This window comes from Perognathus longimembris, chromosome 12 (assembly GCF_023159225.1).
Source record: "Perognathus longimembris pacificus isolate PPM17 chromosome 12, ASM2315922v1, whole genome shotgun sequence".
NCBI lineage: Eukaryota > Metazoa > Chordata > Mammalia > Rodentia > Heteromyidae > Perognathus > Perognathus longimembris.
The window spans coordinates 18,718,367-19,295,082 of record NC_063172.1 but is presented as its reverse complement, the minus strand read 5'-3'; the positions used below and the strand labels follow the sequence as shown (position 1 = coordinate 19,295,082).

General features: G+C 35.5%; 1 protein-coding gene across 11 annotated transcripts; it reads right to left on the bottom strand.

Moving 5' to 3' along the window:
• Window positions 1–327,381: 327,381 nt before the first annotated feature.
• Window positions 327,382–556,774, bottom strand: Trps1 (transcriptional repressor GATA binding 1). 11 transcript variants are annotated; one of them, XM_048359249.1, is made up of 9 exons: window positions 556,205–556,774; window positions 512,978–513,135; window positions 507,808–508,736; window positions 491,694–492,045; window positions 490,916–491,093; window positions 479,138–479,738; window positions 429,873–429,905; window positions 337,437–337,559; window positions 327,382–333,932 (listed from the first exon to the last, which is right to left on the bottom strand). In XM_048359249.1, the coding sequence occupies exons 2-9, from the start codon at window positions 513,012–513,014 to the stop codon at window positions 332,871–332,873; spliced, it is 3,315 nt and encodes a 1,104-aa protein (XP_048215206.1). In that variant the 5' UTR covers window positions 513,015–513,135; window positions 556,205–556,774; the 3' UTR covers window positions 327,382–332,870. The 11 variants fall into 11 exon arrangements, with proteins under 11 accessions (XP_048215206.1, XP_048215195.1, XP_048215199.1 ...); XM_048359238.1 differs by having other exon boundaries at window positions 490,916–492,045; XM_048359242.1 differs by having other exon boundaries at window positions 490,916–492,045; window positions 512,992–513,135.
• Between the last annotated feature and the right edge of the window lie 19,942 nt (window positions 556,775–576,716).

Below are 576,716 nucleotides of genomic sequence, written 5' to 3'. Positions count from 1 at the left end.
CTCTAGGTAGCTTTAAAATATTTTGAATTTGTGAATTTTGGCTATTCTGATAGCTACCACACCTATGTTATCCTGCTTTTGTGTGTGGTGCTTCTAATTACAGTCAAATTTCTAAAGCCTTTGCACTGTTAGTGTGATCTTTGTTTATCTAGGTATCTTGTGTTTTCTCCTTATTTTTACAGATGTTGACAGTTAAACAATAGGTAACTACTGAGCAATTGTCCTGCGATATGCTCTAAACCATGGATATAGTGCAGCTAATAATGCCGACAAGTCCCCTCACCTTTAGGAAGTTATGATAAAGTGCAAGAGAAAGGTTATACATAAACAAATAACTTAAGAAATGTCTAAGGGAAGATTACCATAGTTTAGATTCTGAGATTTGTAAAGGAAATCTGGGAAAATGAATTTGAATTAGAATCTAAATGAGAATCAAGAGACAAATTCAGAAAATAATATTTTAGTCAGAGGCAATGAGAGTGTGCTGAGATTAAATTGATATCAGCATGTTTACTATGAGTATATGGTTGTGAATAGCTAAGACTAATTCCAATCAAACACCTCTGAGAACCATAAGAATGTTAGAATTTTCTTTAAGAGGACAATTTCAGAGGGGAAAAGAATATCTGTTGATCAATTATAGACCCCAATGCATACATTACCTCTCTATATATGAATTTCTGGAATTCTGTGAATAATTCTATGCAGACAAGCAATACCCTGTGTTATATTATCTGAAAAGAAAGGAGAAAGTACCATTGGAATAGTGAATGGTTGACAGTGCCACTTCCAGTTTTCTGGTGCTTAATTGGAGATAATAGTGTCATGTACTTTCCTGCCCTCCTGGCTCTGAACCATGATGCCCAGATCTCAGCCTCCTGTAACTAGGATTACACGTGAGTCACCCTGTGCCTGGCAAGAATGTTTACCTCGGAAATGTTCTTGCAAAACAGTTAGAAAAAGATCAGCTTCACACATTGTTAACTTTATTTGTGGTCACTCTACTAAAACAATTAAATTTCCTTCCATACTCCAAAAAAGTGGGCCTCAAATATCTGAATCACACACATATAAATTTAACTGGTAAAATAGATATTATCTGATGATTATTTCCTACTTACCAGATAAGTCTAAAATTTTGTGGTAGAAATAGTCCTTTATTAAATTACACTTGGTTTCTTTTTCATCAAGCATTGGTAGGTTTTATATGGTGACTTTCTCAAATTATCTTCATTACATCTTTGACATATAAAACAAATAGAAGTATATTGTGAGATAAGGCCTATCTAGCTTTGATTCAGATTTTTGCAACCTCCTTTTTCTTTTATTCAGAAAAATTTTTGAAAATACATAAGCATTCTATTTCACTTATTTCTTTTTGAAGAAAATGGGATGTCCATGTGCACCTATTCCACTGATTACAATGTGTTTCATAAGTCTAGCTCAACATAGGAATACTATGTCCCAAATACACTATAATATTGTATTCTTGAATGTGCTCACACAGTCATTTCCATAAGAAACTCGGTGTGTGTGTATATAGTCCAAATCTGGAATCAGAGCTTCTGGGTTTGCATTCTGAATGACTCGCTTATCCAAAGAGTAAAACCATAAACAGTATTTATGTTTCCATGCTGCCTTTTCTAATAAGGAGATGTGATTGTGTCCACCTTCAAAGGTTAGTTTTAAGCTTAAAATACCATCATCTAATTTTGAGCACAATGCCTGGCACAAACCCTTAGACAGTGTCTGCTAATGGTACCGATATTAATTATATCATGCTTCCATGATGAGGTGATGTGTGCAGTAGGTGATCAAACACTCATTTTTATTTTTTTAAAGCATGCAACGATAATGGCCTCACCACTTCTAAAGGCCATTTCCACTGGGAAGAAAGCAAATGTTGAAGTTGGTGTTTTTATGTCCACTAATAAACTTTATTCCTCGGAGGGTGACTGGAACATGTCGTCTGGCATCGTCGTTGGTAAAGGTTTTCGACGAAATTCAGAAATTGTGCAGAGGTCTGCCTTTTATTAGGAAAATTGATCTTGGATCTTAAAGGTCAACATAGAAGGACTTGACTCCAATTCCTAAGAATCCTATGAGATACTCTGCATGTAGTGTATGGCATTTTATCTGCTTCATGACTTAACCCTCTCTGGAGCAGGACCTGTAATGTCTGAAGGACTGGATCTCTGTAGTGCTAAGTAGTTTCTTTGAAGTAGGAAAAACAGAGTTAAAAAACTACAGGAGATGCTGTTGTGAATGTTTTTCTTAGACAACTGAATTCAGCAGTGGGGGTAAAAGTGATCATGCTGCAATACAGGTGCTATAGTAGCAATCACTGGTGGATTTCCACAGTTTTATAAGTCAGCCAGCGGTGATCCACAACACACCTCACATTCTGGTGCTTAGTACCTGGAGTGATTAAGAGTGTTTTGCTGTTGTATCTATATGCCTAGGTAGGTAAAGTACATTTTTCTAATGCTTTACAAAAATTAATGTTCACTACAAAGTATTTTATGAAAGATATAAGAAATTCACATTCCCAAAGTCTCTTTGAATAAAAACCACAAAATACAAATTATAGATTAAAACTGTCGCTGTGCTTAGGAACAGGTATACCATTATATGGTAAATTAAGGACAAAATTGCAAAGCAACATTAAACAAATTAGAAAACTAAAATGTCAGTCCACAGGTCCATCTGGGCAGACTGTATTGTGAAAGGGAAGGGAAGTTTTAATGGAATCCACTAAGAATTTCTAGCTGGGAAAAGACTGAGGAGTGAACAGATCACAGGAAGAAACTAAGTTTAGGGAGAATGGAGATAGGTAACATATGGAATTCTCTGACACACGTTATCTTTTCCTATTCACTTTTCCTCTAGAAGGAAAATAACCATGTGCAGAAAGGAAGCAGTACAATGCAGCTCTAAAACCAAATATAAGTGAAGAATAATGTTTAAAGATGCCTACAATGGTGTGAACTTCATCTGTGTGTTTCATTGCCAATCTGAGTAAAGAAAAATGTGAGAGAAGGCCTCACAGGTCATGCATTAAGTAAATAAATGACAAAATGGTCCATGGCAACACCCCTTACCAGCCTCAGGTCCTTTTACAAACTTGACAACCAGAGTAATGATTATAGAAAATGTGCAAACCAAAATCTCCCATACCTACTTATAGTTTGAGTCCCACTTGCCTGAAAAAATGCCTCAAGGAAAAGAGTGTGAAGAACAACTTAAGGAAAAAGACTTTTATAAAAAGCCATTATTCTTTTGTGTGTATGTCTCTGTTTGTGAATGAGTGTGTGTTTGTGTGTGTGTATGTGTGTGAGAGAGAGAGAGAGAGAGATATCAACTCAGGGCATTGCATTTGCTTGGCTTTCTTGTTGGCTGGTGCTCTACTATTACAGCCATGGCTTTATCCCTGCTCTTCATAGGCATTTTTGGAGATGGAGTCTCAGACTTTGCTATCTATACTAGCTTCAAGCCATAATCTTCCAGATCTCAGCCTGCAGTAGGTAGGATTATAAGTGTAAACTTTCCATTTGTGGTCTAACATTATTCTGTGAAAAAATAAGTTCTCTGAAATTTCCCATTTAAAGCTTGTAAGGGTTTTATAAAGCAGCTTGGTACTAATAAAAATACTTGGTAGAAAAACTCAGGGGCACAATAAAGAAAATCATGTAATTGTTGACATGGACAGACAGTAACATTGGATGAACTTATATAACAATTGGCATGATGAGTTTCATTATGCTTGAAATATTGAATGCTTCTTGGTAATAAAAAATCAAAAAAACTAAGACACCATGACATTGAACAAATACACACTGGGTTAAAAAGCAGTGTCCGATCTCATCTTCTCTAAAAGCATCATAAAATATGAATTTTCCAACACAACTGTGGAAGAGAGTAATAATATTTTCAGAAAATTATAAATAATTTGAGGAAAGAAGTAAGAATGTAAACAAGTTAAGAGAATTTGATATTTTCAAATTTTTATTGTGCTTTGTTTTATGTAGATATATATGTGTCTACATATGGTGTGTGTGTATGTATATATGTATATATATGTATATATATATTCCTATTTACTTAGTTTCAACATTTTTTGAAAGTCTTGACATTTGAATTTGGGCCCTAGCACTTTGTAGGCAGGTACTAAACTTAAGCCTTTTGCCTGATCTTTTGTTTTTTCAAAATAGGAATTATTTTATTTTGCAAAACAAGCAAACTCCAAAAGGGCTTTTAATTGAGTTAGTCATTTAAGTATTCACTTTTGGAACGATTTTATATGGAGGTGCTAATACTCCTCCCTCACCCCACCTTCCCCAGGAGAGTGTCAAATGGTGCATGAGGCTGCATCGCTCTCTGAGAAACCTCTGTCTGCATCTTTCTAAACACTCTTTCCTCTGCCTAGATTTCCTCTTTCCTTCTGCAAGCTCTCAGGGAAGCCCCAGCCCCTTCTCCTCTGCCCTGAGGTCTGTTTTCTGCTAGTGTATTGCAGTTTTATTTGAGGTACTGTTGCCTGAACTTTTATTGCTTTTACAGATAAGATCTTACTCTTTTGCCTGATAGGCTCTGGTTTGTGATCCTTCCACTCACACTTCCTACATTAGAGTTATATACTATTGTACCTAACTCATTTGTTGAGATGAAGTCTCCCTAACTTTTTTTTTTTTTTTTTTGCCCAGTTTGGCCTCAAACTATAACCTTCTCAATCTCCACCTTGTAGGTAGCTAGGATTATAGTCACAAGCTAACATGAGCAGCTTTATTTCAACATTTTTATTTGCTTTTTTCCTACAAAGTAATTACAGTCTCATGAGTCAATCAGTATATTACCTTTTTCACAGTGTATACCCTTGCTTCACTCTTTCCCTCTCCACCCACTTTCATCAGTGTCGAGTGAGCTCCACTACTGCACTTGTTCACTGGGGTTATTTTCTCCACCTTTTTGAGTTTTTATTCACTTTTTCCCGTGAGTTCTGTACCTTCCACCCTACCTTCTCAAATATGTACACAAGAATACACTATATATAAAGAAAACAGAATCCTCAAAATATTTTTAAAAGAGAGTTATATGTTGTGTGAAGGAAAACAGAAATAGGCATTTGGCAAATGAGAAAATCATGGCATAAAAGTTCTTGTGAATGGGGTTTCAATCAATTTAGATATAAAATTAACAAATAAATAATATATATAATTAGTCACAAAAATGAATGAATGTATATTACAGCAAAAGAAACACTTTTAAGATGTCTAATGTATAAAATAATAATGAGGAGGTAGGAAAGTAATCAAATATTCCTCCAAAAAATTCCAGCAAGATAGCTATAACAAAACATGCAAATGGCAATGTATAATTGTGGTATTTTCAATAGTGTTTATGAGTAGAGTCAGTTATGCTGAATTTGATGATTGTTATTACATCATTAGGTGTAAATGTGCAGTTTTGATCTTTGCTTCAATGAAAGCACTAAAAATTAGACATTCAATATGTCTTAGCTAGTGTAAAGATGGAAATAAAGCAACTATAACCATGTTAAAAAATGTCAAAAGCAATTGAAGCAGAGGAAAATAACTAGAAAGACAAAAGACCAAAATATCTTTAAAGAAATTGTCAAGAGAAAAAATGCAATTGTATGATGGAAAAATAATATTAACAGGAAAATCTTGCCTATGAGAAACTGATATTTTTAAATGTGAAAAGATAATATGATGATATATCACAGAAAAACTTAAAAAAGAAAGTCACAAGTTTATTTAAAGAAGTTATTGAATTTTACAACCTGTATATTTATTCTATCTATGTCTATCCTATATATGACTATTCTTATTCTATATATATTATACATGTCTAAGTAAGTACAAAATCTACACAAACCACACAAAAATTCATCCCACATCACAGCACAAATAGCACGCATACATAAAAACACACCTACCACATACACCATGCATACATATCACTAAACCACAAATATTCTAGAAATAAGTTCAGATGGAGCTAAAAAATAAGCATACTTGAATCTAATAAACATTGTTGAATCCAGAAATGAGAAATAATCTAATATGTATTTCACAACTCTACTTTACAAAACTAAATATAGCCTTGTTCATATTTCTATTCTTGAGCAGTAGATTTCACCACTGTTGAGCATTCACTGGCAGTTAAAAACAGCTTCAGAGAAAGAAACAATGAAGTTGGGGTGCTGTCACCACAGTCATAATAAATGAAGAGATAGGTTTGTTTATATTTAAGCATTATACAATGTGTAAGGATATTTAAAAATGTGTTGCACTGTAGATATGCAGATACTAAGAGCAAGAGATATAGATAGATAGATAGATAGATAGATGCAGTTTATGACTTAAACTTAAGCAATTCTAATGTGTAAAATATTAAAATATATAAAATTAAATAGAAAAAATAAAAATGGGAAAAACACTGTGAAGTGTGTGTGTGTGTGTGTGTGTGTGTGTGTGTGAGAGAGAGAGAGAGAGAGAGAGAGAGAGAGAGAGAGAGACTGAGAGATGATTTATTTATAAAATGTCCCAAATACTCATGAGTGGTAAGCTTGGTTCCCAGCAGATGGTACAACTCAGTGGTGATTAGGTCAGTTGAGGAGTAACATTATTGCTTAATCTATTGATGACTACATACTGAACATGCTATTGCAATATGGCAGCTACTCTGGAGAAATTGGATCATTGCCTTTGAATGAACATAATTCAGATCAAAAACAAAGAAAGAAATTATATTATAGCATGTGCAGTAAAATGAATGGAAGGTAATACTTAATGAGATTTATTTTAAATGAGGTTTCTAATTCTTTCTCCTATGTGGATACCAAAATCTGAATTTAGAATACTGAGGATTAGAATATGGAGCCAGGGGGAAAATATAACTGGAGATAATAATATACCCTTGTTCTCCAGGAGAGTGGTTTGACTATATATAGTTTACTCTGAAGTTTTATATATTTTAAAATAACTGAAAGAGAAAAAAATACAAGTTCTAAACATATATTTATGATATAGAGTTGGAAATGTTAATTACTCTGATTTGGTCAATATACATTATAACCATGTAACATTGTGCCCTTAAGTATTCACAATTATATAATAATTTTAAAGGAAGTAGAAATTATTTCTTTTCCACATGTTCATCAAAATACCCTTTAGTATGCATAATTTCTTGTGAAACTCATTAAAAATTGAAGTAAACATTTCTTATTTTGAAGTGATATAAAAATAATTCATGAAGTCTTAAAAGCACAAGAGTATCAGAAGGGAAATAATATTTAGAAAAACACAGTTTGACATATCAAATCAGTGGTTCATGTGGAAAGCTTGAGAAAGTAAATTCTATCATACATTAAGAGCAATCGTAATGATATGCCAAGTGGGAAAAATTCAGATCAAAGGAAAATAAACATGTTTTTAAAGATTGTAAAATCTGTTTAAAAGAGTTCATGAATATGGAAGATCAATAGAGGCAAACACATTCCATGTCATTAAAAATAATTTACAGGATTACAAGGACTCTTGTGATTTAAAACCACACCTTTAAAGAAATTTATGAACATTATACATGCTACAGGCAAATAGCATTCACACAATACAATAAAAAGAGTGGAAGACCTCTACAAATGGGAGCATGAAGAAAATAAAGGACAAACATAATTCACATGCAATAGAATATGTGTTTCAGTTACATTCATTTAGCAAAAAGTAAAATATGCCCTGTCCAATACTAGAAATAACTTTAACTACATGTGTATGAACATATGTTTCTACTAAAAATCTCCATTTAGCAAGAAGGCAAACATTTGTCCAAAATTTGATGATGGAGGATTAGTACCATGTAATGCCAAAACATATGAATCAAATGAACACAGCAATTGAAATGGAGAAAACATATAAAAGTAACATCAGCTCCTTCTTTAGTGATTTATATTCAACTTGCATCAGATATGTTGTGTTGATCATCAAAAAATTGTATTCTCTATATTTTAAAACTAGTGAACTCTTAATATATTATTCGAGTATACTATTTCTAGTGAATAAGAGGAAAAATATTAATAATGTTACAAAATAGAGTGATGCCATTATATTTTAGTTAATTATTAGGTATTTAACATCATACTCTTTAAAATTTATTTATTTAATATTTTTGTTCATTTAATAACTGTAATTATTTTAATTATATTTTTATTGCTAGTCCTGGGGCTTGAACTCAGGGCCTGAGTACTGTCCCTGGATAATTTTTGCTCAAGTCTATCCCTCTACCACTTGAGCCACAGCACCACTTCTGGCTTTTTCTGTCTATATGGTACTGAAGAATTGAAACCAGGGCTTCATGTATGTGAGGCAAGCACTCTACCACTAAGCCACACTCCCAGCCCATCAATTATTTTATAATTAATTGTCTAAGTCCAAATTTTCATAATGAACTACCAAAGGAAGATGGGTTAAAACAGAATTTGTCTGTCATTTATTTAAGTATTTCAAACTCAGATGAGCTCAACTGTTGAACAACAAAGCCTTCTACTAAAAATGAAATGGACCAAAGTTTTGGGTATTTTTTAAGAGTTACTGTCTAAAGACAATTCATTTCCATTATTTCCATACAAAGAACCCAAACAAATGTTCTTCCATGTCAATCAGGGCATCACAAACAGGAAAGACATATTCCACACTTCCTGAAACAATCTACTCTTTCTTCTGAAAGCTATATTTCGATGTCTGTGCATAGAGTCTAAGTTAGTGCTTCTAAATAAGGAATCATTAATTGACCTTCTACCTCAAGCATCTTAGATATTTTACATTGTCTTATACCAGCCAGATCATTGACTACATATTACTTACCCTTCATCTATTTCTAATATATTCTCTTTTCCAATCTAACTGTTCACCATTTCACTAGCAAGTAGATATGTTTCTACCAGTTAAATATCATGATGTTAGTTTTCATTTACGAATTTAACATAAATAAAATATTTTGCACCATACTTTGTAATAAAATGTGTTTTCTGTATATTTTCTAAGAATATTTTAATAATAATATTGAACGAATCACAGGAAAGGAAAGGGCAAGGAAGAAGCTGGTACTTTGCAAACCTGCTTTTCAACTGAAATCAATTTAATTATGAACTTGCTTTTAAGATATTGGAATTATTCCAGTTTTTTCACAAATGGAGCTAATACTGAATTTAATAACTGGCTTTTGAAGTCTAGATTCAGTTTGCCTTTTACACTTTGCTGATTTATTTGAAGAGTAACACCTTTGAGAAGGAATTGAAGCTATTTAGATATGCTTTGTAGTGCCTGTAGCTCCTATATGCACTTTGATCCTAAGATAAAATGTCATTTTAAAACCTCCTAAACACTCTTATCTTTGAAACTATTATTAATTTACAATCTTGAACACAAAATACAAGTTTAGATGTACAGCATGAAAGTGGAAAATTAAAAAATGCTAGAAAAAATATGCTGAGATGGTGGCTAATTAATGGATGAGTATTTAAATGAAATGTATTCTCCACAAAATATATCCAGGATGTATCTTTACAAAGCTGCCCTGTGCATGTTTGAGGTTTTCTGATGCATAAAAATGTGCTCTAAAAATGCCAGGGAGGTAGAACACTCATTGTGATTGTCAATGAAATGTCCCGTCAGTAACCCCTGTGGAAATCACAAAGCTACCAAGCACATTGAGTCATGAAGGTCACCCTGCATAAATCTGTCGAAATTCATGACTTGCTGCTGCTAACTGCAACCAAGACAAGCTCACTATATACTCATGCTGCTGAAATGGCAGAACTCATTGGATAAAATCCCAGATACCACATTCACCTTTCTCCTTATCTTTAAAGCAGAGCAGCAAGGATACCAAAACAACCCCTTGATCATTTGCATATCTGCAAAGTCATTTGTTAATTTTCCCAAGCTTTGACATCTATTATTGGCATCTCTTATTGGATTATACATATATACATACATATATACATATATATATATATATATATATACTGGTTATAATTTCCTATAGGCTATACAGTGAGTTTTTCCTGTCATGAAACAATGAAATTGAAATAGCTAAACAAAAAAAATGATAGTTCAATAAGTTAACAATAAAAATAATCATGTCTATATACCATAATACTATGGTATACTATGTATGGTATACTATGTATACTATGGTATACAGTTATACTATGTCTGGTATGGTTAGTGTATTTTATAGCTTACCTCAAAACATTTCAATGAAAATGCGTTTTTCAAATGCTATAGATAAGAAAACTCAAGCAGAAAGGTTATGATAAGTAAGACACACCATTAATACTTAAATTTAAAATCTATTTCAAATGCAGTCTCCTAATTTTAGTTCTCATTACATTTTTAAGATTAGAGATACACAGTTTTATTTAGCAGATAAGTAAAAAATATTTCTCTACTATTGAATTATGTCCTTTGACTTGTCTAAATATATTAATTTAATCCTACAATTTAAATACATGTAATTCACTCGTGAATACTGAGATAATTTTTAATCAATAAATCAACTGTCTTTTAGTGTTTAAATATTGGTATTAGTCCAAATTGATGTTTATCTAGAAATTATCATGTAACAATTTAACATAATTATAATATATAATAAATCATCACATAGTATTTGTATTCTTATATAAAAATTTGAATTTCGCTTACAGAAAGTCCAGCCTGTCAAACAAATTAATGGTCTCAAGATATACAACGGTTAAGAAATAAAGCCTGTATGTAGAAGGAAATAGAAAAGGAAGTAAAAGACAAAGCAAGAAGTGAGTACAAAGAATAAAACCCCATAAATAAATGATGGATACTGCTAAATAAAGAAAGGAAGATATTCAAAAATAAAATGATTGGCTTCAAATTATATCTGCACAAAGGACTTGATCCATATCTGCCTGTTGGATCTAAGATGCTGGGGTGTGTCTTGATTCACCTGGATTACACTGTGTCTTTGTGCCTGCTATGTAATTCCATAAAGTTGAACTCTGTACCAAGCAGGCTGAACTGAAATATAATAACTTCATATTTATAACTAATGTATCCCTGTTTGAATACATTAAAGGGATATATGATGTTGTTTATATTACATACTTAAAGTAATATATACATATGTTAAATGTCATACACTTTTGCTTCTCTACTTAGTTAAAACATATTTACGTACATTTTTCTGATAATGGAGTTTGAACTTGGTCCTCACGCTTGCAAGGCTTGTACAATACTAAATGGGCCATGTATCCCCAGTCCTGTCTTCTACTGGTTATTTTAGGATAGGCTCTCACTCCCCATCCAGGCAAGTGCTAAGTTGCAATTCAAACACTTTTAGATTTCTCATTGCTAGGATCACAAATGCATGATACATTGTCCAGCTTCCCTCAGTGGGTATACAGTAACATGGAATATTGCCTGAGTTGGCCTAGAGCCATAATCTTCTCAATCTCAGCTTCACACATAAGCAAGGGAGGACACGCCTGGGCACAGTACCATGTTATTCATTGAAAAGGGGTCTTGTGAACTTTTGTGCCTAGACAGGCCTCCTCACCATCCTCCCCAATTTAGTCTCCCAAACAGCTATGAGTGCATGCATAGGCCCCTAACACCCAGCTAATGTTTGTCAATTTCTTGTTAAAAGGATTCATCCTTTACAATCAATTTATTATCACATATTAGTTGTACAAGAGATGTTGATTCACTGTGATGCTTCCATATACAAATACGATGTACCCTCATCAAACTCACCTCTTTGCTCTCTCCTTGATCTCTATCCTTTCTTTCCAAAATGACTTCAGCAATTTAAAATGCTTAAGCCTGAGCAATTTTACAAACCTCCTGGCTATATACAAGCAAATGAATAAAATAAAATTAACACCAATGCACTGTATTATGTAAATTTCTTCAGTAGGAATTTTTTCATTTCTCAGAAGTATTCAATCTTTCTGTTTCTGTCTCTGTCTCTGTCTCTGTCTCTGCCTGTCTCTGTGTGTGTGTGAGTGTGTATGTGTGTGTGTGTGTGTGTGTGTGTGTATTTTGCCATTGTACAGAACTCATAATAAGAAAACTACTCTGTATAACATTTCTTTGAGAGGACAAAATTTTGCTTTGCAGAAAATATTTCACCCAATAATTTCAGAAGGCATTGTAAGATTCTTAATTAAATTAGTTGTTACAAAGAGAATTGTTACAAGATGTCTTTCTGGAACTATTAATCCTTCATAATTTATTAATATACATTCTGTTTGAGTTTTAGCTTCTGCCTGTTGTCAATACTAGTTGAATAATTAATTTTTCTCTCAGATCCATTGAAATAAGATAATATGTTTCTTCTATTACCTTTCTAGTTGTCCATGGTGGGATCCTGAGGTCTTATTCAACAACCACAGCATGTATGTGCACACACACACACACACACACACACACACACACACACACACAGAGAGAGAGAGAATTTAGAAAACTTCCTAGTCATTGTCTGACTGGGCTACCTTTAGGGGAAAACAGACAAGAATACAGTTTAAAAATATAACAATTTTTAAACCATACTCTCAGACCATGTATTCATTTACCTCAAATCAGAAGTGCGGAAGGACACATTATTTATTGACTCTTCTTCCTTTAAATCAAAATACTGAAACTGCTGTAGCAAACACTTGTCAAATAGGTAACCTTGTTTCATTAAAAAAAGAAAAGTAAAAAGGAAGAGGAGAAGGAAAGAAGGGAAGGAAGGGGAGGGGAGGGGCAAAAAAGAGAGGAAGAGGGGAGGAGAGGAGGTGTAGAAAGAAAAAAAGAAGAAAAATGTATTATTGCTGGAATTAAAATGATAAAACAAAATTAAAATCTTACATGAATGTATTGGAACAAAAATCCATGAGCACTTTTTCTGTGCTGTTCTAAGGTAAAACAAAAATTATCATGAGAGAGTTAGATTCAGTCATTAAAAAGGAGTAAGAAAACAAATTCTCATTTAATTACTTAAGTTGTTAGCCTGAGATATAGACATGCAAAATCTGAGAACAGTTTTGTAAAACTAAATCAGGCTGTGCAGTTTTTATTTCTACAGCAAAAACTAAAACAGATGGAATAACAAAGATACATTTTCTCAAAGAATGGCAAAAGGTAAATTAAATGAGAAATATGATTAACCATAACATTATGTATGAATACATTAAAGGATCTACTGAAAGATGATGATAAAAGATATAATTCATAAAACAAAATCTGAATCTGTACTGTCTTGAAGGAAATTAACTACATCTATGTGACTGTGAAAGATAAAAAGTAAATGATTAACATATGATTTTATAAAGGAAAGAATAGGAAAATTTATGTAAATTGTACAAACACATAAGTATTCATAAAATGAATATGCATGTAGCTGTTTTATAAATAAATAGAGTAATCCAAAACTATACTGTCTCTTTCAGGAATACTAAACAACATAAGAACAAATAAAATATCATTATATCCTTAAGATATAAAAACAAGAATGAATATAAAAGGAAACATATATGCTACTTATAATAACAAAAATACAAACTTCAATACTGAGTATAATTTATAATTTGCCTTAATTTTGTATTAAAGGAAACAGTAAAGACAGTAAATGGATGCATAATTGGAAAATACTCTTTAAAAAGTTGCACACATACAATAAAATAATTCTTTAAGTAAGTAATCAGACATGGTGATACACACTTGTAATCACAGAAATTGAGAGGCTGAGGCAGAACAATCATGGCAGTCTGGGCTAGAGAAGCACTGTTTCAAATGCAGTAGACCAAAAAATTAATTTAAAGAACTATCTACTCAATAAATAAAAAGTTATCAAAAATGTTCCCTGCCTTTTAGGTTTAGGTAATCAAGATGTAACTTTGGCTACCCAACATGGTGTTCGCTTTCATGATAGTTAGGCAGAGACATACTTTAGGAAGGAAAAAAAAGTGAAATCAAAGAGTAGTTGCAGATGCTTATACTTGTAGTCTCAATTACAAGGAAGGTATAAGTAAGAAGGTCTTAGACTGGCCAGGGAAATGGCTGTTGACGTCACCTAAATATTAAACCACAAAGTCCTGGGGCATGGTTCAAGTCATAGAACACAAGCATACAACCATGAGTTCAAATTCCCATATAACCAATATACACACATATATATACACATATATATGTATATATACATGCATACATACATATATACATGCATACTACATACATAGTGAAATAAATAAATGGATCTTGAAGCCTCCTACTCACATGTGAGTTATGGCATATGATCATTCGTTACTGAAGAAAGCATACATAGAGCTGAATGTAGGTCAAATATTTTACTGTACATAAAATATACTGGAAATATTTTACTTATAGTTTTTCTACGTACAACATGGTCTCTTTGTTACATAAAATGAGTTCTATTCACAGTTGATGAATGTTTTTAGCACATCATTGTCAATAAGATTTTCAGGTGCTTGAGTGTGTGTGTGTGTGTGTGTGTGTGTGTGTAAGTGTGGTTTGTACTTAGGTCCTGGTGTTTTATCCTGAGATTTTTGTGGTATAGGATAATGCTTTACCACTAGAGTGACTGTTTCACTTCCTGCTTTTTGCTGGTTAATTAGAGATAAGAGTCTCACAGACTTTCCTGCTCAGGCTGATTTTGAAACCGGAAACTCATAGCTCCCCCTCCTAAGCATCTAGGATTACAGGGCTGAGCCAAAAAAATCCTGCCTGGTAAATTATTTTTTTTTCACGAGGAAATACATGACAAAAACATTGCAATATTCTAGAATTATAAGCAGAATAGATCATTGTGCATTATAAAATAGACACTACATTTTTGAATGCGGATAAGTAATTATAAATTAATATTGTCTCACCCATCTTCCTTTGCTAAACTGTAGAAAAGTTAGGTAGAATGTCAAAGGAAAGAGTTTATGTTCATACATTTTGATCATAAAGGGAATCCCTTTGACTTCATTTGAAATTTCACATGTCTATTCAACCACCAAAATCCATTCTGCCTGCCAACAATAACATCTTCACAGTTTTTCAGCATACAGTCATTTTGAAGCTTTCATAATGGCACGTAAAATCTGCCAAATGTGGCCAAACAGCGTGAAAGCAAAGAAGAATTTTGCTTTCCCTGGCATAAGACTGTGCTATAAAAATATTTTACTCTGCTAGGTATATATTAGAATGCATCAGAATCATGAATTCAAAATGTTGCTTTGTGGTTACTTGTGAAACCATACCTTCTGTTAGAATATATCTTATATTTGGTACTTTGCTATTTGTCAGTTATGGGGTGTGAAATCAGGGTTTAGACACTGTCCCTCAGCTTTTGTGCTCAAGGTTACTGCTTGAAAACTTGAGCCACAGCTCCACATCTTTTCTTCTTGCTAAATTGGACTCATGAGCTTTCTTTCCCTGGCTGGCTTCAAAACAAGATCCTCAACTCTCCATCTCCTAAGTAGTTAGGATTATAGGCTTGAGCCACCAACACCTGACTGCTTCTACCTCTGTTTGTTGTTGTTGTTGTTGTTTGTTTGTTTTGTTTTGTTTTTTGCCAGTCCTGGGGCTTGAATTCCGGGCTTGGGCACTGTCCCTGAGCTTCTTTTGCTGGAGGCAAATGCTTTACCACTTTAACCACAGCACCATTTCTACTGGTTTTTTAAGCCCACTTTCTAACAAATAACACAATATATGCTTGTGAGTCTGATAATAAACAGTAATAATGATAAATATCACCACCTTAAAAATTTATAAATCAGAGCATGTTTTAGGTTATAGGTATAGAAGCACACTTTAATCCATACTTATATTTGAACTTAATTTATTTCAGTGCCATTCCATTTTATCAAGTATGCATAATGTATGTTAGCCTTACAGCAAATTTACTGGATAAACAGTGCCAGTATCTCTGGTTTTGTTTTATTGAAGAAGAAATGTAAAACCAATAGGTTAAGTGAGTCTTCAAAGACACATAACCAAAGAAACAGGAGGAGATTTAATTAACACTTTCTTGAAATTGATTCAGCAAAAAAGGGTATCAATAGTGATAGTTTTAAAGAAGAGAAAATTGTTATGTTAAAATAAATTGTCTATTGCTTTCCATGTAAACTTCTGTTACTGGTCTGATTGTATCCCCTTTCAATGTCTACATGGGAACATGGAGTAATCATTAGTATTACATCACAGCATACAATTTGTGATGCCTATGTATAAAATAATAAAGAAACAACAAAAATCCACTGATTAAGCAATGAGCTGAAATTTTGGACTCTATGAACTCAAATTGCTAGTATCTTGGTCAATCCTGAAAAATAAAACATAAACTTAACTAGATAAATCTCATCTGCACTTAATTCAGTAGGTTTACTGCAGGAAAAAGACTGTTTTGGGGGTAATAACTTTATGCAAATGTTCTTCCTCCATTTCTTATTCTCTAGACAACAATTAACCTACAAATGACCTAAGAATCCCCTATTGAGAGATAATTTCAGTTAAGAACAGGAATGCAATACAAATGAAAGTTGTATGCAATGAAGCTGTGCATATCTCCGCAAATGGCCCCTAGGAACACTACACTGGTGATAACTGATTTATTCCTATAATAAATAATTTTAGAAAACAAATGCTTTCTCTGCATGCAGTGCCTTATAAACCCAATCCTGTAAGAAAAGTTGAAATCATGGATCTTTGCCTTCTTGCTCCCTTCCAAAGCATCTCAACTTCCACAAGGAAAGGAACTACCTTTTCTATTCATCTACAACACTAGCAAAGATCTCTTGTAAAGCTCTTACTAAAATAAAGCTTCTGCAAAAATGTCAGAGATTTTAGCAGAGGAAGTAAAAGGATACTTGGAAAGCCTTTATCCAAAAGATTACAAACTGGGCTGGGCGGGCTGGGGATATAGCCTAGTGGCAAGAGTGCCTGCCTCGGATACACGAGGCCCTAGGTTCAATTCCCCAGCACCACATATACAGAAAACGGCCAGAGGCGGCGCTGTGGCTCAAGTGGCAGAGTGCTAGCCTTGAGCGGGAAGAAGCCAGGGACAGTGCTCAGGCCCTGAGTCCATGGCCCAGGACTGGCCAAAAAAAAAAAACAAAACAAAAACAAACTGGGCTGGGAATGTGGCCTAGTGGTAGAGTGCTTGCCTTGTATACATGAAGTCCTGGGTTCGATTCCCCAGCACCACATATATAGAAAATGGTAGGAGTGGCGCTGTGGCTCAAGTGGCAGAGTGCCAGCCTTGAGCCAAAAGAAGCCAGGGACAGTGCTCAGGCCCTGAGTCCAAGGCCCAGGACTGGCAAAAAACAAAACAAAACAGAAGATTACAAACGAAGATAGAGTAAAGCCACCAGCACAACCCTGTTCATTGCATCACTATACATCATAGCCATACAGTCAGCCCAGATGCCCTTCAATGGCAAATGAATCAAGAAAATGTGTAAAACATACACAATGGAATTTTGCTCATCTATTAGAAAGAATGATGCTGTACCATAAAGAAATTGCAAGACCTAGAAAAAAAATAATGCTAAGTGATGTAAGCCAAGCCCAGAGAAACAAAGGGGGCATGTTCAAAGAGGTGACATTGTATTCATAAACTTCTGTGTTAAATGGCAACTCCTTGGTACAAGTCCTTAAAGATATTTTTTTAAAAAGAGAATATTGAATCAATACTTCAATTCTTCACATTTGAAAAGTTGACTGCTAGAAGGAGGTCTCAATTATTTTTCAAAAAAATCAAACAAGAAAATTGAAATAAAAAATAAATAATGGGTAAAAATAATTTGAAAGTTAAGTAAGACTCTCTTCTTCCTTCCGTCACTAAGTACAATTAGATTGGATAGGACTTTATAATTCAATAATAATTTAAAATGAGGAAACTATGCCTCATTTTGTACTATTTACTTCCCATTGAAATTTTCTTTATTTTAATGAGTTTACACAGTTTTTGAGAGGAGGGCCAATATTGATGTTTGAACCCAAAGCCATGCACTTTGTTAGACAGGCACCAGCCACTGAGAAATCCAACCCTTTTGGATACAGGTACGTGATCCACCTTATGTTAGGCTTCCTCTAGTAGCTGAGATGACAGGCATATGCCACAACACCAGCTTCTTTCCTTAGAGATGACGTCTTTCCAACATATCTGCTCAAACTGGCCTGGAAACATTATTCTCCTCATCTTAGCCTCTCATGGAGCTGGAAAAATAGGTGCACCATTAAGGCTTAGCTTTAGATGAGGAAGCATCTCATATGGTCACCTCAGCTAGCCTCAAACCACTGTTCTGATCTACACCTCCTAATTCAATACATATATAAGCCACTGGTTTCCAGCTAGGATATACAAATTTAAATAAATAACCATAGCTTTTTATTAATTATGAAAACTAAATGTAAAGACATTTTATACCTTAACAGATTTAATGTGCTTAATATGAATTTTCAAAAAGTTTATCTGTTAAGAATATAAATAACCTGTGTGTATAAGCAGTCAAGAAGAATCTGTGGGTTGTCAGTATGTTTCTATCAAAAAGAAAATATTCACTCATTTTTCTCCCTTTTCTTCTCTTAATATTCCTTTCTTTTTGTTCTTTTTATTCAAGAAATGTTCCACATTATGGAAACAAGTGGTAAATAATTGTTGTAATTATTTTAAACATTACATGTGAAACAATACCTTTTTTTCTTTTCTTTCCTTTTTTTCTCTCATATTCCATTCCTGTGGTTTTACCGCTGCTATCACTGTAGCTGATCTTAGTACCCTGGATACTGTATACACGTGTATTAGAACTAGGGAAGGGAAAGAGAATACAAAAATTGAGGGACAAAGGATAAAAAAATAAACAGTTGCAAAAGAAATACTTGCAACACCATTTGGTGTAAACAACTGTACAACTCATGGGAGGAGGGAAGAAAAGGAGAGGAGAAGGTGAAGGGGGGAGGGAGGTGGGAGGAGGTAACAAGTTGGTTAAGAAATGTACTTCTACAAAAAAGAAAAAGAAGAAAGAAAAAGAAATGCTTGTATGTTCATATCATATTTGAATATAAGATATCAATTGTAGCTTTCTTTTCTCCTGCAGTTAACATTATCATCCAATTTTGTTCCAGTTTAGGAACACACCAAGAACCTTAGTCCATTCAGGCTGCTGTAACAAAAATTATGAATATGGGTTTAAACAACAAACACTTATCACGGCTCTGGAGGCTTGAAAGTCTTTAATGATCTTGGTATAGTCAGATTCTGTGCCTGGTAAGAACCTGCTTCGTGGTTCACAGACACCTGTCTTCTTGCTATGTCCCCCACAGGCAAAAAGCAGCCTCCCGCTAGTTCTCCACCATATTTAACACAGTGCTAGACAGGAAGTGTGAACTTTTTCAACTAATCATTCTTCTTTTTCATCTAATGCCCACTAGGGAGGGAGGTTTGCTTAGTTTACAAATTCTGACACATATCAACCACTGATGAAATGCCACCACAAAAGAATAAGTACTCTTGCCCAAATAATCATACTAACAATATTAAATTTGTGCTGTTGATTTTTTTTGAGAATACAGTGTTTAATTTGCTATCTTAAAAATGAGTAAGAGTAAGGCAATGATAGCTATTGATGAAGAGAGAATACAAAGTTTAAGGAAGATCCATTTATATGGGAGGAAAAGGCTTATGCAAATGTCCTTATAGGTGAAAGGTTAGTTTATTAGAGAATGTGAAAGAAGCCTTTTTATTTCCTGCTGAACAAGTAACAGATTGATAATGGTGTGAGCAGAATTTGAATAAAGAAGCAGGGACTAACTATTTATATGGTCCTGTAAGCCATATTAAGGAGCCACAGTTTTAAAATTCCAATTACTGAAAGACTTTGATATTTATAAGGCAACAATGGCATCTAATATATTTAAAAACAATAATCTGTATGGTAGGTACAGATTGAATAAAAGAATATAGTAACTTTTTCTGTACCTAATATAAAATAATTTCTCACTGTGAATAAGCTATGAAGAAAGGCAAAAAATTCAACTACTGATTTTTTACTTAAGCATTCTCCTCAACCCCTTTTTCTTCTCCCTCTCTTTTTTATTCCCTCTTGCTCCTCCTCTCCCTCTCTTTTGCCCTCCCTCTCTGAAGACACACACTTTGTATCAACAATACAACCAACATATGGTAGCCAATTAGAAAAAAAAACAGTAGATTTCATCTCAGGTTTATTTTACCTACTATTAGATATTTGGCAATATCTGAAGGAACTCTTCATGCCAAAACTTGTGTAAGACAGAATAGCTACTTCTGGTTAGTAGTGAGAATTTTTAAAGACATTGAAAAATATTTTATAGTGAACAGTGCAGTTCCTCACAACACAAAATTTTCCAGCCTGAAATGGTAATAACAGGGAGGCTGAGAAACTGATGTTAATCACCAGGTCCATCTTCCCAGGTATTCTCTTATTTGTAAACAGGTTCAGGTTGTCACATGACCAGGCTGAATGTTAGGTTGAGGACACCTTGGATCTTTGCAGGATGAGATGAATGTGGTTCTATACTGCAAATTGATTTTTCCACTTGAATCAGTTATACTCTTTCTACCAAAATTAATCCCTTATAATCAAAATCCAGCAAATGATGTAGCCAATTCCCATATTTGTACAAAACGAGTCAAATAAGATAAGCTGTAGCTCAGTCAGCAAGGGAATTCTTGGGCTGTTTGCACAAAAATGAGATGATGCTTCACTAGCCTTTTACTAAAGTGAGAGAAATACGGAAGATTACAGAAAAGATTCTCACTGTGGAAAAAATGTTTAATTGTGTGTGAGAGTGGGGTGGTGTATGTGAAATATTAGCAAGAAAATATACTGTGTTAACTTCTATTGATTATGTGCCCTTTAAGATACATTCTTTAAAAGTTGCCAATAAAAATATTTTGTCTTCAGTTCCCAAATAAAAATCTATACCCTCTGTCATGTATTCAGATATAATTACAATATGAATTTCCATGCAAAATCTACTGTAGTGGTAAAGAAAACACACAGTGTAGCAAAGGAATAATCATCAGTTCTGCAGTATAAATGGAAACAGCATGCAGTTCTCCAAGGAGAGAGCAATTTGTCCTAGCAACAATACTTGAAATTCTGTCTTAGAAACAGTCACAATGAGTTTTAAAAAACTACCATCTCAGGTCTGTAACCTTAGCTACTCAGGAAGATGAGATCTGAGGATCATAGTTCAAAGCCACCCCAGTAAGAAACATCTAAGAGTCTTTTATCACCAACTAAGCGGCAAAAGGCTGGAAATGGAGGTTGGAGGTCAAGTGATAGAACAACAACCTCAAGAGAAAGGTAGGGGAGAGTGAGAGACCCCAGGTTCAACGTAAGTACAACAACATGTTTGCACATGTGCACACACACATACACACATACACAGAGATTCAATCTGAACAGCAAATTCTACCTTAGTGGTTGAAAAGTTTTTAGTATGCATTAGAATTTTTTTGAGTAAATAAAGAAATGATTTCTTCATCTCTGTGCTGAGGGAAAAAAATCAATTTTCCATCTAGTTTCTTCGCCAATAGAAAATAAACAAATGCATAAAGTGTTGAATTTTGTACACCACAAGTCAACAATCAACTGCTATCGCTGATACCAAGAAAATTTCAAGTATACAGTTCTGGTTTGGAGATTTTCTTCTCCAAATAATTTTAAAGCTAAAGTAATTGTTATGAACCATCTTTGACACAAGTTTAAATTGCTGGGTTAAGTTTTATACTCTAATTAATCCTGTCACATTCTTAAGGTGCATTAAAAAAAGTTAAACATTACTTTCTTAAATCTGTTATGAAACATGTCTCCATTTTCCCAATTAAAAAAAAACTTTCCTTTTCTTTTATAGTCTTTGTAAAATATGGGGTTCAGGTCTTTTCTAATATCTATTTGATAAACATGCAGTCATTGTCATGTGATTAATACCGTGACTTTATTCGTGATTTTATTAGTTTGGTTATTTCTTCAAGGAATAAGTAAATGCCTAATCTTTATTTACAAAACAGTATTGCTAAACTTTCTGAAGTCCTTGTTATGTTTAAGCCAGGTTCAAGTGACTCAAAGTTGTAATTCCATCTTCCAAAAGGCTGATGACAATTTCAAAGAAGCTTGGTCAAAAAAGACATGAGACTCCATCTCCAAAACAACCAATCAAAAAGCATGATGGCGGTGGTGGGTGGTGGTAGAGTACCAGGAAGGCAAATAAATCAAGCAAGAGCAAGGCCTATTTTCAAACCCCAATACTGCCAAAATGAAAACACAAAATAATTAATATAATTTTTAAATTATAGCAAAAATAATTATAATTATAATATATGTTGGCAAATTTCATGCCCTTTCTTGATTAATATGTAGTGTTGCTTTCCAAATCTACTTGTTATTTATTCACAAACTAGTGTGGCACCAAGGGCAAGTATTTAGGATTTCATCAACAAGGTTTCTTTTTTATTTTTTTATTATTGTCAAACTGATATACAGAGCAAGAAGGTTTCTAGTACTCTGACTTATAATTGGACAATGGGATATACCAGCAAGCTACTGGAGACTTAGGGCAAATAAAATTATACTGTTTCTTCCTCTAACTTCTTTTCTGAAAGCATAGGTCCCAGCCATCCCAGAAGACCATGCAGTGATAATCACAGGCAGGAGAAGAAGGTTCATAAGGAGGTTTATTAGTGGGGCCATAGTTCCCACTGGAGAGGGAACTACATGGCATCTGCACCTTATCCAGTTGGCGGCTTCTCTCTCTGGGGGTAAAGGGAAAGTAGGTAGGTAGTGAGTAGGAGTGGCTCATTAGGTATGGGTGGATCTGGGGGCTAGTGGGAGGAGCTGAGAACCTGAGGCTAGGGAAATGCTAATATTCCCCCATTTGTTGTTTATTAATAACAGAGGAGGGGTACCAGGCTGGGAGTATGGGCGGAGGTTGTTTCTTCTGGAGCTACTTCCTGCTGTAAAGGGGTGAAGTAGTCAGGGATCTCTGATTCGTCATTTGGCCTGGTACCACCCAAGAAGTATTTGTTTGACAGTTTGGTTGGTAAAAGTCCTCATCATTTCCACGAGAATGGTTATCAGGGCCAATGGGTGTCATGCTCTCCTCTGGCTACCTCCTGCAGCTTGGGCACATCAAGGAGTCACTGGGGCTGGGGTCTTCAGGGTCCAGATCTGTGCTGGGCAGAGCAGTGTAGTAAGAGGATGGCCTTGAACTGCAAGTTCCCAGGTGGTGTTCTGGGTGAGGGATGTTGTTATCCTGTTAAAAGAGACTTTTGAGAAGGTCAGGCAAAAGGCTGACAAATTCACAGGACCAGTTAACATGAACAACACCCTGGGAGGACACACCCTGGGCATAAGCAAGAAAAGTTCCATTTGGAACATAAACCCAATTGTGGCCCATTGCAAGGCAGGAGGAATAACTGGACTGGGGACAGTGTGAGGAAGTGTTTAGGGATAGTGGACTGGTCAGGAGTAACCAGTCAGAGGCTGAAATATATATATATATATATATATATATATAATATCATATATCATATATATATTGCAAGTAGCAAAGGCAAGAGTGCAAGTTTCAGTCCAGATGGAAAATGGACAGGTATGGACATTAGGTGGGTAAACAACTATTCCTCTTGATCTCCCGGCTCTGATTAATTTTGGAAGGGCAAGTTTAAATTGACTCCATTTAAGATGAGACTTCATCTCCTCTTACTCCTCTCCATGGTTCCTCATTGTCAGGACTGACTTCATCCTGAAGGTCTAGGTGCTCATTGCTTGGATAGCTTGTCCCAGTTGGCATTCACTGGGTTTGAATGCAAGGCCTGGGCACTGTCTCTGAGCACTTCTACTCCAGGCTAGTGCTCTACCACTTGAGCCACGGTGTCACTTTCAGCATTTGACTGGTTCTCTTGAGCCAAGCTTCCAGTCTGGCTCTTTGCTGGTTAGTTGGGAGATGGAGTTTTAGAGGTATATACTTTTTCTTCCCAGGCTGGCTTTGAACTACAATCAAGGGAGTCTTAGCCATAAAAGCCCTTTTTATTTCCAATTAGAGCAACAGGAGAACAATAGGACAAGAGCTTACCTGTAACTTGTTGAGAATTGACCAACAAGTACCTGCTGGAGTTCTGCTGTAATACTTAGAGAACAGCAGACTGAATGAGATCCATATGTCATCTAATCAAATCATATCATTTAACCTTACCGGCAGGTGGAAGAGAGCCCAAATGAATAACAATCAAGAGGGCAAAGGGTTGGCACAATGTAAAAGTCTCAGCTTCAGCGGATCCGAAGTAACTGTGTCTTCCATCCCGAATCAGCAGGCTTTGTTAGTCATGTGTAATAGAGGCAGGCAGGAGAGATGAGTTGGATCTGGTTGAGGCTGTAGTGGCATCTCAGAGTCCCCTGGATAGATTGTCACACCTCCTGTTGGGTTGCCTGCAAAATTCTACACAGACTTGCTAAAGACATTTGAAATCTTCCAGTATTCCCTGGTTGCTTACTCTGAGTACTATAGCTTTTGTAGGCTGGTGCCCTACTGGTTTAAGCAGGGTGACAACTTTAAACAGATTTTAGAATGCTTGGGCCTTTAACCATCTTCTTAGTCACAAAATCCACACAGACCAAAGGCCAACCAAGTCTGCTCTCTGCAGCAGCCACAACAGTTTCTGAGACATGGAGGGGGAAGACACCAATGCTACTCAAATGCAACTCTGTGATGCTTTTAACCTTGGAGTAAGTCTTGGTTGCAACTCTGTCATGATAGGCCTTCTATAAACCCAACTGAAATCTTGGGGAAGGGGGGCACAGAGCCAGGGCAGGAGCACTCTGGGCCTGTCAAAATCTTCACAGGAAGATCACTAGTGACTCCCAGATTCCCTGAGCAGTTTTCCATACAAGAGGGAGAAGGAATCACTAGTAGTAAAACTAGGCAGTTTGGGAGCAGTCTGTGGAGGCAGCTTCCTGTAGCCACAGACCGCCACAGTCCACGCAGATAGCACACATGTTGGCCTGCATCCTATAAAGCAAAATATTAATCCTGGGTCAGAAAAATCTAGGTTAGCACTCTGATCCCTTGATCTTGAAAAGAGTTTATGAGAGCACAGGAGAAGTAAAATCTTAGTACCAAAGAATTGTCAGGATCAGATATACACGTGACTTTTAGCATAGATGGACATAAAGAATAACACACTGGTTTTACATCACTTTACTTGTACCATGGGCTGCATATTTGAACCTTTTGGAGTTTTTCTTAGACACATTTTCTTGCACCCAAACATGATCAGTTTGGGTTTAAAACCTGGGCATTTTTTTTCTTTTGGCTTGGAGTCTGGTGAGAAGAGTCAGGATTGCCTCCAGGCTGTTCACTGTGACTCCACCCACAGGCTGCAAAGATCAGTTTAACACAAGACTTAAAGTAAGTTAAAATAGTAGTCAAAAGCAAATAATTTGGAAAACATGATGCCAGTTTTACGTGGTTTACCAACAGACAGATAGACAAACCTACAGACAGTTGTGCACAAGCTTTGGGGCATGCTTAGATTTTTTTTTAATTGGCCATGTAAGTTTTCTGGAATTCCAGAGGCAAAATGATATTATTTTGCCCATATTTTAGAACCATGTGGTCAGTTAGAAAACAAAAACTTTTCCAGCAAAAAAAAAAAAAAATGTTCACAGATTATATGGCGAGGAAATGGAGAAGACATTTTAAGAAATCAGTATAGCTCCAATGGGGAGCTGAAGTGGGATGTTATGACCAGAGAAGGTCCAGGAGATGGGAGACAGGACACAAACAGAACACAGACACGTGGCATGGTGCAATGGAGGTGGAGCTGGTCAGAGCCTTAGCAGGCTCGCAGCAAGACACCTTCACCTTCAGCATTTGAATTGCAAGGCACATTTGAATTGCAAGGCCACAGTTACAGAGTTTAGGGTGGGGGGCAGGGTTACCAGGATCTTGAGTCGCCACATCCCTGCCCAGCTTCCAGGAATCTGAGACGCCCATTACCTGGGGGATGGGTGGGCTTCTACCTCCAAAAGTTTTTAGAACCTTGATGGAGCCAAGATGGCGCTTGCTAAAATCAATTTTTTTTGTCCACCACATGGTCAATGCTAGAGAAAACTTAGGATTTAGCCAACAACAAGCAGAACTTAACAGAATCTCCAAGCTTAACAAACATCAATGAAAGCAGATGTTAAACAAATATTGATACCTTTGGAAGCTAGTACCAGCCCATCACAGGCAGGCAGGCATAGAGAGAGGCAGAAAGAGAGAGAGAGAGAGAGAGAGAGAGAGAGAGAGAGAGAACTTCATCTGCCCGAGCGCTCATAGAAGTTATGTAAATTATGTAAGTCCTGTAACATATTCCAAATTTGTAAGATTGGGCTCAAACTTGAGCAGCTTTCCTGAAGCATTTTAGACTGTCCCCGACTTGATGAGTGACCAGTAGGGCTGATAAACAGTTGACTCCAAACACCCACAATTGCTGATTCTCTTGACGTAGCCCAGTGGCTTAAGGTAGAAGGGGGCAGCTTGGACCCCCCAGAAATGGGGGAGCAAATCTACCAGGGAGCCTATCCCAGGTTTCGGCACCAACAAAAGCATAGGTCCTGGCCATCCCAGAGGACCATGTGGAGATAATCACAGGCAGGAGAAGAAGGTTCATAAGGAGGTTTATTAGTGGGGGCCATGGTTCCCACGGGAGAGGGAGCTACATGGCATCTGCACCTTATCCAGGTGGCAGCTTCTCTCTCTGGGGGTAAAGGGAAAGTAGTTAGATAGTGAGTAGGAGTGGCTCATTAGGTATGGGTGGATCTGGGGGCTAGTGAGGACCTGAGGCTAGGGAAATGCTAACATTTTCCAAAGGTACAATTGTGCTTTCCTCATATAGGTATTAATTCTGGGATACCTCAACCATTTTCTCTCCCTGACCTTGGAAGGCTGAAATGTTTACAGTTTAGGACTGTTAGAAACTACAGCCTTTTGCATTATCCATTATAGATTGATAAAAGTGTCCCATATTCTTCCAAGGAAAGCAGAATCTAGAGAGCGGTAAATATCTGACCTTGCTGACCAATGTAGAATTGAGAATCAAGTTATCAGATTAGAAAATAATCATATATCTATGCTAAGAACATTGGCATAGAGGTCTGAGCAAAAGCTAGTATTGACAGCAAACATTAGTTTACAAAAATATTGAATTATTGTCTGTCATGCATGCATTTCCACAAAGAAAAAAGAAATTTCAGGTATACAGTTTGATGAGATCTAATAGCTTTCAAGTTTCTGCTTTATTTTTTGGTCAAAATAAACCAAAACTAACTAACTGACTAATTAACTAGGTAAATAAATCAATTGGATCCATCCCACTCATTTTTCATCAGTAGAATAAGGATAAGCATAATCCACAGATATGTTACAAAACAGTTTAATAACATGTGTACAATATTCAGAATAGTTACTGGCTTAACTAAACAGCTGAAACAAAGGAAAAAGTATTGCTATTTATTGCTTTTCTGTGGTTTTCTACACGATGGAGATGACTGATTATCTGTATGGTCTTTAGAAATGGTGCCTTGCTCATAGTTTTTTTTTCCCCTAAGTTATAATTTTTTAATTTTTTTCTTATTTATTGTCAAAGTGATGTACAGAGAGCTTACAGTTTCATACGTTAGGCATTGGATACATTTTTTCTACTACCTTCCCATTTCTTAGCAATTTAAGGTAAACAGGATATATTTTAAACGATTCTAGCAGTAGCTGCACACAAATCTTGGTAGGGTCACACATTCTAAAAACTTTAATTTTCCAATTTGCTTTTGAGTACTGTCTACTTTATGTTTTCAATTTGAAAGCATATGCTAAGCTTCTGTATTTTGAAAATTCTAACAGGGGCTGGGGATATGGCCTAGTGGCAAGAGTGCTTGCCTCGTATACATGAGGCCCTGGGTTCAATTCCCCAGCACCACATATACAGAAAGTGGCCAGAAGTGGTGCTGTGGCTCAAGTGGCAGAGTGCTAGCCTTGAGCAAAAAGAAGCCAGGGACAGTGCTCAGGCCCTGAGTCCAAGCCCCAGGACTGGCAAAAAAAAAAGAAAGAAAGAAAGAAAGAAAAGAAAAGAAAATTCTAACAGAAGTGGCAAGAAATTGATCATTAAAGCATGAACCAGCATGGTAGAAGATGGAGAAAAGTAAGCAACAACAGATTTCTAAAGGATAATAAATAGATAAATGAGCATGTACTAGGTAGATCTGAGAAGCTTATTTCCTGTTTAGTAATGGTGAATGGCAAAGCACTTCCCAATTCATGTGTGAAATTCCCCTAAGGGCTCAAAACCCAGCAATGTCAAGCCCCTTCCACAATGTGGATTTGTTACAAGTCTGCTTACAAAGTGGACTAAGGATTTCCTCAGCAAATCTGCAGAGCCACAGGCTGTTAGTCTTCAGAGGCACATCAGTCTCTAGAGATGATAAAACAAAACTCAAACTTCTGGAGTTAGAAAATTAAATAGAAAACAATAGGAGTGAGTAAATTGGCTTACTGAGTATGGAAACTTATGAATTCTTCCTCGTGAATCTTCTGAAAGGCTGGTACTTATATTTTCTAAAAAGATTCACCCACCCTTCAAGATTATTGAAATGCAGAGTTGGGAAAAGCTACCTACTAAACACTATTATACTATATCACCATCACAGGTATTAGTGAAAATAACTAACTTTGAAGGAACAGCTAAGGATAATTATAAAAATATACTCAAATATCTATCCCCAACCCAAATCCTCAAATTCAGATTAAAAATAGGGCCTTCTGCAAGGTAGACAAGGACAGACCACTGACCTATAACTCTGGCCGCAAGAGCTCACTTCTGTCTGCAGAGAGGAATACTTTGCAATGGACAAGTAAAGCAAAATGGAAAATTTTCTTTCAATGACTTAGTTCACAAAAGGAATGGGTATGTATGGAAGTGGGAAGTCTGAAAGGGAGGGTAAAGAAGAATAGATATAGTCAAAATACTTTATGTGCCTGTTTGAAAATGGGGAAAAAATAAGCTTTAGGGGATTGATTTGAGAAGGCTGGGATGGGGGATAAAGGAGAGTGAAGTTGGTGGCAAATCCAGTCGATAGTCATTGTAGAGGCCTATGGATATGTGAAAGGAAACTGTTTGGATAACTAATCGATGTTAATCCTAAGGTGGAAAAAGATATAAAAAGTAGCCAACCTAAATGCAAAATATTGTTCCATAAAGGGAAACTGTTCCCTAAATACTGTAGGTTCCTCTTGTATATTTCATATTTATTATGAATATTTCATATTCATAACAATATAGCAGTAATATATTTTTAATTGAGGTATGTATTAACCAAATAAAATATTAAATCATATTTTAATATACTTTGACCATATTTTCTGACTTAAAATACATATGTATTTGTTGTTGCTGTTGTTGTTGGCTATGGGGTTTGAACTCAAATTCTTAGTGCTGATCCTAAGCCTTTTTGTGCTAACGGCTAGCACTTGACCACTGAGCCATAGCTCCACTTCTGGTTTTTGAGTGGTTAATTGCAGAGAAGAATCTCATGGGGACTCTTCTGCCTAGCTGGCTTTGAACCTTGATCCTCAGATCTCAGCTTCACAAGAAGCTTGGATTACAGGTGTGAGCCACTGGTGCTCAGCTATGAAAAATATTTTTTATATATTATTCTCATAAAAAATTGGAAAATAATTTTGTGACTAAACTATGTTTAGAAGAAAAATAAACACTAGCTCATAGTGACTCATACCTTGGATTTAGACAATAATATGAACTACCCCAGTGTCTATAACCACAGTGTACTATAACAATCATGGGAGTACACAGATAAAAACAGCATGTCATCCTATATATGACATATATATAACATTTAAATATAGAATGAAATTTGTGTATATGTGTATTTGCCAATTTAATTATATTTATGCTTATGTTTATTTTTTCTGACAGCTGTAACAAATCCATTTTCTAAGGAAGATACTAAGACTTATGAAAATTTAGGAATATGCTCAAATCAATTATAAATTGTCATTATAGGATTTTCGCTAATCTTACTTCAAAGTGCTCCAACATTTCCATCCACTATGGTCACAAATACTTCATATTATTCATAGTCATTTCTAAATTTTATATCAGTCTAAATTATAATATTTTTCTATTACTTTCCTTGGCAAATATTATAATTAATCTAGGCCACTGAATAAATAAGTGAGATACACCTTACTTCTACTAAAACTATTCTTTTTACTTGGTATATTTCTGTCTATTCATTTTCTTCTCACAATAAAACCGTTCCCTGCAAATACTTTTCATCATACTGTTCATTCATTCTTTCACAAACAAAAACATAACGGGTTTCTGGTTGAAATGAATTTACATATATATATATATATATATATATATATATATACTATCAAACTGAATTACAGAGAGGTTACAGTTTCATACATTAGGCATTGGATACATTTCTTGTACTGTTTGTTACCTCATCCCTCATTCCCCCCTCCCTCCTCCTCCTCTCCCTTCCCCCACCCCCTTAACTTGTTCAGTTCATTTACACCAAACAGTTTTGCAGGTATTTCTTTTGTAGTTGTTTGTCTTTTTTTACCCTGTGACTCCTGATTTTGGAATTCCCTTCCAATTTCCTAGTTCTAATACCAGTATACCCGGTTTCCAAAAACTCAGATAAGATATAGAGAATGTGTAGGTATAACCACCGAAAGGTGATACAAGAAAATCATCACTAATAGAGGCTACAATTATATATGGCACGTTGAAAGTAGTAACAACAATCGTTTCCATAACATGGAGTTCATTTCACTTAGTATTATCTTATGTGTTCGTAAGGGTATAGCTATTGGGCTCCTGTGATCTTCTGCTGTAACTTGCCTAAACCTGTGCTAATTATTCCCTATAAGGGAGAACATAGAGTCCATGTTTCTTTAGGTCTAGCTCACTTCACTTAGTATAACTTTTTCCAGGTCCTTCCATTTCCTTACAAATGGGACAATGTCATTTTTTCTGATAGAGGTATAAAATTTCATTGTGTATATGTACCACATTTTCCTGATCCATTCTTCTACTGAGGGGCATCTGGGTTGGTTCCAGATTCTAGCTATGACAAATTGCGCTGCGATGAACATTGTTGTGCTGGTGGCTTCAGTGTGATTATGTTTGTGGTCTTTTAGATAGATACCCAAATGTGGGGCTGCTGGGTCATAGGGGAGTTCTATGTTTAGCCTTCTGAGGAATCTCCATACTGCTTGCCAGAGTGGCTGAACCAGTTTACATTCCCACCAACAATGGAGTAGGGTTCCCTTTTGGCCACATCCCCTCCAACATTTGTTATTGTTAGTTTTTGTGATATACGATATTCTACTGGGGTGAGATAGAATCTCAATGTTGTTTTGATTTGCATTTCTTTTATGGCCAGTGATGTAGAGCAATTTTTCATATGTCTCTTGGCCATTCTCATTTTCTCATCAGAGAAGTCTCTTTTTAAGTCTCTAGCCCACATGATGTGGGGGCTATTGGTTCTTTGCGGTTTTGTTTTGGAGGAAGGTAATTTTTTTAGTTCTGCATATATTTTAGATACGAAGCCTTTGTCCATTGAATGGCCGGTAAAGATCTTCTCCCAATCTGTGGGCTTTCTGTTTATCTTGCGAGCTATGTCCTTTGCCCTGCAGAAGCTCTGCAGTTTGATGCAGTCCCATTTGTCTAACCTTTCTTCGATTTGTAGCCTTTCTGGGTCTTTGTTAAGGAAGTTCCGTCCTGTGCCAAGGAGCCCAAGTGTTTCTCTTACTCCTTCGATTAGTGTTTTCATGGTGTCTGTTTTGATTTTGAGGGCTTTGATCCATTTGGAATTGATTTTGGTGCAGGGTGATTTATAAGGATCTAGTTTTAGTTTGTTGCATGTGTTGAGCCAGCTTTGCCAGCCCCATTTGTTAAAGAGGCTATCTTTCTTCCAAACTATTGTTTTAGCCCCTTTATCAAAGATTAAGTAGGCGTAGTTCTGTGGGTTCATTGCTGGGTCTTCAATTCTGTTCCATTGGTCTTCAGGCCGGTTCTAGTGACAATACAAAGCTGTTTTTATTACTATAGCTTTAAAATACAGCTTGAAGTTGGGTATTGTAATTCCTCCAGCACCGTTCTTTGTGCTTAGGATTGTTTTTGCTATTCTAGGTCTTTTATTGTTCCATATGAATTTCTGGATTGCTTCCTCTATTTCATCAAAGAATGGTGTTGGGATATTAATGGGTATTGCATTGAATTTTTAGATAGCCTTTGGTAATATTGCCATTTTGATTATATTAATCCTCCCATTCCAGGAGAATAGGATGTTTTTTCCATTTCCTTAGTTCTGCCTTAATTTCATTTTTCATGTTTTTAAAGTTCTCATCGTAGAGGTCTTTCACTTCTTTGGTTAAGGTTATTCCTAGGGACTTTATGTTTTTTGAGGCTATTGCAAAGGAGTTGTTTTCCTGATTTTAGCCTTGGTCTTTGGGTCGTTAGCATAGAGAAAGGCCGTTGATTTTTGAGGGTTTATTTATCCTGCAACTTTGCCAAAGTTTTGGATCAGCTCTAGTAACTTGGGAGTAGAGTCTATGGGGTTCTTTAGGTATAGGATCATGTCATCTGCAAAGAGAGAAAGTTTAACTACACCTGTTCCTATTGGATCCCCTTTATATTTTCTTCTTGCCTAATTGCTCTGGCTAGGAATTCTAGTACTATGTTGAAGAGCAGGGGAGAGAGTGGACATCCCTGTCTTGTTCCTGATTTTAAAGGGAATGGCTTTAGTTTTTTGCCATTTAGAGTTATGCTTGCTGTTGGTTTGTCATAGACTGCCTTGATTATATTGAGGAATGTTCCATGGAATCCCAATGTTTCCAGAGCTTTTAGCATAAATGGGTGCTGGATTTTATCAAACGCTTTCTCCCCATCAAGTGATATAACCATGTGGTTCTTTACCTTGCTCCGGTTGATGTGGTGAATTGCATTAATTGACTTGTGTGTATTGAACCAACTTTGCATCCCTGGAATGAATCCAGTTTGATCGTGGTGTATGATTTTTTTGATGACCTGTTGAAGTCTATTAGCCAGAATTTTGTTGAGAATTTTTGAGTCTATGTTCATCAGGGAAATCGGTCTATAGGCCTCTTTTTGTGATGAGTCCCTGCCTGGTTTGGGGATGAGGGTTATGCTGGTTTCATAGAAAGTGTCTGGTAGTGAACATTCTCTTTCAATTTCATTGAAGAGTTTGAAAAATATTGGTGTGAGTAAGGCCTTGTAGAATTCTGCTGTGAATCCATCTGGACCTGGGCTTTTCTTGGATGGGAGATCATTTATTGTCATTTCTATTTCAATACTGGATATGGGTCTGTTCAGAAGGTTTAAATCTTCATGGTTGAGTTTGGGGATATGAATTTTTTCTAGAAAATCATCCATTTCTTCCAAGTTCTCGATTTTGTTGGCATAAAGGTTTACAAAATAGTCCCTTATTATTTTCTCAATTTTGATTATTTCTGTGGTGATGTTACCTGTTTTATCTCTTATCTTGTTTATTTGAGGGTGCTGCCTTCGGGGTTTGGTCAGGTTTGCTAGGAGTCTGTCTATCTTGTTGATTTTTTCAAAGAACCAACTCTTTGTTTTGTTGATTCTTTCGATGGTTTTTTTCGTCTCTAATTGATTTAATTCTGATTTGATTTTAACTATTTGCTTCTGTCTATTGACTTGGGGTTTGGCTTATTGTTCTCTCTCAAGTAAATTAAGGTGTTTCCTTAAATGATTGAGTTGCTGTTTCTCTAGTTTGTTGGTGTATGCACTCAGAGATATAAATTTTCCTCTGAGTACTGCCTTTGCTGTGTCCCAAAGGAGCTGGTACTTTGTGTCCTCAACTTGGTTGAGTTCCATAAACTTTTGAATTTCCATTTTAATTTCTTTTTTTTCTTCTTTTTTCCCCCGTTTTAATTTCTTCAATGACCCACTGATGGTTCAGCAGTGTGTTGTTTAGTCTCCATGAACTGTAGGATTTTCTGTGGTGGGTGTTTGAGTTGAGTTCTAATTTTATTCCATTGTGGTCTGAGAGAATGCAGGGAATGGTTTTGATACTTCTGAATTTGTACAGATTTTCTTTGTGACCTAAGATGTGATCTATTTTGGAGAATGTTCCACGTGCCGCTGAGAAGAATGTGTATTCTGTTGTTGCAGGATGGAATATTCTGTAGATGTCAGTTAAGTCTAGTTGGTCTATGCAATTTAGTTCTGTGGTTTCTTTGTTCAGTTTTTGGCGTGTTGTTCTATCCAGAGGTGATAGAGGAGTGTTAAAGTCCCCAACTATCAATGTGTTTGGGTCTATGAGTGTTTTTAGAGTCAGTAGTGTTTCTTTGATGAAACTGGGTGCTCCTGTATTTGGTGTATAGATATTTAGGATGGTTATATCTTCCTGTAGGAGAGATTCCTTTACTAGTATGTAGTAACCTTCTTTGTCTCTTCTTACCTTTTTAAATTTTAAGTCGATTTTGTCTGATACTAGGATTGCAACTCTGGCCTGATTATGGGGGCCATGCTTGATAGATTTGATTCCAGCCTTTCACTTTTAGAAGATGTTTACTTTTGCTGGATAGATGAGTCTCTTGGAGGCAGCAGAAAGATGGATCTTGATTTTTGATCCAACTTAGGAGCCTATGTCGTTTGATTGGCGAATTAAGTCCATTAATGTTGAGAGTTAGGATTGAGAGCTGATCATTTGTTCCTTTCATTATCCCTATCTTGTTATAGGCTTAGCCTTCCCATTTATTGATCTGATATTCTGGTTTACTTTAGGATTCATTTCTCTGTCTGCATTGGGATCTTGATTATTTTCCCTGTATAGTACATCTTTGAGGATTTTTTGTAAAGCTGGTTTGGTGGAGATACATTGTTTCAGGTTTTCCTTACTGTGGAAGACTTTTATTTGACCTTCGGCTATGAATGAGAGTTTAGCTGGGTACACTATTCTTGGTTGGTAGGTATTTTTATATAGGGTTTGGCATACCTCATTCCAGGCTCTCCTTGCATTCATGGTTTCTGCTGAGAAATCTGGGGGTAATTCTGATGGATTTTTCTTTATATGTGATTGTTTTCTTCTCCCTAACAGCTTTAAGGATTCTTTCCTTGGACTCTATTGATTCTGTTTTGATCACAATGACTCGGTGGGATGTCCTATTCTGGGCTAGTCGGTTTGGGGTTCTAAATGCTTCTTGTAATTGTATAGGCCTATCCTTCTGGATATTTGGGAAATTCTCGGCTAATATTCTGTTAAATAGGTTGCCTATTCCATTAACTTCCTTCTCCAGGTTTTCCTCAACACCTATTATCCTTAAATTGGGCTTTCTGATTGTATCTTGAATCTCCTGGAGCAATCTGTTTTGTCGATTGGATTGGTTTTGTATTGCTTTTTGATCTTTCTCCATAGATTCTAGGGTATCTTCAGCTCCTGAGATTCGATCCTCTGTTTCAGTTATTTGGGACTGTAGGCTAGCTATTTGATTTCGAATCTCTTTTCCTTCTGACTGGTCTTTCCTGATGATTTCCATGTCCTTGCTATAATTATCTCTTAGGTCCTGCATGGACTTCTTCATTAACTTCATTAATTTGGTTTTGAGTGCTGTCTTTCAAATCTTTTAGCTGGGTAGTTATCTTTTCATTTGACTCTTGAGGTTCATTTATCTTTCTATTTGTGGATGCCATGAATTTCTCCATTAATTTTTGCTTTGCCTCCACACGCTCTAGAATAATTGGCTAAAGAGATTTAAACTTTTCATTTATCATGTTTATCCTTAAACTTTGTAGAGCATTTTGAGGGTTCCCTTTTATGTCTTTGATTGACTGCTCTGTTTTCTGCTTGTTTTGAGTGTGAGATAATACTACATTGTTTGCCATCTTTCTTGTGTTTCTTCTGCCCATTTGGATTGGGAATGCCAAACTACAAGCACCTGTGAGCACCGTTTAAGACCCAAAGCAGACCTTACCAAGCCCTGTTGTGTAAATCTTAGAAGTTCACAATTATATATAGATACCTTTTATACCTGTGTATAAAATTATATTTGGTGTTCCTAAAGAATACAATTTCAATATAACAATCAATCCTGAGCCCTGTATTAAGTAGTTAATTATTTACTGTTATAACCCTATGAGCAATTCTTGTTCTTATATTCAGTTCTTTTTGGACTGGCTTTCTCTATGAACCCTTTGATTCACTCGGACTAAGCAGGGATACCCTCTATCCAGTAACCAGGAGTCAATGGAATCTGGAGGTCCTAGAAGTAAGTCAGGAGGGTAAGTTAGAGGTAGTAATGAGAATAGAGTCGAATGTATAGTGGGGTAATGATTTTGGTTTAGTTTCAGTGATGTGGAAATATGGCGAAGAGTAGAATCAGTAGAAAGAACAAGGTTAAAATGATAGACAATAGGGGCTGGGGATATGGCCTAGTGGCAAGATAGCTTGCCTCGTATACATGAGGCCCTGGGTTGGATTCCCCAGCACCACATATACAGAAAACGGCCAGAAGTGGCGCTGTGGCTCAAGTGGCAGAGTGCTGGCCTTGAGCAAAAGGAAGCCAGGGACAGTGCTCAAGCCCTGAGTCCAAGGCCCAGGACTGGCCAAAAAAAAAAAAAAAATTATAGACAATGGAGAGTTAGCAGTAAAGAGTGGAGGTGTTATTCATAGGTAAGTAATTTTTAAAGAAAGAGAATGCAAAGAGAGAAATAAAGAAAAAAATACTGGAAGATGGATGCACCTAACAGAGAAAAATTATTTAAAGAAAAAGGAAAAAAGAAAAAAATCAGGAAAAAAAAAGAAACAACAAAAAAGAATTTGATAGAACCAAAGGGTAAAAATGGAAAAGAAAAAACAAATCAATGAATTTCAGAAATGAAAATATAAAGAAAAAAAAAAGAAAGCTTAATGGACGTTTGAGAATAAAGAAAAAAAATAAAAAGGATTCTTCCTTGTTTGGGTGGGCTTTCTCCAGTCTCTTGTGATGGTCTGCAGTCTATTCTGCTGCTTGGGTGATTTGCCTTGCTTTCAGTTCGCAGGGGGTGGATCTGCTCTGACCCACTTCCCCTGTCAGTGAAATCCTGGGGCTCTGTGGTTCGCACAGCTTGCAGGTAGGCCTTGGGCATCCTCTGTAGATGGGGACATGAGCAGTCTTGGGAACCATGGCTCCTCTGTCTGCTGTGGGGCTGCTGCCTTTAACGCCTGGCTTTGAATAGGCTGTGGACTCAACATGACATGGGACCTCTGGTCTGGTTTACGCAGCTGAGGCTTGCTTGCCTCGGGGAGGTTCTTCCCTACTGGGTGGGGTGGTTTCCTGGGTAGAGCAGGGTATGGAATTCAGCTCCACTTTGGGCTGGGAATTGGGCTTCTAAATGGAATCATTCTCTGTCTCGGGAACTGTTTGATCTCCTGTGTGGCTGTTCTGTGCCGCCAGTATGGTAGGTGCTCGCCGCTTTTGCTCATAATTGAGGAATTCCGGCAGTCTGGGGCAGGCCACCTCTAGCTGAGCCACAGCCCAGGCCACCTCCCCGCTCCCCCGCCTGGGCAGGGGTTGTACTCCTACGTGGAGCTGGCTCTCACTGGTCGGTCCCTCTTGCCCTTCTTAAAGATGGCCGCTTTGTCCTCGCTTTCCCCAGGTCGGCTTTAGCTCCAGTCTGGTCTGACCCTATGCCAGTGTCAAAGATGGTGCTTTGCTCTGGGGGAAGGAGCTGCTCTGCGGGCGTGAGTGAGAGTGACTTTCGTGGGGGTATGCACACTTTGTCTGAAATTTCGGCCCATCCATGCTCAGCCTGTGATCTGTCTGAACGCCGCCATCTGGAGGATTTCTCCCCGGTCTCCATTGAGTGCTTTAGCTGAGCGGAGTGCAGGGCACTGTGCTGGTGCCAGCACTCGTGTGGTGGCGGGATGCTGCCCAGAGCTCAAATCTGAATTTTCAGCCAAGCAAAGTCGATTTTTCCTTCCTGGCCAGAATCCCTGTACTGTTAGAACTTACTCTGGCTCTCTTTCTAGGGGTAAAAGTTTCTGTTGGATGGGAAAACTGCAATGTCGAGGGAGCTCAGCTAGGGCTCTGCTGCTCCTCCGCCATCTTCCTGGAAGTCTTGAAATTAATTTTGTATTTGACCTTTACCCAACAAATTAGAAAATCTTAGTATCTTAAATGCATCCCAGTATACTAAATGTCAATAAACATTGCTATGTTGATTTATTAGTAAACAATATTTATCAATATCAATAAATATTGATTTTGCTTCATGAAAGTTTATGAGATCTTCTCTATTAAAAGAGGAAATTTTTCTTCATTATCCAGAGGTAGATAGATAGGTAGGTAGGTAGATAGATAGGAGATAGACAGACAGATAGATAGATAGACTAGCAGACAGGCAGATAGATATTGTACATGCTTTATGTCCTATATTATTGAATTAATATTCTGTTATGATTAAATTAGTAAATATTGGTAAAAAGGAAGAATTCTTCTCCTGAAGGATGTAACTCTCCAGAATCAAGCATTCTAAGAAGGTGCCATTTCTTGAGGAAATTCTTCAGGAATGAAAACTATCAGGGTTGAGCAGTAGGAGGAAAACATATGTTAAAATACCAGCACTAACTAGCAGAATAACAAGGTGTGGGAAACAATAAGCTATGTGTGATTTATTGAGGCAGACTAAGATTTAGTTCCTAAACTACACAGTTTCTCCCTAGCCTAATATAATTTCAGAATCTTCTGATACCATTACAGAAATTTCTTCCCTATTTTAGCAGATCTCGTTTTGGTGAGATAGAATCTAGTTTTTTGTATTATAACTTGAGAATCCATTTTTGTCTTTGATTTTCAACAGGCATATTTTTGAATTCTTCAGGTAAGAATGGGGCATTGAATTTCAGGGAATACCACATGAAATGCCACAACTAAAATACTAATTTTGGGCTGGGAGTATGTCCTAGTAGCAAGAGTGGTCGCCTAATATACATGAAGCCCTGGGTTCGATTCCTCAGCACCACAAACATGGAAAAGAGCCAGAAGTGGCGCTGTGGCTCAAGTGGCAGAGTGCTTGCCTTGAGCAAAAAACAAGCCAGAGACAGTGCTTAGGCTGAGTTCAAGGCCCAAGACTGGCCAAAAAAAATAAAATAAAATAAATAAATAAAATATTAATTTTCCCTTTGTTTATATTAAGCTAGCCCTAAGTTTTAGCAATGGATTGTTTATAAAGAACAATGTAGTTTGGCCTAGAATTAAGTATTTCCTTACTTAGGGCAATTCTCTGTGTTACCATGATGGTGATTATGAAAACAAAAGCTCTTGAAACAATGAAAGACTGGACTACAGATGTCAGATGGCTTTTATAAAAGTTGGAGATAGATTTCCATTTTCCCTATGGATATATTGTAGATTTCTCAACAGCAAAAACTACACTTTTTCTTGTTTTCATTTGTTTTTACTTTAGTTCAGCTTCTATTCTTTAGCAAATTCTTATAGACATTGCTAAGAGAATGACAAAAACTACCAAGTATGAGACCTATTATGCGCAGATATTTTGTAGAATGTTTAAATACATCATTTTATTTACTATTCAGACTTCTCTTTCAGCCCAGTTAAATGTAAAGGAAATTGAGCACTGATCATTTGTAGTGGAAAATCAGTAAGTAGGAATACCAGCTGTGACATCTTATAGCCTGGATTTTAAACTCTATAAAACCTGCTTTATCTTTAATAATTGAATATGATTAATATGTTCAGTAAAAATATTGTAAATATATGGGCTGGGAGTGTGGCTTAGTGGTAGAGTGCTTGCCTAGCATGCATGAAGCCCTGGGCTTGATTCCTCAGTACCACATAAACAGAAAAAGCCAGAAGTTGTACTATAGCTCAAGAAGTGGAGTGCTAGCCTTGAGCATAAAGAAGTCAAGGACCCTGATCAGGTCCTGAGTTCAAGCTCCGGGATGGGCAAAAAATATATATTATATATAATATTAATATATATTCTTTATTATATAGAGTATCAGTGAAGGTTATAGGTTATATAGAATATATTATAATATGTGCTTAATTTACATCATATGAAATTATATAGAATATATTATAATATATAGATTAGTACTACATATAAATATATATTTATGAAATCTCAAGCCTGAATAATGTGTATTTGCCACACTCCTACAAACACCCTTTGCTCTTGGATGGCACATGTTTACCACAGCTTTTTTCACTATTATGACTATTACGTCAATATATCATGTAGCATAATATATACATGCATATATGTGCACATACATACATTATATAATATATACATACTATATGCATACAAACATTATATATACTATATGTACATGTAATATATAATATATGTATATTATATATATATAGTGAATCCATTTTGAGTGAATGAATTTTAATTCAACCATGTAACAGACAACTCAAAGTGGCAAATATACACTTGGATTTTCTAATGAATGGAAATACAGAAGTCATATTGCCTGAATAGATTAATTTTATTTTTGTCATGTTAATATAGCATACATAAATCAATTTTTCCATGGAAATCTCATGTGATATATTTTGATATACCATTATATATGATAATGCTGCAAAAAAACTTTGAGCATGTCTATGTGTAACTCTCACAAATATACTTAGGTCTTTAAGAACACACTAAAATTTGTTGTTAAATTTCATCTTCAGGTTTTTTTGAGTGAAAGTTGTAGAATAATTTTTATTTAATAACCAATGTCAAGAAGTATCTCTGGAGGGGGTGCGGGGAAAGAGGAACCCTTCTCCATTGTTGGTGGGAGTGAAAATTAGTACAACCAGAACAGGATGGAGGTTTCTCAAAAAGCTCAATATAGACCTACCCTATGACCCAGCCATACCACTCCTAGGCATCTATCCTAAACAGCAAACCCCAAGATTTCAAAAAGACATTTGTACTTCCATGTTTATCGCGGCACAATTCACAATAGCCAAAATATGGAAACAACCCAGATACCCCTCCCCAGATGAATGGATCCAAAAAATATGGTACTTATACACAATGGAATACTACATAGTGATTAGGAATGGTGAAATATTGTTATTTGCAGGGAAATGGTCAGAACTTGAACAAATAATGTTGAACGAGACAAGCCTAGAACACAGAAAACAAAGGGGCATGATCTCCCTGATATATGACTGTTAACAAAGGGAGAAGGAGAGACAGTAGAGACCAAGTCTGTGAAACCAAAAACTGCTTGTCAAATAGTATTCCCCACAGGATTGGGGCAGCGACCCAACACTATGTAACTAAAACCAAACAATTACTCAACATATAAAGGTCAAAAATTGACCTCTCAGGGGAATACAATAGCTCAAAAGATAGGTATGTACGTTCATATAAGACTACCATCGACATATGGTCTAATATCGACATTACATTTAAAGCCCTAGGCAAACTTTCTTGGGCTTGGCCACCTGGCTACTGTATATGTTCTTGATACATTGTATATTGTATATATGTCTACCTGACCTAGAGAAGAGATAGAAAAACAGGACGTAAGATATCACAAGAAATGTACACACTGCCCTACTATGTAACTGTACCCTTTTTGCACGACACCTTGTCAAAAAATTTGTGTTCAATTAATAAACAAATAATTTAAAAAAAAAAAGAAGTATCTCTGTTATGGCTGCTTATGGTCATAGATTTCAGAGGAATTAATATTCAGGAAAATAATTGTTCTTTTAATTCTGATATTTATTTCATTTCACATAATGTGAAGAAATAGTATACTTTTGAAAGCAATTTTCATTTAACTCTCCAATGTGTATGAAATATTTTAAATTTTAATAGGTTTTCTTTTAGATCAGATATATCACTATTATTTTATTCCTGGCCAGAATATTTTTTAAAAGTCACATAATGAAAAGCATCAATTCATGTAATAAGTAAAGTCTAGGTAATATCAGGATATTCACTGGCAGCTAAATCACAAAAATATTCCAGAAAATGTCAGTAGTGACAGACTGAGCTTCTGTGTTATGTTGGGGCCATGAGGCTTCAAGCCAATAGAACTGGTATGAATTAATGTTCCTTTATTTGCCTTGCAGGCCTCTTAAAATATCTTTATCCCTTGGGTTTTTACAACACATAGGACAGCATACTTGTTTACTCAAAATTAGATAATTTCCATATAAATAATAATTTAGAGGGAACTAGTAATTCTCTGAACTCTTTGATTTTATGTTCAAACATTTCAAAGTAAGTGGCCTTAGATTTTGAGCCATAACTAGTTTAGTCAGATTTTATGCTTTAAAGTAAACCACCACCACAGACACAGAACAAGGAGCTCTGCCTCCAGAAACTAGGAAGGCAATGATTCAAACATAAATCATTTCATTAAGAAGGCTCAGAGCTAGAAGAAAGAGCAACCCTTAACAGGTAATGTTTGCTTACAACTGAGAGTACCATCTCTCTCAAATGTAATGCTTTCTGAAAGAGAAATGGGTCCTGGGCAAGTTTGTTAGTGTACTCTAATAATTAGACTAATAAAATAAGAAGTAACTAAGGTACATTTGTTCTTCTGAATTACTGAAATACTCAAGTAAGAAGACTTTCCATTAAAAAATCCTATCAAGGGCTGGGGATATAGCCTAGTGGCAAGAGTGCCTGCCTCGGATACACGAGGCCCTAGGTTCGATTCCCCAGCACCACATATACAGAAAACGGCCAGAAGTGGCGCTGTGGCTCAAGTGGCGGAGTGCTAGCCTTGAGCGGGAAGAAGCCAGGGACAGTGCTCAGGCCCTGAGTCCAAGGCCCAGGACTGGCCAAAAAAAAAACAAACAAACAAAAAAAAAATCCTATCAAGTCTTTTAATAAAAAGGGTATATTCAAATAGATTTGTTCTTTAAAACTTCATGAAATATTTAATAAAGTTGTAATTATTTGATGAAAAATGTAACCACACAGAAAATTAAATCTAAAGTTTTATTTTCAATATGAAAACCTAGATTATAATATGTAAGACATCTTTCATAAACAAATATAAAGGAAAACATTAAAATTCAAAATTCTTTCCTAGGAAACAGTTGAGATGCCTAGAAGAGAAAAACAATTCGTGGAAATGGAACAAAAATGGAACAAATGCTTTTTGAAAAACCCTAAACTGAATTCCTGGGGATGAACAGCTCTACAAGTCAAATAAGAAATATATTTGAAATCTTTTCCAGCATAAAATATAAAATAAAAGACAGAATAGCAGGACTCTGAGATTTTTTCAATTAGTAAAAAATTTAATATTTGTTGTTATACAAAATCTTACAAAATATAAAGATAAAAGAAGAGCTAACTAAAAGCACAGAGAACATGCTAAATAAAACAATTACAGAGAATCTTGACAAAGAGATTGCAGCCAGGTAAAGGAGGTCTTTAGCACTCCCAAAGACAAGATCAGAATAGAATATCTCCCTGGAAGATTATTTTAAAGATATGCATAGGAGACAAGGTAAGAATATTGAAAGCTGCAAAAGAGAAGTGCTAAATAACTGATAAAGCCAAGTTCTTCAGAAAAACAGCAGATATATTAAGAGAAACTTAAAAGCTAGGAGGGCATGCAATGATGTGTTTAGAACAACTATCAATCTAGCTTACTATATCCAACAAAGTTATCATTCATAATTGCATAACCAGCAAACCAGCAGTGGAGGAGATGTGAAAGGAATACTACATAAAGAGCAGGAACATAAATAGAACCATGAGAATATGGGAGTAAATTAATCCTACAATATGAATAGATAAGTCAACGTAAATTAGGACAGAATTGACTATTACAAAATCAACATGATTCCAGGAATTGTTTCATACATTTTGATATTAAGCTGAATATCAATGCTCTCGTGTTTCGCATCAAAGGGCATCCTAGTATATCCTAATAGTCCTACCTATGCAGAGACATAACCTAGGGAAAATCATAGAATTCTTACAAAAATCTCTGCAAAAAGGACAACAACGAAAAGAAATAAAGAAAAAGAAGAAGAAAAAGAAAACAGCAGATTGCTGGTGACAACCACTCAGGAATATGAGATCTGAGAATCCAGGATCAAAGTCAGCATGATAAGACAAATCCACAAAACACTTTTTATATTTATTTATTTATTTATTGTCAAAGTGATGTACAGAGTGAATTTGGAATCCATAATATTTTCAAAGCCATTCTTAAAAATCTAGGCTAGAGCTTTCACTTCTTAAAGACAGAGGTTCATTTCTTAAGGAATATTAGCATTATAAGGTAGCACGGTAAGCCATTAAAGTAATTTATCCTACAGCTGTCCTTTGAAAGAAACAAAGTCAAAATAAATAATTTCCTCTTTTATTCTGCAATTGTGATGTTTTGAAGGAAGTTGATAAGAAAGCAACAGATGTTGAGCAATAAAATATCGTCAAATAAATTTACATTTTAAATGGAAGATACATCCCCCTTAAAAGGAATGCAAGAGCATTTCTGCTTGCATGAAATTATTGAAAAGGGATGCAATAGTTTTGCCTAGGTTTAAGAGCCTAAAAAATATTATGGGGAAAACTGTTTTCTATGTCATTTGTATATAATAAAGCAATCAAGAAAAATAGAAATGGTTGTTTAGCAAACTGAGTTGCTAGTACCTGACTAATACAGTAGAAGATGTTTTATAGTGGATAGAAATCTTCTATCAAAAATATGTAGTTACTAGGAATCATAGTGACAGACCCTCAAAATGAGTTACAGTATCATCACCATTATATTTCAGTGGATCATTATGGTTCACTTTTGTGCAGAAGTTTATTTGTTTAATGGTTAATTCCATATATGAATTTCATTTTAGGATTGTCTAAGATGATTTGAAGGGGAAGCATCTTCCTGGTTGCAACTTTTGGATATTTGTAATACCATTTTGGGGCCATTTAAAAATTATCAAAACAAGGAAACCAACAACAAGAAGCCAACAAGAAACACAAATGTCTAAATTATTGTGCATCAAATGATTTCTTAAGCATTGGACTGCAAACATGCAATGTTCTCCATCCCCAAAAGGAGTTGCAAATATTGATAATGAAAGAACGGTTTATGTAACATGACTGATAACTACTATAATATAGTCTTGCCAAAGAGATGAAAAATTATAAGTATTTTTAAATAATTTACAACTACATCATTCTTTTATTTGTTGGTTTGTTTTTTCCATTCTGTGGCTTCAACTCAAGGCTTGGGTGCTATCCTTGAACTCTTTCACTTAAAGGTAGCATTCTACCACTTCAAGCCACAATACCACTTCCTGTTTTCTGTTGGTTAATTGGAGATAAAAGTCTCTCTAACTTTCCAGCTCAGGCTAGCTTTGAACCATGGATCCTCACATCTCAGCTGCCTAAGTGGTTGGTATTAGAATTTTGAACCACCAGCATCCAGCTTATTTTAGCATTTTATTGCATAACCTAATAGTCCCATAATTTTTGGTATTATATTGTAAAACATTTTCTATTAGGCTTGTTCTTAAATTTATTTATTCCTATGATCCACTGATCCATGCCTTAGCAATACTCTGAATTATTGCTCTCTATCTCAACTGTTTGTTAAGTGGGACTAAGATTTCCTCAGTGCACTTTTGTGGAAATCACCAATTTTGCCATCCTGGCCTTCTCATTTTAAATATATAATTAGAGGTACACCAAGAAGAACATTTAAGGCCTTCTGAAAGTTTATATTAATTCTCTTTATTAACATATTAAGTTTATATAAGCATGAAATTATTTTTTCAGTAACTTTTGCCATTGACCATAAAAATTATGAATATTTGTTAGTAAAATGAGTTTATCAATAAGAAATCATTAAAATGTACTGATTCATTTCAACCATTTTATGATTACAACATATGTTACTAGTCAGAAACTATGCAGACGGTTTTAGTTTTGGGAAATTGAAGATATCAAATTTCAAATAATAGCAACTAATTTTTGTACTTCCATAAATAACACACAAGATTTGGTTATTGCTTCCAAATGAAGTAAATGAATGGGTTGAATGAATATATGAATGGATCTTTATTACTAATAAAGATCTTTATTAGTAATAAGCCAGCAGATTGGGAGACGATAGGTTCACCATTCAAATTCATCTTATCTCTTTCTCTGGAGTGAGGTTCTATGTGATATTTCAAGGAAAAGTATGGTGTTCCCAGAAAGGTGGGCATGTTTCAAAAACACCCTCTTCTAGAGCAGATGGAATATATCTTCTTCCATTCCCCTTAGTTGGCAAGAATTACAATCCAGTAGACCCAAAGGGGACATAACTTTCTGTCTTGAATAAAGTGTACAGCATTTCTGGAAAGCAGAGTTTCTTTACAGCTGTGCCTTGCATGTTCTCATGAAGGCATGGTGCGAGGACCCCCAGGTAACTTTAGCCAATGGTTAGTTTTTAAGAGATACACTAGTGGAAATCTAATCCTTAAGGAAAAGAACAAGCTGAGGAGTAATAAAGTTTTAAGAATGAAAGCAGGAATAGAAAGTCCATAAACAAAATGAACCAACACAAAATACTTAAATGGAGTACGTACAGATTCAGCTGGTAGCATTAGACTTGTAAGCAGCTCTCATAATAACATACATTTCTATCTGAAGAAAATTTGGAGTTCCAAATTCATTCTTTCAACTGCTGGCTAATTACAGACTAATAAAGACTTAGGTGCTGTCTTTCCCCAACCATCTGCATCTCCTCTTTGACAAGTTCAATTGGTGACAGAGTGACTGATGAAAAGGATCATGGAGCCAGTGGGCTTCGGGATAATTACAACACATCAAGCCTTAGATAGTCAAGGTCTTCTTGCAGATACTAATCTGCCAGTTTAATAGAAGTAAAGACGCACAATCCTTTATTACCCCTGCATGGGAGCCCTCAGGGAAAAGAGGAAATTCCTCAATTTAGTGCACCAAGATTTCTTGTAATGAGCAGCTGCTTTGTCCATGAAGTGAAGGCCGGTCCTGTTGTATCAAATCTTCTGTCAGCTTTCTTCACAGACACCCACTAAAAGCCCCAAGGCAGCATTTGAAAACAGGAAAGAAGTCCAGCAATGGTGAGTGAAACTATGATTTTCCCCATGGGAAATACCCTTCTGAACCAGAAAACAGGCAAAATGAGTCCATTAACTCTCCTTTGAGAAGAGTATGTTTTTGTGGCTTCATCTAAATAGCATTACAGAGTTGGAAGGGAATTAAAGTCTCAGACTTTAAATTCTAAAACCTCTCTATTAGATAATGATCTTAATGAATGCTTCATAAGTAAAAAAATGAACACAAAAGCATATATCTCAGACACATTAGTGTAAAACCCACGTTTAGTGGACACTGAATTACTTCTCCCTAAACAAAGTTAGGTGAGTTATTTTCTTTCTCTTTTGTCTCTTATGAATTAACTAAAGACAGATACATAAGAGAAGTCTATGCCTTGCAGGCATGATTAAGAATGCATTTAATTTGTGGTGTTTTTGAGCTATCAGATGTTACTATTCTTTTCCTATGATGGGAAAAGATCAATAACTGACTGCCATAGTACTCATATACAAAGTAGATCAAATGATATCAGAATGAGTGACAAGATGCATAAAGAAAGCACCCATTAGATAAGAAAGTGGAATACATCATCTTCTCTTCATCCTGAATATAATGATGGAGAATATAAAGAAATGATATTTTGTCTGTTAGGTTAATCATGTCTAATAATCATGTCTAATAATCATGTCTAATAATGTCTAGATATCTCAAAATTGAGTTGCATATGCAAAACCAAGAGGTTGAGGAATATCTTCCAGTTAGGGGAAGAGAAAACAGCCTAGTCAAAAGCTTTATCTAGGATATTGATTATCTTTATATAGGCTACTTTTTAAAAAGTTATATTTAAGCAGTTGTACAAAAGAGTTGCCATTTAACAAATCAGTTTATGAATGAGCACCTTGCTCATTATCACCTTTTGAGCATCCTTCACTACCCTAATACTCCTTCCCTCACTCTTCTTAATGGTAGGATAGATATTGAATTCCTGATTTCATTACCCATACCCATGTCTAACTTTCTTTACTTGGCCCCACTCCATCCTTTCTGAGTACCTGCTTCCTTGTGTTTTATTCTGTTGAACTTTGGCTTTGTCTTCCTAAGGAATTACACTATTTGATTTCTCCCTTGAATTTGCCATATTTCAGTTAATACATTTATATACACTTTCATTCAACTTACCTAGGGACTTTGGGCTTTCTTTAGAGCATTTATTTTGAAAACTTTCCAATATAAAGTTGTTTGGTCCATCTCTTTGAGATGTACTTTTTTTTTTCTAGCATATAGCCAGTTGCACTGGCCAGGAATCCCTAGAAAGACAGAGTTGATAAGTTTTGATATGTAAGTGTAAACATTGATGTAGATGATGCAGATCCATATAGATACAGGTGATATAGATATAGGTGATGATAGATATAGATATGAATGTAGGAGATTTACTCAAATAGTAGACAGTCTGCCACATAGATACCAGGGTGAAAAAGCCAGAGATAAGAGCTTTAATCTAATTTGCATGCCTCAGAACCCAGAAAAATTGATGATGTAAATCTTCTCAAGTCAAAAGTTCTGGCATCAAAGGGTAGGGACACCAGAAATGAAAGAATCTGTCTTTCTTTTGTTATTATATCTGGACACTGAAATATGTCTGCCTGCATAAGATAAATGTATATCTCTTCTTGTATTTTTCCAATAAAAATTTCTTCACAGATATACTAAGAAATAATACTTTATTTGAAATATGGATATTCCCTAATATAGTCAAGTTAGCATGTAAAATTAACCTTGCACTGCTTTTACCTTTAGGAATGTGATATTCAATGATGGGAACAATTCCTTTGAGGTATAATTATCAAGAAAATAGTGCTAGTCTCTGAAAAGTCTTCTAGTCTCTTAAGGATAGTCGCAGTCTAACTTGTATGAGCACAAACAAGCCAATTAGTAATTACAGGCAGCCCGAACACATTAGCCAACTCTCCTCCTGAAGTACACTCTCATTCCATGAGTCCTCTCTAAAACACAAATATAATAATGAAAACCCAACTGTACTGCCTCAGGGCTATAGAGCCAGCATTCTGTGCATTACACCATTTTTCTGTATTTTCTCTAAATTTTATTTTTTTATTAAATGTGTGTATTTATTTACTGTCAACGTGATGTACAGAGGGGTTACACTTTCATACTAAAGCAGTGAGTACGTTTCTTATTCAACTTGTTACCCCCTCCCTCCTCTGTTTTGCAAATGTTAGCATTTCATTTCTTAAGGCTCAAAATTCTAATGGACATAAAGAAAATATTTTGTTAATGTTGACTGTTGTGATGAATGATAAATAATTTGGATTTGAAAGAGAACCTGGGTTCAAGAGTTAGTTGTCATCCTTCAGAGACTTGCGGAGGTGGTGGGGGTGGGGGGCCCAATGCAATGACGTTAGGTCACTAGTGGGAGTCCTGGCCATTTCTTCTCCATTTCTCTTTGCTTCCCAGATCCTAGGAAGCAAAGCCCCTTCCTGCCATGAGTGGCCTCTATGAGTTTTTGTGCTTAGACATGCCCAAAGCAAGAGAGCCAAGAGCCCATGATGAAAGCCTCAAAAACTATGAGGAAAATCTTTCCTGAGTAGATGTCTAAGCTACTTTGTCAGTGTGATGGAAGATTTACACACGGTACAATGAATGTTGGACTGCAAATAAATATCTCTCAGCATGTTCTTATCAATTATTTTGAATAAAAATCCAGAAGTGATATTACTAAAATACTAGTTACTACTTCAAGTTGTTTGTGTTGTTGTTTGTTTGTTTTGTTTTTTTTTTGTAGAATATTCATAGCACTTTCCATAGTGGCTACACCATCTGACTTTTCCTCCACAATGTGCATGTTCTCCCCTAAACCTGATGCCTTCTTTTAAATTTTCACAAAATAAATCATCCTAGGTTTGAAGCAGTAAATCATTAGGCTTTTGAGTTTTTGTGAAATTTTTACAAATATTAATAGTATAAAATTTTTTCACTTATCTGTTGGCCCTTTTTTTGCTTGGTTTTTGTTTGTTTTTTTTTGTGTATAGATGCCAATGCTTGAACTCAAGGCTTGGACCATGTACATGAGATTTTTTTGCTTAAGGCCATCACTCTACTTCTTGTGCCAATTCTGGTGCCTATTTTTTCTGGTAGTTGTGTTTAATTAAAGCTAAGAGCTACGTGGACTTTCTTGCTCTGGCTAGCTTTCACCCACCATTCCCAGATCTCACCTTCTTGAATAGCGAGGATTATAGTCATGAGCTACAAAGACCTGGCTTGTTTGACATATTTATGTGTTTAAAAATGGGTATTAGAACTGGGGAAGGGAGAGGGAATACCAAAATCGAGGACAAAGAACAAAAAGACAAACCATTCAAAAAGCAACACTTACAAAACCATTTGGTGTAAACCAGCTGCACAACTCTTGGGGGAGGAGGTAACAAGTAGAACAAGAAATGTACTCACTGCCTTTCATATGAATCTGTAACCCCTCTGTATCACACTTTGACAATAAAGAAAAAAATAAAAAAAAATCCATTCAAGTTCTTTGCCTTTTCTTGCTATTTGATTTTCATTTGAATAGTTTGAACATATTTTATCATAGTCTGTACTGTCATTTTTTTTTCTTTTTTAAAAATTTTTCTTGTGGTGAGTGTGTGTGTGTTTGTATGCAATGCACAATACAAAATTTATTATTTCCATGTGCTTATCCAGTTTTCCTAACATCATATTTTTGAGATATGTAACTCATTGTATCACAGACAAAATTCAGCCCCCTTATTTCTGTGAATTTGCTTCTCAGGTCAATATTCCATTTTATGTTTAAATTGTTATTTATGTCAATATCACACTGCTTTAATTACTTGCAAATATATGTATACACATGAATATATTTGTGTATATATATATTCATGTATATATGTTTGTATTTCCATCCATATATGAGCATGGAAATCAAGAAGTATAATGTCTCCAGCTTGCTTTTCTCCCAAGATTTCTCTGGCTTTTCTTAGTCTGGAAAAGGGCTGAAATGAGTACTTTTTTCACAGTATGTACAAAATTTCATTTATACAAAAGAATTCTGATATTTGCTGTAAAATTATGGCTAAATACTGTATTTTGCAGTTTTGTTTTGTTTTTTAAATCAAGGAAGAAGTAAAACAAGAAGAAGAAGAGGAGGAGAGAGGGGGAAGAAGAGGAGGAGGAAATTAACAGAAAGTAATATAAGAAAAATTTGCAATTGATGAATATGTTTGTTAATTTTAATTATAATGATATTATCATGAATGCACAAACAAGTCTGAAATCAGATCATGTATATTGAATCTTTGTTTCTATATATAGATAATACTTTAAGAAATTTATTTTAAAGTTCAAAGCCCATTTATCTTTTGTTTTAATTGAATTTAATTATTTACTGTAACATTTTCCATTGAAGCCACTTTCATCTGTTTTAAGTTTACCTTTGAAATTTTTCCATGATACTTTTGAGAAAGTAAAGTAAGAAAAATGTCCAGTAGTTATCAAAACTGAAGAAAACATATATAGCATAATATTTGATGGTGACTATTTTGAGGGCATCTGGGAGTGTTTGGAGGTAGAAGAGGGAATAGTAATAAAAAAAAGTGAAATTGATTGGTATATATTATAAATGTATGTGGAAATGTAACAATGAAATCTCCTTCTGTCTATATAACACAAGCTCATAAAAAAGAAAGATGATCTCATTGTGAAGAGGACACACTGTGAAAATATAATTTTATTGTTTGTCTAGTATATGAAGTGTATGCATACAAATTTCTCCTCTATAATGATGACCCAGTCTAGGAAATGAAATATATAACCTACCAGGTACCTAAGGTCGCTTCTATTTGAAATTTCTTTCCTGGCTACCTGTTATTTTGCTTTAGTTTTCCTTTGTTTTTCTTCCTTTCCTTCCTTCTTTCCTCCCTCCCTGCTTCCTTTCTTCCTTATCCCTCCTTCATTTTCCTTTCCACTTCCTCTCCTTTCAGTAACTTATTCAAAATCTCTATATGTCAAGCAATCTACTAATGAAAATACGTGAAAAACATTGTAAGTCTCACATTAGCCATGCAAAACATAGTACTCTGGAGTAGGAGCTCTGTCTTGACCTCTCCATAGCTGTTGTACATTATTCCCTAGTGAGAAATACATTTCCAGCTGGCAGAGGCAAACAGATTATTTTCAAAATGTAGTACTAATTTAGGGCAATTACTATGATTAATGTTTTTAAAACAAAATTGTGAGGTTTCCCCAATGAATGAAGCTGAAATGTTTATCTTATAAGAAGGCTGTGGTATTGTATTAGTTCACAGAGGAACCAGCAAGCTAGAGAATCGAAGAAAAGCCAAACCATAAATCAGAACACTCCCAATTTGCTTTGAAATATCATTACCTCACTATTATAAAATTTCCTGACTTTAAATATAGAAATTTTAAATGAGAATACCAACTGATATATGATTTCCATAGAGTTAAATTGTATTACCAGAAATTAGAATTATTTAAAGGGAAAAATTTTCAGTTCCATTATTAACCGAGTTTCACTTTTAGATAAAAAAAATTAAAATAGCATAATAAGAACTATAAATGATACTATATGATGCTTATGTTTACTATTTACTAAAAAGAAATGGTTTCTCTGTGTAAGAACTTATCATAGATTAAAACAGTATAAATGAAAATAGTGGAAAGTATAGTTAATAACTTAGCTTCAAACGTCAAGATACTCACATTTAAAAACAAGTTTACCTGTGGGATCTTTTGCAAATTACTTAATCTCTCCAATGAGTATGCTTTAAATATGGATTCCTGAATGGACCCGAGTCTGTCCAAAGCCAAGGGTGGCATATATGATTTGAGAATCAATGTCTAGAGCATCAAATGTGTGTTATTTTTAAAAGTCAAGCTCTCTGAGAATGGACTATGCAGGACCCTTTCCCATTTCCACTAACAGATGCTTCACCTGTTTTGTAAATTAAGAGTGAATTCTTGTTCACTTCAAATCATTTTGTGACCCATTTCCCTAGGATTTACAAATGGATGAATTGCTTCCATTCAGAATCATATTTAAATAAACTTGTAGGATTTAAGCTTTCCAATTTTATTTTATATGTATACAAATGAGATGTTAAAATGAAATATTGTTTTCATCCAAGAAATTCTGAAACTAGAGATAGAAAGACCACTTGAGAGACAGCTCCACTTGTGTCCTTAGTTGTTAATTGGAGAAAAGAGTAGCACAGAATTTCTGTTAGTTTGTCTGCAAACGGTGGTCCTTGCATCTCAGTCTCTTGACTGAGGTGCCTGACTGACTGTATTCACATTTCTTTTTTTTTTTTTTTTTTTGGCCAGTCCTGGGCCTTGGACTCAGGGCCTGAGCACTGTCCCTGGCTTCTTCCCGCTCAAGGCTAGCACTCCGCCACTTGAGCCACAGCGCCGCTTCTGGCCGTTTTCTGTATATGTGGTGCTGGGGAATTGAACCTAGGGCCTCGTGTATCCGAGGCAGGCACTCTTGCCACTAGGCTATATCCCCAGCCCCCCCTATTCACATTTCTTGATGCAGAAAATTAAGACAGTAAAATCAATAAAATAGTGTCAAGCAAAAATGCTCTCCTTATTACTTCTCCAAGCCTTTCTAAAATGATTTTGAGACATTGTTGGCATGTAGCCAAAGTCATCCTCCATCCCACCATGTACCTGAGTGCAGATTGACAGCTATGTGCCATCATACACAGCTCATTAGTACAATATTAATTTGAAAATTTTCATGTAAGCAAAGCAGCTGCAGAAAGTATAAAGATCCCACACCAATAAAAATAATTCTAATGGATAATGAAATGTACTAAATTTTTGTAATTTTTAAGTTGCACTGCATACATTTTTAATGAAAAATGTTTTTGAAAGTATAAAAGAGTAAGTACCTGCAATACTCTAGAAAGCTATGCAAATTTATAATAAGACAATGTTGCAGGCCAAATCAAATGAAGTAAAGCTGTTTTTTTCCTCCAACATAAGAATATAAGCTAAAATAATTTAGGGTCCTATTTCTGTATTCTTTCTCTTTCATACAATACAGAAAATAAAATTATACTTAGCTTATGAGATTATTGTGCAAAATGATTGTGTACTTCCTGTAAATGTCTCCCATTGTTCCTGGCATAGTGGCAGAATCAGTAAATATTAGCCCTGGTTTTCTATGGGATGAGAAGCAATAACTTTGAATATTTTAGTTCTTCAAAGTCGGCTCTTAAGCCGTTCATATTTTAGAAACTTGCGGTAGAATTTCTACAAGTGAATAGAAATGTATTTTGCATTTAAATATTGCTAAATTTAATTTGTTCATTGTTTGCAGGCTAGTAATCTTTATTTCCAGAAGAGAATCTTCATAGCCCTCCTTGATGGGAAGTTATCTATATTACACTGCAATGCAATTTAACTGGTGTTGAGTATCATTAATACCTAATATTTGTTGTACATATGTTTATAATGTGACATGTATGGAGTGAATGGTTGAAATCCTGGTTCAGTGTCATAGGTACATGTCTCATAATCGTGCAGAGCATCACATGTTAAACCATTTTTGGGCCAGTCTTGGGGCTTGAACTCAGGGTCTGGGGACGGTCTTGAGCTTCTTTTACTCAAGGCTAGTACTCTACCACTTAAGCCACATCACCATTTCCAGTATTTTTTTTCTGTTTATGTGGTACTGAGGAATCAAACCCAGAACTTTATGCATGTTAGGCAAGCACTCTACCACTAAGCCACATTCCAAGCCCTAAATCATTCTTTACAAACAGATATGATGATGCTATACAGATTATAATGCTCTTTTAGTTTCCTAAAAGTGAGTATGATGTCAGCTGTGCACTTTGCTGTATTAATTTCTTTATTATTATGAGGCTAATTTCATCCTAGTTTGTTTAGAGGTTTTTTTTTTATCAGACATTGAGATTAAATCTTAGAAAGAAACTTAGGAAAAAGCTTTAGGACATTGACTTTAGCCATGATTTCATGGATATGACACGGAACCCACAGGCAATAGAAGTAAAACTAGTCAAGTGATGTACCAGATAACTGCAAACCTTCTGCAGGGCAAAATAAATAACCAACAGAATAAGAAGGTACACTCTAGGTGGTTGAAAATATTTACAAACTGTATGACTGATAAGGGAGGATTTCCTAAATCACTCAAATAACTTCTTGAGTGCAAAAAACCAAACCTAACTTATTAATATACTTAGGGCTCAAGTACACATTTTACAACTAACATATAAGTAACAGATTTGCAAAGGGATTTTCAGTGTCTCTAATCATTGAGGAAACGTCTGTTAAAACCACCAGCATGTTTGACCTCAGAACTATTAGAATGACTATTTAAAGATAACTCTTATGAAGTAAAGAAATGATACTCTTTCTCTAGTGTTGATAGGAGTGTAAATGATACAGCTTTTACAGAAAACAGTCATAAGGCTATTGCATAAAACAATAGATCTACCACATGACTTAAAAAAAACATTACACAGATATTTATCCAAAAGAACTGAAATCAGATTGCCAGGCAATGAGGCTCATAATTGTAATCCCAGCAAATTAAAAAGTACAAATCTTACATGAAAAATAAGCAAGCAAAAAAAGCACAACTGGAGTCCATGTCAGAGTGCTCGCCTTGCAAGCACAAAGTCCCGATTTTAAAGAAAAGTTTAAAATCAGCATCTCAAAGAGATAATAGCAACCTCATATTCAGATCCGTGTTTTTCACAATTCACAATACTCAAGATATAAAAAAGAAAAGATATTTTTAAAAAACCAATACGAGTGTTCATCAATGGATAAACATTTATTTTTTTAGTTGTAGACTTGCTTCCTTTGCCTTTTTTTTTTTTTTTTTTTTTTTTTGCCAGTCCTGGGCTTTGGACTCAGGGCCAGAGCACTGTCCCTGGCTTCTTTTTGCTCAGAGCTAGCGTTCTGCCACTTGAGTCACAGAGCCACTTCTGCTTTTGTATATATGTGGTGCTGGGGAATTGAATCCAGGGCTTCATGTATACAAGGCAAGCATTCTTGCCACTAGACCATATTCACAGCCCTTCCTTTGCCTTTTAAAGGATCATTTTAACTAAAAATTCTTTGACTTTATGGGAACATGGAAAGGCCCTACAAAATGCATTGGTCAATAGCATTTTTTAAATGGCACTATTATAGTGAAAATACCATTTAGAGCCCTGACAAACTACTTCTATATTCTCTTTGTGGTTCCTAATGTCTTTCATCACTGTTGCTTCTCCTATATTTTCTTTGTGGTTTCTAATGTTGTGTTTCATCACTGTTGCATACTATGTGTCTATTCAACTCAATGGATAAACATTTTTAAATGCAGAATATACATCTAATATCATACAGTCTTCAAAAAGAAAAGAGAAATACTGAATCTTTAAAAAGCATGGATGAACCATAGGAACATGATAATAAGTAAAAGAAGATATTCATCAAAAAAGAAATACTGAGTTACTCTACTTGCATCAGATTCTGTGAGCCAACAATACAAAAACAAAAAGAAAAATGATGATTGCCCAGGACATGGGGTAGGTGAGAAAATTGGGAATCAAGATATTATAATTTCCTATTCTATAGGCAATCTAACTTAGTACCAATCAATTACCTTTTTCCATCCCTACAGTAGATAAAACCACTGAAAACAAACTCTTTTCTAATGATAAGCTGTTGAATATCTCTCAAAATTCCAAAGAAATGCTTGGCAACACAGTACACTATTAAAAAATTGCTGTTCACCCTGGTGATTATGTGGCTGACTTTGAGCTGGGGTTCACCGCCAGTACTTGGTACCAAAGTACCACCTACCCACAGGCCAGGAAGAGAAAAGATTTGCAATCTAGAGTATGATTTGTACGGAATGTGTATTGCTTTACACAATCATAATCTCAAAAACTGTGGCCAAGGAAAACTTGGTACCATCTGTACATAATTAATGCATGGAATAAATTCAATAAAGAAAGACGATAATATTTCATAATGAAGCTTACCAAATTTGTATTATGTTGTCATTCATTTTGTGTAAAAATGTTACATAATATTTTTGTCTACCCTGTCAAATATAAACTGTCACAGAGAGAGAGAAATGTAGAAGAAAGGAGGAAGAGAATATATCAGTTATCTACTTTTGTGAGCAAAATATCATTTCTTGTTATAATATAAGTGTCTGGTGAGTATCACTGTTGCATTGACTCAAAATAAGCTTAAAACTTGGAGAGGGTGAGGTGGGAGGAAAATGAGATAGAAATGAGGGAGAAGGTAACAATGTTCCACAAGAAATGTACTTATTCTCTTAGGTATGTAACTTTAACCCCCTCTGTGCTTCACCTTGACAATAATATTAAATTTAAATATAAATAAAATAAAAGTTTAATTAAAATCTTAGGCCACAGGACAGAGGTGACTGTACAGCAAAGAACTGAGCAGTAAAATAAATTCCATGGCTAAAGGCACGAAGCTCAAACAATAGGAAGTTTTCTGTAATTATTAATAAGTCAAGAGTTTAAAGCCCCAGTTCTATCAAAAACAATACTTTTAATATCTAGTTTATGGTTTACATGAGTTAAATTAGGCTTATACCTGTTAATATCCAGGGAAGGTTTAGTAAATGCTTTTTGCTTAACTTAAGTCACTTAACTTGATTTAACTCACTTAAATTGAATTAAGTAGAGCACATGGAAAGAGGACTATTTTAATGTGCTATGCAGTACTTCCTCAACTGAAAGTTTCAACAGAAACAGAACTGTTGAGATTTTTATAAATACATTTTCAAATTCTATCTAGGATTTCCACCCAGAAAGTCTAATGTTGAAACCAAAACCTTGATGCCCTGATGTGTATGATTTTTTTGTTTTGTTTTGTTTTTTGCCAGTCCTGGGGCTTGAACTCAGGGCCTGAGCACCTGTTTGTTTGTTTGTGTTGTTTTTTTTAACTAGTATGTTTAGAATAAGCTCTGGAGATGTGAGAGGTCACAGTTGCATTATGAGCAAACTTCTTTCCATACTCCTCACTAAACATCCTAATGCATGCCTATAATTAAAAGTTTTAGGGGTGGTTACACATACCTGTTTTTTTTCTTTTTGGGGGGAGGAGGTGTTGTTTTTTTGGCAGAGGGGGGAAGGGGGCTTGAATTCTGGGCCTGAGCACTGTCCCTGAGCTCTTCAGCTCAAGGCTAGCTCTCTACCTTTTGAGCCACAGCACCACTGAGAATTAAAAATGTTTGAATTGTAGAACCATGGGAAGATTTTATTCATAAATATATTCTTCAAGAAAATCTTAAAATAAAATCACTTTTGATAATTAAGTTTATGTCTTGTGTTTTTCATTGCTCTATGAAGGAGTAAAAATAACATACATGCGTGCACACACACATACATACACACACTCAATAGCCTCAAACCTAATGTGTCTGTGATTCTAACACTGATCTTAACTGATGCAATATTTTAAAAAATATGTATGAAAATCTGAATTTTTTCTATTTACTTTTTTCAGGATGTATGTGTGTGTGTGTGTGTGTGTGTGTGTGTGTGTGTGTATGTATAGTATACATGCATGTGTGCTAGGAAACTGAAGCTAGGATAGCACCATGCATGTTAGGCAAACGTTTACACTCTGAACTATAACCTCAACCACATGTTTGCTTAAACCTATAAAATTTTGTTAACCATGTTAAAGGTAACATTTTAGTATTAGTAAGGCACAGATGATATATAACGCATCAGTTAGGGCATTGGCAATATAATTATGCGGCCAGTCCGATCATTTGAAAATAGTGCTAACATTTCATATTTGTCTAAACTTATGCTTTCATTTTTTTCACCAGTTGAGTCACAGGTTGCCAAATGCTATGTAGTTTCTGTTGAAATCCAGAAAGAATTTTCTGTCAAACTGACATTTGATACCTTAATGATAGTTCTGTATTATTCATGAATCTATAATGAGCCATACATTGCTTAAAAGTGCCTTTCATTCTCTAAAGGAGATAAGGACATTCCTAACACCTAGTATTGTAACTTTGTGAAAGTCACTCTGTCATCCCACCCTAGCACTTGCCCCTGGCATTTGTCAAACTTTCTTTGGTATTCTAGAGCTTTTTATCATGAAGTAATAACAGAAGTTTGAGCAAATACATATGTATAACTTGATTTAAATATCATGTAATGTGTATGGAATGTGATGGAAATATCTCATATTGCTTCATTAGTATGTAAACTACTACCTTCTGTGTCAATTTAAAACAGGTATGAAAAGGAAAATGCATAGATTGCAATGTCCATGTATATTGCTTAACCACTTGATAATCACTGATTTGGGCTATGCTTTAAACAGGTATTGAGAATTTGTTAGTGACTCTGTGTGAGGAGAGATCAGTACTCTTAAAAATTATGTGAACAAGTTTACATTCGCACCAATACACGGGGAATCATTATGGAGGTTCCTCAAAATATTAACCATGCTATGATTCATCAGTTCTACTCTGGGGCATTTATCCAAAAGATCACAAACCAACATACAGTAAAGCCATGAGCACAACCATTCTCTTTTTAGCACTATTGATCATAGCCAAGATATGGAATCAGACCAGATGCCCCTTAATGGATGAATGAGTCAAAAATGTAGTATATATACAATGAAATTTTACTCATTCATTAAAATGAATGACATTGTGCCATTTGTAAAAATATGAAAAGACCTGAAAAATTGTGCTAAATGAAGAAGTCAGGCCCAGACAGTCAAAGGATGCCTAGTTTCCCATTCATGTGAAAGCTACATTTAGCTTATAAATTTTTATAAATTTTTGTTTTATAAGTTTACTTATGTAAACACATTGGAAGGTACTCAGGTGTATACCCATGTATTAACTGAAATATGGTAGATTCAAGGCAGAACTCAAATATTGTAATTCTTTATAGAGACAAAATCAAAGCTCAGCAAAATAAAACACCACATAGCAGATATTGAAAATGATTGAAATGGGGACAAGGGGAAATGGTGTATATAAATGAACAGGAGAAAAAGGGAAATCTTCAGTCCAAATTTTAATGTATATCCTACAAAATTAAGACGAGCAAGGGAAGGAGTAGGTAAGGAAAGGATGAGTGAGCTTGCTGAAAGGGGTTACATTGAGCAGATGCATTATATTCCTAAACTGCTTTGTTAAAGGGCAACACATTTGTACAACTACTTAAAGGTAATTTAAGGAATAAAGAAAAACAGTTCTGTGAATTTGGAAGATTTTGAAGATAGGGTATCACAAACATATATAGTTTTTTTATCAGTGGAGGAATGAAATCTTAGGATGTTAGTGGTCAATTGTTTTAGAATAAATGTATTATTTCCCATAAGAGAGGGGAAGAATACTGATTAGAGCTTGGGTCTTCAAGAATCAGTAACATTGTCAAATTGACCACGGTAACCATAGAATGAAATGTAAAAGAAACTAATAAAGGTGCTGCTGAACATCTGTAAGTAGAAAAGCTATGATACAAGACGGAAACCATGTGCTGCACTACGTAGGTCATGGTGTTTTATGTATATTGCTCACCCGATTTCTTTGCATGGGAATGTATACTATACACTAAACTCAGACCACAAGAAAAGGCCAATGCAGTGAACATTCCTCCAACCTTCCAGAGGTTCTTCACTGAGTGAAGAACAACACACAGACTTCTTCAAAAGTAACTTGATCCTGGCATCCAGAATCACAGACTACCAAGTTTCTGGGGTTTTGCACTTGTATTTTTATTGAAGAAAACCTACAGTTTCTGATCCAAAACATGCTAGATATCAGCCAGAAAGGAATCAGAAGAAGTTTGACTTCATGCTGCAAAAGCAGCTCAGAAACTTCCCGTGAAGTTATAGCGACTCTCCGTTCACTCAGTAGAAACTTAAACAACTGTATGGCTCACAAATCACCATAATGGCCCACATTCTCTCTAATGAACCACCTACAAGGAAAAGAAATCACATTTTCATTGATTGAGTACACATTTGCATGGTGAATTAATATCTCATGGGGTCTTTCCAATCTCAGTAGATGATAACTTCTAAAATATGTTCAAATCTTATCAAATAAATATATAATTTACCAATGTATCAAGAGTATACAGAATCCAAGGTGCCATATATTTATCAACATATAGCACTGATATTTTTATTTTAACAAATGATGGCCAAAGTATAGTCATGCTTCCTTCTAGTATTATCTTATTTTCTCCAGAATATTTGAAACTTAAACTAAGCAATGTTGAATATTTATTAAGCATTTGTAGAAAAATTTTTGAGAGGTAAATGCAGTTTTCTTATGGATTGTTTTCTTCTTAGTTACAAATAGTTTATTATATGCATCACCAACATTTCTTTTATGTCGTGGCTTGCCTTTTCTCTATATTGCCTGTGTATTTGAATTTTCAAAAAGTCTCAGTTTCCATACCAATATATTCCTCTATAGTTATGTACTTCTTTATGTCTCATTGGAGAAATGTTTTCTCAACTTTCCCTTTTGTGCATGATTTAGTGGTGAATTCATCAGTTTGCCTTTAGAGTTTTCATCCCACAGGGATTGAATTTAAGCAGTGTGAAATAGGGTCCTATTTTTTACATTTGCATATCTAAGTATCCAAAATTATTCCTTAATTGAACATTCATTTACCCATTGCTCTACAATTTTTTATCAGTCAGTTTTCATTTAATTTCTTTTTTATATATATTTTTTATTATCAAACTGAATTACAGAGAGGTTACAGCTTCATACATTAAGCATTGGATACATTTCTTGTACTGTTTGTTACCTCATCCCTCATTCCCCCCTCCATCCCCCCCCCCCACCGCCCCCGCATGTCAGGATAGCCGAGCGGTCTAAGCGTTCATTTATTTTCTATTATTTTCTTTACTGTCAAAGAGTGGTACAGAGGGGTTACAGATTCATATGTAAGGCAATGAGTACATTTCTTTTTTCTTCTTCTTTTTTTGCCAATCCTGGGGCTTGAACTCAGGGCCTGAGCACTATCCCTGCTTTCTTTTTGCTCAAGGCTAGCACTCTACCACTTAAGCCACAGTACCACTTCCGGCCAACTTTAAATTGCTCAACTTTAAATATTACTTTGTCATTTATTATGTTTCCTTTGGTATCTAAGCTTAGATCCTTTTTCAAAATTTAACTTTATTGTTAAGGTAATACACAGAGGGGTTACAGTTACATACTTAAGGTAGTGAATACATTTCTTGTCAAATTTGTTTCCTCCTCCCTCATTTTTCTCCCACTTTCCCTCCTCCCCAAGTCATTCCCCCAAAATTGTACAGTTAGTATATAAAATATTGTCTTGTAAGTATCACTGTTGCATTGGTTTGCCTTTTTTTTTCTACCTTCCTTACCTCAACAACTCTCTTGTCTGTACTAGTTTTACAAAATGTCTTTATACCTATTTTGGAATCTCATTACTAGTTCTAAATATTGTGATTTTGCATAAATTCTGGAAAGCTTTTACAATTCTGTGAAAATAAGCTTGGGGAAAACCTAAGTAAAGACACAAAATCAGCAAATAAGCCACACATGGTGTTATATATCTGTAACACAAGGTGTACAGGAGAAGTAGGTAGAAACACTGTCTGGAGCTCATCAAGTAAGTAATGTGTAACTATGGCTGCAAATACATAAAAGCAAAAAAAAATGGGGGGAGGGGGCTGTAAGTATGAACTAAGTAGCCAATGCTTGCCTAATCAGCATGAGGCCTTGAGTTCAATTTCTAGGCAGCTAAAATACAATGTTTTTAAATAAGATAATAAATTACTCTTAAAGAATTACTTTGGAGAACAAATAGAATTTTAAAAGTGAAGTTTCTTAACAATCATGTCCTCAACCTTGAATTACAATTATGTACAATTCATTTTTCATGAATTAATCAATTCAACAGATATTTGTAGAGAATCTGACATATGCAATGGGTACAAGAATGAATTTGAAAACATACATAGGTATGTTGCAATCCTGCTTTTGAAATCAATCAAATAATAAAGGCTCCAGCCAAAAAATATTCAATGTACAGTATTTTATGCATAGTAATCTTTTTATCTCACTATTATTCAAACTTGATAAAGCAATTGTGATTCCTGATGGAAGATAGTGCTCTTTTCAAGATTTCTTGGGAACTTCATTGAAGTGAAATATTTCAAGTTATTTTTCAGATTTACAGAATTAGAAATTTCAGCTTCTATTTGTTTCACCTCTTACTTTCCCTAGGGGAGAAATTCTTGGTTCCTAAGTTTTGTCTGTCTCTGAGACAGTTTGGTTTGGTTTCATTCCTTTGCCTGCAACAGGAGAAACATTATGACTATAATAAAAGAATTCAATACTTCAAAGCATCATAATGCTTGTCTGATGCTCATAAAACTTCTGTCCTCCTGTCTGCCACCAAGGAACAGTCAATTCTTCCTATCCAATGTAATGATATTGCACAAAGTCTCAGTAAACAGTGAATTTGGGAACCTTATTACTCCTATGTGATATTAAAAATGTTAGCTTTCTAAGAGCATATGTTCATATTTTTGTCAACTAATTCACAGGCAGTTTTGTTTTGTGCATATTTATGTCTAGAAACACGAGTTGGATGGGTAGATAGAGACTCTTGCTTTATTCCTCAAACTTATTGTCACCAAATCCACCATATTCCTGTATGGATTTTTCTAATATATGTTTTTTTTTACCTGCAAGACACTATATGTTTAGAAAACCTAAAGAATTGTCAAGCACTATACATAGGATAATTTTAAATGTTAAAATCTTTAAATAGTACAAAAAGAAAAAAATCTAAATTTTCCTCAAAATATTGCATTGTGAGGACTTCAACACACACATACACACACACACACACACACACACACATTAGCTGCTATAAATACTTAAGTAGCAAGGCAAAGCATTGCATTGTTTCAGTACACTTGCAGATATGCTCTAAGTAACAATCAAAACGGTTTACACTCTGTGTGTGTCATAGAATGACCAATAAAGCACCCAAGTGTTGACTTTAAGGTTATATGAGAATTTTAGTCAGAGGGCTTATAAATATGGAACCCACAAGAATCCTCGATACTTAAAGATACATAATAATTTGTCTTAAATGCATTGTGTATTAAAAATTATATAATAATGTATTAGTATTTGCTAATTTTATAAATTAAATGTGACTATATGTGAAAGTAAATTAATTGATTAGCATGATTCTTTGCTGTCATGAAAAATTTCTAAGTTTTTAATGTTTCAAATATGATAGAAATTTATTTATTTTCTATGGTAAACAATGCTGCAATGAGTATGGTTATACTGGTAGGTTTATTGTGGCCTTATCTGTGATCAATTCGATAAATGCTGAGGAGTGGAATTGCTGGGTCATAAGCTCTATGTTTAGTCTTTTGAGGAATCTCCACAGTGCTTTCCAGAGTGGTTGAACAAGTTTATATTCCCATCAGCAGTGTAGTGGCATTCCTTTTGGCTACAACCATGCCAGCATCTGATGCCGTTAATTTTCTTGATAATAGTCATTCTAACTGGGGTGAGGTGGAATTTCAATGTTGTTTTGATATATAGCTGGAGGTATTGAACAATTCATCATGTCTCTATTGGCCATTCTTCTTTTGAGAATTCATTCTTTAAGTCTTTAGTTTATTTTTTAATTAGGGTGTTGTTTCTTTGAGGATTTTTGGGGATTTGTTATTTGAGCTCTAAGTATTTTTTATGTATGAGGCCCTTGTCTGATTCACGCCTAGTAATTATCTTCTCCCATTCCAGTTGAATGGGTCAAGAAAATGAGATCTATATACACAATAGAATTCTATGCTTCCATCAGAAAGAATGATATTGTCCCATACTTAAGGAAATTGAAAGATTTGGAAAAGTAATACTAAGCAAAATAAGACATATGCAAAGAAAAATAAGTTGCATGGTTTCCCTCATTTGTAGAAATTAGAATTTGCCTATAAATCTATAAGTAAACACCATGTCACTTTGACATAATAAATAAGCAGGACTCTAAACATTCATATAGTGAGAGAAAAGGAGGATACTCTTAGGAGAGGATCTCAAAGACTCAATAGCTATGTGCATGTAATCATATACAATGGTGTTTACCAAAGGAACTCCAAGAAATGGAAACAAGTGATGTTTTGTTATTTTACTTTCTGTATTTGGTTTATTTGTTTTGTTTTGTTTTGTTTTCCCCATTGTCATTTATTTTCACCAATGCTGGGGCTTGAAGTTAGAGCCTGAGCACTGTCCCTGGCTCATTTTTGCTCTTCTGGCTTTTTCTATATATGTGGTACTGAAAAATCGAACACACGGCTTCATGTATTTGAGGCAAGCATTCTACCACTAGGCCATATTCCCAGCCCCACCTTGTCATTTTATATTTTTCCACATTTTGTCTTGTGTGTAAGTTTATTTGTTTCAAGGGAGAGTAAGAAGAGCATATAAATTGTGGGACAAAGGGTGACCTAAGGCAGCAGTGATAGTTACCAGACATTATGATGAAAATGAGCTATACAGATTGTGGGAAGGAGGTCAGGAGAGAGCAAACCCAGTAGAAAATGAAGGGATAGGTGACACTGTTCAAAATAAATACATTCATTACCTGACTTATGTAACTCTAACCTCTCTGTCCATCACCTTTTTTAAAAAATTATTTATTTATTGTCAAAGTGATATACAGAGGGGTTACAGTTTCATACATAAGGAAGTAGGTATATCACCTTTACAATAAAATCAAAGAAATTTGCTTCTCGCTCATTCAAATTATGAAGAAGGAAGAAGATGTACTTCACTCAAACACAGGCTTGGGTAATCTTTTATTTCCATCATTTTCGGAAGTACCTCCTCAAGGAGGGAGAAGTGAAACAATACTGGAACATATACACAGTATGCTAGTACAGAATACCTGGTCATTCAATTTTCACTGGCTGAAACTTCGTCAAATATACATACAAAACTGAGGGAAAGCTTAGACATACATGCATCCCAGAATAAAAGTAAAATGGGTTTGGTTCACCTAACCAATTTCTAGCACAAGTTCTCACATGCCAGTGGAAACTTCAAATATTAACCGAACCCATAGTTTCCATAACTGTAGCATTATCCTTCCAATGAGGGAGGATTTATCAGTGACTGTCTGTTGTGTTTACCAATGGAAGATGGAGAAATGGAATGAGCTGAAGTATGTGGAATAACTAAACTGAGAATACAGGTATTTGCCATATCAGTCAAATATTTAGTGTGAGATCCTAACAGATATTCTCCAAAGCTTACAAACTTGATCCTTAACGAAATTCAGTATCCAAACATTGTAATTCCAAAATTCTCCTTTTTCTCTAATGCCTCACCATTACTGAAAATATAGCAATAAATAGAAAGAAGACTGCAGGAATGGAATAACCTATTATGTCATTTAAACTGTCAATCAAAATTAGATAGGGGTGTTTGGAAGACACGATCTTTCAATTGAAATACTTCACCTTTGGTCTTGACTACATCATTGTATGAAATTGACCAGAAAATAGCCATAGCTGCTCAAAAGCAATCAAGACTAAAGTGTAGGAAAATTCTAGACTGGGTTGGGTAAAATAGCTGATTAAGTACTCAATATCCTGATATTATCCCCTATCTATATCATTCTGAATCAGCTCTATACCCCAGTTGCATGTGAAAGAAAACGATACCCAGTGAGTTTTCTAAATTCTAGATGTTTCAATGTTCAAATAATACCTATTAGTAATCAACAAGTGTTTAGTTCAGGGCAAACATTTTTTTTCAACTCATACTGAATTTGAAACAGCCATGTACTGTATATGTAATTGAATTACAGCTAAGAATTGGTAAAGTACAGAACCAGATGGAAGTTCTACTTCACGTTTTCTAGTATAGATTGATCCCGGGGCCAAGAGCTCCAGTTCAAGACTTGATTGTATGGGAAAGAAGAAAAAGAGGAAGGAGAGTTGAGAAAATTGACAATGAAGATTGCCACAAATCAAAATTGCTAATAAAAGGTTCCAGTTGTTCTTTTGACATCACTGGTTTACAGTATAAAAGCCCCTCCAGGTTGACCCTAAAATATTTTAAATCTTCTGCCAGGGTTATTACATTTTAATGGAATATTTTTATTTATGCTAAATACTTTTCTATGAACTGTTGATATGTATGAAATAATATGATCTACAGGCAATAATATTTCTGTTGTTTCTTGATGTAACTCATAACTGAAAAAGCAATAATAAGGTAAAAATCAAGCTATCTCTTTTATTTGTCACTGATATAGGAAGTTATTGGCATTAGCTCATGTATAAAATGAATAATGATTAAATGTATTAGATACTAAGATATTATCAATCCTATACAAATCCCTTCATTAACATTTCTATAAAATGAATTGTTGGAGCTACAATGAACAAAAATAAAATATTAGGGAAAATATAGATTATCTTTAACATTGTTATGTTCTTAGTATGGTAAAAATCTATGTTAAGGGAAAGGAGGAAAGAAATCTATAATATCCAGCAATATTTATTGTAACTCTCACAGTGTATCATTAGAGATTCTTATTGGAAAAATTAATTTTCAATTTCTCAAAGTCAATGTACAAAGCAGGTATTCTACAGTTCTACCAGTTAAGAAAAATCACCACATTCTACATAAATAGTGTATATAATTCATCAGTTAGGAAATAAATTTGTATTTTTTATAAAGTCAATTACAAAAATAGGTTGACTTCTACTACCTTCTTGCCTCTCTTGTCATAATTCCATTCATTTTCATCTTCCAGATTTCAACATGCAATCTTTCATTTTTTGGTTTCCTTCCTTTATCATTTTTGGGTGTTCTAATTTTTTTCTTTATTGTCAAAGTGTGATACAGAGGGGTTATAGGTTCATATGAAAGGCAGTGAGTATATTTCTTGTTCTACTTGTTACCTCCTCCCTCATTTCCCCCTCTACCTCCCCCTTCCCCTCTCCCTACCAAGAGTTGTGCAGTTGATTTACACCAAATGGTTTCTAAGTGTTGCTTTTTGAATGCTTTGTATTTTTGTTCTTTGTCTCTCGATTTTGATATTCCCTTTCCCTTCCCCAGTTCTATTACCCATATAGACAATATCCAGGGTACTCGGGGATGTAGTACAGTGGTAGCAAGGGTACAGCCACAGGAAGGGACTACAAGAGAAACAAAACTAAACAAACCACTCAGTCAAACAAACAGACAAGGAAAAAGAGAAAAAAAAAGTAGTACAAGTTCACATGGCATGTTGAGAATAATTACAACAGTGGTATAACTCTTGTTTCCGTAAGGTGGAGTTTGTTTGACTTGGCATCTTCTTATGTGGTCATATGGGTGTAGCTACTGGGGTATTTTGGTCTTCTACCATGACTAGCCTATTCCTGTACTAGCTATTTCCTATGAGGGACACGATAGGGTTTATGTTTCTTTGGGTCACTTCACTTAGTATGATTTTTTTCCAAGTGCTTCCATTTCCTTAAGAATAGGGCAGTGTCATTCCTTCTGATGGAGGCATAGAATTCCATTGTGTATATGTACCACATTTTCCTGATCACTCATCTACTGAGGGGCATCTATTGCAATGTTACTAATTTTTTGTCAGATATCCAAACCTAATAGATGCTATGGTAAATTAAGTTGCTTTTTTCCTTTTCTTTTTAAAATTTTTTTGTTATTATCTTTATGTAGTTGTACAAGTGAATTGCAGCTATGAATACAATATAACTTGATCAAGTTCATTCCATTTCAGTATTCTTACCCAATCCTCCACTACCCACCTTTTCCCTCACTCTTCTTAATTTTATAGGATATACATTGCCTTCTAACCTCCTCTACCCCTCTCCCCTTGACCCCAGCCTACCCCCTACTGAACATCTATTTTATAGTGTTTTATTTTGTTGAAATTTGATTTTGCCTTTCTACTCTTTTGAGATCTCCCTAGAATCTACCATATCTCTGTTAAGACATCTGTATGCACTTGCATACTACCCAATGTATTTTCTTATAAACATGTTTTGTGTATGGAAATATAACTAATTTTTATTTGTTCAAATAGTATCATATAACTTTGTTGTATTTGCTTTATACTTATATATTTATATGGAGCTTTGCTGTGTAGCCCAGGATGTCCTGGAATTTATATCCCTCCCACTTCAGCCTCCAGGTTAACTAGGATTATAAGTGTAAACCATCAGTGCCTGACCATTTGAAAGTCCTTAGACTTTTTAAATTTTTGCTTCTCCAATCCCTACTTCTTCAACTCTAGGAAGTTTGAAAATTACAATTTTTAATCTAGATCTATATATGAAATTCAGAAGAGTCCAAAGACCACTAAAAGTAATATGGCAAACATGCACATTCACTTTCTAGGAAGAGGATAATTTCACTCATAGGATATAGATAGCTAGACAGATCTCTTTCCTTCCAGCAACACCACCAACTAAATGTTAAGTGGGACTGCTTCAAAGAACAAATGATAATGTTAGGATTTTAAAAGATGTCTTGATTTTGGAAATTAATAATGATGGAAATTTTGATCATAATAAATAAGTTCAGATGTTGATAGATATCATCATATAAAAGGAAATGGAATATACCCATATCTTTCTGCTTCTCTTGATATAAAAGTTAGTTAAATTACACTCTAAAATAAGGTGGTCTGAACTAAAATAGTGAATTAATAATTTAATAAGCATGTATTGGATCTACATATTTCCTTTCAGTATCAGGGTATGGTTTAGACATTTAGGCAATTATTTTAAACTAAGGTCCTTGAGCTGTAGTAACCTAACTCTGGTAAGAAATTCAGGCTTTAATCTGAAACTCTGGAATGACAACAACAACAGAAAGAAAAATTCTAGCAATTTCTGATTTAACAAAGCAATTGTGATACAGGCAAACGTTTGTGCCTAACTAGTAAATAGAAATAATACTATGATCTTGACCACAGGTGAATGGCTTGTATGCTTACCTACTATAATTTTAAATAGTATGCAACAGATCGGAGAAACTCTATACATTTCCTCTTTAGTGATCATTTAATTCAGAATAGATGGTTATCACTTAAACTCTAGGTTAAATTCTGCAACGAAATGGAAAGAAACCAAAGCATCTGTACTCAGGAGGCAAAGGACCTGCACAATAACCTTGGAATAAATATTAAGCTAATATCTACAACAGAGTTGGCCCCAGAGAATGTCATTAAAACTTGAGAAAATATGACTTAGAAGCCTGGGAGGAATCAGAAGGGATAGTAGAAAGTTTATCAGCAAAATAAGTTCATAGTAGTGTTTGAAAGGATGAATTGAAGTTTCTCACAACAGGAGAATAAAGGACATTTGTTGTATATGCCACAAAATTAAGAAACTAAGGGCAAGAGTGGGTTGAAGGGAATGAAAACGTTGAAGGGGATGACACAGATCAAGATGGATTGTATATATAAATTGATTTGTGAAGTGGCAAAAATATTCATTACATATCCTACAAAATTCACTGAAAGGGAAGGAAGAAGAGGTGGCTTGTGAGGACTACATGAGAATGTTGAAAGGGGTGACATTAACTAAGATGTGCTGTATTCATAAGCTGCTTTTTGAACAGAAACTCTTTAAAGATATCACAACAATTCGAAGAAAACTAACATTTTTTTTCTAAACAGAAATTTCCCTCAGGAAAAATTCTATGTGGAAAATAACAAAGTAAAGCTCATTTGAGCTGGGTGTCAGTAGCTCACACCTGTAATACTAGCTACTCAGGAAGCTAAAATCTGAGGAAGGGGGGTCAAACCTAGTCGGGGCAGGAATGTCTGTGAGACTCTTAACCACTATAAAACTAGAAATGGCACCTGTGGCTCACTAACCTTGAGTGTCAAAGCTCAGGGACAGCCCCTGACCACGAGTGCAAGATCCATCACACACACACACACACACACACACACGCATACACACACACACACACACACACAGGCTTATTTGAGAGTTTGGGGGAAAATAAAACTTTTTCCCCCTTTAATGGTAATATGTTGTGCATAGAGGCTAACTCTGTGTTACCAAGGTAAAAGTGGAGTGACAATAAGACAGATTGTAAATGTCTTGTCCTACCATGTTTAGTGTGTGCTATCTATCCAGCTAGTAACACCAGTTATAGAAAAAAGTTACAACAGAAAGTAAACCAAAGATCCTTTACCCTTTTCTTTTGGGATGATTTTGCCAGTTGATTAGAAAGGAGTCAGAATAAAGAATGAGCTATTGAGGTGAGATTTCTCATATAGCTTTATATACCTTGATATACTTTTAAAGCAAAATACTAGGTTGGATGTACATCAAGGTGAATTGTCCATTACAGTGTCCATAAGTAGTTTAATGTATCAATTTGCTATTATCTATAACATGTCAGTGATTTATTTGTTGTCCTAAAAGATGAGAGCTCTTTAAAAATGGATTTCAAAGTTTTCAGTAACATATGTCCTTAATCTATTACAATGTACTTGATACATTTTCAGGCAAGTGAAGCAAAATGACCATATTATTGTCCATTTTATCCCCAAATATATCATTTCAAAGTTCACTCTAAGTATATACTTACATTTCCTGATTAATAGGCTTATTAATATGTTCTATATGGTCACCAGTTTAGAATACAAGATAATGAATCAGATAGGTTCATGAGAATAGTATATAACTTTCAATAGAATCAAACTTTCAAGACAAATATACCATTTTATTTTTTTATTTTTGTTTTCCAGTCCTGGGGTTTGAGCTCAGGGCCTAAGTACTATCTCTGATCTTCTGTGTTCAAGGCTCATGCTCTACCACTTTGAGTGACAGTGCCATTTCCAAGTTTTGGAAGTAAGTGGAGGTAAGAGGTTCATGGACTTTCCAGCCTGGGCAGGCTCTGAACCGCTTTCCACAGATCTCAGGCTCCTGAGTAGCTAAGATTACAGGTACAAACCATCCATGCCCTGTTTATACCCTGTTCATTTTCTTCTTCAGAAAAGAAAATAATAAAAGGTAATAGATTATTTTCAAATTTTATTGACAATTTTCATGTTGATTATATTTAAGTCAAGCTGAAATTATATTTAAGTCAAGCTCGCTCTGTGTCTGTGTGTGTGTGTGTTTATATGTATATGATAGAACATTATTTAGCTGTCAGAATGAAGGTAATTCAGTAATAACTGACAGAGTAGGTGACCTTGACGCTTTGTGGCTACATGAAATAAGCCACTGACAGAAGAACTGCACAATTCCACTAGGATGAGGTATCTGAAATAAGAAAGTCCATGACAGCAAAGAGTAGAGCAGTAGTTGGAAGGGACTGGAGATGCCAGAAAATGAGAAATTGTTAATAAAAAGGCATAAAATTTCAATTATGCAAAGTAAAAAAATCTAGAGCACTACTAAATAGCATTGTGCCTATCCATAAGAACAGTGGATCTACACTTAAAACTCTAGTGATACCAGATCTCATTTTGTGTTCCTACAACAAAATTAATACTTGGAAACTAATTACTTTTTTTCCTCATTTTATTTTTTTCCTCCTACATTTTCCCATCAGCTTTATTTTGGCCCTGTAAATAAAATAACAATGATCTTTCTTGTTTATATTTTAATTCTTCCTTTCTCATTGCTTTGGGCATGTATTACTGGAGCAATGAAAGGGCTAGATTTAATATGTAAATCACAAATAAACAGTATGTATCAGTATTTGATTTCACTATCAACACTGATTTAAGGGCCAGAAAATAAAATATACTATGCTTGTAGATATAAACACTCCAAAAATGGTTCCTATTTAAATAATGAAAGTATAATATTTAAAGTGTTTTAAAGAAATCAATATCCATAATTTGGAAATAAAGCCAAAGAAGATGTGCATTTTCTTTCAATCACATGAGAGCATTATTTAACAAATCCATGCCATGATGATTATTTGTCTAGGCCTGTTGACTTGCTGCTTGTAATAATACCTCAAAGTCTATATGATTTCTAAGTGATTTTCTAGGTTTGTGTCTGGTGGTGGGGTAATTTTTACTGTTTGATTCAAAATGAAAAAAGAGACTGAAAGACTCCAGTTTTCTTGCCTTATGGAACAACAGTTTTTTAACTAAGTTAGTAATATTAGGTTAATGTTTCTTCTTTTATTGGTTATAAATATATGCAAGTGAATTTGGGGTTGGAAAACCCAATACTCAGGAATCCCTTTATGCCCTCATTAGGAGAGTTCAAAGGGTAAATCTTCCTGAGAGGCCAAGTAGAGAAGATCAGGCACTTGGTTGCATGCACAGAGAGTCTAACAGATTCCAACAGGACTCTGGATGCTTTTGTGAAGGGATTTTGTAGGCCATTTATCCCTAATCAAGTCATTACTCTGAGTGGATCTGCCTTACTTAGGAGATTAAACTGAAACTTGAGTTCACAACTTAGTCCCCCTTGGATTTCCAACTACTTCCTAATCATTTTACCTAACAAGATGCAAACAAGCTTTGGCCCATGATGACAGTTGGTCCATGATGATAGATTTCCAGCATATGTGTGAAGATATGTGTGTATTTCCAAAAAAATATCCAATATGAGTAGATTCTATTAGCTTATGGATTTTGCTTCCTTAGTCAAATGGCTGATTGAACTCATTAATAAATAACCTTTAGGGCTGGGGATATAGCCTAGTGGCAAGAGTGCCTGCCTCGGATACACGAGGCCCTAGGTTCGATTCCCCAGCACCACATATACAGAAAACGGCCAGAAGCGGCGCAGTGGCTCAAGTGGCGGAGTGCTAGCCTTGAGCGGGAAGAAGCCAGGGACAGTGCTCAGGCCCTGAGTCCAAGGCCCAGGACTGGCAAAAAAAATAAATAAATAAATAACCTTTAATATCTTTATATTTTGAGTTAACTTCTTGAATGCTAAAAACTTTAACAAGGAAATGAGTAAATGTCAGCTTCACCAAAATATTTCTTTTCCTTTGGTAGTTATTTGAGATTTTAACTCAAGGCCTGCATGCTCAGTAGATGGTCACCCCACATCCTGATACAGGCCTCCAGTCCCATTTTCCACCCATTATTTTTAGGATAGTTGCCTTATTTTCTGGATGAGATAGCATAAGCTATCCTAAACTAGGAGATCTTGGGAACTTTTCTGCCTAACCTGGCCTGGCACTGCAGTACTTCCAATGTTATCCTCCTACAGAATTTAGGATTGCACATCACTGCACCCATTTTTGGGTGAAAAAGAGAACTTGAAATCATTTGGGGGCAGGACACAAGAACCCCATGCCTTTCTCAGCATACTATATAGCTAAGATTACAACCTGAATTATAGACACCTGACTAAAAGTACTTTTTAATATAGCGAAAATCCTAAGCTCAGTCCATTTGAAATTTTCCTTCCATGCTTCCTAAGTCTAGTGTAAGCAAGCTTTAAGTGACACTATAAAGGAAATACTCCAAATTACAATTTTGCTAATATTGCTATGATTAGAAACGAGATTAACAGATTTATGCTTTAATATCTTAAACTCAAAACTTTGGAAATAACTTTCACAATGATCTAAACAAGATCCTTTTCAGCAAGAGCACTGCTTACCAGCCAGTTCTACTTATACCTACTTGATCTGATTGCTTTAGCCAGGTGCAACAGAGACAGGAATAATACAAAGGATTCAGGGACCAGGTAGACTACTTTAGTCAACTACTTCATCCTTCCAGTCAGTTGAAATCATCAAGATGGAATGACAGAAATCAACTATGAGAAAGGCCAACTATTTGTATTAAGTATTTCTGTCCATTGAGTCAAACACATGACTCATGATGACTTTTGGCAGCTGTAGGAACAGAAAGATTGTTAGGTTTTCCAAATAAGACCTTGGAGAATTGCAACTGGTGAGCAAGTGTCTTTTTAAAATAACTTTAGAGAAGAGAATAGGAAGACAGAAGGAGAAGTTAAAACTGGATGAAATGAATGTGAGCAAAAAATGAGGAAGAGAGAATAATATGACTCAGATGAAAAGAGAGAAGGAAAAAGAACAAGGAATAGATTTTTCTAATCACTGCCCTATACCACAAAGAGGAAAGCAACCAGTCTGTGGGTTTTTCTGGGAGTGACTCAAAGATGGCATGATGTGTTTAGTGCAGACACAGACCAGGATTACAAGCCAAACAGAGCCTTGCACTAGACAGGGGGAACTGGCAGCCACTGCTCCTTGTGACTGGAAGCGGAAGGGTGTAGTCTGTTTGCACTTATTCTGCATTTCATCAGTTCCACTGGCAAAGTTTTCATTCACTTAAAAAAATGATGAAGTGATCCCCAATGGGTGCGTTTCCCTTCCTACACAATAGAGACTGTTTTTTTTTGGGCGGGGGGCGGGGTGTTGTGTGTGTTGTGTGATGCTAGAATAGTAAACTTATACCAACCATTTCTTCCGCATTACACAAGGGATGGTATTCAATATCTAAGCGGATGAGTGGCTCCCTCAAACATTTTGAAAACCTTCATTAAGAAATATCTTTTAGAATTTTATGTTTCTTTGTAGCCAGAGATCTCAAGGGACTACCACACCATATATGAGAGTCTGGAAAATATTTCAAGTTGGTAGCAAAGAATTACTGATATCAACTAGCCAAAGAGATACTGGAATGACCATCATGAATGTGCCATGATAAGAATAACTAAACAAACAAGGATTGCCTGTCTGAAGCTAATGCTGCTACCTTCTAAACTGGTGTACACTTCTGTTTTAACGTAGTATCCTCACTATTCTGCATAAAATATTACTGTACTATTTTTTATTAAGATGCTTCCATTCCCTCTCTGTTACTATATATCATAACTTCCTAATTGGGTTCATGTTGACAAAGTTGAAAGTCAGTTACTAGAGAGTATGATGCTTATTTCTCTGAATGTTATGTATTTTTCCATTCATAGTCAAAAGATATCTTGGTAGTTATTAATTAATGTGTGTGACTCACAATTAATATGAGGAGGTAATTATGCATATGACAATTGTTGGGTTTTATTCCACTATAAATTATATTTTCAGTAGAATGTGTTTATTTTGATAGTAGATTAATTAAGTTGGCCATCTGGGAAGGAAATAGGGAGATGAACCAATATCATTTTTATAGTCTTGAAAGAGCTACAGTTTCTTTTTTTCTAATTATTGAAACTTTCTTTACTCCCAAACAAATCTTTACACATTTCACCATACTGTTGCTAAATTCAAGTTGACCATAAACTTGAGAGTTCTCCCAGAAATAAGTAAAATCAATTAGTGTTGATCTTATCCAGCTGCTAACCATACAATAAAAATATTGAAACTACTAAATATGCTTCTACAGAGTTCCAGAGCTCATGCTCAGGCCTCTTGAGACCTAAAGAACATGGAATTACATGAGTTATAGAGAAAGCTCCTTTTCATGGAATATTAACAAAATCTTGGCCAAACTGTCTCTGTTCCAAATTTCAGAAAATTCTCATATACATATTTCAATGTACTTAAAATGCTAAATCTATAAGTGGAGTCCATGAGATGGTTCATATTTACTCTCTTGAATTTTGATATGCATCCAGTGCCAAAAATGCCTCTGGGTATATGTACAAAATTTGTAAAAATACATAAAAAACCTACTGAACCAAAACCACAGTGGAACACATGATAACTTTCCAGACAGAATAATTCATCACTCAGTCACTAGGGAATGCCAATCTCAAAAGACATATTTTTTACATTGGGCCAAAAAGATCAATGAAAAATAAACTTTTTTTGGATCAAGAATAAAAGGAAAGTCCATTTTCATTGGCCTTCAAATAATCCTAGTGGTAATGATAATAATACCAAATTAACTGTCCATTTTATTGTGCCAACATTTGAGAGATATTTCAAATGATATGGAATAACCAGGATATTATTAGCATATGTGGCATGGTTATCTGTTTGCTAGTTATTGTACATTGTGTTCTGTTTTCCTGGCTCCATATTAGATAAGTTGAGAAATCATACTGACAGTATGCAGTCAAATGAGAGAAGTGCAGTGATTTATGGACTCTCTATCTGAAATTTGATCTCAAGTTAGCACACTCATTCTCTCTCCAACATACATGCTTTCACTCTCTCCTTTCTTTGCTATTGCCGTAGTACAGACCAAGGGATCTCTGAGCTGAGCTAATAGAGCAACTTACCTTCTGCGTCTCCTCTTCACTTTCTGCTTTTCTCTGACTCCCTTAACTACTGTAGGTTTTCAGTTCAAGCTCTCTTGCACTTGGTAGTCTGATCCCTTTTAAAGAATAATATTCAAAGAAGAATGTAAAATAATTGTTACTAGAAACTGAGAAGATAATGGAGATACTGGATGATGATAACAAAATGCAGCTAAAAAGTGTGAAAATGCTATATGCAAAGAATTTTAGCTAGTTTATAACAATTTATTGTATATTTATAATATAAAGAATTAGAATAGGAAAGTCTACAAACCAAAAGAAATTTTGAAGGAGATGGAAATGCTAATGACTCTGAATTATTTTACATTGTGTATATGTCTGTCTCACTGTGCTCTATTAAAATGTCAAAATATTATGTACTGAATATTAATTTAAAATTATTAAAGAAAGAGAAATGGTACCAAATCCCTTCATTTCTGAACTTCAAAAATACCTAGCAGCTATTACATTTCAAATAAAGTATGCCAGAATAAGAATCTAATAGAGTACACATGCTATATATTATACCTGACTCTATTACACAAGTATATAACAAAACACAAATAATTTTGTGATTTTTCAGTGTATTGGTACTCCGTTTGTATACAAATATATAAGTATATTAATCTTTGTGAATGTAGATTTTGCATAGCTTTGTAGGAAAGAATCATTTCCATAAAAGCAATAAAACATGAAGTTATATTAAACATGTTGTGAATAGAACTGACATGCTGGATGGCTCCATTTTATCTACCACTTCTCTCTGTGCCTTTCTTCTATACAACAGAAATAATTTTCATAAGGAAGATAATCAAAATCCATTCTTGGGGACTTAGGACAACTAAAGACAACATGAACTGGATAATAGATTTAAATATATCACTATCTGGGACTCAAGCATTAGTCTTGGTGCTGCTCGTTCCTGCGTCTAACATGTTAGGTGACAGAAGAGTTTTACATCTCTCTCAAGCATATTATGGTAGAATCCATGAAGTACAGGAACATTCTCATTTTCTTCATGGTAACGTATTGATATAGCAGTCCCAGATTCTTGTCTTTAGTAGTACATGTAAAAATTAACATGAGAGGCTAAATGGATTTTGAAAATGGGAGCAAATACAATTGTCTAAATGCTAAAGCATTTTCATATGTAAGACTTCAGGCAGGTGTTATGAGACAAGCTCTCAGTTTTTGCTTTTGAATGATAAGAAAATTGTTCCAACGAACAAAAACAGACAATGTCAGGAAGTCGAAAGTTCCATGACATGAGCCCAAAGTGAAGGAGTGAGAAGAGTGACTTCAATACATCTTCCTTGCTATACAAGAAAAATAACACACACACACACACACACACACACGCACACACACATGCACATGCCCATTGCCATATACAAATAACTGCATACACACACAAACATGCACCTGCATGCACACATTTCTGAGACTGAGAGAATTCAGATATACTTTGAACGAATAGTTCAAGATTCAAGTGCTTTCTGAGTCCCTGAGAAGGGAGCCGGAATCCCACACTTTTGAAACTTCACATAAAAGCTAGGATATGAAATGAGACATATAAACCCAGAAGAGATTGGCAAAAATCCCAGAGGAGAGAATTTATATTTCGTGTCAAAGAAACCGTCACGGAAAATGTTGAGTCTCTCCAAATCTTCATTCAAGAAAACTAAATGTCAAGACAAAACTAGGACTGAGAGGGTAAGTGTGTAGAAGACATGATTCCATGCTTGTACCTTGTAGTAAAGCTGAGCAAGGCAAAGTAGAGCTAGGAGCACAGGGCGGGAAAAACTGTTGACAAAACACAACTCTCAAAGGATAGGCAACACACACACGACACACACACACACACACACACACACACACACACACACACACACACGGGATCCATGCATAAATGGATGGGTCTGCTCATGAATGGATTTTGGCCAGAAGTTTAGGAAAGAAGGGCAGAGTACATTAATAAAGAATTTTTTGGACTAGGGATATGACAGTCAAAAGAGCCAAAAGTCAGCAAGTGCCACAAATCTTAAAGCAGAAGAAAGCATGTAAATATGTCAGAGACCCAAGAAGCAAATTTGCAATTACAAATCAGAAGAAACAACATTACCTCCAATTTTCTTAATGATGCATGTGTTTTAGAGGCAAGTTATGTTCACTTACATAATAAAATAAAAAGGTAATACATAGTGTTCATTTCAATAGAAACACAACTAAAATGTTACCTTCAAAACATCTAGGTGTTTAAAAATGTATGTTAGGGAATATAAAAGACAAGACAAAAATATTGTTTTGTGTTGTTTTTGCTGCTATTAATATGGTCAGTGAGAGAATGAGCGACCAAGTGGTACTCACTTTACTGACTGCTACCACTTGTAGCAGTAAAATCCATGAATGATTGTTGAGAAATGTCTCCTTATGGAGATGGTGAATCAAAAACAGAATGTGTGGGACCCCGTGTCCATACGTGTGACTAAAAGCAGGAAGGGAACTTATCAATAAACACTTCCAATGTCCTTGTTTCTGTTAATTTTTCTCTCCAATTTTTTCTTTTTTTCTCTTTTAGGAGACATGGAGTCTGAACTTTGGCTTTACACATGCTAGGTAAGTTAGTTTCCAGAAAATGCCTCTTTTTTTTTCACCTAAGGCCACATGAGGATTGTGATCTTCTTACCCATGCCTCCTACTTAGCTAGGATAAACAAACATGGACCAGTACATTAAACTTGCATTTTGAAGTGGCTCACTAGGTTTATGAAACCACTGTATGTACCCCCATTTTGCTTTCTTTCTAACCATGTGAAAAGCAGTGCAGAATTGAAAATAAATTACATCCCTTGATTTTGTGCCAAATATTGAACAGTCAGCATTAGATAATAAAAAGTGGAATATATCTATTTCTGTTTCAGATGTTTGAGGAATTGTTGTGTTGAATTGGACATGCTTTGAGTAGAACTCTAAACTAAGTAAAATGTTACAGTGCCAATTGGTAAAGAATCATAATTGCATGTGTAGAATATTCAATCCTCTACAAGTATGTTTTAACAAATGCTTCTATTGCCAAGTATTATAAAATATAGTCTTTCTTGAATATTTTGAAGAGCTCTTGCAATAGCTATGTTCAGTAAAGCCTCATTTATCTAATAATAGTTCATTCAAAATTGAGTGTAATTTGAAGAGCCACTTTTCTATAGCTGTAGAGATAGAATTTTCCTGTTAGTTTTTATTTATTTTGAAATCAAGTTTTAAGGTTACAACACACATCTCTAAAACCTAACGTCCACATTGCAGTTCTGAAAATTCATTATCTTTCTCCATAAGCAAAATTCACAAATAATTGGAGTAAGAGCATCCTAACACATTTACCACATACAGTTAAATGATTTCAAAATGAAACCTAACTACAAGACCAAAATAACTATTAGGGAGTCTCACAGTGTTTAGAGATTGCTAAAACATAATGGCTATCCTAACATTTCTGTTCACATATAAAAGAGCAGCTTGACTTAGTATTACACAATAAATATTAAGAACCTAGTTAAATGTTGTTCTGTATTATTGATGAAATTATTCAACATCTTCCCAAAGGCAGATATTTTTTAATAAATAAAACTGAAAGAGTCGGGTGGACTCTAGGGGCATAACAAGTGGTATTATAGTTGCCCAGCTAGCCAAAGAACTGATTTTATGCCTCAGTATGAACGAACAAAACACAAACCTTGCTGGATGTCATTGTCTCACGCCTTTAATACTAGCTACTCAGGAGGCTGAGATCTGAGGATTGCATTTAGAAATCAAACTGGGTGGAAAATTCCAGGGAGACTCAATTAGCGACTCAAAAACTACAAGTTGGGGCTGGAACTGTGGCTTAACGGTAGAGTGCTTGCCTAGCATGTAGGAAGCCCTGGATTTGATTCTTCAGCACCACATAAACAGAAAAAGCCTGTGGCTCAAGTGGAAGAGTGCTTGCTACTCTTGAGCAAAAAGAAGCAAAGGACAGTGTTCAGGCCCTAAGTTCAAGCCCCACAAATGACAAAAAGAAAAAAAAAAGCTTAGAATTTCCATAGTTTTTTTTAAATGTATAGTGAACCAAGTTCAAACAAGATTATTGGGGCTGGGAATATGGCCTACAAGTAGAGCACTTACCTCACATACATGAAGCCCAAATGAAGTACCAAATGAACAGAAAATGCCAAAAGTGGCGCTGTGGCTCAAGTGGATGAAGCCAGGGACAGTGCTCAGGCCCTGAGTTCAAGCCCCAGGACTGGCAAAAAACAAACTAACAAGATTATAGCATATAGATAAGTGTCATTTTCATTTTCCACTCATACTCATCTTTGTTCCCAAACACAAGAAGTAATAGTAGTTTTGTGTATATTCTTGTGCAACTATCATATGTAATATAGACATACATCTATAGAGATTCTTTCTCCAGCACAAAAATATTAGAAAAATGGAGAGGATTTTCTATGTCACGATATCTTATCTTATACGGATTGTTACATTGCATAGAATAAAAAAAAATTAGCCTCTTGTATATTTATTTGAGGTCCTATTGGATATAATAATTTATTTTTCAGACTCAATAAATAAATATTTTATTACTAAAATGAACATTCTTAGGTGTAACACTGTGCATTCGAAAGTGATATGCAAGATAAAGTCTGGGAAATTGAATTGCTAGAACAGAAGATATGGATTTACATATTTATTTATACCAAAAGTGCATTTTTATTCTGGTTGCATCAATATATATACTCCCATTGAAGGTATGAATGTACTATTCCTCATTCCATAGATCTTAGAACTTACTGCCATCAAATGAAATTTTATTTGACTGCAACTGTCAAAAAATTACAAGCAGCAAAGGTAAAGATTTGTATTTCTTTTAATCGGATAAAACAATCTGAAAATCAGAATACACTTTGAAGGGTTAAATGATGGCATTTTTGTAAGCATAGGTTATTTGTGAGTGATAATTTTCTCCAGTATTGTCAGCACTAGTGAAACTGAATCAGAATAAAATAACTTCAGTATGATTTTAAATATGAATCAGTAGAAATATATGCAGTTCTTCATGTATATTTTAGCAGTAGAAAATGCAAGTGATTAATTTAGGATCATTCAACAATCATCAAATATTTAATTCTGTTTTTTGCCAAATTACTTGCTCTCTCAATATTTTATGTCTTTCCCCCATCATAAGAAAGCTCAGAATCATAATTCCCTTATTAAAGCACACTTTTGGAAATTGAAAGGAGGATCTATAGCACGATTTCATTCACTCAAGTATTAGACTATTTTTAGCAATTTTAAGGGAAGGGTAAATTTTTATATTTCATCATACAAATGACAGAGATAATTTTAATTTCTGAGATATTCCAATATTCAATGCTACATGAAAATTTATTTACTCAACAATACAGTGTTTTAAACACAATCCCATTTATCATTTTTTTTTGGCCAGTCCTGGAGCTTGGACTCAGGGCCTGAGCACTGTCCCTGGCTTCTTCTTGCTCAAGGCTAGCACTCTGCCACTTGAGCCACAGCGCCCCTTCCGGCCGTTTTCTGTATATGTGGTGCTGGGGAATCGAACCCAGGGCCTCATGTATACGAGGCAAGCACTCTTGCCACTAGGCCATATCCCCAGCCCCGCATTTATCATTTTTAAATCAGCTTAATAAGATTAAGTTTGCACACATATGCACAAAAACACACACTCATATATTGCTTAGGATATCTTGGTGTGGTGTTTTTATATTCAAAATAAGTATCTGATGTGAAGTCTTTCCATTGTTTTCTGGTGTTGACATTTTTCTGTTTGTCCAGAGGACACAGCATTAACTTTAAATCAAAGAACAAAGAAGAATATCATGAGCACTTTAAAGTATTATGAAAAGCTCTAGCTCCTTGTACAAGTTCAAGCAATACTTGATTTTCTCTTGTCCAGTTAACCTTCTTATATTTCTTTTCCTGTTATTAAAAACTCAGAATTTGGGGGCTGGGAATATGGCCTAGTGGCAAGAGCGCTTGCCTCCTACATATGAAGCTCTCAGTTCGATTCCCCAGCACCACATATATGGAAAACGGCCAGAAGGGGCGCTGTGGTTCAGGTGGCAGAGTGCTAGCCTTGAGCTGGAAGAAGCCAGAGACAGTGCTCAGGCCCTGAGTCCAAGGCCCAGTACTGGAAGAAAAAAAAAAAAAAAAACCTCAGAATTTTGTTTGCTATGATATCGCCCCCCAAAGTTTTAACTTGATACTAGTATCAGGCAGCAAAGTTTTGGCAAATTCTGAAGCGTGAACTCAGTACCTCATGCTTGTTAATCTAGCACTCTTATCATTTGAGCCACACTTCCAGTCCATTCTTTGCTGGATATTTGGGAAAGGGTATCTAGTACATTTTTCTCACAAAACATAAGTCCATAAGCCAGAGTTTCTGACAAAATTTTAGAATCTAGAGTCAACCAACTTCAAAGGCACATCTTTCTTCATCATATACGTGTGTGTATGTGTGTGTATATATGCATTTTCATATGCATATTACATTTACTTTTAGATATTTAAAACTCAGCTAAATAATTTTTCTTTTTCAGTATGCTACCACATTATAATTTTTTCTTTAAAATAATCTGTAATTTTCTCTTGAAAAACCTTGATAATCATGAGTCCAACATTTAAAAAGTCTCAATTTACTATTATCCCCCAAATCTGTTAGAGTTTGTGATAACCTATGGTAATGTTACTTCTATGTGTAGTTATTTTCTTAAACTAGTATCTTTCAGGAAATAGTTTTCATTTGATATTTACATTATTTTTAAATTTTACATTTATTTTTTAAATATGTAAATATTTACATATTTACATGACACCTGAATCATGGCAGATAATCAGCAAGCATGAATATACTTTGTAAACAATCAAGCTTATGAAATTTATGAAAACTACACAGAAGATTTGATATTGTCCTAGAAGACAGCTGCTTGATTTTCAATAGTTTAACTTCATAGAAAATGTATTCCAGTACTGTATTTTTTAGCTAAAGGTTATGTAAAAATATACTGTTATGTCTCTAAAATCCAGTGTATCTTTTTGTTGACAAGAATGTGTGGGACAGAGCCATGCTTGGGTGTGTAAGTCTAGCTACTCAGGAGGCTGAGATCTAAGGACTGTTCGAAACCAGCCAGTCTGAGAGACTCTTATCTCCAGTTAAATCACAAAAACCTGCAAGTGGTGCTGTGGCTCAAGTGGTACAGCACTAGCCTTAAGCATGAAATCTCAGGAACAGTGCCCAGACCCAGAGTTCAAGCCTCAAAAAGGGCAACAAAGAAAGAAATGAAGTGAAATGAAAGACAGAAAGAAAGACAGAAAGAAAGAAAGAAAGAAAGAAAGAAAGAAAGAAAGAAAGAAAGAAAGAAAGAAAGAAAGAAAGAAAGAAAGAAAGAAAGAAAGAAAGACAGGAAGGAAGGGAGGGAGGAGGGAGGGAGGGAGGGAGGGAGGGAGGAAGGAAGGAAGGAAGGAAGGAAGGAAGGAAGGAAGGAAGGAAGGAAGGAAGGAAGGAAGGAAGGAAGGAAGGAAGGAAGGAAGGAAGGAAGGAAGGAAGGAAGAGAAAAAAATGTGTGGGATAAGCATAGGTCCCAGAAAGATCTGACTAAATATTGCAAGAACATAGATATTTTGAGAAATGAGATATATAATCAACCAAGGGATATTTATTATTAGATGTTGTTAGACATGATGAAAAGTATATTTAACAGATACATAAATTATATTTGGTAATCAGAAGTTAGTGTTTAAATACTTAACAGATATTTGTTTATTAATGTTTTGCCATGCTTAGGAAATTAGGATTCAGCAGCAATGTTGACATGAAACTCTTATTTATTTAAATGAGAATAATGTGAAACAGAGTCTTGACAAAATTGTCATTTAGATCATGATAATGACAAAAAAAGATTCTTCTTAATAAATGAGAGTTCATTCTATTAAATTTGACATTTTTAACACAGACAACATTGCATTGTCTACTGTGAGATATATAAAATAAATGTGATTTGTGTCCTGCCTTCAAGGATCTCATAATTTTATTGGAAGAATAAAATGCACATATATACACATATAATAACTATAAGGTACATCTAATAAATGTGATAGGATCATAATTAATTTTAAAGCCCAATGTTTATACACTATACTGTGATAAAGGCATGGGATGTTATGTTAATAAAGATTACAAGGTCACAGCCCAGCTTGGGAAAATCAGTACAGAGTGAGTAGTGGTTACTGCACAAAGACAGTACTGCTATCACTATCCTTGGATTCACAGAAGTGAAAACAGATTTCTATTTTATAGCATAAATTTAAAGCTCCCAAGTGTTGTAATTTAGGTGGGATATTTTTTTGAATCAGGAACTAGTACCAGAAGGACAGTTTAGATGAAAAATTGCCAAGAGGAGTCAATGGCTGCAAGAAGCCATGTTGACTGAAGAAAAATGTGCCCATCTTGTCCTCAAGATGGCAGCGAAGGGCAGCTTCCAGATGACACTATGGAAGGGACATCCCCCTGTTCTAGTAGGAAGAAATGCCCTGGGTATAAATTTATCTTCACTATACCAATGTGTGTGTCCAAACTACCATCTATAGATGTCTCATCCACTGTCATGGCATTCCATTTATATCTTTATATTGATTTTTAATTTACAGTGTAGCAATCCATTAGATGTATATCCACATGCTAATGCCACTCATCAAGGAATATACTTTATAGCCAGCAAAGTGTAATAATGACCCAAGGCTTCTAGAGTGTCCTGGTTTTAAATTCTTTTTTATATCTAAAGCAGCTATCTTGATGGATTGTACTAGGGTCATTTAGAAACTCTGCTGTATTATTAGCTAGAAGGCAGTACCCTACAGGCATACAGAATACTTCTCCAGAAGGCTGTATACCCTATGAGTTATCTTCTCACACACAATGCTTGTTTTCCACATATAAGTGTCTACAACTAAGAAATAAGAATGCAAGTGGCACTATATACTATTACCCCCAGGAATCAATTAACAAAGCATTTGCTTCCAGATACTATTACCTAGTAGCAGCTAATACTAATATCTAACATCAGCTGGCCAGTGGTTTAATTTCCAAAGAGGGGTGGGGGCTACCTCTACCAGAAACCCCAATAACAGTCCACTAAACTGGAGAATAATACAGTCACCCTCAATTTGGGTCCCTCATGCCTCTAAATCCATGGGGGGGGAAAGGAAGTTATATGTTGGCTGGGGAGATTGTCCTACTGAAGATACATTGATCTTTGCTCTACAAAGAACCATGTCTTAGAGTGTTTCTTAATATTTTCCAGTTGTGTGATTAAAGTCAAATGAAAATTACAGTCAGTCTATCTAAAGATGGGTCCAGATTCTGTGAGACTGAGGCTTTAAGTCAGCTCACCTTGTAGAGAATCATGATGCCCTGAGTGTGTGCTGAATGCAAAAAAACTACAAGAAAGAGAGGAAGAAGGTAGTTCTAAACATCAGTTCCAATCCCTCAACTAGTTATAGACACAAGAACTAGAATTTTCACATGCCTTTTCATCTTATTTTGTCATAAAAATATGTGCATTCTTGTATCTTAATAATGTATTTTTATTAATTTTTTCATTTTCAACAAAATAAAATGGTTAAATATTATTTGACTCCATTAATATAAAATTCTAAAAATGTTAAAACTGTAGGAAGTAGTTCCATGGTAACATGGGCATAGGAGAAGAGATTAACCAGTTTGACATGAGGAGACTTTTTTAAATGATGGAATAGTTTTATGTGCAATTACCAAAATTCATCCAGCTATGCACTTTAACAGGATGTGTTCTGATACTTGTGAATTATAGCTCAATAAAATTATTTTATAAAAATATGTTCATAGATAAGTAGATAAATAGATCACATTTACAAGAACAGTGCAAATGATGGCTAACTTACTGACAACTAGGACAGAGGATGGCTAGATATTTTAACAAGTAATATTTGGGATATGTCTCTGAGCATGTTTCTGAATGATTTAAATATTCAGATAGGTAGAACAAGTGAAGTAGATCACCTTGTAGTTCATGGAAGACCTGGCTGGGGTTAAGAGTAAACTTGTTCAGCTCAAATGCTTTAGCTTGTGTATCTGTTTTTTGTTGTTTTGTTTGTTTTATTTTCTTTAACTTGACATAGAACTGCAACTTAAACCATTAGCTTTCCCAGTCAGCAGGATATAGAGTGAACTGCAACTTAAGGCACTGATCTGCTACAACTCTAGACTACTGATTAGAGATCTAAGGGTTCCTCAAACTCCAAAGTTTAATAAGCTATTTTTTCCTAAAAATTATTTTGCTTCCTCTCCTCTGGTCCTCCTCTTTCTCCCTCTCCACAACTTCTCTCCCTCCCCCCCTTCCCCCATAGGTGAATTGTGGGCACCTCTGGGCAACACATGGATGCTGAGAAAATTCAGCCATATGGCCACATTATCATGTTATCATTGTATTTAGTATGTGAGTTAGATCTGGAAATATGGTTATAATTATGGTTATGGTTATGGTTATAGTTATAGGAGAAAAAAGTTAGTGTTCGTAGAAAAATGTGAATGCAAGCCTGAGATCTGTGTAAAAGGTAGAATTCCAAGATGGCCCTAGGACTGATATCATCCCATGCATATCTTGGACAATGCTTCCACCTTGAGTCTTAGCCAGATTTCTGGATATGACAATCCATCCTTTCCACAAACTAGCTATTTACTATGTGGCTAAAGGGAATTTTCAGATTCAGATGAAATAAAATCCCAAAGTCTTTAACTCTTAACTCATCAAAGAGGAGGTAATTCTGTGGTCTTGAGCTATTCACATTTTCTTTGAAAATAAGTCAGTTAGACAAAGCACAAGACTACCGGACTTTTAGCCTTGAAGAATAAGTCACCGTGTTCTAAAGAGGGTAATGCCACATACATTACATACCCTTATGGCAGCTCCAGTCCTATAACCACAAGGAACTTAATTCTGCCAAAGTTTTAAATGAACTCATAAGAGAATCTGAGCTCCAACTTCATCCTGTATGATACCATAATTAAGACCTTGTGCGACAGTAAATACAGAAATTAGCTACACTGCTCGTGAACTTCAAACTTCATAGAAATTGTAAAATGAATGAGTTTTCAATATCTAAAACTGTGACAATTTGTTATGCTTCAATAGAAAATGAATACAACTTGACAAGGGGAAAAGTCAAGAATTCAAAATGGAGTCACCTCTATTCATTTTAGGGAAAATTTCCCAACTGTTCAGATGCTTTTTCTAAGCGCTTTCTCTCTTGTTCCCAGCCTGGAGTGCTGATGTTAGCATTTCCTTTCTTTGCCAAAGAATTGCAGTCCTAGACACACCTGTTAGAGACACGAGCAGCAAGCTAACTCCAGAGAAGAAAAGGCATCTCAGCTCCAGTGCCATCTACAGAGGGAAGAAAAGAAAGAGCCAGCTAACTTCAAGGGTTGCCCTAGACATGCGCTGAGATTTCAGTGTACATTCCAGTCTGACTTCTCTTTAATCTCTCAGAGACAAATTCCATGAATGTAGTAAGTCAATGGTTTTTAAAGGATTTTGGGAAGATCAGTATCCTTAAGAAAACCTTTTTTTTTTTTTCAGAACTTATTTTATTTAGTGAGAATTTTTTCCCCTTGATCTTGTTGAAATGAATGTGTGTGTGTGTGTGTGTGTGTGTGTGTGTGTGTGTGTGTGTGTGTGTGTGTGAAACTCCCTCACACATAAGCTGGAGACTTGTGCTTCACTTACTAGATTATTTAGTCTATACTTTATCATTCTGTCAAGATGAGAAAAGCAGTTCTTAACCTAGCTTTTGGATTTTTGCTACTTCTTTGCTTACAAAATCTAAACACAGCTCCAGGTAAATATATAATCATCAACTTGAGTGATATTACATGGATTTTTTAATATAATCATTCAATTCCTTTACTAATAATCTTTCAATTCAAATAGTGCTGTTCAGCACCCCCAACTGCTACTGTTTAAATCTAAATTAAATTCAATTGAGCATACATAAAGTGACTCAGTCTTATTTCCCACCTTTCAACTCAGTAATTATGTATGACTAGTGTTTCTCATATCACAGAGTTCAGATTTGCTCATTGAAGTAAGTGTTATGGGACAATACAAAATTCAGCCTCAAGCATTTTGTCAGACTTTCATAATTTTACTTCTCTGTTTGTTAATATAACTTTTATCCTTCCACATCTAAACAGTACTCTACCAATTTCAATTATTTGTTTTGTGCACAATACATATTATGGGAAATTTATACATGTCACTGTTATGGTCATTACATTCCATCATTTATCTGCTTGAGTTCCTGCTAATTTTTCAATACTCAACTATAATTTTTCTACCTATGAGCTAACTCTCCTTATATTTTTAAGCACAAAATTGTTTCCTTCTCAGTGACTCCATGATCCATTTGTTTATTGTGGATAAAGTTTCACATAAGTATATTAAGTCCTGGTTCTCTGGTTGGAATGACCTTGATTTTTATCACCTTTGCATCTTATTACGCAAGGCATGTAATAAAAGCTGTAAATACTTAAGAATTTATCTCGCATGTTTGTTTCCCCTCTACTGTTTCTGAATGAGTAATGCTAGTATGATAACTTTATTCACTGGTTAGAAATTAGAAATCAATGTTACTTAAGCAAAAGGTAAGCAAATTTTTAAAAAGCTGTAATAAAATGAATAACAGAGTAATGAGGCTTTTTAAATAAGAAATAGCTTGGCAGATGGTGAACAATGTATATCTTTCTTAAAATCTATTTTAAAAAATCAATTGAGATTATCTAAGTCTATCTCTAAAGTCAAAAGTTCTCTGTGTGCATGTGTAAAATGTATGTATATATGTATGTATGTATGTATGTGTATATAGTATTATAGATAACTATATATCTTTTATATTCCTACAGTTCCTGACTCCTAGAGAAAATTATCTGTATTCATAAACTTCATGGAGTCTGTGAATTTTCCTGAATATCATGATGAGATGGGACACAACTTTCCAGTGTATTTTACCTCCATCACTATATTTGCAAGTGAACTTAATTTACAATCTATTTACATAGACCTACACCTTTCCTTATGGTCCTATTACACAATCCTCCATTATGATGTTCTCATTTTGGAAAGTGGCTCATTGAGTGTTAAAGCAAAAGAAAAATAATAGTCTAAGATGTGCAATTTGTAAATGTTACACTTAAAATTATGAATGAAAACATTGCTTGACTGTCTAGATGTGAGTCATAGCTTTTGTTTGTTTTGGTAGCGTTTAAGAAATCAAAATGCGCTAGTAGCTTCCCCTGGCAAAACAGAATAGCTGTACAGATTTAGTCTAGCTGGCTGCCATCCGTCAGAGAGCTGGAAAGGCCCGAGAGCACACAAGACCTTCTGAGTGATGCCGAGACGTCCTTTTCAAGGGTCTTGGAACATGCAATCACTTGGCTGCCATCAAATGTTTCTAAAGGAAAGGAATCCTCAAGTCCAATAGACCACAGGGTCTCTGGGCTCTGCCAAGAAGAGTGACAGAGGCTATAAAACTGTCGGCTCTCCTCCTCTGCTAAATGTCTTGCCAGAAATCACACAGACTTGGAGCTGTTGAAAATACGGCTGCTTTATTTCAAGCTTCAGTGTTCAAGCAGTGCAGCTTTCTGCTCTCTCGTGCCATCTACTGGAATTCATTCAAAACAGTTATCTATGTAATTCTCAGAAAGGAAAATTGTCGGCTCCAGACTCTCTTCCACTCTTGATTATTTCCCACGGAAAATAAAATTCCTAGGGACCCAAGGGTCTGTCAGAAAGTTAAGTTTGTCTATGAAATATGGTTATTCAAATTATAAAAAGAGAATTAAGGAGAAGCCAGACAAACAAGAATGTAAGTTATTCACAATACCTTACCAATTTTGTGAGTTTCTATTTCAGCATAGTTGCATTTTGTTTTTTAATTTTGTTTTGTTTTTGGCTACTGGAATGATTCTGGATTGGTCTATTTTTTCTACTTTGCATTTACAAATTGTGATAATAATATCAGTCATTGATATAGAGAAATGGGTCCTGGTTTTGAGTCAGTTGATAGAAACTCAGTTCTGATCTGTATTTCTTATTATCAGAGATCAACTAGTATTCTATTTTTGTTTTGTTTTTGCCCATCAGGGGGCTTGATTTCAAGTCCTGGACACTATTCCTGATCTTTATTGCTCAAGGCCAGTATTCTACCACTTGAGCCACAGGTCTATTTCCAGCTATATTTGGATGCTTGACCAGAGATAAGAGTCCCAGGACTTTCCTGCTCTCGCTAGCTTAGAACTGTGATTCTCAAATCTGAGCCTCTAGCCAGACCTGTATTCTTGAAATGTATGGAACAGATACTCTTAGAGTTTCATCTAAACTTTACTATATGGTATAACAAGCAGTACTCTCTAGTATTGTGAACCCTGAATAGGTTTTCAATGAAAAATATTTTGATCAGAGCTTTTCATTTCTTTTCAATTAAAAGAAAATTATAGAATATGTTTTTACTCCTCTTCCTCCCAATACCAATTCTACTTCCACAAGCCTAACTTGACACTCAGTGGCCATACCACAGAGAAAGGGCACAGAACCTAGCCCTTCCTACCATCACTTCAAAAGAGATTTGGAAAAAAAGACTGATCATTTTTTTCTTACCAATGTTTTGTAGTACAACTCCTTACAAAGTACTTACATGGTATTTAGAATTATAAGTAATTCAAAGATGAATTATTTCATAGGTTATATACTAACGATATGCTAATTTATGTGAGACTGGGACATTTGTGGCTTTTCCTAGGGCACAAAGTAAGAAAATCCCACAACTCTATACTTAAAACCAAATGAGAATTACCATCCATAATGTTCCTAACGACGGATCTCAAACTCTCAATCCTTACCACTTTTTACTATTTGTTTCTTGAATTCATTTTTGGTGCCCTTTTGCATACAACACATTTTTATCTGTAGTAACTTGAGATTTGCAGAAACACTGAATAGACACTGCAGAAAGTTGACATCTACATGTGTTGCTGTTGATGAACCAATATTCACACAATATTCCTTTGCCTTAGGACCAACTGTGTTTGGTCAAGTTTTACAGATTTGAGGAACATTATATCATGTGTCACCATTCCCATATTATGCAGAATAGTTTTACTACCGTAAAAAATCACTCTGCTAACCATGAGAGCACATCATGCCACCGCCCATCACCATACTAACTGACCACTAATTTTTTTCTGTGTCTATAGTTTTGCCTTTTCCAGACTGTTTTTTTAAAGACTGCTTCCACTTAGTAATGTTTGTGTTAAATTTTCTTTTCCTTTTCAACTTAAGAGTTCACTTTTTCATCATTGAATAAAGATTCCATTGCATGGATGTACTCCATACAATACATCTATATAGTCTATTGGGGAAATATAAGCAAAGTTGATACAAACAGGGAGATACATTGTTCTTATAGGAGATTTCAAATAATTGGGCAATAGCTAGAATCATTGTTCTTTAGCAATTGGTGTTACCAGTGTCTTGAATTTTGTGTATGCAGCAATTTATTCTCTCTCCCTCTTCAAAGATGCTTTTACTATGATACAAAGTTTTTCTGTTGCTCACAAAGCCCTATGAGTTAAAGCATCTGTGTGAAAATATCTACATTTGTGAGTCAGTATCTCCATTAGCTACAAGAAGTTATCTCAAATTCATTGTGATTCCCTGCTCCCAAACATCCTTCCATCACTGGCCTTAGATTCAGTCCAGCTACATCTCTGTCCAGCTACATCTTCCTAAGCACTTCATTTTTCCATAATCAGGACTGGGCATAGTCACCTAATTTCCTCTCTGTATCAATTCACTTACCTAAAAACTGAATTTTTAAAATAATTTTCCCTTGAAACCTCAAACATCTTGATAAATGACTAAATATGAAAGCTCTTGATGTTGCAAAGCACTATACAAATAACCTTTCCAGTCTTCAAGTACAGTACAAGACATCATGCGCTCACAAAAACATCATGCACTCACAAAATTAATAAGTTCACAAAAACATCATGCACTCACAAAATTAATAAGTTCACTCAGTATATAGGCTAAGTCAGAATAGAATCAAGAGATTTTTCCCACCAGAATGATAATGTATACAACCCTTTCATTCCTGAATATAATATTTTCCCAAAAGGTAATGCTTCTTTGCAAGGGTATTGGTTGTGTTTTAGTTATTTTGGACATAGTAATTTCAACATATCTGACTATAATAGAAGGAATAGGTGCTGATAATGCTGGGCATGGTGTATGGTAAAGACACAAAGCAGAAATCATTAATGCCAAATATTGCTTATCTGGGCAGAAAAAAAGCAGGTAAATATATGCGCCCTGCAATCCAAAGAGTGGTATTAATGTTCTCTCTCTCTGGGCCAGTTTTTATTGAATTTTGTTTTGCTTTGTGGGGGTTTTCATGGTTGCCATTCAGTCTTTTGTTTTCTTTCGTGTGTGTGTGTGTGTGTGTGTGTGTGTGTGTGTGTGTGTGTGTGTGTGTGTGTTTGAATTCAGACTCTGGGCTTGAAAAGCAAGCATTTCTACCACTTCAGTCACAACTCTAGTCCTTTTTGCTATGCTTATTTTGAAACAGTGTCTAAGTTTTTGCCTTGGGTAGTCTGAAATATTATCCTTCTATTTATACTTGCTACCATAACCAGAAGGAAGGCATGAAGCATTGTACACAGCTTTTCTATTGAATTAAGGCCTCACTAACATTCTTGATCGTGGCCTAGAACTGTAATCATCCAAGGAACAAACCACCATACCTAGGTGATTTCTAGTTGCTTTTTAAAGTTGTTGACACTGACTATGCTAGTCTGAAATTCCGCTTAATGTACAAAAATCTTGATTGCCTTTAAAAACCACTGGGAATATTTGTATTTTTCATCAGTTAAGACAATGCCATAAACATTTTACTTAGTAATTTTTTACTTCTTCCTTATTAGTTTTTTTATTTATCTGCAACCCCAACTACACATATTTCATAATCTGCCATTTTATTTTCTTTTTCCTTAAACCTCCCTCACACATCCTTTTCCCATCTTTGAAATTTCACTATGCCAATTGTGAGGTACCTTCTACTGACAAGTTTTTTGGTCCTTCTTTTTGGATGTATCTAATTTTCTTGAAATTTTTTCCATTGAAGTTATTACTTTATTAGCCATATTTTTGATTCCCAAAAGTCCTCCAGTTAAAAAAATGTTCATGTTATACTTCTCTGCATATGTAGTTATTTTCAATGTTATGGTTTCTTTCACCATGTAAACTACGTTTTGTCCTCTGTCCCTGAAATATTCAATATCTACGACCTTTGTGGCTACATATCTGTTCTCTTCTATTTTCTCCAATTGTGCATATAGTATTATTCCTTACAAGCTTGGTTATTTATATCTGTATGCTGTTCAGAATCTTAAAAAAATCCACATTAAAAGAACCTCCTTGAAAAGATTTACATTGGCTTCTTGCAGATCCTGTGGCACAAACAGTCTAGAACCTACTTTGAAATATATTCAAAGCCTAAAAGTTCTTATTTCTGTTTTACAAATATCGGGTGATTATAATTTGAGTGAAAACTGTTATTCACACCTTCTTATCATCCCAATGTCTTTGGGGATTTGTTTGGTGTTCTACCCAATTCTGCTATTCAGAGAAGTATGGAGAAGTACAGATTTAATTCTAATTTATGAGTTCTTTGGTGCTATTTATCTCTGAAGTGTTAATATAGGAAGAGTCTCTCATATATTCATTTCCATGGGATAGTTGCATTTTCATTTTGGTTTTCTAAAGTTTCAGTCATCAAAACTGAATGCTGACTTATTTGTCTTTGAGGTGAAAATAGAAGTAGTCTTCTCTTATCACTTAGGTTCCAGATGTCTCTTTGAGTTTAGCTTTGTAATTCCTTACTAATCTGTGGAAATAGGAAACCTCCAAAGACTCTTTTGGGTACTTTTTAGTAGAGAATTTATATTTTTGCAACATACATAAAACAACACTCTATCGGCATACTTTGTGGGTTTTAATGGGAGGATTAGTCCAAAAAAATCCAAACTTAGAGCCCTTCAAAACAGAACAAGACATTCAACATTTTCTAAACAAATTTGAAGTGGCATTAGGTACTGAGAAAACAAATATGACCAGAAATTAAATTTAGGAACCAATGCAAGGGTCTCAGAAATAATGGTACCATTATTTTATAGCAAATATATACTGTCAAGATCTTTACAAGAGAAACAAAGGGAAACAAAGTACAACTCGGAACACAGACAGTATTTTTTAGTAATTGTAGATAGAGGATTAAGGATTTTTTTCAAATAGTATAAAGGGTTGTATTCACTGTGGTGACTCAAGCTAGAATTATAATGGTGTAAAAACGTAATGGAACTCAACAAAATAATCAGAGAAATTGGAAACTTTGAAACTAATCCTGCCAGAAACCTTGAGTCTTGTATGTACAAAAAGTTTTAATAGTTTCTTATTGATAGAGTTGGCATTCAACATTTCAACCTTATGTTCCTAAATTTAATATTTTATATGATTGAATATTGTTATACAATTTAATAATATTGTTATATGACTCTAGTTAGTTTTAAAATATACTTTGTATACTACCTTCACTTTTGTTTAATTCAATCATTTTTACAAGTCCATTTAGACCTTATGATATCATCCCAAGTTAAATAATATATCCAGATAATAACATAGATAGTTATGAGAACTGTGAACACTTCACTTTTTCCAACCCAATCTCATTTCTTGCTGACTACATGCAAAATAAAATACAGCTAGATACAGAAAACAAATAGGTGGAATTTATTTGCACTTTCATCGGATGGTTTGGTTTGTACTTTATCAGGAGCATGAGCGATTGAGACTCAGCACACCTATCAGTACTTATGGAGCTTTATAATATAATGTAAACGATTTTTACTGCCCAGTCTGTGATGTTTAAAAATTCTCTTATTTTGGTGCTGCCTTCTAAATGACTGCATACTGAAAATGCTTAATCAGAGCATTTCAAGGTAAGTGGCTTTTTATGCAAACCTTCATTACTTGAAAGCCTTTGTCATCCACTTTCTTGATCAAAATAGGTAGTGACCTGTAACACAGCCAAGATATTTATACTTGGAAAGGCTTTTTTATGATGGATGAAGGAGCAGGCAAAGATTCTTCCGGGTAAAGTGTGGGTGAATAATTATTTGTGACAGCCACATTATGAATGAGGCAATATGAGCATGAACCAGTTTTCAGCATTCACTTCTATCAACTTCTGCTGATTAAAGTAACAAGGTGTGGTTCAAAAATTACCCCAAACCACCAATAATTTTTTGGCGCCTCCTGTAAGTCAGTCCATATGAGAATACACTAGGGGTTGTGTAAAGGAAAGCATGTCATCATTGGCAAGAAAACTTCCAGAATTGGCCTCTGTGGAGTTTAGTGAGCTTTCCACTACAGCATGAAGGATGGAACTGGTGCGTGTAATGGCATGGAGCTCCATATATTTACATCTGAGTACCATTCAGAGACAATAAGTTTTATCAGAAATACTAGATATATGCATCTATTTTTTCAAAATCTCGAGAACTGAAAGGATCTGTTGTAGAATTGCCCACAGTATAACACACACTGTTGTCCTCAGCAGGTTTGAATCTTCAGGGAGTCTGTACTCCATCAGAGCTCTTGGCAGCGATTCAGGTACAGAAACATTTACTTTAAAATGATTAATTATGCCCAACTTGATTTTGCCAAGGATCATGCTTTTTGTCCTTTCTTTTTTTGGTCATTGATCCTGAAACACTTCTGCAACTAGCTCAGCTTTCAAGTGAACATGTATACTTTGAAAGATACACATACTTGATTAGATCTTTTCTTTTCCCTGGAAACTGATCACAACAGACTCTGTTGGGCAAGTGTAGTGTAAATATCTATTTCATTAGGATTATTATTCGATGGTATAATTTAATTAGTCCATTTCTAAACCACATTTATGGGCCAGCTGGTAGAGCCAATGTTCCAGACATGACCCTGAGCTGATAATAGATTTTAATACTGCAGTTACAGTAACTGTTTAGCAATGGATCCTGAATAGTAACACCAGTATACTTTCTCATGTTTAAGCAATAGACTAATTGAAGACTCAAATCTTTCCACCAATTTTTTTAAATGGTGTTCTTGTGCAAAATAGGGGAAATCTATGATGGTTAGTAATACAAACTACATTATAGTTCTGTTAAGGAGCCATACATAACATTTTTAGATAATTAGAAATTCAGAAAGGGATAAGAAAAGATTAGATGCTCCATATTTTGGGCTCATTTGTTTCCCTGAATATGCACTTGGCTCTGTGTGTGTATGTGTGTGTGTGTGTGTGTGTGTGTGTGTGTGTGTGTAGTTGCTAAGATGATCAGTGAGTGAAATAATGTACTTTATCAATATAATAATATGTGCCCCTTGGCCTTGCATAAAAATCCCTATTCCTAAGAAATCATTGTAATGTATTGGCCAATTATAATGTAATCAAAGGCAAAACCAAAAATTTCTATGTCCAGTTTCTTAGTTTTTGCCTTAGCAATGAGTATTAATTACATCGATAGTGATCTAATTGTAAAGAAGACCAGTAACCTTAATTCTCTCTATCCTGGATTAAGGATTTGGAAAATTTGGGGGAGAATGGGTAAGAGGCAGCATTGGGAGGGGCAGAATTTCCCACTAAGTGGAACATGAGATGGGTTTACAGTTTATTACAGTTTATTTAGGAAGGTGCACAAATTGTTGTTTCTTATATCAGGAAATGATAAATAAATCTCATAACTACTCTATGTTTAGCTACTGAGCTTTAGAAAGACATTCTCAATATAATTCAAGAAAAAAACATAAATGAATAGCATCAAATTAAGTCCTGACTGTTTACTGTATCATAGAATTCTTCCTAAAAACTTCTATATGATGCGAGTCATCTTACTGATTGCACATCTATCTTATCTTTTATGCTTGCTTTCTAATTTGATTGCTTTCTTGGTTGCCTGTTTGGGGTGCTGAAAACCAAGTACTATACCACTGAGCTACATATTTCTAGTCCCTCACTATAGATTTTTGAAAAATAAATATTTATTAGAGAAGTACTCACAACAGCTAAAGTCAGGGAGATAAGCCAGAAGTTGGGTTCACTTAAAAACTATTACAAACTCCAAACTTGTACGTGTGTGTGTGTGTGTGTGTGTGTGTGTGTGTGTGTGTGCTGGTCCTGGGAAATGAGCTCAGGGCCTATGCATTGTCCCTGAGCTATTTTCTGAAGGCTAGTCCTCTACAACTTGAGCTACACTGTCAACTCCAGACTTTTGGTAGTTTATTGGAGATAAGAATTTCATGATCTTTCCTGCTCAGGTTGACTTCAAATCATGAACCTCAGATCTCAGCTTCCTAAGTTGGTAGGATTACATTTCCCAGTTCTCAGCCAGAAACTCTGTATTTTGAAAACAATATGATAATACTACTTTTGTGGACTAAAATAAAATAGCCAGCTATTAATTATAAAATATTCATAGTGATACTTCAATATATGTTTTCAAGATTTTTTTTTTTTTTGCCAGTCCTGGGCCTTGGACTCAGGCCCTGAGCACTGTCCCTGGCTTCTTTTTGCTCAAGGGCACTTGAGCAGCGCTACTTCTGGCCATTTTCTGTATATGTAGTGCTGGGGAACTGAACCTAGGGCTTCGTGTATGGGAGGCAAGCTCTCTTGCCACTAGGCCACATCCCCAGCCCCTCAAGATTTCTTAATAGAAAAATCTAAGGAATGTTCAGTACATCTGAATAATCTCCACTCTTTAGCTATTCTTCCTTTGCAGTCCCCCAGGGATGCTATTACATGACTATGGCCACCAGTTTAAGTTTGGGTCTTGTAATTTATAAATGAGTAGAAACAAGAATACTAAATGTGGTAATGACAATGAATGTAGAATGAAGAAAACTTTAGGGAGTGAAAGTAAACTCGATCTTAGAAGAAAACTGAAAATATAGAAGATCAAGGGACAGTATTATTCATGACTAGCTAAAGCCAAGTAATGGCATGATAATGACACCATCAGAAAAGCAATGATTAGGAGAAGAAAGGAGTGCAGAGTTGGAGAATGACAGAGGAGTAGAAACAGAAGGAAAAGAATAACAATAATATTATTGTTACATTTAACATTTCCTGAGCACATATAAGGTGCCAAGAATACTCCCTAACACTATATTTGCATCTCTTCAAATATGTTGGTGTGTGATTGCTCACAGGAGGACTAGATTGCTTCACACGAACATATTTATGGCTGAACATATGTTCTTTGCATCTTACTTGTACATATGTGGAATTTTCGTCGAAATGTGACTATATTTCTCTCATGTATATAGTGACATTTAAATGCTTTAGGAGCCAGAGTGGATTTCTCTGGGCACATGAAATGTAAGTCATCCTTGAGCAGTCCATATTATATGAGTTAAAATGAAAGCTTTCGTAAATCACTACGATAACCAGAAGCAATCTGTCATCAATTACTGAGGTTAAAGGGCTGAATATTAGGTGATATCTGTGGGAAATCAATGAGTTCATCTATGCTCTGAACTGGAATTTCTGAGCTAACATATGCCCATAATTTAGTCAGTAGATGTAACCTGTTGTCTCAGATAAAATGGATTCACTGTAAAGGAATTTCATTGGTTTATGATCACTCCTCTGTCCCCTTCCCAGTACAAATTACCTTATGGCACTAAGATCCTAATAATGAATAGTCTCTGGCAATTAACACACAAAATGTCAATGCTTTCAACAATTTGCAGATATCATTATGTGACAACACAAATCAGCAAACCTTCCACTATATGTCTTTACTCTTCCATTGTAGGCAATGAAATGTCTGAACAGTTGTAGATAGGTATCTACCACTAAATGAAACATCAGGAATTCACTTCCAAAAAGCTAATGTTTTGATTCCCTATCCTCACTGACCAACAGGACACAAACATCCTAGAGGGTTTGCCTTCAGACTTTACTTTCCCCTCTTCCTCTCGTTCTAGCCATGACACATGATGGTCTCCTCTCTAAACCTCCCACTTCCTACTTCCTCATCCTTCAGATCTTAACTCAAATGATTATTTTTTTAGGAAAATACAGCATTTTCCTAAAGTTAGACATTAATTATCACTGGTTCTTTTGGTTTTTCAATTTAGTATTTTTTCTGGTTATACTTTCATTTGCGTGATCCTTATTTTAACGTTACTCATGTTAAACCAGAAACTCCATGAGAATCAAGAATGATGTGATTACTTGCTCTCAGTTTTGGGGCATCTACCTTGTAACTGTCTCATAAATGTTTCAGAAATAAGAATGAGTGAATTAAAAAATGGGCTGGGATGGCTAACACACTATTTCTATGCTGATAAAATTTTAACTTGTCTTGGAATTTCATATTATTTTCTCCTCTGATCTGAAGCTGTATTTTTTTATTCACGGTCCTTAATAAGAAGATCAATTTTTTTTCATATGTAATACTTGATATAGGGTTTTTGATAACCAACCTTTTATTTATTAATGCCACATGTAGCTATGTAGCACATTGCTATATTATTCTAAATTTCAAATTTTGTTTCTCTAATCCTCCCCTGGTCTATCTGCAGGGAGAAGAATGTTATTTTCTGCTCTGGTGATGTGTATTCTCCATCCCTGTATGGAAGGGGATTTAAAAGCCCTCTGGTGGGTAAAATCAGTTCCTGCCTGGAGACTGAACCAGCACAGATACTCCATTTGGGCAACAACCATGATACTAACTGTGTAGCACCATTAAAACTTCCCAAGGCAACAGTAGCTGGGAGTGTTGCTGTTTAATCACTTTATACCCCATAAAGTATGGGTTACATAATATTTTTATAATGTCATGGTAACCTAATGAGTCACGCGTTGTTATGGGCCAGAATACTGTGTTCATGATCAGGGCACATTGGCATGAGAGCCAGGATAGAAGCATACTAACAGACTCTCACCAACTCACATTTTTTTAGACTTCATAACCACCCACAACATCCACCCAAGTTTCTGAAGCAACACACTTCGTCCTTGCGCCTATTTTCATTATATGTTCTCATTTTCAAATTTTGAATTGATCTCATGGAAAAAGATGGGACCTCTATGACATCTGTGAAAGATCTTAATCTTATCAACAAAATAGTCATACTTCCTGCTGAAAATGGATGACTTTTAAGAAGTTTCCCTGCAGATAATGACTCAACCAGCTATAATCACAGAGATATCCTTTCCTGACATGAATGGATGCCCTATTGACTTTCTCATCTGTTGTCAGTGATTTCTTCTTATGGAACATAACATTTCTATGAATTTATATTTTCATTCCTTATTTTATTGACAGTAACAAGTATAGTAGTTTTACTGCATTGCTTACCAAGCTGTGAAAAATGCATTGCTCTCTTTTAAAATACTAAGTTACTCAGTCTCACTACAAATTATTAACAGTAGAAATTATTTTCTTATGATTATTTGGTAGACATACCAAAAAGAGCTGTGTGGTCATGGCTCATGTCTACAATTCTAACTACTCAGGAGGCTGAGCACTTAGGGTCATAGTTCAAAGCCAGCCCAGGCAGAAAAGTTTCTAAAACTCTTATCTCAAATTTTTCAATAAAAGAGCCAGAAGCCAAGCTGTGTTCAAGTGGTACAGTCCCTGCCTTGAGCAAAAATGCTCAGAGGTAACAAATTTGATAAGAAATGTACTCACTGCCTTGTGTATGAAACTGTAACACCTATGTACATTACTTTGACAATATTTTTTAATGCTCAGAGACAGTGCATAGGCCCTGTGCTCAAGCCCCAGGACACACACACACACACACACACACACACACACACACACACACACAAAAACACACATTTAAAATGTTCCAATTGATTTGAGCATACAGCAAATGAGAGTAGGCCATACATCACTCAATTTTGCATAAAGAACTTGGAATATAAAAAATTAGAAAACATGATTGATGATATTTGAAGACAATGCAGATTGAAGGCAGAAATAAGTGAGTTCATGGGACCTAAAAAGGAGAATATGCTATGTGGTATTGGTTTTACCTAAATGAGTAGCAAAGCAGTGAACATTTCATCAAAACAAACTATGTGACTTAATATTATATGAAACTAGCTAGAATACGTGCAAGTTCACAGACATAAAAGAAAAGTATGATCATAGAAAATGAGAGAGGATAAGAGGAACAATGATCGTTTGTAGATTGATTTATAAATACAGCATATATACTAGATTTTACTAAAAATTATGTATTAAGTACAAAAGTCATTCATATTTACTATATTTTAATGATATAAGAAGGCCTGAAAGACCTGTTTTGAAATTATAAATCTGCTGTGAAGCTTTTAAGTATTAAAGTTTTTCAAGCTTTGGTCTTCTCATTTTAAAGTAAGGGGGAAACTTTTGGGTATTTATCCAAAAAACCACAAACAAAATCACAGTAAAGCCACCAGCACAACAATGTTCATTGCAGCCCAATTTGTCATAGGAAGAATCTGGAACCAACCCAGATGCCCCTCCGTAGACGAATGGATCAGGAAAATGTGATACATGTACACAATGGAATTTTATGCCTCTATCAGAAAGAATGACATTGCCCCATTTGTAAGGAAATGGAAGGACTTGGAAAAAATTATACTAAGTGAAGTGAGCCAGACCCAAAGAAACATGGACTCTATGGTTTCCCTTATTGGGAATAATTAGCACAGGATTAGGCAAGCCACAGCAGAGGATCACAAGAGCCCAATAGCTATACCCTTATGATCACATAAGATGATGCTAAGTGAAATGAACTCCACTTTATGGAAATGATTGTTATATCACAGTTGTAACTACTTTCAACATCCCATATGTATCTGTAGTTTATACTGTTGATGATGTTCTTGTATCACCTTCTTGGATTGTATCTACACTATCTCTGTAATCTTATCTGAGTATATTGGAAACCCTGTATACTGGTATTAGAATTAGGAAATTGAGAGGGAATACCAAAATTGAGAGACAAAGGGTAAATTAAGAGAAACAACAACAAAAGCAATACTTGCAAAACTGTATGGTGTAAGCGAACTGAACACATCAGGGGGGGAAAAGGGGAGGGGGGAGGGGGGTATGAGGGACAAGGTAACAAACAGTACAAGAAATGTATCCAATGCCTAACGTATGAAACTGTAACCTCTTTGTACATCAGTTTTATAATAAAAAATTAAAAAAATAAAAAATAAAATAAATAAAGTAAGGGGGAAAGGGCTGATTCATGAGTTTATTGTGATTATCATGGTAGAAAATGCAAGTAAAGTACTTAAATATTCATTATCTATTAGCAACTCTTATTATATCCCACTGATGAATTTCCAGAACCCAAAAGAGTGTCTGGCATATATTGTCTCCAATAACTTTTAATTAACAGAGTATTATTTCTATACATTTTCCATGCTTTAGTCTTGTGCTCATTAAACAGATGTCCTTTATAACAGACTGAAGATTACAGATGACTCAAATGAAGATGACTTCCAATAACAAAATATAGCACAAGTAAAAAAAATTATTTTGTTCTTATTCATATATATAATGTACATCATGATGAAGTATTAACAAGTAAGACAATCAACAGAGTCAGTGATTCCAAGAGAGTGTGGAGTTGATTACCTGCTAACCTCTTTGTAATTTCCATAGAATTAAGAAATAGTCTCACTAATTTATTCTTCCATACATAGGTATCAACTGCTTTAAATTCAGTGTAGTATTTAGCATAAATTCCCCAAAGTTTCTCAATGCCTGAGATTCATAGATATGTCTACAGAGGATGATCATTTCCATTCTTTCTAAATAGTAAATTAAAACTATGTTCTAGCAGGGATTTTTTTTCTACTTTATATTTAAAATATGCAACAAACTATGGAAGACATTATATTGCTTTCATACATATTACCTATGAATGGAAAGATGGCAGTCTATAAATGTAGGACAAACTGATGAAAAAATCTGGTAACAAAATCCACTTGCTGCATTTCAAATATGAGTACAAAGAGGGCCAGATGGTGAAATGAAAATCTGCATAAGCATTGACTTTTAATGAAAACACTTACATGCTCTTCATGGACCCAATTAACATAGCCTCTCTGCTCTCCTCCCATGATGCTAGGACCTTGTTATACTGACCTCTTATGTCAATAACACCAGCTTGAAGTTTATATGCAACCACATTCGCAGCAAGTCACCTCCCTTGTTAGGAAGGTTAATCAAGGTAAAGCCCTTGGTTGATACGCATATTCATTTCTAAATTGAAAGGTTCTCTTGATATTAAAGTTTGGAGGAAAAAAATTGCTAATCCTATAAAATTAAATTACCATCAAGGAAAGGAAGTGGTTCTGCATATTTCATACATGAAAAGAAAATTCTTGGTATCTTTTTTTGTGTTTATCAGTCCTATCTCAGACTCTTCACATACATGAGTAGAGGAAATGCACTAAATGAAAGCAATTCTATAGCAAAAATCTGCTTCCCTTTCTTCCAGAACTCATAATTTTTTTTACTGTTTTGAATGAAAAAGAATACACAGGCTGTAGAACAGTAGTGCTCAAACTTTCTATGCCTTACAAATACCTTATCAGAACAGCTAATATTCAGAATTGCCAGAGAGAGATAGGCATCTGTTTTCAGACATCTTGTCTTTGTCAATATTAGTTTCCTTAAAATTGTGGATAGTAGAGATTGGAATATATCTGTCTCTGCTCTTGGTGTGAATATGGCCATTGTTGCTTCCATTTTACTTCCTCACCGTTGACTTTTAGAAAAGTGAAAGGATAAAGAATTGATAAATCAGCAGTAGGTCTTCCATACCACAGAGAGGATGAAAGAAAGATGCAGTCGATGTAGATGATAATATTTGACCAATAATGGCCATGAAAATCATCAACTCCTTTTCTCTTTTCTAGGACATGAAGGGGACATAAGCAACTTCTAACCTTTTCTGAAACAGAATTTTCAGAATTGTTTATATGTTTTTGTCTATTTACCTTATCCAGGAAATACTGGCTGATGTAGTATGATGTAGAATATTGTGACATAAAACTTTAGCTTGATAGTTATTTTCAAAGATTAGATGTTGGTGAGTAGAGAAAAAGAAGGTTGGAAAATATAACTGGTTGAGATATAGGGTGGGAAATGAATTAAGTAGTATGCGGTATTGATGTCAAGATTCTTATAAAGGCATTGTGTCAGCATGGAACCAAACCAGCTAGAATATATGCTTCTCTATCCACTAGCATGTAGTATAGGACAAATTACTCCTTCTCCCTATTCCTCTGTTTAATCACCTAAAAAATAGAGATAAAAAGCTCAGTGTCAGAGGTTCATGCTGGTAATCTTAACTACTTGGGACGATGAGATCTGAGGATCTTGGTTGGAAGCCAGATGACAGAAAATCTAATATACTCTTATCTCCAACTAGCCAGCACAAAAATAAGGAATTGGAGCTGGGGCATTGAGCAAATAAAACTCAGGGACAGCACTCGAGTCCAAAATTTAAAATCCAAGCCTGCAAAAAAAAAAAAAAAAAAAAAAAGGAGGTATTATAGTAGTGTTCTTTTAAATGTTATCACATAATTAAATTAATTCATACATACAAAGAACTCAAAACAATTCCTAGCATATCACAACTTCTTAATAAAAACAAATTATAATGAGAAGAAACACTGTTATTGTATACAAGATATGTTTGATGAGTAAATAAAGGAATTTAAGTATGTATGAATTAATGATAGTTTTACAAAATGAGGAAAGTGGGCTGGGAATATGGCCTAGTGGCAAACGATTGCCTTATATACATGAAGCCCTGGGTTCATTTCCCCAGCACCACATATATAGAAAATGGCCAGAAGTGGCACTGTGGCTCAAGGGGAAGAGTACTAGTCTTGAGCAAAAAGAAGCCAGGGGCAGTGCTCAGGCCCAGAGTCCAAGCCCCAGGACTGGCAACAAAAAAACAAAACAAAAAAATGAGGAAAGTTAAAACTGAGTAGAGGAAGTGAATAGTCTACTTGGAATGAACATTTTAAAGCCTAATTTGTGAAGGAGGAAATGAGGGAGCAGGTAACAAATTGTACAAGAAATGTACCCACTGCCTTATGTATGAAACTGTAACCCCTCTGTATATCAATTTGACAATAAATAAGTAATTATTTTAAAAAAAAAAACTAATTTGCCTTACTTTGTATTCTCCATTTAATATTTGGCCCTTCCATTTTATTCTTAAAAAGCCAGAGTTGAAAGCATGTCTCTGGAATACACCCTTTGCTACTGCTTCAACTTGGAACTATTAATTAGACAACTAGGAAACTTATGATCCAATCTACAACAAAGTTTCATTCCAAAATTTAAAAATAGGTTATTCATGTGTAACTTTTAACCACTACTACTGGGATATGGTAACTTAGTAAATAATGATTTTATTATTTTTATTGCCATTCCCCATCTACTTCTTTATGGTAGAGAGATCACATTATAGTGAGCATATGGGGCTGGGCCAGGCCCTGGAGTAAAATTATCCTCCAGGCAGAAAATCACATTTAGTGAAACTAAATGATAAACTTGAGCAAAGGAAGGGATAGGAAAAATATTCCAAAGATCTGTGAGTCAATCAGTCCTTTAGAGTCCTTTAGAGTCCTGTAGTCAATCAATCATTTAGAGTCACTCACTATCTGCTTACTTACAAGAAATGAAGAGAAAGAAACTATTTGGATTCTATTTTCAGCAATGCAAATTACCACTCTTTCAATTATTATTCCATCATGACCTTAAATATCCAAAGAAGCTACATAGCAAATTAGAACAGGATTTCTTATACACTGCCTCATTTGCTTTTCATAACACTTTTTTATAACAAGTTTCTTACACAAGAAAGATGGCAAACAATGGAGTATTATCTCCCACTCAAAATAAGCAGGAAGCAGAGAAGTCAATCAAAGACATAGAAGAGAACCCTCAAAAATGTTCTACAAAGTTTACTGATAAACATGATAAATGAAAAGTTTGAATCTCTTTAGTCAATTATACTAGAGCATGTGGGGGCAAAGCAAAAATTAATGCAGAATTTCATGGCCTCCACAAATAGAAAGATGAATGAACTTCAAGAGTCAAATGAAAAGATAACTACCCAGATAAAAGATTTGAAAGACAGCACTCAAAAACGAATTAATGAAGTTAATGAAGTAAAGAAGTCCATGCAGGACCTAAGAGATAATTATAGCAAGGACATGGAAATAATCAGGAAAGACCAGTCAGAAGGAAAAGAGATTCCAAATCAAGTAGCTAGCCTACAGTCCCGACTAACTGAAGTAGATGATTGAATCTCAGGAGCTGAGGATTCCCTAGAATCTGTGGAGAAAGATAAAAAGCAATACAAAACCAACCCAATCGACAAAACAGATCACTCCAGGAGATTCAAGATACAATCAGAAGGCCCAATTTAAGGATAATAAGTGTTGAGGAAAATCTGGAGAAGGAAGTTAATGGAATAGACAACCTATTTAACAAAATATTAGCCGAGAACTCCCAAATATCCAGAAGGATAGGCCTATACAGATACAAGAAGCATGTAGAACCCCAAACCGACCAGAGCAGAATAGACAACCCACCGACACATTCTGATCAAAACAGGATCAATAGTGTCCAAGGAAAGAATCATTAAAACTGTTAGGGAGAAGAAAACAGTCACATATAAAGGAAAATCCATCAGAATTACCCCAGACTTCACAGCAGAAACCATGAAAGCAAGGAGAGCCTGGAATGAGGTATGCCAAACCCTATATAAAAATACCTATCAACCAAGAATAGTGTACTCAGCTAAACTCTCATTCATAGCTGAAGGTCAAATAAAAGTTTTCCACAGTAAGGAAAAACTGAAACAATATATCTCTACCAAACCAGCTTTACAAAAAAATCCTCAAAGATGTACTATACAGGGAAAATAATCAAGATCCCAATGCAGACAGAGAAATGAACCCTAAATAGTAAACCAGAATATCAGATCAATAAATGGGAAGACTCAGCCTTTAACAAGATAGGGATAATGAAAGGAACAAACGATCAGCTCTCAATCCTAACTCTCAACATTAATGGACTTATTTCGCCAATCAAACGACATAGGCTCATAAGTTGGATCAAAAATCAAGATCCATCTTTCTGCTGCCTCCAAGAGACTCATCAATCCAGCAAAAGTAAACATCTTCTAAAAGTGAAAGGCTGGAATCAAATCTATCAAGCATGGCCCCCATAATCAGGCCAGAGTTGCAATCCTAGTATCAGACAAAATCAACTTCAAATTAAAAAAGGTAAGAAGAGACAAAGACGGTTACTACATACTAGTAAAGGGATCTCTCCTACAGGAAGATATAACCATTCTAAATATCTACACACCAAATACAGGAGCACCCAATTTCATCAAACAAACACTACTGACTCTAAAACACACATAGACCCAAACATATTGATAGTTGGGGACTTTAACACTCCACTATCACCTCTGGATAGATCAACATGCCAAAAACTGAACAAAGAAACCACAGAACTAAACAATTGCATAGATCAACTAGACTTAACCGACATCTACAGAATATTCCACCCTGCAACAACAGAATATACATTCTTCTCCACAGCATATGGAACATTCTCCAAAATAGATCACATCTTAGGGCACAAAGAAAATCTGTTCAAATTCAAAAGTATCAAAACCATTCCCTGCATTCTCTCAGACCACAATGGAATAAGATTAGAACTCAACTCAAACAGCCACCACAGAAAATCCTACAGTTCATGGAGACTAAACAACACACTGCTGAACCATCAGTGGGTCATTGAAGAAATTAAAATGGAAATTCAAATGTTTATGGAATTCAACCAAGTTGAGGACACAAAGTACCAGCTTCTTTGGGATACAGCAAAGGCAGTAATCAGAGGAAAATTTGTATCTCTGAGCGCATACACCAACAAACTGGAGAAACAGCAACTCAATCATTTAAGGAAACACCTTAATCTCCTCGAAAGAGAAAAACAAGCCAAACCCCAAGTCAATAGATGGAAGCAAATAATTAAAATAAAATCAGAATCAAATCAATTAGAGATGGGGAAAAAAAACCATCGAAAGAATCAACAAAACAAAGAGTTGGTCCTTTGAAAAAATCAACCAGGCAGACAGACCCCTAGCAAAGCTGACCAAAACCCGAAGGCAGCACCCTCAAATAAACATGATAAGAGATGAAACAGATAACATCACCACAGAAACAACCAAAATTCAGACCATAATAAGGGACTATTGTGCAAACCTTTATGCCAACAAAATCAAGAACTTTGAAGAAATGGATGATTTTCTAGAAAAAAATCATATCCCCAAACCCTACCATGAAGATTTAAACCTTCTAAGCAGACCCATATCCAGTATTGAAATAGAAATGGCAATAAGTGATCTCCCATCCAAGAAAAGCCCAGGTCCAGACAGATTCACAGCAGAATTCTACAAGGCCTTCAAAACAGAACTCGCACCAATATTTCTCAAACTCTTCAATGAAATTGAAAGAGAACGTTCAATACCAGACTCAATTTATGAAGCCAGTATAAACCTCATCCCAAAACCAGGCAGGGACTCATCACAGAAAGAGGACTATAGACCGATTTCCCTGATGAATATAGACTCAAAAATTCTCAACAAAATTCTGGCCAATAGACTTCAACAGGTAATCCAAAAAGTCATACACCATGATCAAACTGGATTCATCCCAGTGATGCAAATTTGGTTCAATACACGCAAGTCAATTAATGCAATTCACCACATCAACCGGAGCAAAGAACCACATGGTTACATCGCTCTATGCAGAGAAAGCGTTTGATAAAATCCAGCACCCATTTGTGCTAAAAGCCATGGAAAAATTGGGATTCCAGGGAGCATTTCTGAATATAATCAAGGCAGTTTATGACAAACCAACAGCAAGCATAACTCTAAATGGTGAAAAACTAAAGCCATTCCCTCTAAAATCAGGAACAAGACAGGGATGGCCACTCTCCCTTTCTCCTCAACATAGTACTGGAATTCCTAGCCAGAGCAATTAGGCACGAAGAAAATTTAAAGGGGATCCAAATAGGAAAAGATATAGTTAAACTTTCTCTCTTTGCAGATGACATGATCCTATACCTAAAGAACCCCATAGACTCTACCCCCAAGCTACTAGAGCCGATCCAAAACTTTGGCAAAGTTGCAGGATATAAAATAAACCCTCAAAAATCAATGGCCTTTCTCTATGGTAACAACCCAAAGACCAAGGCTGAAATCAGGAAAACAACTCCTTTTGCAATAACCTCAAAAAACATAAAGTACCTAGGAATAACCTTAACCAAAGAAATGAAAGACCTCTATGATGAGAACTTTAAAAACATGAAAAATGAAATTAAGGCAGAACTAAGGAAATGGAAAAATCTCCCATGCTCCTGGATTGGGAGGATTAATATAATCAAAATGGCAATATTGCCAAAGGTTATCTACATATTCAATGTAATATCCATTAATATCCCAACACCATTCTTTAATGAAATAGAGGAAGCAATCCAGAAATTCATATGGAACAATAAAAGACCTAGAATAGCAAAAACAATCCTAAGCAGAAAGAACGGTGCTGGAGGAATTACAATACCCAACTTCAAGCTGTATTATAAAGCTATAGTAATGAAAATAGCTTGGTATTATCACTGGAACAGGCCTGAAGACCAATGGAACAGAATAGAAGACCCTGAAATGAACCCACAGAACTATGCCTACTTAATCTTTGATAAAGGAGCTAAAACAATAGTCTGGAAGAAAGATGGCCTCTTCAACAAATGGTGCTGGCAAAGCTGGTTCAACACATGCAACAAACTAAAACTAGATCCATATATATCACCCTGCACCAAAATCAATTCCAAATGGATCGAAGACCTGGAAACCATGAAAACACTAATTGAAGGAGTAGGAGAAACACTTGGGCTCCTTGGCACAGGATGGAACTTTCTTAACAATGACCCAGAAAGGCTACAAATCAAAGAAAGTTTAGACAAATGGGACTGCATCAAACTGCAGAGCTTCTGCAGGGCAAAGGACATAGCTCGCAAGATAAACAGAAAGCCCACAGATTGGGAGAAGGTCTTTACTGGCCATTCAACAGACAAAGGCCTCATATCTAAAATATATGCAGAACTAAAAAAATTACCCTCTTCCAAAACAAAACCGCAAAGAACCAATAGCCCCCTCATCAAGTGGGCTAGAGACTTAAAAAGAGACTTCTCTGATGAGGAAATGAGAATGGCCAAGAGACATATGAAAAAGTGCTCTACATCACTGGCCATAAAAGAAATGTGAATCAAAACAACATTGAGATTCCATCTCACCCCAGTAAGAATGTCCTATATCAAGAAAAGTAACAATAACAACTGTTGGAGAGGATGTGGACAAAAGGGAAGCCTACTCCATTTTTGGTGGGAATGTAAACTGGTTCAGCCACTCTGGTAAGCGGTATGGAGATTCTTCAGAAGGCTAAACATAGAACTCCCCTATGACCCAGCAGCCCCACTTTTGGGTATCTATCCAAAAGACCACAAACATAATCACACTAAAGCCACCAGAACAACAATGTTCATCACAGAACAATTTTTCATAGCTAGAATCTGGAACCAACCCAGATGCCCCTCGGTAGAAGAATGGATCAGGAAAATGTGGTACATATACACAATGGAATTTTATGCCTCTATCAGAAATAATGACATTGCCCCATTTGTAAGGAAATGGAAGGAGCTGGAAAGGTTATACTAAGTGAAGTGAGCCAGACCCAAAGAAACATGTACTCTATGGTCTCCCTTATTGGGAATAATTAGCACAGGTTTAGGCAAGTCACAGCAGAGGATCACAGGAGCCCAATAGCTATACCCTTACGAACACATAAGATAATACTAAGTGAAATGAACTCCACGTTATGGAAATGATTGTTGTAACTACTTTCAACGTGCCATATGTAATTGCAGCCTCTATTATTGATTATCTTCTTGTATCACCTTCCTGTGGTTGTACCTACACTTTCTCTGTATCTTTTCTGAGTATATTGGAAACCGGGTATACTGGTATTAGAACTAGGAAATTGGAAGGGAATACCAAAATGGAGAGACACAGGGTAAAAAAAGAGAAACAACTACAAAAGCAATACTTGCAAAACTGTTTGGTGTAAATGAACTGAACAACTCATGGGGGGGGGAGGGAAAAGGGGAGGGGGGAGGGGGAATGAGGGACGAGGTAACAAACAGTACATACAAGAAATGTATCGAATGCCTAATGTATGAAACTGTAACCTCTCTGTAATTCTGTTTGATAATATATATATATATATACCAAGTTTCTTATTATAGTGTATTTATTGTATAGCTAACGGAACACATCTTCCCAAAGAAGAAGTACACACTGCCAAAGTACCAATAAGTGGTACAATCAAAACTCTCATCCTGGTTTCTGATTGGAAATACCATGATCTTTCCATTGTGTTATTGCCTGTCTGGAAATTAGTGGGTCTCTGAGGCCTTGTCTGTATAAATGAATTATGATGAAACACTTGATGAGTTTTCCAACATTGAAAATTGAATTTGACCAATTGACTTTTTCAGTCATTCCTGATTCAATAACATAGTACACCCCTTGGGGTCAGTTGGTCAATGTTTACTCATGGAAAAACCAAACCCAGAGATTAGTCTCAGTCCCCAGGCTTCATTTTGGAGGCAGATTTAGGATTGTTTGGTTGGTTGTTCTTTCAAATTGGCACAATCTGCCTGACCTTTATCTCATCCTGAATCAAGTTAGCAAACTTCGGTAAGTACATTGTCTAGAAGAGTTGTTTTCAAAAGAGAGTCCACAGAACACCAGCAAAAGCATTTCCTGATGACATGTTAGACATATAAATCCTAAAGCTCAGGTATAGACCTAATAATGTGTGTGTACATACACACACACACACACACACACACACACACACGGAAGTGAGGTCTAGACATCTGTGTTTCAAAAACCCTTCAGAGCAATACCTTACAAAATACAAATTTCAGAATACAATACATGCTTTCTTCAGCCTGACATTCATATTTTTCATAATATTATAGTTGTAGAATAAAAGATTAATCAGTCAATAATTGAACAACCAGGCAGGGTTACTGTCATACTCTCCACAGCTGTGAATTGGCATGTGTCTTTATTTTCATATTTACAGGCTATAGAATTTTCTTTCCAAACCTTGACAGAATTCTTAAAGTATTTATTGGCTGATTGTCAATGGATTGACTCTGGAAATTAACAACTACAGTACTTATATTCTGCAAATGATTAGGAAGATAAAATATATTTCTGTAATTGGTGCCTGGAAATAAATAAAAGTATTTTAAGAACTATTAAAATAAGAATTCACATGAAATATATAAAAATGTAGCTTTTAGTAGAAAAAGTTTGGGTTTATATATTCCTCAATTTGTGTAGTATTAATGGTGCTAGTCATTGGATGTATATAAGAAGGTCCTGGAAAATGATTAAGATACTGGAGGTACATTACTTAAACAAATTGAGGTTTACACTTCCCTGAAGTATCACACTACCCACCCTCCATTAATGACCTTCTGCAATCCTTCCTCTGACAGAGAATTTGGTCTGAACCTAAGTAGAAAAAAGTGTACACAAAGATTTCTTGGTTTCTGCACGGGAGCAATAACTAAACTTGCTTGGTTTTGCTTCCTGAAATAGACAGTCTGGAGGAGATCAGCCTGTAAATAAACAGTTTTATTCTCTTGAGATTCCAATCCTTTAAGGAAATGCAAACTCAAACTAGCCACCAGAGGAGGACATGTGGCTGAAGGATAATGCCCAGTTGGTTGGCATCTAGGGATTCCTGCTGATTCAGTTCAGGCCCCAGCCAGGTGAGGATAGCAAATGTCTTCAGTGTTCGTCTCTGCTTATTCTCCAGATAATTCACTTCAAGAAAGATTCTAGCCTGTTACAGTAGCTCCCGTCTGTTGTTGTTGGAAACCTGCTAATACAGAAAGGAAGACTCCATTTCAACAAATAAAAACTGCACATGCTGGAATCTACATGCCATCCCAGCTATATGAGAAGTAAATTAGGGGATCACAATCCAGATGCCCTGAGAACCTATTAAAAAAAAAGTAAGGCAAAAATGGATGAGGGGTTGGGATTAAATGGTAGAGGGCCTGCCTGGCAAGAAGGAAGGAAGGGAGGTAGGGAGAAAGTGAGGAAGGGAGGGAGGGAGGAAGGAAAGAAGGAAGGAAGAAAGGAAGAAAGGGAGCGAGGGAGGGAGGGAGGGAGGGAGGGAGGGAGAGAGAGAGGGAGGGAGGGAGAGAGAGAGGGAGGGAGGGAGGAAGGGAGGAAGGAGGAAGGAAGTTGGTTCTATCCACCATGAAAATACCAGAGGATTGCAGTGAATTCACAAACTATGAGAACTAGTAATAATTTTTAATCTAGAATTTTAAAGCCACACATGTATCAATTTATTATTCATATATGCCGGTATGATCCACCAAAAGCTCATCGTTTCTACTCATGCAATTTAATCAACAGAAATCAGAAGAAAACTGTATTTCATGAGAATGTACACATCTCTGTGTACACAGAATCACACATAAGATTACTCTCCATTGAGATTTGCAACTTAAGAAGGCAGGAAAAATTAAAACAGCAAGAATAACAGAAAGGTTGAAAGAGTTACAATAGTATTTTTGAAGAACTTCATATGTTTAATAAGATATAAGAATATTTGTATTTTTATTAATATCACTATTCTTTGTACATTGGCAAAGAGCATTTTATATGGACACTATTATCTTCATTATTTGCTCTTAAATTCATTCAGCACCTGCTTTTGTCAACTCTGTTATTGAGGAGGAGAAAATATGCAGTGAGGTGATATATATATATATATAGATATATAGATATATAGATATATATAATCTTGTTCCTATATTCGAATATGACATTCAGGAACCAGGTGGTTGTTGGGCTGTTATTAGCATTCAATATGCTTTCATTGATCCACCTACCATGAACAGATGGGTGCCATGAAAGAAGTTCTTCACACTTTAATATATGCTTTGACTGTTTTGATCATCAGAGAGCCAAGCTTGATAGATAATATAATTGATTACCTGGGATTCACTTTTTAAAAAGACATTTGACTTACCATCTTAGAAGATTTTCATTAAAAAAAAAGACATTTATCCCAGCTCAAAGAAAACTACTTTTCTGGACCAATAGGTAGTTATTTTGTCTTCAACTAATCTCCTGTCAACTTCATCCCATAAGGGCAATAGAGTGTAATGAAACTAGCTGTGGATGACAAGAGAGTAAGCATCATTCATTTCTTCAGGAAACAGCAGGTCTCATGCCAGATGCTGGAAGGCATCGTCTCTATGTGGATTTTAACATCTACCATGGACTACTTTTGACCCTATTATAAAACAATTTTAGAAACATGAAATCATGGGCCCTTAAATACATTAATGTCCGCTACTGAATTGTCATCTATGAAGTTAAATCAATTAGATAATTTCGAATATTCAATTTTCCCAATATCTTGTTCTTTGGAATAAACCACGATTTCATCAAAATATGCTCTGTGTCTTTCAATAGAAGGAAAATAATAATAATAATATTTTTAAATTTATGAAATAAATGTATAAAATTTGAAACCAATTGTTCAATGCCATTTTACATATTTCAAAACTATTGAATATTACTTCCTTATCTTTCCTAAGTCATATAATTAATAATTGTACATTGACTCAAAACTTGATCATTCCATTCAAAACTCCTTTTTCTTCAAATGTCCACTTCAGGTTTTGGCAGTAGTAGGGATTAAACTAGGGGCCTCTGTTTGCTATGTGAAGAGAGGAGAGGAGAGGGAAGAGGAAAGGAGGGCAAGGGCTGGGGGAGGAGGAGAAGACAACAGAAGCGGGGAAAGGACAGGAGGGCAGAAGAGGGGAAGGGATGGAAGAACAGAATATCAACAGGTCACAATTTATGTATTATCCATTTATGTATACTGGAAAATTCCCAAGAAAGAGAAAGAGTAAAGGATAGCTTAATAATTCTAAGTTTTTCTTTAAAGCTTCTATCTAACAAATTTGAAAGCCTAAAGTTTATCCCCACCATGAAACTACTTGTAATCAATAAAATGGTCCCCTTGTTCTGATTTGCTTTAAAAGATTTAAATTGTGTCTACATTAAATGGTATTAAGTCAATGAAAATTATGTGTCGGGTAGCACTACACTTCAGATGGCAAGTTATGCATGCATTAAATTGCCACGAAATATCAATGAAGCCTCTTGTACATTTTCATTCCTGCCTAAAATGTGTTGGTTTTACCCCAGCAATGCAGGCTCAATTTCTTGATGAAATCTCATTAAGGGATATTGGGAATAATTCTTCATTCTTTTCATCTGTATAGGAATGCATATTAACCATTTCCAAATAGTGTTTCACAGAAAGTATTAATCCATATATAAATACTCTAAGTAACCTGGTACAGTTCAGCATCCAGAATAATGATTCTACTGGGCAAAAATATTAACAATACTTTTTATTCTTTTCCCATTACAATTACTGTGAAGTCTCCCTGTTGTCTTAGTTTTCTTTGAATTGCATAGGTCTATTTCCTATCACAATTCTAGGTACCTTTGTCAATGTAAGTAGCACATGGGGATATGTACACATGTTCTCACAAATATTCTGTGAGGAAATTTATGTGATAAGTACAAATCATAAGTATCAAAGACATAAATTATTAAACAAGATCATTGTGTTACTAAATGTTAATCTTATGGACTTAATACACGTTAAATCACCAAAATAATCATGTACATGGAGTTAAGAAATATCACACAATAAGTACAAAAAGTAAGACTTGCCTCTTATTTTCTAGAAATTATCGAAGAAGTATGGAGTAAAATGGAACTGAATTAAAAATTCCCAAACTATGTAAACTTAGAGAACTAAGAGGATATTTAATAGATTCCCACAATAATTTTTGAATTATTTATAGACACTATCATATAATTTTAGTAAATTGGTTTTTAAAATTGTTTAATGCTATCCATCCTAGATCTTAGTGCTTATTCCTGTCATGGATAATGATATTTCCTCATTGGTTTTTCACAGATTTATAGTATTTTCTATTCACTTCCTTACCATTCCTCAACTATCCTTTAGCCAAATCTAAATCTCTCCATATCTACCAATATGGGCATCATTTAATGCAATTAAACACACATGCATACACACACACACACACACACACACACACACACCTTATAGAAATCATATCAAAACAAAACCAAATTTGTTTTATTGAATTGATAGAGTAATTTTTAATATCAATGCAACATCATGAATGGTTTGAGAAATGTCAGAGAAAAATCTTGTGGGTTTTTTTCCCTCAAGAATCTATTTCAGATGCACACTTCAAATTATCATAATATCACAATTGGAGAACTGAGAGAGAAATGGGCAGTGCCATTCTGTCATCTATGTGTTGAGTCAATAATTGTACAAAAATTGAATGTCTGGTGAGCAAGAGAAAAGAGTTTACTGACAAATGAAGCTCAACTTAAAGAAAGGTATAGAACAATTCTAGTCTAAAAATTCGGTGTAACTACATTTTTCAAACTAAAATTATATTAAAAAGCAGCCAGACTTTACAGGTTACATGGTCCAGACAAGATTTATTGTAATATTTAAGCACACAATTGTGTCAAGTTATCCAGAGAGAAATACTCTGTCAGGTGTAAAAATACACTAAGCAGAAAAGTAAGACAGCTGGCTGTAAGGTTAAAAAAAATGCCATCTTAGGTGAATTGAGTTCAAATGCCAGCTCCCTTTAGGTTGTCCCATTATATAAAAGTGCCTAATTAATAATAATGAGCTTCAAAGCTCATTCTGATAAATAATCCAGGCAATGTACAGAGGGTCTCAGTGCTGAATATAGACCTGCAGTATGCACAGGAATGTCCATTTTGCAATCAAAGGGAAATGCTCAAATACACATACACCAGTAAAAGGAGGATTTTGAGGCATATGGCCTGAACCCCCACATTTGAGATATTTATCAATTCCATGATATATTCAAAAGGAACCTAATGTCAACTGTGAATTGAGTGAAGAGAACATAATAGTGAACAAGCAAGACAAGTAGGTAGGTAACTACATCATTCATATCCACTCTGACACATACCCTTAAAACTGCAGATTTCAAAGTTCCAGAAAGCTGAGCAGGGAACACTAAATGAAATATGATACACTTCATGACTGAAGAACATACATGTGAAATAATAACCACTACAACTTTTCATTAAGTGTCATCCTAATGTGAATGCAGGAAGCCAGTAGAAGAGAAATTACATTGCTCTTCATTGCTCATGCCCATAATCCTAGCTCCTCCAGAGGCTGAAGTCGATCCAGTGTCTGAAGCCACCCTGGGCAGAAAACTCCATGAGACATTTATCTCAAATAAACTACTCAAAAAATCCTGATGTGGTGCTATGACTCAAGTGTTGGAGTGCTCACCTTGAGCAAAAGAAGCTCAGGGACAACCCCCAGGCCCAGAGTTCAAGCCTGGCAAAGAAAAAAAAAAAAGGAAAAGAAAAAGTTCACTTATGATCACACATGGTCATCCATCCTCTAATCATTCCTTGCTCAAACATGTTTTTCTCTCTTTTCTGTTGGTCCCTGAAACTATATCTCTGGCAACTCCCCTTAATAACTGACTATTTCTTGGATTTTTAAGTTATCTCAGTAACATGTGACTTCATTACCTGACACTCAAGCTGAAGCTTTCAAAAGGACTCCAAGCACAAAAGTTTCCCTTCAAAGTTACTAAATAGAAAAGCAAGAGAAGCATGTATTTTTTTCTTCTTCCTCACTCTGCTTTCCTTATTTCTGTACCCCATATCTCTCCTCCTATCATCTTCTCTTCCTGTTTATTGTCTCTTGCAACTATTTCTCTCTATCCATATTGATTTCCTAATTTTAAAACATCTTTCACCAGGTGTTGTTGGCTCACATCTGTAAACTTAGCTACTCCAGAAGCTATATTCTGAGAATCATTGTTTGAAGCCAGCCTGGACAGGAACTTACATGAGATTCTTATTTCCAGTTAACCACCAAGAAGCCAGAAGTGGAGCTATATCTCAAGTAGTAGAGCACTACTCCTGAGCAAAAATCAAAAGCTCAGCGACAATGTCTAGGCCTAAGTTCAGGCCAGAGGATTCCCCAATAAACACCCCTACATACTTTTCTTAAATCTTCTATAGTGAATTTTTATTTACTATACAAACTTAACCCTCTGTATGTTATTTCAGTCTAACAGTATTATTTTCTCAAGACATGGACGTTATACTAACAGGAAAATTGTTTTGGTTTCTATCTACCTTCAGCCTCTGTTTATAAAAGGTGGCTAATAGGTTTAAAGTTTTAAACAGGAAGAAAAGGAGAAAGAAATCTTTCCTGAGGAAGCCTGAGTCATACATAGATTCATTTTCAAAAGGAATAACTACCTCTGTTTAACCAAAGGAGCAGAAGAAAATGCTCATGTTTACATAGTCTGTGTCAACTCAAAAGTTGGAAAACCCAAGAATAAACTACAGGTGTGTCCCAATAGCAAAGTCCTCAGGAGAACTCTGTTGCCTTACATGCTTTTATTGTTGTTATTTTTCTCTTTTTCTTTTTCTTTTTTTAATTTCCCTTACTAAGGAAGCATATACATATCATTAAAACAAATTTAGTCTTTCAAGAACACAATTATGACCAAAGTTTACTCAATCATAAGGAAGAATTCTAAACATCTCATTTTTATTTAGAAAGTTTTCTATTTATTTTAGAATTCTATTTATTTAGAATTAGCTATTTCTAATGTTCTCTTGCCTGACACAATGAATGCAAGGTATTTTCAGTTGTGTAGCAGATCAAAGTATAGTATCTAAACCTTTGGGTTTCCTTCTGATTTGAAATTCTTGCTGCCACAGAAATACCTTTCATTTGGCTCTGACTCAAATCAGCAGTGACACCCAGTGGATGGAAATATCTTGAACAAGTGCTTCTCTGCTCTCTGCCAACCACCCCCACCTCTTCTCGCTGGGGAAAGACTTTTGCAAGTGCTTTGTTTCTCTGACCTTCTTACAGCTCTCTACAGGAAAAGAATTTATCAGATTGCCTAATATCAGCCAGCTTTTCTTCCACATTTCCTCAAATTAGAAAGACTCAGACGTTTCCTTTGCACTGAAGACATTTAAACCTATCAAAATATGTTCAACTAATCTAATATTTGCTTTCTAAAAATAAGCCCAAATATCCAAGCACAAGGATAAAGGCAGAGAGGTGCTCAATTAATTTCCTAGATTTTTACACTTATAAAAATGTAATTGTTAGCAGAAATCACACATTGATTATTTATTCAGCGTAAGTCCTTCAGAGCATATTAAATGAAATTGTGAGGGAAAAGTTATATAAACTGAGGGCTAAAATCAACTTCATTCCAAACGATGGCTATCTGGAAAAATACATCCACTCTTACTAATGCAAGCATTCAATTACAATTAACTGGATCAGGCTCTCACTGAGTAAAATAAATGACCTTCTCTGATTGAAAGGAAATTAACATGACATAATTTTTAAAGCCAACAAGTGTAGATTTATTTCCCCCACAACTAATTTGTGTTTTTAAAAGTATAAAATAAAATCCCTTGAAAAGCAAAGACAGAATCTTTTTGTATTGTAGTTATCTTGTTGTATTTGGGTTTTATTTCTGGATCTTCTTTTTTCCTCTGTATTGTTAGTACCAAAGAACAATTAATTGTTTTTTTTCTTTCTGTCAGTACAGGGCTTGAACTCAGAGATTCATGTTCACAATAGGCCTTTTTAAAGTACATTTCTGGCATTATACCACTTGAACCATGCCTCCAGTCTGGCATTTTTGGGGGATTAGTTAGAGACAAAATTTTACAGCATTTCTGCCCACACTGGTTATAATCCACAATGTGACACCATTTTCAGACAATTGAATCATTCGGGTTGCAAGCATTACCCATGGTATCCAGCTTTTAACTCAGATTTCATTACACATGTGTCCAGAATTAAGCACTAAAAGGGCTTCATTGAATGTAAGTCAGGTAAGCACCTATTGACAAGTGTCAGTGGTTGGTGGTAAGGTTAACAATTCTTGACTATCAAAACAACGAATGTGGGCTGGGGATATGGCCCAGTGGCAAGAGTGCCTGCCTCGTATACATGAGGCCCTGGGTTCGATTCCCCAGTACCACATATACAGAAAATGGCCAGAAGTGGCGCTGTGGCTTAAGTGGCAGAGTACTAGCTTTGAGCAAAAAGAAGCCAGGGACAGTGCTCAGGCCCTGAGTCCAAGCCCCAGGACTGGCCAAAAAAAAAAAAAAAAAAAAAAAAAAAACCAAACGAATGCATAGATGGTTGATTTAAAAAAAATGGATCTATGGTATGGAAATGAGGCCATGTGCAGGAAAAAGAACTGAGATTTGTGAGTAAAGTAATTAATATTCAGATTCTACCAGGGTGGTGGCCACCAATTTAGAAATAGGCAACACATTCCTTGGGTATGTTTACCTTGAACAAATGGATGCTGTGCTACCCTTAACCTAAGCTCAAAGCCATAGACATGTATATTTTTAAGACAGTATATTCCATTTGACATAATTTATACATTTTGCTTAAAGATCAAATACCTACAAACCATAAAACAGGGGATGAAATGACCCCAGGTATGAAGAAACACTGCAACACAGCACCGCATATTGCAAAGCATATGCTAGCAGGCATGGACACATGGGATTCTGGGAGATAGATTCAATAGAATCTCAATGCAGTAGCAAGGAGACATGTTTTTATTTATTTGTTGGTTGGTTTGTTCTCTTATTCAGGACAATGCAAATGGTTGTGTGCTCCACAGACCACCATATAATGTAGTACTATTGTCATTGGAGTGCTGAATGTTTACAAAGACCTCATCTCCAAGTGGTGCTATTGGAATATGGTGGCATCTTTAGGAGTTAGGGCCTAGTGGGAGGTCTTTAGGTCATTGAAGATGTGTTTCCAAAAGCAATTGAGTCCATCTCTCCTTTCTCTCTCTTTTTACCAGGACCATGAAGTGAGCAGTTTGTTCTACCATGTGTTCTACTCCATTGCCAGGGAACACCCACCAGAGGAAGGAACCAAGCCATGTAGACATTTACTCGATGCTAGAAGTTCCAAAGTGTGATCAAATAGTTAGAGGCAAAAAATAAATAGGATGGATTTAAGGAAATACTATCTAATGAATGTATGAGATATACTTCTGTCTAACAAATGTGATGCTCCAAAAACCAACGGTTGGAAAATGACTTGAAAAACAAAAGTTATTGTACCATATTGTGTTTAAGAAGTTTAGACAGGTTGTGCCACTTTGCTGTATTTTCATTCTTTCTCAAACATTACTTAGATCCTATTATGCATTTTTGCTCAAACAACCTTACATTCTACATTCTACTCTTTTGACCTCAAAACTGTTTGTGTGTGTGTGTGTGTGTGTGTGTGTGTGTGTGTGTTCAAACATGCACTTGACAGTGCATGTCAACATGTGTGTTAATTTGGGAATGGCTGCTTAAAAATCCTTTCCATAACATTATTTACCTAAATCATTCTCAAAATGACACTGCAGTTCTTTATTCCAGTACTTACCTAGCATTTAATTATCATGTCCTTGGATTGTCATCTATTTTTTCACTTTATTTATAATTTTATTAGTTTATATTGGTTGAACATGGAGGTTTTTATTGCGCCATGCATACAAAATCTCCCAACTAAATTCACCACTCTATCACTTTGCTCCTATCTCCTTCCTTTAATTACAATAGGTTTAGTTGTTCCACTTTTTTTTAATACAATTACTAGGGCTTGAACTCAAGGCATGGGTGCTCTCACAGGGCTTTAGCACTTAAGGCTAGCATTCTTCTACTACTTGTGTGTAATGTGAAAGATAAACACAAACAAATTAATATGTAAAGGTCATAGAAAATGTTCTTTCAAAAGGATGTTTTGCATTTAATTCCTTATTTATTTTTGAATAATATTTAATTAATATACCATGCATTATTGCCACTGGCAGACATTTATAATATAGAAAGTATTTTTCCTTCATTAAAAAAAGCAATGGGGGGCTGGGGATATGGCCTAGTGGCAAGATTGCCTGCCTCGGATACACGAGGCCCTAGGTTCGATTCCCCAGCACCACATATACAGAAAAATGGCCAGAAGCGGCGCTGTGGCTCAAGTGGCAGAGTGCTAGCCTTGAGCAGGAAGAAGCCAGGGACAGTGCTCAGGCCCTGAGTCCAAGGCCCAGGAATGGCCAAAAAAAAAAAAAAAAAAAAAAAAAAGCAATGGGGGCTGGGAATATGGCCTAGTGGCAAGAGTGCTTGCCTCCTACACATGAAGCTCTTGGTTCGATTCCCCAGCACCACATATATGGAAAATGGCCAGAAGAGGCACTGTGGCTCAGGTGGCAGAGTGCTAGCCTTGAGTGGGAAGAAGCCAGGGACAGGGCTCAGACCCTGAGTCCAAGCCCCAGGACTGGCCAAAAAAAAAAAAAAAAAGGAATGAAAGATATAGAAAATTGTAATTAACGTTTTGATAAATTCATTGACATCTCAAAACTTATTTTTATACCTCACTCTGGCCATTATTCTCATTTAAACTATGTTTTCAGTTTCATAGGATGAAATGGTGCCTGTTGGAATCCAGAGATCATAATGTTTGAACAAGATAAATCATGCTGAAAAAGCCAAATATCTCATACATCCGCTTATATGTATCCTGTAGACCTGACATGAAAATGCTGGGATAGGCGTATAAAATGGGAATTGTCTGGGATGGGAAGTCAGTGGCACAGAGAAAGGTTAAAAGAAAGAACAATGAAAAAAGAGAGAATAATGGGGGTGAGCAGGAGAATCAAAGTACATTTCATGTATTAATATACATATATGCATATATGTGTACATCATATGTAAATGTGTCTGTGTGTGGATTTAATAATTTGAAGCCCACCAAATACTGATTGGAAAAGGAAGGAGGATACAAAGGTATCAGGAAATATAAAAGACAGGTGAACTTGTTCCAAGCACCTTGTACGTATTTATGGAATTATCACAACAAAACCTTCTTTTATTATATAATATATGCTAAAAATACATTTAAACATATTCTGTATTCATGAAACTAACAAGTATTTCAGTTAGCAGCTAAAAATATTTCACAGTTTTATTCTGATTTACCCAAACTGCACCTTTTAGGTATGTTTTAGGCTCAAAGCAGAGCTAGGCAGAAGATACAGATTTCACATGTCTTCTGCCCCAACAGGAATAGAACCATACTCTTTCTGGGCATCTTTCACTGGAGTGGTGCAGTTGTTAAGACTGACAATTCTATATTAGCACATCATGATCACCCAAAGTCCAGAGTTGATGATATTAGAGCTCATTCATACATTAACTTCATTTGGACAAATGTGTAATGATATACATCCACTAGGAAAAGAGGTATATATCCTGATATTCAAAGGAGTCAAGAAAAGCAATAAAAAAGAAGAAAAGAAAACTGACAAAAAAGGAGAGAGAAACACAGGAAGAAAGGAAGAGGTCTTGACATAAAATGAGAACATGAGAGAGTGAGAAATATAGAAATTCTGATCACTAACTTCCCCTGCTTCATCAGTGACAGGAATGGCTTGAGTGAACTGGACAATCTTTCAGAAATTCACTACGAATCTGGCCTACGAAGCCATCAAGACAACATTTACCCACTTGAATTGCAACCATAATCTAGAAACGATTTATGGAGATAAATATAATGTAGACCTTGTGCAAAGAAATTATAAATTTCCTATAAAAATCTAGGGCTGGGAATGTGGCTCAGTGGTAGAGTGCATACCTAGCATGCAGGAAGCCCTGGGGTCAATTCCTCAGTACCACATAAACAGTAAAAGGCTGGAAGTGGCTCTGTGTCTCAAGTGGTAGAGGGCTAGCCTTGAGCAAAAGGAAGCCAGGGACAGTGCTCAAGCCCTGAGTCCAAGCCCCAGGACTGGCAAGAAAAAACAAACAAAAAACAAATGAAGCATCAAAATCTAACATGAGGATGTGCTTATTAGTTAGGTTAGTACCTGATAAAATATACTTAAACTTTTTTCTTTTTTTACTTATTATGGTTTTGAATCATTTTATGGGCTTTTAAAAAACTTTAACATATAGAAAAATCATAAGGACACAACTTTATGAATATAAAACATAAGCACTGTAACAAGGACAAAAGCAAGCACATTGTCAAGCCTATGTCCTCTCCAGTGCCCATTCCCCAAGGTCAGCATACTATGCCATCAAGCACCAACAGATACCTTTTAGCTTACACATAAATAGAATTATACAATACGCAAACTTTTGGATTCTGATTTTTCCCAAAATCGGGTGTGTGCTATTTATCCAATTTGTTTCAAGGTGAACATTTGTCCGGTCTCATTTTTTGAGTCAATATACAACAGATTGCCTTCAACTCTTCTGTGGAGGATCAACACTTATTTTTGTATTTATTTATTTTTTTTTTGGCCAGTCCTGGGACTTGGACTCAGGGCCTGAGCACTGTCCCTGGCTTCTTCCCGCTCAAGGCTAGCACTCTGCCACTTGAGCCACAGCGCCGCTTCTGGCCGTTTTCTGTATATGTGGTGCTGGGGAATCGAACCTAGGGCCTCGGGTATACCGAAGCAGGCACTCTTGCCACTAGGCTATATCCCCAACCCCAACACTTATTTTTAATATATGTTATATCTTGTGGTGTTTCTTATTTTTCCATGAACTTCTTTTACAATACATTTAAACAAGAAAAAAATATTATTGCATACATATTGACCCTACATTAGATTAATTTTTAAGCTGGCCATACTCAAGAGGAGAAGTTGAGGAAATATCTTCTGGGCAACACATGAGCACATAATCTCTAACACACACACACACACACACACACACACACAGAGACAGACAGAGAGAGTGAGCAAGAGAGAGAGAGCATGTGTAAAATGTAAAGGGAGGCAAGTTGGATTTATAAGCTGAATGAATAATGTTGATAGGAAAGCCATACTTAAAAACCAGCTGAAGAAAGCACATAGTGTGTGAATGTGTGTGTGTTTGTGTGTGTATATATATATATATTTACTATATATTTCTGACACCACTTTCTCCAAAGCACAAATGCATGCAGGGAGCAAGGACTCTTATGATATTTGTAGGTTTACGTAGAATGATTTTATCCGTAAAGAATTCCTTATACTTAGCTTCTAAATTTATCAGTGAAATGCAGTATGTCGTTGGTTTGATTGGTTCATCTTATTTTCTTATGTGTGTTTGCATATGCCCACACAGACACATATTTCACATGTACATATGTAAGCTGGAAATTAAGTTGTTTACAAAAGTCACCAGGAGAGTTTTCACTCTTCCACCATATATGAAGCATTTTTCTGTATTTAAACAAAAAAGTCTATTTTGCAAAATACCACTAACATACAATTAATCCATGAAAAATGTGAATTTCCTCAGATATCCTGTATAAAAGTATACAGTGCACTGACATAAGGCTGGGAACTATTCCCACTTTTAAACTGATGATGAACTCTTTACTATAGAACCATAGCAATGAAGTCTCTGTTAGGTGACTAATTACCCTTGTGAACTAGCCATTTCCTCTTCCACTGCACTCCTGAATGGCTAATGTGCTGCTTTAGCCTACTGCCTATAATCAGACAGCAGAACTCAGAGAACCTTGTATTCCAAAGCAAAGTTGAAATTTCCTTGACCTTATCTTGCTATGATGAATCTAGTTTAATGTATTCTTCAATGATGTTGAGTTTAGCTGTCTATACGTCTTGTGTATGTGTGGATGCAGATGATTTAACACAAATTTCATCAAGATAGAAGCAGATATTGCTAAGTCTAATAATGAAATTCAATATTATAGTCTCTTTCTTCTTATGAAAATTAATGGTTGGGAAAAATAAGACATTGGTTATTGGATAGGATATTGGTTACATGATCTACAGGAGAGATACCATTACTGTGAAGTTAGTTTTTGAAGAGCAAAATGTGTCTATGTATTTCACTAGAACCTATATGCAACTGTGTACAAGTTACATGAATGGTTAAGTAAAGTGTACTTTTCATTCATTGCAAATTCAGACATTTAATCAGTGCTCTTATATCTTGAGCAAAAGACACCTCCAAAATTAAATCAACATGAAGCTATTATCACTATATTCAAAGCTATATAAAACTTTTTTGAATACCTCAAAGTAATTGATATCATATAATTTACCACAATTCCTTCAGAATTGCTTCCTCTAGTTGTAACATTTCCTTGAACTCTGTCCATCATCAAGTAGAAGTTCACACTGAATTGCTTAAAAAAAAATCAGTCACTTAAAGATGGTGAATTATAATGAAGGAACTTTCTCCTTAAAACCATACACATATAACCAGTTTATCTTGCTAATATTTTATGTTAAAGTAGCTACACATGAATTTCTGAGACATCAAAAGAAGTTAGACTAGTTTCAAGTTCTAGTACCTTATATAAAATAATTATTAGAAAATTTTGAATTTATACAGCGATATTGCTTTAAAGCAAGAGATGATCTATGATTCTTATTGCAACTGATCCGCACAATGAAGATGGAATTATTGCTTTCACGGCTAAACAAAATTGTCTGTCTTTTCAGCTTCATCTTGGGGCGAACTTACTTCTGAAACCAACTGAAATTACCTAAATTTTCACGCAAACATTTTTGAAATATTAATACTACTAGACACTTTCTCTTGCTTTGATATTTCAGGCCACATTAATGACATGTTTTAAAAATTAAGTCAATAAAATAAAAGCCTATGTATTAAAATGTCTGTTTCACATTTATGTTAACACAAGATTATATACATGTATAGGAAAATTACAATGAGAAAACTGTATGAGAAAATCATGGTGAGCTTTGCCTGAGTTACTAACCCTACCTGGAGATACAATTCCAAATTAATGGGTATCACAGACCTGGGGCCTGATTATTTCTTAGGGTTTCAAAAGCCCCTGGCATAGAATGATTAGGTTTCAGAGATTATTTTTTTCCAGAAATGTCAATCTGATAAACATCTGAAATTTCAACACAGCTGTTCTCAGTGATTTCCTTATTGCCTTAATCACACTGAGAGATCAAAATTGGAGTAAAATATTTGGAACACATTTTTCCTTCCTATTAAACAGCCTACTGAATATGTAATGTATGGATAGGTCCAAAGGTTGGCAAAAGAAAGTTGGCTTTATTGTTATTATTGTCATAGTGTACTTCAGTGTTTTCAAGCAGGGATTTCTGATATTTGTCTTTAATTTTCTTTTGAATGTGATGGTTAAAACTTTCTCATGCATATTTTAGAAATAGCTTTATTTTGAAACTGAAATTAGTGTTGCCACTCAGAGACAGAAAATAATTGGAGCAATTACTCAGGTTACTTAGACTCCAAATCCTTTTCATCTCTGTCGAAAAAGAAATATTTCAGTTACTTGATTCTATTTCAGTAGCACATTGACTGATGAACTATCATAAGTGATAACAAAAGACAATATTAGCCATGTGACTAGAGCCTTATCTAGACTCCTAACACTATTTCACTCTTCCCTTTGCATTTAGCCAGTATATTTCTGAGTTCTTTACCAGTCTCTCACTGCTGTAACACAAGATTTCCTGCTGAGAAGACAAGAGTGCTATTATAAGAACATGGAATTTTACTTAACCTTTAGTGGATGTGATAACTTCCTGAAGCTTTTCTACCTGTAAAACATCAATAAATCTACTGTTTGCTGTGTACGATAATAATGAAATCAAATGACACCATATGTGTGAACAGCCATTGCAAACAGAAAGGGGCAATAGAATAGAAATGGGTTCAAATTCTCAGGCTTAAAAATGACAAACATATTTTGATTACAGATTGCTTTGCTAATTGCTGCCACAGGAAGTATTTTCCTATGCATACATCCATTCAGTATAAAAGTGAAAATAACAAGGAAGATCTCAATTAGATTGGAAAGTAAGCTGAGATTTGAAGATTAATAAATAGTAACAGCCTGAAAATAAAGGATACAGAATGAGTGATTAATCAGAACTTTAAAACCTGGGGAAATAACTGAAGAGATATTTCAAGAAGAAAACTGATGCAATAAAAAGTACATAGTTAAAAGATCTTTTTGGACAAGGTACAGCATTGATTGGGTGGGAAAAATAAGAACATGATTCACTTGCATTTTGATGGTAGTGATGAAAATGATAGGATGTCAATTGATTGGGGAGATGGTTTAGATAGAGCTGATAACTTGCACTTGGTAATTTCTGAGCTACATGTGGTTAGGTGTAAAAAAATAGCAAAAACTGTCCTGTATTACTCTGGAATAAAGCAATAGTGGAAGGAGTTCTATTCAATAAGATAAGGAAGTCTGAGGGGAGTGCTATGTTCGAGACGGAATCACAACATCTCATGTGTGTTATCTTTAAGTGATGGCAAAGCAATCATAAATAATATGAATTGCACATTAATGAAATAGCATCTGTAATGGTTACAACTATTGTTTTATAAATTACTGATTTAGGTACTAAATTGACCACCCTGTTTCCTATGGGGAAATTATGGATTATGAAGTTTTAGTTTGGTACACCAGTCAATGTCCATAATAGATTTGACTCAGGTAATATTGTAATATTGTCATATTACATGCCATCAGACTCTATTCAGCATCTCTAATGGAAAATATGGTTTTATAGTACGCATGTACAACCTGTCTTTAAACTTTAGTACTCACATACAATGAAATATGACTTTGGTTACAGTACTTCCACTGTTTCAACCCTCACTATTTTAGCCCCATCTACATCCACAAGATTGATTTTAGAATTACATATGACAGGTTTGTGAAGGACTTATTCCTCTCCACTAGAAATTATAAATTAGCATGATGTAAGTATAATAGGTGTCATCAGCAGCCATATAGTTGCCTGAGCTGTTAGTATTAGTTGTTTCCACAGATAGATAAATACATGTGCCTGAAAACTTTCCATGGAAGATGATCATGAGCTTTGATTAGAGAAGCATGGGGATTACATTTCCCATTTAGGATAGCCAGCACACAGCAGTATGCACAGGTGCACAAATTTTGCCTACTTGCTTTGAGGTAGTTTAAACACTGTAGTGACATTTGCACTCCCAAGTTCTCTTAAGAACACCTTAAAAAATCCTGTTTTAACCTACTTTTCCTTTACTCTCTTACAAGTTTTGCTCGAAAACAGTCTTATAGTAAATTATCTACGTAGGCAACTTGGTCTGGGCTTTGCTTCAGAGGCAGAATATTCAATGACAATGCATTACTCAGCTGAAATATCAGCATACCAAAATAATTTCCCCAAAGATCTGTAACAATATGTAATATGCTCAGAGAGCAGCTATGTATGCTCAGGTAGAGAACCCATAAAGAAAGTGCTATATCTGATAAATAGATAAGTACACATAATATGGTAATTGGTAGAGTACTCCAATAATTTTGACTACATTGTTTTTTTCCCATGGAAAGAAGACATATCCTCTTGATTACATGCTTCTTTGTATCCAACACAGTGTAGTCCTAGACATGACACAACAAACAGATGAGCTGAATTAAATGTGAATAAAGTAACAATGAACATTTGCTTAGTCTGTGATTCTTACTTGGTGATAAGCAATTATCAGAACATTGTCTTAGTTAGCTTGTCGTGTTAAATTATATTGTATTTCTAATAGATGTTTCCATTTGGATTGTGTTTTAAGATAGCCACTGAGCATAATCTATGAATGTTCATTGCAAAATGTCCGAATGCAGAAATCAAGGAAAACCTCTCGCTCTCGCCCTTGCTGTCTCTCTCCTCTCCTCTCCTCTCCTGTTCTCATTCTCAGTTTCTCTCTCAAAGAGAGAAAGAGAAATGAGATATAGAGAGATGTAGGTATTTCAAGAGTATATTTTCTGGACAAGTGAAAAGGAAAACTGGGAAGGGCTACAAAAAGTGGCTAATCAGAATTTGCATAGGACAAGGGTACCGTTTTCACCAAAAATTTGAGCAGTTGAGAAACTGAAAGATTGTGAGCAGTTTCTGTCAAAGAAGCACAGGAAAGCTTAAATAAAGCAGATCCTCATGAAAAAACACTGTTGGAGCTGCCTCAGACCCCTTTCCAGGTGGTTTTTTGGTCTCAAAACTGTGAAAACAGGGATGAAGACACATAGAAAAATAGTAGTGCATGTTCCAGTTGTATGTGCTGCTCCAAAGTTCCACGTATTTTCAGTAAATATAATAACATTGTGTCTATTAAGATTTCATTTCCTTTCTTTAAGAGATGTGAAGACATTTAATTGACATGATAACTACAGCAAGTTAATTAGGAATTATCTGCTAAAACACTAATTTCTCGTAATATTTTAACCAGCTACTCTAAGATGCTGCCATTTCCCTTTCTAATGTTTTTCTATTATCTTTAAGTTGTTGTACAAAGGAGTTGATATTTAACAAAACAGCTAATTAATACAATGTGTTTTGATCAATGACAGCCCTTTCAAAATTATACCCATCCGACCCCTTCACACCTCTCCACTCTCTTCTTAGCTTTGTATGATATATATTGAATTCTTGACTGCATTCTCCCAATCTTCTTCATTCCTCTACCCCTTTCCCTTGCCCCCATGCCACTCATTGCAGGTACTCCTTCCTGGTGATTTTTGCTATAGTCTCTTTTTAATTACAATTTTTTATTTTTAATTGCAATTTTACAATGTTTTATTAAGCAGTTGTACAAAGGAGTTAACATTTAGCAAGTCCATTTATAAATACAATGTATTTTCAGCAATAGCAACCCTTTCATCCTTTCCCCCATCCCTCCAAATATAAACCCTTACCTTTATAAGACGTGCATTGAATATTACTTTCCTCTCTTTACCTTTCCAGTACCAGTGTCCTGGTCACCATTTTAGTTTTAACTGTGAATTAGCATATGTTTATGGCAAAAAATGAGTTTCATTATGAAGTTTTCACACATCTGCAAAATATATTTGAATTCAACATTATCACTCCATCCCAATCCCAATGTTTATCAAGAGAAAATGTTGTACACCCAAGCCAGGACACAATACACTATATTAAAAAATGCTATGAAGTTCATAATTTTGTAATAGCTATAGAAAGATATACACATAGAAATCAGAGAAAACTGACAAATTTTGTGTAATGGCTAGATGGTGTGCTGTCAGGGAAGGCCATGAGAGGTAGACCATTGATTAGAGGATTTTTTCCATAATCCACAGTTCAAGCTTTAATCATCTCCCAGCTCAGTATCCATCAGCCGCACGAATTTATTAAGCACTTAAAATAAAGTCTCTGTGATAGGGAAATTAAAATTCTCCTAAAATTGCATAGCAACTAATTCATGCTTAAGTTGCTGCATAAGTTTTTATTAAATAAACTTTCTTAAGAAGAATTTTAGTCTATGTTATGCACTAAAATTTTAACTTCCTATTTAAAATGTTTGGAATGGTGCAAATTTCATATAGGATTTTGAAGATTTTGCACAGTGTGTGAATATTTTGAATATTAGTTTATATATTATGCTAAATATATCACCAGAGTTAATTTTCCCTCATTTATGTTTCATATGGTTACCTTATATTTTAAAATTACATATGTCATATGTCATACATATGTCATATTGGCTTCTTTCAAGAAAAATGTAAAAGTATATGCAAAAATTTTGATAGTATTGCATGTGCAGTTATGTACATTTTTTCTAGGATAGGTGTTTTAGCTTTGTCCACAATCTGAAAGAAACTAATGGATGGTCTCCTTCTCCACACAATAATAAAAATTATTACTATTGCTGTTCTGGAATCCATGTCTGTTATGAAATCCTAACTGTAGAGAAAAAATAATACAAACCTTTAGACAAAATGCACATATATAGAAAAGGAATAGTTAAGTAGAATTAGACTCACTACTGAACTGTAATGTAAAAAGAAATGGTATTTCTTCATGTGTCTCTTGCCCAGACTTAATTCTTCTTCTGAAAAGTCTCTCCTTAAGTTTTTAGCTCATTTATTAATTGGATGTTGTTTCTTTGAGGATTTGGGGGGAATGGTGAATTATTTTTGTAGCTCTAAGTATATTTTAGATATAAGGCACTTGTCTGGTGCATAACTAGTAATGATCTATTTTCTGGGCTTTCTATTTACCTTGCTTGCTACATTGTTTGCCAGACAGAGACTCTTCAGTTTGGTGCTATCCCATTTATCTGGTCTGTCTTTGATTTGTTGTTTCTGGATCTTTACTTGGTACAGTTTCATTCATGCCAAGGAGCCCTCATGTTTCCCCTATCCCTTCCTGAAATATTTTCAAAAAAAGAAATGCAAATAAAACAACTTTAAGATTCCACCTCACCTCAACTAAAATGACCACTATCAAGAAAACTAACAACAGATGCTGGTGGGGAGGTGGCCAAAAGGAAATGTTACTACATTTTTGGTGGGAGTATAAACTTATTCAACCACTCTGGAAAGCAATATGGAGGTTCCTCAAAAGACATACATCTCCCCTGTGATCCAACAATCCCACTTCTGTGCATTTGTCCAATAGACTACAAGCAAGACCACACTAAAGATACCAGCACAACCATGTTCATTGAAACACTGTTTACAAGAGCCAAGATATGGAATCAATCCAGATGCCTCTCAGTGATTGAACAGATCAAGAAAATGTTGTATATATACACAATGGAATTCCATGCTTTCATCAGAAAGAATGACATTGCCCCATTCATAAGTAAATGGAATGAGTTGGAAAAATTGTACTAGGCATAGAAAGCCAGACCCAAAGAAACATAGGCTGCATGATTTCTCTCATTTGTAATATCTATAATGTGCCTATAAATCTACATGTAGATAAAATAGCTGTGAAACACAAAAGAAATCCATTTGGAGATGATAAATTAAACAAGACTCTAAACATTTATATAGTGAAACCAAAGGAGTGTATTTTTAGGAGAGGACCAGAAAGGCTCAATAGCTATGTGTATATGGTCATATAAATTAGTGTTTATCCAAATGAACTCCAAGGAATGAAAACAAGTGGATTTTTTTGTTATTTTGCTTTTTGTTTTAGTTTTGTTTTGTTTTCTCATTTGTTCTAGCTTTTTTTAATTTCTCTGCATTCTGTCTTGTATATAATATTTTCTATTTGAGGAAGAGTAAGGGGAGGCACAGAAATGATGAGGCAGATGGTAAAACAAATCCAGCAGTGATACTCAACAGACACTATGTTGAAAATGAACTATAAAACTTGTTGGGGAGGAGGATCAGGAAAAGAAAAAAAACTGGGAGAAAATGAGGGAAGGAATGACACTGTCCAAAAAGAAATGTATTCATTTCTTGACTTATGTAACTATAACCCCACTGTACTTCATCTTTACAATAAAAGTAAATGTAAAGAAATAAAAACAAATTGCAGTTTTTCATAGACATTTTAGCAGATATTTGAAAAGTTTGTATGAATGGTTCCCATGAAAGTAGAGTTTGGGTCCTGCTCTTTTGTGAATATGTAAGATACAGTATCTGGTGTGGTATCTGTATCTGTGGTGAGATCTCCTTGTTAAAAGTACCATTTCCTGCCCTGAAGCTGGGAAGTGTCTGGCTGGAACATCTGTGAGATAATCAGCTACTACTCACAAGCTCTCTCAATGGTCTGGTGTCCTGGGAGTTGGAGCTGGTCTATTCCAAACAATGCAGAGACTGAGTTGTACCCCCATGGGCAGCTGAGAATGTAAATGAATTTCAGGTGCAGAAGTTGTATCACTTACCATCCAAGGCTCAGAACAGGAACAAGCTTTTAGATCTGGGAATATTCAAAATAACAGACGAGATCTAATCATGACAAGCCAAGCCACAGCCTTGTAACTACAGTCACAGAAAACTTTGTGTATTGGTGTCGCCTAACATAATAGAGTCATCATAATCTACTCAATGAGTAACTGGTTTAGGAAAAAAAAAAGAAAAGCACACAGTTTTATTCAACATGCATTTTCTCAACATACTCATTTAAGTTTAAGAATCCAAATGGATGGATTTGAGATATTTGCTGTCATATAGACTGCCTGACAGCTTATGCAAAGAACAGAGATGATAAGGTGAATGCAGGTGAAGTGAGGGTATTGTGATCTGGGATTCTGTTCCAGGGCTCAGCTGTGTCCTCCCAGAGTCTGATGTGTTTATTCTACTTCTGAGAAGTTTAGACTGTTAAACACTGGATTACAGTCTTTTCTTGGTTTTGGATATTATGATAGAAATAGTTTTCTCTTCAAGTTGAATCACTGTTTTAACTTTATTTTAACAGGTAAGTAAAAATATGATTATATATATGAAATATCATTGAATATTTATATAAATGTACACACTTCAAATGCTGTGTACATATTTATTTTCTTAAGAGCATTTATCATTTCTATGTAGGTGACATTAATGGTAGAAAGTAGACATCCTGCATGGCTTGGATCCTTCCATACCTAACTCCATGCCATATCCTATAAACAGCATTAGTTTCAGTTTAAATGTTTTGTTGTTAACCATATATGAGTTCTTTGTATTCACAATTGGTGTCCAAATTGAATTCCTCATCCCTTATGCAAATCTGAGCAAAAAAGAAAAATAAACAAATGGGATCCTTGGAAAATACTTCAGCATCAGATAACTATAAAATTTAGTTCAAGTCTTGATTGTTTCAACATGCTTATATTTTATTTTGATATGAGAGATTATTTGTATTCACATAGCTACACATACATATTTGTTTACAAGTTACTTATTATACTATTGGTCAAGCTCTACAGTACACTGCCTTTTAAAAATTATCTTTATATAGTTGTACAAAGGTTTTCCATTTCAACATGTCAGACAGTTGATGAGTACAAAGCACACTGATCAATGTCATCTTTCATCATTCCCCGTCATCTCTCCCAACCCCACCTATCCTCTCAGTTTTGACAAACTTTTTATTTTTCTAGTGTCTGTCACAAAATGCAAATTTTTATTAATAAAAGTTATTTTATGAAATGGTTTTCACTTACTGATTACTCAGCCTTATTTTCCTTATTTAATGTTTTAGAAAAGGTAAATATTAAATTAATCGACCAAAGTAAAACAGCCAATAAGCTACAGAGAATTTGAAGAAGAAAAAAAGAGCAATACTCTCCATCTCATCTCACCTTTCTTCTATATTTTCTAACTACTTTGTTTTAGACTGCTACTCTCCTTTGTCTTTCCTTGAAGTTATTCAGCTTTGTTATGATGGGCACTATATTTCTAGAAATTGGATAAAAGTCATTTGTTCATGTCTTTGAACAAGTCTTTGCATCTCCCTATTGAAGAGATGAGTTATTTATGTGTATTTTTAGTTTGTGGTGAAGGGGTTTGAAATCAAAACCGTACTCTTGCTACACAGGCTCCCTACCTCTTGGACCATGCCCTTGGCTTTTTGATGCTTTAGCTATTCCTAAAGTAGGTTTTTATGTTTTGCCCAAAACCAGCCTTAGACCACGATCTTTCTACCTAAAACATAGGATCACAAATGGACACCACCACACCTAAGATAGGGTTTCACTATCATTTTGCCCGCATTTGTCATGAATTGTGATCCTCCTGACTCACCTCCACAGCAGCAGGGATTAAAGTGGGAATCATTTCCTCTGGCTCCCAAGTATTGATTTTTGTAGGGAAAAAAATTAAAATTTCCCACATTTTACATAAATTTTGGGGAAACTGTACAATATAAAAACTCCCAATGAACCCTTTTACTGGCTAATCATGGCTAAAGACCTTTCAATTTTGAAGAACCTGGAATGAATCATCTGAGTTTGGGAAGATTAATATTTTCCAGTTCACCCTTTCTGTCTTTATTTTTAGAAAATATATGTATACAGTGCCTAAGTATTTTAGTTATGACTCCAATGCCCCAAATTAATTTCACATTTACATTTACTTAGGGAGACATCATTGAAAAAAATCAGCACATACTAATATTGTTCAGAAACAACACAAATCCGCTATATCAGTCTGCTGCTAGTGACACATTGCTACACAAGAGGCAGAGGCAAGGTGAACACCAGTTTAAGGCCAGCATGTCAAAAATTCTATCTCAAAATCAAAGTGCTGAAGAAATGCTGGAGAAATGGCTCATCGAGTAAATTATTTGCCTAGAAAGTCTGAGACTCTTGGTTCAACTGTAAGTACTATTACACATATATTAATATATATATAGTGTATGTACATGTATATATGTATATATGTACATATTAAAACATTTTAAGGGGGCTGGGGATATGGCCTAGTGGCAAGAGTGCCTGCCTCGGATACACAAGGCCCTAGGTTCGATTCCCCAGCACCACATATACAGAAAACGGCCAGAAGCGGCGCTGTGGCTCAAGTGGCAGAGTGCTAGCCTTGAGCGGGAAGAAGCCAGGGACAGTGCTCAGGCCCTGAGTCCAAGGCCCAGGACTGGAAAAAAAAAAAAAAAAAAACATTTTAAGGTTATACATTGTTTGAAACTATATATACATTCTTGATTTCTGATGGAGTTATGTTCCTGTAAACACATCTTAAACAGAAGCACTGCTAGCCAAATATATACTTATGACACATATGAAGCAAGCCTCATAAATCAGTCAGAAGATTGTTACCCCTTATGACTACACTTCTTGCTGAAAGCTATTGCTCCTTACTGCTACTATCCAGCATCTAAAGAGAGATTTGTAGTCTGGGAAAAGATAATGATACAAAACTTAAAGTTCATTTTATCATTGTTTCAACAATGTGCATTTCAGATTGCATGTGATCTCATCTATGCTTTCATCATCTCTGCCTTGTTTATAGGGTTTTCTCTCTCAAGAGGTTTTCTACCTTGGTAATTAATACTGCCATCCCAACAGTTTCTCAATGCAAAAGTGGTTGAGGTCATTTTTCAATATGATATATAACATTCCCAAGCACACATTGGCTTTGTTAACTTCAATAAGTCAATGACATGTGTTTCAGTCTTCTCTCCTTTGTCCTTAATATTTTTATTTGAAAAATTGTTAAGTTTATAAATATGAAGATAGGTTGAAACTTAATGACAGAGGCCATTATGGTCAGGCCAATACCTAGACCTTTAGGGTATTTTACTTTCCTATTTTTTAATAACATTATCTTTAAGTAGTTGTACAAAGGAAATGCCATATAACAAGCAGTTTGATTAGTTTCACCACGTCAACATTCTAAACCACCCACCTACTGCTCACCCTTTCACTTACATTTTTAGTTTCGTAGTATATACAGTGAATTATTGACTGTATTCTCTTCCTTTCTCCCCTTCATTCATCTTTCCCTCTATATACACAATGGAACTTCACTCATCTGTTAGAAAGGATGATGTACCATTGGTGAGAAAACGGAAAGACTTGGAAAAATTATATTGATGGATTAAGGCAGACCCAGAAAAACATAGGTTTCATGGTTTCACTCATTTGTGCTACTTTGAATGTGCCTATACATCTGTAACTAAACACACTGGATAGTATGCAAGTGATTACTAATGAATTAACTGGAGTATAATGGACTCTGCAGAGTTCAAATAGTATAATCTTATGAAGTATAGTATAATCTTGTGACAGCTGTCTTATACATAGCAACTTAATCAAAGTCTTTCATAACTATTATGATTCCACATGGTTGGAATGAGATGTTAAGACCATTGGACAATATCGAAAATAAATAAAAGGCTTCAACAGAAAGATATTTAAAAGTGATTATTCAGTGGCTCATTCATGTAGTCCTAGCTACTTGGAAGGCTGAGATGGAAGGATTTCAATTTGAGATCAGCCCAGCTACACACAGAAAATCCCTTCTCATTCAGTAACTTGACACAATTAATATGTACCTGTCATCCCCAAGCTACAAGGAAAACTGAAATCAGGCAAATTAAAGTTCTTCTTCAGTCCAAGTAGGAAAAGTTGGGAGATTCTATCGCAATAGGTGACTATTCTTGGTGTACTTGTCATTGCAGCTACATCAGAAAGCCTAAAATAGATCATGATCAGGCAAGGGCCTACCCAAAAATTAAGCCCTATCATGTAAAAATGGCTGGATTTATGGCTCAGCAATAGTATCCAAGCTTAGCAATCTCAATTCTCTGAGTTAAAACCTGCAGGCTTTTATTTTTTTCCAAAGAAAAGATAAAAAGTCCTTAATGATTTTAATACTACTGCTAATAGTTATAATAACTAATGTTGTTCTAAACGTTTTTCTATCCCTCATTAGTGGAGCTAGCTAACATATTTAAGGATTCATTTATTTGCATTCTATCTGTATAAGAGATTTCCTATATTTTCCATAACAACCTGCCTTAAAGCTGCTCACAATGTGAGAAAACATGTTTTTAACCTCTACTGTAAGGTTTTCTTGTCCTTTTAGTCAAAGCTACCCACCCATATACAATATTCCTAGGTTGGATCATTTTTGTGCTATGTAAAATTGTTACTTTCTTATCTAACATATGTTAATCAACTAAATTCCAGTGCCCTACAGGTAATTTAAATGTGACACCACAGAGATCATGTTATTATATGCTTTAAAATTTTTAATAGAAACTTCTTTTCTCACATTTTTATATCAGAGATTATTTGTAACAAGGCGAGGAGTTCATTGTGATATGTCTGTTCCTCTATGTACACAAAGTACCTAATAAGATCAATCCACTCCAATAACCTCCCTTATCTCCCACCCTTTTCTATGGCAGTCTCAAGAAATTTCACTGTTCTATTTTCATACAGGCACTCACAGTACCATAACTAAATTATCCCTCCTTTATCTTCTCCATTTGCTGTTCCTTGTCCCAACTTGTCCTACCTTCCAGCCAGGACCTAATTTCCCTTTCTATCACCATTTTATTTAGTCAGTGTTAAGTCTTTAAAGGAATTTCACTACAGTATATTTCACACATGCATATATAATATTTTAATTATAATTTATCCCCTTAAATATAAACCTAGAAACCAGAGATCTGATAGGAAGTAAAGTAACCAAATAACCATAATATTAATCAAATCCAATTAGACATAGTAAAACTCTGAGGAATATTCACTAAATAAAAGCAAATAAAAATTGATCTACTTATGTACAGTTAGGTTCATTTCGTTTCTGAGATGATAATAATTATACACTAAATCATCATCACCAGTATGATTATCTTTCATCTCCATTGTGAGCAGTGTAAGTCTTTTAACTAAAAATAAAATGGAAAAGTGGGTAGAAAAAAACTGGTCTCAAAATTTAGAAAGTTATCTTTGAAAAATTACAGAATAAACCATCAGTTTTTGAAATTCTAGTATTCACCAAAGTCATTATATTGCACACCTTCAAAGTATAGCATTCATAGAGAATAGGACCAACAGGATTTTCAAACACATCACTTGTCTGTAATAGCTTTACTGTGAATCTATTAGTGAGGATTTCAGTGGACTTGTCTGTCTCCCAGTGATCAGTGTCCTAAATGTAAAGGGCCATGTCTTTATTGTTGTATCATTATTTTCTAGTGCACCAGATTGTACAAAGTGTATGAACATAGATTGTTCTTTGTACTGAACAAAACTTCTATCTATATTGCAAACTATAAACCAGGGAGCTCTTTGGAGATTCTGGCTGTCATCAACATCCTTTCTATAATAAAGTAGACTTTGACTGAATGCACATCTTCAGGAGATAAATAAAAGGAACTTGGATAAAGGAGCTATCACACCAGCTAGGACAAGATGACAAGTCTGAAAGTATTGTAATGTGAATAGCATGAACTGAAACTTCCTCACACTGGTAAGTCAGACTTACTCTCCTTCTAGTCAATTACTTAGCTGTAACCTCAAATTTGGATGTCATCTTATCCACTTAGTTTTGTATTTTTTCAGTTCTTATTCTCTTGTTTTTTCAATTGCAGTTGTCGATTGGTAGCTGCCTACAGATGACAATTGTTTCATTCCATTGCTGAACTCCAGGTAGTGTTTCCAATTGTAGCACTTGTCTCCTATCTTAAGGTTAAAAAAAAAATACTAAAGGCTCTACAGAGTAATTTTGGAGGAAAAAACATCACTACTATTTCTAACTTACTTTCTAAGCAATCAATATGTCTTAAAAGTCTGAAGTGCTGTTTCTTGAACTTTCTTGAGTACAACGGTAAATAAATACATAGTTTTACTTTTGCCTCTGTACCACAAGAAATAAAGTAAATATTTTATTCATCATTTTTTTCTCAAAACATAATCATACCAGACAGCCAAAACACATTTAGAAAGTGTTTCTCTCACAAAATTGATGAGATAGATGAGCCATATCTAGGATTCACAACTAAGGTGCATAACATTCTGGAATTTGAACTATTGAACTGTATTGTGGAAACAGGAAGGAAAAAGAATATTGGTTGATATGAAGAGTCATAGCAAAGGGATGAGGGTATAATGAGAGTTGCTTGTACTTAAGAACAGAAACATTAAAGCAATCCATTTTTTTAATTCACCGAAGATGTAAGAAAGAATCATATGCAACAACTCAGGAGATATATAGCTAAATCATACCAATTAAGTAGCATTTAAGAGAGTCCTTAAAGGGCTATATAAAAATACTGCCTAGAAATATTTAGGAAACCTGAGAAACACAAGAACAAGATAGGAACAGTATTTATCAATGAAGAACAACCTGTCCTTTACTCTCTACTGTCAAACCTCAGCCATGGAGGTTCAAAAGGGTAGTCTAAAGAAGTTTAAGAGAAGTTTCTGAAAGGCAGTCTAAAAAGAAGTAAAGTAGGCAGAGAAATGAAGTAGAGAAAGAGGGGAAACATCCATCTTCTCTTACCGTGCTGCAATGTCTTGCCTGAGAGAAGGCAGAGGTAAAGTGGGTAATTAACAAAAGTTCACAGACTTTAAGGACTTTGGATTTTTACTAAAGTGAGGCTGCATTTCTGCATAGAAATTACCGGCATTTTAGTACTGGAAAATCACCAAACATTTAATTGAAGATGCCCTAAAATTTCACATAGATGTAAAAAGTAACTGTCCCACTATGTTAATTTGAAAAGCCCTAACCATGAAGAATAAAGCTTTTGTATTTTCATAATCATCCCCCAGTATCAACTTCAGTCCTTTCAGCACAATGCTGGAAGGTGATGTTCAAAGAGAACTGTGCTGTACTTAAGGATGCAGAAAAGAAGTAGTATCACTACAATCTTCATAAAACCTATTAACATTCAGAATGAAGTAACTCTTGATAGATTCAGATATGTTCTGTCTGGGAATATTTGAAATTTCAGGCTAGCCCCTTAAAGATTTCTAATGTGTTGATATTTGGAAATCTCACATTATTTTTAAAGAATTTATCCTTTCTGGTTCTTAGAAAGAGAAAAAAAAAACTCCCACATCTAAGTCAATTAGGGAATTATGCTATCAACGTGTGGTTATTAAATTTTCTAATGAACAACCAGGAAGATGTTTTAAGGAGCAGAGCTGTGAAAAAAATTTAAACTTATGCGATTCCTGTATATCTGGATGATGAAGCCATCTATTTTAAACCTCTTTGCTGATTGTGATCAAAGGAAACCACAAAGACTTGCTTAGATAAAATTTGGATTGCCTTTAAGTCTCAAACTATTTCCCTCTGTCTGGTTGACAGATTACACATTATTGATGCCATGAAAATTGTTCCCAAACAAATAGGAAAACAGCATGTAAACACACATGTGAAATACTGGCTCTCTTGTCAGCATCAGGAAGGCTGCTTCTTTTACCTTTATTCAGTAACGCACAGTGGAGAACACAAGGAAAGGCCTGGGAAATTTATACTTACTATGTGACAACCTCCGAAAACTTAGAACAAACAGAAAAATACTTTCTTTTCACACAGGATGATCAGTTTGGCCAAAAAAAAACAACTTTGCCAGTAGAGAAAGTATTACTTTTTGATGTGAGGGACAGATGGACATGAAGTATTTTCTGCACAGGTGTGCACCACTATTTTAAGGATTTCAACAAGACTGATACCTGTAGCTGTAGAAGAGTGGTCAAGAAAAGCCCAACAAGACCTTAGGCATAGCTCCCAAAAGTTTCTCCCCAGTCAGTGTAGGAGTATAAAAAAGTAATGTACTAGTTCATTTTCAGGTGGAGATATGTTGCACAATGGGATCAAGAGCCTGAGGTGAGAAAGTTTAGTTTTTAAACAATAGTGAGCTCAATTCATAGCCCAAGGAGTTGAAGCTGAAAAGGAATGAAACAAAGAACTGAAATTGACTTAACAGAACAAAAATTGACATATCTTGATGAGAAGAAAAATGAGATAATTAACCACAAAAATCAGTTCAATATAATTTGATCCTTTCATTTCTCTGTCATTTTAAACCATACGAGAATATGAATAATATTCTCCAACTCCATAAAGATTTGTGACAGCTATGAGATTGAATATCACCTAAATAGAAATCATCAGTCCTATTTTTACTTCTACACTATATTTTGGGGTATTTACCTTTATATTTAAATGAGATCAAGAATGTCAGACTGAATATACATTCATTTTCTAAATAAAACTCAGAGTTTCCTTGACATTGAATATAATCTATACTGTATTGTAATCAGTACAGTGTCTGTAACTTAGTGAAAGAATATTGATGAATAAATAAATTCAGTATTTCTTTGACTTTGAATCACCATATCTATTGGTGTTGTCAGCTATGTTGTTATTTTCTGAATGAAATAGTATTTTGTTTTCATTGCTCCTTGTTTCTAGCATATAAATATGAACCAGGATTAATTAGGTTATTTCTAAAGTTTACTGTGTCCTGAGGCAGAAACTAACACAAACTGACAGTCTTCATAATTCCAATAAAATAATGGAAATATTAAGATATTTGCAAATAAAATAACCAAGAAAGAATCAGATGTTACAATCTTAATCACAGTGATTATCTTCCTACTACACATTTCTCTTCATAGTAAAGAGAAGCCTAATGGCTGACACTTTACTAATTTACTGAAAAGTTGGTAAGATGCAAGAACAGGTGTGAATCATTTTGATGTAGAGGCTATCTAACTTTGTAATAGTCACGCTGGTATTTTGATTCTTCTGTTTCTAGGAATTATATTCTACTTGTGACTATTCTTTGAATATCATTTTGAAGATTGCTGCCTAAGCCAGTCTACAAGTATCAGATCTAATGGACCATATGCTACTCAGGAAGCATTAGCACCTTCCTACAGAAATACTCAGTATCACAGAATGCAAACTTCTGCAGCATTAGATTGAAGGTGAAAACTATGTTACAATCTAGATACATATGCTCCAGAGTCTTTAAAAGAATTTCAATTGAGGGCTGGGAGTATGGCCTAGTGGCAAGAGCGCTTGCCTCCTACACATGAAGCTCTAGGTTTGATTCCCCAGCACCACACATATGGAAAACGGCCAGAAGGGGCGCTGTGGCTGAGGTGGCAGAGTGCTAGCCTTGAGCAGGAAGAAGCCAGGGAAGGTCCTTGCTCAGGCCCTGAGTCCAAGGCCCAGGACTGGCAAAAAAAAAAAAAAAAAAAAAAAAAATTTAAATTGAATTTTTAAATTTACATCATTTAATTTTTTTTCGGTTATAGGAACAAAGAATACTAACATATTTTTCAGGAAACAAAAACAATTTTAATTTCCCTTTTAGAATTTTGAAAATATTTTTTAAAATATATATTCCAAACCCAAAAGATAACACTTGTTTTCCAATAACTTTTACTTTGTTCTCAGAACCACAGCTGTATTTTTAAGTGTCTCTTTATCTGCTAGAAAATTAAACCCACTAGAAAAAGGTCATTAATTCTATGGATACTAAAGCCATTACATGTAGTAATAAAAATGAGACTAGAGAAAAGAACCCCCAAGGTATTTTTTCTGGAATTCTCTTACATACTTTTCATACATTTCCTTACTTAATCCTAAAAAAAAACCCTCTATGGATTGGACACTGATATCATTTCCATTGCATCACTGATAAAATTAAACTCAAGTGTGATTATAAGCAGATTAACCTAATGCAATTATCATGTAGGATTGCTCCTAGCTGAGGCTGTGAATGGTACAATACCAAATCCTGATGTCAGGTCTGCAATGGTGACTCTTGCAATTATTTTTCTTTCCCTTGGCTTTTAAAATCACCAAAGTTGAATTCTCCAACTTGTAGAATAATACATGTATTTCTTGGAGAAGTTGTCCCTGTTATTATATTTTTATCTTATTAAATAAATTAATGTAAGCAACATATTTCTCCTGGAAGGAAAGCACTATAACTAAATGGAATTCCAGTGATCATTAAGATTCACCTATTGTCAGTAGAGTGGAACATTTTACTGTGATTTGGGAAATTATTACAACTAAAAACCAGGTTCCAAGAAGTTACATAGCTTGTGTTTATATCTCAATACTAATATTCCTAAGAATTAGAACTAAGATTGACAGTACTTGCTAGTACTTTCTTCTCCAGGCAAGAATCATTTATGCAGAAATCAAGTTCAGATGTCTAAAAAGATGATTTAGAGGAGAAGCTATCATTAAAGACATTTGAGAGTTTTAGCTGACTGATATCTCATGAAAAATACATGTTCAGTTCAAGAAGCAAAACTATACATATGGTCATTAACTTATCAAGCATGTTTGAGAATCTACTATTTATAGGCATTGTTATATAGTTAGGATTAGAAAAAAATCGAAGTTCCTGCTTCCATGGAACCAACTATTCTAATATGTGAGTAAAAATATGTGCTTTTAATGCTTAAATGTGTAATGTTTTAATAGTTAAGTGCAAAAAGCAGTCAACTACTATGTCTAATTATGCAAAATACAAAAATGTAGATGTAGTAACTTGATACCATCTACCATACCATTACACCAAGGTCTGCCATAGGCTGATGACTTGAATAAAATGCTGAACACCTGCTTAGCAATGAGATACTTTGAAATCAAACTCTAGTTCTGAAGTCTCTTACACAAAGTGGCATTGAAATAATCTTAAAAGAACAGACAGAATATACTGTGTAGAGACATAGAAGAGGTTATAAACAGCAGGAATACCAAGTGCTATGATGTGAAAACAAGCTTGCTCTATTTACATAGGCATTTGATGTGGGTGAGGGTGGAAGAAATGTTGGAGCAGAAGTCTGGTAGGCTAGGTCTTAACGGATGAATGAAAAAGGAGCAATGCAGATCTTGTAGAGCCATAAGTGATATAGTAAAAAAAAAAAATTCCTCAGAGTCATACATGAAGCCACAGGTGAATAGACTTTAGAAATATCACCGTAGACATTATGCCACCATACAGTATGTTGGTCAGCAAAAGGTTAGGGATAGGAAAAAAAATTTATAGATTCTACCAAGAAATCTTGGGGGCCTACATGAAAAAGGCAGTGGGCTGGGTGAGACATATGCTCTGTTAATACAGCTCAAGACAAATACTATAATGGGAGATTGCATGAGAAGTGGAATAGGAGTCAAAGACGACAGATTGTAACATGAGTAACTACTGAATGGATTCATCATATTTTGAAATGGGGTGTGGTTTAGTCAGCTTTCTATGGCTGTAAATAGAACTTGAAAAAAATCAACTTAAAGAAGGAAATATTTATTTTGATTGATACTTTCAGAAGTTCCCATCTGACATGCTTGGCTCCATTGCTTGTATTCCTGGAGTGAGGAAGAGGGACATGGCAGGGAATGTCAGGTGGACTAGAGCTTGTCAACTCACCACAGCTACGAAGCCAAGAAACAGAGACAAGAAATACACAAAAGATGTCTCTTCCAAATGCTTTCTCCCTTTAACTAGGTCCAAATTTCTAAATTTTATCACTCTAAAGTGATATTTACACACTATATTCATTGCTATTGCTATTCCATAACTATTCACTATTGTTATGAAAAAAAATCCAAATTTCTTTCAGTCGACAATCGACAACAGATAAAGAAATTTTTATTCATCCATAAGAAAGAATATTATCTTATTTGCAAGGAAATAGATCGAGAAAAAAATTATGTGAAATGAAATAAGCAAGGCTCAGAGTGACAAAAGTTAGATCTAAATGATTAATATATGCAAACATGTACAAGATCAAATATATATACATATATATATACACACACACCAACACATTAACTAACTTATGGTCTATACAGAGGAGGATTTCAATCGAGTAACTCCTGTGAACAAATTTACAGTTTAACAAATTGAATACCAGGATTATGAAACGTGTCGCCCGTGGTGAATTCAAAGGAGAGGACTAGACAAATAGAGAAAGGAAAAGGCAATCATAACATTGACTGTATATCTGTGAATATGGAACTAGGTAATTTGAGAGGATGAGTGAGGTTGGGAGAAATGAGAATTATGAAAGGGTGACATTGGTCAAGATCCATTGTACTCACAAATTGACATGCTGTATTGAAACTCCATTGTAGCACTACATAAGGATAATAAAATAACTAGAAATAAAAGTGAGAAATAAATAAAGCAGAAGAAATAAAGTAAAAAAGAAACAAATAGGATAACAATTTAGGAACCTTTAAAATGATTGCTCCTAGTCCAATTATCTCTCAAATGTCTCACCTCTGAACATTGTTGAACTGAATACCATGTTGACTACCCAGGGGATTTAGGTGATAGTTTAGATCCAAGCTATAAAAAATAGATTAGATGAGAAACACACATTAGATGAATTTATAGTTTGTTTTAGGATCTATTGATTTGTGATGTGGATGAAATATTCAACTAGTAATGAAAATGCAGGTTTGGATTACAGGTGTCTCCCTGAGAAATAAAATTTAAAGACATTATTTTTTATAGTTAAAGGGCATAAACATGAACAATATTAGATCAAATAATTATGACATAAAATGAATATAAAGTATTCCTCAAGGATTGAGATGATAAACCAGTTTGAGTGTTGAAGAGCCATGGATATTGTGTCTCATAAGCCATTTGAAGAAATGTTTGAAGAAGGAAAATGAGATAAACTGTATGTTTTAAAGGGTATTACTATGAGGACTGAGAAAGGGCCACTAACTGACATTATACGGTAGTAATCATTGTTCTAGGGCGACTTTGTGCTCAGAAACGAAAAACAAATTTGGATTGGAATGAATTCACAAGAGATTTGAAAAAGAAATCTTGGGTAACTGCAAGAACCAGCACAACATGGTAGTTATAATTTCCTAACAAAAACCCAGGGTACATGTTTTCATATATTATCTATTAGGAGTTGGAACACTGAAACTCAAAACTATTTCAACTAGTCCTAGATCTACATTGGTAGGTGACAACACAAGCACATTTACAGTTCAGTTTCCTTTTATAGAGCAAAACCTGTAAAACTGTATCTTCACAAATCCTCAATTCCCAAGCACAGCTTGTCACAGCAGGCATCCTTTATTGGATTGATAAATGTCTATCTAAAGCTCTAATCCTTGTATAATTTACTCAACTGCTTCCTGAAACATATGCCTAAATACTACTTCTAAATTTAAAATATACCACATATGATGCTTTCACAAGTGTTTGTTCAGCACATTTTCACTACATGAATAATGCATGTCTTATGCAACCAGGTCCAAAATGAGAAAAATTACTAAACATCTAATAATCTACACTAAGTAAAAGAACAAGACTATCACACTTGATGGTATAATTTTTGAAGTAGAGGAAGTATTAACTCCATACCATAGAAAATAAACTCAGATATCTTTGTCCATCGCTCATCTACCATCTTTTTATATGACATTCGTTTCTGTTGTTCAAATAATCAAATTCTATATGCATATAATTAAATAAAGGTCATTCTAGCCATTGTGAAATTACAGATATAGGGGCTGGGAATATGGCCTAGTGGTAAACTGCTCATCTCATATACATGAAGCCCTGGGTTCGATTCCTCAGCACCACATACATAGAAAAAGCTGGAAGTAGCGCTGTGGCTCAATGGCAGAGTGCTAGCCTTGATCAAAAAGAAACCAGGGACAGTGCTCAGGCCCTGAGTTCAAGCCCCAGGACTGGCAAAAAAGAACAAACCAGAAATTACAGGAAATATATATTTCCTATTATGAACAATAATTTCCTAATATGAACAAGACATGTAAACATATTCACATCATGTGACTATACAGAAGCAGAAATATTTATAGCTAATATGTATATGCAAAAACAAAAATATTTATAGCTAATTTGTATATGCAAACTCTCTCTCTCTCTCTTTCTCTTTCTCTCTCTGTCTCTCTCCCTTCCTTCCTCCCTCCCTTCCTCCCATGTAGCTACATCACACTCTGCCTTCACTGTCTCTCTTGTCTGGGCAAGAAAAAAAGAGTAAAAGATCAGAAGTTTTAATATCATTTTGTACTTAAACTGTCATATTTACCTAATGCATTGTAAAAATCCCATTTCATGGGGATATAGCTGTCAAATGAGATAGTTAGTGTCTATAAAACATTTGTTTGCTGAAAACTCTTATAGAAATTTCCAATGAGTAGAGTTCACATTATTAAGCTTTCACTTATCAAAAGTTTTTCAGTCACCTTTTTAGGGTGCATGATGGGTGAGTACCCTGAGCTTGCTGCCAGCGAGTCTTTGGTGCTCCTATAGGATCTCACAGGTCCACTTCTGTAGAAAGAACTGGTGTTTTCTCAGTGCTGGGCCTTTAACTGCAGGCAGCATGCTTCCTAATAAACTTAGATAATTTAAAATCACAAAAACTGCTGTGTGATCTTAGTATGGCTTGAGGCTGATCCGTTTATGCTAGATCTCCAGTGTGTCAGTATTGAGTTGGAGGAACCTTTATAGAGGTAGTACCTATTAATTCTGCTCTTGATGAGTGAGTTAGATCTCCCAAGAAAAGATTATTTCAAAACAAGACTATCCCAGATGCATGGCCTTTTCTATGAGCTAGAGGCAATGGCCTCTAGCCTGCTTTTATTAAGTACTACAACCCCTTTTCCAGCCTATACTCAAAGCTCTGTTAATCAGTGCTTAGATAAATTAAATAGGACTGTGGATCAACGAAGTCAACTCATGCATAATTTTTAAATTCACTGAGATAACTACTTCTCTATTTTCAACAAATAAGGAACACACTGAAAGCTGTTGAACAATAGTTGGTAAGAAGAATAGAGAAAGGAAAAGAAGTAGAGGTGGTTAACCTAACTAAATTTTAATATATGCACATGTAAAATAACATGTCAAAACCCCTTTGACAAGTAATATACACTAAAAATGACAGGAAAATGAAACCGGCTATCTTGGGATATGGGCACCAGTGGAATGGAGGAGGAACAATGAAAATGGCAAATAAAGATAAATACTCTCATAGTATTTTGCATGAATGTGTAGAAATAGAAGAGTGAAAAATCTTTGAAATTGTTTTAAGAAGCAGGAAGGCAGTGGACAGGAGAAAGGAAAAAGGTAACTTCAATCCGAGTACTTTGTAGGAATGCACAGAAATGTCACAACAAAATCATGTACAACAAACATATGCTAATTTCAAAAAATCATTAAGAACAAGATCGCATTCCCTAATATTCTTTGTTATTCCTTTTGCAGATCTGGAATTCACTTTTACATGCTATGTTGTGAATTGAAGTTTAGTGTGAGAAATAATGTTCGAGACTTTGAGAAAATAGAGTAAACTTTTCTTATACCTTTGCAATGAGATGGGTAGAATTGACATAGAATATTGGGCAAGGAGATCATATGCAAAGGAGCTAAAATTCTGCCCGTCCACCCATGAACAGTTCAATTCCAGATATGTTGTACAAGAGAATGAAACAGAATTGTACTTTATCTGAGCCTCTGTTATTTGAACATGCATATCAGTCTGTTTGAAAGTTATGATGGAGTGGTCCTGTAAATCTCAACCTATCAGAAGCTGAAGCAAAAGATTCACACAATCTAGGCCCAAATTGGTTGCATTTTGAGTCTGTGTCTCAAAAGGTTTTTAATAATGAAAGAGTAGAGAATCAGCCAAAACAAATCATGACTAGTGATTGGAGGAAACAAGAGAATAAAATAAAGTGTTATAAAATCCAAATAACTTTTGTTGAGTTGTTGCCAAACCAATATTCTATCTCCAATGGAGGAGAAAATTGATGAATGTTTCCTTAAATTTAAGCTGAAGAAAACTAGATAATATTATTTTACATGTTCAAATATATTGTATAAATAAAAGGGAAAACACATGCTATTTATACAGCTGATATATTAGGCAGCATCTAAAAGCAGGAAGCATAGTAATATAATTTATCTAATTTAAGGGGTAGCTAACCCAATTGGTGTTGAGATATTGAGATTATGATGCTTACTAAAATGAGCAAGTAATATTATTAAGATAAAATCCAGGTCCTTTTACAACAATTAAGTTGGTATAGTATACTTCAAATAAAATAGACCTTTTAATTTAAAATAATTAGAGAAAATAAAGGACCAGTTCCTTTCTTAATGTTTACAAACATTCTTTAAATTTTAAACCTGTTCCGTTTATTACAAATGCAACAATTAAAAGTATAGAGACAAAATAATATTGTTGCCGAATGAAAGAATATATGGGGAAAATGAAATAAAGGCAAATAGATCTTGGATACCTGATACATCTCAAAAACCGTAAAGCTTTTCATATTTCAGAATTTATTAGTGTTGATATTGTTTTTTTAATTTAAGGAAATTTCTTGCTTATTTTTTATTAAAATTTGAGCAAATGTACATGATGTATTAATATTTCTGAAGTTTGCTTTTTCACACTACATAAAAATAAAGACATTCACATTTTTCTACTCTAAAGCAAACTGGTACTTCACTACAACTTTGGATCAGTGTTCATCTTGATTAATATCTCTCATTATGACAAAAAAATGACTCAATATGAAACTGATGCAAGAGGGGATTTATTGTGATTTTATAGGAGGATGAAATGCAGCAGAAAAACAGAAGGAATCATGTAAAACCATTAGCAAGGTGGCCATCCTTTTTTAGAGAATGGTGTTTCACAGCTCAGAGGAAGTTACACTAGAAGAAAAGCTTTACCATACAACTTAATCAGAGTCTTTAGGAGGCCATCTGGGATGTAAGTCTATTTCTCTGCCAAATAAAGAATAGTGAAATAAGTAAAGCAACCAGTTTACTGAAAACAGGAGTCCAGTGTAGCTCTCCATACACTATGTGGAGAGACCTGGGGTCAGTTTAGGTCTTCCAGAGGGAAGTTGCCATAGTACTTGTCTTCTCCCATATCTTGCCCCCTGGGTGTCTTTCCTTTCCTGAGCATTTTGCTAATTGCCTGATGTCTTGTGAACTTGCTGCCTTAGATCTTTGTATTTGTTTCCTCATCTCCAAGCACAGTATGGAAGTATACCCAATGAGTCATGTCTGATTGTGCATGACTCTTTAACTGACTACTGATGTCGGATTTTGATCTGGAAACCAAAGCACTGTGGGAATAAGTGTCATTTGGGGCTGGAACCCAAGGCAATATGGAAGCAAAAGCCCATGATGGGCCACATGTTGTCTTCAATTTATGTCCACCATTTTCTGTCCTTATCTATCTTTCTTCCCATCATTTATGGTATGTTAGATACATTAACCCATTAAAATTATGTGTACCAAAAAACATCTCCTGATATTTACTATGTTGCTTTAATGTGTGTCTGTTTATTTTCAAGATGGAGGTCATGTTTCTTTTCTTAAGACTCACTCAAAAAATTACCCAGATTGGCTTCAAATTTACAATAATTCTGTCTCAGTTTTCTGAATAGTTGGGATTACAGGCACAGACCACTGTACTTCATTTTCTTTTGACTTCTCTAATTTCTTAATATTTAAGTTCATATTTGAGCTTAAACTATATCTGTAAATATCATGGGCAAATGCTTTCTGAAACATTCTGTCACAGAAAGATGTGTGCATATCTTGTAAAAAGGCTTTTCTTGTCTTCTCAGCATAGAAATTATAAACATGCCTCATTTTGTAAACCACAAATCACCACTGGCAAGGACTAGAAAGTATTATAATCACTTAAACTTAAATCAATCCACAACCATCTCATAAGAAATGTACATATTTAAACAAAATGTTTAATAAATTGGTTGTTACATATCCCTAGTGACTCTACAGTATTTGTCTCATAACCAAATAGTAGTCTTTTAATTGGCCTTCAAGGGAAGTGTAAATTTTCACTACACGGGTTGGCTTTCTTTATAGCATTTGTGACTTTGGATGGCTCAAAGTCAGAGGATAATTTTTATGCTTGTGTAAGCCAATTATTCTTCTCCATGGAAAAGTAAAAATGTGACAATATCTGATTAGAAATTAGTTAAACTGAAGAAGATGTCTCTATTATTGAAAGGTACAGAAAATATTCTATCATTGTAGATTTCTAGTCAGGGAAAATAGCTAGCTATAAAAATAAACAAATACACAAATATAATTGAAAGGTTGCCTATTTTTATGTTTACTGCTATGATTATGGAAAAATGAATAACATTGTTTAGATTCTTCAAGGAACTGAAGCTTTTGCACAAATTATTACCGTGACCTGGATAAATAGGCATATTCAGAGAAAAATAACCACCAGTATGGAAGGATAACTGGTAGAAATATATAAATGATAATTATTAGGAACGTCTTGCGGCTTCATGTAAGAAATTCCCAATTGAACATGGCCTTAGAGCGATCCACACACATTCTAGATTTTAATTTCAGGTAATACAACAGATTCTCATAGTGAAGATCTTGAAATTTAGCAAGGAAAAGGCAGAGTGAAATTATACCTAATTGTTTCCCCATAAAGGAACTGCACTAGAGGGTGAAAAAACAAAACTGCTAGCCAGACTTTATCCAAGCTGGGGGAGGTCATTCCTCTCAATCTCTCCAATTAAGCCTTTATGTTACACTTGGGCACTGGAGACATTATAGTGAACATTGTTCAGCATTTTTTAAAAAATAGACTAGGAACCTTGCTGCCAGGAAAAGAAGTAAGTTTATTGGAGGACAACAATATATACAAGTGGGAAAACCATGTATAGGTTACAAGCCTTAAATCATAAGAGAGAGAGAGAAGAAACAGATTTGTGTAGATTATAGAATGTTTCTCCCTCCTCACATTTGACCATCATATGAATAAGCCTCCAGGAGAAAACTTTATTGCATTGAAATCACTGCAAGACACAGACTTCCTAGGAGACTCTCATAGGTAATCTTAACACAGAAAAAAACACAAAAGATGACATTTAGAAATACATAGGGCTGAAAGTATCTGTAACTGTACAGTTAAAACATTAAACAAAGATAAATTCATAGGTTACCGTAAATATACATACTAAACTCATAATTGACTGAGTTTCCAGTATTCAAACCAGTATGTCTTATTTTCAGTGAAACAATACATATGATCCATATATATATACACATACGTATATATGTATACGTATGTGTATATATATATGGCCAAAGGCAAGTCAAGTTGCATTCTGAAAGAAGAAAGCAGTGATCTTAACTGTAGTCAATTATGACAAAGATATTGGAATTACCAGGCAGGGAGCTTAATGTAACTATGACTGGGGCTGGGAACATGGCCTAGTGGTAAAGTGCTCACCTCGTATACATGAAGCCCTGGGTTCGATTCCTCAGCACCACATATATAGAAAAAAGCCGGAAGTGGCGCTGTGGCTCAAGAGGTAGAGTGCTAGCCTTGAGCAAAAAGAAGCCAGGGACAGTGCTCAGGCCCTGAGTCCATGCCCCAGGACTGGCAACAAAAACAAAACACATAAAGTAACTATGACAGATATGCTAAGAAGTCAAGTGGAGTAAAAATACAGAAAATGAAAGAATAGATGAGTACATAGGAAAAATAGAAACCAAAAAGAAAAATGAAGAGGAAATATGCAACATAATAGAAGCCAGAATTACCTTCTATTAGCTCCTTGAACAATTCAGTGAGATTGATGAGCTGACTTCTCATCAAAATCATGAAAACCAGAGACAGTATAATGAAATATGTGAAGTACTAAATGAAAGAAAAAATTACCTATAATTCCACATCCAACAAAATTTAACCTTTAACCACAAACTTTCTTATTTAAAACAAACCTGAAAGAATTTATTTTTGTACATTTTCCATACAAAGATCATGTTACCAATTTCTTAGACTTAAAGATAAAGTTAAGATTATTCAAAGTGCGCAGTATTTTACTCCTGTATAAAGCAAGTAACAAAAAAAGTTCTAGATGAAGATAAGACCACATTATTAAAAATTCGAAAGGTGCTGAGAGTGTGGCTTAGTGGTAGAATACTTGCCTAGAATGCATGAAGCCCTGGGTTCGATTCCTCAGTAGCACAACACAGAAGAAGCCGGAGTGGCACTGTAGCTTAACTCAGGTGGCAGAATGCCAACCTTGAGCAAAAGAAGCACAGAGACAGTGCCCAGGCCTAGAGTTCAAGCCCCAGGACTCCCCCACCCCCCCCCAAAAAAAAAAACTCGAAGGGGAAAAAAGCTGAAATCTGCATTATTTCCGCATAGAATGTAATTTAAAATTCATACAAATCATTAGTTAATTAGAAATACTTAATTTCTGTTGGGAGATGATAGAAGATGTTATCTGAACATCAGAGGAGTATAGAGAATTTCTCTTCTTACTATGAATTCTAAACTAATTCTAGAGCAAAGATTGTGTTTGGTTTTTTAACCAAATTTAAAGCAAACCTTAAAAGGACTAAGTTAATTCACATACAGTTTATCTGACTGCCAAAGCAAAAGCATAAATACAGAAATTTGATTTTTACAGAATTAAGGAAGAAAAAGTCCAACTAGATTTTATATCCAATGAAAATATTTTCTTCATAAAAGCAGCATGTTAAGCCTTTCTGACAACAAAAACTGGGAAAATTTTTGACCAAGAAAAAAACAAAAACAGAAAGAACAAAAAATAAAACAGCTACAGGAAGTTCTTTTAACTGAAGGAAATCTACACCAGATGGAAATTGAGATCAACAGAAATGAATAGAAAGTATTGAATATAATAGGTATATTAGTAAATATGTAAGACTTTACCTTAAAGTTTTGAGTTCTTTAAAAAAAGTAATATTTCATGGGACTTTCAATATATTTAGAAGGAAAATGTACAACGAAAGAAAACAGGACTAAAGAGTAAGGCAAATATACTACTCTATGATATTTTATTAAAGTGTTGTGATTGAATTTAAAGACAAATTGTGATAGGAAAAATCACATAAAGTAACCTCCAAATTGACTATTAAAATAAATAAGACAGTAAATGTGGAGTGAATAAATAAAGGGGAAAGATTATATAGACAGAATAATTGAAAAGTACAAAAAATAGCAAATACTAGCAAAAGAGGGTAAACACAAGAAATGGGGAAAATGAAAAGTATTTCAATGGTAGATAACTCCAATAACATCAACAGTGTTGTTTATTAGATACAAATAACTAAATATCCAATTATAGACATATGTACATGAAATAATATTTTTAAAGAAACAAGAAGCAGTTGTATGTTTCCTATAAGCAATAAACTTTAAATATTAAAACGTAATATATTTGTGTATTTAAGCTGCTATCATAAAATTCCACAAAATAGATAGACAAATCACAGTTCTACCTATCAACAGTAAAGAATTGAAAATTATGTTGTAAAATTACTCTTAGAATAGCATCAACAAGTGCTCAGAAACAGTTAACAAAACATGTACAGCTTCTGTACAATAAAATAAAAGTATTTGCCAAAAGAAGGAACTATTTAATAAGAGAAACAACATGTTCATGGAGTTGAATATTTGATATTGTTAGGTAATAGTTTATCCTGTAATTTTTCTATTAATCCTTATATATCCTAATTAAGATTCATACTAGATTTTGTTAACATTTGACAGGCTAGATAAAGAATAAAATACTGTATACGCATATTTTAAATGAAATACCAAGAAAGATATGTGCAATTTAGATTATTAAGAAAAATTTCCATACTCAGAAAAAAGAGGTATAGCTTCAATACTTACAGGACAAAATAATTAAGGCTCAAAATTAGTAAACTAAATAATCTCACCATAGTTCCTTCAACCACTAGAAAGAAGAAAATAAAAACAACTATCCATAAATCCTTCATCCTAATCTACTTCTGCCTATCACCTATGGAACAAGAGTAAACAAAGTTTCCATACTTACTTCTAAAAAGAAGTTGACAACCCCTTTTCGAACTCACTGCATAACTATGCTTACAATTCACCAAGACGAACACATGACCAGAAGCATTTGCTGACTGGAAATACCAGGAGAAACGTTCACTGAGAATAGGCCATTAATTAGATGTGGGAACACGCTATGATTTTTTTTTTTTTTTGCTGTTTACCTGGAATATTAGATAGACAACCAAGAAATAGGACATGATGGTGAATGCATGAATACGCAGACCAACTTCTTTAAAGAATGATATTTCTCTGGCCTCGTTTCCTCTATCTCCCCTATGAAACTAAGTCATACTGTTGTATAAGGACATCAAATACTGCTACTCTTCAGGCTAATGTACTTATTTTTATCAGATAGGCAGAAGAGATGTGAAAAAATATGAACTTTGTTCCAAAAAGAAGGAAAGATAATAGACTGAAAACTCAAATGTAGCGAGGAAAATCTCAAAAGATTATACACACACAAAATACATACACATATGTACATATTTATATAATGTTTTGTCTTTTGAGAAGGACTAAAACAATGACAACTCAATGACAATGAGTGTGATTTCTAATTGTCATTCCCCATTAAGTCACTACGGAAAATTGCCTTTTACAAGGACTGGAGCAGATGAACACATTGCCTTGTATTGTTTGGAGTACCAGAAAGTATGAGAGTTCAAAATATAAAAAGAACCAGTTAAATGGATATAAGAGAAAAACAAAGGCACCCATTGAGACTAAATTTTGGATAATTTGAGAAACAAAACAAATAATGACAGTATTGTGTTAGGGACTGTTTTGGCCTTGGTGGGGGAAGGGCGCCAAGAGCAAGACGCAGCCCTTCCCCCAGCCCTGGGACAGTGTGGTTGGGATCCCCTCTCACCTTCCGGCTCAACCAGAAAAGAAGCTCCCCCGCCCCTGAGGGGCAAACACGTGGGTGCCACCATGATGCGGTTGTCCCGCCCACAAAGGAAGTTTTATAACATCACCTGATGGATGTGGTCTTTAGCTTATGACTGGCCCTTTGGCCAGCCCCCTTTCTTTCCCGCCATTACCTCTATATAAGTCCCCCTCCCAAATTAAAGCCTTTGACACGCATTCCACCATCGGGGCGTTTCCCTGAAGTCTTCTTCCTTCCTCAGTAGGGGCTGGCGATGAAGGGGACTTCGGCATCCCACTCCAGCTTAGAGCAGTCTGGTAATGGCTCGGGCATTTCCCCGGGAGATGAAGGGGAAAGGGTCCTCAGAGGCCCGACACATTCTCTCCCTGAAGATTGAGGGAGAAGGGGGTCCGGAACCCACCCCCCCCCCCACATAGGGATCCATCAGATCCCTGCAGTATTGTATTACAATACATAAGTAAAGCAAATATATCTAAGGCATTAACTGCCATAAATACTATGTGCTTATCATTTCTGAACTGGAAAGGGCTTACAATTTGTGCTTGTTGATGTAATTGGGTAAATAATTCCTATATTGATCTTTGTAAAATAATTTAATGCCTTGTAGCGTTTTCTTATGTTGTTTACCTAATGACTATTCTATCAGTGGATATTTAAATATCCTGCTAGAATGAACTTTCTGGGAGTTCAGTGGCTGCCCAGTCCCTCCAAACTGACAAATAGTAGTCATGAGTGTTTTAAGTGGAGAAAAAGGGAACGCATAAAATTAAAAGTTGAGTGTCTATTATGATATTAATATAATTAATTTGCCACAGTAAAAAAAGTTTCAATATTATAAGAAAGAAGTTAATAAAAGAGAATGACTTAGTTGCTTAAAAATACAGCATTCAATCAACTTTACACAAAATTATCTTTCTTCTTAATTTCTTAAGTCAGTAGCTCAACCCACATATTGTTTCTTATCTACAATTGAGAAGAGGCAAAAAGTAGATGACAATTTTAAAAATTGCTGTGTAATTCTATAGTTTAAGAAATAAATTATTTTTCCAGAATACATTGTATAAGCAATTTTAATTATTTGTGGAAAATTAAGAATTTTATCTGATTATAGTAAATTCATAATAATCCCTTAATTTGGCTAATTCTCTAGCCTGCCATTAGTTTTACCATCCTATATTCAGATAAACGAAAAATTTTGACCAGATTTAAAGTACCTCCAGGAACTGAAATATTTCACAGTTCTTCCAGAAACCAATTTAATACTCAGCCTACAGAACATTACTTTAGAAGTTGCTTTCAAATACTACAGTTGCACTAACTTTTAAATACTAAAAATGACTTTATAAATGGGCTCTGTTAAGGTATAAAAGTTGCTCCTGGACATGGCATTTTTCTTTCTTTGTTTATCAACACATACCAACCATGAACAAAACTTATGTAGTATTTTGCAGAAGTATTGTGCCTGCATGGAGAAGAGATGTAGAATTCAGTTGACAGGATTTAAAATAGAGTTCTCAGTTGTGGAAGGCCTTTTTTTTTTTTTTATGGAGAGAGCTGGACTCTTCCCATTCTGGTCAGCAAAGCAAATTAGAATGGTGTTGAAATTATATCTGTCTTGTCATCCCCCTGGCAGGACATCCCTTCATGGCTCCTTCTGTTCCTCCTATTACTTGGCAGCCTCTTCTTTGATATGTCTGGAAATAATGGAACTTACAGGACTAAATAATGGAGCCTGGCAGAGCATCTGTAGTTCTTACTTAAAGATCTAAATCATATGTTTGTGTCAGGTCATTTAAAGTAAGCGTGAAACACTTGAAGCTTGAAACACAACTGCTTAGCAAAAGATTTCAGTTTTGTCAGCTCTCTTTGTGATTGTAATTTCATGAGGAAAACAGAGATTGCAGTATTTGGTTAAAATGTATCCTATTGCTTTGAGTGTATACAAGGCTTGGCCTTAGGTAAGAAAAGATAAAATACCCAGACAGATGATTCGGTCGCCATCATTGGAAGCAGATGCATGTGTATAAGTAGGACAAAGGATGAGGATGCACCCGCATCTGTTTTTGCGCCATCCCTCACAGACCCAGTTCTCACTGACTTTGGGGGGAGCAGTATACCTTTGACATTAAAGCAAACTTTTTTTTTTGTAGTGCAGAGGATTAAAGCTCCACGCAAGCCAGGCAAGCACTCTCTCACTGAGATACATTCTCAGCCAATAGCAACTTCTCCATGCACTTCCACAGGGCAGAGGAATGTGTTTTATATTTTCCAGTGTTGATGTGATTCCTGTAATACATTTGTGAGTAGCTTGTGGAAATATTTTGTAGATGTCTAGATGACATCTACATTGTATTGCTAGTGGTTTTCTGAAGCAATAGTTGTCAGTAATGTCATATATATATATATATATATATATATATATATATAATATGCATTGAAATAACTTAAAGGTTTGCTGTTGTTGGTTTGATTTTCACCTAGAAAAGAATCCAAAGATACTACACTGAGTAAAATAAGCCTCACCCACACACAAGTATATGTTGAGCAAGTCCATTTTTATAAAGTTCTACAATAATTAAAATAATCAATAGTCAAGTATTCATAAAATATTTTAAGAGATCAGATATGCATTTTCATTTCCAAATTATTTTTCAATCTCATATGAAGTGGTAACTAATAATCAAAAAGAATATCTACTGATAGAGAAACGATTTCTGAGCTAATAGTTAACAAACATTTTTATGATGCTTTTGGCTATAAAATTTGTATCACACAAAGTATAGACATAATATAATTTACTATTGCATGTTTTTGGTAGTAATGCACTTTGAATTCAGGGTTTCATAACTACTGGGAATTCTTTGTACAACTTAAACTACACCCCTGGCTCTTTTAATTTTGTTATTTTCCTAATAATTTCTGGTGCATTTTTCCCAGACCATCTTCAGACTGTGATCCTGTTGCCTATGTCTCATGCATACCTAGACTGCAAGTGTGTGGCTCTACACCCAGCTTGTTTGTTAAGATAGGAACCTCATCAGCATTTGCCCCAGTCTGTACAAGACCCATAATCCTCCACATCTGCCTCTCCAATAGCTGAAATTACTCATACACATTACAACATCCTTATGGCAATTATTTTAATGAAATTAAGAACATCTTTACATTTGTACACCCATCATCCATACTTAGTTCTAGAACTTCATCAGTTCAAAGGGAAATCACATTGTCAGTATACGGTCAGTTCATTCTCTCTTTCTCCAACATTATTTTTATTGCATTCTTTCACATACATTCATTTATTAAATGGCTCATTCTTCTAAGTACTGGCCCTGGCACAAATACAGAGATGTGATGCTTTCCAAGACTGACACACTAAGTCCCTCCTCTTGATTGATTTCTTCCCTCCCTTGGCTCTAGGGTGAAGGAGTATGCAGAAGGCAGAGAACACAAAAGGAAGAAGTAGACACTTAGTAGCACTAGCAACACAAAATTGAATTGTTTGTTCTAACAACACTTTTACTGAAAGTTTTCCATTCAAAGATGAATTTTGGAAACTCAGATTTTCTCAAACTCTTTTCGGTTAACTTCAAATGCAAAACTTGGAAGTGTTTTGACAAAGTATTTAGTGGCATCAGTAAAGGAAGGGAAATCAGGAACTTTTTGATTCTATTCCTGTATGCTGGGGCTTCCTGTGTGGGTTTAGGCAAATCATTTACTGCTGGCTCTGTTACTGCTCAGGGTCTTCTTATTTCTCAGAATGAGTAAATCAGCTAAATAATCAAGTTGGTATAATGTGAAGATTTTTACATTGCTGAACTTTAGGCAATAAGTATCATGACCTACTTTCTGAATGACTAACCATCCTAGGCTTTCCCAACATAACCTTTTGATGCCTTGTTGGCATTCATCCATGCAAATTATGTTTGAAAAAAACAGCATTTGACAGATACTGATCAGAATCACTTACAAAGATTCTAACTGTAAGGAGGAAGGCATGACCATGGATGAGATACTTTCCCAGACAAGGCCAAAAGAAAGTAACTCCAAGGTAGAAGGGAAAGGTAGTTGCCACCCTGGAGTTGCTTCAACCCCAATTTCACCTCTGTGCGAGAAGTGAAAAATCCAAAGCATGGAAGAGGAGAGTTAATGTCTACAGAGCCTGTGTGCCATTAACCAAGACCCCTCTGAAAATTTGACATGGGTGCCCCAGCAGGAACATGAAGACAACAGGAAAGGATCCTCTGTGGAAAGCGCATTTTGAGTACATAAAACAGCAGGATGCTGTTTCGAGGGACTTATCCTGGCCTGTTGCAGGGTAGCAAGGAGAATGCACTGACTGAACCATAGTGATAAATATATTACAGTGATACCATAGGATCAGCATAGTGGTAGAGGCGCTCACCCCAGACAGCCTTCTTGCCAACCTAAGCATAAGGATTTGGCTTTAACTCTGAGTGAGATAAGCAAAAAGCAAGAGAATGGCAGGCTCTGTCTAGCTCATTTAAAACTATTCATAGAAAAAAAAAGTAAAGGGCAGGAGGAAAATATAGAAGGAAGAAGACAAAATAAATATTGACTTGCACTAAGCCAGAGGAGACAGTAGTGGTTTGAAGTAGAGAAATTACCCATCAGGATTAGAAGTGGTGGCATTCTGTATATATTTGAAGGTAGCACTTACAATAAAGAAAGTGTGAAACAGCATGGCTGATAAATAGCATAGATCATACGGTATTAGGAATGTATGGGATTTACAAACCAAAACTATTGACAGCTGAATCTGAGCAAAGATTGGGAGAAGGCGGGACACATTTACTTGTATTTTACACCATTCTAAAATTTTTTTCATTTTTGTCATTATATTTATAACTTTTTATTCAGTCCTGGGGCTTGAACTTGGGGCTTGGACACTGTTGCTGAGCACTTTTCCCCATGGCTATCACTAATCTACCACCTTGAGCTACAGCATCACTTCTGGTATTCTGGTGACTAACTGGAGATAAGAGTCTCACAGTCTCTTCTGTGTTGAACTGCACTCCTCTGATCTTAGCCTCCTGATTAGCTAGGATTCGCATTTATGTCTTTTAATTATTAACATTAAATAAACTATTATAAATATAATATAAGTATAATATAAATACATTATAAATATATTATAAATATAAATTATTAACATTAAATAACATTAAATAAAACCATTTATAAAGTACACATTGCCAAAAAACTGTTTTAGGTACACATTGCCAAAAAACTGTTTTAGGTGACATAGGACAAATACAATCTTAATACTCAATGTACATATATGAAAAAGTAGTAGGGAATGGGAATCAATCTGGGGATGAGGGACGAAATGGTTTGAGAGACAATGATGGAGGAATAACTGACACTTAGATGGATATGTTAAACTGTAACCTGGTTGTATAATTTTGACTTTCAGAAAATAATAAATTGTTATAAACTATTGGCTAGAGTATGAAGGAATATATTTAAATTCTTGTATTGAATTTTTTCAATGGATGTACATTCAAGTTATAAAGAAACATGTGAAAAAAAATCATGAAATTAGCTCCTCACAACAAACCAAACACATTGATGAGGTATTTTCAATAGAGCAAGTATTGATGATTTCATTCAACACATTATTTTGTGTTTCACTGAATGCATGGAATTATGTTAGTGATTTAGGGGAAAATTAGATGAAAGCAGGAAACAAATATATCAAAATTAGTATACAACTCCAGATGTCACTGCTTCCAAATAACTAGAAAGAATATTGAGTTGAATGACAAGAACAGAAGCAAAATGTTTAAGAATTCAGAAGTAACTTGTACATCATATTCATCACTAAAATTCCTTAGTCAGTTGCTGTGTCCTGTATGGAACTCAAAACTACAGGAAATCTTGCAGACAATTCACAGCAGAAGCATAGTGACAATTAGAGGATTAGAAAGTAATGTGTATCTGATAAGCTCACAGAAAGGGAATCATTCAGCCTGAAAAAGATAATGTGAATGGTGGTGTAACAGGACATTTAAAAATCAGCAAAGGTTTTAAAGATCCAAGCTGGCTCTTCTCTACTTTAACTGAGAAGACAAAAACTCGGAAATGTATTGGACCTACACCTACTTAAGACAAGTAGAAAGTGAAGATTGCTAGGCATTGCTATGAAGTCATGCCATATCTTCCCTGGGGAGAGGGTGGTCTTTGAAAAGAAGATCAACTTTCATCTGCTTAAATGACTTCCCAAATCCCCTTCATCCTTCTGATTCTCTCTCTGGAGAAAGATCCCTTGACCTGGTTTAGCAATCCATTCCTAAGCCAAATAGCCTTCAAGGCCAGGAAGTGCTCTAGCATAATTCACCTAAATAGATCCAGCTTCAACTTGAATGCATTTCCTCTTGTTTTATCCTGGGTGGAAAGAAAGAAACATTTGTCATGGAGTTCCATTTCAGAACAGTTCAAATAATTCAAGACAGCAATTTTGTGCCTTGGCCTTCCTTTCTCCACACCAAATGATTTCAATTTCACTCAATATATCACAAATTTTGCCCACCTTTTTAATCTACTTCATTACAGCATCAATCATGGCACTTCAATTTACAAAGGTGAATTGAATCTAGAATCTCTCTGTTCTTTCCATGTCTTCTGTGCAAAGGATCAAGCATTAAGTAAGGATCCAGGCATTCAGTTTTCTCTGATACAAGGAGAAGCCTTTGGAATCATGTTGTTAAGCCTTGAAAATTAGGTGATATACTTAATATTCAACAACAGACATTTACATCACACATCTTATATTGGATTGCCTCTTCTACTTCCTAAAAATTAAATATTTGTGGTTCCTGGCCCTTTTGTTGTTGTTGTTGTTGTTGTTGTTACAAATGTCAAAATACATCATTCTGAACAAGCTTAGAATGAAAAGAAGATTCTTGTAATGAAGTCAGGGAGACTACTGGGCAGATAAATCTTAGGAATTAGAATACAAATTAAACTTGACCAAGAGTCACTTGACCCTCTTTTCCTCTGCACTTCAATTTAAATTTTTCCTCCCATGGAACAACCTCATAAGATTTTAATTCTTTAAAAATCTATTAAATGTGCATCCTTTTCTGTTTCTTTGATTCAACAACCACCAATCTTTTCCTAATTATCTCTTACTCAAACTAAGAAAAGCTAATCCTAAACGGTTCTTTTGCCCTTGGCTTCATTCTTTCTTATCCATTTAAGACATAAATTGTCTTATGCACCTTCTCTGGCTATAAACATCCCAAAGCTTTTATCTTTTGCCTAGAAAATAAAAATGCAAGCTCAGTCCTTTGCAGAATTCAAGACCTTTAATGACCAACATCCCTTGTTGTTTTTTTCTCTAGGTTTAACTTCTTATAATTAACTAATCTGAATTCTGAATTTTCCTACTGTTTGCATTTTCCTACAGCCTTTTTAATACTCAGGATAGTTCCACACTCCCACAACACACTGGCCTGTATTCCTCTGTCTACAAAATGATATTATATTATTATTGTTGTTGATATTATTACTATTATTACTACTACTATCACTCAAATTAGATACCTTCTGGTCAGAATTCAGCATTCCTGTGTAAGAGATGGTTGTATGTAGGATAAATTCTTATAAACATCACTTTGATTCTTGAATCAACAATTTGATTCTTTTTCTCTTTCATAGATTTTACAGAGCTTAATTCTCTTTCTCTTCTGTATATTAATGATTTTCAAACTTTAGCTTGTCTCTATGAAGACAGTTATAAACTTTTCATTTCTATTTATAGGACTTCCTAAATCATTGATTGTAGGACTACTGGTGGTAATGCATTCCCTCCATTTATACTTCTCTTGGAACTATCTTTTTCTTCTACATTTCTAAAGGGTTACTTTGCTCTGGATAGTATTCTTGATTGACATTTTTTCTTTCAGATTTTTTTTTCAAATTTTTATTATCAAACTGATGTACAGAGAGGTTATAGTTTCATATGTTAGGCATTGGATACATTTCTTGTACTGTTTGTTACCTTGTCCCTCATTCCCCCCTCCCCCCTCCCCTTTCCCTTTCCCCCTCCCCCATGAGTTATTACTTCCTTTTTGTATGCTAAGAATTCTGCAGGAAAGTCTACTATTAGTCTAGTATGAATTCCTGTACGTGTAGTGTGAAATATGGTAAATTACATTCTTTTTCTTGTCTTTTACATTTTACAATTGGACTTGGTTGAATCTATTAGGAGATGTTTGTGCTTCCTAAACCTGGATATTCTTATATTTTCAAGGATTTGCAGTTTTCTGCAATTATTTTATAGAATTTGTTTTCTAGGCCCTTTCTCTTTTTCTAGTAGAACAGTACTTTTTTTAAAAATGTTTTCTTGTGTTGTTGTTGTTTTTTTTCCCTTGTGGGGCTTGAAATCTGGGCCTAGTCAATGTCCTTGAGCTCTTCAGCTCAAGACTAGTGCTCTACTCCTTGAGCCACAGTGCCACTTCCAATTTTCTGGTAATTGGAGAAAAGAGTCTCTTGGATTTTCCTGCGGAGGCTGCCCATGAACCTTGACCCTCAGTTCTCAGTTTTCTGAATAGTTAGGACTACAGGTGTGAGCCACCAGCCCCGGGCAACACAGTACATATCTTTCCTCAATTTTTTTTTACTTTATTTGTTAGTCTTATTTGCTTTTGCCTAACAGAGTTATTTAAAAATACTTGTCATCAAGCTTAGAAATTTTTTTCTTCCCATGTTTTGGTCTGCTTTTGAGTTTTTGCTTCATTTATAATTTTTTGGCTTCAAGATTTCTGTTTATTTATTTGTTTTTAAATTGTCTCTGTTTTCTGATAAATTTCTTATTCAGATCATGAGTTTTATTCCTACAATTTGAATTGTATGGGATTTCTGGCAACTTGTTGGGATTCCTGAAAGTAATATCTTGATTTTTTTTCTAGTAACTCATCATCTTTCTTTTCTTCAATGTTTATTGATAGAGTTAGTGTGTTCCTTTAGAAATTTCATGGTATCTCATATTTTCAAGTCTCTTCCATCCCTATAGTGATGTGTGTGTATCTGATGATTCAGCTACCTCCTACCCATTTTATCCTGGCTTCTTATGGTGAAACATATACTTTCTCCTAGTAATGTGTTCTAGACGATCACACTGGGGAGAACCATCGGCTTTGATTCCCAGGTGAACACGTGGGTAGTTTGCAAAGCATACTCAGTTAAAATCCATGTTATGACACTTCCAGTGAGTTTCACTAGCCAAGGTTGTAATGTTTACACGAATATACTACTAGCTGAGAGGCAGCTGTTATAAGCAGGACAGGATCCTAAACGTCTCTGGAGAGGGTAGACCCACTTGCAAGAATGAGGTGCCCATCAGTTCCCATAGGCCAATTAGGAGAGGAACCATTCTACTAGGCTCCCAATGCGTTAGCGGAAATGGGATACTCATAGGTCGCTGGTCGCTGTGATGGGCTGGGCAACTCTGGTGAGCCCAGGTGGATGTCAGACAGTGTGCCAATGGTATGGAGAGACTTCAAGTGTCTGAGGGCCACACAAGTGACTTCCTAAAGACTCTGGTTACTTGGCTTCTTTCCCGGGCCAAGTGTTGGTTATGCCACTGCCCTGGCTCACAGGGAAGGGTTATCACACCTGTCTCATGGTACCTCTGTAGGGCGTGGCCACAAGATGGCACTATGTAACCTTAGCCTGTAGGGTGAAGGCCGTGAAGTAGGCTGGGTACATTTCTAGAGCACTGCAGTGGGGTTTTCATGCCAGCTGCTTCCTCAGTGAGACTCAGGGCACGTGAGGGCTTCAGGCTTCTGCAAAAGCAAGAACATCAAGTGTGAGTGGTGTAAATGGGGATTACTGTGGGTATCCTTACTCTTGAGCACTAATGGAAGTTTCTTTTGATTCAAGAATGGTCTGAAGGGCTGGGGATATAGCCTAGTGGCAAGAGTGCCTGCCTCGGATACACGAGGCCCTAGGTTCGATTCCCCAGCACCACATATACAGAAAACGGCCAGAATTGGCGCTGTGGCTCAAGTGGCGGAGTGCTAGCCTTGAGCGGGAAGAAGCCAGGGACAGTGCTCATGCCCTGAGTCCAAGGCCCAGGACTGGCCAAAAAAAAAAAAAAAAAGAATGGTCTGAAGTTACCAGACAGGACTAGTAGGTGCTATGTGCTTAGGCCCTTCGTTTATGAACCCAGCATGCATCTCTCTTCTGCTACAACCTTTTCACAGCCCTATAGCACTCTGGCATTCTGCCTCAAACTCTCTAGTAAAATAGCTATTGTTTTGCTTTGCTTAAGCATTTATTGTTGAGGAAAATGTACAATCAACCTCTAGACGGCCATCTTGCTCTCATTTCAAACCAGGATGCTGGTAACAAACAATACCTCCTCCTCAAGAATGTTCTGAGGGCTCTATTGTTGGATATTAAGCTGCTTAATGTATGAAATGCTTGGCATGGGGAGCATTCAACGAATATCAGTTTTTTATATTGTTATGGTTGTTGGGTCATATTTCTACCAATGGACCTATTAAACAAAAATATTCAATGAGCTTTGGAGGAATAAAAGAATGAATATATCACTGTGTGACTGATAAAAAAGAATTTACATATGCAATGGACACCAAATCTCTAATAACACTTCTATGCAAATATCACAATTTCCCTGAAAATTTTTACTAAAGAGTAGGTTTTGGTAGAATCCTAAATTCTTTAGTAAGAGAGAAGTATTAGATAATAGGTGACAACAGAGGTGGTGATGCCACTTGAGTTTACAGAAGCATATCAAAGAGCCTTGAAATTACAACTACACCAGCTCTCAGGTAGCTCAGAGTAAGATCCCTCTAAGGTTCTCCTATCTCCCTCTAGATCTTTCTCTATTCAGATTATGACTTATTGGAAAAAGAAAAAATACTAACACTACAACAATATAAGCCAGGCCATCTCAATAATTTTTCCTCCTGATTGCCTTCATTTTATCAGCAATGAGGAAGAAAATCATGCACTTTTGGACAAAGTCTATGCCATTCTTTCTGCACTAAATACTTCACGTGCACTACAAAACTAAATGCCCATTATACTTCTAGGAGCTGTCTTATTCTCAAATTACAAACTGAAAATCTAATAAACCTAATCCTATGTCTTTTCCACTTTATCCTATTACTTCTCAAGAATCTACTTTTGTGAGAACAAAGGAAGAAGATGGGCAATGCAGATGGTATTCATCTTGTGTTTATATTCTTCTGGAAACACATGAATTAAGGCAGCCTCTGAAATGTCTTTCAAAAGAAAAGTAAGAGAGAAAGGGAAAGAATAAGAGAAGGGTAATATTGGCCAAAAAAACAGAGAGATAAAGTGCAGGACCAAGAATGGAAATCTCATGATTTGAGCTTTATCTTTCCCACCTAAATTTCTCTGGAGCTTCACATAAGTTCATAAACTCAGAGTCCGATCTCATTCTCACTGCTATAGAAGGGTATATGAATTGAGGTTAAGTATTTATCATTTCTGGCCCTTAAATCTTCATCTATAATGAAAAAGAATTGTAGTATATGTTTCTTATTATTGGTGCAAAGATGCTATAAGATTAATTGCAAAAGTTAGAGTGCAAGCTACAACAAAAGATTATGGTGCATATGATGTGGGTGGTACATTAAGAGACGGACACAAGGTCAAATAAATATGTGTTTGTTTGTGTGGGTGTATGTAGAGACAAAGAGATAGAGAAAGAAAATATATTTTCTCCCTCTTCTCATAAATTGTCAAGGTCTGTTCATTTCATCATCTAGACAAGAAGAAATACGGATATGTATGTGTTATAAACCTGTGGCTTTTGTACTGGAAAAGTATCTTCATGAAGATGTATGTTCTCATTTTACTGAGCTAGACTACATACAAAGTTAAGTTTTCTGGTCAAATGCATATTCTCTCACTAAACTATTAGTAGAAACTTTGCTTTCTATCCAAACATGATAAAGAATTTAAAAATTCAACTGCAGATAATTCTTTGGGTAGATTCACGGGAGGCTGGGTCTGAGAACCAATCACACTCTCTTGTCATATTTTTTCCTATTAAACCAGAAAATTGACACACGATTATAACAAAGTCTCAATGACTGATATATTTCTGTAAAGTTGGAGTGGTTGGGGCACAAATTTAAAAGAAAGGTGAGGCTATGTCTGCTTTCTCCCTCATTGCAGTTGTATACTTAATATTCTACTGAGCATTGTGCCAATATTTGTCTCACATTACTAATGGGTTCCAAGGTGGGAAACTGAATCTGATATATCTTCCTTAATTCCCTTTTTTGTGTGTGTGGGTTTTTTTTGTTTTTGTTTTTGTTTTTTTGACCAGTCCTGGGCTTGGACTCAGGGCCTGAGCACTGTCCCTGGCTTCTTTTTGCTCAAGGCTAACACTCTGCCCCTTGAGCCACAGCTCCACTTCTGGCTGTTTTCTGTATATGTGGTGCTGGGGAATCGAACCCAGGGCTTCATGTATATGAGGCAAGCACTCTTGCCACTAGGCCATATTCCCAGCCCTCTTCCTTAATTCCTTTATGTCCCATGTGTTCGGCTTCTTTAGTTTACAGGACTCAATTGCTATAAATATGGAGGAACTGTACACGCATTGCTACCATAATTCTCTTCCTAGAACACTTGAGTTGATATCAACAGAAAGTCAGAGAAATTGCATCTGATCTCAGATGTAAACATTTCTGAAAACAATTTCAAGACGAGTGGAAAATGTTGATATAGGCCTCTAAAAAATCCTCCTAAATATTTAACAAATTACTTGTTTCTAGCTAAATGAGAGGAAAAAAAAGAGGTTTAACCTTCACTGGAAAGTCGTTTCATGATCTTTATGATCCTTTTCTCTTTCGGTGTCATGGTAGAAAGAATCCTGTCTTTAAAATGAGGTGATCTAAGGTTGAGTCACAGCTCTGCCCATCACAATACTTTGTGCCTTGGAAGGCGTTTAAACTTTTCATGAATAAAATAAAGAACAATCCAACCAGACAACACCTTAAATTATTCCACTATATAAATTCTCCTCTCAAGTTGTATTATAAACCTTGTCTGAAGAAAAGAAAAATCCATTTTTATCTTGAGGAGACCCTCAAATTCCATTGTGTTGACATGCCTGCCACCAAATCTTCAAAATGTGATTCCTATTTGTTTATCATCTTTAATCCTTGTATTTCTTTTTTTAAAAAAAAGAGTGATTAACTGTCCACGGAAATATCAGAGGTAAATGGAGGTGAAAACAGAAGGTTTAAATTATTTTTTGTGAAAATTGAAAGTGAAGAGACGAATGTCTCTTAAATGAGCAACTTGTATGGCATGGATCTACAGCTTACTGTGATTTTTTTCTGAGTGAACATGCTAGAAATGTACCTCAAGTGTCCTAACAGGACCTCAAAGAACAGAAAAATACTGACAGGCTATGAGTTCAGCAAATGAAAGAAGGAAAGCTCCAGTCCAGGCAGTCAAGCAAGTGGCATCTTCTTGCCTGCTGACTCCTTGCGCAGGCCCCACCATCACGTCTGCAAGGTTTCTTCGGGTCACAGGAGGAGCTACGCAGAGCAGGGTAAGGATTGGGAAAGGCTGTAATAATGGCCTCACATTCCTCTCCAAAACTATTCTGTCTTGGCTTTGGTGTGTGCGTGTGTGTGCATGTGTGTGTGTGTGTGTATGTTGGTGGTGGTGGTGTTGTTCATTATTTAGTACCACAGAAAACCCTTAAGACTTAATGACTGCTCTGATCAATCTATTTTTTTCTTCAGAAAACCCACTCTCTTTTCTATACTTTTTTGTTTATAACCCTCTCCTCAGATTCCCTTAATCTTTCAATAACTTCTCACTCTCCACCACATAAACAAAACTGCATGTTATTTTTCATGCTCCCCTCATAAATGCCCAGATTCAAATGGAGACCTGGTTTGAATCTAGAATGGTAAGAATCTGGTCTTTTCTCTAATGCCTTTGGCAAACTCACTCAAACTCTCATTTCACAGAATGAGGTCACCCAGACTTGAGATGTGGGTTTCTAGAGAGATTGTTATAAAATCCCAGCTTTGCCGACAGCAGTCATGAAATTGTGAAGAAGGTCGTCTCCCTTCCCAAGTCTCAGTGCAATCGCTTCTCACAGTGAAAAATGGATTCCTTCTTTTGAACACTGTTTTGAATGTTTAATTTGGTCACATACATGGACTTGACACACTGTGTGTCAGGTATAGAGTGAAACTTTATCACTGATTATGCATAAAGAAAAATCCAGAAAATATGAAGCAAATGATATAAAGAAATAGAAGATAGTCATTTGGCCACAAAGGAATTACAATTAACTAATGGTATTTTTAATAAATTAACAGGTTTTTTATTATTTACAGTGTTGGAATGATTGATGTTGAGAAAGACCAACTCTTTTTATCAGTTCTAAACAATATCTAGCAGCAAAAATTATGTCTATCAATAATAAGTGCTCAGTTAAACATCTGAGTGTCTCTGTAATACTAATTTCAAACCAGGAGACTGTCTACCATTTGGAGTTTACTTTCTTGTGTGCATTATCTCCCTGAAGCAAAGCCTGTGAGCCAGACAAGACTTTTGGGTCAGCAGCTCCCTTCCTTTCCCTCTACTTACTATCTTTGCTGCCTGAGTGCTGAAAGTGCAGCCCATAGGTAGGGAAACTGATTATCTTCTCTGCCTGCACATTCTGCTCCCTATCAGGAGATTGAGGTGATTATGTGTCCTTGAGGTAGAGCTTCGTGGTCGTGGGGAAGGTAATGGGGCCTCTCTCCTCTAGACAGAATTACTTGCATTAGCACTCTCCTGTCCATTCATGGATGTCTATTTTTTAAAAGAGCATTAGAAAATAAAGAAGAGAGCTAAAGTGTAATATGGCATGCTGGACTGGTTTCTGGAATAGAAAAGGGCTCGTAGTACAAATTTTGGTGAAAACCTCATACAGTTCATAATATAATCAAGATTTAATCAATGTTAATTTCTTTCTTTTCACAAATTAACACCATTTGTATGTCACTTGAACATTAGAAGAAGCTAGGAGAAAGACCTACAGTGATTCTGTGGGCTATCTTTGCAGCTTTTTTTTTTCTTTTCTTTTCTTTTCTTTTCTTTTTTTTTTTTTTTTTTTTTTTTTTGGCCAGTCCTGGTCCTTGAACTCAGGGCCTGAGCACGGTGCTTGGCGTCTTTTTGCTCAAGGCTAACACTCTGTCACTTGAGCCACAGTGCCCCTTCTGGCCGTTTTCTATATATGTGGTGCCCAGGAATCGAACCCAGGGCTTCATGTATGTGAGGCAAGCACTCTTGCCACTGGCCATATTCCCAGCCCCTCTTTACAGCTTTTTTGAAACATCTAAAGTTATAAGTAAGCCTGGAAATGGGCTGAAGAGTGAGAGGCCATGTGGCTCAGGCAAAGAAATAATAGAGAACAAGTACTTTGTTCTTCAAATAGAAATGAGAGGAAGAACATTCTAGAAAAAAAAATTAAGAAACTGGAATAAGAGAGATAGCAATATAAATTTCACATGATTGAGGAAGACCAAGGGAAAAGGAAACAAGTGATGCTGGTAAGCAGGAAGCTACTCAGATTAGATTTGATTCTGAAGAATGGCATTAACTATACTGTTGTACCCTGACCTAATCAGGTCACATCTGGAATGTTAGGTTCAATTATACGTGTTCCATTTTGAGAAGAGGCTGACGAAGGGAAGCATGTGTGAAGATGCTCCTGAGTGGGCAAATGATCTGAAAATGCACTTATTAAAGATAAATGGACATTTTAAACTAATTTTTCTAGTGTAGCCAAGAGCTGCCTCTTACCCTTCATTGTCTGTCCGTCACTCCAGACAGATTCATGTTAATTGGCATGAAGTTCTAACTAGTTCTGTGAATTTAACCTTTATTTTTTTCACACAAGTGAATATACGGGAGATTAGGTCAAATGCAAGTATGTGAAAGAAGAAAAGGTAAGCAACGCATGTTGTGCACAACAACATCATTACCTCACCAAGCTTTGTGATTAGCACAGGTTCACTACAAAAGAGTAGAAAACATCTGGTCCATCATTGGGGGGACATTAGAGCTGCTTCAGGTACCTGAAGACACTGTAATAGAAGATGCTGAGGAAGACGTTCCCTGCCTTTTGTTCACATTGTCCCTAACACAGTTGTATTTACTAGTTTCAAGATTTGGAACATGGGGTTTCTGAGAGATTTTCTTGGAATGACTTTGGATGCTTTTATGTTGGTGGTGGTGGTACTGTTTTTCATAGTGGCTATAATAACAGATATAGAAAAGTGGGTGGTATCCAAGCAGGGATACAAACTTGAAATTTTCTTTGAAGACCTTGAAACAGAATAAAAGGCAATCTGAGGATGAACACAGAATCCTGTCACATTACAATTGAAAGCACTCGAGCCAATAGACAGTGGATTATCCTCCTTAGGGTGAACATGTTTCATCCTAAAAGACTAATACACTAAAAAAGATGATCAAATTCTGTTATAAAGAATGAAATATTGCAGGAATAATCCAGGTAAAATGGGAAAAATGAATAGAAGTAGATTTCACCAGAAGATAAAATAAAACCCCAGTAGAACTTGAACTTGAACAATGCCTAACACAAGAACAAGATTTCTTACTGGGAAATATAATCACTGAGATATTCAAGGAAAAGCCATATGGGCAGATGTTTAGGATTCTTTGAATTAGAGTGCTTTCTTTGAGTGCTTAGTCTAGATTTTATTCTTGTCTGCAATATACTTGCTGTGTAGTCTTAAGAAAGTTGCTTTATCTCTCTGAGTCTTGGTTGATTCATTTGTAGGCAAAGATTATCAACAAATTTTAGCTGTTTTTAGGATTAGAGCTACTTATGAAACATCTAATAAAATGCAACATGGAAAGTGTTCTGACAATAAGAGCTGCTTGTATCTTTTTCACATTGTTAGTACCATAGCAGTTTAAAGGATGAAGTAGAGTAATAAATGCTATGATCAGCTTAGGCTGAGATAAAAACAACAAAAGCAAGCAAGCAATGAAAAACAGCCTGAGACTTGATGGTTTGAACTACAGAATTTACTGCTCACTATTCAGGAGACTGGCAATCCATAATCAGTGGGAGAGCACAGTCAGTGTGTATGTAGGGAAGCTTCTCTTCTTGTTTTGCAGATGACAACAGGCTGGCCATGTCACCACCTAGCTTTCCTTAGAACATCTCCCTCTTCTTTATAAAGGCACTTGCCCATAACAGATGAGAGGTGCATCGTTACAATCTCATTTAATATTAGTTGCCTCCTGAAAGCTGTCTCCAAATAGGAATTTAAGGCTTCAGTGTGAATCTGGAGAGGCATAAGTAAGCAATAGCAATCACTCAGGACTTTCTCTAAAGAATCACATTTCAAAAGTACATTGTACCTGGCAAAACCCTTCCTTCCTTTTCATTCCGGTTTCCCTGCACCCGGTCTTGCTACCTTTCCTTTCACCTTCCCAACTTCCAATTGCCAAAGGCTTTTATCACTCATTCCTCAAGACTCACTTCCCTGCTGGTCTGAGCTAAGTAGAGTGTCCTCATGAAGTGTTCACTAGCTCTTTGGTGTCTCTCTGTATGCAACAACAACACAAAATGGCGTTAAAGTTTTCAATCTTTTCCTAAGTATCCTTTTGCACTGGTTTTCTGTAAGCTACATTAAGTTACAGATTCCAGCCAAAATATGGAAACAACCCAGATACCCCACTACAGATGAATGGATCCAAAAAAATGTGGTACATGTACCCAATGGAATACTACATAGCGGTTAGAAATGATAAAATAATGGCATTCGCAAGAAAATGGTCAGAGCTTGAACAAATAATAATGTTAAGCAAGATAAGCCTAGAGCACAGAGAACAAAGGGGCATGGTCTCCCTGATATGTGGTTGTTGGGGGGGGGGAACAGTAGGGATCATGTCTGTAAAATAACAAATTTCTTTTCAAATGGTATTTCCACATGTTTTATTCAGCAATGTTACATTATGTCTCTAAAACCAAACAATTACTACATAAACATAAAAAGGTATAGGAAAGACCTATCAGTGGATCACAAGAGCTCAACAGCTATGTACATATAATTATATAAGATGAGGCTAAGCAAAATGAACTCCAAGAGATGGAAACGGGAGGATTTTATCTTTGTCATTAGGTTTAATTTGCTAGGTTAATTTCCTGTGGCATACCCCCTGTGGTTACTATATATGATTTTGGTACACTGGATATTGTATACATGCTTATCTGAAGTAGAGAAGGGAAAGAAAAATGAGGGAGGATGTAACATATGACAAGAAATGTATACTAACTACCTTATTATGTAATTGTACCTACCCCCTCTGTACATTACCTTGCCAATAAAATTTAATGAAACCCCCCCCTCCCCCAAAAAAGATACAGATTCCTCCTCTGTACTTCCTGGCTAAGGAGAATTCTAAGACAAAGTGTTTTCTATTGCTAATTGATTAGCAAAAATAATAATGTGTACAAGTCTTTACATGCCCTTACTTCTCTCAACTCTTGCCATTGCTCTCTACTTGAAATTGAACTAACAGAACGTTACCTTGTAATGTAAATAAGCTGCCTCCAAAGTTCATGCTGTGCATATAGCTTGTATAACCCATTAGAAACCATATCACATAGTGTTTGTGGACTGTTAGCCCTCATAAAAAATAGCCTGTGCCTTGATGGGATTTGGGTGTTTCTCTTTGAATATGTTTTTAGTGAGGTAAATTTATCTAATATTAGATAAACCTCACACTGGTCTTTTTTTTTTTTTTTTTTTTTTTTTTTTTTTTTTTTTTTTTGCCAGTCCTGGGCCTTGGACTCAGGGCCTGAGCACTGTCCCTGGCTTCTTCCCGCTCAAGGCTACCACTCTGCCACCTGAGCCACAGCGCCCCTTCTGGCCGGTTTCCATATATGTGGTGCTGGGGAATCGAACCCAGAGCTTTACGTGTAGGAGGCAAGCACTCTTACCAATAGGCCATATTCCCAGCCCCTCGAGTGATATTTGGATATTTAGCCAATCAAAACTGAGCACAACTGCTTGGTACAAACACACACACACACACACACACACACACACACACATTTCTAGATTCTAATAGACGTCTTTTGTTACATAATTTTCCTCATTCAAAAGACTACTGATTTGGCACATTCACATACAGCATTAGCAAAATATTTACTTTTATTCCTCTGACTACAATTATGTATGACCCTGACTGTGGCTCACCAGGCTGCCTAGCATAAAGAATTTGGATTTTCAAAAATGACACTCTGGTAATGAAGATAAGAATGTGCTATATATATATATATATATATATATATATATATATGTATATATAATGAGCTAGCAACTTATTCATGGTAGCCCTAGACATCAGGGCAAGAGTTTGATCTCTAGCCTGAAGCTACAGATCTATAAAAACCAGTGCTTGCTAATCCCTCAGGCTGTTGTACGGTGCATAACTCTCTTTAAGCACCTAGATTCTCATTTCTATTCCAGAGACTAGAATGGATATCTTAGGGTCTTCTGATCAACACAAAATATGAGCTTGTCACTGATGACCCATCCATTAAATATGAGTATACTACATTATCTTTCATCTTTAAAAATATGAACTACATGCTATGTTACAAGTAGCACATTTTGGAAACCACTGCATCACCACTCTTTCAGATTGTCCGCCACAGCTCTAGAAATAACTTAAATGGACTCTTCATACATATGTTGATTGGGTTGACTATGTTGTGTATACATATGCAACCGTATAATTACTTATTATGTATATCATAAAATATACACAAAATTATAGCAAAGAAACATGAAATAAATACTGAATGAACAATATTTGTGAATAGTTTCAGGGTATTAATGGCACAACTTTAATCATGCTTTAATTAATGCAAAGTGATTCACTATTAATGATCAAATTTAATTCTCTAATATACATGTATATATATTCTCTAGTGTGTGTGTGTGTGTGTGTGTGTGTGTGTGTGTGTATTTTAGTGAAACTAGAGTTTGAACTCAAGGCCTAGTGCTTGCTAGGTTATACTCTACTACTTGAGTCATGCCACTTGCCCTTTTGTTTTCCATTGCGTTGCTACTTACTACATGGGTTAGTGGTGCTCATGGCCTCACATTTACTGGACTAGCAAAAAGCTGGGATTGAAGGCTTGGCTAAAATGAGAGAACACCAAGCTTGAGTAAAAGTACTACAGGAAAGCATGAGGCCCTGAATTCAAGCCCCTGTGCATGCCTGTGCGGGCCTGTGCATGTACACATTCACACGCGCGTGCGTGCACGCACACACACACATACACACACACAGAATTCTTTCTTGTCATCACCATTAAAGGCAATTTAAAGTATAGACTGCACTACTTTGTGTAACACCGTATCAAAAGCTACTAATTACTATATTAAGTTTACTCTTTAGAATTATCATGTCTTTGTAAGAGAAATTTTTATACCTGATCTTTTATTTTATAAATGCAATTATAACCTTTCAAATTAAGTTATCAGTTAATTCATTGATTGATTTTTATTGAGTTGCTGATTTTGACTCTAGAGAATTAATGAGGGGCTTTGTGAATGTTTCACATCCACTGTAGCACTCAGATATAGCCCCAGAGATATTGTTCTATATGTGTAGAAGAGACCTGAACCTTTCAAATTCTAAGATAGAACAGCCGGGTCACACCTAAATCCATTCTTCCATTTTTTTAATTGAAAAATCCACCGAACTTTAGAGGGTAACTTACTAAGTCCTTAATACTGGTCTTTTTTCAGCTTTCCTTACAGCTGAGTTTGTCCATGGAAATAAAATCTGGAAAATGGGAAGTAAAGTTAAATGAAACAAGAGACTTCCTGATCCCTTCCAGATTCCTTTCCTTTGATGACTGAAAGATGGAGCTTTTTTTTTTACCCTGCAAAGAAGTAAGCACATTGGAGTCCACTAAATAGGGCAACATAGTAAACCTAAGTCTTCTGCATTATTAAACTACTCTCTACCGTAGGTTGAGAAATTTAGATGTTTCAGTTAAAAACAGAAGAAGAAGAAAAAAAAATAATATATTCTCTCTATACCATAATGGATTATGTTTAGCAACTGTGTTTTGGAGAACACATCTTAACGACATCCATATTAAACTGGGTATTATGTCTCATGCCTGTAATCTCATTACTCTATTCAGAAAACTAGATCAGAAGTATTGAGATTTTGAGGCTAGTTTTGGCTATATAGCAATGTACTGTTAAAAGAAAGGGAAGTGCTTTTACATTTTACTTTTTATTAGCATCGATTCCTTACAAAAGTGTCTTATTTTAGCATGTTTGTTTATGTATACAGTGCACCTTGTGTTGCTTTTTGCCAAAATCACTTTTTTTACAATAAAGACAGGAAATTAAGAAGGACTCTTCAAAGGAAAGTTCTAGAGAACTGAGTTTATCCAACTCCCACCCTGTTTTCCTTTTAACACATTTTTATTATCTTTATGAATTGTCATTTAACAAAGTAGTTAATGAATACAGTATAAAAGTCCTTTCAACATTCTTAGCCATTCCTCCCCTTTCCCACCCTCTCCCCCGGTTAATTTTGTAGGCTATACATTGGATTCTAGCCTACATCCACCCCGGCCCCCTTTTTGCCTCTCTTCTTTCATCTACCCTGTTCCCCTTGAACTCCCCCCATTTCTTTGGAGTACCTGCTTCCTGATGTTTCATTTTTCTGAACTCTGATTTGGCTTTCTAAGTAATTATGCTATTTGTGATCTCCCTTGAATTTGCGGTATTACAGTTAACACATTTGTATACAATTGCATACCACCCAACATACTTATTTATGGGTTTGTATATTAAATCTAGCTTTTGTATATAAGGGAAAATGTGGATCCTTTGTCTCTTTGGGCCTAGCTTACTTCACTTAATATAGTTTTTTCCATGTCTTTTCATTTCTTTACAAGTGATATACTGTCATTCTTTCCAATGAATAATTAAAATTCCGTTGTGTATGTATATCACATTTTCTCCTTTATATATTAATTTTGCTTCAACACTTCATTTCAAACAATTCATTTATAGTTCTTTAAGAAACTTATAGCCAGTAATTATCAGAATACTATAATACAAACACCTAATTTTATGATACCTATTATTTGAAGGGCAATTCCTTTAATCCTTGCATTAGTAGAAGTTCTCCAGGGAACTATGGACTCATAGAGATAGAGAAGAGAGTGTTGATTAAGTTGACTATTAGGGCAGAAAAGTCCCAAGTGCCTTCCACATGCTTGAGAATTAAGTACGCTGACAGCCTGATTCAGTTTGCAATCTATAAGGCCTCTAAATACTTTAGGTAAAGACACTGTCAGAGAGCGCATATTCTGTTTGAAAGCCTTTTGACCAGATACAGAGGAAGTAGTTAGATTCAGTGCTCCATATGTGGGATAAGGCTCTGGCCCCAGGTTATCCATATAATCAAACCTAGAGTAGAACCCAGCCTTTTTGCTCCTATTCTTCAAAGCTGCCTTGAAGGAAAAAGTATGTATTCTTTTCAGCACACCTAACCATGATTGGATAAGAAAGACAGAAAAAAAGTGTAGTAATGAAAGTGAGGGAAGACTTGGAAAAAAAAAAAAACTTTACTAAAGGACTCACTCAAGGAGAACCACATAGGACACACAGATTTATATATATATAAATATATATATATATATAAATATATATATAAATATATATATATATAAAGCAATTCCATAGATGAGCAGAATTAACAGAAAACTTTACATCTTAGAACCAAAGTTAATTTATTTCTGAGGTCTCCAATCCCCAGAAAAATGAATATTTTGGCAAAGCCTATCTCTTAAAAAGAAATAAATCATAAGTTAAATAAACACAGAGGGCTATACAGCTCCCCTTTATTGGAGGAATAAGGGCCCCAATAGTCCACTTGGAAAGAGAGCAATTACAGCTCAGAACCCTTAGGACATACTCTGCACTTCCTCATAAATCAAAGTCCATCTTTCAAGGAATATCAGCCAGTTCCCTATGTAGAAGCAAGACCACCCCATGCTTATCAGTCACTCTCTAAGGAGAGGACAGAAGACTGGATTAAAACCCCTTGACTTGAATCTTAACAACATGTTCTACTAATACAAATGTACTATTCAACATTCCTCTGGAATCCTATAAGGTACAGGATAAAAGAGAAGAGTAGATCACTCTAGTAACTAAGTAGAAACCCTATAAGCCATCTGTTGCACACTATCACCATTAAACTTGAGCTTTATGGTGGCTCGATGAAATTCTATATTCAACTGATTTTCAGGAAATAAAGTATTATACAGACTGTCAGGATCCAGACTGCATGTCACACAGGGGATCAAGACAGAGCTCTGATCACAATAGCTGACGATCACCCACCCCACTGAACATACATAAAAACAATATTTTTACTAACAATAGATAGCTGCATAAATACACAATCACCAATGAACTAAAATGACATCAATCAAGAAAAAAATCATGCAAAGACTCAGAAAGTTAAATGTTTCTCGACAGATTCAATTTTGGAGCATGCTCTAGAATCTTAGTCTACCTAGGAAAAACAACAACACAATTCTATTTCTACTTCCCTATCTAACCCTCTTTAAAATACACAATTGTATTTTGGTTTTGCCTTCAGAATATTGATCATAATCATAATCTAAAATATAATTACTTCAGCTTGGTATGGTGGCCAAGGTCAGGTCATCCCAGACCATGTAGTAAGTTCTAGAAGAGAATGAATTACACAGTAATATCCTATCTCAATCAATCAACAAATATTTAATTGACTACTAAGGTTTTTTCTTTCATTTCTTCACTCACACATAGAATAAAACTTTGAGGATGGTGCCTATACTTGCAGAATATATCACAATGCCTGCTACACACAGGACTTTAATAAGTACTTCCCAAATACGCACATATCTGAGCACAGGGTTACAAATCTCCTTCTCTTCAATTTGTCTCTCTCTCTTCTCCCTCTCTTGCAAATCTCATACAAATGCCCCTCATAAGTAGGCTCTAAAGAGGAACCATATGGGAAAGGAGCTCTGAGAAAGCCAGTTACTTATTTCTCCTCTAAGAACGTGATGGTAGTGAAGCTAACCTGAAAATAGATGATCTGTCTTGAGAGAAATGAAGTTATACTCTGGGACTCACAGTGGGGTCCTTTTGTGCTTCTCCACCAAAATAGTTGTAAAATGTTCCCTAATGTCTCCAAGGTTCCATCAAACATAAATGTACAAAGACCTTTTGGAAAAGGTTTGGAAAGTTGGCAAGAAAACAGAAGAATCCTCGATAGCTATTATTTAATTAGAGTGATACCCAGTGCCACATGAGCAGAGATAATACGTAAAACACTGTAGGGCAGAACAAAGAAGAGTTGTTGTCCTGTTGTGATGGTGGTTGTTGTTTTAACTGTTTCTCTAAGGCTTAATGAGCACTACTCCTGATGTCAAAATAGACAGAAAAGGAGCCTGGCGTAGGCTACATGCAGGTGTGTAAGCAGCTAATGGAAGTGACAGCTAAGATGACATATAACCAGGGTGTTGAAAAATGAATTATCCATGTGGTTTAAATGGGCCAGATGATATATTGGAACACCATGTGGCTGAACACAAAGCATGGTATTCAAGATGGAAGATCCAAATCCTAATGCTGGCTGTAACACAGACCACTTTTATGAGACTGAATGAGTCATTTAAACCACACCATGCTGTGGTTTCTTCCTCAGTCAAATCAGTGCAGCAAGATGTATTGCCCAGTCACAACACAGGATGTTGCGAAGAAACAAGGGAGGTAGCAACAAATGCACCCACTCAGCACAGTGCAAGGTGCATGAATGCTGCAAAATGACAGGCCCCTGCATGGCTGCCAAGACCTTTGCAAAGCAAATGCACTTTTTTTATTTCACACTGAAAATTTCACTTCTCCAAACTGGCATGGTGCATTAGAAGTGTTAAAGCACACTGCTATAATTACACATCCACTATCTTTATATGAATTACTATGACTTACTGCAAATAGTCAGAATTGAACAATTCATTTTCGTTATGCCGAAGGTTGCCAACATTTTGCACAGTGTTGCCCATAGCCTATGAGATCCCCTCAGGCCAGAAATATGCGCCCTTGTCCCTGTACTGACAATCTTATATTTAGACCTTGCCAACAGGCCGTTTAGGTTGCTCCAAATCAAATAAACTCTGAAGCCCACACAGTAAGTATTAGATCATTACTGGGCTGGAGGTACACAAGCTGGAAGCACAAACAAACTCAGGGAAAAAAGGAATCGCCAGACTTGTATTAGGTAAAGAGGCAATTATGGCACAGTGGAAAAAGAAGAAGACAAGGTGCCGAAGTTAACTAGTAGTAGCTCTGTCACTTATGACGTGACCTTAGTCAATCTTGAACAGTACTTAAGACCTCCACTATAATATCGGAGTATATATTTTACACTATGAACTAAGGGAGAGGACAAGCATTCATCACTCACCACACAGAAGCACCTGTCAGAACAAAAACATAAGTATATTAAAACATAAGTACATAATGAGATACATAAATGCTGTCTTAGTTTTCATATCTCTAAACTAATGACAATACTACAGGCTTCCTTTTAAGTGCTTTCGTGAAAACTGAATAGAAATCTGTGTAAGCCATTTAGAAAAGTCTGTGGAAAATATAGTAGTAGTAGTATTTTTATCACTCAGGAATAGATTATGTAATAACCAAACTAGTTGGAAGATCTATGGTCAAAATAAGTCATAATCGAAATCAAATGATTTCCCCAATTCTCTTGTAGATTCAGTATTGCCTCAATCTTTATCTTACTTTCTCATTTCTTTCTCAGTGTCAAGAAAGTTTCATGAAGACTGGATGTTTATTGCCATGAGTTTGTGAGCCCTTCCTCCTCTGAGAAAGCCTCACCAGTGGGAGCCAATGAGCATCTAGAGCATCTCAGGTAAGAAAACACCATGAGGAAAAACAGTACAAGCAATGATATTTCCACACACATCGAAGTCGATTTCAGAACTCTTTTCTTGAAAGACAAGTGGAGGCAAGCACAGTGAAAAAAATCTTTTCTTAAATACTCTTTTCCATCTGCTTTTCATGGAAGTGTCTCATGAGTGAGAAACAGCATAATTTTAAGGAGCCCTAGAGTAAAGTCACTTTGAACATGCTACTCTAGCAAGTGTCCTCATTTCAACATTTCATCATAATCAGGATACGATTGAAGAAATGTCATAACCTGGGTGGCTTGTTAAAGAAACCATTTACTTATCACAGTTCTTGTAGCTGGAATACCCAAGATGGAGGCTTCAGCAGGTGCTATGACCTCAAAGATTCCGTCCTTCTTTTTAGGTGATGCCTCCTAGCCAGGTCCTTGAATGGTAGAAGAATCAAGCAAGCTCCCTGAGCTCTGATCTTCCTTTATGACAGAACTGGCTCCATCCATAAGGGATTTGACCTCATTGCTTTTATTACTTCCTATGGGCTCTCTGACTTTATAGCTCCACATTGAGAAGTTGGGTCCAATCTACAAACTTGAATGGACACAAACATTAAGTCAAAGTTAACTAAATCATTCTTCTCATCTCAGACCTCCATGCTTTTACCATATGTATCTCAGCAGACACCCTCATGGGGAACTCACTGTTTCCATGCATGGCATAGTCCACTGGCTTTCTGAAAAACAACCTAGAAGGATGTTTTCATCACTTCCTCCTTCATTAATTTTGCACATCTTCTGGTTTAAAGAGAAAAGCTGTTTCCTCTGTCCCACTAAAGCACAACTGGTGTAATGGGTCCCATCCACCCATGCAATTGTACCTGCTATATATTGTATTTAATTATCTCCAACCTTCTGTCTAGGTACAATGCTCCTTCACACTGGCTCTCTCCACAACTCTGTAGTCTTGGTAAAATTCTAGCCTAGCACAATGAAAAAGAAAAGAAAAAAAATGTAGCCTTCCTTACACTACTCTCTTGTCAATTCTATCATTTTCATCTTCTTGAAAGTTGTGACTCAAAGTAGTTATCGGCAATTGACATCACCACTTCTTAACTTCCTTTTTTCTCTTTAACTCATTCAGAGCAGGTTTCTGTTGCACTTAAACTGTTCTTCCTCAGATAGCCAAAGATCAACACCCACATCTATAAGTAAGATGACTCCTCTGTTTTTATCTTGATTGAACTGGGAATAGCATTTAACCTTGTAAACCACTTCCTTTTCAAAAACATCCTTACAAAAAAAATCAGTGGTAGGCACCCACTCCCATGATTATCCACAGAATTCTTTATCTCTCTTGTTCAGTTCTCTTCACTATCTCCTTTGTTGACTCTTGTTGTCTAACCATTTTGTAAATATTGAAATTGATTAGTAATCTCCCCAAGACTCCAGGCTTTTCTCTCTTTATACATCACTAGCTCCCCATGCATTCAATACACTCTTCTAATCTAGGGATCTTGCAGACATCTTAAAGTGATTTCCAAGCCTGGTCATAGAAGCTACATTCACACAAGAGCCCAAGTAAGGAGTATTACCTGACTTTTTTCTTGATATTCCATTCCCGGTTAAAAGATTTAAAACTTGCCACTTAATGGTGGATCACACCTGTGATCCTACCTGTAATCTGAAGATCACAATTCAAAGCCAGCCTGGGCAGAAAATCTCTGTGAGATGCTTATCTATAATTAACCCTAAAAGACCAGAAGTGGGGCTGTTGCTCAAAATGGTAGAGTGCTAGCCTTGAGCAAAAAGAGCTCACCAACAGCAACCAGGCCTTTGATTCAAGCCCTACAACTGACTAAAAGAAAAAAAAAAAAAGAGAAGGATTGCAAACTCACTTCTGAATTGAAGCATCATTTTACAAGAATGGTTCTTCTTTCTCCTACACCATATTCTCACATAGCATTCCTTCATGCTGCAACTCTCTTCAAAGCATTATTTCCTGTGTTTTCCTACTAAACAATGCAAACCACAGAGCTGAAGAGGCACTGCTATAGATTCCAGTTATGTTTGGATGCCTAAGATCCAAGAAACACTGAAGGCAGGGAAAGATCTGTGGGGAGCTGGAGCAGTCAGGTAGAATGAATCTTCAACCTTCCTCTAGCTTCTTGTTCTTTGAAATCCTCTCACCTTAGATACTGCCTATTCACTTTGAGTGAGTAATTTGTCTAACTCTTCTTCTCAACTTGAAAGCTAATCTGTCCTGGAAAGCCAGGGACAATCAAAAACAACGTTTTATAATGTTTAGTAATATTTGTTTCTGGGCATCCTCAATCCTAGTCAAGTTGAAATTAACCATGAATTTATACTGCTGTTCAGAAACCATGACACCTCCTCAATTTCTCATACTTTGGTTTACTCAAAGCATTCTGTATCATTGTGTCAACTCTACTGTGGAACATAATGTAGATTTCTAGTCTGCCTGATAGAATATCCAACAAAAGAGTAGACTACAAATGCATTACTTAACGTTTATAACTTTGCACACTGGAAAAAGGACTAGGTTTTTAGTTTTGAAAATTAAAAATTAAGATTTTAGTATATTTTTTCATGAAGTTGGAGAAAAGAGTTATTTTAATAAATGTATTAAACTTTCAATAGGAGAATATTAATGACCCAAGTGCAATATCACTGAAAGAAGTACTGTGCATTCTTTTCTACCAGAAAATAGGAAAAAGTAGCTTTTTAAGATGAACAATTCTTAATGTGAAAGAAGTAAAACTTTGACAATGAATATTTTAGTGAAAAAAATGATAATTCTCTTAGACTTTTTGCAAAAATCCCATAGTGTGAAATAGGCGAAGCAACACTGGAGAAAATCATTGTCTTCATGTGGAATCTTAAGGTCTTAATGATATTGAAAAATATCCAGTAGTATATTGAACTCAGATGAGAACATGAAATTTTCAAGAGTGACATTGGACCAAGAGACCTGCAGTCACATAGAGAGAGCACCACCTAATTCATTCTCCCAGATATCTAGAGAATACTGATAACACTGGTGGGGATTTTCCTGTTCATGCTGTGTCACATGGGTTAATCATAAGCAAAAAATATGAGCCCATTAAGTCAATGTTTATATGGGTGTGTAAGTAAATTCAATAGAAGAGGTTTAGCTGACTAAAATATACTGTATATATATGAGAAATAACAATGAAAGCTCACTGTAGAAAAACTATACTCAAAATGAACCCCTCTGTACATTACTTTGACAAAAAATATTTTTTTAATTAATGCATAACAAGTTATAGTAGGAGGGGTTACCATGATGGGGGAAAGATGAACAGAAAGTGAAAGAGAATGAATATGGTAGAAGTAATTTAGGAACAAGTATAAAGATATAGTAAATAATGAAGCCTGTTGAATGTTTTTAAGAAAGAAGTAGGGGAAACGACAGAGAATGATGAAAGAGGTATATGTTATACATGTACAGAAATATCACAATAAACCCTTTTTATATAACCAGTATACACAAATAAAAATGTTTCAAAAGAAGTATCTTCCATATGCTTATTTCTGTAGTAAAGAAATACAGAGAAAGTAGCATGAATAGTAAAAATCAATGGTTAAAAAAGACATCATGAGCTTCAAACAAGTTCTGACATTTGTTCAAAGTTTCTAATACTTATTATGCACTTAGCACATTTTCTCTACTGAAACATTGAAAAGTTCAAAGTGAAATTACACCTGCAATCTAATACTACCACCTAGAGTTACACATAATAAAATTGTAGACTTTTTTCACTATTTTCAATCTACTTCTTCATTTTAATAAACTAGCACTACAGCTTATACTGTGCTTTTAGAAAGTACATGCATTAGGCACTTTAACTTATTTTTAACTTTACTAAAAAACCTTAAAATATTATAATAAACTTCTAATTTTCTGTAAATTTAATTTTTATCACATTAAATTATGTTTTATACCATACTTTTTCCTCTTTTTTATCTATAGGACATGTGTCCCAATGTCTGAGTAGATGCCTGAAACCTGGGAAATACTTAAGAAGTCATCTTCATAAATTTTCAGCCTAAAAATAAGAATTTGTATAGAAGGCAGCTGCGTGATTGTGTTTTCCTAAAGAGATTCTTTTTGATGAATAGGAGCATTTGCCATATGCCTGAGAACAGAAGACAATACACAAAGGTGTAGATACTGGCAAAAAAACAGTGGGTTTTAAATCCCCAAGCATATTCTTTCTATTCTACAAAGTTCAGTTAGGTGAAAGATTTGGAGAGGATTATTGAAGCTGAAGAAACACAAATAAGATCATAAATACACTTTTATATCATGATCAGTAACTTATCTGTTATCCTGAAGGCAATGGAAATTCAATAAATGTTTGATGAATGTAATTGATTTACCCACTTAGGAAGCGTTTGCTTCCTTAAGGAAATCAGTCTAGTAATAGAATATCTAGCAAAGGCCCACATGAATATTCTTTCTTCAGGAAGTGTACTTTATTATCATAGCAGAAATTAAAGAAAGCTCTATTATATAATTAATTCAAGCAAATGCTTTTATATGACATACTTTGAGCATTACTTTTTTAAAAATCTGAAATGAATACTTCAGTTACAAACTTTTGGTAAAGACCTTGAATAGGGTCTGGCTGATCAGAGATTTTTAATCTCCTGCTCTTTTGCATAAATCATACTCACAATTCATAATATCATGACTCATTTTTTTCATTTGTGATAGAGAAAAATGTGTTTAAAATGTGAAAAGTCACCTGAAATGCTAACTTTATCACCAAAATTACCTACAAAATTTTTATGAATTTTCCAAGTTAAAAATTTATAGCTATGTTCATCCAAACATATGAAATGATATTTATTGAAATGAACCCCACAAACTTGAAACGACCTCTTGTTAATTGAGTTAATTTGAGTTGATTTCTTTGTTATAATTTTGTCTTATTTGTAAGTTTATCTGTTTGGGGGAGGGTAAGGAGAAGCCCAGAAATGGTGGGACAAAGGGTTAACCAATGCAGAAGCGATACCCACTAGACACTATGTTGAAAATGAACTATACAATCTGTAGGTGGGAATGGGAGGGAAAAACTGAGAAAGAGAGCAGGCAGGGATAAGACTGTCCAAAAAGAAATGTATTCATTACCTGACTTATGTAACTGTACATCACCTTTACAGTAACAAATTTAAAAATAAAATAAAATATGAAAATATGAAAAAAGTATTAAGGAGAGTTCATTAGTTACATTTTTACAGAAATTCTGAACAATTGTTTTCAAATACCAAATTCAGATTTCTCTCATTTTCATTGGCCAACTTAATATTTAATTAATTTAATTGTCAATAATTACAGAAACTGCTCAATCAGGTTTACAAGCTATTTCAGACAACTCTTGATATGAACCATAGAAATAGAAGGAGTAATTTGTAACTCTAAGTCCCTCCCTTTCTCTCTTATTCCAGTACTGACTTGGGTGCTGTCCCTTAGCTTTTTAAACTGAAGGTGGTACTCAACTAGTTGAGTCACACCTCCACTTTCACCTTTTGCTGGTTAGTTTGGAATAAGGAGCACAGGGATTTTACTGCTGTCTTCAAAATCCAATACTCAGATCTCAGCCTTTTGAGAAGCTAAGATCACAGGTATGAACCACCAGTGTCTGGCTGTTCCATCATTCTCTACTCTAAAAAGGGAGAGCATTAGCAATCCAGGCAAGATTCAGGTGAAGGGTTTTAAGAGAAACTGCCAGTAGAATTTGTCCTTCCTTGAAACTGCTAAAAACCCTGTCATCTCTGTATCTGCCAATATAATATACTTGGAAAGTTAACATACATTTTCCGAGGGAAATGAGGATGACTATAATTAAAGCATATTATATTCAAGTATGAAAATGTCATAATGAATACCCATTAAAATGTCCCCAGAGATCTATTTCTAGTATATGTTTGTGCCGAGCATCTAAAATTTGCATTCGATTTTATCTCATTCCTGGAAATTTTGAGCCAAATCCATATGGGCTTTAAAAATATAAATAGTATGCTAGTGATAATGACTTTAATATGCATCTTATTAATACCATGTATTCATTTTCTTACATGTATGCTGGTCATTTAAACTCATATGTAACTGACATTTATGATTTTTATTATTGAGTGACAATATTATCTTAAGGGAAAACTATGTAATTATTGCCAATGAGGTAATACAAAAATACTTTGAGACAATTGAGTCAAGCTAGATAGCTAGTTGCCTTGCTTTTTCTGACTCTTTATTATAACCACCTCATGTTTTCACTCCTAAGAATCATTTTAACTAATCAGTCTTAATCTGGAAGCCAGTGAGGTTTGGCCAACAGTGGGTACCACCAGATGATTGGAGGACAAAAGGACCCAGATATTAGCAAATTTGGATTCTTGTTCAAACCCTATTTCACAGGAGTAAAGCTCTAGCTATGTTCAGACCTTTCTCAATTGTGTCTCCTCTAAGATTAGCCCTATAGGGCTCCAGAAATTCAGGTTATTTCTCTTCTTCTGAGGTAAGTTACTGATAGATTCTGTAGGGGACCCTAATACCCTCACTGTGTTCTCTAAATCCTCCAAAGTCTTCTTTAAATTGCTCTTCAGTCAATATTCTATTTTTCCTTAAGACCCATGATGTACAAGTATTAATTATAAATCTAAAAACCTTTGTTATAAGTTTGGTGTTCAAAAATACTCAAAAGTTCTTCAGTTGTTTGGTTGTTTGTCTGTTTTGCCTACTTGGTTTATGTTGATCTTAGGTCTACCTGAAAGCAAAAAAGGCAAAAAAATGAAAAATAATTTCATATTACTTAAAGAAATATTTAGCATGATCCTATACTTTCACCCCCAAATCCTACTAAGACTCTGTCATTTACTAATACTGACTTAAGTGTCTAATGATATCACAAACTTAAGGATTCATAACAACCAATAGGACCTGCTAAATGAGGAAGTCTGGCCAAGTGCAGTGTACTCTGAAGAGCAGGATGGAGCAGGTGGAATAAGTCCACAGGTATAAATACGATATGCTGTCAAAGGTAATTACTGATATGCAAAAATCATACCTCAAAATCATTGATCCTTGTATTTTCAGAGAAGCCCAACTCCAGCAATATATTACAATTATCTTCATTTGCGAACGTTCACTCTTACTGTTCATTTAACTTTATTTTTAATGATGTGGTATCCAAACCAAATGAACCTGGTGGTTTTGTTCTTTATATTTTTAATACACAATTCTTAGAAGCTGTAATGCATGCAGCCAATGGAGCAGGTTCCCATTTCAGTTCCTGTTTCTAAAAATCATTTAGTAAGCTGTCCTCATGAAGAGGACACATCAGATATTAAAAAAAAAAAAAAAAGTACCGTGCTTTATCTTAGCCCAAACACTGAGAAGAGAAAGCTTGCAATTCCGGCCTTGCTCTTGGAGACTGGTTTTCATCTTTTGTGGGTATAGAAGATGGTTGTTGGCTGTATTCATTGAAAAGGAAAATATTTAGAGACAAAACAGTGATATTCATAAGATAGATTTTGTTGTACATATGGGTTAGCATGCTCCCATTAAAAGTATAATGCCGATCTGTATGAATGAACTGAAAAGGATATGCTACTTATATTGAGTGATGTTGCAATAACTTTCAAAAATAACATGAAGGCCATGGTCTAATATTTAAGAGCATTTATACAGTGATAATACATATGTGTGAATAAAATCTTATCTGGATAAATACATCAGATTCCTGGCAGCTGTTTAATAAATAGTAAGAAGGAAAATAATATAGATGTATTTATTTTTTACTAATTTTCATAGAATGTTAACATATGTGTAATTTAAATAAAGAAGAGATTTAATTAAGTGTTTCTGTAACCTTAATGTGCACACATAACCACTATGGGAAAATGTACTCTGAGATGAACTGCTCAATAATCAACAGATATGGGCTATTAACCTTTGTCCTCTGTGATGTACTCAGTTGGAGCTCACAACACTTCTTTAAGGTAACTATAGTATTTTCTCTATTGTGAAAAAATGGTGCAGAGAGGTTAATGATTTGTCCAAAGTCACACAGTTAATAAGACTTGAAGCTAGTATTCAAACTCAGCTTACTCAAGGATCTGCACACGTAATTGCAACACTTCTTAACATTTCCCATCAGATCACAATAGGTCAAAAATAATGCAATATAACACAAGTAAATCTTATTCTTACTCATGAACTATGTAATTTTTTTAATTTCAAGAATTTTTCTAAGATTAATTATCTTTTTGTGGAGCAGCAAACAACCCACAAAGAATTTTACCCATATTTTGGTGGGTATGTTTTCTAACAAGGCCTAGTAATTTATAGATTTCTCTCTATCCAAGCTAACATCACTAATAACTGTCTTTGAAATATTCAGGCAAAGAAGTAATTCAGTTTCCAAGATGTCTAGTGCTTGGTTCCATGATTTAAAGAAAGGTTGAAATCATTTTATGCGTTTTTTTTCTTTTTTCTTTTGCAAGGAAAATAAATGCTAAGTCGGCTTTTCAAACTCAGAGAAGAAGAAAGGATATAAAGACTTCTTGAAACATGTCTGGTAATGGCAGTTGCTTCTCCTGTTAAGTGTGACCACAGTAGACATGGCTAAGAAGAACTGCCCATTGTTTGGCCACAAAGGCCTGGTACTAAACAAGTAATATGCTAGGGCATGCTAGGACTGTGAAATTTTCCTTCCCCAAGTTTCCACTGTGTGCAACATTTTATCTAGCATCAATCAAGGCAGGACTCTGTTTTGACAAAAAGAAAGATCATAATTTTGCTATTAGGACTTTCCAGAGAATGGTATAATTATAGTACAAGAGATTTCTGTGGTCTCAGGTTAAATCAGTATTTAAAAGTGTACCTATACATCAAGAAATAAAACATCAACTATTTTTCTTCTGTCTTCAAGTATAAGCATTCATAATTCTTACCCTAATTCATTCAATCAAGCATATAAGTTTATCTCCGGGGCATTTTTCAAGACACCAAAACAAATTACTCTTTGTTCTTAGTTTTGCTTTTGGATTTGTTTTTCTAACTAGTGTAACTTGATATATGGCAGGTTGCTTTATCTGGGAATTTCCTAAAGCTTAAACAGATTTCTAATATGCCTTAAACATAATAAGAGAAGCATAAATGCAATGTACAAAGCTATAGCTCATTACCAAATTATCAGTCTCAAATTACCAGTTGAATATATAAGGAAGGAATAGATACTTAGGCCTTTAATTCTACTAAATAAACTGAATTCATTCTAGAGATGTAGCAGATCCCAGTTATACTGGGAGTGGGTAAGGGTGCTTTCACAGCAGCTGATGGCTAATGCTAGGTTGCTAACCTCATCCCAAAGATCCAGAAACAGAATACTAGCTGCTTTCCAGACATCCCAACCAGAATTCTTTGGAAGCAGAGTTCAAACTGTGTGAACTATTTAAGCTGTGTGATTAATCGACTCAGTTCCTCTCTGCCCTATGCCCACTTGCTTTTTCTACCAGCTCTTTTTCTTGACAAGACACTCAGCTTGGAGACTTCATGCATGCTTTTAGTCCTAGCTCTTTGGGAGGCTGAGAGCCAAGAGGATCATGGTTTGAGGCCATGCTGGTTGTAAGACCCCATGTTAATCATATTGGTTTCAGGGGTATGTACCTCCTGCCATCTCAGATATGCAAGGGACGGAGTCCAGAAGATTGATGTCACATGCTAGCTAGGCAAAAATGTTCACAAGACCCTATCTCAGCAGAAAAACCTAGGCATGATGCCATATATCTGTCCATCACAGCTACAGCAAGAAATGCAAATAAGAAGTTATGGTACTCGCTGGTCCTGTCTCAAAGTAATCAGAGCAATGAGGACTGGAGGCATGGTTTAAGTGGTAGAGTGCCTATCTAGCAAATGCAAAGCCCTGAATTCAAACTGCAGTGACCATTAAAGAAAAAACAGACTGCCTTTCACAAAGGTCTGTCACCACAGACAATTCATATTTTACCAGAAAAATAAATTTGTCTTTAAGCTATTCTCTGTCCAACTTACTGTATTGGCAGAATTTTTTTAAGTTTGTGTTAAGTATTACTATGTTTAGGAAGATTCGTAGATCATTATATAACCAAACCCAGCAGTATTACTTATCATTCTCTATCTTCCTTCCTAGGAATACCCTTATCACACTCAACCTCCTCCTAAGGCTGAGTAACTGTCACACTAAATTGTGTACTTGTGTTTCTTGTTAGCATCCCTGAGAATCCACTCGCATTTGAGTCTTATTTCTTCATTGAGTCTGAGGCACACCAGCCAACAATAAAATACCTAATCTGAGAATTGAATAAAGTCTCCATATGTATTAATGTTTTAATACTCCTGTTCATCTCTAAATGTACTTGTCTTCAAAAACTTTATCTATGTTTTATCATGTTTCCTAATCACAAATGCCATGTGAATCTGTGCTTACCATAGTCTTACATAAACATGGCTGTTCAACTTGTACATTCTGAAATAATGTCTCTACATATATAGTTTTTGTTGCCATCAATTTATAGTCAAGACTTTCAAATATCATAGAAAAAAATGCCTCCTAATCTAACTTCCTGGCATTTAACAAAATTAAGTTACAGGGTTTAACCAAAGGGGAAAATATTTCTAAATTGAATCTATTTGTGAGATACCGGTTTAAAATTCAAAACTGCCAACATATTCTGTTTACTCCGTTGGCATCTGTCACATCTGCCAACTAGTGGCCAAAAATTGGAGCAGACTTAACTAATTAGAAGGGTCCCCATCTGGTAGCTGAACTTCTTGTTTATGCTGCCTTTATATTCTAAGTACAGAGATTCGAACCAGAACTTCTGTGGTTTACAGCGAGGGAGGCGCGCCCTGGCTAGCATCATAGCTATTGTCCTGCTGAGCTGAATTCAGTCCAGATGGAATTGTTCTCTATATTTTATGGCCTCCCTCCTTAGGTTCCCCTTGGGATGAGTCATCTTTGCCACAAGAGTTTCCATTGTCTCTCAAACCACTATTTTTTTTCATTCATTGTTATCTCTGCAGGCTTACATCCCCCACTACATCAACCTTATTAAGTAAGTAAAAAATAAATTCCAAAAGGAATTTGTGATTCGGTAATGTCCGTACTACGTCTTTGAAGCACAAAACTGAAGGGAAGGATAAAAAGTAAACATCCTAATGTTGTTTCTTTCACCATGATTTTTAATTAGTCACTGTGAGTGTAGTTTCACAATAATCCCAACTCCTGCCAGCATCACAGATTTAGATGAAAACTTCTGGTAAAAACAACTTCTTGCCCTGAGTGCTTCTAGCCCTGAATTGTGCACCTCTCCACCAACTGTCCTAACTTTGCTACACCTGCTTCCTTATAGGCAAATTAGAGCAATATTTCAATTGCTCTTTCATGGACTAAATATGAAATCATGTGTCAAGTGCTTAACAAGAGTACTGGGTATAGAAAATCTCAGCCAAACAGAAAAGAATGAAAAACATATTATTGAAAATAGAGACATAAAATAATTTTACAGGATTATAACACATGTTCTTTGTCAGCGATATCTTATACAAACATACAAAATTATGCATATTGATAGGTACAGCATAATATGTAGTATTTATTTTACAGTTTACCAGCTAGTGGTTGGAAGCTAGGTACTTTGTTTTATGGTTTTGAGTTTCATTTAGAAACATTTCACTTTCCTGTGCATATGTTGGTCAATGTGGAAGGAAGGTTTGGAACATAATGAGTGGCTGAAGAAATCAAGAAGAGAAGAATATATTATTAAGCTAAACAACCTATTCATTTTACCTTTTCTCTATTTTCAATATTTTTCTCTAACAAGACAAGAAGTAATGATAAGTTTGAAACAAATTTACTTGAATGATATTGAATTATTACTCAACATCTACTCAATGCTAACTTCAAGCACCATGTCAATGCTGACATACAATGACAGATGAGGTTTGATCTCTCTATCTTTTCTACACTCACAAGGTTTAGGGGAAAATCATATATATCATATATAAATAGGTGCCTGAAGAATTAATTCTGTGTTGCAATACCTAGGGGATATTTCTGGGTGAAATGACTCCTGAGATCAATTCTAAAGGTTCATGGGAGAGGGCTGATGTTTCTTGAGTGAAGTGGCTTATGATGACCAGAGCTAACGTGCATAGCAGGTAGCATAGAGGACCAAGATGGGAGAGGAAACAACACCATTTGTAGATCACTTGTACAGGAGCTCATAGCAATGAGCAACAAGCTGAGGGAGGAAGTTTACTAAACTCATAGGTCCCACAGATGAAATCCCATGGGTCAGAGAGAAAAGAACCAGTAGGCTTCAGAAAGCAGATGACAAGGGAGAGTGCAGACTATGGTCTTTATACTGAAGGTTTCCAATTTTTAAAAAAAAGTTGAGGCTTGGAATGTGGCTTAGTGGTAGAGTGCTTGCTTAGTATGCATGAAGCCCTGGGGTTGATTTTTCAGTATCACATATACAGAAAGAGCTTGAAGTGGAGCTGTGGCTCAAGTTGTAGAGTACTAGCCTTGAGCAAAAGAAGATCAGAGACAGTCCCAGGCCCTGTGTTCAAGCCCCAGGACTAGTTTTAAAAAAAATGTTGCAGAGGAGGCTGGGAATATGGCCTAGTGGCCAGAGTGCTTGCCTCATATACATGAAGCCCTGGGTTCGATTCCTCAGCACCACATATACAGAAAACGGCCAGAAGTGGTGCTGTGGCTCAAGCGGTAGAGTGCTAGCCTTGAGCAAAAAGAAGCCAGGGATAGTGCTCTGGCCCTGAGTTCAAGGCCCAGGACTGGCCAAAAAAAAAAAAATGTTGCAGAAGGCAAACAGTATATGACTGGATAGTTTGAATAATTTCAGCCCACTCAAGGGTTATAAGAGTAATTTCTAGTTGTCTGGTGATGATGCCTCACGGGAAATACCAACCAGTAAGGAGTTAGATAGTCCTGGTTAAAAGCAGTAAAGGAATTTCTCCACCTTAGTCCTATGCTATCTCCAGGTATCTATAAGAATTAACTAGTGGTACTGATTTCAACCATTTTCCACAAAGGCTTGAGTAAAAGAAACAATTTCTAACAGCTCAACCCTGAATTTCTATTAACATTAGTCGCCCCTTAACTCAGCCAAGAAAGCTTAAGACTGTCCAAAGACTTTACTGTTTGTTCTGGCCAGCACCTGCAGGTAGCCCACTGTCTCTGAGGGAGGATGCTATATGACTCCAGTAAGCACCGGTTAGCCACACGCATGAGTATCAAATGGACCAGCTTCTCCCCTACCTTCTTCCATCATGCCTTACTGATTCTGCTGAACTCCAACTCACATTTTACCCTCCTCTCATTTTCTCCATAAAATATCCAGTTGCCTTTGTGAAGATTACAGCTGTGTTTGCTTCGCCTTGCACTCTTTTCCTTATTGCAAATGATTATAATCGATTTAAGTCGGTCCTTACCTCTTTCATGAGTGTCTATCTTTGTTTCTCTTTGATCTTGGCTCCAAGGAGCAGTGTCACCCCAGCCAGAATGATTTTCTAAGATTAGAAACCTTGCTGTATTAACATTAAAATATACAGAAAACAAATCAAAATATACAATACATCTGTTAACTAATCAGATGAGGGAGGTGTATGCAGTGTGGACTAGGTGATTGGAAGAACTCTGAGCCCCTCTTTAGAAGTAGAGGGTGGACGAAGAGAAAGCACACAGAGGAAAAAGTACAGAATCAAATTGAACATGGAGTGCCTTATCATACCCAAGAACATAAGATAGGATACATTTCTAGGACATTACTTACAAGTATAATCATGTGACCCGAATGTGAGTGATAGCTCAAGGGATAGGAAACGTGCCTATCAAGTTTAAGGGTTTCAGTAAAACTTCCAGTACCACACATGAACCCCTCCTCAAAAAAGTAGGTTGAGGGGCTGGGGATATGGCCTAGTGGCAAGAGTGCCTGCCTCATATACATGAGGCCCTGGGTTCGATTCCCCAGCACCACATATACAGAAAACGGCCAGAAGTGGCGCTGTGGCTCAAGTGGCAGAGTGCTAGCCTTGAGCAAAAAGAAGCCAGGGACAGTGCTCAGGCCCTGAGTTCAAGCCCCAGGACTGGCAAAAAAAAAAAAAGTAGGTTGAATAAAGGGGTATGTCCAAAATGAGTAAAATAAGACAAGTAGTAAAAAAAAAAAATTAAAAACATGGGTCGGGTTGCAAAGTAATTAGCCAAAAGAGAAAAGCCTAAAAGGATGACGGTGTTCCCTAAAATGTTAGCGCCATAAAATAATCCTATGGTTTATTTTTTTTTCTAATTGGCAAATGAGCTGATTAGAAAAAATGAGTATGATTTCTGCGAATATGATGGTTATGTCAAAATTATGCCCTCGAGATGTCAGCACAGATATTAATGAAGTATAATTTTAAATGTATGTTAGCCAGGGTTTCAGTGCTGTGAGAAAATCCCCAGCATCAACAATTTAAAAAGAAGGAAGGTTTGCCTCAGCTCATGGTCGCAGATGTTTTTCTTTTTGTTTTGGTTTTGTTTTTTTCAAGTCCTGGGGTTTGCACTCAGTGCCTGAACACTGTCCCTGGCTTCTTTTTTCTCATGCTAGCACTCTACCACTTGAGCTACAGTGCCACTTCTAGGGATTTTTTTTCGGTTTATGTGGTGCTGAGGAGTCAAACCCAGGGCTTCATGCATGCTAGGCAAGCACTCTGCCTCTAAGCCACATTCCCAGCCCCTGCAGATGCTTTTGTCCACAGTTGGCTGGTTCCATTGGTTATGGGCCTAAAGTGAGGAAGAGCTTCTACGTGGAAGTGGGAACTGCTCATTCCATAGCAGCTGCCAAGCAAAAAGAGACAGAGAGAAAGAGAAGGGAAGGGAGTCAAGAGGAAGGAAGATATATCTCCAAAGACACACCCCTTATGAACCTTTTCTTGCAACTCAGCTCTACCTCCTAGTAGCTTATTCAATTATGAACACATCCATGGATTAAACTATTGACCCACAGATAAAGACAGTACCCTCATGATCCAATCACCTTTTAGTATGACCACCAGCTGGAATTGAGGCTTTAACTCATAAACCTTTCTGAGGCGAGACACTTCATATCCAAACCCTAGCAAACATTTATGGCCAAGTTTTATAATCACAGATCTAGCACATCATCAATCTCCATATCTTCATGATACCCCTAGATATAATAGAAGTTAAGGAATTGCAGTCATGCTTTTATAGATCTGACAGAGTATTTATCAAATTACGTGGAACAGATTTCAGACACTTAGAAGAATTGACTCTGAAATAGAAACAACAGTTCACATGCCTGCCCAAATCCTCTATTGCCCATAAATTTAAACACAAACTACCTGTCACAATTGCTCTCTGAATGAAGCCAAGCAGAAAAATACAAAACACGGCTAGAACCAAAAGGAAGCATAGCATAAAGCACAGCCAGAGAGACAATCTGAGTGTTAGCAGAGATGAGATACATGATATTAAATCCTTGGGATACATACCTAATAATCTCAGAGACATGAGCTGCCAAAGATGCAGAAACCATACCAGCATGAAGCCCTCGGGAAAATCTTCATAAAGATTTTATTAGAGAACAAATATTAGATAAAGGGTAACCTTTCAAAAAGCAGATGCATTCAGCAATATGGGTCAAAATAAATATGGGTAAAAATAAAAGTAACCAGGACTCAAATACTTTACCAGTAACACTGTAACATTTTGTATCCTTGCAATTAATACAATTCACAGTTTTCTTCCAGTTTAACTGTCAGCACATCTCCTAATGTTTGTCAAAATAAAATAATAGCCCACAAACATTACTTAATCTATGACTGCTGTGATCTTTCTTACATAGTCTCAATTATCAATACTTGTTATAGAAAACAACCATAGCATGAGTTGAATTAAAAGAAAACAGACATGAGCCAGCAGCTCATGGCTGTTTTGCTTTTTGAGTTGAGATGATTTTGAAACAGATTCTTGCTTGTCTCCCATTCATGGATTGAAGTTATTATCTTGCCTCAGCTTCATATGAAGATAGAATTTCATGTTAGCACATACTACCACAACATATTTAAAATTAATTTCCAAGAGTAAATATTCAACACATATAAAAATTTTCTACACTGAGCTATTTCCCCTGCCCTTCTTCCTTCGTAATTTTATGGATAGGGTCTTCTTTTGCCTAAGAACAGTCCAGGTCACTGACAGCTCTGCTATGTATGCCTCTCAGGTAGCTTGAATCACAGGACCTTTCCACCACACTCACTATAATGACAGGTGCTGCTTCTGTGGACAGGCCACCTCCCTCCGCACTGCCATGGATGACTCTGGATCTGATGGATTCTGGGCTGATGAACAAAAATGAGGAGAGAGAGAGAGAGAGAAAAACAGAAACAGACACAGACAATGGAAAGACATGAACAGAAACAGAAGGACATTAAAAAATACATCCTAAGATCTTTAAGAAACAGACAGCTAAATTGAATACTTTGCAGATTCTATGAGGGTATCGCCTTACAGAGACACGCACATGGCTGTTGCCATCTTCCCCTGCTGATCTACTCTAGACCTGACCAGGATCCTGAAGGATTTTGACTCCAGTACCCCTTGGGCAAATGATTGCTGAGGGAACATATTGCCAGGCCCACCCTAGAGCTTCAAGCAGGCTTCTTCCCATAGCTCATCCATTCCATATGTGAGTCTAGTTTGGCTTCTTCTCAAACCTCTTTTCTCTCAGCTTCAACTTCTGCCTTTCTATTGCCTCTCAATGAAATAAACTCATGATACCTCAATTATATGTAACTGTTTCTTTTAGGTGTCATTTTAAGATAAAATTTTAAAACATGGAAAAGCCTATTCCTTTACACTCATATGATAAATAAAAGGAAAAAGACCAAACTCTGCATTGTGTTTTTGCATGCTTTGAGCTAATATTTATGCCTAAAATATTAAAGAAGAGCATCTTGTGGTATTGGTCAATTTTGAGAAATTAAGAATAAAAAATTAATGAAAAAAACCCAGGAGTTAACATCTTTCTCCTATTGGCAGTTTGTTCTGTCTCTCCAATAAACTGTCTTAGTAGCACACCTTGTGTCTGTCTGTGTCCTTTGCTGGTAGCAATAAATATTGGATGATGATGATGAGGATGTCATTTTGTAGCTCAGGCTGACCTTGAACTGACAATCCTCCTGCCCCAGACTCTCAAGTGGTGGCAAGACAGACAAGCACCATCATGTCGGGGTTCAAAATACACTTTAAAGTCCACATAACTAGTAGAGATCATGAGGAATAGACTCTTAGACCATTACTTTTTACAAAGGAAAACTGATGGTTATTAAGAAAAAGACAAATTCGACATATTGTACTACTTTTATTTTGGAAAAGGAGACAGGAGATTCTTTATAAAATGAAAATGATTGTGCTTTAATTTTTTTTAAATCTATGGAAAGATTTAACAGTAGTAGCTATCTTGTTAGAGCAAACACGCCTCTCCCTCTCTCTCTCTTTTTAAACACAGAGTTGGTGAATTAGTGGTATGTTTAGCCCTATTTAAACCACTTATTTTTTTCTCCTTGGTCTGTGATGTTGGAAATAGGATTTTGGAAATCATATTTTTCAGATTTCCTTGCCCTCTGTCTGTCTGTCTGTCTGTCTGTCTGTCTGTCTCAGCTTATTCTAATATGAAGACCTGAGAAGATCATAGGATCATAAGCAAGAGATATGGATTCTCTCTCTTTCTCTCTCTATATTTCTCTCTTTCTCTCTCTCTCTGTGTATGTTCTCTCTGTCTCTCACTCTCTCTCTCTCTCCTTCTATACGTCTCTGTCTCTTGCTTTCTCTCTCTTCCCCCATCCTCCTGTTTCTCTTTGTTCTGTCTGCTTCTTAAAGATGCTCTCTTCCTTCCAGGAATACTTCAGAAAGCCAAGCCTTTGCCACAATACCTTCTCCACAATCTCATAGGGAGCTTTTTCACTGGGCTTCACTCTATCATCTCCTCTCCTTTGGTCTCAGCTCTAGTAGCATTGTCTGCTATTATTTGTCTCTGGATTACCTCATTTCCCCTTTCTACTTCCTCAGTGCTTTCAACACATGTATAAATAATTCCCTATATTAAGTACACTCTGTCAAACATTTTGTTTTATGTTTTTCTGAATGGATCTTGGTGAAGGACATATCTATTAATCAGACTTTCTCAGTCTTTGCTAGCTTACAAGGAATGTAGAAATGCAAAATCATACATGTATATAAGAAACTGTAATGTCTCTGGTAATGTAGGTATGTGCATTAAGAATCATTAAAAGGTTCATATATAGACATATATATATATACATGTATGATGTACTCAGAATCAAATGGAATCATCATTGAAACAGCCATTTTCTCCTAGTAGAGAATATTAATTGTTTTTATTCTCATTTCTTATATATAAAAAGCATGATTTTTAAATCACTTTACCAAGATAATTTAATTTGTAAAATGTTCTGTCACTTTAAAACATGAGAATATCTTGTAAACTATTCCATATACATTATATTTATTGGGTGTACTATGCTATAAATAATGGAATGCAAATTCCTGATATAATGAAACTAATGTGACTACAATGTGCCTTGTTGATCATAGACATAATAAATGTTTTATAAACCAGTATCAGTCAAGGATTTGAGTCCATTGCATTAAACAATCACATTATCACTTTTTCTATTAAGGTATAAACTCTTATAACTATATTCCACCCTAATATAAGACTGCCTTGTGTCCATTCATCTGATACTAATTGGGCTAGATGATAAGTGAACAGAAGACTTTGACTCCAAATAAAATAAAGGCCCACACATAGCCGGGAAATCACCTTTCCCAGGCACCTGTTTTTACTGTAACTGAACACAGCAGGGTGCTACAGGATCCCAAAGAATGTCTAAAATAAAGCAATCCCACAAAACAAGCTCAAGATTGAGTGACTCCATTTTGTTGGTTGTGCTACAAACTTAATGTTATTTGAATGTATTTTTATAGTGTGTTAATAACAGTAATAAAAAAAAAGAGGAAAAAAATGACAACACACAGCGCTGTGATAGCAAGCAGATGGTGGCTAGAGATGGGCTGTTCTCCAACTGTTTCCATTCTTCCCTAAGAAATGATCAGAAAAAAGGAATAAATATTTGTGTTCCCCAGTCTGCTATAATACTCCAGCTTTAAGATGTAGGTCATCTTTATTGTTTTCCCAGATTAATATAATTTACAATAATTATTTACTACTCTGAACTTAGAACTGCTTGCTCAAAGCATAGTCATTTTGAAAGCTCAGGAATGTCACTGCATGGAGATTCTAGCCAGCATTTTGTCCATATGCCTGCTTTCATTAAAAATGACTATCAGACAATACTTATTAATAAACACAAGTTTAACAAAGATACATTTTTATTTTACCACGAATTTCTTGACAGAATACATGTGTCATAAACATTCAGTGAACATGTTTACAATCAGACGAACATTTTTGGTGAGATGATTCTGAATTGATGTACAAAATCCATTGGGGAATATTTGGGGAAAAGACATAGCATATACATTAAATTGCCTCATCTCAACCTTCATGGAATAGAAGTCTGTGCTTATCAGTTGGTTTTATGGCATAAAACTATCTTTTCTCATTATTTTATTAATCTTAGGTTTATTACATACTTGGCATTTGTTAAATTAAACCAATCTTAAGAAAGAAAAAAAACCCATGGTAGGGGAAAAGCTGCTGTTTTCATCTGTATGATGTCATTTCTGGAAAAGTGCTTGAATGATATGTGACTGTTTTTATCATCAGTAGGCAGAGATGATCTTTATGTCCCTTTCCTTTTTCCTTGAGGAACCTACAGAGTACACTGAGTTTAATACATATTTACACTAAGGTGTATTATAGCTGTGTATTATAACTATGGATATAATTTGTAGTTAGTTGAGCATAAAACACTGTCCTTCCCTCTTCAAAGATACGGCTACTGTCTCAGCTCAGACCTTGACATTTTCTCATCTAAATTCCCCTGACAGCCTTTAAAAACCATCCCTCCTCTACTTTCTCTTTCTCTATCCTTTAAATGAGGATAGACTATTCTATCTTAACATTTATTTTTAATGACAATTCTTGTTCTGTTGCCCTCTCCACTTTGAGTCTTCTAACACACAACGGACAAAAGCTAGAAATTAACTTTTATGTACTTTACCAATATCGGCTCTTCTGAGAGTCCTTGAATAACATTTGACCATTTTTAAACATTTTACTGATGTTCCACACTTAGGTCAGTGCAGTCTCTTCCCTAAAGCCCATCTGGGCATGTATTGAGGAACAGGTACATCCTCCTTTATAACTCTGGTACATGTTTATATTTATTTATTTCTTATTCTAGATGATAAACTCCCTGAGGCAAGGGACCATGTCTTCATCTGTTCTGTATATGCATCATTTGCAAGTCCTTAATCACTGTGACTGCTTTAAGTCTTTCTTAGCTGAGTAAACTGAAATATAGCTACAAGTATTAAATTGGGTATATCACAATCTTTTTGCAACAGCTTAAGCAAAAGGCTAGCATCTAGATAATCTTCATTCTTTAGTTCTATAGCTGACATTTTCTGAGTCTCTTTTCAACATATGTTTTACTGTTTCTCCCTTATAAGTGATTCTGAGTTCTGCAGCTGTTTGGTTTGGATAGAATTGATTCACGTCTGTTAAATAAGCTAAACCTGGCTTCCTTACTTCTGAAAAGAAAATCTCATCACTCTGACATAGTCACACCGTAGAAATCAAACTACTAAAAACCACTGAAACTCAGAAGATTTAGGACTACATGTTAACAGGAAGTATTTCCTTAGAGATATATAAATATAAGTGAAGAAAGACACAGACAAGGAAGTGAAGGCAACCACTCTATGGCATTAAGAGAAGAGCTTTGGTAAAGAGACCACACTAGGAAATTTGAGACAAACACAAGAGAATCTGCATCCTGGTCATACACATGACATTTGCACGAAGCTGTTCTTAGGACTTCTTGCAACCCAAATATTTCCACTAATTCCTTTTACAATATGTTAGTACTTTTTTTAAGTAGTTTTAGATTCATAGAAAATTACCCATAAATTATATTTAGCTCTTTTGCATTTTCTCCCTATCCCTAAAACACATTTTCTTCTCCACGAAGTACTTTAATTTCCTGTTTTCATTCTTTGCCTTTACCCCCCAAAAAGCAAAACTGTACAAAACGTAAGTCATAAGTCTCAAAAAAATTTTCTCTTCCAAAATGGCAGATTTGAACTTGAGGATTTGTTTACTTTCTTTCACTCAATTCATTCCTGAGCATTAGTGCTCTGTGTGATTATAGATAAAACATATAACATTCAATTCCATAGTCCTACATAGTTACACTTGAATACTAGTGACATCATTTTCAAGCAGAGAAAATATGAAGTGAAACAAAACTAATGTTTAATTTTTCTGTGCGGAAAATGAAATTCTCTGAATAGAGAAATCCATAAGGAGACATTGGGCTCCTTCCTCAGTATTTTCTTTCATCTCCACATATGGTTGGTTTGATTTTTTTTTTTTTTTTTAGTCTTCACGAAACAGATCCTAACTCAAGTTTTGGCTTTTTCTTCAGTCCCTATACCCAGAGATTTCTCATGTGTTCTCTTACCTCTTCTTAAGCCAAATAAAAGAGTGTTGTGGATGAAAAACTAAAATATTTCAGTATGTACTCTCATTCTTTCTTCTGCCGAGGAAGGTCTTTAGCAGACAAATCAATCAAAATGCAAATACCTATCAAGTGGCTCTTCATGCTAAGTGCATTGTAGGAATTCCTGAGAAGCTGCAAAGAATAATAGAAAAGAAATATCTCTGCTTTCCTCTTTACAAAGTTTTCAGTGTTTACTTTTTCTTAGGAATTCCATGAGCTCTGCTTAACTTTTTAGTCCTGATAGTTGTTTTTTCATGTTCTTCTCTTACCACGAAGCTTATTCTTTTTTTTTCCCTTACTTTCTTCTCTGCTAAATATCTGCCTTTTTTTACTTATGATCATTAGCAAAACTTTTAGTTATAAAATTTTGTTGAGATATAGATTGCAAGTAACTAAGAATTGTATAAAATATGACACAACTGTAATTAATTTGTCGTAGTACTATATGTAATAAGCTACTCGTGCAACTAATAAATATGTTAAAATGCATCAACAAGTAATAACTATCCAATAAGTATCAGGAACTGGTGTGTCAAATGTGAGAGATATTACAATAAGTAAAAACAATTCTTAGCAACAGGTTATATAAATGGATTTCTTCAACATCTAATCAATAAACTAAAATCATACCGTATATATGGTTTTAAGAGAATCTGAACACAAGGAATTGTTAGGTGAAAGAGAGGGTAAGAATAAACAAGAGTAATTATGTAAATCAAACACTAATCACAGCAGGAAGTTATAGGATCACTGAGAGACAAAGGAATCAGTATCATCTAGAAGAATGACAGACTGGGCATATAATGTGTAATAAAACTCTCAACAATGTAGAGAAAGGAGCATAAAAATGGATGAATTCTGAGGTGAAAGAGTTGAAAGTGTCATTGAATACGTGAAACTAATCTGAGAATAAAGGAAAGAAGAAAGCAGAGAGGGAAAGAGAGGAGGGACATAAAGGAGGGGGGAGGAAAGGTGAGAAGTGGTGAAAAGGGAAAGAAAGAGAGAAAAACTAGAATTCAAATCCATGTAAGAATTAGTCTCATTTACAACAAAAATAATGGCATATTGGTCTTTTCTACTAGTATCTATATTTTCTGTGTGAAATACTGTACAATAAGATACAAAAGGAATGTGGATAAGACAGTAATATAAGGGTAACAATTTAAAGGCATCTACTAACTAATAGAAGTATCTGATTTGTTTCACAGGCTTCTGGTCATCAGTGATCTCAGCAAGTACCTAATACTTAAGAGAACTATTTAAATATTTCCCTTTAGGAGTCAGGTGACTATAAGAATGTTAGTGACTGGAGACTTACTAAGGAAACCTTTCAAAGTCTTCCTTACAGCATTCCAAGTTAAAGCCAAATGCCAAATCTTATACATACCGTAATTCATTCCATGTCCAAAGCCCAGAAAGAATCAATGAAAGGAAGTTGTGAGGGCATGAGCTGTAGTAGAAACTAAATGAGGCAAAGCTCAAAAGCTTACAAAACCACAGTGCAGCAAGATTATTAAGAGTCTGGGTCTATTCAGTACAAAGCACTGCAGCCAAAAAAGAAAATAAATTGAGAATCAATAACCTGAAATTCTCAAATTGCCTGAGAACTTTGGACATTGATATTTATTTCTCCTTGCAAAGTGATGTGCAGTGGGGTCATGGAGTCCAGGGAAAACCACTGTGCGCGAACTTTTATCTTCCCTGATGGCCTCACTAATCTCATTTCACCTCATGTCATGAATGTTGCCAGAACCATACATAGCTCTTGATGTGAGAAATACACCCCTGAAAAGACTGAAACTCAAGGTTGTAGCACACCATCAATTTCTTTGTGTGTTTTATTTTCATTTATGGTTTTCAATATATTTTTCAAATGTACCTGTTATAGAAAAAGAAGTAAACACAAATCAATACCCATGATCTCCCATTTCTACTCTTTTTCACTTACCTTCTAGTGGGAAAAATTGAAATTCTAAAAGACTACTCTATTTACATCATCATAAATACCTCATGCATGGTTTAATCCTGTGTCTCTGGATTCCATTATTACTTTGTTATCAAGTATTATATGTACATTTATTGGAACTAGGGGAGGGGAACATCAAAATGAAGAGATACAGGGTAAAAGGAGAACCAATGCAACAGCAATACTTACAAGACAATGTGCTATAAACCAACTGTACATCTCAGGGAAGGGTAAAGAGGGAATGGGGTGGGGGGGGAATGGGAGAAAAACAAAAGAGAAGGTAACAAGTTTGATAAGAAATGTACTAACTGCCTTATGTATGTAATTGTAGCCCCTCTGTACATTGCTTTGACAATAAAAAAGTTTTTAAAAAAAGTGCTATGCAACTGATAACTCTGATTGACTACATATATGTATATATGTATGCATATACATATATATACACATATATATGTGATATGAGATATGAAGTGCATTTCTAAATGTCTTTGCTCTCATAACATAGAGAGTGTATGGTTCTGAAAACTCAGTGAGAGAAATCACAAGTAAATAAAAAGTATATTTTTAAAAAGAAATGTACTCAATGCCTGATCTATATAACAGCCCTCTGTACTTCACCTTTACAATCAAAGCAAATAAATTATAAATATATGTAAACTACATATATTTATATAACAAAAGAATTATTGTTACAAATTATTGTTATAAGAATTATTATTACAAAAGTACAAAAGAATCTGTTTGAGGTCTTTTTTAAAGATTAGAATACACACCAAAGGAGATAGAAAGAACTTAAATGAAACTTTTGATAAGGTTCTTGTTTGTTGAGGTGTTTCAGGAATGATGCTCAATGTAGACAAGCATTTTACAAAGGTATTACAATGTGTTGAATCTGCCCATCTCAATCTAGTTTATCCTGGCCTGGAGGCAACAATTCAAATTTCCTGCCAGAGTACTAATGAAAGTCTGAAAAGATGTCACAGCAAAGAAGCCACCATGCTTTCTCAGAGCCTGTTCCATACACAAGATCATCAATGGAAGGTCTGAAACATGGCAACTCTGGAAAGACACAGATAGAGGACAGAGTGTGAACAATAATCATCAAACTCAATCCTTCAGATTGGTGAATGTCTGAAGCATCCGGAGTAATTTCCAGAAGACCTCAGAGGGGACAGAAATGGGATAGAAAGGGAAGATGGTGTATCAAGCCCTTGGAACTTAACTCCATCACCTTGACATTACATATTTTCTTCCTTTTAGTTAATTCTGATCCTTCTTTCATTTTCCTGAAATGTATTATATTTGCTCTGTCTAGTAAAGGAATAATTCTCCAACAAAACTCCTCAACTTACTGTATTTGTATAGATGAAGATCATAAAACACCCTTTGGCCTTCTCCAAAATCTGAACACTGTATAAAGCCATTCTTCATACATCCCACTTTTATTTCTTTAAGCATTTTGTAAGTTTCAATTTCTTATATGCATTTCTAAATATGGAGAAATAAAGTTAATAGAGTAGTCTTTTGTCTGTTGTGTATTTTTCTTTACCCTAAGGCAAGTAGGCTTATTTCTACAATGACTTCAGAATGCTACTCCTTCCCAGAATCTACTCAAGCATCCCCTAAGTCCTTTTCTTCTTATTCTAGTGCACAGACAGCCCTTCATCAAACTATCTTGGTAATGTTTCCCTTCATTTTTCTCCCTAAGTAACTGAGGAAACATATTATTGTTTGTAGCTAAGGGATGTAAGGAAACTGAAGACAGTCGTAAAGAGAATTAGACTTGTTCCTTCAACCACCAAACACTAAGACAAGGTTTCAGAAGTTTGGGGAATCACTTTTGATTAATGTGCCCAGGATGTAAAATGAATATCTTCCTGATAAAAGGCAAAATCTTTACATCATCAGCAACTGAGTCAGCTGATGTTCATTTTTTAGAGAAGTCACAAGACAATGAATTCTATGGTAAAGATTTACACAAATAAATGCACGAATAAAAAAGTGTTCAACCACTTAACTTGTGAATTTAAGATGAAAATACTGTGGCAGCTAAGGTAAATGGAGGTGTCTGGATAGACCACCACTCCAACAAATGCAAAACCAAACAGATCCAGAGAAAATGAGCATCTTCTCCTAGTTACTGGATTGGTCCCCAGCCAGCATATGTGTTTCAGTGGGAATGAAACAGATGATAAAAGACTCAGCCTTCTAGCAAAATGGATATGACTTTGAAAGCAGATGTCTCCACTCAATCTTATTTTAGGAGATATGTATCAATTTAGAGGTGCACCTAGCTTTTAATAGTAGTAGGAAAGTCATAATCACATCAAGTGAAAGTAACAGCCATTATTTTCATCTTCCTAGAAATGATTATTTCCAGCTTGCATACTCAGATGTAATTTGACTTTTTCTAGTGGAATACAAATATATTGACTCTTTACAGATGGTTTGAAATTTATTTAAAAAAATCACACAGGAAACTGCAGGAATTTTGTTCTTCCTTTGTCACCAGCACTCGTTGGATCTCAGTAACAAAATATAGATATTTTCTATACAGATACTTCCTTCATTCTACATGGTTAGTGATCATTGAGACAGGCCCAAATTTAACTTTTGTTTCGTATCCAATATTTCTTTCTTCAATAGCTAAAGCATGCTATGAAATGTAACATCAGTAATCATTTTGAACATTCTCAGGCAACTTCCAGGACACTTCTTTTGGTGGTAGAGTAATATTTCCTAAATATTCCTTTGATATGTTCCTTTTTTATACAAAATCATCTTGGCTTCTATATTATTAAACAAAAACCATACAAACTGCAGAAAACTCAATCACTGAAACAATACATAGTCACATTAAGACCCAAAAGCAGGATGGAGGATGGAGTAAGTAGTCTTTCTGTAGACCCTGTAGGCATTATTAAAATCCATTAAGCACTGACAAGGTGGACACACTGACATTGCTAACACTTAATTGTCTGTTTCTATAGGAAACCAAAGATATTTTGTGTCATTTATTAGAATTATTACAGTAATCATATTTGTAGGCAGAAAAATAAATGTTAACATAAGTCTGTAACTATTTTGTATTTTTATTTTTATTTTATTTTTTAGTTTTTGGCCAGTCCTGGGCCTTGGACTCAGGGCCTGAGCACTGTCCCTGGCTTCTTCCTGCTCAAGGCTAGCACTCTGCCACCTGAGCCACAACGCCCCTTCTGGCCGTTTTCCATATATGTGGTGCTGGGGAATCGAACCAAGAACTTCATGTGTAGGAGGCAAGTGCTCTTGCCACCAGGCCATATTCCCAGCCCATGTAACTATTTTTTAAATAGTATGCACCTGAATAGGTTTCGAATTTGGTCATGTTGCAACTAGGCTGCTTCTGAAACAAAAAGAGAGAAAGAAAGGAGGAGAAAGAAAAAGATATAAAATGAGGGAAAGGAAGAAAGGGAATGGAAAGGAAAGGAAAAAAAAGGGGGGAAGCAGGGAGAGGGAAGCAAAAATGAAGGGAAGGGAAGAGAAAGGATGAGAAAGGAAAGGGAAGGAAAGGGAAGGGAGAAGAGAGAGAGAAGGGAAGGAGAGAGGAAGGGAAGGAAAGAGAAGGAAGGAGAAGGGAAAGGAGGAAAGAGAAAAGAAAAATTGGAGTTGGCCAATAAGAATCCTAAACCTTTAATTCATCTTCAAGAATATCAATATTTTGACCAGTTATAACATTAATGTAGGTTTTGTGATATATTACAAAAGAATAAACAATGGGATTTCTTAACCTAGGACTGATATACTCTTTATCACAGTCATTCATGATTTATGATATATTATAAAAAAAGGGGGATTTCTTAACCTAGAAGAGATATTCTTTACAGATAGTTATTATTTGATAATGATTTTTTGTAGAAAAAGCAGAAGTTGAAAACTATTCAGACAATTTTAGATAAAAGTAGAAGAAAAGTGTGGGAAAATATTCTTCCATAAATATAAGAAATTTGTACTTAAAAGAAGAAAGTGATTTACAGACAGGAACATTCAAATGATAGGAAAGGGTAACTTCAGTCTGCATTTCATGTTAGATCCCAATATTTTTACCTTTTTACAGAGTATTTATGACTTCCTACCACATCTTACAGCACCCTAGTGGGGAAGGAACAGTAAAATGTTTGAATTCCCTTAGCTTTTCTCCACACCCATCCACTGAGAATTTACCCTTGTCTACGATATGTTTCTCTTGTTTTTAGGATCTCAGAACATCTTCAATAGACCAAAGGCTAACCTCTCAGGTCTTGCACCAGTCGTAATTTCAATTCAGAGTGAACACCCACTCAATCCCTTTGTCAGTAATCCTTGCCAAAGTTTTAACACATAAAATAAAATCTCCCAAGGCTAGTACTTTTTCTTGGCATAAGAATATCAAGGAGATGGAAAATGTTTTGAAAGGAAGACCTAGGATTTTTTTTTCTTCTTTAGATTTTTCACATTTAAGTTTTACCTTTGCCAAGTGTGTCTTCAAGGCTCAGCCTGCAATGTCTAAATGGTAGAAAGTTAAACTCCTATGAGGTTTTGCTGCAATGAGATTTGTAAAAGGACTACATGTGATTTACACCTTCAGACATAGACAAGAGACCCTACTGTTCACATTTCCAAAGTGCCCTCAATGCTCATTTTCCTTTTATCTTTCCATTCTGAGATTTCATGTACAAAATACACAGTACAAGAATATTTTCATTTACTCTTTTCCTCCTAATTTTCCTCCTTATTTGTGACTGTCCTATGTTTCCATAAAATTCATATTACCTCTCACCCTGTTTCTTTTGCATTTTGTCAAAGCATCTATTGCACTCTCCATAAATGACGATAAATTTTTGCCTTACCATACCAACCCTGTGTGAACTCATAGTCATTTCTCTTGATTAAATTCAGGACTAATTTTTTTTTTATTTGCCAGTCCTGGGGCTTGGACTTCGGGCCTGAGCACTGTCCCTGGCTTCTTTTTGCTCAAGGCTAGCACTCTGCCACTTGACCCACAGCACCACTTCTGGCCATTTTCTGTATATGTGGTGCTGGGGAATTGAACCCAGGGCTTCTTTGTACATAAGCACTCATGCCACTAGGCCATATCCCCAGCCCCTCATTATTTTTATTCTAATCTTTAAATTCTTTGTATTTTATTCTCATTTGTGACTTCTATCATAATAATTTACTATCATAATTCATGAAATTCCTCATTCTCTAAAAAGAAATTTACTCATTCTTATCTCACATATGTAACTAGGAAATATTTTTAATAAAAACCAGTCTGAATTATATATTTTACATAGTGTCACTAATTTAAACAGTATTGTGAATTTTATATAGCTACCTTCAAAGAAAATTTTAATTTTATATTATATTTTTTGATGTTTCTAGTCTCTTAAAATAATTGGAAAGTAAAAAAATCACATCCTAAGACTATTAAGTCTCTCAAAGTTGCCAAATTGTAAAATGTGAGCATCCCCAGGTAATCAATATACACTGAGGAGTGATGCTCCTTTCACAGTGCTTTGTCTTCTGAAAGCATGTGTGTGGGTTCTTTGCCTGAGTCTCAATACCTCAATACTTTCCATGATCCAAAGGCATATGGCCTGGGAAGTTCTATACAGTTGGAAATCAATTATGTATCTTAATAGAATTTCAAAGGCCAGAGAACAAAGGTAGATAGCAATTATTCTACAAAACTTATTTTTGCATTAGGAAATAAGGTAAATAAATTATTTAAAGTAAGTAGAAGTAAGTGTTATTATTGACAATAAAAATCTTCAGAGGAAATTAAACAATCAACTGAAAAGTATGCCATATAGAATTATGTGGAAAATTCTGGAAATTTTGTCTAAGATAGAAACATAGATCTATATTAGTACTATATTTATAGTGCTAGCTAGAATACCTACAAAGGTAAAATAAAAGGATTATTAATAATATATGGAATTTACACTTTCCAACTATGACCAGTCTCAAACTAATTGAATGATATGTCTATCCTAAAATTTACAAATAGACTTGATAAAGTTAGGTTTTACTTGAAGATAAATACAGGCCACAGTTTTATAGTAACTTTTAATTAAAATGATGAGAAATCTGTAAATACCATAAATTAAAAACTAAGAAGACTAAGTTTCTACCAAAACAAAATAGAACAAAATAATAATAACAACAAAACAGCCAGAGGACTATTACTGTATTAAAGAACACAATATCAAAACAGAAAAGACAATGGAAAACCAAATTAGAAGGAATTATCTTGATTTCTCATTCAACTCCAAGGAAAATTGAATGATAAAATAAAAGTTCATACTGTTATATTAATAATAAGAATATGAATGCAAGATCTAAAAATATGGTTTATCTTTGCAAGAGTTTAGTTATTAGCAATGAAAAAAATTAAGTCAATATATTCAGGTGTCAAATTAACTACTGTATAACAGAGTGTTTATACACTTTCTGTATATATGTATGCATAAAATTTATCAATGTTTTTCCTTTTTTCTGGTGGTGAAAATAAAAGTGTCTTGAATGTACAAAGCAAGCACTGTCTCATCGCAATAAATTCCAGTCAAAATTTTACTATTAACTAAAAGAAGGACAATGAATATATTACTTCACTCATCAAATGAATGTTTTTAAATGCAAGTTGACTAGAATTTTTGTACTAAGAGTATTAATAACATTGTGTTTTATTCCTAAAGGACAACACTTCTTTTTCCTTCTGTAGAAGATAAATAATAAATATTTTCAGAATCCTAGAATTATAGAGTCAAATGAGAATAATTGCTGTTTTACCAAGAAAATATTCAACTTAATATTAATATATATTTGGCTTATTAATAAGAAAATAGTTCATAAGCTAACATTTCATTATTAATGGTAAAATATTTTAATTCAATACACTACTTCTAACATTTGCTCTATTTAGAAATGCATGTGAAATAAAACATGAATGATAGAAGTCAAATATTTAAAGTACATTCTTACAATCTACTTCCAAGACTGTATTGTTCATAAATCCTACCTGAAGTATGTAAGCAGATATAAGCAAATTTAAATTTGTATAAAGTATATTTATAAATTGAGCTGTTCCTTCATCTGTAAGTTAATTTTGTTGATATGCTAGGGGAAATAGAACATATATCCATAAGTCTACATTTTATTATATTCTGTAAATGCATCTCAGCAAATGCTGATTTTGGAATTTTCAACAGAAAATTATAGGTGTCCTTTTTTTGGATCAGAGAAAAATAGCATTTTCCTATTTTTCACTGATAGAAAGAAAGAAAATAAGTTCTGTTTCCCCTAGCATATCAACAAGTGGAGATATTATTTTCTCTGCCAGAAAAAAAAAAATGAATTCCAAGCCAACTCAAGCAGAGAGCAGAGAGAGCTACGGAATCCAGTATGTTTCTTAAGAAAGAAAAAGAAATCAAGCATTAACCACATGTCTGAATGTAGGCTTTCTCAGCAGAGCCACTGTGGAGTTGAAATTAAATATGATCATCACATTATAACTTTTAATAAACTGGCCAAGCTTTTTTTTTTTTTTATAAATAATCGACTTTAAGATTTTGTGAAAGGAAAATCCGTTCTTAAACGTTTTCTGCTTTGCATTGTTTCAACTTTAAAACCTGTCTTTGCCGTGTATTTCAACATCACTGAGATGACGGACAGTCTAGAGCCCTCTCCCCAGCCTCACCAGTGGCCTATTTAAAGCTTCTCCTGTCCATTTACTACCAATAGCTCTGTGGTGCAATGGGCACAATTTGGTGGAACTATTAATTCGTTTGAGGCTATAATTTTTGTTCCAGTAACTAACACTTCATTAAGTTGAAATAGTTTCATTATGAAAGGAAATATTCACAGAGAATTTAACCAATGAATGGAAAATTACTGGTTCCAACCAGTTTGATTCGCACTAAATGTTAAAGCTTGCTAATAAAATTGGTTTAAGCTTTGAATTTTTAAAATTTTTTAATCATAGAAAAATTAAGACAGAAGGTAGTCATAAGCTTTTATGTATACCACAGAGAAGCAAAAATAGGAACATAAATTATTTAAGTACTCTTTTAAATGGGTCAACTTTTAGTTCATTGAAACTAAGTGCAAAGTTATGCTTTGGGGGGGTTGATAAAAGTTTATAGTATTAATTCTATACTTCATTTAAATGTAGACGTTCAGCAGTGTTTGGTCATTCACCCAGAAACAAAACTTCAAGAATACATCTGTTCAATGCACTGAACAAGACACACCAAGGTAAACAAAAATTAACATCCACGCTTCCCTAGATAACTAACATTTCAAAAAATGATACAGAAGTGATACTATAAAACAAAGTCCTGATCATTTCTTCACATTCATTGACATGAAAATAAAGTACAGAGTAAAAACAATGCTTCTTTGAAAAATGTTACTTAAATTCCATCTGAAAACTATCAAGTCTTGCTTATATGGATTAAGGAGAGAAAGAAATATAATAAAAAGAATGGACACAATGAAAGAATAAATAGAATGACTCATTTGAGTCCTTCTACTGAAACAGAACAAAGTAAGGGGAAAAGGGTACTGAATAAAGACGCCTTGCACTCAAATTCTTACTCCATCATTACATTTAATACATGATCTTAGCAATTTCTATTCCTTCCCTATAATGATAATGCCATTGACTCCATAGTTGCTAGAAAGATGAAAGAGTAAAGATATTCAAAAATACATGATAATTCCTTGTGCATTGGAAATTCTAAAGAAATGTTAACTCCTTTCATATCAGTCATGCCTGTTGTGTTTCATCATATTCTCCTCTTAAAACTTTATCCTCAGCTACCCACCTGAATGGGAACAAGAATTGTGTGTACTTCCACACAGATGTTGAACACTCCAGGTAAATGGGTGTATAACAAAGATCTCTCATCCACAGTCCTGGGAAATTCAGTGTTTATTTCATTGTGGTCATAATTACCCTTGATATTTGATTGACTTTTATTAAACAAAGCCATTTAACAAGCCTAAGATTGTCAAAAATTAAATTAACAAGATTTAATCTCTAAGAGAGCCATTAAGTCTCAAGTCTAGAATTAAAATTCATTATATGCTTTATTTCCTTTAAATAGTCTTGCTGTGTATTCCAGAACCGTTTTTTGTTGTTGTTGTTGTTGTTGTTATTTTAAAAAAAATTCACTGGTTAGTTTCATTTTGCTTTTGTGGTTGTGCTGTATAATCTGAACCTACTTTACTGTGTTTTCTTTTGCTTATAGGAATCATTTTAAAGTAAAAATATTCTCCTGCCTCACCCTCCAGTGTGCTACTATATTCAGCAATTATTCTTGTAATAAAAATGTATTTGATTAAAAATAATATATGGAATCAATATGAGACCTGTTAATAGAAAATAATCGTATAAATGAGTAGGTACATACCTTTGAACCAAAGCATAAACTATGAACTTTAATGTGGATTTTCATAATTTTAATTCTTCCTCCCATCCATTTTCCTTTCTTCATCTATCTGTTGTTATAATACATTTATTCATTCCTAACTGCATAACTAGCATAAACATACTTTTTTGTTTCTTTTGAATTTTAGTCACAAATTTAGTTAGAAACTCTTATTTTGTTATTCTGATTATCTTTTCTTTCCCATCTATCTATAAAGATGGCCACACTCAGGGCGTTCAACTGTGGAAGAAATAGCAAAGCCAGTTAGTTGTTTCAGTAACACTGTTATATGCAAGAGATGCTGGCGGACTAGTCTCTGACCTGAGGTTATAAAGTGTTCACAGATAGCCTATAAATACAGAATTTACTACAGACAGCAGCAAGTCCACTGGCAGCGATGTTCTCAGTCCAAGTACTTATCCGACATTCTGAGTGCAACAGAAATTCTGACTTGGGTAAATCCCTCTGTACTCTCTTGGAATGATTCCCAGTTTTACTGATGCTCACTCAGGAAGAGATTCAGGATCTTTCTAAATATATCTGAAAAAGGAACTGCTCAGGGGAGTGCCTACGACCCATTTATAGTCTGGTTGTGCATGAAAATCTATCCCAAAACTTGTCAGCAATCAAAGGCTAAAAGAATACACTCCTGGTCCCAGAATTAATACTTGCCTTATTTGGGTGTCCAAATTCTGTGTTAGGCTCTCAAATATTCATTAAAGGCTTCCAAAGCACATATGGTTCCTCAGTTATCTTAATTTTGAAATATGAGGTGCTTTTCTATTATAGGAGACACCATGAATCACTTCATTCTTGATTATTTTCAGTCCTACATTTTGCCAAGCTATAAAGTTCATAACAAATAATTATGAACAATTAGAAATCACATTAACACACATCCATCAACGCCCACTTCCCTAATAAGACTCATAGTAAATGTTCCATTACAAGTAATTTTTTCCTTTTAATTTGGGGAAACTATATTTATGTATTTAAAATAAAGTCAGGAATCTGTATCCACCCACCCTCTCAAATCAATCACATCCATTTTCCTCCCTCCATGTGGCATTATAAGGACGACTACACATTGTACAGATGCTATCATTCCAAGGCAATGTGTTTTGCTGGTTTAAGAGAAGTAAAGTGAGGAAGATGCACAATAAAATCAATAACTCTATTTAGAGAATAGGAGAGAAATATAAACTGAACGATGAAACAAGCTAGCTTTTTTTCTAGATGTTTCTAGTTAGAGAAAAGTTAACATAAAAAGAAGGCATAAAGGGCTGGGGATATGACCTAGTGGCAAGAGAGCCTGCCTCGTATACATGAGGCCCTGGGTTCGATTCCCCAGCACCACATATACAGAAAACGGCCAGAAGTGGCGCTGTGGCTCAAGTGGCAGAGTGCTAGCCTTGAGCAAAAAGAAGCCAGGGACAGTGCTCAGGCCCTGAGTCCAAGGCCCAGGACTGGCCAAAAAGAAAGAAAGAAAAAGAAGGTGTAAAATTCTCTTTGAGATTCACTTTTGCCAAGAAAATAAATTGTATTTAACAATTCTAGGATTTTGTGAAGTGATTTTTTTAATCAAGTAATTATATTTGAATGTGGGTCCATTCTTTCAAGACTTTTATAAACACATGCAAGGATCTGAAGTATGTTAACCATGATTCTATTTGTTCAGTGAAAAAAATAAAGTTTCTACATGTGACATATGGAAATATGAAAGCATCCAGATAACACCAGTGCCTTTTCTGCTTTCTAAAACAAAGAAGGGATCTCACTCATAAAAGATAGATAATTTAAATGTGGAGGGTGGATAATTTGGGGTTATTTAGTGAATTTTAAATTTTACTCTTATTAATAGGAAGAGAAAATTCTGAACAAAATTTAGCCCAAAACACACTCTCTTTTTCCTTTAATTTCCTTATTATAGGTTGAGTAAAAAATGAGATATTACTGAAAAATTTTTTTCATCTTCTCTTGTTGCCTATAAAGCATGAAATAATATACTCTGGCACAGATATGGTATATATCAGCTATTCACAAATAGCTATTCAAGCCTAATGGATTTATCATCCCTGAATGTATTAGTCTACAATAGGTTTAAGAGCTCTATTTGCATGCAAAATTTCTCCTTTCCTGACACAATAGGATTAACAGAAATATTAATATTGTCAGGATATTAGATAGAGATGGTAGTAGATGGTCAGATGTGTTAGCCCAATTCTATCACCAAGTGGCATGAAGGTGAGATGGCTCTAATAGAGGTAGGCTGTTGGTATGTGGAAAGGAAAATACAGTACAATAATTCATACCCCTTGCATACTTTCTCCTTTACATCTAACATTCTGACCAATACTCTGACTTTTTAACACATTTTATTTTCTCTTGAACTCTTTTTCATGTGGAATGATGATCACATGGGGTATGTGTCACAATATCACTGAAGCATTGGGGAGAAAGTTATGAAACACCTTTTCATACTTAAAAAGAATAAGTAGGTGTATGTTTAGTATATAGACTGACATTGCCATAGGTACGTAAGCAATCAGGAAATACATAATTGTGATGAACATTATGCTTGCTTTCCATTACTGCAAGAACACCTGACAGAATCAACTTACAAAAAAACAGAGTCAGTGTGATTCCCAGTTCTGGAGGTTTCTTTCTGTAAAATTAGGCAAATCAACTACTTGTCAGCCTCTAAAAGGGCAGATGAGGAAAAGGTTAAGCCCAGAGGGTCATGGGAGGAATGTGTTAGGAACAAATCCATCCAGCTCATTGCCAGAAGAGAAGAAGAAAGAAAGGGAGAGGTCAGGAAGAGACTATCATGCTTGCAGGTGTGTAAAACGTTTTTCTTCTTCTTCTTGTTCTTCTTCTTGCCAAGGGCCATTGACATATGTGTAATAACATTATTGGCCAGACAAAATTATCAATATGCACCCAGTGACCTAACTTCCACTCTGCTCTTTCTCGTCAAGGTTCTAATAACTCTCATGAGCACCAACTTGGGGACATAGCCCTTAACACTTGGTTCTATGAGGAAAGTTTTAGGAAGAAACTAGAGCAACTATGTATTCAATATTTTTGCTATAAAATCAGAATATGAATTGCATTTAATGGCATTCATTTACATAAACAATTGTTATTTCTGATAGAAAATGGAAAAAAAAACAACAAAAGAAAACCCTCTCTTTCACCTCACCCCAATAAGAATGTCCATTTTCAGGAAAACTAACAATAACAAATGCTGAAGGGAATGTGGCCAAAAGGAAACCCTACTACATTGTTGGTGGGAATGTATACTGGTTCAGCCAATCTGGAAAGTGGTATGGAGATTCCTCAGAAGGCTAAACATAGAACTCCCCTATGACCCAGCAGCCCCACTTTTGGGTATCTATCCAGAAGACCACAAACAAGAACACACTAAAGCCACCAGCACATCATTGTTCATCGCAGCACAATTTCTGATTGCTAAAATATGAACCAACCCAGATGCCCCTCAGTAGATGAATGGATCAGGAAAATGTGGTACATATACACAATGGAATATTATGCTCTATCAGAAAGAATGACATTGCCTAATTCATAAGGAAATGGAAGGACTTGAAAAAATTATACTAAGTAAGTGAGCCGGACCCAAAGAAATATGGACTCTATGCTTTCCCTCATAGATAATAATTAATACAGGTTTAGGCTAGTCACAGTAGAGGATCACAAGAGCCCAATAGCTATGTCCTTATGAACACATAAGATGATGTTAAATGAAATGAACTCCATGATTGAAAGGAGTGTTATATCACTGTTGTAATTACTTTCAACATGCTTGTGAAACCGTAGCTTTTTTGTTTGTTTTTGGTTGATGATCCTCTTGTATCCCCTGCCTGTGGTTGTCCCCGTATCTCATCTGAGTACCCTGGATAGTGTATATACTGGTATTAGAACTAGGAAAGGGAAAGGGAATATCAAAATCAAGAGAGAAAGGATAAAAAGACAAATGACTCCAAACGCAATACTTACAAAACCATTTGGTGTAAACCAACTGAACAACTCATGTGGGTAGAAGGGAAGGGGCAGGGGGGAGGGGGGAATGAGGGAGGAGGTAACAAATTGTACAAGAAATGTACCCACTGCCTTACATATGGAACTGTAACCCCTCTGTACATCACTTTGACAATAAATAAGTAACTATTCAGAAAAAACCTCTCCATTCTCCATACCTGTTCATCCTCCACTAAAAAGGAGGCTTTCTAATTAACAGCTCATAAAACAAAGCATGCTTGTTTACCAGAGAGCATTGTGTGCCTGAGTGTGGGTTTTGTTTTTTTTTTTCTGGCTGTTTCTGTGAGAGCTTTTATATGACAGTTCCAAAATGAGTCTACCCCTTAGGATTAATGTGAATGTGTAGTCCTCTTCTACATGGAATAATAATGACATACATAACCCACAGGATAGAGAATAAATTACAGTGACTTCCCCTTTGCTCTCAGAGATCATTTTCTCTGGGAAACCGGTTGCCATATCACGAAATATACCCAAGTGATCCTCCAATGAGGAATGAAGACTGCTAGAACATTCAGCAAGGAGCTGAGGTCTTCTGGCAACAGCTAGCTGGTAACGGACACCTCCTGCCAAGAGCTGTGTGAGTGAGCCACTTTGGAAGCAAATCCACCAGCCCCAGGCAGGTCTTCAGTTGACTGTGGACCTGGCCAACATGTTGAGTCAAACCTTAGGAAAGACCCCGAGCCAGACCATCTGGCTTTGCTTCTCCCCAAATACTGACTTTAAAAATTCTGATCTAATAAAACTTTACTGCTTTTAGCTACTAATTTTTTTGGGGAAATATGTTGATTAGAAATGTATAAATAATTCCATTTTGTTCAATAATTACTATTCTAACACTGAATTTGCATATGCATACTAAACACTGGCTACATCACATGAAAAGAATTATAAACACTAACCCACTCCTCCGGCATTTAACTTTGCAACATCCCTTAAAAAAGCTAAGAAAGAAAACGGATGAATAAGCTTGAAGAATAAGTACAGTTGTGTTTTTTCCCCAGAATCTAAAAGAACAGAAGTCTAATTATTACAATAGGCTTAGACTTTTTTTATTTTCCCAAGCTCTTCCAAAATATTTGGTTTAAAACATTTTTTCACAATTCTAATGTATCACAGAGAAATAACAGTCGGGTTTTTCTTTATTAGACATTTAGTTCTTTTTGTCTCAGAACCATTTGTATTGATATTTTTCTACTTTCTATTGATATTTTCTACTTTTCTATTTTTCTATTGATATTTTAATTTCTTTCTGAACTTTTAGAGAAAACTAGTACACTTCCATGACCATATCCATCTGATATTTGCACTGAACATAAGTACATTGTTTAATTTTCAATAATTCACATATTCTTAGACAGAATACAATTCATTTTCGGAATGGTTTTTTTTTATCCTGTCTTAGAAAACCACATCATTCTTAGAGAAATGATAGGTCTTGCTTGTCTTTTTTGTTGTACAGAGTAACTACAAAGAAGTTCTGCAAACAAGAATGGCCCAATCAATAAATATGGTTAAGTAATGGAGCAAAAATAATAGTAGATATGATAAAGAATTGTACTTACATCTAATACAGTCAAGTAAAGTAAATTAGTAAATATAACATTCTGTAGTGGGTCATATTATGAGCCCACCTGCATAAAAATGTTTTATTTCTTGGCCATGACCACACTGACATTACAATACAATACATTACATACAATCTTGAGCAAATTAAACTGCTTTACTAAAACTGTATAGCTGTAATAGTCTTTACAATAAGAAGAGATTTTTTAAGTTCAATTGTTTGAATACCTTTAATACATATTGAAGATCAAGAACAACAGATTTATGAAGTATCTTTCCTATTTAATTTCAGGTGCTAAAATTGCCTACCTAGAGTTTCTGTCTACATGGGTATATTTGATCTATAAGCCAAATATTTGCATATTTGAGCTAAAAGTCTCTTCCAAAACTTTCTTTTGGGGTCTCTTTCATTACTGTTGACACTTATATTGATATGAGGACAGATCAATAGGGCCCATCCGTTATATCATAATTCTAAATGTGTCCAACAAGGAGATTTTGCACACGAGGTAGCCATTTATCATGGTGGATTGTGTGTATGCAAATCATGGGAAAAATAGAGATTGACTTAGAATAGAGATAACTATAATACTCTTTCAGGTTAAATCTATGACTGAAGTTGAATGCAGAATTACTTGAGTAGAAAAAAGTTTAATGGATTTTAATCTATTCCTCCTATCCATAGAAACTTTCTATGATATACCCATGTGTCAGTAGGGATTCAACATTCTAGTCCTCCCCTTGATTTTTGGAACTATCTACTTCATATTTCGCTCGTCTTCTTTCTTTCTGTGTTTCTTTCTCTCTATTCAGTTGTTTTATTTCTTTGTGAGAGAGAATCTCTCTCTCTCTCTCTTCCTGCTTCAAGTTCTGAAGCACTAGGCTTACAGACATGTGCTTTGTGCCCAGTTCTAGCTATTACATTTCTAGTGATATTTTTTTTTCTCAAATTTTTATTATCAAACTGACGTCTAGTGATATTTTATATATAAAAATTTAAAATTTAACTGTATTATTCCTCTTAATTAGTTTTACTTTGGTATTTTTTTTATTCTAATGGCTTTACAACTGTCTAAGTTAAAAACTAAAATTCACCTGTAGCTTCTTTTCATCTCTGTTCCAATCCTGTATTTTCTAAGCATGCATCTTTCCTATTTGCATTTTCTTAATTTCCAATATCCCCACTTCAGGTTGTCATATCTCCTCTTTATATAGTCAAAACAGAGACAAATATGCTCATTACCTACATTTCAGTCTAAGATAAAAGAAAAAGCTAATCACTGGAACATTTTCCCCCCTTTAAATAGAAGTGAGAAGTAGAGGATCCTGTTATTTTCTCATTGCTTTTACAAACCATTTTCTTCCATTTTGTATACAATTAACCATAAATTTCACCATGAATCTCCTGTCATATGATTGTATCTTTTCCCACTCTTCAGTTTACAATGCATTTATTTCCAAAACTTTCCCTTTGGTTCACATTGTTTTACTGCTTAGTCGTCTAACATGATGCAAGGTCTTTCTTATTTCTTGGTGACTGCAATATATTAAGGACTTCACAACATTCTGATGTCAGAGTCTTCAACAATTACTTTTGCTCAGTCGAATGTCAACTTTAAAAATAGGAAAGTCATCATCTCATTTTGAAAGTCTCATTTTGTGATCATTATCCCCCAAATTTTGTATTCATTGCTTCTAGTACATCAGTTCTAAAAGTCCTTTATCCACACCAAGAGCTCTATTGATTTTAATAGCCACCCCCCTTTGCCCTGTTTCCTTTCTCTCTTTTACTAGCTTAAATAACATCATGCATAACCATAATTACCACTTTGTAGATGCCATATATGTGTTTACACAGTTTATTCTCCTCTGAGTAACCAGGGAAAGGCTTTGAAGACTTAAATGACCATTCATTTGCACCAAATCCTTTAAAGGGCTTCCCATCTCACTGAGAATAAAACCTAGAACTTGTTAGATTGACCTGCAAAGCTCACCATGATTAATGTTTCCTTCTCATGTAACCCAAAAGTGATCTGATGCAAATTTATCTCTAAAGTAAATACAATAGAATTTTAAATATTTTATATCAAATCTTTCAATAGTAAAAAGTAATTCTATAAGAGAAAAACAAAATATACATGAGTATACACTTTCCTGTTTATCTTATTTAATTTGAGAACATTTTCAACTTAATGTCTGATTAATCAGAAAAAAGCCAAGTTAGAGGCAGGGCTCCAGGGGTAGAGCATCAGTTGTGAGCAAGAAAACCAAGTGAGCAGGAGGCCCTGGGATCAGGTAGTAGTTCTATGGGGGAAAAAAACAATTTATAATTCATGATGTATGTTTGTGAGATATAGATCTACTGCTAAAATTATGCATATCTTTTAAATCTCAACATGTGGCATCTCCATGTTCCCACTTTACAACATTAAAAAGACTTTATTAAAACTTAACACCAATAGCAAACTACATAAATGATTGAACAACATTCTGAATGTGGTTACCAGAAAATGTAGTTCAGAAGAAGTATTTCAACAAGTTAACATGGATAACATGCTTTAGTAAGATTAATGATAATTACAATAACTTCCTAATCACCTGAAGTTATCATAATAAAAAAGTAAGGTACTATCTTTAAAAAATAATCCTGTTGAATTTGAGGTAGTTCAGTAATTTTTATTGCAAGTTTACTTCACATGCAAAAGGAAAGGTCAGAAAGAATAATACTGACACTAGCAGAGAAAATGTAAAGAAGGAAACTTTCCAGCTCTTGCAAAGTTTTGGTCTCAGAAGTGCTGATGACACAGCAGGAATTAGGCCTCTATCCCTGAAGCTAGATCTGGTTAATATTTTATGGAGTCACCTCTCTTCAGAAGTAACCAAATTAATTCAGTGGCTTCAGTGAGTTGTGAGAGAATGCAGTTTTTTCACATGCAAGCTTTAGATTCCCAGCTCCCTAGGAACACTGCTAAAACTCTGTGTTCACAGGAAAGCCCTTATGGAAGACTTGGTGCTGTCAAGCTGGTGGTAGGGAAAGGGGGTTACATATTGTGCAGTAGAATCTCAGGAAAATGAATACGTTCGATATTCACTCCAGAATCCTGTCAATAGATGGATGAATTTCACTTTCTAAAATGTTCCATTGATTATATCAGGAGATCCTCTTTTTCAAGTGAAATACTATTTGGAGATCTAATATATAGAAGAGCAAAAATAGACATAATCTGATTGAGGTAGGGAAGAGGAAGCACAAATTAGCTCTGTTTCCTGGGGTTCCATGCCCTTGCCATTGCTATATTTTTGCTGAACTCTAGAGATCTTCAGAAAACTATTTGAGAAGTATTAACCATATGCTTTGGAGAATTGAGAAAAAATGTTTTATATATATATGCATATATATGTAAAGATGAGTACATGTTTTCATATAAATGAAACCAAAGCGATACAGTATATATTATACATTTTTAAGTAAAGGCAATGCCCCTGATTGTCAGCCAATACATTAAGGAGCTGACCGAGCAACTTAACACCATAAAAAGAATTATTGATTTAACTATTTTAACGTATTTTATAAATATTTAGTATTTAATAGATTCTACTAAAGTCATCGAGCATGAATAAAAATGAGGAGTAGGAGATATATAGATTTATTACAGTGCTCACCTGTACAATCATGTTTACATTCATTTAATTCCAAATACATCTCAGAAAGTAGATCACACCAGCCTCTTTAGAAGAAATTCCTTATTTTTTCTTCAAGCCCCTCTGAAATACATCTAGAATTTTTTTGGTAAGCTTTTACATATCTGTCTTTCATATTTTGTCATCTTTAACTCTCTACTCATCCCTACTCTATAATTCAAGGACAGCCAGTAATGCCACTGGAGAAAAGACAATTTTTTCACTGCTGTGATCTTTCCCTACACTGTCCATAGAGATATGCCATCTTTCACTGACCTATACAGAACTATCTAATTATACAGTCAATTATGGGTTCAGAGGATAAAAGGTGGACTGTGCTCCATTCTTGTTTTGTACTCAAGCAGAGGGTTGATCTGTAGCAGCATATCCTGGTCAACCAAAGGGTCAGATGCTGCTATGGGAAATGGAAACTTCACTTTTGTATTCTAATCTCTTCCTGGAGTCAATTCCACTTGCTCTCCTGTTTAAGCACAGAAGAAGCTGTTTTGAAAACAAAAGAAATATGAAACAGACAGAAAATGAAAAATAAACTAAATGGAAGGCAAAACTGGAGACGGGGAAAAGACATTTGGATATTCAATAAACAAACTAGTGAACAATAAAGATAAAAAATATTTTTCAGTGAAGAGTACTGGGAGGAGGGTGAGATTTGGGTAAAATCTTGAGACAGGAAAAGTGAAAAGAGTATACAGGCCATATGCAAAAGTCAATGTGATCCCATGTTTCTGAGGATAGCCAAAATAAGACAAAACAATATTTTTGAGATGATGCTAAGTGTAATGAACTCCATGTTATAGTAACAAGTGACATATCATTGTCATTATTTTCAACATGCCATGTGAAACCGTACATTTTTTTTTCTTTTTTTCTCTCGTCTTCCCGTGTTTTTACCCCTGTGATCACTGTATCTGATCTTAGTACCCTGGATACTGTATATACTGGTATTAGAACCAGGGAAGGGAAGGGGAATACCAAAATAGAAAGACAACAAGTTGGATAAAAAATGTACTCACTGACTTAGTATGAAACTGTAACCCCTCTGTCCTTCGCATTGACAATGAAGAAAAAAATTAAAAATAATAAATTGTATAACTAGTGAAAGAGAATAGTAATAATAAAAAGAGACATCAGCCCCAAATGGTTCTGTTTGAGAGAATGTAGAAACAAGAATATAATGGAAGGAGAATGTGCGCAAGTTCATTACAAGTTTGTGTGAAAATGTCAGGTTGAAATCCACTGTTCTGTACAATAAAAAAAAATAATAATAAGGCTAAGAGAAAAAAAGGAAATTCCCAGTAGTGATTTAGTAGTAGAATCCAAGAAGTCTCTTTCAGGAAAGAGATTTTTGTGAGTACAGTCAATAACTTGCAATGATTTTGTGGTCGTAACCTGATTGCTAAAAATAGCTGCTGGAGCCTAGGTACTCCAGTACGGTCTGTGGACAACTCGTACATGTTGATGATAGTCAGCCCCACCATACCTCTTCCTAACTGGGCCAAATGCATGCACATTTTGTGCTGAGAGAATTAGTAGGGCAGAAATGCTTTAAAATACCTGGGTTCCCTCCAGAAATATGTAAAGGTGACCATAGACAGAAAGTTCAAGTTATTTTAACCCACATGATTTACATGACTTCTGCTGAATATGATATAAAAATATCAGCCTATCTACATAGAGTTTCATGCAAAATATGATAGAGTGATGTGAAATGGACTAAGTGAAATATACTCACAAAAAAAGCATTGACTTGGGCAAAATCATTTTAAAAGCATGATTAGCCAGTCTAGTCATAAAAATAAAACCTAGACATCATTACAACTGAGATAAAAATGAGCCGAGAAATAATTATACAAGAGTATGAGGACTAGAACTTTCCCTCTGATCTCTGGGTTGTTAATACTTCCTGAATATAGTGCTGTGATTCAAAATTGGCATTTGTATGATAAATGTTATAATTAGTTATAGATACATGTAAATAATCTGCTATAAATCCATGCATCATTTACCTTCTGGATTTCCTTTGAATAAATTTTCCCCAAAGGGAAAACACAATTCATGTGTAGAATCTGGCTAAGACTCATATTTATTGTTCCTGAAGCAGAGTTTCTTAACCCACAGTCCCTAGATAGATCACCTGCAGAATCATATAAGAGCACTTATAAGAACCAGTCTACTGGATTCAGCTCCAGATAATGATTCATAATCCCTGGTGACCAAGTCTAATAATATACTTAATAAAACGTAGGTGCTCTCCATCCATTCAATCATTCCATACATTATGTTATGTCTGGCATTATGCAATGAACAACATAAATACTTAATAATCATGATTGATGAAACAAAAGAGCACTTTTTTCTACATGAAAGGATGACCAAGACCTCTCTGAGAAGACGACTGGATTACTAGGGACCTCAGTCCAGATGCAAAATGAGTCCATCTCAGTAGTGATATCCATCCAGTTCCATATGCACAGATGTTGCCTTCATGGAGCCCCAGGAGCTGATGTGATTCTTTTAGTGATACAGGAGTCAGCTTTGTGCAATGTCAATATTAGGAGTCATTGTTGCCATCTGGAACTGGAAAGAAGGAAATGACAGACGCTAGACACTATTCAAAATGAGTAAATATTGAGAACACACAGGAAACCCTATTAGGAGTCCCAGAACTAGTGTGTGTGTGTGTGTGTGTGTGTGTGTGTGTGTGTGTGTGTGTGTGTGTGCTGAATCCTGAACTCAGCGCCTGCTTGCTGTCAACTAGCTTTTCTGCTCAAGGCTGGAACTCTACCACTTGAAACACAGTTCCACTTCCAGGTATATGGTGATTATTTGAAAATAAGTCTGAAAGATGTTCCTGCCTAGGCTGGCTTTGAATTGGGGTCCTTAGACCTCACCATCCTGAGTAGCTGGGATTATAGGCATGAGATATGGGCATTGTTTAGGATCTTTGGGACTACTATAGGAAAACAGAATGTGGACTTTCTAGGGAAATAGCAAGAGAACTACTAGTAGTCGCTTTTATTGATTGTGATCATTACACTTCTTTTTCTTTCATGTTCTCTCCACTCATTTCTTCATGTAGAACATTCTGTGAAAGTCAGTTTAATCAGATCTCCAACCACAATGACAATAGTTTTGTGAGGAACATGTAATTTGGAAATAGGATTGGGTTTTTAGAAAATTCTAGTCCAATAGTCCAGCCCAGTATCGGACTTAGATATATCTATTATTCATTGTGTTAGCCATTGAATATAAACCTTTACTTACTTGTGGGGACAAAATTCAGAGAAATTCTAGCAGCTTTTAATCTCCTGCCAAATGAGAAAAATTACTGATAAAAAGCCTGTTGGAAATTTTCAATACCCTTTCAGAGGAGACAGGTATTGTTTACAGAATTGTGCACAATGGTAGAGGTACTTGAAAAGGTGCCAAACTATCTACCTGACTTCTGCAAATCACTTTCTATTCAAAACTTAAAACTTATTTTATGTTTTGTTTAATAAAACAAAGTTAGTTATCTTAATTTAATTTCTTTCTATAAAATATTTATTTATTGAGTATATTCCTCAGTAAATCAACACACTCAGAATTAAAACCTAGGAAAATTAAGAGATCCAGTGCCTAATCCAGAAGAGCTAGAAATATCATGAATGAACACAACAGGAATGAATTTGTATGGCAAATAAGTCACCAAGGCAAAAAAAAAAAAATCACATAAATCAGTCTATCATTCCTACTTGTTCTTGAGAAGACATTCAAAGCCAAGTGAGTCAGAAATGGGAGGAGAGTCTTGTCTTTGTTTCATGAAAGACATCAGAAAAGATCAGGAGGAAAGATGAGGGAATTTGCTAAAGAATTGATAAATTGTTAAAGAATTTGATAAACACTAGACTACTTCAATATGTTTATGAGGCAGGACTGGGAAACTACAAACAATATCTACGTGAAAAGAATTCTTGGGAAAAAAGAATCAAAACATTAGCATGAAATTCACTAGAAAGAAAAATTCTGGGAATATGAAACAGCAGTATTTGAAATGAAACACACAGAAAAGTGAGAGGCAGCAGAATAACATTGTGTACTATTCTTAAATTATGAATAAAATAACCTCAAAATGAGTATAGGAGATTATTCTTTTTAAAAGAACTCTTAAGTGAGATTATCATAATGTTGTACTGAATAATAAATATTAAATTTATATGTGCAAAATTGCTTAATAAAATTTAAAGGAGTTTTGAATGCATGCTGGGCCGCAATGAAATAAAATGAGATAATATAGGAAGTTTTGCATTTGAATGATCAAATGAGCTAAGTTACAAATATTAAATTTGTCACTATAAAATATGATTAAAAATGAAGTATCTGTACACATACACATAGTACACATAGGAATACACCAAATGAAAAAGAAAAGAGATATAAAGAGACTTAATTGGAACAGAATTAAAATACAATTATGTAACTTTTAGATACAGAAGATGACAGTGTATATAAAATGTCTGAAAATATTTACTTGCTATTTTGAATTGTAGGTTTAAGTAGCTTTTTCTCGCATAGACTTACTGAAACCGTCATTTTATGTACAATTTAGTGTGTTTTAGAAGGGTGTAAAGTTGACATTTCTGATGAGGTAGCTACTGAATTACATGCACTAATCATAATATACTGAGCAAAGCTCTAAGTCAGAGTATGAATTAATTTCTACATGTTACCATTGGGACAAAAGGTAACTGTTTCTGAATATGCTTTCATCAACATTCTAGAGCCATTTGTAACAAAAATTTAGTACTGATGTCTTAACAGCACAGATTTGAAAGACTCTTCTGGGAAGAACTTACACACAGAGCAGAGTGAAGGAGTAGTCACATAAGACATGATCATCTGGTACTTCTTTTTGCAGCTGGGACTATTTCATGTTTGGTGATCAAATTAGAGCAAGAATCTATATGGACACATATTGCTTCACTTGAGGAATAAAAGCCTCCGTTAAAATTTCATTTCCTGGTATATTGTTACAATTATACCATGAAATAAAGACTTAATAACTGAACACAAGCTGCTTCTTAAAATAGGAAGTGTGAGAAGACAAGATGTTTTTTGCCTTAGTGTTAACTGCTCAGTAAATAAATGAATGACCAGCATTCAAATGACATTTAGGAGATATTTAAATTCATGGATAAGAACAGATTATACAGTGATAGTGCAGGTACAACCACAGGAAGGGGGTACAAGAGGATCATCAATAGATAGATGCAATGGTTTCACATGGCATGTTGAAAGTAATTACAACAGTGATATATCACTCGTTTCCATAACATGGAGTTCATTTGACTTAGCATTATCTTATACATTCATAGGGGCATAGCTATTAGGCTCTTGTGATCTTCTGTTGTGACTGTATCTTATCTGAGTACATTGGAAATTGTATAAACAGGTATTAGAACTAAGAAAGTGAAAGGGAATACCAAAATCAAGAGACGAAGGATAAAAAGACAAACAACTACAAAAGCAATACTTGCAAAACTGTTTGGTGTAAACCAACTGCACAACTCATGGGGGGAGAGAGAAAGGGGGAGGAGGAAGGGGGAATGAGGGAGGAGGTAACAAACGGTACAAGAAATGTACCCAAGGCCTAACGTTTGAAACTTTAAGCTCTCTGTACATCACTTGGACAATAAGTACGAGAAAAAAAAGAACAGATTATATCTCAGCCCTTCTTATTCCATTTGAAATGGTGTGAAAATTACAGTTATCCATAAGCTTAATCTATATTTTTGTTATGTTTACAGATTCAATCTGAGTTGCTTCTTATCCTATTTTTCCTGTTTCAATTGCCGTTTTCTGCACATTTATCCTAAAAGTGCAACTTTTGTGCAACAGAACATACCTTTTGCACAGGGACCTCAGGACTGAAACAGTAGTCAGGATTATCTGCAGAATTCCCACTCATTTTTTTAAAACTCCTTTGAGTTTCCCTTAAATTTCCACTGACTTGCATATGAACTGTGCACCTACCATCATGAGGGATGCACTAACTCCTTTTTGGGTTCCATCTATTGGTTGAATTCTTCCTCCAGCTGGTTCTATTATACTTCATCCAACATTAATTAAATCATAATCCCTGGAGGAAAGTCAAAATCTCATTTTAATTTAAAAAATTAATCCCTTAACTAGAGTGTCTTCAAACATTAGGACACCTAGCAATCACCAGTACTGATGCTAAACTCCAAATGTGAATTCTGTGTAGATGAAGTCCTGCATTTCACACCATTTCTTAGTGATGCTAATGGGCATAGGTGGGGACCTCACTTAGAGAAACAAGCTACCTTGTGAACAACTTTGTGCAAAGTTCTTCTTTTAAGACTGATTAATATTGTCTACAGAGGGGTTTGCTGGTATAGCAATATTTTTAAAACTTTGTCTAGTCAGCCCCTCCAGCTCTCCTAGTTTGTTTTCTCTCCAAGGACTTAGATGACCACATGGTTTTGGAGTCGAGTTTTAGGGGAAATTACTTTCACTTGTCTGAGGGAAAGGAAAAGTTGATAGTACAAATTCTCAGAAGATGAGAGGCAATATTTTACAGTTAGCCAAGAATTGGAATAAAAACCAAGACAGTTATGATTTCACATTAAAGCAAATGTAAAGTAGCTGTCTTTGTTAATTTGAATGTTCCCTCCTGTAACTTGTAAGCCATAATCCAGAGTGAAAGGAGGTACAAAAGAGAAAAGAAAAAGGCCCGATGAGAACAAAAATACATCCACTTCTAGTAAAACATCTTTCTCCTGTGATCTCTCTATCTTTCTTCCAACACCATCATTTTAAAGACAATTTAAGACTTCTCAACTTCAGCTAAAAACAACTAAAGAGTTTTTGAAACAACAAAGCCTAGACCCCACCCACCTAGAATAATGGATCCCTGTCATGAGATGGGTCTGGGCCCATATGTTTCTTACATTCCTCAAGAGGTTGCATGTCCCTAGTTGAGTTGGAGAGGAGGTCTATACCCAGTTTTGGGGGCCAGTTGTATTCTAAGTCTTCAAAGGGACTCAAGGCTCAGAAACACTGAAAATGTTCTTATAGATTCCCACATTGTCTCATAAATTAAAACAGAGTATAGAAAGAATGAAAAGGAATTCCCTCTCACTTGATCAAATACAACAGTAAACATTTTATGTTACAATAAAATCTTAAACATATACACTTTAAAATAAAGTATAATTTAAGTGGAACCCAACTGTGATTAATATTTTTAAATGTATACAAATGTAGATATAGGTACAAATATACCCATGAATTAGATCATGCAGCATAAATACTAGTGTATAAGAAACAAGGTACTGCATTACAAAATAAAATTATAAGCTATAAAAAATATAATTATGTTCATAGAAATTCGTAGAAAAATCTAGAGAATTTCAAAAACTAAAATGGATCTAAGATTATCTGGATATGAGCAACACTTTTAAAAATAATTAGTAGCATTCCAACCCAATATTACTAACAGCAGTAGTTACTAACATTTTTACAAGTTAAAAAATATACTACTAAAAATATAGATCAACATGCTTATATAATAAGATTCAGCTTGGCCATTTTAGCAATGAAATATTGCAATGTATATAAATCGATGTGAATAAATCACAAAAGTACAATTTTAGAATGCACATTTACCAATATAAAAGTGAATTAATAAATGAATAGTTTAAAACACTTATTAATACCCATGTAACAAAAATACAGGAAGGTGCATGAATTCTATACCACAGGAAAAATTGAAACAGCAGCTTCAAGATGCCTATTGCCACACGAGTGACAGGAATGAATGAAAAGAGGAATAAGAAAAGGAACTGAGAACAATGTTGTTATATTTTCTCATTTTTTTTAGTTTGACATAATTATTGATCACTTTTAAATTTATTTTATTAGCCTATATTGGATGTAGAAGGGGAGTTTCACTATATTTCCATGTGTTCACACAAAATTCCTGGATTAATTTCACCCCATCAATCATTTTTCTTTTTTCCCTTTCTTCTTCTTAAAGCAATGTGGACAAGTTTGTTGTTCTCTTTTCATATATCCATATTAAGCACTTTGCACATATTTGACCTCCTTCCATCTTCCCATTCCCCCTCTCCACTCTCATTGGTATCCATACCCTGAGCACCTGTAACACTTTTCTGTCACTCACTTTTGTTTTGTTTTTTGCCAGTCCTGGGTCTTGAACTCAGGGCCTGAGCACTGTCCCTGGCTTCTTGTTGGTCAATGCTAGCACTCCACCACTTGAGCCACAGCGCCAAGTCTGGAGATATATATATATATATATCCAGGAATCAAACCTAAGGCTTCATGTATACTAGGCGAGCACTCTACCACTAGGCCATATTCCCAGCCCTCTCACTCACTTTTTAGTGTGTACTAGTTGTACAATGATTTTCACTCTGGTAAGTCACACATGCATACCTTATACTTTAGTCAGGTTAATTCCTCTTATTGTTCTCTCTCTTTCTATGTTTTCCTACTCTTCCAATGTTCAACAGTTTTTGGTAAGTTTCCTTTTATGTACACATGACATAGTTTGATGTTATTCATCCTCTGACATCCTTTTACCTTCCCACTTAACTCAACCCACCCTCCAAACACTAAATACATGAAGAAATGCTCAACATCTATGACTTTAAAGGCAATGAAAATAAAAATGATAATATTCTATCTCTCTTCCTTCAAAATGGCTATACTCGGGAATATAAACAAAAGCCAATGCTATCTGGAATGTAGAAAAGAAAGACCATTGGCCCGTTATTGGTAGCAGTGTTAGTGAACCTACTTTGCAAATCAGTATGAAGCTTCTTCAAAAATCTAAATACGTCTGGGTGCTGGTGGTTCAAACTTATTATTCTAGCTACTAATGAGGTTGATTTTGAGAGGGTTTAAATTCGAGGGTCTCACTGGCAGAAATGTTCATGAGATCCTTTCCTAATCCATTTCTGGGTACAGTATTGCATGCTAAAATATATGAGAGAGTGAGATTGGAAGGACTGTCATTATAGGTCATCCTGATAAGGAAAGTCCACATGACTCTACTTTCAAGGAAGGAAGCTGGTCTGTGAGCATAGGATTCCTAAAATAGGCAGACAACATTTCAAACACAATCATGAGCCAGAAGCTAGGCCCTATGTCAACAATAACTAGAGAAAAGCAAAACTCTAGACATGTTCAAGTGCAAGGCCATTTTTTAAAATCTACAATAGAACTACCATATCATTTAGTGGTATCATATGATGTATATATCTGAAAACAAGCTATGTCAAGATTCAATAGAAACACTCACACACCCAAGTTTATTTTCAAAATATACACAATAGCTAAGCTACAGAAGCAGCCTAGATACCTTGCAAATAATAAATGGATAAAGAAAACTTGGCATATATACCAATGAAGTATTATTCAGCCACAAAGCAGAATGGAATAATGATAATAATAATAATGGGTAGAAATCATCATGTTAAGTGATATGAACCAGATTCATAAGGACAAAGGCAACATATTTTCTCTGAAATGCAAAAATCTAGTTCTAAATTGTATACATGCACACAGACATATTTTATTTCTTTTTAAAAATCCAAAGCAAGAAGAAAGTCATATGTGCCTTTTTCTGTAAATGTTCATATTATTCTCTGTACTTCTTGATATGATTGAGACATGTTGTTATAAAGCAACTAAATTATTTGTTTAGTTATGATAAAAATAAAGATGATGACAGCTGTATAAAACTAATCATGATCTGAGAGCATATCAGGACATGAGGGAGTTTATATTTTCAAAAGATGGTCTATAGTGTCAGGAGGTCCCTGTGAGTGGGTGGTTAAAAGCTCCCTGATTCACCAATAGCCATATAAAACAGTGTGGAATAACTTGGAAACTAGTACCAGATGGATGTGAGCTTCAATTTTTGTTTGTTTTCTAACTATGTGAAATTGCTAAGTCTAAAGTGTGTTAAGATGCTATCTTTTCAAGTCTAAGTGCTAGTAATACTAGCTCTTACTCATGGAATTCTTTTGAAGATCAAATTAAGTCACATATTTAAAGAATGTCTTCCAAATATTGGTGACCTACTCATATCTTTTATCTCTCTCAAAAAATAAAGAGTTAATTTAGTAAAATATGTTTCCAAAAACAATAACTTCATTCCATTTGGGATCCCTCTGTACTTCCAAAGAATTTACAGTATCATTAAGGAAGCAGACTGTGGGAGAAAGGCCTTGGAGTTAGATAAAGAGAGCTTCATGTCCAAGATTCTCCACCTAAAATACTTAATCTCTCTGTTTCCTTTCCAAGCCTAAAAACATGGAGATAATAAAAATATTTTTCACAAATTTGTAAGTACAAAATGAAATAAACTATTCAAGAATAGGAAGAATAATATCCCATATCAAAATGTTTTCAAAGAAAGGGCGAGCAAATGTAGTCATTATATTCAATATGTATTATGTAAACACTGACATATGTAATGGTAAGGATTGGTGGGGGGATTGAGGGAGAGCAATGGAAGGGCTGACATTGATCAAGATGCATTGAACGCAGAGCCAGACTTATGGACATGAAACCTCCTAGTACATCTACTTAATAATAATTAAATAAATAAATCAATGCAAGAAACTATGTTGTTCAATAAAAGTTTATTGTCTGAAAATACAAGAACAATAAGTGTGATTTCACCAGAATATAAAATTAAATGCCAGAGTGCTTGATAAAGGTAAAATTTCAGGGAAGCAAAACACCTCGTAGTATGCAAGTACATAAGACCTACTACCATTATTATGATAGGATTATTCCAAGGTGTTATTTTTCTCAAGTCTAGACAAAAATGCCTGCTGCAGGAAGGGACTTAATAAAACTTCTGGTGTCTCTCAAAGAAGCTCTTGGATTTCTGGCTCATTGCCCTTGAGAATCTTCTTCATCAATCTTCTGAAACAGAATCCCTGGAGGCTTCATTCTCCTATCTTATCTAGTTCAAGAAACTCGTGTTCTTATCTTTTCCTATTTGAATCTAGAGGTTTCCAGGCATCTTTGCCTAAATTTCCATGCATCATTTACAAAGCAGAAATGTGATGTTACATAAGACTGAGGAAGACTGTGCACTGGGGCTGTGTTTGGAGGCCTCTGAATGAGCTGAGATAACCTCAACCAGAGAGGCTTATCTAGCTTGTTTGTACAAATGGGAAACAAGTTTCTGAACAAGGGTTTATCTCAACCATGAGAGCTGCTTAAACAATTTAGATAACTTCCTATTTGCCAACCAACTTTTTGTTATCAGGAAATACTAAACCAAGAACTGACTGTGTAAAATATGTGAAAATTTTCAGCACTCATTAATAATCCAGCTAGGAAGATGTTTAAATAGCAGACCTTTGTTGAAATGCTATTAAAAGTGTGCAAAATACCTGCCAGTCAAATGGCAGTACAAGCTGTCACAGATAGGCTCCTGTTCCACAGCACTGAGCCTTTTGTTTGCTTTTATCAGAACTTGTATAAAGAACCATTTACCTGACTGGATGTGGGTCAGCTGCCATTCCCCCACCCTTTTTTTTTTTTTAACAGTGGTGGATTTTTGGATTCTTGTACATCATTGATGCACTATAAAGACCAATTCCCAGAAACCTCCTAAAGTTCAAAAGATGCCTTTAGAAGTCGTTAAGATGAGGAGTTTTCCTGAAAAAAAAAATTCAGGGGGTGGAGAGAATGAATTCCAAAAACTTCAAATGGACACATCATACTATTAAAGTGTGTTTTGGAAGTTCAACTAATTTTGAACCGTGCAATTGTGAAAAAATAAAAGTATGGTTTGCCCCACCAAAGAGAACACAGATGGCAATTGTTGTTTTCTGTATCACTTTATAGTAAAAGAAATCTTAATCTGCTAGAAGATTATCAACAAAGGATACTATAGTGAGAGGAAAAGAAGTAGAAAAAGAAGATAAAAGCCAAGAGAGGGAGAGAACAGGTGCACTTAAACTGAGTTAGGCAGAAAGCTTAGTAAGGCCAGCTCAGACCTGAAAACTGGTGAGCAGCAGCCCTAATGTCACAATGTAGCGAGCATTGTATCCTTCATAGAAGTAGGAAAATCGAGGAAATAGTATAAATAGTTCTTTTATTTCATCTCATTTGTGAATGTAAACTGCAGAGATACTAGTTACTAAAGTCATCTGGTAGATTTTTCATCTTGCAAAATAAATCAGTTCTAGAGCACAGAGGCATGGCTCAGGTAGTAGTAAAGTGAGGACACTGAATCTAGCTGGTGCCATCTTGGCCACATAGTGATGATAGAGTATTGGGTTTTACTGGCTCCATCTTGTCCTCATGGTAGAAGAATGGGAAGTCCCATCTCCCGGTTGATGGGAGGGCCTGGATTCCTAGAGGCAGGGGCAGGGACTTTGACAATATGTTACTGGACCTGCCAATCTTGGGTCAGGACCTCTCATACTCCCTGTCACTCTACCCCCTGACGTGACCCTATTTAGGCACAGAGCAGCTCAGGTGCCTTTACACCGTGCCTTGTGCTTCTGTCCTGTCTCCTGGCTCTCCTCCAGTCAACATGGTATCCCGCTTCAGTTCTCCACTGGAGTTGATCCGGTTTGGTGGTATTGTTTCTCTGCTTTTCTTTTCCTCTCCAGTTCTCATGTCTCAGATTTCTAACAGTGTTAAATGTATGCTTGGGGCTGCAGGTCTTTGTGACAGTAGTCTGCCTGCAGATTCCAACTTTCCAAGAAAGATTCCTGATCCAACCTATCAAAGTGTGGCTCCTCTGTATCTTACACTCGAGTTACCTTACAACAGTAAGCAGCCTGCCAATGAGCTTATAGGATCTGGTCCGAGTTTGAGTCTTGATCTCTCTCACACACACACCCACAAGACACAAAAGAAGTTATTGGCAAATGAAGTACATGAAGCAGAATGCTTCTAAAATCCAATTCCCAATATATGTGAAAATGAAGATGAACCTTTGACTTGAATACTTATATGAAATAATAACAGCAAACTGAAAAAAAGAACAATGTAAAGAAGTGAGGTAGAAAATAGTAAAGTCAATTACTAAACAGACATTTGGAGAGAAAACACTTTTAGGGAATCCTTTACCTCTATGTTGTGACTCTTAAGATATCAACGGAAGGTTTTATATCTATGAAAATCATTTCAAATCTCCTATGTGGGGTATCAATGCCTAGCCTGCATTCACTCTCAAATTCAGGTGTGGTTCAAAAAGAGTATGACCCAAGAGGCAGGGTGTAACCTGAGGCAGGCTACTTCATGTTCAGAGACCCAGTTTCAGTCTCATTGTAAAACTAAGATGATATTAATCTCCTGGAGATGTGATGATTCACCAAGAATAATTATAAAAACCTTTGCAGTTCCTTGGCAAATAGTGGATGGTCAATAACTATAGTTGGTTTTAATCTTCCTTACCATCTTAATTCATACGCTAAGAACTAGGACAGAAAGAGTTTTACCTGAGTTCTAAGGGAAGAACCAAGCAGTAAAACATAGTTGGTTTTTTTTTTTTAATTTCCTAATGAAAATTGGCAGAATACTATATCAACACCATCAGCAATTGCAATCTAGTAGGGTGAAGCACCATGGGACTGGAAAAGATTCAAATCACAGAAAGAACAGTAGGATTCTACAGCACTGAAGTTTTCCCAGAAAATCTTCACAAGGCAGGAAATATCATTGACATTCTTTCTAAGGGAATTACTACTTTTCAGTTCTCTGTCATTTTAATGGAGATTAATGTCCCTTTGCACTAAGGAAGGCCTAGACTTCAGGTATATAGATTCCCCAAAGTTCATCTTCTCCATGCAAAACTAGCAAATTCCAGAGCACCATGCATTATCATAGTATTCACTCTTATAGCTACCTTTTAAGTTTAACTATGTTGCTTTTTTCAGTTAATTTGGTCATAAAGAATTGAACTTCAGGATGCATTTATGTAAGTATATATAAAAAAGTATATTAAGCAAATTGTTCAGTTGTATGATCTTGGTAAGGCTGCTTAAACATTTCGCCTCTAAATTCTTACTAAAACAGGGAAATAATTGTACTTATCTCCAAGGGCTTCAGAATAATTAGACAAAGGATGTATATGAAAAGTTTATAATGTCTTGCACATAGTAATATGAGCTCAATATATATTCTCTATAATTTAGTTACTTCAGGAGGATGACATTCAGGCTATCTACTGTAGCTATCATGGCTGGCTTTCCAATTGTCAAATAGTTTAGTCTCAAGATGCAAACCAAAAGATTGTGTGAATATGGAGAAAAAAGAAAGCTCTTACTTTTCTGGATTGTTTTGTTTTACCCAGGATTCACCTCTACTTTTGTCTCTATCACAGAAAGGAGTGTCAATAGGCTCCATGTCTTCTGGAATTCTACATTTGGTCACTTTCAAGAGAGTAGAGTTAGGGCAAAGTAGAAAAGTCAGCATTGTTCCTCTCCCAAGTGCCAAGTGAGTTAATGGTATCCCTTCATCAGAACTGCTAACTCTTTGAAGGCAGCCCCCAAATATATTCTCTAGGCTCTAATAAATGTTTTGGCTTTAGCCCCTTGAGGCTCAAGCTACATAGGCTAGTCCATAAGCCTTTATCTTCTCCATCATTGGTTGCTCTAATCCTACTTTTACTTTTATGAGTACATTTTTTTTAAAGTGTCACTTGCAATCTGAGAAATTTAACCTGTTTTTTTTTCAGGAGCTCACACTGATCAAAATGCACTTGCATTTACACTAAGATACACCACATCTTACAACATCAGAAGACAGTGTCAAGGACCCTCTTCTTGCTACTTAAAGAATTTTATTCCGAATAAAATTTTAAAGTCTCGATATTTTGTTTGTTCATTGAGTTGGTTACTACGTCACTTCTGTCTGAAATGAAAATGCAAAAAGTCTTATGGAAAAAGAAATTATAAGTTAAAAGCCTGAAGAGAGAAAACAACTAATAATTATAGTAAAAATTGTGACAACACTGTGAGTTAACTTATGAGTAGAAATTGGATTTTAAGCTTCTGACAAAGTCAATGGAAAACTCAGTAAAAAGTTTATACATTTTAGAACACAAAGCATTAAAGGGAAACTGTCAGTGCTACTATACAGAACTGCATTTATACTAAGAGTATAAACAGCAAATGGAGTTCAACAGCATGGACAATTGAAACCCAGAGCATCTCAGTTGGATGTTGGCTCTGGGGAAGAGAAATCCATGAGATTCCTTCTCAAAATAACTAGCACTAAACTGGGCTGCATGAATGGGTCAAATGGTAGAGCACAAGCTCAACAAGCATGCTGACCAAGCACAAGGACCTGAATTCATACCGTGGTACTACCAAAATAAAAGAATACTTCAATGTATTTCTGTATTTTCCTTTTCTGTTTGTAAAATGGATTTCATTTAATTGGAGTAGACAGAAGTCAAGAAATGATAAAAAAAATATGAGTTAGTAAAAATGTCTATCAAAGGATTAATAGCTCAACAAGAAGTACTGAGAAAGAATGAAAAAAAATATCCTTTGTTGAAGGTGCACATTTCCTTTTCACTAGAAAACTAAACAGAAGTAACATCATTTTCTATGTTTCTCTACTGCTTTGTCTTAGTTTGTTTATAATGATTTTTATTTGGGCCTTAGTTTGTTATTGTTCTTTGTTCATTGTTCTTTTTATTTATTTATTTTTGCTTGTTCTGGGTCTTGAAGTCTGGGCCTGAGCACGGTTCCTGAACTCCATTTACTCAAGCTTTGATCTCTACTAGTTGTGTCATAGTGCCATTTCAGGCTTTTTCTGTGATTAGTTAGAGAAAAGAGTCTCTTGCACTTTCCTGTGAACCTCAATTCTCAGATCTCAGCCTCCTAAGTATCACTCCTGGGATTCTAGGAGTGAGCCACCACCGCTAAGCTTAATATTTTCTTTTCTATTGTGCACAACTTCATTATACTCTACTGAAAAGATTTCTCATAGAAAGCCTTGCAATAACTTTATGGTTTCCAAACAGATTAAGACTTCAATAACTGCACTGAAGATTATGACATTAGGTAGGCTAATATTGTTAGACATGAAAGCAGAAGCCAAGATGTCCTGCAAGAGTTCTGGTGGAATAGAGTATAGGAGAGAAGAATCACTCTAACACTTGCAGAGTCTTATCCCTGATGCTTCAATGTTTAAAGTCACAAATTACACTAACAACTGATAATCTACACTGCACAGGCGATTGCATGAGACCTTGAAAAGAAAATGGTTCCAGGGATTACTCATAGACTAAAATTTACTAGATCCGTGATACTTCATGGAATCAGACATTGTCTGTTTAGGACCTTGGATGAGTCTTTTTTGAATGCTCTGTTTTAAAACATCATCCTAAAGATAAGGAACAGTACAGGGATTAAATGCAGAGGCAGCTATGGTTAAGCCCATTCAAATCCAAAATATCTGGTCTTGAACATTGTGTCTTATGTGCATTAATCACAGATGACTGCAAAAAGTATGCCTTCTTTCTTCACTGAAAATGGGATAAATTCATGATTATCCTAAGGATGAAGTGGATGTATGTGTAGGCACATATTAAAGTATAATCCAGAAAAAATAGAAAACACTTCTGTTAGAAATAATGATAGGATTAATAAGGAAGAAAATAAATCAGCCAGGTGCCAGTGTCTCACACCTGTAATGCCAGATAATTAGGAGGCTAAGATCTGAGGATCAAGGTTCAAAGGCAGCTTGGGCAGAAAAGCCTCCATGAGACTCTTTTTCTTCTTCTTCTTTATTGTCAAAATGAAGTGCAGAGGGGTTGAAGTTTCATATGTAAGTCAGTGGGTACGTTTCTTATCTCCAGTTATCCAATGGAAAAAAATCAGAAGTGCAGCTGTGGCTAAAAATGATAGAATGCAAGCCTTGAGAAGCAGAGGTCAGGGCCCTCACCCAGGTCCTGAGTTCAAACCCATGACAGGCAAAAAGAAAAAGAAAAAGAAAAGAAACAAAGCCTAGGATTAGTAAAAATTACCAACCACTAAATAGGTAAAGATACTGAAATTATTGACTTATATCAAGTGTTGAACAGATGAGAAATTTTAAATCTTATATATGTCCTCCCTATATTTATTATCTTTCTCCTTCATGAGCTCATATTTGAACCTTGGTTGGGAATACAAAGTCTATCTGGGCTGCCAAGGGAGAGGAAGTTGTCATCTGTTCATAGCATGAAAGTCAGTTTATCTCTGCTATGTGAACTCCCATCCGTAAAAGTGCAAATTCCATGTACACCTTGAAGGATTTCCCATCTCTAGAATTACCAAATCACCCTGTGCAGGAGCACCTCACTACTTACTGGCAGCATGGTAAATCCCTAATGACATCCCCCTCCACCCATGGAAAAGGCATGCTCAATCTTACAGACTAAGCAAATGCCTGTTGAGAACACAGAGCTAAGAAAGCCTGCAGGCTAATGAAATAATATTTCAGATCTCACATTTCCATGTGGCAGAACAGGAATAGAAAGAAATCCTACTAAAGCTAGTACTGACATTCCCAGATGTGCAGCCATTAACACATGCTAAAACAGGCTCTTTAAAAAGTCTATGCACTTTTCTCCAAAGAAATATAAAGTGCTCTTTTCTAAAGCAGCCTATATTGCTCTGTCCTCTTTAACTTAGGAGTTATAAAAGCAGCAAGAAATGTTCTGGAACATTTCCACAGTCATGAGCAGGGAAGAAGGAAGACAATGTAAATCGGTATGATATTTTGATTCCTACTTAGTTCTTTCTGAGTTCTTACAGAATCATACAATTTTGATTTATGGTAGGATTAGCCCAAAGTAGTCTATTCATCACTGAAGGGGTTTGTTGAAAGCCTGTTTATCCATTATTGTTTACTACCACCCAACATACATTCTGATGATGAGGAAAAAATTCAGCCAAAAACCTAGGTGAAAGCAAGTCATATAAATCTAAACTATTAAGTGCAACCCTCGTATAGAAGAGCACATGTGCTAGGCTTGAAATGATTCCTTTGAGGGGTTTTGAAAATGTGATGTCATCCAGCTCTTCAAAATGTATTGAACTAAACTCCAGACATTATCAGAATAATTTATGTCTCTGAGACTCAGAAGCTATTCATTATTCACAGGCGAATAAAGTCGATTGTCACATAAAGCTATAGGAGGCCGCCTGCCATTCTTACCACAGTGATATTTACTAAGCACAAGCTACATTTTGACTCCAAGAGTCGCTTACCTCTAGTCACTGGAGAAATAAAACAACGGTTTGACAGAAGTTTCTTTGTAACAGTTTCTGAGCTCATAACTCACTTTTCAAGTCTATATGGGGCAAATAAGGATGTGTGAATAGGAAAATCTGGACATTTGCCAGTAACTATACTCTATGTTAAATATATAATGTGTTTGTGTATTCTAATGTATATATACATGTATGCAAACAGATAAGCATAAATGAATGTTTTTGCTTTACACATCATTACAGAACAACTCCTTAGTTCAATAGTTGGTCTATAGTAGGCCTTTTGTTAAATATTAATCTGAAGTAAAACAAGCCTCTACTCAGTAATAAGAGAGGTTATGTTTGAGGAAGACATTGGTACTGGCTCTTGCCACCAGCATAATTTTGTCAAAGCAGTTACACTACTGGGCAATACCAATAGATTTTTCAAATACAATGATGAAATAAGGAATATGAGAGTCTGGTTGCATCCATGCCCTGCCCCCTCCCCATCTGTTAAAATTTATCCTTCTCAATGTCTCTGTTTTTCCTCATGTCATTTCATAACCCTTACTAGCTCTAAGAGACTGGCCCTCTTTCACTCCGACTAAGGAAATACTTTTTCATATATGTCACCAATTATTTGTGATTGCTTTCCTTGCAGCACTACCTGAGAGAGGAAGCTGGTTTATTGTTGTTGTTGTTTGTTTGTTTGTTTGTTTGTTTTTTCCAGTCCTGGGCCTTAGACTCATGGCCTGAGCACTGTTCCTTGCTTCTTTTTTATGCTCAAGGGTAGTCCTCTGCCACTTGAGCCACAGCGCCACTTCTGACCATTTTTTTCTACATATGTGGTGCTGGGAAATGGAACCCAGGACCTCATGTATACAAGGCAAGCTCTCTTGCCACTAGGCCATATTCCCAGCCCCAGGAAGCTGGTTTAGTCTTTTCCTATTTTCCTGTACAAGAAATCTGGAGGATGGAGCTGATTGTCATATTTTAGGTAGAGACAAGTACAAATTTGTCACCTACATGCTACACAAATTGTCACACAATAATTATCTTTTTGTGAAAGCTTTAAATACTAAGTATTATTCTCTGATTTTCCCTTTTCAATATCATACCATGTTTTGGGTTTTTCTTAATCTTAAAATATACATGTTACAGCTGACCACAGTGTCCTGTGTCTGTAATCTGAGCTACTTGGCTGACAAACATTAAGAGGATTGTGGATTGGATAGCCCAAGGCACAAAGTTAATGAAACCTCATCTCAACAAGAAGTTGTATGTAGTGATACGAATTTGTAATCCCAGATACTCAGAAGGATAATGGCCCAATGCTGGTCCTAAGTAAAAATGTAAGACTAAGCAGAAAAGTAACAAGAGCATTGTATACATAAACTGCTTTATTAAATGGCAAAGAATTCAATACATATCTTACAAAATTAAGAAAAGTGTAGGGCTGGGGATATAGCCTAGTGGCAAGCGTGCCTGCCTCGGATACACGAGGCCCTAGGTTCGATTCCCCAGCACCACATATACAGAAAACGGCCAGAAGCGGCGCTGTGGCTCAAGTGGCAGAGTGCTAGCCTTGAGCGGGAAGAAGCCAGGGACAGTGCTCAGGCCCTGAGTCCAAGGTCCAGAACTGGCCAAAAAAGAAAAAAAAAGAAGTGTAGGGAAGGGTGGGTTGGAAAGGTTGGGTGTGGATGACAGTGATGAACATGAATGTAAAGTAGGATTTTGATACTATTTGGATGAAGGCTTTACCCAAAATCATGTGTTGAAATATTAATCCAGTGTAGCTGTGTTGGACTATGATATCTAACTGGCAGTGTTAAGTTAATGAAAGAGCCATACTCGTTGGAAATACAACTGTCTCTGTTGAAGGAAGTTGCTACACTGGGTTTGCTCTTATGATCTTTTTTTTTTTTATTTCAAAAGGGTAGGCAAATATACCTACCTATTTATTTTATTTTATTCTTATTTATTGTCAAAGTGATGTACAAAGAGGTAAGTTTCATACGTTAGGCCTTGGGTACATTTCTTGTACTGATCTTGTGTTATATGAGGACACAATGTTGGCCTTTTTTATCTTTCCACCACTTCATCTTGAGAGGACCAGGCAAGAGAGCCCTCATGAGATGCCAGCACCTTGACCTCAAATCCTCCAGCCTCCAGAACTCTGAAAAATGTTTCTGTTTTTTAATAAATCACCTGGTCTAAAGTATTTTGTAGCAATTCAGACAAAAGTAGACATTCACACTTTCCTTTCCACTGCTGAGCAGGGCTTTTCTAAAGGAGCAGTTGCTGACTTCTCACAATGAAAGCCCTACAGGCCTAAAACTACATAAGCAGACGAATCATGCCTAGCTATTACTGCAAAATTCGGCAGCACAACTCTGTTTAAAATTTGTACTGATCATAAAACTCTATATTTTTTCCCCTAAGCCATGCAACAACTCCTCAGTGCTTATAAGACTCTAAGTCGCTTGAAGGTATAATTTGGGGTTTATTTCTCTTTTATCCCAAATATTGAGAAGGTCCTTGGTGAACTAGGTACTTAATATTTCACAAGTAAATAGCTAGATGATTAAATACATATTCATCTCTGGAGGCACTCCTAAAATAGCCTGCCTGACTATCATGAGAAGGGTAAAATTAAAAGAGGCAAAGATGTGAAACTAGACCCATCTGTGGAAGTTTAGGCATTTTGCCAATGTACTTTGCTGCAGGCCCGCCAGTTTGAACAAAAATGGGAACTGTCACAACTTGCCTTGTCAATCTGCATTTAGGCAGGTTAGCACACTACTATTTGTACCAAGGTTGGATATTTATTTTTTTACTGGAAGTCTAGTCTGTATAAGAAATCAGAGAAGTCCCAGCTTGTATAATCAGAGTTCTTTATCCATCCATTCCTTCAGTCATCTACAAATATATTGTACTCTATGGGTGTGTTCTACTTGTTCTACAAGAGTAATTAGTCAATCCAAATGTGAGACCTTTGATGAAATAATATTATTTTAGTAAAGGGAAGATGGGAAGCTAAATTTTTTCCACATTCTCTAACTTTTCTTTAATTGGAAATACTAGAAGCTCATGAAATTTTTCCAGTCTCTACTTTCTCTTCAATTGGAATTGGGAACCCGCTAAACAGAACAGGAGAATTCTGAGAAGTTAATTCACTTCCACACTGGCTTTTACCTGTATCTTAGGAGATAAAAAATAAAAGCAGGCTTAGATGTGTAGCTCAGTCAGTAGAGAGCTAGGCAATGAATGAAAGTGTCAAGTACTGAGTTCAAATCCCAGTCATAAACTTAAAAAATATAAAGCTGTGGTAAAGGAAAATAAAGTCGCTGCACCCAGCTACTCATAATCTACTAATATAGTTGCAGAAAAATTGCAATTATGGGACATTTTATCAAGTACAATGATTCTAGAATGTCAACAAACCTAATAAAAAAGGAAGGACATAAATATGGAAGAGAATTATCACAGTCATCTGTCTGCCAAATAATGGATTTTTTTTTCCTGGAACACGGTACAAGTAAAATCTCACTAAATAAATGAAGATAACAAAATCTGTATTACAAATTGAACAATTCACTGAACCGGTAACATACTGCTAGCTAACCCAGCTGTAACAAGACACAGTAATAATGACTTAATAATAGAATTTTTAGGAGATTTTTCAAAATATAGCCTACAAAAGCAAGAAAATGTGTTACATGGAGATGGAATAGGAGATAATGTTTAAAACAGGTACAATAATCCAATGAAAAACCAGAATCTACTCAGTGTATTCCAAGACAAGAGAAATGGACAGAAGATCGAATATATTGATAATTGAATAGCTAAAGTATTCAAGAAGGTTATTCTTAGGCCATCAAGTAGTTAGCAATAGGCAGAAGCTTCTACATCTCCAGAAACAGAAGCAGCAGAACATCCCTTTGGAAGCTGAAAATAATTTAAGCATACATGGTGAAAGTGAGACTTCACTGGAAAATTCTCTAAAAGTCCCCTGGAAAAATTACTGAATATTTATTCCCTAATCTGATCCCACCAATCAGTATGCTCCAATACATTTTCTTTTTGCTACTGGTTTCTTGCCAAAGGCCAAAGGAAATAGAAGTATCAGAAACACATTTCCATATGATACAATAAAGAACTCTGCAAATAATAGCTTGAAGTAGATCTATAAGCAAACTGGCAAATATCATCCTATATGCTATTTTTTAAAATGATACCTAATTCTCAAGTTAATGTTGTACATTAAAACCTTACCTAGTTATTATGAGCCAAAGACCCATATCTCAATCTCTGTCATCACTACCACAACCCGAAATGTATTGAAGCCTGTAAAAAAACTAAACACTCTCATAAAAAAATTAAAAAAGTTAAAAAAACACTCTCATAGACATTAGAAATACCACAGCAAATTAAATATATATCAATCTCTAACATAATTTTTTTCTGTACAATTTGTGGTGACTATGTAGAACTGTCTCAAGATTTTCACCATGCAGACCAAAGCTCACAGATGTTCAAGTTCATTATAGAATATACATAAAACGATGTATTTCCTCATGAGCTACACACCTCCTCCTGTGTGCTTCATCTCATCTCCAGATTGCTTACACTAGCTGTGAATAGTTCATTGGACAGATAAGAAAAAAGAGGCACTGGGAAGTTAAGGAGCAAATGGTACAGTAAAAATTTGAAACACACTGGTTCCAGAGTCAGTGCTCTCAGAATCCAAATGCATTTGATAACAAAACAGTCATGTGACTTTGCCACAAAACTCACCAGGTTACAATGTTAGCAATATATAAATAAAGCAGGACAATGGTGGCTCACACCTATAATCTGCATGCCTATAGCTACTTGGGAGGCTAAGATCTGAGGATCCAGGTTCAAAGCCAATGAAACAGGATATCCAAGAGAGTTTTTTTTTCTTCCTCACAGATGCAACTGTACAACTAAAGTAGAATTGCACTTTTATGCCCTAAGGAAAATACTTCCTTTTCATAGCTACAGAGGCTGTTCAATGGTGTTGCATATGGACCATCAAGATGCCCATGATTTATGTACTGTAGGAATGACTTTTTCAAATTTAACTCAATCTCAAGTTATTTTTTCCAAGAAAAGCCACAAGGGGATAAAACTAGCTTGTCACTGTCACAGCCTGGCAAGGAAATACACTGAGTAAGTTCAGACATGATTCATCCTATTTCCAGCTTTTAGGCTAAAAGCTGTTCTTTGATTGCTGTTTATGGCTGTTCATTTCTTCTGGATTTTTCTTTAAACTTTCAATAGTCTATATGATGTATATTTGACCTCCTAAGAAGTCTCAAAATGCATGTCAATGGGGTCATTCACCTATCTTCAAATATGTATTCTGTAAAGAAATGAAGAAATGTCTGAGTTAAAGTAGTAATGCATTATGTTTAGAGTTCCTCTTCAAACAGCTGGGATCTAAAAGCAAGTACTCCCACTGATTTTGTTGTTAGTCACTGCCATTTTCTCTTAAAGTCCCTTTAAGAAATGATTTCTTAAAGGTGGGTTGCTTTTCCCACATACATGAACTTGATGAAATTGAGAGTTTTAATTCTACTTTGCTTTTATGACAGTACTACATGAACAATTATGTCTATGCTCTACAGGACTAAATTGCTCACTATTAAAACAACAGGCTAGTTTGTTTTTTCATCATAAGCATAGTAGATTTAATAAATATTGATTAACATTGCCATCTTAGAGAAATCCCAGTGTATAAAAGAAGAATCCCAGATGCACAAAAACATTTCTGAAGTGCTGAATTGGTAAAAGTTGATTGCTATGAGATCGACATGGCCCATACATGACAAACAGATGCAACATCCCAACTCCTTAACATATACACAAGAAACAAAGAAAATTAATCCAAATGTTGGAACTGCAGGAGCATAATGTATTGCAATACTGTAGTTTGAAATAATCAAAACATATGATCGTAACATTGGCTCTAGAGTCTTGAGCCAATCATTTAAGATTAAAATTTGAAAGATAGTTTTAAAGATCTAGCTTTTCTACCCTAAAATGCTAGCAGCTTTGTTGTGTATTTTAAATATAATTTTGTTACGTGATGAACCACTTCAGTTCCCAAATTGTACATCAAATGTCAAAGAGAAGGCATTTGTTTGAATAGTATGTATGTGTATGTGTGAGCTGAGATTTTTTAGGTAATATGTTTGGCAGAGTGTGTTTAATTTTTCTCCTTTAGAAATTCCTCAATTCTGAAGGTGCTGATCCAAAATTTGTCACATATTTTCTATGAAGCCCCAAAGAAGTAGCTTTATATGCTTATATTTCATTTGATTTGACCTGCAACTTGGGTCTGTTTTAATTGTGCATTCCTTTCTCACTCTCTGTCCCCAGTTGTTCCTGTGTTACCTAAGGCCAGTGCCTGTATCTGTAAAGACACCTGCAGATGTACTACATACTGACTTCTGTGGCTAATATGAAGTAAATCAATTTTCTCTGTCCTTTGCCATCACTTTATTTGGTAGAGCACTAGAGACCAGACCTAATATGGGACTCATGGACTTTTTCCTGGTTTCTACAAACCTGGTTTCATAATTATCAAGTACAATTATCTCTTCATCAAGGTCTTTTAATATCACACACACATATTCCCATTTATACCCTTGTTTTTCTATTGTTCTGTCTTTCTCACAAAAGAAATTCATACTACGTACTTGCAGTTTCTACTGGAGATATTTTTGAAATTTAATTCTAAACACACATGGATAATATCAATGCAACTTTTCTCTACTATAAGACTTCTCACAAGTATCTATCACAAATAAATTCTTCTAAGTACGCTGTCAAAATTCAACTAAGAGGCTATATATGTATATTTTTCATAGCAACACTTTTGCGATTATCCACATCACACATCTACCTTTTATGCAGAAATTTTTTATACCTTTAACCATGTGTTCATAATTTTTCAGGATTAAAAAAAAGTTTCTCTGTGATCTCTTTTAAGGGAATACTCACGGTGCTACACAGTAATTGAACTTGAGATACTTCTATGAACACATAACATTGGGAATTATTCTCCTAGAACTTAGAGTAGTTTCCCAGCAGGATTTCCTCTATTATTCTGCTGCTAATGAATAAGTAGTGCAACAAGATCAAGAAAACTTAAAAAGTATGTGTTGACATAAGTTGCCCCTAGAAAAGTCCAGATAGTTCTTTGTGAAAAGCTAGCTTCTAATTTGTATAGAAATCAGTAGAGTCCCAGAGGCTATGTGAAAATCCCCACAGTGCTTTCTGAGAAAGAGACTTAAGTATAGCAATTATTGCATTGTTTGTGGTCACAGTGAAGTTAACCTCTCCTTGATGTATCCTTAGGCATAGGGAGAAAAGGAGCCAAGATTTTAATGTTTTTCTGCTCTTCTTATATAACATATTTGCCTAAATAACCATATAGTATGAAAAATTCAGGGTTTGTTGCTTACTTTGATTTGGGTTTTGCCTATTGTTTTTGTTGTGTTGAGGATTGCTGTTATGCTAGCATACTGGGCCAGGAAGCTTTCTTATCAATATAAAAAAGGATAATGTTAAGTATATTCAGTAATTCCTTCAATAGATTAGAACTTAATCGCAATGATGGTCAATGACAGCAGCAACCAATGAAAATGGATCCATTAAATAAACATCTCATGTAAACTAATCTAACATCAGTCTTAGCAGAGGTTCAGAGGGATATGAAATTTCTGGAACCTCCAAAAATATCAGTTCTCTATTCTTTATGTGTATTCTTTCCTTATGTGTATTCTTGATAAAAAAAATTGTAGACTAAAGGATTCTATGAGATATACCATAAAGTAGAGCTCGGAGAGATCATATTAAGACCAAATATATTCTCTGTAGAGGAAAAAGGGAAACCTCTTGCACATTGAATAGAAAATTACTGTTAATATTATCAATGATTAACATTCTCATTATCTTTTATATAATTTAGTAGAAAACACTGCTTATTTATTTATTCATTATAAAATTAGAACACATTCCCACACTAACATTTCAATAGCTCTGTAGTATTCTAGTTTGTTGAATGTTAATTTCTTGTCAGCGTTTGTACTTTCTTGACAAAATAACTTTGCATATCTATGTATCTACGTTCTTGTATATATTTTGAATTAATATTTTAGGATACATTTCTAGAAATAAAATTGTTGATTTCAATGGGAAAAGTACTTTTCCTAATTCATATCTTGATTATTAAAATAATATGTCCTCTAAATAATGCCCTAAATTGTGATATTAGTAGTATATATAGATGATTGTCAGCACCTTTTATGGCATAGTAAGAGGTATATGAAACTTTTTAATATTTAGATGCTCCACGGAATGAGCAACTGTGGGTTTCCTTTCAAGTTAATCAAAATCCTGTCAGAACAAGTCAGAAAATATCACAAATAGCTTCAGCAATTAAATATGGCACACTGATATGTATGCAGTGGTAGGATCACTTTATGAAGAGCTTTTAAATAAATCACAATTACATGGTGCTCTAAATGTCTCTGCTAAGTGTAGGAGTGCAATTAGGCATCTAATTATATGAGAAAATATAATCACACCCAAAGTAGGAGCCTAAACCACAGGACCTGTTCCCACATGAGCCATATTGTTGTACACACCCTGCGGCTGGTTTATGATTTCAGTACTTCCAGAACTTTCCTCAAGTTCTTCCATTATTTTAATTTTTCCTTACCTCCTTAATGGCAAATCTAGCTGATCCTTCTGATATCTTACCTTCATTCTATTTCCTTCATACATTTTCATGATGACTTTCAGACCATGCATCTACTTTGGTCAAGCAACTTATATCATCAAACCCCACCCCCTACCCCCATTCTGAAAAAAAAAATATTCTAATTCTTCCACTTATTCTGAACACTTCTATGATCAAGAAATGAGAGAGAGTTGGAAGAAGGTTCCTGATGTCAAACAAAATTTATCCTTCAATAGATCAAAATTAAGGAACATTCTTTCCCTTGCTTAACTTATCACAAAACTTGATTCCAAGAAAGCAATAGTTTTTCCCATACCACAATGGAGCATATTAAGTTTTATTTGTTTTCAATTTTTTGTTCTTCATATTCTTTCATTGTTTTGAGGAGAATGAATGGTAGAAAGAATAGGAAAACTAACAGCATTCAGATATTCAAATTTTACTGCTAACTGCCATTTTAATTCTTTCTCTTTTCATTAAATGTCATAGTAACATAGTCAGTGGCCACAACTCAGCCCTGAGGAGATAGACCAGAAGAATTCAACTTTCCCTAATTCACTGTGGCAAGAGTTAAGAAGAATGTTAGTTTTCTGATTACCTTTCCTTTGTTTTATCATCTTTACCATAAGTATCTTTATTCTCTTCTAAGAAAGAAACAACTGACAGCATCCCTATGAGCATGTTTTCTTATGACTGGAAGCTGTATGCAATAAGGATCTGTTTGCCATTCAGACCCTTCGCTGGCAATTTTCCAGACAAGACACTTCTTATGACAGTCTGGGTGTTTTTGAAGCTTTATATGCCCTAGAAAATAAAGATACAGTTATTGAGAAGGATCCTAAAGATGAAAATTCATAGAGCAAAATCTTTATGATGGGTTACCAGTAAAATTGCTTAAGCGGTGTGAAGATGCAGGAGTAGTGTGAGTTTGCTCTATTTTGCAGAGGTGTTTTGGAAGTAAGTGGAGAATTGTAGCAGATAGCTGACTCTAAATAATAGGACACTATAGTAAAGACATATACATAAGATTATTTTTAAAGATTGGTGGTTCACATAAGGATGTAGTTCTATAGTATAAAAAAGGGGGCATTAGGGTAGCGACCATCTCCACAGGGCAAAAATATAAAACCAGAAAGGCACAAATACTTCAACAATGGAGGTATCTGTGGAAGAAGTTTTTGAAGACTGAGAAGGATTAGCTCCCCTCAAACACCTCAAGTAGGCATTCCTGAGAGCCAGGCAAGCGGCAAGAGGACTCATTTTCAAAATGATTCATTTATCATCTCGAACAAAAATTTAAAACCAACTTAATTCTAATGTTAAGTTGGCACATGTAATTTTTCCTCTTGGTTCTAAATACTTATAAAACATAATATGTGTTATACATATTGGAATTTTATCATAACCCACTAAATGTATTGGTGAAATCTAAAATTCCTACAGATTTACAATGATAATTTTTTTTAAAAAAACATGAACTAGCTAGCTGTTTTTCATTAGTTAAAAAAAATTGAGATCGAACTTTTTCATTGAAGTTTTGTTTTAATTTTATTGTAGAATGCAAATTAGTTTAAAGCAATTAACAATCCAATTCTGGTTATGTTTGGCAATGATTACTTAGTCAATTTTCATTATATAATGATTAAAAATAATTTTTAACAAGTTTTGTATGTACAAGCTCAGTTAAGTGAGGTAGCACCATATAACTGAACATCATACAACTTAAAAATTAACACTTTTGTCTATTTGTAGAAAGATAATTAGCTATTTCAGGTAAAAAAAACAAGCTATAGAGTCATGTGTTAAAAGGTAAAATAAAATAAGAATCTATGTATATATTTGATTTCATTAGGAAAGAGATTCTAAAATATTACTCAGAAGCCATGTGGCACATGGGGCATAAGCCTGGAAACTCGAAGCTCGAAAAATGAGGTAATGAGTAGAACGTTCATACATAATGATTTACAGATCCTGAATTTTCAACCATAGAATCTTTGCAACACATATATGTAAGTTACTAATATAAATTGAGAAAACACTGAAACACTACAAAAGTTTATAGATAACTAACAACCCTAAAGCATCTTACCATGAAAATGAATTAATGGTATGAACGTGGCAGACTTTTCCCATGTGAATATATACTATCTGTCCCTAGAATGCAGCAGATATAATTTACTTCAATTTTATCTTTCAGAGCAAAGTTTAGTTGATGAGAATGGCCAAACAATTCAGTCAGTGTAAGGGAAAGAATGGAATTTTATGTTGGTATTCCACTCCAGTTTTAATATTGATTATTTCCATATTTTATTGTTTTGTTTGTACTTAGGTTTGAACTCAGGGCCTGACCCTAGCTAACCAAGCTCTCTTACCACTGAATCACACTGTCAGCCCTGATATTCATGGTTATTTTTTAGATAGGGCCTGGCTTTCTGCGTGGGCACAGATCTGTGTATAATCCATGTATATTAGACTTCCTAGTAGGTAGGGTAAGAGATTCATAGCCACCATAGGTGGCTACCATATGTAGCTTTTGCTTCAGAAGAGGTTCTTATGATTTTTTTTTCCTTTTCTGCCCAGCCTAATCTCAGTATCAGCCTCCTAAGTAGCTATGATTATAAACATAAGGCAGTGGCAACTGACTTCTTTCCAGGATTAGAAAAATATATATATTGTTTCTATTTTTTAAATGTTTTAAATTATACAACAGATTATAAATAAACTCTGGGTACATTGTTTAAAACAAATAATAGATACCATCAAACTTCTAAAATGACTTCTTGCATAATTGGTCTATAGAGTCATTTATTTTTAATTTTGTGGAAGCATTTAACAATTTTGCAACAAGTCATCAAAATATTAATGGTATTTGTTATTCTTTTACTTGGAGACACCTCATTTTCACAGAAAGGATTGATTATAAAAGTATTATCAAGGCTAATAACATTGCCACTATAGTAGTTGTAATAGGTCTATCTTCCCAAATTTTTAAATAAATTTTCTTTGAACTCTCAGAGATACAGATTTGGTTTATTTAATATCATTGAAATGCCTGACATATAAACTAATTAGACCAGCTAATCTTTATTATCAGATTCATTAGCCCAGTATGATTTACTTCGTGTCATAAAACATCTAACTTGATATTTCTATTTTGATAAACAAACACATTCTCATAACAAAAATCCACTTCTGATGTCTCATTTTGAGAAATATAAAGCTGGGAGCCTGGCCAGGACTTTGTCTTCAAAATTAAACGAACTGTGTAGGATGGAGTATCTCTCAGCAAAGCTTTCTTTGTGTGGCTTTTACTGCTTTTTCATTTAGGCTCAATTAATTTTTTTTTGTTATAGTCAAGGAATCAAACATGCTGAGCACTGAATCAACGAAAAGTCATCACTTCCATTGTTAAACCTGTAATTTCTTAATTCAGAGCATCATTATGTAGATCAAAGTTCATGTTTTCTCCTGTCACCCCTCATCCTTTTATTATATCCCTTCAAAAGAGACCTAGGAAATTCTAATATAGATGTACAAAGGGAGCTTCTCTGATATCACAGACACGCTCTTTGCTTGGAGTCCTTTAATGGACTTACACCTCGGAGCAACACACCGAAGTAAGGTTCAAGATGACATCTTCATAAAGTGAGAAATGCACATCATCAAGGTCAAAGTACAGCAACAACAGACTGTGCAGGTAAGATTTAGAAAAACAAACCTGTAGAGGATGAGTAACTAGAAATTGGCTCCCTCAAATCTTCCTTCTCTCAGAACATCTCCATGTGCTCTGATTGCTTCCTGTCTGTATCAGGTTCTCAAAATGTTTGCTGCTGGCTGCCCCTGAAAATATGAAAAATCTGAGCAGTTTAAGACCATGAAATCATAGTAGATTAGAAGCTTACGTTTGTCCTGGAGAGAAAGGAAAGGAAAACAACTATGGACTCCAAGTTTAGTAAACTCTTTAAAAATAGATACCAAGTTGTGTTTTTCAACATTAGTAGAGGCAAGCTGGAGACACATGGGGCGATTGTATCAGGTTTGATTCATGGATGCCATAGTTATCATAGGTAAAATGATCCCCAAGCAGCTCGTCAGAAACCAGTATTGGGAAAAAATTTACTCAGGGGAATGGGTTCTAGAAGATAGGAGTCCAAATGCTATCTTCTTATTGTTTGCTGTATTCAGAGCTGGAAGAAGCAGGATTTCAATTATTTTGGAATACAATAATAATCTATGCATCTTAACTTTCTTTTTTTACATGGCGCTGGGTAAGGGCTTTGTGCATGCTAGGTGAATGCGTGTCCTACCACTGAGTTACATCCTCAACCCTTCAATAATTTTAATATCAGAGAGTTCCTTTTCTTTCCTCAGAAAAATATGGCACCACCTCACCTGAAAGGAAACAGACAGAGAGAGACAGAGAGAGAGTGACAGAGACAGAGAGAGATAGTCTTGCACATGTTGGACATTCAGATGCTCACGCATCTGGTTTCTTCCTTTTTTTCCCTTTCCTCTTCAATCCATTCATGAATGTACTCCATAGGAGCATAGCATACACTGATTGGCATACACTGATTATTTTTTTTATTTTTAATGGTTAGGTAAAATTTGGAAAATAAGCATTTAGAGCAACACCAGAAACTTAACAAATTTTATTTCTTGATATATCAAATTAATCACTTTTTAATCTAAACGTTAGAGATACATTATATCTATATAATATGTATTATATATGTAAATATAATAAAAATCCATTATTTTGTGCAATTAATATTTAGTCACAAAAATAATATCTATTGAGATCTTATTTAAGTTAAATATGAATCCTTGCTTGGCAATTATGAGATCTATAAATTACTTCATAACAAAATAAATTCCACAGTTACTGAATCTCCCTGAAACTTGGTTAGGCAATCTATGATCATTTTATTTACAGGATTTATAATTCAAAAAATTAGTAATGATATTTAGTAAACACCTAGTAAGTACAATGTCTTTGATATGTAGTAGGTCAGCAAATAATAAATAAATTGTCAAAGATTAGTAAAACTCAATCTTCTAGTGAAGTTGTTTTTAAGCAGGATATACCTTCTATATTCTCAAATCTTTCTATCTTGAAAAAACATGCCCAATCTTCTTTAAACATATTTGAATGAAAGCATGTAAATGTATATTTTTAAATATTCGAATGGAGAAAATAATCCTGGCACAGATGATTTAGGTGTAGAGGATGTGAAGAGCTGAGTCATTGTCATTCACTCCCAACATTGCATTTAATATACACAATCACAGTCAACTTGAACCTTCATATGAAGAAAAGGGAACCACTAGTGAGGGGGTATCATACTGCAACAAAAGTGGCTTCCTTGTCTGAAAAGCTAATAAAAAAATTGCAACAAAATATCAAACTGTCTTTAACAGTATATGGTTAAGAAATAAAGTAAGCCAGACTCCAGTGGCTCATGTTTAAAATCCCTAATAAAGAAACTATATATTTATTTAAAAAAAACCAAAGTGGTATTCTAGTACAGTGTTGAACAGTTGATATCCTGTGGAATGGTCTAATTTCATGTAAAATCAATGTGGTTAAGATAAAATATTATCTACACTTATCCTTAAGTATGTGACTTACAAAACTGAGATAATCTAGATAAACTGTCTAGTACAGTTCCTGAAATGCAGTAACATTTTAGTATACACAGATTAGTATTAATATTAGTATTAAAGCTACTTTTGTTGATACTATGCTGTAGGGTAGTGATAGAGACAGTACACAATTCCTAGTATTTATATTACATGTAAGGTTTCAATCATTTTAGATGTTTTACTTCTCAAACTATGTTATAACATTTTTGTTGTTGTTTTGTTTTTTATGTTATAACATTTTAATAATCATATCTATTTATCTTATTTTGAAAAATGTGTCATAACATACAGTAGTTACAGGGCAAATTTTTTGATTTATACGTTATGTCTGGGTAAACATGAGTTCCTTATGTATCACTTCAACAACTGAAAACAAAATCTCTTAACTTCACATTGGATAACTCCATTTACTCAACTCTCTGCTGTGAACAACTAATTAGTAATGATGTGGCACTGTGTGAGTTTTGGCAGAGCACAATTTGTGGATTTTAATATAACCACCTGCCTAATTCACCTACATAAGTCCATATGCCAACAAAATATGCAAATTGAAGTCTATGATTTGGTTAAAGAAAATCAGAGGAAGGAAGTTGCCTAGTTATTACTGATGGAGTCAATTTTTTTTTTTTAGAGAAATGGTTTTAGCCGATGCCTTCATTTGGGCTGATTTGTTTATGTTAGAAACAGTATTTTGTCCCCAGGGATAGTCACAGATAGAGCATTAGCCAAGTAAACATGTCATTAGTTGTGGTAAAGTGTTCAACATTTTCCACAGTAATACAAGTCAGAATCATTTCTGTTAAAAAATAAATTTGAATTTGGATAACCACACTAGTATCATTTTTACTTGCAAATTATTAGCTGAGAGTGCTATCTGTAAAAAGACTCAGAAGCCATCAGTATATATGTTTGCTGAATTAAAACAGTTTCACTTTTCATCACTGTTCAATACAATTAAAATTAGATTATATCAACTATGTCCTCTGATCTTAATCAAAAAGAATGATATAAAACATTCAATCATATTGAGTAATCTCTCTCGATATAAAACTATATATACTGTATAAAGCTATGTATACTATACATAACTAGATATGTGTGTAGCTCAATATATTATACATACTACAACATATTCTGTACATAACTATATATATATGTACTCACACATATATAACTAATATAGTTAAAGCCTTGTCAGATCTTTCTCAAGATCTGTATTTGATTATACCACCCAGTAGTATAGCTTAAATTTATATAAATTGAATATATACCATTGAGGCCACATGATCTACAGCAGGTAGGTAGGCAGGTAAATCAAGCAGACAGACAGAGAAACACAGATAGACAGAGAGAGAGAGAAAGAGAAAGAGAGAAAGCTATTAGGTTGATAATGGCACAATTTCTAATTGTGTTATTATTTTTAATAACACCTCATATTTTGCATTTTTGTATCCTTTGGAATACTACGTGAAACAACAAATAATCAAGCAGATAGTGATTTCATAATGGATATGCCCCAGAAAACTAGTTTTGATCCTTTACAAACAAAAGAGGAAACGTAGAAAGGAAATTGATAGATTAAGAAGGCAGATATGGCAAGAAATAGAACCTATTTTTGATAAACTAAAACTGATGATTTGATACAGTGGCAGACATTATTTATTGATGTCCTAATATATAGTTTTTTTTACTTACTATTGTTTCTACCAATAACCCCCTTTAAAAACCAACTTTTGGAATCTTCCTAAAATCTAAAAATCCAACTCCTAACCAAGGAGGTATCAATGAGAGTATATTGTTGCCTTCTTCTCATCACAAAGTGGTCAAAAAGGTGGGAAAAAGTTTAAAGCACTGTGTTAGAAAAGAAATTCATTAAGAAAATTACTTAGGGACTACGTGCAACTCATCTCTATGCTAATGAAAGAGACTTCTTTGAATGAAAAACTAAAAGCAAATTCATTTTTACCTGTCAACGTTTTGAATGAAATAACATGATCTGAGATCACAGGAATCAAAAGACTTATCAAGCAAAGACTTGTTTTATCTGATTCAAAATTTAATTTTTGTGGATCATGATCTGGTTGTCAAATTGCTTTTTCAGTACAAAAAGACTTTATCATAGCCTTAAATGGCTTATAGAATTATTGAGACAGCTGAAGAAACAAAATATAATTTGAACTTCCAGAAATGGCTTTAATTCCCGCATACATTTGAACCACATAGTGCTGCTTCGATGATCAAGAATTATGTACTATTGGAGCACCATTGCCAGTGCCATGTTTAATATATTTCTATGATCAGAAAGATATTGCCACTGTACCAGATCCAGAATAAGGCCACTGCTAACATGACCACTAGGAAATGAATGACCCTATCATATCAATAGAGGAAGGCACAATGGAATATGAAGAGAGCCTGATAGGGTGGATTGGCAATCTATCCTGTGTAATGTAACTGGGACTCGGGTGGATGAATGATACATCCATAGTTCAACACAAAAGTAGGAAGCTACTCTCAGTGTCTCTGAGTGAGTCCATCCTTAGTTTGGGAGATTTCTAAATGTTAACAGTTCTTACATTGTTGAACATATTTGTAACAAAGGAAATTTTGATCCTTTTATAATGGGTGTCATGGAAAGAATTCCGGTAGAGTGTAGCAAAAGTTACTCATGACTTGATATCAGCCCTCCCTTCAGCCTAGGAGTTCAGCTGTAGTCACTGTGGACAATCCCATCAGTGCTCAGACTCACCTGACTTGAATGCTTCTGGCCTCAGGAAGGTTCTGTTGTCCTTTTCAGGCCAGGACCTTTTCAAAAGCCACCAAAGCTGGTGTGCAGGAGCCCATCACCCCAGGGAAAATTTTCTGCCAATTAGAAACTGAGGGTTTTGCATACTATCTGGGATGGAGAACCAAAGGTCTTCCTTCTTAAACATAAACATCAGTATTGGCAAAAAGTCCAAATGATAGTCATAAATAATAAAAAGTAAGTGATACTTCTTGATACAAATGGCCTATTTTCCAATGGCTTTCTCCATGGTAGTGTCTGGTTTCTGGAATTGTGGTGATTTTAGTGAATTAGAAAGGAGAGTCTGGAATAAGGACTTTATTTGACCAAAGTCATTTGTTTGAGGATGATAGGAATGCAAAAGCCAGAAATTAGGAAGAATCAGGCAGGTGGAAGGATGGTGGAATCTACATAAATGGAGCTATTAAAGTCGTTGTTGTGGGAAATGGAGTTTGCCTTCACCAGCATATCTTGAGGAATGATCAAAATCGTTCTGTCCTGAAGGTCAGAACTCAAGGTGCTGCTTCTCAATGTTCAGGCTGCCGACTAGAATCTGCTCCCAGAAAGCTTCGGTTTGTACTCAGGATCTGATACTTGTTAGGCAAATGCTTTACAACTTGAGTGACACTCCAGCCCACAAATACCTATGTTTACATATTGCACTATGGATAAAACCTAGTCACATATCCTGTCATTCATGCATTACATAGTCTCACTATGCCTTCATTTTCTTACCTGTGAAAATGAGTTTTATCTAAGATCATAGTACACATGTTTCAAAATTACAATGCAATATAAATAAGGTATTTGTTAAGCATCCCAGAACAAGTCTGGGATTATTAAATAATATTTAGCTGTCATTACTTTCCTTTATACTTCAGTCTCACTGTCGTCCTTGTTCCTGAATACACTGAGCATACACCTGTGTGCTCTGAGCATTCTGTACCCTCTGACACTGTACAGCCTCTAATTGTCCAAAGCTATGCTCAATATTATGCTCCATCTTAATGATATTGGTGACTTCCTCAAAGAAAAGTTTCTAATCTCAATCCACTGCTATAGACTCTACTTCTTCTCTTTAGCTTTCTATAACATCTATAGAAATTGTTTGCTTTTCCTTCTAATTATTCTGTCCTTCATTGTTTATAGGGAGTGAGAGACTTGCTTAATTCTTGCTTCTATTTAGGATGATGGAATGTAATAAGACAAGCTGAATGTGTTCTACCTATACAGACTAACATGTCAGACTACCTCTGTTTCCATTTTATTTGAGACTATCTAATGCTTAAATCAAAATGACTCGATTTGCATTTAAGCCAGCTTATCCATGTGATTCACTAGATCATAAAAATAAAACCTGTGAAGGTGGTGGCCAAAGAGAAATATGTGATTCTTGCCTATCAGCTTATCTTAAACATGATAATGGAAGAAAAGAATGAACTTTTTCCTCACAAGTTAATCCTGTGAGAACAGGCCCAAGAGCACACTGAAATGAGTGATACGTGTTCCCTGAGTTTAAGGGCATGATATTGCTTTTCTGAACCACACCACAGAAATCAGATTGTAAAAGGTTGTGGTTAGCTTGGCCTACACTGTGTTGGAAGTAAAGCTAATTGGCAGAAGTAGCCCTCCATGATGCATTCCAAAGTTAAATCATTTTTACAGTCTAAGAAGACTTTCTGGACTGATGATATGACCCCCAAGGAAAAGTAAAGACCTCTAGTGCAAAGTGCATGGTACTTAGTGAGAGCTCTGTGTGTGTGTGTGTGTGTGTGTGTGTGTGTGTGTGTGTGTGTGTGTGAAAGACTCCATTTGACAAGCTTGTTTGAATGAATGTTCTAGGGGGCACGGCTGCAGAAGCAACCAGTGATTTAGGAGGGAACAAATCCAGTAAGAACTGTTCAGACACTAACATCTCTCCTTCCTACCCTTGCCTGACCTCAAGGGATGAAGAATGCCCAGGAGTGAGTAGGAAAAGAAAAAGAACAAGTAAAATGGGAAAATGTCTCTCATTCCAGCTGAAGTAGATACTAAACAGGAAACGAATTTGCTGCTAAGTTCAGAGTTGTAGTGTTACATTGGTTTTATTTTCTATGGCATTTCTATGCAGTTACATCCATAGAGATGTTGTCTTTTAACAGAATACTTTCTCTTAAATGAATGAACTCATGAACAAGGTTAGTCTTGTTTTCAATGTTCATTTCAAAAATGTATCTGTGAATAGAACAGTAAGTGAGGTTTTTAAATAGCAATCTGCATTTTCCTTTCCTTTATGTTTTGAGATTATATATAAAAATTACCCAAATTTATTTCCCTTTTATTGTAAAGAATTATAGACTTATGTATAGTCCATAAATGACACTGAAAATTTGCAAGGCACTAACATGTACACTTGTAAACAGAATTAATAACCATGCTATCTAACTTTTATCTAGTTTATTATCCATATGTCAAACTGCATAGATCTAGGAAACTGTTCCAGCTTTCATTAAAGTTTTAAACAATTATGAAATAGCAACACCCAACATATGGTTTAAATATTTTATGCAACATCTTTAATCACCACTTTATAATTTACACTAGAGATGGCAAAATCATTAAAGACATACATTAATAATTAATATTTAATATTATCCCCTTATAAATATGTGTTATAGATACATTAAAGTCCTTTGCTCATGAGGTGAGTAATAGATTTTATTTTATGGCTGTTATATACCCTATAGTTTTATTGTAAACTTGGATTTCATGGTTAGAAATCCAGGCCAGATTATTGTCATCTCAGTAATTTAAGATAATCATAACTGTCTTTTGGATTATATAGCTTTTTTCTGCAGTATATTTTACAACTACTTGCAAATATTCAAGTTTTGCTTCGAGATACATAGTAGAATTTCATTCCCTTGCTAGGGAAAAGGATAAGTTTGGCCCTATAGCTTGCTTTGACCAGAAAACATGAGCAGAATCAATGCATGTCTTCTGAGTAAACGTTCTATGAATCCAATGACCTGGGCAGTAGAAGTTAAGATGCAGTATCTGTCAACCTAGTATCCTGACTTTAATGAGCACGGTCATCCACATGACTCATGTAGAATGAGTGAGAAATAAATGTTCTCATACCCAGACATAACAATTTTGACATTGTTTATTATTGCAACATGGTCTAGACTAGAAAGGGGCAAACCTTTCCTGTAAGGGGCCAGATAATAACCATTTATGCTTTGTAGGCCATAGGATCTCTATGGCAATTATTCAACTTTGCCAATACAGTGTGGAAGCTGATTTAGTTGGAGGGCAATACAAGGGAAGAGTCATTGAGTATATTCCAATAAAACTTTATTTTAGAACTGTTGGTGATGCCATATCACATTTTGTGTGAAGTAATATTATTACCTATTCCTCCTGGTACAGAGAGACAAAGATTAAATGATAATTTTGACTGATTTCTCTGATGCCCTATTTAAATGAATATTTCCAAAAAAATGAGGTTAATGTGACTCCCATTTCCCATTTTTTAAATATTCTTGTAACTACGCTAAAACCAAATAAAAAAATCCAGATATGCTGTACACCTATAATCTCAGTTATATAGAAAAAAATAGGCAGGAGGATAATAATCCAAGACTGGCCCTGGCAAAAGAGTGACCTTAACTGAAACATAACTAAAGCAAAAAGAGCTGGGTGCACAAAGTGGCACACCAGCTTCATCAGCATAGGTATTTTCCCTCAAACAATCATATTTAAACCCTTGAGTTGAAATATTCAAATATTTCTCCTTGGTTCCAAGCTAACTATAAATATTTCGCTAAGGTTTTGGTAACATTGATTTAAGTTTCAATTTTCCCTTACAAGAAAATGAACTCTTTACAATATTCCACTTTTTCATATGGTTGGAAAACTATATAAACTCAGAATTTCTTGGATAGAATTATAAAGCAAAACAACATGTAGTCTTTTTCTTTTAATATTCAATAGAGCGACATAGGTGAGCTGATGGGAAGAAATATCAAGGATGTATTTAGTACATTTCCATGTAACTTTAAAATAATGCTACATCCTATAAAGTAAGGAGATTTGCTATGTAGGATTTTTATAAATATTAACGTAAGCAAATTAAAAATTCAAAGTACACTAGTAGAATCTATTCAGCCATCAACAATTACACCCAGGAACAATTTAACATATAGTAGATGCTACTTATGTGACAAGGGGATCTACAGTGTAATAGCTTAAAAGGAGAATATTTGAAAAAGCATAATTTACTTCCAAGGCACTATGCCCCTAGACAGTATCATTCAGTAAATACAATTGTATGCTGCCACTTGAGCCATAGCTTCACGTCTGTCTTTTTGCTAGTTGACTATTTGTCCATCTTGGACTGGCTCTCAGCGTTGAGCTCCAGATCTTAGCCTCCTGAGTGGCTTAAATTATAGCTGTGAACCACTAGTGCCCAGCTGAAACTCTTGTTCTTTATAAGTTATGATGACTTTTATGCTAATAAAATGTACTTCTAATTTTAGGTTATTTTTTCTAAGTCTATCGATACTTAAATTGGAATATTTAAATGTATATTAAGTTACAAGTTACTTGAATGTTAAATTAGCACATACTATATCTTTCAACAGACACGTCTATTTTTTTTACTGTTAGCTATTACGTTTCTAAAGAAGTCATTATATGTCTTTCAACAAAATTCAGTGAGTAGATATTTGGAAAGTAAGTAGATCTATGGAATTATTACCACAGAAGACATTTCTGCTTCTACAGTGTTAATTGATTGTCCTATGTAAATATTCGTTTAAGTATGATTTTCACATATTACTTAAATGTTAGGCCTAATTATGGACAAGTACTTCCCAAAGTCCTTAATTTTCCTATCAGTAGAGGATAACAAAAGTAAATCTAAACATTCAACTTTCCTCCTTGGGTGTGCGCGCACACGCATGCGCACACAAGAACTTGAAACAGTAAATACTCCAAGCATGTAAAACTTACATTTGTTCTGATGATCCTGATTTACACTGAAAGAAATGTTTAGAGTTTTGTATTAAAGCCATCGACATTGTGGGTTTTCATGGAAATGTTGCCCAGGCTTTCATGTACAGTATTGCCCTAAATAATTAAAGATTCAAGCGTTCTTGGTTTCATTTTTACCATGCAGATACATTTATTCCACTCATTAGTGGAACACTATATACCATAACCCAAATTAACAAAATGCAGAAAATGTCATCCCAGCAGGAACTCTGGAACACGGAATGGAATTATGTTGCAGATATTTTTGCTAGTGCTCATTTGGGGGCATCCAGTAAATGGTAATACTTACATTTATTTGCCCAATTCTGTGGCTTAATCTTATGGTCTTTCTATTTAACAGGGTAAAAAGCCTTAGATGAGTTCTGTGTAAATAAGGCTGTTGCTTTATTTTCTTTTGACACGTTCCCCCTACGGGCTTGATTTGTTATTAAAATAAATTTACTTACAGGGTGGTCTGGAAATTTTGCCTCTTCTTTTTTACATTTTAGGAAAATCACTTTGTTTTAGAAAATTTCTCTATATACTTGTCTTCACAATGAAGGCTAATTATGTAAAACAAAGCCTTCTGCATTCAAAAGCTAGTAATGTTATAAAAACCATAAAACATATTAATTTTTAAAACAAATGCTCAGGTCCATAATGTATAAATTGCACTACTATATGAGTAAGAAATTTAGTACCATTATAATTACTCTTTTCCTCCTAAAAATTACTGGTTTTATTGACTATATTATAGCATAGCATTATAATATGTTAGTATGTATTATTTATATAACGCCTTCTAACTTTATTTCAGTAACGACAGTATTAATAATTTTATTTTAGTTCATATTTAAATGGATTCAATTAAATCTACTATTTCAATTTCTAAGACATTTCTTCTCTGAGATGCTTTGAATCATCTCTTGTTTGAATAATTTTGATGTCAAGTAATTCTTTTCAAGTTTACAGTTTCATGTTATTATGATTCCATTTGTTCCTTTACATTTTACATCAGTGTGTACAAAACACAAAACAAACCTAAAAACAAAAGAAAAATTGCTCAGGAAAATTTATATCCTTTCTTGAAAAATGTATATGTATTCCTCTAATATTTTCTGATGGTGAGTGATTTGGGTAAAGTGAAGAACTTCCTGCTGACATGTATTCTTTTATGGACTTTCCCATATAACTCTTTCTTCATTGTTCAGTTCGAATAAATTTACCATCGTTATTCCTAGCTTCTTTTTTATCTACATATTCAAGTGCTTCTTTGAAGAATATGTCCTATTATCTTTTTAAGCCTATTACTGTTTTAGTCAATTATAGTTTCCAATTTATTTTCTGTATCTGTGTTTTCTCTATTATTTGTCCATGTTTTCTTTCATGTTGTATATATTAATTATCACACTTACCTTTTTTTTTTCTTTATTCCTCAGTCCTGGGGCTTGAACTCAGGGCCTGAGCACTGTCCCTGGCTAGCACTCTACCACTTGAGCCACAGCGCCAATTCCTGCTTTTTCTGTTTATATGGTGCTGAGGAATCGAAGCCAGGGCTTCATGTGTGCTAGGCAAGCATGCTGCCACTAAGCCACATTCTCAGCCCACACTTACCTTTATCTTTATTGTACTATATCTATTCATTTTTCCAGCACTGGTTTATTTCCCTTCCATTTCTATCCTGAGTTTTGTCATTTCTTTTGTTTCTTGAATAGTAGTAATTACATTGCATTCTCCTGACCTTTCTTCTTTGAGCTGAAAAGTTTAAGGTAATTGCATCATTTACAACATTCTTAAGAAAGTAAATATTTTTTCAAGAGAGCTTTCCTTTGTTAAATTGTTTTATAACACACATTTTTATTCCTATTTATTTTTTCTTTATGTTTTCCCCCTCCATTATATTTTCTTGTTCTGCACCTAAGGTGAAGATTATCGTGCTAGCAAGGACCACTGTCAATAATACGTCAGACATCAGATTTCTATTCAGATGTGTTGGAAGAACAGAAGAAACAAAGGGTTAGTGATAATGCTACACAGTAATCACTAAGCCATGACAGGAGAAGCAAGCAGGGGAAGTAGTATCACTTCTAGTTATAAGTGTGCCTACCACTGACTTTATGGAGCAACATTCCTTCCACCACTGCTTGTGGATGTCCCATCCTCCCTCATAGTGTAGCCTTTACAGTTGCTCATTGTAGAGGTTTTTCAAACCCCTTCATTGCAGGAGGACTCAATCATCTGCAAAAAACAGTCCTTGAAATTACAGTAGAGAGTACTGAGGGGGAAAGTATGGCTGAGATCCAAAAGACAAAACCTGGCAAATGTGGTATCCGTCCATAAGCCTAAGGCTTGTTCCCTCCAGCTTAATATTTATGTTTAAGCAAATGTGGGATGATGCAAGAGGGGACCAATGAGGATGGTATGTTGTAATTCCAACCCCTAATAGCAGGAGTTTTCTTCCTTAACACCCCTCCAAGAAAACTACCATTCCTATAGCTCTTGTCTTCCATCTGATATTTTTCCTCTGAAGACATTAGTGTTTCTAAATGAGAACCACTTGTCCTGAGCATTTTTGTTGAAATTTGGCAATAACTCTCCATCATTCCTTTCTTCATTTCCTTCTGCTAGAAGTCTGTCACTGTGGCAGAAAAATGAGGGCTCACCAAATATCCACATCTCCCCAGTATTCCTTGTAGATGGGATAGAAGTCACATGGCTCAGAGGGGAGGGCAGATTATGTCATTTCTTTCAGATGACCAATTCCAGATGGCAAAGATGTAAGTGGAAAAGAATTGTCAAAGTTGTGACGAGTTTTATACAAGAAAAAAGAATATATGACATGCAGGTATGTGGATTTTCCAGTGTTCATGATTAGTCTAGAGGAATCCCAACACCAAGATTAGTCATAGAATAATAATTCATGGGTACATACACTTGTTTCCTGTTCCATGGTTTTTCTCCCCATTGTATAGATAGCAAGTTCTCCTTACAGAAAAATACTTTGTTTACTGTATGGGTCCCTTAAATACTTGTTTCCCTTATTCAGTGGGTCCTATAGTGCTCTGAAAAATAGTCTATGAACTGAATGTATTGTCCCTTATTTACATTCAAATCTAATAATGTAGTTCCACACAGTATGCACTCTAGGCTTTGTTTTGGTATTATAACCACCATCTTCCTGTGTTACTTAATATAACATTTTCTTCTTTACTATTTGTTTTTAGAAAGATTTTTAGTGAGTGTAAAAGACAACTTTCTTCCACCCTTTATATTTATCTTCTGCAATTCTATACGAAAGCTTTACATATAGTATAATGTGTAATGAACCATGTCTGTTCACACAAATGCCTTTTTCTCTTCTAACTTCCGCCAGAAGAAATTCACACCCCAAATAGACTAAATAAACATACAAAGGATAATCACAAAAAATATTGATAAAAGTATACGAAAAGAATTCTTGCAAGGTTTATTTGACTAAGTGAATTGAAAAATGTATGTATTTGAGAAATAGGATAATACATATTTTAACATCCCTTACAATCTTGAACTTTCAAATACATCATGTTTATAAACTTAGTTTTAAATTGACTTTTATTATGCTCAAAGAAGTTTCAATTCAACATGGCAAGTTATGAGTATATTGCATCTTTATCAACACCTCCTTTCCATCACTTTCCCCTCCACCTACCCCAATATAAACTCCTTTGATAAGACCTATGTATGCTGTCCCCAAACTAGGCTTCCTGGTTTTTTGCTTCTGATTCCCAGCTCCTCTCTTGTCTGAACACTTCACATCTTTTCACAAAACATGCAGAGCAAAAAGAAAGGGTTATGGAAATTAACAACAGATAATAACTGTAAACAGGTAGAACATTTCTTTTAACTTTTTAAAATTTTATTTTATTGTAAAGGTGATGCACAGAGAGGTTACAGTAACATAAATAAAGCAATGAGTACATTTCTTGTGTAGTAGTGTTATTCCCTCCCTGTTTTCTCCCACTTTCCCTCCTCCTGACTTCCCCCTCCCCCGCCCACAGTTGTAAAGTTCACTTCCAATATACTGTCTTGCAAGTACAGTTATTGTATTGGCTCATCCTTTGTCCTTTGTCTCACCATTTTTTAATTGTTCTTCCTTCCTCCAGTCAGATAAATATATAAAAGACAAAGGGTAACAAAATAAAACACAGAGACAACCAATGTTTATCTCAATCATGATAAACCAGTGGAAAAAATGAAAGAAAAAAGAAGTAACTACACCCAGCACGCTAAAAAAATTTCTTCCATATGTTGGAGTTCATTTCAATTAAAATCATTTTATATAGTCATATAGACATAGCTACTGAGCTATTGTGATCCTCTGCTAGGACTATCCTAGACCCTTTACTAATTATTACAAATGAGGAAAACAATGGAGCCTATGTTTCTTTAAGTTTGGCTTTCTGAGGGGCATCTGGATTGGTCATTCATAGCTTAGCTATGGTAAATAATGCTGCAATGAACATAGTTTGCTGGTAGCTTTACTGTGACCTTGTTTATAAAAAGACTGGACTCAACTCCATCAAAACAATTAAGGCTGAGTAACCTAGTGAAGAAATACTAGTAGACAGACTGGTCAAGATGATTATATGATTTTGTTGGTTAATTGACACTAATGAAAGATGGGTTTCTACTACCAAGACTAGAAAATTTTGATCTTATTTCTTAAGATCAAAACAAATATCAAAACAAAAAGTTGTTCGTGGAAATGTAAACTGGTTCCACCACTCTGGAAAGCATTATGCAGGTTCCTCAAAAGACTAAACATAGAGCTCCCCTATGATCCAGTAATTCCACTCCTGGGCATTTACCCAAATGATCACAAACAAGGGAAAGGATTTTTGAGCAACTATTCATCTCTATTTTTCAATGGTATATTGTCAGGTCAGTGTAATGCTGTTGTATTGTAGTCCTGTAGAGTGTCTCAATTTTTGTGTAAATTGGAAAAAGTATTGGGAACAGAATAAATATCTAATAAAATGTGACTCATCAAATATATATATAGGAATATTTACTTAGGAAATTTTGTTTTGGGTTATCCGTATCTTATTTCATACTTCAAACTTTTCACATGCAGCTATTAGATGTTAAATATTTTAACTGCCACCACAATCAACATACATGTACATACTTTTGCAAAAAATTATTCTTAATCATACTACTGTTAGTACTTACACTGAAATGTCACCAAGATAACCTTCTAAAATGTTCTCCTCATTGCCCAAAATTTTCTTGTCATCACTTATATCCATTGATCCTAACATCAGTGATATTTCCTATAATGTTATATTGTTAAAGCAATGTTATCCAGTTTTGGATCCATTTAGCAAAAGCTAAAATTTTTACTCCATCATTTTACTAAATTTACCATTTTGTAAAATGGTGGGGTAAAACTCAAGATCAAGGATTAAAATGAGGATAAAATTGAAACAATGATAGCTACCAATAGAAATCATTATTTTTAGGATTGACTGAGAGGGAAGCAGGTGAAGTAAAAGGCAGTATGTATGTAGTTCCTTTGTCTGATCTGTGGTTATTAGACCAATCTGAATATAAAAAGAAATTTCTTTAGAGAAAGAGGGAAAAGGCATAGAAGAAAGAAGGAAAGCTTAAAAGTATAGTTATTGAAAAGGTAGGTAGGAGATAGATGCTAAACTCAGGAAGAAGTTATAAGAAAGATATAAATACTTCTGTCTTTTTAGTGAGGAAGAGGAAACTATTAATGGAAATATGGAAAAAGCCTCAACTTTGGCCTGATTTGAGAGAAGGGAAGGATTTTTAAATGATCTTGGGTGCTGAAAGTAACAAGGTAGAGGCCAAGCATAGAATGTTTTGAGGATAGAAACAATGCAATAACAAACATAGAAGAGAGATACATCATTTTTTAAAATTCACTCAGAACATGAGAACAGCCTAGCAGTACCATCAGCCCATTTAGCTCCAAGTTAACAGTGGGAGTAATGAGGACTAAGGAATGGCCTTCTTTATTACTACTCTTTATGCAGGTAGTACTAATAACCAAGTGTTTTGAGGAGGAATGAATTGGTTTTACTAGGATGGCTAAAGGGAAGTGTTTACATAATTGCAAAAAAAGTTATTGAAATGACTTGCATAGTAAGAAAAATAGATAAATAGTTGATAAAAGTAGGGAGGTTAACCTATACTATATTTGTAGTGGTAGATAGAAACAAATGAGTTGAGTACCTTAATTAGATATAAAGCTTTATTGTGTATAGAAAGTGAGACTATATATAGCTTGATCCATGTCCGTACTCTCCAGTCTATTCTTTTAATTATAGAAAATGTTTCTTTATGAATCATATTTATAATTCACACCACAATTTGTAAGAAGAATGCATGGAAGAGTTATCATTTAAGATGGACTAAAGTCCATGTTCTACAAAGGCACTTTTCCTGAACAAATGGATAGAGCTATTTGCTGAAGTAATTACTAGTTCAAGCTGGGTGGTCTTAAGCTTTTCATGTGAAAGTTCCAACTAGTGCTGATTCTGTACATCAAATAACATTTGGTGTGGGTATATAACCACATATATGGATAACTAATTAACATTATATATGAAGCCACAATAGTATGCATTCCTTTATAATGAAAGGCACAATTCACTGTTTCCAAAAGGAGTAAAAATAAACAAACACAATAAAAACATTTATTCTCAAGTTTTACTTCTTTGTATAACTTGACTAAAGTCCAAGATCACTTTTCTTTTGTTCTTCAATCCCCACAGGCATGTTGAATAAAGTTAATAATAGTTGTTGGTTGTTTTTTATGACAAGGTCTTATATGGCATCACATGATGTAAAATAGTATCAAATGGAGGTTGTTTTATGATTTTTATAAACATATCTGAACATATTTTGAGCTATTTGATGGCTTAACTTACGCATAAAAATTAACTAAGCCTGACTTTTAGTTAAATAACGTGTTTGGAATATAAAGAGCTAAAATGGAATGATACAAATGCATTGTATTCAGGTCTGTTATAGGATGATCTTACTTTTTATTTTTGTCTAGCAGAAAATCCGTGTTCAACCCTCTGGGAGGTAGTATAGAGAAGAGAACCATAAATTATGTTGGCTTCTAGGACTAGAATGTCTTTGCCTATTAATTTCTGAATTGATTTCTACAAAGCTAGAATTTATGGAAGGAGCAACACATAAAGCAAATGAATAAAATCTTGGATATACATAAAAATACTGGCTAAGCCATTTAGATCTAAAGTCTAAGAACATTCACCAAATGTGAATGCTCTCGTTCAATGAACTGGACTCTACTTACTGATGTGTTTATTTAATGGAAGACTATTGTTCTTCCAGGCAAATGCAATACTTCAAAATAATATTTGTTGTGTCTAACAAAGAACTGATCTTCTCCAGCCATGATCCACTTTTTAGTAATGCATGCAACAGGGGAAAATGGATAGAAACCACATACTCAAACCATTAATATTAGAAGAAAATGTAGAGTTTGGAGCCTTAACCCACTTATTTTATATAAGAGGAAACTGAATCCTAGAAGCAGAGGCTTGCCAAAGTTTGCATACACTGGACCAGGCCCAGAGCTAAATCCTTGGACTCCACATTTGATCATCTTCTTCCAGCTGGTGAATACAGCTAGAACACAGCTTCCATGCTTGTAACATATTTGTTCAATGAAGTCTGATAAATCTAGGTTTATGTTCCTCTCTTCCATATTTTTGAGAACAGGACTTGGTAACTCAAATTAGCCCTACAAATGGGCTGATTGTTTATTATGAAGATATCATAGAAATCATAAAGAAAGAATATAAATTTGTAAATGCACAACTCAAGGCCTTAGGTGACCATTATTTTACATGTGTTTAAATAGCTTTAATTCATTTATAATGCTTAGCGTGGTATAAGCTTAGAATTTTAAATGCAAATATCTGTTCTTTCTATCTTTCCTATAAGGTATCCAACAATTGCTCATAGCCCATTTAGAAGTAGGCAGAATCTGTATGGAGAGAAAAGGTGAGAAAATCTGCTCTATTCACCAGCAGGTCCTGTCCACATATTAGTTATGAGGTTGCTGCAAGAGTGATGCTGAAATTTAAATCAGAAGCTGATGTTGTAACATTTTTGCCCATTATCTGGACACACAGTATTAGAATCACTGCCACAATCTAGCATAGTTAGTTCTCTTGAAGACAGAATGTCACCTCAGCATAATTTATCATGAAAGTTCAATGCCCTAGTAAACTTGTCTTCTACTAAAAAGCAAGCACAAAATAACAAAACTCCCACCAGTCACACTGTTCAACAGTAGATTCTCCCTGAGCAGGCTTTCAGGATGTAGGCAGCAAAACCTCTTTCCCCAAGGCTGAACTTACCTTGACTTCTGGACTAATATAATAAGGATCCTTGAGAATTACTTCCAAATCTACCAAAATCAGTATGAGGGGCTGGGGATATAGCCTAGTGGCAAGAGTGCCTGCCTCGGATACATGAGGCCCTAGGTTCGATTCCCCAGCACCACATATACAGAAAACGGCCAGAAGCGGTGCTGTGGCTCAAGTGGCAGAGTGCTAGCCTTGAGCGGGAAGAAGCCAGGGACAGTGCTCAGGCCCTGAGTCCAAGGCCCAGGACTGGCCAAAAAAAAAAAAAAAAAAAAATCAGTATGAGTGGGTCAAGTACGGTCCTAATTTCAAACTCTTATCTTGGAAGGAGGTTTTCCTCACAGTAAGTCATGGTTCAGGTTACACCTTGACAAGTAGCTCTTCTCTTCTTATACCTACTTTTTCTTCAGTTCTAGTCTCCTCTTTGATATTTCCATATTTTCCTCAACTTCCTCCCACAAAATTGCATTTTCCTTCCTACTAGATCATCCACACAAAATGTAAATACAATACTTCAGTTAATGTTTCTCTTCTTTAATTTTCCCTCCATTTATATCACAACTGGTTTTTGACAATGTGAAAGTTGTATATCTGAGCTATCTGGATGCAGTCTTCTATAAAGAGGCTTACTGGCTGCTTCACTAGTTATATAGAGTACCATATTTAATAATAACATTGATTTATCTTTTAAAAGACAAAAATTATGACCCAACATATATAGGCCTCTAAGCTCTATAGCCCCCAATTTAAAATAAGAGGTATGAAGTAATTTACACAATGACATGATTTAAAATAAATATATCTAAATGGGATTACTTCACAAATATGCTTGAGATTGTTTCTGATGTTACTTTGGGGAAAAGAATGGAGAACAGAGACCTGTATATCTTCATTTCCCACCATTTTATTCTCTATTTTCCTCCCTCAAATATTTAAAAACGTACTACAAGTCGAACTTTACAATGTACTCTGAGAGTACAAATATAGAAAGGTGTAGCCCCAGTTCTGATGTATTTCATAGTCTAGCAAAAATTGATATGCAAATAACATGTGTAACTGATTCCATACAATGTATTACACAAGTAAGAGGCTGATATTGCAGGATGGTTGGCAGTAGAAAACAAAATATTCTAAGTGGAAAGAACGGTATTTGAAAATGCAAAAAAAGAAGGCTGGGCTGTACACAAAATATCCTTTGCTTATTATTTCTCAAGATTTGGGAAGAAAAGCAAGAAGCACATCTTTACACCTTTCTCTACAAGGCTAGTTTTGGTTTGATTCTGTAGGTCAGTCGCTCATACATGGAAAAAGGCTCTAGGGAGAAAACAGGAGAATCACATGGCAATCTTTGTCCAAATACACATGGTCACCAGATGTGTTTTGAAAAATGACTCCAATGATTGATACAGCGTCTCTTCCTTTCCAGCTGATTTGAAAAATCACTGCTATGGATTACCAACAGCCATTGAAGAATTCTGAGCAAGGAAATGAATAAAATGATGTGCTTTATATCCTGATGTAGAAGACCTCCTTAGACAGAGTAGCTCTCCTTTCCCACTGTCTGCCTATAGACATGTTTACCCTTTGACCAATGGTCAGGATAAATCCCCCTCCACAATATATTAAACAGAAATGCTATATTCTGCAGAAAATTGCATTAGCAAGTACAGAAAAGAATTTGTTCATACTAGAAAAACAATAAAAATTTCATGCTAGATGTCTCTATGGCTCTAAGTTGCCATTTTCTCATCCCTCGTCCTTTCTCTCCTAGTTTCTAAAAACCAATCTTCTGTAACATTCTAGGCAATTTATTTTCTTATACTCAGCCTGAATGCTTCACTAAGCAAAAAGAAAAACAAAAAGCCAGACACTCACACTTTATTTTTTCTAATCTCTTCTTCTACTAGATCTTGCCATACAGTTGAAGATATTGATTACATTATTCAAATCTCTTAAAGTGAAATGTTATAAATGGCAGATTTTATTTGTATTTTTCTATGTATAATAGTTTTAGTATTATCATTTTTTTATTACATAGAATTCTTGAGGACCTGCTGCATTCAGTCTATATAATTTCATAGAGAAAAGTTATGCATTTTTATTAATTCATAAAATATATGTATGTTCATTACTATCTCTTCAGGTAATAAGGATATTTTTATAACAGTGAAAAATAATCATATAATGCACAATATTCTTGTCAAATATGAAACACTATGAGCTTAGTTTCTGTTCTGAAACATTACTCTTGAAACGAGTATTTTTTGAAGGAAAATGTTGTTATTTTCATTTTCTAACAGTACTCCAACCTTTCAGCGTAAGAATATGAAATGAAATTTTTATATAGATTATTACATTACCATTCCTTAACATGGTTGAATTCCTTTATACGTATAGAAGGACTTATTAAATTAAAAGAAAGCTTCATTCTATAATTATTTTACATGCTTCAAAGCACAATAACTTTATAAGCATCTCAAAGCAAGGGCATCAACCTACCTAAATCTTTTTTGCTACTAAGGTTAAGTAGTTGAAATTCCCCTCATGTCTTGTTTCAAAATGTTTTCTTGCCTTTTTTGAAACTAATTTGGTGAGCCTCACTGTAGGACATAGAGAGAAATTGAATTTACTCCAAACTGTTTCCTGGATGAAATCTCTGAGCCCTCCAACTAAGAAATTACAGGAGGACATTGAATTACTCCTGACTCAAATCTAAAGTTCTAGTGAGGAATGTTTTCTTAAGAAATATATAAGTCTGAAAAGTTTCAAATGAAGATATTTCATTCAAGGTACATATTTGAATAATACTATGCTTAAGACAAAGCTTGCTTTTTCAAAACTCTCTTCAGACACGGAGTATTTTAAAGTAATTGTCTATTTTCTTCTGGTTATCCAATTCAGTTTGGAGATGGAGGGTTTGAGTACTAGGTATGCACTTCAGAAAAAAATAAATAATTTAAATACAGATTTCATATAGGCCTTCATTTTTGGCATTATTGTTGTTAAGATATGCAAAATGAAGATAATTTGGGCACTAAACTCGAAAGGAACTAAAGAGACTAAACATATGCAACTAAAACACCTTAAAATTCATGTGGATATTTTCCTGCCCTATCAGCTATATATGAGTATTGAGAGAGGCTCTTTCAATTTACTTTTAAAGAAAGAACTTAACTGTGCATGTCATTTGTTTATTAAGTACTATAAACTTTTATCTTTGAGAAACACATACATACTACCTATGAGGTTGTCATGTTTACATAAGGACACAGTGAGCCCAATTAACTTTTAATTTCAGATAAACAACAGTATGCCAGGAAACATTTGGGACATAGTTACATTTTTAAACTTTGCTACAGCCTACATTGTATCTGGAAACTCTAAGTACTTAGCAGCTAAAAGAATAAAGCATGGAATCTTTAAAGAAGAATAATTGGATAAAATGCAAACCTTATGCTACTTTGATGTTTGCTGAGTCACTTATAAATGGAGAACTCATTACCCTCACATGCTTTCATAAGGTGCTTGTGATTAATTTTAAAAGTTTAGGCCTGGAGATCTGAGTGTTCTGATGGCTCAGGGAATTTGAGCAACCAGACACAATAGACTTCTGTACCTGTTTTAAACTCAAAACATTGACTATCCCAGAAAATCTGGAAAGACTAATCTTGATGATCTCCACCATACATGATGCTTACTCATAAACAGATTGGTCTTTGAGTGCTATTGTGGACAATTCAGCTTAAATAGCCCTGCTAAATTAAGTCATTTGATTTTCTTAAGCCATCATTCAATTTCCATGTTGTTCTTAGCTTCTGATCACTACTTGTTTTGGACACTAGCAAGGTGCATTTGTTTCTCTCTCCTGAATGGTCTTCCATTAGTCACTGAGTTAAGCTCTCTCCATCAACTTTTACAGTGCCTTGGCTTTGTCAAAGATATACAGAATATTGTTGCATCCCAATAGTGCAGCAAGCAGGTATCTGTATTTAGAAGATTATATCCAATTTACATGGTTAAAATAACTTAGGGGTAAACAGTCTTGAAAGTATCTATATGCAAGGTACTGACCTATCCAATCTCACTTCATATCTCACTTCATATCATGGTCAATGCTCTGCCTCCATTTTACAAATGATTCAAAGAGGTTTCATAAATTTCTCACTAAGAAAGCTTTCAATTTTATGAAAGAAAAATATAGAGAGAATGTATACCGTGGCACAGGTACTACAATAGATTCTAGGTGTCAAAAATAGAAAAAGAAAATGTCAGAAGAAAAGGAAAAGAAAGACGAGGAGAAGGAAGAGGGAAAGAAAGAGGAGGAGAAAATGAGAAGAGAAGGAGGAAAAGGAGGAAGAATTCTTGGTTTCATGTTTTACAGTCTGTTAGAGATAACTCACATGCAAATAATAAACACCATGCTATGTATAAGATATGATTTAAAGATCCTAAATACTGAAGACACCTGCACAAAATGAGGATGAAGAAAAAGCAGCAGTGTAAACAAGAAAGGGAAATATAATCCACTCATATCTAAGTTGTAAATGCACACACATGTTAAATTTTGTGATTTACAAAACCACATGGTGTGATAGGGGCAGTGGATGTAACCCAATAAGTAGAGCTCCAAAAGCCAATGAGGGCTTTATGTACATGGAAGGCATTTTGAGATGTATCATGGATTTGATCAGACCATAAAAACTCATTTTACAAAATAAATCCAAAATTCATCGCAGCTTTGAATACAGTAGCTCAGACTGGCCTTTAAAACTGTATATTTAAGGAAACCTACAATATTCAACTCCAGACTTAATAGCCTGCTCCTTCTTTTACAAAATATACCAGGAGGGCTGGGAATATGGCCTAGTGGCAAGAGTGCTTGCCTCGTATACATGAAGCCCTGGGTTCAATTCCCCAGCACCACATATATAGGAAACGGCCAGAAGTGGCGCTGTGGCTCAAGTGATAGAGTGCTAGCCTTGAGCAGAAAGAAGCCAGGGACAGTGCTCAGGCCCTGAGTCTACGCCCCAGGACTGGCCAAAAAAAAAAAAAAAAAAAAACCCACAAAATATACCAGGAATGTTTTTTCCTCTGTATTTTAGCATTGTTTTCATCATCGTCATCATCATCCTAACCACCACCACCACCATCATCATCAGTATTATTATTTTGACAGTACTGGGGTTTGAACTCAGGACCTCACACCTGTTTGGTTTACTTGCTCAGCGAGTACTCTTACCATTTATACCACATCTCCAACCCTACGTTTTGCTGATAATTTTGAAGATGGAATCTAGCAGACTTGTTTAGCCAGCTCGCTGTAAACCTGACCCTCTGGATTTCAGTCTCCTGATTACTTAGGATTACGGGTGTGAGCCAAAGGCACTTTGCCTCCTATCATAAAAATCATGTACACACAGTTACTTTATTAAAGCTCATCTTAAGTCTCTCTTCTATGAAAATAAAAAAATACTTCATCCATTAAGACATGATTTAAACAATTAATGCCAGAGTTCCTTTTAGCAAGGTAACTCTATTTGTTTAAAAAAAAAAAAAAGTGCCTCTAGCCCTGTGCCAGTGGCTCACACCTATAATCTTAGCTACTCAGGAGGCTGAGATATGAGGATCACAGTTCCAAGCCAGTGCAGGCAGAAAAGTCGGTGAGGCTCTTATCTCCAGTAAAATACTCAAAAAAAAAAAAAAAAAAAAGCTGGAAGTGGCACTGTGGCTCAAGTGGGAGGGTACTAGCATTGAGAAAAAAAAAAAAAAAAGCTCAGTGACAGAGCCCAGTCCCAGAGTTCAAGTCCCAGAACTGAAGAAAAGGAAGGAAGGAAAAGAAAGGGGAGGGGAGGGGAGGGGAGGGGAGAGGAGAGAAAGGAAGGGAAGGGAAGGGACAGAAGGAATGAGGGAAGAAAAGAAAAATACTCCTATGACTTGTTTGGCAATGAACAATAAAATTTTGAAAGCATGGAGTAAATAAAAATGATAATTAATTAGCGACAAAAGATTACTCCTTAGACAAATATTTTTAGGATGTTTTGACTACCCTAATCTTGCCATGCATTTCTCCCAATGTGTTCCAGAATTCTCTAGGCTAGCACCTGACATAATATCCATCAATTGTACTGTAGTGGTCAGTTGGCTGGGTAACCTCATTCCCTACTAAGCATGGGGGAAGGAACTCTGAGGCCAGCAATTACATGATGGTTTCTACTGTACGTGTAGATAGAGCCTTTCAGGTGCTTAAAAACTGCTCGGTGAAACAATGAGCAAAAGCAGTTCCACCAGTAAAGAGTGTAGTTTTAGTGATCAGACTTACTCAAATAGTTGAGGACCACTAATTCCTTGAATAAAAACTAGAGTACATAGAAAACATTAATATGGCATAGAAAATTACTCAGGGCACTTCCTTCAATAGTTCACATGTCAAAAGAGTTTCTTATTATCAATCCAAACCTTGTTGTAAAGGACAGTTAATGATCTCAGTTAACAGAAATAGGTCATGAAGACAAATTAACTTTGAATCACCAAGGTTGTCTTCAATTGGTCTGGGACCTCTATATAAATTGTACTTAGGGCAAAAGGATGCTAAATGTGCCACCAATTTGTCATTTAGGTAACAGAGGGATAATCAGTTATAGACTGAGCTCTGAACTTTAAATGACACTGGAGATCCACAGAGGTTAGTAATAGTCAGACAGAAAGTCAAGAGCACTGAGATAAATATACCCTTATCTCTTTACAATTTTCATGAAAGCAGCCTGTGTTCCAGTCTGGGTAAATGGATGTGATAATTCTAATGGTCTGTAAATACTAAAAAACAGTCAATGTTAATTTTTTTTAACTTTAGAATAAGTCTGTTAACTCTTTTTCGGACTTAGGATATTTTTCTTCTCCTTCACTTACAAAAGTGTATATTCAATCACTATCCAGTTGTGTATTGAGTAACTACTATGTACTAGGGATCAAATTTTCGGAATATAATAGCAAACAATGCATAATTAACTTTTACCCTCACCAAGCTTATACTCCAATAGAAAAGACAAACATGGAACAAAAAAACACTTGTGATGAAAATGTGATGACAAATTGTGAATGAGCAGTGGAGAAGATTTGAGGAACTTAAAACATTGTGCTTTGCTCTTTCACTTCATGTAAATTGCAGAGGAAGGAATATGATAGCTGGCAATGGGTCACTCAACTTATCTACTCACAACAAGCTGAGAGGAAGCTAGGTGAAATTCATGTTTATTTCCTGACCTAGAATTTGTACAGTTAAACAAGAAGCAGAAAACTTTCCTTCCTCATATAAATACTTTAATCTTGGAACATTTAGGATCAATGAGAACAGCTGGTCAAAACTAGTAGATCCCCAATGCTGTATTTATTCACTAACCAAATAAAACTCAATATAGTAATAAGGTAGAATTCATGATTACAAACTTCATTAATGATGGACCTAGAATTCAGCACCAGAGTGAAGGCCTCTGAAAGAATTCATCCAGTATGACTCTGTCTTGCACTGTACAACTGAAAGGAGTGGCAAGTGATCCATCAATACTGCATTGATGAATCTAAAGACTGTTGTGTTTGTTTTTTTTATCATTTTGTAAGAAGTTGGTAATGGCTGTGAGTTTTGAGAAATTTGCAAATGGAAATGAAGATATTGCAGTCCCAACCCTAATGACTTTACAAAGAAGGAAAGAAGTTCAATGTGTGAAAAATATACTACAGAAACAAATATGTAGCCCTCATTCAAGAGGAGACATAAGATCAGACAACCATCCTCCCCAGCTCTCTAATTAAGGATGGCAGATGTAAAGTTCCTCCATCATTTCTACCATGTTCTGTGCTCTCTGAGGTAGAAGTAGTCTCTGGGACTCAAAGACATTTTCTAAGACAAGTTCTCAGTCAGAAACATTCCCTTCTTACAACACATATTTCCATTCCATGAATTCTGTGTGTGTGTGTGTGTGTGTGTGTGTGTGTGTGTGTGTGTGTGTGTGTGTGTGTGTGTGTGTGCTGGTCCTGGGTCTTGGACTCAGGGATTGTGTGCATGCTGTCCCTAAGTTTTTGCTCAGGGCTAGTACTCCACCATTGGAGCCACAGCCCCACTTTCCGTTTTTTCTTGTGGTTAATTGGAGATGGGAGTTTCACTGATTTTCCTGCCCAAGTCCTGGAACCACAATCCTCAGATCTCAGCCCCCTAAATACCTAAGATTACAGGGTGAACTCGCGGTACCAGCTCCTTGCGTTCTTAGAAGGATGTTTCCATTTGGAAATCGTGTAGCACTCAATCCTGCACTGAGGGTGAGAGCTGCTTGTCCGGATGACCCATGCCAACTTTCCCCTTTGCTTTGTTCTAGTAGAGGCCCGCCTTTGATTGACCTACTCAGTGGCTGCTCAATTCCTCACCTTTGATGACCTCCATTTGTGACCTACCCTCCACTTCCAAGCAACAAAGGGAAACAAAGGGTATCCCCTTAAAGCTTTATGTTTTTTAACCCTCAAGATACTGTAGCAGGTGTTCAGTCTACCAACTCATGTATTCTGTGGGGGAAACCTAGGGGGGCCTTTTGTTCCCTGGTTTAATGTTTAACCTTCCCTTAATATCTCTTGCTTTAATGAACTTAAACCCTTTCCTTTGATCTTTGTTGATTTCTTTTCTAAGTAGAGGAGCCCAGCTTCTGCCCATTCAGTTCATAAGTCCTTTCAGCAGCATTAAGCTGTTGGCCTTAACAGCAGCTCCTTAAGGTACTGGCACCTTCCGCAGAGAGCCCCTGAGACTGTCCTGTTATGCTGTCACCTTCCTGATTAACACCTTCAGCATTCATCCCCATTTTTAAAGTACTTGTGAGAGCACTGTTCCAAGGAAAGAGTTATGCTTTTGTGCACTCTCTCCCCCAAGTATACTTTGCTGGCTATCTTTCACTACATTGCCTTTAACAGCAAAGGCTATTCATCCAATAGGAATTCAGATGAGAAAATCATATGAAAAAATGTACGTTAGGCACTTTGAGGCACTAACTAAATTTTTTCAGACCATAAAGCATTAGCTGGTACATTGAAACAAAACTATATAAAAACTAGGCCTTCGTTAAATGCTACTTTTTTTGGTCCCCCATAGTGTTTTCACAGACATTATTTTATAACCCTGTGTAGCAGACAGACCAGAATAAAAAGAAGGAAGCTAAGACTGAGAACAGTTGAGTGACTTACCAAGCCTAAGGTGCAAATTCCCATACCATAACTGAACTATACCAAAATGAGTTGGTATATAGCTACTACTTTCAGACGCCTAAGAGCATTCCTTCCTTGGAAATCTCTCAGTACTTTGATAAAGTTTGAAATAATGCGTGGAGTGTCCAGGGTTTACATCCACAGTCAGTTCTAAGAGTCAGTAGCCAATATATATTTGACATTAAATCTGCCACAACAACATAAATCTACGTTTTCAGCTTCTTTGTGAGGGAGATAGGTAGAATTCATATACACAGTATAATTTTAATTCCAATTAAATCTGTATGAACATAAACTTGTGCTTAAGAGTCTTCAAAGGAGACAGCCTATTTCTACCCTGAGGCCAGATTTTGATACACACTCATACCCAAATGCTACCTGTGGACTTTCATTACTTAAAAACATGTTATTTATTTGTGTATTTATTTATTTATGCTGTCAAATTTTCATGCAAGATTTGTCCTGCTATCTCCCATTCAACTTTGGCTGTGGGTTTGAGTCTTTTCTTCTGCTGACATCTGTGTATTAGAACTCATTGTCTAGAAAGCCAGCTATTGGAGTTACCCTCAAGAATGTGCCAGATCTAGCACTTGCTTACACATCTGGATTTGAGCACTTTTGGCCACTGATCATTTCCTTTTCTTTACTACTAAAACAAGGCTTTTAATATACTTTAATATTTAATCCAGAATTTTTCAGGTGTTTGATATTGAAGGAATTTTTTTAGTCTGTTGTATCTGGTCCATAATACCAGAAGCAGAGTCTTTGACCCATGACTTTTGTTCTTTATTGGCTGTCAGACATGCCATATACAAATCACAAGGAAAAATGTACTTACAAAACTGGCATGGAAAAGTTCAGTTACATTTCACAGTAATGCATGGAAATAGATCCTAGAGGTACAGAGCAACACCGAAAGCGGTAAACTCATTGAAATAGCTATCATCTGGAAAAGATGATGTGACCATAAGCCAGATACATGGCTCTAAGCATTGCGAGTTTGTACATTTATTAACTAATTTTTTAAAAGAAAAATAAAAGGCTCTTTTGAAAGTTAAGAGCAGCAGCTGCCATGGGAATTCTAGTAAAAGTACAATGCTGCACATGGAACCTTGGAGGATTTGAAGCCAAAAGAGATTGAAAACCACCAGGATAGAGGAAAACTGGATTCATACCATGGAGAGGAATGGAATAGTGTTCTTTTTCACTCTTTCCAGGGTATACACGGTCCCTCTGGGGCCAAAAGAGAGACATTCCCTTCAATTCTATCTACAGTCACCTCTCAGGCAGATTTATTCTCAGCCAAAAAGAAAAACAGAGTTCCAGCTGCAAGGGATTCTATTTGCTTGCCTGCTAAGAAAATTGTTTGTTAAAATAAAACTTCATGCTCTTTATGAGTGAGAAGTTTTCTAAAGAATACAGTAAAGCAATGCTATAAAGGAGCCATCTTAAATCAAAGAAAGATATATATTAAACAATAAGGAGACAATCTTGCACCATAACCAAACTGAAATAACACAAAATTCTACAAGTAAATACTATTGTATGTGAGTCCTCCCAAACATAAAAAAATAAACATTTTAAATTAAATAAAATAGCCAATGCTGCCTATTATAAAATTACTGCTGCAGAAGCAAAGTGTATACTAAGTCATCATTCCAAACGATTTATGGAGTTCTCACCTTGTACATGACAATATTTTAATAAATTCTTCAGTGAACAAAAACAAAAATTGCTACAGATAATAAGTAACATGCTTTAATACAGATCTTGAAGATTCACTTTTTTTCCTGTATAGCTTATATTTTTTTTCTTTTGGGATTTCTCAAGATGTTTTCCCTTACCTTTTTCATATGAGTGTGTGTACATATACATATATATGCAATTCATATAACATTATACACAATGCAATATATATGTATATATTCTTGTGGATTTTGTGGCCAAAATAGATTTGACAGTATTCCTCATACTGTAAGGAGCTGCTCAGAAAAAGAATGGTCTCTACTCAATTCATGCGGACTGGCCTTTGTGCTTGTGAGCTTACATTCTCCCCAAAAAGATGATTCAGGATAATGTTTCTGGCACATTATCTCATTAGACCTCCTGATACTAAATGAAGAAGGCAGTTGAAAAATAACTCTCCATTTCACAAGAGAGAAATCTAGGGCATGCAGAGGTTAAATAACTTCTCTAAATCAAACAGCCAGCAATTGGACTGGGACAAGGACAGAAATTGTTGAAATTCACGTCACATTCTCCATCCCTTACATCCCACTGACTTTAGATTAAGTTTAAAGAATTCTGACCACAACCAAGGATATACAAAGAGAAAGATGATATTAAACAGGACTATTATTTGAAAGTATTGCTAAAATGTAGGTGCTGTCAACACTAATCAAAGTCTGCAAAAATTAATCATCTCCTTAGAAATAAATGTTTTTTCTATAATTTTTGTGTTCTTTGATTAGATAAGGCTGTAAGATTATATTTTAAAATGTTTCCATTCTGGATGCTTTTTTCTCCCACTAACACTGATAACATGACAACATATAAAACTCCCAGAAACTGTTTCACAATATTATGTTGCGATCTGAGGATTGAAAACCTAAATTTGGAAAATAAAATGCATGAAGGAAAAAGCAGAGGGAAACACATTTGTAAATAACCTGGAAACATGAAGTAAAGAGATCAAGCTGAAACTGAATATCCAGCTGTGTAAACACACTTAGATACTTTAAAAAAATCTTAAATTGATGGTATTCATAGGGCTGCCTATTCACTGCCAAAATCATATACTTGCCTTTAATTCTTCTGTGATTCAACATCCTCTGCATACTGCATCAGTCTAAACTGTGGGCCTCAGACGGAGCCAGGCAAATTCCATGACTGTTTTTGTTAAATCAAGTGAACACTGTAAACTGTTGTTCTTGGTTATACACACTGGTCTTAAATAAAAATAAGAGTTTGGAAAGTGATAGACTATGGTGCAGGTGCTAAATATTTGCAAATACTCCCTTTACTCCCAGACTCTCAAAATTATAATTGGAGAAACGGGGCCTTCACTAGATTTTGTTTTCTAAGAAGTGCGAAATTCTGCTATGGGAAGGATAAATGATTTTATTTCAAACAAGAAAATTAAATGACTAGAATACAAATGTTCCACAGGAGTCCTTTAATACACTAAAAGTCAGTAAGTGTTCTAGATACATGTTGAAATTCTTCCTAAAACCAAGTGAATTTCAGGTTGAGGAACAACTTGGTCCTAGAATGTACAGTTGGAGTTCATTTCAATCTTCCATGAAGTCTTGATAAGGATGATTGAAATACTTACTTTAATTAAATTAAAGCAGAATCACCTCTGAGTTCTAACAGATGTAGATAATGAATCTAATGCCTCGCTCACACGTCACCACCCCACGTTGGTCCACAGACAAATCAGTGCCAAATTGAAGGCAACTCAAGTCTTATTTGAAAACTACAACTGCACTTTTGAATTTTACTTGGTTGGTCTAGAACTTCTTGGTGATGTTGGAAGGAGTGAGATTGGCAAGAAATATTGTATACTTAAACTGCTTTGTTACATCACAACTCTTTTGTAAAACTATCTAAACATAATATCTAAACATATCTAATATCTAAACATAATATCTAAACATAATATATGACAAATATTGTTGAAATCCCAGTATTGACTTATAACAAATGATGTCACTTTCATGTCCCAGTGTTATCTATTGTAGATGGTAGACTTTCTCTGCCACAATCTATTAGGTCATCTTGGCATGCTAATCGAAAGCACTTAATAAAAACAATTATTTATTGACACAACAAAACAAGTATTATAAAATTTAGCAAATAAAATTTTATGCAGCCACTTAAATTTCACTTTAAATAAATCAGCAAATAATTTTAGAATAAAATTATCCCCAATATATATGTTTTTAAAAATTTATACACTAGTTGGTACACTGTATTTTATCTAACAAATCTGGCCAAAGATATTATAATAACCAATGCTTAGCTACTATAAAAATGTGAAATATTAGGCCAAATCAGTTTGATCCAGTATTGTCCTTTTTTAAAATCAATCAAACACTAATTGAGTTCCTTGTCATGCTGATCTGTGATTAAAGTGTTAGGAGATATAACATTATACGACATAATTTTTAAAGTCAAAAATAAAACTGAGAACAGTTGTACATGCCTATAATTCCAGAATTTGGAAGACAAAGACAGAAGGTTCTTGAGTGTGACGCCAACCTGGGGAACTTAGAAAAGTTTTATTTTTTTCTCTCTCTTTCTCTCTCTTCTCTTTCTCTCTCAGTCTCTCTCTTTTTCTCTCTTTCCTTCTCCTTCTCTCTCACACACACATAATAAATAAAACACATATGAGTTCAAAGATGAAAGGAGCCCTGTAAATTAATAAAGATATTAAAATTAGTCTTAAAGATTAACATATTATCTCATATAAATCCTATTTATAAAACCTATTCATTACCTGAAAGGCATAAAACATACTACATTTGTTTAAAACCATACAAAAGAGTAAGAATCTTTGCAATGTAATGGTATTGATGCAAGGAAATTATGGAATTTTGCTATGTCTATAGGAGAGATGATTACTGAACCTAAGTTCAACTGTGTTTTCTTATCTAAACACTGTATTTTGACATATAATTATGTTTTTCTATACAAGTACATATTTCTTCCCCCAAATATTATGATTTAGTCATTAAGTATAAACATATACACATATATATGCATATGTGTAACTGTTAATATTACTTCATGTTGGAAACTCAGAACCATGTTATTAAAGCACATTTTCTTAAGAAGTGGAATTTGATCCTTCTATTTCAATCCTGAGCATACACACAAAGAAATAAAAGTCAGCAAATAATACAGATTCCTTCATACTTTGTCTATTGAAGCCCAGTTCATAGTAATCAAATTATGGACTAAGCCTGCATGATAAACAATAGATAAGTAAAGAAATTATAGTATGTTTACCGAATTGAGTATTAGTCAATCATAAAGAAAAATGAAATTATATTACTTACAGTAAAGTGGATAGAACTGGAAAGCATGTTATTAGGCAAAATCAACCAAAATCAAAAAGAAAAAAAATTACTGGTTTTCTCACATACTCCGAATCTTAACTTAAATAAAAACAGAACAAGCAAACATGCAAACAATAAGATATGAACATAAAAGGATCAGGAAGGAGGAAGGGAACCACAAAATGTGATGGGCTCAAGTGTAGCAAAAACAAATTGTATACATAGATGAAAATACCAGAAGGAAATTCACTACTTAAAAGATATCTTAACCAGGCACCAGTGGCTCATCCCTATAATCCTAGCTACTCAGGAGGCTGAGATCTGAAGATTGGGTTCAAAGCCAGCCTGGGCAGGAAAGTCTGTAATACTCTTATCTCCATTTAACCACCAGAAAAATGGAAGTGGTGCTGAGGCTCAAGTGGTAGAGCACTAGTCTTGAGCTGAAGAGCTCAGGGACAGTGCGTAGGCCCAGACGTCAAGCCCCAGTAGCAACAGAAAAAAGAAAGTAATCTTATAAGTTCAACAAAGAGAACATACTAAACAACACCGAAGAATACTCATCTGAATCATTACATGTAATGGCAAACAAGGATTCAAAGAATGCAAACTTTATCAAATATTATTTATAACCCTACCCCTCTGCAATAAAATGTGATATTTCTATAGGCAGCCTACATGTGGGTAGGTACCTTATTCTATGAACTTCACAGAGCCTAAGGAATAAATTTATTGTCCCTTAGAACAAAGAACAGGCAGCAGTCACTTTCATCTTCCGAAACTTAAATGTGGCCACACAGACACCAGCTCCACCACAGTCAAGTCCTCAACCACATGCACAAGTGGCATTTAGAATCTAATTGTGGTCCTTTACACACATATAGATACATATGTCAAATTGACATGATGTTTATTTGGTAATATGAATTTGATTAAGTAGATGATTATTTAGAGACCTTGTTTCAATTATGATTCTATAGCAAATACATAAACAGTGGAGTCTTAAGAGAAAGAGAGAACAGTTGAAACAAATGTTTTTCACATTTATAAATGAATGAGCAAATTGATTTAATAAAATTGCACTCTTTATTCTAATACTGAGAATACAGACTCAGTTCTAAATGATATACATCTTTTTTTTTTTTTTTTGCCAGTCCTAGTGCTTGAACTCAGGGCCTGAGTACTATCCCTGGCTTCTTTTTGCTCAAGGCTAGCACTCTACCACTTGAGCCACAGTGCCACTTCTGGCTTTTTCCATATATGTGGTGCTAGGAATCGAACCAAGGGCTTCATGTATATGAGGCAAGCTCTCTACCACTAGGCCATATTCCCAGCTCCAATGATATACTTTCAAATCCACCAAAATTAGTTATAATTCTTCAACATAATGTTCAAACTGCATGTTTTCTACAAATTAGAAAACATATTAGGATCTAGACAAAAGCATATGTCTTTTTTATATTAAATTTTAACTCTAGTTTTAACAAGGGATTTGCTTTGGCACTTAGAATGAGGTTTCTATGGCCATTAGTGTGGTGACAGGATAGAGATGGTCAAGCATAGACAGGATGAACATCTACAAAATTATGTCACCTACAGGAATGTGAATGGAACTGGAGAGCATCAAGTTAAGTGAAATAAGTCAGAATCAGAAAGACAAGTATCTCATATTTTCTTATACATGGGGCAATTTTAATGAAATTACAAAGAACATTAAAGGATAGAAAGAAAGGTAATCATTGGGAGAGAGTAGAGGGCATAAGTAACAGTAATGGGGGATCAATGTGACATATATATCATATACATAACATAATGTATATAGCATATATGTGTAAATTGTCATAATGCATATTATATAGTAATTTAAAAGCAGATTTGCATTAAACATTTAGTATAAAATTACCTTGAGGCTAAGTATATGAGGTATATATGAGATATAAATAAATTCCTTGATTCATCTAAAAATTCCCAAATTGGAAATACTCTGGTCCTAAACAATTTAGGTAATTTAAAGTAAAAAGACATTTTTCTAGTAAAAACTATGGTATTACAACAATGATATAACACTTGTTTCCAGAACATGGAGTTCACTTCGCATCAGCTAATGTGTTCATAATTTTTTCTTTTTCTTTTCTCATATTCCCTTTCTGTGGTTTTACCCCCACTATCACTGTATCTGATCTTAGTGCCCTGGATACTGTATATACATACATGTATTAGAACTAGGGAAGGGAAAGGGAATACCAAAAATGAGAGACAAAGGATAAAAAGACAAACCATTCCAAAAGCAATACTTGCGAATCCATTTGGTGTAAACCAACTGTACAACTCATGGGAGGAAGAGGGGAAAGGGGAGAGAGGAGGAGGGGGAAAACTGAGGGAGGAGGTAACAAGAAATGTACTCACTGCCTTACATATGACCCCTCTGTAATTCACTTTGACAATAAAGGGAAAAAATAGAAAAAAAAAACTATGGTATTGATCACTATTGTATTTAATAACATCATTGCAACACAATCATGGCTCACTGAATATATACTATCTGCCAAGAATTTTTTGAATAATGCAATTACTGCTCAAAGCAATCTAGTCAGTGTAAATGGTGCATGAGGACACCATGAGGACTTTGAGGACACACAGATTACAAATATTTCCAAGTCAGCTACGTCCTCCTTCTTTGCCCCTCCCACAAGCCTCTAGTCCTCCAGTTTCCTCTACTCACATGTGTCGTGATAATTGATCAGGAAATCTTTGCACAGCTTCATACAGTGTCCTTTTTCAAACATCCAACCTCGGAGTGCCTCCAGTGCCTCAAAGAGACCATAGGAATCAACCAGCATCCACACTAGGCCAACTCACATGCACGTCTTCTTTCATTCCCAGAAGAGTTCTGATAGGCACTTCACAAGACTCCACTGAACGGCCAGTTGGATAAGCAGTAAACTATGGGTTTCTGGATAACACATACTTGAACCCACTTTTATTCATTGTGTATCTTATCTCTCTTCTTAATCCACTCTCTACTATCAACCTCCAAATAAACTATTAGTACACAAAGTTTGTCTTCAGTGTACTTTGAACATAACACTAATTAAACTAATTGCTTAAATAACATTTCAAGGCTACTAAGTAAGTAGCTGAACTTGTGTTTGAACAGTCCAACTCCAAAAGCCTGGGCGAGTGGACTGTAAGGAGCTTATTCAAGGTCTTTAACAGTAAGTAATATATGAATTTCCACATCTCTTGTATTAATTTTCTGTGACCTCTATTAGGAATGCATACATTTCTGCTTATATAATAATAATATATACAATGTTAGGTAGCATTACACACTAATTCCTGCTGTCTCCAACTTCACCATGACACTTCACATTTCTTTGACTAAAATGCTTGTAACCTCTTCCACCAACCCATCTCCTGCTCCTACTTCTAGTGCCAAGTCATCTTTGGAATGCTAATAAGAATTAACCATTTATAAATGTTTTGCTTTAACAATGAAGAGCTTAGTTTAAGCTTATGTAAATTTTCCTCCTCTGCAATCCCTCTCCCTCCCCTGCTCAATTACTTCCTCAGTAATGGGTTGTTTCACATAATGACATGCACAACTCCCAGAGGAGAAATACCCTGTTATAACATCCTCTAACACTTCAGGAAGCAGCATAGGATAGTGAGACACACAATTAACCAGGTCAGACAGTTGAGTTGTCTCATTCTAACTACATATTTGACTTTGAATAAGTCAACAGAACTATCTAATTTGACAAAACCTGTTCAATCTGATGGAGATCTCATTAAGATACAATAGAATATAGAATATATACCTTTCAGAAGTAAATCAGCAGTCCCAGTATCTCATGGATTTATTCTCCCCCATATGAAATTTATATTTGAAGGTTATAAGAAAAGTAAAATGTATACTAATCAATTTTCTTCTCTATGTGGCTACTCATGCACAAAGATGTAAGTATGGGCAGTGCAGGTGGCTCACACCTGTGACCCTAACTACAATGAAGGTTGAAATATGAAGGAAGTGGTTTAAAGCCAGCCTGGGCAGAAGTGTCTGAAAATTTTATCTCCAAAATAACCAGCAAAACGTCCAGCTGGATGTATGGCTCAAGTGATAGAAGGCAGGCTGAACAAGCAAACACTATGAGCCAGAGACTGTGTGTGTGTGTGTGTAACAGAAAAATGCTTATATAATTGTGAATGTTCTCTAAGTGTTGAAATATTTATCAAATATTTTAATGTCTTCTAGTTTGCCAGTTTACAAGAACAGATTAATTTGCAAGTCTAGATACAACTGTTCAAGTGAAGAAAAAAAAATCTCAAGGGCAATTAAAATACAGTGAAATTAAGTTTTATTTCTAGTGTACTATTGAGTGCAAATATAATTGGCTTTAAAATGACATGATAAATTGTCATTGTTCCCTTTCAACTTAAATTTTCCTGTTTTCTCATTAATCAATCTTTGATAATTTTATAAAAATTACATATTCTTAAACATTTAAAAATTTATATTTTACTCATTTCTTAAAGTTTTATTCACTGTGGCATAAACTCTAAATTAACCCAGATTTTTTAAAATTATTTTATCAGATGGATCTGTTATTCTATATATCACCAAAGAGCTGACAGAAATATAAACATGAGTCTTTGGCTACAGTGCCCTCAATGTGCCTCATCTTGTCTGTTGTCAGAAGTTAAGCAGTATTAGACCTGAGTATTATTTGAATGGGAAAAAGAAGGATTGAAAATACAATACGTGACTTTAAGAATTCCACTGTGGATATTTGCCAAACACACAAGTCACAAAAGCTCAGAACCACAACACTAATTTATTTAATAAGTATTTACTGAACCGTCAATATTTGACACCCATTGTCTTAAGTGCTACAGAGATATTACTAAACAACCTCAAGAAATTTCTGCCTCAGAGAAGATATCACGGATGGGGAGAGATTGCAGTAACAGAAACAAAACACATACCTTATGCCAAACATTACTATAATCCAAAAAAATGGAAACAGAACATAAACAGTTTGAGGGTGTCAAGGAAAGCACTGAAAATATTGACAAATCCGAGGTGGGCAGGGAGCAGGCTAAATAGCAAGACCTTCTATCCCAGTTTAATGAAAAGATCTATGTATCTGGAGAGAGGAGCTAGGAAGAGATGAAGCAAGTGAAGAAATGGGAGAACATAGGAAAAGATGACTCCTTTGGTGAGAGAAATTATATTCATTGTTTATTGTTGTGTGAAAAATAATCTCCCAAATTCAATAGTTTGAATACGATGATTACCTCTTACTAAAAAGGATTCCGCAGATCAGAATTGAAGAAGTCATGTAGTGCATGCTTCATCTCAGACTCCGTCAGGGAGTTGCAGTTGTGGTTTGGTGCTGTAGTCATCAGAAAGCTTGATTGGGAGTTGAGGGTCCATTTCTAGCTCAGCTCACTGACTTGAGTGGCAAGGTGCGGGAGGATTTCAGGCTTTTGTTCCCTAATAGTTGTAGTTGTCTAATAGGGTGCATTAGTGTTCTCATACCTGAAAGCTAAGGCAGAAGCATTCGCATCTCTCATGTCCAGTTCTCAGGAGTCCCACACTATTAACCCCACTGTCCTCTTGGTTTCATAGGTCAGCTAGCTCTCTCCAGTATGGGAGGATAATGGTACACTTACCAAGAATCTGTGTGGACTTGTCTTAAACGCTTTTCTTAGTAAGAAATTTGGATGAGAAGAAGATAGAAAGTTATTGGCTGGTTTTGAGCCCAGCCTTCACATAAGTTTTAAAAGATTGCTGTGATTGCTAGGTAGAAAGTGGACGGTAATGAAGTGAAGGTAGAATGCAGGAGGTCCACTAGGAATATGCAGCCCACTAGAAGGCCGCTCTGATTAGGAAGTTGAATGAATGCAAGGCAGGGGCCGATTTAAAATCTGGAGACAATTTAAATGGAGGAATTATTGATGAATTTCGTGCATTACAAAAGTGGTGAGCCCTGACTCCTAACCTAAGCAAACAAAATTGTGTTTATTACACAGATTTATGCACTGTTCAGGGACTGCAGAGTAGAGCTAAACAAGAAGTTTAAGGGAGTCACAAAAGTAGTCTGGGAGAAGATACACATGAATTTAATGGATAAATCAAATTTATCAAACCAAGGAAGAGAGAACTAGGAGCAAAACTATAACACAAATAATGGCACAGATGCTAAGCATACCCTAAAACAAAGTAATTCTAAATTATTGAACCATTATGAAAAGGTATTTGATGAGAAGAAATTCTAATATAAAATATAAATGTTCAGTTTCCTCAATTTAAAATATTTTATTTATCATGTGCCTGATTTCAAAGAGACATTCATTCTGCTAGCAGCAAATAATACAATGAATAAACAGTGATGATTTTTACAATAAAGATTCGATGATCAGACTTATTATAAAAGATGCCCAAAGTTTTAAGAACAAATTAAAGAACATAGGTATTGGTAGTTGTAGGTCTAGAATTTCTTCAAAGAAAATCAGAAACTGGGTTAGAAAGAGCTTTTAGGTGTATGTGTTTGCTTTATTCCCTTGATGTGTTTTTCTGCCACAAGGCCCTAGAATTGAAGATGTTACTGAAGAATTTATATAAAAATTCAAGGATGCCTCATACCATTATTCAATTCCCAAGTTCTTTTCTCTGTTTTGTTTCTTGTCAAAACATTATGGGTACTTAAATGGCAGCCATATGTTGGTGCAGAACTCAAGAGAAGGATCAGCAGTGTGATGGAATGGCTAAATGACACCCACGGCTACCATTAGATGGTTTCTGACGTGCACAACTTGGTACATACCAATGTCACTCATCCCTGTGGTACATTTGGGAAGAGGGTCAGCTTGGAATTAATGGGAAGCCCTGAGTTAGAGCTGGCATAGAGGAAGAGTCAACATGGTGCTCTTTACCTTTTATAACTAGTTATTAGTTAAATAAAAAAGCTTATAATCTTTTGTAGTTTTGTAAGATAAACACTCAATATCTGATAAAAATAACACTGCACTATAACATTATTTTGAAACTTCTATTCATATTGCATAATCAAAAATCTTATCAATATGAATGAATATGTATATATCACACATATGTATACTTATACATATATAAACATGTATATATTATAAATCTTGCCGTTCTGAAAGCAGATGCTTCTGCTCTACTTTCACTAAAATGCATGCTTCTTGTCTATCCAATATAAATTGATCATTTATATTGTTGTACATTGTTATTACAAGGAACAATAATAAACATGATGCAATAAATACAATGTATCAATGTAATACACAATTATGAATCAATATTATTGATTTATAGTATTGTGTTCACATTTTCTCTCAGGTTGTATGTTAGGCATTTTAGGAGGAATAATATTCCAGATTAAATTTGGAGTTGTGGAGAGAGATTGGGAGAAGATGGTGAAGGAGCAACAGTGCCCTAGGTGAGCTCCCTCCAACAGCGCAGTTTTCCCACCCCAGAGAAACTTTTACCGCTAGATAGACAGCTCAAATAAGTTCTAACAGTACAAGGATTCAGGCTAGGAAGGAAAAATCAACTTAGCTGGTCTGAAAACACAGATTTGAGCTCCGGGCGGAGTCCCAACATTACGCCAGGGTGGGCGCCAGCACCGAGCTGCACACCCCGCACAGCTCAACGGAGACCAGGGAGAAATTCTCCAGACAGCAGCAAACATATAGATTGCAGACTGAGCACAGACGGGCTGAAATCTCAGAGAAAGCGTGAGTACTCCCACGAAAGACATTCTCACTCGCACCCACAGAGCAGCTCCTCCCCCAACCGCCAGAGCAAAGCGCCATCTTTGACACTGGCAAAGGGTCAGACCAGACTGGAGCAAAAGCCTGCCTGGGGAAAGCGAGGACAAAGCGGCCATCTTTGAGAAGGGAAAAAGGGACCAATTAGCGGGAGCCAGCTCCACCCAGGAGAACGCCCCCTGCCCAGGTGGCAGGTGTGTCCTGGGCCTCGGCCCTGCTAGAGGTCCCCGCCCTGCTCGCCGGAATTCCTTAATTAAAAAGCGAAAGCTTTGAGCAGCTATCGGTGGCACACAACAGCCAAAGGGAGAACAAACTTTCCGAGTTAGATAAACAGTTCCATTTAGAAGCCCAATTCTCAGCCCGAAACAGAGCTGAATTCCATACCCAGCTCTGCCCAGAAGGCCACCCTGCCCAGGAGGGAGGAAACTCCCCAAGGCAAGTGACTCTCAGCCTGGTAGAGGAGGCCAGAGGCGCCCCGCCCTGCTGAGTCCACAGCCTATTCAAAGCCAGGCATTAAAGGCATCGGCCCCACAGCAGATGGGAGGAGCCATGGCTCCCAAAACTGCTCACATCCCCACCTACAGAGCACGCCCAAGGCCTACCTGCAAGCTGTGCGAACCACAGAGCCCCAGGATTGCACCAACAGTGGAGGAGGGTCAGAGCAGATCACCCCTGCAAACTGAAGGCACTTCAAACCAGCCAAGGGGCAGAATAGACTGCAGACCATCACAAGGAAACCAGAGACTGCAGAAAGCCCATCCAAACAAGGAAGACTTTTTCTTTTTGTTTGTTTTGTCTCAAAAGTTTTTTAAGCTTTCATTTTTATTTTCTTATATTTTCTTATATTTTATATTTTATATTTTCTTATATTTTCTTATATTTTCATTTCTGAAACATCATTGGTTTTTTTTTTGTTTCCCATTTTCAGCTGTTAGTTCTATCATTTTTTGTTGTTATTATTGTTGATCTTTTTTTTCTTTTTTCTTTTTTTGTTTTTTTTCCTTTTTATTTTATTTTGTTTTAAATAATTTTTCTCAGTTATGTGCATCTGTCTTCCAGTATTCTCTCTTTATTTCTTTCTATGTACTCTCCTTCTTTAAAAATTACTTTCCCATGAGTAACATCTCCACTCTTTACTGCTAATTCTCCACTGTCTATCATTTTAACCTTGTTGTTTCTACTGATTCTACTCTCCTCCACATTTCCACGTCACTGAAACTAAACCAAAGTCATCACCCCTCTCCCATACATTTTACTCTAGTTTCTTTATTACCTCTAACTTACCCTCCTGACTTACTACTAGGTCCTCCAGATCCCATTGACTCCTGGTTATTGGATAGAGGGTATCCCCACTTAATTTGAGTGAAACAAAAGGGTTCATAGAGAAAGCCAGTCCAAAAGGAACTTAATATAGGAACAAGAATTGCTCATAGAGTTGTAGCAGTAAATAAGTAACTACTGAATACAGGGCTCAGTATTGGTTGTTGTATTGAAATTGTATTCTTTAGGAACACCAAATCTAATTTTATACACAGGTATAAAAGGTATGTGTATTTAATTGTGAACTTCTAAGATTTACACAACAGTGCTTGGTAAGGTCTGCTTTGGGTCTTAAACGGTGCTCACAGGTGCTGGTAGACTGGCATTCCCAATCCAAATGGGCAGAAGAAACACAAGAAAGATGGCAAACAATGAAGTCTTATCCCCCACTCAAAACAAGCAGGAAGCAGAGCAGTCAATCAAAGACATAGAAGAGAACCCCCAAAATGCTCTACAAAGTCTACTGATAAACATGGTAAATGAAAAGTTTGAATCTCTTCAGTCAATTATTCTAGAGTGTGAGGAGGCAAAGCAAAAATTAATGGAGAATTTCACGGCATCCATGAACTTCAAGAGTCAAATGAAAAGATAGCTACCCAGCTTAAAGATTTGAGAGACAGCACTCAAAACCAAATTAATGAAGTTAATGAAGTAAAGAAGTCCATACAAGACCTAAGAAATGACATGGAAATCATCAGGAAAGACCAGTCAGAAGGAAAAGAGATTTGAAATCAAGTAGCTAGCCTACAGTCCCAACTAACTGAAGCAGAGGATCGAATCTCAGGAGCTGATGATTCCCTAGAATCTATGGAGAAAGATAAAAAATCAATACAAATCCAGTCTAATCAACAAAACAGATCGCTACAGGAGATTCAAGACATGATCAGGAAGCCCAATTTAAGAATAACAGGTATTGAGGAAAACTTGGAGAAAGAAGCTAATGGAATAGGCAACCTATTTAACAGAATATTAGCTGAGAACTTCCCAAATATCCAGAAGGAAAGGCCTATACAGATACAAGAAGCATTTAGAACCCCAAACTGACCAGACCAGAATAAAACATCCCACTGACACATAGTGATCAAAACAGGGTCAGTAGAGTACAAGGAAAGAATCCTTAAAACTGTTAGGGAGAAGAAAACAATCACAGATAAAGGAAAAGCGATCAGAATTACCCCAGACTTCTCAGCAGAGACCATGAAAGCAAGGAGAGCCTGGAATGAGGTATACCAAACACTAAATAAAAATAACTACCAACCAAGAATAGTGTACCCAGCTAAACTCTCATTCATAGCCGAAGGTCAAATAAAAGTCTTCCAAAGTAAGGAAAAACTGAAACAATATATCTCCACCAAACCAGCTTTGCAAAAAATCCTTAAAGATGTACTATACAGGAAAAATAATCAAGCTCCAAATACAGACAGAGAAATGAACCCTAAATAGTAAACATCAGATCAAGAAATGGGAAGACGGGGCTGGGGATATGGCCTAGTGGCAAGAGTGCCTGCCTCATATACATGAGGCCCTGGGTTCGATTCCCCAGCACCACATATACAGAAAATGGCCAGAAGTGGCGCTGTGGCTCAAGTGGCAGAGTGCTAGCCTTGAGCAAAAAGAAGCCAGGGACAGTGCTCAGGCCCAGAGTCCAAGCCCCAGGACTGGCCAAAAAAAAAAAAAAAAAAAAAGAAATGGGAAGACACAGCTTTTAACAAGATAATGACAATGAAAGGAACAAATGATAAACTCTCAATCCTAACTCTCAACATTAATGGACTTAATTCTCCAATCAAACGACATAGGCTCATAAGTTGGATCAAAAATCAAGATCCATCTTTCTGCTGCCTCCAAGAGACACATCTATCCAGCAAAAGTAAACATCTTCTAAAAGTGAAAGGCTGGAATCAAATCTATCAAGCAAATGTCCCCCATAAGCAGGCTGGAGTTGCAATCCTAGTATCAGACAAAATTGACTTCAAATTAAAAAAGGTAAGAAGAGACAAAGAAGGTTACTACATACTAGTAAAGAGATCTCTTCTACAGGAAGATATAGCCATTCTAAATATCTACACCCCAAATGCAGGAGCACCCAACTTCATCAAACTGACTCTAAAAACACTCATAGACCCAAATACATTGATAGTTGGGGATTTTAACACTCCACTATCACCTCTAGACAGATCAACACGCCAAAAACTGAACAAAGAAACCACAGAACTAAATAATTGCATAGACCAAGTAGGCTTAATCAACATCTACAGAATATTCCACCCAGCAACAACAGAATACACATTCTTTTCGGCAGCACATGGAACATTCTCCAAAATAGATCACATCTTAGGGCACAAAGAAAATCTGTACAAATTCAGAAGTATCAAAACCATTCCCTGCATTCTCTCAGACCACAATGGAATAAAATTAGAGCTCAACTCAAACAGCCACCACAGAAAATCCTACAATTCATAGTGACTAAACAACACACTGCAGAACCATCAGTGGGTCATCGAAGAAATTAAAACGGAAATTCAAATGTTTATGGAATTCAACCAAGATGAGAACACAAAGTATCAGCTCCTTTGGGACACAGTAAAGGCAGTAATCAGAGGAAAATTTATATCTCTGAGCGCATACACCAACAAACTGGAGAAACAGCAACTCAATAATTTAAGGAAGCACCTTAATCGCCTCGAAAGAGAACAACAAGCCAAACCCCAAGTCAATAGACGGAAGCAAATAATTAAAATCAAATCAGAATTAAATCAATTAGAGACGAAAAAAACCATCGAAAGAATCAACCAAACAAAGAGTTGGTTCTTTGAAAAAATCAACAAGATAGACAGACCCCTAGCAAACCTGACCAAAAAACGAAGGCAGCACCCTCAAATAAACAAGATAAGAGACGAAACAGGTAATATCACCACAGAAATAACCGAAATTCAGAAAATAATAAGGGACTATTTTGCAAACCTTTATGCCAACAAATTTGAGAACTTGGAAGAAATGGATGATTTCCTAGAAAAAATTCATATCCCCAAACTCAACCATAAAGATTTAAATCTTCTAAACAGACCCATATCCAATATTGAAATAGAAACATCAATAAATCATCTCCCATCCAAGAAAAGCCCAGGTCCAGACGGATTCACTGCAGAATTCTACAAGGCCTTCAAAACAGAATTTACACCAATATTTCTCAAACTCTTCAATGAAATTGAAAGAGAACGTTCACTACCAGACACATTCTATGAAGCCAGCATAACCCTCATCCCAAAACCAGGCAGGGACTCATCACGGAAAGAAGACTATAGACCGATTTCCCTGATGAACATAGACGCAAAAATTCTCAACAAAATTCTGGCCAATCGACTTCAACAGGTCATCAAAAAAATCAAACACCACAATCAAACTGGATTCATCCCAGGGATGCAAAGTTGGTTTAATATATGCAAGTCAATTAATGTAATCCACCACATCAACCAGAGCAAGGTAAAGAACCACATGGTTTTATCTCTGGATGCGGAAAAAGCGTTTGATAAAATCCAGCACCCATTTATGCTAAAAGCCCTGGAAAAACTGGGATTCCAGGGAACATTCCTGAATATAATCAAGGCAGTTTATGACAAACCAACAGCAAGTATAATTCTAAATGGTGAAAAACTAAAGCCATTCCCTTTAAAATCAGGAACAAGGCAGGGATGTCCACTCTCTCCCCTGCTCTTCAACATAGTACTGGAATTCCTAGCCAGAGAAATTAGGCAAGAAGAAAATATAAAGGGGATTCAAATAGGAAAAAATGAAGTTAAACTTTCTCTCTTAGCAGATGACATGATCTTATACCTAAAGAGTCCCATAGACTCTACTCCCAAGCTACTAGAGCTGATCCAAAACTTTGGCAAAGTTGCAGGATATAAAATAAACCTTCAAAAATGAACGGCCTTTCTCTATGCTAATGACCCGAGGACGGAGGCTGAAATCAGGAAAGCAACTCCATTTGCAATAGCCCCCCAAAACATAAAATACCTAGGAATAACCTTAACCAAAGAAGTGAAAGAGCTCTTCGATGAGAATTTTAAAAGCTTGAAAAACGAAATTAAGTCAGAACTAAGGAAATGGAAAAACCTCCCATGCTCCTGGATTGGGAGGATTAATATAATCAAAATGGCAATATTGCCAAAGGCTATCTACAAATTCAATGCAATACCCATTAATATCCCAACACCATTTTTTAATGAAATAGAGGAAGCAATCCAGGAATTCATATGGAACAATAAAAGACCTAGAATAGCAAAAACAATCCTAACAGAAAGAATAGTGCTGGAGGAATTACAATACCCAACTTCAAGCTTTACTATAAAGCTATAGTAATAAAAACAGCTTGGTATTGGCACCGGAACAGGCCTGAAGACCAATGGAACAGAATTGAAGACCCAGAAATGAACCCACAGAACTACGCCTACTTAATCTTTGATAAAGGAGCTAAAACAATAGTCTGGAAGAAAGATAGCCTCTTTAACAAATGGTGCTGGCAAAGCTGGTTCAACACATGCAACAAACTAAAACTAGATCATCATATACCACCCTGCACCAAAATCAATTCCAAATGGATTAAAGACCTTGAAATCAAAACAGACACCCTGAAAACACTAAAGGAAGGAGTAGGAGAAACACTTGGGCTCCTTGGCACAGGACGCGTCTTCCTTAACAATGACCCAGAAAGGCTACAAATCAAAGAAAGGTTGAACAAATGGGACTGCATCAAACTGCAGAGCTTCTGCATGGCAAAGGACATAGCTCGCAAGATAAATAGAAATCCCACAGATTGGGAGAAGATCTTTACCGGCCATTCAACGGCCAAAGACCTCATATCTAAAATATATGCAGAACTAAAAAAAATTACCTTCCTCCAAAACAAAACCGCAAAGAACCAATAGCCCCCTCATCAAGTGAGCTAAAGACTTACAAAGAGAGTTCTTTGATGAGGAAATGAGAATGGCCAAGAGACATATGAAGAAGTGTTCTACATCATTGTCCATAAAAGAATTGCAAATCAAAACAACATTGAGATTCCATCTCACCCCAGTAAGAATGTCATATATCAAGAAAACTAACAATAACAATTGTTGGAGGGGATGTGGCCTAAAGGGAACCCTACTCCATTGTTGGTGGGAATGTAAACTGGTTCAGCCACTCTGGCAAGCAGTATGGAGATTCCTCAGAAGGCTAAATATAGAACTCCCCTATGACCCAGCAGCCCCACTTTTGGGTATCTATCCAAAAGACCATAAACAAAATCACACTAAAGCCACCAGCACAACAATGTTCATCGCAGCACAATTTGTCATAGCTAGAATCTGGAACTAACACAGATGCCCCTCAGTAGACGAATGGATCAGGAAAATGTGGTACATATACACAATGGAATTTTATGCCTCCATCGGAAAGAATGACATTGCCCCATTTGTAAGGAAATGGAAGGACCTGGAAAAAATTATACTAAGTGAAGTGAGCCAGACCCAAAGAAACATGGACTCTATTGTCTCCCTTATTGGGAATAATTAGCACAGGTTTAGGCAAGCCACAGCAGAGGATCACAAGAGCCCAATAGCTATACCCTTATGATCACATAAGATGATGCTAAGTGAAATGAACTCCATGTTATGGAAACAATTGTTTTTTTTTTTTTGTTTGTTTTGTTTAGCAAGAAGATGAATTTATTAGGGAAGTAGAAAGTATACTGACAGGCCAAGGTCCTGGCCCAGACCTGGGAGCTGGGACCGCAATGTAAAAAGCAGGCTGGCTGGCCAGGGTCACAGCCCAGACTTGGGAGCTGGGACTGTGAGCCCTGGGCCATGCTCAGGGTTGGCTTATAAAGGCAAATACCACAAGGTCAAGCCTGCCACACGCAGGTGGCCAATGAGGTTACAACCCTTACAGAACATGCCAGGTCACAAGCAGGTGGCCAGTGGAGTTACAGTCTGCCTCATAGCAACTGTTTGAACCAACCTGTCGTTTTAGTTAGACTTGGTGCACAGATTTGGTGGGGCTCACATGATGCAGGTCGATATGCCTACTCATGGGAGGGCACAGGCTTAACCTTGACCGTTCCACTACTCAGGTGGTCAAGCAGTTTACACAATCTTATCACAGCCAAGGGGAACTTCCCTGGATAGGGTGGGGGAGATCTTAGTGAAGATGGAGCCCGCTTCTGCTCCCTTTAACTAATCTGAAATGGAGTCAATCTGACACCAACAGCCAATGATGGCGCTGGCCAGATCTGACCTCCATATTGTAATTTTGAGCATCAAAACACCATAGTTAGATAAAAAAAAGTAAGCAAGATAACCCACAGACCTCTCACCAGAGTTATTCTTCAAGGACCACTTTTCTATTCTTTGAAAATCTCGAATTTTGAATTGATCATCACCCCAGAGAATATGGCTGCTAGTTATTAAAACTTGACAGAAAATACAAATAATCTAACTCAAGAGGATCATTTAACAAACTGTGTAAAGTGACTATTTTTATTTGTTAGTGCATGTGTACATTTATATATGAGGACCATGGACCCACAAGAAAATTCTGGATGAACTGAATGATTTTCCTCTTGAGTGGTAATGGCTAATCACAGTTAAACACACCCAAGTTCCAGCACACTGTAGAGTATGGATGGTGCAGAACCAAGGCTAAGCCTGTGGCCATGTCATTTGGACTCTGCTGTCCCTGATAAAACCCTCTAGCTCAGCAGCTTCTTCCTGTAGGGCCTACTACCTTCCTGTATGACTATGTTTTGCTGACAGTATAAATCCATTCAGTTTGGTGTCACTTTAATTGATTTTTAGCTAATTAGGAGCATTTTGGACCTTAATTTGATAAGGAAGTGTGAATGCATTTTCCCCCTACAGCAGTTTGTTATTTGCTGGGGTTTTAGGAACCTGTAACCTCTCTGTACATCAGTTTGATAATAAAAATTTGAAAAAAATAATAATAATCAGACTGAGGGTGGGGCTCTAAGTGGTAAAGTGTATGCCTAGCCTCCATGAAGCACTGAGTTCAAACTCCAATACTGAAAATAAAATTTATAACAACAACAACAAAAAGCCATCAATATGACTGGAAACAATTGTTATATCACAGTTGTAACTACTTTCAACTTCCCATGTGTATCTGTAGCTTCTATTATTGATGATGTTCTTATATCACCTTCCTGTGGTTGTACCTACACTATCTCTGTAATCTTATCTGAGTATATTGGAAACCATGTATACTGGTATTAGAACTAGGAAATTGAAAGGAAATACCAAAATTGAGAGACCCAGGGTAAAAAAAAAAAAAAACTACAAAAGCAATACTTGCAAAATTGTTTGGTGTAAGTGAACTGAACACCGCATGGGGGGAAAGGGAAAGGGGGAGGGGGGTATGAGGGACGAGGTAACAAACAGTACAAGTAATGTATCCAATGCCTAACGTTTGAAACTGTAACCTCTCTGTACATCAGTTTGATAATAAAAATTTGGGAAAAAATTTGGAGTTGTGGTCAGAATATAATTAGTGGGCCTCGATGTTGCTAAAATTTTGTACTGTTCATAATATTTTCTTTTGTCAATATACTACTTCTGATCTTCATGCTTCTGGTATTTGGGGATCGCCAATTCCTGTAACAGAAGGTATATAAAAGATGCTTAAACTCAAAAAAGATGCTTAATTAAACTAAAGCAAAATATCAAAATTTGTCCAAAACAAAACAAAGAAAAAGCTGGAAGTGGTGCTGTGGCTCAAGAGGTAGAGTGCTAGCCTTGAGGAAAAATAAAAAAGCCAGGGACAGCACTCAGGCCCTGAGTCCCATGTCCCCAGGACTGGCCAAAAACAAAACAAAAAATATAATAATTTGTGTAGGAAAATTAATGTTTATATTCAAGAGAATCATTTGCTCTATTTTGTGGAGACACTTGTATTTGATGGCCTTTTTTTTTTTTTTTTCGTCCTGTCCTCATTCGGAATTGCATGGTGAATGTAGGATTAATATAACCAATAAAATTCAACCTCGCTTTGTATAAGGAAAAGGGAGGATAAAAGAAATCCCACCGAAAACAGAAGGTATTAGAGTGAAAAATCTGTGAGTGAAAAGACAAAGAGGCTATAACTGAAGCGTGACTATGGAGAAAAATAGAAGAGAATTTGGGAAATAAATGCTACACACCAGATGGTATAAATATATCCTTGGTCTTTTCTTCAAACTCTTCAGTAACAGCTTCACCCCTAGTACCTTGGGGAATGAAAACATTTTGAGAGAATAAAGCAAGCCTTGCATAAACAAGAACAGCCCCAAGGCTGCCTCACTTCTGACTTCAGAACACACCTAAGTTCATCCTTTCAATTCCATAATAAAACCTCTCTCCATTTTCCCAGTATGTCTACTTAGAAATTGGATTCTCTTTATCTTATCTCTTTACCTGAATTGAAGTTTGAATTCTCACATTCTCTCTCTCTCTCCCCCTCCCCCTCTGTGTGTGTATGTGTGTGTGTGTGTGTGTGTGTGTGTGTGTGTGTGTGTATATACGCATGGCAGTCCTGGGGCTTAAATTAGGATATGGACACTGTCCTTGAGTTTTTGTGCCCAAAGACACTGTTCCACCACTTGAGCCACAGCTCCACTTTTAGGTTTTTACATGCTTATTTGGAGATTAGAGTCTCTCAATCTTTCCTGCCCAGGCTGACTTCAAACCACCATGCTCAGATCTCAGACTCTTGAGTAGCTAGGATTACCAGGAGTGCCACCCGTGTCTAGTTATCTTTACCTGAATTTTTGACTCCAAGTTCTCTTCCTTATGCCTCTCTTACTAGCACACTTGTTCTCTACTATCCACCTAACTCCTAGGTATTACTCAATTTTACTCCTAAAACTTTTCTATCCAGTTCTCATCACCATTGTCTTCATGAGACTGCTACAATTTGGTATGCCTTTCTGGCTTTTTATAGACAAAAAGTTCTTGCTGTATCTTAGAGATATCTAGCCACATATATGTAAAAGAAATATGCTCCTAAAAGTAATGTTTTCTATAGTTCTACCACTATTACTATGTATCTATAGAAGATAGGTGTAGGATAGATATACATCCTGTTATTTTATTACAATTTCTTAATATTTTTATCAGTATCATTTTAGGATTCTTAAAATCATTAATAAGAACTCCTTCACTTAACCCTAAAATAAGACTTGGATTATGAAAAAAGAATTTCTCAATAAACAGAAAAATAAGCTTATATATTGTTTGCATGAGAAAATCCAAAATAAGCTAAAACTGAACCATATGGGTAAAATGTAAAAAGTTGAGAGCAGACATTAATAATTTAGGTTGCTAGCTTTCAAAATCTTCTTCTTAGTCTGGGTATTATAAACTATATCATGATGTCTTCCAAAAGCATAAAAAGAAGTTGTGATGACTGAGGAAAAAGTGAAGTAAATTTAAGTATAGTCAGCAGAATGAGGCAAACTAAGGTTGGAAAGAAAGGAATTTATCTAGAAGCTTTTAAGCTCAGGAAAGCCTGGGGAAAATGGCTGTGGAAACATTATTAATAGTGACAAATTGACATCATTGATTATGAAATTAATGGGAGTAGGAAGAGCCTGTCTCTGAGCTTTTATCCAAAGATTTCAAATGTTTTAAAAGAGTTCCATGGTCAATTCTATCAAAAGAGACTGATAAATTGAACATAATAAAAGCACAGATCAAGACCCTGTCAGCCAACATTCTGGGATCATTATGCTCTCTCTCCCCAAAGGATGGCCTCTCCACCATGATAGAAACCTAAAAGCTGACAGCCACAAAATATTACTCTGCCTCTAATGATCCTGAGGATGGTGAAGCTCAGCTTCCAAACCACCTTCCTAGTGATTTCCTGTGCAAGGAGAAAGTTAGCTTGGCAATAAATAACTTATTTGCCCATAGTCGGGGAGAGCTATTTGACAACCTGATGAATAGGAACTATTTTGAAAATAGAGAGAAAAAAATTACTGGTCACCAAGAAACAACTGATAAATGAGAAGCCCACACTGCTCTGAGTTAACCCTTTAAAATGCTGGAAAGCGTGAATAGACCAGTTGATGGCTAGCCATAATTCCCACAGCATCTGTAAGGTCAGGCTCTGGAAAGAGTGGAGAAAAGGTAAAGGCTATGCCAACCATGGATGGTTAGCATTAACCGAGCTCAGAGTTATAGATGGAGGCAATATAATTTCCCTCGATTATTTTTTGTGGGTGAGAAGAGGTGAATCCAACATAAATTTACTTGGCTAATCTCAAAGAGGAGACCATGTTTCTTTATATCAAGTTAAACCTCAGTGACACATAAAACTGAAAGCAGGACAAAACTAGAAACCCACATGAACGGACTGTTTCTCTTCATTTCATCCAACCATTAGATGATCCTTTTCTCCAGCCATCCTGAAAACAGTATGGTGGCCAGCCTCTTTCATCAAAAGAATAAAAGAGACAACTTAGTTTAGAGACGTGGACATCTATGCTGTTCAGCAGAACAGTTAATTTTAAAATTAAACTCAGCTCAGTAAAATTCCAGTTCAACCTTTGTGTTCAGGAGATAAAACCTAGTAGAGGCTATTTGCATATCAGTAGTGAAACCCACTGACAGTGGACACACAATTCATTCTCCATCTGAGGAGCTAATGGATTCAACTTGACTACAACTCTGCAGATGTACTAAATCCAATATTACCTTCTGAAATGGAAGAGGAATATCCATCCAGAGGCATGGGGGTTGGTCACATGGGACATAATGCTTTTGAGAACTCTTGAAAATGTAGAAACTAGGAATGTATGTTAATTAAACAGAATGACCCCCATTGTGGCAATGAGTTTTGCTATGATACATTGGGAAATAATATTATTTCTCACACATGAAAAGAACAGAAAATCAAATACTAATATATACAATGATATGACTCTTACTACTGTTCGTGAGGATATAAAGTAGAATGAAATTTCTATTGGACAGCTTGTCTGAATTATATTAATGTACTTATTCACTGAGCTATTGTTTCTAGGATTGTAATCTAGATGTTTATCAATGTTTATCAATAATGTAGTAGTCAAGTTGTGTTAAATTCACATAATAGACTCTTATGGAAAGGTTTAAATAACAGTTGTATACTTTGATATTTGACTATCTCCAAGGCATATTAAATGTAAAAGATATACAAATACACAAGCTATAAAAGAAACCTAACACAGGGTGATAAAAGCATGTATTTATACAGACAATGGATATATAACTATAAGAGGTGATATCAGACTGGCTTAAAGGGTCAAAGGATGTATTGTCCCACAACACCTATCACCAGTTTACAGTGCTGCATAAACCAGGAGCTGCTGAGTCCAAGAAGCTGGAAGACTCAAAACAGGCTGTGCTGATGATGTAGCTCTAGTCTGAGAATGAAGACCTGGAAACTCCCAGGAGAGATGCTGGTGGAAGTTCATGTTCAGAGGCTGGAGTCTGATGCCCACATGTGATAGCAACAACAAAACAACATATCTATGCCAGAAAAATGGAGCTTACATGGAATGGAACTTATTCCATTCCATCTACCTACAGAATAGGACTCTGATACTCAGTTTACAGATCCATATTCCAGTCCTAGCATGTGGAAATACCCTGACATACAGAACTGAGATTTACCCAATTGTATTTATCTCAATTGACCTCAAATATTGACCATATAGAAATTTTTCTTTATTCTCTCCTGCTTTTCTTCACTTTTTTCTTGTAGAGACTATTCTAATTAGCAAAACCAAGGAAGATGGAAAGGGAAGTTGGGGATAGAGTTATGGGTCCATTAATGCTGCTCAAGGTTCATCAATTAAATGAACTGAGCAAAGGATTTAGCTATGGAATGTAAGGGCCATGGTGAGCAGTGATGACAAGCCCCCCACTCTATTGTTTCTACCTCCCTTTGGTTCTTTCTATGCTTCATTTCTTGCAAGACCACCAGTACTTTGAAAGCATGGAAAATTTAAGCATGGTGAATTGATCTTAATTTACACTCTTAACTCATTTACTTCATTAAACCCATCCTACTTTGAATGTTTAAGAATTTATACAGTGTAAAGTTTGTGGATATACATTAAGATAATAAGAGCTATGGTGTAGTATAAAACTGAGCTTTGTCTAGTTCACTGTTCTACAATATAAGCTTTCTGTGTGGAAGAATTATATCTTGGTATTATTTCTTTTGAAAGTGGACTTTTCCTCACCCTTAAGTCAATTAATTTGGGAAAACCTACAGAATGTATTAAACCTTGCCTGTTGTGTAACTTTAAATTAATGCTACCAAGAGCATTGCTTTTCATATATAGCAGTTAAGTATTTCAGACAAATTCAAACAGTATTTTTTTTTTTTTTTGGCCAGTCCTGGGGCTTGGACTCAGGGCCTGAGCACTGTCCCTGGCTTCTTTTTGCTCAAGGCTAGCGCTCTGCCACTTGAGCCACAGCGCCACTTCTGGCCATTTTCTGTATATGTGGTGCTGGGGAATTGAACCCAGGGCCTCATGTATACGAGGCAAGCACTCTTGCCACTAGGCCATATCCCCAGCCCTCGAACAGTATTTTTTAATGGGGAATAACAACCTAATGAAGACTCTTTTCTTGCGGGTCAGGTAGGAATTTACTGTTAGTTATTCCAGGGTTCCTCATTACCTTGGGCCTTTAAGACTTTGAATTTTGACATGGTATCACTGCATTTGGTTGAGAAAACTTTCCAGATCCTTTGGCCTAAACATTCGCTATCTTTGGAGCTATGCCTAAAGGCATGGAAACAGTCCTGCTCCCTTTCAGGCATGCCTGAGTAAAATATGGAATGATGTGAGGAGCTGACTACATGACCCTTCACCAGACAAACCAAGCCTAGGCTTTTCTTGTCCAGGTCCCAGACTGTGCAACTACAGAACTGCTCCCTCCAGGTGTCTCAAAACTTTCTCCATTTCTTTTCCATTTAGAACAGACCAAAAAAAAAAAAAAACAAAAACAAAAACAAAATAAGTCATTCTTTTAATTGTTATGAAGGCATCGAGCCAAACCACTTAATGAACTGACATTTTTGGTAACCCAAAGCCCTAAAATCACTGAAATTTTCTATTTTCTGACATGTTGCTTTCTTGTCACTACCTGAATGAAGGAGATGAAATGAAATAAAGAGGTTTAAGAGAAAAAAAATCTGTCATATATAAAATGCACCCATACTTCAAGTGAAGGGGTGGAATTTTCAAATAAAACGTGTTTCTGAATGTCTTTTAATCAATAAGGCAATTTTCAGCATGTTCACACTGTCACTTTTAATAAATGAAATTTATTGTATTATATCTGCCTGTACATACCAACCTCTATTTAGAATCTAAGTTCCAGTTTAAGTATTTAATGTTAAATACCTGTTGAATTGGAATGTAAAATCAACTTCATGAGCTCTGAAACCTGAAAGCAAGGAAGGGAAAAAGGAAGTTGAAAAATCCAGATGTGATAACAGATGGATGAGTTATGTAAAATTCATATTTAACTCTCAATTATTTAGTGAGTAACTATATTATTCATTGGGGAATTCAAATCATCAGGAGAATAGTTTATTTTCCATATTCATATATGTTTATCTAAAAAGACATAAACATCTGTCTAGTGAGATTTGAGAAAGGTGGGTAAATATTTCCTAAACTGATTCTGTTCAGAGATCATAGATGTAGCAGGAAAAGAAGAATTGCAAAGTGAAATAATCTGGGCATATCATACTTTGAAAATAAAATACATATTAGCAGTTTCACCAGACTCTGAAGATAACTTTGGCAGAGAAGGAAACTGTTTAACTTTGTTTTTGTATTTTCCAAAGTTACATCTCAGGATATTTGAAATACATACAATTATAGTTACATAAGACCTCAAAATACTAAGATATACATACATATATCTAAGTCTCATTAGATGACAATAGGAATACTACAATAATTCTATTATCATCTAAAAGAATGTAAGGATTCTTGATAAAGAAAAACTTCCGTGTAATTTAAACTACATAGTTTTTACATTTCATTTCTCAAATCCATAAATGAGGAGACTAGCAATTATATATTTGATAGACAAATAGTAAGTATTGACTTAACATAATCATAATTTAATTTTTGTGTATATGCTTATTTATCTAGGCTCATCTCTCATTCATATTATGGCTTTTTTTTTCATTCTCTCTTCTTGCTTTCTCAGTATGTAAGAATAAGTACATCTCTTAATGTATGTGCATCTTTTTATTACTTTGTCAAAAGGAATGACTTCATACTAAACACTGAACACTTTTCAATCTGAAGATATATTTTAGTTATTTGAAACAATCCCTGATGAAAGCTCTGTTCTCATTTGTGTTTTATTTTGTTAGATAGATTATTGTATTGTAGAACAAAAATTATGCCAACCATGCATTCCTGAATGCTGATCAAAGTGACAAAATAGAAAGGCACACCTACAGGATAGTATAACTGAGCTTCCTTGGTTCATTCACATATTATTGGTAAGTAGGTGCTTGGGTTTACCTTAGGAACAAATAAACAGCCAATTCTCCCTCAGTAAGTCATTTCCTCTCCAGCTTCTTCCTTTTGCATACTGAGATGTGAGTAACCTCACATTCTACCTCCTGGGTCACCTGGGAAGGGATAACTGGTACCCACTGGGCCAAGTCCTAAAACAGTCACTCTTTCTCAGATGACAAAAGCAGGATTTGCTTTCTGCCTCAGGCAGCATGCCGGTCGTGGGCTTCCATGCTGAGTGTGTCAACCAATGTTTCTTATGCACCAGAAGTGTTGCAAGAAGACTGCTGCACCTAACTTCCAGAATTTCTAATTCAACATCTCAGAGTTAGAGTCCAAGTTGACACTGATGCTGAGGTCCCACACTACAATTGGAGAAACACTGCATTAACAAACAGTACAAGAAATGTACCTAAGGCCTAACGTATGAAACTGTAACTTCCCTGTACATCACTTTGACAATAAATAAGTATAAAAAATCATTTGGTGTAAACCAACTGAACAACTCATTGGGGGAGAGAGAAAGCGGAAGGGGGGACAGGGGAAATGAGGGGGCAACAAATTGTACAAGAAATGTACCCGCTGCCTTGTGCATGAAACTGTAACCCCTCTGAACATCACTTTGACAATAAATAATTATTTAAAAAAAAAAAAAAAACAACCACAAGAGGAACTGTCTTTTCCTCACCAGCTATCCAGGGTTCCACCATATCTGCTGTAGCATCAATTCTTCTAGCTGGGTTAAGATTCAGTTAAGAATATTATAGACATATTCTAGTTATGACAAAGGGTCAAACCATGCAAATCACTTTTATTTGGGACTGGCTTGCTTCACTTAATATTTTTTTCCAGGTCTTTCCATTTCCTTAGGAATGGGGCAATGTCATTCTGTCTGATGGAAGCATAGAATTCCATTATGTATATATATGACATCTTTTATATATATCAAACTGAATTACAGATAGGTTACACTTTCATACATTAGGCATTGGATACATTTTTTTTTTTTTTTTGCCAGTCCTGGGCCTTGGACTCCCGTCCTGAGCACTGTTCCTGGCCTCTTCCCGCTCAAGGCCAGCACTCTGCCACCTGAGCCACAGCGCCCCTTCTGGCCGTTTTCCATATATGTGGTGCTGGGGAATCAAACCGAGAGCTTCATGTGTAAGAGGCAAGCACTCTTGCCACTAGGCTATATTTCCAGCCCTGGATACATTTCTTGTACTGATTGATCAGTTCATCTACTGAGGGGCATCTGGGTTGCATTCTTATCTTTGCTATGGTAAATAATGCTGCAGTAATCCTGGTTGTGCTGGTAGTTTTAGTATGGCCTTGTTTGTGGTCATTTGGGAAAATACCCCGGAGTGAGATTGTTGGGCCATAGAGGAGGTCTGCACACTGTGTTGTAAATGAACTACACAACTTGTTGGTGGGGAGTAGGAAGGGAAAAGTGGGAGATGAGGAGGGAGGAGTAACAGTGTTTAAAAAGAAATGTACTCATTATCTTCCTTTAGTAACTGTAACCCCCTGTTCATCACTTTTATGATAAAGATTTTTTAAAAAGAAAGAATAAAGAAGAGTCAATTAAGTCTCTTACTTTGCTAAATGAATTGTGTAGGTTATGTCAAAGGGAAATTGGCAGCCCTATGTCCTCATTAGCAAAAGCTTTATCCTTCCACTCAGAGTTGAGGTGAACTTTGTGCTTTGGATGTTAAACTGGTCCTTATCAGTATTCGACCTACTGTATCATTTCTTGGTTCATTGGCTAAAATTCACAGGAAAAGTAGAACAAGTAATTAGAAACGCCTTGAGGTTTACCCCTATTCACATTTCTGTTCATTCCTTCCTTGAATAACAGATAGTGTCCCACCCAACAACTCAGAAATGTCTAAGTCGTAGAATCTGTAGTTAGTTTTTCTTAATAGGAAGTCTTTTATTAGAGCAAGTTATTCCAACTCATCTGTCTTTCTACATAAAGTATGTTTCTACACTTGAGGAAGTGGCAGGTGTTTTCTATCCATCCATCATCCACAGTTCATTGCCATGAATCATGACAGCAGAATGCATATTCGTCATGGGAATTAATATAAGGAGAATTTTTTTTTCTTTTTAAGTTTCTTCACCAAAAATAATAAGCATATCTTTGCTTCAGTGTCAAAACTGGATCATAACTTAGCGAATAAGAATAAAGCAAAGCCTGTTAAATATGCTGAAAAATGGGTGTGTCATGATATAGGAAATATACAAACTATATGTCCTCATTATGAAAGATATCACTTTTGTGTAAGTTAAATTTAACTGGAAAATTTTTGTTTAATCACATTCAAATGGACATAGTAGATTTTTACAAGAAATTTGAACTTATGATTATTCCTCTTATTCAGCTTGCTTGTCTGGTGTTTTACCATTTGAGATATGCTCCAGCCTAGCTTTTTGCTGGTTAATTGGAGACAGGAGCTTGCAAACTTTCTACCTGGGCTGGCTTCAAATGTCAATCTTCTAGATACTAGCTAGGATTGTATTTGTAAGCTACTACTGCCTGGTAACACACTATTATTTATAGAAATGAAAAACTGCATGGCTGTTTACAACAACTGGCAATTATGTAAATCAATGATGATGTACCATCTGTCTACATGGTGTAATATTTGAAATACACTAGAACTAGGCTGTTAAAGAAAACTGAACAAAGAGTAAGCAGTCATTGTTGCAATGGCCCCACGAAAATCAGACAATTCTAGGTTCCTTATTTAAGAAATAGTTGGAGATTAAAAAATACTTTGACTATAAATGCTACCTATGTTTATTTACTGCTCTCTGTCTGTATATTTGTTATAAATTGTTACAACTTGTTACATTTGATGCATTTACACTGACATCATTATCAACTAAGGGCCATAGTTCACTTTACTTATGATATTTTATGTTCTATAGATTTCCACCCATGAACATTATGGTATCATGTGAAGAAGTATTCCTCCATCTCTGGGCAACTGATCTTTTTAGTCTTGCTTTTCCAAAGGTCATGCGGTTACAATCCTACAGCATTCAGCCTTTGTTGCATAGGAATAGCCACTGAATACTCCAATATGTATTTGTATTTCTTGATAGTTCCTTTTTTCAGCAACACTATTTCTTTTAGAAACAGTTTTCTATTGCCTAGAGATAATACATTTTAACCATTTACCCAATGAAGGAAATTCTGAATATTTCCAAGATTTGGAAAATAATGAATAAAAATACTAGAAACATCCAAGTAAGGGTTTTGGTGTAGACATGAGTTTGAAGCTCATCAAAGTAAATACACAGGAGGGAAATTACTCGATTATATGGCAAGAGTTTAGATTCCTAAAAATTACAGCTGAAAATTACAATTGCCACTAGCAATGAGTGAGAGTTCCTATTGTTCCACTTCCTTGTCTGCATTAGGAGCTTGTGTTCTGGGTTTGGACCATTCAGATATGTGTGTAGTCATCTTCTAGCTTCTTTACTTTCTTTTAATCTAGTAAAACAAGTCTGAATTATTTCTCTCTTCTTCTCTTCTTTCCCATTTTCCTCCCCCCCCCCCCCAACCTCTGGCTATTCATTCATGATCCTTTTAAAAGCCACCAGACAAATTGGCGTATGCAAATACTAACACTGCATTAGCCTGGTATTTTTGATAAATTCACTGGAACATAGAGTCCACAAGAGCAAGAATTTTATCTTTTGTATTCATTACTATATTTCTAGTTGGAATAATGCTGGGCATTGTAATGCTGGGCATGAGTGGTACGGTTGATAAGATGATTTATTGTCTACTGTTGTATTGGGAGGGGATTGGGAGATTGGGAGATTGGGAGAGGACCGGTAATACCCTGCTCAGGTGGCCTCTGTGGTTTTGTCACCTAAATCATCTAGGCACTCTCATGATGGTTCCACACACATCACAGACTCTAAATGAGCATAGGTTGCCACACCATCTTGGCATTGTCTGTTGCTTAATAAAATGAAGATGGAGGGATTACTTAGTTACAATCTAAATCAGCATGGCAGATCAAATTATCATCCTCCTTGAGCGATGAGGAAACCAAGGCAGAGAGAAGAAACTGAATCCCAGTGTCACCCAAAAGGCTTGAGCAGAAGTAAATTCCATCAGGCAATTTACCCTAGAATCGTTCCTCTCAACACCCAGCTGTACTATTCTGTGCTGATATTAGCCATCTTGTTGCTGGGACACTTTTCCTCATGCACAGCAACACACAGCTGTATACATTCAAGATGAGAAGTGGGTAATAACATAAAGAACCTATTTAATAAGGCCAAACCTCAGAGTACCATTTTTCTCTCCTGATTGAGTATGCTGTCATTTTAATGGAACAATCATAGTTTCACAAATCATTTAGTTAAGACAATTTCTGGGATAATTACCTTGTCACTTAAATTTAAAAATATTGAAATTAAGGTTGAAGTTGGAAAATTATTCACAGCTTTTGCTTTCTCCTTCTCTCATAAAACCACCAATAATGTCCAGAAATACATGAATACTCTCAGACTGTAAACCTGAGATCAAATGAAGTGTAATCAATTTTTCACAGTGGTTTAAAAGGCCCATGGAGAAAAGCTTGTTTCAGCTAACTACAGAGGCACAGACTTAGTACAATAATATAAAGTGGCCTTAGTATGCTTGCCAAAGTTAGTTATTCAAGAAATTAGCAAAACTGTTATATTTTGTAAACAGACCTCATACTTTAATGCCCATAAATATGTAAGTGTTTACAATTAAAAGCTGACCTTTTAGACATAGAAACGTGGGTTTGCTTACTTTCTCCATTCATGAAGAACCTGAGGCTGGACTGTCTGATACAGTAACTGTTAATCATATGTGGTTATTGCATTTAAATGAAAATGAAAAGAGGTTATACTCAGTTTCACTTGACATATTGCAAGCATGGCTCTCATGTAGGAAGGCAGCAGCTATTTCAATATGAAATGAGTGAAAAGCTAGGAGGCAAGTATGTGCCAGGAAGTCCAGAGCAGGGAAAATTTCAACAATCTCTTCAAGGAAGTCACTCTAAACCATTATTTCTGATAAGATTCTTGATTCTTTAGTAATGAGAAATGTAGGCAAATCAGTGTAGGGAGGGTACTCAGATCAGAGGAAAGGGACATGTAATGATACAGAAATGAGATCAGGAAAATTCTGAATTCAAACCAATTTTGTTTCATCAGGGCGTAGGAAACTCTATGAGCCAAGTCTATGAGCCAAGAAATGAAGGCTTTACCACACAGAAACACTTGTGTTTTATTCTGCCAACTAAGCAGGAAACATGGTGGGTAAATAACAAGGTTATATCTCCATCTATGGAGTTTTCCCAGCCACTGGGTCAAAGTGATAGCAGAGGAGGAGGCCATAGAATTTCCCTGAATAGAGATGGTCAAACTGGGAAAGACATGTAAAAACAAAGTGACAGGTTAGATAGTCACTTATTAAGTAAAATGTGCAGGACTGTTTTGAAGATTAAACCTGGGAGGGAGAATAAAGGACAGAGCAAAGATGGGTTCCACTGTTTTTGTTGAGGGTAGTGATCACTGCAGATACAGGTTATTTTAGGAGAAGATAAATATTTCCTAATATTGATGACTAATAAATGCTTTCCACCAAACACCAATCAATTTGAGGTGGAAAGAATAGGACATTATTTTGAAAAAAAAAAAAAAAAAACAACAGCCTGAAATTCCCACTCAGAGATGATTGTTTTTTCCTTAGTCCTCACAAAGTTTGAGGGATTTCTCTTAGCTTTCTATTATAAGGACATTAATTCCATTCATGAAGTTTGGACCTTATGGCCAAATCATCTCCCAAAGACCTACCCACTTCTCCTAGTAGTTTTTACCATGGGGGTTAAGATTGCAGCCTATGAATATTATAGGAGAATTTGCATATAATTATACTGATGAATAATGATTACTGAATAAACTTGGGTTTGGCAGCTTCTCAGGTGAACATTTTAGTAATGGAGGTTGTCCACCTGGCACTTTATGACTTAAAATATATATGTATTCTGTATCTAATGTGTTTATATGGTTTTACTAGAGTTTTAAAAACAGAAAACAATTACAATGTTTATTCCCCAAGTAATACCCAAATACTACTTCTATGTCTCTTTTGTTGTTAAATCTCTATCCCTATACATTTGCCGAACCATTAACAAATAATATCACTGAATATAAAAAGAATTTAAGTGAGTATCATATTGGATAAATTAAGAACAAAACTAAAACAAGCTCTCTCCTTACTGATTTTATCAATAACTTCAGAGCAACTAATTTTTACTTCTCCTTCCTTCCCTGCATTTAAAAAAAATGCTTTCTAAGTCAGACAAAAAATGAAACTGCAATTAGAATTTTAGTATCATCATCCTCTAAAAAATTAATGACTAGAATTGTAAAAACAGATAAAATACAGGGAGAGTAGAAATATTACTTATTTTTAGTTAGAAACATAGCAGAATCTGCTTTCATAAGGAATATTTTCGTATATTTATTGATATTCTGGAGAGAAAGGAAACAACAGTAATTAAAAAATATCCAGTAGACTGGAAAAGCTTTTATATTTAGAGTTTTCTGTGACACTTCCACAAAACATGTTAATTTTGAAATGTAAAAAGATATGTTTATGATTTTCCATAAAAGTACTTTGAGTATTCAAGTTTTAGTCTTCCTTTCCCACCCCCAAATTATGACAGTTTTTATACTTCAGCGTACCTAACACAAAAGTAGAAATCGTCCTTGAATAATTTGGTATTTACAATGCTGTGTTTTGTAAAAATGTATACACACGTTATTTCATAAAACCAAGATTTATAACACTTGTTACTGACAGAAGTAACTTGGATATTCAGAAATATGTAGAATCAATTTTTACTGTGTTTTAACACAGCATTTTTTCAGATTCAGCTACATTTTGTTCAGAAAAAAAAATAGTAAGCCTGGGTGTGGTGGCTCTGGCCTGTCATTCCAGCTAGGGAAAAGTGAAGATTAAATGATTTTATAAGTCAAGGGTTTGAAAACAGAATGGACAGTGAAGTTAGTAAAATCATACCTTAACAAACAAGCTGGGCATGGTGACGAGAGTCTTGTAATTCTAACTGTGAGGTAGGTGGAAGCAGGAAGGCAGCAAGTAGAAGCCAACCTGGGGCAAATAGGAAATCCTCTTTGAAAAACAAACTACAGCAAAAAGGACTTAAGGGCAAGACTTAAGTGGTATAGTGCTGGCTTGGCAAGGACAAAGTTCTGAGTCAAAAACTATAGCCCAAAACACAAAGATGAGAAAGAGAGAGAGAGAGAGAGAGAGAGAGAGAGAGAGAGAGAGAGAGAGAGAGAGAGAGAGAGAGAGAAGGAGGGAGGAGAGAGAGAGAGGAAAAATAAGCAAATTTGGAAATAGGACAAAATTAATGGTTGCTTTAATTTTCAGTGTATAATACATTCCAGAAGCAGAAGAACATTATTCTATGCTATTTTTATTATCATTAATTATATACAGTGTTTTGTAAATACGTATCTAACAAAAGACACGTTTTTTACAGAAGAGATTTTTGTTCAGAAATTGATTCCCTCTGAATATAGCAATAACTCAAATGTTATTATCATTATTGCCCAGCAGAATATAAAATGTACTGTATCTAACGTTAGGTCTAATTTCAGCCTTTTTGGAAGGCTGAAGTGGGGATTGAATTTATAGCCTAATGTATGTCAGGTAAATGCTATCCACCTAAACTACACCCAATGCCCCAATTTTTTTCAGTGCTTCATGTTCTGTGATACAACTAGCTTTGCTGTATAGATGGTTTCCTCATCAACGAGTTAATTAAAATTGTATATGCTCACTTTGTCTGCGAGAATCATTTTGGTGTTATTATATGAGAACTATATATTGCTTTAAAATTTTTGAGTTATGTGATGACAATTTAAAATTCAATATTATAGTTACTTAACCAAAAACCCCATATGTGTGTATGTACATACATATATGTGATATATATGTGTTTGTGTGTGTGTGTGTATGTGTGTGTGTGTGTGTGTGTGTGATATGACCAGTAGAATTTTTTTTTTTTTTGCCAGTCCTGGGGCTTGAACTCAAGGCCTGAGCACTGTCCCTGGTTTCTTTTTGTTCAAGGCTAGCACTCTATCACTTGAGCCACAGTGCCATTTCTGGCTTTTTCTATATATGTGGTGCTGAGGAATCAAATCCAGGGCTTCATGTACACGAGGCGAGCATTTTACCACTAGGCCATATTCCCAGCTGACCAGAAGAATTTCTAGAAATATTTATGGATAAGTCAAGTTGTGTAGAAGTCATTTTGGGAAACAGACAATTAGCAGGATTGTAGAAGACACAGGGCACAGTTCTTTTTACCAAGAGTCTCTAAGGGAGAGACCAGAAAAATTAGCCATGAACCAATGGCAAGTCAGTATAGATAGGATAGATTGCCTTAGTTTCCTGTTTTTCTGAATTGGCATGCTTGCTACATGCTAACTAGGTAAATGAAAAATGATAGGACAGAATGTCACATATCATCATGTGCTTACTTCTATTCATTACTTATAATTAAAATATTTTTAGAGGAAAATAATCCCTCTAGTGGTTGTTTAGATTGTAAATCTTCATTGTTTGTGCTTAGAACTTTTGATAACTTTTGAATTATGAGATATGAGTATTAAACTTTTCTAAGAGTTCCATGGAAATGGTTATCAAAATAGAAATTATGTTAAAACAACTTAAAAGATTGTGGCTGTTTTGGTTACTATTTTCCATTCTATTCCCCATCAGACCAAAGGAATTTAAAGCATAATCCAATGTGTGAATGCTTTTAAAATATTGATGTTCATTCCTTTAAGTCATGTTATGTGACCTATTTTCTAAAACTATCATGAGCAACTGTGTAATAAAAAGAGGCAATCACATTTCCCTGGGTATTTCTACCTCTGAAGAAATATCAAATTTATAAGCCTATGTAAAATAACATTCTGTAAGTGAGCTTACATTTTAACAGCATCTCATAATGGCATTTATCATGAAAAGTAAATTTCTGAGTTAAGAAAGATTTTAGAGTTTGCTTTGCTTTTGAGGTTAAGTTGGTGCAGAAAGGTCAAAGAGAGGAAGCATCAGTGCTTCTATATTTGAGGGAACAAGGTCATAGACAAGGAAGCAGGCATTGTAGGAGGTGTTCATCTTTAAACTTGAGCAACTGAAATGATAAGCTGTATACTAGAGTTGATGAGGGTGGTGAGGCCACAAATTGAATTACAGGGCATTCTCTTGGGAGTTGTGCTTGTACCAAACTAGAGTTTAAGATAATCATGCATAAAATGCCCAAGAAAACAGTCCATCATCAGAATCCAATGTCTTCAAAAACAAATGACAACCTATTTCCTTTTTAACCTTAAGATGTTAGTAAGGTAACTGACTGAAAGTGAATTAACTGGCCCAGGGCCCAAAGACATCAACTGGGAAATACTTTCCAATGCCCTTGCTGTGGACAACTTTCACCAAAGTTAATGCTTTAAACGCAGTCTTTAAATATGAGACTGTCATGGAAATCAAGACCAGCTGGCACCAATTCAAAAAGAACAAAAACATTTTCCACTGCATTTGAGAATACTGAAGTCTCAATTGCCATCATCAGTCAGTAGTGTAAGATGAACTGTCCTAATTGTGTTTTTCAATTACAGAGAACACGTGTCATCAACTATGTGAGCTGACTTGCCTTAATTTGATGTTTTCATGCACGAAGGAAGTACAAGACTTCTGGTTACATTTTAAGGGGCAACACATGGTGGGAAAAACGAAAACAATTTTATTTTCAAACATTTAATGTGTCCTTGAAGCTCAGTAGGATTTTCAGGTTTGTCTTTTGCTTTTAAGTATCTAAAGTAAGAGACTTGTACCCTGTGCATTTCTTGAGTCTTGCAACTGTTATCAAATACCCAAGTCTTTCTACTAACACTATCTCATTTTGAAGGTTCCAGCCAACTTTTCAATACTATTTTATGAAGATAATGGGAATTTATTTTTCTTTGCCCAGAGTACTAAAATGTACAATGGAATTAATCCAATAACCAAAGCTTCAGGAAATACCCTCCTCATATGAAACAAAAATGTAGAATGAAGAAATCTTATGACCAGCTGCGCATTTTCCCATACATCAGTGCAGATGAGATTTTAGCTGTCTTTTATGTCTTCTGTAGTCCTTCTCCAGGTCTGATCCATAATCAGCAATCACACACACAAATTAAGTAAAAAAAAAAATCAACTATAGTCACAAGGAAAAATAGTGGACATCTGCATTGTGAAGTGCTCCTAGAGGAATATGCAAGAGGGTATTAAGAGAAACTAAAAATGCTGCTTTCTGTAGTGTTCCTTGTTAGTATAAAAGGCATGTTGCAGTTTAAAAAAATATGGATTAACAAAAAAAGAAATAAAATCCTCAACTAAAAAATGACTACATTAGGGTAGGCTTTTACATAGCCCTGCTATTTAAGCATTTTCTCCTTTTGCTTGTATGCTATTCCTAGGCCTTGAACTTAGAACCTTGTGTTTGGCTTTTTTGCTAAAGGCTGGTGCTCTAGCATTTAAGACATGCCTCCAGTTCTAGCCTTTTCCAGTTAACTGGAGGTCACATATTTGTCTGCTATAACTACAGTCATCATAGCTCAGCCTCTTAGATAGTTAGGATTTTGAGTGTGAGCCACCAGTGCCTGGTATATTTTCTTTTCTTTATATATTTTTACTATCCCAGGCTCAATTCCATTCTTGGAAAAAAAGAGTTAATATTTGTTGTTATTTTTATCAAACAGGGAGTTGGGAGAACCAGATGTTGTAGCTCATACAGTACACCCTACAGAAACACATTTATGGCAAATGATACAAGGTGTACAGATGGATAAACTAAATGAAATTTCACTATAAACACTTGCTTTTGCTTAATTTTTAAAATTACTCATTTATACGACTCGTAGTAACATCAAAATTCCTCCATCCGTACCACCGTTATACCCTTCGTTTCTTTCAGTGTTGTTTTCATTTAAAATATGACACAAATGGGATATAAAGGTATGTGGGCATTGATAAGCATTATTAAAAATGCAGTAGTATGCATTACTACCCTTGTAGCAACCGTTAATAAAATCTGTTATTTGTGAAAGGACAAATTTGTTAATGCCTGCATGTTAAATGAACACATTACATCTCCCTCCCCCGATTCTTCTCAAATCCCTATACTTGGGGTTTCAAAGATGGATAATGAAAATGGTAAAATAACTTAAAGTATGCTTATAAGTAAGAGTGGATTTCAATTATGTGTATGTGTAAATGTTTTCAGTTTCACGCGAATCTAGCTCTGAAAGGGCCCAAGAGCTGTGGCAGCCATCTTTCTCTTAGGTTTCCTGGTACAACTGGACACACTGGGAACAGAGACAAAAATCAAAGAAATCCACCGTTTACCCCTTGCCCTTGGCCCAGGTTTCTCCCTGACAGCTACCTGAGTTCATAAGTGTTCACACTTTAGGAGCCTGGTTCTGTAAATCTAGGAGTGGAAATTATTCTGAACACATTTGGTTCGGCTTGATGTATGTGTAATAAAAAGACAACCCCGGACACACAAAAAAAATAGATTTCACATAAAATAGAAAAACCTGGAAATGCGAGTGTTTGCCTTTGACAATCTTCTTAGAGATAAGTAACACTTTGCACTTGGGGAATGTACTGTCCAGTCTGTCCTACTCTAATCTCATCAATAGGGTACTTAGTTCACTGAAGTTCTGAACCACAGCCTCTACCCTCATAGAAGTAGGGGACCCAAAGTTGAGGGAGGGTTGACAAGGATATCTTACCCTCTTCTGTCTTGAGCAACAAGGGTAAATAGGTGATGTTTATATATTTCTCCTTTCTTGGGATCCTGGCTGTTCAAGCTAAGAAGAAAATGTGCTCCCTAAATGAAGAATCAAACACTATTAATCCTACTTGAGGATTATGCTTGCTGTTATGAATCAAGCTGACCACCCTTAGGAAAAACCCCTCTGAGGGTCTTTACTCATGTTTTAAAAAGGTGACACACGTGAGATAATGAGAGTAGATAAGAAAGAAATAAGACTTGTTCATTATTTGGGTTGGCCCAAATGAGAAAGGAAGATTGTTTTAGGAGGGTGGGCACTAATTATTTCAAAACATTTGCAAGACATCTCCCAAAGCAGTCCTTATTTATATGACGTCCTTCTTTCTGTGAATTTTCCATCTAGTTAAAAACAAGAGTCTTCACAATCCTTTCCCCTGTCTGGAGTCCACCTACCTGCTCTGATTAATTCCACGTGGAGCAAAGTATTTACTATATTAAGCTATAAATTGGGAGATGACTTATCCAGAGCTTCACATTAAACTCATGTGGTTATTGAACTGAATCAAAGTTTCAGAAGCAAGAATTTTACATATTTCAAAGTTAAAATCATTACCCAATACTCAACATTCAATACTTGATACTCAAAAAAATGTTTTTGAAATAAACATAACTTTTATTGTTAATCTTCCTAAAGAAACTAGAATATTTTTTACACAAAAATCTATCAATAATATTGGTTAAAGAAACGAATGCAAAGCAAAACAAAACAAGTTGAGAGAATTCAGGCTTTATCAAAGTCTTAGTGATCTTTTAATCAATGGTGATTCCATTTCACCACTTCAATTTAGAGCCTCTCTAGATATTACAATGCTCTGTATTTCTGCTTGTTCCATGGATGAAAGTAAAATCCATATAAACCATACCAAGCCATTATGGATAACTGGTGGTAAAACTTTATTATTCAAGTTTAGATGTAACAGACATCTTTGCTGCCTGAAGATTGTTTGCATAAGAAATACACCAAGAACATGTTTGTGAGTAGAAATGAACATGCAACTATGAAAACAAAATAAAATAAAACGAAAAATGTCCATGTGTTTTAAGAACAGAACTATTATAGCCAACATTTCTAATATTCAAATCAGGACTACAAATTGAATTCTTAGCAACATGAAATCATTCCATATGAAAGACATTTTTTTTTCACTGCTGGTGAATATTCCTGAAAGTTAATTTTACAATGGCATTTTGAGATGTTTCCGATCCCCTCCTACCCCCCACATCCCTCCTGATTATCCAGGTGGTCAATAAGTAACATATTTGGCATTTGTTATTGAGATATTTGCCTTGTTGGTAGCCATTAAGAAACTATGGTTTTATTAGCCTTGTAATAGTTTTGCCCCTTCATAGTCAACACTATAAGCTGTCTAGATATAATATGTACAGCTCATCTGTAACAAAAATGACCGTGACCTTTCCTGGCCCTTGGGAACTGAGTTTAAAACAAACCCCTTGGCCACATAATACTTGGCACTCTTATGGTGCCTTTCAACCAAGGATTGCAAAGTGCTTTACAAAAAAGTACTACATTACCCTTATTATTATTTATTAATATTATTATTATTCATATTAATATATTTTTCCACTTTACAGCTGAGGAACCTGAGGAACAAAAAGAAAAGTGATTTGTTGCAATTCAGGTATTGCAAAAGTAGTAACCAGGGGTAAACACAGGATCCACGGTGGGCATTATGGATTGTGAAGACCATTTTTTTCTGATGCAGGTTAAATGCTATTTTCATGATGAAGTCATGCTTGCTTTTTCTCTGAGCCTACCTTTCTTTTTAAGATAACACCATGATCATGTACTACGCACCATTTCTGTGAGGATTACTATTGAATTTCTCAATGTCTTTATCTCTGACTTGACACAGTTCTGCCTTACTATCTTTCAGAAGTTCTAATCACTGGGGTGTGTGCTTTCTAAACAACAGCTCTGCTACCAGGATCTACAAATTAGCAATGAACAAGTCAAAGGAAATGCTGTACCAAGATGCCACTCCTTTGCCCTTGGTGAAGATTTTCTTTGGTAAATAACACTGTCTGTCAAACTCCTGAGGGGTATCTTTCTGTCTTCCTTAGTCAGTTGCCTGCTGATAGAATCCCATCTAATTGTGCCTACACAGGTGGTTTGGATACTCAGCTTCATATGCAGGGAGTATTTCAATTCCTGTTTTTTCCCTTGTCTGGCAGTCAGCAAGTTTTAATCTAAACTCACCAAAGATGCCTGGAGATTTGGCCCTTAATAGGACACAAGTAACTGTGAATTAATCTATACTTGATACCAAAGCACAGAGGCAGGGTGACCACCAGCTTTATTCCGTGATTCCGTTGCTGGATGGCAGCTATAACTCCTCTCTAGAAACACGCTGAGGTCCATTTATGAAACAGGCAGACAGTACACAGATCTAAAAGACAGGTCACTTTGTGGTATTTTGCAGCCACATAGCAAGAGACTAATAATTATTTTAATAGCAGTATTGATCATCTTCAATTTATTAAGAAAAATTGTATTTCCTCAGGCATTTAAAATATATATACATTTAACATTTGGGGGTGGGGCTGTATTTGCATTGGATCATAAGAATTATGTGCACATGTGCAATCATAAACATAATGTGCTACCCACAGGCCTCAAGGAAGAGCTCTTTAATCACGTTTTCCTTCTCCTTAATATTACCTTAGAAAAAGTATCCCCATGCTTGCTTTCTAAAATCTACCTTACTAAAAGAACAGTTTAACTATCTTAGAAGTGGATTTTTTTTTTCTTTTTGATAAAGAACATCTCAATATGTCATGTAGAAAGAACTGGGCACATTCTGCCTCCTGAACTCTAGAGAGAACTTGTTAACTCTGATATTCCCATCCCTTTCTCTTGTATTTAGAGTTCTGTAGTGTCTCTCAATCCACAATCTTCTGAGGTGGGCTGCTTCTTTATAGTTTTATATCCCAAACAACAGTACGTAGATAGGTCTGAGTGATGAGGAGAGTAAAAGTGAGCAAAGGAACAGTGAATATGCCTTAAGTTCAATTCAAAACTCAATGGAGAACACAGAAAAGTAATTTTAAGAGACATACAGGTATTAAATAGTGTATGATTTTAGTTGACATATAGTTTTTCTCACAGGGAAAACCTTTTCCAGAACAGAAATTCCTAAATCATCTTGAAAATTCTTTTAAATAAAAGTACCTAAATTGCTGATTTAAAATTATTCACAATTAAAGACAAGAGAATCCAAAATTCTTAAAAAAATTGTAACCTCTTTTGAGAAATGGAACAAAAGGCTTTACATCATCGAAAATATGAAACATTTAGTGTTATGATAAATTTTCAACTTAAAAAAGCCCAACCTCTTCTCCACCAGAATATGCATAATAATGAAAGCAAAAATGAAAATAAAATAATTAATAATAAAAGAGTATGGAATAAGATCTATCATGTCAATGCTATCCAAGAATATTCTACTAAAAAGTAGACTGACCATAAATATTCCAAGAACCATGATATGTATTTTCTGATGCTAGTCATTACTACTATGTCTGTCTGAGAAATTAAAAAAAAATGAATGAAACACAAAGGTATATATGTCAACAATGAGCAATGTATCTGTGTCTGACACAGCAGAAAACTGTTTAAAGAGTAATTTTGTCCAAGTGTAATACCTGCAATATTGTCCAAGTTAACCAGGCCTCTGGTATTTGCTGATTTGAGCAGTCCACATGTAATGGGGCTTGAGGATTGCGGCAATGCATTTTAATCCATTTTTTTTAAACACAAGAATTAAATATTGTTGTTTGGGAAATCTTGTCTCCTTTTCAGATCATAGTCACCCCTCAGATCTGTGTGTACATTTGGTGATGCATTCATCAAAATTCTTAAGAAAGCTATAAGTGATGTCAAAATCATTTGAATATCAATGCTCCTCATTCCACCTCTTTATTTCAGTTTATGTGAATATTAGAGCTACACCACAGCCAGGTGAGGTCAAATAGGGCCCTTTAACAATGAAACTGAAGCAAAGGACTTAGTCCTGATTTCTTTCTCTCACTCTTTTTTTTTTCACTTTTTTTTTAACACAAGAAAAAAGGAAGAATGGAAATGACAACACAACATGAGAAAGGTATTTTTTTTAACTTCATTCACTACAACAGTCACAAACTTGTTGAACTCTACCTGCCATCCAACTTCAAGAAAAGAGACCCGGCACTGTGAGAAAGAAACAAAACCCAAACACAACAAAACAATACAAAAGCAACTGCGAATTAATGTAAAAATGGAGTGCAAATGCGACTAAAGAATGCAAATTACAAATTAAAAAAAAATCAGTGTTGCAGATTCTGGCAACACTTATCAAAATAATTTCTGAAATGTTTCATCCGAAACAAAGAAATAAAAAGAGGATATATGTTTATCATCTTCAGCATAACATTGTGAGTTAAGAGCTTAAAAGTTAAAAAAAAAAGAAGTACTTGGAATGAATAGTGCTACCCTTTTTTTTTCCTAAGTAGGCATAAAAATATTTTCATTTCCTTCTTATTTTCCACACCATTATATCAAGAACTTTTCATTTGTTTCATGTTACCGTTTACACCTTTAATACACACACACACGCACACACACACACACACACACACACAAAAGATATCTACTGCAATAGAAATAGTTGCTTCATTACCTTGTTTGCTACATTTGCAAATGTAAACAGCTAGGCAGAGCCAGAACTGACTCTAATGCATGATGGAATATCTTTGTTGCATACGTACACTGTAGAAAATAATTATTCAATATGTCAGGCACCATTATTTGAAATGTAATACATTAATATTTACTAGAAAAATAAGTTTTTTTTCCTATTTGTTCTCCCAACTTCCTTAATGAAATAAGTTAATCTGACAGTGCATCCAGTAGCTTGTAATATCTTCTACATTTCCGTGGCAAAAAATAAACTACTGGTTGGGACAATATAATGCAAATTATTAAAGTCAGTCCTTGTACATACATCCTTGTAGCAAGCATTGAGGCTCGACTAACAGCACCTTTAACCAATTATTTAATGTTCAGTTATTTAGCCCTATTTCCCTGAGCAGTTATGCTGAGGAGCTTTTCCCTTCGTGGATAGATTCTTTTTGTTTTTACAAAGCCTAAAGTATTAAAAGTACTATGAAGACATACTTCTAAGAATCCTATTTAATGCTACTTAACTAAACCTGTATATCTAATGAAGGGATTGATTGGTACATATACCAACTGTCAGCCTGTGGTAATGTAACCTTAAACGCTGCCTGACCACAAAGTTTGGAAATTATATTTCACCAAAAGAAAATAAATAAATACAGCAGGTTACCTTGTGGAGAAATACCATGTGTTATAAACAAATGAAAACCATGGTTTGACATATGTATCCATCCATTCTTTTGAACTGAGGGGATTCCTTTAGTTATAGTGTGCCAAATGAGAATTAGTGACAAACAGGAGGCATACGAAAGTCAAAAAAAAATCCAAACTGGTTCATCATAAACAACAAAGAAATATCTGAATAAAATGAAATTACTACAAAAGCAGTAGGGACATTAAAAATGAATATATATATATATATTTGGACAAAATGAACCTAAATTGCAAATGCAAGGACTACTGCGTATCTGAACATCTACAAGACAAAAATACCAAAGAGGGTGTGCATGTGTATGTACAGGCAGGGCTTGCCAAAAAACATTGTGCCACCATCTGTCACCTTTCTTGCTGCTCTCTCACTAAGCCTAATGACACTTTGCATTTCAAGGTCCAAATCTGAAACATGGTCAATGAGAGGAGACTGAATTCGAGAGGGTGCCATTTTCCTTCTATTGCCCTGGAGATTCAATTATTTTTCTTATCTACCTAGGATTTCAAGATAGATCTAAATTTAAGCAAGAATTTATGGATTTTTTTTAACAAATGGGCAAATGGCCAGCCTAGTACTGCTTTAGTTTAATAATATGTAAACCCTTTTCAAATTTAATCCCTTTATAAACACAGTAATTATAGTCTGATAGGATTGTGTTGGGATGAATTCCCTTGGACCAAGGAAATTCCCATAAACCAAGATGGTGTCCACTTGCTAGGTTAAAAAAAACAAAACAAAACAAAACAAAAAAGATTGATCACCATCATCCATTCTTTCTCACTGACCATTTGTCTCACTTTTAAAATCTTGGTAACCTACTCATTAAAAGAAAGAATAATAAAAGAAGGGAATTTCATGTTGGATAAGGCAGGCTCTATAAAGTATCTTTTTTTAATAGGTTTTCATAAGACATTACAAGCTATTGAATTCCCATCAAGAAAACCTATTTCTATTTAATTGTGCTAAGTGCTAAGGTTTTTTACTCTTTAGGTTTTCCATTTTTTTCCACTTGTGCATTGTTCCTATGCAGACCCCTCTGGATATGCGTTGTGAAGTCATATTTGTCCGTGCAAAGATGCTGACATATGCTGCACTGGAAAGGTCCACTGTCGCCATGGCAACTCATATGCAAAGCATACATCACTTCATCCAGAAAGACAATGCCACAGTGCACACATTTTGTCGAAAGTTCATCTTGAGTACTTCTGTCAACTTTTTCTGTTTTTACTACATTCAAGGGCCCTTCGCTTTTGACATTAGGGGGTGCCTTGGTTTTCTCCTTGGAGGCACCATTGGAAGTTGGCCCAGGTCTGGAATGCTTGATCGCCAAATCTAGAGGAATGTCATTGTCTGATCCAACAGCTGAAAAATGAGGAGGCAGATTGAAGGTGGGATAAGGCACATAGTTTTGGCAAGGATTTGGTAGGCCAGGCACATGACTCAAGTAGTGCGGATTCCCAGGAACGGAGAGCTTATATTTACTCCAGAACCGCAGCCAATCAGCTTCACTCTGGAAGTCATTATGTACAAAGGGAAGTCCAAAAAGTGGGTACTGGTACTTTTCAATGGGACTGCCTGGTGGTGAATAGTTGGAGTGTTTTGCAGGTCTCATGTACTTTTCAATGGGGCTACCTCTCTCAGAGCTCCCTTTCCCTTCAGATATGGATGAAGTATTTCCTGGATCTCCAGTACTTTCCTGAGGACTTTTGATCTGAATGTGCAAAGGTTGCATCCTTTTGTGAATATCCAGAGTTTGGCTGACCAAGACTGGCTGCTGAGAAGAATGGCTTTTAGTCAATGAACCCTGGGCTTCATATTTACTTAGGCTTGGAAGTGGAATTTCTCTCTGATGAGTTTCGGTCAAGTGATCTTCTGACCTCCTCTCTAAGGGGCTTCCATTGACCTGCTCCTCATTGCTACCCCTCTGCTGTTTGTTGAGCTGCTCAGCCTGAAGTGCCTCTGGGTTAAGGCGCTTTCTTGTTCTTCTCCTAATAATCTGCTCACCATTGTTTTGTTTAATGATGTTTAAAGGCCTGGGAGTCTGCAGAGAACACACATAATACATAAAAGGGAAACATTAAAAAATACATTAAAATGCATTAAAAATTCCTCATAAATATAAACCATGCTTAAGTTCAAAGCAAGGATAGGCTTTGTACTATAGATTTTCTAAATCTCTCTCTCTCTCTGCCCTAAGCAGGATCAGAAGAAGTAACCAAAGTGCACTGTTTTAGACTAATTAAATCATGTCCATCTTTGTGGGAGGGACAGAAACCTTTAGGAAAGCTTTTCCAAACTCATCAGACTTTGAGGGGCAAGAGGGTGTGCATAATTCTGAGATAACATTGTGTAAAATGTCACTGGAAAAATGATTTTTCAACCATATTTTAAATTGTTAGTTATGCACTAAAATTTAGTCCAAGAAAGTCACACCGGAGACAGGTATAGATGAGGACAGTGAAGACTTTACGCTATGCGAGGAAATAAATTTTGACTGACTCCTCCCAGTCCTATGTTGAAGTTATAATATGTGATATGATGCGATTGAAGAAAGGCTCACTATGAGGTAATTAAAGTTAAAAAAAAGTCATAAAGGCAGGCCCCTAGGCCAACAGGACTGTGTCCTTAGAAGAAGCCTAAAAGAGGTGATATCTCTTCATCTGATGACTTAGGAAGAATTAGGCGATCTACTTCTGGAAAAAGGTGTCATCAAAATTCAACCAGGCTGGCATCACGGACTTCCAACCTCCAGAACTGACTGAGAAAATTAATTTTCCTTACTTGAAACCCCCCAAATCTATGGTATTTTGTCATGGCAATTTAAGCTGAGGAATACATGTATCTTTCTAACTACCTGCAAAGGGACAAACTATTGTATGTGTGTATGTATGTGTGTGTATGTGTATTCAAAAACAAAAACAACTAAATTATAAGGACAACTGTCAGATAACATATAAAGGACATATTTTTCCCTCTTACTTTCATTTCTCTTCTTTTAATCACATGTAAATATTCACTAAGGAAGCCTCTACTTGCTAACAAGTAGATTATGGGTTTTTTGTTGATAATCTAAACTCATTTGTAACCTTCAAAAGTCCAATCTGTCATTCTGCTCTACTTAAAATGAATGCTGACTTGCATTCAGCTAAGTATTTTATTCAGCTTAGTTATTATGTGATTGGTATTTATGTTCATGTTCAACAAGTATTTATATTACAAGACTAAAATCCATGGATAAGATGATAATACTACAATAAAAACTTTGATTATAGTAAGAGTTCCAATTTTGGTCTATAAAATCAAATAAATGCTTCCTAAATCAATACATATTTACAGATAAAAATTTTTAGGAGAATGTTTAAGTGGTACTGAAATCTGATTTTATTAAAAGGTTACTAAAATCTGGGAATAATTTCTACATAAAATGTGAATAATCTGTACTTTGTTAATTATTCTTTAAAAGGCATATACCTTAGTGCAAAGGACTATATTTTATATATAAAGCAGATGCAAATATGAATTTTTTTGAATATTTCTGTTTTCATAAGATATTTTTTTTTTTTTTTTTTTTGCCAGTCCTGGGCCTTGGACTCAGGGCCGGAGCACCGTCCCTGGCTTCTTCCCGCTCAAGGCTAGCACTCTGCCACTTGAGCCACAGCGCCGCTTCTGGCCGTTTTCTGTATATGTGGTGCTGGGGAATCGAACCTAGGGCCTCGTGTATCCGAGGCAGGCACTCTTGCCACTAGGCTATATCCCCAGCCTTTCATAAGATATTTTGAAGACAAGAAAAGATACCTCACAGACAATTCAATAATTACTTTCAGAATAAAATTTCCACATAGCTTGAATATACCAGATACATTTCTATTATTCAGAACATAAGGTTTATAAGAAGTTCATATTTCTATTATGAAAGTATTTCATAGGGCATGTGCCAGTGGCAATTACAGTTCAAAGCCCACCCAGGCAGACAAATATTTAATACCCTTTTTCTCAAATCAACCACCAAAAAGTCAGAACTGGAGGCATGGTTCAAGTGGGAAAGTACCAGCCTTAAGTGAAAAAGCAGGGCTAAATTATAAAACCATTAGATTAAGCCCCAGTACACACACACACACACACACACACACACACACACACACACACACACACACACACAGAGAGATGTCATATTTAGCACATCCTATAAAGGGATATAATGTTCATCCTTTCTAAACTTTAACAATTTTTGTAGAAGTTTTTCATGTGAGTAAACTTATGTATTTTAATTTATGGATTATAAAGTAAGCTCAATACTGAGAACATCTTGCCTCTGGAGAAATGAATATTAAAATAGGTTCTAGAAAACAGTTCATATCACAGTGGTTAAATAGTCATAATGTGGCAGGGCAGTCATTTAATTAATTAATTCTTGGCCTATAATTGTCTAGACTTCAATTAAAATCAATGTCAATAGTTACTAAATCATAGCTTGTTGGTGTTCTGAAATGGTGTGTATCATAAAACAGTTAGATAGTACATGTTGGTGAGGACCTTTCTACTCTCTATGTGCTAAATAGTAACTAATATTTTTATGTATTATTATCAATTAGTATTGTCAGCATTCATTTTTTATAGAGTCCTTCTGGTGGCCTATTTATGAAGATATTCTATCTAAAACTAGTGCCATCATTTATTCACTGGCTGTGCTATGGACTATGGTAAAATGCCAAACCAACCAAACAAATAAACAAAAAAGCACAAGGTAATAGATTCTGTTTACTCAGTGGGATATTTCTCTTGTAAAGACTTCTCCTGTTAGCAAATACACATTTCTAAACTATACAATCTCTCTGTGAAGTCAAATGTATACTCAGATTGGGCAGATTTGTGAATTTAAATTACATTACAGAATTCGAACGGAAATTTGAAGGACTTTCATGAATTCAAGCCAGCTGGAGATTTTTTAAAGCCAAGGCACAAGGAACTTTCGCATGTCATCGTACTCCAATATGCCTGCTATTCAGCACCTCAGATAAATTGCCTCACCCTCTGGAAACACTGCAGACATTCTGTGTTCTTCCTTCAGAAGTGTGTTTCTGAATGTACCTGACCTCTACATCTCAAGCAGCACAAACTAGAACTAAACACTTGTTCTTGGAGCCCTGCTGGTTATACTAAACATGGATGAGTTCTGATTGTTTTTTAAATTAAATGTACTGTGTATTTTTGAAACTTTTAAGAAAGTTTCTTTTGACTACCCTAGTTAATTACAGCAAATACTGATAGATATTACTTCAATTGCCTGTAATGTGAAGTTCCCAGAAATCAATCATTTTCTTTTCTTATTTCAAAGGAAACATGATGCATTACTAATGATCTCAAACATATCTCCCCATAACATCTAATCCCCTTTCACCATAAATCACATGTGCACTCAAAGTGACTGTGTTAAACCACCTTAGGGGCCAGACAGCACAAGCCAGGCAGCAGGAGTTATCACACCACAGCCAGGCCAGCTCTGCTTTGCAAAGACTGTTCCTGAAACACGGGGGCAAGTTCTTACCGAATGAAGCTTCTGGTAGAGGCCACACGCGTTGCACACATATCCACCATTTGCATTCTTTCGCCAGAGAGAGGTCTTTGTGGTCAGGCAATTGGCACAAAAAACACCCGAGCCTCTTCGCCTCTAAAATGAGAGGGAAAAAAACAACACAAAAAACACACCAAGGTCAAAGGTGAGTCACACGATCCATAGAGTTAGACCAAATCAACCCAGGAGCTTTGTCTTTCGCCTTGCAACAATGACAGTATAAAACCACACTGCCCATAATGAGGTCAGGTTCAATTGTGTTTAATAGGCACCACTGATTTTCATTATAATTAACCCTACAGTGATGGATGAGGTGTGTTGTGCACCAAAGGCCTTTCACAGAAACAGCTTTAACTTTTTGAACTTTGGGTTTTGTGCCTTTAATGGCTCTTAAAGGCTGAACCATATGTGTGTGTGTGTATGTGTGTATGTATATGTATGCATGTACATATATGTACATATATGTATAAAATATGTACATATACATATATTCATTTTCAAAGTGTCAAAACAAAATTCCGAAAAGTCAGAAAGACAGAAAAATAACAATATGTTTAGCAGGTTTTGCAACATTGCAAACTGAACTTTAAAAATACAGTCAAGCTTAGATAATGCAGCACTTAAGCCATTTAAAAACAAACCCGATTTATAATGACATTCATGCTACCAAAGTATCAAGAGAGCATTAGAGACTCAATTCTGGTGTTCCTTTGCAACAATGAGGTCTAAGAAGGACTATTCTCTATTTTCCCAAGCTGGGAGGACTGAGACACTCCTGCCAACACGAAGTATAGTATTATTTCTGAGAGCTCTTATGAGCTGCCTGCCTAAGCTAGACAACAACTTCCATCAATGGTTATTTATTTATATTATTTCACTCAGACTTGGAAATCACAAACTTTTCCCAATGCTAAATTGATTTTAGCGACTTGAATTCTGTAATCAACAGATTCCAAAACAATCTAAGAATATCTGAAAGTAGATAATTAGTATTTCTGGTTGCATTCTGCCATCAAGTAATGATCCCATCAAACTTCGCAATGAAACAAAAGTCAGGCTGTGTTTGTAGGCACAAATGGGAACAGGCAGGAAATGGAATTCTCTTGCTGCAAAAGAATAAATAAAAAAATAAAATAAAATAAAACATTTAAAAAGCCTTCGTGTGGCTCAGCTCTGCTTTTGCTAGGAAGCAAAGCCTTTAATGATAAAATATGCATGTTAGATAAGGGGTGGAAAAAGTCTTCCTGGAACCTAATTTTATTATAAATTAAATATTACAAATGCTATAAGTCAAAATTTCAGGGATTCATAAAATTTAGGCAATTTATTTGACTCAAGTCTATACTGTAGCAGAGTGGGAGCCTGCCAAGAAAGTACAATGGTTATAATTGTACTCTGATACATTTCAAATGGAAAGCTTTCTGCAGACATAATTTTGGCTTCAAGACTGGAACACTTTCTTGGCATTGAAAGGGCATTTGATTCATCGGGTGTTTCACAATGTATCACTAAAAAGACCTGGTGAGCAGCCAGTTCCCTATAGGGTAATTTTTCCATCCAGATGCAAGTGCTATCAGAGGCCCTCGTCAGCTAAACTAATTATGATCTTGCAATTGCTGATGCCTGCTCACTCTTAACATTCGACATCCTCCATTAATCATCAATACAAGGAAAATGAATGAAATGCAAAGAAACGAGGGCTGGTAAGCTGCACAGCTATAAAAACCCAAAATGAGAGCAATAACTTAACAAGATTGGGGGAATGTTTTGAGTGAGCACAAAGTCAGCCTAACAATTGCCCTTTTAAACCAAGAACACGATTTCATTAGTTTAGCGGGCAGTGCTGCTATAGGTGATAGAATAAAAGCTAGATTTTCATGAAGATAATCTCTAGCTCCATTTTTACCAATTCATAACCAGGAATGCCCTCTAAATTGCCAGAGATCAAAACTACTGACTAGTATCAAATTTTAGTGTTAGAAGTCCACGAATTCCCAAGTGATACCTGCTGAGAAAGTAGAGGATCTAGGGATTCCCAGAAACCAATGAGCTATTAGAGATAGTGTTTACCAAACATTCTGAGACCCCCTGTATACTCAAAATAAGCTTCTGAACCTTGCTAGATTATAATTGTGAAACTTTCCTGAAAGGGGCCATGCTATCATTTTCCTAGATCTAAAAACACATTTGGCAAATCCACTCCAACTTGAGCCACGTAAAGGCATGTAAATGTCCATTTGGAAACCAACCACACATAGATGGCTGCGGCTCAAATCTGCCTGTGTAACAATTCTCTCCAAGCTTTCGCCCCTCCTGCCTCCCCCCGCCCCTTATGCCCTGGGTGCTTGAGACAGCATGCCAAAGTGGGTGTAAGCGTGATTTCAGTGAGTGTTTCAACCCTTGCACAATTTGGTGCTTAATTCTCTCACAAAGCAAATGCCCTTCATTAGGTAGAGGGAAAACCCTAAAATTACAGTACTCGTTGTCACAGGCATATCTTGGCTCTAAGCAACGTATGAACTACAACAAAGGTGGCTACATCTTCAGTAAACTATGTCTTAGTTTAAATACATCAGGTGTACTTTGAATCCACTTACTCGAAAGAAGGAGAGAGCTTGGAAGTTAATAATCAGATTTAGGAATCAAGCTACAGTATTCAAAATCTGTCTTTGCCAACTGCTTGGTGCAATGCTAGGCCAAGATACTTAACATCTCCATGTTCAGATTTCAACCCCTGTTATATTGTGAGATTCTGAGGGTATTATGTATATTAACAGATCAAATTAAAACAATGCCAAAGATGTAGTAAATGCCCATTGGGTGAACTCTTTGTCATAGGACTCCATTGTGACTTCTTCAGTATGAGAAAAACACTTAGTTTTGTTTTTTCTTCCTTAAATCTCACTATTGAACATCCAAAGCATAAAGACCACACTGGCTATTAATAAATGCATTTCACTTGTTTCTATCTTATCAAATGTGAGAATGGAAAGTTGAGTCAGAGTGAAATAGCTAGGTGTTCACACCTCCAATTCAATAGGTGCCTGCTTGCATGGAGGTGGAGAGTGGGAGGAAGGTGAGAAACATTTCACACATACAATGTTAGCTCCCATTTCAACAAAGTTAGCACTTTGATAAATCTCACAGAACCATGTTTTGGGTGAACTTCATTTTCTGGAAGCAGCAGAGGTAGGGGAAGTGGAAGTGACCAGGGTACAGAACAAATCTATATGCACTCACAGCACAGGTGAAAACCCAGACTTGCTCATTCCCAGCAAGCCTAAGTTGGACAGAGAAAGCCGTTCTTTGAAGTTATCTTCATTGTGGGAGCCCAATCAGGGACAGAAAAGTCATCTACCACCCAGAGATGGTAGCCTCACGTTTAAAGCAAGCCTATACTTAAAGAAAATCACTAAACGCTCTATCCCATTCATAGTCAAGGATGAACGGAATGGTTTTACAATGGTGTTTTCTTTATGGTAAGTTGTTAAGGACAGAAACTATGTCTCTATGTCATCAATGTCAACTATGTCATCAAGTTTATTATTTAGAAAATGCTCAAAATTTCATCTTGTTAATATTTTTTCCACACATCCCATTTAACCTAATAGAATCATCATGGTCCCTTTCCTAGAGACAAATGTTCAATCCTGCAGTCCACTTTTAATATTTTGAGAAATATCTTGATGGTAGTTTCTTGATAGGTGCTAGGGCTACTAGGTCAGGTTAAAGTAAGCTCCAAATCTCCTTTTACCTCCATTTTTATAGTCATACATTGCTGATGGCTCTACATCCACATGTATATCTTGAAATAAGAAGTTTCTTCTTTTCCTACACATATTGAAGAGATAATAATAATTTATTTTTCTGAGGTTCTGTGTGGGAGAGTAGGGAATTATAAGTCTTGTGAATAAGGATAGTGCTGGGAGAGAAAATGATAGGATAAGTAGCTAGTGGATAATACCAATTGGTGTTCCGGAAGGATGTAGTTAGCACAAATCTTATTCTCCTCTCTGAATGAAGGAAAGCTGACTACTTTTGTATCTCAAGCCATATACAGTAGCTGCATTTTCAACCTCTGAATATCTCTAAGAGCACATCTGATTCCTATGTGGTTTTGACAGTTCCTCCCAAACCAGGAACTCAAGGACATGATTGTTTGAAAATTTATCTTCAGGTATAATTGTCTTGGCTCCTGATGTTGAGGATACATTTGTGTACTGTCTCCATGTAACTTCTCCACATTATTTCATGTTCTGTGTGAAAAAAGGAGGGGAAAGGGAAAGCCCTATCAAATTCAAGGGGGTGGGGGTGAGAGGATTAGACTGGCAATTACACTAGTGATGAATTATTTCTCATCAATAGTGAGAAGTCTTCTGATCACCTGTTCCTTCCTGTGGATTTCAAAGTTATTATTACTGCAATACTGAAGTTCCAAGAGTAGTGACAATGATGCAATTGGATCAACACCCATGCCAGGATTTGAAATAGAAAACAGTGTACCCATGTTTAGTTAAAAGTACATGCTCTATCTTGTTATATTCAACATCATTCTTTCACTGCTTTTGGAGTCTGTCAAGGAAAAGAAATACATAAATAAAACAAAACATCTTTCAATCTTTAGGTTCACATCTAAACACAGTATGAGAATCACTATAATGAAATTTTCTTTCCAGTTATCTGGTCAAGTTTTGCTTTTGGGAATCTTAATTTTTTTTGGTTAGTAAAGTTATATATTATTGTGCCACATGTGTTGGTAAATCTAGATATGGCAAAAAGAAAAAAGAAAGGGGAAAAAAACCCTTCAAGTTAATTTGGATGATTTTGTTACTTTTTTTCTTTTATAACTTGAGACAAAGCCAAAAAACTAAAGGCCTTCAGATTTCATTTTTAAGAATAATCCAATTCATCTTATTAATAAAGTGTAAATTTGTCACATTATTTAGAGGCATGGATATTCCTAAGATATTAAAAATCTCCATTGGTGAAGGAATTTGTGCAAAAAATGAACTTTTAAAAAATAGTTTTTATATGAGTAAGAGCCATAGTGAAACCATGTAATTACATAACAGGCCTTGATAAGCACATTATTTACTCACATTTTTTATGGTTTTATATCTTAGCCATTTTAAATCGAATCAATCTGAAATTTGATATATGTGCTGTTAGTCTGGATATACCCCAAATATTTTTGTGTGTTTATGAGATTATATCAAGAATTTTTTCAAATTTCATTTTAAGAAAATTCACAGATGGCTATGATAGAATCTTCTGGTAGAATTTTGCAGTAATAAAATTTCAGTGGTGAATTTAATTGCATACAGTTCTGGGAATAATAACTGAATGTGCCTGGCATTGTGCTAGAATTTGGGGTCATAGCAATACACAGACATTTGTATGGTCTGCAATATTTTAGAATTTCTAGTGGAATCTGCTAAAAATACAAAGTCCAAATTGAGATTGTTCATGAACATTGACAGTTTAAGTCATGTACATTCTACAGAAACTTTTCTAAAGAAAGAGAAATACTTTAAATGAATATATCTCAGAGCTGAAAGTTTTCTAATAATCAGGTTAGTCACTATGCACTCCTTTTATAAACATGTAGTCACCTAGATGTTTCAGAAACAATTCAGCACTTGTTCAATGTCCTGTTAGTAATATTGTCCTATACATAACTATGAAAAGAGTTGATATAAGCTAAAGAAAATAATGTGTGCTGCTGAACTATTACTACATAACCTGTAAAATACACAGAATACAGTTGCTAGCACCACTCAAAAATAGAGGGTAGTCAATAGTCTTAAGTTAGTAGAATGTTACCAGGAGCAATGTTGGAAGTTACCAATACCCTGGCTGGCTTGTAATCCAAATAAAAGTGTAAAAAAATGATTGAATGAATTGTAGAGCAAGTCTATGCTTACTTTGAAATGGCCCTCTTTGCTCTCATATTTCTTCACAGAAAAATAGAGGAAATCTCTAAGATTCAGTTACACACCATCTACTAAATCGCCCATCTCAGAGCTAGGAAAAGAAATCTGTGCACCTGGATTGTACAATTCACTTCTTCAATGCATCAGCAACACTAATGTAGACTCAGACAAACTGAACTGACATTCCTGGTTAGAAGCAACACAACAACTCCTATTTTAATAATTCTCTAGTCCTTGTATATTATTCAAAGGCATAAACGTGCCTAAGACATCCTGTGATAGCTTGCCACATAGAGAATTATCTACTACATGAGATAATGCTATTGTGTGAAGCACATTAGCTTCATCTCTTCTGATATGCAATGCACCACCACTGCAGTAGAAGAGCAGAAAAACAAAATTCCCAGTGTAGATACCACCACTTAGATTATTAATGCAGAGTTTTCAAATCTGAAAAATTTTGAAATGTATCACACTGATACAAAACTTATCACACAGGTCTGAGGACCCCACTTTACTTTACTTGATTTATTTTGAATATGATAATGGAACAAACTGAACACCCTATGTCATACACAGGTAATATGAACAGAATTAGAGCTCAGTGAAGACAGATCTTTGAAGTGGTAGCAGAGGCTGTTTCTGTAATCATGTGCTGCCTTTAAACCAAGTATGTACTTGGACAGCTAGAATAAGGTTAAAAATTTACGTCTGCACTCTCTTTCTTTATTCCATGTGAAAGTCATTATTGTCAAAAGAACTACTCTGGTCGCTTAATGCTTCTATTCCTGCTCCCCTTCCCATGTATCTGTTTGCACCTCCCCTTCAGTCACAATAATGGCTGGAAAGTTGTTCTACTGGCGCAGGTGCCAAAATCTGACACTGGTAAGAACAAATATATCTAATAAAGAAACTTTGTGGAAGAAGGCTTAAAAAGTTTTAGCAACTCCTAAGCAAACTTTAGCTTGAAAATAGAAGAATTTATTTTTTCATAAAGTCATTGCAGATTGCATTTACATATTTAACCAATACATTTAATATGGGGATATTCACACTATAAAAAATTTTTAAATCTCTGAGGTAGAGAAGTATTAAAGAAAAGCGTAGAGTTCTCAGCTATCAAGTATTTAATTGGAAAAACAAGTAGTTATATATTGTCTGTGTAAAGTGACCTTTACAATATATAATGATAATTATGCTATTGATGTAAGCAAAACAAACAATATTTTTTTTCATACTAGTAAAAAGACAACAAGTGTTACTGCCCTCAAGGCAGTCATAAAGATATTTCTTCAGTGGTTTCCTACATTATTGGACACTGTAAATTATTTCAATAAAATATATGACATTTTCTCTAGAAAATTAGCAAATAAAGTATTTTACCAATAACTTCAGAATATTCCAAAGAATGTCCTTCAAAAGATTTATCAAAAGGCTTTATATACAATGTCCTGGCTTCTGAGGAAAAGAACTTTGTTATATATTGTCTCAGTTTAGACTGAAAGTGAATAAATCATTGGCTATTACTTTTATTTTTTAATTTTTTATTGTTAAGGTGATGTAGTGAGGGGTTACAGTTACATACAAAGGTACATACGTACTCACTACAAAGGTAGTGAGTACATTTCTTGTCAAACTTGTTATCTCCTCCCTCATTTCTTTGCTTTAATTGATGTGATAAAAGATCGAGAGTAGTTCTTTAACTTATTTACCACCAAATAATACACCCTAGTCTCTACATGTAGGTAAAAAGACAGGATCAGATTCCACAAAGCATTTCTGAATTAATCATTGGATATAGTTTTCTTTGTGCCAGTCCTGGGCCTGAACTCGGGGCCTGAGCAATTTCCCTGGCTTCTTTTTTCACAAGGCTAGCACTCTACCACTTGAGCCATAGTGCCATTTCCAGTTTTTTCTGTTTATGTGGTGCTGAGGAATCGAACCCAGGGCTTTATGCATGGTAGACAAGCACACTACCACTAGGCCACCCAGCTCCTATGGTTTTGTTTTATATGTTTTCATTTTCTTTTCTTCCCCTGCCTTTTCTTTTCCCCACAGCTTTGAGTTAGTATCAGTTGTTCAAGAGATTGCATTTTGAGAGGTCCCTATATGCATAAAATGCAATGTACCTTGACCAAATTCCTCCTCTCCATCACTCTTCTTTCCCAAGCTAATTTCTACAAGTCTTAGTGCTCCATTTTCACCCATGCACCTAAGGCGTTTTGCTACATTCACTGTTTGACTACTTCTTGTCCCACCTATTATATTCAGTACCATGCATGCATCTTGAAGAAACCTAGTCTTAACTATTTGATATTTTCAAATTGATTCAAAGAGGTCCAACTTAAAAGCAAATATTAAAAATCTGAAGAACTATTTTCCAGTTGTCTAATAAGAGAGCTAGGGCTCCTTCACTCCTAAGCCATCGTTCTTTAACTTTTACAGAATCTTCTTACTAAAGAGGAGATGGGGACTTTTGTCAGGAATATTTCAACATAGCCTGGTTTTGAAGAACTCTTGTCTCTTTGTCTCTTCAAGTCACCCTTTAACAGCTGACCCAACTTACTCAAGCTGTGAGGAACAGACAGAAATGACTCATCTATGATTAGATACAGCAATGAGTCGTTGACAGATATAGTCATAGCTAGAGGAACAGAGCATCTGGCCAATAGAGACAGCAGTGGGGAATGGAGAGTGAAGCACATGTATTGTGAACTTGCTGCATTAATTATTTTAAGAATATGAATTAAGCCACTGCTTACAAGCAGAAATTGGGGGTCACCAGTGACCCCAACATACTGCCTGCCTCACGGGTGATAGTGATGGTACACTAGTTTCTGCTTCTGTTTATGACTTGGCTAGAGAAGGAGTAGGAAAATGGGTTTTTGACATGTAGAAAAACACAGTCACAGGTAGCAGTTAGCATGACTTTATGTATTTGTGTGTTCCCAGGAGCAGATCATTTGCAATTTTTAGTATCATTATTAGTCTGCAGAAAATTCTGCCAATTCTAAAAGATAAAGTTTACTTTTACCAAATTTACCAAGATTCAGATAATAAGGAAGTATGATTATTTTCCCTTTAGCACCTCATACCACTATAAATGTTATTGTTCTTCATCCACTAATGCAGTTCACATTTAGAGTTTTCATGAGTGAGATACTTTTATTTTTTCAAAGAAGAACAATTACGAAAATATTCGTATGCATGAAAATAGCTTAACAAAACCTGTTAAAACTTATTTATAAAGGAGAGATAAAGAAAGAGTATTTGATCAAATTACATTATATCCATGTATGGAAATCACAATAAAATTCTGCTGTACAATTAATGCACATTAATTTTTAAGACAATTAAGAGATAACTATTCTAGACTCTAAATATTTTATAGGTACTCACACCTACATGATATGTACAAATTAAATGTTGAGAATGTAGCTATTTCTCTCAGGTAGTAAGTACTGATTATTTCCATCTAAATAGAAACAAAACTTAAGTGTGAAATACACAGACATTTAAAAACTTCAAATTTGCTAACCTCAGCCCTGACACCAAATGGAAAGCATGACAGAAAACTGGGCAGAATATATTGGGAATGCTTCCTGTACTATTTTGTTCTCTATAACTTTAAAAAATACACAAGGAGGGAAAAATAAGGAAAGTGAACCTGAATCCAAGTTTTGAATCTGTTATTTTAAAGTTACATCACATTTCATTTCACTTTTGATATTGTCTCTGGATGCAGAAAATTGTAGGTATTGAGAAAAGATCCTTGCAGTGGTTGAAAACTGGAGCATTGTATGTTGTATTCTTATTCAAATGGCAGGCATGTCTTTCATAAAGAACTCTGAGACTGCTACAGGTAAAGCTGAATATGGGCAGATAATTTCAATATCAAGGTACTCTTTGCAGACAGGGAAATCAAAGGTGCTTGTTAAAAGTTTTAATAACACGATTAAAAAAACACTACTTGGAATTTCCTTTCAGAATAATGATGTAATTTTGTAATAACTGAAATCTTTCATGGGAAGACGGCCTCTTCAATAACTCACTCAGTCAATTACACAGGAAAGTCCTATATTAGGCTGTCTCTCCCCTGCCCCCATCAAACAGCGCACGTACATGACTTCCTTTTCAATTACCAACTTGTCTGCAGTACCATCTGTAAAAACGAACACATACCTTATGCTGCCAGTTTCTGCTTTTGCACGTCCATTAGTGGGACTGGCTGCAGCTGTTCAAGAAGGCAATGATTGTCTTTGTTATATATATTCATTCCTACTCAGTGCCACCATGTTAGCTCAAGGCAGCACATTGTCTTGGATAAAGAACTCAGTCTCACTTGCGCCCAGTTCTCCATGTGATCTGGAGTTTGTTAATCACACGATATCGCTTACCACAGCAGGAACTACCTCATCGCATCCAGCACTCTTAAGGCTGTCCCTCAAGTCATCTGCACCCAAGCGAACAGTTAAAATCCTCTCATACTCTGACATTTTGTATGTCGCACAGAATATCAGAAAACCAATCCTGAGACCTTGGCAACTCAAACGGAGACACACACACACACACACACACACACACACACACACACACACACACATCCCTCCTGCCGAGTGAGATTTTATTTCAGGAAAGAGGCTCAGAAAATAGACCAAAGTAACTTTGTCGAAAATGTTCTTACTCCCTTGCTGTATGTCTATATTCCTTTTCTGTTGGCATCATTATTTTCCCCCAACATGAACATTATTATACTGTCTACAGTCTCTGTAGAAGATGTAAACAAATTATAGTAAGAAATTAACCACAATTAATTTTAAAAGTGATGTAGTCTAAAGAAATATTTCTCCCTATTGTGCAGTAATAAGAATTCTGAAAAGAAAAGAGAGGGGAAGAAACTCATTGCCAAAACTCTTAAAAGATTCTCACAAAAAGAAAAAATTTGTAGATAAGCTAAAATTTAAATTCACCAAAGAAATAAACAATGAAAGAAACAAAGTAGTTTAGTTATGATTTATCATATATTTTACTTTGTTTAAAAACGATTCCAAATATATCCAAATTCTTCTTCATCATGAAAGATATTTTGTTGTTAGAGTATAAGCTAAGATTTTGGAACATCAGAATGCCAACTATGGCTTAGCTTTTCATAGATTAAATTGTTTTAAATCACCAAATAGCTCTTTTTTCTTAGCATTCAGATATAGATGATTCCAATTATTTGTATATGCAAATCGCTATCAGAGGTCCGGGGTCTTGTGAAGGAGGACCTTCTTTATTTTCAAATCTTTATATTTTCAATGTACTACATATGAAAGGAATTTAGCATCCTAACTGAATTGTCCTCTATCAGAAGAGCTAGTGTCAATTTTAGTAAAAAACCCTTCTTTTGAAAAATATGTATAACACACATATATACACACACTCAAACAGGTTGTGAGTCAAAGACTATACTTTACACATAGCTTTATTCATGAAACATAAATGGACTAACACTTGCAGAAAGCAGAATTTAGAATGAAAACAGTTTCACTTAGGTGAGATATAACATAAAATAAGTTATCTCCCTAATGAAATTATATTAGGTAAGAGAAAAGGAGAAGGCTTTGTTTTTCATGATCCTTAGAATAATTTGTACCAGCTGTAGAAATGGCAAGGGTGGGTGTATACATGTGTGTATTTATGTATACATATCTACATATTTATCCAAAAAATCCATCTTCAACACGATAGAAAACATCTTAAGGACACAGTGCATAAGCACTTCGTTGGTAATATACTCAAGTTTTACAAGACAAAAGGAATATCAAAGATAGCTAAGTCTCTCCCAAAAGTTACATGGAAAACTGGGGAAGGAATTAACATCTTTTGGAATTTTCTAGAATATCAAGAAATGCTATGTAGTTCATATCACCTTGTGAAGAAATTTATAATACTAAAATCTGACTGTAGTATGGCTATACAGCCTTAACGATTACACAAAAGATGTAGACATGGATATTTATTTCTTGATAACACATAAAAGTTGCTTACTTACATTTATATAATCATAGCCTTTGAAAACTTAGCCAGAAGTTAACTTTGTGTGTCAACTGGAAATTTATATTAACAATTTTTTACTCTGCAAGAAATCTCATTGAGAGTCTCAGTTTAATGCATATATACATGCACAGACAGTTAAAATATACTCATTTCCTTTGAAAACGTAGCTTCACTGTCTTATGATTTCATGTTTATGCTTAAAATTTTGAGTCTCAAATTTAAAAGCAGTTAAATAGTTTAGTTAAAATAGTTACACTTCTCTTCCAAAATTAGAAAGTTATATGTGAATAAGAACATAAAAATTCTCTTTGATTAAAAGGTAGAATTAAAAAATGTTATAGTAGAATCCATGAACCAATGACATTCAAGAAATGTGTATAGTTTCTGAATAAAAAATTATTACATTGGAATTAAGTTTTCTCTACATTGTGTCTAATATTTTATGTTATCAGAATATGTATGTACAAACCCACACACAAAGTACATTTAGATCATGTTTAAGTTGCATATATAACAAACACATATTTAGTGTGCACATACATGTGTATGTTGGTTTGGCAAAAAAAAGTGGAAATGGCCATTTTCTTTTAAATCTGTCTTAACAAAAGAGAGTAATGCAAAAATAAACAGAATGAACTACTTAGTACCAGATAAAAATACAAATCAATTTACATTTTAAAACTCATTAAGGTATAAAGATAAAATTCCTAAATGTAAGAATTTTCAAGGCAAAGAAAATCACCTTTAGTAGAGGTTTAGTTAATTAGTCCATCTAATGCGGAGCTTTTGTGTATACAGGTTTACACATGTCAGAACATGACCAAATTATTCCACTTATATCATTAACTTGACCTTATACAAGATTTGACCTTCCTAACAGATTCGTGTGATAAGAAATGACATTGGAAACAGCTGTGCTATTATTTCTTGAACTTGACTTTTTCCCTCCTAAGGATGAAAATAGGCTGAGTTTACTAAAACATGTGTAGGGTATTGTAATAATGGGGAAAGGGAGAAATCAGAGATGAAAAAAAAGCAAATCCCTATCTAAGCAAAGGATTCTAATATATTACAATTTGGCTAAAGAAATAATATAGGAAGTACTTGAAACTCTCGCCATGACATAAACTCATTAACACAGAAAGTATCCTCCATGTTCAATACCCCAAAGCCCAGCACTGTTCTTTCTTTTCTTCTTCTTAATCTTCTTCTTTTTTTTTTTTTTTTTTTTTTTTTTTTTTGGCCAGGCCTGGGCCTTGGACTCAGGGCCTGAGCACCATCGCTGGCTTCTTCCCGCTCAAGGCTAGCACTCTGCCACCTGAGCCACAGCGCCCCTTCTGGCCGTTTTCCATATATGTGGTGCTGGGGAATTGAACCGAGAGCTTCATGTGTAGGAGGCAAGCACTCTTGCCACTAGGCCATATTCCCAGCCCTCTTTTCTTTTTCTCTTCCTTTTTTTTTTTTAAAAAAACATGAAGTGGAGGCATTTGGGAAGAAAAAATTTAAAAATCAGACAACTCAGTTTCCAGTGTCTCTGGGATAATTGTTACCTTTCTTCTTTTCAACTTTAAAAGAAAGCAGTGTCTATTTTGCTCAGGGCAGCTGTTTAAAACTCTGGCTGTCAGAATCTTTTCAATTTGAGTAGATTTAGAATTCAATTAAAATGATTATTGGGTCCTACTAAGCCTCCCATTGCTATCCAGGTCTCCTCTCCAGGTGACATTTAGCTCAGGGAACGTGAGTTCAGAGTCATCTTTGTGTGCACATGCATTTTATATGTGTGGTTCTAAATGGTTTATTTTCATTCAAAAACATTTTCTAGGAGGTCATAATGGTAGTGTGAGATATAATAAATATTGAAATACCTGGCCTTATCAATCTGAAATTTGTATTTTTTAAAGAAGCAAATTTTGAAAACAATACTCTCCTAAAACAGAGAGACTTCTTGGAAGCAGACTTATTCTGTTGCTTCATTTTTATTATACAATATACTTTTGTAATATAATACCTGAATATTAGCAGAGGTTTTGCTCTAATAGTCTGAAAAAAATCATTTATGCCAATGATTTTTAACACTGGGAATATTCCTAGCGTTTAGCTAAAAATGATCTGGCTAACTAAGTTAAGGTACATAAAATTAATTAAAAATCAATATATTAAGTATATATTCTCAATCTACTATTTCAATGATTAGATATGCCTTCTCTTATTAGATAAATACGTAATTTTTACCCTGGCAATCTAATTTTCCATTAGAACTACAATTAAAGCACTTTCTAGTCCTCATCATAAATGCTGGTTTTCTTCAGCTGCTTTCTAAGTTGATTTAGATTTTCCTTAGCAACTAATGCCTAGCATTCTCTGCTTCTTTATTTCTTCCAATGTTTATTACCTGTTGAAATCTTCTTGGCTTGCAGAAGTAGCAGACAGGAAAGAAATAAACTTACAACCTAACTGCCTGATATTTAATCAATAAGCAGAGGCTTTTCTCCTTAAGGAATTCCCTGCTCTGTAACTCTGCCTCCTCTTTTCTTTTAGAAAAAACAAAATGATCTTGAGATACTAAGATTACAGGTGTGAGAAACTGGCGCCCAACAAAAAGCAAGTTTTATAAAACAAAAACCATTGCCCTTTTATTTTTGGTTGTCTAAAGAGAAAAAAAAATCTACTTTGAATCAGATTATCTGGAATTTGTTTATTAATATTTAGAGCAACAATATACATTAAAATTAGTGATTACATGTATGTCATTTATTAAAACTATTGACAGTGTTTTTGTACTTGAAGACTGTAAGTCATTTATATTAACTCAGCAGATTTCTCTGCTTTAAATGTTTCTTTCAGGGTACACTACTTTAATGGTAACAATACCACTAACCTTAAAAAAAAAGAAAAAGCATTTAGACAAGTGGAAAAATACCAATTACACTTGAAGCTCCGTACCTGATAACTCAGACTAGAGACTTTTTTTCAAGAGGGAAAGATATTGACACATATTATACCACAAAACAAGCATATGTCTTGAAATTTTATCTAGTACTTAGATTTAAGGGTCACTGGAGTTTGCTAGCCAGGTATAAAAATGAAATGTGAAAATATATTTTGTTTCAGTTAAGAAATATACGGATTGGCACTAAATAGTTAAATCTTTCCTATTCTTATTTGAAGCTGATGTTTCCACTTGTGTGACCTATGAGTATAAAGATATTAATATACTAGTTTTCAATTCACTTTTTAAAAATAATAAAAATGACAATATTAAAAATTGGAAAAAAAAGAAAAAACAAAATGAAAAGATACCATTTCCTACAAAACTCAAACCCCTGATTCACTGCAATACATAGAAAACTATTAAAAACATTCTTTGCTGATAACTTAGTATAAATGATTAATTTACAAAAACCTTTACCAAAATTACTACTTAGTTTCTGTAACAGACAGTGACAAGGCTTCTGAGTATAAACTCCTTTTTCTACCTCTAAAGTTTCTTAAAGGCAAATGTTCAAAAGGTGCATGATAATCACTATACTGATTCTTTTAATGAGGGGACATCATTTTCCTAGAGCATTATCTCATTTCTGAAAAGAAGCATACTTGACTCAGAGGAAAGGTAATGAATAAGGTTACAGAACCAATTTGTGGGCACTTAAGAACAAGATTAAAATAAACTATTGCCATTGCGACATGGGCAATGACCGAGCAAACTCAGAACCACTATTAACTGCAGGAGAGAAGCACAATTCTAGGAACTTCTGTTACTCTAGCCAGGTGCTCTCTCTTCCTTGCAGGTGACAATAGCTCCTAACAGAGTCTTCAGGAGAAGCTGCGAGAGTGGGGGACATTCAGGGTGCTTAGAATAATCTGGGTGGAGGCCAGTCAACAGAGTTGGGGTAACCTCCCTGAATTGATTATTTTCCTCAGTATTGTTCCTGTCAGTGAAAATTGGATGAATGTAATGAAGCACTGGTCTGATCTTATGGCTACAGAATTAGTGCTGAACATTATTGTAGAGTGTTACAACAATGTTCTTCCCAGAGTCAGCAAAAGCTGAATATATTGGCAGCTTCCTCAGGTGGTGGTTTTGAAAGCCTGCACTCACTTGGTATAAATTCTTGTATGTTTATTTATAAACGTCTTATTACTTTAAATTATCACTTCATGTAAGAAAAGTCCAGCGCCTTTGAAGTGTTTATAATTTCGAGGGGAGGTAAGGTAAATATACATGAAGCAATTAAGAGAACCCTGTGAGGAAACAGACGCGTCTCAATCCGAGGATTTTTATGATTCTTATGTTTCTAAATGCTGTAATTAATGAGAAGTGGGATACACGCACGCACACATTCAGCTAAGGAGCCCATGCAATCAAGTAGGTGATGAGAATTGAATTTAGGCAATTCACCACTATTCATTATTTCATCTTTCCATTTCTTATAGTTGCTTGTGGCAGAAAACACAACACACACTGGATTGCTATGAAGCAAAATCTGACACAATCAGAAACCTGGGGAAAACTCAGACTTTAAACAGCTCTCCCAGAATTCCAATGATGCTTTGAGATCACAGTTCCCCCTCCTCTGGGACATGCTTTCTATACACAGACATATCTGTACAGTCTCACATGACAGAGCCTTGCACAGCAAAATAGCTGCCTCATCTCTAGTGCCACATGTACCATATGCTCCACAAACCTACTTTCCTTATGGCTCAGTTCAATGCCCTCCAATAGGGTCTTCTTAGCCAAATTCAGGTTATGTTCTTGTCCCCCTGTGACCTGATGGATGTCATGAATGGTTGTGTGGGTATGTCAAACATCACAGGCTTCATTTTTTCTATTTTATTTTTGAACATGCAAGATATAAATTTAGGGTTTTAAAAATTATCTTTAAAAGCTGTACAAGGGAGTTGCTATTTGACAAAGCAGCTTATAAGTATCATTTGGCTTCATCAATGTCACCCTTTTCCACATTCTCATGCATCCCTCTCAACCTACCTCCTTTCTTCACTTTTCTTAATTTTATAGGATACGCTTTGAGGTTCTGACTGCATTCTCCTCTTTCTCTTCATTCATCTACTCATCTCTAGTCTTTAATATATGTAATAAATTGCCTGACGGTTTTGTAAAAATGAAGGCTGTTATCTGGTAAGTCTGAGATGGGATTTGAGACATGTCTCATGTTTTGTGTAATAAGGCATAAGGCATACATTTTGACCTTAAATACAGGGCTTCATATGAACCAGATGAAATAAAAGAAAGGGTCATCCTTTCTAAAAAGAAAATTAAAAGCTATCACTAATTAAAATTAAAAGCTATTACTAGATGAAATATTAAAAAATAAAATGAAGTCAATACATTTCATATGTTAAATCGATATTTTTACACATACACACATATGCCCATGTGTGTATCTTTGTATGCATAATGACATATTCTGCATGTTATCCATCCATGAACAAGAAGTTTTAAGTATTAAATCTGCTAGCCATGTTAAAAACATCTAGAATTTTCTTTTACTTGAATATCCTTAGACGAATCCATCATTATTTCCACTTCTCCTGTAACTGTTTGACAAAAATCAATTCATGGTATTTTCTCTTTCCTAAAAAAAAGGCCACATGATGAGGAAGTAATAAAATGGACCCCATCCTGCTGAGGAGTCTGATTAGTAGAACTTGGCAAAAATCTCACTGGCACCAAAAGCCGAGAAACTTCCAGGGCAGATGCCATGGTCAGTTCTTTGAGATCCAATCAATGCCATTTCCTTAGTCCTCAATGGACACACAGGATACCTTTGGAAAGCTCACAAAAGATCCCTGTGACTAGCTGACATGAGAATTCTCCTGCAGGTTTATCTGTACGTGAAAAGCCAGGAGAGCTATTCAGTTGCCACAATAAGGAAGACAGAAGTAGCATCAGATTTGTTTTCTCGAATGCAAGTTTTTAGTGTACTGTGTTAACTATCAAAAAATATTTAATGCGCCTGAAGTACTTCCACCTGACACATATTTAGAAAAATAAACAATTCACAAAAATATTATCTTTATCATCCATAAAAGTCTAATTTTGATTCAATAAGAAAAGGGTTGTTTCCTCTCATATATAACATAAATAAGTTAGGGAGAAATAATGTACTTTTTCATCTATATTCTTTCCAAGGCAAACACAAGCTTATAGATTCTATTGTCTGTACTCTCTGAATGAAATGCATCTTATAATCGAGAAAGCAAATTTTATGTGGTTTATGAGGTTTCTAAGGCTAATAATATACCAAAACATAAAACTTTTTTTCTACCCCTAAATAAGAACAAGTCAGTATCAACAAAAAGATGACCAATCATCCAACAAACAGGCAGGAAGGAATGTCTACTGAGTCCCCAAAGAGCATTACACTAGAGCCAATCGTTTTCCATACACAGCTTTCAAGGTCATGCCACACTGTGATCATCAAGTGTCTTCTGTCTCTAACTCATTCATTCACTTAGGGTATCTCCCTCTGTCCAACCCTATGCTGGATGCAGCAAGTGAAAGACAATTGGGAATACACTCTGAAAAATTTGATGCAAGCAAAACCTTGAACTGTGTTCCACTAAAATCATTAACTTGGTTCTGTTATAATAAAAAATAAATTAAAAAAAAGATGAGAAAGAAAGAGAATGAGTAGGGGAAAAGGAAGAAAAAAAAAGAAAGAAGGTGGAAGAAAGAAAGGAAGGAGGGGAAGAGGAGAAAGAAAAGGAAGAGAAAGGAGGAAGAGCAGAAAGAGGGGAAGAAGGAGGAGGTGGAAGAAGAAAAAGAAGAAAGAAAGAAAAGAGAAGAAGGAATGAAAGAAAGAAAAGAAGAGAAGGAAGGAAGGGAGGAAAGAAGGAAAGAAGGAAGGAAGGAAGGAAGGAAGGAAGGAAGGAAGAAGAATGAAGAAAGCAAGTAGTTTCTTTAAGGGTCATAAATTTAATGCACACTCCTTCAACTATATCAGTCATATAGCAGCTGTTCAGGAATGGAATTTCCCCCTTTGCTCTTTATATATTTATGTAAACAAGAGAAAGAGAGTATTCAATCTGTCTTCTTTTTCTGAAGTTTAAATAGGGGCAAAGACCCTATGAAAGAGGGTACAAGAACACTACTTTACTAGCTTCAGTCATCCACCCTCCTAAAAAGAAGGAATGAGTTTGCTAACCTGTTTTAGTGTAGAGACATAAAGAAGGAAGGGGTGTGATGTCTTTTGTTTGTTGATATTTGCAGGGCAATGTTATAATTTCATTTTTACAGTGGCGCCTGCACGAGGGAGATCACTGGAAAGAGTTAGTTTCTAGTATAGGTCTAGCGGTGACTATTTCCTTGAGTGCAATAAGCTAATGTACTCTTCATTTTCATTATGTGTACCCTCGTTAGAAAAAGGGGGGAGCTTAGCATTGCCATTTACAGTGATGCTAAAATGATGATGGAAATTAGAATGCATGAAATGGACATGTAAGTAAAAAGCATGCTACAAAAACCAAGGGATTTGAAAGAGGATCCAAATGAGCAGAAACGGCCTAATGACATGGCAATATGAAGTAGCTTGCGATGGTGTCATCTGTTTTTCCGTAAGGCTGTAAGTTATTTTTGCACTATCCTCTAGGATACATCGGGTTAACTCTACAATCTTCTTCAGGATTTCTACACCGTTTTTTGTTTTTAAACCACTGGTCAAACTAAAATTTATTTTAATAGCAAAAAGTAATACTCAAAGAGTGCTGTTCTTCCTCATTAGCCACAGGGGACACGTTGTACCCTGTTTACCTTATTAGTAGTATTTTGCGGCTAACAAGCCACTTTTAAACCCTGCTCGGCAACAGCTGTAAAACTAAATGCTCTAGCCGTCTGTCCCTTCTGTTCTATGTCCAGAAATGTGGTGTTATGACATATATGAACATCACCCGAACTTCCTTGAAGCTGAGAGCTCTCAGGCCTTTCGAAAACGAAGTATATCAAAAAATCCTTTTCCTTACTGTATACAGTACTGCGCTCTGATTACAGAGATCCGGGGCTGCTGGCAGGCAGAGCAACAGCTGGTTCCTGTCTTCCCATGCATTGCTCCTATTAATGTTATTTCGATTGTGTTATGGGCTGCACTTTAGATCTAAAAAGAAACATTTAGTTTTATTTGAATGTTTCAATGATTAATGACCCTTTAGTGCAGTTGTCTTCCCATAATTGCCACAGCGTAAGATGCAATTTACTTAAAAATCAAATCAAATCAGACCTCTGGATATTACATACAGCACATGATAGCTCAGGCATTTGTCCACTAGGCTTAAAATCTGTTTACTTTTATTTTCTAGTTGTTTCATTGGGAAATTCTCTAAAACAAATACATATAGTAGATCAAATAAGTCTCTACATTTTCGATCTGGAAAAATTAAGGTGTTGCCATGCTGGGTGTAATGTTAGGGTGTGTGTGTGTGTGTGTGTGTGTGTGTGTGTGTGTGTGTGCCATGCTGGGTGTAATGTTAGGGTGTATGTGTGTGTGTGTGTGTGTGTGTGTGTGTGTGTGCGTGCGAGTCTGAGAAGCAGGAGATGGCAGGCAGAAACACAAAGCTCTCCTCTTCAAGAGCAAGATTGGCTGGATGGGACCTGTGTCTTGTGTTCTTCAAAAGAATTTGCTATAGTTCATCCCTGAGCAGCTCACAGCTGTGGGCTGAGGGGAAGGAAGTAGTTATGCGCTTCTCTCATGTAATCAGGAAAAGGTGACTGTAAGCTGTAACAAGACCATGTGAGTCTTCCCTTCTTCCGTTTTATACAGCTACAATCTTCATCTCCCAGGGAGAGTCGGAACAGCAGCTTACTCAAACCTCACAACTCCTAAAAATACAGATATTTACATTCCTACAATGGAAAACGACATGATTTTTGCTTTCCAAGGTTTTTCAGCCAGAAATTTAATAATAAGGGTGTGTTTTTTGGTAAAGTACAAAATACATTTTTTAAAAAAGGGAAAAATCTAAGTTGCTAGCATGCTCCTTCCCTGTCTGTATGGTAAGATAGATGAAAGAATAGGTTAGAGGATCAAAACTTGACATTAGCAAACCACCGTGCCTGGTGAGAGAGTGCTGTCAGTTTGCTATGTTTCTCTTTTTCCGTCTTCTGGCTAAAATGTTTTCTGATTTGTCTTGAACAATTCCAGGCCACACTGAATGTTAAATAAACTATTATTTAATGAAATACAGGCATATTAGTCTCACTCCTGCTGACAATTTCAATTAGAATATTTTTGCTTTGTTAAAAAAAAAACCTTCATGATCTTTAAACTGTTAAGGCCTCTGCACAACATCTGGTAACAATTTTTTATATATCCAACCATCAAACTTCTATCTCCGTGAAGTGGTTTATCCACGTTTGTTTTAATTAGGCTGCCTTTCTAGCTGCGCATGGCTTTCAAAAGGCAGCCTCACTCAGATGTCGTAAGCTGTAAACTTACTGAAAAGTTCAGGGCTGTAATTAGAGCTTCTCCAAGGTGAACTATATCTATTTATTTGCTAGATAACTCTGCTAATTTATTTGCCTCTTAAACTATGTCAATGGATTATTTCTAACTTTAGAACATAGGTTTTTATGTAGAAAAAAGTTATGAATAGTCTGTAACACCTTAGCTGTTCTTGTGAATATTCACATCAAAAGTAGATTAGGCTAAACATCTCCATAGCAGCCCACCTGCAAACATGTATTTCTTCATTTGACCAGCTCCTGCTCAGTACTGATACATTCCTGATGACCCTAACACAGGTGGAAATAAGGAGGATGGAAGTTTGAGGCCAGACCAGGGAATAAAAGTTTAGTGAAATACTATCTCAATGAATAAGCAAGGTATGTTGATGCATGCCTATAATCTCAGCCATGTAAGAAGGCATAGGTGGACATATGATGATCCAAAGCCAGCCCTTGGGAGATCCTATCTCAAGAACAACAACAACCACCTAAAGTCAAAAGGGCCAGGGGTATGGATCAAGTGGTAGAGCACTGGCCGCATATGCTCCCAGCATTAAGTTCAAAATCCGGAACTTAAAAAAAAAAAAGCTATATTCAAGTTACAGAATTCTATCCATGGGCAGAACAGCTTATTGTTAACCATCAAGTGTAAAATAAAATCTACTTATATAAAAGAATCTCCCCACAGATTCCCTTTTTTCCCCTTTGTCTTGAAGTCCTTTTTCTTTTATCACTCAAGGCTAGTGATGTAAATGAGTCTTGAACTCCTTTTTCTTTCTCATTCAAGGCTGGTGAGCCACACTTCCAAATTTTTGGTTATTAATTGGAGATAAGAATATCATAACCTATCCTGTTCAGCCTGGCATGGATCCCTGACCCTCTGATCTTGGCCTTCGTAGTAGCTAGGGTTACAGGCATGAACCACTGGGGCCCAACTAAGATTCCATTTAATAAAAGTGTTTTCTTTCTCACAGAAGCATTCTGTAAGATTTTGTACTAGTGATATTTTTGGTTCAATTTTTAATATATTTGCCCCTTTATAAAGCTTTGGGAGTATAAGAATCTATGCTCATTTACTTGCAACACAGACACAGACTAAAGGAAAAAAGTAATGTGGAAACTTTAAACTATTTATTTTATGAGGTAACTATTTTTAAATCCACAGGGAAAATAATGAAAAATGGCCCTCATTATCCCAGTTTTTTTTGTTTAAAGCAGGCTTTATTTTACCAAGATAGGGCTCCCAATCAAGTAAGTAAGTAAGTGTGTGTGTGTGTGTGCATGTGCGTGTGTGTGTGTGTGTGTGTGTTTGGACATGTACACATGCGTGTATGTGTTGGTGGCCTGTGGCTTTTCTCCACAAGTTTTTGATGTTATTTTCCTTTGAAGTATTAGACCAACTTTATTGCTTTTTATTTTTATAAAACTTCTTCACAAATACTAAGGTTTGCAAAGCCTAAGAATGGATCCGTAGGATTACTAATATTTTCACTTTTCTGGGTAAAAATGACTGCAATGTGGTTCATTATTTAGTCTACATGAGGCAGTGCATGTGGATTTTTGGAAACACTTGGAGGATTGACTTCAGATGTCATATTTAGATTCCCTGGCAGTACGTAAACAGTGAGAGCCTCTGGAAGGATGACACACTCACTGCAGGCGGCAACAAATATTGAATTTCAGAAGGTAAAAAATATTTACCTAGTTTTTTGCTTGCAGAAATGTGGGTGAAATAAGCATACCATTTTCCCCTAATTTTAATTTAAAACTGTAATGTGATTTATTCTATATCTAAAAATTCTTTTATTCTCTCTTTGGTTAAAAAAATAGAATTAACAAAAAACCCTAGGGTCACTATTAATATGCACAAGTATGTGTGTGTGTGTATATACACATATACCGATTCTTCTTATTCTAAATCATAATTAATTTACAAATGAGCATAGGGAAATACTATATCTGGGCAACAAATTGTGTGCGTGTGTGTGTGCATGTGTGTGTGTTTTAGGGGAGAAGTGGAGCTACACAATGATGTACAAAAGGAAAACCACAGTCACTAACATTTGAAAATTGGGTGATCCCACATAAAAACACATGCTTTTTGTCAACTTTATTGACGACTGTAAAACCTGGTATTGCTGGGTTCATTTTCTTCACAGTGAGACTTAGCTGAGTTGATTGTGACTGCTCTGTTTGAAGCTACATTTGGCACATTACAGACCTTGTAGCCTTGACATTTACACAAACAGTGTGTCTCCCACAGCATTAAGTCTTGCCACGATGACTTCCAAATTCTTTGACAGTCATTATTCCAGGTCTTTCCTATCTGTGCTGTAGTAACCTGAAGGTCTTAGATCTATCTGCTTGGGTTTAAATCTGCCTCTGACATTCAATTCTTGCTTAACGTAGGCAAGTTCCTTAAGCTGTCCATGGTATAACTTCTTCATCTGAAAGCATATGCAACATAATGATACACACTTGCCTGTCAGGCTGGTGTGAGGAGGAAAGGAATTAGGAATTAGGTATTTGGTACTATTAAATACTTAAGTGAATGTCAGTAATGATTGCTCTGGTTTCAGACTTCAGTCCTTCCATGTATTTCTACTTGGATGTCTCATTGTTTCCCTAAAATATCGATTTATATACCTTTAGTATAGATCTATGGTATAGATCTGCCCTCTCTCAAAATGGGTCAATATACCCATACATTAACTAGAAAACAGCATAGCATAAGTTCCTCATTCGTTCCCCGTTCAGTCTTGCTAATCATGAGCACCTTATTTTCTACCAACTCGCTCCATTCCCAGTGGGATATTTTACAGTGAATATTGCTAAACTATGAGTTTGTACAAAGCAATGAGCACATTTTTTGTCATTTTTCTACAATGCCTTGCAAATCATCATTGTTCAACTATTTAACCTAATATTAGTTTAATCTAATATTAGTTAAGGAAATTCATCTTTGTTTATAGTTGGTATCCTTCTGTTTTCATTGTTCAGCGTGACTCTACTGTTCTGAAGCTGGCACCATATGCAATCAGTATTGATCCCTATAACTTCTCCCCAAATCCAATGGTCATCTTCCATTAACGAACGAGAGTGCTCAGAGTTTGCCTCTTATATTTTCAGTGCACCAAGCATATCATTTCCAAGTTCAACTTCTGAACATAGTCATACTTATATCACTTGTTTGTAAATTTCATCTTTTTACAGCATTCCCAAATGCTTTGCTCCACATTCAAGACCCTACAGAATATAGATTCCTCTATTAATGTTCAACACCCTTCCAAGCCTTCAGAACTAGTTCCGTCTAAGTTCCCGCCACCAGATCTTGTCCATTCCCAGCTTGTGCACTTAATGTATTGTTCTCTTCTCTCATCTTAAGCACTGGCAACCTGTGTAACCTTCCAAGACCACCTCAAAACTCTAGACTCTATGAATCTCTAAAAGCTAACATTGGTTTTCTGGGATGGCTTCTATGGAAGTTTCATCTAACTTGCCGGATTTCTACCATGCTGTTGATGACCATTTCATCAGCTACATTAAAATTCTATTTTGTCTTCCTAACTATGCCTTTCTGTAAGATCCCAAATCCTCCTTGTCATGGGTCTTACTGTACCATATGCCTATCTGTATATTCCTTCTTAACAAATGAAGGAAACACAAAACAAATGAGGAATACCAAGTGCTTGCTAACATATAAGACTTCAAGTGATAGGAGGAAGAAAACGATGGCTTTTAATTGTTTCACAAATTATTCTCACTAAAATATGAAGAATCAAATAGATTAATTTAAAATAAGGAAAAGAGGCATAGTAATTTAGTTAAAAGATGATTTTCATTCAAAACACCATTAAATAAAGGATAAAAATTGTGTGATATTAAGATATAACACTAGGCCAAAAGATTGCTAACTTTCTGCTAAAGTACCATTAGGGGTACAAGAAACTTCCTTGTAAATACATGTATGTGATAATCATATGATCAATTGATCATAAAGTTTCTATTGAGGAATTTTAGATTATTTTTACTGCATAAATATTTTTGTTCTCTTGAACACTTTTAATGTGTTTTATATTTTGCATCTGGATAAGATGTGCCATTGTTGCTTGCACACAAATGGCATTTGTGCTGTAGTTGGCTCTGACTTGTAGTGTGTTTCCTTACCCAGACCATTCAGAATGTAGGAATTTGTGTAGAAATGTTAACATACTCTGTTAAGGGTTTTCAAGCAATTTCCCAACATCACTTAGGTGTAAAGGAATGTGCCGTGTGTGAGTTTCTTCCACATGTTTATTACTCATTGCTTCTGTAACAAGGAAAAAGGTTTCCTTATCAGTCCAGAAAAAGACTGCCTTCTCTGATCTGCCACATTTCACCTGTGTCATCTGTTTGCAATTACTTGCTTCCACCTGCAGGACCTCTACCAGGCCTAGTGAGATTGGTTACTGTTTCAAAAACACAGTGATTTCGGCCTGCGGCAGAAGTCTGCTGCAGCAAGGAGCAGGATCTTGCATCAATTTAGTTTCCTGCCTGTGCTTCCTCCTATGAAATTCCTGGTCCCCCAATCTTCCAGTGGTTTCTGATCCCTTGTAATTTTTCATTCTCGAGATTTATATCTTCCCAATTTGAGTGCTCACATTCCTTCTCTATCCATGGCTATTCAAGAATCCTCCTATGTTTCACTGAAGAATTTATAGAGGACAATCACGAGCCCATAAAAGTTATAAGGATTACAAAATCTCATCCTGACAAAAAAAGTATACACTGAATTTTATCTCATTGCAATTCTGGGTGAATTTTATAGAGTTCAACATAATGGAATCCAGTTGCTGAAGTTACCAATTTAGACTTTCTTTCTGTTCTACTGTCTTTCCATGCTTCAAGTTTATCTCTACAATATTTCTAGTAGGGAATTCTACAATAGTGTTTTGAAAAATATGATTCATATATGACCTCCATTAAAATAATCAAGGAGTACTTGTTTAAATATGCAACTTCACTTTTAGCATACCTATTACTCACTGATTGTGAGTGAGTAGTTTTGATCCCAGCAACCTGTATTCTTATCAATTGGTACCTTAGCTTGAAGAGCACTTCTAGTCTTACCTCTAGTTGGATTTTGACTTTCTATTTATAATCAGTTTTTCAGTTGGCTCTGCTTTTTTTGACCAAATCTTTACCAAACCCATGAGTTCAACCTTAACCATTCTGGCTCCTAAGAATTGTAGCCCTGCAAAAGCATAAGCAAATGGAGCTTATCTGGTTAATTAATGGATGTACCTGAAAGTAACACAAATTCCAGTGTCAGGACATTCTTTGTCTATTCAGATAGACTTGTTTTGCCATATATAGGTTTTGGTTTATTTCCTCGTTAATGTAAAACACACACACACTCACACACACACACATATCCACCCCACACCCCCCCCCCAAAAAAAAGAAAAACCAACCCAAAAAACAAATGTGTCTCTTTAGGCCCATTACAAGCTCATAGTCCAATGAACTTTTAAGGAAAAGAGAGAAGAAATAAAAGCTACTGTCAAATATGTAAAAATCAATAAAATGTTTTGTCTAGGTATAAAACAGACCATTGTTAATATCTATTGCAAGTAATTCTGATTTCCTTATATGAGATGACATCCAATGAAACTTTGGAAATGTCTGAGATTTATGTTTGTCGCAATGCACACAGACATACTCACTCGTGTGTGTATGTATGTATATATGTGCATATATATATGCACCAAATTGTAGATGGATAGATAAATCTGAAAAGAAATATCAGCAGCATCTAAAAGTAATTCAGGATTAAATCTATACAGAAGTATTTTCACAGTTAACTTTTCTGATTACTTTAGTGCCATGTACTATAAAATAGTAGTATAGACATTTGAGTCCATTTGTTTACTTTTATAATTGTTGTCAAAGTTAAAACGTTGAATCCTTTGAAAATAGAACTAATATGTCTCCACTTTCTAAATCACATAAAAGAGAATACATTTTATGCTGGCTTTGCAGGCCTCTGAAGTCTTTTCCTTTCAAGTGTGCTAAATTACTGACTTGCCATGATGACTAACATGAAAGAACCATGTAAAACGCTGTTCACTTACTGAAGAAGATATATAGACTCATTAGAATAAAGTATAATTAATTTTCGTTTATGTAAACTGAACAACTACAATGTTAGGAAGTTCTGTTGTAGCCATGCAGCAAATATTTGTTCAGGAGGCCTCCCAAACAGAAATCACGTTTGCAGAATTTCATTAGTACATTTTATTGTTTTCTACCATCCACATCGTTCATATTGATTGAGATGTTCTCATTATTCTTATGATGTTTGTAAAATGACAAATATAGAGAAGGAGAATCCAATAAAGACACAGCAAGGCACAAAAGCTATATGGATAATTGCCTTCACAAATGCAGTTCAGCTCTCATCTCTCCTAATTAGCCTCATTACCATACTTTAAGACAGACTAGCAGTCACTCAAGACTCTTTTCTTTTCTGTCAGAATGAGTGCTGATGGGCAAATAGACAACATATGGAAAAGTACCCTCTCTGAAGCTGTTCTTCCACCCTTAAGCCTTTGGTAGAAAACTTGGGCCAGAGTAAGTTGCTAAACTTCAGATTCACATGGTTGTCTCGTTAGCAGGAACAAACAAAGCACTTCAAATGCTTCTCTCATCCTCCCAACTTATTGCAACTTTTGGAGTTCAAGGGTTTTTCAATTCACGTATTTTCAATTCACGTATTTCAATAGCAGTTTTGACCAATTTCTGAATCGAGAAAGTATAAACACACTACTTTTGCAGCACAGTTGTAGCCTTTTAAATTTCTGTACCATTAAATAACTACATAGAATTTGTAACAGTAGAATATCCCATGTTCACTTGTTTTTGACATGGTCATGGTGGGGTGCTCTTCCCGAAGGGCCAAATGGAAGGACTTCTTTGATCAACCCGTGAATGAGAGTTTTAAATACTCATTAAAATAACTGTCAGGACATCAGCTATAACAATAAAACTTTCAATATAGGCTCATTTGCTACAGGAAAAACATTATGGAAGGCACATAAAGAAGAGAACCTGAGGAAACAAAGCTAAGATCTCTCCCTAGTTCTCCAAACTTTATCACTCATATGCTACTTTCTGATTAACTTACACTGAAAAAAAAATCTGATACAATTTAAAAGTTATGTAAAACTTACAATATTGTAAAATGTGGCTTTTTAAATTAACTTTCCTCATAATTATTGTACAATTTCCTAAAATCTAAAGAAAGCAAAAATTTCAGCTACTTTAAACAATTTATCCATTAATAATTTCTCTAAGTCCTCCCTGGGCTTATTGGTTTATATAATCAACAGGTAACTTTTTTTGTCCTGATCCCTCTTCCAGTTCTCCAAAGATGACTTTTGCTAGATTTTATTCTACTTTGGCACCACAACTCCTATGATGCAATCTCAGTGGCAACAAAACCAGGGAAATGGATTTTCTCACTTTTCCTTTGGGGGAAACTAACAGCCCATTCAGTGTGACTGAAAAATAGTCCACTGGCCAATATTTACTAAGCATGGCATACACACAGCAGCCTTGTTAAAAATCCACAACAAATCTTTCATTGCAAACAAATCCAAAGTTCCGAGCTTCTGCCACTGTCGAATAATGTTGGTTCTGACAGCAGAAAGCTGCTTTCTTGCTAATACACCAAGGTTTTATGATTCCTTCTCTGTATTCTTTGCTATATACTCCTTTGAAACAATTATCCAGGGATGAAAGGCATAATATCATTAAGGTGAGATTTTCTTTGCTGCTTGTTTAAATACTAACTGGCTATTTAACCTGACTGGTCCAATAAAGGCATACATAATTAATGCTGGACTCCGATCAGACTGCTGGAAGAAAAATAATGGCTGGTGGCAGTCCCAAATAACAGGAAATATTTTGAGCTTCACACATAACATTTTAAAATGCATGTTGCCTTGCCTTGGGTATAAACACACACAGAGACACACACACAGACACACACACACACACACACACACACACACACAGACAAACACAGAGAAGAGGAAAAAGGGATTATCTGTTCTTATGATGAGAATAATGAAGAGAAATAGAGGAATGTGATGGAATGGGATTACATAGAAACTTATCCTGTTCAGTAGAGAACTTTGAGAAGTACAATTCCACAGCAACTGTACAAAAATCTGTTTCAAAATGTAGTGAGTTCTTTCTGAAATGTATTTCTTGCATCCACCTATGTAGCCTGGAAAACATCTGCGGGGATCGTGATGTGGCATGGGGAGTGAACTCCAAACTGGGTGAGATTAACTGATCAGTTGATTCAGAGTTCTCCTTGTCCCCAGGAGCTGCTTTGAATGGCACAGGCCTTGCTGCAGCAGACTGTCTCCAAATGCTTTGAACATGCTTCTCATTCTTTACGCTATTTAACTTCCAAATGCCTTACATTCCATTTCCAAAAATTAGATAATACAATTAAGCGCCAATGATTTTGTAAGGAACACTTAAACAAAATCACTAGCTAATGTTCTGACTCTGAAAAACAAACAAACAAAAAAACCCTCCTCACTTTTAACCCTGAACTGAAAGTAACAGTACATGTGTTTCTCTTTTCTACCTCTCTGTTTTACAAGTTTAGAATTCTGCCGCTTGGGAAGATTTGTGTCCTGACCTTCTTTCTTCTGCAGACTTATGAACTGTAACTCACGTGTCACCCATGCATTTTGGAACACCACATTAACATGAAAAAACAAAATCAAACAAAACACCAGAGTGGGGAAAAGTGTTGCACACACATGCGCCTCATTCTTGCCTTACTCTCAATAAAAACAAATTAACAGCAGAGCCTTGGGACGGCTTTTTAGTGTTCACACCTTACAAAAATTTCATAGATCTATAACACATCCTTTTGGGAGCACAAGTTATATATGTTTGAGACCATTATGAAAACCCACAAAATAACAAAAATAGCACTCAGAATTCTGATGGCGCATTACAGAAGATATTTTCCCCTGCTACCTTCAAAATATACAAAAGTGTGGTTATAGCAAATAATCAATGAGCTCTGGCATTAGCATACTCCTCCCTAGCCTCTTCTTTTCTACAACATTAAATTTACTTTTAAAGAATACATGTGACAATGTCAGGAAAATAAAAATCAGCACTGAGATTTGGGTCCCAGTGAATCAGGTCTGTAATCTTAACTATACCAGAGGCTGCCATCTGGAGGACTATAGTTCAAAGCCAGCCAGAGCAGAAATACCTACAAGACTCCAGCTCCAAAATAACTACCGAAAAGCCAGGTCAAAGAAATGACTTATGTGATAAAGAGCCAGTCATGATTAAGCACAAGGCTCCAGAGTTCAAACCAGTAGTAGAAGAAAAAAACAACCAACCAACCAACCAAACAAACAAACATGTATATTGGATTAGGGCCCTAGCTCAGTTGTACAATGCCTCATGTGCATGTGTGGGACACTGGCTTTGTTCTTTAGCATTGAAAAAAAATTGTACAGAATATTTATCAATGTGTTATCTACGTGGTACTCTAGGTTTATGATGCTGTAGAAATAAACGTGTGGCATACTGGTAAACAAAATGGCAGCTCCTCATTTCTCTGTAATATCAAATCCAAACTTGGTTATATGTGCTCATGAGTGTGTTTTCATTCACTCCTCATTTTTTATTCACTCAACACTCACTATTCCTTTTTCTCTTTTTTATATCAGTACCTTGCTTGTCACAGATACCTTGCTATAAATCATCAAGCATTTTAAATGATTAGAGATAAAAGGAAGAAATGTGGCCCAGCTCACGCACTGATATTTCATTTCAAACAGGAATGGAAGAGATGAACACATGAAAGCAAAGGACAGCAAAAAATGCAACCACTTTAACCAATAAACACTAGATCATTTAAGGGCAGTCCCTCAAGAGTTACTGCTTCCTGATTGATGTAATCCTAACCACAGCCTGTGGTCCAAAAATTGCCAATCAATCATGTATACATTACAGGAAAAATTGGGTTAACATGTCTTCATGCTGGTGCTTCAATGGCGTTCTGTTCAACCCTGGCACAGAATACCTTGTGCAGAAAATCAGATGGGTGTGTGTATCATTCGTTTGTTTTCACCTTACCATTTTGTTATGATGTATAGGCAATGAGCCTCCTGTGGCCTTCCTAATCTGAAAATGAGCCAAGAGAAAGAACGTGCTCAGAAGTGTTGAAAGAAAGGCCCATTCTCTACCCGGGGAACTGCATCTAATACAGGAAATGAACACAAGTTTGCTGTAAGCTGTCCAGCTTCTGAATCAGCTGTTCCCCACTCCGAATCCGTCTCCTTCCCCCACCCCACTTCCCAAACCAAGCACTCAAAGCCAATAGAAAGTTCTGAAAAAAATGTGTTTTCCCTTGCTTCTCCCGTGTTCTCTCAAAGCTGTGTAAATCTAACTTGAATGGTAAGCGGCTTTATTTTAACAAGTGTGAGTTATCAGAGTTCGCATATCAAATTAAACCCAATGAATTCTGGACTTGTTTTAAATTTCAAGCCAGAGGCCTTAACTCCCTGCATTTCACTTGGCAGCTGGCCAGACTTCGTAATAAAGTGCTAAGCAGAAGACAGGAAATACTAGAGAAGTCGAACAATGTTATGACAATGTTTATAACTTTTACAGTCAGGCCTGGCTGCACATCTGCACAGCATCAGACTCTGGTCAGAGCCGCAGAGAGGAAACCATTCCTTAGCTGGCAGCATTTTAGTCCAGCCAGATGTTATCATTTTACTGCTATCTTTTCACCAAACAAAAAGATATTATATATATTTAATTTATTACATATTTACATTTTTGAGAAGGAAATGGGGGTCGGAACATCTCCTTTGGAAGAAATGGTGTGTCAAATTAATTCTGTCCCATAAATGATTGATACCGATAGATCTAAGACAGATTGCAGACAATGGTGTCTCTCCTTTTGGTGTGATAATGTCAAACAGTCTTGTTTGATGCCACAGACAGACACAAAGAAACTTCCAAGTACCAAGGCCTTTTGATGCTTGCTCGCATAAGACTTAGATACTTGTGAAATTAGGCAGTCACCTGACAAAGTATTTATATCAATGAGATGTCATTAGTGGTATTTCCTTACGCACAGATGTAACATAGGAGTTGGTCATTTTAATTGAAACTCAGGAAACTCTCTTTTTACCTAAGTGATTCCAAGAGCCTGAGTACAATATGTCACACCATTGTAAGTATGTTCAGGTGCAAATAGGTGTTTAAACAATCTAGGCTACCAACAGAAAGCAAAATAAAACCAAGCTCAGTGGGTATTTAGAAAATATTCTTACCAATAATATAACTTTACCTGTCTATCAATTCCAGTTCCTAAAGCTACCTTTAGGTTTGTCACATCCACTCAGTGTTAACAAGTCAAAACAATACAGAAATTCGAGCAGGCTAAACTTCGTTTATGAAGTAGTTTTAAATTTTTCTACTAGGATGTCTGCAATTGTGTGTACTCGTATTTTTGTATACAAGTATATATACCTCAATGCACCTGCTCTGCAACTGCCTTCAAAAATCTATCATGTCTTAGATAAAGATGAAAGCTCATTTAAAATGTGAAACACAGTGCAGGCTTGACATCCTGGGACAGCCATATTAATTCTATGGACATTTACTACTGACGACACAGTCAAATGAAGGAATTTTTCAAAACACCTGCAAAGGGTCATGAACAATAGACTTTCAATGCCAACTATAAAATACTGCCAATTTTCAAAAGTACCCAAACAGCAAAGAGGGAGTTGATTTGGGTGAATTTGATTAGATAATACCTACAGGTTGCTGTTGACATGGATGATTTAATTACAGTGGACACATTGGGTTTTGCCTAAGTTGACATGGTTCAAGAAATTGGATGAGAAAAATATTTATCTTAATAAGAAATTTTATTCACTAGCTGTTAAACCTGAAGGAAGCGGAAATAGGGTGTTTAATCTGGTAATTTCTGCTTTTCTTTTTACTAATGGCAGGTTGATGGTTTTTCAATAGTAAATTAATGCCTGGGCTTCATCTCTAAGCAAGTAGTTCTAGTACAGTAGCTTTACAATCTCTGTAACAGTGGAGTCAATTTACCTACTTTTGTTTTGTTTTGCTTTAAAGAAGGAGCTTGCTATACTGTAACCCAGGCTGGCTTCAAACTCACCATCCTGAATTGAGTCCATATAACACTACAAGAATGTAGCTGACTGCGTTACCTACTTTTAAACCTCTTCCTGCCACAGAACTTTCTAGTACTATGGGGACTTAAACTGGCTACACATGCACTGGATTACACAGCCTGTCAGGGTCTGCCATGTGGGCTATTCAATTTTTTGAATATCATCCAGGATACACACCTTCTAATAAGCAGATTTCAGAAAATTCAAGTAATTTTCCAGCAATGTTTTAAATTAGTTCACTTGAACTACTGTATTTCAATGCTGTGGTTGTTTGTTAAGTGTTCAAGGCTTTTTGGCTTTTATGCAAGAAAGCTCTACTGTGTAAAACTTGTTTTGACATATTTAATTCCACAAGAGAATTTGAATCACTAGCCTTTCCTTCACCACTCACAGTTACTGTGATGATAGAACGCTCTTATTTCTTAATATTCCTGCTCGAAGTGGAAGACACATGATATTTGATTGATCTCAGTATCATTCAGTCAGCAATGGTGTTATCATCACTATTTTGATGGATTAACTTATTTTCAAGTCCTGTAAGGTCCATCTCTTTAAGTTTTATACTACTTATGTAAAATTCAAACAGAGGATTCTTTCATAGGGCATTAAAGATCCCGCATTCCACAAACAATGACAATGCAGGATATGGAAACATTGAAATTAAACATTATTATTTGTTGCCTGAATTCCTTTGTGTTTTGAGAGTTTGAGATTTCATTTTAACTAAATATTAAATGCATATCAGTACAGCATTGACCATTGAAGTCCCCAAAGTCATTTCAGCATTTTGCTTACCCTTTTACAATTACTGAGTTTTAAAAGCATATTGACACAAAGACAGAGAGATTTAAGTATTTGCGTTCAAATACCACAGTAGATACTGTCTTAACTTTGCATCAAATAGCATATCTGTAAGGCATTGTTTCCTCAATTTATTGGGAAGTTCCTATTTTGTATCAAAAATTAATGTTTTTTCATTAGGTTTAAATGCTATGCACAATTTAGCAAGTATCTAAATCAATAATGGAAAATATAATTTATGTGTCTATTCTAATTCCTATCTTACCTTCATTATATATATATATATATATATATGCTTCTTAAACTTTTTCATACTACTAAAACTAGTTTTACAATCTTCTCTTGGGTGTCCAATATTTATAATTAATTTTTAAAAAGATGTTAGAGTGCTCTGATTGATGTCTGAGACTCTATTGGATTCATTCACGTAGGATGGTTTGGGAACACCCAGGCTAAACATAAATATATGATTTGCAAATGGATGATACTGTATTCAATCTCTCTCTATTTTTAAGCAGAATAAACAGAGTCCATAGTATACCCTGTAAAGGGCCATGGTCAATTTCAAACCTATATGTTCCTTTTCATTCCCCCAACAGCCAGAAATCTTCTTATTGGTGGCCTATGGCTTCCTTCTGAAAGCAGAAAATATTTTCTTACACAATTTATGATACATGAAGAAGGTATTCTTATAAACAATTATAGCACTTCTAGATTTAAAAAAATGTAAGTTCTATCAAACCTTGGTATATATCATTATTTTATTCTAGCTTAGCTTAAGCTTTACTTATTTCCTTGCAACTTTACATTTTTTAATCCCCTTCCTTTCCTGAAAATTAAAATGTGATAGGGTATTTTCTTCTTAAAATTCTACTCTGGCCTAGAAGATGAACTGTTATCTAAACACTCAATTAAAGTATAAGATTTTCACTTTTAAGATATGAATAACATTGGAGAAGTAGGTTATAAAATAAAAATATTTTAGAAATGGTGTGAATTTAATATATTGTACGAACTGTTCCATTTGGTAAAGGCCATCGTTTGATTTGTACATTTGGAAACTATCTAGCACATTTTTCAACAAATTCAGACATAAGAAAACCATACAGAAAAATACAAAGAAACAATAAGAAAACATATAGCTTCTCTATTTCATTCCTCTAAGAACATTCAAAGGAATTGTATAGAAACATTTTTTCCTTGATAGAATAAAGAAGTTACCATTTTAGATCACACAGGTATTAAAGAAATCGGCAAAGATAAATAAGCACATCAAAATCTTAATTATGAAGAAAAAAATAGGAACTGTTTCATCCAAAATAGCGTAATCCAGAATCCACTACTGAGTAAACTCATGGGACAGGGAGAGACTAGGGAGAGATGAGGAAACAAATGAGACAAAATGTCTTACCTACATTTTAGAGGAGGAGAAATGTGCACTGTTCTAATGGTGTAGAGTAAAAACACTTATTCACAGAGGGCCTATAAACTGTCCTATGAGCTAGGAATAGAGAAAGAAACAAACTGAACATAATTTCTTGCCTACATTTAATGAGGGAAATGTACAGCACTGAAATGTAGAGAGTAAAAAAGGTGTATTTTACCATTGTCCTAAAAGAAAGTCTTATAGATTAAAAAGTGTGAGGCATACCAAAACAATAGTGATATTTTGGAAGCTGAGTGATTTTAGACTGTGTAGGTAAAGAAAGGCTATCTTTGTCTAACCACAGATCAATAGCTATGCAAAATGAGATATATACAAGCATTGTGTCACATCCTACAACATGAAGGAACTTCAAGAAGAGTCAGAACAAGAACCTTTAGAAATGCAATTCTGCACTTCTTAAGGATTGGAATGATGTGTAGTGTTTTATATTGCCTGTTAAAAGAGGAGTTCGATGACAAGAGAAGCTGCAAGAACAGCAGTTTGATACCTTTGGGAAGGCAGGGGTATGGGAGGAAAGAGATGGGATTTCTGAAATCAAGTAAGACAATTTAGGGTCCTTGAGTTAGATGTCTTATTTGTGTGTTAGGTATATGCATCTGTAGGAAGTGTGGCATATAAATTGTAGAACTAAAAATTGCAATCATTTTAGGAAGTACACGCAGTTCTGATGACTAGGCAGTAGATGACTGGAAGGAGGGTTAAAATCGAGGGGAATTTTGGCACTACATGAAGTCATGTGACACACAAAATGTTCCTTTTCAACCCTGATGCATGATGACTGTGACTGAGGAAATGGAAAGGGACAGTCAAAGATGAGTTTCCCTCGGGATATGATTTGATTAGATAACAGAATGACTCACAGAGGCTGTGTTCTTAGATTGTTTATAATGTTCCCTAAATAGAAAGCACTATTGAGTTTCCAGGACCACTGGTAAAGGGAGTATGGTATATTTGAATCTTAGATCTCTCTTAAATGAGTATTTAGTCTAATTTCAAGGGTATGTCTCTAGTGTAGTTCTCCTGAGAGATATGTGTGTATAATATATGTGTGTATTTGTATATATATATAATATGTGTGTGTATTTGTATATATACGTATACTTATATGTATATAAATGTGAATACACATATGTGAACATATGTACATGTATGTGAATATATACATATATCATACATACACATAAATACACCTAACATGTATTATTTCATGAATTATTTCATGTGGTCAGTTGAATTACATGGCAAACGCTGAGGCAAAAAACTTAGGGTGGTCTCATGTGGCCTGCTGATTGGTCTCTTGTGCACAAAGATGGGATGGATGCCTGACAAACCTTTCAATCCCAACAAGCTATAAATATAGGGCGAAGTTTTGCTATGCTCTGTCACAGTTTTTAAATTGCTATTTAAAAAAATCAATTGAATGGGACAGAACAAGAGTTAATGACTGGTTTACTGAGCATTTAGTAATGGTACAGCATCGATTATCAGGGGGAAAAATTAGGACAAAAAAACCTAGATGCAGTAAAGCAATTTTCTATAATCCACAAATCACTATGGCATACAGTTTTCAGGGTTCATAATTTTGTTTTTATTTGTCAAATGGGTATTAGCAAGAGCACAATGATGAACATATTTTCCATCACCAACTTCTATTTCTTTGAGCTCAAGTTAATATTTCATTGTTAATTTTGAAAACTAAACCTAACCTCGCAGAAAATTGTTCACTGTATGTTTAAAGACCCATTTTTTCCATATTTAATCTCCTCAATGTATGCCACATTTTTCTTATCAATCATCAAAAACTCTTTTATTAAGTGATGATATTGAGGATTCTGGCTTTTTTCTTTTAAGACTCTTATAATAATTTCAAACCAGCTTTAAGGCTGGTACTGGGTCTTAAAGGCCTCACACCCGTATTAGGCTTTTTCCACTTACATAGGCTTGTACCACTTGAGCTAAACCTTCATTTCTGGCTTTTTTTTTTTTGCTAGATTATTGGAGATAAGCACTTCATGGACTTCTGCCCTGGATGGTTTCAAACCTAGATTTTCAGATCTCAGCTTTGTGAGTAGCTAAGGGTCTTTCTGTATGAAATATTTAGATTAACTCTGGGTAAGCAGTTAGTTCTGGCAAGAATGACTTAAACCCACTATCTTCTAGGTCTCTGCCTCATAATTAGCTTGGATTCCAGGTATGGATTACAAGCTCCTGGCTTATTTACATACATGTTTAGACACTTTTCAAGTAGCAACAGTTTCACAGTTGTATACTTTTTTTTTAATCTGCGATAATATGTCGTAGACATATGCAAGAAAGTTAGGTAATACAACACTGATTCAGGGTATCAGACTGCTGATTTAATGATCTTTTAATTAAAATCCCTGTCTGAAAATTTTAATTGTGAACAGGTATTTAGGAGTACAGTGGTCTCACTGAGTTTCCTATAGGTGCACTGTGAAATCCTTCGCTACTTTATTTTTCATACATAATCATTAGTCATGACACTAGTCACATGACATTAGCAAGGACTGACAGTAGCATATTGAGTTATACAAATGTATGTACTCATGTCTATTCTGTAGATCTGTGGAGTAAATTAAAACCATCTTAAATGGTAGATAAATACACACATAACTTAAAAAATAAGTTGAACATGGCTCAAGTAAGACAGCACTCCTGAAGAGAAAATAAACCACAGCATTATGTCCTGAATTCAAACCCCAGAATGAGCACAAATACCTTTAAAAGTTACAGAGACAAACAGATCAAGGAATTATGCATGCAATGTAGATATAATACACTTCAATTATATCCTAGTGAATTCTTATGAAGGAAATAATGATTTTTTTTCTTTTTTATTGTCAAAGTTATGTACAGAGGGGTTACAGTTTCATACATAAGGCAGTGGGTACATTCCTTGACTTTTTAAAAAAATAATAAATTGCCAGGAAAAGATGCTGAGATCACTCTTCAAAGATCACTAATCAAAGATCACTCTTTGATTACTAACAGGATTTCAAGTTCTCTAGTAGTGAATGCCCAAGACGTATTTGATTTTAAATGTATATTGACAAATGAGCCAATGCACAATTAAACATTGTGAAAGAAAATCACATGACCAGATTAAATATATGATCAAACAAACATGGAACAATAATTTTCCTTCTGTGAAAATGGTAATTTGTCCAATACACGTATTACATATATACGTGCAGGCACGCAGTATGCACTGAGATACCACCGCAAATTGAAAGGTAAGTGACAAGTCTATACATCAAAATAAAGTTGAATTTGGATCCTAAATCCACGTTTCTCTGAGTGCAAACAAAAAATAAGATTTTTTTCCTAAAACAACCTCCGAGTTTATAAAAATCTGAGAAATAAATATTTTGTCATTGTTATATATTTTTATATACTCAATGTTTCAGAAATTACATTTACTACACCAAGAAAATCTCTGAGTAGAAATCAATGATTAATGTAGTGGTATCACTTATATTAAGTGAAGTAAGCAAGACCCAACGAAACAAAGATTCCATGGTTTCCCTCACTTGTCATATTTAGTATATGTCTAGGATAGTCATAGCAGAGGATAACAATAACACAATAGCTATGTGCAGATGATTATATAAGACAATGGTAAACGAAATGAACTCTAAGATATGGAAACAAGAGACTTTTTGTTGTTGTTGTTTTAAATGAACTATGTGAAGTTATTTCCTTTTTTTTTCTTTCTTCCCCCTATGGTTTAATCTCCTGTTGTCACTGTATATGGTTTGGGTACCCTGGGATATGTGTGTGTGTGTGTGTGTGTGTGTGTGTATACACATATACATGTGTATATAAACATGCATATATACACACACACATATATATACATATATGCACATATACATCACACACACACACACACACACACACACACACACACACACACACACACCTGAATTAGGAAAGGAAAGGGGAACAACGAACTGGTGAGACAAAGGACAATGGGAAAACCAATGCCAAAAAACAATATGTTGGAAATGAACTGTACAACTTCTGGAAGGGGGTTGGGGGGAAGGAAAGTGGGAGAAAAATGAGGTAGTGGGTAACAACCTTGATAAGAAATGTACATACTACCTTACATTTGTAACTGTAACCCTTCTTTACATCACATTGACAATAAAACTAAATTAAAAAAGAACATTTCTATCCTCAAAAATATTTCTATCATAAAACTAGACACATATAATTTTGAAATTTAAAGTTGTTCATTCCTTCTTTCCTTCCTTTTTTTCCTTCCTTCCTAACAACTAAATCTTATAAATAAGATCATAGCCAGCAAACTCCCAAGTTGATGTTATTCAAAGGCAGGTATAAGAAGTAGTTAAGACATCTACCCACTCCCTAACAAAATCTTTGCATTCTGTATGCATTCAAGGAAAAATAATCTTTTAATCATATGCTGGGGCATTCATATAGGAAGAAAAGACATTCTGGTATGAATAAGTTTATCTCACAGTTGAAGCCATATAAAATCATAAATAACAAACTATGGCCCAAACTATAGCTATGGAATTATTTACAAGATCCTACAGTAGGATAACCATCAGTAGTTCTATGTAAAAGCTTTGCGGAAGGTTTCAGAGACTTACAGATGTAAGAGTAGTGAAGATGAGCCAGTAGCACTGGTAGAATCTTATTTTCCTGTCACCTGGGCACTAAGTGACTCACACCTATAATCCAGGCTATTCAGGAGGGGGAGATCTAAGAATTGTGGTTTGAAGTCAAACTCGGAAGGAAAGTCTGTGAGACTCTTATCTCCAATAACCAGCAAAAATCTGGAAGGCAGCTGTGGCTCAGGTTTAGAGTTTAAGCCTTAATTGGAAAAAAAAGCAGACACCAAACCCAGGCCCTGAAATGAAGCCTCAATACTGGCACAAAAGGAAAGGGACAGGGACAGGGAAAAGGAAAGTAAAAGGGAAAGGGAAAGGGAAAGTAAAAGGGAAAGGGGAAGTAAAAGGGAAAGGGAAGGACAGGGAAATGGAAAAAGGAAAGGAAAGGAGAAAGGAAAGGAAAAAGGAAGGGAAAGGGAAAGGGAAAGGAAAAAGAAAATGGGAAAGGAAAGGAAAAGGAGAAAGGAAAGGAAAAAAAGGATGAAGGAAAGGAAAAAAGAAAACCACTACTGATTTTTTTTTAAAAAAAGGGTGCTATAGATGAGGCAAATCTAATCAAAGTACAATGTACATTATGCACATGTTGTAAATATAATATTGCAACCCCATGGTACAATTCAGTAATGCTTGCAAAATAAACTTTATTTACTTAGAAAACAAAAATTAAAACAAAACACCTGCAATAATATTCGTTAACAAGAATGTGTATCAGGCACTATGCTAAATATTTTATAGGTAAGGAGAAGTGGCTATCTACATAGATATTTGTAGGTAAATATTTTATAATACAAATATGAATATATAATAATGTGCTTTACTATAAATATAGTAATGCATACAGATACACATGTTTATACTTACAGTATGAATATAATATAATTACTTATTTAAGGTAAGTATCTCTAGATAGATATGTAGTAAAGACAGATAGAGAAGTAGAGAAATAAGGAGATAGATGATAAATAAATCAACAATCAATGATACATTTGTTTTTTGGGTTTTTTTTTGCTCAAGGCTAGCACTCTACCACTTGAACCACAGCACCACTTCCAACTTTTTCTCTTTATGTGTTACTGAGGAATGCATGACACCAGCGTGTCATGCATGCTAGGCAAGCACCCTACCACTAAGCCACATTCCCAGCCCTCAATGACACTTTCTGTAAGGCAAACATATCCGTAATCAATGACAGTTTTGGTTAAGGCAATCAATAGTTGTAGTCTAATTATTTGTTTATTCAAATGCATTTCCTCTAAAGACCATGAGTCCCTGAGGGCACTGTCTTATTCCTGCATGTATCTCTAGCAACAACTAAGTTCCCCTCCTCCTGGCAGGCATTCCAGCTTTTTCACTATCTTTTTGTGCCAGATCTTCAGTCAATTAATACTTTTATGCCTCCAATGTTTTTCAGTCTACTTAGTCTCTAAGGAGGGACCTCTTGTGCTAAGAAATGTTGTGATGTTTTACTTCAATGTTCTATTTTGAGTAACTGGTTTCTACAAACCTCAGATAAAGAAGTGAAAACCCGAATACCACTGTTCAGAGCTAGGCTAAAAAGATGGCTGCACAATCCTATTCTTAAATAATCAGTGCCAGGCTCACAGATTCCTTATTGATTGTCTTTGGTCGTTAACTGCTTTGTTAATCTCAAGTTGTGAATTATTTAGGCACCACTCTAAATAGAATACAATTCAGATATAATCCAACAAATTCTAACCTTAAAGAAAACAACACAAATACAGAGGAATAAGGAAAATCACCTACCAATGGGGTGGCCATGTCAGGTCTGCCTATGTGTGACGTTTTCCTTATTTCTCATTTTTAACAGGTAGCCACTGTCCAAAATATAATGTTTATATTTCTTCTGCCAAAAGGACAAACTTTCTTATGACCAGAAGTAAGTGACATTCATAATGAGGCTATTTGAAGAAATATGATCTCATTCTCAGAGTCTCAACCATGTAATAACAACCGACTCCCAAGGAACATGACAGTTCCCAAGCCTCTCTGGAACTCACAGAGGATGAAAAGGTCTTGCAGACAATTTATTAGTAACTGAGAAGGAAAACAGTTGTGAGCAGTCATCACTCCTTAAGGCAATTGCATAAGCTAGTAGGCTTACAATTTACAGTATAGCAAAGAGAAGTATAATGCAGTAGTTTCCTGCTGTGCCTTAAACTCATGGTTGTTGCTTTGTGACCTTGGGAAAGTGAATTAAAATTCTTTATATACCAGTCTTCTAACCTACAAGTGGAAACTACAAGGTAACTATCTCAGAGTGTTTCAGATTGAGATTTTACATGTAAGGTTCTTAAAAACAAATCAGAAATCGAGTCAGTGCATGACGAGGATTAGCTTTCATTAAAGTCCAGATCTGCAAACAAAATTTTACAAAAGTAAGTCCAGTATGTGCTGTTCATTATCCCAAGAAATCTCTCAGAGGTACACATCTAAGAAAACAAAACAAAACAGCCTTTGAAGTCTTCCATTTATAAGGCTCTATACTTTATGAAAGTCCTATAGCATGGGTGTTAGTAAAAGACTTTTTTTCTACATTTTGTCATGAATCTTACGCCTTAGCAAATAACTATTCAGGCTGGAAACCCTGAGAAACGTGTGATGTAACTGGAAAGGAGACCTCCCCAAAGCCTCATCGAACATTAAATTCAAAAAGGGCATCAATAAAGGATCTCTTACTGGCTACCACAAAACTTTTAATTTTCTTGAGCCTCAACTTCATTATCTGTAAAGTAGGAACAGATACATACGCTTTTTCCTTTTATGTTGCTGTGATATAAAAACATTTCTTTAAAAAGTTTAGAAAGCTGAAAGAACATCTGAAAACTATGTTCAGGATATTCACCATTTCCAACTTGCTAAAAGGGGATAACCACTTAGAACAATCTACAACCTTTAGCAGTAACAATCTACAACCTTTAGCAGTGGAAAATGGATCAGTAAACCTATTAAAGGTGACCATTTTCCATACATGTATAGGATGTAGATTCCTAAGAGAAAATGTTATATAAACGATGGAGGAGGTTAAAACCCGAAAAGAAATGTTCATTCCTTTCTGGGAAATTCAACGTATCTTCTTCAGAGAGGACATGTGATAGCTTTTGACATCCTCCTGATAAATTCGGTCTAAATTCCCAGACACAACACTGATACAATTTGTGTAAATACTATGAACCTTAGAGATCAGATTGGGAGTTCTCATGGAGTGTATAAGGTCATATGGACAGGTACAAGAAATCAAATACCCATCTCCTGGATGTGAAAACCTCTTTAGAAGAACTAACTTATAAAATGTTTCATTGATTTTTAGTTCCCCATTTAAAATAATTTTAAAGCAATTTGATAAATATTTTAAAAGGAAAGGTTTCTCACTTGAATATCAAATTTCAGTTATCCTATCAGAAGTACATTCTCTTAATGGAAATGACGTTTAAACACTAGCTTTTGCAATAAGTATTTCAAATCTAGTAATTTAATAAAATACTCAATGCAGTATAGCAAATATGACAAATAAATAATATCAATTATCCATACTATAAATGACTAGTTTATTGCTTAAAGTACCCCTATCACCAGTGTGATTGAAATATTGCAATTTCTTATATATGTCCAGTGTTTTATCACCTTGGTTCTATGTAGTTAGTGCCAGGCAGATGTTTCTTAAAAAAAATCAAAATATTTTGGATTTTCAAGTCAAGGAATTTGTTGATCTCTACTTAATGGAACAGCAAAAGCTTAGTACTAGAGTGTAGGCATTCCTGTTTTTAGGCAAACATCTTGACTATCATTACATGAAAATAACATTTCAGTCTTAGAAATCAACTGCAGAGATATTTCCTAGTTTTGTCTTTACAAAAATGCTAGGTTCTTAGGTCATCATTGTTGGGAAAAAGTCAATACAAAAAGGTAATAATTGCACTACAGACACATGTCACAGCAGCAATATAAACTGCACATAAACTATTGTGAGCCCATCTGAGCCTCAAGTAGAGTTGCTCATGGAATGTGCTCATGTTGTAGGGTAAGGTATTCTATGCTATTTTTTTTTATATAATAAAAAGGCTAGGTTTGAAAAATTCACATTAAAAGTGTCACATTCACTTCCAGCAGGAAATGTGCAACAGTATGTGACAATACTGAATAAAATGTTGAAACATGTTTTCCTTTTGTTTTACTTTACTCATTTCTGTAATACAACACTGGTTACTGGAAAATGCCTTACAGCTTTATTCAAAACACATGTTCAAAGATTTGAATGAAAAAAAAAACTTTGACTCTCTCTGGAACATCTAACCGATATATCATTGGGTGTGCTTTAATTTTTTTTCTTACTGTCAAGAACACTTTTATGTCTTTAAGATTTATTTAAACTAGTTTATTATATAATGAAGCTTGTCAGATCATAGGAACAAAGTCAAACAAGATGTGCTATATCAAAGTATAACATTTAACATATAGATTTAAGTATACATATCAAGTACAATGCAATCAAGCAAAGTTTAATCTGAAAATGCAAATGTTTCAGATTATTAAAGCCACATCTGTCCTTTGAAGCATAATTTAGACTGTTTATCAAAAAGCTATGTGTAATTATTCTCTCCCATTCTAAGTTTTATAACAACAGACTTCTTTTCCTAAGAACTTTTCAGTTTCACTTTAGGGCTGGGTTTTAAATGCTCAACCACCAGAGAATATAAGAATACAAACAGAAAATTAAAACTCTTTACCATGTATCCTATTATAATTACTGTATTTTGTTGGTAAATCAGGGTGATATTTCAAAAGGCATTTCTCTAGAGTTTAAGAAATATTTTAAGTACTTTTGGAAATCAATTCAATATAGTCACAAGCATCCAAAAACGTGTACTTAGGAACAATATTAAATTTTTTAGTATTAGGCTTTATTATACATTTGGCTTTTTCTGCCTTGGCTAAATTGGACCATCAAAATTAGTATGTATGCCAGGTGCTGGTGGCTCATGTCTGTAACCCTAGCTACTCAGGAGGCTATGATCTGAGGATCGTGGTTTGAAGGCAGACCAGGCAAGAAAGTCTGTAAGACTCTTATCTCTTTGAAATACATGAAGAGCAAAGAAAGGCATTTTTTTTACTCAAGTGGTAGAGCACTAGCCTTGAGCAAAAGCAGCTCAGGGTCAGCACCCAGGCCTGGAGTGCAAGCCTAAGGATTCTCTCTCTCTCTCTCTGTCTCTCTCTCTCTCTCTCTCTCTCTCACACACACACACACACACACATGTTATCAAGCACAGAATAAATCTGAAGTTATAGAGAAACAGGACTGAGTTTTAAATACTTGAAATCTCAAGCATATATGGCCTATTGAAAAATAAATAGGTATCTTGATTATTTTAAATACAGCCACTGGAAAGTTGATTCATAAACGGTCTTAGCAATATGGTGTGAATGATGGAGAATAAAGTGAGCCACTGGAATCTCATTTGAGAACAGACTTCACTTCGGTGCAAGGACACGTTTTATTTCACACATAAATGAAGGTGGAAGAAACTTTAGAAACCTCATTTACAAAATCATCTAAAAGATGAGTGCTCATTTTATCTTAGATAATAGAGACTCACATGTACTGTATAGTCTTGTTATAAAAGAAAACAACGGTTTATAAAACTAATTGGAGTCACTGACCTTTATAATAAACCTTAAAATGTGTATTTTAAGCCACACCCCAAAAGTTTATTTCATTCCATAACAAAGATTCATGCGTCTGACCCTCCATCACTCAGGCTTCCTGTAACCTAGGAAGATCTACAACCAATGTAGCACAAATTCTATTTATGAACTCACATACAGTGAAGAACCCATCAACAGATTAAAGCCATATATTTTCTCCATTTTATCTTCTCAAAATGTGATATTATTATAAATTTATAGTCTACATCAAATTATCAACATGGGGTAGAAAGTAGGGGGCTGGCTTACTATGTGAACAATTCTGGATTTGATCCCCCCTACCCCTACCCCTAAATTGAAGAGGAAAAAAGTTTCAGTGTGAGTGGAAATAAAACTTTACTTAATAGGTTTTCTCTTATCTGTGATTCCATAGCTAACACAAATGCAAGTACTAGATAACAGCCTTGATTTCATTATGTTTTAAAAGAAAATTGTGTCCATAATTTCCTTGATTGATTAACAAAAATAAAACATAGTTCAGTGATATACTAAACTCTGTCACAGTTTGTTTGGGAAAGACAAATGTATTGTAGACAAAAGCTTTACCCTTTCTCTACTTGTTTAACAAAGCTAAAAGGTTTCTGAAAATTTAATGCTCCACAAAATCCTGAAGGGTGCTGAATGGAACACAGCCTACTTTCAGTATGAGAAATGCTCACTATCTCAAAGTACTTATGTCCTAGGAAGCAAACGAAGTTTACCAAGTGGTTTAATACATAGAGTATGGACCTAGCATGGTTGCAACTAGAACTGTGGTACTGAAAGCTACAACTTTGAGGCATGGATGTAGAATGGCTACAAGTAGAGTCATGTGTCTACCACAGCTTACAACAAAAGTTAGGAGGGAGCTGGATGAAAGAGAAAAGGGGGCAGAGGCTAAATTAACACACAGGCATTTCAGTAGTTACAGTTCTTTTCCATTTCTCTCCCATTTCACAAATACCCAGAGGCATTTCTTTGCAAATCTAAAAATAAAGTAATAAACTCCAATTCCTCAACTTTCATAATATTTTGACAGATTCTTCCAACTTTAATTTCCTTTTTGTAATGGTAGTGTGATTTGCATTATGTTACATTGCTTCATTTTGCCATAAAAATGTGAATCTCTAGAGAAATGCTCTGAAATCATGCACCAATTTAATAGACATCCCCCTCAGGATTGAATAAAAATAAATTTCTCATTGTAATCTTATCCTCTTGGTTACTAGTCTCACCATAGACTTGTATTGAAAGTCAGGTTTAAATTTTTTTTAACAAATTTTGAATGGTATTCCCCTCTCAGGTTCCTATTTCCTACACAAGATCTTTTATATAAAGGTAATAAGTAGAACTGATAATATCTAAAATTTGAAGAAGTTACAAATTTTTAAAAAGTATTTGAAGTTACCACATTTGATTACTTCATCTAGAGAGCCAATGTGCTTTTATCTTTCTTCTTTTAAAATGTGGTTCTGGCTCATGGAAGGGAAAATGGTAGGAAAAACAGTTAAGGTAAAACTTTCTATCTAGAATAGAACAAGACCATCACCAAGAATTAAAGTTGAGAGAAAGTCAATCATGTAAAAAAAAAAAATAAAGCATCAGTATCTGTAACTTACCTTTTCTACTCAGATAAAACCCATTTATTCCAATAATGTCTTCCTGTACAGCTTTGATTGATATCAGAGTGTCCGGGAGTCTGAACTCATAAGGAGATGTGACAGAATGGATAGACTAAGAAGTATGGCTGTGGAGATGAGGTGGAGAGAAAGGAGGTAGATGAAATGGGATGTGCTTGCTGCAAGATGTTCTTTCTGCCTAGTCATTGGTTTCCATTGGCCATGCTGGCTATCCAAGTGCTGTCCTGCTGTACCATCTAAAGGGACCCATGTGAGAAATGGGCTTCTATATTTGCTGCTTTCCAGAGTTTACGGGTCTATACAAATTTACCATGAAGTTTCCTCTATATCTTACTACACAACACTTCACCAGCAAGGAGTGACAAACTAGGGTACTGTTTCTGACTTTAAATTTCCAAGAAAATAATGCCATTCCCAATTATGTCACTAAAACTCAGATCCATATATACTTTTTTTTCATTCATGTGTTTAAATAGTCAACTTTCAATTATCTTTAAAGGATCAGATGCCCTGAAGTTTATTTCTGACAAATCACCCATTTTATTGTTTCTGACATTGTTAGTGACTCTGCTTAATTAAAAAGTTTATTTACATTAAAGGGATATTTGCTTAATCTAATCCAGGATTTGAGGAAGAAGAAATGCTTTAGGAATACCAATAACTATACTTGCATATTGTGAAAAATGAATAAGCCTTCCACATATGAGTGTTGATTAAAAGCAACTCCCAGGATAAAACGAAAGTATGGACAAAACAGAGTAGAGAGAGAAGGAGGACGAAGTGTACACCTTTGCTAGCCTTGGGTGAATCACAAATAAACTATATTGTGACTGGGTCTGAGTGTTGAAAATGTTTCAGGCTAGTCTGCAATAAACAGTGCAATCTCTTACAAAAGCCTAATACAAATGATTTTAGGAAAAGTTGTATACTACCCAGTAGCAGAGGAAATAAAAAACACAAAGACTCTCAAGAACAGTGATATGATTATACCAGCTCATCATTTTGAGAAGCAGAAGCAAAGCCCATGCGATGTTGACAATACTCAAGGAAAAATCTCAAGCTGTAGGATTTACAATAAAATTACAAAAAGGGTATTCGTATTACTTGCTTGTCTAAAAGATATCCCACTTCAGTATGCACACACACACACACACACACACACACACACACACACACACACACACAGAGAATCATGTGAAACCCACAACTTACAAGATGAAACAGTCTGAAATAGCCCAAGGTTCTTACTCACAATTGCAAAATAGGCTCTTTGGTCTGCAATATGCTTGGCAGCAAAAACACAGATTGATATTGTGCAAGTAATAAGTTAACTAGAAAAGAATTAACTGGTGTTAGAAAGGCAGAGCCTACTGTTGTCTTAAGTAAATTGGCTAGAAGAGGGTGAAATTATTTTTAAAGTTACAGCCTTTGACATAATGCCCAAATGAATTTAGCCACAATAATAGGATCATATTCCATAAAAAGAATATCAATAAGTTATACTCAGGTTTTAGGATTTTGTTTTATAAGCCAACTACCCCACATCAGTGCTATCCATATGCTACAGTTCTAGTGTGGTTCCTTTGAAAGCTTCTGGAAACACATATCTCTCAATTTTATAAAGGAGATTACTGAAACCAGATTGAGTGCTTACATGCCCAACCCAACTTTGATTTTGTCTCTGACAGATCAATTCTCTCTTTGGTTAGGCAACAAGGACCATATTTCAAAGGACAATGTCTCTTTACTCTTTCCTTCACGAGCCACAAGAAATACTAACTTTCTAAAATGTTTTAAGGACCATGATCAATTACTATTTCTTTTTGTTTTTCTAGTAGCATCATTATCAGTACTACTTTTAGAGTGGAATGTTCTATACATCTGGGACTATAAATCATACTCAATATAAACTCAATATAAAATCATATTCAAAATCAACTCAATAAATGAGAAAAAATACAGGGTACATTTGAAAAACACCATGTGGAACTAACAACTATCCAAATTTGAAAACAGGGAATCTTGTATTCTATTTGTGCCTGCATTCCATTTATTGCAATGTGTATGTATATTAAGTACATAATTAAATAGCTTGGTATATATTTTGAGAAAAGATTTTTGCCTAACCACAGCTGAAGGCTCATTTGTAAACTACACACACACATACAATGGTATGGCCTTCACTTGATTTAAAGAAACAGCTACTTTGTCTGGTAAACCTTACATCAAAAGCTAGTTATTTTTTGATATAGGAGAAATTTTCAATTACATATGGTAGCAGTATATTTCATTTAAGAAAAAGTAATGGTAGCTCGAAATAGTACTGCTTGCCCTGTAAACCGAGAACTCTGGAGGTTGAGGCCAATCTGAGAGCAAAATAAAATAAAGTAGAATAAGAGAAAAATGAATATAAGAAACAGTAACCAAGAGTAGGTAAGTTAACAGTAACAGATTTAAGGTAGCTGCCAAATTAAAGTTAACAATTAATGTACTTATAGCTCATATGCTCAATATTACAAGCTGTTAAATTTCACTAGGAATTTCTGAGGAAGTTTCCCCCAAATTATATTTTCGATAATTTCTGATATATTAGGCATTCATTTAGATGAAGTGGATCTTCATCAAAAGGAAGGTTCATCAGTTTACTTCTTGATAGGGAATCTTTTTGAACTGTAAGAATTAGTTCCAAGATTTAAGTGTTTTCTTCTGTGATTATAAATATCACATAAATGTGTGCATAATCAGAGTATTCGTCTAGGGACTAAAAAATTACTAGAGTATTTCTTTGTACAGTGTAGAGAAACTCCATCAGGGACCAGGTCAATCAAATTTTTCAGAGCAGATCTCAGATAACAATGCTTGAACTTCACTTGTCTTTCACTGACTGCAGTTCTTGAACTCTTTTGTATATTGAGAAAAATAGAGGGATGAAGCAGAAAGACAAATATTCTTAATTAAAACATTCAAGATGATAGCTGATCTTTCCTTTTGTGTTGACCAAATGGTTTATGCTCATTTCAGTCATAAGCATTTACCATCTTTAATTAGAATCTACCTAATGAAATAGCTCACTTCTGAATTAGTGTTTTATGACTCTGATTTCTATTATCCCAGCTGTAGAGCAACAAACATAAAAAGCAAAGAGGTAGTATATATTATCTGTGATTCATGTATGTTGCATTAATATTTAGAGAAGTGATCTAGAATAAGCTGAACATTCTGAATTTGTCCTCTGAGAAGTTGGTTCATCTTTAAACACTAGAACCAAGTTGTTTTGAGAGAGAAAGAAGCACAATTTTCTGCTTTGGAAGTCTCAAGATCATTAATGTTAGTAGTGGCGATTCCAAATAATAAAAAAGACTCAAAGATGGCATAAAATACTGTTTTGACAGTATATAAGCACAGGATGCAAGGATCCTTTCTTTTCAGGAAGCTTGTGAATAATGCAGAAAATAAAAATACTTCCTTGTTAGGATTTCAACATATGATTTTAAATTGTTCAGATGACTTGGCATCAACAACAAAGCTTTTGGTAATGTTTACCAGCAACTCCTCATTCTGTATTGCAAGGGTTAAGTATTATAAGGATTTTCCTAAAATTATTGTTAAAATTCAGAGAACCTTGGGAAATTGAATATTGCATACTTCCTCCCCATGAAAACAACAAATAAAGATAATATTAAATTGATTACAAAATTATTATTAACTAATATTAATACTTTGAAACAAATGAAAAATATTAAATCACCAAAATTTCTCAGAAGCAACTGAGAAATGTGTTTAGAAAATCTTTTCAGAGGCTGCCACTGTAAAACTATAACATCAGAACCTCAGGGATTTTTTTCTTGACCCTGTATAGGACCACCAATAAGCCCACTGAAACCGTCAAACAACACTCCACAACAGGATGGATGGATGGATGGATGGATGGATGGATGGATGCATCAGTGGATTAGTGGGCATGTGATTGGATAGCTGGATAGACTGACAGATATATAGATATGTATATAGGTATATATATATAGACATATATAGGTATATATATATATAGATATATATATAGGATGGGAGGTTAACATAAAATATAGAATTTCTGGAGAAGAATAAAACATCACAGCACTCCACAAATATACTTTTTAGCAAACACAACCATGTTATAGAACTGATTTGAAGACTTGATCTCATAATATAATTTAAATTTTTCTCTTGCTTTATTACCATTGACAAGACAGAACCATTTACTATTCTCTGAGGAGAGAGAAGGGACCTGTGTTTCAAAGTAGTACACTATGAAGCAGAAACACAACACAATGTATAATGGAAATGCAAACTTGGTCAACATTTTCACATCAAATGAAATATTAAACAGAAAGAATATATTCCTGTTAATTGTGTATGGGAAGCCAAAGCAAACTCTCTATTTCAAGTGAAGAAAAAGCTAAAGATTTTAATTCAAATAAAAATAAAAAAGGGACGTGGAGGAGTTAGGAGTACTTTACAAACTATGCATGTGATGAATTTATTACTTTTATCTAAAAGACTAGAAATGTAAATATTCTGTTTGCTCATAGGTGATAAAAGCAATAAAAGATGAAGGTAAATGCATCTCTAGCCAATAAAGGGAAAGTAATGGGCAAAATAAATGTAGAATGAACTCGATTTCTTTCTAAATTAAATATGTGAAGTGTAGGACAATAACTTTTATTACAGACTTTTAAAACTCTAAATAAAGTAGAGGAATGATAAAAACACAGCTTCATAAATAAAAGGTATATAAGCAAGTTATCTTAAGAAATGGCAGTATTTTGTTAACATTCCCTGTCATGAAGTAAATTCAGTCTTTTAATTTGTAAAATTACAATGAGAGGAATAGATTCTAAGGATGTTGGAAGAAAGAGGTTTTTAATGTAGATTTTTGAAATGTGATAATATATAAATTTTATAATAAATTTCTTAGGACAGAACTGTATGCATACAAACTACACATTCCTACCTAATAAACCCTGGATTACTTTTTTTTAACAATTAGGTGGTGCTAATCTGAAATTCTTCTTATAAACGATCTTAACTGTAAAAGCATCTTTATTTCATCTTTATGCGTAAATACCAGAAGTCTGTTAAAAAAAACAACAACAGGTTAGTTTCAATAAATGCATAGGAATACACTGAAAAGACACATTTCTGTAAAGGGAACATTATTCCAAGATTCTGTTATTTCTGGCTTAATAACATAGGAAGATTAAGCTGAGAGTGTATATTTATAGATATATGTATATATATTGAGCAGAAATACACTTTAGTAATACTTTCTAAATAATCATAATTTAATATAGCAATTGAGCCTTACAAAGAAAGCATAATGAGGAAATTTCATATAATGATTCATATTGGGTACAACTATTCAAAAGTATAGTTTCTCTCTTCTATAAGGGAAGAGCCTTACATTCATAACTCTTCTCATCACCTATATATGATCTATTAGTTATCTATGACATGGTTCATTTCATATAAACTTTAGGCATGAGAGTAAACAAAATAACAATCAAAGCAGTAAAAATAACACAGGAAAGTAGATTTTTAAATAAAATTTGCCACAAGGGAAACATCAGAAAATATTTATTTCTGTTTAAATCCAAGAAAATAATATGTAAAATGTTGATCTGCATTCATAAGTAAGTACAAGACAGTTGTTGTAAGATTAAGCTCGTGTGGACTAGAAATCAGCATGAAAAAATATCAGAACAGGAATTGTTTCCTTACTCTCCCACTTCTGTAATATAGCCAACTAATCAACATTCTATTCAACATATACCCTATTACTCCTCTTTTGCTTCACACAATCTATTTTTGAAGAAAATTATATTGTAATAAACAAGTAATTCTAATTGGAAATGCAAAGATTATCCGGGCCAAAATTTAGTTTTTGCTTAATCAGCAAGTAGTTTATAGTTTATCTAGACTTTGCAATTTTAGGTCCTCAATATTTGCACAAAATTGTGAATTTTCATAAATGTTTGAGTTTCTAAAGGATCAAAACAATAAAACATAAGGCAGACACACAGCTGATACCATAGTGTCATGATTTCTATCCAAAGGCTTAATTAGAAAGGAAGAAAAAAATATTGCACTCCATTTCTGAAAACGGCCTTCAAATAAAGTTGGGGAAAATACTTAACATATTTTTATCCTTGTTCATTCCGCAGCTAACACGTATATTTCACATAGAATACTTCCTTCACTTGTCTACACTAAAGCCATTAGGTAAAGACAACACCAAAATTAATATTTGTAGCTTCCATTACATAAATATGATAACAACACTATGTTTGTTAGAATATGATTAGTATCCAAAAGCTATCATGGGTAAAAACAGGGGGAAAGCACTTGAAAGCATAAGAAAGAAATATCATAGACAAGTGCCATGTCTTCATATGAGACTATAAGGAGAAGTAACTAATGTGTGAGAACATGAAATTCAAACAAGCATATGGTACAGAAAAATAACAAAATGTTACAGAAAATGAAAAAAACTTTAAGGAATATATTTTGAGAATATACAAGAGGACATATATCTGATGTATAAGAGGATAATGAGTTTACAATGACACAATATTAAAATAGAATATGGGGCATTAATTAGGTTCCTTTATATCTTGCACAGAACAGCAAAAGTCTAAAAGAGCCCCATGTCTTTACTTGTTTTGTAAAGAGCTAAGTACCTTCATCTTCCTTCAGGGTTGACCAGGGAAGTGAAATGGAAACTAACAGAGAAAAATGTCTAACTGGTAACATAGCTCCTGTCCAGACTAAATATAATTATCTAAATTCAACAATTAAACACAAATCCCAACTCCATACACTATTTTAAAATTTAGAGGATTCACTCTACTTTTCCTTTAAGAGACACAGTAAATGGCCACAGCATTTAGAAGGCTGCATAACAAAAGGGAAATAATAGAGAAGTGGTCACACTATTAGGAAGAAATTTAGACAAGTAGAGAAGTCAGTATTAAACTTGCTATATCCCTATAGGTTTTGTAAGGAAAATGTAAAATGTAAACTTTGATGTGAGACAGGGTAATAAATATGAATCAATTCAAATACTATTATGCGGGCAATTGACTCCAAGCTATCATAGAGTGAAATGTAGATTCTATTCTTAGGTAACATGTAGTCTAGTATAAGTGGGATAATAGGACAGATAGAGCTATTATTCAAATAAGAAAATATTAAGTTAACAAGTGTTATTTGAATTGGAAATTTTCTGTACAGAAAATGATAATTGACGTAGGATTGATTGGTTCAAGAAATATATACTGATGTGTATAGTGTTAATTTCAATGATCAGTATTAATGAGGCACAAAAAAGCATATTTCTTGGCATATTGAGCTTCATCTAGGCAGATATTTATATTATTTCACTTGTTTAATATTTTTTCTTTGTTCAATTTAGTGTTGCACATATCAGAAAACTATCAGGATCTATATACAAATTTGAGATATATTGTCTTTATGTGCAATGTATCATTGTTAAGTGGGAAGTTATTTGCTTTACTGCATGTAGACATGACACCAAGGAGGAAATTTTACATAAACAGATTGAGAGAGAGAGAGAGAGAGAGAGAGAGAGAGCATGTGCGTCCTCCGACTCAGAACCTCTAGCTGTTGCTCAGATTTTTCACTCACAGCTCACCCTCTACCACTTGAGCCATGCCTCCAGTTCGACTTTTTTTGCTGGATAAATCTCATGAATCTGTCTGTCCAGATTGGCTTCAAACTATGATCCTTAGATCCCAACTTCTTGAGTGGTTGCGATTATAAGCATGAACCACCAGCACCCAGCTGTGAATTATAATTTTATACCATTCATTAACTTGTTTTAAAATAGAAGACATTTTAAAAGTCATTTCTATAAATCATAATACATGAGAAGAACATCTTCTGAATTACCAATATATTATAGTTAGTGAAGAGGAATAACTGATTTTCTTGACCACTTTAATCCAGAACTTTTAGGTTTATAAATAGCTTTTTGAAAGGCCAGTTGGAGTCAAGATTTAACAAAACTACAGATTAAGGTGTGAGACTTCCAGTAAGTATAATTCATTCAATATATGTATTTAAAATCTTTTGTGGTGCTACCAAACAGTCCCAGAATCAAACTCAACACTCTGGAAAAATTCCAATAATGTGATTACTAGTCCTTAAAAGTAAAAAGATTAAAATAGGATGAAAGTAAGTAGATATTGTTCCAGAATTCAAACACATGACCACCTCATGTGACTGTACCAGATCACCAAAATTTGGAGCATTACACACTATTATGAGTTTATTATTTTTAAAACCTGAGCAACTACTTTCTCTGAAGAAGTTTCTGCCAGCTCATCCCAAATAAAGAGAACTATTTGTGGAGCAGACATGCACTATGTTTAGAACAGCTTTCAAGAACACAGTGGAAACCTGGATAGGTGTATCTGATGAGAAAATTATTCTGCTTTTTTATTTTCTCAATTCTTCTAAACTGTTTAAGTATAGCTCAACTATCAAACTTTTGGCCTAACGCTTTGATTAAGAAAAAGAAATTACTAAATGTCATGTTATATCCGGTGCTGGAATAATACAGAGATCAAAAGCACTCTGAAAAATTTCAGGATGACCAGGAAGTATATGTGGAAGAATGGAAGAAATAAGTAAGCGTATACGACAAGATTGGATAGTCCAATCTCATATCTCTTGCAAAATGCTAGAATAACACAGGAAGAAAGAAATCTTTGGGACAAAGCAAATCTTGTGAGGAGCTGATTTCTGAGTATAATAAGGAACTCGGTCAGGAACATTGCCAGAATCAGGCCATTAGCTTCACTCTTTGACCTAGAAGCTTTTGTTGACACCTAGCCTTTTAAGGAAGTTAAACAAGGTGATTTCAGCTGAAGATATTTGTATATACACACACACACGCAACACACACACACACTCATACACACATACACATGTTTAGATACTTAAAATCCTAGCTTGATTCATTTTCATGACATGTGAAATAAAATTCTAAACTACAAATGAATATTAATTCCAATGAGTCGTAGATAAATAAGGCGAGGTCAGTTTTGTCTTTGCAAAATTTTATGGTTATGAATAATCAAATTAATTGTGGCACTTTATGAAGCAATTGTTCTTGCTTCAGTTGCTAAGGATATTAAAAATACAGTATTTGAAACTGGACAAGTATGCATGATTATCTTGAGTGAGGGTCTGTCTCTTGTGGCAAAATTCACAAGGCTGAAAGCACATATCCTTACCCCCACGCTTTCAAGTCAAACCTAAATCATCATGGGGCTTTAGCATTCCCTAAATCTCAACAAACTTGGGATACTCTGAATTAATATAAGAAGAAATTCCCTCCGGCAAACCAACACCTCTGAATTCTTTTTTTTTCTTTTCTTTCTTTCTTTCTTTTTTTTTTTTGCCAGTCCTGGTCTTCGACTCAGGGCTGGCTTCTTTTTGCTCAAGGCTAGCACTCTGCAACTTGAGTCACAGCGCCACTTCTGGCCATTTTCTGTATATGTGGTGCTGGGGAATCGAACCCAGGGCTTCAAGTATACGAGGCAAGCACTCTTGCCACTAGGCCATATCCCCAGCCCAAAACCTCTGAATTCTTCTTTGACTGTCCTCACCAGAAATCAAATCTAAATAGAATAGGCAAACAGATTCCAATGACTATCAACATGACCACAGCAGCAAAGGAAATAAAAGTTATAACCTCAATAGCAAAAATCCATGTCCTATAGACAACTGCTATCAGAGAAACCTACCTTAACTAAATCCAAAATGCACAGAAGCCTTAAGAAAACCCAGTAAGATCAATGCAACTAGTTATATAAATTTATTACCTTCTGTACTAAGCAATAACAAGGTGGTATCTGTGTACGAGTATTAGTTAGCAATCTTGCATTGCAAACACATGTCCACTGGTATTCTACACTAAGTGAGGATTGTTTATTATGGGGGAGGGGGTGGCAATTAAAGCTTTATTCATTTTTAAAGTCCTACCAACTGACACAAATCCTCTTACAGAATGAACTTCTGAACGGATTCAGAAGCCAGGAGGGAGGAAACAATAATCACTGGTATTAGAATATTCTAAATGTAAAGTCCAATACCTTTTAATTTAATTCTAAGTATCCTATGATGAAGAAATAATTTCCTCCATTTTACAAATGAAATTTAAGGTCAGAGATGTTAAGTAACTTACCCAAATTGACACAGCCAGTAAGTAGCAAGGCCATTATTGAAATATCTACCTAATCCTCTCACCTTTGTAACAGATACTGCAGGTATATGTGAAAAGACAACACCTATATTGTTTTTCTTAAAAATGAGACGGACACATATCAGGTTGTAAATCTGACCCCTATATGTTGACATAGCAAAAAAAGTACACAATGATCAGCTCCCAGAAACCTCTAATCTGATGGATGAGTGACTGTAATGCAAAAATGACCCAAATGAATTTCCCTTACACAGGACTGTACAGAGAACAAGGGGAGATTTCCTGGAACCAAACATACAAAGAAAGGTGTGCCTTTCACCCAAGTTTGCTTTGTAACATTTCTGACTTTCCCCTTTTAACCATGGTAATTCCATAAATCTAGAAAAAAGATCTACTTCTTACAGACTTGGGGATAAGGTCACCATTTATGGTTTGGAATAATAAAAGCAACTTTTCTCATTACAGTAAGTCATCATCAATATATCAAAACAGACTTCAGATTACCTCCAAATAAGAAAAACTTAAACATTCTTCCCATGTCTGGCATTCTCTATAAGGTTCTGCTAGGGAAAAATATAGATAATCATAGTCCCAGAATATGATGACCTTACACCTATTTAAAAAAATTCAAACTTTAAAGATTTCAGAAGTGCTGCGACTATGGCCTAGTGGCTTGGCATACATGAAGCCCTGGGTTCGATTCCTCAGTACCACATATACAGAAAAAGCCAGAAGTGGCGCTGTGGCTCGAGTGGTAGAGCTAGCCTTGAGCAAAAAGAAGCCAGGGGCAGTGCTCAGGCCCTGAGTTCAAGCCCCAAGACTGGCGAAAAAAAATGAAAAAGAAGATTTTTAGAACTTTTTTTGTACCTTGTAGAGTCTGGCAAATTTTATTTTTTTTAACACAAATCTGAGGTTAGTCAAATATAATATGCCCACAATAGAAGAAACATCAAGTAATCAGTTAACTTTCATCCTGTTTCCCTTTAGTTCCCATGTCTGAGGTGTGTTATATGTTTAGTAATGTATTGTAAATGTACTCTCTTTAAAAGATGTCCAGGGCTGGGGATATGGCCTAGTGGCAAGAGTGCTTCCCTGGTATAATTGAAGTCCTGGGTTCGATTCCCCAGCACCACATATACAGAAAATGGCCAGAAGTGGCGCTGTGACTCAAGTGGCAGAGTGCTAGCCTTGAGCAAAGAGAAGCCAGGGACAGTGCTCAGGCCCTGAGTCCAAGGCCCAGGACTGGCAAAAACAAACAAACAAACAAACAAACAAATAAATAATAAAAGATGTCCAGCTTCCATTAAAATAACTTTGCAAATTTCTTCATCCTTGACATAACACAAACTGGGTGAGATTCAACAATATTGCCTTTGCAACTGGTGCTTGAGGAAAAATGTTACATTAATTTTCCGATTTTGTATCATTTGTAGACATAAAAATTCCTAAAATACAACTCATGCATTCTAAGACATCTCCCAGGAAGAACTGATTCAATGAAGAAAACAGTATTCCACTATCAATTTTGCAGTTTTCAAGAGGCATGGATTCCAGGATTACATTTCCTTTGTTTTTTAAGGAATCTGTAAATCTTTGTAATAAGCAGAATTTGAGGACCGCTCTCCAAAGTTCCTGATCCCTCCAATATATATACACCTTCTCTCTTTGGTTGCCTCATCATTTGACTTTAAAGAGATTGACCAGGGGACTTGATTTAATCAAATTGTCAGTAAACAACTCTGGGTGTTCTCAAGCAAGAAAGCAGAGATGTGCCTCGCTTAGCCTAGAAGAAAGCAAACATCTTTGGGGCCACGTGGCAAGGTCATGTCCATAGGACAGAATGGTCTCTGACCAATGGTTGGAAGGAAAATAGAACCACAGTTTTACAGCTGCAAGGAAATGAGGTGTGCGAACAACCTGTAAGTTTGGAAGAGGAGTTTGAATCTAGATGAGAACCACAGTCCTGGCTTTCACCTCAACTTCATCCCAGTAAGAACCTGGGCAAAATAATTAGTCATGCTGTGCAATCCCCTGACCTACAGAGACTCTGAGACAATAAATATGTGGCATTTTAAGCTGCTAAGTTCAAACTAATTTGTTACACAGTAGTAGTTTCTTCTATGTGTTCCATGGTTCCTGAACTATACTATGTATGGGCAAAGTACTATATATGACCCAGAGATACTGCTAATACTAGATCGATAACCTCTCCGTGGAGAAAACACAAGTAACTGTTTCAGTTGTTGACAGAATTTATGATGGAGTAGAGGTAAAAAGACATAGACATAGGAAAGAGTTCAGTAACAACCTAAGTATAAGTCATTAGATGTATTTGAATTAGGATATGATTTGATTTGGGAAGTTATCCTAGCAGCAGGATGGCAGGAGGAAGGGAATTCAGAGAAAGATAGTCCAAGAGCTTAGAGGCCAAATATCCAGAGAGAAGGCCAGAGTCTCCTGCTGAGTACAGGGAATTTTTTTTTAAAGAAAGCAATTAGGCATGCCATTCTGGAGGGGAGATTAGGTAAAATCATCCTTTTAATCACATTGCTATAATATGTTCATTTCTGCTGTAGGGGGTGGTAGAATCTATGCAATTCACTCACTCAACAAGTGTTTTCCAAAATCTATTCACTACAGCAGGTGCTAGAACTAATACAAAGAGCAAGGCTGATTTACCACAGACCTTCTTCCCTGATGAAAAGTAGAAAATAAGCAAGATAGGACAGTCCTAGAAGTAATGCAATATAAATCTGAGTATGTGGTATCGTAGTCACTGTTTATCTGAGAAAATCCAATTGATTACTAATAATTGACTGTCAAATAATACCATTTTTCCTATAAAACAGCCAGCGTTCAGGATTTCAAAAAGGAAATATAATTTACATAAAATGAAAAAACAATATCTGAATAGTCATGGGGAACAGAGATTGAGTTATAACAAATGGCTAATTCTGTTCAGAAAGCAGAAATTAAGGTCATAACTAAAATTAACACATATTATTAACCAGACGAAAGAGACTAGTTAGCTAGCTTTTTCCACTTCTAATACTAGAACAAAGGCCCAGAGCTACAATAATTCTGAGCCACTCATAGAAGTTATAGAGCATAATTTTCTCAGCTTTACATTTTTAAATTGCTTGTGTCCTAGTAATTTAAGCAACATTAAACCATAAGTTGGAAAAAAGTTGCTCTAGAACTTTTTTTATGGATTGCAATTTTCCTTTTCACTCAGGATGTCATTAATTCATACTGAAGGCAGAAAAAACATATAAAAACATAAATCACGCACTTAGATAATTCAGAATTTAATCAGCTTGTAAGTATATTTCAACGTTTTGCAAATTTTCTTATAAAAACAAAGTACACGATATTTTCTGGTAAGTCGTAAGTAAACTCTATTCTTATAGCTACAGCATCTTATTTCTCCACATGCCATTCCAATGAATTTAAATTCCCTCAACAAAATGACAATCTTTGTCTACTGAACAACAATGTACATAATTTTTGTGGCCTGCCCAACATGCATACCACATCCCCATTCTTGCCCACCCCCCCACACGACAAGATATATGCTTGGTACTAAGTAAATTACATGGTACATAAATCTTCATTCAGAGACAGAGACAAATCAATGTCATATTACTAATATATTCTCATATTCCACATGTCGGAACATATTTTATATTAATAATTGCACAGACACATTACCCAATTTGGTTTTAAACCAAAATTAAGATGGAATTGTAGACTTCAAACACTTTCAAGAGAGAACAAATGAAAAGTGTTTTTGTTTTTGCTTTAAACTGTGCTTTATAGAAAAGACACAGAATTCTTCCTGATGCATTCAATCCTTTCCAACAAAAATGTTTTACATAATCCTTTCATCTGACAGAATTCAGTGCAGTAATCATATATTTCTTAATTTACTAATAAAGAGATGGGTTTTCAACAATAATTAAAGAGTATACATTTAGTTTCTACATATTTGCATCATAGGATCTCAAATTATGTTCTATGGCCCCATTATCTTATAACTCAACCTCAGAGAGGCGAGTATAAATGTTTTGGGAAATGCGCTTTATTAGAGTCTCATTATTATGTGTTTAGCCTTTTAGAAAAGCTCTTTACAGTTATGACTCTAAAATATTTTCTACAGGGCTGGGGATATAGCCTAGTGGCAAGCGTGCCTGCCTCCGATACACGAGGCCCTAGGTTCGATTCCCCAGCACCACATATACAGAAAACGGCCAGAAGCGGCGCTGTGGCTCAAGTGGCAGAGTGCTAGCCTTGAGCGGGAAGAAGCCAGGGACAGTGCTCAGGCCCTGAGTCCAAGGCCCAGGACTGGCCAAAAAAAACCAAACATATTTTCTACAAAAACTTTCAAAAGACAAGTGATATTACTGGTATGTTTCTAAATCCATTTAATTACTTTTATTTTTTTAATAATTACTTATTTGTTGTCAAAGTGATGTACAGAGGGGTTACAGTTTCATACATAAGGCAGTGAGTACATGTCTTGTTCAACTTGTTACCTCCTCACTCATTTCCCCCGTCCCCTCTCCCCCTTTCCCTCTCCCCCCGTTGAGTTGTACAGTTGGTTTACACCAAATGGTTTTGTAAATATTGCTTTTGGAATCACTTGTCTTTTTATCCTTTGTATCTCGATTTTGATATTCCCTTTCCCTTCCCTAGTTCTAATACACGTATATACACTATACAAGGTACTCAGATGAGATTCAGTGACAGCAGGCACAGGAAGAGAATACAAGAGAAACAAAAACAAAAACAAAAGCTTAATTATTTTTAATATTTTCATTATCATAGTTAAGTAGTTTTGTGCGATGCATACATCAAATTACACTGAGCTTTTCTTCCTTCGAGAGAGGGGAAAATGTACTGACTCTCTAATTTTCCTTTATTTAAATACAAGAGTATAAAAAAAGAATGACAATGAAATATCTTGGGTACAATTCTATTTTTATACAAGTATCAGTGCAGGGCATGAACGATGATCTGTCAAACAAGCCTTTTTTTAGTGAAGACAAGTGCATTTTTCTAGAGTAAGACCAATTTTACCAGGAATTCCTAAATGTCTCGATATCATAATATCAAGACATTATACAAAGGAAGACAGTAAGACTGTGAAAAAAATCCACACCATTCTTTTATTTAAAGGGAGGATATTTATGAAATACACATTTTGTAAGAGGGAAAACAAGTAGTTTTTGTCATTACCTGCTTTTAAAATTATTTTCAAATTAATTCATATCGTAAAATCCATGCAAACTTACTATAATATACGCACACATATAATACAGGTATAAAATACGTAAAATAACTTTTCCTCATGGAGATATTGACTAATCTTCTAATGGTTCAGGATCCCAATCTGTGTGTGTGTGTGTGTGTGTGTGTGTGAGTGTGTGTGGTGTACACACACATAGATCTATCCGAAACAGACATGAACTTAATCGAATAGCTAGGAACCTTCGGTCTTTATTTTGCAACTGTCTAAATCAAATGGATACCTTCTGTTGCAAATTTTTTCATTTGTAACTCATGCTGCCAACACTCACAGGTTGATCTCCTCAAATATTTCTACTATCTCAAACCATGGGCTTAATCTCATAAAACTGGAAACTTTGATTCGCTCTTAAGAATCTTTCCATTCACTTAATATTATTGACTAGAAAAATGTTTTCCCAGAATATAGGGGCTGAAGTAATTTTTGAAAAGAGGAAAGCTATTTATCATCTGTTTTTTTTATTAAGACCAGGGTAGAATGTATATTCGTTTAAGCACAAAAGTGACTCTTTTAATTTAATAGTCTAATTCTACCATCATCTAAACATACAGCATGCAGGGGCAAGACCACAATTCCCTGGAACATACATTTTGAATTTTGATTTTTCGGAAAATTCTTCATTTCCTTGCTAAGAATGTACCTTTAAAACTTCCACCCAACATACGATACCAATAACAATATATGTTTTGTTGGGACAGACACAATGGCCCACACCAATAATCTAGCTATTTGGTTGACAGAAGTAAGAATATCACAGTCCAAGGCTGCTGGGGCAAAAGTAGAAGACCTTACCTGACCAAGGAAAGCAAAAAGGACTCACGACACAGCTCAAGTGAGAGTGCTTGACTAGCAAGCCTGAGGTCCTGGCCAAATCCCAGGATCATCAATGTAAAAAAAAAAAAAAAAAAAAAAACCGGAAGAATGTACAGTTAGAAAGCATATTAACAGGAACCTTGGAAAACTGAGAAGTCAACATTTAACTGTATGACTTTGATAATTACATGCATTTTCAGAACTCATTAGATGAACAGAGAAGTTTTCCATAATTGATGGAATTAATTATGTCTTATCAGAGGCAGGGAGTTACTGAAAATATTTAAATATTAGAACTCTATTATTAAGTATAAAGCACATGTATATGTGTATGTGTATACTGTTTATATTTATATAGTTATTATTTCATTCAATCAATACCAAGTAGATGTCATTTTCCTTCTACTTCATGGATGCAGAAACTGAAGCTTAAATTAAGTGAATGGCCCAAGGTCATGTGACCACACAGTGACAGTAACCAGGTTTCCTCTTAGTTTCTCTGAAAAGTAAATGAACAAAACTCTATTGCCTGTGGGTAACAAAACAAAGTGGTTTTGGATGAACAAGAGGTATAAGATTTGAAAAAGATAGAAAGTCTGGTGAAGACTACAAGTTATCTGGAGCTCAGATCATCATAGTTAGCTTCTTACCTGTACTCACATTGTCTACAGACTGGACTGTTCCACAAAATGTGGTGAGGATGTGTTCTTGCTTCCCCTTTGAACCTCACATGTATTCATCTCTGTCACTGTAGCAAATTACTAGTCTTTACGATTCCCAAATAATTTCCATTTTGGAACATCAAAATCGATGATGGCCATATGGCATAAAGTCCACCGGCTGCTTTATTCTACATTTTTCCATAAATCATTACAGAATGGTCCACCCAAGGTGTAGTGTCATCAAGAATGCATACTACTAGAAAATACACTGGCACAAATCTTAGAACATGAGTTGATCACGAAATAAGTTAAAAAAAATAAACTACACATAGGAACATGATACAAAGCTGCCTAAATATTTAAATAGATGTTTGTATTTGTCTTCACTGGAGGCTATGGTAGAAGATCATTTTACATTGGTGGAAACTACTGGTTTCTAATGAAAATGGAAGTACATAGAGAAAAATGTATTTCACAAGGTTCTGCCAGAACTCTAAAAAATATATTCGATCATTGCTTTAACAAAGCTTGAACTCACGCTGAGGCATCTCCTGCTGAAGCAGAGATTTAACAATGAGACTCTGAACTCCAGTGCCCATGGCAACAGTAGCTAATTCTTCTTTCCAATCATGGTGGCCATTCTCTCCCATGGCTTGAATCAGTTACAAAACAAAATACTCTCAAAGACCTTTCTGAGCCAATAGCCTTGCAGTTAATCTGCTAATAGGAAATAATCTGCTGCTAATACACACATTCCAGGGCAGCACTGTGTTTTCTTAATACTTTGTTTCGTGGGCCTCTTTCCAAAGAAAGCACAGTGAAGAATAGAAAACAGACATTCATTAAAAATAGCATTATACTACCTGGCCACTATTAATGCCTAAAACTTGCTGCAACTTGCAAGGCTCTTAAAAGAGTTTATTAAAAAGCAAGTGGAGAGGAGGCAATGCAACAGCCCAAAGAACAAAAGCAAATTGGTCCTGCCAAGAGGGTAAGAGCCACAGAAAGCATATGCAGTACAATTGATTTTTTTTAGCAGACCTTCAAAGTTAGCAAATTTATTTTGTTTCATTCATTACATGATTTGTAAAATCTGTCATCAGACATAATATAGCAACACAAGTCTCACTGTACAGATCTGCCCCCCCCTTCCTTATCCACATGCGGAATAATAGAATGGCTTAGCATTGAAATTAGTTTTTCACCTCAAAGGTTAAAGTTTAACCTCTTGAGCAACTATAATGACTTAAATCTTTGTAACTGCAGGGAAAACAATCTTTCCCCAAAGCCTGATAAAGTTTGATGAATCAGCTCTCAAAGCCCCAAACTGTTTTGTTTTTTTTTTTAATTGAGGAAGGCAGGGATGTTTCTACTTGGGGAGAAAGCCATGAATAATCATAGAGAAAGAGGAAATACCTTTTCAAACCACTCAAAGTAGAACTTCCTCCTGCTTGGGCTTGGGATGAGTTGACAGCAATGTATCTGATCCCGGGCTCTTAAATTCTACCTGGCTCAAAGAGAACAAGATGCCCTGAATCTTTATCCTGCAACTAACTTTTCAATTGAAAAGTATAGATTCTCATCCTTCACTTTAGCCATGCTCACCTCCTGCATTTTCTCAGAAGAAAATGAAATAAACAGAGGCAGATGAAGAACAGAGTCTTTAAAGTTAAAGAAATCACAACACCAAAAGGTATCTCTTCATCCTCTATAAATTCGTTTTATAATTCTGGTTGCTATGACAACATGATGCAACTCTGTATTACCATGACAATCTGACACAACTTTCAAAAAACAGTAAGCACTGTTTTATTCTGTTATTCAACTGCTCCCAAGGAAACATGCTGTTATTTACTTCTGAAATGAAACCTGTAGTACAGTTTAATAGCTCTTATGTCAGAAAAAGAAAAGCGGAAGCTGGAGGAGGGAAAATTCTCAATCAGCCAACTTACTGAATACTGAATGGGAACCTTTTTTTTTTAATTTTTAAATTTCCAGCTCCTAAGAATTTGAAATTGGGATGTTTTCCAGTTTAAAAATGAAAACTACTTCTTTACACTAGAGGGTGACTGCTCACTAGAAATAACATGGTACTAATATCTTTGGTTATCACTTCAGCAACTGGGGAGTCAGACTTCTACAACGCCAGTCTTTTGGAAAAAAAAGATGGAAAAAATGGCTTCTGGGGAAAACATACAGAATGAACCCGAGAGACAGGTTTAGCACAAACAATATAGATTAGATTGGACTAATCACACTGTTCAGACAAGACTCTACAGAGTCCAAAGATTTAGTTGAATCTAGTATTACTTGAATTATTGGATATCTTCAATAAGGTACTATTGGTCCCTTTTCTGCATGATCTTTTCCAATTGCCACCCTGTAAATAAAGAAGTCTAAGATTTGAATCTTCCTTCCACTCTACCCAGATTGTTCCTTAAGTCTCATAAATTAATAGCTACATGTATTTGACAACTAACTATAGCTTCTGAAATTCTGTGTTGTTTCTGAAAGTCTTCGAGTTTTTAAAATAATTGGTGCTATTTATGCTGGGTTGAAAATAAAATCACAACTTAGAAAACTTAAGATAGTATTAGTAGAACCAAGGTCCCAATTGGCAGAACCATAATTTGAAACTATCTCTTTGGTTTCCAAAGCCTACACCCTCTTTCAATCTTCTCCTCTTACTAACCCTATAGGAGACTTAAGTGAAGTTCAGAAATAAGCATCAATGTCTTCAAATTATAGTCCATTTGAAAACGTGAGGCAGATTCACATAAGCAAGTAGACAAAGTGACTGAAGGGGAGAGAAAAACATTACCAGTTCTTTCTAGATATAGCTATGCAGCCTAAACAGCTATTTTTCAAAAGCTAATATTCACATTCGATTGTTGTCATTATGTATGATTCAAAAAAACAGAGATTAAAATAATGTAAGCTTTACAAAGGCTATTTGATGTTTAGTCTTTGATCAGGGATATGTAAACACATGGTATATTCTGATGATATTAAAATATTACTGCATGCAAACTATATTAATATATGTTGAGGGTGCAAAAGTGATAGAAGCATTGTGAGAAGCTGTTAAAGTACTATCAATCTGGATGGGATCAATTAGTATGAGTGCAATCCACCTAAAGAATCTTCCAGGAAATGTGGATTTGTGTTAAGAGATGGAACCAGTTGGTAACTTGCTTAGAATCTAATAGCGAAAAGCTATTATTTTACTGGTGTAATTAATATAAAAATTTGAAAAGGGTATCACAGATGCACAATGATCTTAGAGTATAGATGATCATGAGGGAAAAAAAAAATCAAGAATGCTGCTTATCATTACTTAGTCTTTTTTAGTTAATTTCATGACCTTGATACAGGCAAGAACAAGGCAAAGAAAATACCTTATTTGTGATGTCTCAGAATACTTAAAAGTTGTATACAAATGGATGGTTTTTCCTTCACTGTGTCTGTAGGCTACATCCAGAATCATATCAGAACAAAATTAATGTGTTACAGAGTAAAGCTTGACATGGTGATGAGCACTCTTAATCCCTGCATGTGAATCTGGAGGATACAGAATATGAGTGTCCAGTCTCAGCTACATAGTGATCCCAGTCAGCTAGAGTTACCTAGTAATAAATTAGGTCTTCTCATACAGATACTGACTCTAAAGAAAAATAGTTCATATATATATTTGGTGGGGGGGGGCAGTCCTGGGCCTTGGACTCAGGGCCTGAGCACTGTCCATGGCTTCTCTTTGCTCAAGGCTAGCACTCTGCCACTTGAGCCACAACACCACTTCTGGACATTTTCTATATATGTGGTGCTGGGGAATCGAACCCAGGGCTTCATGTATATGAGGCAAGCACTCTTGCCAGAAGGCCATATTCCCAGCCCCTAGTTCATATATCTTATAGATAAAATAAATATTGGTACTCTAAGGCATACTTTTATCTTTTGAGTCTAAATATTACAAAGATAATATCCTAAGTCTCACCTGTACTAAAGATATAAGATATCTTAAAATTAATATTTAAGAACGCATATGAGGCAGATTGATGACAGAAACAGTAAAAACCTAAGAAGCAAATTCGTTTTCCATGATGTTTCTTTACTCTTTTGAAAGCTGCAGATATTTTTTAGAAGAAAATTGATCCTAAGATTCCGTTATATTACCTCTCTAGGAATATTATAGGAATAACCTGAATCTCAAAATCAAGAATAAAAGCGAAGTGGCCTCTTTTCTAAATTAAGACAACAGCTCCAGACATAGCTCCTCATGCCCGTAATCCCAGAAACTTTGTCAGCTAGGGATGAAGAATATCACAGTTTGAGCCCAGCCAGGGCAAAAAGTTCATTAAGATGCCTCATCTAATAAGTTGATACGGTAGTACACACTTATCACCACAGCTGTGTAAAGTCATAGATAGGAAGAAATCAATCCAGGCTAGTCTCAGCAAAAAATGTGATTTGATTAAAAAAAATAGCATTATCTCAAGTGGTACAGGGGCTGGTGCAGCATGTTTCCTAAATTCAAATCCCAGTAATAAAAGAAATTTAAAAAGACAGGAAACCAAATGAATAAATATTTTGTTCTTAATTACTTAAAAAGCAATCCATGTCCTTGGGCAGCTTCTAATTTTCAAGTTTGAAATCTTCAGAATACACACACACACACACACACACACACACACACACACACACACACACACATCATAGGATAGACGAAGGGAAGCTATTTCTTTAACCCTAATGGGGATAGTAATATACTAGGTAAATGTTGAGAATCAGGATTACAAAACTGTGAGAAACAACCAAAAGAATTTTTAAAATGTACCATGCAGTTAAAATTGAGGCACTATTTCCTTTTAATACCAAGATTCAATAAACCCACACAAGAAATTATGGTTCATAGACTCACTTCAAGTAGTGAATATTTGCCAATTGTTTCCAACAAAAAGGGAGCTGGTGTCTTATTGCTATTGCATCCTGGAGAGTAAGAACTTGGAACATTTACTTGTGTGGAACCTAATAAGGCAGAATAAAAAATGACATGATGCAACAGACATCAAGAAAATCTATTGGAATCGTACTGATATGGAATTTACTGTGTTTGTAACAAAAGGTTCATGTTACACACAGAAAATCAAACTGCATGAAAACACCAACAGCAATTTCATGCCATGTCTTTCATTGAACAAATGTCTATGTTGATGAGAATGATTCCTCATAATACACTTCTTATTATGAAAAGAAAACAAATGTGAAAAAAATGAGCTAATCCTGGTTGCTTACTGAAGCTGTAATATAGCAATCCAGGAATTACTACAAGGCAACTACTTCTAGGTAATTTTGGTGGACTTTAAAATAGAAAACTTGGAAATTCTGAGTTTGACAAAAAATTAAGATATTTCAAACTGGGATGCCTTATAAATCATGCTTCAATTTTCAACAACAAATATATTAAATTAATCATTATATAAGAATAAGCCCTAGTCAGAAATGGATGTGAGAAGTATCTTCAGGATAATTTTCCATAGTAACAGTATGTCTGTCTGTTTCCCTCCATATAATTTTCTAAGGGAGGAGAAAGGAGAATTTAGAATTTTGTATGTTTAAAATTTTAATGAACATGGATTAAGAAGAGTTATTAGATAAATTTGCTGAGCCACAATAATATACTTTGATATTACAAAGCTATATTCACACAACTAGATCGAATAGGATAAGCCAGGATATATTACATAACATCTGGGAAAATGCTGAATTTTTTCTTAAATTACCTAGACGTCCAATGTCTTCAATATGTCAAATAAAACAATAAAATAGAGTTGCTCTATTTTTGTAAATGGTACATTTTATACCTCTAGCCAGAACCCAAACAGGAAGTAACTTTCCTTTGTCTTCTCTCAGGGTGCATTTCAGCTTCAACAATTCTGGTTGTTAAACCTCCCGAATTTCTTTGAAATCTCAGCCACAACCCTTGTCTAAGTAAGGCCTTCTAACTGGCTTGTTCATCGCTACTTTGTCAACATGTATATCCATCCTCCTCACTACCTGCAAGGGACGTTTCCAAAATGCTCCTTTCATCTTTTAATTCCTTGCTGGAAATTTGCGGTGATCCATTTCAAACCAAAAGTTTAAAATCAACCTTTTATAAAGAAGTGCGAGTCATTATGCATCTAAGTATGTGGGAAACACATCCATATCTACAGTGTAAACATGAGCTGTGAGCAAAATCATCTAGAAGGAATAAAAAAGGACACCTTTATGATATGACACAGACTTTAGGTTTTTGTTCTTTTTTTGACAGAACAAGATACAGCATGAGGTCACCATAAGACCGGTTAAGACAAACTGCTGTCTCACTTTTGGTTTTTTTGTATTCATGGATCAAAATGGAGGAAGAAAATCGAGTAGCCTGAGATAAAATGATAAAAATCTTGGACTACAGAGAAAAAAGTGCACATGTATGTACTGCTTTTCAAAGACCCCATCATGAAACACATTAGTAAGAGAAATATTGGATTACAATCAAAGTTTTCTGATAATTTGAATAATATATCTTGAATATAAATATCAAGAAATTATCTGCCTGCATTATTAAACAGTAGAATGACAAAACCTACCTAATGGCCCCTACGCATGTGTGTGTGTGTGTGTGTGTGTGTGTGTGTGTGTGTGTGTGTTTAAAACATTGTAAAACCAACTTATTGCATTATTTGGCAACATCATGACAATGTATATTATGCACCATAATTACAATAACAACTTACATATTTTCCAGGAGTTTGTGCAGAATCCTACTAACTGTTTTATTATATTGTCCAAATACAATCTACATATTTCCCCTTCAACTTCCTTACAGTGGTGTGTTTCTCAGTTCAGGCAGGATAAACTCCTTATCTTCTTGGTGTCATTCTCTTAACCCTTGGCTCACCTTATCTCATGGCTCACCAAATCCTGAGAAGTTGATGACACTTTAACTTCAGAACTATATTACACCTTATCTAGACTACTTAAAATACAGTCTATGTTTAAACTGCTTAGAAGGAAGAGCTATCAGTAGGATAATGAAAATCTGAACCAAACACAGTAAGTATGAAAACTCTGTAGTATTCTGGGGGACTACTATAAAAACCATAGTGTATAACTGTTTTATGATCAAATATAAGATGATAGGTATGTAGAACAAAGCTAAGATTCATACTGCATAAAATAAGAAGCCCAGTAAGAATATTCAAGATTTTCCCATCAGTAATGTAATAGTTTATATGATGATCACAAATTGTTCTCATGCATACAACCCAAACGGCCCAACAGAAAATTGTCCCATTAAACATGTTTGCTTTCTAAAAAAACAAAAAAGTGTTAACCAAGTTAGATTCAGTAAATTTATTGAAATATTGTTTTATAGCATAGTTCTGGCCATGTGACTATGAATACACTGATAGCATTGAATCATTTTCCATAAAATTATAACCGGGTACATTAATTCTGAAATCCCCAATTGTAGCTTTTGAAAATATATGACCTCATACATACAACAAGGATTTCCTCCAGCACCTAGCTAGTTAAAATATACTAAATCTACATCGGAAGGAAAATAAAGCTCAAATAAGGTAAAATAGCAAGTTAAATTCAGGTGTAAGAAAATCTCTCACAGCAAGACCACCACAGGATAGTATTTTGTTTTAATACATAACAGTCCAATGAGGAGTTACATTGGCATTTTTATAAAGTGCAGAGTATATGTCTTTATATCCATGCAGAAAGCCACATCATCTGTCATTCTAGCAAAACTATGTTTTACCATATCAAACAAACACTCTTATATAAATAAGAGGAAAATAAAAGACAGTCCATTCCAGGGCATCTGTAGTTGTAAATGGTTACTGTCATTATCAATTAGCATGTATGGATGACTTAAATGACAGAATTATACCAAATTAACCAATATACAAAAAGACAAAGAAGAGTGTGACGAAATATAAAGCTGTCCACACCATGTCTGAAATATAACCAAAACCATGTTTAAATATGGTTGCTGTTAACATGGTTTCACTTATAGTGTAGACAGGATGGTAAATTATCACACATTCCAGTAACAGGACTTGGCCTCACTTTGAAATCATGGTGGTAATATTTTTAATATGCAAGAATTCTTACCTGAGGCTAGTCATAAAAGACATGAAAACCCATGTGTGTTGAAATTGCTTTAATATGTAAGTCAACCACATACTTGGCTGTTTTGCTAAAATGTCAATTGCATGTGACACCTCGATAGTGTGTCTTCTATAATAGGTGTTTCATATGACTCTGTCATTTAAGAGTGTGAAATTATAAGGCTATTTGGGCTATCCGTTTCTACCTGTTAATGCAGCTTTCTTTCTTTAAAACTTTCTCATAACTATTCTAATTTTAACAAATGACAAAGAATCTACCTAACTACCAGATTCTAGTCCAATGCCTTTGCATAGAAAGCTTAAAAAATAATCTTATAAACTGCCTGGTGAACCTTTCTGAAGTTTTCTTTACCGAAAATAGGTTTTAAGGCTTCTGGAGGCGATTTGAAATATTCTCAAAAAGTAGAAATTACAGAAGGAATGCTTCCTTAGTCTTAAAAGCTTCCCAATTAAAAATTAAAATAAAAAGTGTATGTGGTTACTGTTTAAGAATGCTTTGCTCCCCAAGTTTCAATTCTGTATTTGGAAAAATATACTCAGAGTTAGGGCGGCACAACTTCAACATTGTCATGCCTCTGAAATTCTGTCAACATAAATCTACAATTTTAAAATGTATTTTGGGAAATAAAACATTTATTTAGTTCTACATTTTCTTTAGGAGTCATATAATTGTGTTAATTCTTACCTCCTAGGGGAATCAATTTCTCAAGCTAATGAACTACAAATATTTACATAGTAGCACTCACAGTTCTTTAAATTCCATTCATAATATTATTCAAAAATATAAAGAAACCTTTATCATAATTGATTTTGATGTAAGTGATCAGGAGTAATATAAGAAGATCCTGAAAGATCTTCCTCATGGAAATGTACATTTAATTTTCACTTAGAATTTGAAGCACACAATGTATGGAATAAAAAGTCATGTAGAAGTTGTACACACATGGCTCATGCCTGTGATTCTAGTTACTCAGATGGCCAGGATGGTGGTTCAAAGCCAGCTGAGCTAGGAAGGTTAATGAGAGTCTTATCTCCAGTTAATCACCAAAAACTTGGAAGTTGAGCACTGAGGTTCAAGTGGCAGCTTTGAGCAAAAAAATCTCAGTGAAAGCACCTAGTACATGAATTCCAGCCCACAGCAGCAAACAAGCAAGTATCAGTGCATATGCACACACACTCTCTCTCTCTTTCTCTCTCTCTCTCTCTCTCTCTCCCATGTAGGAAAAAAAGTTATTCAGGGATCTGGCAAATTAACTTCTGAGATGTATATAGAATAATGATTCACTGTCAAGCATAATTGAGGATGGAGGTTTATTTCTGGAATTGATTCTGATTCAAATTCATCATTATTTTTTTGTCTCTTCTTGTTGGTCTATTCTTTTTTTTTTTTTGCCAGTCCTGGAGCTTGAACTCAGGGCCTAAGCACTGTCCCTAACTTCTTTTTGCTAAAGGCTAGCACTCTGCCACTTGAGCCACAGCACCATTTCTGGTCTTTTCTATATATGTAGTGCTGAGGAATCGAACCCAGGGCTTCATGTTTACGAGGCAAGCACTCTTGCCACTAGGCCATATTCCCAGGCCTGTCTCTCCTTTGCTAAATCCAAATGAAACAGCCTTAACACAATTCATATCTTACAGCATTATATTATAAAACATGTTTAAAGAACTGTCCTGTTATTGTTACTGGTCCATTATATACAGACAGACAGTTCAAATAACTCTTATTTAATTGGAAGAAAATTACATATTGTTTTAGGTACTTACCTAAATATGATTACCTAAATTCAAAGTAAATGAATCTGTATTTTTAAATCCTGCTGGCAGCACTAATTAATTTTAAAAGGACATGTACAATTATGGTTACTGCAACTTTTAAAATTTCTACTATTCTTACTGCAAAGGACTTTTTTTGTATTTGGAAATAAAAGAATGAGACATATTTGTAAAATGTTTACATTCAACATCTGTCATGTTCTCAATAGCTCACAAGGTTGTCTTCTTGATCATGCAGAATAAGAAAATAAAATGGCAACTGGTCATATTTTGTTAAAAATCTTTGTTGTCATAAGTTAAGAACTGTGAAGATAAAGTAGGCATGTCAAAGATTGGAACTGATTTCAGTTCTAGAAAGATGTATACACACAAAAGAATAATTCCATTTAATAATAAAGATGCTTCCCTTCAGCTCCTTTACAGAAAGTAGAAGAAACTTGAGATGAAAATGCATAGAAGCCATACTCTTTTCTATTCACAAAGAACCCTTCTACTGTCTGTCTGCAAATAAATCTCCTCAGTAAATAGCTCCAAGGTTGAGCTAAAGAATATTGTATGGATCAAAGAATTCATGTCTTCCTGTGTAAAGTGAACAGGCCGCAAGCTCACTTGTTTGTCTAAAACAATTAGAGCTAGCTTGAAATGGAGGAGGCTGGGACAAATAAGTTACAGCTGATTCTACTCTGCAAAATATTTAAGGGGGGTTTCAAATTAATAACCATCCACAGCCCCCAAACAGCCTAATCTTTGTCAATTGGTGCCAAATTATGCAAGGTGCTGCCAATTCTAGTTGTCTAACAAATCAAGACCAGTGTATGTTACTCTTTGGCTGAAGCCTGATTGATTCTGGTCATTATATGGGCTGATCTTATTTTCACACATGGAATCAATATGTGAGCCAGATGTTCATTTACTGAGAAGCACAGAAACGACTCATCTACACGCAACTTTATCCGGGACCACAGAGCCCCACAGACCCACAGACGTTCCTCACCCCTACAAAGCTTCACACAGTATAAAATCTATAAAACATTCTGCTAATATTACTGACAGCCCAAGGACTTTTACAGTACTACATAAAGTTGACAGATAATACACGCCAGTCCTAATTTGAGATAGGCCTTTTCTTTGGGGAGCTCAACCACTGAACAAGCAAACAGATTGAGAAGTAATGTTTATTACAACACATAAATCATTTTCCTACAACTACTATAGGTCTGACCTAAGGGTGAAGCTTCTGCCTCGGCTGTGAATTCTAATGCAGCTAAACTTTCTAATCTGTACTGTCATCATTCCACTACAGGTGTCAGGGAAGAGCTTATTTTCATATCATAATAATTGTTGCACTTTCTTCTGTGAAAAGGAAGATAGTCATTTCCCTTCTTGATACAAGGTAAACAGAACACACAGCTTTCTCTTGAATGGTAATGGGTACCCTAACATTTAATTTAACTAAAACAGATCTGTCTTGCATTTCATAAGAATGAAATGAGAAAGGAAACCTGAGTTTATGAGCAGAATATGCAAAGAATTGTTTGCTTTGAAGACAAAACAAGAAGTATCTTGTACCAATAATATAATAGGACCAGAGTAGAGGGCATATATTTTACTTTCAGGGAGAAATGTTATTTTGAAGATTAAACATGGTAGAATATTAATCCTCATCATACAGAGATAAAAAAGAATTCCTCCATGCTTCTCAGAGCTGTCATAAAAATCCTCTACATCTCTAAAACACCAACTCAGTAAGACCCTGGACTGATGAATCTAAAGTGCATTTCATAATACTGTAAATTCTGTAATGTTTTCTTATAATGGCACTTTGAAATACATGGGTCACCTAAGATGATATGCTTATATTTTCAATTCATTTGTTTTCCCTAACTATCTTGGCCTCTGTGGAGTCTTCTAATTACATTTAGCCCTGCTCAGTACTGCTTGAGGATAATCCAAAGGATGTCTGTTTTTCATCAGGTAACGACCATTCCACTTGGCTGCAGTTCCTCCTAACTCTGGTGGAATGGCATAAGAAACAGAAGCTAGAAAACCATTTCTTGGAACTTGGCTCTGCCTTCTGATCCTAGACTTTTCTAGTTTTAGTGCACTACTGCACAAGTCTGAGGCCAGGTCCATTTGGAATGAAGTAAATGCATTCCAACCCTTGATCTACATTCCTGTGCTGCGATACAGTGGGAAATGGAGGGAGGAGGGATGTATATAACTCACCTATCTCTCAACATAACCTGGTTAGAGAGGAAGCTGATCATTTCTTTTTTAAAAAAGTTTTGAATAATGAGCTTCATTTGTGTCACATTTGTGTCTTTCCTTCTCTTGAATAAAACAAAAATAGTTTAGCTAATGAAATATTATGTCTTCAATTCTCAGTGACACATTACACCAGAGTAGTGTGTAGAGACTACTATTAAATGTGTCAGAGTTTATTTAATTTCCTTTGTTACAACATCCTAAAACAGTAATGGTAATTAAATCTACTAGGTATTTTCCCTAAAGTGAAACACATTTTTTACACATTTTTAAAGAAAAACTGGATAAAGCAGAACCTGTTCCCACAGGATTATGACAAAGTAGCAATGATGAAAACCACAATAGGCTTTCCTTCATTTATATACTCATTCATCAGTTCTGCCGTACCAATAAGGTAAGAGCTAGATCTATAGAGAAGCATAAATTCTTGGATACATCCATCTTTGAGTGGGGTAAGTAGATGGTGCTCTACCATTTGAGTCACATCTCCACTTTTTGGCTTCTTGCTGGTTAATTGGGAATAAGATTCTCAAAGAATTATCTGTCTAGGCTGGCTCTGAACTGTGATTCTGAGATCTCAGTCTCCTGACCAGGTAAGATTAAAGGTGTGAGATATTAGTGTTCAAATGAGACATAAATTATTGTCAATGAGTACTACAGAACTTGGCCATGTATGTCACATACAGCCAGTGAACTATATTAGTTTAGCCCAAATATTAAACAATCACATAATTTATCATTAGTATTTTCAATGTTTCTGTGAGTCACCTAAGACTCAGCAAGCAGTTCTTTCAAGGCTAACTGAATTTCTTGTCATTTTATACAGGAAGAGAAAAAGTAATCCAAATGCAATTTCACTATGGAAATTTGAAAGAACCTCATCAGAAAAAAGAATTACAGAAAGCAAAGAAGGGACCTGTTTATGTCCTAGTAAGAAAGTTTCAAATGAAAGGATTCTTCATTCTTTCCATTACCTCTAAATTCAACATCTCATGCCACATATAGTTTTTGGAAATGTCTTTTCACCTGTTTGTATTCATGTGTTTTTCTCTGAGGCCAAAACCCTATGTGTTTCAGCATTATTCTAGGAGTCCTAGCTGTAACGCAGTTTCACAGTGATCTTTCCCTAATCACCCACAGTCATACAAAGCAATAATAAACCAATCAACATAAACATGTAGATGAGAATGGGTTTGTTATGAACCTTACCTTTTAGGGTACATTTTCAATAGTCAAAGAGAACCTTTGAAATGTCTTTAAAATATTGTAGTTGCAGACACTGAACTGACCACTCATGTCAGAGCTCACATCTGAGTTCTAAAATGCAGGCATTACTCAAAAAACTATTCATTTATTCTTTTCAAATTGTAAGTTTTAAGCTAGCTATTATTACAAATCAGTTCTCTGGGATATCTGTCTCTTAGGCCCTCAGAAGAATGTTGGACTGCTCACAATGACACTGTTTCTGGACAACTGTCCATTTCTTTTTTTTTTTTTTTTTTTTGGCCAGTCCTGGGCCTTGGACTCAGGGCCTGAGCACTGTCCCTGGCTTCTTCCCGCTCAAGGCTAGCACTCTGCCACTTGAGCCACAGCGCCGCTTCTGGCCGTTTTCTGTATATGTGGTGCTGGGGAATCGAACCTAGGGCCTCGTGTATCCGAGGCAGGCACTCTTGCCACTAGGCTATATCCCCAGCCCCCTGTGCATTTCTTATTGAAAGAGATTTTAATTCATATTGAAAGATTGAAAATCTTTTACATTGAGTCATTCATCGACTTTGGCCTTGGATTTTTCCCAGTGCCTTTCACATCTTGAAAATAAGCCCCTTCTTTTGACCTTCTTATGAAGCTCAACATGTCAGTCTGAAATTCACCACAGATGTCATGGTACTTTATTTATCAATATTAGGTAATTCCCCTTGCCACACTGAAGCATATAAGAAAAGCTATCTATCCTTTATCTGCAGCTTCAATGTCAAGGTTATCAGAATTAGTTCCAGACACAGATGTTAGAAAGCCTCATTCAAATAAAGAAATAAATGTAAAAATTTTCAGAATATAGTTAAGTAAGAGTCCATCGTAACTCCTGCACCTGTTTCAAAGACAAGCTATTATAGTACTCTCTTCTTTAGAGTTGCTCTTCATCAAATTATTGGGTCTTGTTTGATGGCATTTCTGCCACAGAGTATACACATGGGGTGCTAAAAATATATATCATCAGCCAAATCTGAATTTAGAGCTTTTCTGGTGGAATAAAAGAGCCATAGACAAGTTCCAGGAAAAATAAGAACTTTTGAGTTGTTCAACATGGATTGTCTTCTAGAATAAAACTTAGCAGATGTCTACAGATTTTCTACATTATAAAATATCTTCTAGCCAATATTGTTTAAAATAAATATATATTGAGTTGGGTTGGGAGACAACACAAACACAATGGGATCTGAATTTTATTGACCTTTCTGGCAGTATTTCTTCAATTTCCCTTGGTCATTGAAAAAGTGACCAAATTTTCTGGCTGGGTATCAACTTCATTCTCTTCCAAGAATTGCACATGACCTGTTCCCAAAAGTTGACCCAAGTCCTACCTCTCCTACCTTCCACCATTCTGAAACCAACCCTAAGTTGTATTAAGTACTATATATTATCTATGTTGAAAGTAAGAGTTTTGGTTCCTCTGGCCTAAAATTCCCACAATAGAGTTGAGACCTGAAAAGAGCTCATTCAGACATGGCAAAAATCTAACCAATTTTATCTCAAAAGAAGACCATAGCATTCAAAGAAAAAGTTTAGACAACCAAAGATAACTAGGTATGAGAAATTCAACTACATGGGTGATTTCCACATTGACTCTAAAACCACTGCAGTTAAACCACAAGTCAAATAAAAGATACATTACAAACCAAAACAAAGTAGATAAGACAGATTTCTCTATATATAAACTAGATAGAAGACACACTTTTGTGTTTAAATATCTTATATCACAAAGAAAAAACACATACCTACAGCTAAATGCTAACATGTTAATCCAATGTAAAACAGCTAGCATAAAACTAAACAAACTTGTGCTCTTCAGAAAGTACTACATCAGTTTTTGTTGCCACCTTCCAATTTTGAAAAATCCACTTAAGTCTCATAGTGGCAAGATTTGTGACCCTTACTAAGAGTGTGTAAGACTTTCCATTTAAAAATCTTCTATTTTGGGGGTTTTTATAAAAGCTATAAAAATTCTCTCCTAACTGAAACTTGGCAAACAGGAACTCAGCATGAGGACATTTTTTAAAAGCATAAATTTGAAAACAGTATGTTCATGTGATTATTTAACCGATGAAAGATCTAGAATGGAGAGATTTTTTAAGTTTTTTTAAGCTGTCTTTCTTAAAAACCTGCATTCCTCCAGAACTAATTTGTTTTCAAAAATGAAAATCTATACACTATGAATTCAAGTTAAACTAATCTAAAATGCACCCGACCATTCTTTGTTCTCAGAAGACTGTGTCCAGAAATAACTCAACCTATCTTTTAATATAATATGGATGTGAAAAAAATCTCCAATAAGATTTTGTTCAAAACTTAGCTCTCTTAAGAATTTTTTCGGGGCTGGGGATATGGCCTAGTGGCAGAGTGCATACATGAAACCCTGGGTTCAATTCCCCAGTACCACATATACAGAAAATGGCCAGAAGTGGCGCTGTGGCTCAAGTGGCAGAGTGCTAGCCTTGAGCAAAAAGAAGCCAGGGACAGTGCTCAGGCCCTGAGTCTAAGCCCCAGGACTGGCAAAAAAAAAAAAAAAAAAAAAAAGAATTTTTTCATGGCAAAATAAGGGTATGCTTATGTACTTGCCCACAAAATATGTCTTAATAATACATCCTAATAAGATTTATATAATTTTGAAACAAATATTGCCATAGACAGATTTAACTACCATTTCACTTCAAACGAACAAACAAAACCCCCAAACTAAAAATTAAAGTAGGCACCAGTGGCTCAAACTTGTAAAATTAGCTACTCAGGAGGCTGAGATATGAGGAGTAACGTTTAAAATCAGCCACGAGATAAATCTAAAACAGTATTTTCTCCAGTATATCAGGGGGAAAAAAAAGGAGTGGAGGCATGGCTCAAGTGATAGCCTTGAATGGAAAACGTCAAGAAAAACATAAGTTCCTGAGTGTAATCCCCAGTACTATCCCAAAATAAGAAGAAAAGAAAGAAAGAAAAATAATTAACAACTTTGTTCCAAATATGAATGGTAATGACACAAAAAACAAATAATGCATGACTCCTATTCTTCAGATGCCCATAATCTAGAGATAGACCTACACACAGAAAATGTAATCACCCTTTTACAGAAACCCTTCACAAAAATATTCACAGAAAATTTAGTTTTAGTTAGCCTATTCTGTTTCCTCCATAGTCTTGGGGATATCTGAAATGTAAGTAGGTACTAAAGCCACAAGTATCTGAATAGAAACTAAAAATACAACTTTTTTTTTTTTTTTTGGCCAGTCCTGGGGCTTGGACTCAGGGCCTTAGCACTGTCCCTGGCTTCTTTGTGCTCAAGGCTAGCACTCTGCCACTTGAGCCACACCACAGCGCCACTTCTGGCCGTTTCTGTATATGTGGTGCTGGGGAATTGAACCCAGGGCCTCATGTATACAAGGCAAGCACTCTTGCCAGTAGGCCATATCCCCAGCCCCTAAAAATACAACTTTTGAACATGTTATATAACTACATAAACCTAGTCCTTTAAGTTGATAAAAACTAGTGTCAACAAAAATCTCAAATTGTGGTCAATGACCTAAAATTGGGGTATAAAATTTCTCCATGTGCTATACTCATGATGTCTTATATTTTGGATTCCATCTTTGTGCATGTGTCATTTTTAGCTATTTCATTGTTTCATATCACAACATCCACTATGACACTGAGTAGTATGCATCACGGCCCATATTCTAGGCTTATAAAGAGGAAATAAGAAGATAAAGGGAGAGCTTTTTATGTGAGCTAGTTCTATTGTATTTCTAACCATTTTAAATGATTTTTCTAAATCAGTACAGTAAGTACCCTGAACCTAACTAACCCACTCCATATCTAGTTTTTGAAATAAAGGAATAGTATGGTCTAGCAATACCCATTTATTTATTTATTTATTTACTTACTTACTTACCATGTATGGATGCTTACAATGACATAGTTGAAAACAAACAAACAACATGTGTTCCTCAAAGACTAGGACAGTAAATACAGGGGAAAAAATGGGGCCCTCAGCTAAGGAATCATTTTTTTATCTTTCTACATCAGAATTCTTCCTGATCTTTTGCATCACCTGAGGAACTAATCTTTTTTCTTCTAGTGATCTTATATGTGACAGTGCCAAAGTTCTACACACACACACACACACACACACACAGTGCTCTCTGAAAAGACATAGGTTTCAGGAAACATAGGGTTTCTCTTATTGAACATAAGAATGTTCACATCATACACAAGTCGAAGAGTATCAGTGTGTTACTGGAGATCTGGAATAAAAGGTATCCTGAGAGGACTTGTGGTTGTAGTGCTCTTTACTAAGAGTAATTCCTAAGAGGATACTTGAGTCTCTGAATTTGAGTTCCATCACTGTTCAATAGATAGGAAGAAAGTTAAAAAAAAAGAGAGTGAGGAGGGAGGGAGGGAATGAGGGAGGGAGGAAATTGATAGACATATAATCTTGGAAAAATTATTCATTTTATACAGGTTCCATTCTTTTCCCAATAATTGGGATGATTAACTCCCTATTCTAGGAAATAGTCTTCGTTGATTTATAAGAGTGATATTTATTTTGGACAGAAACAATTAAAGGACGCTTAGCCCTATGCACAGAAACTAACGATCAAATCAGTATGAGCTTAGTTTCATAATCATCCTGTCTTCTTTTGTTTTATAATAAAAAGCTACAGTGAGAAATAAGTGTGTTGATACAAGTAAAAACTATTAGACAAGTGTGTGTTATTTGTAAATGCGTCTTGTTCTTATTTTCTTAGTATCCTGTTCTTTTCCACAAGGCTCATATGTCTCTCTTCTTTTATGATACTGTATAATTTGCAACATAGGTTCATTCACTTAACGTGTGTTTTTTTCCAAGGTTTTGACTGTTTAGTTATGGCTAATTATCACTGCATTCAGGTTTGGAACATTCACCTTCGAAGTCCCTCAAATTTTCCTATGTGTGGATTGTGCTCTTGTTTGAATCCTATCTATTTTCTAATAAAGGAGGTGTTGTTTTTTTTTTCCACAGTCCATTTTCTTTCCAAAGATATAATTTCTGCCTTAGGAATTTTGTTCCCTGAGTTTGGAACTCTAAAAACCCGTATCCCATTTTTACACCTCTGAGTTATTACATGCCCTCACTGTTTAATAAATTTACAATGTGCCCCTCTGTAGTTTTGATGGTAGGCTAGTCTACAGTGCCTGCCTTCAGGTCCTACCCACTGACCTGGATATTTGGCTAGGTCTTATTCCAATTATTCAAGCCAGTGTGAGGCACATGTATGCAAACCAAATATCAGTAATTTAAACTTAGAACTACAATCATCATTACATCACAAAGGCTACTGACATTTTACTTATATAAGAAATTGAAAATAATGTCCTAGAGAATTAAATAGTTGGCCATATCAACATACTAATATTCAAACCAAGGATAGGAAGTATACATTCTATATTCAAATCAAAAATAATATGTTAATATTAAAAATAAAATAAAATCAGAGTAAAATATTGTCTATCATTTTTACAATCTTCATTGACAATGAATTGGAATAAAATTGTTTAAATGTGTTTAAAGTACATAAGAGAATGCAAATCAGTTATGGAGCAACTAAATCATGCATGTGGAAGATACTCTGTGACATAATTTGAGTTTTCCATACAGATACTATTTCTCTTTTACAAAAATTAATTTAAGAGCTGGGAATATGGTTTAGCAGCAGAGTGCTTGCCCAGCATGAATAAAGCCCTGGGTTCGATTCCTTAGCACCACATAAACAGAAAAGACCAGAAATGACACTGTGGCTCAAGTGGTAGAGTTCTAGCCTTGTGCAAAAATTTTGCAGTGAACTATTTCACATCCACCTTTCAAGAAAAAACACGGCAAACAAAGGGAATAGTATAATACTAAAATCACTTGTTAGTAAAGGGCAGCAAATTACCTTGGCTACAAGATGTCATGAATATTTTCACATTCAAATGCAAGTTTTCTATTGTCACAAGATCTTTACAGTGATGTGTGTCAATTTTAATGCTGAAGAAAGTATACATTTTAAAGCTGAGAAAAACAGTATATATTGTGATTGTTCTATATATTTCCTGTATGACAAAAACTATTACAACCTCAGAAAAGAACAGAAGGATGATCCAGTACATACTTAAGAAAGTTTTTCTTTTTGAAAAATCCATTGTAGACTCAGGGAGTGAAAGCAGCTCTCCCAAGACCACAGATGAAACGGGGGAGATTGAAAAATATGACAAAGACTTAGCTTTACTTTCTAAAATCTTTTCATTACTCTGTGTTGCTTATATTTTACTAGAGCTACATGGAAACAAAGATCTGATTTTTCTCAACGACTAGGTTCTGCTTTGGGAGTCGTCCAAACAGATTCAACGACAACAAAGTTAAAGAGGTAAATTTAGCTCACCATTTCATATGCCAAGATTTTTTTAATGTGTGGTTAACCAAACCTATGCATTTTTCTCTGAAGTACAGTAGTATGTATCAATTTTTCCTTGTGAATTTAAAGATAATTACTTAGACATGCACTATTTATAAAAACAGATGGATCAATGCATTTTAGGTAACTGACCTGAATTCAGATATAGTAAATCCATTAATAAGATTATTTTTTAAATAAAGGACTGTATTTCACATTAACAAGATATGAAAATGTCATTTCTCATTGAAAGGAGTTATGTACTACTAAATGTTCTTATTTTTTGCCTTTTTAGTACTGAATAATAAATGAATGTGACAGATCATATGCCAAACAAGGACTGTTCTTTCTTATGAACATTAACATGATAAAATATATATTCTATAATGTTTATAGACAAAAGAAAATAAAAATCCGAGTCTGCCTCATAATTGATTATGTTTTAACTATGTCTTCATATGATGTTACTAAGTAAAGACCTATACTGTGTTGAATTACATAAATTATTATCTGCTAACTTTAAGCTGGGTAAATATCAAGTGTTCTCTGTTACTTACCATTTGTTATCTGTTAATAAAATCCATGAGAGAGGGCTGGGAATATGGCCTACTGGCAAGAGTGCTTGCCTTGTATAAATGAAGCCCTGGGTTCAATTCCCCAGCACCACATATACTGAAAACGGCCAGAAGTGGTGCTGTGGCTCAAGTGGCAGAGTGCTAGCCTTGAGCAAAAAGAAGCCAGGGACAGTGCTCAGAGTCCAAGACCCAGACTGGCAAAACAAACAAAATCCATGAAAGGAAATTTGGTTTCTGCGATTACTATTTCCTTTAGTTTCATTATCTTCTATTTAGTGAAAAATATTCAAAGTCATTTCAATGATATTGTGCAAGATAAACAAAATGACAATTGTCCATACAAAATATTCATCACTAACTCAAAAATACTAGATAGAACAAGGCAAGAAGTCACCAAATAAGTTACTGCTCTCTGAATGAATGGTAAGATTCATTAAGTCATTAACAAATTTGAAAGTGGCATTACAGGAAAACGAAACACCAATGTTCAATACATGTTTAATTTCAATGAGTTAGCAATGGTATGTCAGCACACATTTTGAAGAAATCTATCACAGTAGGCACTTAAGTAATAAAATGAAAAACTCTGCCATAGGTGCTGAAATTATTTCCTTTGTTAAAATGAACGAATGGATTAAAAATTATTGAAGCTTATATATATTTTAGATTTTGTCTCTATATTTTGTTTTGACTCTTCTTGTATATTTCTCTAAGTTAATGTGTTATATGATCTTACACAATGTGGTATTTTAGTGATAACCAAGTCAAAAATCTTTGGAAACCTTCTAAGAAGACCACTTGCCAAAGAATTAATATTGGTTTGGAAATTAACAGTATCAATAGTTTGGGAAACAATATAAAACCTAGACAGTGTTTCTCATAGTAGAACTTCTTCATAATTATCTCTGGGTTCACAGGACTATTACAAATCAAAAATCTGCCATTAGAAAAGATGCATTAAAGAACTGTTTCTGAAAAACAAAGAGAAAACCCCTCTCTATAGACTTGACTCCAGCAAGAATGTGTCATGACACGAAAGGAATTTTCACATATTCCCTATTTTTACCTTGCAAGAGAACGCTTAAGGTATTTTTTACAGAGTTGCCTGCTTTTAATAACCAGCTAATTATTAAAAAGTGTAGCTTTCAACAGAGGACTAGTGTGCTCTAAAGAATTCTTGGTGCAATACCTGTAGAAGACATTTTTGTTGTTCTGACAGGAGAATACAGTGTTATTAACCTCTACAAGACAGAGGCTTGGGAGGCTGCTAAACCATATAAATCATGAAGGGGCATATCACAACAAAAAATGATCCAATCCAAAATGTCAGGAATGCTGCTCCTGAGAGCTAGGCTATAAACTAAGAATGCCATTGATTATAACCACAACTAAAAGTCTTAGAAACAGAAATATTCATTGCTGAATGTCCATCTAACTAACAGTAACTGCAGAGATGACAAAGGTAGTGACACACCTATTTGTTGCTTGCTTCTCACCCAATGCAGAAGTAGGTACTGTATGTACAGTATATGTGGATCTATTATAGAGGAGAGGGCCACAAAGGTTCATGAAGGCTAAATCATACAAGCAAAGTTATCTGCAGCTAAGACTAAAACAGAACATTATAATCCCTTCCAAGTGTTCTATTTACTAAATAACCTAGTTACAGTTACAAGAGGTCTAAAAATTATTGGAAACGGTAAGGAAGAAAAACCTATTCCACTTTTATTTTTGCAGGACAAATGGTAAAATAAAATGGTGTCCCGAGTCTTCATCAATGCAAGAAGTAGTCTGGAGTTGTTTCGTGTTTTTTAAGCAATTCTTGTGCAGTCACTTTCATCAAAGGTAAGGTCCATATTCTGTTGTTATATTCCTAACATTAACATGTAGAATCTGGTGCTAGTGGGAGAGGGGAGGTGCTTACAGAGTAAGGTTAATGATCAAAATACTTTACGTACTTGTGTAAAAATGGAACAATGAAGCTTGTTGAGATCAGTGGAGCAGAATGAGGAGAGAGTGATGGAAAGTATTAATTTGGTCAAAATATATCATAAGCATATCTGGAATGTCAAAAGGAACTCCCCTGGGACAACTAGCATATGTTTTTTTCTTAATACAGTGCAAGGAAATAAAGGAGAATCTCTCTATAGCTTGAAAAAGGCATTGACAATCTGTAGCAATTAGGTTCTTATTTCCATATACGAGATACACTAAATAATATCTTATTAAATCAAGGCTTCACTATTAAAACTCCTCGTAAACAGTATTTTCTTTACCTGGAAAAAATGCACATACACACACATATATAGACTTCCATATACTTATATATGTATGTCTGTATATGTATATGTAAATATACATATGTGTGTGAATATACACATGTATGTGTGTGTATTATATATACATATACATATATGTGGTTGTTGTTGTTGTTGGATTTGTTTTTTGGGTCAGTAATGGGGCTGGAACTCAGGGTCTGGACACTGTCTCTAAACTCATCAGGTTCAAGGCTAGTGCCCAACCACTTTGAGCCACAGTCACACTTCCAGTATTCTGGGGGTTAAGTAGAGATGTCACAGACTTTCCTTCCAGGGCGGGCTATGAACCACAATCCTGAGATCTTAGTCTCCTGCATAGCTAGGATTAGAGACATGATTCACCAGTGTCCAGCTTGGAAGATATTATTTAACATGATGTGCTATATAACCACAGGAAGACAGATCAAGATAGTCCATTTGAGGTCTAATGTCTCATGCCATGTTTATATAACATTTATTAAAAATAGAGAGTAAAGATGTCATAAAGGTTCTATAGTGTAAGCAACACTAAAACAAGAGAAACAGTTGTGACAAGTGTCCTTGCTTCAAAGTATAGAGAGAAAAATGTTCAGATAAAAGAGAGGAGACATGATTGTGTGCTATCCATTATGTTTTTACATGAAAGAAAATAACTTTAAAACCTAAGTGGTTTCCTAACTACATTAAACTTATTAAAGTTTAAAGCTGCAAAGTCTTATGCACCATTATACAACACTTTCCTATGAATTTTCCTAATGGCAAGTGAATGCACCTACTTACGCACGTTCAAATAATTCTGCTATGAAAATTCCATTAAAATTCCTTTCATGTATTATTTTCATGGTAATACTTTTTAACTATCTTTGGCTTTGCTACTTTGTTGTTGTTGCTAACTTATAAGCAAATTTTTCATGGGCACTGAACATGACAAGAGAAAAACCAAAAAGACCAAATGTGTCACACAAAATAAATGAAATTTCAGTCATAAAGGCACATTGTGAAAAACTAAGTAGAAACATATTCTTCAGATGAATATAACTTCTTAACCATATTACTAGGGAGGATTTATTCTCATAAATGCTCATTATAGTAATCCTTTGAACTTAAATTTTTAATTAACTTTGAAATCCACAATGTAAATTTGAAATATGTTGCCTTTAGAAATCATGTCACTTTTAAGGGATGAGAATTATGAAAACCTAATAAAAATATTTGCTTTCAAGATAATTTATTTAGACACTCTAATTCTGTTTCAATAGATGATCATTAGTTTTCTTCTTTTTTTGGGGGGTAGGCTTGAGTTGAAATTTAGAAAATGTGAAATTTTTCTTGACAGTATATTTAACTTAGAATTTGACATGATGCCACGAAAAATGATAAATGCAAAAGTTTTGTCTCTGATTCCACAGACAAAATCTGTATTACTGTACAGAGAGCAGAATGCTAAACAAAATAAAGGGTATCATTTAAATTCCATATATAAAAAACATTCATCAAGGGTAAAGTTCTATAACAGTTCAAAAGAAGAGTCAACTATAGAAGGCATGTTGTCTTCCCAAAAGACTAAAATAAATGTTATAAAACAAAATGATCAAGAAAGAATGTGATTTCCAAATGCTCATTTTTGTAAAATTTAAACTGTTTTGGTAGTAACACATGGGACATCTAGTTCGTATTTGATTTCATCTGAAACATTTTACTTAGCAAAAGAAGAAACACACATCTATTCTATACACCTCTTCAGTGTCAATGAAACCATGGTTTTTTAAAACTAATTTATCAACAGGAGAAATGAAAACCCATATAAAAAGCAGCATTAATATGTCTTGATTTTGATTGGCAGTGTAAATTACATGAAGGATTTATCCTGTCAGCAGTTTCAAGACAATTATACATAAGTATAAATTCCAGAAATATTCTACACAGACACAGACACACACACACAGACACACACACACACACACATATTTTGTGCTGTAGGAAATGAAAACAATAAACTAATGAGATAGAAAAATATAGGAATTCGAAAAACATAGGACATTTATCTTTCAGCTCTTCCTCCCATAGCTGGTTTAGATTAAAGCCAATTAATATGTTAAGAAAATGAAAGAGATAATACATACAATCTGATCAGTAATCAAATGTATTGTTATAGGACATAAGGAACTTTGGATGATATCTAAATTTCTTCTCCATTAGTGCTCTTTTAAAAAATTCAATTGGACATGAGGCAAAATAAAATGTAAAGACTATGTTTGCTTGATATACAGGGAGTGTTCTTAAAAAAAAAAAAGCAGGTTCACATAAGAATTATTCAATGACTTAGGGGCATGTATCTATATATGATTTCTACTAATTAAGGTCCCAGAAGCTTTGAGATTATGAGTTAATTTATTGTTCCAAAGAAAAAATAACCTAAAAGCTAACCCATTGCTCTATTGAATAGTGCTAACTGGGTTTTCTCTAATTAATACTACATTCCTTACATACTGCCTAAGTTGTCTTTCTCTAATTTTCCTTTAAAGGAGCTTGAAACCACCTTAAATAATTACTTAAAGTTAATTTTTAAAATCTGAAATAATAATGAAATAAAGTGTTTAGTCATATTTTGGAGTTTCCTAACTAATGATTATAATAATTTTAACATATTTATTCCATATAAGTACTGATGAGAGAAGGGGAGAGAGAAACAGAGAAAGGGAAAGATGGGGGGCAGGAGGAGGGAAGGAAGAAGGGAGGGAGAGAGGGAGGGAGGTAAAAAGAAAAGAGGGAAAGAGAAAGAAAGTAAAAAGAGAAGATATTAGAAGATGAGACAGAAAGAGAAGAAAAAAGAGATCAAAGAGAGCAAGAGAAAAAGAAACAAAGAAAAAAAGAAAATAGAAGAGATGAGAGAGTAAAGGGAAAGGAAGGAAAGAAGGAAGGAAGGAAGGAAGGAAGGGAGGAAGGAAGGAAGGAAGGAAGGAAGGAAGGAAGGAAGGAAGGAAGGAAGGAAGGAAGGAAGGAAGGGAGGAAGGAAAGAAGGAAGGAAGGAAGGAAGGAAGGAAGGAAGGAAGGAAGGAAGGAAGGAAGGAAGGAAGGAAAGGAGGGAGGGAATATTAAAAAAATAGCACAGAACTTTTTAGAATTTTATAATTGGCAAGGTAAATGGGATGTTTTATGTAAGAATATAAAACAGATTTTATATAGTTGAACTAACAAGTTTATAAATTAAGTGAATATTACACATGATTTTTTCACAAAGTTTGGTTTTATGTCCTCATGAAGATATTAATTAATATAAAAATGTAAACTCTTTGTTAGTCTGTTGTTAATACTTCCCTAACAGAAATTCCAGAACTGTAAAAATGCAAATTTACTTGTTCAATCAAAGTGTTTAGATAACAACAGTGATTACAACCTAAACTCTGTTAGATTAAATATAGTTAAGTATACTTCATGAACACTCATAGATAACTTAAGGGTTGGTAAGTAAGATAAAGTATGGACAAACTGATAACTGTTCTATCAAAATTACGCATGATCGATAGCATAAAATCAATGAGTGTGATTATAGGACTGAGTGACGGAATTTATGAGAGTTATTTGTCTGCTAAGAATGTGTATAATAGACATACCTCAAATGCCTAATTTTCATAGTCTCTGATTAAGATATTTGTGATCATGAACTTATATATACAATATAGGAAATTGTTGTTGAAGGAAATTATGTAATCTGTTCTTTATTAAGTGAAAAGGTTTTAAATAAAATATTATTCAAATAGTATCTGCATGCTTCATAATGTATGAGAAAATACAATGAAAGAGAAAACTTGAGTGTGTACAAGGACTATTAACAATTGAGGAAAGAAAACTTCATTTGATTTAATAACAGTACCAAATAAAGATCCTGAAGGGCAGTAATAAAATGTGTAAGATTGTGCCAAGTGGGTAGATTTATATCTAAAGTAAAAGAAAAGGGATCCTGTATATTCCTTACTACCATGTATTGCATTAATTCAAACTTAGATATGCTTTTATAGTCACTGTTCAAATTGATCATAGACTACTTTGGGTACAGTGTAAAGAAGTTAATGAAAAGTTATCTTTTAATATCTCTGTAATACAATCCAGTAACAAGTATTTGGTTTGCCATCTAAGTTTCTATACTTCAAGGTTTGCTTGATATCTCCTTTGTTCTGATTAAAATATAGTTACTGATGATTATGTTGCCTGATGTTTACTTTAAATGGATGTATTTCCCTTTTTATTCTTAGACAGCAAAAAAAAAAGAATTGCTTAGCTGGGAAAAATGTAATTTTGTTAAACAACATTGCCAATTTAGATAGTTCAGCTAAGTAATTTATAGCCCAATATTTCATATTTATAGCAAAGTAATTGTTTGGGGGCAGACTTAATTCTATTTTAAAAAAACTAAATCTTTGGTAATAGCACTTGTTTTTCTTTTCAAATCATTTATTAGTTTTCGAGGAAGAAAACTTTTACTCGGAACATCCCAGCATTTCCCGCCCTGCACTGTTAAGTGCAAGCTTTATTCTTAACAGAAATAGATGAGAAATATAAAGGACAGAGAAAGGTAGAAAGTTCAAAAGGTTGAAAATGCTTTGATAAGTCAGATAGAAGACATTTAAGAAAGGCAATGTCTCACTTACCCTTCTGTTTGCTGTCCGGGTGATTGTCAAATCCTAGAAAGATGCACCATGGTGAGATTTGGGAAATAAGATGGCTATGTATTTTTCTCTAAGGTGGTTATGAAAGTGTATATGTGAATGCTTACTGTCTGGAAATATATTCCATTCCATTCCCCTCCCTCCCCCCAAAAAAGTAGCAAGGAGAATTCTTCTTTAAAACTCTTTAAATTTGAAAAACCACAGATGGGTCTCTAAAATTCCATCCCTAAGATTTAGATATTTTTTTGTAGACCAGGACTCTAATATGTAGTAAGGCAACCTAAAGTACCATCTTAATCACAACACCTGCTGCTAAGATAAGCATCCAATTAAGGCTTAGGGGGCAAATAAAATCAAACTTCTTTCTCACTCATCAAGTATCAAAATTGTTAATTAAATGTGCTATGCATGTGATGAATTGCTAATACACTCTAAAGCAACAAAGGATATACATACGTACATCCATCCATACATACATACATATACACATATATACACACACACGCAAATATATATATATATATATATATATATGGTCTTTCACAGCAGTTCTAAAATAATTTAAATAATGATTTAACTTAATGGGGAAAGAAACTGAAATATATATCCATCAATCCATCCATATGGAGTTTCATATCACGGTCTATTAAACAAAACAACAAAAGCTCCAAAGTCCAGAAAAAAATCATTTTTCAGTCAAGCTTCTTAGAAAGATATCTATATCTCAATTTACTGGAATATGTCAATGATTCAATTATTAAAATACATTTTAACTGTACATATAAATATTAATTACGCTGAATGTAGTTTTCTTTTTGGTCTATTCTTTAGTTTGGCTCTGTTATTTGTAACAACTGTGAAAGTTATTTTTTCTGCTTACATTGGACAATGATATGTGTTCCAATTTCTTCCTTATTACCTTGCTGTTTAATATAATATACTGACCTATTTTTCTTTAGTGTATCTTTACTTCAACATTATAATCAAACATTATTTCCATTACTGTTGTGTTTAAGAAACAAAATCCAAACTAATTAAGCTGATTTTGAAAAGGATTTTAAGTCTTTGTCTTTTGAAGAGGAGCAGAAATGGAGCTACAATTCAGGGTAATAATTTCTAGACAGGCACACTATCACTTGAACTATGACCCTCAATCTGCTTTTTTTTTTTTTCAGCTTTTGCTATTTTTTAGACAAGATCTCACACTTTTGCCTGGTCCCACATCAGGTCTTTTTATTACACTGAGTTAAACATGTTCAGTAATGAAAAGGAATGTATCAAGCACTCTACTAAGCTCTGGGTCCACATTACTTTGGCACAGCCAGTTTCCTCATAGATCTTATAGTCTCCATTAGATAGCACAATTTGACAGGGTACTATTAGAAGAGAAGTGCTATGGCCGTAGATGAAAGAAAGATCAAATGAGATAGAGGAGAATGAGAAAGATCACTAATGAAGCAAGAGCTCTGAAAGTGAGAGAGAAAAAAATAACTGCTTAGATGGAAGAAAAGTGAATTTTTGGAACTACATTATGATGCAGAAGCCTCAATAGACATTGAAATATGCTCATTTTCTTAAAGAATCAAAAGATGCATAAGCCTAAGACTGATTGTGAGTTTTGGTCTTAGAAAGATACCATATTGTAATTTGTAAACAAGGTACTTGCTTCATTTAATAGCATTAGCATAACAGGAATTGAAGTAACATGGTTTAATTATGCAGCACTCTCTTATGTGGTAGCCAATAGCAATAAATGACTGCTATACATTTAATAAAAATCACATATATTAAAACTTCAGTTCCCAGTTGTAGGAGCCACCTTTCAAGTGCCACCAGTCAAATACAATGCCTGCTATTAGAATATTGGAAAACAAATATAAAAAATTTCCAACATCACAAAAATTAAAATAAGATAGGACTTAAATATACTGACTTTTGGAATGGTTTAATGCAATACACATCTCAACAGGAATGCCTTTAGTTGAGTGAAAGTCATCAGTGTTAAAATAATAGTGGGCTAAGTGAATTTTTCACCGAAAATGGTAGTGATACTATTGACAGAGCACAGACAGAAACGATGTTGAGCGGGAAACTATTTGCAAAGATTTTTACACTGTGCTCTCGGGGTAGAACATGATATCAAGATTAAATAAGCTAAAATGGAAACGTAAAATACTCAAGAAATTTTTGTATCATTTAGTTTATACTGGTAATGATATAATGGACCTGGTTTAGGTTTCAATTACTATTTGAAATAGTAGATTACATAGAGACGCACACAAACACATACACTCACACACACACACACACACACACACAGAAAGAGAAAAAAATTAAAAAGCACCACTATCATTTATCTGTCAGTATCCTAAATTTAATTTCATCTCTTTCTTCTGTGTTTTAATAAGTCTGCATTTATAATTTGGACAAAGATTAAAAATGTTACAAAGAGAACTGATTTTTGAGAGAGAGACTAAGTATCTGAAAAATTTAAGTTATGTAAAATCAAAATTAGAAGTCACAGTCTTATGAAGGAGAAAGCATTAAGCAACATATCAAAGATAAGACATTACTTTTACATTAGAAGAGGAATCCTCAGATTGCCCTGAATTAACTTTGGTGGCAAAACACCAAATTATTTGTTTCTATTGGCAATAAATTATATACTCACATAAGGATTAATTGCAACACTAACCCTTGAAACACTGCCCAGTAGCTCAATTTTGAACAATAATTCAAACTTGGTCTTCTACCAAAGAATTTTTAGTGAAGACAATTTGAGCAGTGCAATTCACAGGACAGATTTCTTGATGTGAGGCTTCCATTTGGAATTTTTTTACAGCAACTTTTTTTTATTTCTAAAGTGTGCGTATCATTTCTCTCAAAGATCTAATAACTTACGGGAACCTATGAAGACTTGATAGTTTGCAGCCAAGTTTTCCAAGAGTCAAGACTTTGGCAAAGGTTGTGTTAATCATATAAGGAATATTAGCAAATATCTTATCGATATTTTTCATTGGGTGCTTACTCATTTTACCAATCAGTCAACATATTTGGGGTGGGGGGGTGAGAGAAACATTTTTTATTATCTTTAGTAGTTGTATGAAGGAATTGCCATTTAATAAAGTAGTTTATTGATAATTTTTTTTCTATTCTCTACTTTCTCAAAGAAGTATGTGTTCCATAACAGAGCATCACTCTATAAGTAACGATCGCCATCTATTTTTCAGACATGTAAAAATGTACTTAAAGCAGAGGTACAATAATTGATTCATTAATATGTGAGGCTGTTTAGAGTTAAAGTCAGAAAAAATAATATTTAAGGATTTTACTATTCTGACAACTTAACAAATGCAGCATTCAATTTCCCCACTATCTCGCTTACTCATTTCCTATACAGAAAATAAGAAAGAAAATTGAAATTCAGGCTTAGAATAATGAGAATAAAAGAACATTTTATTCCACATGCTCTTTAACTCACCATCTATGCAGTAATGGGCTGCTTATAATAAAACAAAAAATGTATGCATTGAAGTGTCCTCTCACAAGCCAATTATACCTTTACCTGAAAATAATCCTAGAGAAATAAGTCAACATAAAAAATTAAATCCCAAAAGATGTAGTTAAGAGATATAACAATAGGTACCTCTCCGAACTTTCAAGATAATTGAGCATTAATAAAAAGAGGCCATTCTGGTTTTTTATTTCAATGGACATTACCTCCTTTGAGCTAACTGAGTTCAGATAAAATGTTTCCTCTGTATAAAACCAAATGGCCTCTCTTATCTACCCTCTAAGTGTCAGAATCTGAGTAAGTCACCCAAAATTAGAACGTTTCTATTCTTTCCTAGGAAATAAGGGTGATTTTGTTTCCAGCCATATGAGATTTCAATGGATAGGTAAAACCGGAAAAGATCAAAGTATAATCAGACACTTGTTGAAATGTACCAAATGCAGAGTTTTCAATTTGCCTGTTCTCTTTCTTGATCATCTTCTCTCTGTTTTTAGCATTAAGAGACAATCATTGTAGAAATAAAAGTAAATAAATAACTTAAGCTCTAGAAAAAAATATGTGGCTTTTCTGACAAAGTGAAACTCAAGGCTATTTATTAAACTCCACAATTACCTGCACCTTTTTCAGGTGACAGAAGTTGCCACACTAATTTTTTTTGCATATCATATCATATCAAGTTCCTGCTTTAGCTTTTTTGATATTATTATTAAAAATTGCATTCCGGACACTGTGGTTCACACCTATAATCCTAGCTAATCAAGAAGCGGAGATCCAGAATTACACTTTGAGGCCAGTCTGAGCAGAAAAGTTGTCTGGAGTCCATCTCTAATTAACCAAGGAAAAGCTGGGCTGGGGATATGGCTCAAATTTTAGAATGCCAGCCTATGAAGCAAGATAGAACATGACGCCATGAATTTACATCCCAGCAAAATAAACAAATAAGTAAATTTTAAAAATTGCAAAATGTTCTGCATAATATGTAAATCTCAAAAGTTTTACAATTCACTTTGTGAATGATATTTAGACAGCCTGCCAATGCTCAAATACAGTAGGGACCTATGTTATTTCACATGATTTAATTAAAAAACTCCAATAATCAAATTAGGTGATTTATATTTAAAATGTAAAAGTGCTGAAGGTATCAGTTACCACAACACTAAATGCATACATTTAGACTAGATAAATGGGGGATTATTCCTGTATAACAAAATCTATTTGATCCTAAAAGTATAGCATATTTCAATGATACCACATTATCATAAAGTAATTTTCCCAGTATTGTAAAAGGCCATGTACCTAATTTCAAAACAACAACTTGTTTTCAATACTGTTTTCTACGTTTATAATTTATTTCCTCATTGCCATTAATATAATAGCATCCATTCACTGACATCACTCCAAGTCAGATCCTGCCTCTTTTTCAAAATTTTGTAACCTGAGTACTTTCCTTGTACTGGGTACTGGGGAAGTTTCTTACTTTCTCATGGCTAACAAATGAGGTTTGTTTTTTTGTTTTGTTTTGTTTTGGGGTTATTTTTGTTTGTTTTTTACTGCGTATAGTATCAGCACAAATTTGAAGGAGAGAACTTTACATTTACAGGGCTCTTTCTTTGTACTCCATTTGTGTATAAAGCTATAAACTGCCTTCAGAGATTTTGAAACATTAGCAAGTTTCTACCTGTATCAATCAGGAATAAGATGCTATTTCAGAGCAACAGAGGGAGCTCGTACATACTGGATTGCTCTCTCTCTCTCTCTCTCTCTCTCTCTCTCCTGCTTAGATACAAAAAGTTATGTGCCACTCTTGATTTTTTGGCTTCATAGTCCTCACTCTCCAATGAACCAGAAATCATTTTAAACCAACACAAAAGTTACAATATTTCTGTTCTATCACAGATAATTCTCTTTACCTATAACTTAGCTTTTCTTCTGTAAAAAGCCTATCTAAGAAATGCCTTTGAAATTAGTTAATAGTTATGACTTGATCTGTTTACTGTATTGTGCTAAATAAAATATGTTCTTGGAATTATATAAGTCAGTGTTTGAGAATGAGAATAGAATCTTGTTTAACACAGGCAGTCAACATTTCAAAGTCAACTCTTGCCTACAAAGCACTATACAGAAATCTCATTAACAATTACTGAAACTTAATATAGTGAAGAAGCTCAATCATATATAAAAAGCCATCAGAGAATAAAAATTTCTGCCAGAAAACACTTAAGTCTATGTGACTCAGCTAAGCAAAATAGGTTTAAATTCCATGCTTATTGAGTATATAAACTCTATCTTCTGACTGCATTTATGGATACAACTTAATTGGTCATTAAATAAACATATCCAAGACACTAAAACAAATTTTTTTTTTTTTTTTTTTGGCCAGTCCTGGGCCTTGGACTCAGGGCCTGAGCACTGTCCCTGGCTTCTTCCCGCTCAAGGCTAGCACTCTGCCACTTGAGCCACAGCGCCGCTTCTGGCCGTTTTCTGTATATGTGGTGCTGGGGAATCGAACCTAGGGCCTCGTGTATCCGAGGCAGGCACTCTTGCCACTAGGCTATATCCCCAGCCCATAAAACAAAATTTTAACATAGAAGAAAATGCATATATTGAAGATATAAAAGTCTAATTCAGAAAATTCAAAACTGAATTTTTGTTCATGTATTATTAATTTTTAAACAAAAGTGTCCAGGTTTTGGGCAAAGATGAACTAATATGTAACTAAATTGGACTCTGAGGAACTTAAAAACTGGACAACCATTTTTGCTTCTCATTTGCTCCAGGTTAAATCTTAGATACACTGTACAAAGCTAACACTTATGCTCTAGTCTTCTGCTAATTGCTTGGTGCTATGTTGACTACTGGGAATGAACTACAAGACACATCGTTGTGAACTGCAGGGATTGCTTCAGTGATCAAGACATTAAAAACTCCCCATCAGCAAAAAGGGAGAATTCTTTACTTAACTCAGTGGTACAAATTATTTCCAGGTGGTGATAATTATCACTTGTGGTGTTTGATATTCCGGACTTTGCATCTAAATTTATACTTGACAAGTTAAACTTTTCATCATGTGCATTTTCCCGTAATCTCTCAAAGGCCAAAGACAAGGATAGACGGATTAGTGATGGGTGAAACCAATTCCACCCAAAATGGCAACACTTAATTACAAGCCTTGTTGTTTATAATTAACTGTGTAAATCACTAACTTGAAAGTTTCTTTTCAAAGTATTTAAAACCAACTCTTTTCCCAGGGGGATTTAATACTGAATAGTATTATTACATAGTTAAGTATTATTTTGTTTCCTCTCAGAACAACATGTACCAATGACACATCTTGCCAACTGTCTTACCAGTAAATCTGGACAATGTTCATGAATGGCATTAGTAGTACTGGTCTGTAGACCTCAGAATTTCAAGACTATTTTATTTGTTGCCTATGACACATACAGGCACATGTAAGCCACAGAAAACAAACAAACAAACAGTAGAGCCAGGCGCTAGTGTGGCTTATGCTTGTAATCCTAGCTGCTCAGGAGGTTGAAGTCTGAGGATGGAGGTTCAAATCAGGACAGGGGGAAAAAAATTCTGTGAGACTCCAATTGACCACCAAAAAGCCAGAAGGGAAAGGGTGGCTTAGGAGGTGGAGTAATATCATATCACTACCCCTGAACTAGGGACAGCCCAGGCTCTGATTTTAGGCCCTAGTACAAGAATGGTCACATGCACACACACTCTCCCATACAGACACACTCAGAGTGCAACTGCCTCATTGACAATAGGAAGCCATTCCTGATGGTGAAGAATGTCAAATTCTTAATGCCAGAAAATAAAAGCGAGCTTTCAGAAAAAAAAATCTTCTTACAGGTTGGGGGCTGGGGATATGGCCTAGTGGCAAGAGTGCCTGTCTCATATACATGAGGCCCTGGGTTCGATTCCCCAGCACCACATATACAGAAAATGGCCAGAAGTGGTGCTGTGGCTCAAGTGGCAGAGTGCTAGCCTTGAGCGGGAAGAAGCCAGGGACAGTGCTCAGGCCCTGAGTCCAAGCCCCAGGACTGGCCAAAAAAAAAAAAAAAAAAAAAAAAAAAATCTTCTTACAGGGACTCATTTTTCATTTTTAACTGAGAAATATTTAAATCAGAAACCATTTCCTAGAAACATACTATGTGCTAGATATCATCTAGTAAATATCCTAAATTAATGTTTTCTGTTTCTAGCATTACAAATTAGAGGCCAGAATGACAATGTAGTTTCACAAATGATTAATTAGAGGTTTAGAAATACAGAAACAAATTTTGTTGGTGGCCACTAAGATGATAAGGAGGGAGTCAATTTTCAGTTTGAACTCATTTCTTCTAATTCTAAACTGTTATATCTTCTGACCACCTTGAAACACAGAAACACATATGCTACATTTGAGATGTTTAAAAATGTTAAAACTGAGTCAAACAAAATATAAGGGTATAATAAACAACTCTCCAGTTTCTATTTGTTATCGACCAAAGACAGTACTTACTAAGGGCCTAAAATGTCAATGATAATAGAAATATAAGGAGTAAGAAACAAACAGCCCTTTCCTAGTCCAGTGTAGATCTGAGAGCAAAGAGATTCCTGTGGCACACAGAATGGTAGGATAGGAAAAGGTACTGATAAGGGTTACAAAGAATGGTTAGTGGTTGATAATAATAAATTTAACAATTCCATTTTTTGCAGTAATTTCCATATAATTATGTCCAGTCCAGCCCCTCTTGAATTCCTGATTTTTTGGTTATTAACTCCTGATATCTCAAGGACCCACTATCACCACTTTAATTCAGCTCCTAGCTAGGATCCATGTATGTGGCATTCTTCAAAGTCTGTGCAGAGAATAGTTACTGGAATAAGAGCTAGATAACATTGGGTCAGAGAAATTTTTGAACTTCACACACAATCTCTACGTCTTTTGAGTTCTTCACATGATCATTCGGCCTCCAATCATCATAATTTACAGTTTCTGTACTAGTTTTTATCTTTCTGGACTATAAAATTTATCCTGAAAGAAGTCTTAACATGCTTTTTAAAGAAAGAAACTAAAATACCTACTGTGAATATCACTGAAAGTTTAGAAACCATGAACACTGTGGTCAGATTGAAGACAAGTAGAAAAGTATGATTAACAAAATATATAGTAAAATGTAAATATTAAGGGATATTTTAAAGATATATAATTCTGCAATTGTAAGCAAATTCAAAGTAGCCAACTAATGATTAGTGGTTCTACATACTTCCTACAAATAATCTACAATAAAATCAGCAACAAAGTATTTACTTTCATTAGAATTTCCTATTCTGAAAAAATAAAAATAAAAAGGAGCTGGGCTATCATCCTAGCTGCTCATGAAGCTTAGACTCTCATCTCCAATTAAACAGAAAAAATTGACTAGAAGTAGAGCAAGTGGTAATTGGCCAGCAATAAACTGGAAAAGCCAAATGACAGCACAATGTCTTAATTCAAGTCCCATTAAGACATCTACCTCTGTTCAACTCACCTCACCAGTTTTCTGATCAATGGTCAGTTAAGTAAAATTATTATTATTAAAATGCAGAATCATTAAAAACTGACACATATCACATTATTTTAATCATTTAAGATATATATGTGTTTACACATCAAATCACATAAAAATGTGTTCTGGAAAATTTTTGAGTTGCATACTAAGTTGTCTCTCTGACATATTTTTCCACTTGAAAAGTAGCTTCTACACATCAACACACTTCCAACACTAATCTGAGTAATTTATTTGTGTTCTAAGATAAAACTTAACTATCAGAGAAGTTAAGCAGGTAAAAAAGTAGACTTTCACATGAGAACCAGGTACCCATGGCCCACACCTGTAATCCTAGCTACTCAGGTAGCTGAGATCTGGTTTGAAGTCAGCTATGGTAGAAAAGTCCATGAAGCACTTATTTCCAATCAATCACCCTAAGGCTAGAAGTGAAGCTGTGGCTCAAGTGGTTACAACACTAACCTCAAGTAGTAAAACTAGGAGACAATGACTGGACCCTGAGTTCAAGTTCCAGGACTAGCACCAAAGAAAACAACTAAAAGAAAAAAAAAGAATTACATTTGAAAACTCTCTTTAGAATTAACAGTTATGTAGGCCCTCTCATATTCAAAACACCAGGCTTTATTCAGAGCATTCGATCTCCAAAATCCTCAATGGCAAAAGGAAAGGCTAGACTAAGAGCCCACTTATCCCTGATACATCTTATGGCTTTGATAGGATGTAAGGACCACATTCCATTTTAAAAGATCATTGCCACAGTCTAGCCAAAATTCTTGACTGTAATACAATGTGCACCAAGTGGGCTGCCATGTATAGAGTGTGGCCAAATACTTATATACACACATAGCGGGATCCAAAATGAGCAGCAAAGTAGTGAATTACACCAGTAAGAATGCTCAGAGGTCAGAGGAACCATGCAGAGCCCCACCATAGTCAACAATGCAATGTAATGACTTTCCAAAACCCACAACATGCATGCAGCTTTTGCAAAAGAGATGACTGGTGATAGAGGAGGAGAAATGCAAGATATGGAAGCCTCGCCAATATTCCATTTGTAATTTGTCACATCACAGCACAATAGGACAACTGCAAGTTACAATTTACAGTGTTGCCAACATACAATGCAAATGAATGCTTTGATATTCCTAAAGAATGGACTGTGTACACATCAGCCAGGATGACGAAAAATAAAATAAAATGCCTGGTCAGGTTCATTTTAAATGTGTGTTTTATTTAGTAATGTTAATTAATCACTATCATTATTTTTACTGTTTACAGATACAATATTTATCAGGCAAAATGTAATTTGGAATCCTTTCTTGCACCTAAACCTAATTCATTTCCTGACTTTCAGAAATATTTATATCCTGATTAGATGTGTTATGTTTTTATAGTTGTTATTCTATAATGATTTATTTATTTTGCAGAGCAGTGTTAAAAAGAAACAACTACTACTCTCTAAGAATGAGATTGAAAGGAAAAACCATAGACTCCCTTCCAAGTCTGAAGACTAAAAAAAAAAAGTCATTGAGAGCTAGGGGACGGAAGCCCTAATTTGGGGCTAAGAGAAAGGATTTAGGCGCCAGCCACTCCTAAGTTTGTAACCTACATTTAGATTCTTGCTTCCCACTATAGCCTCTGGCAAGACTCTTAATTTGCTTGCCTCAATTTCCACATCTGTAAAATGGAAATGATGATAGCCACCTCCTGGGCATGTTATGAGAATTAATTAGTGCTTGTGAATGCTTTGAAGATGAAACAGGCTATATAAGCGCTATCATTATTATAAGATATCTGTCCGATGCTATAATTAAAAAATATTAAGACCTACTAGATGATCTACTCCAAAATGATCATGGTTCTCTGGGGATGAGGTAAAATCAAATTCAAAAACTAACTAACTTTGTTCTTTTCTTGTACAGAGTTAAAATCAGGAAAGTCCATACAACCTGTTATCTAGAGCAGAAAGGGTGTCCATACATCCTGTCTGTAAGCCTGACATAAACCATTTCACGAAGTCATCACAGCAGGTTTGAAGCAGGTGGCTGTCTTAAGAGATATGGAAGCCCAAAGGAGACAAAATAATATATATTAAGGGCTGTGAATATGGCCTAGTGGCAAGAGTGCTTGCCTCATATACATGAAGCTCTGAGTTCAATTCCTCAGCACCACATATATGGAAAAAGTCAGAAGTGGCGCTGTGGCTCAAGTGGCAGAGTACTAGCCTTGAGCAAAAAGAAGACAGAGACAATGCTCAGGCCCTGAGTTCAAGCCCTAGGATTGGCCAAAAAAAAAAAAAAAAAGAATATATATTTTCAAGATATTTTCAACATGACTTGAAGCACTTGGGAAAAACAAGCATGTTGGATCAGTGTTGTGTCTTCTTCATCACTGTCATTTGGAAGCAGGTATGGATGTTGACAAAATTTAGTGAGATTCAAGATCTTGTATCTCACACAGAAGCAACAACGTTTAACATTGCTGTGAGTTCTCTTTCCATTGCGTTGTGTTCACACACTTCCAACATCAAGTTTCTGTGTGTTTCGTTTCTCTCAAAGTTAGAAAGAACATAAAAGTTGCTAAGTCATTAGTGCCCAAAAGATCCCTTCAATTTTCTTTCTTTTTCTTAATTCTGGAAGAATCACCTATTTTGTATCACCTACTAAGTCTTTGATTTTAGAGTCAGTAGGCACTTTAAACGGTTTTACTAAACTGAAAGGCTTAAAAATTAAAGATAGGGCTGGGAATATGGCCTAGTTGTAAAGTACATGCCTTCCATACATGAAGCCCTAGGTCTGATTCCTCAGCACAACAAATATATAGCAAAAGCCAGAAGTGGCTCACATGGAAGCCAGGGATAGTGCTCAGGCCCCAAGTCCAAGCCCCAGGACTGGCAAAAAATGAAATAAAATAAAGATAACTCTTCAGCAAATGAAAAAACGGTGTCCCTATCATTTACTTCATTTAAGATATACTTTAGTAACTTGTTTCAATCAAAACTCTACTCGATTTGTTTGTATCATGAGGTCAATGAAAATGACCCAAAACATGAATGATATGTGTAAGAGTCTAGTTTAATTTTGTCTGGATTTCAAATAGCCCACATAACAGTTTGTAGACAATTTATTTATAAATTCTTAGGTCTGTTGCTGACCAAAATATTATAAGTAATCTCTCTGAAATATCTCCCAAAACATGCGTATATCTGCTGCCCCCTAGTACTGCTTATGCCCTTACTAGTAATCATAAAACACAAATATCCTAAACATAAGGACTTGTTACTTAGAATTGATACAGACAAAATGAATGACAATGAATCTGAACATTCAATCCTTAGAGAATGTTATGAAATGAAAAGGAAATTTCAGATCAAAACTGAAATGATTCCAAATCAGCAAAGTGGCATTTTGGAGGACATCCCTGTGGAGAAGACACCAGTGATTAAGAAGAAAGATCTAGTACCAGAAATCAGGTTCAGGTTGCAGATCATCATGTACTTGACATACTTGATTTTAAGCCTGCCATTGGCTTTGTTAAGGTCTTAATTTCTTCTGTACAATGGGATCCATCACAGAATTATTGTATGGATGTAATAATCAACATATAACTTTAATGAATTAACATGTAAAATACACCACTGCCTGTCCCTCAGGAACAGTGTAGATGATGGGTTGGATATAGCAGGAAGTACTGGGAGCGTGGTACCCAATAGCATTTGTTCAGATACTAGCTCTAGTGTGTTAGCTAAGACTTCAGTATGGCAACACATTTTTCTAAATACTTCCGAATATGCAGACTACAAAGTTATATTGCACTGATCTGCTCAATAAAGCTAATAGGTATCCAGTAATCTACAAAAGTCCACTTTGCTAATCATATTCAGACTAACATAACATAGGTCAACATGAAATCAAGCACAATCATTTCACTAAAACAGAGGCACTCAAGTCCACCACTGCCTCTATACTTGAATTAGTTAACCTCACTGTTTAAATTATTTACTTCATTCTCCAGTATAAATGCTGTGATATTTCTGGATTGGGCTTTTGTGAAATACTTACATTGGTGGATCTAAGATTTTGCAAGCAATAGAAACTAACTGGAAAAGGAATACACTGCTATGAATTCAGCTTAGTATGTTTTGCAACTGTTATTGTGGTAATTTGTGTGATGATATCACATCAATTATACTCCTCCTTCAGTAACTTATCCCCCTGGATGATCAAAGAGTTCAATATTTAACATTAAGTGTTTTAAATATATCTGTCTAGTTCCTGTCTAGATAATTTATATCACTTGTTCCCTATACCTAAAGGACTTTACTTATTGCTACTATCTAACCATCATAAAAAAGCAGGTGATTAAAATACCACAAACTATTCAATAGTGTTAATTATTCAACTCTTGAAACCATTTGAAACTAAAGCCAAAATAATAAGAGTACAATAGTACAATCCACTGTACTGCATATGTATAACTAAATCATTTCATTTAACTAAATACATATTATAGGTATCTACCATACACACACAAGCAAATGTCTTGCAGTTTTTAGTTTTGGTGTTTGTGAGTGCTGTTTGGTTCAGTGTTTTTCAGACAGGATTTTGTAATATAGCCAGGCTGGCCTTGAACTCCATATGTACCACAGGCTGACCTCATAAACCTGAGCCTGTAATTACAGCAGTATGCCAACACGCCTAGTTTGCAAGTATTGTTTAAACAAGAAGTAAAATGCTAGTTAGAAAAATAAGACACAAAGAAGTTTATATAAACCTTGTCCCAACAGTTGATCTATTTTAAAACAATCAAATCTCTACTCCAGTATGCAGTCATTAGTGATATTTTTGCCAGTACTTCTTTCAAAAAGCAGAGACAATTATTATAAAATGCCAGGCATATTTATAAGAATGCATAAATCTGACATGTTCTTTTCTGATGTGCTTCAAGTAAAGAAATTTATATCAGAGAAGTAGGAGGAAAATGTAAAAATGTCACACACGTGTGCACACAAACACATGTGTGAATTCTTATTTAGCGCAACATTTTTAAAGTAAGTTATTCCAAAACATTTTTCAAGTATCTAATGTAAGCAGACACCTGTTAACTTGGGAAAAGAATTTGCACACCTATTTATTATGCTGAGCTGAATAAGCAGCTTCTCTCTGCATTTAAATTCACTTACTTTTTAACCTGGAGCAGAAGTTCACTCTGCATCCAGGTTGGTTAAAAGGCAGGCAAATGTCCACAAGTACAGACAAGAGACAGTTATGTAACAATTCTGAGAAACACACCCCACTACACTGTTTCCTCACAAAGTCAGTTCAAATGTTTACATAAATAAAAATGTCATTACACTTGTCAACTACATTTGAAGTTTATCACTGAGTAATTTCCTAGAAACTAGGTTTTTAATCTACCATCCAAATTAAGGGAAGTTTACTTAATTTTACTTTTTAATTATATTAAGTAATATATCAAATGGTATCATTCAGGCCTGATAAAAATCATAAAAGTGCCATACCAAACAGCAAACACTTAAAAGATGTTTTTTTATTGCCCACACTTCCTTAAGCTGTCTTTCTATGTATTGCTGTAACATCTTCCTTCGGTCTTTTCTCTCCTCTCTACATTAAAATGAAATAGCCCAAAGGCTCCTTAGCTTTAACTGAGTCACTGAGTCACTGAAGGATGGGCTCTGTCCCTGTCGCAGCTCTGAGATCTGAGGCAAGTTATTCAGTATTCTGGTCACTAAAGCACCACAGATAGTTAAGTGCTCCATAAATGAAGTGATTACCAAGAGGCTTCTCTCGGGCCTCTCTCTGCTTTCTCAGGAGAGACTCTCCAGCCTTTCCCTACAATCCTCTGCCTCTTCTCCAAGAATATCTACACAGATCAGTCCAGTCTGGCATGCATGTCCGTAACAGTCCAGTGCTCTGTACTCACTTAGGTTTTCTTGTATATCCTATTCTCTGCATTGTACGGCTAACTAATTCCTTGAGAACTAAATAGCAGTGGTCTATAAAAACTATAAAGTTTATAAATTAACCTGGGATTACTCTTAAGAATCACATTCATACTCTGAACATAATGACCCTACCAAAAAAAATCAAATCTGCTCAGTTCCAGTGGCTCATGTCTCTAATACTAGTTACTCAAGAGGCTGAGATCTGAGGATTATGTTTCAAAGCCATTCCAGGCAAAAATATTCATGAAATTCTTTTTTTTTTCTCAAATTTTTATTATCAAACTGATGTACAGAGAGGTTACAGTATCATACGTTGGGCTGTCCCTCATGCCCTCCTCCCTCCCCCCTTCCCCTCCCCCCCCCCAGGAAAAATCAGAGGGTTTGGCTCAAGTGTTAGAGTGCCAGTCTTGAGTGGAAAAGCTAAGGGACAGTACTCAGGACCTGAGTTCAAGCTCCATGGCTGGCAAATACACAGAGAGGAGAAAAGAAACCAGAACAAAAAAGAGAAAAGGAGGAGAGGAAGGAGAGGGAAAGGAAGAGGAGAGGGGAGGAAAAGAGAAGAAACAGGAAAGAAAGAGGAAAAAAGAAAAGGAAAGGGAAGAAAAGAAAAGAGAGGTATGAAAGAAAAGAAATCAGGCATTAAGGAAAAGACAGTAAGGTTCATTTGGAGAACTGAGGAAATTTGGGAGTTTCAGAAATCTGTTAGGTAAGAAGCAAAAAGGAAAAGGAAGCCAGAAGAAATCATCCTTAATACTACCATGAAACTACTTTTAGCTGGCATATTACTGTCCCGTGGGTCTATAATTAAAGTTCAGGTATTGGTAAATAAAGACTACATTCAAACTTATGAAAGAATTAGGCAAGTGTAAAAGATGTTCCCTGCATAATCACCAATGTGTCTTATTCAGAATGCCAGTCTTAATCACATAGGCTTCTGATTGCTAACAATTAAATTCTTGATCTTCTTTTCTCCTCTTAATAGATGAAAGCCTTTGTGAAGAAGATGTAAAATTTGCCCTGTCGTATTACTGACAAGTGGCACTGAGCTGGTAAAGTGCTATATTAATACTGATTACATTGATTAATAGTAGCATAAAAATGGTTCAATGGTGCTTTAACAGATTTTAAAGGTACAGATGAGAGATATTCTGAACAGAATACATAACTGGTTTATCTCCTGCCACAAAGAAGCATCTTTGAAAAGTATGAATTAAGGCAGAATTAGACCTGTTTCTAGTTTTAACCAATAAACTCACTAAAAAATGAAAATACCTAGTTAAGCAACTTTAAAGAAAATAAAGCTCAAGGCTTGTGATACATAATATCAAATTCAGTCACACTCACTATCCTTTATGCAAATGAGTATGTGTCCAGCCTCATTTATGTGTCAGAAGAATCAATATTGATTAGGTCTTAGAAAAACACAATATCACATGCAGAGATATTATCAGTAGCATAAACACTTCTAAGAAGGAACATAAAGTTTCAAGGCATGAATTGGTAAGAACACCTTTCTATTTTACTCCAACATGGACTCTATGATACTTGTAGCAAAAGGGATTCTCCCATATTCTCTTTCCAATGGCTTATAGAGCTATTTCTTGGAGTTACATGGTTCTTCCAAGTTTTTGCAAATGGGCAGACAGTTTAGGAGTCTTGGTCAAGCAGGATTTCTGCTATAATCCGTTGTTTTAAAAAGCCCTTCAAGGATAAGATGAAAGATACAGAAAATACTAAATATGAACTAGATCTTACCGAATCAAGTTAAGGAATCTACTTGCTTGGGACAATGATTTGTCGTCACTGTTACGCATCAGAAATGCAATGAGTAATGTTTTCCTCGTATGCCCAAATGGATAACTGAGGACAGGAAATAACAAATAGCTTTGTAGAAATGAAGGAGGGGAAACTGGAAACCTCAGAGCTCAACTCTTAAGTCAGACATTCCCGTGCAAGCTCTGGCACTATTGAGTTGTGAGCTTTGGGATAAGTCAATTAGCCTCTTCATTGTTGTCTACAGAATAAGAGAACTAATAATTACGGACAAATTGAAAAGAACATTGTGAATGAAAACTTTTGTCATTATTATAGATTGGAGTTTTCCAATCTCACAACAGCTGCTTTGAAAGTGGTAACCTCTCTAATTCTGGAAATGTCCTACCAGCCCTGGAAAGGATTTGTGTGTTAAAGAACATCATGTAAGGAATCCTTGGCATTGAGTAAGAAGTTGTTCTGTTTGAATGCTAGAGCTCTTAGTTTTCTTGGAAATCTATAACTTTTCCTGAAGGTCACTTCTGCACCTTGACTAAGTTAAGTTTTACCAACACTTACTCTGTGTATGCAAACATTAACAGAATCAGTCTATATCCTGAAGGGACTTCCATTTGATTGGCAGAGATAGACACACAATGTTACAGTAACATGGAATATCTGATATACAACTTGATGAACATCAGATTCACAAGGGCTTTAGAAAAAACATGATCTTAAGCAGAATCTTGAAGGCCGACAAGGGGGAATTTTCCATGCCTACACAAAGACTCCAGGCTAAGGAAATCTGTTGAGCTGCAGGGACAACAATGTAATAGACACAACAATGGAAACAAAAGTCACCAACACCTCTACAAAATATCTATTTCAAAGTCTGATTTTTAATCAATAAGTCATCTTAATTTCCCCCAAATCAGAATTTTTAGCTATTTGTAGGGCTTGTACAAATTGAACCTAACCAAGCAAATTTCAAAAGAAGAATAAAATCATCACATATTTATGAACAAAGTTCCAGATCATTTCAGTTATGAACAAGTATGGATTACTCTCCAAAGCCTACAGCTCTGCTCAAGTTGTGATAAACATGAATTCTAGACTTACGTAGACTTTTTTCCCTAGGCTTTTCTATAGCCAATGCTTGTATATGTATGTAAATTACTTCAGGTTACAAATAAATTTAAGATTCCATTTTTACAAAGTAAATGTGACAAAGGTGCACAACTAAAGTTTATTGTCAAGGCAGGATAACTCTCACACATTATGTGCACAATATTGAGAGTTCAAAGAAGCAGGCAGATTTTGATGATTATGATACTTCCAGTAAAATGAAATTATTTCACATGTAATTTTTTCAAAGTGCTTTTGAATAGACTTGTATCTATTTTCTAAAATGTCTTATGTATCATTAAAAAATCATAATTGAGCAGAATATGACTGCATGGAACAAAATTATGTTCAAAGGCTGAAGTAAAATGCATTTTATAATCTAAACTTAGGAGAATACATTTACAATATTTAAGTTACTGCCCCTCCTTCATTGCTGCATTGCTACCCCAGCAAAAAAAGCAAGCAGTCTGTCTTCACTCACTTCTATACGCTGCCTGCCTTTCACAGGTGTGCCTCAACGAGTTCTCCCTCCTATTCTTTGAATCATCTTGCAGACACTAATGAGCACGGCTCTTCAGCTTTAATTATTGGCCCCTGACAAGTCAACATAATAGGAATCAGCTTAACCAAGCAAACTCCCCAGCGACATGTTCAATTACTCAGATTCTGCTTCTCCAGGAGAGGGCTGAGAGGTTGCTAATTTAACACTGTCAGAAAAATAAACACAGGTATCACTTACAGTTTATCTTTTGACCTTTATGTCACTAAATATAACAGGCGATCTTTCTTTTTTTCCTGTTATCGTTCTGCTGGAAAGAGTCTGCAGATTAAATACAGTATGAAGCCTTTCCAAAAAAACTAATAAAGAACGAATTTGCCTGCGGTTCATGGGATGAATGGAGTTGTGTGATATACTAGGAAACCTAACAATGATGAAATGTGCTTATAGACTCTTCACATCTCTCAAAGGAAAGAAAAAGATTCTAATATCTAAGCTGTTTGCTCTTACTGCTATATTAGTTCATGGAGAGTTAGTATCTTACTAATGTGTCCTATTTCATCGTAACATATGTTATAATTGGGAAAACAGGTTGTGCATGTGAAACAAAGGCAAATAAAAAAGAATTTTAATTTATTGATTGATTTACATAGTAAGTGTGGTGCTTGGGACTGAACCCAGGACTGTGTACATGCTAGGCAAACACACTAACCCTGAGTTGCATCCCTAACCAGAAGGGAATAATGTTGACCATAACTTCCCAACTGAAGTTCATATGTATACTATATAGCAAAATGACTATTTACATTAATAAGTCTCAGTATGGGAATAAAGCAGGGAGAATAATAGAGGGGGTGAGACTGATTGGAATATATTGAAAACACCTAGAAAGGTAACAGTGAAATCCCCCACTATATCACTAATGTAAGCTAATAAAAAAAAAGTGTATTGGAATTAGTTTGTATTTTTAATTCAATACTTTAGCACAGTAGGTTCCTTACTAAGCTAATGAAATACAACCAGCAAATTGTATCATATTTGAGCTATCCTAATAACGCTATCCTTTTAACTTTTTTGTAACAAATCAGTTGTTGATTAGGTATTCAATTAGCACCTACAAATTTAAATATACTTAATACAACCAACTGGTGAAAAAACCAGGCAATTTCTTTCCCAAGCACTATTGCCTTCAATCTCTAATCATGGCAATTGTCAGTGTGGAAGATTTGTTAAGAACTAAGTTTGACCTGGTACAATGGTCTCAGTCTATACAATCACTCTAAGAATGCTGGATTATAAAAATGCATCCCTAGTTAATAGGAAGATAAGATGCCCTGTGGAATCAGATGTCTCTGAAATAAACAAAACTCAAAGTATGAGTATTAACAGTGCTGGGCCAATTATAACCTCAGATAAACCCTGTTTTTAAATGACACTAAAGTTGTATATTGGAGGAATTATATATAAAAATGTTATAATATTTTTTTAAATTTTAAAAAAGTATTCTTAAGACACATGACCATCCACTAAAACATACTATGTGTACATTGTTTTTTTATGTGTACATTCTTAAGTTTCACAGATGTGCTGCTAAGAACTTTCTAGACATTATTTGTGATATCATTATTTCTGATTACATACTATTTCATGATATTCTAATTCCCCCTCTAAAATAAAAGTAACCCTTATAGGAAAAGGTTAGCAAAGAATCATAAATAGGAGAATGTCACTACATATATTAAACAGTTTTATTTCAATTCATTTAGAATTCTGGGCTGAACCATGAGGATAGATATATTATTCTGAAACCCCTTTCCTTCATTGTTCCAGGCAGCATAGAAGTAAAAACAAATGAGTAGAAATTCTGAATTCCTTAACTAATAATAGACAAAATTTGGAAAACAGCTAAAATTTCTGACTTTCTTATGAGTTGAACATGTATATAAGTCCTCATACTATCCCTTGCAATTAATACAGTACTTTAATGAGCTTCTTGGATTCTGAACTGAGCATTTGTTAAGCTTGATTTCTAAATTTGAAGACTTTATAAATACTATTTTTCCTAAAATCTTCCTAAACCTTTTTTTTAAACTTCTGTATTTATATTACACAATTACATTTTTTTAAGTTTAAAGAAATCATTATAGTGTTTGGTTGTAAAGAATGTTACAGCAAACTTTCTGTGACAGCATTTGTACATTATTTCTCATTCAGAAAATTAGTCCCTAAAAAACATTCTCCAACTTTTAATGCGAAAGTAAACAAATGAGGAAAATCTGGAAAACCCACATCAGCAATCCCAGGCATCAATGAGCATAATGAGGATTATTTTCTTCCTAAAATCTTCTAGCTTGATTGAAGTAGTATCATCACCTTAAATAGGAGTTTTGCAAATTGACAAGACAGTCAGACTTCTGGGCACTAACCTGAGCCCCACGTGAAACTTGAGAAATGTGAAAAGTGGACCTTCCTTCTACAGCCCTCAAATTCAATGGCCTGTCCTTTTGCCAAACACATCATGATAAAAACAATGCACAAAATTAAATGATTGATTTCTAGTCATGAAACTGAGCTACATGTCATCTCCTATCCAGTTATAAAGTGCAAAATTAGTGCACACATAGGCCAGGGGAACCCACAACACAGTCTTCAATACAAGACTCGCCTCTCTCAAGAACACATTCTTCAAAATCTGCTTGAATGTGAGATTTGTCAGTGGGATAATGGAGACAAATAAATTACAGTGTGGAGGCCCAAAGAGAAGAGATAAATTTCCCAGAGAGATCAGAAGAGAAGGCAAGTCAATGGAGCTCTGAGATAAAGGGCAGCTGATCCAGATGGCAGTGGTTCAGAGGAGAAGGCCCTTTCAGAGGCACGCCAGTGTAAAAAAGGAGGCAGGAGGCCCAGGGATAGGTGAGGAGAAAGACAAAAAGAAAGAACAGAGACACAGAGACCACTTTGATAATGACCATGACTGAAGCAGGCCAAAGGGGTAAAACAAGTGAATCTGCCTCAAACACTGGGGACTCTCCTTTCACTTCCTAGTTACAGATACCATGCTATCTCTTCCAAAAGTACCTGTGGGAGTCTCATTCCCCAAACACCAAAGCAGATAGAAGCCACTATTACTGTCTACTGGGCATTTCGCAGTCACTGAAGTTTTCTAAGGTAAGGCTCTGGCCTGCAAGGATCATTCCTGAACCATCCTATACTACAAAGGCGTGTTTTGCTCTTCTTTCTGCTAACTTTGGTGTTCTAACTTTCAGCAAATATCTGCTAGATATTTCAAACAGGTGCAGGAGTAGATAGGGCAAATGGAACAGAATGTTTCAACATTTGTGTTTCTCTCTTCATCTTATCAAGACTTCCTTTGTAGTGACTCAAAATGAAAAAGGAAAACTAACAGTTATTCATAAGGTTTCCAATATGTTACCAAGCATTAGTGACCTTTTCCATGGATTTTAAAAAGCAGAGTTGTTTGGCAAGGACTTGTTTTTTTTTCCCCCAGCTGATCAATTCCCTTCAGATTAGAGCATGTGAAGCAGAAGGCTATAAGGACAGGCCAAGGACATCAGCATATGGCTAAGTAGGCAAGGCTTAGAGAAATACATTCCATCCTGTTAGCCAGTAGCCAGCATACAAATGGTGTCTTGTGCTAAAATTATATTAAACCCATCAAATAACTTCAAAGAACATGCATAATTTCAACATATTATAACCATTCAATATGGTGATCTCCATTATACTTGCTAAAGGGCCACTACTAAAAAAACATGAAAAAAATTAAAGTTCCATGCAATGCATTGGTAAACTCCAGGCATCTAGAGTCACTTCAACAAGTATTTGTTTCACCTCAAAATACTTTGTACTTTTCCTTTAAATAATTAAAAATTTAAGAAAAACTATGCAAAACAAAAGTTTTTATTACAGATAAAAATGATGCGGGGTGTTGTTTCCTTTAGAAAATCAAGATACTCCAATTTCATAACCATCTTCAAACCCATAAATATGTATTGAAATTGTCTATTGACATGCTTACAGTGCAGCCATACCTAGACCATCAAGAACTGATCTAGCTCTAAATCCCTTTAGGTTGACTGTATTGGTCATAAACTTGAATGTCCTTATTCTGGATTCTTTCAATCTTTTCATTGTTTTTGCTACCGAACCACTGATATGATTGACTCTTGCCACTAAAGTACCAATTCATGTCCATGTGTTCACTGTATTAGACTGGATGTTCTCTATGACAGGAAGTACATCCTTCAGGCTTATATCCCTAATGTTTGTTTTTTCTGAGGGTAGGGGTCCTTTACAAACAACTCCATACAGAAAATCTGGCAACCTAGTTAAGCTGGAAAGCCATTTTCCTGTGAGAGAGAAATTTAATCATGTTTTGTGGTAATTCCTCTTTTGCATGTTAATTATAGCTATATGCCACATCTCCAATTTGCCTACATTTTTACACTGATGACCCTAAATTAGCCCATGAAAAGGAAAGATCTGAAGTTTGCTAATTCCTTCAGACTGTTTCCATCACATCATGCATTCCAAATTCAAAAGATGATGTATTATGACCATACCAAACTTTCTTCCTTTTAATTCTCTATGTTCAAGCATGAACCAGACCAAAGAAAATTAAAAAAGAGGACTCCTGAAAGGTCAAATGTGTTACTGTTTCTCATATCAATATCACAGTATCCTGTATGAAATAAACCTTTATTACTGGCAATATAAGTTTTATTTTGTGGGTTTATATTCTCCCTTTTAGCTTGTACATAATCACTGATTTCTTTTTTATAACACTGTCACTCTGTGAGGTTTGGCAAATTAAGGTTTTTAAATTCATAACTACAACTGTATTTCTCTAAGTGTGATAAAGATTACATATGCTTTTAGAGATATCAGATGATCCAGAATTAAATGTGTATTAAGATATATGAAACATTGTGTAATGTTTCATATCATTGTGAAATGATAAAGAGTATTGATTGGCACACTAATACAGCACAATTATTTTTCTTTAAACAGGTGAAGACCAACATGCAAAATTTTAAATCAACTGCTTCTCACAAAAATACTTTTACCTAATATAGCTCATCTGTCAGGATAACCTCGCTCTCAGAATACCTTTAGTTTTCCACTGCCTTTAAAGTTGCTTTAGGACAGAGAGTGACAGGCAAGATGTGTTTGATCAAGGTGCATTGTATATACACAAAATAAGACCCTTTACACACTTAATTGATGCTAATAAAATGCATATTAATAGAGGCAATTGCTCATACTGTATTTTAAATATATTCCTGTTTCACCAGTGGCTCACACCTGTAATCCTAGCTACTCAGGAGGCTGAGATCTGAGGATCTGGTTCAAAGCCAGGCAGAAAAGTCCATGCTACTCTAAACATTAATAAACTAATCAGGAAAGGCCAGAAGTGTCACTGTTAGCTCAAGTGATAGAACACTAGCCTTGAATATAAAGAGGATCAGGGACAGTGCCCACTCTCCGAGTTCAAGCCCAAGACCAGGGGCAAAAAACAAAACAACAAAGAAAACAAACAAACAAACAATTAAGCCTAGTAGCTCATGCCTGATATCCTAGCTACTCAGGAAGCTTCAATCTGAGGATTTTGATTCCAAGCCAGTCAGGCAGGAAATGAGACTTTCATCTCCAATTAACTAAAGAAAGGAATGAAATGAAATGAAATGAAATGGAAGGGAGGGAGGGAGGGAGGGAGGGAGGGAGGGAGGGAGGGAGGGAGGGAGGGAGGGAGGGAGGGAGGGAGGGAACAAAGGAAGGAAGGAAGGAAGGAAGGAAGGAAGGAAGGAAGGAAGGAAGGAAGGAAGGAAGGAAGGAAGGAAGGAAGGAAGGAAGGAAGGAAGGAAATAAGCAAGTAACTCATGTCTGCAATCCTAGTTACTCAGGAGTTGGACCTGAGGATTCCAATTCAAGGCCACCCCAGGCAGACAAATCCAAGAAATACATCCAATTATCCAGCAAAAATCTGGAAGTGGGGTGGTAGTAAAAGTAGCTCAAGAAGTGTTTCATCCTTGAGCATAAAAGCTAAGAAAGAGCAAAGGAGGCCCTGAGTTAAAGCCCTAGTAGCAGCACAAAAATAAAGATATGTCACCAGCATTTTTCTGTCTCACTATTGAATTACTAGTACCCAGCTAAACATACTGCCTTATTATACATTTGTATCAGTTTGAAAATGATGTCATAGGACTTTCTTTTTAAGCAAAATTTAAAAACTAAAATAAAATTTAATCTCAAATGTCTAAACTTTTTCCTTAAAAGTTTCAAACTCCTATAAAATCTTCCCAATGCATTTTTGATAAGCACTTTTCTTCCAAGTGTGTACCCTTAAAACACTCTTTGGATGGATAAACTAACCTTTGAAATGGTTTATACGCATAGATTAGTAACATTTACACTTTTTTAAAAAATGCCTTGAGTCACAAAGTTATTTATAAATGTCTTCTTGTAGGACTTTCTTAGAAGACCCTAGGAGAAACGTCACTTAGATGTTAAGAGAATCTCAAAGTTCTTCTCTGAGACAAATTAAGAGAGAAAGGGAGCGAGGATTTAGTCACAATATTCAAAGCTTATCTTAGGAAATTAAAAAAAAATTGAATGTAGCGTTTGGGTTGGGAAGGAAGGAGAAGAATGAGGAAAGGGTGACAGCAATTAAAAATTCATTGAATGCCTAAACTGATTTGTTAAATGGTAACTCCTTTGCACAACTACCTAAAGATAATAAAGAATTTAAAAGACTTAAAAAATATAGTTGGCTTTCTGGTCAGTTCTACCCACTTTAAAGTTAGGAACTCATCAGTGTGATGTTTTGCTTTTTACTTTTAACTAGAATAAAGTCAAGTACTAGAGCTTAAATCATTCCCCAAGATTAGAAGAGTATTGCTATGGGCCATCATCATCTAAAAAAAGCTACTTCCAAAATTATAAAATGGGTCAGAACAACACAAGCACTACAGTCATGATCAATATCAAGCCTGTCCCAAAATGGAAGTCATGAAGAAAAAAGTATTTAGAGTCCTTACAACATTAATGAGGCAGAGAGATCTTTGCTGATGAAAGACAGAAATTTAGCAGAGAAACAAAGAGAGTTTTCATAAAATCCCCTAAAACCACATAGCTAAGGTGTAAAGAGGCCATTTAAATATCTAGGTTACTTTGTGCCTCTTGAACTATTTTGAACATTCCAGGGAATTGCTGCTGAATCTATTTTAGAGAAGTCCCAGATGCAAAATGAAATGTACTTAGAGGAAAAGTTAAAAGAGAAACTTTGACAATCAAGAAAGGATGAAAGAATTAAGTGTGTGGTGGGTGGAGGGTTGAGGGTATAAAAGAATTTGTAGGCTAGTGTAAACTTCCCATTTGGCTATAAAGTTTTCTTTTATCAGCTCAGGATACAACTTAAGAATCTTTCAAAAAGTAAGGGGAATGAATAGCAAAGTGGTAGTTAATGCATATTTATGATTTTACAATTGACATGGTATGTGTCCAAGCAAAGAAACAAATAGCCCCCCTTCCCCCTGTTGGCTACTGACCTGAAATAAACCTCAATGGCTAGGATATGGCCAAGGAGCAAAGCTGCACAGCTGAAGTATTAAGCACCAACAGTTAAGAATAAAAAGTCCCTCGTGAATTAGTAATAGCAAGTAAAACCTCAACTTAAATGTAGGAGGTTCTTTTAGGAGGTGAGGAATGTGTCTAACCCCACAAACTACCATTTTCACATGAACATTCCCTTACCTTGTTACTTTAGCAAAAATTCCTAGTACAAAAGCCACACAGCTTTCTTTTCATAAAGACTAAGTTACCACTAACATTAATCATGGATTAGTGCTATGATTACACTGTACTAACAGCTCTTTCAATCTAGATGTTTAAAAACATGGCATTAATGAAAGCTCCCTGTATAATGCTACACTTATATTTTTTAATGTGAATAGCTTTTTTTCTCGATAACTACCAAGCATTCATGTACTTTTTGAGCACCTGTAGGTATGGTTTACCTTTCTAATAGACAACATACATCAAAAAGACCAGGGTTGCATCCTAGCACAAATTAATTCTAGTATGTGGTCTCCAGGCTCTAGGCTGGCACCAGTTACCCCTACAAGGCCTTGTTTTTTATTTAGGAAAGCTATCTCAATAAAGGACAGGCCATATTCTTCAATATGAAAAAGATGACTCTCTCAACTTCCTTAATGTTACATCTTTCTATCTCAATTGTTTCAAATCTGTTATCAACAAAGCATATAATGGAGGGAGGGGCATTGTACATAAACAACAAAAACCAAAAGACTCAACACCATAAGATAATGGAAAGAGAATTTTATCTTTGGTTTCCTTATCTGATATAGGAAACAGTGTAAGTTAAATGAAGTTAAAAGCCTGCACTTAAAGTTACTGGCTCAAATCAAAAGTTACACAACTACTAAAGCAAAGCAAAAAAAAAAAAAAAAAAAAAAAAGACAAACAACCACAGCAGTGAAGTGTCCAACCTATTCTGATCACCAGTAGGAAGTCTAAGCTAAAAATACAGTACTAAACCAGGACAAATATACACCTAAAGTAAAATGTTTCAAATGTTAATATAAGTACCTCCACTGAGCTTAGACAGGAAAGGCAGCACTTTACTTATCATATGCACATCTTTATTAACAGATCCTCAAGTATTTCTCAAAGCTGAATTACAAAAAATGTTTTTTCCTGATACTTCATAAATGTCTCATGAGTAATAAACAATATTAAATATGCAAAATTATAGTTGTAAAAATAGCAACAGAAGATACAATATTCAAAGGCTCTGGATGGTAGGTAAAAGAAGAAATTATTTTAAATAGACCATAGTTATAAAAATAAAAATCCTAAAGAAGAGTCGTTTAAAAGTGTGCAGAAAAGAAAGATTATGGCCTGCGTTTTCAAGTTTTGAGATTCTCTTATTCTGATTGTTGAAATGGTTACAGAAAATTGCTGTTTACTTTCCTCAGTCCTCCTTGATAATTTTTTAATTTTTGAAAAATGTTTCATTAAAATTTCAGTATTAAACATTTGTGCTTCATGCAAGTTTTAATTACAATAGTCAAATTACAAAGAATCTTTCCCACACATCTTCCTCCAAGCACAAAGGTAACTCAATTTAGTTATCTTGTGACAGAATGTTTAAACAATGCTGACTATCAGTTTATGTAAGAGGGGGAAAAAGGACTTTAAGAACACTTATATAAAACCACTCTCTGGGTAATTTGAAATAGATCATACATAAGAAAAAACAAAAATTTAGCACCACACAAATATGAAAATACTTGTTCTGTTTCCCAACAGTATTATATACTTGCTTAAGTGAAAGAAAAGGGAGTAGATATATCCAAGCAGGAAGAGTATATATTTCTACCACCAAGGTCAATTTGGCCTTAAGCAGTAAAAGAAAGCTGTGTGTGTGTGTGTGTGTGTGTGTGTGTGTGTGTGTGTGTGTGTGCAAGAAAGAGAGAAAGAGAAAGAGAGAGAGAGAACATTTTTCTCTTTTTCCATTAGTTCTATTAGATTGCCTGGGATTTACATTGAAGCTTACTAATGACCTAAGGCAACTGATGTGATCACATAGATTAGAGAAATGCAACTAGCCTCAACAAGTACAACACAAAACATGGATGCTGTAAACCAAACACTTGTCTTCTGTACTGTATCTGCTAACAGTGACTAGGTAGTTTTTAAAACAGAAGAAAAGGAAGCATAATCCACTCATCCAACACTCAACATTAAAGAGAACTATGAGTCCTTTTAAGGTAGACAATGAGTCCTTCCAAAGTGGTGGGGGGGAGTGCACATAGAAAAAAAAAAGTCTTCTCTCACTTTTCTGTTGTCTGCATTTTCATATTCACCACTCAGAGCAAAGGCAATCTGACACTAGTTTCTGTAACCAACCTGGTCCAGCAGGATTTCTCACAGACCCTGCACAAAAGACTAGCCCCTTTACAAAGTACTCATTTCAGATTTATGTCAAGGTTGAATGAACTGCAGCCAAGGAACTGAGCTCACAACATAAAAGTCTCCTCTACTGATCACCAAACCAGTGGTTTTGCCAGAGGGGAAAAACTAAAACTCCATACTGTCTCATTTCCTTTTATGCAAATGTGGAAAAGAGGAAAAAATCCAACATAAATGGAAAGAAAGCCATAACACTTTTGTTCACTAACTTATATATGGAAAAAATTAAAACTTTAAAGTGACCATACAAATGTACTTTAACAATTCAAATATCCTATGGCAGCTAATAAGCTTTAACTTGTACTCACAAGCATTCCTCAATCTTTACTGGATGGACTTTAACTCCCCTAACTGTCGTAACACAACTTCCACTGATGTATTAGATATTATGACAACGGGAGCAATGATAATGGGTAGTGACGGAGTATATACCTTCTATGGGAAATCGATGCAATTCTCATCACTGATTCTATTAGCAAGAAATCTCTAGATGTTGCCACCAATGGGGATTTTTTTTAAGTGTACCTTTATATGAAATCCCACTGCTAACCTCTGCTCTAGAGAAGCCTAGAAAGAATTGGAAGCATCCTTCCTACATATCACCATTTGCTTCCTGTAAAAATCTAGGTAGAAATCTTACTTCAAACACTCGTGCTTATAAACTGAGCCAACAAATATTGTGAAAAGCTTCAGTGGCCAGGAATTTATGTCAAATTAAACATTATACAGTGAAGAATAGGAGGGAAAACATCAAAGGTTAAATAGAGAACAGTGGGGTGTTTACTCTGACTCAACTATAGGCATTGAGAAAGAAAAGATAGGCTGTAGCTTTCACAACATGTTTTTAGTCCTACACTAGTGCCTTTGACATTTTATTTGCCTTTACTATTATGCCTATCTGGTTATACTAGTGTTTGGTTTGTTTGTTTTTACCAAACAAGAAATTGTATACTCAATTATTGGTAGAAGAAAGAACAAGGGGGGAAAAAAACCCTACAGCAGAGCCTGATAACACAGGCCTTGTGACACAAAAGTCTGAAACGAAAATCCAGTAAGACTACATTCATTTATACAGAGAGAAATGACAATTTTATTTCACGTAACTGGACAATATGGTGACAGATGGGGGAAAGCTTCAAAATAATTGGTGTATGCTTAAACAGCTGATAGTGCCCATTACACATACCGTATGGGCCACCAATTAGTTGATTTCAGTTTTGGGTGCCAAAATTCTGAGAACAACCAAGTTCCTCACAGCACTGGTAGCCCAGGACTTACTGTCCATTCCTGCAACTGACATGAATAAAGGAAACAAGCATGTCTGTTGACAACAAGGCACCAAAATTCACCCTTTGCCTGGTTCTGTTTCTTTAGAGGAAGGGTACTTCTCTGACCACTGTGATACCCACTGTGCACTTGTGACTGCCAGCCTCCTTGTTCTTTTCATTTGTTTCTAAATCATCCCACATACTTGTGACTGTTGAAAAGAGAGCCAAAAAAACTCAATCAAACCTTTCCTTATATTCCAAACTATATAAACAGGATTCTCTAATAAACATGTAAGCTCCTTAGGAGAGAGGAGAATAGATGGAGAATACTTAGGAAAAATTGTTTAACAGGTTATAGCCAAAAGGACATGGGGCACAGAAGAACTCCCAATTTGGATATTTTGAAAAGAGCCTCAGCTACATTCACTTGAATTTCAACTGAAAGACTTGGGCCTTTATTCAGACTTCTGACGTGACAACCCTGGGGTGTGAAACAAAAAAGCCTGCTGACAAAGGGAAAGTGGTTAAGTGGTGCATAACAATGTGAGCTGTTTGCTGGAAAAGTGCTGACAGCCACAGGTGTTTTCCTTCTTGAAGTTCAGAAGGCTCTCACTAGTGGTTCTCCAATGCCAGCTTTTAGCAGGGCAGCCTTCACAATACCCACTGTATATACTACTGGGAAGATCTGAGTATCCATAAACCCTCAGAAGAGGTAGGTGAACATCAAAGATGGTTTACATCACAGAGGCACTAATGAGATAAATGAAATATTAGCGGATCTCTATTGTATTCAATTACATTGGAAAATAACCTTTTTTCCTTATAACTGAACACAGTGGAGTTTCTTGTTTCAATTGTATTTTCCATTTCATGAGCCTGTATTTTCCTATACATACGAGTAAGCTCCCCAAAGTACAACAAATTTGCCATTTTTAAATTAAAATGGAAAGAAAAAATAACCCTCCATTTTCTCAGCTATTGTAATTTGATAGTAAATGGAAAAGTTGTCTTTCCAAGGTACAGTAACTGAGAAAATGATCCTCAGGGCTTACTTAGTCATAGCTCTACTGAATGTATTAAGAACTGAAGTAATCCAGCAATGCTAATTGAAGTACATATGTGGTACAGCAAAAATAGCAGCAAGAAATGTGAAGCATCATGCTTTGTAATTCACTATTTCTTATCATACAAGGTACAAAAACCAAAGCCATTTATTTGGAACTACTAAGTGGAAGGAATTTCTACGCTTTCATCTGGCCCACACAACCAACCTAATCTTATTTCATTCAAGTTATCCACATGATGACATGTATTTTGATAAATTCGAGGCCAAATGTCATACATACTAAATCAGGAACATATGTACCTACTCATACCATGCTTTGGTGCCAAAAGGTAGTGTGTGTGTGTGTGTGTGTGTGTGTGCAAGACAGAGAGAGAGAGGGGATGAGAGAATATGAATCTGATACAGGATACAGGTTTAAGGTCTCAATAGATCATCAGAGAATTTGCATGTATTGAGAATTCTGGACAACCACCCATCTAGATAGGCTGGTTTGGTTAGAACATGAAGTGACCTACTAGATTGCCCAAAGGCAAGGCAAGCTGAACTGTGAAAAGAAGCAGTTCTAAATCTTCTCAAAGCCTGAAACAAAGAGGAAAAGAGCTAGCCAATTGTTGGGGACAGTTAAAATAGAAAATGGAGGAGATTTCGGTTTTTAAAGTCTCCACGAAGTAGAAAGACACACATACACTGAGCCTGAGTCTACAGGACACTAACAGAGGGCCACCATTTTGGGTGTTCTGTTGTCCTTCTTCTTTTTCCACTTTAAATATAATAGCCAGCTGGCATACTTAAGGTAATAGAAATGTGGATAATAACAATGTTCCAGAAATCAGGTTGGAGGGAGAAAAAAACAGAATGTCATCAAAACTTTGATATTCATTAAAAATATATACAATAACTCTTGGGGACGTATGGGCAAGTAGATCTTCTGACTATATGTAAAAATTTAAGAAAGCTAGGAAAGTTAGGATAAATTTGGGACAATCATGTTTTTGTTTGTCCTAAAAATCTATCTATATATATAATTTTCCAATTTAACCAATTATAAATGGATACACATCTACAGCCTCCTCAAATAGTTCTATAAAAAGAAGATAGAAAACAAAACTGATTCAAGACAGCAAAGACAATTGTACATATTCAACAGCATGTACTCTGTACTTTTGATCATAAACACTCTACATATGCTATTCATCTGGAAAAAAATACATGTTCCTGAATATTTCCTAATGACTGTAAGAGTTCATTCCACTGAACAGAGAAGTCGGTTGATAGAACCAACTCGTGTGTTTTAGTTTCAGCCAAAATATACTCATTCTAAATACAAAAAGAGTTTATGGCCATACCACCCTGAATGCGCCCGATCTCGTCTAAATACAAAGAGATGGGTGGATAAAAATGATTCGATTCACCACATGTTGACAGATAGGAAAACTCTGTATAAAAATTCCTGGTTACCAGCACTTTTTTTTTTTTTTTTTTTTTTTTTTTGGCCAGTCCTGGGCTTGGACTCAGGGCCTGAGCACTGTCCCTGGCTTCTTTTTGCTCAAGGCTAGCACTCTACCTCTTGAGCCACAGCGCCACTTCTGGCCGTTTTCTGTATATGTGGTGCTGGGGAAGTGAACCCAGAGCTTCATGTATAGGAGGCAAGCATTCTTGCCACTAGGCCATATCCACAGCCCACCAGCATATTTATTCCACATGTCTATTCTTCATTTCTACTACCCTTGTCATTCTGACCTAAGAAAATTCTGACTGGACACGGTTACTTTTCAAATCATTTGTTGATATTAGCAATGGGAAATCAATCGTGGCGTCATCATTCCACACAAAATGTGGAGTTGTGCATAACAATTCCATTTCTAGGAATCTGGTGAAAGATTGTGAACATGCTAACTATCAAAACGCCATTTTTAACTTAAGAAAATGTGAAAAGGCTGTTCGGTTATGAATTGAAAAGACAATTCTACATCTTAAATGTTAGTCTTCTTATATATTCAGAAATACATTCAAGGAAATTTAAAACAAGCAGGATTTGAAGTAAATATTAGTAAAGGGATTGAAAGGTTCTAAATGGCTTGCTTATAATAAAAGCTTCCAAAACCCAAAAGCAAGTAGTCTTGTGAAGAAATGTGTCACTATCTACTCTGGGAAGAGAGGGAAATTCCAAAGTCACTTCTTCATTTCAAAGTACAATTCTCATGTGGACACTGGTCAAGACCTATTGGTAGGTCAAGATATAGGCATGAATCATAGGATTCTGGACAACTACCAATCTAGACGGGCTAGCTTAGTCAGAATGGGATGTCACCCACTCAAGTGTCCTAAGGCAGCGTGATCAGAATTACCCTCTCTGGATAATCTATAATGTGGAAGTGTTGTCCAGTGTTTCCTGTATTTCTTTCCGGAAGGCCATGGAATGGTCACAATCCTCTCTAAGTGGTCATGACATACAGAGTTCAGTGGTCTTCTAGTTCAAAGAAGCAATGATTTGATTCCACTCATGCAAGTTTTAAATCAGTTGTCTTATTTTCAGAGTACTTTTTTCTATTTTAAAATAGAGTAAAAAACATGCCACATTATGATATGGTGTTGCTGAAAAGATTACATATGCTAATAATCCTTTCCAGCACTGCATACCAGAATTAATCATCTTTAATTTTTTTTTGTTATTGTTTTTTTTTTCTCAAATTTTTATTATCAAACTGACGTACAGAGAGGTTACAGTATCATGCGTTGGGCATTGGATACATTTCTTGTACTGTTTGTTGCCTTGTCCCTCATGCCCCCCTCCCTCCCCCCCTTTCCCTCCCCCCCAGGTGTTCAGTTCACTTACACCAAACAGTTTTGCAAGTATTGCTTTTGTAGTTATTTCTCTTTTTTTACCCTGTGTCTCTCGAATTTGGTATTCCCTTTGAATTTCCTACTTCCAATACCAGTAAACACGGTTTCCAATATACTCAGATAAGATTACAGAGATAGTGTAGGTACAAACATAGGAAGGTGATACAAAACATCATCAATAATAGAAACTACACATACACATAGGACGTTGAACATCTTTAATTTTTTAAGTGTCAGTCCTAGGGCTTGAATTCAAGAGCCTGGATACTTACTGCCCCTTAGCTTTTTAAAGCTCAAGGTTGATGCTATACACTGACAGCCACAGAGCCACTTCTGGCTTTTTGCTGGTTAATTGGAGATGAGAGACTCAGGGACATTCCTGCCCAGGCTGGATTACAGGCATCAACCAGCCACTGCTACCGGGATTAGATAGAGGGATTAACCATTTTGCGGCTGGGTATTGTCTTCTTCTTCTATAAAATCCAGAAGGTTGTTGGATTTGCAATCGATAATTTACATAAACATATTCGCTGTGGTCAAAGATTTTTTCTTTTTCTTTTGGCCAGTCCTGGGCCTTGGACTCAGGGCCTGAGTACTGTCCCTGGCTTCTTCCCGCTCAAGGCTAGCACTCTGCCACTTGAGCCACAGCGCCGCTTCTGGCCGTTTTCTGTATATGTGGTGCTGGGGAATTGAACCTAGGGCCTCGAGTATCCGAGGCAGGCACTCTTGCCACTAGGCTATGTCCCCAGCCCCAAAGATATTTTTAATTCTACTTAATTTATCTAAAAAGTTAATTCTTCATGTAGTAATTTCTATAAGGTGACAAAATGTACTGCTGCTTTGAAAACACAAAAGAAATGTATTTCCTACAAAAGGCCATTAAAAAAAAAAAACACACCCAACATAATTAATCAAGAGAAAATTTCAACAAGCCCCATACCTTTAAGCAGACATGGATATTTAATGATTCTATAATTTCAAACATAGATTCCTTTTAGGAACACATATCAATGTAATCCCAATTATATTATTCTGTAAGATTGCCTACAGTATCTTGGATCAAAATAGAGTCTACTGAAATAGACTTTACTGCCACTCTGATTTAGCATCTCACTTTCCCTTATCAGCAGACCGTAAGCCAAGTACTATTTAAATCCATATGTCTTCCATAGGCATAGTTCAAATACTGAATAAAAAGATGAACAAATGTTTTAAAGCTAGCCAGATTAGCCTTTAAGTGAACAAAGCAACAAAGAGGGTTTCATTTCCTGAAAATGACTTTTACTACATCACATTGAAATGACTGAAAGAGTTACATCCCTGTAAACCACCCAGATAAAAATAACTGATGTGTAAGACAAGTTAACAGTCAAAGACCTTCCTCACTTTAGTTATTTCTTTCATGAATCTTTCCGCTTTGCATGGATTCTAATCCTGGCAAGCAATGAATCTGGTAAGAGATGGATATTATATTGAAGACACAGATCAATTCTAGGGCTATAAAGAAGTTTCCCGATTACCCTCCCTCCCACACGATTTTACCATAAGGCCAACCAAACAGACAAAAAGTCCTTAAAGATCAAAACTGTCTGCCTTTATGGATCCCGATTGCATGGGGGGAAATCTATTCTTTTATTTATTTCTCCTAGCCAAGGAGATTAAGATAATGAGGGTAGGTTTGCGGTACAAAGATGAGACATGATTTTTTAATTTATAAATGCTTCTAAACTTTAGGTTTCTCACTAATAAGTTGGATACTGCAGTACACGTTACAATGTTTGCCAATATTACTTATTTATATATTATACTTTATGCACTATAACCCTTTAATTCTCTGATTTATTCACAAACTGACCAAGATAAGCCGATCTGTTGCTTACTTCCTTATTTTCAGCCTAGCACTTAATATTCTAAAATGCATACCTTCATCAGAAGCAAGCAATACAGAAATGTAGTAAATCTTTCTTCATATATAGGTTCAACAGCAGTAGACTTTCCATTCCATAAAGTAATAATATAAAATGAAGTCAAAAGGTTTTTTTATTATTTAAAGAAATTACATACTAGGAAGAAGAGTAATTTTGGATTCATGATTTATTTAAAGATAAGCCTTTTAAGTTTTACTGGTATATTTTAAAGATTACAAATACAACAGAAGATTGCTTCTCTACATTAGGGGAAAAAAAATCTGTGAACCATGAGAAATCACTGATTCCTGAGAACACTCAGAAAAAAAAATCAAATTTAAACATGTCCAAAGAAAACTCAAATAATTTTAATTAGTATATGTACCCCAAATTGCTCTAAGCAATATTTCCAGAGAAAGCAACTCACAAAATAATCATATATGCAAGAGGTATCAAACACATGAATGTGGTAATAGTCTATTAATCGTTCAATTCTAACAAATATTTAATTACTAACTTAGGCTTATACATGTAATTTAAAAATTAGAAATAGTTTTCATATTTTAAAATATGCATCTGTTCTCTTACAATCTACTACTTGAAATCTACTACTTTCTATCTACTTGAAATATGTTGATTTGACTCTAGACCTAAAGAGATGACAGATCCAGCAAAGAACAAAAAATATAAAAATTCAGTAGCCTTTAACTTCTCAGAAGTTCTCAATCTATTAAACAAAGAACACTTCAGAAATTGATACATTTAAGGATTTCGTATTTGCTGTTTCTCTCATATCTGTATTTCACTATGTCAAACTTCTCCAAAAGGTCCTTGCTTTTAGAGAAAATAAAATAAAATATACACAGACACATACGACACACATAACCTCCCCCTCCACATACACTACATATCACAGGAATTCCTACCCTGCAATGAAATTCACACATTAAAGTACACATGAAGTACAAATACCTATATAGATTTCTTGTACACATGAAGTACAAAAAGCTACTACGGGGATGTCAGTTCATCAATGCAAACCCAAATAGCCATATTTGTTCTTTAACAAACAAGAAGACTCAGAGGTACCTATTTTGCCCATGTGTTGGGCTCTGTAGAATGAATGCAAATTCATCATGAAGATCCCAGCTGGTAAGTCTATCTGTAAATCCAACTGCATTTATATTTTATTTAAAACATTTATCTACCTGTTGTTGGAATAGTTATTATAAAGTAGCTATAGACTGGTTACATAAATGAGTGGTGCTCTAGGTCTTGAACATTTGAAAGAACTATGTAATTGTGGTCTGGAAAAAAACTTAAAAGTCTGGTTTTTAAAAAAGGAAAATTGTTATACCCAGGGCAGATCCTTTATTTTTAAGACAATTATATATCTTCAGAGAATGTTTAAAGAACTACCATAAATTCTGTGATCATCACACAACATAGTATGGCTAATTTTTTAAAGACATTTTAATTTGTACTTATTACAACAAAAGCCAAAGGGGTTGGGAGCTTAAGGCTTCTTTTCTTTAACATTACAAGGGTAAATAGAGTAGTAAAAATACATTATGAGACTTATGTCTCTGATCCATATTGTTTACAAGAATTGAAAGCCTTAAAAAGCATGGAAGATTTTAATCAAGACTTCCATTAACTAGCCTACGAATATCCTAGGGATTGTAGAAATGTTAAACAAAATGACTTAATGTAATACAGTATTAAGATATATAATAGCTTTAACCACTACACAACAGGTGATATACAATAGGGAAGCATTTTTTTTCTTCTCGAGGATAAACTATGACATAAAAATGAGCTTCTGGATTAAGTCCAAGAGAAATAAATAAGTATATCAATACATAAAACTAAAAGAAACTAGTCTTTGCATGTAATATATCACTCAGAGTAATGACATACATTTTAAGTGACTATTCAAGTATTATTTCATATATTTTTATTTGATCATACATACGCAATGACTCTAAACAAAAGGTTACTGTTATATTTGACTAAGAGCTATTCACACGTACATCCTAAAAAGTAAGGTTTCTAAATCTTGTTTATATTATTTCAATTATTTACTTTTTATTTAATAATTTAAATATCAAACTTTCCTTCTATAGAGCTTAGGTACACTGTCTTTTGTTTTAGTGTATTGTAAGATATTTAAAGCATGGATGTCTTGGTTTTATGGCTCAGTCCTGTTAGGAAAATATATTGGCAGACACAAAATTTGCTTTTATAAATGTCAATACAAAGTGTGTTTCATTGAAGAGGTGACTCCTACCCATTAATATAATTTTAAATGGAATATCAAAGGTCAGTTTCTACTTGGATCTTAAGGATTTGGACACTTGAATTTTTCCCTAACTTTCCAAAACATGACTTATCAAAAACCATGGGATAAATACCCAGTGCCAGAAAAGCTTCCAGGATGGCTGGGTTGAGAAGGGGACATTTCAAATGACCTTCCTCTAAAATACAGCAATATTCTGTTTGTTTCATTCCCATAGCATCTTACATCCCCTTTTTAATGCTACAAAATCATTTTTATAAAATACATAAATAACTAGTTCCCAAGGTTAACCATAATGATATTACTACTCGAAAATTTTATAACAACTAAGTTTTCAATACCTATTAAATTACTGAATGACTTCAATTCAAGTAGAACTCATTCTGACTCCTCTATTCTCTGTGAAAGATATCATTTCCAGCTAGCCATTGTAGTATGAGTGATCTCCTATGACAGATTTAAAAGCAAATGTCATTATTCTACCATCATGCCACTGAAGCTGGACTAAAGGAATGACAATTCTTTCGAAGGAAACAGACTAAGGAATTCAGACTTCAAAGTCAGATCCCTTGATCATGATCCAATTTAATCCACTCATTTACTAGCAGGGTAACTTTGGGCAAGTGACTTAACATCTCCAGGGGCCTATTTCCTCTCTGTAAAATGGAGATGAGGATAGAAATTACATCAAGGGGTTACTCTGAGGATTAAATATGTCACTATATATAAAGACCACAGCCTGGACCATAGTGTTTCTCAATGTTAGTGATTATTTACTTCTTCCAGTCATCCAAAAGCAAGCCCACCTTTATCAGGCACATAAATAGACCTTGCTAGCTCTTGAAGATTTTATATCTGTCATACTGGTAGAAAGTGTTTCTATTCTCATTGTTGTAACCTATATAGATTTCTTGCAATCACAGTTTAAGAGTAAGCAATTAGACAACTGGTACATCTTCCTCATCCCAACCCTGCCCAAAAACCCTTCTTCTAAGCCATCTTATGGAAAATGGTATTTTAACATTATTAAAAGTTTGATCAAACTATCCTTGGCTCCCCATCCTTCAATCATTCCCTCTTTTCTTCTGACATTTTTCAAATGAAAATTTAATCAAATATTCTAAACCTATATGTAAAGTCTTAGCACCCTAGGCTTATACCATAAGTAATTTTCCAGTGAATTATTTTAGCTGGAAAATTCACCATGCTGATTATTCTCCATGTGACTACTCAACTTGGTCTCTCTGATTTCACCTGCTGTTAGCCTTATCTTTTTTCCCTCTTCAAAATACCACTCCGAATATCACTAGTAAAAAATAACTTTATTCTCTTCACTAAATATGACCTGTTCTTTAGTCATACAGTATCACTCTCTTTTCCTCTTATTCCTTTGATGGAAGTCTTATTTTGATGGAAGTTTTCTTTTTTACCTGTCTTTTGGCTCATACCACCTCAGAATAGTAAACACTTTTTATTCATCTTCATAATTTTTAGAGGGTTTTCATGGCTCAGGATTCCTTCTAGTTGCTAAATTCCTGTTTATTAGTCAAGAAAAGTCAAAAGCCAATATATCATAAAGGAATATTACAAAGTTAGCCTTTGCTTTTTGCATTTCTGTTTCTTGAAATCTTGGTTAATTTTATTCCATTGTACACTGGTTCCTTGAGTATAATGAGCAAAATGAGTATAATTATATTTAAATCTGTCTATACACAAATGCAGTTCAATCCCACAAACATAAATACATCCTGAAAGTACTTCCTATATAGCAGAAAAATGATTAGAACGGCATATTTTAAAAGATGGGATATTTGATAGTTCACTCATTCACCTTTAAAAGATCTGATTTTCATGCTTACATTAAAAGAAACTTTGTAAATGAGCTTAAGAAATTACAATAAATTCAATTTTTTTTCAAAATATTTCAAAATGGAGTCCATGTGTCAAACACTTCAGTAAGTAGCTGTTGGCATGAAATCCATACGATCATCCAAATATACTAACTTAGCCTGGCACTGGTGGCTTATACCTGTAAGCTTAGCTCCTCAGGAGGCTGAGATCTGAGGATCACAGTACAAAGCCTGCCAAGGTAGGAAAATCCATGTGACTCTACCTCCAGGAAAACACTCAGAAAAAAACAGAGGGTCACTCTGGCTTTAGTGGTACAGGACTAGTCTTGAGCACAAAGAGACTCTGGGACAGCACTAAGGCCATGAGTGCAAGCCCCAGGGCCAGCAAAATAAATAAATGAATAAACAAACAAGCAAACAAATTAATAAATTTAAATACACACACATATACAAGTGCACACACTAACTTCAAGGAAACTACTTGGAAACAGATAAATCCTTCTGTATTTATAACCCTAAAACCTCATTTCAGTACATTACACTATTGAACTACTCACTGTATCTCAAGGTAAATAGAAATTCTACCTATAACAACAGAAGTGAAATAGATACCTGGCAGGATCCTTGTTGATGCTACGGAAACACATCTTATTCAAACCACCACAGTCATTAAAATTTCCCCTACAATAATGTTTGAAGAAAATGTAAGGGTTTCTGTTTCATAACTACCACTGTGAGGCAATTCTAACTAATGAAAGTGGAGAAAGGATACAGTTTTCCAGTTTCCCAGTATTTATACATGGCCTGGTAAAGGGACTTGTACTTGCCAATATACTCAACTCTGGTGTTGTCCCACAGAATGATCTAATTATAGGGACACTGGTCCTAACCATTTCAATGTTTCAAACAAGATGCAATGATTTAGCTACAAAGTTATTCAATGCCTCATTGTTTATACTAGGAAAAACTGGAAATAAATTTCCAACAATAAGGAATCAGTAAGATCCTATCCTCTGGAACAATTAGAACAAGATCTAATAAAGAGCCTAGTCAACAAATATGATATAATAGTATACACTGATATCAAATAATGTACATTATAATGAATTTGAAAGCTACTCAATAATAAGCACACAAATCTATGTTTGTAATTTGTATATATATAATATGCTATATATAATATGCATATATGTGCACATATGTCCATCAAAGGACACATTTTATGTTATGTATCTTCTTTCTTTTGCTTAAATATTATCTAAAAGTGCCTATAATGAACATACCATTTTATTCAGAAAGAAAATGGTAGGAAACAATAATTTCACATCCTTTACTACATTCCTATACTCTTTAAATTTCTTTTTCCACTCCAACCCCAAATTTACCCTTGAGGCCAACTCCTCCCCTGACAATCATAGGCATTCAGTACAAATGTGGTCACTTTCATCATGACCACCCATACTTCACATAATTCATCTGTGAATAATGAGATAGTAACTTGAAACAACATAAAGAACTAAGATAGGTTTATAGATTTAAGACTTCAGTGGGATGAATCTGAGCTATTCACATCCATTAAAGGGAGTTTGAGTGATTCACAGCCAATTTTATTTTTATAATTGTAATGAAACAGCTGGGATTAAAGTCTATTCATGGACTCATAAGAAATTTGCACCCACCTACTAAAATTAGTTTCTGCATCCAAAATCTTGATTTGAACATCTGACAGAGCACAAAACAGGCATCAACCCATAATGCTAAGAAACTGAGGAAAGAAACTGTAAGCATGTCATATTCTCACCAGATAGTATTTATTTCACATTGTTCGTCTTTCCTTTATCCTCACTCATAAGAAGCCCTCTAAAATATGATTCTGTGTAACGTGGTTATTTCCAAGGAATGAGCTTTCTTGTATAAAATAAGCTCCAAAACTATCATCCTTAACTGGGCACCAGTGGCACACAACTATAACCCTAGACACGCAAAAGGCTGAGATCTGAGGATGCAGGTTTGAATCTAGTGTAGATAGGAAAGTCTATGAAAAGCTTATCTCCAATTAGCCACCAAAGGGCTGGGATGTAGCTCAGTGGCAAAGTGCTTGCCTAGCAAGTGCAACGTCCTGGGTTCGATCCCCAGTACCAAAAGAGAAAACACAAAAAAATACAGTTTAAAAAAAAAAACCCAACCACAATTAGCCACCAAAAACCAGAAAGTGATACGGTGGCTCAAGTGGTATCATGCCAATCTTGAGCAAAAATGGAAAGAGATATCAACCATGACTTGAGTTTGAGTACTAGTATTGGTATAAGAAAAAAAAAAGAATATAATCCTTAAAAATTGTATATGTGGCAGTTATTTGTGTAAAGTCATACTTAAGAACATACACATCAAATGAATGGTATCTCTTTGCAAATCAACATCTAAAATTTTAGATTTTGGTTCTTAAAAGTTTCAAAATGCATCAATATACACATGACACACTATCACTGATGAATATATTCCCATGGTATGAAATATTTTCTGCTTTTCCTAATGAATATGCCTAAATTAAATCTCCAAAATTGAAAAACTACTTTTAACTTAAGTGTAAAATTATACCACGAAGGTATTTGGTCATTCTGGCTTGAATAATGATGGCAAATATCCTAAGTGTCATATGCTTAAAAAAAAAAGAAAGTTAATATTATTTTACCTTAGCACTGATTGCATTTTAAACAAAATATGCAATAAAATACTGTTGTTCTTTCTTTCCAAAATAGGCTCATATTCCATATCTGTGATATTTATAAACTGCAGCAAGTTATAAAATCTGTGAGTGATGTTACTTCTCCAAGATGAAGATAAGTTTGCTAAAAAAAAAAAAAAGCCAAACACTTCATTTCCTTGCATTAATAATCACAGGAGATTCAGCATTAACCAGTCTGCGGTTCCTTGGCAGGCTGGTCCTATGAGCAATGCTCCTGTCTATAAAGGTTTAAATGTCATGAAGACAATTGATAGGAAGAGAGAACTAAAGAATAGGACAATACTTTCCTGATGGAAGCAAGTAACAAAACCCACGAAAATTCCAGATTTAAGAAAATGTGGAATTTTTGGTAGACAGCACTTCCAGTACAGCCATCAGACTGCGCATTGGCAAAAAAAAAAAAAAAAGAAACAAAACAAACAAACAAAAAAACTTTCTAGATTCACATTGGGACAGTATCTATGGCTGACATTCTGCACCTGTGTTCCTGAAACTTGGGCTGCTTTTTCTTCCACCATCTAAACAAGTCCAACAGTGCTTCTCTTTGGGGACCCTAGTATCTCCTGACTCACTCAGTCTATGGAGAAAAAAAAAAAACGAAAAGAAAAGAAGCTGAGCAATAGATTACACAGGAAATAACAAATAGATATGAGCTAAAGGATCGCTTTCCACACTGCCTACAAACTACAGCCCAATTCACGAAGATATATCTGCTTCCTCTGCCTTAGAAACTCTGCCAGACTTAACAGTCTAGGTTACAACCAAGAGGGCAAGGCTTCACCAAAGAACTTCAGCTCTAAGAACCAACTTACAAAATGAAATTAGCCAACTAGAAAGTCACCAGCAATCAATTTTAATAGACCAAATTTATATGTGCATCATTTTGTTGTTTTTTTATCAGAAACCATATACCCAAGGAAAAGATGAATAATCAGTACACAAAAGAAAAGCTGCCAAAATTTCCATGAGTAAAAACAATTTAAATGGTAGCACTTGCTATTTCACATAAACAATTCAATGCACAGACTTTACTTTTTCAACACTGCAATAGAGATGAGTTTAAACTGTAGCTTTTCTTAATGGAAACCAACAGAAATAAATCAATACAGAACAGAATGAAGCACAGAGAAGCACAAAGACTAGTTCTATGAGTATTTCTGGATATTCTATGTAGTTTTTAATAGGTATATTTTCCTTAGTATATCCTAAAGAGAAACACCATCAACATGGCTTTAAAATTGCTGTTTCACAGCTGTGATTTAGAGAGGAATATTCTTTTTTTCTTGATGTAGTTTGGTACTTGTGTGAATGAACATATACATAATAAAAAGCTGAAAGATATTAAGGAAAATGATTCTTTATATAAATATTTAAAGAAAATTATTAGTGGAATTCTACTTTTCTTTACACTAAATACAACAACAACTTAAAAAAACAACAAATGTCTCTATTCACTTGAGATCATCTTTAGTTTCAAAAAGTTCCTGTGGTCTCCTGTCAGTCGTTGTAAAGGCATTCAATAAAGTTGCTTAGTTGAAGGTCTGCTTGGCTGCCAATAGACTGTCCCCAAGAGAACATTTTTGCATCTGAATAGACTGTCCTGGTATCAACAACCTTTAAACTGTAAATTTAACACCACTAAAGAAAGGTAGAAATAATGTCTACATTGTACTGGCTTGGTATCACATTGACAACATGAACAAATAAGCAGGCTCCTTTCACTTATCTAGCACTCTGCATCTGAGGATCTCAAATGGGATAACAAACATTAATTAACTAAGCTGCAGAGCCCTCCTGAGAGCATAGCAGGCAGTAAGATCCTCTGTCAGAGAGAGATGAACAAAGTTCCTGGGAGGCCTTGCTTTTATGGGCAAATGGCCTAGCTTGGAACTCAACTCACAGAACTTGGAGCTCCACGCTCACATCCCCGCTGCTAAATATCCCTACTGAAATGGACAGGCACAACATGTGGATGTTAAAACTGACACACTTTCCTAGATTCATTTAAGCAGGAAACCAAAATCAATTTCAAAGAAGCTACGTGTTCCCCTAGGTGTATGAAAAATGGTAGTCTAATGATCTCAGAAAAAAATAGTAGTCTAATAACTTGGGCGTCAGAACCTAAGGAAGGGTTTAAGCCAATAAGTTATCAAATGGTGAGAAAGAATTCACCTGAATTTTTGGTTCCTCATAAGCTCCTCCAATAGATTTAGTCATAAAACTTCATTATACTTTAGCATGTTAGTAACAAATGGAAAATCCATTTGACATTGACAAAAATCTTTGTAAAATGTAACAACCAAATTTATTTAATCCCTGTGCACATGGTTACCAGATGAGAGATGAAATTTTCTGTCATAAAATCCCAAGCAAAAATTCCACTGCAACAATAAAATCCAGAATGGATTATCTAGGAAAAACAAGACTAATATATTTATTACTACATAAGAGTTTGCCTAAAAGTAAATCAATACACACATCTGTATAACTATTAAAATATAGAAGAAACTGTCAAAAAGGAGACAAAACTACTCACCAGTCAGTCCTGACTACATTATAGTATTTTAAAATGAAAAAACAAATATTGACAAAATTGACTTTTACCCTCGATAGATTATGGTAAATATATTAAGCCCTTTATAGACTCAAATTTGAAGTCTAAATAAAAACATGAGGTGTCCAACATATTAAGTTCTGGTGAACATTTTCAGGAGCTTATCTATATTTTCTAAGATAGATGGTAGAACTTTTAATATATAGAGTTCTAATATAAGTTTTAATCATTTCTAGCAACAATTCTAAAAGATTTAATAGTTCTTCTCACAACATAAAAAGTCCTCAAATATTTACAGCAATATTTATGTTGCTAATATGCAACATAAATACTCAACATAAATCAATTTTATTTATTTATTTGCCAGTCCTAGGGCTTGGACTCAGTACCTAAGCACTGTCCCCAGTTTCTTTTTGCTGAAGGCTAGCACTCTGCCACTTGAGCCACAGTGTGGCTTCTGGCTTTTTCTATATATGTGGTGCTGAGGAATTGAACCCAGGGCTTCATGCATACGAGGCAAGCACTTTTTTTTGCCACTAGGCCATATTCCTAGCCCATCAACATAAATCAATTTGTAAGCTAGAACTTATGGTATTTGCTTAAAGCATCATGGTCTACAAAGGTAACATTAACCCTCTAAAAAAATTCTATAACAAGTTCACTTTCATAATAACAAGGTGAAAATGTGAAGGCATTTACTAAATAAAAACAAACATAAATGATCCCATATTTAAGGTATGAGGCAAATATTAACCTAGACAAGAGAAAGAGAGTTCAAAACAAAGCCAGAGAAAGGAACTAATGCTAGCACAGAAAACATTGTGAAATTTCAGCTCTTGTGATTCTTATATTTCCTTCCTCCCTTTCAGGAATAGAACAACTTGTCATTACAAAAAATGCATCAGAAAGATTAATATTCTTTGAAGGCAACATTATTACCATGTGCTTTGTGACAAAATCCTAATTATACTCAGTCTATGTATACAAAATTTCCATTTTTATCACATATTGTTAAACTATTTTAAATCAATGTGTTATTGAACTCTTTTTCTAAACTTAACTCTGGCTATCATTTGCCACAGCATTAATTTAAAGATGATTAAGTTTTCATTCTTAGTATTAAGAATTCTATGCAAAAACCAAATAGTTACATTATTATATTAATGCTACATTAAATGTACTACTTATTTTTAAAAAGAACTTTTAAGCTGTGCTCTCGTAGTTTATAACTATGACTCTAAGTATTCAGACTGCAAGATTCTCAAAATTGTAGCTTGAAAACTAGCATGAACAGAAAATTCTGTCTCCAAAAATAAGACTTCAGCTCCAAAAATAACCAGCAAAAAGCCAGACAAGAAGAGCAGCTCAACTGGTAGAGCATTAGCTAAGCAAACAGGAGTCCTGAGTTCAAACCATCATAAATAATAAATAAATAATTTTAGAGCCCATTAATCTCCATTTCTATTAAATAGCTTCCTATTTTGAAATAAACATGCTCAACAGCAAAGTAGTTAAATTTCGATCTTATATTTGAATAGATCAATATTTTTATTACAAACATACATACGTGTATTTTTATCACATACTTACAAATAACTACAGGATATCTCTACTCAAAACTATACCCTTGTATCTACAAAATTAAGGTACATGGTAAAGCTGCCAATGGTATTCTCCTAAATTTTCTCTCCCTGATGTAGGATAATAAACTGAGAAATAATGTATCTGGTGTATTTGCTATAACAACTTGAGACTAATTTCCCAGTCATTAGTGGCTTGACTTCTTAATTCTCTAAGTTGTCTTTACAAGCTCATTAGCAAAAATACCTACCAGTCAAAAATTTTTTAATTCACTTAACAAACTAAATATTCCACAATAAATCAACTGTCTACTCTTCCTATTTCATCTGACCATTTAAATTAAACAACCAAAAAAAAACACCCACCGCTATACAAACATAAAATGTAAACATAGAGGCTCGATTTTTAAATCACACAATAATGACCCATGCTTATAAGAAGATATGTATGTATCTATGTATGTAGCTGTATGTATATGTTTGTGTGTAGTATGAAATTTGGTAGATAACAGCTCTAAAAAGATCATGAATCACAGGTTAAGATCTGGCTATTCGCTGTAGTACATGGCTTAAGGAATCTCCCATTGAGGATTTCTTGCCTCAGCACCTAACATGGAGGAACTGAAACAGAGGCATGAAATGTAATAGGAACTTAAGTCAGAAAATTAAGAACATGGAGACACAGAGCAAAAGAACTCTATGATCGCTATTACCCTCGCCCACTAATACTTTTGTTTTTCCCTACTATTGCTTCATTAGTTATTATTCTAATTCTTATAGGATACAGAACATAAAAAAGGTAGCTAAAAAGGTGGTATATCATCTTTTTGGTTCTATAACCAAAAAGAGTCACACAATTTGTTGCAGATAAAAACAAATTTGAGCCGAAGAGAAGGGCTTTATTGCTCTATGGTAGAAAGCACCTATGGGCCCTCCACTCCAATGACGTGTTATGAAATTAACAAAATGCCTAACATTCATCCTTACCTTAGAACCAGAAGCCAGAAAGGGCCTGTGATTCCAGAAATGTATGGATATATAGAAAACAGTGAGTGCTTTACAATTATATAAATGACAGCTCTCTATGCAATTATTTGAACCAAATTCCCCCATTTGAACCTACTCCTGAAAAGTATATCAACTATCTTTCTTCTTTCCAAAGTGACTCAGGAGAAAAGTGCTCCTTCCATGCAGAATAGATGTTTTGTTTCCTGGGGTACAGGAGCATTTCCTCTTCTGTATTCAAGACCTTCTCTTAAGCTCCTGAGCTTGTCCATGGCAGGAAACATAACAACTTTTATAATTAACTGCAGTTCTAAGGGGTAGTCCACAAATCAAGCACAGAATACCTGAGCAGTGCTGACAGGCTTTAGAGAATCTGCAGGAAATGAGAGGCAGAGCAGCTAAGCAGACTTGGAGAAGAGCATTTTTTTTTCATCTCCCAAGAATCCATCTAGGCAGGAACATCTTACAGGTCAGAGCATTGGAATGACTGAATTCTTCCCTAACTGCATTTTTTGGAAAGGTTAGCTAAGAACACAGCTACCAAAATCATCCAGAACGCTTTTTTTTCTCAGCATTAAGGTGAAATGTTGACATGACAGTGCTTTAGGCAGAAATCAAGTATCACTTACTGGGAGCTTCTGAATTTTCAAAACCTCACGTTATTTCTTGACAATGCTATGTCTACAACATAGACTTGAAGACAGACAGAAACATATATTTTTTTCTTTCCCCTTACTGAAAAATTTGGTTTTGTTTGTTCCCAGGAGACTCTCTTTCTCCCTAGTAGGTCTTGATAATAAAAAATAAATAAAAATAAAAATGCACATTATTCACACTGTTCATGGGCAGACATCTGAGAATTCATGTTTCTTTTTTTCTATTTTTTCCTTTCTTCTTGGCACTGGATGTAGGCATTGTTGTTTCCACATAGGTATACTATGAGTTTAAAATAAAATTAAAAAAACAAAAAACTCCACAACCTAGCTGGGAGCCAGTAGTGCATTTCTACTTCCTGAGGTGGCTGAGATCTGAGAACTGTGGTAGAAAGCGAGCCCAGGCAAGAAAGTCCATAAGACTCTATGTGCAATTAACCACCAGAAAACCGGAGGTGGCGCTGTGGCTTAAAGTGGTAGAGCACTAGCCTGCAGCACAGAATTCAGGGACAATGACCCCACCCAGACCAACAGAAAAACAAAACAAAAAACCTGTCTGTATTCACCATCTCAATTCGGTTTACCTTCTTGTGATTTACATCTCTACTAACTTTCTTATTCAGTCATAGATTGGATCATACCACCTTACACTTTGAAAAGTCATTTGGTTATCTGAAAAGATGTGAAACTTCCCTGCTCCCAAAGGCAGCTTGTCTGTTTTGCATAATCAGGAGCCATGGATGAACCAACATTCAATTGGATCTAAGAGCAAAGATAAACAAGCGACTGCCTATCTAGGGTATCACGTATGTGTACAATATACACAAACAGCACATGAGCTGCTTTCTGCCCCTATACCTTTATCAGTGTAAACTCCTCCATGGATACAGTCTATTTAATAGGATGTCACAAAACATAGCAATACATTGAGAGAGAGAGAGAGAGAGAGAGAGAGAGAGAGAGAGAGAGAGAGAGAGAGAGAGAGTGTACCCACCCCATCGTCCCCTCACCACCCATTTTCCCTTTAAAATATAGGAACCATTTAAAAATTAAACCTTCCTACCCGTAACAGGGACTGAGATTCATCCTTGGACTTGTTTTCTCCTGAGGCGGGAAACTGCGAGGTGAGAGACCCAGACTTCTCCCCAGCTGGCACACCTTGAAGGAATCCCTTGGTCTCCACAGCCAAGCCGTAAATAGGTCTGGCCAGGTGGGCAGCTTCAACATTGGGGCTATCCCTCAGAGTCTTTGTCTGCTCTTGAGTGCCAGACACAGGCGTGAGGAGCCCCAGGCTTGCTTGAGCGTAGGATGGGCTGCCCCGGAGGATGTCAGCGCCCCGCCAAGCCACACTGCGCAGGTCATCACTGGAACTCTCAGTCCAAACTTTGTCTTTGAGTCCTTCCTTATCATCCAGCTTCTCCCTCTTCACCACACTCTCAGACACGGGCTCTCCCATTTTAGAGTCTGGGTTTAGCAGACTGTAGACCTTGAGGTCCATTTTGGGCTCCTCCTTGATGGTGGAGATGGCATGGCTCTCCTCTTCACCATTGGCTGTAGTGATGTCCTGTTCCTGGCAGTGGATGGTGTTGAAGTGCTCCAATAGTGACTGTGTGTCAGCAGCTGTGAAACTGCACTGGCGGCATTTGTAGCAGCTGTGTGCTCTCCTGGAAAAGAAGAAAACAGTCAAGGGAGAACCTGTATTCTGAACAGAGACTGCAGTTTTAAAATAGACTTTAAACACCTGAATTTTATTCCAAGCTATGCAGTAGATAGAATTGCAGTATTCTCAACATCCAGAAATTGTAATTTAATGAAATGGTATTTCTAATTTGATATAAAGAATGTGGAGTTCGTTTTCAGTTATATGAGCAAGTAACAGGTACACATATGCAACACACACACACACACACAGACACACACTGACACGCACCCATGCATGCACACAGGCACACTTTTGAGCCTACATTCCAGCTGATTAGCATTAAAACTGGCTGGCTGGCTTTATTATCGAATTACCTCTCTCTTCATTTTCTCTTGATGCATAATCATCAATTCAGTATGAGTTAAGTCAATATGCATATGTTTTTACACCTGATTTCACCAATAGATTTCACTTTCTGTTTATTTAAAGTGATGTTAAACTAAAGTGATGCTGTTTTTCAGTATAAGTACATTTACATTTCTAATGCAGAAGTCCTTAGTACAGCTTTTACATATATTAAGATAAACTCAAGGTGTTACAAGTGTGTTTTTTCAATGATAAATGTAAATTCAGTTAGCCAATAAGCTATCTGAGCTATATAATCGAGAAAATAAGATACAGGGAAATAACAAGAGTTTTCTAAACAAATTCTATCTATCTATAAGAACATATATCACTGAACAAACTGAGTATCCTCTGGATATCAAATGCAATGCTATTCTTTGCACAGATGTGCTTTTTAAGACATAAAACAAAACAACTTATCAGATCTCAAAATATCTAAAGGGAACACTATGCTATATTAGGATATGCTTGATTAACAAAGAACAATGGAGATTCGTTATTGTAAAAAGCATGCCAGAAAAGTATACACATGATTTAGAATAAGGTAGTCTTTCTTCAACTATAAAAGCCTTTTTTGACCCTAAATAAATGCTACATACAAAGACTTTCTACTCCCCTAACATATGAATTACCAACAGAGTTAACAAAATGATCAGTTGTCACTTAAAGCTATTTCAAGATCAGCTAATCAATTCATTTGCCAGATATTTACATATTGATAGATGTTCCTTGCCCACCTTGCAGGAAGAATTTAAGGAGGAATGACTAAAGCTTCATGTACAACTATAAATAGTTATGTGATATGTGCTAAGAGTACATGGATAGGATGGTTGTAAAGGGAAGGAGATCAAGAGAGGCTGCTTATGATGGACATGTAGATTTTTCTGAGGGAGGAAGGTTAAAAAAAATCAAAGAATAAAATGGAGTTGTATAACTACTTGAAGATAATTAAAGCCACAGAAAACCATGTTAGTAAATATAACTGGGGAAAAAAGGAGCGCTAAGTGTTAGAAGTAAAAGAGAAAAGGAAGCACATTCTACAAAGTCTGAGATACTGGAAAGTGGTCAATGTGGATAAAGGGAAATAATAAAAGACGGGATTCCAATGAACAAGCTAGCAGGATCACCCAAAGATTCTATATCTACTTATTCTGAGGTCTGGAAATATCCTTGAACTGCCCATCCCTTAACCCAATCAATTACTGTAACAAACCAAGACTCATCATTTAACCAATACCTTTCTCATCTATACAAAGTTCTTATTTTTTTGGCCAGTACTGGGCCTTGGACTCAGGGCCTGAGCTTCCCTGGCTTCCTTTTGCTCAAGGCTAGCACTCTGCCACTTGAGCCACAGCGCCACTTCTGGCCGTTTTCTGTATATGTGGTGCTGGGGAATCGAACCCAGGGCCTCATGTATACGAGGCAAGCTCTCTTGCCACTAGGCCATATCCCCAGCCCCTCTCATCTATACAAAGTTCTAATCACAACCCCGAAATGAGTTCATCACAGCCTGCCACACGAGGGTGGGGTGTTTTTCTAGTTTGGAATGTGAGCTCCATTGGACTGACTCTTGTTAGGTCTCATGAAGAGTTTCTCTTATGGACTCCATGCAGGAGTTCTTGCTCTAACCACCTCCAAAACCCAGCCAGGGTGCAGGTGCAGATGCTAACACTATCAGAATCCACGGCACAGTGTGATGAGCATAGAGCAAATTGGAAGCAGACATCTCAGAGGAAACTTCTCAGTAAAGACTGTAAAGAAAAATACATTTTAACAAGAAAGATGTGAAACAGAAATTGCAGAACCAAACTAGGTTCACCCATTTTGCCTTTGGAAAGCACTCACACCTATATGAACCTACAGACTCTGAGGTCTAAGGCCTACTGTACAGAAAGTGAGGTGGAGAAATAGTGCTTTACAAACTTAGCCTACATCCATGGCTTCCAACTCCCAGGTCAATGTTGTTTCTATCCCTAAATGATGAACATTATATAAAGATAAATGAAACTGCAGAACATATGGAAAATGAAAGTGTATGTCTGGCAAAAGTCCCCTGACTGATATTTTAAAGACTGAGGACAATAATAGCTTTCAAAAGAGACTGTGCAAACCAGAGGTCCAGATCTCCTTTTTCTGCTTAAAGAGAATTTTGTTGGCAAAAATCACGACAACAGCCATGATTTTCTTTGTTTTTTAAAGACATTTTTTCTTTATTTATTACTTTTTATTTTGCCCGTCCTGGGGCTTAGACTCAGGGCTTGAGCTCTGTCCCTAGATACTTTTTGCTCAAGGCTAGCACTCTACCACTTGAGCCACAGTGCCACTTCCGGCTTTTTCTATATATGTGGTGCTGAGGAATAGAACCTAGGGCTTCATGTATGTGAGCCAAGCACTCTACCAGTAGGCCCTATTCCCAGCCCCAGCCTGGTCCTTAGGGTATGTAACACAAAAACTAGTAATTTCCACAAAGTACATATGAAACTTGAAGAACTCTCGTCCCCTTATATCAATCCAAAATAAATGACAGATATATAGATATATATAGATAGATATACTTAAAAGACATTACTTTGCAATGTTTGGAGCATTATGAAGTTCTCAGTAACCTATAGTAATGCTCAGCGTGCCTCTCAAATTCTAGCAGGCATAGGACCATACCTTGGGTGTTACATGTCATACTGCTCTGGTCAGAATAAACTTCAAGATATTATGCGTGATCTTTAGAAGAATTCTCAGCATGAATATATATGCATGTACAGCACATAATAGAATATTCAAACAAATTTTCCTGGTAAACAGTATCACTTTGTCACTTAAGCTCCAGACAATAGAGCTAATATTAACAGCCATATATATTAAAAGCACAAATGTGATATTGTCAAGATTACTTCCAAACCAATTTGTTTTTCTATTTCATGGTTTGAGAATTTCCCTTTGAAGTTATTTACTATTAGACAATTCATGTATGCAGATGAAGAAGCTAAATCATAGATCACGTGACAGAAAGTAATATTGATTATGCAACTTAAACCTCTTTACACAATTGCATCATCATCAACATCAACATCATCATCATCATCATCATCATCATCATCATCATCATCATCATCATCATCCTGAGGAAAATATATTTCAGTTCTGCTCTTTTTTGTGGATACTATTTCATACTACGTTGTTTGCTAGTAAATTCAATGTGTCTAGCTTATTCAGGATCTAGGTCCTCATAGATTTGGACATCGTCTTTGACGTGTATTATTTTCTCAGTAATCACTGACAAGATCTTCATTACGATCTTCAGTATGAACCTCCAAAGAGTAAGAACTGATTATGAAAAGCCCTGTTGTAAGAAATATTACTCAAGAAGTACAGTTTAATCCTTTTGAAGCTATGTTAGTTTGGATTCTCCTCTAAGCTATTAAATGCATTTCTGTTTGTTAGCATTAATATGAAAAGTCCCAAGACCTTCAGGGACATTTTCTTCCATTTCTCAGAACCCACTCTGAACCTTTTGCTCCATAAATACTTCTCAAATGAATCAATCCAAGAATAAAATTTGTGTCTTCTGAATTGCCCTAAAATGTCATCATCTACTTTACTGTTACTCATTATCTTTTTTGTTGTTGTTGTTGTTTTGCCAGTCCTGGGCCTAGAACTCAGGGCCTGAGCACTGTCCCTGGCTTCTTTTTGCTCTAAGCTCTCTGCCACTTGAGCCACAATGTCATTTCTGGCCGTTTTCTATCTATGTGGTGCTGAGGAATCAAACTCAGGGCTTTATGTATACTAGGCAAGCATTCTTGCCACTAGGCTATATTCCCAGCCCTCATTATCTAATAATTCAAATCTACATTTATTTTACAATGATATTTTAACTGCCATAAGAGTGAGACCAAAACTTATACAATGATGTGTATTAACCCCATGTAGAACATCACAATAGTCAGTAAATACTTGCTTAAATAAATGAATAAACCACCACAGAATTGGGGATGTTCAGGACGCTGAACCTAATATGTAGGGTCATAAAGCAGGAAAGAAATATTAAGATGTACATACACCTTTTTCAAATGGCCCATTTTGCGTGGCACTCTGAAAACACTTCATTATTTAACAACTCCTAGAAGTTCTAGCTGCATGAAGCCAAGTTTAAAAGATACTGCAAATACAGTGTAAGCTTTGCATCAATTTCATTTCTATATCCTCTGCCAACTGAAAAGCAAACATTCTCCTCTTGCTACCTGAGGAAAAAAGATGTCATTTTACAGGTCCCCTCAGTCTAAGGTTGCCAGGTTAAATACAGTTGAATCTAACAGTTGAATTTAAATTCAGCTGAATTTGAATTTCAAATAATAAACAAATATTATTTTAGTGTAAATGTGTCTCATGAAACCTATGGTATGTACTTACCTAATATTTCGCAGTATGGCCCATACCCCGTTGATTAAACAATCAAGAGATATATCAAAAAATATGATTTAAAAGCTAAATCTGCCTTTTTCTTCCAGAAAAAATGCTATCATATTGTATTTACTTCAAGTCATATACATTTCCTGTGAGAAACATTTATACCAACTGTACAAACTTCTCTTGCACTGTTGAAGAGCATTCAGTTCACAAGTCACATTTTATCCCAACAATAGCACTCATTCATTACTAAAGATTATTATAAATTATTTTCACAATTCATAAAGGACAAAGGAATGCTACCAGAAAAATAAGTCAGCTAAACGATGCTACTCACTTGACTGATAATTTATTTGAAGTTTATTTCTTCAGGGAGGGTGTGTTTCCTGCTTTAGAGCTTAACTTCATTGATTTAAACTATCACTTGAAATTTTCTCCTTGAGTTAATAACTTGAGTTTCACTTTGAATAGTTTACAATATGGTTCTTTTCTTCAATGGCAAAACGAACCAACAAAGAAAAGGAGCAAATATATCATAAATACTAATAAATTAGATTTTGAAGGGTATATTTTGGTAATTACTGAGTAAAACAATTACAGAAAACTTATCACGGAGGTGGGGTAAATGAAGGTGATTAAATACTTCTATTCAAACTTAGCTCATTAGATGTGACAGCTATTAGAGGTAGTCATTTTTGCCCCATATACTTGGTTGATATGTTAAGTAAGGCATATGTGATGTACTGCCCCTGTGGAATGACAGACTGAAAGACAGTTGAGACTAGCCGATGGACAAAGGAGGTATAGATTAATAACCAGATCAATCTTATAGAAGTTGGAAGCAGAGTATTCGGCCTTAGTTAAGTGAGTCGGCAAATTTACAGAACACAATCAAATTGAATTCTAAATAAGATTGTATTTCAGTCCATTCATATTGCATTTGTAAATTGAAATAACCTAATATTTCCTCATTTGTGGTAACTAAGTGGGGGGAGAGAAGCTTTTTTTTTCCAGTGTACTTCTCAAAGAAAATGTTATTAATGTTATGATCTGTAAAACTGCAACTTCTAATTTGCTTTCGAAGATATTTTCTAGAAAATATTAAAAATACAAAGATAATTCATCTTATAAAAGAGAAAGCAAATAAGAAGAGGGAACTAACTTATATAAAATAATATCAAAAAGAGGGATAAAATGCATCTTATTCCAAAACTTGATAACACTCTTACACAGTTTTTAGTACATTTCCAAAGTTTCTCATACATAAAAATATGTAAATAAAAGTGACAAGCCACAATATCCTTGGTAACATTCTGTCTCAGAGATGTTATAACTAACTAGATATTATGTGTACTTTAGGGTTTCAACAGAAACTAATTTATTAGCTACTGTTTAAAATATGACAATGTACCCAAATCAGAATGGCCTCCACCCTTTTAGAAAATGTATTAATGCTTTGTGAACTTGGCATTTTCAGATGTTCTGATAAGTAAGTGCTTATCATAAAAATCTGTTCTTTGGAATTAAAGCACCCAGACTATGTTCTTTGAAGGAATCCTTATGAGAATGGGCAACAGTTATTTTAGTTGGATCATCCAAGGAACCTAATATCAGATGCTGCAGATTAGATTTCCATATTTTATGTTCAAAAGGTAGGAGCACTATTTGAAACTTTTCAAATGCAGTCATAACTCTCAAAATGGACAGATGAGCTCTTCACATACATGTTCAAATCGTGTCCATCTCTCCACATTCTGGCCCACAAGAAAATATTTAATAGCTAGGTGGATAATAAGTAAGTTACTGATTTTAGGAAGTTCTCTCATAGTAGGAAAAACTAAGCATTTGTTCATAAGTTTATTGAGTATATGTAGTAAAAATTAGTGAATCGTTTTAAATTTTGAAAATGTGTAATTTAATGGTACTAAAACCAAAACATGCACATACACATTCATCCAGATTCTCAAGTTGAAAATTGCCATATAATTGCAAAATCATAAACAATGATTAGATTCTTACACATACATACATATATACATACATAAATTTACACACAGAGAAATAGAAAATGAAGTCAGATGCTAGTGGCTCAGCCCCGTAATTCTAGCTATTTGGGAGTATGAAAACAGAAGAATCAGGGGTCACGGCCAATCTAGGCAGAAAGAAAAGTTCATAGTCTCTCTTTCAAAAGTAACCAAATAAGTAAATAAATAATATTTATGGTAGAGGTAAATATAGGTACATGAGTATTTATGAATACATGTACACAGTATGGATAACTATAAACAAATTTAACAAAACATAATTTTTTTCTAATTTTCAAAGCTATGTAAAATACTATCCATCTGTGAACAGTCTTCATCATTCATTTTTATTCATCCAAAACTAAGCTCATAAGATTTATCCATGTTGTAGTTAATATCCATGTTGTAGTTAACTGCCATTTGTTTAAGCTAATTACTGTATAATATTCCACTGTATGAACATTCTATGAAGTGTAATTGTCATGGATAGATAGGTGGAGGAGCTGGTTCTATTTTGTTTCAGATTGATGGTGTCTTAGTAGTGTTCTGTTTGAATAATTACATATATGCACACATCAGGGTTTTTTTTTCCCCTGAGGAGTGAAATTATATACATATAAGCAACTGATATTGACAGAATTGCAAAGTTGAGCTTCTGAAGTTATATACACTGGCCCCTTATATCTATAATGTTTTTTTCTCTTAAAGTCTATGTTTACTACAAATAATTAGGAAATCTCATTTTTAGATAGGTTATGTCTTATATAGCTTAATCTACAATTATTTATTTTGAGGCCTACTTTAATTGCAATGGGTCAAAAATGAATTCTATTTGACATTTTTTCTGAAATCTGGTTTCTTTTCTAGCTAAAAAAAATGCTTCTTTGAATAACTAGTCTGTATCTACTTCAAAAGAATATGCATTCTCCAGTTGTGGAGTAAAAAATGTATATTTTATTACATTTTTACCAGATTATGTTTGTTAATCTCCTGGTCAATTCCTTTAACCTGAACAAGATATTCTGATTAGCACACAGTAAGCTTCTCAAAATTCTCCACTGAAATTGCATTGGCTTTTGTTTTACCAATTCATATGTTATGCATTTATAACTGTTGCATCTAATGAGATGAATCTTATCATTATGTCTCATCATTCTTTGTCTGAAAGTCCAAATTTTATAAAATCAATAACGATATCTTAATGTCTCATAGGTTTATATTTGCTGGTATAAAGTACTTTAGTCTTTCCTTCCTATTTCTCAACAAATTTATACTTTAGATATTTATTTTTGACACAGTACAAAGTTGAAGTTTCCCTTTTTATACAGTAAAGTGTATTTAAAGTGGAAAGCTTAATCTACAGTTTTTAAAAGTTTTATCTTATAATATCTACTGTAAAAGCTCCGGTGTCTAGGCTTTATCATTTTACATTTGAAATTCTATTGGTCTAATTTTTCTAATATATTCACTCTTCCCATCTCAATAAAGTGTTCTTTAGTTTCCTATTTCATTTTTCACCTCTGAGGTTTGGAAGTTATATACTCATTTCCTGTTCTTTTGTTATTTTTCATTTTTTTCAATTTTTCAAATATGCCTAACAACAACCTAACTCACTAACTTTAAACAATACAATGGTTTCCTAAGAACATCTTAATTCTGGTCATACGCCCTGTGGAATTTACATAGTAACTGCCTAGTACATTAGGCGGAAACAGATCTTGTTTGTTTCGATTTATTCAGATGTTTTCCAGGTCCATGCTTTTCTGAAAATATCTACTTTTCTTCTGAAACGGTTGTTTAAATGGGTAAACATTAGATGGATTTATTATTTCATGCCCGAAATTCTAAGGCTCTCAATTTCAAATACATCTACTCACAGAGTAAAGATGGTTCTGGATTAGCAAAACCACATCAGGACTTAAAAGTAAGTGTAAACGCATTTCACTGCCCTAGGAACAAAGTGCTATTTTTTTTTATTGTTGTTGTTAATAAAATACACAGAAAACTGTTCTTTGGTGTGGAAACTGACATCCTCAAAAGCTTCCAAAAGTACAGATTAAAATGTATCTTACCTTGGCGATCTCAGCTCATTCCTAACTATCGTGATGTTAAATGCTCATGGGAATTTAATTTACATAAAGACACTCACAGAGCCTCTATCAGACATTTGACAGTGGTTTAAATTGGGTAAATACAACAGGGAGCATGGAAAGAATAGTCCCTTCCCGCTGGAGCTCATTTTTATTACTGAGTATTAACTAAATCTTAACATTGTTAAGTAGTATTATTATTCATACTTCTATTGCTGGTGAGATAATGTTCTTTACCTAATAGGAAAACTGTTTTCCCAGAAAATTGATCCAGCAATGGGCTCAGCTTCCTGGAGAAAAATAGCTTATCGAAATCACCTGTAGATGTATATTCTTTGGAGGTGGAGTGTTGTATATATTCCCATTTGGTAGACCTCATTATGAGTAAAAGATAGACAGATAGAAAGATAGATAGATAGATAGATAGATAGATAGATAGATAGATAAATAGATAGAGGTACTATCTTCCACAAAATCTCATTCCTTCAAAAAAGAATGTATTATCAAATTTTATGTCATTTTACAAATATATATGCAAAATATGCCCATACCCACACATCACCTCTGTAAAGCTCAGAGAGAAGCTATGTCTGCTAGCTCAGAAATGAATTAACATGCAGCTAACATCAGAAGAGCCAGAAACACTTATCACAAGTGTGAACACATATTTGACTGCAGGACTGTGTCTTTCCTAGGTCTGACCTTATAAATTAAACAGTGTAAATCTCTAGTCAGTGTTTACTGAACATTTCTATGCACTGTGAACATTAAAATGCCCTTCGAATTAACATCTGACATTATTGGCCTATGGCTGGACATGAAGCTCTTCATTCGCAATGACAGGAAAGACAGGCACTTCTAAAACAGAGAAGGGACTGCCTAAAAATCTTGGGATATAAAAATTTGAACAACCCAATTTGTTAAACAAGAATATTGAATCTACATATGGAAAGACACTTAAAAAGAGTAAATAAAGCTTTAATCTGGGTGCCTAGAGGCATAATAATAAGAAAGCAGCTAAGTAATATCCGAACACCTGTATCTCCAGGGCTTTGCTGAACTAATTCCTTCTTATAAACAAGTCTCAGTTTAAATACTCCTTCCCTGGGGAGCCATTCCTAATCCATCCTTATTAAGTGATAGTTAGTATATTAGTTCAAACACTACTCTTTATGACACTCATCATCCTTATACTGGTGTGTGAGTGCTTTAACTTCCCTACCAAAGTATTAGTCGTATGAAGACACTGTCTATATTTGTTTTGCTAACTCAAGTATAGCCAATGTGTAACACTGAATGTATTTCTGGAATTCATTCACAAATGGATGCCTAAATAAAATGAGGATAAATAACCTAAACACCTTTCTAAAAGAATACGCAAGCTAATAAGGTTTATAAAGAGAATAGGGTCAAAACTGAAGGAAAACACTAATTCAAATTTCCCATAATGACAAATCTTAAAGTAAAAAACAAAGGCATATCTCAGGTGGATGCCAGTGGCTCATGCCTGTAATCCTAGCTACTTAGGAGCCTGACATTTAAGGATCACAGTTCAAAGCCAGCCCCAGCAGGAAAGTCCTTGAGACTCTTATCTCCAATTAACACCAGAAAACCGGAAGTGGTGCTGTAGCTCAAGTGCTAGCATTAAGTTCAAGAGCTCAGGGACAGCACTCAGGCCCAGAGTTCAAGCCCCAGGACTGACCAAAAACGAGGGCTGGGAAAGTGGCATGTGATTTAACAGTAAAGTGCTTGCCTAGCATGCATGAAGCCCTGGGTTTGATTCCTTAGTACCACAGAAACAGAAAAAGCGGGAAGTGGCATTGTGACTCATGTGGTAGAGTACTACTGGCCTTGAGCAAAAGGAAGCCAAGGACAGTGCTCAGGCCCTGAGTTCAAACCCCAGGACTGGAAAAAAAAATGCCCAATCTCACTTTAAGAGGAAAATGAGCAACACATCCTCAAGCTGATTATTTCCCAGTTGGAATACAGTTTAAGCTGGAACTTCTCCAGTAAAAATTTTGAAGTAATTGGTGTCCTATTATGCCAAGTAAAATAAATGGATCATGTTAAAGCAGTAAACTACCACCATCATCAAGAGAGAATTGAAAAATGCACTGTAACTGGCATAGAACAGATAGGAAACAAATGAGAATCTGAAGTTAGGAATCTATAAACATAATATCTCCAAGTCCATGAGTTATCTTTTATGGGACCATGTCCTATCACCATCACACAGGATCCCCATTCTCCCTTGGTATTTCACCCACCAAGTCACTCACCTGTAGTGTCGGGAAATCTCTTCCTCCACCTGGGTAATAAAATCACATTTGGTACAGGAGTGCTCTTTGCTCTCCTTGACAGACGGATGCCCTTCTGATCCTTGAAGATGGTTTGCTTCTTGTTTGACATCGGACACTTGGGACTCATGCACAGTCTCGTAGTGGAAGAGGAGCACATCTACATCAGGGGTAGAGAATGAACACTGGTGGCACTGGTGTTTGACTCTGGAGCTTCCAGCCGCCCCCGGAGACAAGTGCAAAAGCAAGAGTGCACAGTGGGAACAATTACTTTTTCTACAAGCAAATGGATAAGTAATTTCTCCAAGGTGCTTTTCTGGGCTGCAAAGGCCTCTGGGACAGAATGGACAATGTTTAATGGTACACTTATGGATGTTATGGAGCTGTTGGTAGTGACGGAGAAGTGGCCCTACTACAATGACATCAGGGCCATGGCTTTTAGAATATCTAAAGTCGCAGAACTGACAATTATAGCTTGTTACCATATTATCCTCTGCTCCCTTGCTGGAGAAGTCTTTCTTTTTAGCCCCACTCGAGCCCTTTTCTGTCTTGGTCATTGGCTCTCCTTCTGCACTTTTGGCTAGATCATTCTGATTAATGACAGAACCCCTGGGAAGTTTATCATTCAATTCTGGGTTAAGGCCACCTGACTGCCCTGATCCATGCTGCTTTCCATAATGTTCTAGCAGCTTAAGGGAGCTAGATGACTCACAGCTGAAGCTACAAAATTTACACCAATAGTAACTGGTGGCCTCTGTACCATTTTGTCTCGAGGAATCAAGGGGCTTGATGGGCACTGAATAGCCGACAGGAGTGTCATCTCCCGCCTTCACTGTTATCTTATCCTGCCATTTCCCCAGGTCTCCGGGCTCGCTGGCTCGAAGCGCAGGGATGGACTTGCTAGAGTTTTTCTCTGAAGGTTTCGCACCCTCAGAGGAGGGGAGAGAAGCTTTGATTTTGTTTGGGTGAGTCTGTAGAAAATGTTGTTCGAGTTCAGTTGAAGAGTTGCCCATATAAGTGAAATTGCAGAATTTACAGCGGAAATACTTGGTGTTTCCTTGGCAATCTGGGGTTTTCCGTCCAATGCCAATGAATGTTCCACCGGAAGTGACCTGGAGTGTAGAAGAGATAAATGTTACTTTAATGGTGTCACTCAGTGGGTGCTCTATAGGGGGAGAGGGGGACACCCTCAATGATTCCACATCAAAAGTACAATAGCTTTTAATGAAGTCACATGACTAAGCAGAACCAAAAATGAACCCTTCATTTCTCAACAGCTTTTCTTGCAGTGTTTCTTTATATTAAACATTTCAGACTCAAGTAACAGATGAAAGAAAGTAATAAAAGCACTATAGCTAATCCAAAAGACTTAATAATATGTACTTCAAAAAAACTAAGAAAGTAGTTTCAACTGAGTAGGTTCAACTACTGTTTCCTTCAAAGCACATTTCTCCAAGAGCTGCAAGCGACTGAGTGGTATTGTCAAAATCAGAGGCAGTTGCACAGAGATTAGTCAGTGTGAAACTTCTCCAAGGGAATCTTCAGCTCAGCCCCTACTTCAAGGAGACTGCAGACAAATATGACATCTATGCTTGGGGTAAAATAAAGGTAGTTGGATGACCAAGTAAAATGGCTTTTATGAGAACCCACACATGTATGATGAAACTAACAACCTAACCCAAAATGAATGAGTCAGCAGGAAATCTTGGTAACACAGGACCATGCAGAGTTTGAAACCTGTCACCACCAAAGATAAATGACAAGAAGAACACCTCACAGGGCCCTTTATTTGACTAGTCTCTACCTCCCAGAAAATGACCCTCAGTACCTCCAGAGAGGGATTACTAGAGATATGCAGAGCCAAAATAAGGTAAGTCCCCCATTTAACTATTTACATAGCTCTTCTGCTCTTCTTTCTGTCCCAAACTTGAAATTATATAGTAGGCCACACATGACATGGCAAACATCTGTCATCTTAGAAGTTGGAAGTCTCTGTTTAAATGATAACTTCAAGGCCATCTGGACTACATAGCATAACCATGTCACAGAGAGAGATGGCGGGGGAGATTATATAGAACATTCATATAAACTGTTCCCTCTTTTTTAGTATGTACCTCAATGGCATGTCAATCAAGAGCTATCCCCTACCAGTCAAAGACTAGGTACCAGTGGTTCACATCTGTCAGGAGGCTGTGATCTGATCTGAAGATTATGGTTAGGAGCCAGTCTGGACAGAAATGTCCACAAGATAGAAATCTCTAATTAATCAAAAAAGGCCTTATGTAAACCTATGGCTCAAGCAGTTATGCACTAGTCTTGAACACAAAAGCTCAGATACAGCGCCCAGGTCCTGAGTTCAAACCCAGAAGTTCAATATCAGAAAGGGGGGAGGGGTGAACTCCATGACTGAAACATTAAAAAAAAAAAGATTTTCCCTTCCAAATATCAGTCGATTTTTTAAATTTTTCCAGCAACCAGATGTAATATATAAAACAAGTAACATAATCTTATCCTGCCTTCTTCAACAGCTGCTCAAAAATGGCATGTGTGATCACTGCTCATATCCAAATCACTCCATGAGAATGTCTCAGACATCTCAAAAGTGTTTAGAGGCTCTACTTAAAATGCAAATAATATTCTGTACCACATTCAGATATATTTTTGCCCCGACTGTATAGAATTAAGATAAAAGTCTCCACCGGCACTTAAAGAGAGTTGGAACTCTGACCAAGTTGTTTAATCTCCCTGTCCAACTGCTTCATCAACCGAGGAAACTTGTAAACTGATATCCAGTATTATAATTTTAGGAAATTTCTATAAACACATGAACAACAGCACACTGACTACAGATTATTATGTTACTTTAGAAAGGTCTTCCACACCTAACAAAGAGACATCATGGTTCACTTCAGACCAGGTCTCTATTTCCGTATCAAGTACACAGAGTTAGTTTCAATCTGTCAATAATAGAGTATCCTTAAACTAGGAAGGTATGGATGGGGCCCATGCCCTGGCAGCAACCTGATAATCAGTCAGTAGCTTATGAGAATCAAAGCCAGGCCTTTCAGGACACAGCCTAGATCACTCTAATCACTCTATAAGACATTATATTGCAAAAGTTGTACATGTATTTCCCAATACAATGGAGGTAAGAAGAAACCTGATTTTCAAAAGCCCAATAGAATTAAATGTGATATTTCGCTAAGTATTTTGTTTAGGAACTTAAACGTGAATCAAAAGAGGTAAATTCACAAGTATCTCAATCTCTTTTGAAGTACACAAAGAAAGAATATAAAATGCAGAGGTGATAAAGGTTCTCATTTTAGCATCTACATTGCTCCAGAGAGGCTGAACTTCCCTAATATAAAATGTTTTAAGCTTCTGCTTGTACACAATTAAGATTCCTGAGAAACTACTACACATCATAACTTTTCTTTGATTTTGCAATCTTTGTGCCTGATGTGTCATAATCACATTGTGAGCATTAATCAAAGAGCACACATATTCTTAAGGAAATCCTACACTTAGGATTCTGATGTGAACTTAAACAATTACAAACCACAATAGCTCAACAGCTACATACATATGATTATATAAGATGAGGCTAAGAAAAATGAACTCCAAGAGATGGAAACAGGAGGATTTTACTGTTGTCATTATGTTTAATGTACTAGGTGAATTTCCTTTGATGTACCACCTGTGGTCACTGTATATGATTCTGGTACACTGGATATTGTATATATGCTTATCTGAACTGGGGAAGGGAAAGAAAAATGAAGGAGGGTGCGACAAATATGACAAGAAATGTACTCACTACCTTATTATATAACTATACCCTCTCTGTATATCACCTTATCAATAAAATTTAATTTAAAAAAAATTACAAACCATTGTTTAAGGTTGCCATTACTAATCTTAAGATTCGGGCAATCATGCAATAAAATTGAAGACCAAGAAATTATCACACAGACCTATGGCCAACTAATCTTTGATAAGGAAGCCAAAATCATCAGATGGAAGAAAGACAGCCTCTCAACAAATGGTGCTGGAAGAATTGCGTATACACATGTAGAAAATTGAAGTTAGAGCCTTATATTTTAAGCCTGAATCAGAATCAACTCCAAGTGGATCAAACAGCCTGAAAATATTACAGGAAGGGAGGGAGGATAGACTAGGGCTCCTTGGCACAGGTCAAAACTTCCTAAATGAAGATCCAGAAACACAACAAATCAAAGAAAGGCTGGATAAGTGGGATAACATTAAACTGCAGAGCTTCTGCATGTAAGGAGACACAGAAAACAAGATAAGTAGCCTACAGATTGGGAGACAATATTCACTAGCTACATACCAGACAAGGACCTTATGTCAAAAATATACCTAGTGTTCAAAAAATTAACCACCCATAAAAAATCCTCAAAGAAACAATCACCCTATTAATAAGTGGGCTAAAGAATTAAAAAGAGACCTCTCTGGAGAGGAAATAAAAACAGACAATAGACACATGAAGAAATGTTCACGTCTGACCATAAACAAAATGAAAATCAAAACCACGTTGAGACTGCATGTCACTCCCGTTAGAATGGCCATTATCAAGAAAACAAATAATAACAGATGCTAGTAGAAATGTGCTCTGCTATTTGGAATCTAAACTGGTTCAACCACACTGGAGCAGTCTGGAGGTTCCTCAAGAGTCTAAAAATAGAGCTCCTCTATGATCCAGCTGCTGGGCATTTACCCAGATGAATACAAACTACAGCTACCACACCAAAGCTAACAGCACAACTATGTTCACTGCAGCATTATTTACCCATAGCTAAGATATGGAACTGATACACTACTCAGTAGATGAATAGATCGAGGAAATGTGGTATACATACACAATGGAATTCCATGCTTCCATCAGAAAGAATGATATTGCCCCATTTCTAAGGAAATGGAAAGACTTGGAAAAAAATCATATTAAGTGAAGTGAGCCAGACCCAAAGAAACATAGGCTCCATGGTTTCCCTAATTTGCAATAATTAATTCATGTCTAAGATAGTCCTAACAAAGAATAACAATAGCTCAGTAGCTAAGTACATATGACCATATAAAATGAGGCTAATCAAAATGAGCTCTGAGATAAGGAAACAAGAGGGTTTTATTGATTTTATTTTTATTGTACTGTGTGAAGTTGGTTTTTTTCATTATTTTTTCTTGTTTTTTGTTCCTTTAGTTTATCCTCAACTGTCACTGTTTTTTATTTTGTTACCCTGTGTCTTGTATATACACTTATCAGACTTGGGGAAGAGAAGGAGAATAACAAAATAATGAGACAAAGGACAAAGTGTGAAACAATGCAGCAATGATACTCACAAGACATGTTGGAAATTTACAACTTTCCCGGGGAGGGGATTCGGGAGGGAAGGAAAGTGGGAGAAAATAAGGGAGGGGTAACACTGTTCAACAAAAAATGAACTCATTACCTTACTTATGTAACTGTAACCCCTCTCTGTACATCACTTCACAATAAAAAAGTCAGAAAATCCAGGTAACAGTGACTACTAATAAATGAAGAGACAAGAAAAAAAGGTAAATTTGAGAAAAAAAATATCAGTAAGATACTTTGTTGTAAGAAAGACCAACGATTATGCTCGGGAAATGGAGTTATGTTTCCTGAGCTGATAGTCTATATATCTAAAAGCATGCTTTTCTCCCTAAGGATGATGTGCCAACGTCACTAGATTTGCTCAAATTAGGCTGAAGAATACATTCACACAACTAACAATATTTTTAAACTACAAAGCAATAAATAATATTTGCAAATTTTTCAGTGGTTAAAAAAATAACACTGAGGGCTGGGGATATGGCCTAGTGGCAAGAGAGCTTGCCTCCTATACATGAGGCCCTGGGTTCGATTCCCCAGCACCACATATACCGAAAACAGCCAGAAGTGGCGCTGTGGCTCAAGTGGCAGAGTGCTAGCCTTGAGCAAAAAGGAAGCCAGGGACAGTGCTCAGGCCCTGAGTCCAAGGCCCAGGACTGGCCAAAAAAACAAAACAAAACAAAACAAAAATAACACTGACAACTTTATTTTCCTTTTTTCGATAATGTCAGCAACTCTTATTATCGTTACATAGTATTTAACTCCAGCACAATCTTCGAACCACATATCATAAAAGCCAATTTGAGAGAGTATAATTATTTTATGCTCTATTAATTTTGTCTGTCAAAAAGGATGTAGAAGATGGGTTTATGATCATTGTGTTTGTAATTGTGTGTGTGTGTGTGTGTGTGTGTGTGTGTGTGTGTGTGTGTGTGACCATCTTGGGGCTTGAACTCAGAGTCTAGGTGCTGTCCCTGAGCTTATGTGCTCAAGGCTAGCTAGCGCTCTACTGCTTTGAACCACCATATTATTCCTGGCTTTTTGGTAGTTAATATGAAATAAGGATCGCACAGGCTTTCCTGTCCAAGCTGGCTTTGAATGGTGATTCTCAGATCTCAGCCTTCTGAGTAGCTAAGATTGCAAGGGCAAACCACTGACACCTGGTTGGTTTTTGTTTTGTGGGCTTACTTTTTGTCATTGTAGCCATAACAAATGTACACAATCAGAAAAACATAACTGATAGAAACAATTTAGATAAAATCTTAATATAAGACATACTTATTTTAAGAGACAATATACAAGCCCACTGTAAATTCTGTGTAAACCAGATCACCTAAGTATTCATTTTTCTCACTGACTGGGTTATTACATATTTAGTTTGTGCAGGTGAGCATTAGCTACAAAAGTAATCAACTGAAACACTCTCATCTTTAAGGTACTTAAGACTTCAAAATCAAAAATTGGCAATAGTACTTTTTATTTACTTGGAGAAGACACATTAGTTACCTCCCAGTTTCTTCATCTCTACGAATAGGAGGAATATTGCACATCTTTTCATTTTAAAGGAGTAGCATGAAGATCAAGCAAGAACCCTAGATGCTCTGTGTGCTAAAACCTTCCATAGGTCATCTAAGTCCAGTAGAGGGACCATGAGCACAGGTAGCTGATACACACTTCAAAGAGGGGCACTGCAAATGAAGAACTGATTTTTTATGTGTAATAATTTTCATTAATTTCAATTAACTGAAATTTAAACAACTGCACATGGCTAACTACACTTTATGTAGCATACTACAGTAATAACAACATGGATGAGACAACTATTTAACAAAATGAATGAGACAAAAAAATTCTCTGGACAATGGGATGAACAGATTAAGCAGAGTAGAAACGGCAAAGTAATTCAATGACAAATCCACACACTTGTATAACCAAGATTCTTGGATATATAAGAAAAGGTTCAGGCTGGGAATGTGGCTTAGCAGTAGAGTGCTTGCTTAGCATCCATGAAGCCCTGGGTTCGATTCCTCATATACAGAAAAGGCCAGAAGTGGCACTGTGGCTCAAGTGGTAGAGTGCTAACCTGAGTAAAAAGAAGCCAGGGACAACACTCAGATCCTGAGTTCAAGCCCCAGGACAGGAAAAAAAAAAAGAAAAAGAAAAAGAAAAAAGGCTTAATTCTGCTGTTCCTAAACAAATATCCTATTTTTATTCTTCGTGAAAATTTGAGAAACAAATATGTCGTTAATATTTGGAAATAAGCAAGGTATCAGTGCATTTTGGTTGAGGAACTGAACAAACTGTTTAAGGGAACTATGAACACCGATAGAAATTACTTATCAATATCCTTGTGTTACTAGGATAAAGAATAACAGAAATTCATGGCACTTTTGTCATGGACTTGACATGATATATTTAGACATTCAAGAACATCCAAAATCCATCTCTCAAGTGAAAAAGCCAACTTGTAATAGAGCCAATTGATTTTAAGTTAAAGTCAAACATGCAGAAATATTCAGCATAAATAAGGCATAAAAAACTAAGTGGCTTTTTTCACTGACTGAAGACTGTAATTGTATTTTCTTCTCTTTTAACCCTAGTGCTTAAAAGTATTTCTTCCATCGGATCTCATTGATAATTCATTTACATGTCTTTCTAACAAATGTTTCACTGTCAAACTAAAAAATATGAAAAGATCCATTTTCTTCAAGGTCTTCAACCTCACATTATTTCTTTCCCTCTAATAATATACAACAAAATCTAATAAAAATAGTATTTAAAAGAATAGATCAATGGGAAGAATTTTTAAAGCTTCAGAGCTCTTTAAAATGACACTTTAGCAATGCATTTATTCTCAATGCAGCAAAAAGAAGGAGATGTTTGAACTAAACACAAGCCTTTCTTCAGATGTGGTTCATTCTCAAGTGCTATAATTGATAGCAAAAGAGACAATTATAAGGGTACTAATTTAAGAGGACTTGAGGTTATGGGCTGATAGTCAAAAAAGTAAAATGTTCGAAATAAAAAGCTGGAATGTTAGAAAAATCACTGGGAAGAATACTACATTTTTAAATAACTCTAAGAAATCTGTATGGGCTGATAGTGGCTGAAAATAACTATACTCAGAATTCATCTACTAGTATGCATAGGGACTGTTTCTGTAGTTCTGTAGTTTTTCACAAATGCATTCCAGAATACACACAGTGCTTCAGTAATACATTTATGATGGAAAATTAATGTCTAAACATTTCAATAACAAATCTAATTATGTGGCAATCATCTCACTCTCTCATGCCACGCAGGCTTATTCCGGAAGCCTGTTCCCACTGGTGTCCTACCAAAGTGAACACCATTTGCATTTGGATTTAAAAGAGACCATGAATGTGGGAAGAGTGTCAAAACTTAAAGCAGGCCAGATCCCGGTGGCTCAAACCTGTAACCCTAGCTCCGCCAAAGGCCAAGAGCCAAAGGATCACACTTTGATGTGAGCCTGGGTAAAACGAGTCTACAGTACTCCATCTTCAAAATAACCAGGAAAAAGCTGGGCTGGAATCATGTCTCAAGTAGCACAACACCAGCTAAGGAAGCAAACCAAGCAAAATCAAGGTGCTGTATTTGTTAATAATAGTATCGTGGACATATATATATATATATATATATATTTTTTTTTTTTTTAGGAAACTTCACGTATTCTTCACTGGGTGCATTTTTATAATTACCTTGTGGGCATTGGTTTCATCTACAGTTTATCCAGAACTGGTTTTCTCATTTTACTCAATGTAACTCCAAAGAACCAGTTCCCCTGTGATTATCTAGGATGTAGAATGACAATATATCAAAGAATCTTTAAAGTCCATTTCAATCATGTGGAAAGCAGCTATGCTTACCACCATTATACCACCAACACACTCCATTTCAGTCATGTGGAAGCCAATCTTTTATGGAAAAAAAAATACAAGAGAAAATGCAGCACAAACAGAAAAGTAGCACATTGTAAAGCGTACACATCTCCAGCGACCAACCTGTCACCCCCACTGCTTCACAATAAACAAGAATTACATTCAGATGCTAGACAAGATTCTAATGGGGGAAGATAACTTAATAACCAAAACCCCAAAACATCCTTCTGCCATGGAAGAGTTCTCCATGGTGTAACTGTCCGGTTAACAAATACAAATGGAAATTTAAGCGTCATATAGACAAAGGGTTTAGTAAAAATGACCTACCTATTCTATCCAAAATGGTACCTTATCCACTCCAGGCATCTTCACTAAAGAAAATAACCTGGTAAATGCCAGAACTTTGCTTTGCTTTATGGCCTTGGGTGAGCATATGTTTTATTTTGCACACTTTATTGCTTGTTAAAGAGACACAGTCCTGAAAATAAGTATGGGTTCATGTGCCAACCATTTCTACTACCTGAACAAAACACAGTGGATGCAAAGAGACATTACCTAGACATTACAGGACCTCCACAGGCCTATAGTCGAGCACAGAAAACTCAGAAGAGAACAGATGACAGAAAACAGTGGAATGTGGATTTCTGCTGAGTTAGGCAAGATGGTCTATGACAACAGGAAGAGCACCTGATGCTGACAAGTAAGCACGCCTTTGAGAGCTTCACACCCCAGCAGTGGGCAGACGTGTTGACATCTGAAGAAGGATTTCTGTGGCAGTGATCTTTATGGAAAGACAGTTCAGATGGAGCAAACCAGATTATAAGCAGAAATGAGAGTGAAAGATACAAGATGCTGACCACATCTTTAAGTGCCATCTTCTATGAAATGGTAACTGCTCTGTAGTAACATAATATATGCTGCTCCTGTTTGTACTATTGTCTCTCTAATGACAGAGTATCTGAAAAAAAAGTCTTTAACTGGAGAGTATATATCTAGTTATACAATTAGCAGATAATGGTTTTTAAATACACTTATACTTTCTATAAAATATTAAATATATGTTAAAATATGAAAATATTGTAAAAAGTTAACAATAGATAAAATTAATTTTTTAAAAAATGAAAGGAGCAAGAGAGGATATCCTGTAAGGGTGGAAAAATGGAGGAAGAGAAAGAGACAAAGGAGAGCAAAGGAGAAGAAAAAATAACCAAAAAGAAAAGAAACCAAAAGAGGATGAGGAGCACGAGGAGGACAAGGAAGAACGGAAAGAGTGATGAGGGAAAGAAAAAAAAAACAAGAAATGAGTAGAAAGACAAAGAAAATAAACACTAGGGATATCATGAACGTATGAATGTGATAACTGCTCAAAGGTTGGAGGAGAGAGAATCTCAGAAAAAATTTCCAGGATCCCTCAACATATCCACCCAGACTCCATAATGGGAATATGGGAAAAAATGGCGACTGAGTTATTGTGAGAACTTCATTCTTACCTATGCTGACTTTGAGGTGGCCGATCACACCACAGTAGGGCCTCCCATCGGTTGGAAAAACAGGTCTTAGAATAAACTCTTATTTATGATTCCCAACTATATTACTAGACACAGGAAAGAATTCATGAGTTCTTTCATTTTAAATCTCCAGGGCATCAAAATATGAAAGGAGAAATGCTGTATAGGTAGACTATTTGAATTCCCAGGTTCCTTAGTGTACTCTCTATTTGTCTCACATTCAGAATCCAATGAAATCACTGGGCTCCAAGCATAGTTAAGTGCACTGCATACTAAAATTAGATACTCCAAAGGCATTTCGATTTGTTCTCTGCCTCCACACCCATCCTTGCTCTTAATGTAGGCAGAGGATAAAAACCTTAATTACACAGCCCTGGAGAACATAAATGAGAGCTGGGTGCATCTCCTAAACATTTAATCTTTCTAGAAAAACCAACCTGAAATATGCCTAGTAACTAGAAGAGCACAAGATAACTCTCAGAACACATTTAATTTTCTCATCCATGATTTCAACTACAAACTAGTAAAGTAGCAATAAAATAGTATCATACTACTTGGATTAGTAACCAAAAAAATGGAGGAGGAGGAGGAGGAAGGAAGGAAGAGGGAGGAGGGAGGAGGAAGGAGGGAGGAAGGAACCACAAGGGCCCCTTCCATTCAAAATGATTTACCTAAATGTTCCATCCTTCCATGTGATGGGCCTGTCTTCCATTGCTTTTCTTTTCTTTTTTTTTTTTTTTTTTTTTTTGGCCAGTCCTGGGCCTTGGACTCAGGGCCTGAGCACTGTCCCTGGCTTCTTCCCGCTCAAGGCTAGCACTCTGCCACTTGAGCCACAGCGCCACTTCTGGCCGTTTTCTGTATATGTGGTGCTGGGGAATGGAACCTAGGGCCTCGTGTATCCGAGGCAGGCACTCTTGCCACTAGGCTATATCCCCAGCCCCCATTGCTTTTCTACTTGCAGTAAATTTGATCTCATACTTCACAGTGCTTATGAAGACAGGCTTCTAGCCTGCCTTACCTCGTTTACATCCTATCTTCCCAGTTATGCAACTCTATGATCTTGAGCAGGTTACTTTAATCCCTCTATGCCTGTTTCCTCTTTCTTTTTTTTTTTAATGGACATAAATGATACTTTCTACTTCAAGGGATTTTTATGGAGATGAGTTGATTAACATGCATAAAGAACTCAGAGGCACATAGACACTTAATGAACTTTTAATAAAGGGTTTCCATTATTAGGTATAAATCCAAAATCAATCAGGGCAGGGGGAAAGATGTACAATCTGTTTTATGAAAACTAAAAGATGAGAGAGGTTAAGTATCAAAATGTAAAAGCAATACTGAAAATATGAATTCAGTTAAAATTGAACATTCTGTCACACATTTCAATGTTTGGGAAGTTCTAAGACAAAGAGTTCAAGAAGTCTATGCGCTGATGATTCTCAGAAATAGAGAGTCCATGAAGGAAATCAGAAAATGACATGGTACTGCTCTCACTCTCTCCAGCCTTCTCTCTTGGGCTGGTGCATTCATTTTGTATCTGTTTCTAACAGCTGCGAGAATGCTGAAATTACAATGACCCAAGAAATAAAAAGCCAGGAATAATCTGCTGACTTGATATGGTTAGCAGAGCTGGTCATTTGGGAGATAAATTTTTTTTTTATTAAGAGCTGAATAAGGCTAAACTTGATTGGACATACTGATAGCCATGATTTTCTCTTCTAAACATACTGTCCGGGAGAGAAACACTGATATTCTAGAAAATGATCCATGTCCTTTTAATAATAATAAATAAACCAAAAACCAAAGAGGGATTGACATTTATAGTACTAACTGTCCGGTTAACAAATACAAATGGAAATTTAAGCGTCATATAGACAAAGGGTTTAGTAAAAATGACCTACCTATTCTATCCAAAATGGTACCTTATCCACTCCAGGCATCTTCACTAAAGAAAATAACCTGGTAAATGCCAGAACTTTGCTTTGCTTTATGGCCTTGGGTGAGCATATGTTTTATTTTGCACACTTTATTGCTTGTTAAAGAGACACAGTCCTGAAAATAAGTATGGGTTCATGTGCCAACCATTTCTCTATAGACACTCTGAATTGATTAAAATCTCATTCACCAATCTTTCCCAAATGCAATTGTCCTCAACTCAGAAAAACAAAGAAACAGAACCTGCTAAGATATACAACTTCCCTCCTACTCCAGATCAAAGGAAACTTCAAGGCAAAAAATAAATATTTGAAAGGAAAATTCAAGACAAGTCAAAATAAACCATGATGAGACTAATGTTCTCTGATTTTTTTTTCTTTCTTCAGACCAGAGGTAATCCCCTACTCAAATGCTAGTACTGGTAATGTGCAGATTTTATAAAGTTCATTGAGTTAAATATGTTGAAAACTACAAACACAAAGGTTGACTTCCTATCTCTGAAATCTGCTCTTCCTGTTTCTACCTCGACATATTGTGCAACTCTAATAAAAAATATTTACAAAACAGAAATATAACACTTCTTGTTCAAACAGAAGATAGTCCCTCACAAAGTAACAATGTAATTTTTCTATTAACCAGATAAATTCATTAAGAAGCAGAAGGAATGTAACAGCTGGAATCCAGTAGCTACTTTCTTTGAGTCTTGAATAATGCAAAATAATAGGGAAGGTTCAGTAATATAGAAAGGCAACATATACATCATGAACATTTATAAACCTGGAATAGTGTAAACACTTTCCCGTGGGAAGCACAACTTGACAGGACTCCTAATTTTATAACCTGATCTAAGGGCTAAAAGCTCCCCCATAAAGATGATGCAAACGCCCTAATGCACAGCACATTAAGCCCTAATGAAACAGTGAAGTCCGCGTTGTTAATGCAGGCTTCCATTCAGCAATGGTTTAAATATAAGCATAATAAAGCAGATTAAAAAGAAAGAGGCTGTAATTACTTTTTTAAGAACTCAATCTCTTGTCCTATTATTGGTCTACATGTGAGCCTCAAAGGCTGAATACAGATAGTAAAAACTGCATGAAGGCATTACCAATCATGTCATATATATTATTTTTTTAATGTAAGCATAACAATTGATGAAACATGAAGGGAAATGGAAACTTAGGGAACTAACATCCTAGTCAAATCAGTTCGTTCTGAGCTACCCATTATATCGTTCCTGTTTATCTTGTTAAAAAAAATCCCTTTTTTAAAATTTCAGAGCAGGGGATGCTAACTTATAGTAAATTATTAGAGAAGCTCATGAATTCCTCAGACTAAAGAAAAGCCAGTTGTGGTTTATGATGGCTAAGGAAGGTGGTATCTATTAAACTGTAATTCTGTAACTATACAATTTACATAGAAGTGAATTATCAGTAAATTTTATGTATTATCTAAAGTTTATTTGTCCAAACATTGTACTTCTAAATTTTAAACTCATATCTGACATATTCACAACCTAGAATCTGCTTACATTACTTTTTGTTCCCAACATTGTACCTCACATTTGCACTCAAGTTGATTCAAATTATTTAAAACCAAACACATCAAACCAAAATATAGATCAAAGCCAAAGGGTTTTTAAATCCTTTGCTTCTGATTTATATTCCTTTTTTCTTTCTTGGCCTAAAATGTCATAAATCTATCATTAACTACCAACTGTTCTGAATGTTTTTACAAAAAGCCAGTTTAATTGGAAAAGATTAATGCATTGCTCATCTATTGCTTTAATCAACTAAAATCATAAATTCATGCAAATCATTTCTAAAATTGAATAATAATAAAGATAATATTTACCAACATGTATTTAACAGAATGCATAGGAGCCATTAAGTTGTTATGTATATGCATTTTTTTCTGACAAAATACATGCTCCATTAAAGAAATCTTACAGTCAGCATTTTATCTCACACAGCTTTTAGTCTCTCCACAGTTCAACTGCCAAAGAAAGAACCTGCCAGATAGAATTTCACCAATGCAAACACATGCAAGTAAAAAGGAGAAATTCAGACTTGTTTTTATGATTTGGTTTATGAATAAAGAAAAGTTGACTGGCATTCCTTTCAGCATAAAAATACTCATGACTTACTTATCTGTAGACAAATCTCTGTATCAATATCTCCTACATATGCAACATGGTTCAAAATTAGCATTTGGCCTATCCGTAAATTTAATGCTCTCTTTTATAAATTGAAGTTCACTTTCTTTAGAATTGTTTCAACTCCCAGTCACTACTTTGAAGGAAGCGATTTTCTACAGATTGCTTTTTTCCACTTTGCAGCAATACTAGTTCTCTTTGAAAAAGAAAATACATCTTAACAGTATCTTCCCGCGTGTTATTCTCTACCACTTTGGGTCTTCTTTACTGCCTGTGTTATGAGGATTTAGTAGACAGCACAATCTAACATCAGCTGTTTTATTTCTAGTCCTATGAGTTCAAACTTAGATAGCTCACACATCTGTTTTATTTCTCAAAACACTGCCCAGGAAAAGTGTTCCACCCAAACATAAACTTCACTATAAATAACTAGGAACCTAACAAATAATTGTTTGGGGGAAATGGAAGTGTGTTTAAAAATCTGAATTCTTCCAAACTATAGGCCTCAGTAATCTTCGTTTTAGAGCCTTCCTGACAACCGAGATCAGCTTCCCTTAGAAGTCATCCCCAGAGAGAATGAACTGAAACTCCTGCCGGAAATCCAGGTATTAACATCATATTACTTGCTAATTATAAAACACCATTTCACATACTGACATTATTCCCTTCCAACCCTTTTATCTAAAACACGCATTTGCTTTCCAATCATAGTTTGACAGCAGAGCGCATCTGACATAAGACAGTGAAATGATCTTTAATAAGACAGCAGTTCAAAGCATGTAGCTTTCATGCATAATAACTATGTTGCCTTAATTTGCTGCTCCACAAAAATAATTCTATTTGTGGAAATTCACAAGGTGAGATAGAATTTTTAGAGAGCTTAACAAAATATGAAACTGGCTTTTTAAGAGCTCTTCTTCCTATCTCCTTTAAAGTGATAAGACTGCCATTGTGACATAAAAAAGAAAGACTTCTAACATTCTCCCCTAACTCTTCTCACAATTTTTTGCACAATATTTTCATTATTAGCTGTGTTCCATTTGCCTGTGTTTCTTAAGCAGAAAGATCAAAAGCAATTGCATGGCTACTAAAAAGTTGATTAAATTGACTTGATACTTCAAGAAAATTAGTAAGTCATATAAGAATAAAATGATCTCCTTACTTCTGAGTTCTAATTGTTATTACTACTACAGAAGAGGATGGTAAAGCTAACGTATTTTGAAAACTCCCTGACCTGACAAGACAATGAAAATGCACAGACTACAATTAAAAAAAAACTTTCTTAAGCTGACCATGAGTTCTGAGTATGCTAAAATTAAAATAATATATTTCCTTAGATTCAGTTCCATGTTTCATTCTATTTCAAATGGTCACATTTTTTTTCTTTTGTCATGTAAGCCATAAAGTAAGGCTAGAAAAAAAAAGGCAGAGCAAACTGTTGTGCTGGTTTTCATAACAGTATAAATTTAAGTCATCACAAATGCCTTGATAAATTACCATTTTTCTTAAGTGTGTTGGCCTATAACAAAGTCATTCTGATCTCCCTCATACCTATCTATGACCCAAATCTACTCTATCTGACTCTAAATCCCAAGCTAAAATGTAGGAACGATTTTCAGGAAAAGGAAAGATTATATCAGAATTATAATCTGAAATTAGAACAAGGCATGAGTCAGCACGCACAATCCTGAAGACCAGTGCCATTCTTGGAAGAGTCCCTCTACTCAATTACCATGAGGTATGTCCAGAAATAAAAAGACCTTGCTAACTGAACACACTTCCTAATCTAGCAGAAATGTTGAAATGCATTTTTCCCCCAGAGAAGAGACTAAACAAAACTCTGGACATACATTTAAATGAAGCTATAGAAATGCATCCAACCTTTCTGTTGGATCGCAAAGCTATCCAAACCTTCTGGTCTTGAGATTTTGCTTTTAACATACAAATGGAAATTCGTATTTCATTATTAATACTAGTTTCTCTGGAAAAATACTGCAATGCAAACTACAAACCTGTACATCATAGGTCCCATTTAGCAAAACAGGCCTTGAAGAATTGATGTCCTGCAGTACACCAGAAAGCACAGAGCGGTTGACCTTCTGGAAGTCTTTGGAATGGCTGAACTGCACCATGTTATGAAGGGCCAGGATTTTGCTGTCCAGCTCAGCATCCTGCCTGGTGCGATTATGCAGTCCTAAGTGATACTTGCGGAAGTGCTTAATCAGATCTGTGGGGTCGTTGCCATAGTAACCGTAGCCACAGATATTGCATTTAAAGTCCTGAAGCTCTGGAGACAGAGGTGCCGGGTCTGGGTTGTCATTCACCAGTAAATCAGTTTTGGATTTATTCAGTCTTACACCCCCATCTGAAGGCACTTGTGGGTTTTTTGAGGCCACTGAAACTGGGCTTAAACCTTGACAATTGGCTTGACCACTCTGCACTTGCCCTGTTTCCTCTGTAGCCTTTGGTGACATCTTATGATCTTCCTTTGTCTCCAATGAGTCCCCTGATGGGGTACAGGCCATATCTTGAGGGTCATCTGCCTCTGCTCTTTGAGGAGACTTCAAGGGCTCGCAGACTCCCCCAGCAGCTGGAGATGAGAAAGCCAGCATATTTCTGTCTGTCACCTCATCATGTGTGAAGGAGGGAAGGTTTCCTCCCTTACTGGGGCTCTCATAATTGAAGCCAGCCTTCTCACTCAGGACTGAGCTTTGCAAGTCCTTCTTACTAGTTGAAGACTGATCTTGGCCATGCAAGATGTGCTCCTCCTTATTATTTAGTTCTGCAGAATCACACTGATCCGTATTTTCTGACATCTGATCTGCAGAAAATTCTTTGTTCTTTCCAGATACCTTGCTTTCTGTACCTATTGGCTCCAGGGTCTGGCCCTCGCCTTCACTAGCAACGTTTCTCAGAGGGGGGTTCTTTTTCCGGACCATATCTGTGAAAATACAAAAAAAGAAAAAAAAAGAAAGAAAATGGTAGATGCAGAATTACTCGCAAGGTATAGACAAGTACTGCAATAATCAACTACTTTATTTTCTCTAACGATCTCTAATGTGTACAATAATATACTGCCTCAGAGAAAAGTGAGTCTTAAAAACAGTAATATTCCCAGGCTCTGGTGGCTCAAGCATGTAATCCTAACTCCTCTGGATGATGAGATCTCAGGATGAGAGTTGCAAGCCACGCCAAGCAGAAAAGTCCATGAGATTCTTATCTCCAACCAAAAAAAAAGAAAAAAAGGGAAGTGGAACTGAGGCTCAAGCAGTAGAATGCTAGCCTTAAGTGAAAAAGCTAAAGGATAGCACCAGGCCCTGAGGTTAAGGTATAATACTGATAAAAGAGTTAAATAATAAATAAATAAATGTAAGTTAAGACTAAAGAACTCATATTTAGAATTCTTGTTCTCACAAAGACTGTCTAATCTACTATTTACAATAGCTTATGAGAATTAAAGAACTCATTGTTCTTATTGGCTCTGTCTTAGCTATTGTTCTTTTCCTCCCATCCTTTTGTTCAATGTCTTTCTTCAGTTATAGTCAATCACACACATGCTCATACATGTATGCATGTTATATAACATATATAACATGTATAAGTGCATGCTATGTTCATAGAATATATGTACATGATTATGTTTACAGAATAAAGATTACACATGTGTGATAAACATGTGCATATAAACAAATTCACAAATTGGAATTAAATACTGCTACACTGTGCAAAAGAAAATACAGTTTCAAACAAAATATTCTCATAGAAAGACAGAGTTGCTACATAAACAGAATAAAAACTGCCCTAGTACATTTAGAAAATATCGAAAAATGAACATTTCATCTCTAGCCTGTGAATAAATTCATTAAAGAGGCATCTGGGTCTTTCCTGAGAGTCCAGAAATGAGCACAGTCAGGTGTCACTAGCAACCTGTCCAGCAGGATGGAGATTCAAATAACCTGGGTATCTAGGCATATCTAAGGGAAACAACATCAAGTCCTCCATTCAGAACACACTGGAAGGTTTACTAAAGCAAACTAGTAAACTGAGTGACCTTGTCATTCTAAAGCTGAAATGACAAAATTTTAGTTGTTTTCTATGATTTCTTGTATATGCTAGATCAGTTGTGCCTCTCAAAGGCAGAGACACCAATGACTGAAGCCAAAATTAGAATGCTATACCAAGTTCCTCTACAGAAATCTAAACTATCAGAACAAAAAAGGCTATTAGAATTAAAAGCAATATGTGTTGTGTCCATTAAAGAGTGGGATTATCAAAGGGTAGTTAAGGGTAGGAGTCTGTTTTCCTAAAACACTCAGCTGGACCAGTACTATGGAAGTCATCCTCCCAAACTTCTTGAAAAATTTCACCTGTAACTTTCTAATTAAACAAGTCCTCTTTACTAGTAGCTCTGCTGAGAAGACAAAGATGGCAGGGTTCATTATGGAAAATGGGCTGGGAAAGTCTGCATTAATAACACAGCTTAGTCATTTGCTTCTATTATTTCTCACAAGAGCTGAGGCATTGCACTGGTGTGGGATAGATGAGTGTATCACTGCTTTGGAGAAATCTAGTATAGAAATGTATAATATGCATAACAATGCTCTAGTTGGAGAGAGCATCATTTACAAGATTAAACATCCATTTTAGTGGGTTGGAAATGTGGGCTAGTTGATAGAATGCTTGCCTTGCATACATGAAGCCCTGGGTTCAATTCCTCAGCACCACATATATAGAAAAAGCCAGAAGTTGGTGCTGTGGCTCAAGAGGTAGAGTGCTAGACTTGAGCAAAAAGAAGCCAGGGACAGTGCTCAGGCCCTGAGTTCAAAGGACTGGCAAAAAAAAGTGCCAGGACTGGCAAAAAAAAAAAAAAGAAAGAAAATTCATTTTAGTGACTACCATCAAAAACAGTAAAACAGTCTTTTCAAAAGTATACTGCTTTTACACACCAAATGTCAACAGTACAATATATGATAGTACTTCAAAAGTACACTGTTCTTATACACCAATAATGTTATTCATTTCATAGAATCTCCCTGCTGGAACAATAACAACAAAAATTACAACATAAAATATTGAAGTTTCAAGAGGAAGTGATGATCCTGAGACAATGTCAGCCCAGTCATCTCTTATGTTAAAGAGGGAACCTTAATGATGCCAGCCTGTTAGGTCTAAAATTACCAAATCTAGAGAACTCCTATTATACCAGGAAATACTGACAGTTAAACATAAATGTGGGCTCATGCATGCATATGTTTATATGTATATGCATGTGTATAGATGTGCATACATATATGTATGTGTGTGCATATATTTTTTTCTGGTACAGGACTTTAAACACAGGGTGCAATGCTTGCTGGCCATCTACCCCTTGAGCTACACTTCAACCTACAATAATATGTAGTGTTTTTACTTCAGTAACAGTGACAGAGTAGACTTAAGAACCTATAACAACACAGGGAAGAATGCAGGAGAAAAAAAAAATTTTTGTGCCACTCCCGGGGCTTAAACTTTGGGCCTAGGCTCTGTCCCTAAGCTTCTTTAGCTCAAGGCTAACACTCTACCACTAATCCACAGTGTGAACTCCAGCTTTTTCTAAGTAGTTGGTTGGATGTAAAAGTCTCACAGCCTCTTCTGTCTGGGCTGGCTTTGAACTGTGATCTTCAGATCTCAGCCTCCAGAGTAGCTAGAACTGTTATGTAAGAGTTACCAGCATCAAGTAAATGCAGGGAAATTTACTAAAGCCAATTAAGAAGATTTTTTTAATTGTCAAACTGATGTACAGAGAGGTTACAGTTTCATACGTTAGGCACTGGATACACTTCTTGTACTGTTTGTTACTCCTCCCTCATTCCCCCTACCCCCCTACCCCTTTCCCTCTCCTCCCATGAGTTGTTCAGTTGGTTTACATCTTTTTTTTTTAAGAATAAAAGTGAAGCTTAAGAAATTAAGTCCTTCAACTATAAGTTTAAACAAAAGATAAACTGTTTGTAACCAGGTCTGCTGATCCACACTTACAGTCCCAAGAAAATGACCCAAAATGGGAGGATCACTTGAACACAGGATCTCCAGATCAGCCTAGGTAATTGTAAGACCGAGTCTCAGCAGTTAAAACAAATAAATGAAGTAAATAAATATGTACATTTTAAAAACATGTTTTGAAAAATATATATATTTTTTTATTTGCCTATTGAAAGAGATATTCAGCATGTAATACCTTCACACAACAGCCTCTCCTATGTTCTTTTAGAAGTTTAGGATCGCTTCTTCTACATGCCTTCAGTAACTGTTATGATACATACTGAATTTGTACTTTAACGTTTCAGTTTACTGTGGCTAAAATCTAACAATGATGAATCAAAACAAATAAGGCTACACAAAAGTTTAAAATCCTATGAGTAAGGAATAATAGCTGAAGACACATAAAAGAAATAACACATTCAATTCATTTACGTTATCCAGCCATCGAAATGGAGAAAAAATGGTTTATTCATATATATTAAATACTCAAAAGTTAATTGATCTAAATAAATTTATATAAAAAAGTATTTTGTCACAGCCCAGAAAATTCTAGATCTTGCTAATTTGTCATTATCGTGAAGGGATACAATGGCTCCAAGATTAAAAACTACTTAACCAGCATCTTTAGTGCTTGAGAGAAAATGGGATTTAATTAAATTATCATCTCTCCAAATTTCAGTTCCTTCTTCCACCCAAGAACAGACTTTCAGAAGCATATGACTCACTGATTCCTTATGCTAAGAAGAGCCCTTAATAATATACATTGCAAAGAATGCTAAGCTGCTAAAACTTCAAAGAAGTATCAGAAAGGTCATTTGAGTTTTATTTTGTCTTGTGGGGGCAGGGACATGTTCTTTTTAGTTGAAGTTTAAAAAAATCACGGTTAATTTAGTTGACTATACTTTGAAGTAGTTATAGAAAAAAATTTTACTGGAACTATATCATTGTAATTTTTCAGAGTGACATATTATGTAAATATAAGCACATTTGCAATTCTTCTAAGTGGAAGAAACTCCCCTAGCAAGTCGTAAGTTAGATACCATAAGACTATAGCCACCCTCAAGTTATTATCTTCAAGACAAATAACAGATTGCATGATGTTATACTATGTGCCAAGAACTTTTCCAGTTAACATTTTCACTTGAAAAAAAATAGATCACATACTTGTAAAATCATACCCAGCATTGACTTCATAAGGCATGTGGCTTTAGAGTGCTTTGTACAATTATTAATTCTATTAGTCAACTAGCAGGAAGCTAATGCAATTATCTTAGAAGACGCTGGGAGGACACAGAAGACATTTTGAGAGCTCATCTGTACATCTGTAAAAGAAAGCAAAAGAGATTCCCTCCTAAATGATATAAACGTACTTGAATGTATCACACCTAAAATATAGTAATATGCCAGCACCATGCTCTGCTTGAAAAACATCTGATAAAAGCACAAGGCAGATAGATCGTGAGCAGCAATCTCTCCTCCCCTGGGTTTAATAAAGCAGCTAGGGGCTGGGGGAGCACAATAGAAAATATTATAAGACAAGAAGCCTTTCACACAACTACTCAGGATGTTTCTGGATTCTTTGACCTCTAAAATTCCCTTAATCCTAGTGATTTGATGCTTACCTACACTACTAAAGGGTAGGAAGGAATCTTACATTTTAAATACCAGCAATGGTTTCTAAAGGGAACATTTCAAAGCACTGGAAATACTTAATCACATCAAAGAACTTCAGTCATCAGTTCTGATGATTCTATTTTGAACTTTATCATCCTACTCCATAGCAAGACACCACATATAAACTACTTTTTTTTACAAAGTTCAAATATCAATTAAACCAGCAAGTTTAGATAATAGAGATGAAAGCGCAAGGGACAAAGTCCTCTGTACAATTGTGTGATTTTAAAAATGGGCCTTCGGGGCTGGGAATGTGGTTTAGTGGTAGAGTGCTTGCCTAGTATGCATGAAGCCTTGGGTTCGATTCCTCAGCACCACACACAGAGAAAAAGGTAGAAGTGGGCATTGTGGCTCAAGTGGTACAGTGCTAGCCTTGAGCAAAAAGAAGCCATGAATAGTGCTCAGGCTCTGAGTCCAAGCCCTAGGACTGAGCGAAAAAAAAAAAATCATGAGCATCATTTTCTCTATGTGCCTCATTTTGCATTTACACACATACAAATGCTTCTTAAATTGTCCATCTAATGTGACTGCTAAGATATTAGACAGGCCAAAATAAGGCTTATATTTAAAATAAAATTATATACATATATATGGAGAGAGACAGACAGAGAGAGAGAGAGAGCAAGAAGAAGTGAGAGAGAAAAGATAAAAATTAAAATGAAATTTTAAATATAAGCTAGGTTCCACTGGCTCAGATCTCTGTAATCCTAGCCAAAAAGATTGCGAGATTAAAAAGAAAATCATAGTTAGAAGCCAGCCCAGGCAGAAAAGTCTGAGAGAATCCATCTCCAAATGGCACCAGCAAAGACCTGGACATGAAGTATTTCAAGAGAGACGTTTGAGTCAGCGTATCAGAGTGGCACCTTCACAAAAAAATGAATCTAAGTTTTTGATTACTACCTAACTTCTGTAGACTTTAGGAAAAATTTAGCTAATTTAGTGCTCTGTACATGTATTTCAATACACTCGTAAACAAACACAAATGTCTCTATGTGCACATAAAATTATTCTTTCTCCAAAAGACTTTGCCAGAGATAATTAAATTATTCCAACTAAGAATTCAACTATCACAAATTTAAAAAGAAACTGAGATCATACATTCACCCAATGCAAATGAGGACTAGTATGCCTTTCCATTAGACAGAAGTTCTCTAAAGTTCAGTGGTGAAAACTTTTCAGAGTGGATAATACATTGTAAAAATCAGATTGTGCCCTGATCTGAGCCATGTGCTGGTATGGTCAGAAGCAAGTTCCTATTCTCTTAAGCCTGTTTTGTCTGTAGAATAAAAGAATTCAAAGTCATTAGCTCTAAGTTTCCCAGGAACTTTTTAGCTCTCATGGTTGGGGTTAATACCATAAAAGTTTTAGCTTCGAAAATCATTGTACCATTTTGTTGAATGGCACTGAACATGGCAAAAATACCACTAATTCCTCCATTCCTCAGCTACTCATTTTCTCCACATCATACACTGAGCAAACACACATCCAGCATCAGCAATTGCCAAGCACTCTAAGCTATGGCTTGCATTGTATTATTGATGAGATTTTTTTTTTTTTTACAGTCCTGGAGCTTGGACTGAGGGCCATCTCTGGCTTCTTTTTGCTCACAGCTAGCACTCTACCTCTTGAGAGACAGTGCCACTTGAGGCTTCTTCTGTTTATGTGGTGCAGAGCTTTGTGCATGCTAGGCAAGCACTCTACCACTAAACCACATTGCCAGCCCTGAAAAGAGCTATTTTTTTTTAATCAATGAAAATTATTTTAAAGAGCCTGTTTTTCTCGAAGAAAATTAAAACTTGGATTACTTTTTTTTTTTTGGCCAGTCCTGGGCCTTGGACTCAGGGCCTGAGCACTGTCCCTGGCTTCTTCCCGCTCAAGGCTAGCACTCTGCCACTTGAGCCACAGCGCCGCTTCTGGCCGTTTTCTGTATATGTGGTGCTGGGGAATCGAACCTAGGGCCTCGTGTATCCGAGGCAGGCACTCTTGCCACTAGGCCATATCCCCAGCCCCTGGATTACTTTTATAAATATCATTTCACACATGTGCACATACATATACACATATATATAGTTAATTTATATATACATATGTATGTAGGTATGCATTCATATATATTATAGCTACATACATGCATGTATACACACACACACTCACACACACACACACACTGAACAAGACTTAAAAATTTAGGAAACCAAGTTTGTAGAATTTGACCTCCGTCTCAAATACTGTACTTTATGACTTGTATTATAAGCAACAATTTCTATATTCATAATATATGATAACAAATAACATGTTATTTGTTTTTCAAGATAATAAAACCTCCAAGTGCTTGAAATCAAAGCTTAGCACAAAAGGAAAAGTCATGAGAGTCTTCCCTTTTAAAAATATATGATTTCTTCTCTAGCTGCTTATATCCTGGCCTAGTAGTACTGAGTTATTAATTACACATTTCATGTAGCCTTCATTTAAAAAATCAAATGAAGAACAAAAAAGAAAATGTTTCTTTTGATCAAAAGTCTCCCACAAAGAATTTAAAGAATTAAGCAAGTGATAGCAAAATAAAAGGAAGGTCGAGACCTGGACCTATAGCAAACTAGATAGCTTCCATATGAACAACATAGGAAGTTCAGCTTTTAAAGAACATATGGGTCTGCTCATTGGTGTAGGGGAATTAAAAAAAAAAAACACTTGAATCCTGTCTACTCTCTATATACAGATCAAAATCAGATTGCTTAAGTGAACTATAAAAATGCAAGAGACATTGTTTACTGAATTCATGAACCCAAGAATTACTGAAGGAGTTTGAATGTTTTTTTATGCTATTATTATTTCTTCAGATGCCTGGGCAATATTTTAATGGTAGATCACATTGGTTGTAAACTTCTTCAAACTTCATAAGCCCAAATGTCAGATGCTATTTTTGCTTTCCCTTTCTATTTAATTCACTTTCTCTGAATTCACTGTTCCTGAATCTTTAAAGGTATTTTTGGACATCTTAAATCCTGTTGAGGTTTAAATGTCATCACCTCCAAACAACTCCTATCAAATAAATCTCTTATTAATTCACATCAAATTAATCCAAAATGATCACTTCTATTAACATATGCTTCAGAGCACAAAGCCCATTATTACTCCTCAGTACACTATGACTAACTCAAATGGCTCTGAAATAAAATGCACACTATTTAAATATCTTATTTCAAAGAGACTTGATGCTGACTCAAACATATTTTATTGGGCTTTTATGTCATTTTGCTATGTTCTCTATATTTTAAATATCTTATTTCAAATATACTAGACTACATAAAAGGAGACAGTGTGATAGGTAAGTAATAATGACATACGGGCCAAAACACAAGTAAGTCTTCATATATCCATATAGAATGTAAAGAATTTCAATACCAAACTTTTTTTTCTTTCAAATAATTTATGCTTGAAGCCTACACAACACAGGACAAATGGGGGGAGGGTATATAAGCATAATATCGTTTTATTAAGTAAAGCAACTAAAGAAGAACAAGTATATATCATGGCATAGAGAAAGACAAAAAATACAATGGCAACAGCAGTACTCACTAGCACTGTGTTGAAAATGAGCTAAATAACATATGGGAACAAGGAAGGAAAAACTGAGAGCAAGAAAAAGGATAACATTGTCCAAAATGAAATATGTTCTTTATCTTATTTGTGTGACTGTAACGTCTCTTTACATCACCTTTATAATAACAATAAAAGTAAAGGAAAGAATAATGTACATTTCATACCTTAAAATGGCAACTACATTTTTTTTCTGATTTGAATAAGATCACAATTTTATTAAGCAAACTCAAACATCAGCCTTTGTTTCTCCACAATTATGTAACCTTTTCCTTTTCATTAACTCACAAAGAAAAAATTAAAATATGTACACTGAAAACTGTTGATTTAAACAATAGACATTTGCCTGAGCCCAGTTCAACATCATCCCTTCTTTGTTAATCTTCACAAGTGTCAACTAGTCCTTAGGCAGAGAGCCAAACATAGCACATAAGTCCAAAGGAGTAGCTCAGAGGAAAGTATAAATGCACCTATTTGTCTAGATGGCTATAAGGAGAACTGACATCTTATTGTATGAAAAATACATTTCCACTGATAACAAAAGTAACTACTTGTGCACTTTGTAGCAATACCCTTGAATTTCTTCCTACCATTTGCTGAAAAGCACTTTTAATATTAAATCTGCTTTAATTTTATATACTGATGTTGCTTTGTCAGTTTTCCAATCTGACAGTCAATAGATATGCCCATCTCAATCACTCATTCAGTCTACCATTATAACTGGCTAGCAGCTGTCTCTGTTCTCCCATAAGAATTCTGTATCCATCGTGCTAATCCATTTGGTAAACTAATGCACATATGCATTACAGTGACTATGATGGATACATACCATGAACACAACATATGTCAGGGACAATGCTGGCTGCATAGAACTACAAGGCACTTGCTTAATCCAAATGTAAAGGACATACTGAGTATGAGATATAGATAGATAGATAGATAGATTGATTGATAGATAGATAGATAGATAGATAGATAGACAGATTCTCTCACCAAAATGAAAGGAAATGAATATAACAGATTTTCTCACCTAGGAAGCAACTCACAAAACAATGCACTCAGACTTACCATGCACTACAAAGTAGTTCTAAAGCCCTGCATCCATCTGAAAACTAAACTACAGTATCATGAGCCATCTGCCAATACATTCATACAACACAAGGGATTTAGAAAAAAGGTCAGAGTGTCAATATGTATATATTTCACTGTGATCAATAATCCATGTGATGTATGTAGTTAAATTAATAGAAATTATGATAGAAGTTTTTCATACTATAAAATAAACAGACAAAAATGATACAAAATTTGGTTTATATGCCACCCTAAATCTATTTACTGCTTTCTTTACTTTCTGTGGGACTGAGAAGTGAATTCAGATTGCTAAGCAGAAGCTCTAAACTTGAGTTAGTTCCATGTCCCCTTTTTAGCATTAATTATTTACAAGATAGGATGTCACTTGACATCTAAATTGGCCTGGAGTCTAAACCTTTTACCTGTGCTTCCTTTGGTCACTGTGCCCAGTCATACATGTGGGAAATTAAGGCTTGGGTGCAGCTGGCAGGCCTTTCAGGAGTGAATGGACTATGGAAACTCTGACCTCATTAATAGTTTAATCCACTGATCATTCAAAATTACATATGCAGTCGACAATGGGGGGAGGGGAACTATAATTGGTTGAGCCTAGCTGGGGCAGTAAAGTGCTTGCATTTGAAGTGTATATCTTGTCCTAGGTCTCTGTTCCCTGTTTCTTGTACTACTATGAAGTAAGCAACTTTGCTCTGCTATCACGCCTTGACATGAAGCTCTGCCTTGCCAAGGCCTAAAATAATGAGGTCAAACCAACATGGACTGAAATTATAAATCAAAATAAATGTTCCTTCCTTTTTGTTGATTTTTTCAGGTATTTCATTAGTGGTAGAATACTGACTAATACAACTACCTAGTATTTTGTGTGTATTAACATGCACACGCAAAAACAGGAGTCATTATTTTTCTTTCGCTAAGTTCAATGATATTTTCTAAGGAAAACTACCTTTTTATTAAAAATAATAATCTGTACTTCAAAGCAACTTAGGAGACTAGTGTAGACTAAATCAGTTTTCTCTGTCTTCTAAGATGAGGAAAGTTTTAGGTATGAAAAAATATATTTAAAATAAATTGATAATTCAGGTAACAGGCTTACAAAGACCGTGGAAAAACTAGTATTTCAAAATATTCAATTCTCATTCCAAAGTTCAACTAAACTCTGCCTAGAATTTTAATATGGTAACTGTTTAAACAGAGATGATGAGAATCCAAGAATTTTCTCTATGTTCTTCTTATTATACTGGCTTCTAGAAGAGAAATGAAAAATAAGTCACTCCATAAAATTGTTCGGAGGAAATTATAGACCACATCAAGTTCCCAAAAATCCACAATGTACACTAACGATTACAGTTCAAGGGAAGGGAGAAGATGTCGTCTGACATTTTGGAATGGAATTTTTCAATCTCCTTTGGGTTTATGTCATATTAGTACCACTTACAGGCCAAAATAGCACTCCACCAAGCACAATAGGAGATGCAGCTCTAAGACAGTAACATTCAAGGAAGAAATAGCTAAAACTTTAAAGCTGGTATACTATTTTAAAAATAAACACTATTTTTTCATTAACTTGAAAAGAAAATTAAGATAAACTGCTCTGAAGTTGACTATTGTTTGTTTATTAAGTGATCAAGATGTACTGTCATGGGCTGGGAATATGGCCTAGTGGCAAGAGTGCTCTTGCCTCCTACACATGAAGCTCTTGGTTCGATTCCCCAACACCACATATATGGAAAATGGCCAGAAGGGGCGCTGTGGCTCAAGTGGTAGAGTGCTAGCCTTGAGCGGGAAGAAGCCAGGGACAGTGCTCAGGCCCTGAGTCCAAGACCCAGGACTGGCAAAAAAGAAAAAAAAGATGTACTGTCATGAAAAATGTATAATCAGTGTTTTGAGAGACTGTCCAACGGTGGAAGATTAAAGAAAGAAACTAAGCTTTAAATAGCAAGGGATATATACCTATGTACAATAAGATCCCAGCTCTTCAAAATTATACATTCCTAAACATATATGTAATTTAGTCCAGCATTAGCCAGTGTTCAATCTGAGCTAAACAGTTCCTTCATCTACCACTGTCTCAACTCTAGCTTCAGTTCACATACAATTTCTTTATTTCTTTCTTTCTTTCTTTCTTTTTTTTTTTTTTTGCCAGTCCTGGGCCTTGAACACAGGGCCTGAGCACTGTCCCTAGCTTCTTTTTGCTCAAGGCTAGCACTCTGCCACTTGAGCCACAGCGCCACTTCTGGCCGTTTTCTATATTTGTGGTGCTGGGGAATCAAACCTAGGGCTACATGTATAGGAGGCAAGCACTCTTGCCACTAGGCCATATTCCCAGCCCTTCACAGTTTCTAATGCACTTCCACTTACAATATCAACTTAAAATATGTATACTCAATTGTCTCATTAATTTACAGTAATTTAAATTGTAGCTAATTAAGATCGTCAGGAACCAATATGAGGCCAGAAGCTTAATAGCATAAGAAATGTAGACATGTGCTAAAGAAGGACTCAAGATTAAAGGCTCTAAAATTACTAATATTATTATTATATTAATTACTAGTTCTCCAGACAAATGGGACAATATATCTAGTCTTCATGATCCTCTCTGATTAATATTAAATCAACCGAAATCCACTCAGTCTCTGTCCCCAAAAAGATATACTGATAATAAAAGAATGACTGTCAGTGTACAATATTTGATGAAACTCAGTTCACTGATTGCATTCTTTCACAGTGTATAGCCTACTATTAGTCTGGCTTGTACTTCTGAGTGACGCAGAAAAACAAAAATCATGTGTCCACAGACTGGCCTCCAGTCTCACTCATGCATATCTTAAGAAGATCTCCCAGATTTATGGGCTCTTAATTTTTGGTGTATAGTTAGGGCATTCGTTAAAGGTTACCATCGAAGATTAGGAAAAAATAGGAAATGAAAAAAAAATGGACTAGGTAGATGTTGAAATAAATCTGAAACAGAAAATTAAAAATTTAAACTGATTTTATAACACAAAGCCTGGCACTGGGATAAGCTCATAGTGAAACTCAAATCTGAGAAACGACCACTTGAGTTTCTTCTGCTTACCCAAAATGCCTACTCTACATATTCACATATGAGAGAAAGGATAGTGACTTGATAGCTGTGTGTATGTATGAGATTTAGCTCAATCATTAAGTATTTTGTACAGGTAGTCAATCTTTACTTTCAAGCTCAATATAGATTTGAAAATCTAAACACACCTACAGGCACAGACGTAAAACTTTAGAAAGGATTTTCACCACCTGAAACTCAGTAAGTCATTTCTTTTCTCAATCAATCATCTTGTGGACACCTGTCATAATACAGCAAATGATTTTAAAAACTACATTTACACATATCTGTAATTCTAGACGCAGGTGTTTTACAAATAAATCCTTCAAATCTAATTGAATGTGGAAAGAAACCAAAAGTCATAACTAGGTTATTGTTGCTGTTGTTTGGGGGTTTTTATTATAGGCTCATGGTTTGAAATATCAACACAGATTTTAACCTAAATTTTTAGTTAATATTTAAAATATCTCATGTTAGTGTTACTATGACTTAGGAACTATGGCAAAGTGCTCCTCCATTTCATTAACTCTTCTTGGAGTAAAGTCCTTACTAGTCATATTTTACAGAGGAAGTAATGAGGACATGAAAGCATTGAAACTTCTCCAGGCATTGACTGAAGACTTAGGAACAGTTGGTCCTAAAGAAGTCTAAAGGCATACTAGAACACTTGGTTTTCCATTCATTTTTCATAGTCTCCAATGCTTATATTTCACAGAAAAAAAAAGTTTAGCAATGTGTTCACAGGTATAGAAGTAACAATACTTTAAGGAAACACACAAAAGAACACAATCCACAAAATGCCACTTTGGGACTCCAATAGCTCCATTAAGTAAAGGCGATTTTCCCAGCATTCTTCAAGATGATTAGCTGTTATGTGACTTTCAACTCTGCCTCGTATCACCCAGCACATCACTGAGATACCAAATAGTTCCAGTCTCTAAAAACGGATTCACTTCTTGCAAACCTCTACCACACTATGCAAAAGACAAAGTTATTCCCTTCTGCTGTCATGTGATCCTTCATGGACATCCTGTTCTAGAATACCTACTATGCTTCATACCATTTCATTAGACTGTTCGGTCCTTGAGACCTGGAAATTTCATTACTAATATGATCACTGTTATTACAAAATATTAATATATACCCATTCTTGTATGAGACTACATCAACTGGACAACACATATTAATTCATACATAATTTGTATGTGACATGTAGTATTTTATATTTTATGTCATTAGTAATTCTCAAGCTTTTTTGGCATAGCACAACTAGATAAACCATGTTTCAAAATGTATCCTTAGTAATGATGCACTATAACTGGGACTATAGGAGAGAATCACAGGAGTGTGTTGGAGTAAGGGATGTGCAAGGTTTTCTGAAGCCAAATGATCCTGGTATGACTCTATGACACTACCACAAACACCACCTAAAATGAACACTTTAAAAAGTCCTCACTGGATGAATGGGTGCTAAAGCACTCTAAACTGTCTTCACATAGCTCATTCCTTAACTAAGGAAGGCCTCAATCTCATGACTTTATCCAGACTCTGACAAATAAAGGTTAGAATAAGGCTGAAGTTATCTTAGTAATGTACCAAAGCAAGTAATGATATAGAGGGATTCAAATCAATATTATTGCCTTTATTTAGGTGGAAAACAAAACCAGATGTCATAGTTCTATATGCAAGGTCATTATTAGTACATAAATGCAAACGATAGTGTGCAAGATAAACTTTTATATTTATTTTTCAAAACTGTGAATCACAAGTGTGTTCATTTGATGCGGATTTTTTAGTCTCCATATACAACTACATGTTTAAAATACCTGTGTAATTATTAAATAGAGGAAAGTCCATTTAAAAAGTCAGCTTGCTGTTCATATAGTGATAATTCTAGAATAATCTTTAATCACAAAAGTAAGTTTGAGTTTACATATCTACAAAACTATCATAATGTAATATATACAAATGTGTATTTACATATTTAGTACTATGCTTCTCTTTTAATATTTCAAAATTTAAAATATCCTTTACAAGTAGGATAACATATCAAATAAATAAAATTTTCTCTTTTAAAAGGGTAGTCTGATTTCTGGATTTGAAACCCTCCTGCAGAACTACTTAATTAGTTAATTAATTAATTAAGGATAACCTGACCCAGTACTTAGAAGAAGCAGGAGGATCGTGAGATTAAGGACAGCCTGGACTACACAGGAAACTCTCTCTCAAATAAATAGCCTGAGACATAAAAAGAATACAGAATATCCTGCAAACATCTGGATTGAATTCCTGTCAACTCAGAACATATGGAAGGACACTAAACCATAACTTCAATTTTGAAATTCCCACACACGTACGCACACTCAGAGGCATACGGATTCTCCCAGCATCATTATGCAGATTGTCAAAACTAGAAACAACCCAAACATACATCAGAGTAGAAGAGCTTTTCAAAAGTTGAATAGGTAAGCAGTGTGCCCGTGGCTCATGCCTATAATCCTAGTTACTCAAGGGGCTGAGATTTGAGGGATCATGGTCCAAAGCCAATCCAGTCAGAGAAGAGACTTTATCTACCAAACAACCAGCCAAAAGTTGGGCTGGAGGTATAGCTTAATTAGTAGAGCACTAGCCACAAAATCAAGCCATGCAAGCGCAAGGCCCTGAGTTCAAACTTTGGTATGAGAAAGACAATACAACAGAATATGATGTACAATAGAAACTACATATAGGAACTTGAGTGAATCCCATGGATATGATGTTGAGCAAGAGATTCTATTGCATAAACGAATGCGCCCTTCAAGTGCTCATGAAGCGCCACACTTCAATGCCCATAAGGTTCAAAACCAAGCAAAAACAATCTAGCAGTCTGAAAAGTGACTACTTCCTGGGGGAGGAAGACAGCGAGCAAGAAGGGGAACGGGGTTGCTTATAGAATTCTGGAACTATTGTATTTCTCAACACGAGAAAGACTTGCACCATTGTATTCATTTTGTAATCACTCATTGATCTCCAGACTTCCTGATTTGTGTACTTTTAAGATAGAAAGTTAGCATGAGTGATTTTCACTGAAACAGCATGGAGCATGGGGTGATACACAGAGATTAATCCTGTCAGCAGCTATACACTGAGAAGACCCAGCAGCTGTGGAGTAGAATGTGCCCTTGATTCCTAAGGGTAACTAGAGGGCACAAAGAGCCTGCACTGTACCAGAAAAAAAAAAGAGGATATAGGAGAAAACAAAGAGATCTGAACTAAGGAGATATAAAAAGGGTGAAATGTTTGAAAAAAGAAACGAAGGTCAAGAACAAGAGCAGATTCCTCAACAGGGGAGAGGATAATTAGTGACAAGGAAATAGCAGAGTGAGAAGCTGTCTTTCAGACTGTAGGTGCTGGTGCTAGTGGTGGAAAGAGCAAAGCAGACACATTTGTAGTATCTAAATGTGTAGCATCAGGAGGATATTAGTTATACCACAGAGACAAGCCAGGTTACAGTAAAAGAAAACTAATATTTTCTGAGCACCTGTATGTCCTTAACAACTTATTCTTTGGCTCCCATAATTTCTCCAGTAAGTTATCAGCTAAAGCCGATTAGCCCTCCTTTACCAATGAGACAACTAGAACTGAAAAGGAGTTGAGATAAATATGCTTAGCAGACAGGATGGGTACATGAAAAGCAGCCAATAGAATGATCCTGTGTGTTTTCAGATATATTCACACATCTCAATAGTTTATAAGGCTGAATAAATCATATGTCAAAATTAAATGTATCAGTTGTTACCTCCACCTAAGCTAGCTGCCGCAGGTCAAAGTATTCTGTTTCACATACTGAATCATGATGCGTGGTTGCTCAGTTTCCATGAAAAAGGTAAGTTAATAGGTAAAATTCTATTAGATTTAAACTTTCCACTCGGTTAATATTTTCTTGAGACTTTGGCTTCTCTTACCAAATGGTTTCAAAAGAAGGAGGATGGGGGAAGAGGGAGCAACAGCAGGGGGAAAAAGAGGAAGAGAAGGAAGAAAAAAAAGAGGAAGAAGAGGAAAGGAGATAAATAAAGAGGTAACATAAGCCTTAAACAGAAACACGGAAAGTATTAATTCTTAAAACATGTTTGGCATGCGATTTGTTACAAGTTACGATACAATCATGTTCCACTATACAGAATCTATCCCAGATTTGTATATTATATTTTAGCACTTCACATAGTTCCTTAATGTCTACAAATATAGTCTCCTAAATAACCGCTGGATATCTCATTGGTAGTTCAACTGAGATAAAAGAATAGGAGAAATGTGGAGGTAACGTTCTTGGTCCAGTGTATGAATGGCGACATAACAAAAGAAATGAATCATAGGTTTAGTAAAAAAAGTTAAAACAGCACTATTCAAGAATATCTTCAGATAGCCAGGAATATTGCCTCAGACAGGAATAATTTAGTCTTCAACTCAACAAATTTAGCTTAGAATAAATTAGGCATTTCAAAATGGCACAGCCTGGATCCCTTTGAGCAGACTTAATTTTACTTTTGCAAAAAATAAAATGAAGCCAGGCACCAGTTGCTCATGCTTGTAATCCTAACTACTCAGAAGGCTGAGATCCAAGGATTGCGGTTCAAAGCCAGCCCGAGCAGCAAAGTCTGTAAGATTCTGATCTCCAATTCACCAGCAGAAAACCAGAAGGGGTCTGTGGTTAAAGTGGTAGAGTGCTAGCCATGAGTTGAAGCGCTCAGGCACAGGTCCCAGGCCCAGAGTTCAAGTACCACGACCAACCAAAACAAAAAAAGGAAATGAATAGAATAAGCAAAATACGGTATGTTTATCTAAACAAGCTGATAAAATTTCCTTTCTAGTAACCCAAGTTAAATATACTGCAGTATCAGTACCCATTTAGAATGCATTCATATGTTTCATGTGACTAATTCAAAACTAACCAAGTTAATATAACCGATAGTCACAATCACATTTTATTATATGTACCCAATACACTCTGTGTCAACCGCATTCTAACCGTGTGAGATTCTGAAGACACAACTGTGAAAATGGCAGATAGAAGAATCGTCATCAATGACCTTATAGCCTAGGAAGAAAATTTAAAAGGACAAAGAGTTCCTGATCTTGTGTATTTTGTAGACTGGTACCCAAGTATACCAGTATTCTTGGTATAAGTTAACAAGGTGTCCTGGGAGGGAAAGTGACAGCAAACAGGATAGCAGGCACTGGCCATGGAAAAAAAGGGAAGAAGTCTCCAGGCAGAAGAAAAAACAGGTGGAAAAGCCTAGATCAAGAGAAAAGTTGGCCTCTTAAACCAATTGAGAGAGGCTCAGGGGTATTAACAGCCTCCTTCAATTTTTTATTAAAATTCTATGAAGCAAAGGATTAAAACTATAAATTCTAGGCTATTTTCTCAAAATATTAGGCAACTGATCTATTACATTCACTTACAAAACTTTAGCTCAGCTTTGCATACAGCTTATGGCTACACTGCATATAAAATGTCTGTAAGAATTAGGGGGGGAAGGAGTCATAGTTGAAATAAAATAAAAGTTTTACTTTAAAATATTGTGCCTGATTCGGATGTAATTTTTAAAATGTCTAATCAAACAGATTCAATACTTCTATAGTTAGTTACTTCCTATAAGTACTAAATATAGCTCTGGAAATATAACCAGTAAATTTTACATTTTTGCATATTACTGGAATTTATGCATGTCTGGAACTTTTTAATTGATATCCCTAAAATTTTGATACTCTGGGTGCAAAGCACAAAATGATATATCGAATTTGAAATAAAATTTCTGTTTACCATGTCAAGAATGAAAAACTGCACTTTTGCTCTTCAGATTGGAAAACAAATTACCAAATCAATATCAAATGCCATACAAACATGGGTAATAGCATATCATACTCTAAACTACCCATCAGTTCGTGGATACAGTGCTCAGTGAAAACATAATATGTTTAAATTCTAAGAAGAAATCACAGCATGACTACCTTCTAAGAATCTAGCTGGCTACCTTGATTAAAGAGGCAAACCTGTGTGGCTCAAACCTACAATCTCAGCTAGTGGAGAGGAAAGATCATGAGGATCCTGGTTCAAGGCCAGCTCATGCCAAAAAGTAATAATAATAAGCAAGACCCCATCTTAATCAATAATCCACATATGGTGGTATGTACTTATGATTCTGGCTACACCAGAGTCATAGGTAGGAGGATCATGATCACGGTCCTAGGAAAAACCAAAAGCAAAACCAAAAAAGTGAGAACTTACCTGAAAAATTACTAAAGCAGGGCTGGGAATGTGGCCTAGTGGTAGAGTGCTTGCCTCACATACATGAAGCACTGGGTTCAATTCCTCAGCACCACATATACAGAGAAAGCCAGAAGTAGCACTGTGGCTCAAGTGATAGAGTTCTAGCCTTGAGCAAAAAAGAAGCCAGGGACAGTGCTCAGGACCTGAGTTCAAGCTCCAGGACTGGCAAAAAAAAAAAAAAAATTACTAAAGCAAAAAGAATTAACCGCATACCAGGCCCTGAGTTCAAACTCCATAGCCAACAAGAGAAAAAAAGAAGCAAAGTGCATGGGTTGTAATTAAAGATACATGATTTACCACCAAAAAGAGCAGCACACAGGTACATATACACAATGAAATTTTATGCCTCTATCAGAAAGAATGACATTGCCCCATTCGTAAGGAAATAGAAAGACTTAGAAAAAAATTATACTAAGTGAAGTGAGCCAGACCCAAAGAATCATGGGCTCTATGGTCTCCCTCAGAGGGAATAATTAGCACAGGTTTATGCTAGTCACAGCAGAGGATCACAAGAACACAATAGCTATGCCCTTATGAACACATAAGATGATGCTAAGTGAAATGTACTCCATGCTATGGAAACGAGTATTATATCAGTGTTGTAATCATTTTCAACATGCCATGTAGCTTTTTGTTGTTGTTGATCCTCTTATTTCCCCTTCCTGTGGTTGTCCCCGCACTATCACCACATCTCATCTGAGTACCCTGGATACTGTATATACTTGTATTCGAACTAGGGAAGGGAAAGGGAATATCAAAATCAAGAGACAAAGGATAAAAAGACAAATGACTCCAAAAGCACTACTTATAAAACCATTTGGTGTAAACCAACTAAACAACTCATGGGGGGGAGAGGGGAAGGGGGAGGGGGAAGGGGGAAATGAGGGAGGAAGTAACAAATTGTACAAGATATGTATACACTGCCTTATGTATGAAACTCAAACCCCTCTGTACATCACTTTGACAATAAATAAATAATTATTCAGAAAAAACGCAGCACACACTATAAATCTCTTTGAATGCAAACATTCATTCATGAGCATTCTTATTTCTATTCTTTCATTCAAAATAACTCAGTGTGGTACACCACAGTAGAAATATTTGAAGAGAGATGTGAGTAAGGCATGGAGTGGGTAGCAACAAGCCTCGAACAGGTAGAAGCGGAATAAAAGGACAGGCCAGCAAACAGAAATCAGAGAACTCCAGGGCTGCTTCACACTGAAAACACAGGTGGAAGAACAGTTGAGAATATCAGCTGAAATCAGATACTGTAATGACTAATGTGGCTGCGAAGTGAATTAGGATAGACTCTTGAATCTCAGTGGAGTCTGGGCTACCTGTGGAAAACAGGTCCCACTAGAAGGGTCTAAAGAGAAGAAAACAGAAGAAGTCAACTAGGAGGTGATGTGACATATATGCCAAAGAAGAGAAATGAAGAAATTTTTTTTAAAAATCCAACCCTGACAATAAAGAGTGATTTTCTCAGCGACATTTCACAAATTTAAAAAAAAATACCATTACTGATAGACATTTGTGAGCTATTATTGACGCTAGATGATTTGGACATTTGGATACTGTTAGAGCTTATATATAAGTTAAATAAAAACATGACTATCAACATTTCATTCATCTATTTCATTATGTTTATCCTTGCCTGAATAATGTTACCATTATTATTTGTATTATATTCTCAAGCCCTTCATAGGACCTGTGAAGAAGCCAGTTCTGTTTAATAAACATTTGTTTGAACTTACCAAAGGTACTGGAGTTTAGTGAGTAAGCTTAGTGAAACTTATTGGAAAGACATCAAGAGTGAATCCAACAGCTCATTGAGCAACTCCACCCTTCTCTTTGTTTCTGTCGAATGTCTGAACATACTTAATGCTTTATCCTAGCACTTAGCCCTGCAGCATTTTGCAAAGTTCTGGAGAATGAATTAAAATACATAAAAGGAGGCCTTCCAAAATGAATCCAGATCTTCTGACTTAGAACTTTGTCAAAAAACCTAGTGATGGTTACCACTGGTACATTCTGGTCCATGAAAATCCATACTTATACTATAGCCCAGGGGCATCATCTTCATTGCCAGTTAGATCTTCACAAAGGGAGACATGGCAGATTTCAGGCTGAGTTACTTAAGAATCATTTAAAATTCCATACTCCAAGTCTCCCCATCACTCACCATCCAGATAGAATTTGTGTTTGAGGGTAGAACATTCCAAAGTTAGGTTATTATAAGGCAGAGATTAGTCTATTCCAAAACAATTCCTCCATAAGAGAGCCCAAAAAACAAAAGCTAAGTGAGTAAACCATCCAGACTTTTGAATGTGTGTTAAGGTCATGAAGTCAGAAGAAAACAGTTCTCACTGCCTTTTAAGCAAAAAAAAAAGACATTGTTCTCAAGTTTGAGGTAATAGACCTTGAAGGAAAATGTAGATAGAAATCCTCTTTGGACTTGCAAAAACAAATCCTGATAAAACTGCTTCTTCTTGAGGTTGAGGAGAAGGAAGAATGAAATACACACCCTTACACACACAGGAAGCACATAGATTCAAGGATTATGCAACCATAGTAACCAAAATCAGTATGGGATTTAGCCAGGGCTTTATCTTGAGTTTATCTCTATTGTCTTAGTTCTTAACAATAAAATATATAGCTTCCTTATTTCACAGAGGTATTTTAGAAGACTACAAACAAAAAGCAAAATATAAATGAATACATCATGGACTAGATTATTAAGAAAGCATGGATGTCACTTTTGGTATACTTTTTTACTCTTTCCCAGCTACAGGATAACCTCCTAACAAACAGCACATGGAGTGGTCACTCTATGTACACTAACATGAAAAGACAGCACTCACTAGGAAAAAGAGAACATACTTACACAGGGAAATTTATTCTGTTGTTAAACTTATTTTCAGAAGTGAAGTCTAGGTAGGCCAGGTGCCAGTGTCTCATTCCTATAATCCTAAATGACTCAGGAGGCTAAGATGTGAGGATCACAGTTCAAAGCCAGCCCAGACAAGCAAGTCCCCAAGACACACATATCTCTAATTAACCAGAAAACCAGAAGTGGCGCTGTGGCTAAAAGTGGTCTAGTGCTAGACTTGAGCACAAAGAGGCTCAGAGACAGCACCCAGGCCCCGAGTTCAAGCCCCAGAACCACCAAAAAGGAAAAGGAAAGACGAAAAAGAAAAAGAAAACAAAAGAGAAGTCCAGGTACAGTGGCACATGACTCTAATTCCAGCTAATAGGAATTAGCCACCCAGATATTAGAGGTACCATGCCTATAATCCTAGATTCTTAGGAGGCTGAAATTAGCAAGATTGCGGAATTTGGTTAGCCTGGGTTACAAAAAAAATCCACTTGGACCCATCTCAATCCATAGCTGGCATTGATGGTATATGCCTATCATTTTAGCTTTGTGGGCAGCTAAGCTTGACAGGACTGAAGTTCTCCACCAGCCTAGGTGGAAAAGTCAAAGACTCAATTCTCAACTGATGAAGCTAGGCAGTAGCATATACTTTTATCATTTCAGCTAAGGCAGGAAGAGATAAACTGGAAGCATGTGGCTTGGTTGCACACCAACATGAGATGGAAGATCCATCTCAAAAATAACCAGAGCCAAATAGGGTTGGAAATGTAGCTCAGTAGTGTAGCTGCTGCCTAACAAGCATGAAGCACTGAGTTCAAACATTAGCATTGGAAGAACAAGAAGAGAAAAAAATGGGGGAAGGGGTAGCTAAGGACTCAACTGATAGAGCACTAGCCTAGTCAAACTGCAGTAAGGAAAAGGAAAAAGAAAAACATAATTAGACATGTTATGAATAGAAAAATAAGCAAATTTAAATACAGTTCTTGTTTTCACTTGAAAAGAAATGCCTGTAATACTTTGTTTTAAACTGCTGTTTGTCTTAAAGTTCTTTCATGTTAAAAACACAGTACGTACAACTGACAGTAGAATATCTGTTGCCTGTGTCACTTCATGAGGGAGGCATTCAATACTAATGACATTGCCTCCTTAGACAAATTAGGAGCTTTACATTTTCTTAAAGTAGCCAGTAAAAGTAATGGTAGCACGGGCAGGAGAAAGGCATGCGTGCACGCACACCCATACACACATTAACAAATGCAAGTGCATAACAGTATTAATATACATGTGTATTTTCAAAGCATTAAAACTCACTGTCATGGTTTACTTCCACGGAATGTCTTAACCATTGGAGAGATCAAGAAATAATTGCTTTTCAAAGAAAAACAAATTCAGTATAAAGAGAAATTTGTAGAGATTGATCATGCTGGATTATTATTACATATCTATCTCTCTGAACCTGAATCGGGTCTTCTTTTCATAGTACCTTAGTAAGTATGTAAACAGAAAAAAAAGTTTATTAAGGAAATATAAAAAATCCTCTGAATTTGAAAAGCATCCCTTTTATATGATGGTGAATATGCATTTATTTCAGAAAGAACTGATTGTGTCATTCAGGCTCCAGGCTTCTTCCCATATTTGCCTTTAATAAAAAAAAAAAAAAAAAAAAAAACCTTTGCACCGGCTAATGACAAGCATGATGTCCTACACCCTCAATGGATGGTCAGGCCTACATTTAAATGTGAAATCCTCCATCTGTGTTAGTTTCTGGGAGCTTATTGCTCAGAAAACCAGAGTTCAGACCCTTACACACAAGAAGGATGAGGGGTCTAGGGAAGACCTCCAAAATGAATTAAAGAAAACTAACAAACCCACAGAGTATCTAGGTCAGTTTCCACCTTTCTTCTTTTGCTGTAGCCCCTGGGTTGAAAGCAACCCAACTTTATTTCCTTAACTTCTAACACCCCCAGGAAGGTTGAAGAACAGAGCCTATCTTCAACTTGGAGACAGCCCTCAGTGAGAGTTAAACAGGTACGTTACTAGAAATGGTGCACCTTGAATGCTAAAGTTTGGGAGGTGAAACCCATTTATACCCATTCTCTTATTCCACAGGAAATCAGTCTGTGAAATGCATAGTGTGATGAAGACACATAACTAATTTCTATAAGCATTTGGGAACATGCATTCTGAAGCACTAGAGTGGTTGAACAAAATTCAATAATACTTCCCAGTTCAACAGTGGGGAGGTAGACTGGAAAACAGACTGAATTCATTTGTGGCAAGTTTTCTGTTTTGTAATATAACTTAAAATATTTTTGAAGAAATATGGTAAAGTGATTATCCTCCTGGAACTAGATACACTGACACTGTCATATTAACTCACAGCTTGTTAAATACTGTGAGTCTTTCTATAACATTCTTTGTTATGAGACTAGAATCAGCATATGGGAATTGCTCTTTTCCTGCTAAGCTGAAGTCATTACTAACTACTCATCTGTGACATGTACTCTTTCTTGTAACCAGGGATTTTTAGCTTCACAAAATTTAGAAACTGCCACATTGTTTCTTGGCATCACTTTCAAATGTGACATCATTTAAAATTTGGAAAAGTAGATTTTTAGCAAAATACACTAGTAGGTGCCAGGTTAAAGACTGTCTAAAAGAAGCAGCAGAAATTCTGAAGGAGCCAGCCACAGATGACTCTTCCAATCTACACGATCACATGCCTTTCGTTAGAGGCACATGGAAGTACAATGAGCTCAACAAATGCAATTCACGATGGGTTATTCAGTTACCAGAACATAGAAATGACTTCCAGTTACTGTAGAAAATAAACTGTAAAGGAGAGAGAGCAAGTTTCATGGCAGTTTACCTAACTTCCAAAAAATCAAGGAATATCAATGTGTCTTGTTTTCAGCATAGACTTATTAATACTATATTCGTATACAATCGCCATAAAGATAAAGAAATATACATGTAAACCAAGTGACTCAATTATTGCTGGACAAAAAACAAATAGGGAATCAAACAAAGATGTTTTCAAAGAATCATTTCAAAACCTCGTAAAGTCCCATTGAACCACTCAATGCATTTCTATAATTTCCAATATTAGTTTGAAATTTTACATATTCAAAAGAGTAGATGTAGTCATCTCATTAGTACGCCATGCAAGCCCCTAGTTAGGGAAACTGTAAATTGCATAATCTGCCTTTAATTTTGATAGCACCTGCCAACAAAAAATTTAGAATTAGCATTATCAGAGGCAACTGTTCTATATCAAGCAAAAATGTGAATTATGTCTCTCTGTCACTGTTAAAATGTTTTTACCTACAAAGGAAAACTCATTACTTATTAACTTTAATCTTGTCATTATTTCTTAAACAGAAGCAATTTGTTAATATTTTTATTTCTGATGTTAAGAACATAATTCTTCAAAAGAACACACACACACACACACACACACACACACACACACACACACACACACACCCCAACCTGAAAACTGAAAGTACTTCGCTTGAAATTTTAGGATATATGGCTGCAAATGATATCTCAGAATCAACCTGCCTTACTGTAGACCTACTAAGGCTACAGAATCATAAAACCTTCACGTTCCTTCTGTATCTGAGAACTCATGGAATCACAAGTCATTATTATATGAAGAGTTTGTGATCCTGGAGTATACAGTCCATAATATATAGAGATAAATAAAATCTAAATATCCAGGGAGAACCATAAGACTGTATTTCTTATCCTTGCCCTTGGAAAAGGTTCTGCTATATTCAAAATCACCATAGCCCATTGACAAATAAGACAGTGATTCATTCTAAGGGGAAATTTTGTAAGACTCAGAATGCAGAAGAGGAAGAAGTGTCATGCAATCACACACACACACACACACACACACAAAAGTCATGAGGGTGGTTTTGTTAAGATGATATTTTAAAATGAAATACAACTACAAAAAAATTTTTGCACTGTTGAAGGGGCAAGTGCATTAGAAAATACATCAAGCTTTACAATGTTTCTTATCAAATCAACTCCTATCGACTTAAAAACTCTGCCTTGCCTATACATCCTGACATGTTGCAAGTTAAAAAGGAAACGAATTTTGTTTAAATTAACAAGGCAGCAATATACAAGCATTGATAGAAGTTAAAATGGCTGTGTCACATGTCTTTATACATCAATGATTACCTTTAACTAACTGGTTAGCCAACCCTTAACCTTAGCCAACTTGTTACTCACACAAGGGTATTCAAGGTCAAAATGAAGTATTTCAATGCAAGTATTATATATGAAATATATAAATAACCTTCAATCATTACTAAATACCGGGGTTATTAAGAACCTGGGAGTTCTTAGTAAAAACACTGGTTTCATCCTATATGCTTAATAACATGCGCTTCTAAAAAAAAAGAATATTAATAGAGGATGTAAAAAGCATATTCTCAATAAGAATTATCTTTGGGGTTAGTCCTGGGGCTTGAACTCAGAGCCATAAGCTCTCTCACTTGGCTTGATTTTTTCTGCTCAAAGCTGAAGCTCTACCACTTAAGCCATACAGCAACAAGGATTCATTTTAACATAAGCGAAACAATGTAAACAAATTTAAGAGAAAAAAAAATAATAATAGCACCCAGGAGAGCACCAGAGGTAGACGCCTCAGTCACTCAAGTAAGGCTTCACGTGAATAAAATTTTAAAAGCCTACTAAATTATAAAGTAAATTGTTACTTAGCGCATATGACTTTCTAGTGTTTTGTGTGTTTTTCTTAGCTTTCTGGATTGAGAACACATGAGGCCCAATGATTCCACTTACACAAGGCTCCCATGTACCGTTTGTGCAAATAGATACACGTCAGAACTCTATGGAGAAAAGCAGGCGAGTGAATTAAAAGCAAATCATACTTTTTTAACTGAATGAAGACTCAGAAGTTCAGTGAACTCCCACCGGCTAAGACCTCTCCCTCGTGCACCACCACGGCAGGTGAACCATAAGATTTAAAGATGAGTCACTGTTGATAAAGCCATCTGGGGATTGGCAAGAGGAAATCGGGGCATTCACCCGAGGAGGGGCTGCGTGCAGCCACAGAGGAAACGTGGAGAAGAGGGGGAGAGCGTTCCAGCGGGGCGCTGCGGGCAGGGCCGGGCCGCAGGGATGCGGGCCGAGCGGGTAGGGTGCTGGGAAAAAGCGGGTGCCGGCCGGGGCTCGCAGCCGTGGCCCGGGCTGCAGCGGCAGCCAGCGCAGGACAGACAGGACGCGGCCACCGGGGCCAGGGAGAGTGCGGGCGGGCGCACACAGTTTCCGCAGGACTTCCTGCGCTCACACGCCCACCGCCCGCCAGCCGGCACGCGGGCAGGCCCTTCTGCACCCACTACAGCGCGGTCCTCCAGCCCGCCCGCCGCCCGCCCCGAGCCCAGGGCGCACGGTGCCCCCCCCCCCCCTCGCCCAGGACAGCCAGTAAGCAGAAAATGGAATCCGGAGCCTGCCAGGGATGTGTGCGCTTCTCATTTGGTATTTCACCTTAAAACACAAACTAAAATAAAAAACAACTAATATTTAGTTCCGCTTTACATACCCACTAGGGCACTCTGGGTCTTTACACATCTTTCATAAGATGTGAATTGTATGGGGTGGTTTTTTTTAGCCTAATGATTAAAAACTAGTGGCTAATAGTTTGTTTGGTTTTTTTTTTAGCAAGTCTAAATAACTGCAAACCAGCTTCCTTTTTACTTTATATCTGAATTCAGTCACATCTGAATTCAAGGCTCTCAAGACCCCATTTGGAGAAGCAGCTCCCCAGAAGGGAAAAAAAAATTTAAGAACACAAAACCAAGTAGATTAACAGGACACATCCTCATGTCATTCCACAACTTCCCCTTACAAAGCCTTGCTGATCCTAGCCCTTTTACTGTAATGGAGCCAAGGAGAGGCACTTATTTGCACTAATAAGGTTTTTGATTTTTTTTTTAAGAAAAACAGAAGACTGCCGCTATTTCTGCAGAAGAGAAAAGAAAAGAAAGGAGGGTGGGGGGGAATAAACCTAGGTTGAGTGTCTCCAGAGTGATTCGAAGAGCATTTTTTGAATTGAAATGTCTGACATAAGGATGATGAAAAAGGTTGGGATTTTTTCCCCCTTCTGACAATGAGTTAGGACCTCTGAACAAATCAGACTGAACAATGTTAATAGGAAAAGTCTTCAGGAACCTGCCACTAGGATGAGCCAAGGCATGGTGGTGATAATCTCAGTGTCCAGGAAGCTGAGGCAATCAGTACGATGGTGAGTTCAAGGCTCGCCTGGGCTACAGAGTGAGACTATCTTTCAACAAAGAAGGAGGTAGAAAGGAAGGAAAGAAGGAAGGAAGGAAGGAAGGAAGGAAGGAAGGAAGGAAGGAAGGATTCACCACCACCAAAGTAATAAATAAAATAAACTCCTATACTTCTACTTTAGTACAAGATAGAACTAGAACTTTACTGACCCATCAGAGGAGAAAAAATAAAACAGAACAGCTTACAGAGCATCCGGCCAGATGATCTGGGTTCAAAAACCTGTTTTCTGTTGCTTGCTACCTGCTGTTTTCTGAAGCATTCATGAAAGTTCTCTGAGACATCTCTTCCTTTCTGTAAGTGAAGATGATAGTCCCTTCGGTCTCAGGTGGACACAACACACTCAGCACAGGAGACAGTGTGTGCCCCCTGTACGTGGCAGTGTTCACAAAGGTGAGGCACGTTCAGCCCATAAGGTGACATCTCCTGGAGGACTCTCTCAAGCAGCAACCTCTCTCTGAGAACCTAGCGTGCCTAGGGCGTGTTGTCAGCTCACCGTTTTATTTAAGCGATCAGAGCTAGCTAGGCATCTACCAAACCAGTTCTTAGCACTCTTAGCTCATTTCTATGCAAACTGTGTCCAGCCTTTGGGCAAAGTTTGCATGCCCTCTGCTCCCTGATTTTCGCAAGTGAAAATGAAGCCCAACACATTTAATAATGTCCTCTTTCCCATCATTAAAGGGCACCACACAGCTTTAGCAGACAGGAAACTAGCCTAGCACACATGCTGTCCAGCTGGCAAATAGAGGCATCTTAGGCACCACTCACTCCTACATACAGTCTGATAAGGAACATTTTAATGGAGCCAAAACATACATTTCCTTCTTCTATTCATGCACTTAGCAGAAATGAGAGCTGAGACTCATGGCAGAATTTCTGAAGTGGCAATAAGATTTTTAAGCCAAGGCTACTAGAAGAGCAGAGCTGAATTTGGCCTACTCACTTTCAACCAAAAGTATGCACCCATTCAGTTGTGGAAAAGTACAGGGAGTTTGAAAGTCCCTACTTATTAACCAGAATGTTCTCTTTAGTGGAACTCTTTACTGTCACTTCAAGAGTGTACTGAACATAAGCAGATATCGCTTCTAACAAGCCAACTATCTCCTTCAAAGGATCTGTAAAGTTACAGAGAGATACAAGGTGACATCAGAGAAGGATGGTTTAAAAAAAATGCAATTAGCTAAGGTTCCCAGGAAGCTTTGGAATGTTTTGTTTTTAAAGAAGTACATAGATACGAATGCTCCCAAAAATCAGCTGGCCTAGGAGCAAAGCAAGCCAGTAAGTAGATCTCTCTTTGATACGTGCTTCGTTCCCTGTTTCCTGTGAATATATGAAGGGTCAGTAATGGCAAGATTGAACTATCTTCCAGAGCTGTTTAATGTGTATGGGCTTAATAGAGTCCTGTGTTTAGTCAAAGATACTTCCTATTTCTTAATTAAAAGAAACATATTTAGTTGAAATAAAACTACATTGAGGTCAAAGGTGGGGTCTTAAAACATACTTCAAAACTGTTCTGGGCTTTAAAGATAAAATAATAAGTGATTAGTAAAAATAAGATTCCAAAGTCTCAGTCATCCTTGTTCTAGAAAGAAAAATATGTCTGTCGTGCAGCTATGATTCAGTTGTTACTTTATCAACCACCTCTCAGGCAGACATGAATGACTTAAAAAGCAAAGGGAAGTCCAACTATTTCCTCACTATCCTACCTAAGTAGCCTTACCTGTGACTCTATCCAACTCCTTACAAACTATTTTCACAAGTACCCTTGTTGACCTCCTGAAGTTCTAACGCAACCTGTTACATTAGCTCCCAGGCGTTGGACCTACTCACAAGAAACTTTTATCCTGAAAGCAGTCCGAAACCCATGGTTCTCATTCACCACGCCCCAACATTTGGGCTGAAACACCACTTAAACACATGGATAGTTAAAATGGCGCATTTCTGATTCATGATCGTAAAGCCATTATACTTAATATCTTAAGGGGACATCCTTTATCTTCTTACAGTTTTGAACGATCTGTACCGACTTAAATACAGGGCCAGTAGAACACAACCCAGCAGTCTGCATGTCCACATTTCTATAGGTTCCAGATGTATGAGAACCTACTTGTGCCTCAGTTGCACTGACACTGTCCCTCCTTTTAAGTGACACTCATCAATAAAAGGCAAGATTTAAAAGCATCCTGCAAAATACAACATGCTAAGTTCTAACTAGTGGTGTTATACAAACCTGAAGCGGCATCTATTAATTATACAACACCATATAATCCTTTTTCTCTCTGAAACCTGACAAGCCAATTTTACAATTTTCACACCAGACAGTCCTCTTTCTGGGCAATGCAATGTTCTGCCATGTGCCCATTTAATGCAAGGTGCTTAAGGACTTTGTAATGAGAACAAAATTTACATGGGTTGATCATACTCTCCAAGTGCATCCAGGTACAGCGTGGTCATGTTAAAAATCTGAGTGGGAAACCCTAGGAGCAAGCAATCATACAGAAGTCAATATTCTGAGAAAGAGAGAGAATCCTTGTTGTTAAGGTTGGAATAAACAGCATTTCAGAAGGAAGGAAGAACAGGCACAAAGGTGGGTTTGGGAATGTTCTGGAATCCGTCAGTATTATGCTGCAGATGGAAAACTGTTCTACAGACAAAGCTGGCAAACTCGGAACAGATCTAAAGGTTCCCAATACTAAGATAATGAGGAAAAACAAACTTGTATGCCGGTATGGATGGTGTGGTAGGCCACACCGATATTGCACTTGAGGACCAAGTATTGCCTCAAAGTGAAGGGAAGATTGTGGAATGGGTACATCCTCAGAGAAGTACAGATATTAGGAAGAAAGCCACAGCAGACTAGAATAAGGCAGGGTTACAGCATCCTGGAAGCCAAACCAAGAAGCACTCAAGACAATGGCTGGCAGCATCCTCCTCATCTCTGACACAATCAGAGGAAAAAACCATTGATTTTGGCTTGCAGGAGCCACTGGTGACTTCAAACACAGCAGTGGCAATCCAGGAGCCTTGGAAGATTTCACGTAAGACCTGGAGATTTACATGAAATAATACCCGAAATTCAGGCACTATTTAATATCTTCTCCCCTTGGAGCTTACTTTTATATCTGATAAGATTTATCTTGTTTTTATTGTCAAAGTAATGTACGGAGGGGTTACAGTTACATACGTAATGCAGTGAATACATTTCTTATCATTTTATCTGAAAAAAGAGAATATATTCTAGAAGTGACTTAGACACATTCTTATTAGTAAATAATCAAAGAGCAACATTTTGACTTATACCTAACAAGAGGAAATACATCTGGAAATAAATTTTTTTTTAAATCTCCTGGGAATTCTTTTTCCCTTTCCTCCCCCCCTAAAGTATCAAACAAGCAATGTTCAATATTTGAACCTAAATTTCACCCAGTGTTTGAATACTAACCTATTTCTCAGTATCATTAGCCATAGATTGCCTATAAAACTATACTTGGACACTTCCTACCTACCAAGACCATTCCATAAAGAGCTACAATTGGATTATAATCCATTTAACTACCCCTTATAAAACATCTAGGGTATCCTTTGTTCACAATATGTGTCATGAGAACAAGTATAACATAGTTTAAAGAATCTGTAAGAAGAAGTTTACCAAAAGCAGCTAAATATATTAATGTAGTTGTGATTCCAAGAAAGTATAAGAAATTTAAGTGCATCATGAATTACAAAAAAAGCAAATCCCTTAGTAAGACCAAAGAAAAAATAAGATAGCATAAAGCATCTTATTCAAACCTTACTCGATAGAATCTGTTTTAGAAGCCAGTGAAAAGTGCTTTCTGATAAACGAAGTCCAGAGCAAGAGCCATTTCATCATATTTTCATCATGATGCCAACAGGGCACAGAATGTTTCCAATCTCCTCAAGTCAAAGAAGAGAAATAGATGATATATAGAGGGAAAATCAAATAGAAAAGTAAATTTAAAAGAACAAAGAGAAGCATACATAAAGACAACAATGATGTAGGCAGAGTACAGTACCACATCCTGTGGTTATACTTGATACATCCACAGAAAACTCTTAGCAGAATGTTAAATTATAACTCACAGTTGATGTGAACAGTAAAGCCAACTATAGAGAGACAACAGTCAGAAGAAGAGAAGATATGTACCAATGGAATCATTCAGACTTTGTTCACATTGTATGCCTATTACAACATAAAGATGTGCTATGTAGGATAACTAGCCTTCACAGTCAAAAACAGCTGTTCTGGTCATTTTAGAATTACATTTTTAATTATTCCAATTAACTTCTGATTTAATTGATAGGTGCTAGCTGCATGGACATGATTATTTTCCATAAACAAATGGCTTTATTTTAAAAGGAAGGGCTATCTACACATTTCTAGAAACTCTGCACCTGAGATAAACACTAAGGAAACAAAAATAAATAAACCAAAGCAGGGAGAAAGTAGGCACGTGCCCCTTGGTTAAGAGAAAAAAGTACCTTGCAAATGTATCATGGTAGATTCTTTGCCCTGCAAATGGGATGGCGTGGGTTCAAATAAAGACTCTCAACCAGCCAGGCCCTGACACCTTCTGATACTTCCTAGTTATTGCTACAACTGCCCCTTCGAAGGAATCCAGAAATGTCAAGTTCACCATCTTGCTACCTGAGGTTCACTATAACTGTTTAAAACCCAGAAGTGGGAAGAGAAGTAACTGCAAGCGCAACACCTTTACATTTCATTTACAGGAAACAGATCTCCAATTTGCCTTTTTGATAGTTGTGATTTTACTACTCTGACTCAGAGAAGAAGAAATAGAAATTTAAGTTTGAACTACTCAGAAATATAAGTCAGGGGATTCTATTTTTCTAATGCAACAAAGTAAATGATGAAAATCAGATTAATGATAATCAAGAAAGAAGCATTGATTATATCCATGTTGTACAGGTAGCATCCTGACTCAGAATAGGAAGGGAAGAAATTGTAAAAGGAAAATAAAAGCACTGGAATTATATTTTACAGTATTTCATTTTCAATATACGTGAAGCCAAAATGTGTCATTTAAAAGTTGAAACTGAGGGGAAAAAAAGGCATTTGTATTAAAGATACCATCTGTCCCACACCAGTGTTTCACACCTGTAATCCTAGCTATTCAGGAGGCTAGGACCTGAGAATCACAGTTCAAAGCCAGCCAGAGCAGAAAAGTCCATGAGACTCTCATCTTCAATTAACCAACAAAATGCAGGAAGTGGGACTATAGCTCAAGTGGTAGTGCACTAGTCTTGAGTAAAAGCTCAGGCACAGTGCCCAGGCCTTGAGTTCAACCCTCAGGACTAGTAGCCACCCCCCATACACAATCATTTATTGTTGTTTTCTTGATTTGTCTTTATAAATACTGAGACATATATAAAATGTCACAAATATTTCTCAATCATAACTAATTCCACATTTCACGCTGTCAATGGTTTTTGAACCTGCCCAAGGGATTTATGACTAAATGGACAGAGAGAATTCCAGCTTCCTGGAAGAGAAAAAGTCCTAAATTAAAATGGGCCATATTTTAAAACCCGTTCTCTGTGTCGATAAATATTGCAGTTATATTAAGCTAAAGGGATAAGAGAAACACAAACTAGTTTCTTATAAGAAGAAAATGATTTTTCAGGACTAAATTTTATGCACCAGAGAAGCCAAAGAGGTTTATATCATCCAGGCATTTAAGAACATTGAACTCACATTTTGTGCAGAAAGTCTAACTTTTTATGGTAACTTCTACTGTAAACATTTGATTCCCATATCTTCATAAGACAGTGATAATGAAATATGTCAAGTGACTCATTATATCATCATTAATTTCCCAATGCATGGGAATAAACGACATTTTAATTCTATCACTTCCATCTGCAAAAGGAGAAAATAAAATTAATACATCTTTAAATATTAAAAAATTTGCACAATGAACTTCAAAGTTGTCTACTGTTTTATAATTAAGAAGATGATCAGACCCTACAGTTCTTTATGCAGCTAAGGAAAAGCCACTGTACTTTTATCTCTGGCTTTCTTCTTTGTAAAATAAGATAGATATGCTATAATAGATTTGAGCTCTCGGTCTTCAACTCATTCAAAATAAAATATTCCCCTATGGTTGCTCTGAATCCACTTGCATTCAAGAAACACAAAGAAAGCTATAAAGCCAAACTCGAATGGCGGATTTTGGCTGACCAGAGGAAGAATGTCCAGCCACTGAGAAAAGAAGTGTTTCCTCAGCCAAGGTCTACTTCTTCCTAACAAGACTGCTAAAAGAATCCCAAGCCTAAATTCCCATTATTGTCCTTTCATGGAAAGGAGAACATTGTACATCTATGCGTGTTTGCTGAATCAGCGAAAGAGATGAAGGCTTGGTTTTAAAAGGAAATCATAGAATTAAGAGATATTTCAGAGGCCACAGCATTCAGCATACATTCAATGAGGAGACGTAATTTATTCCCTAAGTAATTCCCTCTTACACTGTCTTTTTAATATAACTTGCTGGTGGGGAGGAACCCACATTCTGTTTGTATCAGAAAGTCAGCTATTATCCCATTTGGCATGCTGCATCAAAATAGAGTTGTCCAACTAGAATGCTGTTCTCCCCAATTAACCTTTATTTTCTTGTATATTAGGGAAGGGTGAAAGGACCCATCAAAATTTTCCATTTTTCGTCTGATTAAACCTAAATAATTGTCATTTTAAAAAAAGTTAAAAACTTTTAAAAAACTGCCCAAATGGGTAAGTTTTTAAAAGTCATACTTATATACTTTTACACTTATATACTTTTAAAATAATAAACTAAACCTGTTTTGAAATCAGGACAGTTTCCTAATTCCACAACACTGTAGTGATTTCATCGGATCAAAAGTTTTGGCAAAATCTCTGCCAGACATCACAGGGGACAGAGCACAGGGTAATTAGTTGAAGTATTCACATTTCTACCAGTGGAGACACCAAACTACTGTTAAACACTCTCCACTTGGGAGTACAATGGGAGCTCACGCCCTCTTGCTCTTCTCTCTCTCTCTCTTTCTCTCTCTCTCTCTCTGTCTGTCTCTCTCTTTCTCTCCATTCTTCTCTTCAGAGAGCAAGAGAACAGCCTGGGCAGTTGTTATGGACACGAAGTTTACAATATAGTATCTTCATCTTTAGAGCCTCATGTGTTTATTTGAAATGGAAACAGGTTGTTCGTCTTCTTTTGGCTATATAAGCAAAGCCGTTACTTCTTTATGATAGCAACTTTCCTTGTTTTACATAATTATAATTTAAGAATGCAGATCGTCTTTAGGTCTGCAGACCAAAAACAAAAAATAACAGAGAAATTCTCCTTTGGGCTAAAATATTTTCTCTTTAAAATTGTCCCATGAAATTCATTTCCACTCACTATAGAGATTCTAACCTTATACCTTGACAGTAACTTATATTTTCTTACTAATAAAATTCAAGGCTGGTAAGGAGCTTCTTTTTTCATTTTCCTTCAACCAAACCATAACTGCACACATAAGATACACAAAATCTAAATGAGAAACAACTAAACAGTATGCTGTCTTATACCACCATTTATAATTCTCAGCTAAGAAATAAAACAAAGCATGTTTCTCAAACCACTTTTTGAAGTAAAAGTACAGTGTATAAATGGCACATGAAATGATTTCTTCCCATAGTGACCCCTTAGAAATGACCAAAACATCCATAAGAACATCAAGCATCTGGATGCTTAACGTATGAAAATAGTTACAGAAAAATGTTAAGAAAAAAATACAAAACAAATGCAAAGCAGTTCGTATGTTATGGAAAATAACACAGTTTCTATAATAAGAAAACTCTGGAAAGATGAAGTATTTCCTCCTTATTCTCAAAAGCTTAAAAGAAAAAAGCTAAGTATTACAAAATCAATGGGACTTCAAGCAACCCAAGAGAATTTGGAAAAATCTCTTTTTAAAAATATAATAATAGTAGTATTCCAGGATACAGAATGTCAATTTGGAAATGGTGGCAGCAATAGTTCGTTTAAAACAAAAAATCAAAACCTTTTTATAGACAAAAATTCAAGTTAACATCCCAGTGATTAACTCTACAAGTGCTTAGCCAAGAACAACTTTCGGCACTTAAAACATAAAACTGTCAGTTTCCTTTGCTTAGAGACAAAACATACAAAAAGCAAACATTCACTGCTATATTTTCCTAGACATGAAAGATAGAACTAACTTTCATAAAAGGTGATTGGTCTGAATATTTCTACCTATTAGGACAGTCATGCCTCTGGTCCCAAAAATCGGTTTTCAAGTTCAAACCAGTAGAACTCTCCCTAAACTTTCATGGTAATACAAACATTGCTGAACTATTCTAGTTCTACACACAAACATGTTAAGCAGCCTGTGCTGATGTTATTGAATATACCTATCGTAAAACTCTTTATTAAAGACCTCAAGGCATTGATAACATGGCATTCTGTGCTTCTTGCAAAACTAAAACACAGACAAGGGAAAACGTTCAAAGTAGTCTTCTTTAAATCAAGACAACTCATTCAAAGCACCATCCATGACTAAATGGTCCAATTCACATTTACCACCTTGGAATACAGAGTTGGGTAGAAAACACCAAGGAACTAAAACTTAAAAGTTTTTGCCAGAAATATGTCACAGTTGGTGCTTATAATTATTCCCAAATTATACCACAACTTTATTTAATTTTGTCTAGCACAGCTCCTCATAGAAATGAAGTGGCAAAGGCCTGCTCAAGAACAAACAATGGAATCAAATTATTATTTTACTATGCATACGCTTCTTACACTGCAACCCCAAAAATATAAATAATATAAAGACATGGAGCTAAAAGCTCTTACACTGACTTATGATTCTACTAAAAGGGTAAATCCTCAAGTCCTCCAAACACTGAAATATTAGTTCTCAAACAATGCGAAAAGGGAGAAGGAGAAATATGAAAATAAAGTAAGGCAGATAATCCTGAGGAAGCATGCTTGGTCTCAGGATAATTTCCTATGGACTCCAAAAATCAACGGCATCACGCAGCCCAAGATCTCCGCTTACTCTGCTGAAAACCACCCAAAGGATTTTCACAAAACAAGAATTCTGGTTGTGCTTTCAAAGGCCAAATGAACTGAAAGGAAATTCCACTCCTGAAGGAAAACTGCACGGTAGCACACCAGAATCTACTTAGTGCTTTCTGTAATGCAAAGTTGGAGTCCTAAATGTAACCTCGGTGGGTTAATCTAAATTTCCCAGGGACCACAGGCAGAGGTCAAAGTTTTCTATGTCAAAACACGAAAATAAACAGAGCCAAATTGCAGCAGTATTCTTTATGCGATCATGGATTGTAGAGTAGCTTCACCCCATTTTGGCTCCTACATAGACATATATATGTAAATATATATTTTAACGGAACTGGAAATATGGAAAATGAAAATGCTTATACAAATATCTCTATGTCTCATCATTTGAAAGCTTTTAACATTGTCAGTGACATACCAAGTTATTCAGGGAGAAAAACACAGATACACGTAATACAATGTGACCTGAGATATTTGAATCATTTGCAGAATAAAATGTGCATGATATATGCACATGAATGTGAATAAATGAGTAACACTAAAAGGTTAAGTTTCTGGCAAAGTGGACATTTGAGAACATGTAACTAGACTTGTACATAAAATGTATATGTGCGATTTTTACTACTAACATTTTCTAACTGGTAACTTTCTACTTTTAACTCATCAATATATAAAGAAAAGACGTGGTGCAAATATTTCAAGGCAAACTTTCAACAGCATAAATTGTCTTAAAAATGAAAAAAGACAAACATTAATGGTACGAGAAGTGAATTTTAATAGCAATTTGCCACATCTTATCCTCCAAAACAAGAAAAATGAAACAGGTCTTAATATCTTATTAAAAATTATAGAAAATAATCTTTCATTCCACTCGTTCCTTGTGTTTAACTACTTACTTTGTACTTCAATTATTTTCTAAAACTTCCCCAGGTCTACAGAACTAAGAATTAAGTATATGTCCAATGATAAACATAATCATTACTGGGCTTCACTTACACTTTAAGTCTGTTTATTAACATAACACTTCAGTAACCACATAGAAAACACATAATTCTTGTAAGATCTCAAAAGTGCAACAAAAACAATCAATAAGAAACTGAAAATATGCCAATAAAGAGACCAACGTGTATTGAGAAAACATAATGACATTTTCATTAAAACCAAAATATACTTGACCAGTTTTCACTTTTAAAAAAATCAACTGATACCTTCTGTAAGGAAAGTGAGCTGGAGTTTCTTTTAAAAAAAATTAATAGCTTCCAAAAGTGAAATAAAAACAAACGCCAATTTCTTTTGGGAGCCTTTTTACATGTTCAGAACTGCTTTATGGTATTGAGGGGAAAATGGGCTGATGTATTTATTTCTACATCTTGCAAAACTGAAGATGATGTGTGGGTAATGACATCATATAGTGGGCACAAGTAAAATCTGATTTTTAATTTGTTTTGCCAATCTCACTCTCATTTCAGATCTCTGTCATTAAGTCTCAAATAGATGTTTGGATTAAGTAATGAAAATGAACATGAAGAAACAATATCACTGCAAAAATGTGCAATCTGTGAAAAATAATACATATTGCCGATTATGGGAAAGCAATCTATATGAGCAAGAACACAACATATGCATGTACATACAGGCACTCGGCTATAATGAAGTCACAAATGCATAGCACAGAGAAAGAAATAGATCAACTTATATTAGTAAGACTAGGTCTGCATGCTCATGAAATTCATCGTGAAATAGAGAAATTAGAAACCACAAACTTCTGCCACACGTTTCATGACTTGTAGATATATCTAAGTCCCTCCATAAATATTTGAAGAAATTGAAATACTGATTCACATGAATTCAAGGAAAGCTTTATTATAGAATCTAATCAAGAAGCACATGTTATATTTGCTATATTACACTTCTCCGTTGATTTCTCTAAGTAAAAACAGCTCTAAGGGAAAAACCTTTATAATCTGTATTTCCACATGTAAGATACTTTCAATATTTAAGAAGCAATGATGATGTTAGATTCAATTCTATACTGGGTTTACTCTTGGTTATTATAATATTCAACATATCAATATAATATTTATGTATTTAAAGATCAGGACAAGCATGTTAGATAATAAAAATGCTTGTCCTTGTTTATAATAGTATATCACTGTCAAAAACAAAGTTATTAACAGATAAAGCAATTATTAATACAACAAGATAACCACACTCCTCTGGATTTAAAGAAAAAGAAACTGTGCAACTTGTGTTTTTCCTTCGAACATTAACTACTATACAAGCCTTAGAGAACAGACAATGAATCATTTGTTTATTCAAGTGTTGAATACATTAGATATATGTTAACTTCTGACTTAAAAGTATTTTGAATATTTTCCAAGAGTATTTTGACTGTGTCAATTACCTAGATACCAAAGTTGTTGTATTGTGTTGCTTGACGAAGTAGGACACAGAGTAACTCTCAAAACCAGTATTACAAGCCCAGCAAACAGCATCACAGAGGGTGAGGCACAGAATCCATCACCCTAGGGAAAAAACGCATGGGATCACAGTACAGTCTTTACATGTTCTATACTATTTCTACATAACGTTTTGAGCTGATAGAATTGTAAACTATATGGTGCCAGCCCATAAAACAATCTGTTCAGAAACAGCACAGTCGCTCACCCACAGAAATGGGACTATTTAAGGAAACAAGACAAAACCAAGAACAAATGATATTTAAAAATATACTGAAAGAGGAGATTTTGATTTATAGATACTATTTTTCTGATTTTTGAAATTTCTTTGTAAATTTAGAGTTCATCTGAGTATTAGGATCATGACAGATTCATGGTGTTTAACCACCACCATCATTGCAAACTTCTGTTACACAGCTGGCCACCGTGTCGCTCCCTAGAAGAATCTTGTATAAGCACAGAGCTCACAGTTTAGTATACTATATGCACCATCACTGTATATCTAAGTAGTATCGCATACATTCCATCCAAAAAACACACAGTGCCATGGTCTAACCACAGTCCAGCTTTATCATTGATACTTCAAGCATCTGTAGGAATTTATACTCCTCTCAAATTTTAACTCATCTACTACTACTAAAAATATTATAGAAATCAAAATATGTTACCTTTGTTCAAACAATATTGCTGTTCATTATATAATAGATACTGCCATCCTTAATCTCACAGGAACCAAGATACTAGTGGGTTCTTGGAGCAGAGGTGGTGTGGAATGGTTTGAGGCAAAACTGAAACATATTGTTTAAGTAAACCTTAAGGGGAGGGGATCATATGCGCAATTGATGGATTCTTTTTGTATCATCTTCCACAAAGCCTCTCCCCACCCCTCCTCTCCACTCAACAGTAAACAAACTGCTGATATTAAGGAATTGCAGAGCTAAACACCTCCCTCTTCTGCCTCCTTCCTTCTGGCTAAATATTATTATTCACCCCAGAGTTTTTTAGTAACTGAGGGTTATTTAACATTCACAAAATTAACAAAAAAATCTAAGGACAGACATGCATCCCCATAACTTGAAATGTATGCTGGAAAACTTTGTAAAAAAAATAATAAATGAATACACAAGACCTACTTAAAAAAAAACTTGCATTATGCGCGTGTGAAAAACATATAGCATAACTTCTTCAAGGTTTGGGCTTTTTTTTTTCCTGACAAATACTTAAGGAAAGGAGTCGTTAGCAAAGAAAGAATTGAGCTAAAGCCCATAACTCTCACATGAAAAGCTGAGAAACACATAAAGTAAATCAAGTCTGTCAAACCTAAGCACACACGACTTGTCAAAGGCCTGGAACAAGCACAGTGCTTTTTATAATTATAAATGCCTTAAAGATGCTATTCTTCCTTGATGTGATATCTAATTTTCAATGTGTAGTATTTCTTCAATGCTCTCTGAATAAGAAAGGGGAAAAATAAAACTTCACAGGAACAAACCTGGGATTAAAAGCAAAGTCTAGGATATATAATTCTAAGATTTAAATCTCAGCAACGACTGACTAGACACTGCTGTAGGTGCTCAGTTCTGACCCACCAAATGGGGTAAAAGAACCTCACTTCTGGGTAGAGGACCTTTCCCCAGGAAAAGAAAAACTCACACTTATTTTTTACCCCCAAAAAAGAGCTTTTCTACTTGCCAGTTTCCAAAGTTCCCCCATCAATCAACAACATCAAAAACTCTCAAGACTAGAAAAAGTCCTATTTGCTTGAGCAAGGTCAGTAAAAGAAAAAAAAACTCATTTTAAAAGGGAAGGTAAAAGGAAAATGCTATGCAATAAGTAAAATGTAACATTATCATCTAAAATCCTAATGGAGGGAAAAAATCTTCCAAAGAGAAAAGGCTGGAGCCTTAAACAAATGGTTTTGATCTTTTTTTTTTTTAAGTGCATCTTGGTAAAGTTTCATGTATTTTCCTTCCTCTGACATAAAAGTGATTAATGTCAGAATAAAACTTCCACATTTCTTGCTAACAGGTGTGGCATTCTTTATATAAACATATTCTCTGACCTGTCGCCATTGATAACCTTAACTAATTAATCTCACTTGAAACACAACGTAATATTTTTTTCCCCAAATAAGAAAGAAGGCATAGGAAATGTCCACCTCTACCCCCCCCCCACACACACACACCCAAATGCAAAAACTGTTTAAGTTAAGGTAACCTGAATTGCACCAGCCATCACAAAGAGCAACTGGAGAAATCCAGAAGTGCTCAGCAGGAAAGATTTTTAATAACAGACTGAAAAACAAGAATAAAAATAACTGCATCAACAGAGCCTTTCTTCCTTAGGCCACAAGCCCGTTCTTACTTGAACATTTTTTTCTTTTTCTAAAAAAAAAAAAGGCATTTTAGCCACTAAAACCAATCCAGAACATTATTAAAAGTTAAAAGCTACCAATTACTTCTGTCTGTTCTTTTAAAGCAAAGTTTGGCATTACGTCAGTTGGTTTAAAGAAAACAAGAAAGAGAGAGAGAAAAAGTAGGGAGAGAAAGTTTCCTACTTGTATAAACTGAACCACCAGGGAAGGTGTCTAGCCACTTGTAAAGTATTTACTGTGGGTTTTTAAAGAGCTAGAAACATTTTTAAAAATTGAAGGTTTTTAGTATTAATTTTAGTGAAACATAGTGAAAAATAGCAAGCCTTCATTTGTATTTCAATTATAGCTTCAAATCAGAAAATGATTCCCAATGAGGCCTCCAATTTGAACTGCATAGATAATTTCATCCTTGTTTTTGCTACATGGATTTGTGCTCTTAGAAGCAAAATAAAACAGTGAAAGAATAAAAATTGGACATTGCATCTCTAACAGATACTACTGTTGCGGTCCCTACTCAGGCTTGTTCATACTACCAACTCTTATCAATCAGAATAATTTTCACCCAGATTCATCTGCAAATTCAATAGAACTGTCTCCTGAAGCCCAGAGATCTCTTCCTAACCTAAAGCACCTTCTGTATTATTATCCATATCAGAGAACCAAGCCAAAGACTTACAAAGTCAGTTCTCAGGTTATCTAGAATATTAGGATAACTAAAAAAGGTAACCATAACTGAAACATAAAAGACATTATTATGGAGGTCAAGGGTAATAGAATATTCTATGAAAGTAAGCAAATGGCTTTGGACGATCTTATATTCTGGGATACATGTTCAAAAGTATCTATTCGCTGTATAGCATTGTTTGCTACTGAACAGTAGTATAAAACAACACTCAATACATTAGCGAGTTTAATCCACTGATTAAAGCTTTCAGGAGACAAATGACAATTATTTTTTAAAACCTGCCCCTTTTAAAAAAACATAAATAATAACTATGCAGTACATTACTCTTTCCTACACATGTCCATTACAAACACCCTTAGAGAATTTCATTTCTACCTGGCATAGGCTAGATGAGGGTCTTCAGACTGTATCTCATGACCGTAACTATGGTAGTAACAAAGAGCTTGCTTCTTTCTCTATGAAAGCAAAACACAAATGCAGTTACCCCACCAAAGTTAAGACATGTCTACTACCTACGCTGACATTCATTTCCTCACATTTCAATCAAGAGTAAACCAGGCACGTACATAAGTACACAACACTCAACATCAGTTACCAATGGAAGTAGTATCATAATTAGCAAAAGAAGAAGGAAAAGCAACCTGTTAGCTGAACGCTTGACCAAAGATGAGCAACACAAAACAAACCCATAACACTTGCCTGTTTTCATCAAATTGACTGAAACCTGTGAGCTGCAATATTTGGGACAGAACTGTCGGAGTTTATGGTTTTCTATGCCTGCCAAAAACAGATGCAGACTGCCACACTAGCTGTCCTGCGGAAACTAAATTAAGCAAAGGCAAATACCAAGTGGAAAGTTGTCAGTCTGTTGAATGAATAGCTTCGTTTTACACACCAGAGGATATCTTCATAAGAATATGTTTTCATGTGAGCCACTCGTTTTATTTTAAGTGCATCACTTACTGCAAAAATAATTTTCCCTTTAAATCAATTATAGACACCTGCCTCCAACTTTCTAAAGTCTGTTTAGTTTCACCCACACTAGCAACACAGTAGTATACTATATTGCTTGCTACCAAAGCAGTACTGAAGTCAGAAAATAATAAATTTAAAAGTGTAGGTATTATGAAAAATATTTAGAGACCTGTTGTCAATGTTTATTTAGCCCAGTTTCACATTGAAAATAAAGTCAGAATTCAAAACTAAAAGTTAAAAAAAATGCTGCATGTCTTTTTAAAACTTTCCATAAGAGTTTAGTAAAACCTAACACCCTTTAGCTTCTTCATACAAAGTCACATACCACAAGCTGTACATACACATATACCCTTCTGATAATAACAATGGCACTAATGATAACGGCAATAATAATAATAAAACATCAGTGGAATACTCGGATCTTAAAAGCAGTTTCCCCACAGAAACACTCACTTTGCTGTTGTGGAGGTCTCCTATGAATGGTGATTTCCTAGTTTGTCTGTGAGAGACCTACACTGTGGAAACCAGAAAAAAAAAAAAAAGAAGAGCGCACAAGTAGTACACAACTTAAATAAAAATGCAAAAACAATGCCGACAATCAAGTAGGGACATATGGAAATGCGCTTGTGAGCAGCTCACTGATTTTGATCTTAAACGGTTTTCTAAGCAAGCACATAAAACATTTAATAAAATCGCCTAAAATATTAAGCCGTCAAAATGCTAAGCTAGAAATTCAAATCAGACTTCTCAGTTACTAAGACAATTTCCTCCTTAACTTTAATGGTACCTCTAAGGGACAAAGGACACAATCTAAACAGCACAGGACCCTAAGAGCACCTAACGTCCCAAGGAGTGAGACAGTGTGAAGCACTGGCAATATCTCACTATTTATTTGGAGACTGTCAGACTTAGTTATTGTGTGTGTACAAGTATTCTACACACATACATCCTAACAACCAACAGATCTATAAGGAAGCCACAAACATCAGCTCACCAAAGTTAAACCATCCTGAGCCAACAGAGTAAGGAGGGAGCTTCAGAGCGCCTTCTATTTAGAGAAGTCGAGTCAGAGGCTGGCAATACAACTCCACTTCCTCCTCAGTGGCTTTATTTTCACATTATTACTATCCAGACGCAAGCATCACACGCTAGCCTGTCTGTAGCGCTGGCTACTTCACAAACTGGGTTTTGTTGTTTGGGGTTTTTTGTGTTTTTTTTTTCTTTTAATCCAAGGGTATAGCTTTAAAAGGAAGTTAGGAAATCTAAGTAGAGATAAACCTTAACTTAAGAATCAGCCTGCCATTAATAAACTTTCACTTAAAGGTAGGGGAAAAAAATTCCTAAGAATGTTAGTATCATTTCCAGACTGTCCTGTCAGCATCAAACTTACAGGAAACACTTCATCTTCCCATACAAACCCTGTATTTATTCACAACTCTGGCATATTTGAGGAAAGGGAGGAAAAAGTAAGAGTCTGTACGATTGTTTTAGATCTTCGGCTTTTTTTTTTTAACATGGGCAAGTACATAAACCGAGAAAAACCTCGTAAGCAAAAAGAACAGCATGTAAGAAACTTCCCAACACTGAGATCTGAAACTTTCATTCTCATTTTGTCCACGTCAAAAACTGGCTGCCTGCATTACTTTCCTCACTGTCCCTTGCATTTTCATCTCAGGGACCCTCTTCTAAGTGACTAACTTTCCCCTAAAACCAACAGGAAATATAGCGGCAAGATCCATAGGTTTTTGCTTCAGAACTGGATGACTCTGAAGACTTGTTTGAAGGCCCTTATTTAATTTTTTTTTTGCTTTGAACAATCAAATTTTAGACAACAAGCAGGCCTGGAATAATTATGTCTTTGTAACTTTGTCTCAGGCCTTATCTGTATTTTGCCTTGTACTTAGGATCTCTCCCAGGCCTGTTCACCTGGTGGGTTTACAAAAGTTCAAGGAATCTACAGAAGTTCAATCAAGAGGCCTAACTTGTCTCCAGTTTAACTTCTCCGCTAAGACTATCACTGCACTTACCTTGCTTACAAGTCTAGCCGTGATTTTTTTTTTTCCAAAATAGGATAAGGATGACTATCCTGATCATAATTTGGTCCAGCATTATGATCCATGGGCTCTTACTCCAAAGAAAAAAAAACTTTCACAAGAATCAATTCTGAGGCCTAAAAAGATATGGGGAAGTAAAGTAGGTCCTCAAATTTTAATAAGTCCAAGTCTGGGTCTGAAAAGCCCACCAAGTCCTTCTGGCCCTCTAATTTAAATTACTTTAGAGTCCCAGGGCCATAAAACAGTTACTGACTTCCCTGGGAGGGGGGAAACACCACCATCTCAGACAGGTAGTAACAAAACAGCTTTCACACACACACACTCACACACACACACACACACACAGCTTTACACTTCAAACAAGCTCCCACTTCTGCCTCACCCTCCAATTATTCATGGGGTCCCATAATCCTGGATTTATTCAGAGGGACAGCAGTGTTTGCCTTGGCCCCTTGCACGATGCGTTTCAGACGCTAGAGCCCAAACAGGAACTAGACGGAAGGCGAAGCGAGCCCGTCCGCCTGGATGTCCCGCGGCTGTCAGGCATTTAATCACTGGCCACTGTGCCCTGACCCGGGGGACACATGGCGCATCCACCACACCGCAAAGGAAGTCTGCCCCTTGCTCAGCCCTTACGGAAGTGCCCTGGCTAGAAGGCCCTGCCACATGGCAAGGACAGGGCACAGACACCCCCACCCCCCTCCCCCAAGTCTGTGCCAAGCTGTCCTGAGGGGCTCAGAGGCCGGGTGGATGAAGAGATGGTAAAGCCTCCTCCGCCAGCCCAGCTGGGCCTTACAGAGAGAGAGAGAAAAAAAAAAAAAAAAGTTTGAAGCCTGGCTTGGCAAACTTCTTCCAAAGCCAAAGCCGGTCCTGTGCCTGCTTCCCCACTTGGAGGGGCGCACGAAAGCCCCTCTCGGTGATCTGACCCTCCATCCCCAAGTTCGCCCAACTTACTACTCAGCATGCCGGTGCCCAGTCTGCTCCCCGCTTGTCAGGAGCCTCCCCCCCCTCACCCCACCCCACCCCCCCAGAAAACTTGCAGCAGCGGCGGCTGCAGCAGCGGCGGCGGCCCCACGGGTCCAACCACCTCCTCGGCTGCGCCCGGTAGGAGAGAATTAAAATCAGCCAGAGCCAGCCGGCCCGGGGGGGAGCGGGGCGGCGAGGGGGAGGGGGCAGCGGCCCGAAACTTCTTTTTTTGGCAAATGGGGATTTGTTTTTCCTCCTCCCCGGCGGCTGAACTTGACCCTCCTGACTCCAGGGGCTACTGCAGTTTGAAGTCGCTGGTTTCCAAGGCTCGGATGCCTGAGACACCCTCTCCCCACCCCTCTCCCCCACCCTCCCCGCCCCGACCCCCAGCCAGAAAAAAAAAAAAAAAATAGGAGGAGATGGAAGAGAGAAACGGGGAGCAGAAGAGGAGAGAAGAAAGAAATAAAGAAATCACACGCGCAAAAAAAAAAAAAAGGAAGAAAATGCATGTGAAACCTGAGAAGCCTGTGCTGGGCTTTCTAGCACACTCTCTCCCTCACGGCTTTTGCTCCTTTTTTTTTTTTTTTTTTCCCCAAAGAAAGTCACTTTTAATTCCCAGGGCTCCCCCGCTCACGATCGCCCACATTTTGCGCACACACACGCGCGCGCGCGCGCGGGCGCTGCACTCGCGGGGCGCCCCCCGGGCCGGGACCAAAGAAGCCCGCGCGACCCCCGGCTTCCCCCCCCCCCCCGCCCTCGCACGCACCTCTCCCCCGAGACCCCCGGGCCCAACCCCCCCCCCCGGAGCCCGCCGGATCTCCCTCCTTACCTGTTGATTAATCGTCAAAAACACCCTCGGCAGCCCGAAAGATGGTGGCGCGGCGGCCAGAGCCATGAACCGTCTTCTGTTGTTTGCAGAGTTGATCTTGGATTATTGGGGGGCGGGGGGGGGGAGAGAGAGAGAAAAGATCTTTCCTGCCTCCCCCCCTTTCCCTGCCCTCCCCCTCCCCTTATAGGAAAAAGAGAGCGAGAGAGAAAGAGAGCGAGAGAAAGAGAAAGGAAATAGAGCGAGGATGTGCCCGGTGCCGGGTGGAAGAGGGGAGGGGAGAGGAGAGGGGGGGGCGGTGTTGTTTTTTGTTTAAAAAAAAAAAAATAGGAAGGCGAGAGAGAGCGATCGGAGAGGACTGCGGGGTCTGGAGGAAGGAGAAGCCCGGGTGGAGAGGAGGCTGGAGATGGCAGTGAGATCGGGTCTTTATCAGAAATGTTATCGCTTGTCAGGACCTCCGTCTCCGCGCATTACGTCAGTTTCAAGACACCAACACTATTAATATCAAAGGAGCCTTCGCGGAGGAAAGCGCCACCCCAGACCCAGCTCCCTTAAAGAGACAGCGCGCGTCCCTGCCGCCGCCGCCGCCGCCGTCGCCGCCGCCGCCGCCGCCGCCCCGCCCGGCTCCCAGGGCCCGCCGCCCGCGCGCCCGCCCGCCCGCCCGCCCGCCGGCACGCACGCCCGCACGCGGGACCCACCCGCCCGCCGCGCCGCGAGAACTTCGCCGAGTCCCCCCGCGCCCGCGAGTGAGCGCCGCGCCGTGCACCGACCCCGCTACCTTCCCGCCCCGCCTCCCCCCCTCCCCCCTCGCCACCGCCCCCCCCCTCCACTCAACACACACACACACACACACACACACTGGCCCGCGCGCGCGCACACACACACACACACACGTGTGAACGTGCGGGCTGCGAAACGAGGAACACTGGAAGGCTTTGGGGGGCGGGGGGGGGGGGGCAAAGGACGATCGTAAAGATCAAGACCTACCTTGGACCTGAGAGTTGGGGAGCTGGAAGCGGGAAGGGGGCCAAGAGGCAGAGCCAGTCCCTGATGGCTGGGGAAGTGTGCTCCCAAAACTCAGAGATGCTGTCCTGAGCACGCCAGAGAACTCTCATTAAAAAAGAAAAAAAAAAAGTACTTTTTCTTTTCTTTTCTTTTCTTCTTTTTTAAACCTTTCCCGGTGTCTTTGCCTCTCCCTTGCAATTAAAGGACGCGGGATTTCTGGATACTTGTGTCATCCTCTCCCCCCCCTTCGCCCCCCCTCCCCCGGTCTGGAGCCCAGAGCCCCTAGAATACTTAGTTGCTGCTGCTGGTGGTCAGGATTCCCCCAGGCTTTTGGATGATAAGAGAGAGAGAGAGAGCCAGCCCCAGGAGAACAACTTGAACTCTATCCTGAGTTGGAGAAGTGTGAACTGAGGTTGCTATGGTTTTCTGAACTGAGAAAGCCAGAAGCTCAATGGGTGCTTTAAGGGGGTACCACAGCATAGATAAAAAAGGAGACATTATTCAAATACTGCCAGATTCAGACATGTTGCTCTTTGGGGTTTTAGAAACCGTTCCTTATCTGTATGGAACTCTTTCTCTCTCAGTTACGCACCTTACTCTTTTTCATATTTCACAACTCCAAATATTCTCATTGTTAAGAGAAACCGCCTCAACACAAACTTCATTGAAAAGAAACATGGGTTTATTTTCTTTCTTTCCTTTTCTTTTCCCTTCTCTCTCTCTCTCTCTCTCTCTCTCTCTCTCTCTCTCTCTCTCTCTCTCTCTCTCTCTCTCTCCCCCTCTCCCTCTCTCCCTCTCTCACTTTCTCCCTCTCTTTTTTTCAACTTTTAAAGATCAGCAATGCATGAAACATCACTATGACAGGATTCAAAGTATAGGAGGTGTTAAAAACTAAGTAAATACTTCTTGGGTGTTTGGAGTTCATTTTCTTCAGTTGGGTGACTTTAAGTGCCATGTTTTTCCTCTGGAGAAAGTCAGTTTAAACTAATTTTGTGCTAAAAGGAGAAACATCCTTTCCTCTCACTAAACTACAAAATGATTAAAATTATAATTTTAGATAGGTACAATCATGAGTTGGCTGAAGATGAAGTAATTTCTTCCAAAATATTTTTCACTAAATGATACTTGCATCATTTTACAGAAAAAGATGAGTATGTTTATGAAACATGAAATTATCAGGAGTGAAAAAGCCAATCACATATATATTTTTTTAAAATACTGAAACTGCAAATGTACTTTGCGACCCTTGCTCCTGTCATACCTTCATTTCTACTTAATACAGCTAGTCCAACACATATGGGATTCCTTTTAGTAAAATATTTATGCCAGAAGTATTTCAGTAGCACATTACATACAGTCCTTAGGAGCAGAAAAACAATAATTCTTTTGCAGTGGGGAAACTAGTCAAGTGAAAGAGTAATCAAAATACAGTTTCACAATGAAGCAAATAATATATTCCCTAAAGGAGAGAGAAAGCAATGAACTTCATATGCATATGGTTATTCATGTTATCATTAATTTAAATTAATCAGCAAACAGTTAGATTTATATGTATATATAGTCCTACAAGCAGGGAAAATTAATATAAAAATCTTCAGTAAATCTCATGTTCAACTACAAATAACCACCTGCATACTTCCACACCGGAGTCATTTTATGCTGTGCACGACCAGTTTCCCCTGTAAAAAAAAAAAGAAAGAAAGAAAAAAAAAGTAAGGAAAAAGTATTCTTATATTGAATATAGACCTTTTATTTTCCTTTAAGTCATAAATTAACTTGCCGACTTTTATGGAAATTTGCAAGCATAGTGAGAAGCATTTTTATTCTGAAAAGTAATAAGGATTGAAGTGTAACATTCCTTAGCCATGACTAACTGAAAATATTAGGTCAAATAAAATTTGAAATACATATCCATATAGTCAAACTTTGGTTTTAATGGGTTAATATCACCTAAAATTGCTTAAGCTGGTATCTAACTGATAAAATCTGATACTATAGCATCTTAGCAAAGTTAAATAGAACAATTTATCATAAGGATTAGTCCTCTAATCTCCTACTGCTCCCCAAGATTTAGATGACATTTTAAAAGGGGAAATGATCTTCCTCTCATTCACCCTCAAATCCACCGCAGTCATCAAGAGTGTAAATTTACTCACATGAAACAATCATTGATTAAATTGGTTCAAAAAAATTAAATTACACGCTTTTGCAAGCCCAAATCTCTTGAGATGGCTGGTGTTTTTCCACCTGTAATAATATAAAATCTAACCATTAAGCATACCCAAAATTATGTACTATAAGAAAAAGTAATGCCAAAGGTCTAGGGGTGAATTGTGACTTTTAATTGAAAGGATAAAGTTTCACTCCAGGTACCTAAGCCAACAAATTCATGGTCACTTAAAAATCTAATGAATGAAGTTTCACGGACTCAATATTCCTGAAGTTTGCCTGAAAAATGAAGAATGCCTTCTCTCACTTTTTCTATTTTACGTGAGGATAGAGCGATCAAAATGTTGTCTGCATCAATCCATTTACATGAACCACAAAAGACCTGTGGAGAACTTAATAAAAGCACAAATATTTTTTGGTAAACTTTTTCAGGCAAATTACTTATTTATTTATGAAATAATTTATGAAGAAAATTTTTACCTCATGCTGGAGATATAATACATATGCTCTTGATTGACACAATATGTTTAAGCTCAAAGGCCCTCGTAGCATTTTTTAACTCTAGTAGGAATATTTCAAAACAACCAACTAATACATGAGGTCATAATTGTTTGACAGTTGTTTTTAATATATAAAATAAGTTATGTATATTGTTTTCTTTCAAATGTTTGTTGATTTGTTTTTCCATTTCTGACATTTGCATGGCACAAACTGAATTAGGAGAAATATTAAAGATTTATTTACATTTATTATCTTCTGCTGTCAAACATATGCAAAGCTCTTTAAACCATGATCTTCCTTTGCTTTTAATAGCAATGCATTCCTAAACAATGGAGTGTGGATGTTCAAATGGCAACCTGCGCCTGTGTAGGGCACATTAGAAACATTTGCAGGGAAATGAAATGGCAAACAAAAGAAGCAACTTTCAAATAAAATAACTTCTCTCTAATCTTTCATAGTGCTTTGAATTCTGGAATAGTTTCTCATGGTTGGACAATTGATGAAACACTTGCTCTCGCTGGATTGCTCCTTATTCTTTATCAAAATAACATAATAATATAATCTTTCTCTTATTATTTAAACATCCCCCACTTCATTTTCTGTAGCATATTCAGCAGAGATACAAAAAGGGATTAGTAGTTAAGCACACACATACTTGTTTTACATTTTCAACCTTTTAGCACATAACTTACTCACAGTTCCAGTTCCTGTAATCACAATGATTTTACCTGATGGAACACGTATTGCAGAAATGTAATCCAACTGTTTACCCTAACACATCATAAATTGCCATTCCTTTTAGAAACCTCAAAGATTGACAACCCCTGGTCCTAGATGCCGACTGCTTTAACTCATACTATCAAGTAAATATTTCTATAGTGTTTGCTCTCAAGTTAGTACTACAACACGTGAAATGGAAGATCATTTTGCCCTCCAGGACATCAAAAGCAATTATTGAAGTGCTCTGCTCTTAGCCGTGGTTACAACCTGAAGCAAAAGAAGAATTATCAAGATGAACTCTTAAAAGTATTTCTTCTTCCAATCACAAGGCACTCAAGAAGAAAAAAAAAAAGAAAGAACACTTGCACAAACTATGATTATTTTCCAAATTACCTATTGGTGAGCACCACTAGGTAAATTTATGAAAGATAAATTCAGCTTTAAATAGCATGTATCTGGTATTCAAATTCACACTTACACTTGCCAATCCTCCCCCTGCAATACCAGGCAAATGCCTAGTTAAACAGATGGGCCTTTCAGCCCACCCTAAAAGCCAACAAACATGGGCTTTGTTTAATTAAAAAGGGAAACAAATTTCTGAGGTGTAGACACACACACACACACACACACACACACGTCTGCACACACCATACACACATACATACAGAAATTCCTGACAAGGATGCCCTAGAACAAAATAAATGCTATTTCATTAGATTTTATGAATATCCAACTCTATACTATTTGCTGGATTGAAAGTAGAACTAAATGTGATTTTTTAGTACTACATATGTAAATCCAACCATTATGGGAAGTACTAGCAGGTTTGACTACTATTTACCCAAATAAGAACATTTACATCCCCCAAACCCAGATCCAACCCCATTCTCCACCTGACCCAGCAATGGAAATATTTCCAATCTTTGTTTTTCTACCCTTTTAGGAACTAACAACTATCTTCTGTTATCCTCTCTCCTAGTCTATCTTTTCTCTACATATCTTTTTGGCAATTTAATCTCAGTTGTAATAAGCACATTTGGCATCTGATGTTAGCTAAATTTCAGAATAGAACACTTCAGTAGAGGTTCAAATGCTCTATACCTAATATCACAATTAAGGGTGTGGCTGTAGGGACAGACCAAATGAAAGAAGGAAGGAAATGGTCTCATTTCTGTCAAAGACATGAGTCATCCAAACCATCCAGAAACTCCAGACTTTGGATATCTCTAGCACCCTAGCCCATAGGCCCCACATCCAAATTATTGACTAATCTTCCCATTAAAGGACATTGGACCTCTCATCCATGCACATGGCCCCTCCCCAAATGCAAAGTTACTGTTCCTCCCATGACTTCCAATTGAACTTGTCCTCTCTATATGCTCTGAACATTTGTTTAAAATACAGAGCTAAAGGGTTCACCGCTCCTCTTGTTTTCTCCTCCCTAATGAATACAGGTCATGAATCTCTACTACCAAAATAATACCCGAAAAGGGTTTAAGAGATTCATGTCTTCCCATAACTTATTCCAACATGTCTGCTTGACCTCATTCTTTATACATTCTTGAACCCAGGCTGGTCTTCTGGCCCACGATTGATTCACCATTTCCCAGATACATCATACATTTCAGAATGTTTTCCTGTTACTTCCATATACCTCACTTAGATGGCTTTGAGGAGCCTTCCATACCTGCTTTCCTCCTCAGTAGCCTCTGCTCCAAGTTCAAACTCGGATTCCCCTTTTTGCCTAGAGCTGTCTCCAAATTCCAAAGCCAAATTAGAAGAGAAACTCAACTTCTAACAAATTTACTACCATATCTAGATAATGATTTATCCTAGAGAATACAAATGGAAATGGAAACTATCTTTATAACCTTGATTTAGAAACGCTGTATTGAATCCAAGTTTCCAATGTTCCATGGAGAATGTTGAAAGGGGTAACATTGATCAAGAGCCATTGTATTCATAAACTGCTTTGTTAAATGACAACTCTTTCTCTTTAGTACAACTACTTAAAAGATTAAAAGAAAAACAAACGTTCAATGGACTCTATGTTTTCTTCCCTCCTTCCTTCTTTTGTTCTTCCCTTCCATCCTTCCTTCCTTCTTTCCATCCTTCCTTCCTTCTTTCGTTCCTTCCTCCCTCCCTCCCTCCCTCCCTCCTTTTCCTTCCTTCCTTTCTTGTCCCTAATTTTTATTCTTTCTGTTATTCTTTCTTTATGTCTTTTTGTCTTTCCTTTTTGTTCAATTCTTTCTTCCTTTCTCATCTTTTTTTTTTAATACACATGGTCTGGTGCATCATGTGTCAATTGGAGCTTGTGGGTGGTCCTCATCTCGGCAGCATATTTTTGGCAATGAATCAGAGGAGATGTTTGTCTTCCTCTGAAATATTGTCCTCATTATCATTAAGTTTTGGTTCATAATTCCATGTTGCTCTAAAAATAGTCAGTTTAATGATTTTTAACTAGATCCTAGGCATTAAAGCATTGGAGTGGGGAAAATGAGGTCAAAAGCTGAAAATTGTTAGATGAGTAGGGTTATGTGCAGTTTTAGCAGCCAAAACATAAGTTAGGAAAGTTATAAAAGTGATGTAGGGATAAACACTTTAAATATTCTTTCCTCTGTGTTGTTTAACATTAAAATATGGTGTCATTTTAGCATAAGAGACTTACTTTAGCACAATGGACTCTCTAGTCTATTGATCACAATTAAGTTTTAGAGATGTTCAATTACCAAGGCTTATGTTAGATTTAATTAATTATATACATCCAAATGTCCATCTTGTAACAAGGAGTATATTTGAGGATTCCCTATGAATCCAATGGAAGCATACATGTGAGCATATGCTTAGAAGAACGTATGTGGACATGTGTTTAGAAGTGATACAATCATCTGGAAGGTAGAAATGTCGGTTTCATTAGAATTCTGTCTTAGTGTTTACACAGTGGCTTTATCCTTGGTACATGTAGACTCCATGAAAGAACTGACATACACATAGGCACAGATAAGGGACAAATGAATAAGCATCCCTTGGTATTTTCCTTCCAAACATTGCTTACTAGTTAACTACACAAAAAGCTAGTAGTTAGCTTCTGGAAGGAAGCCACTCTCCACATTCTCTTTGTGTTTTGTGTCTTGAGAGCTGTAACATTATAATGATTGACTCCCTTGCTATCTGGGTTCTGGTAGGTTTGGGTTAATGAAATCTTCAGATCAGAGAATGAGAAAAGTCAGTGCACTTATCCCCTAGGCTGCTTTCTGCCAGCAAACCTTTCTGACAACACATCCACAGGCTTCTAATAAAAAGACTCTTCTTGCAATCTTAGTCCTAAGCAGAGCAGCTCCTTATGGCTATTGCTAGGGCTTGAGTGTTTTGCCATCTCTTTTGGTTTGCTTAATCTTGTGCATGTCTATAAAATGCCTTTCATTAAACTTTTTTTAGTTTCTACTTAGACTATGTCTTGTGTTCTTTTCTGTGACCCTGGTTGATCCAGAAGCTCTTGTGATGATATCAGCTTTAGGTCCTGGAGAATAGCACAATTTTTAATAATTCAACAACCATAAACAATTGCATAGTGAAGAACTATTATGAGGCAGATACTATGTTATTTGTTAGGTACCCCAGTAACAAGTGAACTGGCTAAACAATTAAGATATGAACTCATAAATGCACATTATATACATATGTAGGACTCACTACTGAATGTGAAATTCTATAGCTAGAGACCAAGACTGTAATTTTAATAAGCACACTGTATGATCTTGTATTTACTAAAGTATAAGAGACAGTGATCTTTTGCTATAACAAATATTAAGTAATCCATTATAAACATCATGGTACAAAAGTAAAGAAGGGAGACAGAGTGATAGAGTGCCTGTCTAGCAAGCCCAAAGACCTGAATAAAAACCCCAGAACTGCACCCCCCCCAAAGTAAAGATTGCTTTGATAAATGTCAGTTGAATTAATACATGTAAGCATGATTAAAAAGGGTACTTGAAACACAGAGGAAGAGTTTATCAACTGTGATTCACAGTGTTTAGGGGACTGGAGTTACTACTCTTTTTATGGGGCAGCCAAAGTTGAGAATACAAGATGCTCTACAAACTGTATTAATTTTTTTTTGACAACTGTGAACTGTTGTGTTAACTCACAGCCTCCCTCCTTTACACTCTGTAGCCAGCATCCACAAGTGTACTGCAGCAGCAAATCCAGCTGCTGGGTTTCCCCAGCAGAGCAGAGCCCTGGGCAATTGTTCCAATTTGCTCCAGTCTAGACTCTGGAGATAGCTCTGTCTGGAAAGAGAAGCCCGGACATTCATAGTTTAAAGCTAATTAAGTCAGCAAGATAAACAAGGTAAGGCCCCTGAGAATAAGGGGAATTTCTTGAGCCTCAAGAAATTCACAAATTAGAGATTGAAAGCATTGGTAATATATCTGAGACTTTTAACTATACTTTTGATCCTTGCCAAGAATATACAAAGCTTTCAGATAAGAAGCATGACAATAACTATCGATGACAATCATCTAATTAACTCATTATTAAATGAACTATAGATTACTTTTCTCAGTCTTAGACTTCAGTTTTAGATACCATTGCTGATTTTTTCCTCTTTGTACCAAGCATTCCTGAATAAGATCTATGAACTAAGTACTCATGCCCAATTGCACAACTAGACTGATATATATGACCATATCACACATATCTATACATACACTCGTGTATATTCACACCTTTAAACAAGGAAATATAATCAAAACGCATCTCTTATCATGTCTTTCAATTACAAAGGCACATGAACACAAAAAAGGCAAGATGTTTGAAGCTAATAGAATCCTAGCATAAACGTAATGTGCTTCCAAGTCAAATCTTAGTTTATTTAAAAAGATAAGCCATGCTATATCTTCATCTTATTCTAGATGAATGAAAGAAATTTTATTTTTAGATATCAAAACAGAAAAATGAATATGCTGTAGCTATATAAAAATAACTCATTGTGTGAGATTCATTTGAGCAGTTTCTTTGGATTATTACATGGGATATGTTATGAAATTAGGCAGAACTCAGTGATACTTGATAACTCTATAGTCTTCTCTGCTATGCAATATACAGTATTCAGTAGACAGTGCGACTTAACAGTGTCATTAGACAAAAAGTGACCCTTGCACAATGTTTAAATTCACATTCAGCATGATACAGTATTGCAAGATAGAGGGTCAGGCTGTGGACCATTCTGCTTTATTTTTACAACTAGAGGCTACTCTGGAAGGTTCACATTTCTTAACCTCATTTTTGACAGAGAGTTTCTTTTCTCATTCAGAATATCATAAGAGCAAAATTATGTAATTTTTTCTCACTGAGGTCATGGAGAAATTTAGCTCCTTCCTGCTGTGCTTCAGGACTCCAGCTTCAAAGTCTCCATAGGAAAGACTGTCTTAGAGGACACGAGTCATCCAAAGGCTTTTGAAAGCATAGGATTATGTAACATGGACTTTATATTGCAAGGTAGATTCCACCTCTAATTTTATAAGCAAAACTAAAAATATGAGGCCTAGACATTGGAGGACTGCAATATTCAAGGACAAACCTAAGCAACAGTAATGACTAACATGTACCCAGTACTTGATACATTCTAAGTGTTGCACATATTTTAGTTCATTTAATCTTAATAAGCACTGTGAGATATAGATCTCTATTGTCTCCATTTTATAAGGACATCAAGATACATGCAGTAAAATAGCCAAAATCACAAATTCAGATTGAGTCTAAAACCCTTCTTCTAAAGGAGAAAGTTGAGACCTGAAGCTTTTTTAAAAACTTTGTGACACACCAAATTGAATGTGTGTGTGTGTGTGTGTGTGTGTGTGTGTCCAGTTGTTTTGAACATTTTCTACCTCTTAGCTACTGACATCCATTATCTGTCCCTTGGTAGTAGCCAACTAGTTTCCCTCTTGGGAACAGTCCTAGAAAAATTACTTAAAATGACCCATTGGTAGAAAAGCAATCATCTGACTCTTGTCTAACCTATCATTTGTTTCAGAATTCTGACAGTGTCAGAGAAATGGAAAATTTGAGGAACAACTAACTAGATAGAAAATTCAAATCTTTAATTCCTTTGCACATGAACCTGAAACAGTTGAGGTTGACGCTCTTACAACTGCTTTGGTTATTAACAGTCAGTGAAATTTTGTGGTAATGTTGAGAAAGCAGAGCTCAGGCAAAAAGACAAACTCTAGGTACTAAAATATTGTGTGGATTCCTAAATAGCACAACACTCCAAGTTAACTGTAACTACTGAATTTTCCAGTTACGTATTCCTGTTTATGTTCACAAGCCTATATGAACTGGTACAAGCATTCAAATGAGCTATTATGGAGGGGGTGTTAATATAGTCCCAGTCTTGTAAGAAATTGAGACAGGAAAATCATTTGAGCTTGAGTTCAAGGCTAGCCTAGACAACACATCAAGGTATTACCTGACCAAAACAAAAAACAACAAAAATCTGAAAAATGAATATATCACACTGTAAGTTAGCATTAACTTTTGGATAAATATTGACCTGTCAAATCACAATATTATAGAACTATTAGAAACACATACTTTGAAGACAATTATATGTAACTCAGACTTAATCTGTGTCTGAAATTACATTCCACACATTGGCTCCCAACCTTACTCTCCATATCTAAAGCCAAATTCCATTAACTGTTGTTAATAGGAACATCTTTGGAAAGTGATGCTTGTGTTATAACTTTTAATATTAATTAGATACCAACATTGAGTATACATTGTTATGACTTCCCTATCTTCTATATAATCATGTAGCTTTGCTAGTATGCATTACCTGTTTACCTGATTACCAGGTGTGTTTACACAGCACAAATTCAAATAAGATTCTTCTATAACAGGAATAAGACACTCAAGCCAAGGAGACCTAGACTCTGAATGAGATAAATCTGGGGAAAAATGCTTAAACTCATAAGATTTTGGGATTATTCTGATTTTTTGGTCTATATTCACCAAAATATCCATTGGCAATGTTTATAAAAATAAAACTACAGGGAAAAGCAGAAAATAACTTTATTATACTGTAGGAAAAATAAAACCAAATAATATTAGAGTTGACTTTAATACTTCTTTCACCCCGCTCTGGCTTCTTAAACAGAACAATTGAAAGTTCAGTGATAAGGTAAGAAGAATAATAGGAAAAATAACTGCAATTATAGAACATAAAAGTAGTATTTATTATTAAATATTTTAGAAGAATTTTCCCCCCATGAGACAAAGAAATGTGATTATTGCAAATGGTCCTCAGCATTATTATTTTTATTCAATTCTCGGTGATGTTTTCCTTAACTTATACATTTTGAAGAAAACTAGCAGACCACATAGTCTAAGGATTTTGAAGCATGTTTTGTGATCTTGTATGTCATACACCTCTACTCAAAAGCTTTCTGTAATGTTCTACATTAAACCAACACTGTCACTGTAATTCGGAAACAATCCTACCATGACCCCTCTCAGTTTATTATGCCTCTCAGTTTTTCACTCGTTGTACACCATTGGTATTCTTTTTTTTTTTTTTTTTTGGCCAGTCCTGGGGCTTGGACTCAGGGCCTGAGCACTGTCCCTGGCTTCTTTTTGCTCAAGGCTAGCACTCTGCCACTTGAGCCACAGCGCCACTTCTGGCCATTTTCTGTATATGTGGTGCTGGGGAATTGAACCCAGGGCCTCATGTATACGAGGCAAGCACTCTTGCCACTAGGCCATATCCCCAGCCCCACCATTGGTATTCTTGAAAGTCATCAAATGTGAAAAATCTATTCCGTTCTCAGCACCTATGCTTATTATCCTGTCTTCTTAGAAGTCTTTCCAGGAATGTCTCCATAGCTGCCTCTCTCATCACATGCACGTGTTTCACTAAAAGCCAACTTCTCCACGAGGCCTTCTCTGGGTGCTTAGCTCAACGTGTGAATCACTGTTCTACATGTGTTTTCCTTACTTGATTTTCTGTCTCCTGAACTCAATCATAAAGTTCATAAGTATAGGGTTTCTTTTCTGTTGTTGTTCTTTTATTGATATATTCTTTTTTCTTTCCTTTTTTTGTCTTTCCTAGGGCTGAACTCTAGGCCTGGGTGCTGTCTTCTTCAGCTCAAGACTAGTGGTCTACCACTTCAACCAGGGCACCACCTCTGGTTTTCTGTTGGTTAATTGGAGATAAGAGTCTCATGGACTTTCCTGCCAGGGCTGGCTTTGAACCACAAATCCTCAGATCTCAGCCTACTGAATAACTAGGATTACAGGGGTGAGCCACCATTGCTCAGCAGATTGCCATATTCTTAAAAGGCCCTACCACATAGATGCTCAGTTAATGTTGTTATTATTCAGTCAATCATGGTTCCTTAGATTAAAATGCTGCAACCAAAAATTAAAGTAAGATCAATTACAATGTCAATAATGCATCTCTCAGTCTACCCTCTTTGAATATTTTATCTTTCCACTCAAGTTTTTTTTTTCTTGGCAGTCATGATACTAGGGATTTTAATTTTATTTATAAAATCTAATTCATATCACCATCTGCTAAGCTCTATTCAGCTTTCCAGAACAAGCTAGTCAACTAGCTGCCAGTTGACTCTGAGTGATTAAATGTTCCATTCAACAAATATTTACTGAGCACCTACTATGTATAAAGTCCTGGAAAAATAGAAAGCAGTTCAATACCAACAAGAACCTTTCTCTCATTGATGTCTAAATCTTATGGAGAACTATGAAGGACTATTATACTATTCAAGTGGGAGATTACAACACTGTTAGAGGAGGGAGAGGGAAAAAAGCAGAGAAATTTTGAGAGCTAACTGATAGGTATTCCTGATGGAATGGATGTGAGAAATAAGACAAAAGAAGTCAAGAATGCTTTCGAATATGCTGACTTAAAAAAAATAGGGTACTGATGGGGCCATTCAATGGGGTGAAGAGTTGAAGGAAAAACCATGTTTCAGAGGACAAATTCGTTGCTCAAGATGGGATAGGAAGTTAGAAACACAAGTCCTGAACTCAGGGTATTGGGTATACCCATGACTCGCATACACACCATGACATCTCTGTGTACACAAACATTTACACCTCATCAGAAAACAAGTGTCATTAGAAGCCACAGAAATATATCATTTGGGAAAAAAATACAGAAAAAATGAGCACTGGGGAGTGAGATTGCAGAGATCAACATGGAGCAAAGGATGTTTTTTTTCTCAGCTAACAGGGTGAATATAAAGGTAATATATGAATATGAAGTAAGAAAAATAGAATGAAACTATTTTAAGAGATGGTAGAAAGATAAAGGGTAAGATATGGAGTTAAAGGAGGTGGATTTCATGGCCTTGGGCCATCCCAATGTCACAGTATATGAGAAGGGATGAAGCTATATAGGATAAGTTGAGTAAGGGAGTGGATGCCATGTATAGTGACAACTCTTTTAGAATTTTTGCCAATTAAGGGGTCAGACGACAGAGTTCTATGAAAACGATACACAGGGTATGCTTGCCTTTTTAAAGATGGTAGATGGATGTATACATGCAAAAAGGGGAAATCAAGGAAAGGGGGAGACGGATGAAGCAGACTAGAAGAAACAAAGTTGAGAAATCAAGTCCTTAAGTAGTTGGGACAGGTGACATCTCCAGCACATCCTCCTCCATGGTACCAGGGAAAAGGAAAAGGTGACAATATAAGGGTCCTTTGGATGGTAGGAAGCCGAAGAGCATGCATATCTACCAGGGTCCTCAATTATGAGCTGACTTGGTGATTTAAAAGTAATCCAGTCCAAGAGTACTTGGTAAGTCACACAGCCCATTGAAGATCTAGAAAGGAAACTCACACTTTAGCTCCCAACACCCCAAAATACTTTCAGAACTGCATTAATTAAGAAAATAACTGGCACTTTGGGTCCTAGAAATTTGCCCATGTACCTACCTTCATTGTTCCTACTACTGGTTAAGAGAATAAGAATGTTTTCCTTTACTTCCTCTTATGGTAAGGTCTCCTTCTTAGTATCTGGAGCTGGAGTATCTGAGGGTACAGGCTCTGTCTTAGTTTGAGGATGCTGACAAATCATAAATCTCACATGACTAGTTTCATAAGGGGAAGAAACTTTCCTTTACTTCTTGTAATATTCCATAAAATGAAAATTAGGTTAATTGAGAGGAACAAAGGGGCATCCTATAAGTATGGTCTAGGATTTGTAAATTATACTAACTTAAAAAAAATCTGAAAGCCAAGCATAGTGGCATGTACTTGTAATCCCAGAGGCTCAAACAGGAGGGTTGTGGGGTTGAGCCCTATATAAGACTTGTCTTAAAAGAAAAATCTCACTAACAAGAATTTGTTCACTATTATTATCACATAATATAAAATGTGAAAGTCACCTAGTTTCAAGAGTCAGCTAAATAGGATATAACTAATACTTCAGCACAATTTCAGACATCAAAACTTCTAATGTTAAAACCATTCCAAGTCCTCAACACAATCCAAGAAATACGATTGACATAGCTGTTTCTCAATTACTCTGCATTCAGTTTCAGCTCATCAGGAGTTGAATTCTTTAATCACTGTTTTTGAAGCATTGAAAGGTTGATTTCCAAAATATTCAATCACTCTACCTAGTTCCAGTAGCTCAAGTTTGTAACCTTAGCTACTCAGGAGGCTGAAACCCAGACAATAGTAGTTCCAAGACAGTTTGAGAAGGAACGTTCAGGGAACTCCATCTCAAAATAATCAGCACCAATCTGGGCTGGAAGCATGGTTCAAGTGGTAGAGTGCTAGCCAAGCAAGCAAGATAAGGAAATATTAAATCACGAGTCCAAACTCTTATATTGAGTTGCAAGTAAAAAGAAAAAGAAAAAGAAAGAAAACATGAATCACTCTAGAAAATTATCACAAAATGATAGAAAGAGAAATAAAAATAGGAAACTCTACCAATGCATTCACACTTTTTGTATGTACATATACAATTTTACATAAATTACATATTAATCCTGTTGGTCTCTGATATCTGTTCAATGATTTATAACATGCGACAACATCTTTTTACTCTATGTACATCATTCATTCTAGTGCCTTTTAAAAATACTTATCTCTTGAATTTTAGCTTGTTTCCAGTTTCCTTTTTATTTTTTAACAACTGCCAACATTGTCATGAACATTCTTGCAGAGCTTTTCCAACTTATGTGGTTATCTCCTTAGGGCAAAATTATTGCTGGGATACAGAGGTATATACATTCCACACTCTGATTCATATTACCAAAATTGTCTCCAGGAATAAAATGCTGATTATATCTTTGCCAGCGTGGCATGAAAGTGCCCCTAAGAACCAGAACTATTTTGAAGAGACTTGGCGGAAAAGGGCAGGGCTATATAATTTTATACCTTCTGAAGTAGCTAACCTTGATCCTCTAGGATTGCCAAGGATCTATAATCAACTTGACATTTACTATTCCTCTCAGATTTTTTTTTTTCTCCCTGTGTGTGGGAGGATAGTAACAGAAGCGGTTGCTGACGGGGGAATACATCCTTTATCCAGCACGCACAGGCCCTGGGTCCCATCCCAAGAAACACAAAAAGAAAGCTTGCAGGCAGTAGCTCTAGGTTTTCTTTCAGGTTTAAGGTTATAAAAGTTTCGACACTCTCCTTGAGCCTCAGTAGTCATCTTTATACATGCGATGTGACAAAACCTTGTATATAGCATGTAGTTATGTGCGAGAGCACCTAGCCTAATCTCTCTTGCATCCACATCTAAGGTGAGGGAGATCACAGGCATCTAGTTAGCTCAAGGTCACATCGCCAACTTAACAATCATTATTACCAGAACTAAATTCTGTCTTCTATGCTAAATTTTCTGGAGAAAAAAAAATAACGTTTTCTAGGTTGGATTAAGTCCTATCAAATCCATTCTTTTGTTAAGCAGTTGGGGAAGTTATTTCTTTGGTAGTTCCACTTTTAAGGCACAAGGTATATAGCATATATTTACCTTCCACATTTGTAACTCTTTTGAAATTTAACAAATTAAGAGCAGTCTACTAATTGACACAAGTAGCTCTCTTGATAAATGTTCCTAAATAGAATTCTTATAAAGCAAGTGAATTTAAACACACTATGAAAATGTGCTAGTAAGCCTTTGATAACTATTTCCATGAAGAAATTAACATTATACATTAATTTGGCTTTCGTATCCTGGATATTTTTATTTCAGACAATGATATATTCTGAGGATTGGTTTTGCTGCTATCTTAACAAATGTTCTTTAACAAACTCTTCATATTTTACATATCCTACATATTCTACATATTTTGATGCCTAATTAAGCTTAAATGCCACCAAACAGGTTAAATTTTAGTAAAAAAAATTCTTCCTGTAAGGTGTAATAAAAAATTTTCATATAGTATAGAAGACCACTCTGGATATAGATGAAATGAGTACCTTCTTCTCTTGTGGCAACCTTAACTTAAAATTTCCTACATCTTCCATTTCTACATTCCACTCTATCTTCTACTTATTTGTTATGAAAGTCATTGTAGTTTCTGTCTTGTAGGGACTGAGTTCCTCATCCCCTTGGATTCATTTCTTTGGGAAAAAAATCCCACATTTACTCCTCACTTAAAACCATAGTTTTTTTACGCTAGGCAAATATCATCAACAATCACAAGGAATCATCTAACATTAAACTGAAGCTTGTTTCTTTCGTTTTCAATCCATCAACCAAATCTTCATATTTTTGAGTATTACTGAGAATAAAACACACATTTGGTTCCTTGCCTCAGTTTCTCCACACCCACACCCAGATTCTGTGAGGCTGATAAGACTAGGTATTCAAAGACAAAGCACATTATTAATGTTACACATCATAATTACTCAAGCCTAAAACCATGTATTCATCTTTGGTTCAATCTAGCCCATACTCTATATATGCAATCAGTCAACCATGGCATTCATTTCTTCTCCTTTTCCTTACTATTGCCTATCTCAGATCTAATAGGTTTTCTTTATTACCTTTTTTCTCTAACCAACATTTATATGCTTACATAAGAATTGTTTTAAGTTCTCTAGTACAGTTGTTCTTCTAGCAAAATCTCCAGTGACTCTACAATGTTTAACTCAGAGATGATAATTAGCTAGCATGAATTTTGCACTTGGATACCTGACACATTCCTAACACTCTTAACAACTATGCTCTGAAAAATTTGCCCAGACACACATCATATGCTTTGTTAACAAATTTATTTGTTAATAAGTGAATCTGTTTGTCAATCATTCAGTAAATCAGACATGACACTTGATATTTTCTCTTTAACATATGGGATGAAGTTTTATCTCATGGACCTAAATCCAGTGTCTCTCTAAGGTTCCTGCTCCTTTCTATTAATATAACTAGAGAAAAGTTCCAACTAATTCTTCCAATACATTATAATAGACTGCACTTCTAAATCTATAGGTCTCTTGGTTCATGTGATTAATTTGGTAATTAACTGCATCATAGCCTTAACATTTCTTGCTATCTAATCACAGAAAATCATTTAACTTTATATTTCTTTGTGTTTTGAATCATTGAGTGAATTGTTGGATTCCACTTCATATATATTTCTCCAAACTTTAGAGTAACATGAAAGCTCATAAATACAAGACAACGGGCTGAGTAACTTTTGTTCATTGTTAAGGGAGGAAAAATGTTCAATGAAACTATCAGTAACAGAAGACAATTCTGTTTTAGCCAGATGTACAAAGAAAATAATAAAGTTATGAATACAACTAAAGTTATAGCAGGAAGAGGAGTAATACATACTTACAAATAGCAAACAAAGAGTGAGGTCACCATGATAAAGATACTCTGACCTTTAGAAAAAGATATCCTCTTTGGAATTTATTAGCTAGAGCATGATATACACTATAACAGAGAGATAAATTACACTAAATCTCTTTTCCTTTGGAGATGTATTACCCAACTAACTGCCTGTGCTCTGTTTAGCTTTATAAAGCCAAATGAGATCATCCATATTCAGGCTTGTTCAACACTACTTTCTCAAGTAGCAATCAAACAGCTGTCTTCAGTTGCAACTTTGTGACTCATAATACATTCATCCCAAAATGCCCTTGTACATCTTGTGGACTGTATCATCACCATCATCATAATAGTAACACTTAGGCATTGTGTACAGTTCTTATCATCTTCAAAGCTCATTTCAATTCTACAATACACTGAAAATGTGATAACTTGAAAAGGTATGGAGGGAACACTTTTTTCTTGTTCTAGGAAAAGGATATTGCATGATACAAGCCTGAAAATTGTGGGCAAATCCCTGAGAGTGTCCACAAATTAACAGAATACATACAAAATAAAAGTTCAAAGCCAGGAGATGAAATAACCTCTCCCTGTAACATAAATAAAGTAAGAATCTTAGCTATTAGAGGAATACCAACTGGTATTGTGTTTCTGGTCTGTAGTGTGATTATACTAAGTTACTAACATACGTTATTTCATCGGACTTCACAGAATATATTATTGCTTGGTCATTTATAATACTGTTAAGCAATTTTGCACAACAATCTTCTTGCAAACAGCTTTCTATATTCAATCTAGAATGTTAACTTTAGTTACAAAATTTTCTTAGCGGTTAGCAGATTCCATTGCACACCCACCTTTGTAAATATCTTGTTCCCATAACTTGATTGACACACTGCTTTCCTTAAGCATATTCTTGTAGCTTCTTCATTATTTTAATTACTCTTAACCATGGTCTGGGAATATGGCTTAGTGGTAGAGTGCTTGCCTAGCATGCATGAAGCCATGGGTCCCATTCCTCAGTAGGATATAACAGAAAAATCTGGAAGTGGTGCTGTGACTCAAGTGGTCAAGTGCTAGCCTTGGGCAAAAGAAGCTCAGGGACAATGCCCAGGCCCTGAATTCAAGCCCCAGACTGGCAAAAAAAAAAAAAAAAATAGCCTTAGCAATTCTGAAAAATCAGAATTGTCCCAAATTTCTCAAGTTGGATCTCCTGGGATAGGGGGAACTATACTTCCTCTTTTGGACTTCAGTATTTTTAGGGACCAACATATTTACCATTAATATCTACCAGCCTTCTCCATTTTCTGCCAGGTACATCAATTTCTCTTCATTATTTTATTGGTCATACTGAAATAGTGACTAAGAGTTCTACTATTCCATTTGTGGAACTTAATATACAATAAGAATTACTGTAATAAAATGTTTGCACTGGCCACTGGCTTCTGTAAGGATTGGTAAGCGCCAGTAAGGCAGTAAGGATTGGCAGCGCCAGGCAGCACTAGAAAGGATGAAGTTTGTGCCATATTGACCTATATTCTAGTACTGCTGTTGTGGTTCAAAAGACAACTTCTCAGTAGTTTATTTTCCTCCTGATCATTTGCTTTTCACTGGTGCGGGGACAAAGGACCAAAATACATCTTTCCCTGTGCTATTCTGTGTTTAGGCAGGAGGTTGGGAACAATTTCCCCTTGAGAATACTTCCTGACCCGTCTGCAGCCCCTCAGCAACCTTAATCTGGGTCATGACCCAAGGAAGAGCAGCAGTGATCTATGACAATGCTGACGGAACTTTCAGGTCCTTCAGAGAATAGTATATTTTCAACTGACATTCACTTTTTTCTTCATTGATTTGTATAGTTATATCTGAAGCCATTTACACTTTCCCAGAAATCTTTACATTTTAACATATTTCTTAGGGTTGACAACTTAATATAATGTCATCCATCTGCAATCTGTATTCATAAGGGCGCCCTTCTCTAATTTTTAAGAAACAAAGGAAACAAACTTGCCATCCCTTTAAAATATGTTTATGCCACAAAATACAAGTTGTATAGCATTTGCTTTGTATTTTGGCCTCTTTTGTTCCATATCATCCCTTACAGGATAACTATTCAGCAAGTGTTATTTGTGAATAAAAATTAGTGCCAGGCTGAAATACGAATTTGGTATCTTGTTTTTAACTCTTTCAGATTCTTTTGAGCAGTGATAAAATTGCCTAGAACTAAAGTACTCTTATACTGTTTTCTGTCTTTAGAACTTGTTTATTTTTCCCTGCTCATATTATTTGTAAACTTTAATG

What these genes read in the sequence shown, in the direction of transcription:
- Trps1 (XM_048359238.1), bottom strand. Translation starts at nt 513,014, where the DNA reads ATGCCTTATGAAGTCAATGCTGGGTATGATTTTACAA. An exon ending in GAGATTTCCCGACACTACAG is followed by an intron (nt 479,739 to 490,915) that starts GTGAGTGACTTG and finishes CTTCTTTTCCAG; the next exon opens with GAGAGCACACAGCTGCTACA. An exon ending in CCCGGACAGCAAACAGAAGG is followed by an intron (nt 337,560 to 429,872) that starts GTAAGTGAGACA and finishes CTCTCATTTTAG; the next exon opens with AGGCGAAGAGGCTCGGGTGT.